The sequence below is a fragment of the Camelus dromedarius genome, chromosome 3, assembly GCF_036321535.1.
Source record: "Camelus dromedarius isolate mCamDro1 chromosome 3, mCamDro1.pat, whole genome shotgun sequence".
Taxonomy (NCBI): domain Eukaryota; kingdom Metazoa; phylum Chordata; class Mammalia; order Artiodactyla; family Camelidae; genus Camelus; species Camelus dromedarius.
This window is the reverse complement of record NC_087438.1, coordinates 117,674,882-118,251,597: the sequence shown is the minus strand read 5'-3', so window position 1 is coordinate 118,251,597 and position 576,716 is coordinate 117,674,882.

Sequence of the window (576,716 nt, the reverse complement as noted above, 5' to 3'; positions counted from 1 at the left end):
GAAACTTTTTCTCTGGTTTCTCAGTCTGTTTCCTAGTGCCGGTTTGAAGTTCCTGCAGTTTTCACTGTAAAACCGAGTTGGAGCTAGTACCTCCACATATATATGTATGGAGTGGAGTTTGCAAGTGAAAAGAAACTTTGTGTTCCCAACAAGCTAGGTGAAGGACGGCTTTCCCACAAACTTATCTCTCAGAACTGAGCATGTGGAGAGACGTTCGTTCATCTAGCACAAATGGAACGGGTTGCAGGAGAAACTTTTACTCTGGTTTCTCAGTCTGTTTCCTAGTGCCGGTTTGAAGTTCCTGCAGTTTTCACTGTAAAACCGAGTTGGAGCTTGTACCTCCCCATATATATGTATGGAGTGGAGTTTGCAAGTGAAAAGAAACTTTGTGTTCCCAACAATCTAGGTGAAGGACGGCTTTCCCACAAACTTTTCTCTCTGAACTGAGCATGTGGAGAGACGTTCGTTCATCTAGCACAAAGGGAACGGTTTGCAGGAGAAACTTTTACTCTGGTTTCTCAGTCTGTTTCCTAGTGCCGGTTTGAAGTTCCTGCAGTTTTCAATGTAAAACCGAGTTGGAGCTAGTACCTCCCCTTATATATTTATGGAGTGGAGTTAGCAAGTGAAAAGAAATTTTGTGTTCCCAACAAGCTAGGTGAAGTACGGCTTTCACACACAGTTATCTCTCAGAACTGAGCATGTGGAGAGACGTTTGTTCATTTAGCTCAAAGGGAACGCGTTGCAGGAGTAACTTTTACTCTGGTTTCTCAGTCTGTTTCCTAGTGCTGGTTTGAAGTTCCTGCAGTTTTCACTGTAAAACCGAGTTGGAGCTAGTACATACCCATATATATGTATGGAGTGGAGTTTACAAGTTAAAAGAAACTTTGTGTTCCCAACAAGCTAGTTGAAGGCGGCTTTCACACACAATTATCTCTCAGAACTGAGCATGTGGATAGACGTTCGTTCATCTAGCACAAAGGGAACGGGTTGCAGGAGAAACTTTTACTCTGGTTTCTCAGTCTGTTTCCTAGTGCCGGTTTGAATTTCCTGCAGTTTTCACTGTAAAACAGGGTTGGAGCTAGTACCTCCACATATATATGTATGGAGTGGAGTTGGCAAGTGAAAAGAAACTTTGTGTTCCCAACAAGCTAGGTGAAGGACGGCTTTCTCACACACTTATCTCTCAGAACTGAGCATGTGGAGAGACGTTCGTTCATCTAGCACAAGGGGAACGGGTTGCAGGAGAAACTTTTACTCTGGTTTCTCAGTCTGTTTCCTAGTGCCAGTTTGAAGTTCCTGCAGTTTTCACTGTAAAACCGAGTTGGAGCTAGTACCTCCCCATATATATGTATGGAGTGGTGTTTGCAAGTGAAAAGAAAATTTGTGTTCCCAACAAGCTAGTTGAAGGACGGCTTTCCCACAAACTTATCTCTCAGAACTGAGCATGTGGAGAGACGTTCGTTCATCTAGCAAAAAGGGAACGGGTTGCAGGAGAAACTTTTACTCTTGTTTCTCAGTCTGTTTCCTAGTGCCGGTTTGAAGTTCCTGCAGTTTTCACTGTAAAACCGAGTTGGAGCTTGTACCTCCCCATATATATGTATGGAGTGGAGTTTGCAAGTGAAAAGAAACTTTGTGTTCCCAACAAGCTAGGTGAAGGAAGGCTTTCACACACACTTATCTCTCAGAACTGAGCATGTGGAGAGACGTTCGTTCATCTAGCACAAAGGGAACGGGTTGCAGGAGAAACTTTTACTCTGGTTTCTCAGTCTGTTTCCTAGTGCCGGTTTGAAGTTCCTGAAGTTTTCACTGTAAAACCTAGTTGGAGTTTGTACCTCCCCATAAATATGTATGGATTTGAGTTTGCAAGTGAAAAGAAACTTTGTGTTCCCAACAAGCTAGGTGAAGGACGGCTTTCACACACACTTATCTCTCAGAACTGAGCATGTGGAGAGACTTTCGTTCATCTAGCACAAAGGGAACGGGTTGCAGGAGAAACTTTTACTCTGGTTTCTCAGTCTGTTTCCTAGTGCCGGTTTTAAGTTCCTGCAGTTTTCACTGTAAAACCGAGTTGGAGCTAGTACCTCCCCATATATACGTATGGAGTGGAGTTTGCAAGTGAAAAGAAAATTTGTGTTCCCAACAAGTTAGGTGAAGGACGGCTTATACACACTTATCTCTCAGAACTGAGCATGTGGAGAGACGTTCGTTCATCTAGCACAAAGGGAACGGGTTGCCGGAGAACCTTTTACTCTGGTTTCTCAGTCTGTTTCCTAGTGCCGGTTTGAAGTTCCTGCAGTTTTCACTGTAAAACCGAGTTGGAGCTATTACCTCCCCTTATATATGTATGGAGTGGGGTTTGCAAGTGAAAAGAAATTTTGTGTTCCCAACAAGCTAGGTGAAGGACGGCTTACACACACACTTATCTCTCAGAACTGAGCATGTGGAGAGACGTTCGTTCATCTAGCACAAAGGGAACGGGTTGCAGGAGAAACTTTTACTCTGGTTTCTCAGTCTGTTTCCTAGTGCCTGTTTGAAGTTCCTGCAGTTTTCACTGTAAAACCGAGTTGGAGCTAGTACCTCCCCATATATATATATGGAGTGGAGTTTGCAAGTGAAAAGAAACTTTGTGTTCCCAACAAGCTAGGTGAAGGACGGCTTTCACACACACTTATCTCTCATGTCTGAGCATGTGGAGAGACGTTCGTTCATCTAGCACAAAGGGAACGGGTTGCAGGAGAAACTTTTACTCTGTTTTCTCAGTCTGTTTCCTAGTGCCCGTTTGAAATTCCTGCAGTTTGCAGTGTAAAACCGAGTTGGAGCTAGTACCTCCCCATATATATGTATGGAGTGGAGTTTGCAAGTGAAAAGAAACTTTGTGTTCCCAACAAGCTAGGTGAAGGACGGCTTTCACACACACTTATCTCTCAGAACTGAGCATGTGGAGAGACGTTAGTTCATCTAGCAGAAAGGGAACGGGTTGCAGGAGAAACTTTTACTCTGGTTTCTCAGTCTGTTTCCTAGTGCCGGTTTGAAGTTCCTGCAGTTTGCACTGTAAATCCGAGTTGGAGCTAGTACCTCCCCATATATATGTATGGAGTGGAGTTGGCAAGTGAAAAGAAACTTTGTGTTCCCAACAAGCTAGGTGAAGATCGGCTTTCACACACACTTATCTCTCAGAACTGAGCATGTGGAGAGACGTTCGTTCATCTAGCACAATGGGAACGGGTTGCAGGGGAAACTTTTCTTTGTTTTCTCAGTCTGTTTCCTAGTGCCGGTTTGAAGTTCCTGCAGTTTTCACTGTAAAATCGAGTTGGAGCTAGTACCTCCCCATATATACGTATGGAGTGGAGTTAGCAAGTGAAAAGAAAATTTGTGTTCCCAACAAGCTAGGTGAAGGACGGCTTATACACACTTATCTCTCAGAACTGAGCATGTGGAGAGACGTTCGTTCATCTAGCACAAAGGGAACGGGTTGCAGGAGAAACTTTTACTCTGGTTTCTCAGTCTGTTTCCTAGTGCCGGTTTGAAGTTCCTGCAGTTTTCACTGTAAAACCGAGTTGGAGCTAGTACCTCCCCATATATATCTATGGAGTGGAGTTTGCAAGTGAAAAGAAACTTTGTGTTCCCAACAAGCTAGGTGAAGGACGGCTTTCACACACACTTATCTCTCAGAACTGAGCATGTGGAGAGACGTTCGTTCATCTAGCACAAAGGGAACGGGTTGCAGGAGAAACTTTTACTCTGGTTTCTCAGTCTGTTTCCTAGTGCCTTTTTGAAGTTCCTGCAGTTTTCACTGTAAAACCGAGTTGGAGCTAGTACCTCCCCTTATATATCTATGGATTGGAGTTTGCAAGTGAAAAGAAACTTTGTGTTCCCAACAAGCTAGGTGAAGGACGGCTTTCACACACACTTATCTCTCAGAACTGAGCATGTGGAGAGACGTTCGTTCATCTAGCACAAAGGGAACGGGTTGCAGGAGAAACTTTTACTCTGGTTTCTCAGTCTGTTTCCTAGTGCCCGTTTGAAGTTCCTGCAGTTTTCACTGTAAAACCGAGTTGGAGCTAGTACCTCCCCATATATATGTATGGAGTGGAGTTTGCAAGTGAAAAGAAACTTTGTGTTCCCAACAAGCTAGGTGAAGGACGGCTTTCACACACACTTATCTCTCAGAACTGAGCATGTGGAGAGACGTTAGTTCATCTAGCACAAAGGGAACGGTTTGCAGGAGAAACTTTTACTCTGGTTTCTCAGTCTGTTTCCTAGTGCCGGTTTGAATTTCCTGCAGTTTGCACTGTAAATCCGAGTTGGAGCTAGTACCTCCCCATATATATGTATGGAGTGGAGTTGGCAAGTGAAAAGAAACTTTGTGTTCCCAACAAGCTAGGTGAAGAACCTCTTTCACACACACTTATCTCTCAGAACTGAGCATGTGGAGAGACGTGCGTTCATCTAGCACAATGGGAACGGGTTGCAGGAGAAACTTTTGTTTGTTTTCTCAGTCTGTTTCCTAGTGCCGGTTTGAAGTTCCTGCAGTTTTCACTGTAAAACCGAGTTGGGGCTTGTACCACCCCATATATATGTATGGAGTGGAGTTTGCAAGTGAAAAGAAACTTTGTGTTCCCAACAAGCTAGTTGAAGGACGGCATTCACACACACTTATCTCTCAGAACTGAGCATGTGGAGAGACGTTCGTTCATCTAGCACAAAGGGAACGGGTTGCAGGAGAAACTTTTACTCTGGTTTCTCAGTCTGTTTCCTAGTGCCGTTTTGAAGTTCCTGCAGTTTGCACTGTAAAACCGAGTTGGAGCTAGTACCTCCCCATATATATATATGGAGTGGAGTTTGCAAGTGAAAAGAAACTTTGTGTTCCCAACAAGCTAGGTGAAGGACGGCTTTCACACACACTTATCTCTCATGTCTGAGCATGTGGAGAGACGTTCGTTCATCTAGCACAAAGGGAACGGGTTGCAGGAGAAACTTTTACTCTGTTTTCTCAGTCTGTTTCCTAGTGCCTTTTTGAAGTTCCTGCAGTTTTCACTGTAAAACCGAGTTGGAGCTAGTACCTCCCCATATATATGTATGGAGTGGAGTTTGCAAGTGAAAAGAAACTTTGTGTTCCCAACAAGCTAGGTGAAGGACGGCTTTCACACACACTTATCTCTCAGAACTGAGCATGTGGAGAGACGTTCGTTCATCTAGCACAAAGGGAACGGGTTGCAGGAGAAACTTTTACTCTGGTTTCTCAGTCTGTTTCCTAGTGCCCGTTTGAAATTCCTGCAGTTTGCACTGTAAAACCGAGTTGGAGCTAGTACCTCCCCATATATATGTATGGAGTGGAGTTTGCAAGTGAAAAGAAACTTTGTGTAACCAACAAGCTAGGTGAAGGACGGCTTTCACACACACTTATCTCTCAGAACTGAGCATGTGGAGAGACGTTAGTTCATCTAGCAGAAAGGGAACGGGTTGCAGGAGAAACTTTTACTCTGGTTTCTCAGTCTGTTTCCTAGTGCCGGTTTGAAGTTCCTGCAGTTTGCACTGTAAATCCGAGTTGGAGCTAGTACCTCCCCATATATATGTATGGAGTGGAGTTGGCAAGTGAAAAGAAACATTGTGTTCCCAACAAGCTAGGTGAAGATCGGCTTTCACACACACTTATCTCTCAGAACTGAGCATGTGGAGAGACGTTCGTTCATCTAGCACAATGGGAACGGGTTGCAGGAGAAACTTTTCTTTGTTTTCTCAGTCTGTTTCCTAGTGCCGGTTTGAAGTTCCTGCAGTTTTCACTGTAAAATCGAGTTGGGGCTTGTACCACCCCATATATATGTATGGAGTGGAGTTTGCAAGTGAAAAGAAACTTTGTGTTCCCAACAAGCTAGGTGAAGGACGGCTTTCACACACACTTATCTCTCAGAACTGAGCATGTGGAGAGACGTTCGTTCATCTAGCACAAGGGGAACGGGTTGCAGGAGAAACTTTTACTCTGGTTTCTCAGTCTGTTTCCTAGTGCCAGTTTGAAGTTCCTGCAGTTTTCACTGTAAAACCGAGTTGGAGCTAGTACCTCCCCATATATATCTATGGAGTGGAGTTTGCAAGTGAAAAGAAACTTTGTGTTCCCAACAAGCTAGGTGAAGGATGGCTTTCACACACACTTATCTCTCAGAACTGAGCATGTGGAGAGACGTTCGTTCATCTAGCACAAAGGGAACGGGTTGCAGGAGAAACTTTTACTCTGGTTTCTCAGTCTGTTTCCTAGTGCCGGTTTTAAGTTCCTGCAGTTTGCACTGTAAAACCGAGTTGGAGCTAGTACCTCCCCATATATATGTATGGAGTGGAGTTTGCAAGTGAAAAGAAACTTTTTGTTCCCAACAAGCTAGGTGAAGGACGGCTTTCAGACACACTTAACTATCAGAACTGAGCATGTGGAGAGACGTTCGTTCATCTAGCACAAAGGGAACGGGTTGCAGGAGAAACTTTTACTCTGGTTTCTCAGTCTGTTTCCTAGTGCCGGTTTGAATTTCCTGCAGTTTTCACTGTAAAACCGACTTGGAGCTAGTACCTCCCCATATATATGTATGGAGTGGAATTTGCAAGTGAAAAGAAACTTTGTGTTCCCAACAAGCTAGTTGAAGGACGGCTTTCACACACACTTATCTCTCAGAACTGAGCATGTGGAGAGACGTTCGTTCATCTAGCACAAATGGAACGGGTTGCAGGAGAAACTTTTACTCTGGTTTCTCAGTCTGTTTCCTAGTGCCAGTTAGAAGTTCCTGCAGTTTTCACTGTAAAACCGAGTTGGAGCTAGTACCTCCCCATATATATGTATGGAGTGGAGTTTGCAAGTGAAAAGAAAATTTGTGTTCCCAACAAGCTAGTTGAAGGACGGCTTTCCCACAAACTTATCTCTCAGAACTGAGCATGTGGAGAGACGTTCGTTCATCTAGCAAAAAGGGAACGGGTTGCAGGAGAAACTTTTACTCTTGTTTCTCAGTCTGTTTCCTAGTGCCGGTTTGAAGTTCCTGCAGTTTTCACTGTAAAACCGAGTTGGAGCTAGTACCTCCCCATATATATGTATGGAGTGGAGTTTGCAAGTGAAAAGAAACTTTGTGTTCCCAACAAGCTAGGTGAAGGAAGGCTTTCACACACACTTATCTCTCAGAACTGAGCATGTGGAGAGACGTTCGTTCATCTAGCACAAAGGGAACGGGTTGCAGGAGAAACTTTTACTCTGGTTTCTCAGTCTGTTTCCTAGTGCCGGTTTGAAGTTCCTGCAGTTTTCACTGTAAAACCTAGTTGGAGTTTGTACCTCCCCATAAATATGTATGGATTGGAGTTTGCAAGTGAAAAGAAACTTTGTGTTCCCAACAAGCTAGGTGAAGGACGGCTTTCACACACACTTATCTCTCAGAACTGAGCATGTGGAGAGACTTTCGTTCATCTAGCACAAAGGGAACGGGTTGCAGGAGAAACTTTTACTCTGGTTTCTCAGTCTGTTTCCTAGTGCCGGTTTTAAGTTCCTGCAGTTTTCACTGTAAAACCGAGTTGGAGCTAGTACCTCCCCATATATACGTATGGAGTGGAGTTTGCAAGTGAAAAGAAAATTTGTGTTCCCAACAACTTAGGTGAAGGACGGCTTATACACACTTATCTCTCAGAACTGAGCATGTGGAGAGACGTTCGTTCATCTAGCACAAAGGGAACGGGTTGCCGGAGAACCTTTTACTCTGGTTTCTCAGTCTGTTTCCTAGTGCCGGTTTGAAGTTCCTGCAGTTTTCACTGTAAAACCGAGTTGGAGCTATTACCTCCCCTTATATATGTATGGAGTGGGGTTTGCAAGTGAAAAGAAATTTTGTGTTCCCAACAAGCTAGGTGAAGGACGGCTTACACACACACTTATCTCTCAGAAATGAGCATGTGGAGAGACGTTCGTTCATCTAGCACAAAGTGAACGGGTTGCAGGAGAAACTTTTACTCTGGTTTCTCAGTCTGTTTCCTAGTGCCTGTTTGAAGTTCCTGCAGTTTTCACTGTAAAACCGAGTTGGAGCTAGTACCTCCCCATATATATATATGGAGTGGAGTTTGCAAGTGAAAAGAAACTTTGTGTTCCCAACAAGCTAGGTGAAGGACGGCTTTCACACACACTTATCTCTCATGTCTGAGCATGTGGAGAGACGTTCGTTCATCTAGCACAAAGGGAACGGGTTGCAGGAGAAACTTTTACTCTGTTTTCTCAGTCTGTTTCCTAGTGCCCGTTTGAAATTCCTGCAGTTTGCACTGTAAAACCGAGTTGGAGCTAGTACCTCCCCATATATATGTATGGAGTGGAGTTTGCAAGTGAAAAGAAATTTTGTGTTCCCAACAAGCTAGGTGAAGGACGGCTTTCACACACACTTATCTCTCAGAACTGAGCATGTGGAGAGACGTTAGTTCATCTAGCAGAAAGGGAACGGGTTGCAGGAGAAACTTTTACTCTGGTTTCTCAGTCTGTTTCCTAGTGCCGGTTTGAAGTTCCTGCAGTTTGCACTGTAAATCCGAGTTGGAGCTAGTACCTCCCCATATATATGTATGGAGTGGAGTTGGCAAGTGAAAAGAAACTTTGTGTTCCCAACAAGCTAGGTGAAGATCGGCTTTCACACACACTTATCTCTCAGAACTGAGCATGTGGAGAGACGTTCGTTCATCTAGCACAATGGGAACGGGTTGCAGGAGAAACTTTTCTTTGTTTTCTCAGTCTGTTTCCTAGTGCCGGTTTGAAGTTCCTGCAGTTTTCACTGTAAAATCGAGTTGGGGCTTGTACCACCCCATATATATGTATGGAGTGGAGTTTGCAAGTGAAAAGAAACTTTGTGTTCCCAACAAGCTAGGTGAAGGACGGCTTTCACACACACTTATCTCTCAGAACTGAGCATGTGGAGAGACGTTCGTTCATCTAGCACAAAGGGAACGGGTTGCAGGTGAAACTTTTTCTCTGGTTTCTCAGTCTGTTTCCTAGTGTCGGTTTGAAGTTCCTGCAGTTTTCACTGTAAAACCGAGTTTGAGCTAGTACCTCCCCATATATATGTATGGAGTGGAGTTTGCAAGTGAAAAGAAACTTTGTGTTCCCAACAAGCTAGTTGAAGGACGGCTTTCACACACACTTATCTCTCAGAACTGAGCATGTGGAGAGACGTTCGTTCATCTAGCACAAAGGGAACGGGTTGCAGGAGAAACTTTTACTCTGTTTTCTCAGTCTGTTTCCTAGTGCCGGTTTGAAGTTCCTGCAGTTTTCACTGTAAAACCGAGTTGGAGCTAGTACCTCCCCATATATACGTATGGAGTGGAGTTTGCAAGTGAAAAGAAAATTTGTGTTCCCAACAAGCTAGGTGAAGGACGGCTTATACACACTTATCTCTCAGAACTGAGCATGTGGAGAGACGTTCGTTCATCTAGCACAAAGGGAACGGGTTGCAGGAGAAACTTTTACTCTGGTTTCTCAGTCTGTTTCCTAGTGCCGGTTTGAAGTTCCTGCAGTTTTCACTGTAAAACCGAGTTGGAGCTAGTACCTCCCCATATATATCTATGGAGTGGAGTTTGCAAGTGAAAAGAAACTTTGTGTTCCCAACAAGCTAAGTGAAGGACGGCTTTCACACACACTTATCTCTCAGAACTGAGCATGTGGAGAGACGTTCGTTCATCTAGCACAAAGGGAACGGGTTGCAGGAGAAACTTTTACTCTGGTTTCTCAGTCTGTTTCCTAGTGCCTTTTTGAAGTTCCTGCAGTTTTCACTGTAAAACCGAGTTGGAGCTAGTACCTCCCCATATATATCTATGGAGTGGAGTTTGCAAGTGAAAAGAAACTTTGTGTTCCCAACAAGCTAGGTGAAGGACGGCTTTCACACACACTTATCTCTCAGAACTGAGCATGTGGAGAGACGTTCGTTCATCTAGCACAAAGGGAACGGGGTGCAGGAGAAACTTTTACTCTGGTTTCTCAGTCTGTTTCCTAGTGCCCGTTTGAAGTTCCTGCAGTTTGCACTCTAAAACCGAGTTGGAGCTAGTACCTCCCCATATATATGTATGGAGTGGAGTTTGCAAGTGAAAAGAAACTTTGTGTTCCCAACAAGCTAGGTGAAGGACGGCTTTCACACACACTTATCTCTCAGAACTGAGCATGTGGGGAGACGTTAGTTCATCTAGCACAAAGGGAACGTGTTGCAGGAGAAACTTTTACTCTGGTTTCTCAGTCTGTTTCCTAGTGCCGGTTTGAATTTCCTGCAGTTTGCACTGTAAATCCGAGTTGGAGCTAGTACCTCCCCATATATATGTATGGAGTGGATTTGGCAAGTGAAAAGAAACTTTGTGTTCCCAACAAGCTAGGTGAAGAACCTCTTTCACACACACTTATCTCTCAGAACTGAGCATGTGGAGAGACGTGCGTTCATCTAGCACAATGGGAACGGGTTGCAGGAGAAACTTTTGTTTGTTTTCTCAGTCTGTTTCCTAGTGCCTGTTTGAAGTTCCTGCAGTTTTCACTGTAAAACCGAGTTGGGGCTTGTACCACCCCATATATATGTATGGAGTGGAGTTTGCAAGTGAAAAGAAACTTTGTGTTCCCAACAAGCTAGTTGAAGGACGGCATTCACACACACTTATCTCTCAGAACTGAGCATGTGGAGAGACGTTCGTTCATCTAGCACAAAGGGAACGGGTTGCAGGAGAAACTTTTACTCTGGTTTCTCAGTCTGTTTCCTAGTGCCGTTTTGAAGTTCCTGCAGTTTGCACTGTAAAACCGAGTTGGAGCTAGTACCTCCCCATATATATATATGGAGTGGAGTTTGCAAGTGAAAAGAAACTTTGTGTTCCCAACAAGCTAGGTGAAGGACGGCTTTCACACACACTTATCTCTCATGTCTGAGCATGTGGAGAGACGTTCGTTCATCTAGCACAAAGGGAACGGGTTGCAGGAGAAACTTTTACTCTGTTTTCTCAGTCTGTTTCCTAGTGCCTTTTTGAAGTTCCTGCAGTTTTCACTGTAAAACCGAGTTGGAGCTAGTACCTCCCCATATATATGTATGGAGTGGAGTTTGCAAGTGAAAAGAAACTTTGTGTTCCCAACAAGCTAGGTGAAGGACGGCTTTCACACACACTTATCTCTCAGAACTGAGCATGTGGAGAGACGTTCGTTCATCTAGCACAAAGGGAACGGGTTGCAGGAGAAACTTTTACTCTGGTTTCTCAGTCTGTTTCCTAGTGCCCGTTTGAAATTCCTGCAGTTTGCACTGTAAAACCGAGTTGGAGCTAGTACCTCCCCATATATATGTATGGAGTGGAGTTTGCAAGTGAAAAGAAACTTTGTGTTCCCAACAAGCTAGGTGAAGGACGGCTTTCACACACACTTATCTCTCAGAACTGAGCATGTGGAGAGACGTTAGTTCATCTAGCAGAAAGGGAACGGGTTGCAGGAGAAACTTTTACTCTGGTTTCTCAGTCTGTTTCGTAGTGCCGGTTTGAAGTTCCTGCAGTTTGCACTGTAAATCCGAGTTGGAGCTAGTACCTCCCCATATATATGTATGGAGTGGAGTTGGCAAGTGAAAAGAAACTTTGTGTTCCCAACAAGCTAGGTGAAGTTCGGCTTTCACACACACTTATCTCTCAGAACTGAGCATGTGGAGAGACGTTCGTTCATCTAGCACAATGGGAACGGGTTGCAGGAGAAACTTTTCTTTGTTTTCTCAGTCTGTTTCCTAGTGCCGGTTTGAAGTTCCTGCAGTTTTCACTGTAAAATCGAGTTGGGGCTTGTACCACCCCATATATATGTATGGAGTGGAGTTTGCAAGTGAAAAGAAACTTTGTGTTCCCAACAAGCTAGGTGAAGGACGGCTTTCACACACACTTATCTCTCAGAACTGAGCATGTGGAGAGACGTTCGTTCATCTAGCACAAAGGGAACGGGTTGCAGGAGAAACTTTTTCTCTGGTTTCTCAGTCTGTTTCCTAGTGTCGGTTTGAAGTTCCTGCAGTTTTCACTGTAAAACCGAGTTTGAGCTAGTACCTCCCCATATATATGTATGGAGTGGAGTTTGCAAGTGAAAAGAAACTTTGTGTTCCCAACAAGCTAGTTGAAGGACGGCTTTCACACACACTTATCTCTCAGAACTGAGCATGTGGAGAGACGTTCGTTCATCTAGCACAAAGGGAACGGGTTGCAGGAGAAACTTTTACTCTGGTTTCTCAGTCTGTTTCCTAGTGCCTTTTTGAAGTTCCTGCAGTTTTCACTGTAAAACCGAGTTGGAGCTAGTACCTCCCCATATATATCTATGGAGTCGAGTTTGCAAGTGAAAAGAAACTTTGTGTTCCCAACAAGCTAGGTGAAGGACGGCTTTCACACACACTTATCTCTCAGAACTGAGCATGTGGAGAGACGTTCGTTCATCTAGCACAAAGGGAACGGGTTGCAGGAGAAACTTTTACTCTGGTTTCTCAGTCTGTTTCCTAGTGCCCGTTTGAAGTTCCTGCAGTTTGCACTCTAAACCCGTGTTGGAGCTAGTACCTCCCCATATATATGTATGGAGTGGAGTTTGCAAGTGAAAAGAAACTTTGTGTTCCCAACAAGCTAGGTGAAGGACGGCTTTCACACACACTTATCTCTCAGAACTGAGCATGTGGAGAGACGTTAGTTCATCTAGCACAAAGGGAACGGGTTGCAGGAGAAACTTTTACTCTGGTTTCTCAGTCTGTTTCCTAGTGCCGGTTTGAATTTCCTGCAGTTTGCACTGTAAATCCGAGTTGGAGCTAGTACCTCCCCATATATATGTATGGAGTGGAGTTGGCAAGTGAAAAGAAACTTTGTGTTCCCAACAAGCTAGGTGAAGAACCTCTTTCACACACACTTATCTCTCAGAACTGAGCATGTGGAGAGACGTGCGTTCATCTAGCACAATGGGAACGGGTTGCAGGAGAAACTTTTGTTTGTTTTCTCAGTCTGTTTCCTAGTGCCGGTTTGAAGTTCCTGCAGTTTTCACTGTAAAACCGAGTTGGGGCTTGTACCACCCCATATATATGTATGGAGTGGAGTTTGCAAGTGAAAAGAAACTTTGTGTTCCCAACAAGCTAGTTGAAGGATGGCATTCACACACACTTATCTCTCAGAACTGAGCATGTGGAGAGACGTTCGTTCATCTAGCACAAAGGGAACGGGTTGCAGGAGAAACTTTTACTCTGGTTTCTCAGTCTGTTTCCTAGTGCCGTTTTGAAGTTCCTGCAGTTTGCACTGTAAAACCGAGTTGGAGCTAGTACCTCCCCATATATATGTATAGAGTGGAGTTTGCAAATGAAAAGAAACTTTGTGTTCCCAACAAGCTAGGTGAAGGACGGCTTTCCCACACACTTATCTCTCAGAACTGAGCATGTGGAGAGACTTTCGTTCATCTAGCACAAAGGGAAAGGGTTGCAGGAGAAACTTTTACTCTGGTTTCTCAGTCTGTTTCCTAGTGCCGGTTTGAAGTTCCTGCAGTTTTCACTGTAAAACCGAGTTGGAGCTAGTACCTCCCCATATATATGTATGGAGTGGAGTTTGCCAGTGAAAAGAATCTTTGTGTTCCCAACAAGCTAGGTGAAGGACGGCTTTCACACACACTTATCACTCAGAACTGAGCATGTGGAGAGACGTTCGTTCATCTAGCACAAAGGGAACGGGTTGCAGGAGAAACTTTTACTCTGTTTTCTCAGTCTGTTTCCTAGTGCCGGTTTGAAGTTCCTGCAGTTTGCAATGTAAAACCGAGTTGGAGCTAGTACCTCCCCATATATATGTATGGAGTGGAGTTTGCAAGTGAAAAAAACTTTGTGTTCCCAACAAGCTAGGTGAATTACGGCTTTCACACACACTTATCTCTCAGAACTGAGCATGTGGAGAGACGTTCGTTCATCTAGCACAAAGGGAACGGTTTGCAGGAGAAACTTTTACTCTGGTTTCTCAGTCTGTTTCCTAGTGCCGGTTAGAATTTCCTGCAGTTTTCACTGTAAAACAGAGTTGGAGCTAGTACCACCCCATATATATGTATGGAGTGGAGTTTGCAAGTGAAAAGAAACTTTGTGTTCCCAACAAGCTAGGTGAAGGACGGCTTTCACACACACTTATCTCTCAGAACTGAGCATGTGGAGAGACGTTCGTTCATCTAGCACAAAGGGAACGGTTTGCAGGAGAAACTTATACTCTGGTTTCTCAGTCTGTTTCCTAGTGCCGATTTGAAGTTCCTGCAGTTTGCACTGTAAAACAGATTTGGAGCTAGTACCTCCCCATATATATGTATGGAGTGGAGTTTGCAAGTGAAAAGAAACTTTGTGTTCCCAACAAGCTAGGTGAAGGACGGCTTTCCCACACACTTATCTCTCAGAACTGAGCATGTGGAGAGACTTTCTTTCATCTAGCACAAAGGGAACTGGTTGCAGGAGAAACTTCTACTCTGGTTTCTCAGTCTGTTTCTTAGTGCCGGTTTGAAGTTCCTGCAGTTTGCACTGTAAAACCGAGTTGGAGCTATTACCTCCCCATATATATGTATGGAGTGGAGTTGGCAAGTGAAAAGAAACTTTGTGTTCCCAACAAGCTAGGTTAAGGACGGCTTTCACACACACTTATCTCTCAGAACTGAGCATGTGGAGAGACGTTCGTTCATCTAGCACAAAGGGAACGGGTTGCAGGAGAAACATTTACTCTGGTTTCTCAGTCTGTTTCCTAGTGCCGGTTTGAAGTTCCTGCAGTTTTCACTGTAAACCGAGTTTGAGCTTGTACCTCCCCATATATATGTATGGAGTGGAGTTTGCAAGTGAAAAGAAACTTTGTGTTCCCAACAAGCTAGGTGAAGGACGGCTTTCCCACACACTTATCTCTCAGAACTTAGCATGTTGAGAGACGTTCGTTCATCTAGCACAAAGGGAACGGGTTGCAGGAGAAACTTTTACTCTGGTTTCTCAGTCTGTTTCCTAGTGCCGGTTTGAAGTTCCTGCAGTTTTCTCTGTAAAACCGAGTTGGAGCTAGTACCTCCCCATATATATGTATGGAGTGGAGTTTGCAAGTGAAAAGAAACTTTGTGTTCCCAACAAGCTAGTTGAAGGACGGCTTTCACACACACTTATCTCTCAGAAATGAGCATGTGGAGAGACGTTCGTTCATCTAGCACAAAGGGAACGGGTTGCAGGAGAAACTTTTACTCTGGTTTCTCAGTCTGTTTCTAGTGCCGGTTTGAAGTTCCTGCAGTTTTCACTGTAAAACCGAGTTGGAGCTAGTACCTCCCCATATATATGTATGGAGTGGAGTTTGCAAGTGAAAAGAAACTTTGTGTTCCCAACAAGGTAGGTGAATGACGGCTTTCCCACAAAATTATCTCTCAGAACTGAGCATGTGGAGAGACGTTCGTTCATCTAGCACAAAGGGAACGGGTTGCAGGAGAAACTTTTACTCTGGTTTCGCAGTCTGTTTCCTAGTGCCGTTTTGAAGTTCCTGCAGTTTTCACTGTAAAACCGAGTTGGAGCTTGTACCTACCCATATATATGTATGGAGTGGAGTTTGCAAGTGAAAAGAAACTTTGTGTTCCCAACAAGCTAGGTGAAGGACTGCTTTCCCACAAACTTATCTCTCTGAACTGAGCATGTGAAGAGACGTTCGTTCATCTAGCACAAAGGGAACGGTTTGCAGGAGAAACTTTTACTCTGGTTTCTCAGTCTGTTTCCTAGTGCCGGTTTGAAGTTCCTGCAGTTTGCTCTGTAAAACCGAGTTGGAGCTAGTACCTCCCCATATATATGTATGGAGTGGAGTTTGCAAGTGAAAAGGAACTTTGTGTTCCCAACAAGCTAGGTGAAGGACGGCTTTCACACACACTTATCTCTCAGAACTGAGCATGTGGAGAGACGTTCGTTCATCTAGCACAAAGGGAACGGGTTGCAGGAGAAACTTTTACTCTGGTTTCTCAGTCTGTTTCCTAGTGCCCGTTTGAAGTTCCTGCAGTTTGCACTCTAAACCCGAGTTGGAGCTAGTACCTCCCCATATATATGTATGGAGTGGAGTTTGCAAGTGAAAAGAAACTTTGTGTTCCCAACAAGCTAGGTGAAGGACGGCTTTCACACACACTTATCTCTCAGAACTGAGCATGTGGAGAGACGTTAGTTCATCTAGCACAAAGGGAACGGGTTGCAGGAGAAACTTTTACTCTGGTTTCTCAGTCTGTTTCCTAGTGCCGGTTTGAATTTCCTGCAGTTTGCACTGTAAATCCGAGTTGGAGCTAGTACCTCCCCATATATATGTATGGAGTGGAGTTGGCAAGTGAAAAGAAACTTTGTGTTCCCAACAAGCTAGGTGAAGAACCTCTTTCACACACACTTATCTCTCAGAACTGAGCATGTGGAGAGACGTGCGTTCATCTAGCACAATGGGAACGGGTTGCAGGAGAAACTTTTGTTTGTTTTCTCAGTCTGTTTCCTAGTGCCGGTTTGAAGTTCCTGCAGTTTTCACTGTAAAACCGAGTTGGGGCTTGTACCACCCCATATATATGTATGGAGTGGAGTTTGCAAGTGAAAAGAAACTTTGTGTTCCCAACAAGCTAGTTGAAGGATGGCATTCACACACACTTATCTCTCAGAACTGAGCATGTGGAGAGACGTTCGTTCATCTAGCACAAAGGGAACGGGTTGCAGGAGAAACTTTTACTCTGGTTTCTCAGTCTGTTTCCTAGTGCCGTTTTGAAGTTCCTGCAGTTTGCACTGTAAAACCGAGTTGGAGCTAGTACCTCCCCATATATATGTATAGAGTGGAGTTTGCAAATGAAAAGAAACTTTGTGTTCCCAACAAGCTAGGTGAAGGACGGCTTTCCCACACACTTATCTTTCAGAACTGAGCATGTGGAGAGACTTTCGTTCATCTAGCACAAAGGGAAAGGGTTGCAGGAGAAACTTTTACTCTGGTTTCTCAGTCTGTTTCCTAGTGCCGGTTTGAAGTTCCTGCAGTTTTCACTGTAAAACCGAGTTGGAGCTAGTACCTCCCCATATATATGTATGGAGTGGAGTTTGCCAGTGAAAAGAATCTTTGTGTTCCCAACAAGCTAGGTGAAGGACGGCTTTCACACACACTTATCACTCAGAACTGAGCATGTGGAGAGACGTTCGTTCATCTAGCACAAAGGGAACGGGTTGCAGGAGAAACTTTTACTCTGTTTTCTCAGTCTGTTTCCTAGTGCCGGTTTGAAGTTCCTGCAGTTTGCAATGTAAAACCGAGTTGGAGCTAGTACCTCCCCATATATATGTATGGAGTGGAGTTTGCAAGTGAAAAAAACTTTGTGTTCCCAACAAGCTAGGTGAATTACGGCTTTCACACACACTTATCTCTCAGAACTGAGCATGTGGAGAGACGTTCGTTCATCTAGCACAAAGGGAACGGTTTGCAGGAGAAACTTTTACTCTGGTTTCTCAGTCTGTTTCCTAGTGCCGGTTAGAATTTCCTGCAGTTTTCACTGTAAAACAGAGTTGGAGCTAGTACCACCCCATATATATGTATGGAGTGGAGTTTGCAAGTGAAAAGAAACTTTGTGTTCCCAACAAGCTAGGTGAAGGACGGCTTTCACACACACTTATCTCTCAGAACTGAGCATGTGGAGAGACGTTCGTTCATCTAGCACAAAGGGAACGGTTTGCAGGAGAAACTTATACTCTGGTTTCTCAGTCTGTTTCCTAGTGCCGATTTGAAGTTCCTGCAGTTTGCACTGTAAAACAGATTTGGAGCTAGTACCTCCCCATATATATGTATGGAGTGGAGTTTGCAAGTGAAAAGAAACTTTGTGTTCCCAACAAGCTAGGTGAAGGACGGCTTTCCCACACACTTATCTCTCAGAACTGAGCATGTGGAGAGACTTTCTTTCATCTAGCACAAAGGGAACTGGTTGCAGGAGAAACTTCTACTCTGGTTTCTCAGTCTGTTTCTTAGTGCCGGTTTGAAGTTCCTGCAGTTTGCACTGTAAAACCGAGTTGGAGCTATTACCTCCCCATATATATGTATGGAGTGGAGTTGGCAAGTGAAAAGAAACTTTGTGTTCCCAACAAGCTAGGTTAAGGACGGCTTTCACACACACTTATCTCTCAGAACTGAGCATGTGGAGAGACGTTCGTTCATCTAGCACAAAGGGAACGGGTTGCAGGAGAAACATTTACTCTGGTTTCTCAGTCTGTTTCCTAGTGCCGGTTTGAAGTTCCTGCAGTTTTCACTGTAAACCGAGTTTGAGCTTGTACCTCCCCATATATATGTATGGAGTGGAGTTTGCAAGTGAAAAGAAACTTTGTGTTCCCAACAAGCTAGGTGAAGGACGGCTTTCCCACACACTTATCTCTCAGAACTTAGCATGTTGAGAGACGTTCGTTCATCTAGCACAAAGGGAACGGGTTGCAGGAGAAACTTTTACTCTGGTTTCTCAGTCTGTTTCCTAGTGCCGGTTTGAAGTTCCTGCAGTTTTCTCTGTAAAACCGAGTTGGAGCTAGTACCTCCCCATATATATGTATGGAGTGGAGTTTGCAAGTGAAAAGAAACTTTGTGTTCCCAACAAGCTAGTTGAAGGACGGCTTTCACACACACTTATCTCTCAGAAATGAGCATGTGGAGAGACGTTCGTTCATCTAGCACAAAGGGAACGGGTTGCAGGAGAAACTTTTACTCTGGTTTCTCAGTCTGTTTCTAGTGCCGGTTTGAAGTTCCTGCAGTTTTCACTGTAAAACCGAGTTGGAGCTAGTACCTCCCCATATATATGTATGGAGTGGAGTTTGCAAGTGAAAAGAAACTTTGTGTTCCCAACAAGGTAGGTGAATGACGGCTTTCCCACAAAATTATCTCTCAGAACTGAGCATGTGGAGAGACGTTCGTTCATCTAGCACAAAGGGAACGGGTTGCAGGAGAAACTTTTACTCTGGTTTCGCAGTCTGTTTCCTAGTGCCGTTTTGAAGTTCCTGCAGTTTTCACTGTAAAACCGAGTTGGAGCTTGTACCTACCCATATATATGTATGGAGTGGAGTTTGCAAGTGAAAAGAAACTTTGTGTTCCCAACAAGCTAGGTGAAGGACTGCTTTCCCACAAACTTATCTCTCTGAACTGAGCATGTGAAGAGACGTTCGTTCATCTAGCACAAAGGGAACGGTTTGCAGGAGAAACTTTTACTCTGGTTTCTCAGTCTGTTTCCTAGTGCCGGTTTGAAGTTCCTGCAGTTTGCTCTGTAAAACCGAGTTGGAGCTAGTACCTCCCCATATATATGTATGGAGTGGAGTTTGCAAGTGAAAAGGAACTTTGTGTTCCCAACAAGCTAGGTGAAGGACGGCTTTCACACACACTTATCTCTCAGAACTGAGCATGTGGAGAGACGTTCGTTCATCTAGCACAAAGGGAACGGGTTGCAGGAGAAACTTTTACTCTGGTTTCTCAGTCTGTTTCCTAGTGCCGGTTTGAATTTCCTGCAGTTTTCACTGTAAAACCGAGTTGGAGCTAGTACCTCCCCATATATATGTATGGAGTGGAGTTTGCAAGTGAAAAGAAACTTTGTGTTCCCAACAAGCTAGTTGAAGGACGGATTTCACACACACTTATCTCTCAGAACTGAGCATGTGGAGAGACGTTCGTTCATCTAGCACAAAGGAACGGGTTGCAGGAGTAACTTTTACTCTGGTTTCTCAGTCTGTTTCCTAGTGCCGGTTTGAAGTTCCTGCAGTTTTCACTGTAAAACCGAGTTGGAGCTAGTACATCCCCATATATATGTATGGAGTGGAGTTTGCAAGTGAAAAGGAACTTTGTGTTCCCAACAAGCTAGTTGAAGGACGGCTTTCACACACACTTATCTCTCATAACTGAGCATGTGTAGAGACGTTCGTTCATCTAGCACAAAGGGAACGGGTTGCAGGAGAAACTTTTACTCTGGTTTCTCAGTCTGTTTCCTAGTGCCGGTTTGAAGTTCCTGCATTTTGCACTGTAAAACCGAGTTGGAGCTATTACCTCCCCATATATATGTATGGAGTGGAGTTTGTAAATGAAAAGAAACTTTGTGTTCCCAACAAGCTAGGTGAAGGACGGCTTTCACACACACTTATCTCTCAGAACTGAGCATGTGGAGAGACTTTCGTTCATCTAGCACAAAGGGAACGGGTTGCCGGAGAAACTTTTACTCTGGTTTCTCAGTCTGTTTCCTAGTGCCGGTTTGAAGTTCCTGCAGTTTTCACTGTAAAACCGAGTTGGAGCTTGTACCTACCCATATATATGTATGGAGTGGAGTTTGCATGTGAAAAGAATCTTTGTGTTCCCCACAAGCTAGGTGAAGGACGGCTTTCACACACACTTATCACTCAGAACTGAGCATGTGGAGAGACGTTTGTTCATCTAGCACAAAGGGAACGGGTTGCAGGAGTAACTATTACTCTGGTTTCTCAGTCTGTTTCCTAGTGCCGGTTTTAAGTTCCTGCAGTTTTCACTGTAAAACCGAGTTGGAGCTAGTACATCCCCATATATATGTATGGAGTGGAGTTTACAAGTGAAAAGAAACTTTGTGTTCCCAACAAGCTAGTTGAAGGACGGCTTTCACACACACTTATCTCTCAGAACTGAGCATGTGGATAGACGTTCGTTCATCTAGCACAAAGGGAACGGGTTGCAGAAGAAGCTTTTACTCTGGTTTCTCAGTCTGTTTCCTAGTGCCCGTTTGAAGTTCCTGCAGTTTGCACTGTAAAAACGAGTTGGAGCTAGTACCTACCCATATATATGTATGGAGTGGAGTTTGCAAGTGAAAAGAAAATTTGTGTTCCCAACAAGCTAGGTGAAGGACGGCTTTCCCACAAACTTATCTCTCAGAACTGAGCATGTGGAGAGACGTTCGTTCATCTAGCACAAAGGGAACGGGTTGCAGGAGAAACTTTTACTCTGGTTTCTCAGTCTGTTTCCTAGTGCCGGTTTGAAGTTCCTGCATTTTTCTCTGTAAAACCGAGTTGGAGCTAGTACCTCCCCATATATATGTATGGAGTGGAGTTTGCAAGTGAAAAGAAACTTTGTGTTCCCAAAAAGCTAGTTGAAGGACGGCTTTCACACACACATATCTCTCAGAACTGAGCATGTGTAGAGACGTTCGTTCATCTAGCACAAAGGGAACGGGTTGCAGGAAAAACTTTTTCTCTGGTTTCTCAGTCTGTTTCCTAGTGCCGGTTTGAAGTTCCTGCAGTTTTCACTGTAAAACCGAGTTGGAGCTAGTACCTCCACATATATATGTATGGAGTGGAGTTTGCAAGTGAAAAGAAACTTTGTGTTCCCAACAAGCTAGGTGAAGGACGGCTTTCCCACAAACTTATCTCTCAGAACTGAGCATGTGGAGAGACGTTCGTTCATCTAGCACAAAGGGAACGGGTTGCAGGAGAAACTTTTACTCTGTTTTCTCAGTCTGTTTCCTAGTGCCGGTTTGAAGTTCCTGCAGTTTTCACTGTAAAACCGAGTTGGAGCTAGTACCTCCCCATATATACGTATGGAGTGGAGTTTGCAAGTGAAAAGAAAATTTGTGTTCCCAACAAGCTAGGTGAAGGACGGCTTATACACACTTATCTCTCAGAACTGAGCATGTGGAGAGACGTTCGTTCATCTAGCACAAAGGGAACGGGTTGCAGGAGAAACTTTTACTCTGGTTTCTCAGTCTGTTTCCTAGTGCCGGTTTGAAGTTCCTGCAGTTTTCACTGTAAAACCGAGTTGGAGCTAGTACCTCCCCATATATATTTATGGAGTGGAGTTTGCAAGTGAAAAGAAACTTTGTTTTCCCAACAAGCTAGGTGAAGGACGGCTTTCACACACACTTATCTCTCAGAACTGAGCATGTGGAGAGACGTTCGTTCATCTAGCACAAAGGGAACGGGTTGCAGGAGAAACTTTTACTCTGGTTTCTCAGTCTGTTTCCTAGTGCCTTTTTGAAGTTCCTGCAGTTTTCACTGTAAAACCGAGTTGGAGCTAGTACCTCCCCATATATATCTATGGAGTGGAGTTTGCAAGTGAAAAGAAACTTTGTGTTCCCAACAAGCTAGGTGAAGGACGGCTTTCACACACACTTATCTCTCAGAACTGAGCATGTGGAGAGACGTTCGTTCATCTAGCACAAAGGGAACGGGTTGCAGGAGAAACTGTTACTCTGGTTTCTCAGTCTGTTTCCTAGTGCCCGTTTGAAGTTCCTGCAGTTTGCACTCTAAAACCGAGTTGGAGCTAGTACCTCCCCATATATATGTATGGAGTGGAGTTTGCAAGTGAAAAGAAACTTTGTGTTCCCAACAAGCTAGGTGAAGGACGGCTTTCACACACACTTATCTCTCAGAACTGAGCATGTGGAGAGACGTTAGTTCATCTAGCACAAAGGGAACGGGTTGCAGGAGAAACTTTTACTCTGGTTTCTCAGTCTGTTTCCTAGTGCCGGTTTGAATTTCCTGCAGTTTGCACTGTAAATCCGAGTTGGAGCTAGTACCTCCCCATATATATGTATGGAGTGGAGTTGGCAAGTGAAAAGAAACTTTGTGTTCCCAACAAGCTAGGTGAAGAACCTCTTTCACACACACTTATCTCTCAGAACTGAGCATGTGGAGAGACGTGCGTTCATCTAGCACAATGGGAACGGGTTGCAGGAGAAACTTTTGTTTGTTTTCTCAGTCTGTTTCCTAGTGCCGGTTTGAAGTTCCTGCAGTTTTCACTGTAAAACAGAGTTGGGGCTTGTACCACCCCATATATATGTATGGAGTGGAGTTTGCAAGTGAAAAGAAACTTTGTGTTCCCAACAAGCTAGTTGAACTACGGCATTCACACACACTTATCTCTCAGAACTGAGCATGTGGAGAGACATTCGTTCATCTAGCACAAAGGGAACGGGTTGCAGGAGAAACTTTTACTCTGGTTTCTCAGTCTGTTTCCTAGTGCCGTTTTGAATTTCCTGCAGTTTGCACTGTAAAACCGAGTTGGAGCTAGTACCTCCCCATATATATGTATAGAGTGGAGTTTGCAAATGAAAAGAAACTTTGTGTTCCCAACAAGCTAGGTGAAGGACGGCTTTCCCACACACTTATCTCTCAGAACTGAGCATGTGGAGAGACTTTCGTTCATCTAGCACAAAGGGAAAGGGTTGCAGGAGAAACTTTTACTCTGGTTTCTCAGTCTGTTTCCTAGTGCCGGTTTGAAGTTCCTGCAGTTTTCACTGTAAAACCGAGTTGGAGCTAGTACCTCCCCATATATATGTATGGAGTGGAGTTTGCCAGTGAAAAGAATCTTTGTTTTCCCAACAAGCTAGGTGAAGGACGGCTTTCACACACACTTATCACTCAGAACTGAGCATGTGGAGAGACGTTCGTTCATCTAGCACAAAGGGAACGGGTTGCAGGAGAAACTTTTACTCTGTTTTCTCAGTCTGTTTCCTAGTGCCGGTTTGAAGTTCCTGCAGTTTGCAATGTAAAACCGAGTTGGAGCTAGTACCTCCCCATATATATGTATGGAGTGGAGTTTGCAAGTGAAAAAAACTTTGTGTTCCCAACAAGCTAGGTGAATTACGGCTTTCACACACACTTATCTCTCAGAACTGAGCATGTGGAGAGACGTTCGTTCATCTAGCACAAAGGGAACGGTTTGCAGGAGAAACTTTTACTCTGGTTTCTCAGTCTGTTTCCTAGTGCCGGTTAGAATTTCCTGCAGTTTTCACTGTAAAACAGAGTTGGAGATAGTACCACCCCATATATATGTATGGAGTGGAGTTTGCAAGTGAAAAGAAACTTTGTGTTCCCAACAAGCTAGGTGAAGGACGGCTTTCACACACACTTATCTCTCAGAACTGAGCATGTGGAGAGACGTTCGTTCATCTAGCACAAAGGGAACGGTTTGCAGGAGAAACTTATACTCTGGTTTCTCAGTCTGTTTCCTAGTGCCGATTTGAAGTTCCTGCAGTTTGCACTGTAAAACAGATTTGGAGCTAGTACCTCCCCATATATATGTATGGAGTGGAGTTTGCAAGTGAAAAGAAACTTTGTGTTCCCAACAAGCTAGGTGAAGGACGGCTTTCCCACACACTTATCTCTCAGAACTGAGCATGTGGAGAGACTTTCGTTCATCTAGCACAAAGGGAACTGGTTGCAGGAGAAACTTCTACTCTGGTTTCTCAGTCTGTTTCTTAGTGCCGGTTTGAAGTTCCTGCAGTTTGCACTGTAAAACCGAGTTGGAGCTAGTACCTCCCCATATATATGTATGGAGTGGAGTTGGCAAGTGAAAAGAAACTTTGTGTTCCCAACAAGCTAGGTTAAGGACGGCTTTCACACACACTTATCTCTCAGAACTGAGCATGTGGAGAGACGTTCGTTCATCTAGCACAAAGGGAACGGGTTGCAGGAGAAACATTTACTCTGGTTTCTCAGTCTGTTTCCTAGTGCCGGTTTGAAGTTCCTGCAGTTTTCACTGTAAACCGAGTTTGAGCTTGTACCTCCCCATATATATGTATGGAGTGGAGTTTGCAAGTGAAAAGAAACTTTGTGTTCCCAACAAGCTAGGTGAAGGACGGCTTTCCCACACACTTATCTCTCAGAACTTAGCATGTTGAGAGACGTTCGTTCATCTAGCACAAAAGGAACGGTTTGCAGGAGAAACTTTTACTCTGGTTTCTCAGTCTGTTTCCTAGTGCCGGTTTTAAGTTCCTGCAGTTTTCACTGTAAAACCGAGTTGGAGCTAGTACCTCCCCATATATATGTATGGAGTGGAGTTTGCAAGTGAAAAGAAACTTTGTGTTCCCAACAAGCTAGGTGAAGGACGGCTTTCCCACACACTTATCTCTCAGAACTGAGCATGTGGAGAGACGTTCGTTCATCTAGCACAAAGTGAACGGGTTGCAGGAGAAACTTTTACTCTGGTTTCTCAGTCTGTTTCCTAGTGCCGGTTTGAAGTTCCTGCAGTTTTCACTGTAAAACCGATTTGGAGCTAGTACCTCCCCATATATATGTATGGAGTGGAGTTTGCAAGTGAAAAGAAACTTCGTGTTCCCAAAAAGCTAGATGAAGGACGGCTTTCACACACACTTATCCCTCAGAACTGAGCATGTGGAGAGACTTTCGTTCATCTAGCACAATGGGAACGGGTTGCAGGAGAAACTATTACTCTGTTTTCTCAGTCTGTTTCCTAGTGCCGGTTTGAAATTCCTGCAGTTTTCACTGTAAAAACTAGTTGGAGCTAGTACCTCCCCATATATATGTATGGAGTGGAGTTTGCAAGTGAAAAGAAACTTTGTGTTCCCAACAAGCTAGGTGAAGGACGGCTTTCACACACACTTATCTCTCAGAACTGAGCATATGGAGAGACTTTCGTTCATCTAGCACAAAGGGAACGGGTTGCAGGAGAAACTTTTACTCTGTTTTCTCAGTCTGTTTCCTAGTGCCGGTTTGAGCTTCCTGCAGTTTTCACTGTAAAACAGAGTTGGAGCTAGTACCTCCCCATATATATGTATGGAGTGGAGTTTGCAAGTGAAAAGAAACTTTGTGTTCCCAACAAGCTAGGTGAAGGACGGCTTTCACACACACTTATCTCTCAGAACTGAGCATGTGGAGAGACGTTAGTTCATCTAGCACAAAGGGAACGGGTTGCAGGAGAAACTTTTACTCTGGTTTCTCAGTCTGTTTCCTAGTGCCGGTTTGAAGTTCCTGCAGTTTGCACTGTAAAACCGAGTTGGAGGTAGTACCTCCCCATATATATGTATGGAGTGGACTTTTCAAGTGAAAAGAAACTTTGTGTTCCCAACAAGCTAGGTGAGGGTCGGCTTTCCCACAAACTTATCTCTCAGAACTGAGCATGTGGAGAGACGTTCGTTCATCTAGCACAAAGGGAACGGGTTGCAGGAGAAACTTTTACTCTGGTTTCTCAGTCTGTTTCCTAGTGCCGGTTTGAAGTTCCTGCAGTTTTCTCTGTAAAACCGAGTTGGAGCTAGTACCTCCCCATATATATGTATGGAGTGGAGTTTGCAAGTGAAAAGAAACTTTGTGTTCCCAACAAGCTAGTTGAAGGACGGCTTTCACACACACTTATCTCTCAGAAATGAGCATGTGGAGAGACGTTCGTTCATCTAGCACAAAGGGAACGGGTTGCAGGAGAAACTTTTACTCTGGTTTCTCAGTCTGTTTCTAGTGCCGGTTTGAAGTTCCTGCAGTTTTCACTGTAAAACCGAGTTGGAGCTAGTACCTCCCCATATATATGTATGGAGTGGAGTTTGCAAGTGAAAAGAAACTTTGTGTTCCCAACAAGGTAGGTGAATGACGGCTTTCCCACAAAATTATCTCTCAGAACTGAGCATGTGGAGAGACGTTCGTTCATCTAGCACAAAGGGAACGGTTTGCAGGAGAAACTTTTACTCTGGTTTCTCAGTCTGTTTCCTAGTGCCGGTTTGAAGTTCCTGCAGTTTTCACTGTAAAACCGAGTTGGAGCTTGTACCTACCCATATATATGTATGGAGTGGAGTTTGCAAGTGAAAAGAAACTTTGTGTTCCCAACAAGCTAGGTGAAGGACTGCTTTCCCACAAACTTATCTCTCTGAACTGAGCATGTGAAGAGACGTTCGTTCATCTAGCACAAAGGGAACGGTTTGCAGGAGAAACTTTTACTCTGGTTTCTCAGTCTGTTTCCTAGTGCCGGTTTGAAGTTCCTGCAGTTTGCTCTGTAAAACCGAGTTGGAGCTAGTACCTCCCCATATATATGTATGGAGTGGAGTTTGCAAGTGAAAAGGAACTTTGTGTTCCCAACAAGCTAGGTGAAGGACGGCTTTCACACACACTTATCTCTCAGAACTGAGCATGTGGAGAGACGTTCGTTCATCTAGCACAAAGGGAACGGGTTGCAGGAGAAACTTTTACTCTGGTTTCTCAGTCTGTTTCCTAGTGCCGGTTTGAATTTCCTGCAGTTTTCACTGTAAAACCGAGTTGGAGCTAGTACCTCCCCATATATATGTATGGAGTGGAGTTTGCAAGTGAAAAGAAACTTTGTGTTCCCAACAAGCTAGTTGAAGGACGGCTTTCACACACACTTATCTCTCAGAACTGAGCATGTGGAGAGACGTTCGTTCATCTAGCACAAAGGAACGGGTTGCAGGAGTAACTTTTACTCTGGTTTCTCAGTCTGTTTCCTAGTGCCGGTTTGAAGTTCCTGCAGTTTTCACTGTAAAACCGAGTTGGAGCTAGTACATCCCCATATATATGTATGGAGTGGAGTTTGCAAGTGAAAAGGAACTTTGTGTTCCCAACAAGCTAGTTGAAGGACGGCTTTCACACACACTTATCTCTCATAACTGAGCATGTGGATAGACGTTCGTTCATCTAGCACAAAGGGAACGGGTTGCAGGAGAAACTTTTACTCTGGTTTCTCAGTCTGTTTCCTAGTGCCGGTTTGAAGTTCCTGCATTTTGCACTGTAAAACCGAGTTGGAGCTATTACCTCCCCATATATATGTATGGAGTGGAGTTTGTAAATGAAAAGAAACTTTGTGTTCCCAACAAGCTAGGTGAAGGACGGCTTTCACACACACTTATCTCTCAGAACTGAGCATGTGGAGAGACGTTCGTTCATCTAGCACAAAGGGAACGGGTTGCCGGAGAAACTTTTACTCTGGTTTCTCAGTCTGTTTCCTAGTGCCGGTTTGAAGTTCCTGCAGTTTTCACTGTAAAACCGAGTTGGAGCTTGTACCTCCCCATATATATGTATGGAGTGGAGTTTGCATGTGAAAAGAATCTTTGTGTTCCCCACAAGCTAGGTGAAGGACGGCTTTCACACACACTTATCTCTCAGAACTGAGCATGTGGAGAGACGTTTGTTCATCTAGCACAAAGGGAACGGGTTGCAGGAGTAACTTTTACTCTGGTTTCTCAGTCTGTTTCCTAGTGCCGGTTTTAAGTTCCTGCAGTTTTCACTGTAAAACCGAGTTGGAGCTAGTACATCCCCATATATATGTATGGATTGGAGTTTACAAGTGAAAAGAAACTTTGTGTTCCCAACAAGCTAGTTGAAGGACGGCTTTCACACACACTTATCTCTCAGAACTGAGCATGTGGATAGACGTTCGTTCATCTAGCACAAAGGGAACGGGTTGCAGGAGAAGCTTTTACTCTGGTTTCTCAGTCTGTTTCCTAGTGCCCGTTTGAAGTTCCTGCAGTTTGCACTGTAAAAACGAGTTGGAGCTAGTACCTACCCATATATATGTATGGAGTGGAGTTTGCAAGTGAAAAGAAACTTTGTGTTCCCAAAAAGCTAGGTGAAGCACGGCTTTCCCACAAACTTATCTCTCAGAACTGAGCATGTGGAGAGACGTTCGTTCATCTAGCACAAAGGGAACGGGTTGCAGGAGAAACTTTTACTCTGGTTTCTCAGTCTGTTTCCTAGTGCCGGTTTGAAGTTCCTGCATTTTTCTCTGTAAAACAGAGTTGGAGCTAGTACCTCCCCATATATATCTATGGAGTGGAGTTTGCAAGTGAAAAGAAACTTTGTGTTCCCAACAAGCTAGGTGAAGGACGGCTTTCACACACAATTATCTCTCAGAAATGAGCATGTGGAGAGACGTTCGTTCATCTAGCACAAAGGGAACGGGTTGCAGGAGAAACTTTTACTCAGGTTTCTCAGTCTGTTTCCTAGTGCCGGTTTGAAGTTCCTGCAGTTTGCACTGTAAAACCGAGTTGGAGCTAGTACCTCCCCATATATATGTATGGAGTGGAGTTTGCAAGTGAAAAGAAACTTTTTGTTCCCAACAAGCTAGGTGAAGGACGGCTTTCACACACACTTAACTATCAGAACTGAGCATGTGGAGAGACGTTCGTTCATCTAGCACAAAGGGAACGGGTTGCAGGAGAAACTTTTACTCTGGTTTCTCAGTCTGTTTCCTAGTGCCGGTTTGAATTTCCTGCAGTTTTCACTGTAAAACCGAGTTGGAGCTAGTACCTCCCCATATATATGTATGGAGTGGAGTTTGCAAGTGAAAAGAAACTTTGTGTTCCAAACAAGCTATTTGAAGGACGGCTTTCACACACACTTATCTCTCAGAACTGAGCATGTGGAGAGACGTTCGTTCATCTAGCACAAAGGGAACGGGTTGCAGGAGAAACTTTTACTCTGGTTTCTCAGTCTGTTTCCTAGTGCCAGTTTGAAGTTCCTGCAGTTTTCACTGTAAAACCGAGTTGGAGCTAGTACCTACCCATATATATGTATGGAGTGGAGTTTGCAAGTGAAAAGAAAATTTGTGTTCCCAACAAGCTAGGTGAAGGACTGCTTTCCCACAAACTTATCTCTCTGAACTGAGCATGTGAAGAGACGTTCGTTCATCTAGCACAAAGGGAACGGTTTGCAGGAGAAACTTTTACTCTGGTTTCTCAGTCTGTTTCCTAGTGCCGGTTTGAAGTTCCTGCAGTTTGCTCTGTAAAACCGAGTTGGAGCTAGTACCTACCCATATATATGTATGGAGTGGAGTTTGCAAGTGAAAAGGAACTTTGTGTTCCCAACAAGCTAGGTGAAGGACGGCTTTCACACACACTTATCTCTCAGAAATGAGCATGTGGAGAGACGTTCGTTCATCTAGCACAAAGGGAACGGGTTGCAGGAGAAACTTTTACTCTGGTCTCTCAGTCTGTTTCCTAGTGCCGGTTTGAATTTCCTGCAGTTTTCACTGTAAAACCGAGTTGGAGCTAGTACCTCCCCATATATATGTATGGAGTGGAGTTTGCAAGTGAAAAGAAACTTTGTGTTCCCAACAAGCGAGTTGAAGGACGGCTTTCACACACACTTATCTCTCAGAACTGAGCATGTGGAGAGACGTTCGTTCATCTAGCACAAAGGAACGGGTTGCAGGAGTAACTTTTACTCTGGTTTCTCAGTCTGTTTCCTAGTGCCGGTTTGAAGTTCCTGCAGTTTTCACTGTAAAACCGAGTTGGAGCTAGTACATCCCCATATATATGTATGGAGTGGAGTTTGCAAGTGAAAAGGAACTTTGTGTTCCCAACAAGCTAGTTGAAGGACGGCTTTCACACACACTTATCTCTCAGAACTGAGCATGTGGAGAGACGTTCGTTCATCTAGCACAAAGGGAACGGGTTGCAGGAGAAACTTTTACTCTGGTTTCTCAGTCTGTTTCCTAGTGCCAGTTTGAAGTTCCTGCAGTTTTCACTGTAAAACCGAGTTGGAGCTAGTACCTCCCCATATATATGTATGGAGTGGAGTTTGCAAGTGAAAAGAAAATTTGTGTTCCCAACAAGCTAGGTGAAGGACTGCTTTCCCACAAACTTATCTCTCTGAACTGAGCATGTGAAGAGACGTTCGTTCATCTAGCACAAAGGGAACGGTTTGCAGGAGAAACTTTTACTCTGGTTTCTCAGTCTGTTTCCTAGTGCCGGTTTGAAGTTCCTGCAGTTTGCTCTGTAAAACCGAGTTGGAGCTAGTACCTCCCCATATATATGTATGGAGTGGAGTTTGCAAGTGAAAAGGAACTTTGTGTTCCCAACAAGCTAGGTGAAGGACGGCTTTCACACACACTTATCTCTCAGAACTGAGCATGTGGAGAGACGTTCGTTCATCTAGCACAAAGGGAACGGGTTGCAGGAGAAACTTTTACTCTGGTTTCTCAGTCTGTTTCCTAGTGCCGGTTTGAATTTCCTGCAGTTTTCACTGTAAAACCGAGTTGGAGCTAGTACCTCCCCATATATATGTATGGAGTGGAGTTTGCAAGTGAAAAGAAACTTTGTGTTCCCAACAAGCTAGTTGAAGGACGGCTTTCACACACACTTATCTCTCAGAACTGAGCATGTGGAGAGACGTTCGTTCATCTAGCACAAAGGAACGGGTTGCAGGAGTAACTTTTACTCTGGTTTCTCAGTCTGTTTCCTAGTGCCGGTTTGAAGTTCCTGCAGTTTTCACTGTAAAACCGAGTTGGAGCTAGTACATCCCCATATATATGTATGGAGTGGAGTTTGCAAGTGAAAAGGAACTTTGTGTTCCCAACAAGCTAGTTGAAGGACGGCTTTCACACACACTTATCTCTCATAACTGAGCATGTGGATAGACGTTCGTTCATCTAGCACAAAGGGAACGGGTTGCAGGAGAAACTTTTACTCTGGTTTCTCAGTCTGTTTCCTAGTGCCGGTTTGAAGTTCCTGCATTTTGCACTGTAAAACCGAGTTGGAGCTATTACCTCCCCATATATATGTATGGAGTGGAGTTTGTAAATGAAAAGAAACTTTGTGTTCCCAACAAGCTAGGTGAAGGACGGCTTTCACACACACTTATCTCTCAGAACTGAGCATGTGGAGAGACTTTCGTTCATCTAGCACAAAGGGAACGGGTTGCCGGAGAAACTTTTACTCTGGTTTCTCAGTCTGTTTCCTAGTGCCGGTTTGAAGTTCCTGCAGTTTTCACTGTAAAACCGAGTTGGAGCTTGTACCTCCCCATATATATGTATGGAGTGGAGTTTGCATGTGAAAAGAATCTTTGTGTTCCCCACAAGCTAGGTGAAGGACGGCTTTCACACACACTTATCTCTCAGAACTGAGCATGTGGAGAGACATTTGTTCATCTAGCACAAAGGGAACGGGTTGCAGGAGTAACTTTTACTCTGGTTTCTCAGTCTGTTTCCTAGTGCCGGTTTTAAGTTCCTGCAGTTTTCACTGTAAAACCGAGTTGGAGCTAGTACATCCCCATATATATGTATGGAGTGGAGTTTACAAGTGAAAAGAAACTTTGTGTTCCCAACAAGCTAGTTGAAGGACGGCTTTCACACACACTTATCTCTCAGAACTGAGCATGTGGATAGACGTTCGTTCATCTAACACAAAGGGAACGGGTTGCAGGAGAAGCTTTTACTCTGGTTTCTCAGTCTGTTTCCTAGTGCCCGTTTGAAGTTCCTGCAGTTTGCACTGTAAAAACGAGTTGGAGCTAGTACCTACCCATATATATGTATGGAGTGGAGTTTGCAAGTGAAAAGAAACTTTGTGTTCCCAAAAAGCTAGGTGAAGGACGGCTTTCCCACAAACTTATCTCTCAGAACTGAGCATGTGGAGAGACGTTCGTTCATCTAGCACAAAGGGAACGGGTTGCAGGAGAAACTTTTACTCTGGTTTCTCAGTCTGTTTCCTAGTGCCGGTTTGAAGTTCCTGCATTTTTCTCTGTAAAACCGAGTTGGAGCTAGTACCTCCCCATATATATGTATGGAGTGGAGTTTGCAAGTGAAAAGAAACTTTGTGTTCCCAAAAAGCTAGTTGAAGGACGGCTTTCACACACACTTATCTCTCAGAACTGAGCATGTGTAGAGACGTTCGTTCATCTAGCACAAAGGGAACGGGTTGCAGGAAAAACTTTTTCTCTGTTTTCTCAGTCTGTTTCCTAGTGCCGGATTGAAGTTCCTGCAGTTTTCACTGTAAAACCGAGTTGGAGCTAGTACCTCCACATATATATGTATGGAGTGGAGTTTGCAAGTGAAAAGAAACTTTGTGTTCCCAACAAGCTAGGTGAAGGACGGCTTTCCCACAAAATTATCTCTCAGAACTGAGCATGTGGAGAGACGTTCGTTCATCTAGCACAAAGGGAACGGGTTGCAGGAGAAACTTTTACTCTGGTTTCTCAGTCTGTTTCCTAGTGCCGGTTTGAAGTTCCTGCAGTTTTCACTGTAAAACCGAGTTGGAGCTTGTACCTCCCCATATATATGTATGGAGTGGAGTTTGCAAGTGAAAAGAAACTTTGTGTTCCCAACAAGCTAGGTGAAGAACGGCTTTCCCACAAACTTATCTCTCTGAACTGAGCATGTGGAGAGACGTTCGTTCATCTAGCACAAAGGGAACGGTTTGCAGGAGAAACTTTTACTCTGGTTTCTCAGTCTGTTTCCTAGTGCCGGTTTGAAGTTCCTGCAGTTTTCAATGTAAAACCGAGTTGGAGCTATTACCTCCCCTTATATATTTATGGAGTGGAGTTTGCAAGTGAAAAGAAATTTTGTGTTCCCAACAAGCTAGTTGAAGTACGGCTTTCACACACAGTTATCTCTCAGAACTGAGCATGTGGAGAGACGTTTGTTCATCTAGCTCAAAGGGAACGGGTTGCAGGAGTAACTTTTACTCTGGTTTCTCAGTCTGTTTCCTAGTGCTGGTTTGAAGTTCCTGCAATTTTCACTGTAAAACCGAGTTGGAGCTAGTACATACCCATATATATGTATGGAGTGGAGTTTACATGTTAAAAGAAACTTTGTGTTCCCAACAAGCTAGTTGAAGGACGGCTTTCACACACAATTATCTCTCAGAACTGAGCATGTGGATAGACGTTCGTTCATCTAGCACAAAGGGAACGGGTTGCAGGAGAAACTTTTACTCTGGTTTCTCAGTCTGTTTCCTAGTGCCGGTTTGAAGTTCCTGCAGTTTTCACTGTAAAACAGGGTTGGAGCTAGTACCTCCACATATATATGTATGGAGTGGAGTTGGCAAGTGAAAAGAAACTTTGTGTTCCCAACAAGCTAGGTGAAGGACGGCTTTCACACACACTTATCTCTCAGAACTGAGCATGTGGAGAGACTTTCGTTCATCTAGCAAAAGGGGAACGGGTTGCAGGAGAAACTTTTACTCTGGTTTCTCAGTCTGTTTCCTAGTGCCAGTCTGAAGTTCCTGCAGTTTTCACTGTAAAACCGAGTTGGAGCTAGTACCTCCCCATATATATCTATGGAGTGGAGTTTGCAAGTGAAAAGAAACTTTGTGTTCCCAACAAGCTAGGTGAAGGACGGCTTTCACACACAATTATCTCTCAGAACTGAGCATGTGGAGAGACGTTCGTTCATCTAGCACAAAGGGAACGGGTTGCAGGAGAAACTTTTACTCTGGTTTCTCAGTCTGTTTCCTAGTGCCGGTTTGAAGTTCCTGCAGTTTGCACTGTAAAACCGAGTTGGAGCTAGTACCTCCCCATATATATGTATGGAGTGGAGTTTGCAAGTGAAAAGAAACTTTTTGTTCCCAACAAGCTAGGTGAAGTACGGCTTTCACACACACTTAACTATCAGAACTGAGCATGTGGAGAGACGTTCGTTCATCTAGCACAAAGGGAACGGGTTGCAGGAGAAACTTTTACTCTGGTTTCTCAGTCTGTTTCCTAGTGCCGGTTTGAATTTCCTGCAGTTTTCACTGTAAAACCGAGTTGGAGCTAGTACCTCCCCATATATATGTATGGAGTGGAGTTTGCAAGTGAAAAGAATCTTTGTGTTCCAAACAAGCTATTTGAAGGACGGCTTTCACACACACTTATCTCTCAGAACTGAGCATGTGGAGAGACGTTCGTTCATCTAGCACAAAGGGAACGGGTTGCAGGAGAAACTTTTACTCTGGTTTCTCAGTCTGTTTCCTAGTGCCAGTTTGAAGTTCCTGCAGTTTTCACTGTAAAACCGAGTTGGAGCTAGTACCTCCCCATATATATGTATGGAGTGGAGTTTGCAAGTGAAAAGAAAATTTGTGTTCCCAACAAGCTAGTTGAAGGACGGCTTTCCCACAAACTTATCTCTCAGAACTGAGCATGTGGAGAGACGTTCGTTCATCTAGCACAAAGGGAACGGGTTGTAGGAGAAACTTTTACTCTGGTTTCTCAGTCTGTTTCCTAGTGCCGGTTTGAAGTTCCTGCAGTTTTCACTGTAAAACCGAGTTGGAGCTAGTACCTCCCCATATATATGTATGGAGTGGAGTTTGCAAGTGAAAAGAAACTTTGTGTTCCCAACAAGCTAGGTGAAGGAAGGCTTTCACACACACTTATCTCTCAGAACTGAGCATGTGGAGAGACGTTCGTTCATCTAGCACAAAGGGAACGGGTTGCAGGAGAAACTTTTACTCTGGTTTCTCAGTATGTTTCCTAGTGCCGGTTTGAAGTTCCTGCAGTTTTCACTGTAAAACCTAGTTGGAGTTTGTACCTCCCCATAAATATGTATGGATTGGAGTTTGCAAGTGAAAAGAAACTTTGTGTTCCCAACAAGCTAGGTGAAGGACGGCTTTCACACACACTTATCTCTCAGAACTGAGCATGTGGAGAGACTTTCGTTCATCTAGCACAAAGGGAACGGGTTGCAGGAGAAACTTTTACTCTGGTTTCTCAGTCTGTTTCCTAGTGCCGGTTTTAAGTTCCTGCAGTTTTCACTGTAAAACCGAGTTGGAGCTAGTACCTCCCCATATATACGTATGGAGTGGAGTTTGCAAGTGAAAAGAAAATTTGTGTTCCCAACAAGTTAGGTGAAGGACGGCTTATACACACTTATCTCTCAAAACTGAGCATGTGGAGAGACGTTCGTTCATCTAGCACAAAGGGAACGGGTTGCCGGAGAACCTTTTACTCTGGTTTCTCAGTCTGTTTCCTAGTGCCGGTTTGAAGTTCCTGCAGTTTTCACTGTAAAACCGAGTTGGAGCTAGTACCTCCCCTTATATATGTATGGAGTGGGGTTTGCAAGTGAAAAGAAATTTTGTGTTCCCAACAAGCTAGGTGAAGGACGGCTTACACACACACTTATCTCTCAGAACTGAGCATGTGGAGAGACGTTCGTTCATCTAGCACAAAGGGAACGGGTTGCAGGAGAAACTTTTACTCTGGTTTCTCAGTCTGTTTCCTAGTGCCTGTTTGAAGTTCCTGCAGTTTTCACTGTAAAACCGAGTTGGAGCTAGTACCTCCCCATATATATCTATGGAGTGGAGTTTGCAAGTGAAAAGAAACTTTGTGTTCCCAACAAGCTAGGTGAAGGACGGCTTTCACACACACTTATCTCTCATGTCTGAGCATGTGGAGAGACGTTCGTTCATCTAGCACAAAGGGAAAGGGTTGCAGGAGAAACTTTTACTCTGTTTTCTCAGTCTGTTTCCTAGTGCCTTTTTGAAGTTCCTGCAGTTTTCACTGTAAAACCGAGTTGGAGCTAGTACCTCCCCATATATATGTATGGAGTGGAGTTTGCAAGTGAAAAGAAACTTTGTGTTCCCAACAAGCTAGGTGAAGGACGGCTTTCACACACACTTATCTCTCAGAACTGAGCATGTGGAGAGACGTTCGTTCATCTAGCACAAAGGGAACGGGTTGCAGGAGAAACTTTTACTCTGGTTTCTCAGTCTGTTTCCTAGTGCCCGTTTGAAGTTCCTGCAGTTTGCACTGTAAAACCGAGTTGGAGCTAGTACCTCCCCATATATATGTATGGAGTGGAGTTTGCAAGTGAAAAGAAACTTTGTGTTCCCAACAAGCTAGGTGAAGGACGGCTTTCACACACACTTATCTCTCAGAACTGAGCATGTGGAGAGACGTTAGTTCATCTAGCAGAAAGGGAACGGGTTGCAGGAGAAACTTTTACTCTGGTTTCTCAGTCTGTTTCCTAGTGCCGGTTTGAAGTTCCTGCAGTTTGCACTGTAAATCCGAGTTGGAGCTAGTACATCCCCATATATATGTATGGAGTGGAGTTGGCAAGTGAAAAGAAACTTTGTGTTCCCAACAAGCTAGGTGAAGAACGGCTTTCACACACACTTATCTCTCAGAACTGAGCATGTGGAGAGACGTTCGTTCATCTATCACAATGGGAACGGGTTGCAGGAGAAACTTTTCTTTGTTTTCTCAGTCTGTTTCCTAGTGCCGGTTTGAAGATCCTGCAGTTTTCACTGTAAAACCGAGTTGGGGCTTGTACCACCCCATATATATGTATGGAGTAGAGTTTGCAAGTGAAAAGAAACTTTGTGTTCCCAACAAGCTAGGTGAAGGACGGCTTTCACACACACTTATCTCTCAGAACTGAGCATGTGGAGAGACGTTCGTTCATCTAGCACAAAGGGAACGGGTTGCAGGAGAAACTTTTACTCTGTTTTCTCAGTCTGTTTCCTAGTGCCGGTTTGAAGTTCCTGCAGTTTTCACTGTAAAACCGAGTTGGAGCTAGTACCTCCCCATATATACGTATGGAGTGGAGTTTGCAAGTGAAAAGAAAATTTGTGTTCCCAACAAGCTAGGTGAAGGACGGCTTATACACACTTATCTCTCAGAACTGAGCATGTGGAGAGACGTTCGTTCATCTAGCACAAAGGGAACGGGTTGCAGGAGAAACTTTTACTCTGGTTTCTCAGTCTGTTTCCTAGTGCCGGTTTGAAGTTCCTGCAGTTTTCACTGTAAAACCGAGTTGGAGCTAGTACCTCCCCATATATATCTATGGAGTGGAGTTTGCAAGTGAAAAGAAACTTTGTGTTCCCAACAAGCTAGGTGAAGGACGGCTTTCACACACACTTATCTCTCAGAACTGAGCATGTGGAGAGACGTTCGTTCATCTAGCACAAAGGGAACGGGTTGCAGGAGAAACTTTTACTCTGGTTTCTCAGTCTGTTTCCTAGTGCCGGTTTGAAGTTCCTGCAGTTTGCACTGTAAAACCGAGTTGGAGCTAGTACCTCCCCATATATATGTATGGAGTGTAGTTTGCAAATGAAAAGAATCTTTGTGTTCCCAACAAGCTAGGTGAAGGACGGCTTTCACACACACTTATCTCTCAGAACTGAGCATGTGGAGAGACGTTCGTTCATCTAGCACAAAGGGAACGGGTTGCCGGAGAAACTTTTACTCTGGTTTCTCAGTCTGTTTCCTAGTTCCGGTTTGAAGTTCCTGCAGTTTTCACTGTAAAACCGAGTTGGAGCTTGTACCTCCCCATATATATGTATGGAGTGGAGTTTGCATGTGAAAAGAATCTTTGTGTTCCCCACAAGCTAGGTGAAGGACGGCTTTCACACACACTTATCTCTCAGAACTGAGCATGTGGAGAGACTTTTTTTCATCTAGCACAAAGGGAACGGGTTGCAGGAGTAACTTTTACTATGGTTTCTCAGTCTGTTTCCTAGTGCCGATTTTAAGTTCCTGCAGTTTTCACTTTAAACCCGAGTTGGAGCTAGTACATACCCATATATATGTATGGAGTGGAGTTTACAAGTGAAAAGAAACTTTGTGTTCCCAACAAGCAAGTTGAAGGACGGCTTTCACACACACTTATCTCTCAGAACTGAGCATGTGGATAGACGTTCGTTCATCTAGCACAAAGGGAACGTGTTGCAGGAGAAGCTTTTACTCTGGTTTCTCAGTCTGTTTCCTAGTGCCGGTTTGAAGTTCCTGCAGTTTGCACTGTAAAACCGAGTTGGAGCTCGTACCTCCCCATATATATGTATGGAGTGGAGTTTGCAAATGAAAAGAAACTTTGTGTTCCCAACAAGCTAGGTGAAGGACGGCTTTCACACACACTTATCTCTCAGAACTGAGCATGTGGAGAGACGTTTGTTCATCTAGCACAAAGGGAACGGGTTGCAGGAGTAACTTTTACTCTGGTTTCTCAGTCTGTTTCCTAGTGCCGATTTTAAGTTCCTGCAGTTTTCACTTTAAACCCGAGTTGGAGCTAGTACATCCCCATATATATGTATGGAGTGGAGTTTACAAGTGAAAAGAAACTTTGTGTTCCCAACAAGCTAGATGAAGGACGGCTTTCACACACACTTATCTCTCAGAACTGAGCATGTGGATAGACGTTCGTTCATCTAGCACAAAGGGAACGGGTTGCAGGAGAAGCTTTTACTCTGGTTTCTCAGTCTGTTTCCTAGTGCCCGTTTGAAGTTCCTTCAGTTTTCACTGTAAAACAGAGTTGGAGCTAGTACCTCTCCATATATATGTATGGAGTGGAGTTTGCAAGTGAAAAGAAACTTTGTGTTCCCAACAAGCTAGGTGAAGGCGGCTTTCCCACAAACTTATCTCTCAGAACTGAGCATGTGGAGAGACGTTCGTTCATCTAGCACAAAGGGAACGGTTTGCAGGAGAAACTTTTACTCTGGTTTCTCAGTCTGTTTCCTAGTGCCGGTTTGAAGTTCCTGCAGTTTTCGCTGTAAAACTGATTTGGAGCTCATACCTCCCCATATATATGTATGGAGTGGAGTTAGCAACTGAAAAGAAACTTTGTGTTCCCAACAAGTTAGATGAAGGTCGGCATTCACACACAATTCTCTCTCAGAACTGAGCATGTTGGGAGACGTTCGTTCATCTAGCACAAAGGGAAATGGTTGCAGGAGAAACTTTTACTCTGGTTTCTCAGTCTGTTTCCTAGTGTCGGTTTGAAGTTCCTGCAGTTTTCACTGTAAAACCGAGTTGGAGTTAGTACCTCCCCATATATATGTATGGAGTGGATTTTGCAACTGAAAAGAAACTTTGTGTTCCCTACAAGCTAGGTGAAGGACGGCTTTCACACACACTTATCTCTCAGAACTGAGCATGTGGAGAGACGTTTGTTCAGCTAGCACAAAGGGTACGGGTTGCATGAGAAAATTTTACTCTGTTTTCTCAGGCTGTTACCTAGTGCCGGTTTGAAGTTCCTGCAGTTTTCACTGTAAAACCGAGTTGGAGCTCGTACCTCCCATATATATGTATGGATTGGAGTTTGCAAGTAAAAAGAAACTTTGTGTTCCCAACAAGCTAGGTGAAGGACGGCTTTCACACACACTTCAGTCTCAGAACTGAGCATGTGGAGAGACTTTCGTTCATCTAGCACAAAGGGAACGGGTTGCAGGAGAAACTTTTACTCTGGTTTCTCAGTCTGTTTCCTAGTGCCGGTTTGAAGTTCCGGCAGTTGTCACTGTAAAACCGAGTTGGAGCTAGTACCTCCCCATATATATGTATGGAGTGGAGTTTGCAAGTGAAAAGAAACTTTGTGTTCCCAACAAGCTAGGTGAAAGACGGCTTTCACACACACTTATCTCTCAGAACTGAGCATGTGGAGAGACGTTCGTTCATCTAGCACAAAGGGAACGGGTTGCCGGAGAACCTTTTACTCTGGTTTCTCAGTCTGTTTCCTAGTGCCGGTTTGAAGTTCCTGCAGTTTTCACTGTAAAACCGAGTTGGAGCTTTTACCTCCCCATATATATGTATGAAGTGGAGTTTGCATGTGAAAAGAATCTCTGTGTTCCCAACAAGCTAGGTGAAGGACGGCTTTCACACACAATTATCTCTCAGAACTGAGCATGTGGAGAGACGTTCGTTCATCTAGCACAAAGGGAACGGGTTGCAGGAGTAACTTTTACTCTGGTTTCTCAGTCTGTTTCCTAGTGCCGGTTTGAAGTTCCTGCAGGTTTCACTGTAAAACCGAGTTGGAGCTAGTACCTACCCATATATATGTATGGAGTGGAGTTTACAAGTGAAAAGGAACTTTGTGTTCCCATCAAGCTAGTTGAAGGACGGCTTTCACACACACTTATCTCTCATAACGGAGCATGTGGATAGACGTTCGTTCATCTAGCACAAAGGGAACGGGTTGCAGGAGAAACTTTTACTCTGGTTTCTCAGTCTGTTTCCTAGTGCCGGTTTGAAGTTCCTGCAGTTTGCACTGTAAAACCGAGTTGGAGCTAGTACCTCCCCATATATATGTATGGAGTGGAGTTTGCAAATGAAAAGAAACTTTGTGTTCCCAACAAGCTAGGTGAAGGACGGCTTTCACACACACTTATCTCTCAGAACTGAGCATGTGGAGAGACGTTCGTTCATCTAGCACAAAGGGAACGGGTTGCCGGAGAAACTTTTACTCTGGTTTCTCAGTCTGTTTCCTAGTTCCGGTTTGAAGTTCCTGCAGTTTTCACTGTAAAACCGAGTTGGAGCTTGTACCTCCCCATATATATGTATGGAGTGGAGTTTGCATGTGAAAAGAATCTTTGTGTTCCCCACAAGCTAGGTGAAGGACGGCTTTCACACACACTTATCTCTCAGAACTGAGCATGTGGAGAGACGTTTGTTCATCTAGCACAAAGGGAACGGGTTGCAGGAGTAACTTTTACTCTGGTTTCTCAGTCTGTTTCCTAGTGCCGATTTTAAGTTCCTGCAGTTTTCACTTTAAACCCGAGTTGGAGCTAGTACATCCCCATATATATGTATGGAGTGGAGTTTACAAGTGAAAAGAAACTTTGTGTTCCCAACAAGCTAGTTGAAGGACGGCTTTCACACACACTTATCTCTCAGAACTGAGCATGTGGATAGACGTTCGTTCATCTAGCACAAAGGGAACGGGTTGCAGGAGAAGCTTTTACTCTGGTTTCTCAGTCTGTTTCCTAGTGCCCGTTTGAAGTTCCTGCAGTTTGCACTGTAAAACCGAGTTGGAGCTAGTACCTCCCCATATATATGTATGGAGTGGAGTTTGCAAGTGAAAAGAAACTTTGTGTTCCCAAAAAGCTAGGTGAAGGACGGCTTTCCCACAAACATATCTCTCAGAACTGAGCATGTGGAGAGACGTTCGTTCATCTAGCACAAAGGGAACGGGTTGCAGGAGAAACTTTTACTCTGGTTTCTCAGTCTGTTTCCTAGTGCCGGTTTGAAGTTCCTGCAGTTTTCTCTGTAAAACCGAGTTGGAGCTAGTACCTCCCCATATATATGTATGGAGTGGAGTTTGCAAGTGAAAAGAAACTTTGTGTTCCCAACAAGCTAGTTGAAGGACGGCTTTCACACACACTTATCTCTCAGAAATGAGCATGTGTAGAGACGTTCGTTCATCTAGCACAAAGGGAACGGGTTGCAGGAGAAACTTTTACTCTGGTTTCTCAGTCTGTTTCCTAGTGCCGGTTTGAAGTTCCTGCAGTTTTCACTGTAAAACCGAGTTGGAGCTTGTACCTCCCCATATATATGTATGGAGTGGAGTTTGCAAGTGAAAAGAAACTTTGTGTTCCCAACAAGCTAGGTGAAGGACGGCTTTCCCACAAACTTATCTCTCAGAACTGAGCATGTGGAGAGACGTTCGTTCATCTAGCACAAAGGGAACGGGTTGCAGGAGAAACTTTTACTCTGGTTTCTCAGTCTGTTTCCTAGTGCCGGTTTGAAGTTCCTGCAGTTTTCACTGTAAAACCGAGTTGGAGCTTGTACCTCCCCATATATATATATGGAGTGGAGTTTGCAAGTGAAAAGAAACTTTGTGTTCCCAACAAGCTAGGTGAAGGACTGCTTTCCCACAAACTTATCTCTCTGAACTGAGCATGTGAAGAGACGTTCGTTCATCTAGCACAAAGGGAACGGTTTGCAGGAGAAACTTTTACTCTGGTTTCTCAGTCTGTTTCCTAGTGCCGGTTTGAAGTTCCTGCAGTTTGCACTGTAAAACCGAGTTGGAGCTAGTACCTCCCCATATATATGTATGGAGTGGAGTTTGCAAGTGAAAAGGAACTTTGTGTTCCCAACAAGCTAGGTGAAGGACGGCTTTCACACACACTTATCTCTCAGAACTGAGCATGTGGAGAGACGTTCGTTCATCTAGCACAAAGGGAACGGGTTGCAGGAGAAACTTTTACTCTGGTTTCTCAGTCTGTTTCCTAGTGCCGGTTTGAATTTCCTGCAGTTTTCACTGTAAAACCGAGTTGGAGCTAGTACCTCCCCATATATATGTATGGAGTGGAGTTTGCAAGTGAAAAGAAACTTTGTGTTCCCAACAAGCTAGTTGAAGGACGGCTTTCACACACACTTATCTCTCAGAACTGAGCATGTGGAGAGACGTTCGTTCATCTAGCACAAAGGGAACGGGTTGCAGGAGAAACTTTTACTCTGGTTTCTCAGTCTGTTTCCTAGTGCCGGTTTGAAGTTCCTGCATTTTTCTCTGTAAAACCGAGTTGGAGCTAGTACCTCCCCATATATATGTATGGAGTGGAGTTTGCAAGTGAAAAGAAACTTTGTGTTCCCAACAAGTTGGTTGAAGGACGGCTTTCACACACATTTATCTCTCAGAATTGAGCATGTGTAGAGACGTTCGTTCATCTAGCACAAAGGGAACGGGTTGCAGGAGAAACTTTTTCTCTGGTTTCTCAGTCTGTTTCCTAGTGCCGGTTTGAAGTTCCTGCAGTTTTCACTGTAAAACCGAGTTGGAGCTAGTACCTCCACATATATATGTATGGAGTGGAGTTTGCAAGTGAAAAGAAACTTTGTGTTCCCAACAAGCTAGTTGAAGGACGGCTTTCACACACACTTATCTCTCAGAACTGAGCATGTGGAGAGACGTTCGTTCATCTAGCACAAAGGGAACGGGTTGCAGGAGAAACTTTTACTCTGGTTTCTCAGTCTGTTTCCTAGTGCCGGTTTGAAGTTCCTGCAGTTTTCACTGTAAAACCGAGTTGGAGCTTGTACCTCCCCATATATATGTATGGAGTGGAGTTTACAAGTTAAAAGAAACTTTGTGTTCCCAACAAGCTAGTTGAAGGACGGCTTTCACACACAATTATCTCTCAGAACTGAGCATGTGGAGAGACGTTCGTTCATCTAGCACAAAGGGAACGGGTTGCAGGAGAAACTTTTACTCTGGTTTCTCAGTCTGTTTCCTAGTGCCGGTTTGAAGTTCCTGCAGTTTTCACTGTAAAACAGGGTTGGAGCTAGTACCTCCACATATATATGTATGGAGTGGAGTTGGCAAGTGAAAAGAAACTTTGTGTTCCCAACAAGCTAGGTGAAGGACGGCTTTCACACACACTTATCTCTCAGAACTGAGCATGTGGAGAGACGTTCGTTCATCTAGCACAAGGGGAACGGGTTGCAGGAGAAACTTTTACTCTGGTTTCTCAGTCTGTTTCCTAGTGCCAGTTTGAAGTTCCTGCAGTTTTCACTGTAAAACCGAGTTGGAGCTCCTACCTCCCCATATATATGTATGGAGTGGAGTTTGCAAGTGAAAAGAAACTTTGTGTTCCCAACAAGCTAGGTGAAGGACGGCTTTCACACACACTTATCTCTCAGAACTGAGCATGTGGAGAGACGTTCGTTCATCTAGCACAAAGGGAACGGGTTGCAGGAGAAACTTTTACTCTGGTTTCTCAGTCTGTTTCCTAGTGCCGGTTTTAAGTTCCTGCAGTTTGCACTGTAAAACCGAGTTGGAGCTAGTACCTCCCCATATATATGTATGGAGTGGAGTTTGCAAGTGAAAAGAAACTTTTTGTTCCCAACAAGCTAGGTGAAGAACGGCTTTCACACACACTTAACTATCAGAACTGAGCATGTGGAGAGACGTTCGTTCATCTAGCACAAAGGGAACGGGTTGCAGGAGAAACTTTTACTCTGGTTTCTCAGTCTGTTTCCTAGTGCCGGTTTGAATTTCCTGCAGTTTTCACTGTAAAACAGAGTTGGAGCTAGTACCTCCCCATATATATGTATGGAGTGGAGTTTGCAAGTGAAAAGAAACTTTGTGTTCCCAACAAGCTAGTTGAAGTACGGCTTTCACACACACTTATCTCTCAGAACTGAGCATGTGGAGAGACGTTCGTTCATCTAGCACAAAGGGAACGGGTTGCAGGAGAAACTTTTACTCTGGTTTCTCAGTCTGTTTCCTAGTGCCAGTTTGAAGTTCCTGCAGTTTTCACTGTAAAACCGAGTTGGAGCTAGTACCTCCCCATATATATGTATGGAGTGGAGTTTGCAAGTGAAAAGAAAATTTGTGTTCCCAACAAGCTAGTTGAAGTACGGCTTTCCCACAAACTTATCTCTCAGAACTGAGCATGTGGAGAGACGTTCGTTCATCTAGCACAAAGGGAACGGGTTGCAGGAGAAACTTTTACTCTTGTTTCTCAGTCTGTTTCCTAGTGCCGGTTTGAAGTTCCTGCAGTTTTCACTGTAAAACCGAGTTGGAGCTAGTACCTCCCCATATAAATGTATGGAGTGGAGTTTGCAAGTGAAAAGAAACTTTGTGTTCCCAACAAGCTAGGTGAAGGAAGGCTTTCACACACACTTATCTCTCAGAACTGAGCATGTGGAGAGACGTTCGTTCATCTAGCACAAAGGGAACGGGTTGCAGGAGAAATTTTACTCTGGTTTCTCAGTCTGTTTCCTAGTGCCGGTTTGAAGTTCCTGCAGTTTTCACTGTAAAACCTAGTTGGAGTTTGTACCTCCCCATAAATATGTATGGATTGGAGTTTGCAAGTGAAAAGAAACTTTGTGTTCCCAACAAGCTAGGTGAAGGACGGCTATCACACACACTTATCTCTCAGAACTGAGCATGTGGAGAGACTATCGTTCATCTAGCACAAAGGGAACGGGTTGCAGGAGAAACTTTTACTCTGGTTTCTCAGTCTGTTTCCTAGTGCCGGTTTTAAGTTCCTGCAGTTTTCACTGTAAAACCGAGGTGGAGCTAGTACCTCCCCATATATACGTATGGAGTGGAGTTTGCAAGTGAAAAGAAAATTTGTGTTCCCAACAAGTTAGGTGAAGGACGGCTTATACACACTTATCTCTCAGAACTGAGCATGTGGAGAGACGTTCGTTCATCTAGCACACAGGGAACGGGTTGCCGGAGAACCTTTTACTCTGGTTTCTCAGTCTGTTTCCTAGTGCCGGTTTGAAGTTCCTGCAGTTTTCACTGTAAAACCGAGTTGGAGCTAGTACCTCCCCTTATATATGTATGGAGTGGGGTTTGCAAGTGAAAAGAAATTTTGTGTTCCCAACAAGCTAGGTGAAGGACGGCTTACACACACACTTATCTCTCAGAACTGAGCATGTGTAGGGACGTTCGTTCATCTAGCACAAAGGGAACGGGTTGCAGGAGAAACTTTTACTCTGGTTTCTCAGTCTGTTTCCTAGTGCCTGTTTGAAGTTCCTGCAGTTTTCACTGTAAAACCGAGTTGGAGCTAGTACCTCCCCATATATATGTATGGAGTAGAGTTTGCAAGTGAAAAGAAACTTTGTGTTCCCAACAAGCTAGGTGAAGGACGGCTTTCACACACACTTATCTCTCATGTCTGAGCATGTGGAGAGACGTTCGTTCATCTAGCACAAAGGGAACGGGTTGCAGGAGAAACTTTTACTCTGTTTTCTCAGTCTGTTTCCTAGTGCCTTTTTGAAGTTCCTGCAGTTTTCACTGTAAAACCGAGTTGGAGCTTGTACCTACCCATATATATGTATGGAGTGGAGTTTGCAAGTGAAAAGAAACTTTGTGTTCCCAACAAGCTAGGTGAAGGACGGCTTTCACACACACTTATCTCTCAGAACTGAGCATGTGGAGAGACGTTCGTTCATCTAGCACAAAGGGAACGGGTTGCAGGAGAAACTTTTACTCTGGTTTCTCAGTCTGTTTCCTAGTGCCCGTTTGAAGTTCCTGCAGTTTTCACTGTAAAACCGAGTTGGAGCTAGTACCTCCCCATATATATGTATGGAGTGGAGTTTGCAAGTGAAAAGAAACTTTGTGTTCCCAACAAGCTAGGTGAAGGACGGCTTTCACACACACTTATCTCTCAGAACTGAGCATGTGGAGAGACGTTAGTTCATCTAGCAGAAAGGGAACGGGTTGCAGGAGAAACTTTTACTCTGGTTTCTCAGTCTGTTTCCTAGTGCCGGTTTGAATTTCCTGCAGTTTGCACTGTAAATCCGAGTTGGAGCTAGTACCTCCCCATATATATGTATGGAGTGGAGTTGGCAAGTGAAAAGAAACTTTGTGTTCCCAACAAGCTAGGTGAAGAACGGCTTTCACACACACTTATCTCTCAGAACTGAGCATGTGGAGAGACGTTCGTTCATCTAGCACAATGGGAACGGGTTGCAGGAGAAACTTTTCTTTGTTTTCTCAGTCTGTTTCCTAGTGCCGGTTTGAAGTTCCTGCAGTTTTCACTGTAAAACCGAGTTGGGGCTTGTACCACCCCATATATATGTATGGAGTGGAGTTTGCAAGTGAAAAGAAACTTTGTGTTCCCAACAAGCTAGTTGAAGGACGGCTTTCACACACACTTTTCTCTCAGAACTGAGCATGTGGAGAGACGTTCGTTCATCTAGCACAAAGGGAACGGGTTGCAGGAGAAACTTTTACTCTGTTTTCTCAGTCTGTTTCCTAGTGCCGGTTTGAAGTTCCTGCAGTTTGCACTGTAAAACCGAGTTGGAGCTAGTACCTCCCCATATATACGTATGGAGTGGAGTTTGCAAGTGAAAAGAAAATTTGTGTTCCCAACAAGCTAGGTGAAGGACGGCTTATACACACTTATCTCTCAGAACTGAGCATGTGGAGAGACGTTCGTTCATCTAGCACAAAGGGAACGGGTTGCAGGAGAAACTTTTACTCTGGTTTCTCAGTTAGTTTCCTAGTGCCGGTTTGAAGTTCCTGCAGTTTTCACTGTAAAACCGAGTTGGAGCTAGTACCTCCCCATATATATCTATGGAGTGGAGTTTGCAAGTGAAAAGAAACTTTGTGTTCCCAACAAGCTAGGTGAAGGACGGCTTTCACACACACTTATCTCTCAGAACTGAGCATGTGGAGAGACGTTCGTTCATCTAGCACAAAAGGAACGGGTTGCAGGAGAAACTTTTACTCTGGTTTCTCAGTCTGTTTCCTAGTGCCTTTTTGAAGTTCCTGCAGTTTTCACTGTAAAACCGAGTTGGAGCTAGTACCTCCCCATATATATCTATGGAGTGGAGTTTGCAAGTGAAAAGAAACTTTGTGTTCCCAACAAGCTAGGTGAAGGACGGCTTTCACACACACTTATCTCTCAGAACTGAGCATGTGGAGAGACGTTCGTTCATCTAGCACAAAGGGAACGGGTTGCAGGAGAAACTGTTACTCTGGTTTCTCAGTCTGTTTCCTAGTGCCAGTTTGAAGTTCCTGCAGTTTGCACTCTAAAACCGAGTTGGAGCTAGTACCTCCCCATATATATGTATGGAGTGGAGTTTGCAAGTGAAAAGAAACTTTGTGTTCCCAACAAGCTAGGTGAAGGACGGCTTTCACACACACTTATCTCTCAGATCTGAGCATGTGGAGAGACGTTAGTTCATCTAGCACAAAGGGAACGGGTTGCAGGAGAAACTTTTACTCTGGTTTCTCAGTCTGTTTCCTAGTGCCGGTATGAATTTCCTGCAGTTTGCACTGTAAATCCGAGTTGGAGCTAGTACCTCCCCATATATATGTATGGAGTGGAGTTGGCAAGTGAAAAGAAACTTTGTGTTCCCAACAAGCTAGGTGAAGAACCTCTTTCACACACACTTATCTCTCAGAACTGAGCATGTGGAGAGACGTTCGTTCATCTAGCACAATGGGAACGGGTTGCAGGAGAAACTTTTGTTTGTTTTCTCAGTCTGTTTCCTAGTGCCGGTTTGAAGTTCCTGCAGTTTTCACTGTAAAACCGAGTTGGGACTTGTACCACCCCATATATATGTATGGAGTGGAGTTTGCAAGTGAAAAGAAACTTTGTGTTCCCAACAAGCTTGTTGAAGGACGGCATTTACACACACTTATCTCTCAGAACTGAGCATGTGGAGAGACGTTCGTTCATCTAGCACAAAGGGAACGGGTTGCAGGAGAAACTTTTACTCTGGTTTCTCAGTCTGTTTCCTAGTGCCGTTTTGAAGTTCCTGCAGTTTGCACTGTAAAACCGAGTTGGAGCTAGTACCTCCCCATATATATGTATAGAGTGGAGTTTGCAAATGAAAAGAAACTTTGTGTTCCCAACAAGCTAGGTGAAGGACGGCTTTCCCACACACTTATCTCTCAGAACTGAGCATGTGGAGAGACTTTCGTTCATCTAGCACAAAGGGAAAGGGTTGCAGGAGAAACTTTTACTCTGGTTTCTCAGTCTGTTTCCTAGTGCCGGTTTGAAGTTCCTGCAGTTTTCACTGTAAAACCGAGTTGGAGCTAGTACCTCCCCATATATATGTATGGAGTGGAGTTTGCCAGTGAAAAGAATCTTTGTGTTCCCAACAAGCTAGGTGAAGGACGGCTTTCACACACACTTATCACTCAGAACTGAGCATGTGGAGAGACGTTCGTTCATCTAGCACAAAGGGAACGGGTTGCAGGAGAAACTTTTACACTGTTTTCTCAGTCTGTTTCCTAGTGCCGGTTTGAAGTTCCTGCAGTTTGCAATGTAAAACCGAGTTGGAGCTAGTACCTCCCCATATATATGTATGGAGTGGAGTTTGCAAGTGAAAAAAACTTTGTGTTCCCAACAAGCTAGGTGAATTTCGGCTTTCACACACACTTATCTCTCAGAACTGAGCATGTGGAGAGACGTTCGTTCATCTAGCCCAAAGGGAACTGTTTGCAGGAGAAACTTTTACTCTGGTTTCTCAGTCTGTTTCCTAGTGCCGGTAAGAAGTTCCTGCAGTTTTCACTGTAAAACAGAGTTGGAGCTAGTACCACCCCATATATATGTATGGAGTGGAGTTTGCAAGTGAAAAGAAACTTTGTGTTCCCAACAAGCTAGGTGAAGGACGGCTTTCACACACACTTATCTCTCAGAACTGAGCATGTGGAGAGACGTTCGTTCATCTAGCACAAAGGGAACGGTTTGCAGGAGAAACTTATACTCTGGTTTCTCAGTCTGTTTCCTAGTGCCGATTTGAAGTTCCTGCAGTTTGCACTGTAAAACAGATTTGGAGCTAGTACCTCCCCATATATATGTATGGAGTGGAGTTTGCAAGTGAAAAGAAACTTTGTGTTCCCAACAAGCTAGGTGAAGGACGGCTTTCCCACACACTTATCTCTCAGAACTGAGCATGTGGAGAGACTTTCGTTCATCTAGCACAAAGGGAACTGGTTGCAGGAGAAACTTCTACTCTGGTTTCTCAGTCTGTTTCTTAGTGCCGGTTTGAAGTTCCTGCAGTTTGCACTGTAAAACCGAGTTGGAGCTTGTACCTCCCCATATATATGTATGGAGTGGAGTTGGCAAGTTAAAAGAAACTTTGTGTTCCCAACAAGCTAGGTTAAGGACGGCTTTCACACACACTTATCTCTCAGAACTGAGCATGTGGAGAGACGTTCGTTCATCTAGCACAAAGGGAACGGGTTGCAGGAGAAACATTTACTCTGGTTTCTCAGTCTGTTTCCTAGTGCCGGTTTGAAGTTCCTGCAGTTTTCACTGTAAACCGAGTTGGAGCTTGTACCTCCCCATATATATGTATGGAGTGGAGTTTGCAAGTGAAAAGAAACTTTGTGTTCCCAACAAGCTAGGTGAAGGACGGCTTTCACACACACTTATCTCTCAGAACTTAGCATGTTGAGAGACGTTCGTTCATCTAGCACAAAAGGAACGGGTTGCAGGAGAAACTTTTACTCTGGTTTCTCAGTCTGTTTCCTAGTGCCGGTTTGAAGTTCCTGCAGTTTTCACTGTAAAACCGAGTTGGAGCTAGTACCTCCCCATATATATGTATGGAGTGGAGTTTGCAAGTGAAAAGAAACTTTGTGTTCCCAACAAGCTAGGTGAAGGACGGCTTTCCCACACACTTATCTCTCAGAACTGAGCATGTGGAGAGACGTTCGTTCATCTAGCACAAAGGGAACGGGTTGCAGGAGAAACTTTTACTCTGGTTTCTCAGACTGTTTCCTAGTGCCGGTTTGAAGTTCCTGCAGTTTTCACTGTAAAACCGATTTGGAGCTAGTACCTCCCCTTATATATGTATGGAGTGGAGTTTGCAAGTTAAAAGAAACTTTGTGTTCCCAAAAAGCTAGATGAAGGACGGCTTTCACACACACTTATCCCTCAGAACTGAGCATGTGGAGAGACTTTCGTTCATCTAGCACAATGGGAACGGGTTGCAGGAGAAACTATTACTCTGTTTTCTCAGTCTGTTTCCTAGTGCCGGTTTGAAATTCCTGCAGTTTTCACTGTAAAACCTAGTTGGAGCCAGTACCTCCCCATATATATGTATGGAGTGGAGTTTGCAAGTGAAAAGAATCTTTGTGTTCCCAACAAGCTAGGTGAAGGACGGCTTTCACACACACTTATCTCTCAGAACTGAGCATATGGAGAGACGTTCGTTCATCTAGCACAAAGGGAACGGGTTGCAGGAGAAACTTTTACTCTGTTTTCTCAGTCTGTTTCCTAGTGCCGGTTTGAACTTCCTGCAGTTTTCACTGTAAAACAGAGTTGGAGCTAGTACCTCCCCATATATATCTATGGAGTGGAGTTTGCAAGTGAAAAGAAACTTTGTGTTCCCAACAAGCTAGGTGAAGGACGGCTTTCACACACACTTATCTCTCAGAACTGAGCATGTGGAGAGACGTTCGTTCATCTAGCACAAAGGGAACTGGTTGCAGGAGAAACTTCTACTCTGGTTTCTCAGTCTGTTTCTTAGTGCCGGTTTGAAGTTCCTGCAGTTTGCACTGTAAAACCGAGTTGGAGCTAGTACCTCCCCATATATATGTATGGAGTGGAGTTGGCAAGTGAAAAGAAACTTTGTGTTCCCAACAAGCTAGGTTAAGGACGGCTTTCACACACACTTATCTCTCAGAACTGAGCATGTGGAGAGACGTTCGTTCATCTAGCACAAAGGGAACGGTTTGCAGGAGAAACATTTACTCTGGTTTCTCAGTCTGTTTCCTAGTGCCGGTTTGAAGTTCCTGCAGTTTTCACTGTAAACCGAGTTGGAGCTTTTACCTCCCCATATATATGTATGGAGTGGAGTTTGCAAGTGAAAAGAAACTTTGTGTTCCCAACAAGCTAGGTGAAGGACGGCTTTCACACACACTTATCTCTCAGAACTTAGCATGTTGAGAGACGTTCGTTCATCTAGCACAAAAGGAACGGGTTGCAGGAGAAACTTTTACTATGGTTTCTCAGTCTGTTTCCTAGTGCCTTTTTGAAGTTCCTGCAGTTTTCACTGTAAAACCGAGTTGGAGGTAGTACCTCCCCATATATATCTATGGAGTGGAGTTTGCAAGTGAAAAGAAACTTTGTGTTCCCAACAAGCTAGGTGAAGGACGGCTTTCACACACACTTATCTCTCAGAACTGAGCATGTGGAGAGACGTTCGTTCATCTAGCACAAAGGGAACGGGTTGCAGGAGAAACTTTTACTCTGGTTTCTCAGTCTGTTTCCTAGTGCCCGTTTGAAGTTCCTGCAGTTTGCACTCTAAAACCGAGTTGGAGCTAGTACCTCCCCATATATATGTATGGAGTGGAGTTTGCTAGTGAAAAGAAACTTTGTGTTCCCAACAAGCTAGGTGAAGGACGGCTTTCACACACACTTATCTCTCAGAACTGAGCATGTGGAGAGACGTTAGTTCATCTAGCACAAAGGGAACGGGTTGCAGGAGAAACTTTTACTCTGGTTTCTCAGTCTGTTTCCTAGTGCCGGTTTGAATTTCCTGCAGTTTGCACTGTAAATCCGAGTTGGAGCTGGTACCTCCCCATATATATGTATGGAGTGGAGTTGGCAAGTGAAAAGAAACTTTGTGTTCCCAACAAGCTAGGTGAAGAACCTCTTTCACACACACTTATCTCTCAGAACTGAGCATGTGGAGAGACGTGCGTTCATCTAGCACAATGGGAACGGGTTGCAGGAGAAACTTTTGTTTGTTTTCTCAGTCTGTTTCTTAGTGCCGGTTTGAAGTTCCTGCAGTTTTCACTGTAAAACCGAGTTGGGGCTTTTACCACCCCATATATATGTATGGAGTGGAGTTTGAAAGTGAAAAGAAACTTTGTGTTCCCAACAAGCTAGTTGAAGGACGGCATTCACACACACTTATCTCTCAGAACTGAGCATGTGGAGAGACGTTCGTTCATCTAGCACAAAGGGAACGGGTTGCAGGAGAAACTTTTACTCTGGTTTCTCAGTCTGTTTCCTAGTGCCGTTTTGAAGTTCCTGCAGTTTGCACTGTAAAACCGAGTTGGAGCTAGTACCTCCCAATATATATGTATAGAGTGGAGTTTGCAAATGAAAAGAAACTTTGTGTTCCCAACAAGCTAGGTGAAGGACGGCTTTCCCACACACTTATCTCTCAGAACTGAGCATGTGGAGAGACTTTCGTTCATCTAGCACAAAGGGAAAGGGTTGCAGGAGAAACTTTTACTCTGGTTTCTCAGTCTGTTTCCTAGTGCCGGTTTGAATTTCCTGCAGTTTTCACTGTAAAACCGAGTTGGAGCTAGTACCTCCCCATATATATGTATGGAGTGGAGTTTGCCAGTGAAAAGAATCTTTGTGTTCCCAACAAGCTAGGTGAAGGACGGCTTTCACACACACTTATCACTCAGAACTGAGCATGTGGAGAGACGTTCGTTCATCTAGCACAAAGGGAACGGGTTGAAGGAGAAACTTTTACTCTGTTTTCTCAGTCTGTTTCCTAGTGCCGGTTTGAAGTTCCTGCAGTTTGCAATGTAAAACCGAGTTGGAGCTAGTACCTCCCCATATATATGTATGGAGTGGAGTTTGCAAGTGAAAAAAACTTTGTGTTCCCAACAAGCTAGGTGAATTACGGCTTTCACACACACTTATCTCTCAGAACTGAGCATGTGGAGAGACGTTCGTTCATCTAGCACAAAGGGAACGGTTTGCAGGAGAAACTTTTACTCTGGTTTCTCAGTCTGTTTCCTAGTGCCGTTTAGAAGTTCCTGCAGTTTTCACTGTAAAACAGAGTTGGAGCTAGTACCACCCCATATATATGTATGGAGTGGAGTTTGCAAGTGAAAAGTAACTTTGTGTTCCCAACAAGCTAGGTGAAGGACGGCTTTCACACACACTTATCTCTCAGAACTGAGCATGTGGAGAGACGTTCGTTCATCTAGCACAAAGGGAACGGTTTGCAGGAGAAACTTATACTCTGGTTTCTCAGTCTGTTTCCTAGTGCCGATTTGAAGTTCCTGCAGTTTGCACTGTAAAACAGATTTGGAGCTAGTACCTCCCCATATATATGTAAGGAGTGGAGTTTGCAAGTGAAAAGAAACTTTGTGTTCCCAACAAGCTAGGTGAAGGACGGCTTTCCCACACACTTATCTCTCAGAACTGAGCATGTGGAGAGACTTTCGTTCATCTAGCACAAAGGGAATTGGTTGCAGGGGAAACTTCTACTCTGGTTTCTCAGTCTGTTTCTTAGTGCCGGTTTGAAGTTCCTGCAGTTTGCACTGTAAAACCGAGTTGGAGCTAGTACCTCCCCATATATATGTATGGAGTGGAGTTGGCAAGTGAAAAGAAACTTTGTGTTCCCAACAAGCTAGGTTAAGGACGGCTTTCACACACACTTATCTCTCAGAACTGAGCATGTGGAGAGACGTTCGTTCATCTAGCACAAAGGGAAAGGGTTGCAGGAGAAACATTTACTCTGGTTTCTCAGTCTGTTTCCTAGTGCCGGTTTGAAGTTCCTGCAGTTTTCACTGTAAACCGAGTTGGAGCTTGTACCTCCCCATATATATGTATGGAGTGGAGTTTGCAAGTGAAAAGAAACTTTGTGTTCCCAACAAGCTAGGTGAAGGACGGCTTTCCCACACACTTATCTCTCAGAAATGAGCATGTGGAGAGACGTTCGTTCATCTAGCACAAAGGGAACGGGTTGCAGGAGAAACTTTTACTCTGGTTTCTCAGTCTGTTTCCTAGTGCCGGTTTGAAGTTCCTGCAGTTTTCACTGTAAAACAGATTTGGAGCTAGTACCTCCCCATATATATGTATGGAGTGGAGTTTGCAAGTGAAAAGAAACTTTGTGTTCCCAAAAAGCTAGATGAAGGACGGCTTTCACACACACTTATCCCTCAGAACTGAGCATGTGGAGAGACTTTCGTTCATCTAGCACAATGGGAACGGGTTGCAGGAGAAACTATTACTCTGTTTTCTCAGTCTGTTTCCTAGTGCCGGTTTGAAATTCCTGCAGTTTTCACTGTAAAACCTAGTTGGAGCTAGTACCTCCCCATATATATGTATGGAGTGGAGTTTGCAAGTGAAAAGAAACTTTGTGTTCCCAACAAGCTATGTGAAGGACGGCTTTCACACACACTTATCTCTCAGAACTGAGCATGTGGAGAGACGTTCGTTCATCTAGCACAAAGGGAACGGGTTGCAGGAGAAACTTTTACTCTGGTTTCTCAGTCTGTTTCCTAGTGCCGGTTTGAAGTTCCTGCAGTTTTCACTGTAAAACCTAGTTGGAGTTTGTACCTCCCCATATATATGTATGGATTGGAGTTTGCAAGTGAAAAGAAACTTTGTGTTCCCAACAAGCTAGGTGAAGGACGGCTTTCACACACACTTATCTCTCAGAACTGAGCATGTGGAGAGACTTTCGTTCATCTAGCACAAAGGGAATGGGTTGCAGGAGAAACTTTTACTCTGTTTTCTCAGTCTGTTTCCTAGTGCCGGTTTGAAGTTCCTGCAGTTTTCACTGTAAGACCGAGTTTGAGCTAGTACCTCCCCATATATACGTATGGAGTGGACTTTGCAAGTGAAAAGAAACTTTGTGTTCCCAACAAGCTAGGTGAAGGACGACTTATACACACTTATCTCTCAGAACTGAGCATGTGGAGAGACGTTCGTTCATCTAGCACAAAGGGAACGGGTTGCCGTAGAACCTTTTACTCTGGTTTCTCAGTCTGTTTCCTAGTGCCGGTTTGAAGTTCCTGCAGTTTTCACTGTAAAACCGAGTTGGAGCAAGTACCTCCCCTTATATATGTATGGAGTGTGGTTTGCAAGTGAAAAGAAATTTTGTGTTCCCAACAAGCTAGGTGAAGTACGGCTTTCACACACAGTTATCTCTCAGAACTGAGCATGTGGAGAGACGTTTGTTCATCTAGAACAATGGGAACGGGTTGCAGGAGAAACTTTTACTCTTGTTTCTCAGTCTGTTTCCTAGTGCCGGTTTGAAGTTCCTGCAGTTTTCACTGTAAAACCGAGTTGGAGCTAGTACCTCCCCATATATATGTATTTAGTGGAGTTTGCAAGTGAAAAGAAACTTTGTGTTCCCAACAAGCTAGGTGAAGGACGGCTTTCACACACACTTATCTCTCAGAACTGAGCATGTGGAGAGACGTTCGTTCATCTAGCACAAAGGGAACGGGTTGCAGGAGAAACTTTTACTCTGGTTTCTCAGTCTGTTTCCTAGTGCCGGTTTGAAGTTCCTGCAGTTTTCACTGTAAAACCTAGTTGGAGTTTGTACCTCCCCATAAATATGTATGGATTGGAGTTTGCAAGTGAAAAGAAACTTTGTGTTCCCAACAAGCTAGGTGAAGGACGGCTTTCACACACACTTATCTCTCAGAACTGAGCATGTGGAGAGACTTTCGTTCATCTAGCACAAAGGGAACTGGTTGCAGGAGAAACTTCTACTCTGGTTTCTCAGTCTGTTTCTTAGTGCCGGTTTGAAGTTCCTGCAGTTTGCACTGTAAAACCGAGTTGGAGCTAGTACCTCCCCATATATATGTATGGAGTGGATTTGGCAAGTGAAAAGAAACTTTGTGTTCCCAACAAGCTAGGTTAAGGACGGCTTTCACACACACTTAACTATCAGAACTGAGCATGTGGAGAGACGTTCGTTCATCTAGCACAAAGGGAACGGGTTGCAGGAGAAACTTTTACTCTGGTTTCTCAGTCTGTTTCCTAGTGCCGGTTTGAATTTCCTGCAGTTTTCACTGTAAAACAGAGTTGGAGCTAGTACCTCCCCATATATATGTATGGAGTGGAGTTTGCAAGTGAAAAGAAACTTTTTGTTCCCAACAAGCTAGGTGAAGGACGGCTTTCACACACACTTAACTATCAGAACTGAGCATGTGGAGAGACGTTCGTTCATCTAGCACAAAGGGAACGGGTTGCAGGAGAAACTTTTACTCTGGTTTCTCAGTCTGTTTCCTAGTGCCGGTTTGAATTTCCTGCAGTTTTCACTGTAAAACAGAGTTGGAGCTAGTACCTCCCCATATATATGTATGGAGTGGAGTTTGCAAGTGAAAAGAAACTTTGTGTTCCAAACAAGCTATTTGAAGGACGGCTTTCACACACACTTATCTCTCAGAACTGAGCATGTGGAGAGACGTTCGTTCATCTAGCACAAAGGGAACGGGTTGCAGGAGAAACTTTTACTCTGGTTTCTCAGTCTGTTTCCTAGTGCCAGTTTGAAGTTCCTGCAGTTTTCACTGTAAAACCGAGTTGGAGCTAGTACCTCCCCATATATATGTATGGAGTGGAGTTTGCAAGTGAAAAGAAAATTTGTGTTCCCAACAAGCTAGTTGAAGGACGGCTTTCCCACAAACTTATCTCTCAGAACTGAGCATGTGGAGAGACGTTATTTCATCTAGCACAAAGGGAACGGGTTGCAGGAGAAACTTTTACTCTGGTTTCTCAGTCTGTTTCCTAGTGCCGGTTTGAAGTTCCTGCAGTTTTCACTGTAAAACCGAGTTGGAGCTAGTACCTCCCCATATATATGTATGGAGTGGAGTTTGCAAGTGAAAAGAAACTTTGTGTTCCCAACAAGCTAGGTGAAGGAAGGCTTTCACACACACTTATCTCTCAGAACTGAGCATGTGTAGAGACGTTCGTTCATCTAGCACAAAGGGAACGGGTTGCAGGAGAAACTTTTACTCTGGTTTCTCAGTCTGTTTCCTAGTGCCGGTTTTAAGTTCCTGCAGTTTTCACTGTAAAACCGAGTTGGAGCTAGTACCTCCCCATATATACGTATGGAGTGGAGTTTGCAAGTGAAAAGAAAATTTGTGTTCCCAACAAGTTAGGTGAAGGACGGCTTATACACACTTATCTCTCAAAACTGAGCATGTGGAGAGACGTTCGTTCATCTAGCACAAAGGGAACGGGTTGCCGGAGAACCTTTTACTCTGGTTTCTCAGTCTGTTTCCTAGTGCCGGTTTGAAGTTCCTGCAGTTTTCACTGTAAAACCGAGTTGGAGCTAGTACCTCCCCTTATATATGTATGGAGTGGGGTTTGCAAGTGAAAAGAAATTTTGTGTTCCCAACAAGCTAGGTGAAGGACGGCTTACACACACACTTATCTCTCAGAACTGAGCATGTGGAGAGACGTTCGTTCATCTAGCACAAAGGGAACGGGTTGCAGGAGAAACTTTTACTCTGGTTTCTCAGTCTGTTTCCTAGTGCCTGTTTGAAGTTCCTGCAGTTTTCACTGTAAAACCGAGTTGGAGCTAGTACCTCCCCATATATATCTATGGAGTGGAGTTTGCAAGTGAAAAGAAACTTTGTGTTCCCAACAAGCTAGGTGAAGGACGGCTTTCACACACACTTATCTCTCATGTCTGAGCATGTGGAGAGACGTTCGTTCATCTAGCACAAAGGGAAAGGGTTGCAGGAGAAACTTTTACTCTGTTTTCTCAGTCTGTTTCCTAGTGCCTTTTTGAAGTTCCTGCAGTTTTCACTGTAAAACCGAGTTGGAGCTAGTACCTCCCCATATATATGTATGGAGTGGAGTTTGCAAGTGAAAAGAAACTTTGTGTTCCCAACAAGCTAGGTGAAGGACGGCTTTCACACACACTTATCTCTCAGAACTGAGCATGTGGAGAGACGTTCGTTCATCTAGCACAAAGGGAACGGGTTGCAGGAGAAACTTTTACTCTGGTTTCTCAGTCTGTTTCCTAGTGCCCGTTTGAAGTTCCTGCAGTTTGCACTGTAAAACCGAGTTGGAGCTAGTACCTCCCCATATATATGTATGGAGTGGAGTTTGCAAGTGAAAAGAAACTTTGTGTTCCCAACAAGCTAGGTGAAGGACGGCTTTCACACACACTTATCTCTCAGAACTGAGCATGTGGAGAGACGTTAGTTCATCTAGCAGAAAGGGAACGGGTTGCAGGAGAAACTTTTACTCTGGTTTCTCAGTCTGTTTCCTAGTGCCGGTTTGAAGTTCCTGCAGTTTGCACTGTAAATCCGAGTTGGAGCTAGTACATCCCCATATATATGTATGGAGTGGAGTTGGCAAGTGAAAAGAAACTTTGTGTTCCCAACAAGCTAGGTGAAGAACGGCTTTCACACACACTTATCTCTCAGAACTGAGCATGTGGAGAGACGTTCGTTCATCTAGCACAATGGGAACGGGTTGCAGGAGAAACTTTTCTTTGTTTTCTCAGTCTGTTTCCTAGTGCCGGTTTGAAGATCCTGCAGTTTTCACTGTAAAACCGAGTTGGGGCTTGTACCACCCCATATATATGTATGGAGTAGAGTTTGCAAGTGAAAAGAAACTTTGTGTTCCCAACAAGCTAGGTGAAGGACGGCTTTCACACACACTTATCTCTCAGTACTGAGCATGTGGAGAGACGTTCGTTCATCTAGCACAAAGGGAACGGGTTGCAGGAGAAACTTTTACTCTGTTTTCTCAGTCTGTTTCCTAGTGCCGGTTTGAAGTTCCTGCAGTTTTCACTGTAAAACCGAGTTGGAGCTAGTACCTCCCCATATATACGTATGGAGTGGAGTTTGCAAGTGAAAAGAAAATTTGTGTTCCCAACAAGCTAGGTGAATGACGGCTTATACACACTTATCTCTCAGAACTGAGCATGTGGAGAGACGTTCGTTCATCTAGCACAAAGGGAACGGGTTGCAGGAGAAACTTTTACTCTGGTTTCTCAGTCTGTTTCCTAGTGCCGGTTTGAAGTTCCTGCAGTTTTCACTGTAAAACCGAGTTGGAGCTAGTACCTCCCCATATATATCTATGGAGTGGAGTTTGCAAGTGAAAAGAAACTTTGTGTTCCCAACAAGCTAGGTGAAGGACGGCTTTCACACACACTTATCTCTCAGAACTGAGCATGTGGAGAGACGTTCGTTCATCTAGCACAAAGGGAACGGGTTGCAGGAGAAACTTTTACTCTGGTTTCTCAGTCTGTTTCCTAGTGCCGGTTTGAAGTTCCTGCAGTTTGCACTGTAAAACCGAGTTGGAGCTAGTACCTCCCCATATATATGTATGGAGTGTAGTTAGCAAATGAAAAGAATCTTTGTGTTCCCAACAAGCTAGGTGAAGGACGGCTTTCACACACACTTATCTCTCAGAACTGAGCATGTGGAGAGACGTTCGTTCATCTAGCACAAAGGGAACGGGTTGCCGGAGAAACTTTTACTCTGGTTTCTCAGTCTGTTTCCTAGTGCCGGTTTGAAGTTCCTGCAGTTTTCACTGTAAAACCGAGTTGGAGCTTGTACCTCCCCATATATATGTATGGAGTGGAGTTTGCATGTGAAAAGAATCTTTGTGTTCCCCACAAGCTAGGTGAAGGACGGCTTTCACACACACTTATCTCTCAGAACTGAGCATGTGGAGAGACTTTTTTTCATCTAGCACAAAGGGAACGGGTTGCAGGAGTAACTTTTACTATGGTTTCTCAGTCTGTTTCCTAGTGCCGATTTTAAGTTCCTGCAGTTTTCACTTTAAACCCGAGTTGGAGCTAGTACATACCCATATATATGTATGGAGTGGAGTTTACAAGTGAAAAGAAACTTTGTGTTCCCAACAAGCAAGTTGAAGGACGGCTTTCACACACACTTATCTCTCAGAACTGAGCATGTGGATAGACGTTCGTTCATCTAGCACAAAGGGAACGGGTTGCAGGAGAAGCTTTTACTCTGGTTTCTCAGTCTGTTTCCTAGTGCCGGTTTGAAGTTCCTGCAGTTTGCACTGTAAAACCGAGTTGGAGCTCGTACCTCCCCATATATATGTATGGAGTGGAGTTTGCAAATGAAAAGAAACTTTGTGTTCCCAACAAGCTAGGTGAAGGACGGCTTTCACACACACTTATCTCTCAGAACTGAGCATGTGGAGAGACGTTTGTTCATCTAGCACAAAGGGAACGGGTTGCAGGAGTAACTTTTACTCTGGTTTCTCAGTCTGTTTCCTAGTGCCGATTTTAAGTTCCTGCAGTTTTCACTTTAAACCCGAGTTGGAGCTAGTACATCCCCATATATATGTATGGAGTGGAGTTTACAAGTGAAAAGAAACTTTGTGTTCCCAACAAGCTAGATGAAGGACGGCTTTCACACACACTTATCTCTCAGAACTGAGCATGTGGATAGACGTTCGTTCATCTAGCACAAAGGGAACGGGTTGCAGGAGAAGCTTTTACTCTGGTTTCTCAGTCTGTTTCCTAGTGCCCGTTTGAAGTTCCTTCAGTTTTCACTGTAAAACAGAGTTGGAGCTAGTACCTCTCCATATATATGTATGGAGTGGAGTTTGCAAGTGAAAAGAAACTTTGTGTTCCCAACAAGCTAGGTGAAGGCGGCTTTCCCACAAACTTATCTCTCAGAACTGAGCATGTGGAGAGACGTTCGTTCATCTAGCACAAAGGGAACGGTTTGCAGGAGAAACTTTTACTCTGGTTTCTCAGTCTGTTTCCTAGTGCCGGTTTGAAGTTCCTGCAGTTTTCGCTGTAAAACTGATTTGGAGCTCATACCTCCCCATATATATGTATGGAGTGGAGTTAGCAACTGAAAAGAAACTTTGTGTTCCCAACAAGTTAGATGAAGGTCGGCATTCACACACAATTCTCTCTCAGAACTGAGCATGTTGGGAGACGTTCGTTCATCTAGCACAAAGGGAAATGGTTGCAGGAGAAACTTTTACTCTGGTTTATCAGTCTGTTTCCTAGTGTCGGTTTGAAGTTCCTGCAGTTTTCACTGTAAAACCGAGTTGGAGTTAGTACCTCCCCATATATATGTATGGAGTGGATTTTGCAACTGAAAAGAAACTTTGTGTTCCCTACAAGCTAGGTGAAGGACGGCTTTCACACACACTTATCTCTCAGAACTGAGCATGTGGAGAGACGTTTGTTCAGCTAGCACAAAGGGTACGGGTTGCATGAGAAAATTTTACTCTGTTTTCTCAGGCTGTTACCTAGTGCCGGTTTGAAGTTCCTGCAGTTTTCACTGTAAAACCGAGTTGGAGCTCGTACCTCCCATATATATGTATGGATTGGAGTTTACAAGTAAAAAGAAACTTTGTGTTCCCAACAAGCTAGGTGAAGGACGGCTTTCACACACACTTCAGTCTCAGAACTGAGCATGTGGAGAGACTTTCGTTCATCTAGCACAAAGGGAACGGGTTGCAGGAGAAACTTTTACTCTGGTTTCTCAGTCTGTTTCCTAGTGCCGGTTTGAAGTTCCGGCAGTTGTCACTGTAAAACCGAGTTGGAGCTAGTACCTCCCCATATATATGTATGGAGTGGAGTTTGCAAGTGAAAAGAAACTTTGTGTTCCCAACAAGCTAGGTGAAAGACGGCTTTCACACACACTTATCTCTCAGAACTGAGCATGTGGAGAGACGTTCGTTCATCTAGCACAAAGGGAACGGGTTGCCGGAGAACCTTTTACTCTGGTTTCTCAGTCTGTTTCCTAGTGCCGGTTTGAAGTTCCTGCAGTTTTCACTGTAAAACCGAGTTGGAGCTTTTACCTCCCCATATATATGTATGAAGTGGAGTTTGCATGTGAAAAGAATCTCTGTGTTCCCAACAAGCTAGGTGAAGGACGGCTTTCACACACAATTATCTCTCAGAACTGAGCATGTGGAGAGACGTTCGTTCATCTAGCACAAAGGGAACGGGTTGCAGGAGTAACTTTTACTCTGGTTTCTCAGTCTGTTTCCTAGTGCCGGTTTGAAGTTCCTGCAGGTTTCACTGTAAAACCGAGTTGGAGCTAGTACCTACCCATATATATGTATGGAGTGGAGTTTACAAGTGAAAAGGAACTTTGTGTTCCCATCAAGCTAGTTGAAGGACGGCTTTCACACACACTTATCTCTCATAACGGAGCATGTGGATAGACGTTCGTTCATCTAGCACAAAGGGAACGGGTTGCAGGAGAAACTTTTACTCTGGTTTCTCAGTCTGTTTCCTAGTGCCGGTTTGAAGTTCCTGCAGTTTGCACTGTAAAACCGAGTTGGAGCTAGTACCTCCCCATATATATGTATGGAGTGGAGTTTGCAAATGAAAAGAAACTTTGTGTTCCCAACAAGCTAGGTGAAGGACGGCTTTCACACACACTTATCTCTCAGAACTGAGCATGTGGAGAGACGTTCGTTCATCTAGCACAAAGGGAACGGGTTGCCGGAGAAACTTTTACTCTGGTTTCTCAGTCTGTTTCCTAGTTCCGGTTTGAAGTTCCTGCAGTTTTCACTGTAAAACCGAGTTGGAGCTTGTACCTCCCCATATATATGTATGGAGTGGAGTTTGCATGTGAAAAGAATCTTTGTGTTCCCCACAAGCTAGGTGAAGGACGGCTTTCACACACACTTATCTCTCAGAACTGAGCATGTGGAGAGACGTTTGTTCATCTAGCACAAAGGGAACGGGTTGCAGGAGTAACTTTTACTCTGGTTTCTCAGTCTGTTTCCTAGTGCCGATTTTAAGTTCCTGCAGTTTTCACTTTAAACCCGAGTTGGAGCTAGTACATCCCCATATATATGTATGGAGTGGAGTTTACAAGTGAAAAGAAACTTTGTGTTCCCAACAAGCTAGTTGAAGGACGGCTTTCACACACACTTATCTCTCAGAACTGAGCATGTGGATAGACGTTCGTTCATCTAGCACAAAGGGAACGGGTTGCAGGAGAAGCTTTTACTCTGGTTTCTCAGTCTGTTTCCTAGTGCCCGTTTGAAGTTCCTGCAGTTTGCACTGTAAAACCGAGTTGGAGCTAGTACCTCCCCATATATATGTATGGAGTGGAGTTTGCAAGTGAAAAGAAACTTTGTGTTCCCAAAAAGCTAGGTGAAGGACGGCTTTCCCACAAACATATCTCTCAGAACTGAGCATGTGGAGAGACGTTCGTTCATCTAGCACAAAGGGAACGGGTTGCAGGAGAAACTTTTACTCTGGTTTCTCAGTCTGTTTCCTAGTGCCGGTTTGAAGTTCCTGCAGTTTTCTCTGTAAAACCGAGTTGGAGCTAGTACCTCCCCATATATATGTATGGAGTGGAGTTTGCAAGTGAAAAGAAACTTTGTGTTCCCAACAAGCTAGTTGAAGGACGGCTTTCACACACACTTATCTCTCAGAAATGAGCATGTGTAGAGACGTTCGTTCATCTAGCACAAAGGGAACGGGTTGCAGGAGAAACTTTTACTCTGGTTTCTCAGTCTGTTTCCTAGTGCCGGTTTGAAGTTCCTGCAGTTTTCACTGTAAAACCGAGTTGGAGCTTGTACCTCCCCATATATATGTATGGAGTGGAGTTTGCAAGTGAAAAGAAACTTTGTGTTCCCAACAAGCTAGGTGAAGGACGGCTTTCCCACAAACTTATCTCTCAGAACTGAGCATGTGGAGAGACGTTCGTTCATCTAGCACAAAGGGAACGGGTTGCAGGAGAAACTTTTACTCTGGTTTCTCAGTCTGTTTCCTAGTGCCGGTTTGAAGTTCCTGCAGTTTGCACTGTAAAACCGAGTTGGAGCTAGTACATCCCCATATATATGTATGGAGTGGAGTTTACAAGTGAAAAGAAACTTTGTGTTCCCAACAAGCTAGTTGAAGGACGGCTTTCACACACACTTATCTCTCAGAACTGAGCATGTGGATAGACGTTCGTTCATCTAGCACAAAGGGAACGGGTTGCAGGAGAAGCTTTTACTCTGGTTTCTCAGTCTGTTTCCTAGTGCCCATTTGAAGTTCCTGCAGTTTGCACTGTAAAACCGAGTTGGAGCTAGTACCTCCCCATATATATGTATGGAGTGGAGTTTGCAAGTGAAAAGAAACTTTGTGTTCCCAAAAAGGTAGGTGAAGGACGGCTTTCCCACAAAATTATCTCTCAGAACTGAGCATGTGGAGAGACGTTCGTTCATCTAGCACAAAGGGAACGGGTTGCAGGAGAAACTTTTACTCTGGTTTCTCAGTCTGTTTCCTAGTGCCGGTTTGAAGTTCCTGCATTTTTCTCTGTAAAACCGAGTTGGAGCTAGTACCTCCCCATATATATGTATGGAGTGGAGTTTGCAAGTGAAAAGAAACTTTGTGTTCCCAACAAGTTGGTTGAAGGACGGCTTTCACACACATTTATCTCTCAGAATTGAGCATGTGTAGAGACGTTCGTTCATCTAGCACAAAGGGAACGGGTTGCAGGAGAAACTTTTTCTCTGGTTTCTCAGTCTGTTTCCTAGTGCCGGTTTGAAGTTCCTGCAGTTTTCACTGTAAAACCGAGTTGGAGCTAGTACCTCCACATATATATGTATGGAGTGGAGTTTGCAAGTGAAAAGAAACTTTGTGTTCCCAACAAGCTAGTTGAAGGACGGCTTTCACACACACTTATCTCTCAGAACTGAGCATGTGGAGAGACGTTCGTTCATCTAGCACAAAGGGAACGGGTTGCAGGAGAAACTTTTACTCTGGTTTCTCAGTCTGTTTCCTAGTGCCGGTTTGAAGTTCCTGCAGTTTTCACTGTAAAACCGAGTTGGAGCTTGTACCTCCCCATATATATGTATGGAGTGGAGTTTACAAGTTAAAAGAAACTTTGTGTTCCCAACAAGCTAGTTGAAGGACGGCTTTCACACACAATTATCTCTCAGAACTGAGCATGTGGAGAGACGTTCGTTCATCTAGCACAAAGGGAACGGGTTGCAGGAGAAACTTTTACTCTGGTTTCTCAGTCTGTTTCCTAGTGCCGGTTTGAAGTTCCTGCAGTTTTCACTGTAAAACAGGGTTGGAGCTAGTACCTCCACATATATATGTATGGAGTGGAGTTGGCAAGTGAAAAGAAACTTTGTGTTCCCAACAAGCTAGGTGAAGGACGGCTTTCACACACACTTATCTCTCAGAACTGAGCATGTGGAGAGACGTTCGTTCATCTAGCACAAGGGGAACGGGTTGCAGGAGAAACTTTTACTCTGGTTTCTCAGTCTGTTTCCTAGTGCCAGTTTGAAGTTCCTGCAGTTTTCACTGTAAAACCGAGTTGGAGCTCCTACCTCCCCATATATATCTATGGAGTGGAGTTTGCAAGTGAAAAGAAACTTTGTGTTCCCAACAATCTAGGTGAAGTACGGCTTTCACACACACTTATCTCTCAGAACTGAGCATGTGGAGAGACGTTCGTTCATCTAGCACAAAGGGAACGGGTTGCAGGAGAAACTTTTACTCTGGTTTCTCAGTCTGTTTCCTAGTGCCGGTTTTAAGTTCCTGCAGTTTGCACTGTAAAACCGAGTTGGAGCTAGTACCTCCCCATATATATGTATGGAGTGGAATTTGCAAGTGAAAAGAAACTTTTTGTTCCCAACAAGCTAGGTGAAGAACGGCTTTCACACACACTTAACTATCAGAACTGAGCATGTGGAGAGACGTTCGTTCATCTAGCACAAAGGGAACGGGTTGCAGGAGAAACTTTTACTCTGGTTTCTCAGTCTGTTTCCTAGTGCCGGTTTGAATTTCCTGCAGTTTTCACTGTAAAACAGAGTTGGAGCTAGTACCTCCCCATATATATGTATGGAGTGGAGTTTGCAAGTGAAAAGAAACTTTGTGTTCCCAACAAGCTAGTTGAAGTACGGCTTTCACACACACTTATCTCTCAGAACTGAGCATGTGGAGAGACGTTCGTTCATCTAGCACAAAGGGAACGGGTTGCAGGAGAAACTTTTACTCTGGTTTCTCAGTCTGTTTCCTAGTGCCAGTTTGAAGTTCCTGCAGTTTTCACTGTAAAACCGAGTTGGAGCTAGTACCTCCCCATATATATGTATGGAGTGGAGTTTGCAAGTGAAAAGAAAATTTGTGTTCCCAACAAGCTAGTTGAAGTACGGCTTTCCCACAAACTTATCTCTCAGAACTGAGCATGTGGAGAGACGTTCGTTCATCTAGCACAAAGGGAACGGGTTGCAGGAGAAACTTTTACTCTTGTTTCTCAGTCTGTTTCCTAGTGCCGGTTTGAAGTTCCTGCAGTTTTCACTGTAAAACCGAGTTGGAGCTAGTACCTCCCCATATAAATGTATGGAGTGGAGTTTGCAAGTGAAAAGAAACTTTGTGTTCCCAACAAGCTAGGTGAAGGAAGGCTTTCACACACACTTATCTCTCAGAACTGAGCATGTGGAGAGACGTTCGTTCATCTAGCACAAAGGGAACGGGTTGCAGGAGAAATTTTACTCTGGTTTCTCAGTCTGTTTCCTAGTGCCGGTTTGAAGTTCCTGCAGTTTTCACTGTAAAACCTAGTTGGAGTTTGTACCTCCCCATAAATATGTATGGATTGGAGTTTGCAAGTGAAAAGAAACTTTGTGTTCCCAACAAGCTAGGTGAAGGACGGCTATCACACACACTTATCTCTCAGAACTGAGCATGTGGAGAGACTATCGTTCATCTAGCACAAAGGGAACGGGTTGCAGGAGAAACTTTTACTCTGGTTTCTCAGTCTGTTTCCTAGTGCCGGTTTTAAGTTCCTGCAGTTTTCACTGTAAAACCGAGGTGGAGCTAGTACCTCCCCATATATACGTATGGAGTGGAGTTTGCAAGTGAAAAGAAAATTTGTGTTCCCAACAAGTTAGGTGAAGGACGGCTTATACACACTTATCTCTCAGAACTGAGCATGTGGAGAGACGTTCGTTCATCTAGCACACAGGGAACGGGTTGCCGGAGAACCTTTTACTCTGGTTTCTCAGTCTGTTTCCTAGTGCCGGTTTGAAGTTCCTGCAGTTTTCACTGTAAAACCGAGTTGGAGCTAGTACCTCCCCTTATATATGTATGGAGTGGGGTTTGCAAGTGAAAAGAAATTTTGTGTTCCCAACAAGCTAGGTGAAGGACGGCTTACACACACACTTATCTCTCAGAACTGAGCATGTGTAGGGACGTTCGTTCATCTAGCACAAAGGGAACGGGTTGCAGGAGAAACTTTTACTCTGGTTTCTCAGTCTGTTTCCTAGTGCCTGTTTGAAGTTCCTGCAGTTTTCACTGTAAAACCGAGTTGGAGCTAGTACCTCCCCATATATATCTATGGAGTAGAGTTTGCAATTGAAAAGAAACTTTGTGTTCCCAACAAGCTAGGTGAAGGACGGCTTTCACACACACTTATCTCTCATGTCTGAGCATGTGGAGAGACGTTCGTTCATCTAGCACAAAGGGAACGGGTTGCAGGAGAAACTTTTACTCTGTTTTCTCAGTCTGTTTCCTAGTGCCTTTTTGAAGTTCCTGCAGTTTTCACTGTAAAACCGAGTTGGAGCTTGTACCTCCCCATATATATGTATGGAGTGGAGTTTGCAAGTGAAAAGAAACTTTGTGTTCCCAACAAGCTAGGTGAAGGACGGCTTTCACACACACTTATCTCTCAGAACTGAGCATGTGGAGAGACGTTCGTTCATCTAGCACAAAGGGAACGGGTTGCAGGAGAAACTTTTACTCTGGTTTCTCAGTCTGTTTCCTAGTGCCCGTTTGAAGTTCCTGCAGTTTTCACTGTAAAACCGAGTTGGAGCTAGTACCTCCCCATATATATGTATGGAGTGGAGTTTGCAAGAGAAAAGAAACTTTGTGTTCCCAACAAGCTAGGTGAAGGACGGCTTTCACACACACTTATCTCTCAGAACTGAGCATGTGGAGAGACGTTAGTTCATCTAGCAGAAAGGGAACGGGTTGCAGGAGAAACTTTTACTCTGGTTTCTCAGTCTGTTTCCTAGTGCCGGTTTGAATTTCCTGCAGTTTGCACTGTAAATCCGAGTTGGAGCTAGTACCTCCCCATATATATGTATGGAGTGGAGTTGGCAAGTGAAAAGAAACTTTGTGTTCCCAACAAGCTAGGTGAAGAACGGCTTTCACACACACTTATCTCTCAGAACTGAGCATGTGGAGAGACGTTCGTTCATCTAGCACAAAGGGAACGGGTTGCAGGAGAAACTTTTCTTTGTTTTCTCAGTCTGTTTCCTAGTGCCGGTTTGAAGTTCCTGCAGTTTTCACTGTAAAACCGAGTTGGGGCTTGTACCACCCCATATATATGTATGGAGTGGAGTTTGCAAGTGAAAAGAAACTTTGTGTTCCCAACAAGCTAGTTGAAGGACGGCTTTCACACACACTTTTCTCTCAGAACTGAGCATGTGGAGAGACGTTCGTTCATCTAGCACAAAGGGAACGGGTTGCAGGAGAAACTTTTACTCTGTTTTCTCAGTCTGTTTCCTAGTGCCGGTTTGAAGTTCCTGCAGTTTGCACTGTAAAACCGAGTTGGAGCTAGTACCTCCCCATATATACGTATGGAGTGGAGTTTGCAAGTGAAAAGAAAATTTGTGTTCCCAACAAGCTAGGTGAAGGACGGCTTATACACACTTATCTCTCAGAACTGAGCATGTGGAGAGACGTTCGTTCATCTAGCACAAAGGGAACGGGTTGCAGGAGAAACTTTTACTCTGGTTTCTCAGTCTGTTTCCTAGTGCCGGTTTGAAGTTCCTGCAGTTTTCACTGTAAAACCGAGTTGGAGCTAGTACCTCCCCATATATATCTATGGAGTGGAGTTGGCAAGTGAAAAGAAACTTTGTGTTCCCAACAAGCTAGGTGAAGGACGGCTTTCACACACACTTATCTCTCAGAACTGAGCATGTGGAGAGACGTTCGTTCATCTAGCACAAAGGGAACGGGTTGCAGGAGAAACTTTTACTCTGGTTTCTCAGTCTGTTTCCTAGTGCCTTTTTGAAGTTCCTGCAGTTTTCACTGTAAAACCGAGTTGGAGCTAGTACCTCCCCATATATATCTATGGAGTGGAGTTTGCAAGTGAAAAGAAACTTTGTGTTCCCAACAAGCTAGGTGAAGGACGGCTTTCACACACACTTATCTCTCAGAACTGAGCATGTGGAGAGACGTTCGTTCATCTAGCACAAAGGGAACGGGTTGCAGGAGAAACTGTTACTCTGGTTTCTCAGTCTGTTTCCTAGTGCCAGTTTGAAGTTCCTGCAGTTTGCACTCTAAAACCGAGTTGGAGCTAGTACCTCCCCATATATATGTATGGAGTGGAGTTTGCAAGTGAAAAGAAACTTTGTGTTCCCAACAAGCTAGGTGAAGGACGGCTTTCACACACACTTATCTCTCAGATCTGAGCATGTGGAGAGACGTTAGTTCATCTAGCACAAAGGGAACGGGTTGCAGGAGAAACTTTTACTCTGGTTTCTCAGTCTGTTTCCTAGTGCCGGTATGAATTTCCTGCAGTTTGCACTGTAAATCCGAGTTGGAGCTAGTACCTCCCCATATATATGTATGGAGTGGAGTTGGCAAGTGAAAAGAAACTTTGTGTTCCCAACAAGCTAGGTGAAGAACCTCTTTCACACACACTTATCTCTCAGAACTGAGCATGTGGAGAGACGTTCGTTCATCTAGCACAATGGGAACGGGTTGCAGGAGAAACTTTTGTTTGTTTTCTCAGTCTGTTTCCTAGTGCCGGTTTGAAGTTCCTGCAGTTTTCACTGTAAAACCGAGTTGGGACTTGTACCACCCCATATATATGTATGGAGTGGAGTTTGCAAGTGAAAAGAAACTTTGTGTTCCCAACAAGCTTGTTGAAGGACGGCATTTACACACACTTATCTCTCAGAACTGAGCATGTGGAGAGACGTTCGTTCATCTAGCACAAAGGGAACGGGTTGCAGGAGAAACTTTTACTCTGGTTTCTCAGTCTGTTTCCTAGTGCCGTTTTGAAGTTCCTGCAGTTTGCACTGTAAAACCGAGTTGGAGCTAGTACCTCCCCATATATATGTATAGAGTGGAGTTTGCAAATGAAAAGAAACTTTGTGTTCCCAACAAGCTAGGTGAAGGACGGCTTTCCCACACACTTATCTCTCAGAACTGAGCATGTGGAGAGACTTTCGTTCATCTAGCACAAAGGGAAAGGGTTGCAGGAGAAACTTTTACTCTGGTTTCTCAGTCTGTTTCCTAGTGCCGGTTTGAAGTTCCTGCAGTTTTCACTGTAAAACCGAGTTGGAGCTAGTACCTCCCCATATATATGTATGGAGTGGAGTTTGCCAGTGAAAAGAATCTTTGTGTTCCCAACAAGCTAGGTGAAGGACGGCTTTCACACACACTTATCACTCAGAACTGAGCATGTGGAGAGACGTTCGTTCATCTAGCACAAAGGGAACGGGTTGCAGGAGAAACTTTTACACTGTTTTCTCAGTCTGTTTCCTAGTGCCGGTTTGAAGTTCCTGCAGTTTGCAATGTAAAACCGAGTTGGAGCTAGTACCTCCCCATATATATGTATGGAGTGGAGTTTGCAAGTGAAAAAAACTTTGTGTTCCCAACAAGCTAGGTGAATTTCGGCTTTCACACACACTTATCTCTCAGAACTGAGCATGTGGAGAGACGTTCGTTCATCTAGCACAAAGGGAACTGTTTGCAGGAGAAACTTTTACTCTGGTTTCTCAGTCTGTTTCCTAGTGCCGGTAAGAAGTTCCTGCAGTTTTCACTGTAAAACAGAGTTGGAGCTAGTACCACCCCATATATATGTATGGAGTGGAGTTTGCAAGTGAAAAGAAACTTTGTGTTCCCAACAAGCTAGGTGAAGGACGGCTTTCACACACACTTATCTCTCAGAACTGAGCATGTGGAGAGACGTTCGTTCATCTAGCACAAAGGGAACGGTTTGCAGGAGAAACTTATACTCTGGTTTCTCAGTCTGTTTCCTAGTGCCGATTTGAAGTTCCTGCAGTTTGCACTGTAAAACAGATTTGGAGCTAGTACCTCCCCATATATATGTATGGAGTGGAGTTTGCAAGTGAAAAGGAACTTTGTGTTCCCAACAAGCTAGGTGAAGGACGGCTTTCCCACACACTTATCTCTCAGAACTGAGCATGTGGAGAGACTTTCGTTCATCTAGCACAAAGGGAACTGGTTGCAGGAGAAACTTCTACTCTGGTTTCTCAGTCTGTTTCTTAGTGCCGGTTTGAAGTTCCTGCAGTTTGCACTGTAAAACCGAGTTGGAGCTTGTACCTCCCCATATATATGTATGGAGTGGAGTTGGCAAGTTAAAAGAAACTTTGTGTTCCCAACAAGCTAGGTTAAGGACGGCTTTCACACACACTTATCTCTCAGAACTGAGCATGTGGAGAGACGTTCGTTCATCTAGCACAAAGGGAACGGGTTGCAGGAGAAACATTTACTCTGGTTTCTCAGTCTGTTTCCTAGTGCCGGTTTGAAGTTCCTGCAGTTTTCACTGTAAACCGAGTTGGAGCTTGTACCTCCCCATATATATGTATGGAGTGGAGTTTGCAAGTGAAAAGAAACTTTGTGTTCCCAACAAGCTAGGTGAAGGACGGCTTTCACACACACTTATCTCTCAGAACTTAGCATGTTGAGAGACGTTCGTTCATCTAGCACAAAAGGAACGGGTTGCAGGAGAAACTTTTACTCTGGTTTCTCAGTCTGTTTCCTAGTGCCGGTTTGAAGTTCCTGCAGTTTTCACTGTAAAACCGAGTTGGAGCTAGTACCTCCCCATATATATGTATGGAGTGGAGTTTGCAAGTGAAAAGAAACTTTGTGTTCCCAACAAGCTAGGTGAAGGACGGCTTTCCCACACACTTATCTCTCAGAACTGAGCATGTGGAGAGACGTTCGTTCATCTAGCACAAAGGGAACGGGTTGCAGGAGAAACTTTTACTCTGGTTTCTCAGACTGTTTCCTAGTGCCGGTTTGAAGTTCCTGCAGTTTTCACTGTAAAACCGATTTGGAGCTAGTACCTCCCCATATATATGTATGGAGTGGAGTTTGCAAGTTAAAAGAAACTTTGTGTTCCCAAAAAGCTAGATGAAGGACGGCTTTCACACACACTTATCCCTCAGAACTGAGCATGTGGAGAGACTTTCGTTCATCTAGCACAATGGGAACGGGTTGCAGGAGAAACTATTACTCTGTTTTCTCAGTCTGTTTCCTAGTGCCGGTTTGAAATTCCTGCAGTTTTCACTGTAAAACCTAGTTGGAGCCAGTACCTCCCCATATATATGTATGGAGTGGAGTTTGCAAGTGAAAAGAATCTTTGTGTTCCCAACAAGCTAGGTGAAGGACGGCTTTCACACACACTTATCTCTCAGAACTGAGCATATGGAGAGACGTTCGTTCATCTAGCACAAAGGGAACGGGTTGCAGGAGAAACTTTTACTCTGTTTTCTCAGTCTGTTTCCTAGTGCCGGTTTGAACTTCCTGCAGTTTTCACTGTAAAACAGAGTTGGAGCTAGTACCTCCCCATATATATCTATGGAGTGGAGTTTGCAAGTGAAAAGAAACTTTGTGTTCCCAACAAGCTAGGTGAAGGACGGCTTTCACACACACTTATCTCTCAGAACTGAGCATGTGGAGAGACGTTCGTTCATCTAGCACAAAGGGAACTGGTTGCAGGAGAAACTTCTACTCTGGTTTCTCAGTCTGTTTCTTAGTGCCGGTTTGAAGTTCCTGCAGTTTGCACTGTAAAACCGAGTTGGAGCTAGTACCTCCCCATATATATGTATGGAGTGGAGTTGGCAAGTGAAAAGAAACTTTGTGTTCCCAACAAGCTAGGTTAAGGACGGCTTTCACACACACTTATCTCTCAGAACTGAGCATGTGGAGAGACGTTCGTTCATCTAGCACAAAGGGAACGGTTTGCAGGAGAAACATTTACTCTGGTTTCTCAGTCTGTTTCCTAGTGCCGGTTTGAAGTTCCTGCAGTTTTCACTGTAAACCGAGTTGGAGCTTGTACCTCCCCATATATATGTATGGAGTGGAGTTTGCAAGTGAAAAGAAACTTTGTGTTCCCAACAAGCTAGGTGAAGGACGGCTTTCACACACACTTATCTCTCAGAACTTAGCATGTTGAGAGACGTTCGTTCATCTAGCACAAAAGGAACGGGTTGCAGGAGAAACTTTTACTATGGTTTCTCAGTCTGTTTCCTAGTGCCTTTTTGAAGTTCCTGCAGTTTTCACTGTAAAACCGAGTTGGAGGTAGTACCTCCCCATATATATCTATGGAGTGGAGTTTGCAAGTGAAAAGAAACTTTGTGTTCCCAACAAGCTAGGTGAAGGACGGCTTTCACACACACTTATCTCTCAGAACTGAGCATGTGGAGAGACGTTCGTTCATCTAGCACAAAGGGAACGGGTTGCAGGAGAAACTTTTACTCTGGTTTCTCAGTCTGTTTCCTAGTGCCCGTTTGAAGTTCCTGCAGTTTGCACTCTAAAACCGAGTTGGAGCTAGTACCTCCCCATATATATGTATGGAGTGGAGTTTGCTAGTGAAAAGAAACTTTGTGTTCCCAACAAGCTAGGTGAAGGACGGCTTTCACACACACTTATCTCTCAGAACTGAGCATGTGGAGAGACGTTAGTTCATCTAGCACAAAGGGAACGGGTTGCAGGAGAAACTTTTACTCTGGTTTCTCAGTCTGTTTCCTAGTGCCGGTTTGAATTTCCTGCAGTTTGCACTGTAAATCCGAGTTGGAGCTGGTACCTCCCCATATATATGTATGGAGTGGAGTTGGCAAGTGAAAAGAATCTTTGTGTTCCCAACAAGCTAGGTGAAGAACCTCTTTCACACACACTTATCTCTCAGAACTGAGCATGTGGAGAGACGTTCGTTCATCTAGCACAATGGGAACGGGTTGCAGGAGAAACTTTTTTTTGTTTTCTCAGTCTGTTTCTTAGTGCCGGTTTGAAGTTCCTGCAGTTTTCACTGTAAAACCGAGTTGGGGCTTTTACCACCCCATATATATGTATGGAGTGGAGTTTGAAAGTGAAAAGAAACTTTGTGTTCCCAACAAGCTAGTTGAAGGACGGCATTCACACACACTTATCTCTCAGAACTGAGCATGTGGAGAGACGTTCGTTCATCTAGCACAAAGGGAACGGGTTGCAGGAGAAACTTTTACTCTGGTTTCTCAGTCTGTTTCCTAGTGCCGTTTTGAAGTTCCTGCAGTTTGCACTGTAAAACCGAGTTGGAGCTAGTACCTCCCCATATATATGTATAGAGTGGAGTTTGCAAATGAAAAGAAACTTTGTGTTCCCAACAAGCTAGGTGAAGGACGGCTTTCCCACACACTTATCTCTCAGAACTGAGCATGTGGAGAGACTTTCGTTCATCTAGCACAAAGGGAAAGGGTTGCAGGAGAAACTTTTACTCTGGTTTCTCAGTCTGTTTCCTAGTGCCGGTTTGAATTTCCTGCAGTTTTCACTGTAAAACCGAGTTGGAGCTAGTACCTCCCCATATATATGTATGGAGTGGAGTTTGCCAGTGAAAAGAATCTTTGTGTTCCCAACAAGCTAGGTGAAGGACGGCTTTCACACACACTTATCACTCAGAACTGAGCATGTGGAGAGACGTTCGTTCATCTAGCACAAAGGGAACGGGTTGAAGGAGAAACTTTTACTCTGTTTTCTCAGTCTGTTTCCTAGTGCCGGTTTGAAGTTCCTGCAGTTTGCAATGTAAAACCGAGTTGGAGCTAGTACCTCCCCATATATATGTATGGAGTGGAGTTTGCAAGTGAAAAAAACTTTGTGTTCCCAACAAGCTAGGTGAATTACGGCTTTCACACACACTTATCTCTCAGAACTGAGCATGTGGAGAGACGTTCGTTCATCTAGCACAAAGGGAACGGTTTGCAGGAGAAACTTTTACTCTGGTTTCTCAGTCTGTTTCCTAGTGCCGTTTAGAAGTTCCTGCAGTTTTCACTGTAAAACAGAGTTGGAGCTAGTACCACCCCATATATATGTATGGAGTGGAGTTTGCAAGTGAAAAGTAACTTTGTGTTCCCAACAAGCTAGGTGAAGGACGGCTTTCACACACACTTATCTCTCAGAACTGAGCATGTGGAGAGACGTTCGTTCATCTAGCACAAAGGGAACGGTTTGCAGGAGAAACTTATACTCTGGTTTCTCAGTCTGTTTCCTAGTGCCGATTTGAAGTTCCTGCAGTTTGCACTGTAAAACAGATTTGGAGCTAGTACCTCCCCATATATATGTAAGGAGTGGAGTTTGCAAGTGAAAAGAAACTTTGTGTTCCCAACAAGCTAGGTGAAGGACGGCTTTCCCACACACTTATCTCTCAGAACTGAGCATGTGGAGAGACTTTCGTTCATCTAGCACAAAGGGAATTGGTTGCAGGGGAAACTTCTACTCTGGTTTCTCAGTCTGTTTCTTAGTGCCGGTTTGAAGTTCCTGCAGTTTGCACTGTAAAACCGAGTTGGAGCTAGTACCTCCCCATATATATGTATGGAGTGGAGTTGGCAAGTGAAAAGAAACTTTGTGTTCCCAACAAGCTAGGTTAAGGACGGCTTTCACACACACTTATCTCTCAGAACTGAGCATGTGGAGAGACGTTCGTTCATGTAGCACAAAGGGAAAGGGTTGCAGGAGAAACATTTACTCTGGTTTCTCAGTCTGTTTCCTAGTGCCGGTTTGAAGTTCCTGCAGTTTTCACTGTAAAACCGAGTTGGGGCTTTTACCACCCCATATATATGTATGGAGTGGAGTTTGAAAGTGAAAAGAAACTTTGTGTTCCCAACAAGCTAGTTGAAGGACGGCATTCACACACACTTATCTCTCAGAACTGAGCATGTGGAGAGACGTTCGTTCATCTAGCACAAAGGGAACGGGTTGCAGGAGAAACTTTTACTCTGGTTTCTCAGTCTGTTTCCTAGTGCCGTTTTGAAGTTCCTGCAGTTTGCACTGTAAAACCGAGTTGGAGCTAGTACCTCCCCATATATATGTATAGAGTGGAGTTTGCAAATGAAAAGAAACTTTGTGTTCCCAACAAGCTAGGTGAAGGACGGCTTTCCCACACACTTATCTCTCAGAACTGAGCATGTGGAGAGACTTTCGTTCATCTAGCACAAAGGGAAAGGGTTGCAGGAGAAACTTTTACTCTGGTTTCTCAGTCTGTTTCCTAGTGCCGGTTTGAATTTCCTGCAGTTTTCACTGTAAAACCGAGTTGGAGCTAGTACCTCCCCATATATATGTATGGAGTGGAGTTTGCCAGTGAAAAGAATCTTTGTGTTCCCAACAAGCTAGGTGAAGGACGGCTTTCACACACACTTATCACTCAGAACTGAGCATGTGGAGAGACGTTCGTTCATCTAGCACAAAGGGAACGGGTTGAAGGAGAAACTTTTACTCTGTTTTCTCAGTCTGTTTCCTAGTGCCGGTTTGAAGTTCCTGCAGTTTGCAATGTAAAACCGAGTTGGAGCTAGTACCTCCCCATATATATGTATGGAGTGGAGTTTGCAAGTGAAAAAAACTTTGTGTTCCCAACAAGCTAGGTGAATTACGGCTTTCACACACACTTATCTCTCAGAACTGAGCATGTGGAGAGACGTTCGTTCATCTAGCACAAAGGGAACGGTTTGCAGGAGAAACTTTTACTCTGGTTTCTCAGTCTGTTTCCTAGTGCCGTTTAGAAGTTCCTGCAGTTTTCACTGTAAAACAGAGTTGGAGCTAGTACCACCCCATATATATGTATGGAGTGGAGTTTGCAAGTGAAAAGTAACTTTGTGTTCCCAACAAGCTAGGTGAAGGACGGCTTTCACACACACTTATCTCTCAGAACTGAGCATGTGGAGAGACGTTCGTTCATCTAGCACAAAGGGAACGGTTTGCAGGAGAAACTTATACTCTGGTTTCTCAGTCTGTTTCCTAGTGCCGATTTGAAGTTCCTGCAGTTTGCACTGTAAAACAGATTTGGAGCTAGTACCTCCCCATATATATGTAAGGAGTGGAGTTTGCAAGTGAAAAGAAACTTTGTGTTCCCAACAAGCTAGGTGAAGGACGGCTTTCCCACACACTTATCTCTCAGAACTGAGCATGTGGAGAGACTTTCGTTCATCTAGCACAAAGGGAATTGGTTGCAGGGGAAACTTCTACTCTGGTTTCTCAGTCTGTTTCTTAGTGCCGGTTTGAAGTTCCTGCAGTTTGCACTGTAAAACCGAGTTGGAGCTAGTACCTCCCCATATATATGTATGGAGTGGAGTTGGCAAGTGAAAAGAAACTTTGTGTTCCCAACAAGCTAGGTTAAGGACGGCTTTCACACACACTTATCTCTCAGAACTGAGCATGTGGAGAGACGTTCGTTCATCTAGCACAAAGGGAAAGGGTTGCAGGAGAAACATTTACTCTGGTTTCTCAGTCTGTTTCCTAGTGCCGGTTTGAAGTTCCTGCAGTTTTCACTGTAAACCGAGTTGGAGCTTGTACCTCCCCATATATATGTATGGAGTGGAGTTTGCAAGTGAAAAGAAACTTTGTGTTCCCAACAAGCTAGGTGAAGGACGGCTTTCCCACACACTTATCTCTCAGAAATGAGCATGTGGAGAGACGTTCGTTCATCTAGCACAAAGGGAACGGGTTGCAGGAGAAACTTTTACTCTGGTTTCTCAGTCTGTTTCCTAGTGCCGGTTTGAAGTTCCTGCAGTTTTCACTGTAAAACAGATTTGGAGCTAGTACCTCCCCATATATATGTATGGAGTGGAGTTTGCAAGTGAAAAGAAACTTTGTGTTCCCAAAAAGCTAGATGAAGGACGGCTTTCACACACACTTATCCCTCAGAACTGAGCATGTGGAGAGACTTTCGTTCATCTAGCACAATGGGAACGGGTTGCAGGAGAAACTATTACTCTGTTTTCTCAGTCTGTTTCCTAGTGCCGGTTTGAAATTCCTGCAGTTTTCACTGTAAAACCTAGTTGGAGCTAGTACCTCCCCATATATATGTATGGAGTGGAGTTTGCAAGTGAAAAGAAACTTTGTGTTCCCAACAAGCTATGTGAAGGACGGCTTTCACACACACTTATCTCTCAGAACTGAGCATGTGGAGAGACGTTCGTTCATCTAGCACAAAGGGAACGGGTTGCAGGAGAAACTTTTACTCTGGTTTCTCAGTCTGTTTCCTAGTGCCGGTTTGAAGTTCCTGCAGTTTTCACTGTAAAACCTAGTTGGAGTTTGTACCTCCCCATATATATGTATGGATTGGAGTTTGCAAGTGAAAAGAAACTTTGTGTTCCCAACAAGCTAGGTGAAGGACGGCTTTCACACACACTTATCTCTCAGAACTGAGCATGTGGAGAGACTTTCGTTCATCTAGCACAAAGGGAATGGGTTGCAGGAGAAACTTTTACTCTGTTTTCTCAGTCTGTTTCCTAGTGCCGGTTTGAAGTTCCTGCAGTTTTCACTGTAAGACCGAGTTTGAGCTAGTACCTCCCCATATATACGTATGGAGTGGACTTTGCAAGTGAAAAGAAACTTTGTGTTCCCAACAAGCTAGGTGAAGGACGACTTATACACACTTATCTCTCAGAACTGAGCATGTGGAGAGACGTTCGTTCATCTAGCACAAAGGGAACGGGTTGCCGTAGAACCTTTTACTCTGGTTTCTCAGTCTGTTTCCTAGTGCCGGTTTGAAGTTCCTGCAGTTTTCACTGTAAAACCGAGTTGGAGCAAGTACCTCCCCTTATATATGTATGGAGTGTGGTTTGCAAGTGAAAAGAAATTTTGTGTTCCCAACAAGCTAGGTGAAGTACGGCTTTCACACACAGTTATCTCTCAGAACTGAGCATGTGGAGAGACGTTTGTTCATCTAGCACAATGGGAACGGGTTGCAGGAGAAACTTTTACTCTTGTTTCTCAGTCTGTTTCCTAGTGCCGGTTTGAAGTTCCTGCAGTTTTCACTGTAAAACCGAGTTGGAGCTAGTACCTCCCCATATATATGTATTTAGTGGAGTTTGCAAGTGAAAAGAAACTTTGTGTTCCCAACAAGCTAGGTGAAGGACGGCTTTCACACACACTTATCTCTCAGAACTGAGCATGTGGAGAGACGTTCGTTCATCTAGCACAAAGGGAACGGGTTGCAGGAGAAACTTTTACTCTGGTTTCTCAGTCTGTTTCCTAGTGCCGGTTTGAAGTTCCTGCAGTTTTCACTGTAAAACCTAGTTGGAGTTTGTACCTCCCCATAAATATGTATGGATTGGAGTTTGCAAGTGAAAAGAAACTTTGTGTTCCCAACAAGCTAGGTGAAGGACGGCTTTCACACACACTTATCTCTCAGAACTGAGCATGTGGAGAGACTTTCGTTCATCTAGCACAAAGGGAACTGGTTGCAGGAGAAACTTCTACTCTGGTTTCTCAGTCTGTTTCTTAGTGCCGGTTTGAAGTTCCTGCAGTTTGCACTGTAAAACCGAGTTGGAGCTAGTACCTCCCCATATATATGTATGGAGTGGATTTGGCAAGTGAAAAGAAACTTTGTGTTCCCAACAAGCTAGGTTAAGGACGGCTTTCACACACACTTAACTCTCAGAACTGAGCATGTGGAGAGACGTTCGTTCATCTAGCACAAAGGGAACGGGTTGCAGGAGAAACATTTACTCTGGTTTCTCAGTCTGTTTCCTAGTGCCGGTTTGAAGTTCCTGCAGTTTTCACAGTAAACCGAGTTGGAGCTTGTACCTCCCCATATATATGTATGGAGTGGAGTTTGCAAGTGAAAAGAAACTTTGTGTTCCCAACAAGCTAGGTGAAGGACGGCTTTCACACACACTTATCTCTCAGAACTGAGCATGTGGAGAGACGTTCGTTCATCTAGCACAAAGGGAACGGGTTGCAGGAGAAACTTTTCTTTGTTTTCTCAGTCTGTTTCCTAGTGCCGGTTTGAAGTTCCTGCAGTTTTCACTGTAAAACCGAGTTGGGGCTTGTACCACCCCATATATATGTATGGAGTGGAGTTTGCAAGTGAAAAGAAACTTTGTGTTCCCAACAAGCTAGTTGAAGGACGGCTTTCACACACACTTTTCTCTCAGAACTGAGCATGTGGAGAGACGTTCGTTCATCTAGCACGAAGGGAACGGGTTGCAGGAGAAACTTTTACTCTGTTTTCTCAGTCTGTTTCCTAGTGCCGGTTTGAAGTTCCTGCAGTTTGCACTGTAAAACCGAGTTGGAGCTAGTACCTCCCCATATATACGTATGGAGTGGAGTTTGCAAGTGAAAAGAAAATTTGTGTTCCCAACAAGCTAGGTGAAGGACGGCTTATACACACTTATCTCTCAGAACTGAGCATGTGGAGAGACGTTCGTTCATCTAGCACAAAGGGAACGGGTTGCAGGAGAAACTTTTACTCTGGTTTCTCAGTCTGTTTCCTAGTGCCGGTTTGAAGTTCCTGCAGTTTTCACTGTAAAACCGAGTTGGAGCTAGTACCTCCCCATATATATCTATGGAGTGGAGTTTGCAAGTGAAAAGAAACTTTGTGTTCCCAACAAGCTAGGTGAAGGACGGCTTTCACACACACTTATCTCTCAGAACTGAGCATGTGGAGAGACGTTCGTTCATCTAGCACAAAGGGAACGGGTTGCAGGAGAAACTTTTACTCTGGTTTCTCAGTCTGTTTCCTAGTGCCTTTTTGAAGTTCCTGCAGTTTTCACTGTAAAACCGAGTTGGAGCTAGTACCTCCCCATATATATCTATGGAGTGGAGTTTGCAAGTGAAAAGAAACTTTGTGTTCCCAACAAGCTAGGTGAAGGACGGCTTTCACACACACTTATCTCTCAGAACTGAGCATGTGGAGAGACGTTCGTTCATCTAGCACAAAGGAACGGGTTGCAGGAGAAACTGTTACTCTGGTTTCTCAGTCTGTTTCCTAGTGCCAGTTTGAAGTTCCTGCAGTTTGCACTCTAAAACCGAGTTGGAGCTAGTACCTCCCCATATATATGTATGGAGTGGAGTTTGCAAGTGAAAAGAAACTTTGTGTTCCCAACAAGCTAGGTGAAGGACGGCTTTCACACACACTTATCTCTCAGATCTGAGCATGTGGAGAGACGTTAGTTCATCTAGCACAAAGGGAACGGGTTGCAGGAGAAACTTTTACTCTGGTTTCTCAGTCTGTTTCCTAGTGCCGGTATGAATTTCCTGCAGTTTGCACTGTAAATCCGAGTTGGAGCTAGTACCTCCCCATATATATGTATGGAGTGGAGTTGGCAAGTGAAAAGAAACTTTGTGTTCCCAACAAGCTAGGTGAAGAACCTCTTTCACACACACTTATCTCTCAGAACTGAGCATGTGGAGAGACGTTCGTTCATCTAGCACAATGGGAACGGGTTGCAGGAGAAACTTTTGTTTGTTTTCTCAGTCTGTTTCCTAGTGCCGGTTTGAAGTTCCTGCAGTTTTCACTGTAAAACCGAGTTGGGACTTGTACCACCCCATATATATGTATGGAGTGGAGTTTGCAAGTGAAAAGAAACTTTGTGTTCCCAACAAGCTTGTTGAAGGACGGCATTTACACACACTTATCTCTCAGAACTGAGCATGTGGAGAGACGTTCGTTCATCTAGCACAAAGGGAACGGGTTGCAGGAGAAACTTTTACTCTGGTTTCTCAGTCTGTTTCCTAGTGCCGTTTTGAAGTTCCTGCAGTTTGCACTGTAAAACCGAGTTGGAGCTAGTACCTCCCCATATATATGTATAGAGTGGAGTTTGCAAATGAAAAGAAACTTTGTGTTCCCAACAAGCTAGGTGAAGGACGGCTTTCCCACACACTTATCTCTCAGAACTGAGCATGTGGAGAGACTTTCGTTGATCTAGCACAAAGGGAAAGGGTTGCAGGAGAAACTTTTACTCTGGTTTCTCAGTCTGTTTCCTAGTGCCGGTTTGAAGTTCCTGCAGTTTTCACTGTAAAACCGAGTTGGAGCTAGTACCTCCCCATATATATGTATGGAGTGGAGTTTGCCAGTGAAAAGAATCTTTGTGTTCCCAACAAGCTAGGTGAAGGACGGCTTTCACACACACTTATCACTCAGAACTGAGCATGTGGAGAGACGTTCGTTCATCTAGCACAAAGGGAACGGGTTGCAGGAGAAACTTTTACACTGTTTTCTCAGTCTGTTTCCTAGTGCCGGTTTGAAGTTCCTGCAGTTTGCAATGTAAAACCGAGTTGGAGCTAGTACCTCCCCATATATATGTATGGAGTGGAGTTTGCAAGTGAAAAAAACTTTGTGTTCCCAACAAGCTAGGTGAATTTCGGCTTTCACACACACTTATCTCTCAGAACTGAGCATGTGGAGAGACGTTCGTTCATCTAGCACAAAGGGAACTGTTTGCAGGAGAAACTTTTACTCTGGTTTCTCAGTCTGTTTCCTAGTGCCGGTAAGAAGTTCCTGCAGTTTTCACTGTAAAACAGAGTTGGAGCTAGTACCACCCCATATATATGTATGGAGTGGAGTTTGCAAGTGAAAAGAAACTTTGTGTTCCCAACAAGCTAGGTGAAGGACGGCTTTCACACACACTTATCTCTCAGAACTGAGCATGTGGAGAGACGTTCGTTCATCTAGCACAAAGGGAACGGTTTGCAGGAGAAACTTATACTCTGGTTTCTCAGTCTGTTTCCTAGTGCCGGTTTGAACTTCCTGCAGTTTTCACTGTAAAACAGAGTTGGAGCTAGTACCTCCCCATATATATCTATGGAGTGGAGTTTGCAAGTGAAAAGAAACTTTGTGTTCCCAAAAAGCTAGGTGAAGGACGGCTTTCACACACAATTATCCCTCAGAACTGAGCATGTGGAGAGACGTTCGTTCATCTAGCACAAAGGGAACTGGTTGCAGGAGAAACTTCTACTCTGGTTTCTCAGTCTGTTTCTTAGTGCCGGTTTGAAGTTCCTGCAGTTTGCACTGTAAAACCGAGTTGGAGCTAGTACCTCCCCATATATATGTATGGAGTGGAGTTGGCAAGTGAAAAGAAACTTTGTGTTCCCAACAAGCTAGGTTAAGGACGGCTTTCACACACACTTATCTCTCAGAACTGAGCATGTGGAGAGACGTTCGTTCATCTAGCACAAAGGGAACGGTTTGCAGGAGAAACATTTACTCTGGTTTCTCAGTCTGTTTCCTAGTGCCGGTTTGAAGTTCCTGCAGTTTTCACTGTAAACCGAGTTGGAGCTTGTACCTCCCCATATATATGTATGGAGTGGAGTTTGCAAGTGAAAAGAAACTTTGTGTTCCCAACAAGCTAGGTGAAGGACGGCTTTCACACACACTTATCTCTCAGAACTTAGCATGTTGAGAGACGTTCGTTCATCTAGCACAAAAGGAACGGGTTGCAGGAGAAACTTTTACTATGGTTTCTCAGTCTGTTTCCTAGTGCCTTTTTGAAGTTCCTGCAGTTTTCACTGTAAAACCGAGTTGGAGGTAGTACCTCCCCATATATATCTATGGAGTGGAGTTTGCAAGTGAAAAGAAACTTTGTGTTCCCAACAAGCTAGGTGAAGGACGGCTTTCACACACACTTATCTCTCAGAACTGAGCATGTGGAGAGACGTTCGTTCATCTAGCACAAAGGGAACGGGTTGCAGGAGAAACTTTTACTCTGGTTTCTCAGTCTGTTTCCTAGTGCCCGTTTGAAGTTCCTGCAGTTTGCACTCTAAAACCGAGTTGGAGCTAGTACCTCCCCATATATATGTATGGAGTGGAGTTTGCTAGTGAAAAGAAACTTTGTGTTCCCAACAAGCTAGGTGAAGGACGGCTTTCACACACACTTATCTCTCAGAACTGAGCATGTGGAGAGACGTTAGTTCATCTAGCACAAAGGGAACGGGTTGCAGGAGAAACTTTTACTCTGGTTTCTCAGTCTGTTTCCTAGTGCCGGTTTGAATTTCCTGCAGTTTGCACTGTAAATCCGAGTTGGAGCTGGTACCTCCCCATATATATGTATGGAGTGGAGTTGGCAAGTGAAAAGAAACTTTGTGTTCCCAACAAGCTAGGTGAAGAACCTCTTTCACACACACTTATCTCTCAGAACTGAGCATGTGGAGAGACGTTCGTTCATCTAGCACAATGGGAACGGGTTGCAGGAGAAACTTTTTTTTGTTTTCTCAGTCTGTTTCTTAGTGCCGGTTTGAAGTTCCTGCAGTTTTCACTGTAAAACCGAGTTGGGGCTTTTACCACCCCATATATATGTATGGAGTGGAGTTTGAAAGTGAAAAGAAACTTTGTGTTCCCAACAAGCTACTTGAAGGACGGCATTCACACACACTTATCTCTCAGAACTGAGCATGTGGAGAGACGTTCGTTCATCTAGCACAAAGGGAACGGGTTGCAGGAGAAACTTTTACTCTGATTTCTCAGTCTGTTTCCTAGTGCCGTTTTGAAGTTCCTGCAGTTTGCACTGTAAAACCGAGTTGGAGCTAGTACCTCCCCATATATATGTATAGAGTGGAGTTTGCAAATGAAAAGAAACTTTGTGTTCCCAACAAGCTAGGTGAAGGACGGCTTTCCCACACACTTATCTCTCAGAACTGAGCATGTGGAGAGACTTTCGTTCATCTAGCACAAAGGGAAAGGGTTGCAGGAGAAACTTTTACTCTGGTTTCTCAGTCTGTTTCCTAGTGCCGGTTTGAATTTCCTGCAGTTTTCACTGTAAAACCGAGTTGGAGCTAGTACCTCCCCATATATATGTATGGAGTGGAGTTTGCCAGTGAAAAGAATCTTTGTGTTCCCAACAAGCTAGGTGAAGGACGGCTTTCACACACACTTATCACTCAGAACTGAGCATGTGGAGAGACGTTCGTTCATCTAGCACAAAGGGAACGGGTTGAAGGAGAAACTTTTACTCTGTTTTCTCAGTCTGTTTCCTAGTGCCGGTTTGAAGTTCCTGCAGTTTGCAATGTAAAACCGAGTTGGAGCTAGTACCTCCCCATATATATGTATGGAGTGGAGTTTGCAAGTGAAAAAAACTTTGTGTTCCCAACAAGCTAGGTGAAGGACGGCTTTCCCACACACTTATCTCTCAGAAATGAGCATGTGGAGAGACGTTCGTTCATCTAGCACAAAGGGAACGGGTTGCAGGAGAAACTTTTACTCTGGTTTCTCAGTCTGTTTCCTAGTGCCGGTTTGAAGTTCCTGCAGTTTTCACTGTAAAACAGATTTGGAGCTAGTACCTCCCCATATATATGTATGGAGTGGAGTTTGCAAGTGAAAAGAAACTTTGTGTTCCCAAAAAGCTAGATGAAGGACGGCTTTCACACACACTTATCCCTCAGAACTGAGCATGTGGAGAGACTTTCGTTCATCTAGCACAATGGGAACGGGTTGCAGGAGAAACTATTACTCTGTTTTCTCAGTCTGTTTCCTAGTGCCGGTTTGAAATTCCTGCAGTTTTCACTGTAAAACCTAGTTGGAGCTAGTACCTCCCCATATATATGTATGGAGTGGAGTTTGCAAGTGAAAAGAAACTTTGTGTTCCCAACAAGCTATGTGAAGGACGGCTTTCACACACACTTATCTCTCAGAACTGAGCATGTGGAGAGACGTTCGTTCATCTAGCACAAAGGGAACGGGTTGCAGGAGAAACTTTTACTCTGGTTTCTCAGTCTGTTTCCTAGTGCCGGTTTGAAGTTCCTGCAGTTTTCACTGTAAAACCTAGTTGGAGTTTGTACCTCCCCATATATATGTATGGATTGGAGTTTGCAAGTGAAAAGAAACTTTGTGTTCCCAACAAGCTAGGTGAAGGACGGCTTTCACACACACTTATCTCTCAGAACTGAGCATGTGGAGAGACTTTCGTTCATCTAGCACAAAGGGAATGGGTTGCAGGAGAAACTTTTACTCTGTTTTCTCAGTCTGTTTCCTAGTGCCGGTTTGAAGTTCCTGCAGTTTTCACTGTAAGACCGAGTTTGAGCTAGTACCTCCCCATATATACGTATGGAGTGGACTTTGCAAGTGAAAAGAAACTTTGTGTTCCCAACAAGCTAGGTGAAGGACGACTTATACACACTTATCTCTCAGAACTGAGCATGTGGAGAGACGTTTGTTCATCTAGCACAATGGGAACGGGTTGCAGGAGAAACTTTTACTCTTGTTTCTCAGTCTGTTTCCTAGTGCCGGTTTGAAGTTCCTGCAGTTTTCACTGTAAAACCGAGTTGGAGCTAGTACCTCCCCATATATATGTATTTAGTGGAGTTTGCAAGTGAAAAGAAACTTTGTGTTCCCAACAAGCTAGGTGAAGGACGGCTTTCACACACACTTATCTCTCAGAACTGAGCATGTGGAGAGACGTTCGTTCATCTAGCACAAAGGGAACGGGTTGCAGGAGAAACTTTTACTCTGGTTTCTCAGTCTGTTTCCTAGTGCCGGTTTGAAGTTCCTGCAGTTTTCACTGTAAAACCTAGTTGGAGTTTGTACCTCCCCATAAATATGTATGGATTGGAGTTTGCAAGTGAAAAGAAACTTTGTGTTCCCAACAAGCTAGGTGAAGGACGGCTTTCACACACACTTATCTCTCAGAACTGAGCATGTGGAGAGACTTTCGTTCATCTAGCACAAAGGGAACTGGTTGCAGGAGAAACTTCTACTCTGGTTTCTCAGTCTGTTTCTTAGTGCCGGTTTGAAGTTCCTGCAGTTTGCACTGTAAAACCGAGTTGGAGCTAGTACCTCCCCATATATATGTATGGAGTGGATTTGGCAAGTGAAAAGAAACTTTGTGTTTCCAACAAGCTAGGTTAAGGACGGCTTTCACACACACTTAACTCTCAGAACTGAGCATGTGGAGAGACGTTCGTTCATCTAGCACAAAGGGAACGGGTTGCAGGAGAAACATTTACTCTGGTTTCTCAGTCTGTTTCCTAGTGCCGGTTTGAAGTTCCTGCAGTTTTCACAGTAAACCGAGTTGGAGCTTGTACCTCCCCATATATATGTATGGAGTGGAGTTTGCAAGTGAAAAGAAACTTTGTGTTCCCAACAAGCTAGGTGAAGGACGGCTTTCACACACACTTATCTCTCAGAACTTAGCATGTTGAGAGACGTTCGTTCATCTAGCACAAAGGGAACGGGTTGCAGGAGAAACTTTTACTCTGGTTCTCAGTCTGTTTCCTAGTGCCGGTTTGAAGTTCCTGCAGTTTTCACTGTAAAACCGATTTGGAGCTAGTACCTCCCCATATATATGTATGGAGTGGAGTTTGCAAGTGAAAAGAAACTTTGTGTTCCCAAAAAGCTAGATGAAGGACGGCTTTCACACACACTTATCCCTCAGAACTGAGCATGTGGAGAGACTTTCGTTCATCTAGCACAATGGGAACGGGTTGCAGGAGAAACTATTACTCTGTTTTCTCAGTCTGTTTCCTAGTGCCGGTTTGAAATTCCTGCAATTTTCACTGTAAAACCTAGTTGGAGCTAGTACCTCCCCATATATATGTATGGAGTGGAGTTTGCAAGTGAAAAGAAACTTTGTGTTCCCAACAAGCTATGTGAAGGACGGCTTTCACACACACTTATCTCTCAGAACTGAGCATGTGGAGAGACGTTCGTTCATCTAGCACAAAGGGAACGGGTTGCAGGAGAAACTTTTACTCTGGTTTCTCAGTCTGTTTCCTAGTGCCGGTTTGAAGTTCCTGCAGTTTTCACTGTAAAACCTAGTTGGAGTTTGTACCTCCCCATATATATGTATGGATTGGAGTTTGCAAGTGAAAAGAAACTTTGTGTTCCCAACAAGCTAGGTGAAGGACGGCTTTCACACACACTTATCTCTCAGAACTGAGCATGTGGAGAGACTTTCGTTCATCTAGCACAAAGGGAATGGGTTGCAGGAGAAACTTTTACTCTGTTTTCTCAGTCTGTTTCCTAGTGCCGGTTTGAAGTTCCTGCAGTTTTCACTGTAAGACCGAGTTTGAGCTAGTACCTCCCCATATATACGTATGGAGTGGACTTTGCAAGTGAAAAGAAACTTTGTGTTCCCAACAAGCTAGGTGAAGGACGACTTATACACACTTATCTCTCAGAACTGAGCATGTGGAGAGACGTTCGTTCATCTAGCACAAAGGGAACGGGTTGCCGTAGAACCTTTTACTCTGGTTTCTCAGTCTGTTTCCTAGTGCCGGTTTGAAGTTCCTGCAGTTTTCACTGTAAAACCGAGTTGGAGCAAGTACCTCCCCTTATATATGTATGGAGTGTGGTTTGCAAGTGAAAAGAAATTTTGTGTTCCCAACAAGCTAGGTGAAGTACGGCTTTCACACACAGTTATCTCTCAGAACTGAGCATGTGGAGAGACGTTTGTTCATCTAGCACAATGGGAACGGGTTGCAGGAGAAACTTTTACTCTTGTTTCTCAGTCTGTTTCCTAGTGCCGGTTTGAAGTTCCTGCAGTTTTCACTGTAAAACCGAGTTGGAGCTAGTACCTCCCCATATATATGTATTTAGTGGAGTTTGCAAGTGAAAAGAAACTTTGTGTTCCCAACAAGCTAGGTGAAGGACGGCTTTCACACACACTTATCTCTCAGAACTGAGCATGTGGAGAGACGTTCGTTCATCTAGCACAAAGGGAACGGGTTGCAGGAGAAACTTTTACTCTGGTTTCTCAGTCTGTTTCCTAGTGCCGGTTTGAAGTTCCTGCAGTTTTCACTGTAAAACCTAGTTGGAGTTTGTACCTCCCCATAAATATGTATGGATTGGAGTTTGCAAGTGAAAAGAAACTTTGTGTTCCCAACAAGCTAGGTGAAGGACGGCTTTCACACACACTTATCTCTCAGAACTGAGCATGTGGAGAGACTTTCGTTCATCTAGCACAAAGGGAACTGGTTGCAGGAGAAACTTCTACTCTGGTTTCTCAGTCTGTTTCTTAGTGCCGGTTTGAAGTTCCTGCAGTTTTCACTGTAAAACCGAGTTGGAGCTAGTACCTCCCCATATATATGTATGGAGTGGATTTGGCAAGTGAAAAGAAACTTTGTGTTCCCAACAAGCTAGGTTAAGGACGGCTTTCACACACACTTAACTCTCAGAACTGAGCATGTGGAGAGACGTTCGTTCATCTAGCACAAAGGGAACGGGTTGCAGGAGAAACATTTACTCTGGTTTCTCAGTCTGTTTCCTAGTGCCGGTTTGAAGTTCCTGCAGTTTTCACAGTAAACCGAGTTGGAGCTTGTACCTCCCCATATATATGTATGGAGTGGAGTTTGCAAGTGAAAAGAAACTTTGTGTTCCCAACAAGCTAGGTGAAGGACGGCTTTCACACACACTTATCTCTCAGAACTGAGCATGTGGAGAGACGTTCGTTCATCTAGCACAAAGGGAACGGGTTGCAGGAGAAACTTTTCTTTGTTTTCTCAGTCTGTTTCCTAGTGCCGGTTTGAAGTTCCTGCAGTTTTCACTGTAAAACCGAGTTGGGGCTTGTACCACCCCATATATATGTATGGAGTGGAGTTTGCAAGTGAAAAGAAACTTTGTGTTCCCAACAAGCTAGTTGAAGGACGGCTTTCACACACACTTTTCTCTCAGAACTGAGCATGTGGAGAGACGTTCGTTCATCTAGCACAAAGGGAACGGGTTGCAGGAGAAACTTTTACTCTGTTTTCTCAGTCTGTTTCCTAGTGCAGGTTTGAAGTTCCTGCAGTTTGCACTGTAAAACCGAGTTGGAGCTAGTACCTCCCCATATATACGTATGGAGTGGAGTTTGCAAGTGAAAAGAAAATTTGTGTTCCCAACAAGCTAGGTGAAGGACGGCTTATACACACTTATCTCTCAGAACTGAGCATGTGGAGAGACGTTCGTTCATCTAGCACAAAGGGAACGGGTTGCAGGAGAAACTTTTACTCTGGTTTCTCAGTCTGTTTCCTAGTGCCGGTTTGAAGTTCCTGCAGTTTTCACTGTAAAACCGAGTTGGAGCTAGTACCTCCCCATATATATCTATGGAGTGGAGTTTGCAAGTGAAAAGAAACTTTGTGTTCCCAACAAGCTAGGTGAAGGACGGCTTTCACACACACTTATCTCTCAGAACTGAGCATGTGGAGAGACGTTCGTTCATCTAGCACAAAGGGAACGGGTTGCAGGAGAAACTTTTACTCTGGTTTCTCAGTCTGTTTCCTAGTGCCTTTTTGAAGTTCCTGCAGTTTTCACTGTAAAACCGAGTTGGAGCTAGTACCTCCCCATATATATCTATGGAGTGGAGTTTGCAAGTGAAAAGAAACTTTGTGTTCCCAACAAGCTAGGTGAAGGACGGCTTTCACACACACTTATCTCTCAGAACTGAGCATGTGGAGAGACGTTCGTTCATCTAGCACAAAGGGAACGGGTTGCAGGAGAAACTGTTACTCTGGTTTCTCAGTCTGTTTCCTAGTGCCAGTTTGAAGTTCCTGCAGTTTGCACTCTAAAACCGAGTTGGAGCTAGTACCTCCCCATATATATGTATGGAGTGGAGTTTGCAAGTGAAAAGAAACTTTGTGTTCCCAACAAGCTAGGTGAAGGACGGCTTTCACACACACTTATCTCTCAGATCTGAGCATGTGGAGAGACGTTAGTTCATCTAGCACAAAGGGAACGGGTTGCAGGAGAAACTTTTACTCTGGTTTCTCAGTCTGTTTCCTAGTGCCGGTATGAATTTCCTGCAGTTTGCACTGTAAATCCGAGTTGGAGCTAGTACCTCCCCATATATATGTATGGAGTGGAGTTGGCAAGTGAAAAGAAACTTTGTGTTCCCAACAAGCTAGGTGAAGAACCTCTTTCACACACACTTATCTCTCAGAACTGAGCATGTGGAGAGACGTTCGTTCATCTAGCACAATGGGAACGGGTTGCAGGAGAAACTTTTGTTTGTTTTCTCAGTCTGTTTCCTAGTGCCGGTTTGAAGTTCCTGCAGTTTTCACTGTAAAACCGAGTTGGGACTTGTACCACCCCATATATATGTATGGAGTGGAGTTTGCAAGTGAAAAGAAACTTTGTGTTCCCAACAAGCTTGTTGAAGGACGGCATTTACACACACTTATCTCTCAGAACTGAGCATGTGGAGAGACGTTCGTTCATCTAGCACAAAGGGAACGGGTTGCAGGAGAAACTTTTACTCTGGTTTCTCAGTCTGTTTCCTAGTGCCGTTTTGAAGTTCCTGCAGTTTGCACTGTAAAACCGAGTTGGAGCTAGTACCTCCCCATATATATGTATAGAGTGGAGTTTGCAAATGAAAAGAAACTTTGTGTTCCCAACAAGCTAGGTGAAGGACGGCTTTCCCACACACTTATCTCTCAGAACTGAGCATGTGGAGAGACTTTCGTTGATCTAGCACAAAGGGAAAGGGTTGCAGGAGAAACTTTTACTCTGGTTTCTCAGTCTGTTTCCTAGTGCCGGTTTGAAGTTCCTGCAGTTTTCACTGTAAAACCGAGTTGGAGCTAGTACCTCCCCATATATATGTATGGAGTGGAGTTTGCCAGTGAAAAGAATCTTTGTGTTCCCAACAAGCTAGGTGAAGGACGGCTTTCACACACACTTATCACTCAGAACTGAGCATGTGGAGAGACGTTCGTTCATCTAGCACAAAGGGAACGGGTTGCAGGAGAAACTTTTACACTGTTTTCTCAGTCTGTTTCCTAGTGCCGGTTTGAAGTTCCTGCAGTTTGCAATGTAAAACCGAGTTGGAGCTAGTACCTCCCCATATATATGTATGGAGTGGAGTTTGCAAGTGAAAAAAACTTTGTGTTCCCAACAAGCTAGGTGAATTTCGGCTTTCACACACACTTATCTCTCAGAACTGAGCATGTGGAGAGACGTTCGTTCATCTAGCCCAAAGGGAACTGTTTGCAGGAGAAACTTTTACTCTGGTTTCTCAGTCTGTTTCCTAGTGCCGGTAAGAAGTTCCTGCAGTTTTCACTGTAAAACAGAGTTGGAGCTAGTACCACCCCATATATATGTATGGAGTGGAGTTTGCAAGTGAAAAGAAACTTTGTGTTCCCAACAAGCTAGGTGAAGGACGGCTTTCACACACACTTATCTCTCAGAACTGAGCATGTGGAGAGACGTTCGTTCATCTAGCACAAAGGGAACGGTTTGCAGGAGAAACTTATACTCTGGTTTCTCAGTCTGTTTCCTAGTGCCGATTTGAAGTTCCTGCAGTTTGCACTGTAAAACAGATTTGGAGCTAGTACCTCCCCATATATATGTATGGAGTGGAGTTTGCAAGTGAAAAGAAACTTTGTGTTCCCAACAAGCTAGGTGAAGGACGGCTTTCCCACACACTTATCTCTCAGAACTGAGCATGTGGAGAGACTTTCGTTCATCTAGCACAAAGGGAACTGGTTGCAGGAGAAACTTCTACTCTGGTTTCTCAGTCTGTTTCTTAGTGCCGGTTTGAAGTTCCTGCAGTTTGCACTGTAAAACCGAGTTGGAGCTTGTACCTCCCCATATATATGTATGGAGTGGAGTTGGCAAGTTAAAAGAAACTTTGTGTTCCCAACAAGCTAGGTTAAGGACGGCTTTCACACACACTTATCTCTCAGAACTGAGCATGTGGAGAGACGTTCGTTCATCTAGCACAAAGGGAACGGGTTGCAGGAGAAACATTTACTCTGGTTTCTCAGTCTGTTTCCTAGTGCCGGTTTGAAGTTCCTGCAGTTTTCACTGTAAACCGAGTTGGAGCTTGTACCTCCCCATATATATGTATGGAGTGGAGTTTGCAAGTGAAAAGAAACTTTGTGTTCCCAACAAGCTAGGTGAAGGACGGCTTTCACACACACTTATCTCTCAGAACTTAGCATGTTGAGAGACGTTCGTTCATCTAGCACAAAAGGAACGGGTTGCAGGAGAAACTTTTACTCTGGTTTCTCAGTCTGTTTCCTAGTGCCGGTTTGAAGTTCCTGCAGTTTTCACTGTAAAACCGAGTTGGAGCTAGTACCTCCCCATATATATGTATGGAGTGGAGTTTGCAAGTGAAAAGAAACTTTGTGTTCCCAACAAGCTAGGTGAAGGACGGCTTTCCCACACACTTATCTCTCAGAACTGAGCATGTGGAGAGACGTTCGTTCATCTAGCACAAAGGGAACGGGTTGCAGGAGAAACTTTTACTCTGGTTTCTCAGACTGTTTCCTAGTGCCGGTTTGAAGTTCCTGCAGTTTTCACTGTAAAACCGATTTGGAGCTAGTACCTCCCCATATATATGTATGGAGTGGAGTTTGCAAGTTAAAAGAAACTTTGTGTTCCCAAAAAGCTAGATGAAGGACGGCTTTCACACACACTTATCCCTCAGAACTGAGCATGTGGAGAGACTTTCGTTCATCTAGCACAATGGGAACGGGTTGCAGGAGAAACTATTACTCTGTTTTCTCAGTCTGTTTCCTAGTGCCGGTTTGAAATTCCTGCAGTTTTCACTGTAAAACCTAGTTGGAGCCAGTACCTCCCCATATATATGTATGGAGTGGAGTTTGCAAGTGAAAAGAATCTTTGTGTTCCCAACAAGCTAGGTGAAGGACGGCTTTCACACACACTTATCTCTCAGAACTGAGCATATGGAGAGACGTTCGTTCATCTAGCACAAAGGGAACGGGTTGCAGGAGAAACTTTTACTCTGTTTTCTCAGTCTGTTTCCTAGTGCCGGTTTGAACTTCCTGCAGTTTTCACTGTAAAACAGGGTTGGAGCTAGTACCTCCCCATATATATCTATGGAGTGGAGTTTGCAAGTGAAAAGAAACTTTGTGTTCCCAACAAGCTAGGTGAAGGACGGCTTTCACACACACTTATCTCTCAGAACTGAGCATGTGGAGAGACGTTCGTTCATCTAGCACAAAGGGAACTGGTTGCAGGAGAAACTTCTACTCTGGTTTCTCAGTCTGTTTCTTAGTGCCGGTTTGAAGTTCCTGCAGTTTGCACTGTAAAACCGAGTTGGAGCTAGTACCTCCCCATATATATGTATGGAGTGGAGTTGGCAAGTGAAAAGAAACTTTGTGTTCCCAACAAGCTAGGTTAAGGACGGCTTTCACACACACTTATCTCTCAGAACTTAGCATGTGGAGAGACGTTCGTTCATCTAGCACAAAGGGAACGGTTTGCAGGAGAAACATTTACTCTGGTTTCTCAGTCTGTTTCCTAGTGCCGGTTTGAAGTTCCTGCAGTTTTCACTGTAAACCGAGTTGGAGCTTGTACCTCCCCATATATATGTATGGAGTGGAGTTTGCAAGTGAAAAGAAACTTTGTGTTCCCAACAAGCTAGGTGAAGGACGGCTTTCACACACACTTATCTCTCAGAACTTAGCATGTTGAGAGACGTTCGTTCATCTAGCACAAAAGGAACGGGTTGCAGGAGAAACTTTTACTATGGTTTCTCAGTCTGTTTCCTAGTGCCTTTTTGAAGTTCCTGCAGTTTTCACTGTAAAACCGAGTTGGAGGTAGTACCTCCCCATATATATCTATGGAGTGGAGTTTGCAAGTGAAAAGAAACTTTGTGTTCCCAACAAGCTAGGTGAAGGACGGCTTTCACACACACTTATCTCTCAGAACTGAGCATGTGGAGAGACGTTCGTTCATCTAGCACAAAGGGAACGGGTTGCAGGAGAAACTTTTACTCTGGTTTCTCAGTCTGTTTCCTAGTGCCCGTTTGAAGTTCCTGCAGTTTGCACTCTAAAACCGAGTTGGAGCTAGTACCTCCCCATATATATGTATGGAGTGGAGTTTGCTAGTGAAAAGAAACTTTGTGTTCCCAACAAGCTAGGTGAAGGACGGCTTTCACACACACTTATCTCTCAGAACTGAGCATGTGGAGAGACGTTAGTTCATCTAGCACAAAGGGAACGGGTTGCAGGAGAAACTTTTACTCTGGTTTCTCAGTCTGTTTCCTAGTGCCGGTTTGAATTTCCTGCAGTTTGCACTGTAAATCCGAGTTGGAGCTGGTACCTCCCCATATATATGTATGGAGTGGAGTTGGCAAGTGAAAAGAAACTTTGTGTTCCCAACAAGCTAGGTGAAGAACCTCTTTCACACACACTTATCTCTCAGAACTGAGCATGTGGAGAGACGTTCGTTCATCTAGCACAATGGGAACGGGTTGCAGGAGAAACTTTTTTTTGTTTTCTCAGTCTGTTTCTTAGTGCCGGTTTGAAGTTCCTGCAGTTTTCACTGTAAAACCGAGTTGGGGCTTTTACCACCCCATATATATGTATGGAGTGGAGTTTGAAAGTGAAAAGAAACTTTGTGTTCCCAACAAGCTAGTTGAAGGACGGCATTCACACACACTTATCTCTCAGAACTGAGCATGTGGAGAGACGTTCGTTCATCTAGCACAAAGGGAACGGGTTGCAGGAGAAACTTTTACTCTGATTTCTCAGTCTGTTTCCTAGTGCCGTTTTGAAGTTCCTGCAGTTTGCACTGTAAAACCGAGTTGGAGCTAGTACCTCCCCATATATATGTATAGAGTGGAGTTTGCAAATGAAAAGAAACTTTGTGTTCCCAACAAGCTAGGTGAAGGACGGCTTTCCCACACACTTATCTCTCAGAACTGAGCATGTGGAGAGACTTTCGTTCATCTAGCACAAAGGGAAAGGGTTGCAGGAGAAACTTTTACTCTGGTTTCTCAGTCTGTTTCCTAGTGCCGGTTTGAATTTCCTGCAGTTTTCACTGTAAAACCGAGTTGGAGCTAGTACCTCCCCATATATATGTATGGAGTGGAGTTTGCCAGTGAAAAGAATCTTTGTGTTCCCAACAAGCTAGGTGAAGGACGGCTTTCACACACACTTATCACTCAGAACTGAGCATGTGGAGAGACGTTCGTTCATCTAGCACAAAGGGAACGGGTTGAAGGAGAAACTTTTACTCTGTTTTCTCAGTCTGTTTCCTAGTGCCGGTTTGAAGTTCCTGCAGTTTGCAATGTAAAACCGAGTTGGAGCTAGTACCTCCCCATATATATGTATGGAGTGGAGTTTGCAAGTGAAAAAAACTTTGTGTTCCCAACAAGCTAGGTGAATTACGGCTTTCACACACACTTATCTCTCAGAACTGAGCATTTGGAGAGACGTTCGTTCATCTAGCACAAAGGGAACGGTTTGCAGGAGAAACTTTTACTCTGGTTTCTCAGTCTGTTTCCTAGTGCCGTTTAGAAGTTCCTGCAGTTTTCACTGTAAAACAGAGTTGGAGCTAGTACCACCCCATATATATGTATGGAGTGGAGTTTGCAAGTGAAAAGTAACTTTGTGTTCCCAACAAGCTAGGTGAAGGACGGCTTTCACACACACTTATCTCTCAGAACTGAGCATGTGGAGAGACGTTCGTTCATCTAGCACAAAGGGAACGGTTTGCAGGAGAAACTTATACTCTGGATTCTCAGTCTGTTTCCTAGTGCCGATTTGAAGTTCCTGCAGTTTGCACTGTAAAACAGATTTGGAGCTAGTACCTCCCCATATATATGTAAGGAGTGGAGTTTGCAAGTGAAAAGAAACTTTGTGTTCCCAACAAGCTAGGTGAAGGACGGCTTTCCCACACACTTATCTCTCAGAACTGAGCATGTGGAGAGACTTTCGTTCATCTAGCACAAAGGGAATTGGTTGCAGGGGAAACTTCTACTCTGGTTTCTCAGTCTGTTTCTTAGTGCCGGTTTGAAGTTCCTGCAGTTTGCACTGTAAAACCGAGTTGGAGCTAGTACCTCCCCATATATATGTATGGAGTGGAGTTGGCAAGTGAAAAGAAACTTTGTGTTCCCAACAAGCTAGGTTAAGGACGGCTTTCACACACACTTATCTCTCAGAACTGAGCATGTGGAGAGACGTTCGTTCATCTAGCACAAAGGGAAAGGGTTGCAGGAGAAACATTTACTCTGGTTTCTCAGTCTGTTTCCTAGTGCCGGTTTGAAGTTCCTGCAGTTTTCACTGTAAACCGAGTTGGAGCTTGTACCTCCCCATATATATGTATGGAGTGGAGTTTGCAAGTGAAAAGAAACTTTGTGTTCCCAACAAGCTAGGTGAAGGACGGCTTTCCCACACACTTATCTCTCAGAAATGAGCATGTGGAGAGACGTTCGTTCATCTAGCACAAAGGGAACGGGTTGCAGGAGAAACTTTTACTCTGGTTTCTCAGTCTGTTTCCTAGTGCCGGTTTGAAGTTCCTGCAGTTTTCACTGTAAAACAGATTTGGAGCTAGTACCTCCCCATATATATGTATGGAGTGGAGTTTGCAAGTGAAAAGAAACTTTGTGTTCCCAAAAAGCTAGATGAAGGACGGCTTTCACACACACTTATCCCTCAGAACTGAGCATGTGGAGAGACTTTCGTTCATCTAGCACAATGGGAACGGGTTGCAGGAGAAACTATTACTCTGTTTTCTCAGTCTGTTTCCTAGTGCCGGTTTGAAATTCCTGCAGTTTTCACTGTAAAACCTAGTTGGAGCTAGTACCTCCCCATATATATGTATGGAGTGGAGTTTGCAAGTGAAAAGAAACTTTGTGTTCCCAACAAGCTATGTGAAGGACGGCTTTCACACACACTTATCTCTCAGAACTGAGCATGTGGAGAGACGTTCGTTCATCTAGCACAAAGGGAACGGGTTGCAGGAGAAACTTTTACTCTGGTTTCTCAGTCTGTTTCCTAGTGCCGGTTTGAAGTTCCTGCAGTTTTCACTGTAAAACCTAGTTGGAGTTTGTACCTCCCCATATATATGTATGGATTGGAGTTTGCAAGTGAAAAGAAACTTTGTGTTCCCAACAAGCTAGGTGAAGGACGGCTTTCACACACACTTATCTCTCAGAACTGAGCATGTGGAGAGACTTTCGTTCATCTAGCACAAAGGGAATGGGTTGCAGGAGAAACTTTTACTCTGTTTTCTCAGTCTGTTTCCTAGTGCCGGTTTGAAGTTCCTGCAGTTTTCACTGTAAGACCGAGTTTGAGCTAGTACCTCCCCATATATACGTATGGAGTGGACTTTGCAAGTGAAAAGAAACTTTGTGTTCCCAACAAGCTAGGTGAAGGACGACTTATACACACTTATCTCTCAGAACTGAGCATGTGGAGAGACGTTCGTTCATCTAGCACAAAGGGAACGGGTTGCCGTAGAACCTTTTACTCTGGTTTCTCAGTCTGTTTCCTAGTGCCGGTTTGAAGTTCCTGCAGTTTTCACTGTAAAACCGAGTTGGAGCAAGTACCTCCCCTTATATATGTATGGAGTGTGGTTTGCAAGTGAAAAGAAATTTTGTGTTCCCAACAAGCTAGGTGAAGTACGGCTTTCACACACAGTTATCTCTCAGAACTGAGCATGTGGAGAGACGTTTGTTCATCTAGCACAATGGGAACGGGTTGCAGGAGAAACTTTTACTCTTGTTTCTCAGTCTGTTTCCTAGTGCCGGTTTGAAGTTCCTGCAGTTTTCACTGTAAAACCGAGTTGGAGCTAGTACCTCCCCATATATATGTATTTAGTGGAGTTTGCAAGTGAAAAGAAACTTTGTGTTCCCAACAAGCTAGGTGAAGGACGGCTTTCACACACACTTATCTCTCAGAACTGAGCATGTGGAGAGACGTTCGTTCATCTAGCACAAAGGGAACGGGTTGCAGGAGAAACTTTTACTCTGGTTTCTCAGTCTGTTTCCTAGTGCCGGTTTGAAGTTCCTGCAGTTTTCACTGTAAAACCTAGTTGGAGTTTGTACCTCCCCATAAATATGTATGGATTGGAGTTTGCAAGTGAAAAGAAACTTTGTGTTCCCAACAAGCTAGGTGAAGGACGGCTTTCACACACACTTATCTCTCAGAACTGAGCATGTGGAGAGACTTTCGTTCATCTAGCACAAAGGGAACTGGTTGCAGGAGAAACTTCTACTCTGGTTTCTCAGTCTGTTTCTTAGTGCCGGTTTGAAGTTCCTGCAGTTTGCACTGTAAAACCGAGTTGGAGCTAGTACCTCCCCATATATATGTATGGAGTGGATTTGGCAAGTGAAAAGAAACTTTGTGTTCCCAACAAGCTAGGTTAAGGACGGCTTTCACACACACTTAACTCTCAGAACTGAGCATGTGGAGAGACGTTCGTTCATCTAGCACAAAGGGAACGGGTTGCAGGAGAAACATTTACTCTGGTTTCTCAGTCTGTTTCCTAGTGCCGGGCTGAAGTTCCTGCAGTTTTCACAGTAAACCGAGTTGGAGCTTGTACCTCCCCATATATATGTATGGAGTGGAGTTTGCAAGTGAAAAGAAACTTTGTGTTCCCAACAAGCTAGGTGAAGGACGGCTTTCACACACACTTATCTCTCAGAACTGAGCATGTGGAGAGACGTTCGTTCATCTAGCACAAAGGGAACGGGTTGCAGGAGAAACTGTTACTCTGGTTTCTCAGTCTGTTTCCTAGTGCCAGTTTGAAGTTCCTGCAGTTTGCACTCTAAAACCGAGTTGGAGCTAGTACCTCCCCATATATATGTATGGAGTGGAGTTTGCAAGTGAAAAGAAACTTTGTGTTCCCAACAAGCTAGGTGAAGGACGGCTTTCACACACACTTATCTCTCAGATCTGAGCATGTGGAGAGACGTTAGTTCATCTAGCACAAAGGGAACGGGTTGCAGGAGAAACTTTTACTCTGGTTTCTCAGTCTGTTTCCTAGTGCCGGTATGAATTTCCTGCAGTTTGCACTGTAAATCCGAGTTGGAGCTAGTACCTCCCCATATATATGTATGGAGTGGAGTTGGCAAGTGAAAAGAAACTTTGTGTTCCCAACAAGCTAGGTGAAGAACCTCTTTCACACACACTTATCTCTCAGAACTGAGCATGTGGAGAGACGTTCGTTCATCTAGCACAATGGGAACGGGTTGCAGGAGAAACTTTTGTTTGTTTTCTCAGTCTGTTTCCTAGTGCCGGTTTGAAGTTCCTGCAGTTTTCACTGTAAAACCGAGTTGGGACTTGTACCACCCCATATATATGTATGGAGTGGAGTTTGCAAGTGAAAAGAAACTTTGTGTTCCCAACAAGCTTGTTGAAGGACGGCATTTACACACACTTATCTCTCAGAACTGAGCATGTGGAGAGACGTTCGTTCATCTAGCACAAAGGGAACGGGTTGCAGGAGAAACTTTTACTCTGGTTTCTCAGTCTGTTTCCTAGTGCCGTTTTGAAGTTCCTGCAGTTTGCACTGTAAAACCGAGTTGGAGCTAGTACCTCCCCATATATATGTATAGAGTGGAGTTTGCAAATGAAAAGAAACTTTGTGTTCCCAACAAGCTAGGTGAAGGACGGCTTTCCCACACACTTATCTCTCAGAACTGAGCATGTGGAGAGACTTTCGTTGATCTAGCACAAAGGGAAAGGGTTGCAGGAGAAACTTTTACTCTGGTTTCTCAGTCTGTTTCCTAGTGCCGGTTTGAAGTTCCTGCAGTTTTCACTGTAAAACCGAGTTGGAGCTAGTACCTCCCCATATATATGTATGGAGTGGAGTTTGCCAGTGAAAAGAATCTTTGTGTTCCCAACAAGCTAGGTGAAGGACGGCTTTCACACACACTTATCACTCAGAACTGAGCATGTGGAGAGACGTTCGTTCATCTAGCACAAAGGGAACGGGTTGCAGGAGAAACTTTTACACTGTTTTCTCAGTCTGTTTCCTAGTGCCGGTTTGAAGTTCCTGCAGTTTGCAATGTAAAACCGAGTTGGAGCTAGTACCTCCCCATATATATGTATGGAGTGGAGTTTGCAAGTGAAAAAAACTTTGTGTTCCCAACAAGCTAGGTGAATTTCGGCTTTCACACACACTTATCTCTCAGAACTGAGCATGTGGAGAGACGTTCGTTCATCTAGCACAAAGGGAACTGTTTGCAGGAGAAACTTTTACTCTGGTTTCTCAGTCTGTTTCCTAGTGCCGGTAAGAAGTTCCTGCAGTTTTCACTGTAAAACAGAGTTGGAGCTAGTACCACCCCATATATATGTATGGAGTGGAGTTTGCAAGTGAAAAGAAACTTTGTGTTCCCAACAAGCTAGGTGAAGGACGGCTTTCACACACACTTATCTCTCAGAACTGAGCATGTGGAGAGACGTTCGTTCATCTAGCACAAAGGGAACGGTTTGCAGGAGAAACTTATACTCTGGTTTCTCAGTCTGTTTCCTAGTGCCGATTTGAAGTTCCTGCAGTTTGCACTGTAAAACAGATTTGGAGCTAGTACCTCCCCATATATATGTATGGAGTGGAGTTTGCAAGTGAAAAGAAACTTTGTGTTCCCAACAAGCTAGGTGAAGGACGGCTTTCCCACACACTTATCTCTCAGAACTGAGCATGTGGAGAGACATTCGTTCATCTAGCACAAAGGGAACTGGTTGCAGGAGAAACTTCTACTCTGGTTTCTCAGTCTGTTTCTTAGTGCCGGTTTGAAGTTCCTGCAGTTTGCACTGTAAAACCGAGTTGGAGCTTGTACCTCCCCATATATATGTATGGAGTGGAGTTGGCAAGTTAAAAGAAACTTTGTGTTCCCAACAAGCTAGGTTAAGGACGGCTTTCACACACACTTATCTCTCAGAACTGAGCATGTGGAGAGACGTTCGTTCATCTAGCACAAAGGGAACGGGTTGCAGGAGAAACATTTACTCTGGTTTCTCAGTCTGTTTCCTAGTGCCGGTTTGAAGTTCCTGCAGTTTTCACTGTAAACCGAGTTGGAGCTTGTACCTCCCCATATATATGTATGGAGTGGAGTTTGCAAGTGAAAAGAAACTTTGTGTTCCCAACAAGCTAGGTGAAGGACGGCTTTCACACACACTTATCTCTCAGAACTTAGCATGTTGAGAGACGTTCGTTCATCTAGCACAAAAGGAACGGGTTGCAGGAGAAACTTTTACTCTGGTTTCTCAGTCTGTTTCCTAGTGCCGGTTTGAAGTTCCTGCAGTTTTCACTGTAAAACCGAGTTGGAGCTAGTACCTCCCCATATATATGTATGGAGTGGAGTTTGCAAGTGAAAAGAAACTTTGTGTTCCCAACAAGCTAGGTGAAGGACGGCTTTCCCACACACTTATCTCTCAGAACTGAGCATGTGGAGAGACGTTCGTTCATCTAGCACAAAGGGAACGGGTTGCAGGAGAAACTTTTACTCTGGTTTCTCAGACTGTTTCCTAGTGCCGGTTTGAAGTTCCTGCAGTTTTCACTGTAAAACCGATTTGGAGCTAGTACCTCCCCATATATATGTATGGAGTGGAGTTTGCAAGTTAAAAGAAACTTTGTGTTCCCAAAAAGCTAGATGAAGGACGGCTTTCACACACACTTATCCCTCAGAACTGAGCATGTGGAGAGACTTTCGTTCATCTAGCACAATGGGAACGGGTTGCAGGAGAAACTATTACTCTGTTTTCTCAGTCTGTTTCCTAGTGCCGGTTTGAAATTCCTGCAGTTTTCACTGTAAAACCTAGTTGGAGCCAGTACCTCCCCATATATATGTATGGAGTGGAGTTTGCAAGTGAAAAGAATCTTTGTGTTCCCAACAAGCTAGGTGAAGGACGGCTTTCACACACACTTATCTCTCAGAACTGAGCATATGGAGAGACGTTCGTTCATCTAGCACAAAGGGAACGGGTTGCAGGAGAAACTTTTACTCTGTTTTCTCAGTCTGTTTCCTAGTGCCGGTTTGAACTTCCTGCAGTTTTCACTGTAAAACAGAGTTGGAGCTAGTACCTCCCCATATATATCTATGGAGTGGAGTTTGCAAGTGAAAAGAAACTTTGTGTTCCCAACAAGCTAGGTGAAGGACGGCTTTCACACACACTTATCTCTCAGAACTGAGCATGTGGAGAGACGTTCGTTCATCTAGCACAAAGGGAACTGGTTGCAGGAGAAACTTCTACTCTGGTTTCTCAGTCTGTTTCTTAGTGCCGGTTTGAAGTTCCTGCAGTTTGCACTGTAAAACCGAGTTGGAGCTAGTACCTCCCCATATATATGTATGGAGTGGAGTTGGCAAGTGAAAAGAAACTTTGTGTTCCCAACAAGCTAGGTTAAGGACGGCTTTCACACACACTTATCTCTCAGAACTGAGCATGTGGAGAGACGTTCGTTCATCTAGCACAAAGGGAACGGTTTGCAGGAGAAACATTTACTCTGGTTTCTCAGTCTGTTTCCTAGTGCCGGTTTGAAGTTCCTGCAGTTTTCACTGTAAACCGAGTTGGAGCTTGTACCTCCCCATATATATGTATGGAGTGGAGTTAGCAAGTGAAAAGAAACTTTGTGTTCCCAACAAGCTAGGTGAAGGACGGCTTTCACACACACTTATCTCTCAGAACTTAGCATGTTGAGAGACGTTCGTTCATCTAGCACAAAAGGAACGGGTTGCAGGAGAAACTTTTACTATGGTTTCTCAGTCTGTTTCCTAGTGCCTTTTTGAAGTTCCTGCAGTTTTCACTGTAAAACCGAGTTGGAGGTAGTACCTCCCCATATATATCTATGGAGTGGAGTTTGCAAGTGAAAAGAAACTTTGTGTTCCCAACAAGCTAGGTGAAGGACGGCTTTCACACACACTTATCTCTCAGAACTGAGCATGTGGAGAGACGTTCGTTCATCTAGCACAAAGGGAACGGGTTGCAGGAGAAACTTTTACTCTGGTTTCTCAGTCTGTTTCCTAGTGCCCGTTTGAAGTTCCTGCAGTTTGCACTCTAAAACCGAGTTGGAGCTAGTACCTCCCCATATATATGTATGGAGTGGAGTTTGCTAGTGAAAAGAAACTTTGTGTTCCCAACAAGCTAGGTGAAGGACGGCTTTCACACACACTTATCTCTCAGAACTGAGCATGTGGAGAGACGTTAGTTCATCTAGCACAAAGGGAACGGGTTGCAGGAGAAACTTTTACTCTGGTTTCTCAGTCTGTTTCCTAGTGCCGGTTTGAATTTCCTGCAGTTTGCACTGTAAATCCGAGTTGGAGCTGGTACCTCCCCATATATATGTATGGAGTGGAGTTGGCAAGTGAAAAGAAACTTTGTGTTCCCAACAAGCTAGGTGAAGAACCTCTTTCACACACACTTATCTCTCAGAACTGAGCATGTGGAGAGACGTTCGTTCATCTAGCACAATGGGAACGGGTTGCAGGAGAAACTTTTTTTTGTTTTCTCAGTCTGTTTCTTAGTGCCGGTTTGAAGTTCCTGCAGTTTTCACTGTAAAACCGAGTTGGGGCTTTTACCACCCCATATATATGTATGGAGTGGAGTTTGAAAGTGAAAAGAAACTTTGTGTTCCCAACAAGCTAGTTGAAGGACGGCATTCACACACACTTATCTCTCAGAACTGAGCATGTGGAGAGACGTTCGTTCATCTAGCACAAAGGGAACGGGTTGCAGGAGAAACTTTTACTCTGATTTCTCAGTCTGTTTCCTAGTGCCGTTTTGAAGTTCCTGCAGTTTGCACTGTAAAACCGAGTTGGAGCTAGTACCTCCCCATATATATGTATAGAGTGGAGTTTGCAAATGAAAAGAAACTTTGTGTTCCCAACAAGCTAGGTGAAGGACGGCTTTCCCACACACTTATCTCTCAGAACTGAGCATGTGGAGAGACTTTCGTTCATCTAGCACAAAGGGAAAGGGTTGCAGGAGAAACTTTTACTCTGGTTTCTCAGTCTGTTTCCTAGTGCCGGTTTGAATTTCCTGCAGTTTTCACTGTAAAACCGAGTTGGAGCTAGTACCTCCCCATATATATGTATGGAGTGGAGTTTGCCAGTGAAAAGAATCTTTGTGTTCCCAACAAGCTAGGTGAAGGACGGCTTTCACACACACTTATCACTCAGAACTGAGCATGTGGAGAGACGTTCGTTCATCTAGCACAAAGGGAACGGGTTGAAGGAGAAACTTTTACTCTGTTTTCTCAGTCTGTTTCCTAGTGCCGGTTTGAAGTTCCTGCAGTTTGCAATGTAAAACCGAGTTGGAGCTAGTACCTCCCCATATATATGTATGGAGTGGAGTTTGCAAGTGAAAAAAACTTTGTGTTCCCAACAAGCTAGGTGAATTACGGCTTTCACACACACTTATCTCTCAGAACTGAGCATGTGGAGAGACGTTCGTTCATCTAGCACAAAGGGAACGGTTTGCAGGAGAAACTTTTACTCTGGTTTCTCAGTCTGTTTCCTAGTGCCGTTTAGAAGTTCCTGCAGTTTTCACTGTAAAACAGAGTTGGAGCTAGTACCACCCCATATATATGTATGGAGTGGAGTTTGCAAGTGAAAAGTAACTTTGTGTTCCCAACAAGCTAGGTGAAGGACGGCTTTCACACACACTTATCTCTCAGAACTGAGCATGTGGAGAGACGTTCGTTCATCTAGCACAAAGGGAACGGTTTGCAGGAGAAACTTATACTCTGGTTTCTCAGTCTGTTTCCTAGTGCCGATTTGAAGTTCCTGCAGTTTGCACTGTAAAACAGATTTGGAGCTAGTACCTCCCCATATATATGTAAGGAGTGGAGTTTGCAAGTGAAAAGAAACTTTGTGTTCCCAACAAGCTAGGTGAAGGACGGCTTTCCCACACACTTATCTCTCAGAACTGAGCATGTGGAGAGACTTTCGTTCATCTAGCACAAAGGGAATTGGTTGCAGGGGAAACTTCTACTCTGGTTTCTCAGTCTGTTTCTTAGTGCCGGTTTGAAGTTCCTGCAGTTTGCACTGTAAAACCGAGTTGGAGCTAGTACCTCCCCATATATATGTATGGAGTGGAGTTGGCAAGTGAAAAGAAACTTTGTGTTCCCAACAAGCTAGGTTAAGGACGGCTTTCACACACACTTATCTCTCAGAACTGAGCATGTGGAGAGACGTTCGTTCATCTAGCACAAAGGGAAAGGGTTGCAGGAGAAACATTTACTCTGGTTTCTCAGTCTGTTTCCTAGTGCCGGTTTGAAGTTCCTGCAGTTTTCACTGTAAACCGAGTTGGAGCTTGTACCTCCCCATATATATGTATGGAGTGGAGTTTGCAAGTGAAAAGAAACTTTGTGTTCCCAACAAGCTAGGTGAAGGACGGCTTTCCCACACACTTATCTCTCAGAAATGAGCATGTGGAGAGACGTTCGTTCATCTAGCACAAAGGGAACGGGTTGCAGGAGAAACTTTTACTCTGGTTTCTCAGTCTGTTTCCTAGTGCCGGTTTGAAGTTCCTGCAGTTTTCACTGTAAAACAGATTTGGAGCTAGTACCTCCCCATATATATGTATGGAGTGGAGTTTGCAAGTGAAAAGAAACTTTGTGTTCCCAAAAAGCTAGATGAAGGACGGCTTTCACACACACTTATCCCTCAGAACTGAGCATGTGGAGAGACTTTCGTTCATCTAGCACAATGGGAACGGGTTGCAGGAGAAACTATTACTCTGTTTTCTCAGTCTGTTTCCTAGTGCCGGTTTGAAATTCCTGCAGTTTTCACTGTAAAACCTAGTTGGAGCTAGTACCTCCCCATATATATGTATGGAGTGGAGTTTGCAAGTGAAAAGAAACTTTGTGTTCCCAACAAGCTATGTGAAGGACGGCTTTCACACACACTTATCTCTCAGAACTGAGCATGTGGAGAGACGTTCGTTCATCTAGCACAAAGGGAACGGGTTGCAGGAGAAACTTTTACTCTGGTTTCTCAGTCTGTTTCCTAGTGCCGGTTTGAAGTTCCTGCAGTTTTCACTGTAAAACCTAGTTGGAGTTTGTACCTCCCCATATATATGTATGGATTGGAGTTTGCAAGTGAAAAGAAACTTTGTGTTCCCAACAAGCTAGGTGAAGGACGGCTTTCACACACACTTATCTCTCAGAACTGAGCATGTGGAGAGACTTTCGTTCATCTAGCACAAAGGGAATGGGTTGCAGGAGAAACTTTTACTCTGTTTTCTCAGTCTGTTTCCTAGTGCCGGTTTGAAGTTCCTGCAGTTTTCACTGTAAGACCGAGTTTGAGCTAGTACCTCCCCATATATACGTATGGAGTGGACTTTGCAAGTGAAAAGAAACTTTGTGTTCCCAACAAGCTAGGTGAAGGACGACTTATACACACTTATCTCTCAGAACTGAGCATGTGGAGAGACGTTCGTTCATCTAGCACAAAGGGAACGGGTTGCCGTAGAACCTTTTACTCTGGTTTCTCAGTCTGTTTCCTAGTGCCGGTTTGAAGTTCCTGCAGTTTTCACTGTAAAACCGAGTTGTAGCAAGTACCTCCCCTTATATATGTATGGAGTGTGGTTTGCAAGTGAAAAGAAATTTTGTGTTCCCAACAAGCTAGGTGAAGTACGGCTTTCACACACAGTTATCTCTCAGAACTGAGCATGTGGAGAGACGTTTGTTCATCTAGCACAATGGGAACGGGTTGCAGGAGAAACTTTTACTCTTGTTTCTCAGTCTGTTTCCTAGTGCCGGTTTGAAGTTCCTGCAGTTTTCACTGTAAAACCGAGTTGGAGCTAGTACCTCCCCATATATATGTATTTAGTGGAGTTTGCAAGTGAAAAGAAACTTTGTGTTCCCAACAAGCTAGGTGAAGGACGGCTTTCACACACACTTATCTCTCAGAACTGAGCATGTGGAGAGACGTTCGTTCATCTAGCACAAAGGGAACGGGTTGCAGGAGAAACTTTTACTCTGGTTTCTCAGTCTGTTTCCTAGTGCCGGTTTGAAGTTCCTGCAGTTTTCACTGTAAAACCTAGTTGGAGTTTGTACCTCCCCATAAATATGTATGGATTGGAGTTTGCAAGTGAAAAGAAACTTTGTGTTCCCAACAAGCTAGGTGAAGGACGGCTTTCACACACACTTATCTCTCAGAACTGAGCATGTGGAGAGACTTTCGTTCATCTAGCACAAAGGGAACTGGTTGCAGGAGAAACTTCTACTCTGGTTTCTCAGTCTGTTTCTTAGTGCCGGTTTGAAGTTCCTGCAGTTTGCACTGTAAAACCGAGTTGGAGCTAGTACCTCCCCATATATATGTATGGAGTGGATTTGGCAAGTGAAAAGAAACTTTGTGTTCCCAACAAGCTAGGTTAAGGACGGCTTTCACACACACTTAACTCTCAGAACTGAGCATGTGGAGAGACGTTCGTTCATCTAGCACAAAGGGAACGGGTTGCAGGAGAAACATTTACTCTGGTTTCTCAGTCTGTTTCCTAGTGCCGGTTTGAAGTTCCTGCAGTTTTCACAGTAAACCGAGTTGGAGCTTGTACCTCCCCATATATATGTATGGAGTGGAGTTTGCAAGTGAAAAGAAACTTTGTGTTCCCAACAAGCTAGGTGAAGGACGGCTTTCACACACACTTATCTCTCAGAACTTAGCATGTTGAGAGACGTTCGTTCATCTAGCACAAAGGGAACGGGTTGCAGGAGAAACTTTTACTCTGGTTCTCAGTCTGTTTCCTAGTGCCGGTTTGAAGTTCCTGCAGTTTTCACTGTAAAACCGATTTGGAGCTAGTACCTCCCCATATATATGTATGGAGTGGAGTTTGCAAGTGAAAAGAAACTTTGTGTTCCCAAAAAGCTAGATGAAGGACGGCTTTCACACACACTTATCCCTCAGAACTGAGCATGTGGAGAGACTTTCGTTCATCTAGCACAATGGGAACGGGTTGCAGGAGAAACTATTACTCTGTTTTCTCAGTCTGTTTCCTAGTGCCGGATTGAAATTCCTGCAGTTTTCACTGTAAAACCTAGTTGGAGCTAGTACCTCCCCATATATATGTATGGAGTGGAGTTTGCAAGTGAAAAGAAACTTTGTGTTCCCAACAAGCTAGGTGAAGGACGGCTTTCACACACACTTATCTCTCAGAACTGAGCATATGGAGAGACGTTCGTTCATCTAGCACAAAGGGAACGGGTTGCAGGAGAAACTTTTACTCTGTTTTCTCAGTCTGTTTCCTAGTGCCGGTTTGAACTTCCTGCAGTTTTCACTGTAAAACAGTGTTGGAGCTAGTACCTCCCCATATATATGTATGGAGTGGAGTTTGCAAGTGAAAAGAAACTTTGTGTTCCCAACAAGCTAGGTGAAGGACGGCTTTCACACACACTTATCTCTCAGAACTGAGCATGTGGAGAGACGTTAGTTCATCTAGCACAAAGGAAACGGGTTGCAGGAGAAACTTTTACTCTGGTTTCTCAGTCTGTTTCCTAGTGCCGGTTTGAAGTTCCTGCAGTTTGCACTGTAAAACAGAGTTGGAGGTTGTACCTCCCCATATATATGTATGGAGTGGACTTTTCAAGTGAAAAGAAACTTTGTGTTCCCAACAAGCTAGGTGATGGTCGGCTTTCCCACAAACTTATCTCTCAGAACTGAGCATGTGGAGAGACGTTCGTTCATCTAGCACAAAGGGAACGGTTTGCAGGAGAAACTTTTACTCTGGTTTCTACGTCTGTTTCCTAGTGCCGGTTTGAATTTCCTGCAGTTTTCACTGTTAAACCGAGTTGGAGCTAGTACCTACCCATATATATGTATGGAGTGGAATTTGCAAGTGAAAAGAAACTTTGTGTTCCCAACAAGCTAGGTGAAGGACGGCTTTCACACACACTTATCTCTCAGAACTGAGCATGTGGAGAGACGTTCGTTCATCTAGCACAAAGGGAACGGGTTGCAGGAGAAACTTTTACTCTGGTTTCTCAGTCTGTTTCCTAGTGCCGGTTTGAATTTCCTGCAGTTTTCACTGTAAAAACGAGTTGGAGCTAGTACCTCCCCATATATATGTATGGAGTGGAGTTTGCAAGTGAAAAGAAACTTTGTGTTCCCAACAAGCCAAGTGAAGGACGGCTTTCACACACACTTTACTATCAGAACTGAGCATGTGGAGAGACGTTCGTTCATCTAGCACAAAGGGAACGGGTTGCAGGAGAAACTTTTACTCTGGTTTCTCAGTCTGTTTCCTAGTGCCGGTTTGAAGTTCCTGCAGTTTTCACTGTAAAACCGAGTTGGAGCTAGTACCTCCCCATATATATGTATGGAGTGGAGTTTGCAAGTGAAAAGAAACTTTGTGTTCCCAACAAGCTAGGTGAAGGACGGCTTTCACACACACTTATCTCTCAGAACTGAGCATGTGGAGAGACGTTCGTTCATGTAGCACAAAGGGAACGGGTTGCAGGAGAAACTTTTACTCTGGTTTCTCAGTCTGTTTCCTAGTGCCAGTTTGAAGTTCCTGCAGTTTTCACTGTAAAACCGAGTTGGAGCTCGTACCTCCCCATATATATGTATGGAGTGGAGTTTGCAAGTGAAAAGAAACTTTGTGTTCCCAACAAGCTAGGTGAAAGACGGCTTTCCCACAAACTTATCTCTCAGAACTGAGCATGTGGAGAGACGTTCGTTCATCTAGCACAAAGGGAACGGGTTACAGGAGAAACTTTTACTCTTGTTTCTCAGTCTGTTTCCTAGTGCCGGTTTGAAGTTCCTGCAGTTTTCACTGTAAAACCGAGTTGGAGCTAGTACCTCCCCATATATATGTATGGAGTGGAGTTTGCAAGTGAAAAGAAACTTTGTGTTCCCAACAAGCTAGGTGAAGGACGGCTTTCACACACACTTATCTCTCAGAACTGAGCATGTGGAGAGACGTTCGTTCATCTAGCACAAAGGGAACGGGTTGCAGGAGAAACTTTTACTCTGGTTTCTCAGTCTGTTTCCTAGTGCCGGTTTGAAGTTCCTGCAGTTTTCACTGTAAAACCGAGTTGGAGTTTGTACCTCCCCATAAATATGTATGGATTGGAGTTTGCAAGTTAAAAGAAACTTTGTGTTCCCAAGAAGCTAGGTGAAGGACGGCTTTCACACACACTTATCTCTCAGAACTGAGCATGTGGAGAGACTTTCGTTCATCTAGCACAAAGGGAACGGGTTGCAGGAGAAACTTTTACTCTGTTTTCTCAGTCTGTTTCCTAGTGCCGGTTTGAATTTCCTGCAGTATTCACTGTAAAACAGAGTTGGAGCTAGTACCTCCCCATATATACGTATGGAGTGGAGTTTGCAAGTGAAAAGAAACTTTGTGTTCCCAAAAAGCTAGGTGAAGGACGGCTTATACACACTTATCTCTCAGAACTGAACATGTGGAGAGACGTTCGTTCATCTAGCACAAAGGGAACGTGTTGCAGGAGTAAATTTTACTCTGGTTTCTCAGTCTGTTTCCTAGTGCTGGTTTGAAGTTCCTGCAGTTTTCACTATAAAACAGAGTTGGAGCTAGTACCTCCCCATATATATGTATGGAGTGGAGTTGGCAAGTGAAAAGAAACTTTGTGTTCCCAACAAGCTAGGTGAAGGACGGCTTTCACACACACTTATCTCTCAGAACTGAGCATGTGGAGAGACGTTCGTTCATCTAGCACAAAGGGAACGGGTTGCAGGAGAAACTTTTACTCTGGTTTCTCAGTCTGTTTCCTAGTGCCGGTTTGAAATTCCTGCAGTTTTCACTGTAAAACCGAGTTGGAGCTAGTACCTCCCCATATATATCTATGGAGTGGAGTTTGCAAGTGAAAAGAAACTTTGTGTTCCCAACAAGCTAGGTGAAGGACGGCTTTCACACACACTTATCTCTCAGAACTGAGCATGTGGAGAGACGTTCGTTCATCTAGCACAAAGGGAACGGGTTGCAGGAGAAACTTTTACTCTGTTTTCTCAGTCTGTTTCCTAGTGCCTTTTTGAAGTTCCTGCAGTTTTCACTGTAAAACCGAGTTGGAGCTAGTACCTCCCCATATATATGTATGGAGTGGAGTTTGCAAGTGAAAAGAAACTTTGTGTTCCCAACAAGCTAGGTGAAGGACGGCTTTCACACACACTTATCTCTCAGAACTGAGCATGTGGAGAGACGTTCGTTCATCTAGCACAAAGGGAACGGGTTGCAGGAGAAACTTTTACTCTGGTTTCTCAGTCTGTTTCCTAGTGCCCGTTTGAAGTTCCTGCAGTTTGCACTGTAAAACCGACTTGGAGCTAGTACCTCCCCATATATATGTATGGAGTGGAGTTTGCAAGTGAAAAGAAACTTTGTGTTCCCAACAAGCTAGGTGAAGTACGGCTTTCACACACACTTATCTCTCAGAACTGAGCATGTGGAGAGACGTTCGTTCATCTAGCACAATGGGAACGGGTTGCAGGAGAAACTTTTCTTTGTTTTCTCAGTCTGTTTCCTAGTGCCGGTTTGAAGTTCCTGCAGTTTTCACTGTAAAACCGAGTTGGGGCTTGTACCACCCCATATATATGTATGGAGTGGAGTTTGCAAGTGAAAAGAAACTTTGTGTTCCCAACAAGCTAGGTGAAGGACGGCTTTCACACACACTTATCTCTCAGAACTGAGCATGTGGAGAGACGTTCGTTCATCTAGCACAAATGGAACGGGTTGCAGGAGAAACTTTTACTCTGGTTTCTCAGTCTGTTTCCTAGTGCCGTTTTGAAGTTCCTGCAGTTTGCACTGTAAAACCGAGTTGGAGCTAGTACCTCCCCATATATATGTATAGAGTGGAGTTTGCAAATGAAAAGAATCTTTGTGTTCCCAACAAGCTAGGTAAAGGACGGCTTTCCCACACACTTATCTCTCAGAACTGAGCATGTGGAGAGACGTTCGTTCATCTAGCACAAATGGAACGGGTTGCAGGAGAAACTTTTACTCTGGTTTCTCAGTCTGTTTCCTAGTGCCGGTTTGAAGTTCCTGCAGTTTTCACTGTAAAACCGAGTTGGAGCTAGTACCTCCCCATATATATGTATGGAGTGGAGTTTGCCAGTGAAAAGAATCTTTGTGTTCCCAACAATCTAGGTGAATGACGGCTTTCAGACACAATTATCACTCAGAACTGAGCATGTGGAGAGACGTTCGTTCATCTAGCACAAAGGGAACGGGTTGCAGGAGAAACTTTTACTCTGTTTTCTCAGTCTGTTTCCTAGTGCCGGTTTGAAGTTCCTGCAGTTTGCAATGTAAAACCGAGTTGGAGCTAGTACCTCCCCATATATATGTATGGAGTGGAGTTTGCAAGTGAAAAAAACTTTGTGTTCCCAACAAGCTAGGTGAAGTACGGCTTTCACACACACTTATCTCTCAGAACTGAGCATGTGGAGAGACGTTCGTTCATCTAGCACAAAGGGAACGGTTTGCAGGAGAAACTTTTACTCTGGTTTCTCAGTCTGTTTCCTAGTGCCGGTTTGAAGTTCCTGCAGTTTTCACTGTAAAACCGAGTTGGAGCTAGTACCTCCCCATATATATGTATGGAGTGGAGTTTGCAAGTGAAAAGAAACTTTGTGTTCCCAACAAGCTAGGTGAAGGACGGCTTTCACACACACTTATCTCTCAGAACTGAGCATGTGGAGAGACGTTCGTTCATCTAGCAAAATGGGAACGGGTTGCAGGAGAAACTTATACTCTGGTTTCTCAGTCTGTTTCCTAGTGCCGATTTGAAGTTCCTGCAGTTTGCACTGTAAAACCGAGTTGGAGCTAGTACCTCCCCATATATATGTATGGAGTGGAATTTGCAAGTGAAAAGAAACTTTGTGTTCCCAACAAGCTAGGTGAAGGACGGCTTTCCCACACACTTATCTCTCAGAACTGAGCATGTGGAGAGACTTTCGTTCATCTAGCACAAAGGGAACGGGTTGCAGGAGAAACTTTTACTCTGGTTTCTCAGTCTGTTTCTTAGTGCCGGTTTGAAGTTCCTGCAGTTTGCACTGTAAAACCGAGTTGGAGCTAGTACCTCCCCATATATATGTACGGAGTGGAGTTGGCAAGTGAAAAGAAACTTTGTGTTCCCAACAAGCTAGGTGAAGGACGGCTTTCCCACACACTTATCTCTCAGAACTGAGCATGTGGAGAGACGTTCGTTCATCTAGCACAAAGGGAACGGGTTGCAGGAGAAACATTTACTCTGGTTTCTCAGTCTGTTTCCTAGTGCCGGTTTGAAGTTCCTGCAGTTTTCACTGTAAAACCGAGTTGGAGCTTGTACCTCCCCATATATATGTATGGAGTGGAGTTTGCAAGTAGAAAGAAACTTTGTGTTCCCAACAAGCTAGGTGAAGGACGGCTTTCACACACACTTATCTCTCAGAACTTAGCATGTTGAGAGACGTTCGTTCATCTAGCACAAATGGACGCAGCGCTCGACTGTACTTTTACTCTGGTTTCTCAGTCTGTTTCCTAGTGCCGGTTTGAAGTTCCTGCAGTTTTCACTGTAAAACCGAGTTGGAGCTAGTACCTCCCCATATATATGTATGGAGTGGAGTTTGCAAGTGAAAAGAAACTTTGTGTTCCCAACAAGCTAGGTGAAGGAAGGCTTTCCCACACACTTATCTGTCAGAACTGAGGATGTGGAGAGACGTTCGTTCATCTAGCACAAAGGGAACGGGTTGCAGGAGAAACTTTTACTCTGGTTTCTCAGTCTGTTTCCTAGTGCCGGTTTGAAGTTCCTGCAGTTTTCACTGTAAAACCGATTTGGAGCTAGTACCTCCCCATATATATGTATGGAGTGGAGTTTGCAAGTGAAAAGAAACTTTGTGTTCCCAAAAAGCTAGGTGAAGTACGGCTTTCACACACACTTATCTCTCAGAACTGAGCATGTGGAGAGACTTTCGTTCATCTAGCACAAAGGGAACGGGTTGCAGGAGAAACTATTACTCTGTTTTCTCAGTCTGTTTCCTAGTGCCGGTTTGAAGTTCCTGCAGTTTGCACTGTAAAACCGAGTTGGAGCTAGTACCTCCCCATATATATGTATGGAGTGGACTTTACAAGTGAAAAAAACTTTGTGTTCCCAACAAGCTAGGTGAAGGACGGCTTTCACACACACTTATCTCTCAGAACTGAGCATGTGGAGAGACGTTCGTTCATCTAGCACAAAGGGAACGAGTTGCAGGAGAAACTTTTACTCTGTTTTCTCAGTCTGTTTCCTAGTGCCGGTTTGAAGTTCCTGCAGTTTTCACTGTAAAACCGATTTGGAGCTAGTACCTCCCCTATATATGTATGGAGTGGAGTTTGCAAGTGAAAAGAAACTTTGTGTTCCCAACAAGCTAGGTGAATGACGGCTTTCCCACACACTTATCTCTCAGAACTGAGCATGTGGAGAGACGTTCGTTCATCTAGCACAAAGGGAACGGTTTGCGGGGGAAACTTTTACTCTTATTTCTCAGTCTGTTTCCTAGTGCCGGTTTGAAGTTCCTGCAGTTTGCACTGTAAAACCGAGTTGGAGCTAGTACCTCCCCAAATATATGTATGGAGTGGAGTTTGCAAGTGAAAAGAAACTTTGTGTTCCTAACAAGCTAGGTGAAGGACGGCTTTCACACACACTTATCTCTCAGAACTCAGCATGTGGAGAGAGGTCGTTCATCTAGCACAAAGAGAACAGGTTGCAGGAGAAACTTTTACTCTGGTTTCTCAGTCTGTTTCCTAGTGCCGGTTTGAAGTTCCTGCAGTTTTCACTGTAAAACCGAGTTCGAGCTAGTACCTCCCCATATATAAGTATGGAGCGGAGTTTGCAAGTGAAAAGAAACTTTGTGTTCCCAACAAGCTTGTTGAAGTACGGCTTTCCCACACACTTATCTCTCAGAACTGAGCATTTGGAGCGACGTTCGTTCATATAGCACAAAGGGAACGGGTTGCAGGAGGAAATTTTACTCTGGTTTCTCAGTCTGTTTCCTAGTGCCGGTTTGAAGTTCCTGCAGTTTCACTGTAAAACAGAGTTGGAGCTAGTACCTCCCCATATATATGTATGGATTGGAGTTTGCAAGTGAAAAGAAACTTTGTGTTCCCAACAAGCTAGGTGAAGGACGGCTTTCACACACAATTATCTCTCAGAACTGAGCATGAGGAGAGACGTTCGTTCATCTAGCACAAATGGAACGTGTTGCAGGAGAAACTTTTACTCTGGTTTCTCAGTCTGTTTCCTAGTGCCGGTTTGAAGTTCCTGCAGTTTTCACTGTAAAACAGAGTTGGAGCTAGTACCTCCCCATATATATGTATGGAGTGTAGTTGGCAAGTGAAAAGAAACTTTGTGTTCCCAACAAGCTAGGTGAAGGACGGCTTTCACACACACTTAACTCTCAGAAATGAGCATGTGGACAGACGTTCGTTCATCTAGCACAAAGGGAACGGGTTGCAGGTGAAACTTTTACTCTGGTTTCTCAGTCTGTTTCCTAGTTCCGGTTTGAAGTTCCTGCAGTTTTCACTGTAAAACCGAGTTGGAACTAGTACCTCCCCATATATATGTATGGAGTGTAGTTTGCAAGTGAAAAGAAGCTTTGTTTTCCCAACAAGCTAGGTGAAGTACGGCTTTCACACACACTTATCTCTCAGAAATGAGCATGTGGAGAGACGTTCGTTCATCTAGCACAAGTGGAACGGGTTGCAGGAGAAACTTTTACTCTGGTTTCTCAGTCTGTTTCCTAGTGCCGGTTTGAAGTTCCTGCAGTTTACACTGTAAAACCGAGTTGGAGCTAGTACCACCCCATATATATGTATGGAGTGGAGTTTGCAAGTGAAAAGAAACTTTGTGTTCCCAACAAGCTAGGTGAAGGACGGCTTTCACACACACTTATCTCTCAGAACTGAGCATGTGGAGAGACGTTCGTTCATCTAGCACAAAGGGAATGGGTTGCAGGAGAAACTTTTACTCTGGTTTCTCAGTCTGTTTCCTAGTGCCGGTTTGAAGTTCCTGCAGTTTTCACTGTAAAACCGATTTGGAGCTAGTACCTCCCCATATATATGTATGGAGTGGAGTTTGCAAGTGAAAAGAAACTTTGTGTTCCCAACAAGCTAGGTGAAGGACGGCTTTCCCACAAACTTATCTCTCAGAACTGAGCATGTGGAGAGACGTTCGTTCATCTAGCACAAAGGGAACGGGTTGCAGGAGAAACTTTTACTCTGGTTTCTCAGTTTCTTTCATAGTGCCGTTTTGAAGTTCCTGCAGTTTTCACTGTAAAACCGAGTTGGAGCTAGTACCTCCCCATATATATGTATGGAGTTCAGTTTGCAAGTGAAAAGAAACTTTGTGTTCCCAACAAGCTAGGAGAAGAACGGCTTTCACACACACTTATCTCTCAGAACTGAGCATGTGGAGAGACGTTCGTTCATCTAGCACAAAGGGAACGGGTTGCAGGAGAAACTTTTTCTCTGGTTTCTCAGTCTGTTTCCTAGTGCCGGTATGAAGTTCCTGCAGTTTTCACTGTAAAACCGTGTTGGAGCTTGTACCTCCCCATATATATGTATGGAGTGGAGTTTGCAAGTGAAAAGATAATTTGTGTTCCCAACAAGCTAGGTGAAGGACGGCTTTCCCACACACTTATCTCTCAGAACTGAGCATGTGGAGAGACTTTCGTTCATCTAGCACAAAGGGAACGGTTTGCGGGGGAAACTTTTACTCTTATTTCTCAGTCTGTTTCCTAGTGCCGGTTTGAAGTTCCTGCAGTTTGCACTGTAAAACCGAGTTGGAGCTAGTACCTCCCCAAATATATGTATGGAGTGGAGTTTGCAAGTGAAAAGAAACTTTGTGTTCCCAACAAGCTAGGTGAAGGACGGCTTTCACACACACTTATCTCTCAGAACTCAGCATGTGGAGAGACGTCGTTCATCTAGCACAAAGAGAACAGGTTGCAGGAGAAACTTTTACTCTGGTTTCTCAGTCTGTTTCCTAGTGCCGGTTTGAAGTTCCTGCAGTTTGCACTGTAAAACCGAGTTGGAGCTTGTACCTCCCCATATATATGTATGGAGTGGACTTTACAAGTGAAAAGAAACTTTGTGTTCCCAACAAGCTAGGTGAAGGACGGCTTTCACACACACTTATCTCTCAGAACTGAGCATGTGGAGAGACGTTCGTTCATCTAGCACAAAGGGAACGAGTTGCAGGAAAAACTTTTACTCTGTTTTCTCAGTCTGTTTCCTAGTGCCGGTTTGAAGTTCCTGCAGTTTTCACTGTAAAACCGATTTGGAGCTAGTACCTCCCCTATATATGTATGGAGTGGAGTTTGCAAGTGAAAAGAAACTTTGTGTTCCCAACAAGCAAGGTGAATGACGGCTTCCCACACACTTATCTCTCAGAACTGAGCATGTGGGGAGACGTTCGTTCATCTACCAGAAAGGGAAGGGTTTGCGGGGGAAACTTTTACTCTTATTTCTCAGTCTGCTTCCTAGTGCCGGTTGGAAATTCCTGCAGTTTGCACTGTAAAACCGAGTTGGAGCTAGTACCTCCCCAAATATATGTATGGAGTGGAGTTTGCAAGTGAAAAGAAACTTTGTGTTCCCAACAAGCTAGGTGAAGGACGGCTTTCACACACACTTATCTCTCAGAACTCAGCATGTGGAGAGACGTCGTTCATCTAGCACAAAGAGAACAGGTTGCAGGAGAAACTTTTACTCTGGTTTCTCAGTCTGTTTCCTAGTGCCGGTTTGAAGTTCCTGCAGTTTGCACTGTAAAACCGAGTTGGAGCTAGTAACTCCCCATATATATGTATGGAGTGGACTTTACAAGTGAAAAAAAACTTTGTGTTCCCAACAAGCTAGGTGAAGGACGGCTTTCACACACACTTATCTCTCAGAACTGAGCATGTGGAGAGACGTTCGTTCATCTAGCACAAAGGGAACGAGTTGCAGGAGAAACTTTTACTCTGTTTTCTCAGTCTGTTTCCTAGTGCCGGTTTGAAGTTCCTGCAGTTTTCACTGTAAAACCGATTTGGAGCTAGTACCTCCCCTATATATGTATGGAGTGGAGTTTGCAAGTGAAAAGAAACTTTGTGTTCCCAACAAGCTAGGTGAATGACGGCTTTCCCACACACTTATCTCTCAGAACTGAGCATGTGGAGAGACGTTCGTTCATCTAGCACAAAGGGAACGGTTTGCGGGGGAAACTTTTACTCTTATTTCTCAGTCTGTTTCCTAGTGCCGGTTTGAAGTTCCTGCAGTTTGCACTGTAAAACCGAGTTGGAGCATGTACCTCCCCAAATATATGTATGGAGTGGAGTTTGCAAGTGAAAAGAAACTTTGTGTTCCCAACAAGCTTGTTGAAGTACGGCTTTCCCACACACTTATTTCTCAGAACTGAGCATTTGGAGAGACGTTCGTTCATATAGCACAAAGGGAAAGGGTTGCAGGAGAAAATTTTACTCTGGTTTCTCAGTCTGTTTCCTAGTGCCGGTTTGAAGTTCCTGCAGTTTCACTGTAAAACCGAGTTGGAGCTAGTACCTCCCCATATATATGTATGGATTGGAGTTTGTAAGTGAAAAGAAACTTTGTGTTCCCAACAAGCTAGGTGAAGGACGGCTTTCCCACACACATATCTCTCAGAACTGAGCATGTGGAGAGACGTTCGTTCATCTAGCACAAAGGGAACGGGTTGCAGGTGAAACTTTTACTCTGGTTTCTCAGTCTGTTTCCTAGTGCCGGTTTGAAGTTCCTGCAGTTTGCACTGCAAAACCGAGTTGGAGCTAGTACCTCTCCATATATATGTATGGAGTGGAGTTTGCAAGTGAAAAGAAACTTTGTGTTCCCAACAAGCTAGGTGAAGGACGGCTTTCACACACACTTATCTCTCAGAACTGAGCATGTGGAGAGACGTTCGTTCATCTAGCACAAAGGGAACGGGTTGCAGGAGAAACTTTTACTCTGGTTTCTCAGTCTGTTTCCTAGTGCCGGTTTGAAGTTCCTGCAGTTTTCACTGTAAAACCGAGTTGGAGCTAGTACCTCCCCATATATATGTATGGAGTGGTGTTTGCAATTGAAAAGAAACTTTGTGTTCCCAACAAGCTAGGTGAAGGACGGCTTTCCCACAAACTTATCTCTCAGAACTGAGCATGTGGAGAGACGTTCGTTCATCTAGCACAAAGGGAACGGGTTGCAGGAGAAACTTTTACTCTGGTTTCTCAGTTTCTTTCCTAGTGCCGGTTTGAAGTTCCTGCAGTTTTCACAGTAAAACCGAGTTGGAGCTAGTACCTCCCCATATATATGTATGGAGTGGAGTTTGCAAGTGAAAAGAAACTTTGTGTTCCCAACAAGTTGGTTGAAGGACGGCTTTCACACACACTTATCTCTCAGAACTGAGCATGTGTAGAGACGTTCGTTCATCTAGCACAAAGGGAACGGGTTGCAGGAGAAACTTTTTCTCTGGTTTCTCAGTCTGTTTCCTAGTGCCGGTTTGAAGTTCCTGCAGTTTTCACTGTAAAACCCAGTTGGAGCTAGTACCTCCACATATATATGTATGGAGTGGAGTTTGCAAGTGAAAAGGAAGTTTGTGTTCCCAACAAGCTAGGTGAAGGACGGCTTTCCCACAAACTTATCTCTCAGAACTGAGCATGTGGAGAGACGTTCGTTCATCTAGCACAAAGGGAACGGGTTGCAGGAGAAACTTTTACTCTGGATTCTCAGTTTGTTTCCTAGTGCCGGTTTGAAGTTCCTGCAGTTTTCACTGTAAAACCGAGTTGGAGCTTGTACCTCCCCATATATATGTATGGAGTGGAGTTTGCAAGTGAAAAGAAACTTTGTGTTCCCAACAAGCTAGGTGAAGGACGGCTTTCCCACAAACTTATCTCTCTGAACTGAGCATGTGGAGAGACGTTCGTTCATCTAGCACAAAGGGAACGGTTTGCAGGAGAAACTTTTACTCTGGTTTCTCAGTCTGTTTCCTAGTGCCGGATTGAAGTTCCTGCAGTTTTCAATGTAAAACCGAGTTGGAGCTAGTACCTCCCCTTATATATTTATGGAGTGGAGTTTGCAAGTGAAAAGAAATTTTGTGTTCCCAACAAGCTAGGTGAAGTACGGCTTTCACACCTAGTTATCTGTCAGAACTGAGCATGTGCAGAGACGTTTGTTCATCTAGCTCAAAGGGAACGGGTTGCAGGAGTAACTTTTACTCTGGTTTCTCAGTCTGTTTCCTAGTGCTGGTTTGAAGTTCCTGCAGTTTTCACTGTAAAACCGAGTTGGAGCTAGTACATACCCATATATATGTATGGAGTGGAGTTTACAAGTTAAAAGAAACTTTGTGTTCCCAACAAGCTAGTTGAAGGACGGCTTTCACACACAATTATCTCTCAGAACTGAGCATGTGGATAGACGTTCGTTCATCTAGCACAAAGGGAACGGGTTGCAGGAGAAACTTTTACTCTGGTTTCTCAGTCTGTTTCCTAGTGCCGGTTTGAAGTTCCTGCAGTTTTCACTGTAAAACAGGGTTGGAGCTAGTACCTCCACATAAATATATATGGAGTGGAGTTGGCAAGTGAAAAGAAACTTTGTGTTCCCAACAAGCTAGGTGAAGGACGGCTTTCACACACACTTATCTCTCAGAACTGAGCATGTGGAGAGACGTTCGTTCATCTAGCACAAGGGGAACGGGTTGCAGGAGAAACTTTTACTCTGGTTTCTCAGTCTGTTTCCTAGTGCCAGTTTGAAGTTCCTGCAGTTTTCACTGTAAAACCGAGTTGGAGCTAGTACCTCCCCATATATATCTATGGAGTGGAGTTTGTAAGTGAAAAGAAACTTTGTGTTCCCAACAAGCTAGGTGAAGGACGGCTTTCACACACACTTATCTCTCAGAACTGAGCATGTGGAGAGACGTTCGTTCATCTAGCAAAAAGGGAACGGGTTGCAGGAGAAACTTTTACTCTGGTTTCTCAGTCTGTTTCCTAGTGCCGGTTTGAAGTTCCTGCAGTTTGCACTGTAAATCCGAGTTGGAGCTAGTACCTCCCCATATATATGTATGGAGTGGAGTTGGCAAGTGAAAAGAAACTTTGTGTTCCCAACAAGCTAGGTGAAGAACGGCTTTCACACACACTTATCTCTCAGAACTGAGCATGTGGAGAGACGTTCGTTCATCTAGCACAATGGGAACGGGTTGCAGGAGAAACTTTTCTTTGTTTTCTCAGTCTGTTTCCTAGTGCCGGTTTGAAGTTCCTGCAGTTTTCACTGTAAAACCGTGTTGGGGCTTGTACCTCCCCATATATACGTATGGAGTGGAGTTTGCAAGTGAAAAGAAAATTTGTGTTCCCAACAAGCTAGGTGAAGGACGGCTTATACACACTTATCTCTCAGAACTGAGCATGTGGAGAGACGTTCGTTCATCTAGCACAAAGGGAACGGGTTGCAGGAGAAACTTTTACTCTGGTTTCTCAGTCTGTTTCCTAGTGCCGGTTTGAAGTTCCTGCAGTTTTCACTGTAAAACCGAGTTGGAGCTAGTACCTCCCCATATATATCTATGGAGTGGAGTTTGCAAGTGAAAAGAAACTTTGTGTTCCCAACAAGCTAGGTGAAGGACGGCTTTCACACACACTTATCTCTCAGAACTGAGCATGTGGAGAGACGTTCGTTCATCTAGCACAAAGGGAACGGGTTGCAGGAGAAACTTTTACTCTGTTTTCTCAGTCTGTTTCCTAGTGCCTTTTTGAAGTTCCTGCAGTTTTCACTGTAAAACCGAGTTGGAGCTAGTACCTCCCCATATATATCTATGGAGTGGAGTTTGCAAGTGAAAAGAAACTTTGTGTTCCCAACAAGCTAGTTGAAGGACGGCTTTCACACACACTTATCTCTCAGAACTGAGCATGTGGAGAGACGTTCGTTCATCTAGCACAAAGGGAACGGGTTGCAGGAGAAACTTTTACTCTGGTTTCTCAGTCTGTTTCCTAGTGCCGGTTTGAATTTCCTGCAGTTTGCACTGTAAATCCGAGTTGGAGCTAGTACCTCCCCATATATATGTATGGAGTGGAGTTGGCAAGTGAAAAGAAACTTTGTGTTCCCAACAAGCTAGGTGAAGAACCTCTTTCACACACACTTATCTCTCAGAACTGAGAATGTGGAGAGACGTTCGTTCATCTAGCACAATGGGAACGGGTTGCAGGAGAAACTTTTGTTTGTTTTCTCAGTCTGTTTCATAGTGCCGGTTTGAAGTTCCTGCAGTTTTCACTGTAAAACCGAGTTGGGGCTTATACCACCCCATATATATGTATGGAGTGGAGTTTGCAAGTGAAAAGAAACTTTGTGTTCCCAACAAGCTAGTTGAAGGGCGGCATTCACACACACTTATCTCTCAGAACTGAGCATGTGGAGAGACGTTCGTTCATCTAGCACAAAGGGAACGGGTTGCAGGGGAAACTTTTACTCTGGTTTCTCAGTGTGTTTCCTAGTGCCGTTTTGAAGTTCCTGCAGTTTGCACTGTAAAACCGAGTTGGAGCTAGTACCTCCCCATATATATGTATAGAGTGGAGTTTGCAAATGAAAAGAAACTTTGTTTTCCCAACAAGCTAGGTGAAGGACGGCTTTCCCACACACTTATCTCTCAGAACTGAGCATGTGGAGAGACTTTCGTTCATCTAGCACAAAGGGAAAGGGTTGCAGGAGAAACTTTTACTCTGGTTTCTCAGTCTGTTTCCTAGTGCCGGTTTGAAGTTCCTGCAGTTTTCACTGTAAAACCGAGTTGGAGCTAGTACCTCCCCATATATATGTATGGAGTGGAGTTTGCCAGTGAAAAGAATCTTTGTGTTCCCAACAAGCTAGGTGAAGGACGGCTTTCACACACACTTATCACTCAGAACTGAGCATGTGGAGAGACGTTCGTTCATCTAGCACAAAGGGAACGGGTTGCAGGAGAAACTTTTACTCTGTTTTCTCAGTCTGTTTCCTAGTGCCGGTTTGAAGTTCCTGCAGTTTGCAATGTAAAACCGAGTTGGAGCTAGTACCTCCCCATATATATGTATGGAGTGGAGTTTGCAAGTGAAAAAAACTTTGTGTTCCCAACAAGCTAGGTGAATTACGGCTTTCACACACACTTATCTCTCAGAACTGAGCATGTGGAGAGACGTTCGTTCATCTAGCACAAAGGGAACGGTTTGCAGGAGAAACTTTTACTCTGGTTTCTCAGTCTGTTTCCTAGTGCCGGTTAGAAGTTCCTGCAGTTTTCACTGTAAAACAGAGTTGGAGCTAGTACCACCCCATATATATGTATGGAGTGGAGTTTGCAAGTGAAAAGAAACTTTGTGTTCCCAACAAGCTAGGTGAAGAACGGCTTTCACACACACTTATCTCTCAGAACTGAGCATGTGGAGAGACGTTCGTTCATCTAGCACAAAGGGAACGGTTTGCAGGAGAAACTTATACTCTGGTTTCTCAGTCTGTTTCCTAGTGCCGATTTGAAGTTCCTGCAGTTTGCACTGTAAAACAGATTTGGAGCTAGTACCTCCCCATATATATGTATGGAGTGGAGTTTGCAAGTGAAAAGAAACTTTGTGTTCCCAACAAGCTAGGTGAAGGACGGCTTTCCCACACACTTATCTCTCAGAACTGAGCATGTGGAGAGACTTTCGTTCATCTAGCACAAAGGGAACTGGTTGCAGGAGAAACTTCTACTCTGGTTTCTCAGTCTGTTTCTTAGTGCCGGTTTGAAGTTCCTGCAGTTTGCACTGTAAAACCGAGTTGGAGCTAGTACCTCCCCATATATATGTATGGAGTGGAGTTGGCAAGTGAAAAGAAACTTTGTGTTCCCAACAAGCTAGGTTAAGGACGGCTTTCACACACACTTATCTCTCAGAACTGAGCATGTGGAGAGACGTTCGTTCATCTAGCACAAAGGGAACGGGTTGCAGGAGAAACATTTACTCTGGTTTCTCAGTCTGTTTCCTAGTGCCGGTTTGAAGTTCCTGCAGTTTTCACTGTTAACCGAGTTGGAGCTTGTACCTCCCCATATATATGTATGGAGTGGAGTTTGCAAGTGAAAAGAAACTTTGTGTTCCCAACAAGCTAGGTGAAGGACGGCTTTCACACACACTTATCTCTCTGAACTTAGCATGTTGAGAGACGTTCGTTCATCTAGCACAAAAGGAACGGGTTGCAGGAGAAACTTTTACTCTGGTTTCTCAGTCTGTTTCCTAGTGCCGGTTTGAAGTTCCTGCAGTTTTCACTGTAAAACCGATTTGGAGCTAGTACCTCCCCATATATATGTATGGAGTGGAGTTTGCAAGTGAAAAGAAACTTTGTGTTCCCAACAAGCTAGGTGAAGGACGGCTTTCACACACACTTATCTCTCAGAACTGAGCATGTGGAGAGACGTTCGTTCATCTAGCACAAAGGGAACGGGTTGCAGGAGAAACTTTTACTCTGGTTTCTCAGTCTGTTTCCTAGTGCCGGTTTGAAGTTCCTGCAGTTTTCACTGTAAAACCGATTTGGAGCTAGTACCTCCCCATATATATGTATGGAGTGGAGTTTGCAAGTGAAAAGAAACTTTGTGTTCCCAAAAAGCTAGATGAAGGACGGCTTTCACACACACTTATCCCTCAGAACTGAGCATGTGGAGAGACTTTCGTTCATCTAGCACAATGGGAACGGGTTGCAGGAGAAACTATTACTCTGTTTTCTCAGTCTGTTTCCTAGTGCCGGTTTGAAATTCCTGCAGTTGTCACTGTAAAACCTAGTTGGAGATAGTACCCCCCCCCATATATATGTATGGAGTGGAGTTTGCAAGTGAAAAGAAACTTTGTGTTCCCAACAAGCTAGGTGAAGGACGGCTTTCACACACACTTATCTCTCAGAACTGAGCATATGGAGAGACGTTCGTTCATCTAGCACAAAGGGAACGGGTTGCAGGAGAAACTTTTACTCTGTTTTCTCAGTGTGTTTCCTAGTGCCGGTTTGAACTTCCTGCAGTTTTCACTGTAAAACAGAGTTGGAGCTAGTACCTCCATATATATATGTATGGAGTGGAGTTTGCAAGTGAAAAGAAACTTTGTGTTCCCAACAAGCTAGGTGAAGGACGGCTTTCACATACACTTATCTCTCAGAACTGAGCATGTGGAGAGACGTTAGTTCATCTAGCACAAAGGGAACGGGTTGCAGGAGAAACTTTTACTCTGGTTTCTCAGTCTGTTTCCTAGTGCCGGTTTGAATTTCCTGCAGTTTGCACTGTAAATCCGAGTTGGAGCTAGTACCTCCCCATATATATGTATGGAGTGGAGTTGGCAAGTGAAAAGAAACTTTGTGTTCCCAACAAGCTAGGTGAAGAACCTCTTTCACACACACTTATCTCTCAGAACTGAGCATGTGGAGAGACGTTCGTTCATCTAGCACAATGGGAACGGGTTGCAGGAGAAACTTTTGTTTGTTTTCTCAGTCTGTTTCCTAGTGCCGGTTTGAAGTTCCTGCAGTTTTCACTGTAAAACCGAGTTGGGGCTTGTACCACCCCATATATATGTATGGAGTGGAGTTTGCAAGTGAAAAGAAACTTTGTGTTCCCAACAAGCTAGTTGAAGGACGGCATTCACACACACTTATCTCTCAGAACTGAGCATGTGGAGAGACGTTCGTTCATCTAGCACAAAGGGAACGGGTTGCAGGAGAAACTTTTACTCTGGTTTCTCAGTCTGTTTCCTAGTGCCGTTTTGAAGTTCCTGCAGTTTGCACTGTAAAACCGAGTTGGAGCTAGTACCTCCCCATATATATGTATAGAGTGGAGTTTGCAAATGAAAAGAAACTTTGTGTTCCCAACAAGCTAGGTGAAGGACGGCTTTCCCACACACTTATCTCTCAGAACTGAGCATGTGGAGAGACTTTCGTTCATCTAGCACAAAGGGAAAGGGTTGCAGGAGAAACTTTTACTCTGGTTTCTCAGTCTGTTTCCTAGTGCCGGTTTGAAGTTCCTGCAGTTTTCACTGTAAAACCGAGTTGGAGCTAGTACCTCCCCATATATATGTATGGAGTGGAGTTTGCCAGTGAAAAGAATCTTTGTGTTCCCAACAAGCTAGGTGAAGGACGGCTTTCACACACACTTATCACTCAGAACTGAGCATGTGGAGAGACGTTCGTTCATCTAGCACAAAGGGAACGGGTTGCAGGAGAAACTTTTACTCTGTTTTCTCAGTCTGTTTCCTAGTGCCGGTTTGATGTTCCTGCAGTTTGCAATGTAAAACCGAGTTGGAGCTAGTACCTCCCCATATATATGTATGGAGTGGAGTTTGCAAGTGAAAAAAACTTTGTGTTCCCAACAAGCTAGGTGAATTACGGCTTTCACACACACTTATCTCTCAGAACTGAGCATGTGGAGAGACGTTCGTTCATCTAGCACAAAGGGAACGGTTTGCAGGAGAAACTTTTACTCTGGTTTCTCAGTCTGTTTCCTAGTGCCGGTTAGAAGTTTCTGCAGTTTTCACTGTAAAACAGAGTTGGAGCTAGTACCACCCCATATATATGTATGGAGTGGAGTTTGCAAGTGAAAAGAAACTTTGTGTTCCCAACAAGCTAGTTGAAGGACGGCTTTCACACACACTTATCTCTCAGAACTGAGCATGTGGAGAGACGTTCGTTCATCTAGCACAAAGGGAACGGGTTGCAGGAGAAACTTTTACTCTGGTTTCTCAGTCTGTTTCCTAGTGCCGATTTGAAGTTCCTGCAGTTTGCACTGTAAAACAGATTTGGATCTAGTACCTCCCCATATATATGTATGGAGTGGAGTTTGCAAGTGAAAAGAAACTTTGTGTTCCCAACAAGCTAGGTGAAGGACGGCTTTCCCACACACTTATCTCTCAGAACTGAGCATGTGGAGAGACTTTCGTTCATCTAGCACAAAAGGAACTGCTTGCAGGAGAAACTTCTACTCTGGTTTCTCAGTCTGTTTCTTAGTGCCGGTTTGAAGATCCTGCAGTTTGCACTGTAAAACCGAGTTGGAGCTAGTACCTCCCCATATATATGTATGGAGTGGAGTTGGCAAGTGAAAAGAAACTTTGTGTGCCCAACAAGCTAGGTTAAGGACGGCTTTCACACACACTTATCTCTCAGAACTGAGCATGTGGAGAGACGTTCGTTCATCTAGCACAAAGGGAACGGGTTGCAGGAGAAACATTTACTCTGGTTTCTCAGTCTGTTTCCTAGTGCCGGTTTGAAGTTCCTGCAGTTTTCACTGTAAACCGAGTTGGAGCTTGTACCTCCCCATATATATGTATGGAGTGGACTTTGCAAGTGAAAAGAAACTTTGTGTTCCCAACAAGCTAGGTGAAGGACGGCTTTCACACACACTTATCTCTCAGAACTTAGCATGTTGAGAGACGTTCGTTCATCTAGCACAAAAGGAACGGGTTGCAGGAGAAACTTTTACTCTGGTTTCTCAGTCTGTTTCCTAGTGCCGGTTTGAAGTTCCTGCAGTTTTCACTGTAAAACCGAGTTGGAGCTAGTACCTCCCCATATATATGTAAGGAGTGGAGTTTGCAAGTGAAAAGAAACTTTGTGTTCCCAACAAGCTAGGTGAAGGGCGGCTTTCCCACACACTTATCTCTCAGAACTGAGCATGTGGAGAGACGTTCGTTCATCTAGCACAAAGGGAACGGGTTGCAGGAGAAACTTTTACTCTGGTTTCTCAGTCTGTTTCCTAGTGCCGGTTTGAAGTTCCTGCAGTTTTCACTGTAAAACCGATTTGGAGCTAGTACCTCCCCATATATATGTATGGAGTGGAGTTTGCAAGTGAAAAGAAACTTTGTGTTCCCAAAAAGCTAGATGAAGGACGGCTTTCACACACACTTATCCCTCAGAACTGAGCATGTGGAATGACTTTCGTTCATCTAGCACAATGGGAACGGGTTGCAGGAGAAACTATTACTCTGTTTTCTCAGTCTGTTTCCTAGTGCCGGTTTGAAATTCCTGCAGTTTTCACTGTAAAACCTAGTTGGAGCTAGTACCTCCCCATATATATGTATGGAGTGGAGTTTGCAAGTGAAAAGAAACTTTGTGTTCCCAACAAGCTAGGTGAAGGACGGCTTTCACACACACTTATCTCTCAGAACTGAGCATATGGAGAGACGTTCGTTCATCTAGCACAAAGGGAACGGGTTGCAGGAGAAACTTTTACTCTGGTTTCTCAGTCTGTTTCCTAGTGCCGGTTTGAACTTCCTGCAGTTTTCACTGTAAAACAGAGTTGGAGCTAGTACCTCCCCATATATATGTATGGAGTGGAGTTTGCAAGTGAAAAGAAACTTTGTGTTCCCAACAAGCTAGGTGAAGGACGGCTTTCACACACACTTATCTCTCAGAACTGAGCATGTGGAGAGACGTTAGTTCATCTAGCACAAATGGAACGGGTTGCAGGAGAAACTTTTACTCTGGTTTCTCAGTCTGTTTCCTAGTGCCGGTTTGAAGTTCCTGCAGTTTGCTCTGTAAAACCGAGTTGGAGGTAGTACCTCCCCATATATATGTATGGAGTGGACTTTTCAAGTGAAAAGAAACTTTGTGTTCCCAACAAGCTAGGTGATGGTCGGCTTTCCCACAAACTTATCTCTCAGAACTGAGCATGTGGAGAGACGTTCGTTCATCTAGCACAAAGGGAACGGGTTGCAGGAGAAACTTTTACTCTGCTTTCTCAGTCTGTTTCCTAGTGCCGGTTTGAAGTTCCTGCAATTTTCACTGTAAAACCGAGTTGGAGCTAGTACCTACCCATATATATGTATGGAGTGGAATTTGCAAGTGAAAAGAAACTTTGTGTTCCCAACAAGCTAGGTGAAGGACGGCTTTCACACACACTTATCTCTCATGTCTGAGCATGTGGAGAGACGTTCGTTCATCTAGCACAAAGGGAACGGGTTGCAGGAGAAACTTTAACTCTGGTTTCTCAGTCTGTTTCCTAGTGCCGGTTTGAATTTCCTGCAGTTTTCACTGTAAAAACGAGTTGGAGCTAGTACCTCCCCATATATATGTATGGAGTGGAGTTTGCAAGTGAAAAGAAACTTTGTGTTCCCAACAAGCCAAGTGAAGGACGGCTTTCACACACACTTTACTATCAGAACTGAGCATGTGGAGAGACGTTCGTTCATCTAGCACAAAGGGAACGGGTTGCAGGAGAAACTTTTACTCTGGTTTCTCAGTCTGTTTCCTAGTGCCGGTTTGAAGTTCCTGCAGTTTTCACTGTAAAACCGAGTTGGAGCTAGTACCTCCCCATATATATGTATGGAGTGGAGTTTGCAAGTGAAAAGAAACTTTGTGTTCCCAACAAGCTAGGTGAAGGACGGCTTTCCCACACACTTATCTCTCAGAACTGAGCATGTGGAGAGACTTTCCTTCATCTAGCACAAAGGGAACTGGTTGCAGGAGAAACTTCTACTCTGGTTTCTCAGTCTGTTTCTTAGTGCCGGTTTGAAGTTCCTGCAGTTTGCACTGTAAAACCGAGTTGGAGCTAGTAACTCCCCATATATATGTATGGAGTGGAGTTGGCAAGTGAAAAGAAACTTTGTGTTCCCAACAAGCTAGGTTAAGGACGGCTTTCACACACACTTATCTCTCAGAACTGAGCATGTGGAGAGACGTTCGTTCATCTAGCACAAAGGGAACGGGTTGCAGGAGAAACATTTACTCTGGTTTCTCAGTCTGTTTCCTAGTGCCGGTTTGAAGTTCCTGCAGTTTTCACTGTTAACCGAGTTGGAGCTTGTACCTCCCCTTATATATGTATGGAGTGGAGTTTGCAAGTGAAAAGAAACTTTGTGTTCCCAACAAGCTAGGTGAAGGACGGCTTTCACACACACTTATCTCTCTGAACTTAGCATGTTGAGAGACGTTCGTTCATCTAGCACAAAAGGAACGGGTTGCAGGAGAAACTTTTACTCTGGTTTCTCAGTCTGTTTCCTAGTGCCGGTTTGAAGTTCCTGCAGTTTTCACTGTAAAACCGATTTGGAGCTAGTACCTCCCCATATATATGTATGGAGTGGAGTTTGCAAGTGAAAAGAAACTTTGTGTTCCCAACAAGCTAGGTGAAGGACGGCTTTCCCACACACTTATCTCTCAGAACTGAGCATGTGGAGAGACGTTCGTTCATCTAGCACAAAGGGAACGGGTTGCAGTAGAAACTTTTACTCTGTTTTCTCAGTGTGTTTCCTAGTGCCGGTTTGAACTTCCTGCAGTTTTCACTGTAAAACAGAGTTGGAGCTAGTACCTCCCCATATATATGTATGGAGTGGAGTTTGCAAGTGAAAAGAAACTTTGTGTTCCCAACAAGCTAGGTGAAGGACGGCTTTCACACACACTTATCTCTCAGAACTGAGCATGTGGAGAGACGTTAGTTCATCTAGCACAAAGGGAACGGGTTGCAGGAGAAACTTTTACTCTGGTTTCTCAGTCTGTTTCCTAGTGCCGGTTTGAATTTCCTGCAGTTTGCACTGTAAATCCGAGTTGGAGCTAGTACCTCCCCATATATATGTATGGAGTGGAGTTGGCAAGTGAAAAGAAACTTTGTGTTCCCAACAAGCTAGGTGAAGAACCTCTTTCACACACACTTATCTCTCAGAACTGAGCATGTGGAGAGACGTTCGTTCATCTAGCACAATGGGAACGGGTTGCAGGAGAAACTTTTGTTTGTTTTCTCAGTCTGTTTCCTAGTGCCGGTTTGAAGTTCCTGCAGTTTTCACTGTAAAACCGAGTTGGGGCTTGTACCACCCCATATATATGTATGGAGTGGAGTTTGCAAGTGAAAAGAAACTTTGTGTTCCCAACAAGCTAGTTGAAGGACGGCATTCACACACACTTAACTCTCAGAACTGAGCATGTGGAGAGACGTTCGTTCATCTAGCACAATGGGAACGGGTTGCAGGAGAAACTTTTACTCTGGTTTCTCAGTCTGTTTCCTAGTGCCGTTTTGAAGTTCCTGCAGTTTGCACTGTAAAACCGAGTTGGAGCTAGTACCTCCCCATATATATATATAGAGTGGAGTTTGCAAATGAAAAGAAACTTTGTGTTCCCAACAAGCTAGGTGAAGGACGGCTTTCCCACACACTTATCTCTCAGAACTGAGCATGTGGAGAGACTTTCGTTCATCTAGCACAAAGGGAAAGGGTTGCAGGAGAAACTTTTACTCTGGTTTCTCAGTCTGTTTCCTAGTGCCGGTTTGAAGTTCCTGCAGTTTTCACTGTAAAACCGAGTTGGAGCTAGTACCTCCCCATATATATGTATGGAGTGGAGTTTGCCAGTGAAAAGAATCTTTGTGTTCCCAACAAGCTAGGTGAAGGACGGCTTTCACACACACTTATCACTCAGAACTGAGCATGTGGAGAGACGTTCGTTCATCTAGCACAAAGGGAACGGGTTGCAGGAGAAACTTTTACTCTGTTTTCTCAGTCTGTTTCCTAGTGCCGGTTTGAAGTTCCTGCAGTTTGCAATGTAAAACCGAGTTGGAGCTAGTACCTCCCCATATATATGTATGGAGTGGAGTTTGCAAGTGAAAAAAACTTTGTGTTCCCAACAAGCTAGGTGAATTACGGCTTTCACACACACTTATCTCTCAGAACTGAGCATGTGGAGAGACGTTCGTTCATCTAGCACAAAGGGAACGGTTTGCAGGAGAAACTTTTACTCTGGTTTCTCAGTCTGTTTCCTAGTGCCGGTTAGAAGTTCCTGCAGTTTTCACTGTAAAACAGAGTTGGAGCTAGTACCACCCCATATATATGTATGGAGTGGAGTTTGCAAGTGAAAAGAAACTTTGTGTTCCCAACAAGCTAGTTGAAGGACGGCTTTCACACACACTTATCTCTCAGAACTGAGCATGTGGAGAGACGTTCGTTCATCTAGCACAAAGGGAACGGGTTGCAGGAGAAACTTTTACTCTGGTTTCTCAGTCTGTTTCCTAGTGCCGATTTGAAGTTCCTGCAGTTTGCACTGTAAAACAGATTTGGATCTAGTACCTCCCCATATATATGTATGGAGTGGAGTTTGCAAGTGAAAAGAAACTTTGTGTTCCCAACAAGCTAGGTGAAGGACGGCTTTCCCACACACTTATCTCTCAGAACTGAGCATGTGGAGAGACTTTCGTTCATCTAGCACAAAGGGAACTGGTTGCAGGAGAAACTTCTACTCTGGTTTCTCAGTCTGTTTCTTAGTGCCGGTTTGAAGTTCCTGCAGTTTGCACTGTAAAACCGAGTTGGAGCTAGTACCTCCCCATATATATGTATGGAGTGGAGTTGGCAAGTGAAAAGAAACTTTGTGTTCCCAACAAGCTAGGTTAAGGACGGCTTTCACACACACTTATCTCTCAGAACTGAGCATGTGGAGAGACGTTCGTTCATCTAGCACAAAGGGAACGGGTTGCAGGAGAAACATTTACTCTGGTTTCTCAGTCTGTTTCCTAGTGCCGGTTTGAAGTTCCTGCAGTTTTCACTGTAAACCGAGTTGGAGCTTGTACCTCCCCATATATATGTATGGAGTGGAGTTTGCAAGTGAAAAGAAACTTTGTGTTCCCAACAAGCTAGGTGAAGGACGGCTTTCACACACACTTATCTCTCAGAACTTAGCATGTTGAGAGACGTTCGTTCATCTAGCACAAAAGGAACGGGTTGCAGGAGAAACTTTTACTCTGGTTTCTCAGTCTGTTTCCTAGTGCCGGTTTGAAGTTCCTGCAGTTTTCACTGTAAAACCGAGTTGGAGCTAGTACCTCCCCATATATATGTAAGGAGTGGAGTTTGCAAGTGAAAAGAAACTTTGTGTTCCCAACAAGCTAGGTGAAGGACGGCTTTCCCACACACTTATCTCTCAGAACTGAGCATGTGGAGAGACGTTCGTTCATCTAGCACAAAGGGAACGGTTTGCAGGAGAAACTTTTACTCTGGTTTCTCAGTCTGTTTCCTAGTGCCGGTTTGAAGTTCCTGCAGTTTTCACTGTAAAACCGATTTGGAGCTAGTACCTCCCCATATATATGTATGGAGTGGAGTTTGCAAGTGAAAAGAAACTTTGTGTTCCCAAAAAGCTAGATGAAGGACGGCTTTCACACACACTTATCCCTCAGAACTGAGCATGTGGAATGACTTTCGTTCATCTAGCACAATGGGAACGGGTTGCAGGAGAAACTATTACTCTGTTTTCTCAGTCTGTTTCCTAGTGCCGGTTTGAAATTCCTGCAGTTTTCACTGTAAAACCTAGTTGGAGCTAGTACCTCCCCATATATATGTATGGAGTGGAGTTTGCAAGTGAAAAGAAACTTTGTGTTCCCAACAAGCTAGGTGAAGGACGGCTTTCACACACACTTATCTCTCAGAACTGAGCATATGGAGAGACGTTCGTTCATCTAGCACAAAGGGAACGGGTTGCAGGAGAAACTTTTACTCTGGTTTCTCAGTCTGTTTCTTAGTGCCGGTTTGAACTTCCTGCAGTTTTCACTGTAAAACAGAGTTGGAGCTAGTACCTCCCCATATATATGTATGGAGTGGAGTTTGCAAGTGAAAAGAAACTTTGTGTTCCCAACAAGCTAGGTGAAGGACGGCTTTCACACACACTTATCTCTCAGAACTGAGCATGTGGAGAGACGTTAGTTCATCTAGCACAAATGGAACGGGTTGCAGGAGAAACTTTTACTCTGGTTTCTCAGTCTGTTTCCTAGTGCCGATTTGAAGTACCTGCAGTTTGCACTGTAAAACCGAGTTGGAGGTAGTACCTCCCCATATATATGTATGGAGTGGACTTTTCAAGTGAAAAGAAACTTTGTGTTCCCAACAAGCTAGGTGATGGTCGGCTTTCCCACAAACTTATCTCTCAGAACTGAGCATGTGGAGAGACGTTCGTTCATCTAGCACAAAGGGAACGGGTTGCAGGAGAAACTTTTACTCTGGTTTCTCAGTCTGTTTCCTAGTGCCGGTTTGAAGTTCCTGCAGTTTTCACTGTAAAACCGAGTTGGAGCTAGTACCTACCCATATATATGTATGGAGTGGAATTTGCAAGTGAAAAGAAACTTTGTGTTCCCAACAAGCTAGGTGAAGGACGGCTTTCACACACACTTATCTCTCATGTCTGAGCATGTGGAGAGACGTTCGTTCATCTAGCACAAAGGGAACGGGTTGCAGGAGAAACTTTTACTCTGGTTTCTCAGTCTGTTTCCTAGTGCCGGTTTGAATTTCCTGCAGTTTTCACTGTAAAAACGAGTTGGAGCTAGTACCTCCCCATATATATGTATGGAGTGGAGTTTGCAAGTGAAAAGAAACTTTGTGTTCCCAACAAGCCAAGTGAAGGACGGCTTTCACACACACTTTACTATCAGAACTGAGCATGTGGAGAGACGTTCGTTCATCTAGCACAAAGGGAACGGGTTGCAGGAGAAACTTTTACTCTGGTTTCTCAGTCTGTTTCCTAGTGCCGGTTTGAAGTTCCTGCAGTTTTCACTGTAAAACCGAGTTGGAGCTAGTACCTCCCCATATATATGTATGGAGTGGAGTTTGCAAGTGAAAAGAAACTTTGTGTTCCCAACAAGCTAGGTGAAGGACGGCTTTCACACACACTTATCACTCAGAACTGAGCATGTGGAGAGACGTTCGTTCATCTAGCACAAAGGGAACGGGTTGCAGGAGTAACTTTTACTCTGTTTTCTCAGTCTGTTTCCTAGTGCCGGTTTGAAGTTCCTGCAGTTTGCAATGTAAAACCGAGTTGGAGCTAGTACCTCCCCATATATATGTATGGAGTGGAGTTTGCAAGTGAAAAAAACTTTGTGTTCCCAACAAGCTAGGTGAATTACGGCTTTCACACACACTTATCTCTCAGAACTGAGCATGTGGAGAGACGTTCGTTCATCTAGCACAAAGGGAACGGTTTGCAGGAGAAACTTTTACTCTGGTTTCTCAGTCTGTTTCCTAGTGCCGGTTAGAAGTTCCTGCAGTTTTCACTGTAAAACAGAGTTGGAGCTAGTACCACCCCATATATATGTATGGAGTGGAGTTTGCAAGTGAAAAGAAACTTTGTGTTCCCAACAAGCTAGGTGAAGGACGGCTTTCACACACACTTATCTCTAAGAACTGAGCATGTGGAGAGACGTTCGTTCATCTAGCACAAAGGGAACGGTTTGCAGGAGAAACTTATACTCTGGTTTCTCAGTCTGTTTCCTAGTGCCGATTTGAAGTTCCTGCAGTTTGCACTGTAAAACAGATTTGGAGCTAGTACCTCCCCATATATATGTATGGAGTGGAGTTTGCAAGTGAAAAGAAACTTTGTGTTCCCAACAAGCTAGGTGAAGGACGGCTTTCCCACACACTTATCTCTCAGAACTGAGCATGTGGAGAGACTTTCGTTCATCTAGCACAAAGGGAACTGGTTGCAGGAGAAACTTCTACTCTGGTTTCTCAGTCTGTTTCTTAGTGCCGGTTTGAAGTTCCTGCAGTTTGCACTGTAAAACCGAGTTGGAGCTAGTACCTCCCCATATATATGTATGGAGTGGAGTTGGCAAGTGAAAAGAAACTTTGTGTTCCCAACAAGCTAGTTTAAGGACGGCTTTCACACACACTTATCTCTCAGAACTGAGCATGTGGAGAGACGTTCGTTCATCTAACACAAAGGGAATGGGTTGCAGGAGAAACATTTACTCTGGTTTCTCAGTCTGTTTCCTAGTGCCGGTTTGAAGTTCCTGCAGTTTTCACTGTAAACCGAGTTGGAGCTTGTACTTCCCCATATATATGTATGGAGTGGAGTTTGCAAGTGAAATGAAACTTTGTGTTCCCAACCAGCTAGGTGAAGGACGGCTTTCACACACACTTATCTCTCAGAACTGAGCATGTGGAGAGACGTTAGTTCATCTAGCACAAATGGAACGGGTTGCAGGAGAAACTTTTACTCTGGTTTCTCAGTCTGTTTCCTAGTGCCGGTTTGAAGTTCCTGCAGTTTGCACTGTAAAACCGAGTTGGAGGTAGTACCTCCCCATATATATGTATGGAGTGGACTTTTCAAGTGAAAAGAAACTTTGTGTTCCCAACAAGCTAGGTGATGGTCGGCTTTCCCACAAACTTATCTCTCAGAACTGAGCATGTGGAGAGACGTTCGTTCATCTAGCACAAAGGGAACGGGTTGCAGGAGAAACTTTTACTCTGGTTTCTCAGTCTGTTTCCTAGTGCCGGTTTGAAGTTCCTGCAGTTTTCACTGTAAAACCGAGTTGGAGCTCGTACCTACCCATATATATGTATGGAGTGGAATTTGCAAGTGAAAAGAAACTTTGTGTTCCCAACAAGCTAGGTGAAGGACGGCTTTCACACACACTTATCTCTCAGAACTGAGCATGTGGAGAGACGTTCGTTCATCTAGCACAAAAGGAACGGGTTGCAGGAGAAACTTTTACTCTGGTTTCTCAGTCTGTTTCCTAGTGCCGGTTTGAATTTCCTGCAGTTTTCACTGTAAAAACGAGTTGGAGCTAGTACCTCCCCATATATATGTATGGAGTGGAGTTTGCAAGTGAAAAGAAACTTTGTGTTCCCAACAAGCCAAGTGAAGGACGGCTTTCACACACACTTTACTATCAGAACTGAGCATGTGGAGAGACGTTCGTTCATCTAGCACAAAGGGAACGGGTTGCAGGAGAAACTTTTACTCTGGTTTCTCAGTCTGTTTCCTAGTGCCGGTTTGAAGTTCCTGCAGTTTTCACTGTAAAACCGAGTTGGAGCTAGTACCTCCCCATATATATGTATGGAGTGGAGTTTGCAAGTGAAAAGAAACTTTGTGTTCCCAACAAGCTAGGTGAAGGACGGCTTTCACACACACTTATCTCTCAGAACTGAGCATGTGGAGAGACGTTCGTTCATCTAGCACAAAGGGAACGGGTTGCCGTAGAACCTTTTACTCTGGTTTCTCAGTCTGTTTCCTAGTGCCAGTTTGAAGTTCCTGCAGTTTTCACTGTAAAACCGAGTTGGAGCTAGTACCTCCCCTTATATATGTATGGAGTGGGGTTTGCAAGTGAAAAGAAATTTTGTGTTCCCAACAAGCTAGGTGAAGTACGGCTTTCACACACAGTTATCTCTCAGAACTGAGCATGTGGAGAGAGGTTTGTTCATCTAGCACAATGGGTACGGGTTGCAGGAGAAACTTTTACTCTTGTTTCTCAGTCTGTTTCCTAGTGCCGGTTTGAAGTTCCTGCAGTTTTCACTGTAAAACCGAGTTGGAGCTAGTACCTCCCCATATATATGTATTTAGTGGAGTTTGCAAGTGAAAAGAAACTTTGTGTTCCCAACAAGCTAGGTGAAGGACGGCTTTCACACACACTTATCTCTCAGAACTGAGCATGTGGAGAGACGTTCGTTCATCTAGCACAAAGGGAACGGGTTGCAGGAGAAACTTTTACTCTGGTTTCTCAGTCTGTTTCCTAGTGCCCGTTTGAAGTTCCTGCAGTTTGCACTGTAAAACCTAGTTGGAGTTTGTACCTCCCCATAAATATGTATGGATTGGAGTTTGCAAGTGAAAAGAAACTTTGTGTTCCCAACAAGCTAGGTGAAGGACGGCTTTCACACACACTTATCTCTCAGAACTGAGCATGTGGAGAGACTTTCGTTCATCTAGCACAAAGGGAACTGGTTGCAGGAGAAACTTCTACTCTGGTTTCTCAGTCTGTTTCTTAGTGCCGGTTTGAAGTTCCTGCAGTTTGCACTGTAAAACCGAGTTGGAGCTAGTACCTCCCCATATATATGTATGGAGTGGAGTTGGCAAGTGAAAAGAAACTTTGTGTTCCCAACAAGCTAGGTTAAGGACGGCTTTCACACACACTTATCTCTCAGAACTGAGCATGTGGAGAGACGTTCGTTCATCTAGCACAAAGGGAACGGGTTGCAGGAGAAACATTTACTCTGGTTTCTCAGTCTGTTTCCTAGTGCCGGTTTGAAGTTCCTGCAGTTTTCACTGTAAACCGAGTTGGAGCTTGTACCTCCCCATATATATGTATGGAGTGGAGTTTGCAAGTGAAAAGAAACTTTGTGTTCCCAACAAGCTAGGTGAAGGACGGCTTTCACACAGACTTATCTCTCAGAACTTAGCATGTTGAGAGACGTTCGTTCATCTAGCACAAAGGGAACGGGTTGCAGGAGAAACTTTTACTCTGGTTCTCAGTCTGTTTCCTAGTGCCGGTTTGAAGTTCCTGCAGTTTTCACTGTAAAACCGATTTGGAGCTAGTACCTCCCCATATATATGTATGGAGTGGAGTTTGCAAGTGAAAAGAAACTTTGTGTTCCCAAAAAGCTAGATGAAGGACGGCTTTCACACACACTTATCCCTCAGAACTGAGCATGTGGAGAGACTTTCGTTCATCTAGCACAATGGGAACGGGTTGCAGGAGAAACTATTACTCTGTTTTCTCAGTCTGTTTCCTAGTGCCGTTTTGAAATTCCTGCAGTTTTCACTGTAAAACCTAGTTGGAGCTAGTACCTCCCCATATATATGTATGGAGTGGAGTTTGCAAGTGAAAAGAAACTTTGTGTTCCCAACAAGCTAGGTGAAGGACGGCTTTCACACACACATATCTCTCAGAACTGAGCATGTGGAGAGACGTTAGTTCATCTAGCACAAAGTGAACGGGTTGCAGGAGAAACTTTTACTCTGGTTTCTCAGTCTGTTTCCTAGTGCCGGTTTGAAGTTCCTGCAGTTTGCACTGTAAAACCGTGTTGGAGGTAGTACCTCCCCATATATATGTATGGAGTGGACTTTTCAAGTGAAAAGAAACTTTGTGTTCCCAACAAGCTAGGTGATGGTCGGCTTTCCCACAAACTTATCTCTCAGAACTGAGCATGTGGAGAGACGTTCGTTCATCTAGCACAAAGGGAACGGTTTGCAGGAGAAACTTTTACTCTGGTTTCTCAGTCTGTTTCCTAGTGCCGGTTTGAATTTCCTGCAGTTTTCACTGTAAAACCGAGTTGGAGCTAGTACCTCCCCATATATATGTATGGAGTGGAGTTTGCAAGTGAAAAGAAACTTTGTGTTCCCAACAAGCTAGGTGAAGGACGGCTTTCACACACACTTATCTCTCAGAACTGAGCATGTGGAGAGACGTTCGTTCATCTAGCACAAAGGGAACGGGTTGCAGGAGAAACTTTTACTCTGGTTTCTCAGTCTGTTTCCTAGTGCCAGTTTGAAGTTCCTGCAGTTTTCACTATAAAACCGAGTTGGAGCTCGTACCTCCCCATATATATGTATGGAGTGGAGTTTGCAAGTGAAAAGAAACTTTGTGTTCCCAACAAGCTAGGTGAAGTACGGCTTTCCACAAACTTATCTCTCAGAACTGAGCATGTGGAGAGACGTTCGTTCATCTAGCACAAAGGGAACGGATTGCAGGAGAAACTTTTACTCTTGTTTCTCAGTCTGTTTCCTAGTGCCGGTTTGAAGTTCCAGCAGTTTTCACTGTAAAACAGAGTTGGAGCTAGTACCTCCCCATATATATGTATGGAGTGGAGTTTGCAAGTGAAAAGAAACATTGTGTTCCCAACAAGCTAGGTGAAGGACGGCTTTCACACACACTTATCTCTCAGAACTGAGCATGTGGAGAAACGTTCGTTCATCTAGCACAAAGGGAACGGGTTTCAGGAGAAACTTTTACTCTGGTTTCTCAGTCTGTTTCCTAGTGCCGGTTTGAAGTTCCTGCAGTTTTCACTGTAAAACCTAGTTGGAGTTTGTACCTCCCCATATATATGTATGGATTGGAGTTTGCAAGTGAAAAGATACTTTGTGTTCCCAACAAGCTAGGTGAAGGGCGGCTTTCACACACACTTATCTCTCAGAACTGAGCATGTGGAGAGACTTTCGTTCATCTAGCACAAAGGGAACGGGTTGCAGGAGAAACTTTTACTCTGTTTTCTCAGTCTGTTTCCTAGTGCCGGTTTGAAGTTCCTGCAGTTTTCACTGTAAGACCGAGTTTGAGCTAGTACCTCCCCATATATACGTATGGAGTGGAGTTTGCAAGTGAAAAGAAACTTTGTGTTCCCAACAAACTAGGTGAAGGACGACTTATACACACTTATCTCTCAGAACTGAGCATGTGGAGAGACGTTCGTTCATCTAGCACAAAGGGAACGGGTTGCCGTAGAACCTTTTACTCTGGTTTCTCAGTCTGTTTCCTAGTGCCGGTTTGAATTTCCTGCAGTATTCACTGTAAAACAGAGTTGGAGCTAGTACCACCCCATATATACGTATGGAGTGGAGTTTGCAAGTGAAAAGAAACTTTGTGTTCCCAAAAAGCTAGGTGAAGGACGGCTTATACACACTTATCTCTCAGAACTGAACATGTGGAGAGACGTTCGTTCATCTAGCACAAAGGGAACGGGTTGCAGGAGTAAATTTTACTCTGGTTTCTCAGTCTGTTTCCTAGTGCTGGTTTGAAGTTCCTGCAGTTTTCACTGTAAAACCGAGTTGGAGCTAGTACCTCCCCATATATATGTATGGAGTGGAGTTGGCAAGTGAAAAGAAACTTTGTGTTCCCAACAAGCTAGGTGAAGGACGGCTTTCACACACACTTAACTCTCAGAACTGAGCATGTGGAGAGACGTTCGTTCATCTAGCACAAAGGGAACGGGTTGCAGGAGAAACTTTTACTCTGTTTTCTCAGTCTGTTTCCTAGTGCCTTTTTGAAGTTCCTGCAGTTTTCACTGTAAAACCGAGTTGGAGCTAGTACCTCCCCATATATATGTATGGAGTGGAGTTTGCAAGTGAAAAGAAACTTTGTGTTCCCAACAAGCTAGGTGAAGGACGGCTTTCACACACACTTATCTCTCAGAACTGAGCATGTGGAGAGACGTTCGTTCATCTAGCACAAAGGGAACGGGTTGCAGGAGAAACTTTTACTCTGGTTTTTCAGTCTGTTTCCTAGTGCCCGTTTGAAGTTCCTGCAGTTTGCACTGTAAAACCGACTTGGAGCTAGTACCTCCCCATATATATGTATGGAGTGGAGTTTGCAAGTGAAAAGAAACTTTGTGTTCCCAACAAGCTAGGTGAAGTACGGCTTTCACACACACTTATCTCTCAGAACTGAGCATGTGGAGAGACGTTCGTTCATCTAGCACAATGGGAACGGGTTGCAGGAGAAACTTTTCTTTGTTTTCTCAGTCTGTTTCCTAGTGCCGGTTTGAAGTTCCTGCAGTTTTCACTGTAAAACCGAGTTGGGGCTTGTACCACCCCATATATATGTATGGAGTGGAGTTTGCAAGTGAAAAGAAACTTTGTGTTCCCAACAAGCTAGGTGAAGGACGGCTTTCACACACACTTATCTCTCAGAACTGAGCATGTGGAGAGACGTTCGTTCATCTAGCACAAAGGGAACGGGTTGCAGGAGAAACTTTTACACTGGTTTCTCAGTCTGTTTCCTAGTGCCGTTTTGAAGTTCCTGCAGTTTGCACTGTAAAACCGAGTTGGAGCTAGTACCTCCCCATATATATGTATAGAGTGGAGTTTGCAAATGAAAAGAATCTTTGTGTTCCCAACAAGCTAGGTAAAGGACGGCTTTCCCACACACTTATCTCTCAGAACTGAGCATGTGGAGAGACGTTCGTTCATCTAGCACAAAGGGAACGGGTTGCAGGAGAAACTTTTACTCTGGTTTCTCAGTCTGTTTCCTAGTGCCGGTTTGAAGTTCCTGCAGTTTTCACTGTAAAACCGAGTTGGAGCTAGTACCTCCCCATATATATGTATGGAGTGGAGTTTGCCAGTGAAAAGAATCTTTGTGTTCCCAACAATCTAGGTGAATGACGGCTTTCAGACACACTTATCACTCAGAACTGAGCATGTGGAGAGACGTTCGTTCATCTAGCACAAAGGGAACGGGTTGCAGGAGAAACTTTTACTCTGTTTTCTCAGTCTGTTTCCTAGTGCCGGTTTGAAGTTCCTGCAGTTTGCAATGTAAAACCGAGTTGGAGCTAGTACCTCCCCATATATATGTATGGAGTGGAGTTTGCAAGTGAAAAAAACTTTGTGTTCCCAACAAGCTAGGTGAAGTACGGCTTTCACACACACTTATCTCTCAGAACTGAGCATGTGGAGAGACGTTCGTTCATCTAGCACAAAGGGAACGGTTTGCAGGAGAAACTTTTACTCTGGATTCTCAGTCTGTTTCCTAGTGCCGGTTTGAAGTTCCTGCAGTTTTCACTGTAAAACAGAGTTGGAGCTAGTACCACCCCATATATATGTATGGAGTGGAGTTTGCAAGTGAAAAGAAACTTTGTGTTCCCAACAAGCTAGGTGAAGGACGGCTTTCACACACACTTATCTCTCAGAACTGAGCATGTGGAGAGACGTTCGTTCATCTAGCAAAAAGGGAACGGGTTGCAGGAGAAACTTATACTCTGGTTTCTCAGTCTGTTTCCTAGTGCCGATTTGAAGTTCCTGCAGTTTGCACTGTAAAACAGAGTTGGAGCTATTACCTCCCCATATATATGTATGGAGTGGAGTTTGCAAGTGAAAAGAAACTTTGTGTTCCCTACAAGCTAGGTGAAGGACGGCTTTCCCACACACTTATCTCTCAGAACTGAGCATGTGGAGAGACTTTCGTTCATCTAGCACAAAGGGAACGGGTTGCAGGAGAAACTTTTACTCTGTTTTCTCAGTCTGTTTCCTAGTGCCGGTTTGAAGTTCCTGCAGTTTTCACTGTAAGACCGAGTTTGAGCTAGTACCTCCCCATATATACGTATGGAGTGGAGTTTGCAAGTGAAAAGAAACTTTGTGTTCCCAACAAGCTAGGTGAAGGACGACTTATACACACTTATCTCTCAGAACTGAGCATGTGGAGAGACGTTCGTTCATCGAGCACAAAGGGAACGGGTTGCCGTAGAACCTTTTACTCTGGTTTCTCAGTCTGTTTCCTAGTGCCAGTTTGAAGTTCCTGCAGTTTTCACTGTAAAACCGAGTTGGAGCTAGTACATCCCCTTATATATGTATGGAGTGGGGTTTGCAAGTGAAAAGAAATTTTGTGTTCCCAACAAGCTAGGTGAAGTACGGCTTTCACACACAGTTATCTCTCAGAACTGAGCATGTGGAGAGACGTTCGTTCATCTAGCACAAAGGGAACGGGTTGCAAGAGAAACTTTTACTCTGGTTTCTCAGTGTGTTTCCTAGTGCCGGTTTGAAGTTCCTGCAGTTTTCACTGTAAATCCTAGTTGGAGTTTGTACCTCCCCATAAATATGTATGGATTGGAGTTTGCAAGTGAAAAGAAACTTTGTGTTCCCAACAAGCTAGGTGAAGGACGGCTTTCACACACACTTATCTCTCAGAACTGAGCATGTGGATAGACTTTCGTTCATCTAGCACAAAGGGAACTGGTTGCAGGAGAAACTTCTACTCTGGTTTCTCAGTCTGTTTCTTAGTGCCGGTTTGAAGTTCCTGCAGTTTGCACTGTAAAACCGAGTTGGAGCTAGTACCTCCCCATATATATGTATGGAGTGGAGTTGGCAAGTGAAAAGAAACTTTGTGTTCCCAACAAGCTAGGTTAAGGACGGCTTTCACACACACTTATCTCTCAGAACTGAGCATGTGGAGAGACGTTCGTTCATCTAGCACAAAGGGAACGGGTTGCAGGAGAAACATTTACTCTGGTTTCTCAGTCTGTTTCCTAGTGCCGGTTTGAAGTTCCTGCAGTTTTCACTGTAAACCGAGTTGGAGCTTGTACCTCCCCATATATATGTATGGAGTGGAGTTTGCAAGTGAAAAGAAACTTTGTGTTCCCAACAAGCTAGATGAAGGACGGCTTTCACACACACTTATCCCTCAGAACTGAGCATGTGGAGAGACTTTCGTTCATCTAGCACAATGGGAACGGGTTGCAGGAGAAACTATTACTCTGTTTTCTCAGTCTGTTTCCTAGTGCCGGTTTGAAATTCCTGCAGTTTTCACTGTAAAACATAGTTGGAGCTAGTAACTCCCCATATATATGTATGGAGTGGAGTTTGCAAGTGAAAAGAAACTTTGTGTTCCCAACAAGCTAGGTGAAGGACGGCTTTCAAACACACTTATCTCTCAGAACTGAGCATATGGAGAGACGTTCGTTCATCTAGCTCAAAGGGAACGGGTTGCAGGAGAAACTTTTACTCTGTTTTCTCAGTCTGTTTCCTAGTGCCGGTTTGAACTTCCTGCAGTTTTCACTGTAAAACAGAGTTGGAGCTAGTACCTCCCCATATATATGTATGGAGTGGAGTTTGCAAGTGAAAAGAAACTTTGTGTTCCCAACAAGCTAGGTGAAGGACGGCTTTCACACACACATATCTCTCAGAACTGAGCATGTGGAGAGACGTTAGTTCATCTAGCACAAAGTGAACGGGTTGCAGGAGAAACTTTTACTCTGGTTTCTCAGTCTGTTTCCTAGTGCCGGTTTGAAGTTCCTGCAGTTTTCACTGTAAAACAGAGTTGGAGCTAGTACCACCCCATATATATGTATGGAGTGGAGTTTGCAAGTGAAAAGAAACTTTGTGTTCCCAACAAGCTAGGTGAAGGACGGCTTTCACACACACTTATCTCTCAGAACTGAGCATGTGGAGAGACGTTCGTTCATCTAGCAAAAAGGGAACGGGTTGCAGGAGAAACTTATACTCTGGTTTCTCAGTCTGTTTCCTAGTGCCGATTTGAAGTTCCTGCAGTTTGCACTGTAAAACAGAGTTGGAGCTAGTACCTCCCCATATATATGTATGGAGTGGAGTTTGCAAGTGAAAAGAAACTTTGTGTTCCCTACAAGCTAGGTGAAGGACGGCTTTCCCACACACTTATCTCTCAGAACTGAGCATGTGGAGAGACTTTCGTTCATCTAGCACAAAGGGAACGGGTTGCAGGAGAAACTTTTACTCTGTTTTCTCAGTCTGTTTCCTAGTGCCGGTTTGAAGTTCCTGCAGTTTTCACGGTAAGACCGAGTTTGAGCTAGTACCTCCCCATATATACGTATGGAATGGAGTTTGCAAGTGAAAAGAAACTTTGTGTTCCCAACAAGCTAGGTGAAGGACGACTTATACACACTTATCTCTCAGAACTGAGCATGTGGAGAGACGTTCGTTCATCGAGCACAAAGGGAACGGGTTGCCGTAGAACCTTTTACTCTGGTTTGTCAGTCTGTTTCCTAGTGCCAGTTTGAAGTTCCTGCAGTTTTCACTGTAAAACCGAGTTGGAGCTAGTACCTCCCCTTATATATGTATGGAGTGGGGTTTGCAAGTGAAAAGAAATTTTGTGTTCCCAACAAGCTAGGTGAAGTACGGCTTTCACACACAGTTATCCCTCAGAACTGAGCATGTGGAGAGACGTTTGTTCATCTAGCAAAATGGGAACGGGTTGCAGGAGAAACTTTTACTCTTGTTTCTCAGTCTGTTTCCTAGTGCCGGTTTGAAGTTCCTGCAGTTTTCACTGTAAAACCGAGTTGGAGCTAGTACCTCCCCATATATATGTATTTAGTGGAGTTTGCAAGTGAAAAGAAACTTTGTGTTCCCAACAAGCTAGGTGAAGGACGGCTTTCACACACACTTATCTCTCAGAACTGAGCATGTGGAGAGACGTTCGTTCATCTAGCACAAAGGGAACGGGTTGCAGGAGAAACTTTTACTCTGGTTTCTCAGTCTGTTTCCTAGTGCCGGTTTGAAGTTCCTGCAGTTTTCACTGTAAAACCTAGTTGGAGTTTGTACCTCCCCATAAATATGTATGGATTGGAGTTTGCAAGTGAAAAGAAACTTTGTGTTCCCAACAAGCTAGGTGAAGGACGGCTTTCACACACACTTATCTCTCAGAACTGAGCATGTGGAGAGACTTTCGTTCATCTAGCACAAAGGGAACTGGTTGCAGGAGAAACTTCTACTCTGGTTTCTCAGTCTGTTTCTTAGTGCCGGTTTGAAGTTCCTGCAGTTTGCACTGTAAAACCGAGTTGGAGCTAGTACCTCCCCATATATATGTATGGAGTGGAGTTGGCAAGTGAAAAGAAACTTTGTGTTCCCAACAAGCTAGGTTAAGGACGGCTTTCACACACACTTATCTCTCAGAACTGAGCATGTGGAGAGACGTTCGTTCATCTAGCACAAAGGGAACGGGTTGCAGGAGAAACATTTACTCTGGTTTCTCAGTCTGTTTCCTAGTGCCGGTTTGAAGTTCCTGCAGTTTTCACTGTAAACCGAGTTGGAGCTTGTACCTCCCCATATATATGTATGGAGTGGAGTTTGCAAGTGAAAAGAAACTTTGTGTTCCCAACAAGCTAGGTGAAGGACGGCTTTCACACACACTTATCTCTCAGAACTTAGCATGTTGAGAGACGTTCGTTCATCTAGCACAAAGGGAACGGGTTGCAGGAGAAACTTTTACTCTGGTTCTCAGTCTGTTTCCTAGTGCCGGTTTGAAGTTCCTGCAGTTTTCACTGTAAAACCGATTTGGAGCTAGTACTTCCCCATATATATGTATGGAGTGGAGTTTGCAAGTGAAAAGAAACTTTGTGTTCCCAAAAAGCTAGATGAAGGACGGCTTTCACACACACTTATCCCTCAGAACTGAGCATGTGGAGAGACTTTCGTTCATCTAGCACAATGGGAACGGGTTGCAGGAGAAACTATTACTCTGTTTTCTCAGTCTGTTTCCTAGTGCCGGTTTGAAATTCCTGCAGTTTTCACTGTAAAACCTAGTTGGAGCTAGTACCTCCCCATATATATGTATGGAGTGGAGTTTGCAAGTGAAAAGAAACTTTGTGTTCCCAACAAGCTAGGTGAAGGACGGCTTTCACACACACTTATCTCTCAGAACTGAGCATATGGAGAGACGTTCGTTCATCTAGCTCAAAGGGAACGGGTTGCAGGAGAAACTTTTACTCTGTTTTCTCAGTCTGTTTCCTAGTGCCGGTTTGAACTTCCTGCAGTTTTCACTGTAAAACAGAGTTGGAGCTAGTACCTCCCCATATATATGTATGGAGTGGAGTTTGCAAGTGAAAAGAAACTTTGTGTTCCCAACAAGCTAGGTGAAGGACGGCTTTCACACACACATATCTCTCAGAACTGAGCATGTGGAGAGACGTTAGTTCATCTAGCACAAAGTGAACGGGTTGCAGGAGAAACTTTTACTCTGGTTTCTCAGTCTGTTTCCTAGTGCCGGTTTGAAGTTCCTGCAGTTTGCACTGTAAAACCGAGTTGGAGGTAGTACCTCCCCATATATATGTATGGAGTGGACTTTTCAAGTGAAAAGAAACTTTGTGTTCCCAACAAGCTAGGTGATGGTTGGCTTTCCCACAAACTTATCTCTCAGAACTGAGCATGTGGAGAGACGTTCGTTCATCTAGCACAATGGGAACGGGTTGCAGGAGAAACTTTTGTTTGTTTTCTCAGTCTGTTTCCTAGTGCCGGTTTGAAGTTCCTGCAGTTTTCACTGTAAAACCGAGTTGGGGCTTGTACCACCCCATATATATGTATGGAGTGGAGTTTGCAAGTGAAAAGAAACTTTGTGTTCCCAACAAGCTAGTTGAAGGACGGCATTCACACACACTTATCTCTCAGAACTGAGCATGTGGAGAGACGTTCGTTCATCTAGCACAATGGGAACGGGTTGCAGGAGAAACTTTTACTCTGGTTTCTCAGTCTGTTTCCTAGTGCCGTTTTGAAGTTCCTGCAGTTTGCACTGTAAAACCGAGTTGGAGCTAGTACCTCCCCATATATATATATAGAGTGGAGTTTGCAAATGAAAAGAAACTTTGTGTTCCCAACAAGCTAGGTGAAGGACGGCTTTCCCACACACTTATCTCTCAGAACTGAGCATGTGGAGAGACTTTCGTTCATCTAGCACAAAGGGAAAGGGTTGCAGGAGAAACTTTTACTCTGGTTTCTCAGTCTGTTTCCTAGTGCCGGTTTGAAGTTCCTGCAGTTTTCACTGTAAAACCGAGTTGGAGCTAGTACCTCCCCATATATATGTATGGAGTGGAGTTTGCCAGTGAAAAGAATCTTTGTGTTCCCAACAAGCTAGGTGAAGGACGGCTTTCACACACACTTATCACTCAGAACTGAGCATGTGGAGAGACGTTCGTTCATCTAGCACAAAGGGAACGGGTTGCAGGAGAAACTTTTACTCTGTTTTCTCAGTCTGTTTCCTAGTGCCGGTTTGAAGTTCCTGCAGTTTGCAATGTAAAACCGAGTTGGAGCTAGTACCTCCCCATATATATGTATGGAGTGGAGTTTGCAAGTGAAAAAAACTTTGTGTTCCCAACAAGCTAGGTGAATTACGGCTTTCACACACACTTATCTCTCAGAACTGAGCATGTGGAGAGACGTTCGTTCATCTAGCACAAAGGGAACGGTTTGCAGGAGAAACTTTTACTCTGGTTTCTCAGTCTGTTTCCTAGTGCCGGTTAGAAGTTCCTGCAGTTTTCACTGTAAAACAGAGTTGGAGCTAGTACCACCCCATATATATGTATGGAGTGGAGTTTGCAAGTGAAAAGAAACTTTGTGTTCCCAACAAGCTAGTTGAAGGACGGCTTTCACACACACTTATCTCTCAGAACTGAGCATGTGGAGAGACGTTCGTTCATCTAGCACAAAGGGAACGGGTTGCAGGAGAAACTTTTACTCTGGTTTCTCAGTCTGTTTCCTAGTGCCGATTTGAAGTTCCTGCAGTTTGCACTGTAAAACAGATTTGGATCTAGTACCTCCCCATATATATGTATGGAGTGGAGTTTGCAAGTGAAAAGAAACTTTGTGTTCCCAACAAGCTAGGTGAAGGACGGCTTTCCCACACACTTATCTCTCAGAACTGAGCATGTGGAGAGACTTTCGTTCATCTAGCACAAAGGGAACTGGTTGCAGGAGAAACTTCTACTCTGGTTTCTCAGTCTGTTTCTTAGTGCCGGTTTGAAGTTCCTGCAGTTTGCACTGTAAAACCGAGTTGGAGCTAGTACCTCCCCATATATATGTATGGAGTGGAGTTGGCAAGTGAAAAGAAACTTTGTGTTCCCAACAAGCTAGGTTAAGGACGGCTTTCACACACACTTATCTCTCAGAACTGAGCATGTGGAGAGACGTTCGTTCATCTAGCACAAAGGGAACGGGTTGCAGGAGAAACATTTACTCTGGTTTCTCAGTCTGTTTCCTAGTGCCGGTTTGAAGTTCCTGCAGTTTGCACTGTAAACCGAGTTGGAGCTTGTACCTCCCCATATATATGTATGGAGTGGAGTTTGCAAGTGAAAAGAAACTTTGTGTTCCCAACAAGCTAGGTGAAGGACGGCTTTCACACACACTTATCTCTCAGAACTTAGCATGTTGAGAGACGTTCGTTCATCTAGCACAAAAGGAACGGGTTGCAGGAGAAACTTTTACTCTGGTTTCTCAGTCTGTTTCCTAGTGCCGGTTTGAAGTTCCTGCAGTTTTCACTGTAAAACCGAGTTGGAGCTAGTACCTCCCCATATATATGTAAGGAGTGGAGTTTGCAAGTGAAAAGAAACTTTGTGTTCCCAACAAGCTAGGTGAAGGACGGCTTTCCCACACACTTATCTCTCAGAACTGAGCATGTGGAGAGACGTTCGTTCATCTAGCACAAAGGGAACGGTTTGCAGGAGAAACTTTTACTCTGGTTTCTCAGTCTGTTTCCTAGTGCCGGTTTGAAGTTCCTGCAGTTTTCACTGTAAAACCGATTTGGAGCTAGTACCTCCCCATATATATGTATGGAGTGGAGTTTGCAAGTGAAAAGAAACTTTGTGTTCCCAAAAAGCTAGATGAAGGACGGCTTTCACACACACTTATCCCTCAGAACTGAGCATGTGGAATGACTTTCGTTCATCTAGCACAATGGGAACGGGTTGCAGGAGAAACTATTACTCTGTTTTCTCAGTCTGTTTCCTAGTGCCGGTTTGAAATTCCTGCAGTTTTCACTGTAAAACCTAGTTGGAGCTAGAACCTCCCCATATATATGTATGGAGTGGAGTTTGCAAGTGAAAAGAAACTTTGTGTTCCCAACAAGCTAGGTGAAGGACGGCTTTCACACACACTTATCTCTCAGAACTGAGCATATGGAGAGACGTTCGTTCATCTAGCACAAAGGGAACGGGTTGCAGGAGAAACTTTTACTCTGGTTTCTCAGTCTGTTTCTTAGTGCCGGTTTGAACTTCCTGCAGTTTTCACTGTAAAACAGAGTTGGAGCTAGTACCTCCCCATATATATGTATGGAGTGGAGTTTGCAAGTGAAAAGAAACTTTGTGTTCCCAACAAGCTAGGTGAAGGACGGCTTTCACACACACTTATCTCTCAGAACTGAGCATGTGGAGAGACGTTAGTTCATCTAGCACAAATGGAACGGGTTGCAGGAGAAACTTTTACTCTGGTTTCTCAGTCTGTTTCCTAGTGCCGATTTGAAGTTCCTGCAGTTTGCACTGTAAAACCGAGTTGGAGGTAGTACCTCCCCATATATATGTATGGAGTGGACTTTTCAAGTGAAAAGAAACTTTGTGTTCCCAACAAGCTAGGTGATGGTCGGCTTTCCCACAAACTTATCTCTCAGAACTGAGCATGTGGAGAGACGTTCGTTCATCTAGCACAAAGGGAACGGGTTGCAGGAGAAACTTTTACTCTGGTTTCTCAGTCTGTTTCCTAGTGCCGGTTTGAAGTTCCTGCAGTTTTCACTGTAAAACCGAGTTGGAGCTAGTACCTACCCATATATATGTATGGAGTGGAATTTGCAAGTGAAAAGAAACTTTGTGTTCCCAACAAGCTAGGTGAAGGACGGCTTTCACACACACTTATCTCTCATGTCTGAGCATGTGGAGAGACGTTCGTTCATCTAGCACAAAGGGAACGGGTTGCAGGAGAAACTTTTACTCTGGTTTCTCAGTCTGTTTCCTAGTGCCGGTTTGAATTTCCTGCAGTTTTCACGGTAAAAACGAGTTGGAGCTAGTACCTCCCCATATATATGTATGGAGTGGAGTTTGCAAGTGAAAAGAAACTTTGTGTTCCCAACAAGCCAAGTGAAGGACGGCTTTCACACACACTTTACTATCAGAACTGAGCATGTGGAGAGACGTTCGTTCATCTAGCACAAAGGGAACGGGTTGCAGGAGAAACTTTTACTCTGGTTTCTCAGTCTGTTTCCTAGTGCCGGTTTGAAGTTCCTGCAGTTTTCACTGTAAAACCGAGTTGGAGCTAGTACCTCCCCATATATATGTATGGAGTGGAGTTTGCAAGTGAAAAGAAACTTTGTGTTCCCAACAAGCTAGGTGAAGGACGGCTTTCACACACACTTATCACTCAGAACTGAGCATGTGGAGAGACGTTCGTTCATCTAGCACAAAGGGAACGGGTTGCAGGAGTAACTTTTACTCTGTTTTCTCAGTCTGTTTCCTAGTGCCGGTTTGAAGTTCCTGCAGTTTGCAATGTAAAACCGAGTTGGAGCTAGTACCTCCCCATATATATGTATGGAGTGGAGTTTGCAAGTGAAAAAAACTTTGTGTTCCCAACAAGCTAGGTGAATTACGGCTTTCACACACACTTATCTCTCAGAACTGAGCATGTGGAGAGACGTTCGTTCATCTAGCACAAAGGGAACGGTTTGCAGGAGAAACTTTTACTCTGGTTTCTCAGTCTGTTTCCTAGTGCCGGTTAGAAGTTCCTGCAGTTTTCACTGTAAAACAGAGTTGGAGCTAGTACCACCCCATATATATGTATGGAGTGGAGTTTGCAAGTGAAAAGAAACTTTGTGTTCCCAACAAGCTAGGTGAAGGACGGCTTTCACACACACTTATCTCTAAGAACTGAGCATGTGGAGAGACGTTCGTTCATCTAGCACAAAGGGAACGGTTTGCAGGAGAAACTTATACTCTGGTTTCTCAGTCTGTTTCCTAGTGCCGATTTGAAGTTCCTGCAGTTTGCACTGTAAAACAGATTTGGAGCTAGTACCTCCCCATATATATGTATGGAGTGGAGTTTGCAAGTGAAAAGAAACTTTGTGTTCCCAACAAGCTAGGTGAAGGACGGCTTTCCCACACACTTATCTCTCAGAACTGAGCATGTGGAGAGACTTTCGTTCATCTAGCACAAAGGGAACTGGTTGCAGGAGAAACTTCTACTCTGGTTTCTCAGTCTGTTTCTTAGTGCCGGTTTGAAGTTCCTGCAGTTTGCACTGTAAAACCGAGTTGGAGCTAGTACCTCCCCATATATATGTATGGAGTGGAGTTGGCAAGTGAAAAGAAACTTTGTGTTCCCAACAAGCTAGTTTAAGGACGGCTTTCACACACACTTATCTCTCAGAACTGAGCATGTGGAGAGACGTTCGTTCATCTAACACAAAGGGAATGGGTTGCAGGAGAAACATTTACTCTGGTTTCTCAGTCTGTTTCCTAGTGCCGGTTTGAAGTTCCTGCAGTTTTCACTGTAAACCGAGTTGGAGCTTGTACTTCCCCATATATATGTATGGAGTGGAGTTTGCAAGTGAAATGAAACTTTGTGTTCCCAACCAGCTAGGTGAAGGACGGCTTTCACACACACTTATCTCTCAGAACTGAGCATGTGGAGAGACGTTAGTTCATCTAGCACAAATGGAACGGGTTGCAGGAGAAACTTTTACTCTGGTTTCTCAGTCTGTTTCCTAGTGCCGGTTTGAAGTTCCTGCAGTTTGCACTGTAAAACCGAGTTGGAGGTAGTACCTCCCCATATATATGTATGGAGTGGACTTTTCAAGTGAAAAGAAACTTTGTGTTCCCAACAAGCTAGGTGATGGTCGGCTTTCCCACAAACTTATCTCTCAGAACTGAGCATGTGGAGAGACGTTCGTTCATCTAGCACAAAGGGAACGGGTTGCAGGAGAAACTTTTACTCTGGTTTCTCAGTCTGTTTCCTAGTGCCGGTTTGAAGTTCCTGCAGTTTTCACTGTAAAACCGAGTTGGAGCTCGTACCTACCCATATATATGTATGGAGTGGAATTTGCAAGTGAAAAGAAACTTTGTGTTCCCAACAAGCTAGGTGAAGGACGGCTTTCACACACACTTATCTCTCAGAACTGAGCATGTGGAGAGACGTTCGTTCATCTAGCACAAAGGGAACGGGTTGCAGGAGAAACTTTTACTCTGGTTTCTCAGTCTGTTTCCTAGTGCCGGTTTGAATTTCCTGCAGTTTTCACTGTAAAAACGAGTTGGAGCTAGTACCTCCCCATATATATGTATGGAGTGGAGTTTGCAAGTGAAAAGAAACTTTGTGTTCCCAACAAGCCAAGTGAAGGACGGCTTTCACACACACTTTACTATCAGAACTGAGCATGTGGAGAGACGTTCGTTCATCTAGCACAAAGGGAACGGGTTGCAGGAGAAACTTTTACTCTGGTTTCTCAGTCTGTTTCCTAGTGCCGGTTTGAAGTTCCTGCAGTTTTCACTGTAAAACCGAGTTGGAGCTAGTACCTCCCCATATATATGTATGGAGTGGAGTTTGCAAGTGAAAAGAAACTTTGTGTTCCCAACAAGCTAGGTGAAGTACGGCTTTCACACACACTTATCTCTCAGAACTGAGCATGTGGAGAGACGTTCGTTCATCGAGCACAAAGGGAACGGGTTGCCGTAGAACCTTTTACTCTGGTTTCTCAGTCTGTTTCCTAGTGCCAGTTTGAAGTTCCTGCAGTTTTCACTGTAAAACCGAGTTGGAGCTAGTACCTCCCCTTATATATGTATGGAGTGGGGTTTGCAAGTGAAAAGAAATTTTGTGTTCCCAACAAGCTAGGTGAAGTACGGCTTTCACACACAGTTATCTCTCAGAACTGAGCATGTGGAGAGAGGTTTGTTCATCTAGCACAATGGGTACGGGTTGCAGGAGAAACTTTTACTCTTGTTTCTCAGTCTGTTTCCTAGTGCCGGTTTGAAGTTCCTGCAGTTTTCACTGTAAAACCGAGTTGGAGCTAGTACCTCCCCATATATATGTATTTAGTGGAGTTTGCAAGTGAAAAGAAACTTTGTGTTCCCAACAAGCTAGGTGAAGGACGGCTTTCACACACACTTATCTCTCAGAACTGAGCATGTGGAGAGACGTTCGTTCATCTAGCACAAAGGGAACGGGTTGCAGGAGAAACTTTTACTCTGGTTTCTCAGTCTGTTTCCTAGTGCCCGTTTGAAGTTCCTGCAGTTTGCACTGTAAAACCTAGTTGGAGTTTGTACCTCCCCATAAATATGTATGGATTGGAGTTTGCAAGTGAAAAGAAACTTTGTGTTCCCAACAAGCTAGGTGAAGGACGGCTTTCACACACACTTATCTCTCAGAACTGAGCATGTGGAGAGACTTTCGTTCATCTAGCACAAAGGGAACTGGTTGCAGGAGAAACTTCTACTCTGGTTTCTCAGTCTGTTTCTTAGTGCCGGTTTGAAGTTCCTGCAGTTTGCACTGTAAAACCGAGTTGGAGCTAGTACCTCCCCATATATATGTATGGAGTGGAGTTGGCAAGTGAAAAGAAACTTTGTGTTCCCAACAAGCTAGGTTAAGGACGGCTTTCACACACACTTATCTCTCAGAACTGAGCATGTGGAGAGACGTTCGTTCATCTAGCACAAAGGGAACGGGTTGCAGGAGAAACATTTACTCTGGTTTCTCAGTCTGTTTCCTAGTGCCGGTTTGAAGTTCCTGCAGTTTTCACTGTAAACCGAGTTGGAGCTTGTACCTCCCCATATATATGTATGGAGTGGAGTTTGCAAGTGAAAAGAAACTTTGTGTTCCCAACAAGCTAGGTGAAGGACGGCTTTCACACACACATATCTCTCAGAACTGAGCATGTGGAGAGACGTTAGTTCATCTAGCACAAAGTGAACGGGTTGCAGGAGAAACTTTTACTCTGGTTTCTCAGTCTGTTTCCTAGTGCCGGTTTGAAGTTCCTGCAGTTTGCACTGTAAAACCGAGTTGGAGGTAGTACCTCCCCATATATATGTATGGAGTGGACTTTTCAAGTGAAAAGAAACTTTGTGTTCCCAACAAGCTAGGTGATGGTCGGCTTTCCCACAAACTTATCTCTCAGAACTGAGCATGTGGAGAGACGTTCGTTCATCTAGCACAAAGGGAACGGTTTGCAGGAGAAACTTTTACTCTGGTTTCTCAGTCTGTTTCCTAGTGCCGGTTTGAATTTCCTGCAGTTTTCACTGTAAAACCGAGTTGGAGCTAGTACCTCCCCATATATATGTATGGAGTGGAGTTTGCAAGTGAAAAGAAACTTTGTGTTCCCAACAAGCTAGGTGAAGGACGGCTTTCACACACACTTATCTCTCAGAACTGAGCATGTGGAGAGACGTTCGTTCATCTAGCACAAAGGGAACGGGTTGCAGGAGAAACTTTTACTCTGGTTTCTCAGTCTGTTTCCTAGTGCCAGTTTGAAGTTCCTGCAGTTTTCACTGTAAAACCGAGTTGGAGCTCGTACCTCCCCATATATATGTATGGAGTGGAGTTTGCAAGTGAAAAGAAACTTTGTGTTCCCAACAAGCTAGGTGAAGTACGGCTTTCCACAAACTTATCTCTCAGAACTGAGCATGTGGAGAGACGTTCGTTCATCTAGCACAAAGGGAACGGATTGCAGGAGAAACTTTTACTCTTGTTTCTCAGTCTGTTTCCTAGTGCCGGTTTGAAGTTCCAGCAGTTTTCACTGTAAAACAGAGTTGGAGCTAGTACCTCCCCATATATATGTATGGAGTGGAGTTTGCAAGTGAAAAGAAACATTGTGTTCCCAACAAGCTAGGTGAAGGACGGCTTTCACACACACTTATCTCTCAGAACTGAGCATGTGGAGAAACGTTCGTTCATCTAGCACAAAGGGAACGGGTTTCAGGAGAAACTTTTACTCTGGTTTCTCAGTCTGTTTCCTAGTGCCGGTTTGAAGTTCCTGCAGTTTTCACTGTAAAACCTAGTTGGAGTTTGTACCTCCCCATATATATGTATGGATTGGAGTTTGCAAGTGAAAAGATACTTTGTGTTCCCAACAAGCTAGGTGAAGGGCGGCTTTCACACACACTTATCTCTCAGAACTGAGCATGTGGAGAGACTTTCGTTCATCTAGCACAAAGGGAACGGGTTGCAGGAGAAACTTTTACTCTGTTTTCTCAGTCTGTTTCCTAGTGCCGGTTTGAAGTTCCTGCAGTTTTCACTGTAAGACCGAGTTTGAGCTAGTACCTCCCCATATATACGTATGGAGTGGAGTTTGCAAGTGAAAAGAAACTTTGTGTTCCCAACAAACTAGGTGAAGGACGACTTATACACACTTATCTCTCAGAACTGAGCATGTGGAGAGACGTTCGTTCATCTAGCACAAAGGGAACGGGTTGCCGTAGAACCTTTTACTCTGGTTTCTCAGTCTGTTTCCTAGTGCCGGTTTGAAGTTCCTGCAGTTTTCACTGTAAAACCGAGTTGGAGCTAGTACCTCCCCTTATATATTTATGGAGTGGGGTTTGCAAGTGAAAAGAAATTTTGTGTTCCCAACAAGCTAGGTGAAGTACGGCTTTCACACACAGTTATCTCTCAGAACTGAGCATGTGGAGAGACGTTTGTTCATCTAGCACAAAGGGAACGGGTTGCAGGAGAAACTTTTACTCTGGTTTCTCAGTCTGTTTCCTAGTGCCGGTTTGAAGTTCCTGCAGTTTTCACTGTAAAACCGAGTTGGAGCTAGTACCTCCCCATATATATGTATTTAGTGGAGTTTGCAAGTGAAAAGAAACTTTGTGTTCCCAACAAGCTAGGTGAAGGACGGCTTTCACACACACTTATCTCTCAGAACTGAGCATGTGGAGAGACGTTCGTTCATCTAGCACAAAGGGAACGGGTTGCAGGAGAAACTTTTACTCTGGTTTCTCAGTCTGTTTCCTAGTGCCGGTTTGAAGTTCCTGCAGTTTTCACTGTAAAACCTAGTTGGAGTTTGTACCTCCGCATAAATATGTATGGATTGGAGTTTGCAAGTGAAAAGAAACTTTGTGTTCCCAACAAGCTAGGTGAAGGACGGCTTTCACACACACTTATCTCTCAGAACTGAGCATGTGGAGAGACTTTCGTTCATCTAGCACAAAGGGAACGGGTTGCAGGAGAAACTTTTACTCTGTTTTCTCAGTCTGTTTCCTAGTGCCGGTTTGAATTTCCTGCAGTATTCACTGTAAAACAGAGTTGGAGCTAGTACCACCCCATATATACGTATGGAGTGGAGTTTGCAAGTGAAAAGAAACTTTGTGTTCCCAAAAAGCTAGGTGAAGGACGGCTTATACACACTTATCTCTCAGAACTGAACATGTGGAGAGACGTTCGTTCATCTAGCACAAAGGGAACGGGTTGCAGGAGTAAATTTTACTCTGGTTTCTCAGTCTGTTTCCTAGTGCTGGTTTGAAGTTCCTGCAGTTTTCACTGTAAAACCGAGTTGGAGCTAGTACCTCCCCATATATATGTATGGAGTGGAGTTGGCAAGTGAAAAGAAACTTTGTGTTCCCAACAAGCTAGGTGAAGGACGGCTTTCACACACACTTAACTCTCAGAACTGAGCATGTGGAGAGACGTTCGTTCATCTAGCACAAAGGGAACGGGTTGCAGGAGAAACTTTTACTCTGTTTTCTCAGTCTGTTTCCTAGTGCCTTTTTGAAGTTCCTGCAGTTTTCACTGTAAAACCGAGTTGGAGCTAGTACCTCCCCATATATATGTATGGAGTGGAGTTTGCAAGTGAAAAGAAACTTTGTGTTCCCAACAAGCTAGGTGAAGGACGGCTTTCACACACACTTATCTCTCAGAACTGAGCATGTGGAGAGACGTTCGTTCATCTAGCACAAAGGGAACGGGTTGCAGGAGAAACTTTTACTCTGGTTTTTCAGTCTGTTTCCTAGTGCCCGTTTGAAGTTCCTGCAGTTTGCACTGTAAAACCGACTTGGAGCTAGTACCTCCCCATATATATGTATGGAGTGGAGTTTGCAAGTGAAAAGAAACTTTGTGTTCCCAACAAGCTAGGTGAAGTACGGCTTTCACACACACTTATCTCTCAGAACTGAGCATGTGGAGAGACGTTCGTTCATCTAGCACAATGGGAACGGGTTGCAGGAGAAACTTTTCTTTGTTTTCTCAGTCTGTTTCCTAGTGCCGGTTTGAAGTTCCTGCAGTTTTCACTGTAAAACCGAGTTGGGGCTTGTACCACCCCATATATATGTATGGAGTGGAGTTTGCAAGTGAAAAGAAACTTTGTGTTCCCAACAAGCTAGGTGAAGGACGGCTTTCACACACACTTATCTCTCAGAACTGAGCATGTGGAGAGACGTTCGTTCATCTAGCACAAAGGGAACGGGTTGCAGGAGAAACTTTTACACTTTTTTCTCAGTCTGTTTCCTAGTGCCGTTTTGAAGTTCCTGCAGTTTGCACTGTAAAACCGAGTTGGAGCTAGTACCTCCCCATATATATGTATAGAGTGGAGTTTGCAAATGAAAAGAATCTTTGTGTTCCCAACAAGCTAGGTAAAGGACGGCTTTCCCACACACTTATCTCTCAGAACTGAGCATGTGGAGAGACGTTCGTTCATCTAGCACAAAGGGAACGGGTTGCAGGAGAAACTTTTACTCTGGTTTCTCAGTCTGTTTCCTAGTGCCGGTTTGAAGTTCCTGCAGTTTTCACTGTAAAACCGAGTTGGAGCTAGTACCTCCCCATATATATGTATGGAGTGGAGTTTGCCAGTGAAAAGAATCTTTGTGTTCCCAACAATCTAGGTGAATGACGGCTTTCAGACACACTTATCACTCAGAACTGAGCATGTGGAGAGACGTTCGTTCATCTAGCACAAAGGGAACGGGTTGCAGGAGAAACTTTTACTCTGTTTTCTCAGTCTGTTTCCTAGTGCCGGTTTGAAGTTCCTGCAGTTTGCAATGTAAAACCGAGTTGGAGCTAGTACCTCCCCATATATATGTATGGAGTGGAGTTTGCAAGTGAAAAAAACTTTGTGTTCCCAACAAGCTAGGTGAAGTACGGCTTTCACACACACTTATCTCTCAGAACTGAGCATGTGGAGAGACGTTCGTTCATCTAGCACAAAGGGAACGGTTTGCAGGAGAAACTTTTACTCTGGATTCTCAGTCTGTTTCCTAGTGCCGGTTTGAAGTTCCTGCAGTTTTCACTGTAAAACAGAGTTGGAGCTAGTACCACCCCATATATATGTATGGAGTGGAGTTTGCAAGTGAAAAGAAACTTTGTGTTCCCAACAAGCTAGGTGTAGGACGGCTTTCACACACACTTATCTCTCAGAACTGAGCATGTGGAGAGACGTTCGTTCATCTAGCAAAAAGGGAACGGGTTGCAGGAGAAACTTATACTCTGGTTTCTCAGTCTGTTTCCTAGTGCCGATTTGAAGTTCCTGCAGTTTGCACTGTAAAACAGAGTTGGAGCTATTACCTCCCCATATATATGTATGGAGTGGAGTTTGCAAGTGAAAAGAAACTTTGTGTTCCCTACAAGCTAGGTGAAGGACGGCTTTCCCACACACTTATCTCTCAGAACTGAGCATGTGGAGAGACTTTCGTTCATCTAGCACAAAGGGAACGGGTTGCAGGAGAAACTTTTACTCTGTTTTCTCAGTCTGTTTCCTAGTGCCGGTTTGAAGTTCCTGCAGTTTTCACTGTAAGACCGAGTTTGAGCTAGTACCTCCCCATATATACGTATGGAGTGGAGTTTGCAAGTGAAAAGAAACTTTGTGTTCCCAACAAGCTAGGTGAAGGACGACTTATACACACTTATCTCTCAGAACTGAGCATGTGGAGAGACGTTCGTTCATCGAGCACAAAGGGAACGGGTTGCCGTAGAACCTTTTACTCTGGTTTCTCAGTCTGTTTCCTAGTGCCAGTTTGAAGTTCCTGCAGTTTTCACTGTAAAACCGAGTTGGAGCTAGTACATCCCCTTATATATGTATGGAGTGGGGTTTGCAAGTGAAAAGAAATTTTGTGTTCCCAACAAGCTAGGTGAAGTACGGCTTTCACACACAGTTATCTCTCAGAACTGAGCATGTGGAGAGACGTTCGTTCATCTAGCACAAAGGGAACGGGTTGCAAGAGAAACTTTTACTCTGGTTTCTCAGTCTGTTTCTTAGTGCCGGTTTGAAGTTCCTGCAGTTTGCACTGTAAAACCGAGTTGGAGCTAGTACCTCCCCATATATATGTATGGAGTGGAGTTGGCAAGTGAAAAGAAACTTTGTGTTCCCAACAAGCTAGGTTAAGGACGGCTTTCACACACACTTATCTCTCAGAACTGAGCATGTGGAGAGACGTTCGTTCATCTAGCACAAAGGGAACGGGTTGCAGGAGAAACATTTACTCTGGTTTCTCAGTCTGTTTCCTAGTGCCGGTTTGAAGTTCCTGCAGTTTTCACTGTAAACCGAGTTGGAGCTTGTACCTCCCCATATATATGTATGGAGTGGAGTTTGCAAGTGAAAAGAAACTTTGTGTTCCCAACAAGCTAGATGAAGGACGGCTTTCACACACACTTATCCCTCAGAACTGAGCATGTGGAGAGACTTTCGTTCATCTAGCACAATGGGAACGGGTTGCAGGAGAAACTATTACTCTGTTTTCTCAGTCTGTTTCCTAGTGCCGGTTTGAAATTCCTGCAGTTTTCACTGTAAAACCTAGTTGGAGCTAGTAACTCCCCATATATATGTATGGAGTGGAGTTTGCAAGTGAAAAGAAACTTTGTGTTCCCAACAAGCTAGGTGAAGGACGGCTTTCAAACACACTTATCTCTCAGAACTGAGCATATGGAGAGACGTTCGTTCATCTAGCTCAAAGGGAACGGGTTGCAGGAGAAACTTTTACTCTGTTTTCTCAGTCTGTTTCCTAGTGCCGGTTTGAACTTCCTGCAGTTTTCACTGTAAAACAGAGTTGGAGCTAGTACCTCCCCATATATATGTATGGAGTGGAGTTTGCAAGTGAAAAGAAACTTTGTGTTCCCAACAAGCTAGGTGAAGGACGGCTTTCACACACACATATCTCTCAGAACTGAGCATGTGGAGAGACGTTAGTTCATCTAGCACAAAGTGAACGGGTTGCAGGAGAAACTTTTACTCTGGTTTCTCAGTCTGTTTCCTAGTGCCGGTTTGAAGTTCCTGCAGTTTTCACTGTAAAACAGAGTTGGAGCTAGTACCACCCCATATATATGTATGGAGTGGAGTTTGCAAGTGAAAAGAAACTTTGTGTTCCCAACAAGCTAGGTGAAGGACGGCTTTCACACACACTTATCTCTCAGAACTGAGCATGTGGAGAGACGTTCGTTCATCTAGCAAAAAGGGAACGGGTTGCAGGAGAAACTTATACTCTGGTTTCTCAGTCTGTTTCCTAGTGCCGATTTGAAGTTCCTGCAGTTTGCACTGTAAAACAGAGTTGGAGCTAGTACCTCCCCATATATATGTATGGAGTGGAGTTTGCAAGTGAAAAGAAACTTTGTGTTCCCTACAAGCTAGGTGAAGGACGGCTTTCCCACACACTTATCTCTCAGAACTGAGCATGTGGAGAGACTTTCGTTCATCTAGCACAAAGGGAACGGGTTGCAGGAGAAACTTTTACTCTGTTTTCTCAGTCTGTTTCCTAGTGCCGGTTTGAAGTTCCTGCAGTTTTCACTGTAAGACCGAGTTTGAGCTAGTACCTCCCCATATATACGTATGGAATGGAGTTTGCAAGTGAAAAGAAACTTTGTGTTCCCAACAAGCTAGGTGAAGGACGACTTATACACACTTATCTCTCAGAACTGAGCATGTGGAGAGACGTTCGTTCATCGAGCACAAAGGGAACGGGTTGCCGTAGAACCTTTTACTCTGGTTTGTCAGTCTGTTTCCTAGTGCCAGTTTGAAGTTCCTGCAGTTTTCACTGTAAAACCGAGTTGGAGCTAGTACCTCCCCTTATATATGTATGGAGTGGGGTTTGCAAGTGAAAAGAAATTTTGTGTTCCCAACAAGCTAGGTGAAGTACGGCTTTCACACACAGTTATCCCTCAGAACTGAGCATGTGGAGAGACGTTTGTTCATCTAGCAAAATGGGAACGGGTTGCAGGAGAAACTTTTACTCTTGTTTCTCAGTCTGTTTCCTAGTGCCGGTTTGAAGTTCCTGCAGTTTTCACTGTAAAACCGAGTTGGAGCTAGTACCTCCCCATATATATGTATTTAGTGGAGTTTGCAAGTGAAAAGAAACTTTGTGTTCCCAACAAGCTAGGTGAAGGACGGCTTTCACACACACTTATCTCTCAGAACTGAGCATGTGGAGAGACGTTCGTTCATCTAGCACAAAGGGAACGGGTTGCAGGAGAAACTTTTACTCTGGTTTCTCAGTCTGTTTCCTAGTGCCGGTTTGAAGTTCCTGCAGTTTTCACTGTAAAACCTAGTTGGAGTTTGTACCTCCCCATAAATATGTATGGATTGGAGTTTGCAAGTGAAAAGAAACTTTGTGTTCCCAACAAGCTAGGTGAAGGACGGCTTTCACACACACTTATCTCTCAGAACTGAGCATGTGGAGAGACTTTCGTTCATCTAGCACAAAGGGAACTGGTTGCAGGAGAAACTTCTACTCTGGTTTCTCAGTCTGTTTCCTAGTGCCGGTTTGAAGTTCCTGCAGTTTGCACTGTAAAACCGAGTTGGAGCTAGTACCTCCCCATATATATGTATGGAGTGGAGTTGGCAAGTGAAAAGAAACTTTGTGTTCCCAACAAGCTAGGTTAAGGACGGCTTTCACACACACTTATCTCTCAGAACTGAGCATGTGGAGAGACGTTCGTTCATCTAGCACAAAGGGAACGGGTTGCAGGAGAAACATTTACTCTGGTTTCTCAGTCTGTTTCCTAGTGCCGGTTTGAAGTTCCTGCAGTTTTCACTGTAAACCGAGTTGGAGCTTGTACCTCCCCATATATATGTATGGAGTGGAGTTTGCAAGTGAAAAGAAACTTTGTGTTCCCAACAAGCTAGGTGAAGGACGGCTTTCACACACACTTATCTCTCAGAACTTAGCATGTTGAGAGACGTTCGTTCATCTAGCACAAAGGGAACGGGTTGCAGGAGAAACTTTTACTCTGGTTCTCACTCTGTTTCCTAGTGCCGGTTTGAAGTTCCTGCAGTTTTCACTGTAAAACCGATTTGGAGCTAGTACTTCCCCATATATATGTATGGAGTGGAGTTTGCAAGTGAAAAGAAACTTTGTGTTCCCAAAAAGCTAGATGAAGGACGGCTTTCACACACACTTATCCCTCAGAACTGAGCATGTGGAGAGACTTTCGTTCATCTAGCACAATGGGAACGGGTTGCAGGAGAAACTATTACTCTGTTTTCTCAGTCTGTTTCCTAGTGCCGGTTTGAAATTCCTGCAGTTTTCACTGTAAAACCTAGTTGGAGCTAGTACCTCCCCATATATATGTATGGAGTGGAGTTTGCAAGTGAAAAGAAACTTTGTGTTCCCAACAAGCTAGGTGAAGGACGGCTTTCACACACACTTATCTCTCAGAACTGAGCATATGGAGAGACGTTCGTTCATCTAGCTCAAAGGGAACGGGTTGCAGGAGAAACTTTTACTCTGTTTTCTCAGTCTGTTTCCTAGTGCCGGTTTGAACTTCCTGCAGTTTTCACTGTAAAACAGAGTTGGAGCTAGTACCTCCCCATATATATGTATGGAGTGGAGTTTGCAAGTGAAAAGAAACTTTGTGTTCCCAACAAGCTAGGTGAAGGACGGCTTTCACACACACATATCTCTCAGAACTGAGCATGTGGAGAGACGTTAGTTCATCTAGCACAAAGTGAACGGGTTGCAGGAGAAACTTTTACTCTGGTTTCTCAGTCTGTTTCCTAGTGCCGGTTTGAAGTTCCTGCAGTTTGCACTGTAAAACCGAGTTGGAGGTAGTACCTCCCCATATATATGTATGGAGTGGACTTTTCAAGTGAAAAGAAACTTTGTGTTCCCAACAAGCTAGGTGATGGTTGGCTTTCCCACAAACTTATCTCTCAGAACTGAGCATGTGGAGAGACGTTCGTTCATCTAGCACAAAGGGAACGGTTTGCAGGAGAAACTTTTACTCTGGTTTCTCAGTCTGTTTCCTAGTGCCGGTTTGAAGTTCCTGCAGTTTTCACTGTAAAACCGAGTTGGAGCTAGTACCTACCCATATATATGTATGGAGTGGAATTTGCAAGTGAAAAGAAACTTTGTGTTCCAAACAAGCTAGGTGAAGGACGGCTTTCACACACACTTATCTCTCAGAAATGAGCATGTAGAGAGACGTTCGTTCATCTAGCACAAAGGGAACGGGTTGCAGGAGAAACTTTTACTCTGGTTTCTCAGTCTGTTTCCTAGTGCCGGTTTGAATTTCCTGCAATTTTCACTGTAAAAACGAGTTGGAGCTAGTACCTCCCCATATATATGTATGGAGTGGAGTTTGCAAGTGAAAAGAAACTTTGTGTTCCCAACAAGCCAAGTGAAGGACGGCTTTCACACACACTTTACTATCAGAACTGAGCATGTGGAGAGACGTTCGTTCATCTAGCACAAAGGGAACGGTTTGCAGGAGAAAATTTTACTCTGGTTTCTCAGTCTGTTTCCTAGTGCCGGTTTGAAGTTCCTGCAGTTTTCACTGTAAAACCGTGTTGGAGCTAGTACCTCCCCATATATATGTATGGAGTGGAGTTTGCAAGTGAAAAGAAACTTTGTGTTCCCAACAAGCTAGGTGAAGGACGGCTTTCACACACACTTATCTCTCAGAACTGAGCATTTGGAGAAACGTTCGTTCATCTAGCACAAAGGGAACGGGTTTCAGGAGAAACTTTTACTCTGGTTTCTCAGTCTGTTTCCTAGTGCCGGTTTGAAGTTCCTGCAGTTTTCACTGTAAAACCTAGTTGGAGTTTGTACCTCCCCATATATATGTATGGATTGGAGTTTGCAAGTGAAAAGAAACTTTGTGTTCCCAACAAGCTAGGTGAAGGGCGGCTTTCACACACACTTATCTCTCAGAACTGAGCATGTGGAGAGACTTTCGTTCATCTAGCACAAAGGGAACGGGTTGCAGGAGAAACTTTTACTCTGTTTTCTCAGTCTGTTTCCTAGTGCCGGTTTGAAGTTCCTGCAGTTTTCACTGTAAGACCGAGTTTGAGCTAGTACCTCCCCATATATACGTATGGAGTGGAGTTTGCAAATGAAAAGAAACTTTGTGTTCCCAACAAGCTAAGTGAAGGACGACTTATACACACTTATCTCTCAGAACTGAGCATGAGGAGAGACGTTCGTTCATCAAGCACAAAGGGAACGGGTTGCCGTAGAACCTTTTACTCTGGTTTCTCAGTCTGTTTCCTAGTGCCGGTTTGAAGTTCCTGCAGTTTTCACTGTAAAACCGAGTTGGAGCTAGTACCTCCCCTTATATATGTATGGAGTGGGGTTTGCAAGTGAAAAGAAATTTTGTGTTCCCAACAAGCTAGGTGAAGTACGGCTATCACACACAGTTATCTCTCAGAACTGAGCATGTGGAGAGACGTTTGTTCATCTAGCACAAAGGGAACGGGTTGCAGGAGAAACTTTTAATCTGGTTTCTCAGTCTGTTTCCTAGTGCCGGTTTGAAGTTCCTGCAGTTTTCACTGTAAAACCGAGTTGGAGCTAGTACCTCCCCATATATATGTATTTAGTGGAGTTTGCAAGTGAAAAGAAACTTTGTGTTCCCAACAAGCTAGGTGAAGGACGGCTTTCACACACACTTATCTCTCAGAACTGAGCATGTGGAGAGACGTTCGTTCATCTAGCACAAAGGGAACGGGTTGCAGGAGAAACTTTTACTCTGGTTTCTCAGTCTGTTTCCTAGTGCCGGTTTGAAGTTCCTGCAGTTTTCACTGTAAAACCGAGTTGGAGCTAGTACATCCCCATATATATGTATGGAGTGGAGTTTGCCAGTGAAAAGAATCTTTGTGTTCCCAACAATCTAGGTGAATGACGGCTTTCAGACACACTTATCACTCAGAACTGAGCATGTGGAGAGACGTTCGTTCATCTAGCACAAAGGGAACGGGTTGCAGGAGAAACTTTTACTCTGTTTTCTCAGTCTGTTTCCTAGTGCCGGTTTGAAGTTCCTGCAGTTTGCAATGTAAAACCGAGTTGGAGCTAGTACCTCCCCATATATATGTATGGAGTGGAGTTTGCAAGTGAAAAAAACTTTGTGTTCCCAACAAGCTAGGTGAAGTACGGCTTTCACACACACTTATCTCTCAGAACTGAGCATGTGGAGAGACGTTCGTTCATCTAGCACAAAGGGAACGGTTTGCAGGAGAAACTTTTACTCTGGTTTCTCAGTCTGTTTCCTAGTGCCGGTTTGAAGTTCCTGCAGTTTTCACTGTAAAACAGAGTTGGAGCTAGTACCACCCCATATATATGTATGGAGTGGAGTTTGCAAGTGAAAAGAAACTTTGTGTTCCCAACAAGCTAGGTGAAGGACGGCTTTCACACACACTTATCTCTCAGAATTGAGCATGTGGAGAGACGTTCGTTCATCTAGCAAAAAGGGAACGGGTTGCAGGAGAAACTTATACTCTGGTTTCTCAGTCTGTTTCCTAGTGCCGATTTGAAGTTCCTGCAGTTTGCACTGTAAAACAGAGTTGGAGCTATTACCTATCCATATATATGTATGGAGTGGAGTTTGCAAGTGAAAAGAAACTTTGTGTTCCCTACAAGCTAGGTGAAGGACGGCTTTCCCACACACTTATCTCTCAGAACTGAGCATGTGGAGAGACTTTCGTTCATCTAGCACAAAGGGAACGGGTTTCAGGAGAAACTTTTACTCTGGTTTCTCAGTCTGTTTCCTAGTGCCGGTTTGAAGTTCCTGCAGTTTTCACTGTAAAACCTAGTTGGAGTTTGTACCTCCCCATATATATGTATGGATTGGAGTTTGCAAGTGAAAAGAAACTTTGTGTTCCCAACAAGCTAGGTGAAGGGCGGCTTTCACACACACTTATCTCTCAGAACTGAGCATGTGGAGAGACTTTCGTTCATCTAGCACAAAGGGAACGGGTTGCAGGAGAAACTTTTACTCTGTTTTCTCAGTCTGTTTCCTAGTGCCGGTTTGAAGTTCCTGCAGTTTTCACTGTAAGACCGAGTTTGAGCTAGTACCTCCCCATATATACGTATGGAGTGGAGTTTGCAAGTGAAAAGAAACTTTGTGTTCCCAACAAGCTAGGTGAAGGACGACTTATACACACTTATCTCTCAGAACTGAGCATGAGGAGAGACGTTCGTTCATCAAGCACAAAGGGAACGGGTTGCCGTAGAACCTTTTACTCTGGTTTCTCAGTCTGTTTCCTAGTGCCGGTTTGAAGTTCCTGCAGTTTTCACTGTAAAACCGAGTTGGAGCTAGTACCTCCCCTTATATATGTATGGAGTGGGGTTTGCAAGTGAAAAGAAATTTTGTGTTCCCAACAAGCTAGGTGAAGTACGGCTTTCACACACAGTTATCTCTCAGAACTGAGCATGTGGAGAGACGTTTGTTCATCTAGCACAAAGGGAACGGGTTGCAGGAGAAACTTTTAATCTGGTTTCTCAGTCTGTTTCCTAGTGCCGGTTTGAAGTTCCTGCAGTTTTCACTGTAAAACCGAGTTGGAGCTAGTACCTCCCCATATATATGTATTTAGTGGAGTTTGCAAGTGAAAAGAAACTTTGTGTTCCCAACAAGCTAGGTGAAGGACGGCTTTCACACACACTTATCTCTCAGAACTGAGCATGTGGAGAGACGTTCGTTCATCTAGCACAAAGGGAACGGGTTGCAGGAGAAACTTTTACTCTGGTTTCTCAGTCTGTTTCCTAGTGCCGGTTTGAAGTTCCTGCAGTTTTCACTGTAAAACCGAGTTGGAGCTAGTACCTCCCCATATATATGTATGGAGTGGAGTTTGCCAGTGAAAAGAATCTTTGTGTTCCCAACAATCTAGGTGAATGACGGCTTTCAGACACACTTATCACTCAGAACTGAGCATGTGGAGAGACGTTCGTTCATCTAGCACAAAGGGAACGGGTTGCAGGAGAAACTTTTACTCTGTTTTCTCAGTCTGTTTCCTAGTGCCGGTTTGAAGTTCCTGCAGTTTGCAATGTAAAACCGAGTTGGAGCTAGTACCTCCCCATATATATGTATGGAGTGGAGTTTGCAAGTGAAAAAAACTTTGTGTTCCCAACAAGCTAGGTGAAGTACGGCTTTCACACACACTTATCTCTCAGAACTGAGCATGTGGAGAGACGTTCGTTCATCTAGCACAAAGGGAACGGTTTGCAGGAGAAACTTTTACTCTGGATTCTCAGTCTGTTTCCTAGTGCCGGTTTGAAGTTCCTGCAGTTTTCACTGTAAAACAGAGTTGGAGCTAGTACCACCCCATATATATGTATGGAGTGGAGTTTGCAAGTGAAAAGAAACTTTGTGTTCCCAACAAGCTAGGTGAAGGACGGCTTTCACACACACTTATCTCTCAGAATTGAGCATGTGGAGAGACTTTCGTTCATCTAGCAAAAAGGGAACGGGTTGCAGGAGAAACTTATAATCTGGTTTCTCAGTCTGTTTCCTAGTGCCGATTTGAAGTTCCTGCAGTTTGCACTGTAAAACACAGTTGGAGCTATTACCTATCCATATATATGTATGGAGTGGAGTTTGCAAGTGAAAAGAAACTTTGTGTTCCCTACAAGCTAGGTGAAGGACGGCTTTCCCCCACACTTTTATCTCTCAGAACTGAGCATGTGGAGAGACTTTCGTTCATCTAGCACAAAGGGAACGGGTTGCAGGAGAAACTTTTACTCTGTTTTCTCAGTCTGTTTCCTAGTGCCGGTTTGAAGTTCCTGCAGTTTTCACTGTAAGACCGAGTTTGAGCTAGTACCTCCCCATATATACGTATGGAGTGGAGTTTGCAAATGAAAAGAAACTTTGTGTTCCCAACAAGCTAGGTGAAGGACGACTTATACACACTTATCTCTCAGAACTGAGCATGTGGAGAGACGTTCGTTCATCGAGCACAAAGGGAACGGGTTGCCGTAGAACCTTTTACTCTGGTTTCTCAGTCTGTTTCCTAGTGCCAGTTTGAAGTTCCTGCAGTTTTCACTGTAAAACCGAGTTGGAGCTAGTACCTCCCCTTATATATGTATGGAGTGGGGTTTGCAAGTGAAAAGAAATTTTGTGTTCCCAACAAGCTAGGTGAAGTACGGCTTTCACACACAGTTATCTCTCAGAACTGAGCATGTGGAGAGACGTTTGTTCATCTAGCACAATGGGAACGGGTTGCAGGAGAAACTTTTACTCTTGTTTCTCAGTCTGTTTCCTAGTGCCGGTTTGAAGTTCCTGCAGTTTTCACTGTAAAACCGAGTTGGAGCTAGTACCTCCCCATATATATGTATTTAGTGGAGTTTGCAAGTGAAAAGAAACTTTGTGTTCCCAACAAGCTAGGTGAAGGACGGCTTTCACACACACTTATCTCTCAGAACTGAGCATGTGGAGAGACTTTCGTTCATCTAGCACAAAGGGAACGGGTTGCAGGAGAAACTTTTACTCTGGTTTCTCAGTCTGTTTCCTAGTGCCGGTTTGAAGTTCCTGCAGTTTTCACTGTAAAACCTAGTTGGAGTTTGTACCTCCCCATAAATATGTATGGATTGGAGTTTGCAAGTGAAAAGAAACTTTGTGTTCCCAACAAGCTAGGTGAAGGACGGCTTTCACACACACTTATCTCTCAGAACTGAGCATGTGGAGAGACTTTCGTTCATCTAGCACAAAGGGAACTGGTTGCAGGAGAAACTTCTACTCTGGTTTCTCAGTCTGTTTCTTAGTGCCGGTTTGAAGTTCCTGCAGTTTGCACTGTAAAACCGAGTTGGAGCTAGTACCTCCCCATATATATGTATGGAGTGGAGTTGGCAAGTGAAAAGAAACTTTGTGTTCCCAACAAGCTAGGTTAAGGACGGCTTTCACACACACTTATCTCTCAGAACTGAGCATGTGGAGAGACGTTCGTTCATCTAGCACAAAGGGAACGGGTTGCAGGAGAAACATTTACTCTGGTTTCTCAGTCTGTTTCCTAGTGCCGGTTTGTAGTTCCTGCAGTTTTCACTGTAAACCGAGTTGGAGCTTGTACCTCCCCATATATATGTATGGAGTGGAGTTTGCAAGTGAAAAGAAACTTTGTGTTCCCAACAAGCTAGGTGAAGGACGGCTTTCACACACACTTATCTCTCAGAACTTAGCATGTTGAGAGACGTTCGTTCATCTAGCACAAAGGGAACGGGTTGCAGGAGAAACTTTTAATCTGGTTCTCAGTCTGTTTCCTAGTGCCGGTTTGAAGTTCCTGCAGTTTTCACTGTAAAACCGATTTGGAGCTAGTACCTCCCCATATATATGTATGGAGTGGAGTTTGCAAGTGAAAAGAAACTTTGTGTTCCCAAAAAGCTAGATGAAGGACGGCTTTCACACACAATTATCCCTCAGAACTGAGCATGTGGAGAGACTTTCGTTCATCTAGCACAATGGGAACGGGTTGCAGGAGAAACTAATACTCTGTTTTCTCAGTCTGTTTCCTAGTGCCGGTTTGAAATTCCTGCAGTTTTCACTGTAAAACCTATTTGGAGCTAGTAACTCCCCATATATATGTATGGAGTGGAGTTTGCAAGTGAAAAGAAACTTTGTGTTCCCAACAAGCTAGGTGAAGGACGGCTTTCACACACACTTATCTCTCAGAACTGAGCATATGGAGAGACGTTCGTTCATCTAGCTCAAAGGGAACGGGTTGCAGGAGAAACTTTTACTCTGTTTTCTCAGTCTGTTTCCTAGTGCCGGTTTGAACTTCCTGCAGTTTTCACTGTAAAACAGATTTGGAGCTAGTACCTCCCCATATATATGTATGGAGTGGAGTTTGCAAGTGAAAAGAAACTTTGTGTTCCCAACAAGCTAGGTGAAGGACGGCTTTCACACACACATATCTCTCAGAACTGAGCATGTGGAGAGACGTTAGTTCATCTAGCACAAAGTGAACGGGTTGCAGGAGAAACTTTTACTCTGGTTTCTCAGTCTGTTTCCTAGTGCCGGTTTGAAGTTCCTGCAGTTTTCACTGTAAAACCGAGTTGGAGCTAGTACCTACCCATATATATGTATGGAGTGGAATTTGCAAGTGAAAAGAAACTTTGTGTTCCAAACAAGCTAGGTGAAGGACGGCTTTCACACACACTTATCTCTCAGAAATGAGCATGTAGAGAGACGTTCGTTCATCTAGCACAAAGGGAACGGGTTGCAGGAGAAACTTTTACTCTGGTTTCTCAGTCTGTTTCCTAGTGCCGGTTTGAAGTTCCTGCAGTTTTCACTGTAAAACAGAGTTGGAGCTAGTACCACCCCATATATATGTATGGAGTGGAGTTTGCAAGTGAAAAGAAACTTTGTGTTCCCAACAAGCTAGGTGAAGGACGGCTTTCACACACACTTATCTCTCAGAACTGAGCATGTGGAGAGACGTTCGTTCATCTAGCAAAAAGGGAACGGGTTGCAGGAGAAACTTATACTCTGGTTTCTCAGTCTGTTTCCTAGTGCCGATTTGAAGTTCCTGCAGTTTGCACTGTAAAACAGAGTTGGAGCTAGTACCTCCCCATATATATGTATGGAGTGGAGTTTGCAAGTGAAAAGAAACTTTGTGTTCCCTACAAGCTAGGTGAAGGACGGCTTTCCCACACACTTATCTCTCAGAACTGAGCATGTGGAGAGACTTTCGTTCATCTAGCACAAAGGGAACGGGTTGCAGGAGAAACTTTTACTCTGTTTTCTCAGTCTGTTTCCTAGTGCCGGTTTGAAGTTCCTGCAGTTTTCACTGTAAGACCGAGTTTGAGCTAGTACCTCCCCATATATACGTATGGAGTGGAGTTTGCAAGTGAAAAGAAACTTTGTGTTCCCAACAAGCTAGGTGAAGGACGACTTATACACACTTATCTCTCAGAACTGAGCATGTGGAGAGACGTTCGTTCATCTAGCACAAAGGGAACGGGTTGCCGTAGAACCTTTTACTCTGGTTTCTCAGTCTGTTTCCTAGTGCCAGTTTGAAGTTCCTGCAGTTTTCACTGTAAAACCGAGTTGGAGCTAGTACCTCCCCTTATATATGTATGGAGTGGGGTTTGCAAGTGAAAAGAAATTTTGTGTTCCCAACAAGCTAGGTGAAGTACGGCTTTCACACACAGTTATCCCTCAGAACTGAGCATGTGGAGAGACGTTTGTTCATCTAGCACAATGGGAACGGGTTGCAGGAGAAACTTTTACTCTTGTTTCTCAGTCTGTTTCCTAGTGCCGGTTTGAAGTTCCTGCAGTTTTCACTGTAAAACCGAGTTGGAGCTAGTACCTCCCCATATATATGTATTTAGTGGAGTTTGCAAGTGAAAAGAAACTTTGTGTTCCCAACAAGCTAGGTGAAGGACGGCTTTCACACACACTTATCTCTCAGAACTGAGCATGTGGAGAGACGTTCGTTCATCTAGCACAAAGGGAACGGGTTGCAGGAGAAACTTTTACTCTGGTTTCTCAGTCTGTTTCCTAGTGCCGGTTTGAAGTTCCTGCAGTTTTCACTGTAAAACCTAGTTGGAGTTTGTACCTCCCCATAAATATGTATGGATTGGAGTTTGCAAGTGAAAAGAAACTTTGTGTTCCCAACAAGCTAGGTGAAGGACGGCTTTCACACACACTTATCTCTCAGAACTGAGCATGTGGAGAGACTTTCGTTCATCTAGCACAAAGGGAACTGGTTGCAGGAGAAACTTCTACTCTGGTTTCTCAGTCTGTTTCTTAGTGCCGGTTTGAAGTTCCTGCAGTTTGCACTGTAAAACCGAGTTGGAGCTAGTACCTCCCCATATATATGTATGGAGTGGAGTTGGCAAGTGAAAAGAAACTTTGTGTTCCCAACAAGCTAGGTTAAGGACGGCTTTCACACACACTTATCTCTCAGAACTGAGCATGTGGAGAGACGTTCGTTCATCTAGCACAAAGGGAACGGGTTGCAGGAGAAACATTTACTCTGGTTTCTCAGTCTGTTTCATAGTGCCGGTTTGAAGTTCCTGCAGTTTTCACTGTAAACCGAGTTGGAGCTTGTACCTCCCCATATATATGTATGGAGTGGAGTTTGCAAGTGAAAAGAAACTTTGTGTTCCCAACAAGCTAGGTGAAGGACGGCTTTCACACAAACTTATCTCTCAGAACTTAGCATGTTGAGAGACGTTCGTTCATCTAGCACAAAGGGAACGGGTTGCAGGAGAAACTTTTTCTCTGGTTCTCAGTCTGTTTCCTAGTGCCGGTTTGAAGTTCCTGCAGTTTTCACTGTAAAACCGATTTGGAGCTAGTACCTCCCCATATATATGTATGGAGTGGAGTTTGCAAGTGAAAAGAAACTTTGTGTTCCCAAAAAGCTAGATGAAGGACGGCTTTCACACACACTTATCCCTCAGAACTGAGCATGTGGAGAGACTTTCGTTCATCTAGCACAATGGGAACGGGTTGCAGGAGAAACTATTACTCTGTTTTCTCAGTCTGTTTCCTAGTGCCGGTTTGAAATTCCTGCAGTTTTCACTGTAAAACCTAGTTGGAGCTAGTACCTCCCCATATATATGTATGGAGTGGAGTTTGCAAGTGAAAAGAAACTTTGTGTTCCCAACAAGCTAGGTGAAGGACGGCTTTCACACACACTTATCTCTCAGAACTGAGCATATGGAGAGACGTTCGTTCATCTAGCTCAAAGGGAACGGGTTGCAGGAGAAACTTTTACTCTGTTTTCTCAGTCTGTTTCCTAGTGCCGGTTTGAACTTCCTGCAGTTTTCACTGTAAAACAGAGTTGGAGCTAGTACCTCCCCATATATATGTATGGAGTGGAGTTTGCAAGTGAAAAGAAACTTTGTGTTCCCAACAAGTTAGGTGAAGGACGGCTTTCACACACACATATCTCTCAGAACTGAGCATGTGGAGAGACGTTAGTTCATCTAGCACAAAGTGAACGGGTTGCAGGAGAAACTTTTACTCTGGTTTCTCAGTCTGTTTCCTAGTGCCGGTTTGAAGTTCCTGCAGTTTGCACTGTAAAACCGAGTTGGAGGTAGTACCTCCCCATATATATGTATGGAGTGGACTTTTCAAGTGAAAAGAAACTTTGTGTTCCCAACAAGCTAGGTGATGGTCGGCTTTCCCACAAACTTATCTCTCAGAACTGAGCATGTGGAGAGACGTTCGTTCATCTAGCACAAAGGGAACGGTTTGCAGGAGAAACTTTTACTCTGGTTTCTCAGTCTGTTTCCTAGTGCCGGTTTGAAGTTCCTGCAGTTTTCACTGTAAAACCGAGTTGGAGCTAGTACCTACCCATATATATGTATGGAGTGGAATTTGCAAGTGAAAAGAAACTTTGTGTTCCAAACAAGCTAGGTGAAGGACGGCTTTCACACACACTTATCTCTCAGAAATGAGCATGTAGAGAGACGTTCGTTCATCTAGCACAAAGGGAACGGGTTGCAGGAGAAACTTTTACTCTGGTTTCTCAGTCTGTTTCCTAGTGCCGGTTTGAATTTCCTGCAGTTTTCACTGTAAAAACGAGTTGGAGCTAGTACCTCCCCATATATATGTATGGAGTGGAGTTTGCAAGTGAAAAGAAACTTTGTGTTCCCAACAAGCCAAGTGAAGGACGGCTTTCACACACACTTTACTATCAGAACTGAGCATGTGGAGAGACGTTCGTTCATCTAGCACAAAGGGAACGGTTTGCAGGAGAAACTTTTACTCTGGTTTCTCAGTCTGTTTCCTAGTGCCGGTTTGAAGTTCCTGCAGTTTTCACTGTAAAACCGAGTTGGAGCTAGTACCTCCCCATATATATGTATGGAGTGGAGTTTGCAAGTGAAAAGAAACTTTGTGTTCCCAACAAGCTAGGTGAAGGACGGCTTTCCCACAAACTTATCTCTCAGAACTGAGCATGTGGAGAGACGTTCGTTCATCTAGCACAAAGGGAACGGGTTGCAGGAGAAACTTTTACTCTTGTTTCTCAGTCTGTTTCCTAGTGCCGGTTTGAAGTTCCTGCAGTTTTCACTGTAAAACAGAGTTTCAGCTAGTACCTCCCCATATATATGTATGGAGTGGAGTTTGCAAGTGAAAAGAAACTTTGTGTTCCCAACAAGCTAGGTGAAGGACGGCTTTCACACACACTTATCTCTCAGAACTGAGCATTTGGAGAAACGTTCGTTCATCTAGCACAAAGGGAACGGGTTTCAGGAGAAACTTTTACTCTGGTTTCTCAGTCTGTTTCCTAGTGCCGGTTTGAAGTTCCTGCAGTTTTCACTGTAAAACCTAGTTGGAGTTTGTACCTCCCCATATATATGTATGGATTGGAGTTTGCAAGTGAAAAGAAACTTTGTGTTCCCAACAAGCTAGGTGAAGGGCGGCTTTCACACACACTTATCTCTCAGAACTGAGCATGTGGAGAGACTTTCGTTCATCTAGCACAAAGGGAACGGGTTGCAGGAGAAACTTTTACTCTGTTTTCTCAGTCTGTTTCCTAGTGCCGGTTTGAAGTTCCTGCAGTTTTCACTGTAAGACCGAGTTTGAGCTTGTACCTCCCCATATATACGTATGGAGTGGAGTTTGCAAGTGAAAAGAAACTTTGTGTTCCCAACAAGCTAGGTGAAGGACGACTTATACACACTTATCTCTCAGAACTGAGCATGAGGAGAGACGTTCGTTCATCTAGCACAAAGGGAACGGGTTGCCGTAGAACCTTTTACTCTGGTTTCTCAGTCTGTTTCCTAGTGCCGGTTTGAAGTTCCTGCAGTTTTCACTGTAAAACCGAGTTGGAGCTAGTACCTCCCCTTATATATGTATGGAGTGGGGTTTGCAAGTGAAAAGAAATTTTGTGTTCCCAACAAGCTAGGTGAAGTACGGCTTTCACACACAGTTATCTCTCAGAACTGAGCATGTGGAGAGACGTTTGTTCATCTAGCACAAAGGGAACGGGTTGCAGGAGAAACTTTTAATCTGGTTTCTCAGTCTGTTTCCTAGTGCCGGTTTGAAGTTCCTGCAGTTTTCACTGTAAAACCGAGTTGGAGCTAGTACCTCCCCATATATATGTATTTAGTGGAGTTTGCAAGTGAAAAGAAACTTTGTGTTCCCAACAAGCTAGGTGAAGGACGGCTTTCACACACACTTATCTCTCAGAACTGAGCATGTGGAGAGACGTTCGTTCATCTAGCACAAAGGGAACGGGTTGCAGGAGAAACTTTTACTCTGGTTTCTCAGTCTGTTTCCTAGTGCCGGTTTGAAGTTCCTGCAGTTTTCACTGTAAAACCTAGTTGGAGTTTGTACCTCCGCATAAATATGTATGGATTGGAGTTTGCAAGTGAAAAGAAACTTTGTGTTCCCAACAAGCTAGGTGAAGGACGGCTTTCACACACACTTATCTCTCAGAACTGAGCATGTGGAGAGACTTTCGTTCATCTAGCACAAAGGGAACGGGTTGCAGGAGAAACTTTTACTCTGTTTTCTCAGTCTGTTTCCTAGTGCCGGTTTGAATTTCCTGCAGTATTCACTGTAAAACAGAGTTGGAGCTAGTACCTCCCCATATATACGTATGGAGTGGAGTTTGCAAGTGAAAAGAAACTTTGTGTTCCCAAAAAGCTAGGTGAATGACGGCTTATACACACTTATCTCTCAGAACTGAACATGTGGAGAGACGTTCGTTCATCTAGCACAAAGGTATCGGGTTGCAGGAGTAAATTTTACTCTGGTTTCTCAGTCTGTTTCCTAGTGCTGGTTTGAAGTTCCTGCAGTTTTCACTATAAAACAGAGTTGGAGCTAGTACCTCCCCATATATATGTATGGAGTGGAGTTGGCAAGTGAAAAGAAACTTTGTGTTCCCAACAAGCTAGGTGAAGGACGGCTTTCACACACACTTATCTCTCAGTACTGAGCATGTGGAGAGACGTTCGTTCATCTAGCACAAAGGGAACGGGTTGCAGGAGAAACTTTTACTCTGTTTTCTCAGTCTGTTTCCTAGTGCCTTTTTGAAGTTCCTGCAGTTTTCACTGTAAAACCGAGTTGGAGCTAGTACCTCCCCATATATATGTATGGAGTGGAGTTTGCAAGTGAAAAGAAACTTTGTGTTCCCAACAAGCTAGGTGAAGGACGGCTTTCACACACACTTATCTCTCAGAACTGAGCATGTGGAGAGACGTTCGTTCATCTAGCACAAAGGGAACGGGTTGCAGGAGAAACTTTTACTCTGGTTTCTCAGTCTGTTTCCTAGTGCCCGTTTGAAGTTCCTGCAGTTTGCACTGTAAAACCGACTTGGAGCTAGTACCTCCCCATATATATGTATGGAGTGGAGTTTGCAAGTGAAAAGAAACTTTGTGTTCCCAACAAGCTAGGTGAAGTACGGCTTTCACACACACTTATCTCTAAGAACTGAGCATGTGGAGAGACGTTCGTTCATCTAGCACAATGGGAACGGGTTGCAGGAGAAACTTTTCTTTCTTTTCTCAGTCTGTTTCCTAGTGCCGGTTTGAAGTTCCTGCAGTTTTCACTGTAAAACCGAGTTGGGGCTTGTACCACCCCATATATATGTATGGAGTGGAGTTTGCAAGTGAAAAGAAACTTTGTGTTCCCAACAAGCTAGGTGAAGGACGGCTTTCACACACACTTATCTCTCAGAACTGAGCATGTGGAGAGACGTTCGTTCATCTAGCACAAAGGGAACGGGTTGCAGGAGAAACTTTTACACTGGTTTCTCAGTCTGTTTCCTAGTGCCGTTTTGAAGTTCCTGCAGTTTGCACTGTAAAACCGAGTTGGAGCTAGTACCTCCCCATATATATGTATAGAGTGGAGTTTGCAAATGAAAAGAATCTTTGTGTTCCCAACAAGCTAGGTAAAGGACGGCTTTCCCACACACTTATCTCTCAGAACTGAGCATGTGGAGAGACGTTCGTTCATCTAGCACAAAGGGAACGGGTTGCAGGAGAAACTTTTACTCTGGTTTCTCAGTCTGTTTCCTAGTGCCGGTTTGAAGTTCCTGCAGTTTTCACTGTAAAACCGAGTTGGAGCTAGTACCTCCCCATATATATGTATGGAGTGGAGTTTGCCAGTGAAAAGAATCTTTGTGTTCCCAACAATCTAGGTGAATGACGGCTTTCAGACACACTTATCACTCAGAACTGAGCATGTGGAGAGACGTTCGTTCATCTAGCACAAATGGAACGGGTTGCAGGAGAAACTTTTACTCTGTTTTCTCAGTCTGTTTCCTAGTGCCGGTTTGAAGTTCCTGCAGTTTGCAATGTAAAACCGAGTTGGAGCTAGTACCTCCCCATATATATGTATGGAGTGGAGTTTGCAAGTGAAAAAAACTTTGTGTTCCCAACAAGCTAGGTGAAGTACGGCTTTCACACACACTTATCTCTCAGAACTGAGCATGTGGAGAGACGTTCGTTCATCTAGCACAAAGGGAACGGTTTGCAGGAGAAACTTTTACTCTGGATTCTCAGTCTGTTTCCTAGTGCCGGTTTGAAGTTCCTGCAGTTTTCACTGTAAAACAGAGTTGGAGCTAGTACCACCCCATATATATGTATGGAGTGGAGTTTGCAAGTGAAAAGAAACTTTGTGTTCCCAACAAGCTAGGTGAAGGACGGCTTTCACACACACTTATCTCTCAGAACTGAGCATGTGGAGAGACGTTCGTTCATCTAGCAAAAAGGGAACGGGTTGCAGGAGAAACTTATACTCTGGTTTCTCAGTCTGTTTCCTAGTGCCGATTTGAAGTTCCTGCAGTTTGCACTGTAAAACAGAGTTGGAGCTAGTACCTCCCCATATATATGTATGGAGTGGAGTTTGCAAGTGAAAAGAAACTTTGTGTTCCCAACAAGCTAGGTGAAGGACGGCTTTCCCACACACTTATCTCTCAGAACTGAGCATGTGGAGAGACTTTCGTTCATCTAGCACAAAGGGAACGGGTTGCAGGAGAAACTTTTACTCTGGTTTCTCAGTCTGTTTCTTAGTGCCGGTTTGAAGTTCCTGCAGTTTGCACTGTAAAACCGAGTTGGAGCTAGTACCTCCCCATATATATGTATGGAGTGGAGTTGGCAAGTGAAAAGAAACTTTGTGTTCCCAACAAGCTAGGTTAAGGACGGCTTTCACACACACTTATCTCTCAGAACTGAGCATGTGTAGAGACGTTCGTTCATCTAGCAGAAAGGGAACGGGTTGCAGGAGAAACATTTACTCTGGTTTCTCAGTCTGTTTCCTAGTGCCGGTTTGAAGTTCCTGCAGTTTTCACTGTAAAACCGAGTTGGAGCTTGTACCTACCCATATATATGTATGGAGTGGAGTTTGCAAGTGAAAAGAAACTTTGTGTTCCCAACAAGCTAGGTGAAGGACGGCTTTCCCACACACTTATCTCTCAGAACTGAGCATGTGGAGAGACTTTCGTTCATCTAGCACAAAGGGAACGGGTTGCAGGAGAAACTTTTACTCTGGTTTCTCAGTCTGTTTCTTAGTGCCGGTTTGAAGTTCCTGCAGTTTGCACTGTAAAACCGAGTTGGAGCTAGTACCTCCCCATATATATGTATGGAGTGGAGTTGGCAAGTGAAAAGAAACTTTGTGTTCCCAACAAGCTAGGTTAAGGACGGCTTTCACACACACTTATCTCTCAGAACTGAGCATGTGGAGAGACGTTCGTTCATCTAGCACAAAGGGAACGGGTTGCAGGAGAAACATTTACTCTGGTTTCTCAGTCTGTTTCCTAGTGCCGGTTTGAAGTTCCTGCAGTTTTCACTGTAAAACCGAGTTGGAGCTTGTACCTCCCCATATATATGTATGGAGTGGAGTTTGCAAGTGAAAAGAAACTTTGTGTTCCCAACAAGCTAGGTGAAGGACGGCTTTCCCACAAACTTATCTCTCAGAACTGAGCATGTTGAGAGACGTTCGTTCATCTAGCACAAATGGAACGGGTTGCAGGAGAAACTTTTACTCTGGTTTCTCAGTCTGTTTCCTAGTGCCGGTTTGAAGTTCCTGCAGTTTTCACTGTAAAACCGTGTTGGAACTAGTACCTCCCCATATATATGTATGGAGTGGAGTTTGCAAGTGAAAAGAAACTTTGTGTTCCCAAAAAGCTAGGTGAAGGACGGCTTTCACACACACTTATCTCTCAGAACTGAGCATGTGGAGAGACTTTCGTTCATCTAGCACAAAGGGAACGGGTTGCAGGAGAAACTATTACTCTGTTTCTCAGTCTGTTTCCTAGTGCCGGTTTGAAGTTCCTGCAGTTTGCACTGTAAAACCGAGTTGGAGCTAGTACCTCCCCATATATATGTATGGAGTGGACTTTACAAGTGAAAAGAAACTTTGTGTTACCAACAAGCTAGGTGAAGGACGGCTTTCACACACACTTATCTCTCAGAACTGAGCATGTGGAGAGACGTTCGTTCATCTAGCACAAAGGGAACGAGTTGCAGGAGAAACTTTTACTCTGTTTTCTCAGTCTGTTTCCTAGTGCCGGTTTGAAGTTCCTGCAGTTTTCACTGTAAAACCGATTTGGAGCTAGTACCTCCCCTATATATGTATGGAGTGGAGTTTGCAAGTGAAAAGAAACTTTGTGTTCCCAACAAGCTAGGTGAATGACGGCTTTCCCACACACTTATCTCTCAGAACTGAGCATGTGGAGAGACGTTCGTTCATCTAGCACAAAGGGAATGGGTTGCAGGAGAAAATTTTACTCTGGTTTCTCAGTCTGTTTCCTAGTGCCGGTATGAAGTTCCTGCAATTTCACTGTAAAACCGAGTTGGAGCTAGTACCTCCCCATATATATGTATGGATTGGAGTTTGCAAGTGAAAAGAAACTTTGTGTTCCCAAAAAGCTAGGTGAAGGACGGCTTTCCCACACACATATCTCTCAGAACTGAGCATGTGGAGAGACGTTCGTTCATCTAGCACAAAGGGAACGGGTTGCAGGTGAAACTTTTACTCTGGTTTCTCAGTCTGTTTCCTAGTGCCGGTTTGAAGTTCCTGCAGTTTGCACTGCAAAACCGAGTTGGAGCTATTACCTCCCCATATATATGTATGGAGTGGAGTCTGCAAGTGAAAAGAAACTTTGTGTTCCCAACAAGCTAGGTGAAGGACGGCTTTCACACACAATTATCTCTCAGAACTGAGCATGAGGAGAGACGTTCGTTCATCTAGCACAAATGGAACGGGTTGCAGGAGAAACTTTTGCTCTGGTTTCTCAGTCTGTTTCCTAGTGCCGGTTTGAAGTTCCTGCAGTTTTCACTGTAAAACAGAGTTGGAGCTAGTACCTCCCCATATATATGTATGGAGTGGAGTTGGCAAGTGAAAAGAAACTTTGTGTTCCCAACAAGCTAGGTGAAGGACGGCTTTCACACACACTTAACTCTCAGAAATGAGCATGTGGAGAGACGTTCGTTCATCTAGCACAAAGGGAACGGGTTGCAGGTGAAACTTTTACTCTGGTTTCTCAGTCTGTTTCCTAGTGCCGGTTTGAAGTTCCTGCAGTTTTCACTGTAAAACCGAGTTGGATCTAGTACCTCCCCATATATATGTATGGAGTGTAGTTTGCAAGTGAAAAGAAACTTTGTTTTCCCAACAAGCTAGGTGAAGGACGGCTTTCACACACACTTATCTCTCAGAAATGAGCATGTGGAGAGACGTTCGTTCATCTAGCACAAGTGGAACGGGTTGCAGGAGAAACTTTTACTCTGGTTTCTCAGTCTGTTTCCTAGTGCCGGTTTGAAGTTCCTGCAGTTTTCACTGTAAAACAGAGTTGGAGCTAGTACCTCCCCATATATATGTATGGAGTGGAGTTGGCAAGTGAAAAGAAACTTTGTGTTCCCAACAAGCTAGGTGAAGGACGGCTTTCACACACACTTAACTCTCAGAAATGAGCATGTGGAGAGACGTTCGTTCATCTAGCACAAAGGGAACGGGTTGCAGGTGAAACTTTTACTCTGGTTTCTCAGTCTGTTTCCTAGTGCCGGTTTGAAGTTCCTGCAGTTTTCACTGTAAAACCGAGTTGGATCTAGTACCTCCCCATATATATGTATGGAGTGTAGTTTGCAAGTGAAAAGAAACTTTGTTTTCCCAACAAGCTAGGTGAAGGACGGCTTTCACACACACTTATCTCTCAGAAATGAGCATGTGGAGAGACGTTCGTTCATCTAGCACAAGTGGAACGGGTTGCAGGAGAAACTTTTACTCTGGTTTCTCAGTCTGTTTCCTAGTGCCGGTTTGAAGTTCCTGCAGTTTACACTGTAAAACCGAGTTGGAGCTAGTACCACCCCATATATATGTATGGAGTGGAGTTTGCAAGTGAAAAGAAACTTTGTGTTCCCAACAAGCTAGGTGAAGGACGGCTTTCACACACACTTATCTCTCAGAACTGAGCATGTGGAGAGACGTTCGTTCATCTAGCACAAAGGGAATGGGTTGCAGGAGAAACTTTTACTCTGGTTTCTCAGTCTGTTTCCTAGTGCCGGTTTGAAGTTCCTGCAGTTTTCACTGTAAAACCGATTTGGAGCTAGTACCTCCCCATATATATGTATGGAGTGGAGTTTGCAAGTGAAAAGAAACTTTGTGTTCCCAACAAGCTAGGTGAAGGACGGCTTTCCCACAAACTTATCTCTCAGAACTGAGCATGTGGAGAGACGTTCGTTCATCTAGCACAAAGGGAACGGGTTGCAGGAGAAACTTTTACTCTGGTTTCTCACTTTCTTTCATAGTGCCGGTTTGAAGTTCCTGCAGTTTTCACTGTAAAACCGAGTTGGAGCTAGTACCTCCCCATATATATGTATGGAGTGGAGTTTGCAAGTGAAAAGAAACTTTGTGTTCCCAACAAGCTAGGAGAAGAACGGCTTTCACACACACTTATCTCTCAGAACTGAGCATGTGGAGAGACGTTCGTTCATCTAGCACAAAGGGAACGGGTTGCAGGAGAAACTTTTTCTCTGGTTTCTCAGTCTGTTTCCTAGTGCCGGTATGAAGTTCCTGCAGTTTTCACTGTAAAACCGTGTTGGAGCTTGTACCTCCCCATATATATGTATGGAGTGGAGTTTGCTAGTGAAAAGATAATTTGTGTTCCCAACATGCTAGGTGAAGGACGGTTTTCCCACAAACTTATCTCTCAGAACTGAGCATGTGGAGAGACGTTCGTTCATCTAGCACAAAGGGAACGGGTTGCAGGAGAAACTTTTACTCTGGTTTCTCAGTCTGTTTCCTAGTGCCGGTTTGAAGTTCCTGCAGTTTGCACTGTAAAACCGAGTTGGACCTAGTACCTCCCCATATATATGTATGGAGTGGAGTTTGCAAGTGAAAAGAAACTTTGTGTTCCCAACAAGCTAGGTGAAGGTCGGCTTTCACACACACTTATCACTCAGAACTGAGCATGTGGAGAGACTTTCGTTCATCTAGCACAAAGGGAACGGGTTGCAGGAAAAACTTTTACTCTGGTTTCTCAGTCTGTTTCCTAGTGCCGGTTTGAAGTTCCTGCAGTTTGCACTGTAAAACCGAGTTGGAGCTAGTACCTCCCCATATATATGTATGGAGTGGACTTTACAATTGAAAAGAAACTTTGTGTTCCCAACAAGCTAGGTGAAGGACGGCTTTCACACACACTTATCTCTCAGAACTGAGCATGTGGAGAGACGTTCGTTCATCTAGCACAAATGGAACGAGTTGCAGGAGTAACTTTTACTCTGTTTTCTCAGTCTGTTTCCTAGTGCCGGTTTGAAGTTCCTGCAGTTTTCACTGTAAAACCGATTTGGAGCTAGTACCTCCCCTATATATTTATGGAGTGGAGTTTGCAAGTGAAAAGAAACTTTGTGTTCCCAACAAGCTAGGTGAATGACGGCTTTCCCACACACTTATCTCTCAGAACTGAGCATGTGGAGAGACGTTCGTTCATCTAGCACAAAGGGAACGGTTTGCGGGGGAAACATTTACTCTTATTTCTCAGTCTGTTTCCTAGTGCCGGTTTGAAGTTCCTGCAGTTTGCACTGTAAAACCGAGTTGGAGCTAGTACCTCCCCAAATATATGTATGGAGTGGAGTTTGCAAGTGAAAAGAAACTTTGTGTTCCCAACAAGCTAGGTGAAGGACGGCTTTCACACACACTTATCTCTCAGAACTCAGCATGTGGAGAGACGTCGTTCATCTAGCACAAAGAGAACAGGTTGCAGGAGAAACTTTTACTCTGGTTTCTCAGTCTGTTTCCTAGTGCCGGTTTGAAGTTCCTGCAGTTTTCACTGTAAAATCGAGTTGGAGCTAGTACCTCCCCATATATATGTATGGAGCGGAGTTTGCAAGTGAAAAGAAACTTTGTGTTCCCAACAAGCTTGTTGAAGTACGGCTTTCCCACACACTTATCTCTCAGAACTGAGCATTTGGAGAGACGTTCGTTCATATAGCACAAAAGGAACGGGTTGCAGGAGAAAATTTTACTCTGGTTTCTCAGTCTGTTTCCTAGTGCCGGTTTGAAGTTCCTGCAGTTTCACTGTAAAACCGAGTTGGAGCTAGTACCTCCCCATATATATGTATGGATTGGAGTTTGCAAGTGAAAAGAAACTTTGTGTTCCCAACAAGCTAGGTGAAGGACGGCTTTCCCACAAACTTATCTCTCAGAACTGAGCATGTGGAGAGACGTTCGTTCATCTAGCACAAAGGGATCGGGTTGCAGGAGAAACTTTTACTCTGGTTTCTCAGTCTGTGTCCTAGTGCCGGTTTGAAGTTCCTGCAGTTTGCACTGTAAAACAGAGTTGGACCTAGAACCTCCCCATATATATGTATGGAGTGGAGTTTGCAAGTGAAAAGAAACTTTGTGTTCCCAACAAGCTAGGTGAAGGAGGGCTTTCACACACACTTATCACTCAGAACTGAGCATGTGGAGAGACTTTCGTTCATCTAGCACAAAGGGAACGGGTTGCAGGAAAAACTTTTACTCTGGTTTCTCAGTCTGTTTCCTAGTGCCGGTTTGAAGTTCCTGCAGTTTGCACTGTAAAACCGAGTTGGAGCTAGTACCTCCCCATATATATGTATGGAGTGGACTTTACAAGTGAAAAGAAACTTTGTGTTCCCAACAAGATAGGTGAAGGACGGCTTTCACACACACTTATCTCTCAGAACTGAGCATGTGGAGAGACGTTCGTTCATCTAGCACAAAGGGAACGAGTTGCAGGAGAAACTTTTACTCTGTTTTCTCAGTCTGTTTCCTAGTGCCGGTTTGAAGTTCCTGCAGTTTTCACAGTAAAACCGATTTGGAGCTAGTAACTCCCCTATATATTTATGGAGTGGAGTTTGCAAGTGAAAAGAAACTTTGTGTTCCCAACAAGCTAGGTGAATGACGGCTTTCCCACACACTTATCTCTCAGAACTGAGCATGTGGAGAGACGTTCGTTCATCTAGCACAAAGGGAACGGTTTGCGGGGGAAACTTTTACTCTTATTTCTCAGTCTGTTTCCTAGTGCCGGTTTGAAGTTCCTGCAGTTTGCACTGTAAAACCGAGTTGGAGCTAGTACCTCCCCAAATATATGTATGGAGTGGAGTTTGCAAGTGAAAAGAAACTTTGTGTTCCCAACAAGCTAGGTGAATGACGGCTTTCACACACACTTATCTCTCAGAACTCAGCATGTGGAGAGACGTCGTTCATCTAGGACAAAGAGAACAGGTTGCAGGAGAAACTTTTACTCTGGTTTCTCAGTCTGTTTCCTAGTGCCGGTTTGAAGTTCCTGCAGTTTTCACTGTAAAACCGAGTTGGAGCTAGTACCTCCCCATATATAAGTATGGAGCGGAGTTTGCAAGTGAAAAGAAACTTTGTGTTCCCAACAAGCTTGTTGAAGTACGGCTTTCCCACACACTTATCTCTCAGAACTGAGCATTTGGAGAGACGTTCGTTCATATAGCACAAAGGGAAAGGGTTGCAGGAGAAAATTTTACTCTGGTTCTCAGTCTGTTTCCTAGTGCCGGTTTGAAGTTCCTGCAGTTTCACTGTAAAACCGAGTTGGAGCTAGTACCTCCCCATATATATGTATGGATTGGAGTTTGCAAGTGAAAAGAAACTTTGTGTTCCCAACAAGCTAGGTGAAGGACGGCTTTCCCACACACATATCTCTCAGAACTGAGCATGTGGAGAGACGTTCGTTCATCTAGCACAAAGGGAACGGGTTGCAGGTGAAACTTTTACTCTGGTTTCTCAGTCTGTTTCCTTGTGCCGGTTTGAAGTTCCTGCAGTTTGCACTGCAAAACCGAGTTGGAGCTAGTACCTCTCCATATATATGTATGGAGTGGAGTCTGCAAGTGAAAAGAAACTTTGTGTTCCCAACAAGCTAGGTGAAGGACGGCTTTCACACACACTTATCTCTCAGAACTGAGCATGTGGAGAGACGTTCGTTCATCTAGCACAAAGGGAACGGGTTGCAGGAGAAACTTTTACTCTGGTTTCTCAGTCTGTTTCCTAGTGCCGGTTTGAAGTTCCTGCAGTTTTCACTGTAAAATCGAGTTGGAGCTAGTACCTCCCCATATATATGTATGGAGCGGAGTTTGCAAGTGAAAAGAAACTTTGTGTTCCCAACAAGCTTGTTGAAGTACGGCTTTCCCACACACTTATCTCTCAGAACTGAGCATTTGGAGAGACGTTCGTTCATATAGCACAAAAGGAACGGGTTGCAGGAGAAAATTTTACTCTGGTTTCTCAGTCTGTTTCCTAGTGCCGGTTTGAAGTTCCTGCAGTTTCACTGTAAAACCGAGTTGGAGCTAGTACCTCCCCATATATATGTATGGATTGGAGTTTGCAAGTGAAAAGAAACTTTGTGTTCCCAACAAGCTAGGTGAAGGACGGCTTTCCCACAAACTTATCTCTCAGAACTGAGCATGTGGAGAGACGTTCGTTCATCTAGCACAAAGGGATCGGGTTGCAGGAGAAACTTTTACTCTGGTTTCTCAGTCTGTGTCCTAGTGCCGGTTTGAAGTTCCTGCAGTTTGCACTGTAAAACAGAGTTGGACCTAGAACCTCCCCATATATATGTATGGAGTGGAGTTTGCAAGTGAAAAGAAACTTTGTGTTCCCAACAAGCTAGGTGAAGGAGGGCTTTCACACACACTTATCACTCAGAACTGAGCATGTGGAGAGACTTTCGTTCATCTAGCACAAAGGGAACGGGTTGCAGGAAAAACTTTTACTCTGGTTTCTCAGTCTGTTTCCTAGTGCCGGTTTGAAGTTCCTGCAGTTTGCACTGTAAAACCGAGTTGGAGCTAGTACCTCCCCATATATATGTATGGAGTGGACTTTACAAGTGAAAAGAAACTTTGTGTTCCCAACAAGATAGGTGAAGGACGGCTTTCACACACACTTATCTCTCAGAACTGAGCATGTGGAGAGACGTTCGTTCATCTAGCACAAAGGGAACGAGTTGCAGGAGAAACTTTTACTCTGTTTTCTCAGTCTGTTTCCTAGTGCCGGTTTGAAGTTCCTGCAGTTTTCACAGTAAAACCGATTTGGAGCTAGTAACTCCCCTATATATTTATGGAGTGGAGTTTGCAAGTGAAAAGAAACTTTGTGTTCCCAACAAGCTAGGTGAATGACGGCTTTCCCACACACTTATCTCTCAGAACTGAGCATGTGGAGAGACGTTCGTTCATCTAGCACAAAGGGAACGGTTTGCGGGGGAAACTTTTACTCTTATTTCTCAGTCTGTTTCCTAGTGCCGGTTTGAAGTTCCTGCAGTTTGCACTGTAAAACCGAGTTGGAGCTAGTACCTCCCCAAATATATGTATGGAGTGGAGTTTGCAAGTGAAAAGAAACTTTGTGTTCCCAACAAGCTAGGTGAATGACGGCTTTCACACACACTTATCTCTCAGAACTCAGCATGTGGAGAGACGTCGTTCATCTAGGACAAAGAGAACAGGTTGCAGGAGAAACTTTTACTCTGGTTTCTCAGTCTGTTTCCTAGTGCCGGTTTGAAGTTCCTGCAGTTTTCACTGTAAAACCGAGTTGGAGCTAGTACCTCCCCATATATAAGTATGGAGCGGAGTTTGCAAGTGAAAAGAAACTTTGTGTTCCCAACAAGCTTGTTGAAGTACGGCTTTCCCACACACTTATCTCTCAGAACTGAGCATTTGGAGAGACGTTCGTTCATATAGCACAAAGGGAAAGGGTTGCAGGAGAAAATTTTACTCTGGTTCTCAGTCTGTTTCCTAGTGCCGGTTTGAAGTTCCTGCAGTTTCACTGTAAAACCGAGTTGGAGCTAGTACCTCCCCATATATATGTATGGATTGGAGTTTGCAAGTGAAAAGAAACTTTGTGTTCCCAACAAGCTAGGTGAAGGACGGCTTTCCCACACACATACCTCTCAGAACTGAGCATGTGGAGAGACGTTCGTTCATCTAGCACAAAGGGAACGGGTTGCAGGTGAAACTTTTACTCTGGTTTCTCAGTCTGTTTCCTAGTGCCGGTTTGAAGTTCCTGCAGTTTGCACTGCAAAACCGAGTTGGAGCTAGTACCTCTCCATATATATGTATGGAGTGGAGTCTGCAAGTGAAAAGAAACTTTGTGTTCCCAACAAGCTAGGTGAAGGACGGCTTTCACACACACTTATCTCTCAGAACTGAGCATGTGGAGAGACGTTCGTTCATCTAGCACAAAGGGAACGGGTTGCAGGAGAAACTTTTACTCTGGTTTCTCAGTCTGTTTCCTAGTGCCGGTTTGAAGTTCCTGCAGTTTTCACTGTAAAACAGAGTTGGAGCTAGTACCTCCCCATATATATGTATGGAGTGGAGTTTGCAAGTGAAAAGAAACTTTGTGTTCCCAACAAGCTAGGTGAAGGACGGCTTTCACACACACTTAACTCTCAGAAATGAGCATGTGGAGATAACGTTCGTTCATCTAGCACAAAGGGAACGGGTTGCAGGAGAAACTTTTACTCTGGTTTCTCAGTTTCTTTCCTAGTGCCGGTTTGAATTTCCTGCAGTTTTCACTGTAAAACCGAGTTGGAGCTAGTACCTCCCCATATATATGTATGGAGTGGAATTTGCAAGTGAAAAGAAACTTTGTGTTCCCAACAAGCTAGGTGAAGAACGGCTTTCACACACATTTATCACTCAGAACTGAGCATGTGGAGAGACGTTCGTTCATCTAGCACAAAGGGAACGGGTTGCAGGAGAAACTTTTTCTCTGGTTTCTTAGTCTGTTTCCTAGTGCCGGTTTGAAGTTCCTGCACTTTTCACTGTAAAACCGAGTTGGAGCTTGTACCTCCCCATATATATGTATGGAGTGGAGTTTGCAAGTGAAAAGATAATTTGTGTTCCCAACATGCTAGGTGAAGGACGGTTTTCCCACAAACTTATCTCTCAGAACTGAGCATGTGGAGAGACGTTCGTTCATCTAGCACAAAGGGAACGGGTTGCAGGAGAAACTTTTACTCTTGTTTCTCAGTCTGTTTCCTAGTGCCGGTTTGAAGTTCCTGCAGTTTTCACTGTAAAACCGAGTTGGAGCTAGTACCTCCCCATATATATGTATGGAGTGGAGTTTGCAAGTGAAAAGAAACTTTGTGTTCCCCACAAGCTAGGTGAAGGACGGCTTTCACACACACTAATCTCTCAGAACTGAGCATGTGGAGAGACGTTCGTTCATCTAGCACAAAGGGAACGGTTTGCAGGAGAAACTTTTACTCTGGTTTTTCAGTCTGTTTCCTAGTGCCGGTTTGAAGTTCCTGCAGTTTGCACTGTAAAACCGAGTTGGAGCTAGTACCTCCCCATATATATGTATGGAGTGGAGTTTGCAAGTGAAAAGGATCTTTGTGTTCCCAACAAGCTAGGTGAAGGACGGCTTTCACACACACTTATCTCTCAGAACTGAGCATGTGGAGAGAAGTTAGTTCATCTAGCACAAAGGGAACGGGTTGCAGGAGAAACTTTTACTCTGGTTTCTCAGTCTGTTTCCTAGTGCCGGTTTGAAGTTCCTGCAGTTTTCACTGTAAAACCTAGTTGGAGTTAGTACCTACCCATAAATATGTATGGATTGGATTTTGCAAGTGAAAAGAAACTTTGTGTTCCCAACAAGCTAGGTGAAGGGCGGCTTTCACACACACTTATCTCTCAGAACTGAGCATGTGGAGAGACGTTCGTTCATCTAGCACAAAGGGAACGGGTTGCAGGAGAAACTTTTACTCTGGTTTCTCAGTCTGTTTCCTAGTGCCGGTTTGAAGTTCCTGCAGTTTTCACTGTAAAAAAGAGTTGGAGCTAGTACCTCCCCATATATATGTATGGAGTGGAGTTGGCAAGTGAAAAGAAACTTTGTGTTCCCAACAAGTTAAGTGAAGGACGGCTTTCACACACACTTATCTCTCAGAACTGAGCATGTTGAGAGACGTTCGTTCATCCAGCACAAAGGGAACGGGTTGCAGGAGAAACTTTTACTCTGGTTTCTCAGTCTGTTTCCTAGTGCCGGTTTGAAGTTCCTGCAGTTTTCACTGTAAAACCGAGTTGGATCTAGTACCTCCCCATATATATCTATGGGGTGGAGTTTGCAAGTGAAAAGAAACTTTGTGTTCCCAACAAGCTAGGTGAAGGACGGCTTTCCCACACACTTATCTCTCAGAACTGAGCATGTGGAGAGACGTTCGTTCATCTAGCACAAAGGGAACGGTTTGCGGGGGAAACATTTACTCTTATTTCTCAGTCTGTTTCCTAGTGCCGGTTTGAAGTTCCTGCAGTTTGCACTGTAAAACCGAGTTGGAGCTAGTACCTCCCCAAATATATGTATGGAGTGGAGTTTGCAAGTGAAAAGAAACTTTGTGTTCCCAACAAGCTAGGTGAAGGACGGCTTTCACACACACTTATCTCTCAGAACTCAGCATGTGGAGAGACGTCGTTCATCTAGCACAAAGAGAACAGGTTGCAGGAGAAACTTTTACTCTGGTTTCTCAGTCTGTTTCCTAGTGCCGGTTTGAAGTTCCTGCAGTTTTCACTGTAAAATCGAGTTGGAGCTAGTACCTCCCCATATATATGTATGGAGCGGAGTTTGCAAGTGAAAAGAAACTTTGTGTTCCCAACAAGCTTGTTGAAGTACGGCTTTCCCACACACTTATCTCTCAGAACTGAGCATTTGGAGAGACGTTCGTTCATATAGCACAAAAGGAACGGGTTGCAGGAGAAAATATTACTCTGGTTTCTCAGTCTGTTTCCTAGTGCCGGTTTGAAGTTCCTGCAGTTTTCACTGTAAAACCGAGTTGGAGCTAGTACCTCCCCATATATATGTATGGAGTGGAGTTTGCAAGTGAAAAGAAACTTTGTGTTCCCCACAAGCTAGGTGAAGGACGGCTTTCACACACACTAATCTCTCAGAACTGAGCATGTGGAGAGACGTTCGTTCATCTAGCACAAAGGGAACGGTTTGCAGGAGAAACTTTTACTCTGGTTTTTCAGTCTGTTTCCTAGTGCCGGTTTGAAGTTCCTGCAGTTTGCACTGTAAAACCGAGTTGGAGCTAGTACCTCCCCATATATATGTATGGAGTGGAGTTTGCAAGTGAAAAGGATCTTTGTGTTCCCAACAAGCTAGGTGAAGGACGGCTTTCACACACACTTATCTCTCAGAACTGAGCATGTGGAGAGAAGTTAGTTCATCTAGCACAAAGGGAACGGGTTGCAGGAGAAACTTTTACTCTGGTTTCTCAGTCTGTTTCCTAGTGCCGGTTTGAAGTTCCTGCAGTTTTCACTGTAAAACCTAGTTGGAGTTAGTACCTACCCATAAATATGTATGGATTGGATTTTGCAAGTGAAAAGAAACTTTGTGTTCCCAACAAGCTAGGTGAAGGGCGGCTTTCACACACACTTATCTCTCAGAACTGAGCATGTGGAGAGACGTTCGTTCATCTAGCACAAAGGGAACGGGTTGCAGGAGAAACTTTTACTCTGGTTTCTCAGTCTGTTTCCTAGTGCCGGTTTGAAGTTCCTGCAGTTTTCACTGTAAAAAAGAGTTGGAGCTAGTACCTCCCCATATATATGTATGGAGTGGAGTTGGCAAGTGAAAAGAAACTTTGTGTTCCCAACAAGTTAGGTGAAGGACGGCTTTCACACACACTTATCTCTCAGAACTGAGCATGTTGAGAGACGTTCGTTCATCCAGCACAAAGGGAACGGGTTGCAGGAGAAACTTTTACTCTGGTTTCTCAGTCTGTTTCCTAGTGCCGGTTTGAAGTTCCTGCAGTTTTCACTGTAAAACCGAGTTGGATCTAGTACCTCCCCATATATATCTATGGGGTGGAGTTTGCAAGTGAAAAGAAACTTTGTGTTCCCAACAAGCTAGGTGAAGGACGGCTTTCCCACACACTTATCTCTCAGAACTGAGCATGTGGAGAGACGTTCGTTCATCTAGCACAAAGGGAACGGTTTGCGGGGGAAACATTTACTCTTATTTCTCAGTCTGTTTCCTAGTGCCGGTTTGAAGTTCCTGCAGTTTGCACTGTAAAACCGAGTTGGAGCTAGTACCTCCCCAAATATATGTATGGAGTGGAGTTTGCAAGTGAAAAGAAACTTTGTGTTCCCAACAAGCTAGGTGAAGGACGGCTTTCACACACACTTATCTCTCAGAACTCAGCATGTGGAGAGACGTCGTTCATCTAGCACAAAGAGAACAGGTTGCAGGAGAAACTTTTACTCTGGTTTCTCAGTCTGTTTCCTAGTGCCGGTTTGAAGTTCCTGCAGTTTTCACTGTAAAATCGAGTTGGAGCTAGTACCTCCCCATATATATGTATGGAGCGGAGTTTGCAAGTGAAAAGAAACTTTGTGTTCCCAACAAGCTTGTTGAAGTACGGCTTTCCCACACACTTATCTCTCAGAACTGAGCATTTGGAGAGACGTTCGTTCATATAGCACAAAAGAAACGGGTTGCAGGAGAAAATTTTACTCTGGTTTCTCAGTCTGTTTCCTAGTGCCGGTTTGAAGTTCCTGCAGTTTCACTGTAAAACCGAGTTGGAGCTAGTACCTCCCCATATATATGTATGGATTGGAGTTTGCAAGTGAAAAGAAACTTTGTGTTCCCAACAAGCTAGGTGAAGGACGGCTTTCCCACAAACTTATCTCTCAGAACTGAGCATGTGGAGAGACGTTCGTTCATCTAGCACAAAGGGATCGGGTTGCAGGAGAAACTTTTACTCTGGTTTCTCAGTCTGTGTCCTAGTGCCGGTTTGAAGTTCCTGCAGTTTGCACTGTAAAACAGAGTTGGACCTAGAACCTCCCCATATATATGTATGGAGTGGAGTTTGCAAGTGAAAAGAAACTTTGTGTTCCCAACAAGTTAGGTGAAGGACGGCTTTCACACACACTTATCTCTCAGAACTGAGCATGTTGAGAGACGTTCGTTCATCCAGCACAAAGGGAACGGGTTGCAGGAGAAACTTTTACTCTGGTTTCTCAGTCTGTTTCCTAGTGCCGGTTTGAAGTTCCTGCAGTTTTCACTGTAAAACCGAGTTGGATCTAGTACCTCCCCATATATATCTATGGGGTGGAGTTTGCAAGTGAAAAGAAACTTTGTGTTCCCAACAAGCTAGGTGAAGGACGGCTTTCCCACACACTTATCTCTCAGAACTGAGCATGTGGAGAGACGTTCGTTCATCTAGCACAAAGGGAACGGTTTGCGGGGGAAACATTTACTCTTATTTCTCAGTCTGTTTCCTAGTGCCGGTTTGAAGTTCCTGCAGTTTGCACTGTAAAACCGAGTTGGAGCTAGTACCTCCCCAAATATATGTATGGAGTGGAGTTTGCAAGTGAAAAGAAACTTTGTGTTCCCAACAAGCTAGGTGAAGGACGGCTTTCACACACACTTATCTCTCAGAACTCAGCATGTGGAGAGACGTCGTTCATCTAGCACAAAGAGAACAGGTTGCAGGAGAAACTTTTACTCTGGTTTCTCAGTCTGTTTCCTAGTGCCGGTTTGAAGTTCCTGCAGTTTTCACTGTAAAATCGAGTTGGAGCTAGTACCTCCCCATATATATGTATGGAGCGGAGTTTGCAAGTGAAAAGAAACTTTGTGTTCCCAACAAGCTTGTTGAAGTACGGCTTTCCCACACACTTATCTCTCAGAACTGAGCATTTGGAGAGACGTTCGTTCATATAGCACAAAAGGAACGGGTTGCAGGAGAAAATTTTACTCTGGTTTCTCAGTCTGTTTCCTAGTGCCGGTTTGAAGTTCCTGCAGTTTCACTGTAAAACCGAGTTGGAGCTAGTACCTCCCCATATATATGTATGGATTGGAGTTTGCAAGTGAAAAGAAACTTTGTGTTCCCAACAAGCTAGGTGAAGGACTGCTTTCCCACAAACTTATCTCTCAGAACTGAGCATGTGGAGAGACGTTCGTTCATCTAGCACAAAGGGATCGGGTTGCAGGAGAAACTTTTACTCTGGTTTCTCAGTCTGTGTCCTAGTGCCGGTTTGAAGTTCCTGCAGTTTGCACTGTAAAACAGAGTTGGACCTAGAACCTCCCCATATATATGTATGGAGTGGAGTTTGCAAGTGAAAAGAAACTTTGTGTTCCCAACAAGCTAGGTGAAGGAGGGCTTTCACACACACTTATCACTCAGAACTGAGCATGTGGAGAGACTTTCGTTCATCTAGCACAAAGGGAACGGGTTGCAGGAAAAACTTTTACTCTGGTTTCTCAGTCTGTTTCCTAGTGCCGGTTTGAAGTTCCTGCAGTTTTCTCTGTAAAACCGAGTTGGAGCTAGTACCTCCCCATATATATGTATGGAGTGGAATTTGCAAGTGAAAAGAAACTTTGTGTTCCCAACAAGCTAGGTGAAGGACGGCTTTCACACACACTTATCTCTCAGAACTGAGCATGTGGAGAGACGTTCGTTCATCTAGCACAAAGGGAACGGGTTGCAGGTGAAACTTTTACTCTGGTTTCTCAGTCTGTTTCCTAGTGCCGGTTTGAAGTTCCTGCAGTTTTCACTGTAAAACCGAGTTGGAGCTAGTACCTCCCCATATATTTGTATGAAGTGGAGTTTGCAAGTGAAAAGAAACTTTGTGTTCCCAACAAGCTAGTTGAAGGAAGGCTTTCCCACAAACTTATCTCTCAGAACTGAGCATGTGGAGAGACGTTCGTTCATCTAGCACAAAGGGAACGGGTTGCAGGAGAAACTTTTACTCTGGTCTCTCAGTCTGTTTCCTAGTGCCGGTTTGAAGTTCCTGCAGTTTTCACTGTAAAACCGAGTTGGAGCTAGTACCTCCCCATATATATGTATGGAGTGGAGTTTGCAAGTGAAAAGAAACTTTGTGTTCCCAACAAGCTAGTTGAAGGAAGGCTTTCCCACAAACTTATCTCTCAGAACTGAGCATGTGGAGAGACGTTCGTTCATCTAGCACAAAGGGAACGGGTTGCAGGAGAAACTTTTACTCTGGTTTCTCAGTCTGTTTCCTAGTGCCGGTTTGAAGTTCCTGCAGTTTTCACTGTAAAACCGAGTTGGAGCTAGTACCTCCCCATATATATGTATGGAGTGGAGTTTGCAATTGAAAAGAAACTTTGTGTTCCCAACAAGCTATGTGAAGGACGGCTTTCACACACACTTATCTCTCAGAACTGAGCATGTGGAGAGACGTTCGTTCATCTAGCACAAAGGGAACGGGTTGCAGGAGAAACTTTTACTCTGGTTTCTCAGTCTGTTTCCTAGTGCCGGTTTGAAGTTCCTGCAGTTTTCACTGTAAAACCGAGTTGGAGCTAGAACCTCCCCATATATATGTATGGAGAGGAGTTTGCAACTGAAAAGAAACTTTGTGTTCCCAACAAGCTAGGCGAAGGACGGCTTTCACACACACTTATCTCTCAGAAATGAGCATGTGGAGAGACGTTCGTTCATCTAGCACAAAGGGAACGGGTTGCAGGAGAAACTTTTACTCTGGTCTCTCAGTCTGTTTCCTAGTGCCGGTTTGAAGTTCCTGCAGTTTTCACTGTAAAACCGAGTTGGAGCTAGTACCTCCCCATATATATGTATGGAGTGGAGTTTGCAATTGAAAAGAAACTTTGTGTTCCCAACAAGCTATGTGAAGGACGGCTTTCACACACACTTATCTCTCAGAACTGAGCATGTGGAGAGACGTTCGTTCATCTAGCACAAAGGGAACGGGTTGCAGGAGAAACTTTTACTCTGGTTTCTCAGTCTGTTTCCTAGTGCCGGTTTGAAGTTCCTGCAGTTTTCACTGTAAAACCGAGTTGGAGCTAGTACCTCCCCATATATATGTATGGAGAGGAGTTTGCAACTGAAAAGAAACTTTGTGTTCCCAACAAGCTAGGCGAAGGACGGCTTTCACACACACTTATCTCTCAGAAATGAGCATGTGGAGAGACGTTCGTTCATCTAGCACAAAGGGAACGGGTTGCAGCAGAAACATTTACTCTGATTTCTCAGTCTGTTTCCTAGTGCCGGTTTGAAGTTCCTGCAGTTTGCACTGTAAAACCGAGTTGGAGCTAGTACCTCCCCATATATATGTATGGAGTGGAGTTTGCAAGTGAAAAGGAACTTTGTGTTCCCAACAAGCTAGGTGAAGGACGGCTTTCACACACACTTATCTCTCAGAACTGAGCATGTGGAGAGACGTTCGTTCATCTAGCACAAAGGGAACGGGTTGCAGGAGAAATTTTACTCTGTTTTCTCAGTCTGTTTCCTAGTGCCGGTTTGAAGTTCCTGCAGTTTTCACTGTAAAACCGAGTCGGAGCTAGTACCTCCCCATATATATGTATGGAGTGGAATTTGCAAGTGAAAAGAAACTTTGTGTTCCCAACAAGCTAGGTGAAGGACGGCTTTCACTCACACTTATCTCTCAGAACTGAGCATGTGGAGAGACGTTCGTTCATCTAGCCCAAAGGGAACGGGTTGCAGGAGAAACTTTTATTCTGGTTTCTCAGTCTGATTCCTAGTGCCGGTTTGAAGTTCCTGCAGTTTTCACTGTAAAACCGAGTTGGAGCTAGTACCTCCCCATATATATGTATGGAGTGGAGTTTGCAAGTGAAAAGAAACTTTGTGTTCCCAACAAGCTAGGTGAAGGACGGCTTTCACACACACTTAACTCTCAGGACTGAGCATGTGGAGAGACGTTCGTTCATCTAGCACAAAGGGAACGGGTTGCAGGTGAAACATTTACTCTGGTCTCTCAGTCTGTTTCCTAGTGCCGGTTTGAAGTTCCTGCAGTTTTCACTGTAAAACCGAGTTGGAGCTACTACCTCCCCAATTATATGTATGGAGTGGAGTTTGCAAGTGAAAAGAAACTTTGTGTTCCCAACAAGCTAGGTGAAGGACGGCTTTCACACACACTTATCTCTCAGAACTCAGCATGTGGAGAGAAGTCGTTCATCTAGCACAAAGAGAACAGGTTGCAGGAGAAACTTTTACTCTGGTTTCTCAGTCTGTTTCCTAGTGCCGGTTTGAAGTTCCTGAAGTTTTCTCTGTAAAACCGAGTTGGAGCTAGTACCTCCCCATATATATGTATGGATTGGAGTTTGCAAATGAAAAGAAACTTTGTGTTCCCAACAAGCTAGGTGAAGGACGGCTTTCCCACACACATATCTCTCAGAACTGAGCATGTGGAGAGACGTTCGTTCATCTAGCACAAAGGGAACGGGTTGCAGGTGAAACTTTTACTCTGGTTTCTCAGTCTGTTTCCTAGTGCCGGTTTGAAGTTCCTGCAGTTTGCACTGCAAAACCGAGTTGGAGCTAGTACCTCCCCATATATATGTATGGAGTGGAGTTTGCAAGTGAAAAGAAACTTTGTGTTCCCAACAAGCTAGGTGAAGGACGGCTTTCACAGACACTTAACTCTCAGAACTGAGCATGTGGAGAGACGTTCGTTCATCTAGCACAAAGGGAACGGGTTGCAGGAGAAACTTTTACTCTGGTTTCTCAGTCTGTTTCTTAGTGCCGGTTTGAAGTTCCTGCAGTTTTCACTGTAAAGCCGAGTTGGAGCTAGTACCTCCACATATATATGTATGGAGTGGAGTTTGCAAGTGAAAAGAAACTTTGTGTTCCCAACAAGCTAGGTGAAGGACGGCTTTCACACACAATTAACTCTCAGAACTGAGCATGTGGAGAGACGTTCGTTCATCTAGCACAAAGGGAACGGGTTGCAGGAGAAACATTTACTCTGGTTTCTCAGTCTGTTTCCTAGTGCCGGTTTGAAGTTCCTGCAGTTTTCACTGTAAAACCGAGTTGGAGCTAGTACCTCCCCATATATATGTATGGAGTGGAGTTTGCAAGTGAAAAGAAACTTTGTGTTCCCAACAAGCTAGGTGAAGGACGGCTTTCACACACACTTATCTCTCAGAACTGAGCATGTGGAGAGACGTTCGTTCATCTAGCACAAAGGGAACGGTTTGCGGGGGAAACTTTTATTCTTATTTCTCAGTCTGTTTCCTAGTGCCGGTTTGAAGTTCCTGCAGTTTGCACTGTAAAACCGAGTTGGAGCTAGTACCTCCCCAAATATATGTATGGAGTGGAGTTTGCAAGTGAAAAGAAACTTTGTGTTCCCAACAAGCTAGGTGAAGGACGGCTTTCACACACACTTATCTCTCAGAACTCAGCATGTGGAGAGACGTCGTTCATCTAGCAGAAAGAGAACAGGTTGCAGGAGAAACTTTTACTCTGGTTTCTCAGTCTGTTTCCTAGTGCCGGTTTGAAGTTCCTGCAGTTTCACTGTAAAACCGAGTTGGAGCTAGTACCTCCCCATATATATGTATGGATTGGAGTTTGCAAGTGAAAAGAAACTTTGTGTTCCCAACAAGCTAGGTGGAGGACAGCTTTCCCACACACATATCTCTCAGAACTGAGCATGTGGAGAGACGTTCGTTCATCTAGCACAAAGGGAACGGGTTGCAGGTGAAACTTTTACTCTGTTTTCTCAGTCTGTTTCCTAGTGCCGGTTTGAAGTTCCTGCAGTTTGCACTGCAAAACAGAGTTGGAGCTATTACCTCCTCATATATATGTATGGAGTGGAGTTTGCAAGTGAAAAGAAACTTTGTGTTCCCAACAAGCTAGGTGAAGGACGGCTTTCACACACACTTATCTCTCAGAACTGAGCATGTGGAGAGACGTTCGTTCATCTAGCACAAAGGGAACGGGTTGCAGGAGAAACTTTTACTCTGGTTTCTCAGTCTGTTTCCTAGTGCCGGTTTGAAGTTCCTGCAGTTTTCACTGTAAAACCGAGTTGGAGCTAGTACCTCCCCATATATATGTATGGAGTGGAGTTTGCAAGTGAAAAGAATCTTTGTGTTCCCAACAAGCTAGGTGAAGGACGGCTTTCACACACACTTAACTCTCAGAACTGAGCATGTGGAGAGACGTTCGTTCATCTAGCACAAAGGGAACGGGTTGCAGGTGAAACTTTTACTCTGGTTTTTCAGTCTGTTTCCTAGTGCCGGTTTGAATTTCCTGCAGTTTTCACTGTAAAACCGAGTTGGGACTAGTACCTCCCCATATATATGTATGGAGTGTAGTTTGCAAGTGAAAAGAAACTTTGTTTTCCCAACAAGCTAGGTGAAGGGCGGCTTTCACACACACTTATCTCTCAGAAATTAGCATGTGGAGAGACGTTCGTTCATCTAGCACAAATGGAACGGGTTGCAGGAGAAACTTTTACTCTGGTTTCTCAGTCTGTTTCCTAGTGCCGGTTTGAAGTTCCTGCAGTTTCACTGTAAAACCGAGTTGGAGCTAGTACCTCCCCATATATATGTATGGATTGGAGTTTGCAAGTGAAAAGAAACTTTGTGTTCCCAACAAGCTAGGTGGAGGACAGCTTTCCCACACACATATCTCTCAGAACTGAGCATGTGGAGAGACGTTCGTTCATCTAGCACAAAGGGAACGGGTTGCAGGTGAAACTTTTACTCTGTTTTCTCAGTCTGTTTCCTAGTGCCGGTTTGAAGTTCCTGCAGTTTGCACTGCAAAACAGAGTTGGAGCTATTACCTCCTCATATATATGTATGGAGTGGAGTTTGCAAGTGAAAAGAAACTTTGTGTTCCCAACAAGCTAGGTGAAGGACGGCTTTCACACACACTTATCTCTCAGAACTGAGCATGTGGAGAGACGTTCGTTCATCTAGCACAAAGGGAACGGGTTGCAGGAGAAACTTTTACTCTGGTTTCTCAGTCTGTTTCCTAGTGCCGGTTTGAAGTTCCTGCAGTTTTCACTGTAAAACCGAGTTGGAGCTAGTACCTCCCCATATATATGTATGGAGTGGAGTTTGCAAGTGAAAAGAATCTTTGTGTTCCCAACAAGCTAGGTGAAGGACGGCTTTCACACACACTTAACTCTCAGAACTGAGCATGTGGAGAGACGTTCGTTCATCTAGCACAAAGGGAACGGGTTGCAGGTGAAACTTTTACTCTGGTTTTTCAGTCTGTTTCCTAGTGCCGGTTTGAATTTCCTGCAGTTTTCACTGTAAAACCGAGTTGGGACTAGTACCTCCCCATATATATGTATGGAGTGTAGTTTGCAAGTGAAAAGAAACTTTGTTTTCCCAACAAGCTAGGTGAAGGGCGGCTTTCACACACACTTATCTCTCAGAAATTAGCATGTGGAGAGACGTTCGTTCATCTAGCACAAATGGAACGGGTTGCAGGAGAAACTTTTACTCTGGTTTCTCAGTCTGTTTCCTAGTGCCGGTTTGAAGTTCCTGCAGTTTTCACTGTAAAACCGAGTTGGAGCTAGTACCTCCCCATATATATGTATGGAGTGGAGTTTGCAAGTGAAAAGAAACTTTGTGTTCCCAACAAGCTAGTTGAAGGACGGCTTTCCCACAAACTTATCTCTCAGAACTGAGCATGTGGAGAGACGTTCGTTCATCTAGCACAAAGGAACGGGTTGCAGGGAAACTTTTACTCTGGTTTCTCAGTTTCTTTCCTAGTGCCGGTTTGAAGTTCCTGCAGTTTTCACTGTAAAACCGAGTTGGAGCTAGTACCTCCCCATATATATGTATGGAGTGGAGTTTGCAAGTGAAAAGAAACTTTGTGTTCCCAACAAGCTAGGTGAAGAACGGCTTTCACACACACTTATCTCTCAGAACTGAGCATGTGGAGAGACGTTCGTTCATCTAGCACAAAGGGAACGGGTTGCAGGAGAAACTTTTTCTCTGGTTTCTCAGTCTGTTTCCTAGTGCCGGTTTGAAGTTCCTGCAGTTTTCACTGTAAAACCGAGTTGGAGCTTGTACCTCCCCATATATATGTATGGAGTGGAGTTTGCTAGTGAAAAGAAAATTTGTGTTCCCAACATGCTAGGTGAAGGACGGTTTTCCCACAAACTTATCTCTCAGAACTGAGCATGTGGAGAGACTTTCGTTCATCTAGCACAAAGGGAACGGGTTGCAGGAGAAACTTTTTCTCTTGTTTCTCAGTCTGTTTCCTAGTGCCGGTTTGAAGTTCCTGCAGTTTTCACTGTAAAACCGAGTTGGAGCTAGTACCTCCCCATATATATGTATGGAGTGGAGTTTGCAAGTGAAAAGAAACTTTGTGTTCCCAACAAGCTAGGTGAAGGACGGCTTTCACACACACTTATCTCTCAGAACTCAGCATGTGGAGAGACGTCGTTCATCTGGCACAAAGAGAACAGGTTGCAGGAGAAACTTTTACTCTGGTTTCTCAGTCTGTTTCCTAGTGCCGGTTTGAAGTTCCTGCAGTTTTCACTGTAAAACCGAGTTGGAGCTAGTACCTCCCCATATATATGTATGGAGTGGAGTTTGCAAGTGAAAAGAAACTTTGTGTTCCCAACAAGCTTGTTGAAGTACGGCTTTCCCACACACTTATCTCTCAGAATTGAGCATTCGGAGAGACGTTCGTTCATCTAGCACAAAGGGAACGGGTTGCAGGAGAAAATTTTACTCTGGTTTCTCAGTCTGTTTCCTAGTGCCGGTTTGAATTTCCTGCAGTTTGCACTGCAAAACCGAGTTGGAGCTAGTACCTCCCCATATATATGTATGGAGTGGAGTTTGCAAGTGAAAAGATACTTTGTGTTCCCAACAAGCTAGGTGAAGGACGGCTTTCACACACACTTATCTCTCAGAACTGAGCATGTGGAGAGACGTTCGTTCATCTAGCACAAAGGGAACGGGTTGCTGGAGAAACTTTTACTCTGGTTTCTCATTCTGTTTCCTAGTGCCGGTTTGAAGTTCCTGCAGTTTTCACTGTAAAACCGAGTTGGAGCTAGTACCTCCCCATATATATGTATGGAGTGGAGTTTGCAAATGGAAAGAAACTTTGTGTTCCCAACAAGCTAGGTGAAGGACGGCTTTCACACACACTTAACTCTCAGAAATGAGCATGTGGAGAGACGTTCGTTCATCTAGCACAAAGGGAACGGGTTGCAGGTGAAACTTTTTCTCTGGTTTCTCAATCTGTTTCCTAGTGCCGGTTTGAAGTTCCTGCAGTTTTCACTGTAATACCGAGTTGGAACTAGTACCTCCCCATATATATGTATGGGGTGTAGTTTGCAAGTGAAAAGAAACTATGTTTTCCCAACAAGCTAGGTGAAGGACGGCTTTCACACACAGTTATCTCTCAGAAATGAGCATGTGGAGAGACGTTCGTTCATCTAGCACAAATGGAACGGGTTGCAGGAGAAACTTTTACTCTGGTTTCTCAGTCTGTTTCCTAGTGCCGGTTTGAATTTCCTGCAGTTTACACTGTAAAACCGAGTTGGAGCGAGTACCTCCCCATATATATGTATGGAGTGGAGTTTGCAAGTGAAAAGAAACTTTGTGTTCCCAACAAGCTAGTTGAAGGACGGCTTTCACACACACTTCGGTCTCAGAACTGAGCATGTGGAGAGACGTTCGTTCATCTAGCACAAAGGGAACGGGTTGCAGGAGAAACTTTTACTCTGGTTTCTCAGTCTGTTTCCTAGTGCCGGTTTGAAGTTCCTGCAGTTTTCACTGTAAAACCGAGGTGGAACTAGTACCTCCCCATATATATCTATGGAGTGGAGTTTGCAAGTGAAAAGAAACTTTGTGTTCCCAACAAGCTAGGTGAAGGACGGCTTTCACACACACTTATCTCTCAGAACTGAGCATGTGGAGAGACGTTCGTTCATCTAGCACAAAGGGAACGGTTTGCGGGGGAAACTTTTATTCTTATTTCTCAGTCTGTTTCCTAGTGCCGGTATGAAGTTCCTGCAGTTTGCACTGCAAAACAGAGTTGGAGCTATTACCTCCCCATATATATGTATGGAGTGGAGTTTGCAAGTGAAAAGAAACTTTGTGTTCCCAACAAGCTAGGTGAAGGACGGCTTTCACACACACTTATCTCTCAGAACTGAGCATGTGGAGAGACGTTCGTTCATCTAGCACAAAGGGAACGGGTTGCAGGAGAAACTTTTACTCTGGTTTCTCAGTCTGTTTCCTAGTGCCGGTTTGAAGTTCCTGCAGTTTTCACTGTAAAACCGAGTTGGAGCTAGTACCTCCCCATATATATGTATGGAGTGGAGTTGGCAAGTGAAAAGAATCTTTGTGTTCCCAACAAGCTAGGTGAAGGACGGCTTTCACACACACTTAACTCTCAGAATTGAGCATGTGGAGAGACGTTCGTTCATCTAGCACAAAGGGAACGGGTTGCAGGTGAAACTTTTACTCTGGTTTTTCAGTCTGTTTCCTAGTGCCGGTTTGAATTTCCTGCAGTTTTCACTGTAAAACCGAGTTGGGACTAGTACCTCCCCATATATATGTATGGAGTGTAGTTTGCAAGTGAAAAGAAACTTTGTTTTCCCAACAAGCTAGGTGAAGGGCGGCTTTCACACACACTTATCTCTCAGAACTGAGCATGTGGAGAGACGTTCGTTCATCTAGCACAAAGGGAACGGGTTGCAGGAGAAACTTTTACTCTGGTTTCTCAGTCTGTTTCCTAGTGCCGGTTTGAAGTTCCTGCAGTTTTCACTGTAAAACCGAGTTGGAGCTAGAACCTCCCCATATATATGTATGGAGAGGAGTTTGCAACTGAAAAGAAACTTTGTGTTCCCAACAAGCTAGGCGAAGGACGGCTTTCACACACACTTATCTCTCAGAAATGAGCATGTGGATAGACGTTCGTTCATCTAGCACAAAGGGAACGGGTTGCAGGAGAAACTTTTACTCTGGTCTCTCAGTCTGTTTCCTAGTGCCGGTTTGAAGTTCCTGCAGTTTTCACTGTAAAACCGAGTTGGAGCTAGTACCTCCCCATATATATGTATGGAGTGGAGTTTGCAATTGAAAAGAAACTTTGTGTTCCCAACAAGCTATGTGAAGGACGGCTTTCACACACACTTATCTCTCAGAACTGAGCATGTGGAGAGACGTTCGTTCATCTAGCACAAAGGGAACGGGTTGCAGGAGAAACTTTTACTCTGGTTTCTCAGTCTGTTTCCTAGTGCCGGTTTGAAGTTCCTGCAGTTTTCACTGTTAAACCGAGTTGGAGCTTGAACCTCCCCATATATATGTATGGAGAGGAGTTTGCAACTGAAAAGAAACTTTGTGTTCCCAACAAGCTAGGCGAAGGACGGCTTTCACACACACTTATCTCTCAGAAATGAGCATGTGGAGAGACGTTCGTTCATCTAGCACAAAGGGAACGGGTTGCAGCAGAAACATTTACTCTGGTTTCTCAGTCTGTTTCCTAGTGCCGGTTTGAAGTTCCTGCAGTTTGCACTGTAAAACCGAGTTGGAGCTAGTACCTCCCCATATATATGTATGGAGTGGAGTTTGCAAGTGAAAAGGAACTTTGTGTTCCCAACAAGCTAGGTGAAGGACGGCTTTCACACACACTTATCTCTCAGAACTGAGCATGTGGAGAGACGTTCGTTCATCTAGCACAAAGGGAACGGGTTGCAGGAGAAATTTTACTCTGTTTTCTCAGTCTGTTTCCTAGTGCCGGTTTGAAGTTCCTGCAGTTTTCACTGTAAAACCGAGTCGGAGCTAGTACCTCCCCATATATATGTATGGAGTGGAATTTGCAAGTGAAAAGAAACTTTGTGTTCCCAACAAGCTAGGTGAAGGACGGCTTTCACTCACACTTATCTCTCAGAACTGAGCATGTGGAGAGACGTTCGTTCATCTAGCCCAAAGGGAACGGGTTGCAGGAGAAACTTTTATTCTGGTTTCTCAGTCTGATTCCTAGTGCCGGTTTGAAGTTCCTGCAGTTTTCACTGTAAAACCGAGTTGGAGCTAGTACCTCCCCATATATATGTATGGAGTGGAGTTTGCAAGTGAAAAGAAACTTTGTGTTCCCAACAAGCTAGGTGAAGGACGGCTTTCACACACACTTAACTCTCAGGACTGAGCATGTGGAGAGACGTTCGTTCATCTAGCACAAAGGGAACGGGTTGCAGGAGAAACATTTACTCTGGTTTCTCAGTCTGTTTCCTAGTGCCGGTTTGAAGTTCCTGCAGTTTTCACTGTAAAACCGAGTTGGAGCTACTACCTCCCCAATTATATGTATGGAGTGGAGTTTGCAAGTGAAAAGAAACTTTGTGTTCCCAACAAGCTAGGTGAAGGACGGCTTTCACACACACTTATCTCTCAGAACTCAGCATGTGGAGAGAAGTCGTTCATCTAGCACAAAGAGAACAGGTTGCAGGAGAAACTTTTACTCTGGTTTCTCAGTCTGTTTCCTAGTGCCGGTTTGAAGTTCCTGAAGTTTTCTCTGTAAAACCGAGTTGGAGCTAGTACCTCCCCATATATATGTATGGATTGGAGTTTGCAAATGAAAAGAAACTTTGTGTTCCCAACAAGCTAGGTGAAGGACGGCTTTCCCACACACATATCTCTCAGAACTGAGCATGTGGAGAGACGTTCGTTCATCTAGCACAAAGGGAACGGGTTGCAGGTGAAACTTTTACTCTGGTTTCTCAGTCTGTTTCCTAGTGCCGGTTTGAAGTTCCTGCAGTTTGCACTGCAAAACCGAGTTGGAGCTAGTACCTCCCCATATATATGTATGGAGTGGAGTTTGCAAGTGAAAAGAAACTTTGTGTTCCCAACAAGCTAGGTGAAGGACGGCTTTCACAGACACTTAACTCTCAGAACTGAGCATGTGGAGAGACGTTCGTTCATCTAGCACAAAGGGAACGGGTTGCAGGAGAAACTTTTACTCTGGTTTCTCAGTCTGTTTCTTAGTGCCGGTTTGAAGTTCCTGCAGTTTTCACTGTAAAGCCGAGTTGGAGCTAGTACCTCCACATATATATGTATGGAGTGGAGTTTGCAAGTGAAAAGAAACTTTGTGTTCCCAACAAGCTAGGTGAAGGACGGCTTTCACACACAATTAACTCTCAGAACTGAGCATGTGGAGAGACGTTCGTTCATCTAGCACAAAGGGAACGGGTTGCAGGAGAAACATTTACTCTGGTTTCTCAGTCTGTTTCCTAGTGCCGGTTTGAAGTTCCTGCAGTTTTCACTGTAAAACCGAGTTGGAGCTAGTACCTCCCCATATATATGTATGGAGTGGAGTTTGCAAGTGAAAAGAAACTTTGTGTTCCCAACAAGCTAGGTGAAGGACGGCTTTCACACACACTTATCTCTCAGAACTGAGCATGTGGAGAGACGTTCGTTCATCTAGCACAAAGGGAACGGTTTGCGGGGGAAACTTTTATTCTTATTTCTCAGTCTGTTTCCTAGTGCCGGTTTGAAGTTCCTGCAGTTTGCACTGTAAAACCGAGTTGGAGCTAGTACCTCCCCAAATATATGTATGGAGTGGAGTTTGCAAGTGAAAAGAAACTTTGTGTTCCCAACAAGCTAGGTGAAGGACGGCTTTCACACACACTTATCTCTCAGAACTCAGCATGTGGAGAGACGTCGTTCATCTAGCACAAAGGGAACGGGTTGCAGGAGAAACTTTTACTCTGGTTTCTCAGTCTGTTTCCTAGTGCCGGTTTGAAGTTCCTGCAGTTTCACTGTAAAACCGAGTTGGAGCTAGTACCTCCCCATATATATGTATGGATTGGAGTTTGCAAGTGAAAAGAAACTTTGTGTTCCCAACAAGCTAGGTGGAGGACAGCTTTCCCACACACATATCTCTCAGAACTGAGCATGTGGAGAGACGTTCGTTCATCTAGCACAAAGGGAACGGGTTGCAGGTGAAACTTTTACTCTGTTTTCTCAGTCTGTTTCCTAGTGCCGGTTTGAAGTTCCTGCAGTTTGCACTGCAAAACAGAGTTGGAGCTATTACCTCCCCATATATATGTATGGAGTGGAGTTTGCAAGTGAAAAGAAACTTTGTGTTCCCAACAAGCTAGGTGAAGGACGGCTTTCACACACACTTATCTCTCAGAACTGAGCATGTGGAGAGACGTTCGTTCATCTAGCACAAAGGGAACGGGTTGCAGGAGAAACTTTTACTCTGGTTTCTCAGTCTGTTTCCTAGTGCCGGTTTGAAGTTCCTGCAGTTTTCACTGTAAAACCGAGTTGGAGCTAGTACCTCCCCATATATATGTATGGAGTGGAGTTTGCAAGTGAAAAGAATCTTTGTGTTCCCAACAAGCTAGGTGAAGGACGGCTTTCACACACACTTAACTCTCAGAACTGAGCATGTGGAGAGACGTTCGTTCATCTAGCACAAAGGGAACGGGTTGCAGGTGAAACTTTTACTCTGGTTTTTCAGTCTGTTTCCTAGTGCCGGTTTGAATTTCCTGCAGTTTTCACTGTAAAACCGAGTTGGGACTAGTACCTCCCCATATATATGTATGGAGTGTAGTTTGCAAGTGAAAAGAAACTTTGTTTTCCCAACAAGCTAGGTGAAGGGCGGCTTTCACACACACTTATCTCTCAGAAATTAGCATGTGGAGAGACGTTCGTTCATCTAGCACAAATGGAACGGGTTGCAGGAGAAACTTTTACTCTGGTTTCTCAGTCTGTTTCCTAGTGCCGGTTTGAAGTTCCTGCAGTTTTCACTGTAAAACCGAGTTGGAGCTAGTACCTCCCCATATATATGTATGGAGTGGAGTTTGCAAGTGAAAAGAAACTTTGTGTTCCCAACAAGCTAGTTGAAGGACGGCTTTCCCACAAACTTATCTCTCAGAAATGAGCATGTGGAGAGACGTTCGTTCATCTAGCACAAAGGGAACGGGTTGCAGGGAAACTTTTACTCTGGTTTCTCAGTTTCTTTCCTAGTGCCGGTTTGAAGTTCCTGCAGTTTTCACTGTAAAACCGAGTTGGAGCTAGTACCTCCCCATATATATGTATGGAGTGGAGTTTGCAAGTGAAAAGAAACTTTGTGTTCCCAACAATCTAGGTGAAGAACGGCTTTCACACACACTTATCTCTCAGAACTGAGCATGTGGAGAGACGTTCGTTCATCTAGCACAAAGGGAACGGGTTGCAGGAGAAACTTTTTCTCTGGTTTCTCAGTCTGTTTCCTAGTGCCGGTTTGAAGTTCCTGCAGTTTTCACTGTAAAACCGAGTTGGAGCTTGTACCTCCCCATATATATGTATGGAGTGGAGTTTGCTAGTGAAAAGAAAATTTGTGTTCCCAACATGCTAGGTGAAGGACGGTTTTCCCACAAACTTATCTCTCAGAACTGAGCATGTGGAGAGACTTTCGTTCATCTAGCACAAAGGGAACGGGTTGCAGGAGAAACTTTTTCTCTTGTTTCTCAGTCTGTTTCCTAGTGCCGGTTTGAAGTTCCTGCAGTTTTCACTGTAAAACCGAGTTGGAGCTAGTACCTCCCCATATATATGTATGGAGTGGAGTTTGCAAGTGAAAAGAAACTTTGTGTTCCCAACAAGCTAGGTGAAGGACGGCTTTCACACACACTTATCTCTCAGAACTCAGCATGTGGAGAGACGTCGTTCATCTGGCACAAAGAGAACAGGTTGCAGGAGAAACTTTTACTCTGGTTTCTCAGTCTGTTTCCTAGTGCCGGTTTGAAGTTCCTGCAGTTTTCACTGTAAAACCGAGTTGGAGCTAGTACCTCCCCATATATATGTATGGAGTGGAGTTTGCAAGTGAAAAGAAACTTTGTGTTCCCAACAAGCTTGTTGAAGTACGGCTTTCCCACACACTTATCTCTCAGAATTGAGCATTCGGAGAGACGTTCGTTCATCTAGCACAAAGGGAACGGGTTGCAGGAGAAAATTTTACTCTGGTTTCTCAGTCTGTTTCCTAGTGCCGGTTTGAATTTCCTGCAGTTTGCACTGCAAAACCGAGTTGGAGCTAGTACCTCCCCATATATATGTATGGAGTGGAGTTTGCAAGTGAAAAGATACTTTGTGTTCCCAACAAGCTAGGTGAAGGACGGCTTTCACACACACTTATCTCTCAGAACTGAGCATGTGGAGAGACGTTCGTTCATCTAGCACAAAGGAACGGGTTGCTGGAGAAACTTTTACTCTGGTTTCTCATTCTGTTTCCTAGTGCCGGTTTGAAGTTCCTGCAGTTTTCACTGTAAAACCGAGTTGGAGCTTGTACCTCCCCATATATATGTATGGAGTGGAGTTTGCAAATGGAAAGAAACTTTGTGTTCCCAACAAGCTAGGTGAAGGACGGCTTTCACACACACTTAACTCTCAGAAATGAGCATGTGGAGAGACGTTCGTTCATCTAGCACAAAGGGAACGGGTTGCAGGTGAAACTTTTTCTCTGGTTTCTCAATCTGTTTCCTAGTGCCGGTTTGAAGTTCCTGCAGTTTTCACTGTAATACCGAGTTGGAACTAGTACCTCCCCATATATATGTATGGAGTGTAGTTTGCAAGTGAAAAGAAACTATGTTTTCCCAACAAGCTAGGTGAAGGACGGCTTTCACACACACTTATCTCTCAGAAATGAGCATGTGGAGAGACGTTCGTTCATCTAGCACAAATGGAACGGGTTGCAGGAGAAACTTTTACTCTGGTTTCTCAGTCTGTTTCCTAGTGCCGGTTTGAATTTCCTGCAGTTTACACTGTAAAACCGAGTTGGAGCGAGTACCTCCCCATATATATGTATGGAGTGGAGTTTGCAAGTGAAAAGAAACTTTGTGTTCCCAACAAGCTAGGTGAAGGACGGCTTTCACACACACTTCGGTCTCAGAACTGAGCATGTGGAGAGACGTTCGTTCATCTAGCACAAAGGGAACGGGTTGCAGGAGAAACTTTTACTCTGGTTTCTCAGTCTGTTTCCTAGTGCCGGTTTGAAGTTCCTGCAGTTTTCACTGTAAAACCGAGGTGGAACTAGTACCTCCCCATATATATCTATGGAGTGGAGTTTGCAAGTGAAAAGAAACTTTGTGTTCCCAACAAGCTAGGTGAAGGACGGCTTTCACACACACTTATCTCTCAGAACTGAGCATGTGGAGAGACGTTCGTTCATCTAGCACAAAGGGAACGGTTTGCGGGGGAAACTTTTATTCTTATTTCTCAGTCTGTTTCCTAGTGCCGGTTTGAAGTTCCTGCAGTTTGCACTGTAAAACCGAGTTGGAGCTAGTACCTCCCCAAATATATGTATGGAGTGGAGTTTGCAAGTGAAAAGAAACTTTGTGTTCCCAACAAGCTAGGTGAAGGACGGCTTTCACACACACTTATCTCTCAGAACTCAGCATGTGGAGAGACGTCGTTCATCTAGCAGAAAGAGAACAGGTTGCAGGAGAAACTTTTACTCTGGTTTTTCAGTCTGTTTCCTAGTGCCGGTTTGAATTTCCTGCAGTTTTCACTGTAAAACCGAGTTGGGACTAGTACCTCCCCATATATATGTATGGAGTGTAGTTTGCAAGTGAAAAGAAACTTTGTTTTCCCAACAAGCTAGGTGAAGGGCGGCTTTCACACACACTTATCTCTCAGAAATTAGCATGTGGAGAGACGTTCGTTCATCTAGCACAAATGGAACGGGTTGCAGGAGAAACTTTTACTCTGGTTTCTCAGTCTGTTTCCTAGTGCCGGTTTGAAGTTCCTGCAGTTTTCACTGTAAAACCGAGTTGGAGCTAGTACCTCCCCATATATATGTATGGAGTGGAGTTTGCAAGTGAAAAGAAACTTTGTGTTCCCAACAAGCTAGTTGAAGGACGGCTTTCCCACAAACTTATCTCTCAGAACTGAGCATGTGGAGAGACGTTCGTTCATCTAGCACAAAGGGAACGGGTTGCAGGGAAACTTTTACTCTGGTTTCTCAGTTTCTTTCCTAGTGCCGGTTTGAAGTTCCTGCAGTTTTCACTGTAAAACCGAGTTGGAGCTAGTACCTCCCCATATATATGTATGGAGTGGAGTTTGCAAGTGAAAAGAAACTTTGTGTTCCCAACAAGCTAGGTGAAGAACGGCTTTCACACACACTTATCTCTCAGAACTGAGCATGTGGAGAGACGTTCGTTCATCTAGCACAAAGGGAACGGGTTGCAGGAGAAACTTTTTCTCTGGTTTCTCAGTCTGTTTCCTAGTGCCGGTTTGAAGTTCCTGCAGTTTTCACTGTAAAACCGAGTTGGAGCTTGTACCTCCCCATATATATGTATGGAGTGGAGTTTGCTAGTGAAAAGAAAATTTGTGTTCCCAACATGCTAGGTGAAGGACGGTTTTCCCACAAACTTATCTCTCAGAACTGAGCATGTGGAGAGACTTTCGTTCATCTAGCAGAAAGGGAACGGGTTGCAGGAGAAACTTTTTCTCTTGTTTCTCAGTCTGTTTCCTAGTGCCGGTTTGAAGTTCCTGCAGTTTTCACTGTAAAACCGAGTTGGAGCTAGTACCTCCCCATATATATGTATGGAGTGGAGTTTGCAAGTGAAAAGAAACTTTGTGTTCCCAACAAGCTAGGTGAAGGACGGCTTTCACACACACTTATCTCTCAGAACTCAGCATGTGGAGAGACGTCGTTCATCTGGCACAAAGAGAACAGGTTGCAGGAGAAACTTTTACTCTGGTTTCTCAGTCTGTTTCCTAGTGCCGGTTTGAAGTTCCTGCAGTTTTCACTGTAAAACCGAGTTGGAGCTAGTACCTCCCCATATATATGTATGGAGTGGAGTTTGCAAGTGAAAAGAAACTTTGTGTTCCCAACAAGCTTGTTGAAGTACGGCTTTCCCACACACTTATCTCTCAGAATTGAGCATTCGGAGAGACGTTCGTTCATCTAGCACAAAGGGAACGGGTTGCAGGAGAAAATTTTACTCTGGTTTCTCAGTCTGTTTCCTAGTGCCGGTTTGAATTTCCTGCAGTTTGCACTGCAAAACCGAGTTGGAGCTAGTACCTCCCCATATATATGTATGGAGTGGAGTTTGCAAGTGAAAAGATACTTTGTGTTCCCAACAAGCTAGGTGAAGGACGGCTTTCACACACACTTATCTCTCAGAACTGAGCATGTGGAGAGACGTTCGTTCATCTAGCACAAAGGGAACGGGTTGCTGGAGAAACTTTTACTCTGGTTTCTCATTCTGTTTCCTAGTGCCGGTTTGAAGTTCCTGCAGTTTTCACTGTAAAACCGAGTTGGAGCTAGTACCTCCCCATATATATGTATGGAGTGGAGTTTGCAAATGGAAAGAAACTTTGTGTTCCCAACAAGCTAGGTGAAGGACGGCTTTCACACACACTTAACTCTCAGAAATGAGCATGTGGAGAGACGTTCGTTCATCTAGCACAAAGGGAACGGGTTGCAGGTGAAACTTTTTCTCTGGTTTCTCAATCTGTTTCCTAGTGCCGGTTTGAAGTTCCTGCAGTTTTCACTGTAATACCGAGTTGGAACTAGTACCTCCCCATATATATGTATGGAGTGTAGTTAGCAAGTGAAAAGAAACTATGTTTTCCCAACAAGCTAGGTGAAGGACGGCTTTCACACACACTTATCTCTCAGAAATGAGCATGTGGAGAGACGTTCGTTCATCTAGCACAAATGGAACGGGTTGCAGGAGAAACTTTTACTCTGGTTTCTCAGTCTGTTTCCTAGTGCCGGTTTGAATTTCCTGCAGTTTACACTGTAAAACCGAGTTGGAGCGAGTACCTCCCCATATATATGTATGGAGTGGAGTTTGCAAGTGAAAAGAAACTTTGTGTTCCCAACAAGCTAGGTGAAGGACGGCTTTCACACACACTTCGGTCTCAGAACTGAGCATGTGGAGAGACGTTCGTTCATCTAGCACAAAGGGAACGGGTTGCAGGAGAAACTTTTACTCTGGTTTCTCAGTCTGTTTCCTAGTGCCGGTTTGAAGTTCCTGCAGTTTTCACTGTAAAACCGAGGTGGAACTAGTACCTCCCCATATATATCTATGGAGTGGAGTTTGCAAGTGAAAAGAAACTTTGTGTTCCCAATAAGCTAGGTGAAGGACGGCTTTCACACAACTTATCTCTCAGAACTGAGCATGTGGAGAAACGTTCGTTCATCTAGCACAAAGGGAACGGGTTGCAGGAGAAACTTTTACTCTAGTTTCTCAGTCTGTTTCCTAGTGCCGGTTTGAAGTTCCTGCAGTTTGCACTGTACAACCGAGTTGGAGCTAGTACCTCCCCATATATATGTATGGAGTGGAGTTTGCAAGTGAAAAGAAACTTTGTGTTTCCAACAAGCTAGGTGAAAGACGGCTTTCCCACAAAATTATCTCTCAGAACTTAGCATGTGGAGAGACGTTCGTTCATCTAGCACAAAGGGAACGGGTTGCAGGAGAAACTTTTACTCTGGTTTCTCAGTCTGTTTCCTAGTTCCGGTTTGAAGTTCCTGCAGTTTTCTCTGTAAAACCGAGTTGGAGCTAGTACCTCCCCATATATATGTATGGAGTGGAATTTGCAAGTGAAAAGAAACTTTGTGTTCCCAACAAGCTAGGTGAAGTGCGGCTTTCACACACACTTATCTCTCAGAACTGAGCATGTGGAGAGACGTTCGTTCATCTAGCACAAAGGGAACGGGTTGCAGGAGAAACTTTTACTCTGGTTTCTCAGTCTGTTTCCTAGTGCCGGTTTGAAGTTCCTGCAGTTTTCACTGTAAAACCGAGTTGGAGCTAGTACCTCCCCATATATATGTATGGAGTGGAGTTTGCAAGTGAAAAGAAACTTTGTGTTCCCAACAAGCTAGGTGAAGGACGGCTTTCACACACACTTAACTCTCAGAACTGAGCATGTGGAGAGACTTTCGTTCATCTAGCACAAAGGGAACGGGTTGCAGGAGAAACTTTTACTCTGGTTTCTCAGTCTGTTTCCTAAGGCCGGTTTGAAGTTCCTGCAGTTTGCACTGTAAAACCGAGTTGGAGCTAGTACCTCCCCATATATATGTATGGAGTGGAGTTTGCAAGTGAAAAGAAACTTTGTGTTCCCAACAAGCTACGTGAAGGACGGCTTTCACACACAATTTTCTCTCAGAACTGAGCATGTGGAGAGACGTTCGTTCATCTAGCACAAAGGGAACGGGTTGCAGGAGAAACTTTTACTCTGGTTTCTCAGTCTGTTTCCTAGTGCCGGTTTGAAGTTCCTGCAGTTTTCACTGTAAAACCGAGTTGGAGCTAGTACATCCCCATATATTTGTATGGAGTGGAGTTTGCAAGTGAAAAGAAACTTTGTGTTCCCAACAAGCTAGGTGAAGGACGGCTTTCCCACAAACTTATCTCTCAGAACTGAGCATGTGGAGAGACGTTCGTTCATCTAGCACAAAGGGAACGGGTTGCAGGAGAAACTTTTACTCTGGTTTCTCAGTCTGTTTCGTAGTGCCGGTTTGAAGTTCCTGCAGTTTTCACTGTAAAACCGAGTTGGAGCTAGTACCTCCCCATATATATGTATGGAGTGGAGTTTGCAAGTGAAAAGAAACTTTGTGTTCCCAACAAGCTAGGTGAAGTACGGCTTTAACACACACTTATCTCTCAGAACTGAGCATGTGGAGAGACGTTCGTTCATCTAGCACAAAGGGAACGGGTTGCAGCAGAAACATTTACTCTGGTTTCTCAGTCTGTTTACTAGTGCCCGTTTGAAGTTCCTGCAGTTTTCACTGTAAAACCGAGTTGGAGCTTGTACCTCCCCATATATATGTATGGATTGGAGTTTGCAAGTGAAAAGAAACTTTGTGTTCCCAACAAGCTAGGTGAAGGACGGCTTTCCCACAAACTTATCTCTCAGAACTGAGCATGTGGAGAGACGTTCGTTCATCTTGCACAAAGGGAACGGGTTGCTGGAGGAACTTTTACTCTTGTTTCTCAGTCTTTTTCCTAGTGCCGGTATGAAGTTCCTGCACTTTCCACTGTAAATCCGAGTTGGAGCTAGTACCTCCCCATATATATGTATGGAGTGGAGTTTGCAAGTGAAAAGAAACTTTGTGTTCCCAACAAGGTAGGTGAAGGACGGCTTTCACACACACTTATCTCTCAGAACTGAGCATTTGGAGAGACGTTCATTCATCTAGCACAAAGGGAACGGTTTGCAGGAGAAACTTTTACTCTGGTTTCTCAGTCTATTTCCTAGTGCCGTTTTGAAGTTCCTGCAGTTTGCACTTTAAAACCGAGTTGGAGCTAGTACCTCCCCATATATATGTATGGAGTGGAGTTTGCAAGTGAAAAGGAACTTTGTGTTCCCAACAAGCTAGGTGAAGGACGGCTTTCACACACACTTATCTCTCAGAACTGAGCATGTGGAGAGACGTTCGTACATCTAGCACAAAGGGAACGGGTTGCAGGAGAAACTTTTACTCTGCTTTCTCAGTCTGTTTCCTAGTGCCGGTTTGAAGTTCCTGCAGTTTTCACTGTAAAACCTAGTTGGAGTTAGTACCTCCCCATAAATATGTATGGATTGGAGTTTGCAAGTGAAAAGAAACTTTTTGTTCCCAACAAGCTAGTTGAAGGACGGCTTTCACACACACTTATCTCTCAGAACTGATCATGTGGAGAGACGTTCGTTCATCTAGCACAAAGGGAACGGGTTGCAGGAGAAACTTTTACTCTGGTTTCTCAGTCTGTTTCCTAGTGCCGGTTTGAAGTTCCTGCAGTTTTCACTGTAAAAAAGAGTTGGAGCTAGTACCTCCCCATATATATGTATGGAGTGGAGTTGGCAAGTGAAAAGAATCTTTGTGTTCCCAACAAGCTAGGTGAAGGACGGCTTTCACACACACTTATCTCTCAGAACTGAGCATGTTGAGAGACGTTCGTTCATCTAGCACAAAGGGAACGGGTTGCAGGAGAAACTTTTACTGTGGTTTCTCAGTCTGTTTCCTAGTGCCGGTTTGAAGTTCCTGCAGTTTTCACTGTAAAACCGAGTTGGAACTTGTACCTCCCCATATATATGTATGGAGTGGAGTTTGCAAGTGAAAAGAAACTTTGTGTTCCCAACAAGCTAGGTGAAGGACGGCTTTCACACACACTTATCTCTCAGAACTGAGCATGTGGAGAGACGTTCGTTCATCTAGCACAAAGGGAACGGGTTGCAGGAGAAACTTTTACTCTGGTTTCTCAGTCTGTTTCCTAGTGCCGGTTTGAAGTTCCTGCAGTTTTCACTGTAAAACCGAGTTGGAGCTAGTACCTCCCCATATATATGTATGGAGTGGAGTTTGCAAGTGAAAAGAAACTTTGTGTTTCCAACAAGCTAGGTGAAGGACGGCTTTCCCACAAACTTATCTCTCAGAACTTAGCATGTGGAGAGACGTTCGTTCATCTAGCACAAAGGGAACGGGTTGCAGGAGAAACTTTTACTCTGGTTTCTCAGTCTGTTTCCTAGTGCCGGTTTGAAGTTCCTGCAGTTTGCACTGTAAAACCGAGTTGGAGCTAGTACCTCCCCATATATATGTATGGAGTGGAGTTTGCAAGTGAAAAGAAACTTTGTGTTCCCAACCAGCTAGGTGAAGGACGGCTTTCACACACACTTATCTCTCAGAACTCAGCATGTGGAGAGACGTCGTTCATCTAGCAGAAAGAGAACAGGTTGCAGGAGAAACTTTTACTCTGGTTTCTCAGTCTGTTTCCTAGTGCCGGTTTGAAGTTCCTGCAGTTTCACTGTAAAACCGAGTTGGAGCTAGTACCTCCCCATATATATGTATGGATTGGAGTTTGCAAGTGAAAAGAAACTTTGTGTTCCCAACAAGCTAGTTGAAGGACGGCTTTCCCACACACATATCTCTCAGAACTGAGCATGTGGAGAGACGTTTGTTCATCTTGCACAAAGGGAACGGGTTGCAGGTGAAACTTTTACTCTGGTTTCTCAGTCTGTTTCCTAGTGCCGGTTTGAAGTTCCTGCAGTTTGCACTGCAAAACAGAGTTGGAGCTAGTACCTCCCCATATATATGTATGGAGTGGAGTTTGCAAGTGAAAAGAAACTTTGTGTTCCCAACAAGCTAGGTGAAGGACGGCTTTCACACACACTTATCTCTCAGAACTGAGCATGTGGAGAGACGTTCGTTCATCTAGCACAAAGGGAACGGGTTGCAGGAGAAACTTTTACTCTGGTTTCTCAGTCTGTTTCCTAGTGCCGGTTTGAAGTTCCTGCAGTTTTCACTGTAAAACCGAGTTGGAGCTAGAACCTCCCCATATATATGTATGGAGTGGAGTTTGCAAGTGAAAAGAAACTTTGTGTTCCCAACAAGCTAGGTGAAGGACGGCTTTCACACACATTTAACTCTCAGAACTGAGCATGTGGAGAGACGTTCGTTCATCTAGCACAAAGGGAACGGGTTGCAGGTGAAACTTTTACTCTGGTTTCTCAGTCTGTTTCCTAGTGCCGGTTTGAATTTCCTGCAGTTTTCACTGTAAAACCGAGTTGGGACCAGTACCTCCCCATATATATGTATGGAGTGTAGTTTGCAAGTGAAAAGAAACTTTGTTTCCCAACAAGCTAGGTGAAGGGCGGCTTTCACACACACTTATCTCTCAGAAATGAGCATGTGGAGAGACGTTCGTTCATCTAGCACAAATGGAACGGGTTGCAGGAGAAACTTTTACTCTGGTTTCTCAGTCTGTTTCCTAGTGCCGGTTTGAAGTTCCTGCAGTTTTCACTGTAAAACCTAGTTGGAGTTAGTACCTCCCCATAAATATGTATGGATTGGAGTTTGCAAGTGAAAAGAAACTTTGTGTTCCCAACAAGCTAGGTGAAGGACGGCTTTCACACACACTTATCTCTCAGAACTGATCATGTGGAGAGACTTTCGTTCATCTAGCACAAAGGGAACGTGTTGCAGGAGAAATTTTACTCTGTTTTCTCAGTCTGTTTCCTAGTGCCGGTTTGAAGTTCCTGCAGTTTTCACTGTAAAACCGATTTGGAGCTAGTACCTCCCCATATATATGTATGGAGTGGAATTTGCAAGTGAAAAGAAACTTTGTGTTCCCAACAAGCTAGGTGAAGGACGGCTTTCACACACACTTATCTCTCAGAACTGAGCATGTGGAGAGACGTTCGTTCATCTAGCACAAAGGGAACGGGTTGCAGGAGAAACTTTTATTCTGGTTTCTCAGTCTGTTTCCTAGTGCCGGTTTGAAGTTCCTGCAGTTTTCACTGTAAAACCGAGTTGGAGCTAGTACCTCCCCATATATATGTATGGAGTGGAGTTTGCAAGTGAAAAGAAACTTTGTGTTCCCAACAAGCTAGGTGAAGGACGGCTTTCACACACACTTAACTCTCAGAACTGAGCATGTGGAGAGACGTTCGTTCACCTAGCACAAAGGGAACGGGTTGCAGGAGAAACATTTACTCTGGTCTCTCAGTCTGTTTCCTAGTGCCGGTTTGAAGTTCCTGCAGTTTTCACTGTAAAACCGAGTTGGAGCTAGTACCTCCCCATATATATGTATGGAGTGGAGTTTGCAAGTGAAAAGAAACTTTGTGTTCCCAACAAGCTAGGTGAAGGACGGCTTTCACACACACTTATCTCTCAGAACTGAGCATGTGGAGAGACGTTCGTTCATCTAGCACAAAGGGAACGGTTTGCGGGGGAAACTTTTACCCTTATTTCTCAGTCTGTTTCCTAGTGCCGGTTTGAAGTTCCTGCAGTTTGCACTGCAAAACCGAGTTGGAGCTAGTACCTCCCCATATATATGTATGGAGTGGAGTTTGCAAGTGAAAAGAAACTTTGTTTTCCCAACAAGCTAGTTGAAGGACGGCTTTCACACACACTTATCTCTCAGAACTGAGCATGTGGAGAGACGTTCGTTCATCTAGCACAAAGGGAACGGGTTGCAGGAGAAACTTTTACTCTGGTTTCTCAGTCTGTTTCCTAGTGCCGGTTTGAAGTTCCTGCAGTTTTCACTGTAAAATCGAGTTGGAGCTAGTACCTCCACATATATATGTATGGAGTGGAGTTTGCAAGTGAAAAGAAACTTTGTGTTCCCAACAAGCTAGGTGAAGGACGGCTTTCACACACACTTAACTCTCAGAACTGAGCATGTGGAGAGACGTTCGTTCATCTAGCACAAAGGGAACGGGTTGCAGGAGAAACATTTACTCTGGTTTCTCAGTCTGTTTCCTAGTGCCGGTTTGAAGTTCCTGCAGTTTGCACTGTAAAACCGAGTTGGAGCTAGTACCTCCCCATATATATGTATGGAGTGGAGTTTGCAAGTGAAAAGAAACTTTGTGTTCCCAACAAGCTAGGTGAAGGACGGCTTTCACACACACTTATCTCTCAGAACTGAGCATGTGGAGAGACGTTCGTTCATCTAGCACAAGGGAACGGTTTGCGGGGGAAACTTTTACTCTTATTTCTCAGTCTGTTTCCTAGTGCCGGTTTGAAGTTCCTGCAGTTTGCACTGTAAAACCGAGTTGGAGCTAGTACCTCCCCAAATATATGTATGGAGTGGAGTTTGCAAGTGAAAAGAAACTTTGTGTTCCCAACAAGCTAGGTGAAGGACGGCTTTCACACACACTTATCTCTCAGAACTGAGCATGTGGAGAGACGTTCGTTCATCTAGCACAAAGGGAACGAGTTGCAGGAGAAACTTTTACTCTGGTTTCTCAGTCTGTTTCCTAGTGCCGGTTTGAAGTTCCTGCAGTTTTCACTGTAAAATCGAGTTGGAGCTAGTACCTCCACATATATATGTATGGAGTGGAGTTTGCAAGTGAAAAGAAACTTTGTGTTCCCAACAAGCTAGGTGAAGGACGGCTTTCACACACACTTAACTCTCAGAACTGAGCATGTGGAGAGACGTTCGTTCATCTAGCACAAAAGGAACGGGTTGCAGGAGAAACATTTACTCTGGTTTCTCAGTCTGTTTCCTAGTGCCGGTTTGAAGTTCCTGCAGTTTCACTGTAAAACCGAGTTGGAGCTAGTACCTCCCCATATATATGTATGGATTGGAGTTTGCAAGTGAAAAGAAACTTTGTGTTCCCAACAAGCTAGGTGAAGGACGGCTTTCCCACACACATATCTCTCAGAACTGAGCATGTGGAGAGACGTTTGTTCATCTTGCACAAAGGGAACGGGTTGCAGGTGAAACTTTTACTCTGGTTTCTCAGTCTGTTTCCTAGTGCCGGTTTGAAGTTCCTGCAGTTTTCACTGTAAAACCTAGTTGGAGTTAGTACCTCCCCATAAATATGTATGGATTGGAGTTTGCAAGTGAAAAGAAACTTTGTGTTCCCAACAAGCTAGGTGAAGGACGGCTTTCACACACACTTATCTCTCAGAACTGATCATGTGGAGAGACTTTCGTTCATCTAGCACAAAGGGAACGTGTTGCAGGAGAAATTTTACTCTGTTTTCTCAGTCTGTTTCCTAGTGCCGGTTTGAAGTTCCTGCAGTTTTCACTGTAAAACCGATTTGGAGCTAGTACCTCCCCATATATATGTATGGAGTGGAATTTGCAAGTGAAAAGAAACTTTGTGTTCCCAACAAGCTAGGTGAAGGACGGCTTTCACACACACTTATCTCTCAGAACTGAGCATGTGGAGAGACGTTCGTTCATCTAGCACAAAGGGAACGGGTTGCAGGAGAAACTTTTATTCTGGTTTCTCAGTCTGTTTCCTAGTGCCGGTTTGAAGTTCCTGCAGTTTTCACTGTAAAACCGAGTTGGAGCTAGTACCTCCCCATATATATGTATGGAGTGGAGTTTGCAAGTGAAAAGAAACTTTGTGTTCCCAACAAGCTAGGTGAAGGACGGCTTTCACACACACTTAACTCTCAGAACTGAGCATGTGGAGAGACGTTCGTTCACCTAGCACAAAGGGAACGGGTTGCAGGAGAAACATTTACTCTGGTCTCTCAGTCTGTTTCCTAGTGCCGGTTTGAAGTTCCTGCAGTTTTCACTGTAAAACCGAGTTGGAGCTAGTACCTCCCCATATATATGTATGGAGTGGAGTTTGCAAGTGAAAAGAAACTTTGTGTTCCCAACAAGCTAGGTGAAGGACGGCTTTCACACACACTTATCTCTCAGAACTGAGCATGTGGAGAGACGTTCGTTCATCTAGCACAAAGGGAACGGTTTGCGGGGGAAACTTTTACCCTTATTTCTCAGTCTGTTTCCTAGTGCCGGTTTGAAGTTCCTGCAGTTTGCACTGCAAAACCGAGTTGGAGCTAGTACCTCCCCATATATATGTATGGAGTGGAGTTTGCAAGTGAAAAGAAACTTTGTTTTCCCAACAAGCTAGGTGAAGGACGGCTTTCACACACACTTATCTCTCAGAACTGAGCATGTGGAGAGACGTTCGTTCATCTAGCACAAAGGGAACGGGTTGCAGGAGAAACTTTTACTCTGGTTTCTCAGTCTGTTTCCTAGTGCCGGTTTGAAGTTCCTGCAGTTTTCACTGTAAAATCGAGTTGGAGCTAGTACCTCCACATATATATGTATGGAGTGGAGTTTGCAAGTGAAAAGAAACTTTGTGTTCCCAACAAGCTAGGTGAAGGACGGCTTTCACACACACTTAACTCTCAGAACTGAGCATGTGGAGAAACGTTCGTTCATCTAGCACAAAGGGAACGGGTTGCAGGAGAAACATTTACTCTGGTTTCTCAGTCTGTTTCCTAGTGCCGGTTTGAAGTTCCTGCAGTTTGCACTGTAAAACCGAGTTGGAGCTAGTACCTCCCCATATATATGTATGGAGTGGAGTTTGCAAGTGAAAAGAAACTTTGTGTTCCCAACAAGCTAGGTGAAGGACGGCTTTCACACACACTTATCTCTCAGAACTGAGCATGTGGAGAGACGTTCGTTCATCTAGCACAAGGGAACGGTTTGCGGGGGAAACTTTTACTCTTATTTCTCAGTCTGTTTCCTAGTGCCGGTTTGAAGTTCCTGCAGTTTGCACTGTAAAACCGAGTTGGAGCTAGTACCTCCCCAAATATATGTATGGAGTGGAGTTTGCAAGTGAAAAGAAACTTTGTGTTCCCAACAAGCTAGGTGAAGGACGGCTTTCACACACACTTATCTCTCAGAACTGAGCATGTGGAGAGACGTCGTTCATCTAGCAGAAAGAGAACAGGTTGCAGGAGAAACTTTTACTCTGGTTTCTCAGATTGTTTCCTAGTGCCGGTTTGAAGTTCCTGCAGTTTCACTGTAAAACCGAGTTGGAGCTAGTACCTCCCCATATATATGTATGGATTGGAGTTTGCAAGTGAAAAGAAACTTTGTGTTCCCAACAAGCTAGGTGAAGGACGGCTTTCCCACACACATATCTCTCAGAAATGAGCATGTGGAGAGACGTTCGTTCATCTTGCACAAAGGGAACGGGTTGCAGGTGAAACTTTTACTCTGGTTTCTCAGTCTGTTTCCTAGTGCCGGTTTGAAGTTCCTGCAGTTTGCACAGCAAAACAGAGTTGGAGCTACTACCTCCCCATATATATGTATGGAGTGGTGTTTGCAAGTGAAAAGAAACTTTGTGTTCCCAACAAGCTAGGTGAAGGACGGCTTTCACACACACTTATCTCTCAGAACTGAGCATGTGGAGAGACGTTCGTTCATCTAGCACAAAGGGAACGGGTTGCAGGAGAAACTTTTACTCTGGTTTCTCAGTCTGTTTCCTAGTGCCGGTTTGAAGTTCCTGCAGTTTTCACTGTAAAACCGAGTTGGAGCTAGTACCTCCCCATATATATGTATGGAGTGGAGTTTGCAAGTGAAAAGAAACTTTGTGTTCCCAACAAGCTAGGTGAAGGACGGCTTTCCCACACACATATCTCTCAGAACTGAGCATGTGGAGAGACGTTCGTTCATCTTGCACAAAGGGAACGGGTTGCAGGTGAAACTTTTACTCTGGTTTCTCAGTCTGTTTCCTAGTGCCGGTTTGAAGTTCCTGCAGTTTGCACTGCAAAACAGAGTTGGAGCTACTACCTCCCCATATATATGTATGGAGTGGTGTTTGCAAGTGAAAAGAAACTTTGTGTTCCCAACAAGCTAGGTGAAGGACGGCTTTCACACACACTTATCTCTCAGAACTGAGCATGTGGAGAGACGTTCGTTCATCTAGCACAAAGGGAACGGGTTGCAGGAGAAACTTTTACTCTGGTTTCTCAGTCTGTTTCCTAGTGCCGGTTTGAAGTTCCTGCAGTTTTCACTGTAAAACCGAGTTGGAGCTAGTACCTCCCCATATATATGTATGGAGTGGAGTTTGCAAGTGAAAAGAAACTTTGTGTTCCCAACAAGCTAGGTGAAGGACGGCTTTCACACACATTTAACTCTCAGAAATGAGCATGTGGAGAGACGTTCGTTCATCTAGCACAAAGGGAACGGGTTGCAGGTGAAACTTTTACTCTGATTTCTCAGTCTGTTTCCTAGTGCCGGTTTGAATTTCCTGCAGTTTTCACTGTAAAACCGAGTTGGGACTAGTACCTCCCCATATATATGTATGGAGTGTAGTTTGCAAGTGAAAAGAAACTTTGTTTTCCCACAAGCTAGGTGAAGGGCGGCTTTCACACACACTTATCTCTCAGAAATGAGCATGTGGAGAGACGTTCGTTCATCTAGCACAAATGGAACGGGTTGCAGGAGAAACTTTTACTCTGGTTTCTCAGTCTGTTTCCTAGTGCCGGTTTGAAGTTCCTGCAGTTTTCACTGTAAAACCTAGTTGCAGTTAGTACTTCCCCATAAATATGTATGGATTGGAGTTTGCAAGTGAAAAGAAACTTTGTGTTCCCAACAAGCTAGGTGAAGGACGGCTTTCACACACACTTATCTCTCAGAACTGATCATGTGGAGAGACTTTCGTTCATCTAGCACAAAGGGAACGTGTTGCAGGAGAAATTTTACACTGTTTTCTCAGTCTGTTTCCTAGTGCCGGTTTGAAGTTCCTGCAGTTTTCACTGTAAAACCGAGTTGGAGCTAGTACCTCCCCATATATATCTATGGAGTGGAATTTGCAAGTGAAAAGAAACTTTGTGTTCCCAACAAGCTAGGTGAAGGACGGCTTTCACACACACTTATCTCTCAGAACTGAGAATGTGGAGAGACGTTCGTTCATCTAGCACAAAGGGAACGGGTTGCAGGAGAAACTTTTATTCTGGTTTCTCAGTCTGTTTCCTAGTGCCGGTTTGAAGTTCCTGCAGTTTTCACTGTAAAACCGAGTTGGAGCTAGTACCTCCCCATATATATGTATGGAGTGGAGTTTGCAAGTGAAAAGAAACTTTGTGTTCCCAACAAGCTAGGTGAAGGACGGCTTTCACACACACTTAACTCTCAGAACTGAGCATGTGGAGAGACGTTCGTTCACCTAGCACAAAGGGAACGGGTTGCAGGAGAAACATTTACTCTGGTCTCTGAGTCTGTTTCCTAGTGCCGGTTTGAAGTTCCTGCAGTTTTCACTGTAAAACCGAGTTGGAGCTAGTACCTCCCCATATATATGTATGGAGTGGAGTTTGCAAGTGAAAAGAAACTTTGTGTTCCCAACAAGCTAGGTGAAGGACGGCTTTCACACACACTTATCTCTCAGAACTGAGCATGTGGAGAGACGTTCGTTCATCTAGCACAAAGGGAACGGGTTGCAGGAGAAACTTTTACTCTGGTTTCTCAGTCTGTTTCCTAGTGCCGGTTTGAAGTTCCTGCAGTTTTCACTGTAAAACCGAGTTGGAGCTAGTACTTCCACATATATATGTACGGAGTGGAGTTTGCAAGTGAAAAGAAACTTTGTGTTCCCAACAATCTAGGTGAAGGACGGCTTTCACACACACTTAACTCTCAGAACTGAGCATGTGGAGAGACGTTCGTTCATCTAGCACAAAGGTAACGGTTTGCAGGAGAAATATTTACTCTGGTCTCTCAGTCTGTTTCCTAGTGCCGGTTTGAAGTTCCTGCAGTTTTCACTGTAAAACCGAGTTGGAGCTAGTACCTCCCCATATATATGTATGGAGTGGAGTTTGCAAGTGAAAAGAAACTTTGTGTTCCCAACAAGCTAGGTGAAGGACGGCTTTCACACACACTTATCTCTCAGAACTGAGCATGTGGAGAGACGTTCGTTCATCTAGCACAAAGGGAACGGTTTGCGGGGGAAACTTTTACCCTTATTTCTCAGTCTGTTTCCTAGTGCCGGTTTGAAGTTCCTGCAGTTTGCACTGTAAAACCGGGTTGGAGCTACTACCTCCCCAATTATATGTATGGAGTGGAGTTTGCAAGTGAAAAGAAACTTTGTGTTCCCAACAAGCTAGGTGAAGGACGGCTTTCACACACACTTATCTCTCAGAACTCAGCATGTGGAGAGACGTCGTTCATCTAGCACAAAGAGAACAGGTTGCAGGAGAAACTTTTACTCTGGTTTCTCAGTCTGTTTCCTAGTGCCGGTTTGAAGTTCCTGCAGTTTTCACTGTAAAACCGAGTTGGAGCTAGTACCTCCCCATATATATGTATGGATTGGAGTTTGCAAGTGAAAAGAAACTTTGTGTTCCCAACAAGCTAGGTGAAGGACGGCTTTCCCACACACATATCTCTCAGAACTGAGCATGTGGAGAGACGTTCGTTCATCTAGCATAAAGGGAACGGGTTGCAGGAGAAACTTTTACTCTGGTTTCTCAGTCTGTTTCCTAGTGCCGGTTTGAAGTTCCTGCAGTTTTCACTGTAAAACAGAGTTGGAGCTACTACCTCCACATATATATGTATGGAGTGGAGTTTGCAAGTGAAAAGAATCTTTGTGTTCCCAACAAGCTAGGTGAAGGACGGCTTTCACACACACTTAACTCTCAGAACTGAGCATGTGGAGAGACGTTCGTTCATCTAGCACAAAGGGAACGGGTTGCAGGAGAAACATTTACTCTGGTTTCTCAGTCTGTTTCCTAGTGCCGGTTTGAAGTTCCTGCAGTTTGCACTGTAAAACCGAGGTGGAGCTAGTACCTCCCCATATATATGTATGGAGTGGAGTTTGCAAGTGAAAAGAAACTTTGTGTTCCCAACAAGCTAGGTGAAGGACGGCTTTCACACACACTTATCTCTCAGAACTGAGCATGTGGAGAGATGTTCGTTCATCTAGCACAAGGGATCGGTTTGCGGGGGAAACTTTTACTCTGGTTTCTCAGTCTGTTTCCTAGTGCCGGTTAGAATTTCCTGCAGTTTTCACTGTAAAACCGAGTTGGAGCTAGTACCTCCCCATATATATTTATGGAGTGGAGTTTGCAAGTGAAAAGAAACTTTGTGTTCCCAAGAAGCTAGTTGAAGGACGGCTTTCCCACAAACTTATCTCTCAGAACTGAGCATGTGGAGAGACGTTCGTTCATCTAGCACAAATGGAACGGGTTGCAGGAGAAACTTTTACTCTGGTTTCTCAGTTTCTTTCCTAGTGCCGGTTTGAAGTTCCTGCAGTTTTCACTGTAAAACCGAGTTGGATCTAGTACCTCCCCATATATATGTATGGAGTGGAGTTTGCAAGTGAAAAGAAACTTTGTGTTCCCAACAAGCTAGGTGAAGGACGGCTTTCACACACACTTATCTCTCAGAACTGAGCATGTGGAGAGACGTTCGTTCATCTAGCACAAAGGGAACGGGTTGCAGGAGAAACTTTTTCTCTGGTTTCTCAGTCTGTTTCCTAGTGCCGGTTTGAAGTTCCTGCAGTTTTCACTGTAAAACCGAGTTGGAGCTTGTACCTCCCCATATATATGTATGGAGTGGAGTTTGCTAGTGAAAAGAAAATTTGTGTTCCCAACATGCTAGGTGAAGGACGGTTTTCCCACAAACTTATCCCTCAGAACTGAGCATGTGGAGAGACGTTCGTTCATCTAGCACAAAGGGAACGGGTTGCAGGAGAAACTTTTACTCTGGTTTCTCAGTCTGTTTCCTAGTGCCGGTTTGAAGTTCCTGCAGTTTCACTGTAAAACCGAGTTGGAGCTAGTACCTCCCCATATATATGTATGGATTGGAGTTTGCAAGTGAAAAGAAACTTTGTGTTCCCAACAAGCTAGGTGAAGGACGGCTTTCCCACACACATATCTCTCAGAACTGAGCATGTGGAGAGACGTTCGTTCATCTTGCACAAAGGGAACGGGTTGCAGGTGAAACTTTTACTCTGGTTTCTCAGTCTGTTTCCTAGTGCCGGTTTGAATTTCCTGCAGTTTGCACTGCAAAACAGAGTTGGAGCTAGTACCTCCCCATATATATGTATGGAGTGGAGTTTGCAAGTGAAAAGAAACTTTGTGTTCCCAACAAGCTAGGTGAAGGACGGCTTTCACACACACTTATCTCTCAGAACTGAGCATGTGGAGAGACGTTCGTTCATCTAGCACAAAGGGAACGGGTTGCAGGAGAAAATTTTACTCTGGTTTCTCAGTCTGTTTCCTAGTGCCGGTTTGAAGTTCCTGCAGTTTTCACTGTAAAACAGAGTTGGAGCTAGAACCTCCCCATATATATGTATGGAGTGGAGTTTGCAAGTGAAAAGAAACTTTGTGTTCCCAACAAGCTAGGTGAAGGACGGCTTTCACACACATTTAACTCTCAGAAATGAGCATGTGGAGAGACGTTCGTTCATCTAGCACAAAGGGAACGGGTTGCAGGTGAAACTTTTACTCTGGTTTCTCAGTCTGTTTCCTAGTGCCGGTTTGAATTTCCTGCAGTTTTCACTGTAAAACCGAGTTGGGACTAGTACCTCCCCATATATATGTATGGAGTGTAGTTTGCAAGTGAAAAGAAACTTTGTTTTCCCAACAAGCTAGGTGAAGGACGGCTTTCACACACACTTATCTCTCAGAAATGAGCATGTGGAGAGACGTTCTTTCATCTAGCACAAATGGAACGGGTTGCAGGAGAAACTTTTACTCTGGTTTCTCAGTCTGTTTCCTAGTGCCGGTTTGAAGTTCCTGCTGTTTACACTGTAAAACCGAGTTGGAGCTAGTACCTCCCCATATATATGTATGGAGTAGAGTTTGCAAGTGAAAAGAAACTTTGTGTTCCCAACAAGCTAGGTGAAGGACGGCTTTCACACACACTTATCTCTCAGAACTGAGCATGTGGAGAGACGTTCGTTCATCTAGCACAAAGGGAATGGGTTGCAGGAGAAACTTTTACTCTGGTTTCTCAGTCTGTTTCCTAGTGCCGGTTTGAAGTTCCTGCAGTTTTCACTGTAAAACCGAGTTGGAGCTAGTACCTCCCCATATATATGTATGGAGTGGAGTTTGCAAGTGAAAAGAAACTTTGTGTTCCCAACAAGCTAGTTGAAGGACGGCTTTCCCACAAACTTATCTCTCAGAACTGAGCATGTGGAGAGACGTTCGTTCATCTAGCACAAATGGAACGGGTTGCAGGAGAAACTTTTACTCTGGTTTCTCAGTTTCTTTCCTAGTGCCGGTTTGAAGTTCCTGCAGTTTTCACTGTAAAACCGAGTTGGAGCTAGTACCTCCCCATATATATGTATGGAGTGGAGTTTGCAAGTGAAAAGAAACTTTGTGTTCCCAACAAGCTAGGTGAAGGACGGCTTTCACACACACTTATCTCTCAGAACTGAGCATGTGGAGAGACGTTCGTTCATCTAGCACAAAGGGAACGGGTTGCAGGAGAAACTTTATCTCTGGTTTCTCAGTCTGTTTCCTAGTGCCGGTTTGAAGTTCCTGCAGTTTTCACTGTAAAACCGAGTTGGAGCTTGTACCTCCCCATATATATGTATGGAGTGGAGTTTACTAGTTAAAAGAAAATTTGTGTTCCCAACATGCTAGGTGAAGGACGGTTTTCCCACAAACTTATCTCTCAGAACTGAGCATGTGGAGAGACGTTCGTTCATCTAGCACAAAGGGAACGGGTTGCAGGAGAAACTTTTACTCTTGTTTCTCAGTCTGTTTCCTAGTGCCGGTTTGAAGTTCCTGCAGTTTTCACTGTAAAACCGAGTTGGAGCTAGTACCTCCCCATATATAAGTATGGAGTGGAGTTTGCAATTGAAAAGAAACTTTGTGTTCCCAACAAGCTAGGTGAAGGACGGCTTTCACACACACTTATCTCTCAGAACTCAGCATGTGGAGAGACGTCGTTCATCTGGAACAAAGAGAACAGGTTGCAGGAGAAACTTTTACTCTGGTTTCTCAGTCTGTTTCCTAGTGCCGTTTTGAAGTTAATGCAGTTTTCACTGTAAAACCGAGTTGGAGCTTGTACCTCCCCATATATAAGTATGGAGTGGAGTTTGCAAGTGAAAAGAAACTTTGTGTTCCCAACAAGCTTGTTGAAGTACGGCTTTCCCACACACTTATCTCTCAGAATTGAGCATTTGGAGAGACGTTCGTTCATCTAGCACAAAGGGAACGGGTTGCAGGAGAAACTTTTACTCTGGTTTCTCAGTCTATTTCCTAGTGCCGGTTTGAAGTTCCTGCAGTTTCACTGTAAAACCGAGTTGGAGCTAGTACCTCCCCATATATATGTATGGATTGGAGTTTGCAAGTGAAAAGAAACTTTGTGTTCCCAACAAGGTAGGTGAAGGACGGCTTTCCCACACACATATCTCTCAGAACTGAGCATGTGGAGAGACGTTCGTTCATCTAGCACAAAGGGAATGGGTTGCAGGAGAAACTTTTACTCTGGTTTCTCAGTCTGTTTCCTAGTGCCGGTTTGAAGTTCCTGCAGTTTGCACTGCAAAACCGAGTTGGAGCTAGTACCTCCCCATATATATGTATGGAGTGGAGTTTGCAAGTGAAAAGAAACTTTGTGTTCCCAACAAGCTAGGTGAAGGACGGCTTTCACACACACTTATCTCTCAGAACTGAGCATGTGGAGAGACGTTCGTTCATCTAGCACAAAGGGAACGGGTTGCTGGAGAAACTTTTACTCTGGTTTCTCATTCTGTTTCCTAGTGCCGGTTTGAAGTTCCTGCAGTTTTCACTGTAAAACCGAGTTGGAGCTAGTACCTCCCCATATATATGTATGGAGTGGAGTTTGCAAGTGAAAAGAAACTTTGTGTTCCCAACAAGCTAGGTGAAGGACGGCTTTCACACACACTTAACTCTCAGAAATGAGCATGTGGAGAGACGTTCGTTCATCTAGCACAAAGGGAACGGGTTGCAGGTGAAATTTTACTCTGGTTTCTCAATCTGTTTCCTAGTGCCGGTTTGAAGTTCCTGCAGTTTTCACTGTAATACCGAGTTGGAACTAGTACCTCCCCATATATATGTATGGAGTGTAGTTTGCAAGTGAAAAGAAACTATGTTTTCCCAACAAGCTAGGTGAAGGACGGCTTTCACACACACTTATCTCTCAGAAATGAGCATGTGGAGAGACGTTCGTTCATCTAGCACAAATGGAACGGGTTGCAGGAGAAACTTTTACTCTGGTTTCTCAGTCTGTTTCCTAGTGCCGGTTTGAAGTTCCTGCAGTTTACACTGTAAAACCGAGTTGGAGCTAGTACCTCCCCATATATATGTATGGAGTGGAGTTTGCAAGTGAAAAGAAACTTTGTGTTCCCAACAAGCTAGGTGAAGGACGGCTTTCACACACACTTATCCCTCAGAACTGAGCATGTGGAGAGACGTTCGTTCATCTAGCACAAAGGGAATGGGTTGCAGGAGAAACTTTTACTCTGGTTTCTCAGTCTGTTTCCTAGTGCCGGTTTGAAGTTCCTGCAGTTTTCACTGTAAAACCGAGTTGGAACTAGTACCTCCCCATATATATGTATGGAGTGGAGTTTGCAAGTGAAAAGAAACTTTGTGTTCCCAACAAGCTAGGTGAAGGACGGCTTTCCCACAAACTTATCTCTCAGAACTGAGCATGTGGAGAGACGTTCGTTCATCTAGCACAAAGGGAACGGGTTGCAGGAGAAACTTTTACTCTGGTTTCTCAGTTTCTTTCCTAGTGCCGGTTTGAAGTTCCTGCAGTTTTCACTGTAAAACCGAGTTGGAGCTAGTACCTCCCCATATATATGTATGGAGTGGAGTTTGCAAGTGAAAAGAAACTTTGTGTTCCCAACAAGCTAGGTGAAGAACGGCTTTCACACACACTTATCTCTCAGAACTGAGCATGTGGAGAGACGTTCGTTCATCTAGCAAAAAGGGAACGGGTTGAAGGAGAAACTTTTTCTCTGGTTTCTCAGTCTGTTTCCTAGTGCCGGTTTGAAGTTCCTGCAGTTTTCACTGTAAAACCGAGTTGGAGCTTGTACCTCCCCATATATACGTATGGAGTGGAGTTTGCAAGTGAAAAGAAAATTTGTGTTCCCAACATGCTAGGTGAAGGACGGTTTTCCCACAAACTTATCTCTCAGAACTGAGGATGTGGAGAGACGTTCGTTCATCTAGCACAAAGGGAACGGGTTGCAGGAGAAACTTTTACTCTTGTTTCTCAGTCTGTTTCCTAGTGCCGGTTTGAAGTTCCTGCAGTTTTCACTGTAAAACCGAGTTGGAGCTAGTACCACCCCATATATATGTATGGAGTGGAGTTTGCAAGTGAAAAGAAACTTTCTGTTCCCAAAAAGCTAGGTGAAGGACGGCTTTCACACACACTTATCTCTCAGAACTGAGCATGTGGAGAGACGTTCGTTCATCTAGCACAAAGGGAACGGTTTGCAGGAGAAACTTTTACTCTGGTTTCTCAGTCTGTTTCCTAGTGCCGGTTTGAAGTTCCTGCAGTTTGCACTGTAAAACCGAGTTGGAGCTTGTACCTCCCCATATATATGTATGGAGTGGAGTTTGCAAGTGAAAAGGATCTTTGTGTTCCCAACAAGCTAGGTGAAGGACGGCTTTCCCACACACATATCTCTCAGAACTGAGCATGTGGAGAGACGTTCGTTCATCTTGCACAAAGGGAACGGGTTGCAGGTGAAACTTTTACTCTGGTTTCTCAGTCTGTTTCCTAGTGCCGGTTTGAATTTCCTGCAGTTTGCACTGCAAAACAGAGTTGGAGCTAGTACCTCCCCATATATATGTATGGAGTGGAGTTTGCAAGTGAAAAGAAACTTTGTGTTCCCAACAAGCTAGGTGAAGGACGGCTTTCACACACACTTATCTCTCAGAACTGAGCATGTGGAGAGACGTTCGTTCATCTAGCACAAAGGGAACGGGTTGCAGGAGAAAATTTTACTCTGGTTTCTCAGTCTGTTTCCTAGTGCCGGTTTGAAGTTCCTGCAGTTTTCACTGTAAAACAGAGTTGGAGCTAGAACCTCCCCATATATATGTATGGAGTGGAGTTTGCAAGTGAAAAGAAACTTTGTGTTCCCAACAAGCTAGGTGAAGGACGGCTTTCACACACATTTAACTCTCAGAAATGAGCATGTGGAGAGACGTTCGTTCATCTAGCACAAAGGGAACGGGTTGCAGGTGAAACTTTTACTCTGGTTTCTCAGTCTGTTTCCTAGTGCCGGTTTGAATTTCCTGCAGTTTTCACTGTAAAACCGAGTTGGGACTAGTACCTCCCCATATATATGTATGGAGTGTAGTTTGCAAGTGAAAAGAAACTTTGTTTTCCCAACAAGCTAGGTGAAGGACGGCTTTCACACACACTTATCTCTCAGAAATGAGCATGTGGAGAGACGTTCTTTCATCTAGCACAAATGGAACGGGTTGCAGGAGAAACTTTTACTCTGGTTTCTCAGTCTGTTTCCTAGTGCCGGTTTGAAGTTCCTGCTGTTTACACTGTAAAACCGAGTTGGAGCTAGTACCTCCCCATATATATGTATGGAGTAGAGTTTGCAAGTGAAAAGAAACTTTGTGTTCCCAACAAGCTAGGTGAAGGACGGCTTTCACACACACTTATCTCTCAGAACTGAGCATGTGGAGAGACGTTCGTTCATCTAGCACAAAGGGAATGGGTTGCAGGAGAAACTTTTACTCTGGTTTCTCAGTCTGTTTCCTAGTGCCGGTTTGAAGTTCCTGCAGTTTTCACTGTAAAACCGAGTTGGAGCTAGTACCTCCCCATATATATGTATGGAGTGGAGTTTGCAAGTGAAAAGAAACTTTGTGTTCCCAACAAGCTAGTTGAAGGACGGCTTTCCCACAAACTTATCTCTCAGAACTGAGCATGTGGAGAGACGTTCGTTCATCTAGCACAAATGGAACGGGTTGCAGGAGAAACTTTTACTCTGGTTTCTCAGTTTCTTTCCTAGTGCCGGTTTGAAGTTCCTGCAGTTTTCACTGTAAAACCGAGTTGGAGCTAGTACCTCCCCATATATATGTATGGAGTGGAGTTTGCAAGTGAAAAGAAACTTTGTGTTCCCAACAAGCTAGGTGAAGGACGGCTTTCACACACACTTATCTCTCAGAACTGAGCATGTGGAGAGACGTTCGTTCATCTAGCACAAAGGGAACGGGTTGCAGGAGAAACTTTATCTCTGGTTTCTCAGTCTGTTTCCTAGTGCCGGTTTGAAGTTCCTGCAGTTTTCACTGTAAAACCGAGTTGGAGCTTGTACCTCCCCATATATATGTATGGAGTGGAGTTTACTAGTTAAAAGAAAATTTGTGTTCCCAACATGCTAGGTGAAGGACGGTTTTCCCACAAACTTATCTCTCAGAACTGAGCATGTGGAGAGACGTTCGTTCATCTAGCACAAAGGGAACGGGTTGCAGGAGAAACTTTTACTCTTGTTTCTCAGTCTGTTTCCTAGTGCCGGTTTGAAGTTCCTGCAGTTTTCACTGTAAAACCGAGTTGGAGCTAGTACCTCCCCATATATAAGTATGGAGTGGAGTTTGCAATTGAAAAGAAACTTTGTGTTCCCAACAAGCTAGGTGAAGGACGGCTTTCACACACACTTATCTCTCAGAACTCAGCATGTGGAGAGACGTCGTTCATCTGGAACAAAGAGAACAGGTTGCAGGAGAAACTTTTACTCTGGTTTCTCAGTCTGTTTCCTAGTGCCGTTTTGAAGTTAATGCAGTTTTCACTGTAAAACCGAGTTGGAGCTTGTACCTCCCCATATATAAGTATGGAGTGGAGTTTGCAAGTGAAAAGAAACTTTGTGTTCCCAACAAGCTTGTTGAAGTACGGCTTTCCCACACACTTATCTCTCAGAATTGAGCATTTGGAGAGACGTTCGTTCATCTAGCACAAAGGGAACGGGTTGCAGGAGAAACTTTTACTCTGGTTTCTCAGTCTATTTCCTAGTGCCGGTTTGAAGTTCCTGCAGTTTCACTGTAAAACCGAGTTGGAGCTAGTACCTCCCCATATATATGTATGGATTGGAGTTTGCAAGTGAAAAGAAACTTTGTGTTCCCAACAAGGTAGGTGAAGGACGGCTTTCCCACACACATATCTCTCAGAACTGAGCATGTGGAGAGACGTTCGTTCATCTAGCACAAAGGGAATGGGTTGCAGGAGAAACTTTTACTCTGGTTTCTCAGTCTGTTTCCTAGTGCCGGTTTGAAGTTCCTGCAGTTTGCACTGCAAAACCGAGTTGGAGCTAGTACCTCCCCATATATATGTATGGAGTGGAGTTTGCAAGTGAAAAGAAACTTTGTGTTCCCAACAAGCTAGGTGAAGGACGGCTTTCACACACACTTATCTCTCAGAACTGAGCATGTGGAGAGACGTTCGTTCATCTAGCACAAAGGGAACGGGTTGCTGGAGAAACTTTTACTCTGGTTTCTCATTCTGTTTCCTAGTGCCGGTTTGAAGTTCCTGCAGTTTTCACTGTAAAACCGAGTTGGAGCTAGTACCTCCCCATATATATGTATGGAGTGGAGTTTGCAAGTGAAAAGAAACTTTGTGTTCCCAACAAGCTAGGTGAAGGACGGCTTTCACACACACTTAACTCTCAGAAATGAGCATGTGGAGAGACGTTCGTTCATCTAGCACAAAGGGAACGGGTTGCAGGTGAAATTTTACTCTGGTTTCTCAATCTGTTTCCTAGTGCCGGTTTGAAGTTCCTGCAGTTTTCACTGTAATACCGAGTTGGAACTAGTACCTCCCCATATATATGTATGGAGTGTAGTTTGCAAGTGAAAAGAAACTATGTTTTCCCAACAAGCTAGGTGAAGGACGGCTTTCACACACACTTATCTCTCAGAAATGAGCATGTGGAGAGACGTTCGTTCATCTAGCACAAATGGAACGGGTTGCAGGAGAAACTTTTACTCTGGTTTCTCAGTCTGTTTCCTAGTGCCGGTTTGAAGTTCCTGCAGTTTACACTGTAAAACCGAGTTGGAGCTAGTACCTCCCCATATATATGTATGGAGTGGAGTTTGCAAGTGAAAAGAAACTTTGTGTTCCCAACAAGCTAGGTGAAGGACGGCTTTCACACACACTTATCCCTCAGAACTGAGCATGTGGAGAGACGTTCGTTCATCTAGCACAAAGGGAATGGGTTGCAGGAGAAACTTTTACTCTGGTTTCTCAGTCTGTTTCCTAGTGCCGGTTTGAAGTTCCTGCAGTTTTCACTGTAAAACCGAGTTGGAACTAGTACCTCCCCATATATATGTATGGAGTGGAGTTTGCAAGTGAAAAGAAACTTTGTGTTCCCAACAAGCTAGGTGAAGGACGGCTTTCCCACAAACTTATCTCTCAGAACTGAGCATGTGGAGAGACGTTCGTTCATCTAGCACAAAGGGAACGGGTTGCAGGAGAAACTTTTACTCTGGTTTCTCAGTTTCTTTCCTAGTGCCGGTTTGAAGTTCCTGCAGTTTTCACTGTAAAACCGAGTTGGAGCTAGTACCTCCCCATATATATGTATGGAGTGGAGTTTGCAAGTGAAAAGAAACTTTGTGTTCCCAACAAGCTAGGTGAAGAACGGCTTTCACACACACTTATCTCTCAGAACTGAGCATGTGGAGAGACGTTCGTTCATCTAGCAAAAAGGGAACGGGTTGAAGGAGAAACTTTTTCTCTGGTTTCTCAGTCTGTTTCCTAGTGCCGGTTTGAAGTTCCTGCAGTTTTCACTGTAAAACCGAGTTGGAGCTTGTACCTCCCCATATATACGTATGGAGTGGAGTTTGCAAGTGAAAAGAAAATTTGTGTTCCCAACATGCTAGGTGAAGGACGGTTTTCCCACAAACTTATCTCTCAGAACTGAGGATGTGGAGAGACGTTCGTTCATCTAGCACAAAGGGAACGGGTTGCAGGAGAAACTTTTACTCTTGTTTCTCAGTCTGTTTCCTAGTGCCGGTTTGAAGTTCCTGCAGTTTTCACTGTAAAACCGAGTTGGAGCTAGTACCACCCCATATATATGTATGGAGTGGAGTTTGCAAGTGAAAAGAAACTTTCTGTTCCCAAAAAGCTAGGTGAAGGACGGCTTTCACACACACTTATCTCTCAGAACTGAGCATGTGGAGAGACGTTCGTTCATCTAGCACAAAGGGAACGGTTTGCAGGAGAAACTTTTACTCTGGTTTCTCAGTCTGTTTCCTAGTGCCGGTTTGAAGTTCCTGCAGTTTGCACTGTAAAACCGAGTTGGAGCTTGTACCTCCCCATATATATGTATGGAGTGGAGTTTGCAAGTGAAAAGGATCTTTGTGTTCCCAACAAGCTAGGTGAAGGACGGCTTTCACACACACTTATCCCTCAGAACTGAGCATGTGGAGAGACGTTCGTTCATCTAGCAAAAAGGGAACGGGTTGCAGGAGAAACTTTTACTCTGGTGTCTCAGTCTGTTTCCTAGTGCCGGTTTGAAGTTCCTGCAGTTTTCACTGTAAAACCTAGTTGGAGTTACTACCTACCCATAAATATGTATGGATTGGCTTTTGCAAGTGAAAAGAAACTTTGTGTTCCCAACAAGCTAGGTGAAGGACGGCTTTCACACACACTTATCTCTCAGAACTGAGCATGTGGAGAGACGTTCGTTCATCTAGCACAAAGGGAACGGGTTGCAGGAGAAACTTTTACTCTGGTTTCTCAGTCTGTTTAATAGTGCCGGTTTGACGTTCCTGCAGTTTTCACTGTAAAACAGAGTTGGAGCTTGTACCTCCCCATATATATGTATGGAGTGGAGTTGGCAAGTGAAAAGAAACTTTGTGTTCCCAACAAGCTAGGTGAAGGACGGCTTTCACACACACTTATCTCTCAGAACTGAGCATGTGGAGAGACGTTCGTTCATCTAGCACAAAGGGAACGGGTTGCAGGAGAAACTTTTACTCTGGTTTCTCAGTCTGTTTCCTAGTGCCGGTTTGAAGTTCCTGCAGTTTTCACTGTAAAACCGAGTTGGAACTAGTACCTCCCCATATATATCTATGGAGTGGAGTTTGCAAGTGAAAAGAAACTTTGTGTTCCCAATAAGCTAGGTGAAGGACGGCTTTCACACACACTTATCTCTCAGAACTGAGCATGTGGAGAGACGTTCGTTCATCTAGCACAAAGGGAACGGGTTGCAGGAGAAACTTTTACTCTAGTTTCTCAGTCTGTTTCCTAGTGCCGGTTTGAAGTTCCTGCAGTTTGCACTGTACAACCGAGTTGGAGCTAGTACCTCCCCATATATATGTATGGAGTGGAGTTTGCAAGTGAAAAGAAACTTTGTGTTTCCAACAAGCTAGGTGAAAGACGGCTTTCCCACAAACTTATCTCTCAGAACTGAGCATGTGGAGAGACGTTCGTTCATCTAGCACAAAGGGAACGGGTTGCAGGAGAAACTTTTTCTCTGGTTTCTCAGTCTGTTTCCTAGTGCCGGTTTGAAGTTCCTGCAGTTTTCACTGTAAAACCGAGTTGGAGCTTGTACCTCCCCATATATATGTATGGAGTGGAGTTTGCAAGTGAAAAGAAACTTTGTGTTCCCAACAAGCTAGGTGAAGGACGGCTTTCACACACACTTATCCCTCAGAACTGAGCATGTGGAGAGACGTTCGTTCATCTAGCACAAAGGGAATGGGTTGCAGGAGAAACTTTTACTCTGGTTTCTCAGTCTGTTTCCTAGTGCCGGTTTGAAGTTCCTGCAGTTTTCACTGTAAAACCGAGTTGGAACTAGTACCTCCCCATATATATGTATGGAGTGGAGTTTGCAAGTGAAAAGAAACTTTGTGTTCCCAACAAGCTAGGTGAAGGACGGCTTTCCCACAAACTTATCTCTCAGAACTGAGCATGTGGAGAGACGTTCGTTCATCTAGCACAAAGGGAACGGGTTGCAGGAGAAACTTTTACTCTGGTTTCTCAGTTTCTTTCCTAGTGCCGGTTTGAAGTTCCTGCAGTTTTCACTGTAAAACCGAGTTGGAGCTAGTACCTCCCCATATATATGTATGGAGTGGAGTTTGCAAGTGAAAAGAAACTTTGTGTTCCCAACAAGCTAGGTGAAGAACGGCTTTCACACACACTTATCTCTCAGAACTGAGCATGTGGAGAGACGTTCGTTCATCTAGCAAAAAGGGAACGGGTTGAAGGAGAAACTTTTTCTCTGGTTTCTCAGTCTGTTTCCTAGTGCCGGTTTGAAGTTCCTGCAGTTTTCACTGTAAAACCGAGTTGGAGCTTGTACCTCCCCATATATACGTATGGAGTGGAGTTTGCAAGTGAAAAGAAAATTTGTGTTCCCAACATGCTAGGTGAAGGACGGTTTTCCCACAAACTTATCTCTCAGAACTGAGGATGTGGAGAGACGTTCGTTCATCTAGCACAAAGGGAACGGGTTGCAGGAGAAACTTTTACTCTTGTTTCTCAGTCTGTTTCCTAGTGCCGGTTTGAAGTTCCTGCAGTTTTCACTGTAAAACCGAGTTGGAGCTAGTACCACCCCATATATATGTATGGAGTGGAGTTTGCAAGTGAAAAGAAACTTTCTGTTCCCAAAAAGCTAGGTGAAGGACGGCTTTCACACACACTTATCTCTCAGAACTGAGCATGTGGAGAGACGTTCGTTCATCTAGCACAAAGGGAACGGTTTGCAGGAGAAACTTTTACTCTGGTCTCTCAGTCTGTTTCCTAGTGCCGGTTTGAAGTTCCTGCAGTTTGCACTGTAAAACCGAGTTGGAGCTTGTACCTCCCCATATATATGTATGGAGTGGAGTTTGCAAGTGAAAAGGATCTTTGTGTTCCCAACAAGCTAGGTGAAGGACGGCTTTCACACACACTTATCCCTCAGAACTGAGCATGTGGAGAGACGTTCGTTCATCTAGCAAAAAGGGAACGGGTTGCAGGAGAAACTTTTACTCTGGTGTCTCAGTCTGTTTCCTAGTGCCGGTTTGAAGTTCCTGCAGTTTTCACTGTAAAACCTAGTTGGAGTTAGTACCTACCCATAAATATGTATGGATTGGCTTTTGCAAGTGAAAAGAAACTTTGTGTTCCCAACAAGCTAGGTGAAGGACGGCTTTCACACACACTTATCTCTCAGAACTGAGCATGTGGAGAGACGTTCGTTCATCTAGCACAAAGGGAACGGGTTGCAGGAGAAACTTTTACTCTGGTTTCTCAGTCTGTTTAATAGTGCCGGTTTGACGTTCCTGCAGTTTTCACTGTAAAACAGAGTTGGAGCTTGTACCTCCCCATATATATGTATGGAGTGGAGTTGGCAAGTGAAAAGAAACTTTGTGTTCCCAACAAGCTAGGTGAAGGACGGCTTTCACACACACTTATCTCTCAGAACTGAGCATGTGGAGAGACGTTCGTTCATCTAGCACAAAGGGAACGGGTTGCAGGAGAAACTTTTACTCTGGTTTCTCAGTCTGTTTCCTAGTGCCGGTTTGAAGTTCCTGCAGTTTTCACTGTAAAACCGAGTTGGAACTAGTACCTCCCCATATATATCTATGGAGTGGAGTTTGCAAGTGAAAAGAAACTTTGTGTTCCCAATAAGCTAGGTGAAGGACGGCTTTCACACACACTTATCTCTCAGAACTGAGCATGTGGAGAGACGTTCGTTCATCTAGCACAAAGGGAACGGGTTGCAGGAGAAACTTTTACTCTAGTTTCTCAGTCTGTTTCCTAGTGCCGGTTTGAAGTTCCTGCAGTTTGCACTGTACAACCGAGTTGGAGCTAGTACCTCCCCATATATATGTATGGAGTGGAGTTTGCAAGTGAAAAGAAACTTTGTGTTTCCAACAAGCTAGGTGAAAGACGGCTTTCCCACAAACTTATCTCTCAGAACTGAGCATGTGGAGAGACGTTCGTTCATCTAGCACAAAGGGAACGGGTTGCAGGAGAAACTTTTTCTCTGGTTTCTCAGTCTGTTTCCTAGTGCCGGTTTGAAGTTCCTGCAGTTTTCACTGTAAAACCGAGTTGGAGCTTGTACCTCCCCATATATATGTATGGAGTGGAGTTTGCTAGTGAAAAGAAAATTTGTGTTCCCAACATGCTAGGTGAAGGACGGTTTTCACACAAACTTATCTCTCAGAACTGAGCATGTTGAGAGACGTTCGTTCATCTAGCACAAAGGGAACGGGTTGCAGGAGAAACTTTTACTCTTGTTTCTCAGTCTGTTTCCTAGTGCCGGTTTGAAGTTCCTGCAGTTTTCACTGTAAAACCGAGTTGGAGCTAGTACCTCCCCATATATAAGTATGGAGTGGAGTTTGCAATTGAAAAGAAACTTTGTGTTCCCAACAAGCTAGGTGAAGGACGGCTTTCACACACACTTATCTCTCAGAACTCAGCATGTGGAGAGACGTCGTTCATCTGGAACAAAGAGAACAGGTTGCAGGAGAAACTTTTACTCTGGTTTCTCAGTCTGTTTCCTAGTGCCGTTTTGAAGTTAATGCAGTTTTCACTGTAAAACTGAGTTGGAGCTTGTACCTCCCCATATATAAGTATGGAGTGGAGTTTGCAAGTGAAAAGAAACTTTGTGTTCCCAACAAGCTTGTTGAAGTACGGCTTTCCCACACACTTATCTCTCAGAATTGAGCATTTGGAGAGACGTTCGTTCATCTAGCACAAATGGAACGGGTTGCAGGAGAAACTTTTACTCTGGTTTCTCAGTCTGTTTCCTAGTGCCGGTTTGAAGTTCCTGCAGTTTCACTGTAAAACCGAGTTGGAGCTAGTACCTCCCCATATATATGTATGGATTGGAGTTTGCAAGTGAAAAGAAACTTTGTGTTCCCAACAAGGTAGGTGAAGGACGGCTTTCCCACACACATATCTCTCAGAACTGAGCATGTGGAGAGACGTTCGTTCATCTAGCACAAAGGGAATGGGTTGCAGGAGAAACTTTTACTCTGGTTTCTCAGTCTGTTTCCTAGTGCCGGTTTGAAGTTCCTGCAGTTTGCACTGCAAAACCGAGTTGGAGCTAGTACCTCCCCATATATATGTATGGAGTGGAGTTTGCAAGTGAAAAGAAACTTTGTGTTCCCAACAAGCTAGGTGAAGGACGGCTTTCACACACACTTATCTCTCAGAACTGAGCATGTGGAGAGACGTTCGTTCATCTAGCACAAAGGGAACGGGTTGCTGGAGAAACTTTTACTCTGGTTTCTCATTCTGTTTCCTAGTGCCGGTTTGAAGTTCCTGCAGTTTTCACTGTAAAACCGAGTTGGAGCTAGTACCTCCCCATATATATGTATGGAGTGGAGTTTGCAAGTGAAAAGAAACTTTGTGTTCCCAGCAAGCTAGGTGAAGGACGGATTTCACACACACTTAACTCTCAGAAATGAGCATGTGGAGAGACGTTCGTTCATCTAGCACAAAGGGAACGGGTTGCAGGTGAAATTTTACTCTGGTTTCTCAATCTGTTTCCTAGTGCCGGTTTGAAGTTCCTGCAGTTTTCACTGTAATACCGAGTTGGAACTAGTACCTCCCCATATATATGTATGGAGTGTAGTTTGCAAGTGAAAAGAAACTATGTTTTCCCAACAAGCTAGGTGAAGGACGGCTTTCACACACACTTATCTCTCAGAAATGAGCATGTGGAGAGACGTTCGTTCATCTAGCACAAATGGAACGGGTTGCAGGAGAAACTTTTACTCTGGTTTCTCAGTCTGTTTCCTAGTGCCGGTTTGAAGTTCCTGCAGTTTACACTGTAAAACCGAGTTGGAGCTAGTACCTCCCCATATATATGTATGGAGTGGAGTTTGCAAGTGAAAAGAAACTTTGTGTTCCCAACAAGCTAGGTGAAGGACGGCTTTCACACACACTTATCCCTCAGAACTGAGCATGTGGAGAGACGTTCGTTCATCTAGCACAAAGGGAATGGGTTGCAGGAGAAACTTTTACTCTGGTTTCTCAGTCTGTTTCCTAGTGCCGGTTTGAAGTTCCTGCAGTTTTCACTGTAAAACCGAGTTGGAACTAGTACCTCCCCATATATATGTATGGAGTGGAGTTTGCAAGTGAAAAGAAACTTTGTGTTCCCAACAAGCTAGGTGAAGGACGGCTTTCCCACAAACTTATCTCTCAGAACTGAGCATGTGGAGAGACGTTCGTTCATCTAGCACAAAGGGAACGGGTTGCAGGAGAAACTTTTACTCTGGTTTCTCAGTTTCTTTCCTAGTGCCGGTTTGAAGTTCCTGCAGTTTTCACTGTAAAACCGAGTTGGAGCTAGTACCTCCCCATATATATGTATGGAGTGGAGTTTGCAAGTGAAAAGAAACTTTGTGTTCCCAACAAGCTAGGTGAAGAACGGCTTTCACACACACTTATCTCTCAGAACTGAGCATGTGGAGAGACGTTCGTTCATCTAGCAAAAAGGGAACGGGTTGAAGGAGAAACTTTTTCTCTGGTTTCTCAGTCTGTTTCCTAGTGCCGGTTTGAAGTTCCTGCAGTTTTCACTGTAAAACCGAGTTGGAGCTTGTACCTCCCCATATATACGTATGGAGTGGAGTTTGCAAGTGAAAAGAAAATTTGTGTTCCCAACATGCTAGGTGAAGGACGGTTTTCCCACAAACTTATCTCTCAGAACTGAGGATGTGGAGAGACGTTCGTTCATCTAGCACAAAGGGAAAGGGTTGCAGGAGAAACTTTTACTCTTGTTTCTCAGTCTGTTTCCTAGTGCCGGTTTGAAGTTCCTGCAGTTTTCACTGTAAAACCGAGTTGGAGCTAGTACCTCCCCATATATATGTATGGAGTGGAGTTTGCAAGTGAAAAGAAACTTTCTGTTCCCAAAAAGCTAGGTGAAGGACGGCTTTCACACACACTTATCTCTCAGAACTGAGCATGTGGAGAGACGTTCGTTCATCTAGCACAAAGGGAACGGTTTGCAGGAGAAACTTTTACTCTGGTTTCTCAGTCTGTTTCCTAGTGCCGGTTTGAAGTTCCTGCAGTTTGCACTGTAAAACCGAGTTGGAGCTTGTACCTCCCCATATATATGTATGGAGTGGAGTTTGCAAGTGAAAAGAAACTTTGTGTTCCCAACAAGCTAGGTGAAGGACGGCTTTCACACACACTTATCTCTCAGAACTGAGCATGTGGAGAGACGTTCGTTCATCTAGCACAAAGGGAACGGGTTGCAGGAGAAACTTTTACTCTGGTTTCTCAGTCTGTTTAATAGTGCCGGTTTGACGTTCCTGCAGTTTTCACTGTAAAACAGAGTTGGAGCTTGTACCTCCCCATATATATGTATGGAGTGGAGTTGGCAAGTGAAAAGAAACTTTGTGTTCCCAACAAGCTAGGTGAAGGACGGCTTTCACACACACTTATCTCTCAGAACTGAGCATGTGGAGAGACGTTCGTTCATCTAGCACAAAGGGAACGGGTTGCAGGAGAAACTTTTACTCTGGTTTCTCAGTCTGTTTCCTAGTGCCGGTTTGAAGTTCCTGCAGTTTTCACTGTAAAACCGAGTTGGAACTAGTACCTCCCCATATATATCTATGGAGTGGAGTTTGCAAGTGAAAAGAAACTTTGTGTTCCCAATAAGCTAGGTGAAGGACGGCTTTCACACACACTTATCTCTCAGAACTGAGCATGTGGAGAGACGTTCGTTCATCTAGCACAAAGGGAACGGGTTGCAGGAGAAACTTTTACTCTAGTTTCTCAGTCTGTTTCCTAGTGCCGGTTTGAAGTTCCTGCAGTTTGCACTGTACAAACGAGTTGGAGCTAGTACCTCCCCATATATATGTATGGAGTGGAGTTTGCAAGTGAAAAGAAACTTTGTGTTTCCAACAAGCTAGGTGAAAGACGGCTTTCCCACAAACTTATCTCTCAGAACTGAGCATGTGGAGAGACGTTCGTTCATCTAGCACAAAGGGAACGGGTTGCAGGAGAAACTTTTACTCTGGTTTCTCAGTCTGTTTCCTAGTGCCGGTTTGAAGTTCCTGCAGTTTTCACTGTAAAACCGAGTTGGAGCTAGTACCTCCCCATATATATGTATGGAGTGGAGTTTGCAAGTGAAAAGAAACTTTGTGTTCCCAACAAGCTAGGTGAAGGACGGCTTTCACACACACTTAACTCTCAGAACTGAGCATGTGGAGAGACGTTCGTTCATCTAGCACAAAGGGAACGGGTTGTAGGAGAAACTTTTACTCTGGTTTCTCAGTCTGTTTCCTAGTGCCGGTTTGAAGTTCCTGCAGTTTTCACTGTAAAACCGAGTTGGAGCTAGTACCTCCCCATATATATCTATGGAGTGGAGTTTGCAAGTGAAAAGAAACTTTGTGTTCCCAACAAGCTAGGTGAAGGACGGCTTTCACACACACTTATCTCTCAGAACTGAGCATGTGGAGAGACGTTCGTTCATCTAGCACAAAGGGAACCGGTTGCAGGAGAAACTTTTACTCTGGTTTCTCAGTCTGTTTCCTAGTGCCGGTTTGAAGTTCCTGCAGTTTGCACTGTAAAACCGAGTTGGAGCTAGTACCTCCCCATATATATGTATGGAGTGGAGTTTGCAAGTGAAAAGAAACTTTGTGTTCCCAACAAGCTAGGTGAAGGACGGCTTTCACACACACTTATCTCTCAGAACTGAGCATGTGGAGAGACGTTCGTTCATCTAGCACAAAGGGAAAGGGTTGCAGGAGAAACTTTTACTCTGGTTTCTCAGTCTGTTTCCTAGTGCCGGTTTGAAGTTCCTGCAGTTTTCACTGTAAAACCGAGTTGGAGCTAGTACCTCCCCATATATATGTATGGAGTGGAATTTGCAAGTGAAAAGAAACTTTGTGTTCCCAACAAGCTAGGTGAAGGACGGCTTTCACACACACTTATCTCTCAGAACTGAGCATGTGGAGAGACGTTCGTTCATCTAGCACAAAGGGAACGGGTTGCAGGAGAAACTTTTATTCTGGTTTCTCAGTCTGTTTCCTAGTGCCGGTTTGAAGTTCCTGCAGTTTTCACTGTAAAACCGAGTTGGAGCTAGTACCTCCCCATTTATATGTATATAGTGGAGTTTGCAAGTGAAAAGAATCTTTGAGTTCCGAACAAGCTAGGTGAAGGACGGCTTTCACACACACTTAACTCTCAGAACTGAGCATGTGGAGAGACGTTCGTTCATCTAGCACAAAGGGAACGGGTTGCAGGAGAAACATTTACTCTGGTCTCTCAGTCTGTTTCCTAGTGCCGGTTTGAAGTTCCTGCAGTTTTCACTGTAAAACCGAGTTGGAGCTAGTAACTCCCCATATATATGTATGGAATGGAGTTTGCAAGTGAAAAGAAACTTTGTGTTCCCAACAAGCTAGGTGAAGGACGGCTTTCACACACGCTTATCTCTCAGAACTGAGCATGTGGAGAGACGTTCGTTCATCTAGCACAAAGGGAACGGGTTGCAGGAGAAACTTTTACTCTGGTTTCTCAGTCTGTTTCCTAGTGCCGGTTTGAAGTTCCTGCAGTTTTCACTGTAAAACCGAGTTGGAGCTAGTACCTCCCCATATGTATGTATGGAGTGGAGTTTGCAAGTGAAAAGAAACTTTGTGTTCCCAACAAGCTAGGTGAAGGACGGCTTTCACACACACTTATCTCTCAGAACTGAGCATGTGGAGAGACGTTCGTTCATCTAGCACAAAGGGAACGGGTTGCAGGAGAAACTTTTACTCTGGTTTCTCAGTCTGTTTCGTAGTGCCGGTTTGAAGTTCCTGCAGTTTTCACTGTAAAACAGAGTTGGAGCTAGTACCTCCCCATATATATGTATGGAGTGGAGTTTGCAAGTGAAAAGAAACTTTGTGTTCCCAACAAGCTAGGTGAAGTACGGCTTTAACACACACTTATCTCTCAGAACTGAGCATGTGGAGAGACGTTCGTTCATCTAGCACAAAGGGAACGGGTTGCAGCAGAAACATTTACCCTGGTTTCTCAGTCTGTTTCCTAGTGCCCGTTTGAAGTTCCTGCAGTTTTCACTGTAAAACCGAGTTGGAGCTTGTACCTCCCCATATATATGTATGGAGTGGAGTTGGCAAGTGAAAAGAAACTTTGTGTTCCCAACAAGCTAGGTGAAGGACGGCTTTCACACACACTTATCTCTCAGAACTGAGCATGTGGAGAGACGTTCGTTCATCTAGCACAAGGGAACGGTTTGCGGGGGAAACTTTTACTCTTATTTCTCAGTCTGTTTCCTAGTGCCGTTTTGAAGTTCCTGCAGTTTGCACTGTAAAACCGAGTTGGAGCTAGTACCTCCCCAAATATATGTATGGAGTGGAGTTTGCAAGTGAAAAGAAACTTTGTGTTCCCAACAAGCTAGGTGAAGGACGGCTTTCACACACACTTATCTCTCAGAACTCAGCATGTGGAGAGACGTCGTTCATCTAGCAGAAAGAGAACAGGTTGCAGGAGAAACTTTTACTCTGGTTTCTCAGTCTGTTTCCTAGTGCCGGTTTGAAGTTCCTGCAGTTTCACTGTAAAACCGAGTTGGAGCTAGTACCCCCCCATATATATGTATGGATTGGAGTTTGCAAGTGAAAAGAAACTTTGTGTTCCCAACAAGCTAAGTGAAGGACGGCTTTCCCACACACATATCTCTCAGAACTGAGCATGTGGAGAGACGTTCGTTCATCTTGCACAAAGGGAACGGGTTGCAGGTGAAACTTTTACTCTGGTTTCTCAGTGTGTTTCCTAGTGCCGGTTTGAAGTTCCTGCAGTTTGCACTGCAAAACAGAGTTGGAGCTAGTACCTCCCCATATATATGTATGGAGTGGAGTTTGCAAGTGAAAAGAAACTTTGTGTTCCCAACAAGCTAGGTGAAGGACGGCTTTCACACACACTTATCTCTCAGAACTGAGCATGTGGAGAGACGTTCGTTCATCTAGCACAAAGGGAACGGGTTGCAGGAGAAACTTTTACTCTGGTTTCTCAGTCTGTTTCCTAGTGCCGGTTTGAAGTTCCTGCAGTTTTCACTGTAAAACCGAGTTGGAGCTAGTACCTCCCCATATATATGTATGGAGTGGAGTTTGCAAGTGAAAAGAAACTTTGTGTTCCCAACAAGCTAGGTGAAGTACGGCTTTCACACACATTTAACTCTCAGAAATGAGCATGTGGAGAGACGTTCGTTCATCTAGCACAAAGGGAACGGGTTGCAGGTGAAATTTTACTCTGGTTTCTCAGTCTGTTTCCTAGTGCCGGTATGAATTTCCTGCAGTTTTCACTGTAAAACCGAGTTGGGACTAGTACCTCCCCATATATATGTATGGAGTGTAGTTTGCAAGTGAAAAGAAACTTTGTTTTCCCAACAAGCTAGGTGAAGGGCGGCTTTCACACACACTTATCTCTCAGAACTCAGCATGTGGAGAGACGTCGTTCATCTGGCACAAAGAGAACAGGTTGCAGGAGAAACTTTTACTCTGGTTTCTCAGTCTGTTTCCTAGTGCCGGTTTGAAGTTCCTGCAGTTTTCACTGTAAAACCGAGTTGGAGCTAGTACCTCCCCATATATAAGTATGGAGTGGAGTTTGCAAGTGAAAAGAAACTTTGTGTTCCCAACATGCTTGTTGAAGTACGGCTTTCCCACACACTTATCTCTCAGAATTGAGCATTTGGAGAGACGTTCGTTCATCTAGCACAAAGGGAACGGGTTGCAGGAGAAAATTTTACTCTGGTTTCTCAGTCTGTTTCCTAGTGCCTGTTTGAAGTTCCTGCAGTTTCACTGTAAAACCGAGTTGGAGCTAGTACCTCCCCATATATATGTATGGATTGGAGTTTGCAAGTGAAAAGAAACTTTGTGTTCCCAACAAGGTAGGTGAAGGACGGCTTTCCCACACACATATCTCTCAGAACTGAGCATGTGGAGAGACGTTCGTTCATCTAGCACAAAGGGAACGGGTTGCAGGAGAAACTTTTACTCTGGTTTCTCAGTCTGTTTCCTAGTGCCGGTTTGAAGTTCCTGCAGTTTTCACTGTAAAACCGAGTTGGAACTAGTACCTCCCCATATATATCTATGGAGTGGAGTTTGCAAGTGAAAAGAAACTTTGTGTTCCCAATAAGCTAGGTGAAGGACGGCTTTCACACACACTTATCTCTCAGAACTGAGCATGTGGAGAGACGTTCGTTCATCTAGCACAAAGGGAAAGGGTTGCAGGAGAAACTTTTACTCTAGTTTCTCAGTCTGTTTCCTAGTGCCGGTTTGAAGTTCCTGCAGTTTGCACTGTACAACCGAGTTGGAGCTAGTACCTCCCCATATATATGTATGGAGTGGAGTTTGCAAGTGAAAAGAATCTTTGTGTTTCCAACAAGCTAGGTGAAAGACGGCTTTCCCACAAACTTATCTTTCAGAACTTAGCATGTGGAGAGACGTTCGTTCATCTAGCACAAAGGGAACGGGTTGCAGGAGAAACTTTTTCTCTGGTTTCTCAGTCTGTTTCCTAGTGCCGGTTTGAAGTTCCTGCAGTTTTCTCTGTAAAACCGAGTTGGAGCTAGTACCTCCCCATATATATGTATGGAGTGGAATTTGCAAGTGAAAAGAAACTTTGTGTTCCCAACAAGCTAGGTGAAGGGCGGCTTTCACACACACTTATCTCTCAGAACTGAGCATGTGGAGAGACGTTCGTTCATCTAGCACAAAGGGAACGGGTTGCAGGAGAAACTTTTACTCTGGTTTCTCAGTCTGTTTCCTAGTGCCGGTTTGAAGTTCCTGCAGTTTTCACTGTAAAACCGAGTTGGAACTAGTACCTCCCCATATATATCTATGGATTGGAGTTTGCAAGTGAAAAGAAACTTTGTGTTCCCAATAAGCTAGGTGAAGGACGGCTTTCACACACACTTATCTCTCAGAACTGAGCATGTGGAGAGACGTTCGTTCATCTAGCACAAAGGGAACGGGTTGCAGGAGAAACTTTTACTCTAGTTTCTCAGTCTGTTTCCTAGTGCCGGTTTGAAGTTCCTGCAGTTTGCACTGTACAACCGAGTTGGAGCTAGTACCTCCCCATATATATGTATGGAGTGGAGTTTGCAAGTGAAAAGAAACTTTGTGTTTCCAACAAGCTAGGTGAAAGACGGCTTTCCCACAAACTTATCTCTCAGAACTGAGCATGTGGAGAGACGTTCGTTCATCTAGCACAAAGGGAACGGGTTGCAGGAGAAACTTTTACTCTGGTTTCTCAGTCTGTTTCCTAGTGCCGGTTTGAAGTTCCTGCAGTTTTCACTGTAAAACCGAGTTGGAGCTAGTACATCCCCATATATTTGTATGGAGTGGAGTTTGCAAGTGAAAAGAAACTTTGTGTTCCCAACAAGCTAGGTGAAGGACGGCTTTCACACACACTTATCTCTCAGAACTGAGCATGTGGAGAGACGTTCGTTCATCTAGCACAAAGGGAACGGGTTGCAGGAGAAACTTTTATTCTGGTTTCTCAGTCTGTTTCCTAGTGCCGGTTTGAAGTTCCTGCAGTTTTCACTGTAAAACCGAGTTGGAGCTAGTACCTCCCCATTTATATGTATATAGTGGAGTTTGCAAGTGAAAAGAATCTTTGAGTTCCGAACAAGCTAGGTGAAGGACGGCTTTCACACACACTTAACTCTCAGAACTGAGCATGTGGAGAGACGTTCGTTCATCTAGCACAAAGGGAACGGGTTGCAGGAGAAACATTTACTCTGGTCTCTCAGTCTGTTTCCTAGTGCCGGTTTGAAGTTCCTGCAGTTTTCACTGTAAAACCGAGTTGGAGCTAGTACCTCCCCATATATATGTATGGAGTGGAGTTTGCAAGTGAAAAGAAACTTTGTGTTCCCAACAAGCTAGGTGAAGGACGGCTTTCACACACACTTATCTCTCAGAACTGAGCATGTGGAGAGACGTTCGTTCATCTAGCACAAAGGGAACGGGTTGCAGGAGAAACTTTTACTCTGGTTTCTCAGTCTGTTTCCTAGTGCCGGTTTGAAGTTCCTGCAGTTTTCACTGTAAAACCGAGTTGGAGCTAGTACCTCCCCATATATATGTATGGAGTGGAGTTTGCAAGTGAAAAGAAACTTTGTGTTCCCAACAAGCTAGGTGAAGGACGGCTTTCCCACAAACTTATCTCTCAGAACTGAGCATGTGGAGAGACGTTCGTTCATCTAGCACAAAGGGAACGGGTTGCAGGAGAAACTTTTACTCTGGTTTCTCAGTCTGTTTCGTAGTGCCGGTTTGAAGTTCCTGCAGTTTTCACTGTAAAACCGAGTTGGAGCTAGTACCTCCCCATATATATGTATGGAGTGGAGTTTGCAAGTGAAAAGAAACTTTGTGTTCCCAACAAGCTAGGTGAAGTACGGCTTTAACACACACTTATTTCTCAGAACTGAGCATGTGGAGAGACGTTCGTTCATCTAGCACAAAGGGAACGGGTTGCAGCAGAAACATTTACTCTGGTTTCTCAGTCTGTTTACTAGTGCCCGTTTGAAGTTCCTGCAGTTTTCACTGTAAAACCGAGTTGGAGCTTGTACCTCCCCATATATATGTATGGATTGGAGTTTGCAAGTGAAAAGAAACTTTGTGTTCCCAACAAGCTAGGTGAAGGACGGCTTTCCCACAAACTTATCTCTCAGAACTGAGCATGTGGAGAGACGTTCGTTCATCTTGCTCAAAGGGAACGGGTTGCTGGAGGAACTTTTACTCTTGTTTCTCGTCTTTTTCCTAGTGCCGGTATGAAGTTCCTGCAGTTTCCACTGTAAATCCGAGTTGGAGCTAGTACCTCCCCATATATATGTATGGAGTGGAGTTTGCAAGTGAAAAGAAACTTTGTGTTCCCAACAAGCTAGGTGAAGGACGGCTTTCACACACACTTATCTCTCAGAACTGAGCATTTGGAGAGACGTTCGTTCATCTAGCACAAAGGGAACGGTTTGCAGGAGAAACTTTTACTCTGGTTTCTCAGTCTGTTTCCTAGTGCCGGTTTGAAGTTCCTGCAGTTTGCACTTTAAAACCGAGTTGGAGCTAGTACCTCCCCATATATATGTATGGAGTGGAGTTTGCAAGTGAAAAGGAACTTTGTGTTCCCAACAAGCTAGGTGAAGGACGGCTTTCACACACACTTATCTCTCAGAACTGAGCATGTGGAGAGACGTTCGTACATCTAGCACAAAGGGAACGGGTTGCAGGAGAAACTTTTACTCTGCTTTCTCAGTCTGTTTCCTAGTGCCGGTTTGAAGTTCCTGCAGTTTTCACTGTAAAACCTAGTTGGAGTTAGTACCTCCCCATAAATATGTATGGATTGGAGTTTGCAAGTGAAAAGAAACTTTTTGTTCCCAACAAGCTAGTTGAAGGACGGCTTTCACACACACTTATCTCTCAGAACTGATCATGTGGAGAGACGTTCGTTCATCTAGCACAAAGGGAACGGGTTGCAGGAGAAACTTTTACTCTGGTTTCTCAGTCTGTTTCCTAGTGCCGGTTTGAAGTTCTTGCAGTTTTCACTGTAAAAAAGAGTTGGAGCTAGTACCTCCCCATATATATGTATGGAGTGGAGTTGGCAAGTGAAAAGAAACTTTGTGTTCCCAACAAGCTAGGTGAAGGACGGCTTTCACACACACTTATCTCTCAGAACTGAGCATGTTGAGAGACGTTCGTCCATGTAGCACAAAGGGAACGGGTTGCAGGAGAAACTTTTACTGTGGTTTCTCAGTCTGTTTCCTAGTGCCGGTTTGAAGTTCCTGCAGTTTTCACTGTAAAACCGAGTTGGAACTAGTACCTCCCCATATATATGTATGGAGTGGAGTTTGCAAGTGAAAAGAAACTTTGTGTTCCCAACAAGCTAGGTGAAGGACGGCTTTCACACACACTTATCTCTCAGAACTGAGCATGTGGAGAGACGTTCGTTCATCTAGCACAAAGGGAACGGGTTGCAGGAGAAACTTTTACTCTGGTTTCTCAGTCTGTTTCCTAGTGCCGGTTTGAAGTTCCTGCAGTTTTCACTGTAAAACCGAGTTGGAGCTAGTACCTCCCCATATATATGTATGGAGTGGAGTTTGCAAGTGAAAAGAAACTTTGTGTTTCCAACAAGCTAGGTGAAGGACGGCTTTCCCACAAACTTATCTCTCAGAACTTAGCATGTGGAGAGACGTTCGTTCATCTAGCACAAAGGGAACGGGTTGCAGGAGAAACTTTTACTCTGGTTTCTCAGTCTGTTTCCTAGTGCCGGTTTGAAGTTCCTGCAGTTTTCTCTGTAAAACCGAGTTGGAGCTAGTACCTCCCCATATATATGTATGGAGTGGAATTTGCAAGTGAAAAGAAACTTTGTGTTCCCAACAAGCTAGGTGAAGGACGGCTTTCACACACACTTATCTCTCAGAACTGAGCATGTGGAGAGACGTTCGTTTATCTAGCACAAAGGGAACGGGTTGCAGGAGAAACTTTTACTCTGGTTTCTCAGTCTGTTTCCTAGTGCCGGTTTGAATTTCCTGCAGTTTTCACTGTAAAACCGAGTTGGAGCTAGTACCTCCCCATATATATGTATGGAGTGGAGTTTGCAAGTGAAAAGAAACTTTGTGTTCCCAACAAGCTAGGTGAAGGAAGGCTTTCACACACACTTAACTCTCAGAACTGAGCATGTGGAGAGACGTTCGTTCATCTAGCACAAAGGAAACGGGTTGCAGGAGAAACTTTTACTCTGGTTTTTCAGTCTGTTTCCTAGTGCCGGTTTGAAGTTCCTGCAGTTTTCACTGTAAAACCGAGTTGGAGCTAGTACCTCCCCATATATATGTATGGAGTGGAGTTTGCCAGTGAAAAGAAACTTTGTGTTCCCAACAAGCTAGGTGAAGGACGGCTTTCACACACACTTATCTCTCAGAACTGAGCATGTGGAGAGACGTTCGTTCATCTAGCACAAAGGGAACGGGTTGCAGGAAAAACTTTTACTCTGGTTTCTCAGTCTGTTTCCTAGTGCCGGTTTGAAGTTCCTGCAGTTTGCACTGTAAAACCGAGTTGGAGCTAGTATCTCCCCATATGTATGTATGGAGTGGAGTTTGCAAGTGAAAAGAAACTTTGAGTTCCCAACAAGCTAGGTGAAGCACGGCTTTCCCACAAACTTATCTCTCAGAACTGAGCATGTGGAGAGACGTTCGTTCATCTAGCACAAAGGGAACGGGTTGCAGGAGAAACTTTTACTCTGGTCTCTCAGTCTGTTTCCTAGTGCCGGTTTGAAGTTCCTGCAGTTTTCACTGTAAAACCGAGTTGGAGCTAGTACCTACCCATATATATGTATGGAGTGGAGTTTGCAATTGAAAAGAAACTTTGTGTTCCCAACAAGCTAGGTGAAGGACGGCTTTCACACACACTTATCTCTCAGAACTGAGCATGTGGAGAGACGTTCGTTCATCTAGCACAAAGGGAACGGGTTGCAGGAGAAACTTTTACTCTGGTTTCTCAGTCTGTTTCCTAGTGCCGGTTTGAAGTTCCTGCAGTTTTCACTGTAAAACCGAGTTGGAGCTAGTACCTCCCCATATATATGTATGGAGAGGAGTTTGCAAGTGAAAGAAACTTTGTGTTCCCAACAAGCTAGGCGAAGGACGGCTTTCACACACACTTTTCTCTCAGAAATGAGCATGTGGAGAGACGTTCGTTCATCTAGCACAAAGGGAACGGGTTGCAGCAGAAACATTTACTCTGGTTTCTCAGTCTGTTTCCTAGTGCCGGTTTGAAGTTCCTGCAGTTTGCACTGTAAAACCGAGTTGGAGCTGGTACCTCCCCATATATATGTATGGAGTGGAGTTTGCAAGTGAAAAGGAACTTTGTGTTCCCAACAAGCTAGGTGAAGGACGGCTTTCACACACACTTATCTCTCAGAACTGAGCATGTGGAGAGACGTTCGTTCATCTAGCACAAAGGGAACGGGTTGCAGGAGAAACTTTTACTCTGGTTTCTCAGTCTGTTTCCTAGTGCCGGTTTGAAGTTCCTGCAGTTTTCACTGTAAAACCTAGTTGGAGTTAGTACCTCCCCATAAATATGTATGGATTGGAGTTTGCAAGTGAAAAGAAACTTTGTGTTCCCAACAAGTTAGGTGAAGGACGGCTTTCACACACACTTATCTCTCAGAACTGATCATGTGGAGAGACGTTCGTTCATCTAGCACAAAGGGAATGGGTTGCAGGTGAAACTTTTACTCTGGTTTCTCAGTCTGTTTCGTAGTGCCGGTTTGAAGTTCCTGCAGTTTGCACTGCAAAACCGAGTTGGAGCTAGTACCTCCCCATATATATGTATGGAGTGGAATTTGCAAGTGAAAAGAAACTTTGTGTTCCCAACAAGCTAGGTGAAGGACGGCTTTCACACACACTTATCTCTCAGAACTGAGCATGTGGAGACACGTTCGTTCATCTAGCACAAAGGGAACGGGTTGCAGGAGAAACTTTTACTCTGGTTTCTCAGTCTGTTTCCTAGTGCCGGTTTGAAGTTCCTGCAGTTTTCACTGTAAAATCGAGTTGGAGCTAGTACCTCCACATATATATGTATGGAGTGGAGTTTGCAAGTGAAAAGAAACTTTGTGTTCCCAACAAGCTAGGTGAAGGACGGCTTTCACACACACTTATCTCTCAGAACTGAGCATGTGGAGAGACGTTCGTTCATCTAGCACAAAGGGAACGGGTTGCAGGAGAAACTTTTATTCTGGTCTCTCAGTCTGTTTCCTAGTGCCGGTTTGAAGTTCCTGCAGTTTTCACTGTAAAACCGAGTTGGAGCTAGTACCTCCCCATATATATGTATGGAGTGGAGTTTGCAATTGAAAAGAAACTTTGTGTTCCCAACAAGCTAGGTGAAGGACGGCTTTCACACACACTTAACTCTCAGAACTGAGCATGTGGAGAGACTTTCGTTCATCTAGCACAAAGGGAACGGGTTGCAGGGGAAACATTTACTCTGGTCTCTCAGTCTGTTTCCTAGTGCCGGTTTGAAGTTCCTGCAGTTTTCACTGTAAAACCGAGTTGGAGCTAGTACCTCCCCATATATATGTATGGAGTGGAGTTTGCAAGTGAAAAGAAACTTTGTGTTCCCAACAAGCTAGGTGAAGGACGGCTTTCACACACACTTATCTCTCAGAACTGAGCATGTGGAGAGACGTTCGTTCATCTAGCACAAAGGGAACGGGTTGCAGGAGAAACTTTTACTCTGGTTTCTCAGTCTGTTTCCTAGTGCCGGTTTGAAGTTCCTGCAGTTTTCACTGTAAAACCGAGTTGGAGCTAGTTCTTCCACATATATATGTATGGAGTGGAGTTTGCAAGTGAAAAGAAACTTTGTGTTCCCAACAAGCTAGGTGAAGGACGGCTTTCACACACACTTAACTCTCAGAACTGAGCATGTGGAGAGACGTTCGTTCACCTAGCACAAAGGGAACGGGTTGCAGGAGAAACATTTACTCTGGTCTCTCAGTCTGTTTCCTAGTGCCGGTTTGAAGTTCCTGCAGTTTTCTCTGTAAAACCGAGTTGGAGCTAGTACCTCCCCATATATATGTATGGAGTGGAGTTTGCAAGTGAAAAGAAACTTTGTGTTCCCAACAAGCTAGGTGAAGGACGGCTTTCACACACACTTATCTCTCAGAACTGAGCATGTGGAGAGACGTTCGTTCATCTAGCACAAAGGGAACGGTTTGCGGGGGAAACTTTTACCCTTATTTCTCAGTCTGTTTCCTAGTGCCGGTTTGAAGTTCCTGCAGTTTGCACTGTAAAACCGAGTTGGAGCTACTACCTCCCCAATTATATGTATGGAGTGGAGTTTGCAAGTGAAAAGAAACTTTGTGTTCCCAACAAGCTAGGTGAAGGACGGCTTTCACACACACTTATCTCTCAAACTCAGCATGTGGAGAGACGTCGTTCATCTAGCACAAAGAGAACAGGTTGCAGGAGAAACTTTTACTCTGGTTTCTCAGTCTGTTTCCTAGTGCCGGTTTGAAGTTCCTGCAGTTTTCACTGTAAAACCGAGTTGGAGCGAGTACCTCCCCATATATATGTATGGAGTGGAGTTTGCAAGTGAAAAGAAACTTTGTGTTCCCAACAAGCTAGGTGAAGGACGGCTTTCCCACACACATATCTCTCAGAACTGAGTATGTGGAGAGACGTTCGTTCATCTAGCACAAAGGGAACGGGTTGCAGGAGAAACATTTACTCTGGTCTCTCAGTCTGTTTCCTAGTGCCGGTTTGAAGTTCCTGCAGTTTGCACTGTAAAACCGAGTTGGAGCTACTACCTCCCCAATTATATGTATGGAGTGGAGTTTGCAAGTGAAAAGAAACTTTGTGTTCCCAACAAGCTAGGTGAAGGACGGCTTTCACACACACTTATCTCTCAAACTCAGCATGTGGAGAGACGTCGTTCATCTAGCACAAAGAGAACAGGTTGCAGGAGAAACTTTTACTCTGGTTTCTCAGTCTGTTTCCTAGTGCCGGTTTGAAGTTCCTGCAGTTTTCACTGTAAAACCGAGTTGGAGCTAGTTCTTCCACATATATATGTATGGAGTGGAGTTTGCAAGTGAAAAGAAACTTTGTGTTCCCAACAAGCTAGGTGAAGGACGGCTTTCACACACACTTAACTCTCAGAACTGAGCATGTGGAGAGACGTTCGTTCACCTAGCACAAAGGGAACGGGTTGCAGGAGAAACATTTACTCTGGTCTCTCAGTCTGTTTCCTAGTGCCGGTTTGAAGTTCCTGCAGTTTGCACTGTAAAACCGAGTTGGAGCTACTACCTCCCCAATTATATGTATGGAGTGGAGTTTGCAAGTGAAAAGAAACTTTGTGTTCCCAACAAGCTAGGTGAAGGACGGCTTTCACACACACTTATCTCTCAAACTCAGCATGTGGAGAGACGTCGTTCATCTAGCACAAAGAGAACAGGTTGCAGGAGAAACTTTTACTCTGGTTTCTCAGTCTGTTTCCTAGTGCCGGTTTGAAGTTCCTGCAGTTTTCACTGTAAAACCGAGTTGGAGCGAGTACCTCCCCATATATATGTATGGAGTGGAGTTTGCAAGTGAAAAGAAACTTTGTGTTCCCAACAAGCTAGGTGAAGGACGGCTTTCCCACACACATATCTCTCAGAACTGAGTATGTGGAGAGACGTTCGTTCATCTAGCACAAAGGGAACGGGTTGCAGGAGAAACATTTACTCTGGTCTCTCAGTCTGTTTCCTAGTGCCGGTTTGAAGTTCCTGCAGTTTTCACTGTAAAACGGAGTTGGAGCTAGTACCTCCCCATATATATGTATGGAGTGGAGTTTGCAAGTGAAAAGAAACTTTGTGTTCCCAACAAGCTAGGTGAAGGACGGCTTTCACACACACTTATCTCTCAGAACTGAGCATGTGGAGAGACGTTCGTTCATCTAGCACAAAGGGAACGGGTTGCAGGAGAAACTTTTATTCTGGTCTCTCAGTCTGTTTCCTAGTGCCGGTTTGAAGTTCCTGCAGTTTTCACTGTAAAACCGAGTTGGAGCTAGTACCTCCCCATATATATGTATGGAGTGGAGTTTGCAAGTGAAAAGAAACTTTGTGTTCCCAACAAGCTAGGTGAAGGACGGCTTTCACACACACTTAACTCTCAGAACTGAGCATGTGGAGAGACGTTCGTTCATCTAGCACAAAGGGAACGGGTTGCAGGGGAAACATTTACTCTGGTCTCTCAGTCTGTTTCCTAGTGCCGGTTTGAAGTTCCTGCAGTTTTCACTGTAAAACCGAGTTGGAGCTAGTACCTCCCCATATATATGTATGGAGTGGAGTTTGCAAGTGAAAAGAAACTTTGTGTTCCCAACAAGCTAGGTGAAGGACGGCTTTCACACACACTTATCTCTCAGAACTGAGCATGTGGAGAGACGTTCGTTCATCTAGCACAAAGGGAACGGGTTGCAGGAGAAACTTTTACTCTGGTTTCTCAGTCTGTTTCCTAGTGCCGGTTTGAAGTTCCTGCAGTTTTCACTGTAAAACCGAGTTGGAGCTAGTTCTTCCACATATATATGTATGGAGTGGAGTTTGCAAGTGAAAAGAAACTTTGTGTTCCCAACAAGCTAGGTGAAGGACGGCTTTCACACACACTTAACTCTCAGAACTGAGCATGTGGAGAGACTTTCGTTCACCTAGCACAAAGGGAACGGGTTGCAGGAGAAACATTTACTCTGGTCTCTCAGTCTGTTTCCTAGTGCCGGTTTGAAGTTCCTGCAGTTTTCTCTGTAAAACCGAGTTGGAGCTAGTACCTCCCCATATATATGTATGGAGTGGAGTTTGCAAGTGAAAAGAAACTTTGTGTTCCCAACAAGCTAGGTGAAGGACGGCTTTCACACACACTTATCTCTCAGATCTGAGCATGTGGAGAGACGTTCGTTCATCTAGCACAAAGGGAACGGTTTGCGGGGGAAACTTTTACCCTTATTTCTCAGTCTGTTTCCTAGTGCCGGTTTGAAGTTCCTGCAGTTTGCACTGTAAAACCGAGTTGGAGCTACTACCTCCCCAATTATATGTATGGAGTGGAGTTTGCAAGTGAAAAGAAACTTTGTGTTCCCAACAAGCTAGGTGAAGGACGGCTTTCACACACACTTATCTCTCAAAATCAGCATGTGGAGAGACGTCGTTCATCTAGCACAAAGAGAACAGGTTGCAGGAGAAACTTTTACTCTGGTTTCTCAGTCTGTTTCCTAGTGCCGGTTTGAAGTTCCTGCAGTTTTCACTGTAAAACCGAGTTGGAGCTAGTACCTCCCCATATATATGTATGGATTGGAGTTTGCAAGTGAAAAGAAACTTTGTGTTCCCAACAAGCTAGGTGAAGGACGGCTTTCCCACACACATATCTCTCAGAACTGAGTATGTGGAGAGACGTTCGTTCATCTAGCACAAAGGGAACGGGTTGCAGGTGAAACTTTTACTCTGGTTTCTCAGTCTGTTTCGTAGTGCCGGTTTGAAGTTCCTGCAGTTTGCACTGCAAAACCGAGTTGGAGCTAGTACCTCCCCATATATATGTATGGAGTGGAGTTTGCAAGTGAAAAGAAACTTTGTGTTCCCAACAAGCTAGGTGAAGGACGGCTTTCACACACACTTATCTCTCAGAACTGAGCATGTGGAGAGACGTTCGTTCATCTAGCACAAAGGGAACGGGTTGCAGGAGAAACTTTTACTCTGGTTTCTCAGTCTGTTTCCTAGTGCCGGTTTGAAGTTCCTGCAGTTTTCACTGTAAAATCGAGTTGGAGCTAGTACCTCCACATATATATGTATGGAGTGGAGTTTGCAAGTGAAAAGAAACTTTGTGTTCCCAACAAGCTAGGTGAAGGACGGCTTTCACACACACTTAACTCTCAGAACTGAGCATGTGGAGAGACGTTCGTTCATCTAGCACAAAAGGAACGGGTTGCAGGAGAAACATTTACTCTGGTTTCTCAGTCTGTTTCCTAGTGCCGGTTTGAAGTTCCTGCAGTTTGCACTGTAAAACCGAGTTGGAGCTAGTACCTCCCCATATATATGTATGGAGTGGAGTTTGCAAGTGAAAAGAAACTTTGTGTTCCCAACAAGCTAGGTGAAGGACGGCTTTCCCACACTCATATCTCTCAGAACTGAGCATGTGGAGAGACGTTCGTTCATCTTGCACAAAGGGAACGGGTTGCAGGTGAAACTTTTACTCTGGTTTCTCAGTCTGTTTCCTAGTGCCGGTTTGAAGTTCCTGCAGTTTGCACTGCAAAACAGAGTTGGAGCTAGTACCTCCCCATATATATGTATGGAGTGGAGTTTGCAAGTGAAAAGAAACTTTGTGTTCCCAACAAGCTAGGTGAAGGACGGCTTTCACACACACTTATCTCTCAGAACTGAGCATGTGGAGAGACGTTCGTTCATCTAGCACAAAGGGAACGGGTTGCAGGAGAAACTTTTACTCTGGTTTCTCAGTCTGTTTCCTAGTGCCGGTTTGAAGTTCCTGCAGTTTTCACTGTAAAACCGAGTTGGAGCTAATACCTCCCCATATATATGTATGGAGTGGAGTTTGCAAGTGAAAAGAAACTTTGTGTTCCCAACAAGCTAGGTGAAGGACGGCTTTCACACACATTTAACTCTCAGAAATGAGCATGTGGAGAGACGTTCGTTCATCTAGCACAAAGGGAACGGGTTGCAGGTGAAACTTTTACTCTGGTTTCTCAGTCTGTTTCCTAGTGCCGGTTTGAATTTCCTGCAGTTTTCACTGTAAAACCGAGTTGGGACTAGTACCTCCCCATATATATGTATGGAGTGTAGTTTGCAAGTGAAAAGAAACTTTGTTTTCCCACAAGCTAGGTGAAGGGCGGCTTTCACACACACTTATCTCTCAGAAATGAGCATGTGGAGAGACGTTCGTTCATCTAGCACAAAGGGAACGGGTTGCAGGAGAAACTTTTACTCTGGTTTCTCAGTCTGTTTCCTAGTGCCGGTTTGAAGTTCCTGCAGTTTTCACTGTAAAACCTAGTTGGAGTTAGTACCTCCCCATAAATATGTATGGATTGGAGTTTGCAAGTGAAAAGAAACTTTGTGTTCCCAACAAGCTAGGTGAAGGACGGCTTTCACACACATTTATCTCTCAGAACTGATCATGTGGAGAGACTTTCGTTCATCTAGCACAAAGGGAACGTGTTGCAGGAGAAATTTTACTCTGTTTTCTCAGTCTGTTTCCTAGTGCCGGTTTGAAGTTCCTGCAGTTTTCACTGTAAAACCGAGTTGGAGCTAGTACCTCCCCATATATATGTATGGAGTGGAATTTGCAAGTGAAAAGAAACTTTGTGTTCCCAACAAGCTAGGTGAAGGACGGCTTTCACACACACTTATCTCTCAGAAATGAGCATGTGGAGAGACGTTCGTTCATCTAGCACAAAGGGAACGGGTTGCAGGAGAAACTTTTATTCTGGTTTCTCAGTCTGTTTCCTAGTGCCGGTTTGAAGTTCCTGCAGTTTTCACTGTAAAACCGAGTTGGAGCTTGTACCTCCCCATATATATGTATGGAGTGGAGTTTGCAAGTGAAAAGAAACTTTGTGTTCCCAACAAGCTAGGTGAAGGACGGCTTTCACACACACTTAACTCTCAGAACTGAGCATGTGGAGAGACGTTCGTTCACCTAGCACAAAGGGAACGGGTTGCAGGAGAAACATTTACTCTGGTCTCTCAGTCTGTTTCCTAGTGCCGGTTTGAAGTTCCTGCAGTTTTCACTGTAAAACCGAGTTGGAGCTAGTACCTCCCCATATATATGTATGGAGTGGAGTTTGCAAGTGAAAAGAAACTTTGTGTTCCCAACAAGCTAGGTGAAGGACGGCTTTCACACACACTTATCTCTCAGATCTGAGCATGTGGAGAGACGTTCGTTCATCTAGCACAAAGGGAACGGTTTGCGGGGGAAACTTTTACCCTTATTTCTCAGTCTGTTTCCTAGTGCCGGTTTGAAGTTCCTGCAGTTTGCACTGTAAAACCGAGTTGGAGCTACTACCTCCCCAATTATATGTATGGTGTGGAGTTTGCAAGTGAAAAGAAACTTTGTGTTCCCAACAAGCTAGGTGAAGGACGGCTTTCACACACACTTATCTCTCAAACTCAGCATGTGGAGAGACGTCGTTCATCTAGCACAAAGAGAACAGGTTGCAGGAGAAACTTTTACTCTGGTTTCTCAGTCTGTTTCCTAGTGCCGGTTTGAAGTTCCTGCAGTTTTCACTGTAAAACCGAGTTGGAGCTAGTACCTCCCCATATATATGTATGGATTGGAGTTTGCAAGTGAAAAGAAACTTTGTGTTCCCAACAAGCTAGGTGAAGGACGGCTTTCCCACACACATATCTCTCAGAACTGAGCATGTGGAGAGACGTTCGTTCATCTAGCACAAAGGGAACGGGTTGCAGGTGAAACTTTTACTCTGGTTTCTCAGTCTGTTTCGTAGTGCCGGTTTGAAGTTCCTGCTGTTTGCACTGCAAAACCGAGTTGGAGCTAGTACCTCCCCATATATATGTATGGAGTGGAGTTTGCAAGTGAAAAGAAACTTTGTGTTCCCAACAAGCTAGGTGAAGGACGGCTTTCACACACACTTATCTCTCAGAACTGAGCATGTGGAGAGACGTTCGTTCATCTAGCACAAAGGGAACGGGTTGCAGGAGAAACTTTTACTCTGGTTTCTCAGTCTGTTTCCTAGTGCCGGTTTGAAGTTCCTGCAGTTTTCACTGTAAAATCGAGTTGGAGCTAGTACCTCCACATATATATGTATGGAGTGGAGTTTGCAAGTGAAAAGAAACTTTGTGTTCCCAACAAGCTAGGTGAAGGACGGCTTTCACACACACTTAACTCTCAGAACTGAGCATGTGGAGAGACGTTCGTTCATCTAGCACAAAGGGAACGGGTTGCAGGAGAAACATTTACTCTGCTTTCTCAGTCTGTTTCCTAGTGCCGGTTTGAAGTTCCTGCAGTTTGCACTGTAAAACCGAGGTGGAGCTAGTACCTCCCCATATATATGTATGGAGTGGAGTTTGCAAGTGAAAAGAAACTTTGTGTTCCCAACAAGCTAGGTGAAGGACGGCTTTCACACACACTTATCTCTCAGAACTGAGCATGTGGAGAGACGTTCGTTCATCTAGCACAAGGGAACGGTTTGCGGGGGAAACTTTTACTCTTATTTCTCAGTCTGTTTCCTAGTGCCGGTTTGAAGTTCCTGCAGTTTGCACTGTAAAACCGAGTTGGAGCTAGTACCTCCCCAAATATATGTATGGAGTGGAGTTTGCTAGTGAAAAGAAAATTTGTGTTCCCAACAAGCTAGGTGAAGGACGGCTTTCACACACACTTATCTCTCAGAACTCAGCATGTGGAGAGACGTCGTTCATCTAGCAGAAAGAGAACAGGTTGCAGGAGAAACTTTTACTCTGGTTTCTCAGTCTGTTTCCTAGTGCCGGTTTGAAGTTCCTGCAGTTTCACTGTAAAACCGAGTTGGAGCTAGTACCTCCCCATATATATGTATGGAGTGGAGTTTGCAAGTGAAAAGAAACTTTGTGTTCCCAACAAGCTAGGTGAAGGACGGCTTTCCCACACACATATCTCTCAGAACTGAGCATGTGGAGAGACGTTCGTTCATCTTGCACAAAGGGAACGGGTTGCAGGTGAAACTTTTACTCTGGTTTCTCAGTCTGTTTCCTAGTGCCGGTTTGAAGTTCCTGCAGTTTGCACTGCAAAACAGAGTTGGAGCTAGTACCTCCCCATATATATGTATGGAGTGGAGTTTGCAAGTGAAAAGAAACTTTGTGTTCCCAACAAGCTAGGTGAAGGACGGCTTTCACACACACTTATCTCTCAGAACTGAGCATGTGGAGAGACGTTCGTTCATCTAGCACAAAGGGAACGGGTTGCAGGAGAAACTTTTACTCTGGTTTCTCAGTCTGTTTCCTAGTGCCGGTTTGAAGTTCCTGCAGTTTTCACTGTAAAACCGAGTTGGAGCTAGTACCTCCCCATATATATGTATGGAGTGGAGTTTGCAAGTGAAAAGAAACTTTGTGTTCCCAACAAGCTAGGTGAAGGACGGCTTTCACACACATTTAACTCTCAGAAATGAGCATGTGGAGAGACGTTCGTTCATCTAGCACAAAGGGAACGGGTTGCAGGTGAAACTTTTACTCTGGTTTCTCAGTCTGTTTCCTAGTGCCGGTTTGAATTTCCTGCAGTTTTCACTGTAAAACCGAGTTGGGACTAGTACCTCCCCATATATATGTATGGAGTGTAGTTTGCAAGTGAAAAGAAACTTTGTTTTCCCACAAGCTAGGTGAAGGGCGGCTTTCACACACACTTATCTCTCAGAAATGAGCATGTGGAGAGACGTTCGTTCATCTAGCACAAATGGAACGGGTTGCAGGAGAAACTTTTACTCTGGTTTCTCAGTCTGTTTCCTAGTGCCGGTTTGAAGTTCCTGCAGTTTTCACTGTAAAACCTAGTTGGAGTTAGTACCTCCCCATAAATATGTATGGATTGGAGTTTGCAAGTGAAAAGAAACTTTGTGTTCCCAACAAGCTAGGTGAAGGACGGCTTTCACACACACTTATCTCTCAGAACTGATCATGTGGAGAGACTTTCGTTCATCTAGCACAAAGGGAACGTGTTGCAGGAGAAATTTTACTCTGTTTTCTCAGTCTGTTTCCTAGTGCCGTTTTGAAGTTCCTGCAGTTTTCACTGTAAAACCGAGTTGGAGCTAGTACCTCCCCATATATATGTATGGAGTGGAATTTGCAAGTGAAAAGAAACTTTGTGTTCCCAACAAGCTAGGTGAAGGACGGCTTTCACACACACTTATCTCTCAGAACTGAGCATGTGGAGAGAAGTTCGTTCATCTAGCACAAAGGGAACGGGTTGCAGGAGAAACTTTTATTCTGGTTTCTCAGTCTGTTTCCTAGTGCCGGTTTGAAGTTCCTGCAGTTTTCACTGTAAAACCGAGTTGGAGCTAGTACCTCCCCATATATATGTATGGAGTGGAGTTTGCAAGTGAAAAGAAACTTTGTGTTCCCAACAAGCTAGGTGAAGGACGGCTTTCACACACACTTATCTCTCAGAACTGAGCATGTGGAGAGACGTTCGTTCACCTAGCACAAAGGGAACGGGTTGCAGGAGAAACATTTACTCTGGTCTCTCAGTCTGTTTCCTAGTGCCGGTTTGAAGTTCCTGCAGTTTTCACTGTAAAACCGAGTTGGAGCTAGTACCTCCCCATATATATGTATGGAGTGGAGTTTGCAAGTGAAAAGAAACTTTGTGTTCCCAACAAGCTAGGTGAAGGACGGCTTTCACACACACTTATCTCTCAGAACTGAGCATGTGGAGAGACGTTCGTTCATCTAGCACAAAGGGAACGGGTTGCAGGAGAAACTTTTACTCTGGTTTCTCAGTCTGTTTCCTAGTGCCGGTTTGAAGTTCCTGCAGTTTTCACTGTAAAACCGAGTTGGAGCTAGTACTTCCACATATATATGTATGGAGTGGAGTTTGCAAGTGAAAAGAAACTTTGTGTTCCCAACAAGTTAGGTGAAGGACGGCTTTCACACACACTTATCTCTCAGAACTGAGCATGTGGAGAGACGTTCGTTCATCTAGCACAAAGGGAACGGGTTGCAGGAGAAACTTTTATTCTGGTTTCTCAGTCTGTTTCCTAGTGCCGGTTTGAAGTTCCTGCAGTTTTCACTGTAAAACCGAGTTGGAGCTAGTACCTCCCCATATATATGTATGGAGTGGAGTTTGCAAGTGAAAAGAAACTTTGTGTTCCCAACAAGCTAGGTGAAGGACGGCTTTCACACACACTTAACTCTCAGAACTGAGCATGTGGAGAGACGTTCGTTCACCTAGCACAAAGGGAACGGGTTGCAGGAGAAACATTTTCTCTGGTCTCTCAGTCTGTTTCCTAGTGCCGGTTTGAAGTTCCTGCAGTTTTCACTGTAAAACCGAGTTGGAGCTAGTACCTCCCCATATATATGTATGGAGTGGAGTTTGCAAGTGAAAAGAAACTTTGTGTTCCCAACAAGCTAGGTGAAGGACGGCTTTCACACACACTTATCTCTCAGAACTGAGCATGTGGAGAGACGTTCGTTCATCTAGCACAAAGGGAACGGGTTGCAGGAGAAACTTTTACTCTGGTTTCTCAGTCTGTTTCCTAGTGCCGGTTTGAAGTTCCTGCAGTTTTCACTGTAAAACCGAGTTGGAGCTAGTACTTCCACATATATATGTATGGAGTGGAGTTTGCAAGTGAAAAGAAACTTTGTGTTCCCAACAAGTTAGGTGAAGGACGGCTTTCACACACACTTATCTCTCAGAACTGAGCATGTGGAGAGACGTTCGTTCATCTAGCACAAAGGGAACGGGTTGCAGGAGAAACTTTTATTCTGGTTTCTCAGTCTGTTTCCTAGTGCCGGTTTGAAGTTCCTGCAGTTTTCACTGTAAAACCGAGTTGGAGCTAGTACCTCCCCATATATATGTATGGAGTGGAGTTTGCAAGTGAAAAGAAACTTTGTGTTCCCAACAAGCTAGGTGAAGGACGGCTTTCACACACACTTAACTCTCAGAACTGAGCATGTGGAGAGACGTTCGTTCACCTAGCACAAAGGGAACGGGTTGCAGGAGAAACATTTACTCTGGTCTCTCAGTCTGTTTCCTAGTGCCGGTTTGAAGTTCCTGCAGTTTTCACTGTAAAACCGAGTTGGAGCTAGTACCTCCCCATATATATGTATGGAGTGGAGTTTGCAAGTGAAAAGAAACTTTGTGTTCCCAACAAGCTAGGTGAAGGACGGCTTTCACACACACTTATCTCTCAGAACTGAGCATGTGGAGAGACGTTCGTTCATCTAGCACAAAGGGAACGGGTTGCAGGAGAAACTTTTACTCTGGTTTCTCAGTCTGTTTCCTAGTGCCGGTTTGAAGTTCCTGCAGTTTTCACTGTAAAACCGAGTTGGAGCTAGTACTTCCACATATATATGTATGGAGTGGAGTTTGCAAGTGAAAAGAAACTTTGTGTTCCCAACAAGTTAGGTGAAGGACGGCTTTCACACACACTTATCTCTCAGAACTGAGCATGTGGAGAGACGTTCGTTCATCTAGCACAAAGGGAACGGGTTGCAGGAGAAACTTTTATTCTGGTTTCTCAGTCTGTTTCCTAGTGCCGGTTTGAAGTTCCTGCAGTTTTCACTGTAAAACCGAGTTGGAGCTAGTACCTCCCCATATATATGTATGGAGTGGAGTTTGCAAGTGAAAAGAAACTTTGTGTTCCCAACAAGCTAGGTGAAGGACGGCTTTCACACACACTTAACTCTCAGAACTGAGCATGTGGAGAGACGTTCGTTCACCTAGCACAAAGGGAACGGGTTGCAGGAGAAACATTTACTCTGGTCTCTCAGTCTGTTTCCTAGTGCCGGTTTGAAGTTCCTGCAGTTTTCACTGTAAAACCGAGTTGGAGCTAGTACCTCCCCATATATATGTATGGAGTGGAGTTTGCAAGTGAAAAGAAACTTTGTGTTCCCAACAAGCTAGGTGAAGGACGGCTTTCACACACACTTATCTCTCAGAACTGAGCATGTGGAGAGACGTTCGTTCATCTAGCACAAAGGGAACGGGTTGCAGGAGAAACTTTTACTCTGGTTTCTCAGTCTGTTTCCTAGTGCCGGTTTGAAGTTCCTGCAGTTTTCACTGTAAAACCGAGTTGGAGCTAGTACTTCCACATATATATGTATGGAGTGGAGTTTGCAAGTGAAAAGAAACTTTGTGTTCCCAACAATCTAGGTGAAGGACGGCTTTCACACACACTTAACTCTCAGAACTGAGCATGTGGAGAGACGTTCGTTCATCTAGCACAAAGGGAACGGGTTGCAGGAGAAACATTTACTCTGGTCTCTCAGTCTGTTTCCTAGTGCCGGTTTGACGTTCCTGCAGTTTTCACTGTAAAACGGAGTTGGAGCTAGTACCTCTCCATATATATGTATGGAGTGGAGTTTGCAAGTGAAAAGAAACTTTGTGTTCCCAACAAGCTAGGTGAAGGACGGCTTTCACACACACTTATCTCTCAGAACTGAGCATGTGGAGAGACGTTCGTTCATCTAGCACAAAGGGAACGGTTTGCGGGGGAAACTTTTACCCTTATTTCTCAGTCTGTTTCCTAGTGCCGGTTTGAAGTTCCTGCAGTTTGCACTGTAAAACCGAGTTGGAGCTACTACCTCCCCAATTATATGTATGGTGTGGAGTTTGCAAGTGAAAAGAAACTTTGTGTTCCCAACAAGCTAGGTGAAGGACGGCTTTCACACACACTTATCTCTCAAACTCAGCATGTGGAGAGACGTCGTTCATCTAGCACAAAGAGAACAGGTTGCAGGAGAAACTTTTACTCTGGTTTCTCAGTCTGTTTCCTAGTGCCGGTTTGAAGTTCCTGCAGTTTTCACTGTAAAACCGAGTTGGAGCTAGTACCTCCCCATATATATGTATGGATTGGAGTTTGCAAGTGAAAAGAAACTTTGTGTTCCCAACAAGCTAGGTGAAGGACGGCTTTCCCACACACATATCTCTCAGAACTGAGCATGTGGAGAGACGTTCGTTCATCTAGCACAAAGGGAACGGGTTGCAGGTGAAACTTTTACTCTGGTTTCTCAGTCTGTTTCGTAGTGCCGGTTTGAAGTTCCTGCTGTTTGCACTGCAAAACCGAGTTGGAGCTAGTACCTCCCCATATATATGTATGGAGTGGAGTTTGCAAGTGAAAAGAAACTTTGTGTTCCCAACAAGCTAGGTGAAGGACGGCTTTCACACACACTTATCTCTCAGAACTGAGCATGTGGAGAGACGTTCGTTCATCTAGCACAAAGGGAACGGGTTGCAGGAGAAACTTTTACTCTGGTTTCTCAGTCTGTTTCCTAGTGCCGGTTTGAAGTTCCTGCAGTTTTCACTGTAAAATCGAGTTGGAGCTAGTACCTCCACATATATATGTATGGAGTGGAGTTTGCAAGTGAAAAGAAACTTTGTGTTCCCAACAAGCTAGGTGAAGGACGGCTTTCACACACACTTAACTCTCAGAACTGAGCATGTGGAGAGACGTTCGTTCATCTAGCACAAAGGGAACGGGTTGCAGGAGAAACATTTACTCTGCTTTCTCAGTCTGTTTCCTAGTGCCGGTTTGAAGTTCCTGCAGTTTCACTGTAAAACCGAGTTGGAGCTAGTACCTCCCCATATATATGTATGGAGTGGAGTTTGCAAGTGAAAAGAAACTTTGTGTTCCCAACAAGCTAGGTGAAGGACGGCTTTCCCACACACATATCTCTCAGAACTGAGCATGTGGAGAGACGTTCGTTCATCTTGCACAAAGGGAACGGGTTGCAGGTGAAACTTTTACTCTGGTTTCTCAGTCTGTTTCCTAGTGCCGGTTTGAAGTTCCTGCAGTTTGCACTGCAAAACAGAGTTGGAGCTAGTACCTCCCCATATATATGTATGGAGTGGAGTTTGCAAGTGAAAAGAAACTTTGTGTTCCCAACAAGCTAGGTGAAGGACGGCTTTCACACACACTTATCTCTCAGAACTGAGCATGTGGAGAGACGTTCGTTCATCTAGCACAAAGGGAACGGGTTGCAGGAGAAACTTTTACTCTGGTTTCTCAGTCTGTTTCCTAGTGCCGGTTTGAAGTTCCTGCAGTTTTCACTGTAAAACCGAGTTGGAGCTAGTACCTCCCCATATATATGTATGGAGTGGAGTTTGCAAGTGAAAAGAAACTTTGTGTTCCCAACAAGCTAGGTGAAGGACGGCTTTCACACACATTTAACTCTCAGAAATGAGCATGTGGAGAGACGTTCGTTCATCTAGCACAAAGGGAACGGGTTGCAGGTGAAACTTTTACTCTGGTTTCTCAGTCTGTTTCCTAGTGCCGGTTTGAATTTCCTGCAGTTTTCACTGTAAAACCGAGTTGGGACTAGTACCTCCCCATATATATGTATGGAGTGTAGTTTGCAAGTGAAAAGAAACTTTGTTTTCCCACAAGCTAGGTGAAGGGCGGCTTTCACACACACTTATCTCTCAGAAATGAGCATGTGGAGAGACGTTCGTTCATCTAGCACAAATGGAACGGGTTGCAGGAGAAACTTTTACTCTGGTTTCTCAGTCTGTTTCCTAGTGCCGGTTTGAAGTTCCTGCAGTTTTCACTGTAAAACCTAGTTGGAGTTAGTACCTCCCCATAAATATGTATGGATTGGAGTTTGCAAGTGAAAAGAAACTTTGTGTTCCCAACAAGCTAGGTGAAGGACGGCTTTCACACACACTTATCTCTCAGAACTGATCATGTGGAGAGACTTTCGTTCATCTAGCACAAAGGGAACGTGTTGCAGGAGAAATTTTACTCTGTTTTCTCAGTCTGTTTCCTAGTGCCGTTTTGAAGTTCCTGCAGTTTTCACTGTAAAACCGAGTTGGAGCTAGTACCTCCCCATATATATGTATGGAGTGGAATTTGCAAGTGAAAAGAAACTTTGTGTTCCCAACAAGCTAGGTGAAGGACGGCTTTCACACACACTTATCTCTCAGAACTGAGCATGTGGAGAGAAGTTCGTTCATCTAGCACAAAGGGAACGGGTTGCAGGAGAAACTTTTATTCTGGTTTCTCAGTCTGTTTCCTAGTGCCGGTTTGAAGTTCCTGCAGTTTTCACTGTAAAACCGAGTTGGAGCTAGTACCTCCCCATATATATGTATGGAGTGGAGTTTGCAAGTGAAAAGAAACTTTGTGTTCCCAACAAGCTAGGTGAAGGACGGCTTTCACACACACTTATCTCTCAGAACTGAGCATGTGGAGAGACGTTCGTTCACCTAGCACAAAGGGAACGGGTTGCAGGAGAAACATTTACTCTGGTCTCTCAGTCTGTTTCCTAGTGCCGGTTTGAAGTTCCTGCAGTTTTCACTGTAAAACCGAGTTGGAGCTAGTACCTCCCCATATATATGTATGGAGTGGAGTTTGCAAGTGAAAAGAAACTTTGTGTTCCCAACAAGCTAGGTGAAGGACGGCTTTCACACACACTTATCTCTCAGAACTGAGCATGTGGAGAGACGTTCGTTCATCTAGCACAAAGGGAACGGGTTGCAGGAGAAACTTTTACTCTGGTTTCTCAGTCTGTTTCCTAGTGCCGGTTTGAAGTTCCTGCAGTTTTCACTGTAAAACCGAGTTGGAGCTAGTACTTCCACATATATATGTATGGAGTGGAGTTTGCAAGTGAAAAGAAACTTTGTGTTCCCAACAAGTTAGGTGAAGGACGGCTTTCACACACACTTATCTCTCAGAACTGAGCATGTGGAGAGACGTTCGTTCATCTAGCACAAAGGGAACGGGTTGCAGGAGAAACTTTTATTCTGGTTTCTCAGTCTGTTTCCTAGTGCCGGTTTGAAGTTCCTGCAGTTTTCACTGTAAAACCGAGTTGGAGCTAGTACCTCCCCATATATATGTATGGAGTGGAGTTTGCAAGTGAAAAGAAACTTTGTGTTCCCAACAAGCTAGGTGAAGGACGGCTTTCACACACACTTAACTCTCAGAACTGAGCATGTGGAGAGACGTTCGTTCACCTAGCACAAAGGGAACGGGTTGCAGGAGAAACATTTACTCTGGTCTCTCAGTCTGTTTCCTAGTGCCGGTTTGAAGTTCCTGCAGTTTTCACTGTAAAACCGAGTTGGAGCTAGTACCTCCCCATATATATGTATGGAGTGGAGTTTGCAAGTGAAAAGAAACTTTGTGTTCCCAACAAGCTAGGTGAAGGACGGCTTTCACACACACTTATCTCTCAGAACTGAGCATGTGGAGAGACGTTCGTTCATCTAGCACAAAGGGAACGGGTTGCAGGAGAAACTTTTACTCTGGTTTCTCAGTCTGTTTCCTAGTGCCGGTTTGAAGTTCCTGCAGTTTTCACTGTAAAACCGAGTTGGAGCTAGTACTTCCACATATATATGTATGGAGTGGAGTTTGCAAGTGAAAAGAAACTTTGTGTTCCCAACAAGTTAGGTGAAGGACGGCTTTCACACACACTTATCTCTCAGAACTGAGCATGTGGAGAGACGTTCGTTCATCTAGCACAAAGGGAACGGGTTGCAGGAGAAACTTTTATTCTGGTTTCTCAGTCTGTTTCCTAGTGCCGGTTTGAAGTTCCTGCAGTTTTCACTGTAAAACCGAGTTGGAGCTAGTACCTCCCCATATATATGTATGGAGTGGAGTTTGCAAGTGAAAAGAAACTTTGTGTTCCCAACAAGCTAGGTGAAGGACGGCTTTCACACACACTTAACTCTCAGAACTGAGCATGTGGAGAGACGTTCGTTCACCTAGCACAAAGGGAACGGGTTGCAGGAGAAACATTTACTCTGGTCTCTCAGTCTGTTTCCTAGTGCCGGTTTGAAGTTCCTGCAGTTTTCACTGTAAAACCGAGTTGGAGCTAGTACCTCCCCATATATATGTATGGAGTGGAGTTTGCAAGTGAAAAGAAACTTTGTGTTCCCAACAAGCTAGGTGAAGGACGGCTTTCACACACACTTATCTCTCAGAACTGAGCATGTGGAGAGACGTTCGTTCATCTAGCACAAAGGGAACGGGTTGCAGGAGAAACTTTTACTCTGGTTTCTCAGTCTGTTTCCTAGTGCCGGTTTGAAGTTCCTGCAGTTTTCACTGTAAAACCGAGTTGGAGCTAGTACTTCCACATATATATGTATGGAGTGGAGTTTGCAAGTGAAAAGAAACTTTGTGTTCCCAACAAGTTAGGTGAAGGACGGCTTTCACACACACTTATCTCTCAGAACTGAGCATGTGGAGAGACGTTCGTTCATCTAGCACAAAGGGAACGGGTTGCAGGAGAAACTTTTATTCTGGTTTCTCAGTCTGTTTCCTAGTGCCGGTTTGAAGTTCCTGCAGTTTTCACTGTAAAACCGAGTTGGAGCTAGTACCTCCCCATATATATGTATGGAGTGGAGTTTGCAAGTGAAAAGAAACTTTGTGTTCCCAACAAGCTAGGTGAAGGACGGCTTTCACACACACTTAACTCTCAGAACTGAGCATGTGGAGAGACGTTCGTTCACCTAGCACAAAGGGAACGGGTTGCAGGAGAAACATTTACTCTGGTCTCTCAGTCTGTTTCCTAGTGCCGGTTTGAAGTTCCTGCAGTTTTCACTGTAAAACCGAGTTGGAGCTAGTACCTCCCCATATATATGTATGGAGTGGAGTTTGCAAGTGAAAAGAAACTTTGTGTTCCCAACAAGCTAGGTGAAGGACGGCTTTCACACACACTTATCTCTCAGAACTGAGCATGTGGAGAGACGTTCGTTCATCTAGCACAAAGGGAACGGGTTGCAGGAGAAACTTTTACTCTGGTTTCTCAGTCTGTTTCCTAGTGCCGGTTTGAAGTTCCTGCAGTTTTCACTGTAAAACCGAGTTGGAGCTAGTACTTCCACATATATATGTATGGAGTGGAGTTTGCAAGTGAAAAGAAACTTTGTGTTCCCAACAATCTAGGTGAAGGACGGCTTTCACACACACTTAACTCTCAGAACTGAGCATGTGGAGAGACGTTCGTTCATCTAGCACAAAGGGAACGGGTTGCAGGAGAAACATTTACTCTGGTCTCTCAGTCTGTTTCCTAGTGCCGGTTTGACGTTCCTGCAGTTTTCACTGTAAAACGGAGTTGGAGCTAGTACCTCTCCATATATATGTATGGAGTGGAGTTTGCAAGTGAAAAGAAACTTTGTGTTCCCAACAAGCTAGGTGAAGGACGGCTTTCACACACACTTATCTCTCAGAACTGAGCATGTGGAGAGACGTTCGTTCATCTAGCACAAAGGGAACGGTTTGCGGGGGAAACTTTTACCCTTATTTCTCAGTCTGTTTCCTAGTGCCGGTTTGAAGTTCCTGCAGTTTGCACTGTAAAATCGAGTTGGAGCTACTACCTCCCCAATTATATGTATGGAGTGGAGTTTGCAAGTGAAAAGAAACTTTGTGTTCCCAACAAGCTAGGTGAAGGACGGCTTTCACACACACTTATCTCTCAGAACTCAGCATGTGGAGAGACGTCGTTCATCTAGCACAAAGAGAACAGGTTGCAGGAGAAACTTTTACTCTGGTTTCTCAGTCTGTTTCCTAGTGCCGGTTTGAAGTTCCTGCAGTTTTCACTGTAAAACCGAGTTGGAGCTAGTACCTCCCCATATATATGTATGGATTGGAGTTTGCAAGTGAAAAGAAACTTTGTGTTCCCAACAAGCTAGGTGAAGGACGGCTTTCCCACACACATATCTCTCAGAACTGAGCATGTGGAGAGACGTTCGTTCATCTAGCACAAAGGGAACGGGTTGCAGGTGAAACTTTTACTCTGGTTTCTCAGTCTGTTTACTAGTGCCGGTTTGAAGTTCCTGCAGTTTGCACTGCAAAACCGAGTTGGAGCTAGTACCTCCCCATATATATGTATGGAGTGGAGTTTGCAAGTGAAAAGAAACTTTGTGTTCCCAACAAGCTAGGTGAAGGACGGCTTTCACACACACTTATCTCTCAGAAATGAGCATGTGGAGAGACGTTCGTTCATCTAGCACAAAGGGAACGGGTTGCAGGAGAAACTTTTACTCTGGTTTCTCAGTCTGTTTCCTAGTGCCGGTTTGAAGTTCCTGCAGTTTTCACTGTAAAACAGAATTGGAGCTAGTACCTCCACATATATATGTATGGAGTGGAGTTTGCAAGTTAAAAGAAACTTTGTGTTCCCAACAAGCTAGGTGAAGGACGGCTTACACACACACTTAACTCTCAGAACTGAGCATGTGGAGAGACGTTCGTTCATCTAGCACAAAGGGAACGGGTTGCAGGAGAAACATTTACTCTGGTTTCTCTGTCTGTTTCCTAGTGCCGGTTTGAAGTTCCTGCAGTTTGCACTGTAAAACCGAGGTGGAGCTAGTACCTCCCCATATATATGTATGGAGTGGAGTTTGCAAGTGAAAAGAAACTTTGTGTTCCCAACAAGCTAGGTGAAGGACGGCTTTCACACACACTTATCTCTCAGAACTGAGCATGTGGAGAGATGTTCGTTCATCTAGCACAAGGGATCGGTTTGCGGGGGAAACATTTACTCTTATTTCTCAGTCTGTTTCCTAGTGCCGGTTTGAAGTTCCTGCAGTTTGCACTGTAAAACCGAGTTGGGGCTAGTACCTCCCCAAATATATGTATGGAGTGGAGTTTGCAAGTGAAAAGAAACTTTGTGTTCCCAACAAGCTAGGTGAAGGACGGCTTTCACACACACTTATCTCTCAGAACTCAGCATGTGGAGAGACGTCGTTCATCTAGCAGAAAGAGAACAGGTTGCAGGAGAAACTTTTACTCTGGTTTCTCAGTCTGTTTCCTAGTGCCGGTTTGAAGTTCCTGCAGTTTCACTGTAAAACCGAGTTGGAGCTAGTACCTCCCCATATATATGTATGGATTGGAGTTTGCAAGTGAAAAGAAACTTTGTGTTCCCAACAAGCTAGGTGAAGGACGGCTTTCCCACACACATATCTCTCAGAACTGAGCATGTGGAGAGACGTTCGTTCATCTTGCACAAAGGGAACGGGTTGCAGGTGAAACTTTTACTCTGGTTTCTCAGTCTGTTTCCTAGTGCCGGTTTGAAGTTCCTGCAGTTTGCACTGCAAAACAGAGTTGGAGCTAGTACCTCCCCATATATATGTATGGAGTGGAGTTTGCAAGTGAAAAGAAACTTTGTGTTCCCAACAAGCTAGGTGAAGGACGGCTTTCACACACACTTATCTCTCAGAACTGAGCATGTGGAGAGACGTTCGTTCATCTAGCACAAAGGGAACGGGTTGCAGGAGAAACTTTTACTCTGGTTTCTCAGTCTGTTTCCTAGTGCCGGTTTGAAGTTCCTGCAGTTTTCACTGTAAAACCGAGTTGGAGCTAGTACCTCCCCATATATATGTATGGAGTGGAGTTTGCAATTGAAAAGAAACTTTGTGTTCCCAACAAGCTAGGTGAAGGACGGCTTTCACACACATTTAACTCTCAGAAATGAGCATGTGGAGAGACGTTCGTTCATCTAGCACAAAGGGAACGGGTTGCAGGTGAAACTTTTACTCTGGTTTCTCAGTCTGTTTCCTAGTGCCGGTTTGAATTTCCTGCAGTTTTCACTGTAAAACCGAGTTGGGACTAGTACCTCCCCATATATATATATGGAGTGTAGTTTGCAAGTGAAAAGAAACTTTGTTTTCCCAACAAGCTAGGTGAAGGACGGCTTTCACACACACTTATCTCTCAGAAATGAGCATGTGGAGAGACGTTCTTTCATCTAGCACAAATGGAACGGGTTGCAGGAGAAACTTTTACTCTGGTTTCTCAGTCTGTTTCCTAGTGCCTGTTTGAAGTTCCTGCAGTTTACACTGTAAAACCGAGTTGGAGCTAGTACCTCCCCATATATATGTATGGAGTGGAGTTTGCAAGTGAAAAGAAACTTTGTGTTCCCAACAAGCTAGGTGAAGGACGGCTTTAACACACACTTATCTCTCAGAACTGAGCATGTGGAGAGACGTTCGTTCATCTAGCACAAAGGGAATGGGTTGCAAGAGAAACTTTTACTCTGGTTTCTCAGTCTGTTTCCTAGTGCCGGTTTGAAGTTCCTGCAGTTTTCACTGTAAAACCGAGTTGGAGCTAGTACCTCCCCATATATATGTATGGAGTGGAGTTTGCAAGTGAAAAGAAACTTTGTGTTCCCAACAAGCTAGTTGAAGGACGGCTTTCCCACAAACTTATCTCTCAGAACTGAGCATGTGGAGAGACGTTCGTTCATCTAGCACAAATGGAACGGGTTGCAGGAGAAACTTTTACTCTGGTTTCTCAGTTTCTTTCCTAGTGCCGGTTTGAAGTTCCTGCAGTTTTCACTGTAAAACCGAGTTGGAGCTAGTACCTCCCCATATATATGTATGGAGTGGAGTTTGCAAGTGAAAAGAAACTTTGTGTTCCCAACAAGCTAGGTGAAGGACGGCTTTCACACACACTTATCTCTCAGAACTGAGCATGTGGAGAGACGTTCGTTCATCTAGCACAAAGGGAACGGGTTGCAGGAGAAACTTTTTCTCTGGTTTCTCAGTCTGTTTCCTAGTGCCGGTTTGAAATTCCTGCAGTTTTCACTGTAAAACCGAGTTGGAGCTTGTACCTCCCCATATATATGTATGGAGTGGAGTTTGCTAGTGAAAAGAAAATTTGTGTTCCCAACATGCTAGGTGAAGGACGGTTTTCCCACAAACATATCTCTCAGAACTGAGCATGTGGAGAGACGTTCGTTCATCTAGCACAAAGGGAACGGGTTGCAGGAGAAACTTTTACTCTGGTTTCTCAGTCTGTTTCCTAGTGCCGGTTTGAAGTTCCTGCAGTTTCACTGTAAAACCGAGTTGGAGCTAGTACCTCCCCATATATATGTATGGATTGGAGTTTGCAAGTGAAAAGAAACTTTGTGTTCCCAACAAGCTAGGTGAAGGACGGCTTTCCCACACACATATCTCTCAGAACTGAGCATGTGGAGAGACGTTCGTTCATCTTGCACAAAGGGAACGGGTTGCAGGTGAAACTTTTACTCTGGTTTCTCAGTCTGTTTCCTAGTGCCGGTTTGAAGTTCCTGCAGTTTGCACTGCAAAACAGAGTTGGAGCTAGTACCTCCCCATATATATGTATGGAGTGGAGTTTGCAAGTGAAAAGAAACTTTGTGTTCCCAACAAGCTAGGTGAAGGACGGCTTTCACACACACTTATCTCTCAGAACTGAGCATGTGGAGAGACGTTCGTTCATCTAGCACAAAGGGAACGGGTTGCAGGAGAAACTTTTACTCTGGTTTCTCAGTCTGTTTCCTAGTGCCGGTTTGAAGTTCCTGCAGTTTTCACTGTAAAACCGAGTTGGAGCTAGTACCTCCCCATATATATGTATGGAGTGGAGTTTGCAAGTGAAAAGAAACTTTGTGTTCCCAACAAGCTAGGTGAAGGACGGCTTTCACACACATTTAACTCTCAGAAATGAGCATGTGGAGAGACGTTCGTTCATCTAGCACAAGGGGAACGGGTTGCAGGTGAAACTTTTACTCTGGTTTCTCAGTCTGTTTCCTAGTGCCGGTTTGAATTTCCTGCAGTTTTCACTGTAAAACCGAGTTGGGACTAGTACCTCCCCATATATATTTATGGAGTGTAGTTTGCATGTGAAAAGAAACTTTGTTTTCCCAACAAGCTAGGTGAAGGACGGCATTCACACACACTTATCTCTCAGAAATGAGCATGTGGAGAGACGTTCTTTCATCTAGCACAAATGGAACGGGTTGCAGGAGAAACTTTTACTCTGGTTTCTCAGTCTGTTTCCTAGTGCCGGTTTGAAGTTCCTGCAGTTTACACTGTAAAACCGAGTTGGAGCTAGTACCTCCCCATATATATGTATGGAGTGGAGTTTGCAAGTGAAAAGAAACTTTGTGTTCCCAACAAGCTAGGTGAAGGACGGCTTTCACACACACTTATCTCTCAGAACTGAGCATGTGGAGAGACGTTCGTTCATCTAGCACAAAGGGAATGGGTTGCAGGAGAAACTTTTACTCTGGTTTCTCAGTCTGTTTCCTAGTGCCGGTTTGAAGTTCCTGCAGTTTTCACTGTAAAACCGAGTTGGAGCTAGTACCTCCCCATATATATGTATGGAGTGGAGTTTGCAAGTGAAAAGAAACTTTGTGTTCCCAACAAGCTAGTTGAAGGACGGCTTTCCCACAAACTTATCTCTCAGAACTGAGCATGTGGAGAGACGTTCGTTCATCTAGCACAAATGGAACGGATTGCAGGAGAAACTTTTACTCTGGTTTCTCAGTTTCTTTCCTAGTGCCGGTTTGAAGTTCCTGCAGTTTTCACTGTAAAACCGAGTTGGAGCTAGTACCTCCCCATATATATGTATGGAGTGGAGTTTGCAAGTGAAAAGAAACTTTGTGTTCCCAACAAGCTAGGTGAAGGACGGCTTTCACACACACTTATCTCTCAGAACTGAGCATGTGGAGAGACGTTCGTTCATCTAGCACAAAGGGAACGGGTTGCAGGAGAAACTTTTTCTCTGGTTTCTCAGTCTGTTTCCTAGTGCCGGTTTGAAGTTCCTGCAGTTTTCACTGTAAAACCGAGTTGGAGCTTTTACCTCCCCATATATATGTATGGAGTGGAGTTTGCTAGTGAAAAGAAAATTTGTGTTCCCAACATGCTAGGTAAAGGACGGTTTTCCCACAAACTTATCTCTCAGAACTGAGCATGTGGAGAGACGTTCGTTCATCTAGCACAAAGGGAAAGGGTTGCAGGAGAAACTTTTACTCTTGTTTCTCAGTCTGTTTCCTAGTGCCGGTTTGAAGTTCCTGCAGTTTTCACTGTAAAACGTAGTTGGAGCTAGTACCTCCCCATATATAAGTATGGAGTGGAGTTTGCAATTGAAAAGAAACTTTGTGTTCCCAACAAGCTAGGTGAAGGACGGCTTTCACACACACTTATCTCTCAGAACTCAGCATGTGGAGAGACGTCGTTCATCTGGCACAAAGAGAACAGGTTGCAGGAGAAACTTTTACTCTGGTTTCTCAGTCTGTTTCCTAGTGCCGTTTTGAAGTTAATGCAGTTTTCACTGTAAAACCGAGTTGGAGCTTGTACCTCCCCATATATAAGTATGGAGTGGAGTTTGCAAGTGAAAAGAAACTTTGTGTTCCCAACAAGCTTGTTGAAGTACGGCTTTCCCACACACTTATCTCTCAGAATTGAGCATTTGGAGAGACGTTCGTTCATCTAGCACAAAGGGAACGGGTTGCAGGAGAAACTTTTACTCTGGTTTCTCAGTCTGTTTCCTAGTGCCGGTTTGAAGTTCCTGCAGTTTCACTGTAAAACCGAGTTGGAGCTAGTACCTCCCCATATATATGTATGGATTGGAGTTTGCAAGTGAAAAGAAACTTTGTGTTCCCAACAAGGTAGGTGAAGGACGGCTTTCCCACACACATATCTCTCAGAACTGAGCATGTGGAGAGACGTTCGTTCATCTAGCACAAAGGGAACGGGTTGCTGGAGAAACTTTTACTCTGGTTTCTCATTCTGTTTCCTAGTGCCGGTTTGAAGTTCCTGCAGTTTTCACTGTAAAACCGAGTTGGAGCTAGTACCTCCCCATATATATGTATGGAGTGGAGTTTGCAAGTGAAAAGAAACTTTGTGTTCCCAACAAGCTAGGTGAAGGACGGCTTTCACACACACTTAACTCTCAGAAATGAGCATGTGGAGAGACGTTCGTTCATCTAGCACAAAGGGAACGGGTTGCAGGTGAAACTTTTACTCTGGTTTCTCAATCTGTTTCCTAGTGCCGGTTTGAAGTTTCTGCAGTTTTCACTGTAATACCGAGTTGGAACTAGTACCTCCCCATATATATGTATGGAGTGTAGTTTGCAAGTGAAAAGAAACTATGTTTTCCCAACAAGCTAGGTGAAGGACGGCTTTCACACACACTTATCTCTCAGAAATGAGCATGTGGAGAGACGTTCGTTCATCTAGCACAAATGGAACGTGTTGCAGTAGAAACTTTTACTCTGGTTTCTCAGTCTGTTTCCTAGTGCCGGTTTGAAGTTCCTGCAGTTTACACTGTAAAACCGAGTTGGAGCTAGTACCTCCCTATATATATGTATGGAGTGGAGTTTGCAAGTGAAAAGAAACTTTGTGTTCCCAACAAGCTAGGTGAAGGACGGCTTTCACACACACTTATCTCTCAGAACTGAGCATGTGGAGAGACGTTCGTTCATCTAGCACAAAGGGAATGGGTTGCAGGAGAAACTTTTACTCTGGTTTCTCAGTCTGTTTCCTAGTGCCGGTTTGAAGTTCCTGCAGTTTTCACTGTAAAACCGAGTTGGAACTAGTACCTCCCCATATATATGTATGGAGTGGAGTTTGCAAGTGAAAAGAAACTTTGTGTTCCCAACAAGCTAGGTGAAGGACGGCTTTCCCACAAACTTATCTCTCAGAACTGAGCATGTGGAGAGACGTTCGTTCATCTAGCACAAAGGGAACGGGTTGCAGGAGAAACTTTTACTCTGGTTTCTCAGTTTCTTTCCTAGTGCCGGTTTGAAGTTCCTGCAGTTTTCACTGTAAAACCGAGTTGGAGCTAGTACCTCCCCATATATATGTATGGAGTGGAGTTTGCAAGTGAAAAGAAACTTTGTGTTCCCAACAAGCTAGGTGAAGAACGGCTTTCACACACACTTATCTCTCAGAACTGAGCATGTGGAGAGACGTTCGTTCATCTAGCACAAAGGGAACGGGTTGAAGGAGAAACTTTTTCTCTGGTTTCTCAGTCTGTTTCCTAGTGCCGGTTTGAAGTTCCTGCAGTTTTCACTGTAAAACCGAGTTGGAGCTTGTACCTCCCCATATATACGTATGGAGTGGAGTTTGCAAGTGAAAAGAAAATTTGTGTTCCCAACATGCTAGGTGAAGGACGGTTTTCCCACAAACTTATCTCTCAGAACTGAGGATGTGGAGAGACGTTCGTTCATCTAGCACAAAGGGAACGGTTTGCAGGAGAAACTTTTACTCTTGTTTCTCAGTCTGTTTCCTAGTGCCGGTTTGAAGTTCCTGCAGTTTTCACTGTAAAACCGAGTTGGAGCTAGTACCTCCCCATATATATGTATGGAGTGGAGTTTGCAAGTGAAAAGAAACTTTCTGTTCCCAAAAAGCTAGGTGAAGGACGGCTTTCACACACACTTATCTCTCAGAACTGAGCATGTGGAGAGACGTTCGTTCATCTAGCACAAAGGGAACGGTTTGCAGGAGAAACTTTTACTCTGGTTTCTCAGTCTGTTTCCTAGTGCCGGTTTGAAGTTCCTGCAGTTTGCACTGTAAAACCGAGTTGGAGCTTGTACCTCCCCATATATATGTATGGAGTGGAGTTTGCAAGTGAAAAGGATCTTTGTGTTCCCAACAAGCTAGGTGAAGGACGGCTTTCACACACACTTATCTCTCAGAACTGAGCATGTGGAGAGACGTTCGTTCATCTAGCAAAAAGGGAACGGGTTGCAGGAGAAACTTTTACTCTGGTGTCTCAGTCTGTTTCCTAGTCCCGGTTTGAAGTTCCTGCAGTTTTCACTGTAAAACCTAGTTGGAGTTAGTACCTACCCATAAATATGTATGGATTTGATTTTGCAAGTGAAAAGAAACTTTGTTTTCCCAACAAGCTAGGTGAAGGACGGCTTTCACACACACTTATCTCTCAGAACTGAGCATGTGGAGAGACGTTCATTCATCTAGCACAAAGGGAACGGGTTGCAGGAGAAACTTTTACTCTGGTTTCTCAGTCTGTTTCCTAGTGCCGGTTTGAAGTTCCTGCAGTTTTCACTGTAAAACCGAGTTGGAGCTTGTACCTCCCCATATATATGTATGGAGTGGAATTTGCAAGTGAAAAGAAACTTTGTGTTCCCAACAAGCTAGGTGAAGGACGGCTTTCACACACACTTATCTCTCAGAACTGAGCATGTGGAGAGACGTTCGTTCATCTAGCACAAAGGGAACGGGTTGCAGGAGAAACTTTTACTCTGGTTTCTCAGTCTGTTTCCTAGTGCCGGTTTGAAGTTCCTGCAGTTTTCACTGTAAAACCGAGTTGGAGCTTGTACCTCCCCATATATACGTATGGAGTGGAGTTTGCAAGTGAAAAGAAAATTTGTGTTCCCAACATGCTAGGTGAAGGACGGTTTTCCCACAAACTTATCTCTCAGAACTGAGGATGTGGAGAGACGTTCGTTCATCTAGCACAAAGGGAACGGTTTGCAGGAGAAACTTTTACTCTTGTTTCTCAGTCTGTTTCCTAGTGCCGGTTTGAAGTTCCTGCAGTTTTCACTGTAAAACCGAGTTGGAGCTAGTACCTCCCCATATATATGTATGGAGTGGAGTTTGCAAGTGAAAAGAAACTTTCTGTTCCCAAAAAGCTAGGTGAAGGACGGCTTTCACACACACTTATCTCTCAGAACTGAGCATGTGGAGAGACGTTCGTTCATCTAGCACAAAGGGAACGGTTTGCAGGAGAAACTTTTACTCTGGTTTCTCAGTCTGTTTCCTAGTGCCGGTTTGAAGTTCCTGCAGTTTGCACTGTAAAACCGAGTTGGAGCTTGTACCTCCCCATATATATGTATGGAGTGGAGTTTGCAAGTGAAAAGGATCTTTGTGTTCCCAACAAGCTAGGTGAAGGACGGCTTTCACACACACTTATCTCTCAGAACTGAGCATGTGGAGAGACGTTCGTTCATCTAGCAAAAAGGGAACGGGTTGCAGGAGAAACTTTTACTCTGGTGTCTCAGTCTGTTTCCTAGTCCCGGTTTGAAGTTCCTGCAGTTTTCACTGTAAAACCTAGTTGGAGTTAGTACCTACCCATAAATATGTATGGATTTGATTTTGCAAGTGAAAAGAAACTTTGTGTTCCCAACAAGCTAGGTGAAGGACGGCTTTCACACACACTTATCTCTCAGAACTGAGCATGTGGAGAGACGTTCATTCATCTAGCACAAAGGGAACGGGTTGCAGGAGAAACTTTTACTCTGGTTTCTCAGTCTGTTTCCTAGTGCCGGTTTGAAGTTCCTGCAGTTTTCACTGTAAAACCGAGTTGGAGCTTGTACCTCCCCATATATATGTATGGAGTGGAATTTGCAAGTGAAAAGAAACTTTGTGTTCCCAACAAGCTAGGTGAAGGACGGCTTTCACACACACTTATCTCTCAGAACTGAGCATGTGGAGAGACGTTCGTTCATCTAGCACAAAGGGAACGGGTTGCAGGAGAAACTTTTACTCTGGTTTCTCAGTCTGTTTCCTAGTGCCGGTTTGAAGTTCCTGCAGTTTTCACTGTAAAACCGAGTTGGAGCTAGTACCTCCCCATATATATGTATGGAGTGGAGTTTGCAAGTGAAAAGAAACTTTCTGTTCCCAAAAAGCTAGGTGAAGGACGGCTTTCACACACACTTATCTCTCAGAACTGAGCATGTGGAGAGACGTTCGTTCATCTAGCACAAAGGGAACGGGTTGCAGGAGAAACTTTTACTCTGGTTTCTCAGTCTGTTTCCTAGTGCCGGTTTGAAGTTCCTGCAGTTTGCACTGTAAAACCGAGTTGGAGCTAGTACCTCCCCATATATATGTATGGAGTGGAGTTTGCAAGTGAAAAGAAACTTTCTGTTCCCAAAAAGCTAGGTGAAGGACGGCTTTCACACACACTTATCTCTCAGAACTGAGCATGTGGAGAGACGTTCGTTCATCTAGCACAAAGGGAACGGGTTGCAGGAGAAACTTTTACTCTGGTTTCTCAGTCTGTTTCCTAGTGCCGGTTTGAAGTTCCTGCAGTTTTCACTGTAAAACCGAGTTGGAGCTAGTACCTCCCCATATATATGTATGGAGTGGAGTTTGCAAGTGAAAAGAAACTTTCTGTTTCCAAAAAGCTAGGTGAAGGACGGCTTTCACACACACTTATCTCTCAGAACTGAGCATGTGGAGAGACGTTCGTTCATCTAGCACAAAGGAAACGGTTTGCAGGAGAAACTTTTACTCTGGTTTCTCAGTCTGTTTCCTAGTGCCGGTTTGAAGTTCCTGCAGTTTGCACTGTAAAACCGAGTTGGAGCTTGTACCTCCCCATATATATGTATGGAGTGGAGTTTGCAAGTGAAAAGGATCTTTGTGTTCCCAACAAGCTAGGTGAAGGACGGCTTTCACACACACTTATCTCTCAGAACTGAGCATGTGGAGAGACGTTCGTTCATCTAGCAAAAAGGGAACGGGTTGCAGGAGAAACTTTTACTCTGGTGTCTCAGTCTGTTTCCTAGTGCCGGTTTGAAGTTCCTGCAGTTTTCACTGTAAAACCTAGTTGGAGTTAGTACCTACCCATAAATATGTATGGATTGGATTTTGCAAGTGAAAAGAAACTTTGTGTTCCCAACAAGCTAGGTGAAGGACGGCTTTCACACACACTTATCTCTCAGAACTGAGCATGTGGAGAGACGTTCGTTCATCTAGCACAAAGGGAACGGGTTGCAGGAGAAACTTTTACTCTGGTTTCTCAGTCTGTTTAATAGTGCCGGTTTGACGTTCCTGCAGTTTTCACTGTAAAACCGAGTTGGAGCTAGTACCTCCCCATATATATGTATGGAGTGGAGTTTGCAAGTGAAAAGGATCTTTGTGTTCCCAACAAGCTAGGTGAAGGACGGCTTTCACACACACTTATCTCTCAGAACTGAGCATGTGGAGAGACGTTCGTTCATCTAGCAAAAAGGGAACGGGTTGCAGGAGAAACTTTTACTCTGGTGTCTCAGTCTGTTTCCTAGTGCCGGTTTGATGTTCCTGCAGTTTTCACTGTAAAACCTAGTTGGAGTTAGTACCTACCCATAAATATGTATGGATTGGATTTTGCAAGTGAAAAGAAACTTTGTGTTCCCAACAAGCTAGGTGAAGGACGGCTTTCACACACACTTATCTCTCAGAACTGAGCATGTGGAGAGACGTTCGTTCATCTAGCACAAAGGGAACGGGTTGCAGGAGAAACTTTTACTCTGGTTTCTCAGTCTGTTTCCTAGTGCCGGTTTGAAGTTCCTGCAGTTTGCACTGTAAAACCGAGTTGGAGTTAGTACCTCCCCATATATATGTATGGAGTGGAGTTTGCAAGTGAAAAGAAACTTTGTGTTCCCAACAAGCTAGGTGAAGGACGGCTTTAACACACACTTATCTCTCAGAACTGAGCATGTGGAGAGACGTTCGTTCATCTAGCACAAAGGGAACGGTTTGCAGGAGAAACATTTACTCTGGTTTCTCAGTCTGTTTCCTAGTGCCGGTTTGAAGTTCCTGCAGTTTTCACTGTAAAACCGAGTTGGAGCTAGTACCTCCCCATATATATGTATGGAGTGGAGTTTGCAAGTGAAAAGAAACTTTCTGTTCCCAAAAATCTAGGTGAAGGACGGCTTTCACACACACTTATCTCTCAGAACTGAGCATGTGGAGAGACGTTCGTTCATCTAGCACAAAGGGAACGGTTTGCAGGAGAAACTTTTACTCTGGTATTTCAGTCTGTTTCCTAGTGCCGGTTTGAAGTTCCCTTTTTGCACTGTAAAACCGAGTTGGAGCTTGTACCTCCCCATATATATGTATGGAGTGGAGTTTGCAAGTGAAAAGGATCTTTGTGTTCCCAACAAGCTAGGTGAAGGACGGCTTTCACACACACTTATCTCTCAGAAATGAGCATGTGGAGAGACGTTCGTTCACCTAGCAAAAAGGGAACGGGATTCAGGAGAAACTTTTACTCTGGTGTCTCAGTCTTTTTCCTAGTGCCGGTTTGAAGTTCCTGCAGTTTTCACTGTAAAACCTAGTTGGAGTTAGTACCTACCCATAAATATGTATGGATTGGATTTTGCAAGTGAAAAGAAACTTTGTGTTCCCAACAAGCTACGTGAAGGACGGCTTTCACACACACTTATCTCTCAGAACTGAGCATGTGGAGAGACGTTCGTTCATCTAGCACAAAGGGAACGGGTTGCAGGAGAAACTTTTACTCTGGTTTCTCAGTCTGTTTAATAGTGCCGGTTTGACGTTCCTGCAGTTTTCACTGTAAAACAGAGTTGGAGCTAGTACCTCCCCATATATATGTATGGAGTGGAGTTGGCAAGTGAAAAGAAACTTTGTGTTCCCAACAAGCTAGGTGAAGGACGGCTTTCACACACACTTATCTCTCAGAACTGAGCATGTGGAGAGACGTTCGTTCATCTAGCACAAAGGGAACGGGTTGCAGGAGAAACTTTTACTCTGGTTTCTCAGTCTGTTTCCTAGTGCCGGTTTGAAGTTCCTGCAGTTTGCACTGTACAACCGAGTTGGAGCTAGTACCTCCCCATATATATGTATGGAGTGGAGTTTGCAAGTGAAAAGAAACTTTGTGTTTCCAACAAGCTAGGTGAAAGACGGCTTTCCCACAAACTTATCTCTCAGAACTGAGCATGTGGAGAGACGTTCGTTCATCTAGCACTAAGGGAACGGGTTGCACGAGAAACTTTTACTCTGGTTTCTCAGTCTGTTTCCTAGTGCCGGTTTGAAGTTCCTGCAGTTTTCACTGTAAAACCGAGTTGGAGCTAGTACCTCCCCATATATATGTAAGGAGTGGAGTTTGCAAGTGAAAAGAAACTTTGTGTTCCCAACAAGCTAGGTGAAGGACGGCTTTCACACACACTTAACTCTCAGAACTGAGCATGTGGAGAGACGTTCGTTCATCTAGCACAAAGGGAACGGGTTGTAGGAGAAACTTTTACTCTGGTTTCTCAGTCTGTTTCCTAGTGCCGGTTTGAAGTTCCTGCAGTTTTCACTGTAAAACCGAGTTGGAGCTAGTACCTCCCCATATATATCTATGGAGTGGAGTTTGCAAGTGAAAAGAAACTTTGTGTTCCCAACAAGCTAGGTGAAGGACGGCTTTCACACACACTTATCTCTCATAACTGAGCATGTGGAGAGACGTTCGTTCATCTAGCACAAAGGGAACGGGTTGCAGGAGAAACTTTTACTCTGGTTTCTCAGTCTGTTTCCTAGTGCCGGTTTGAAGTTCCTGCAGTTTGCACTGTAAAACCGAGTTGGAACTAGTACCTCCCCATATATATGTATGGAGTGGAGTTTGCAAGTGAAAAGAAACTTTGTGTTCCCAACAAGCTAGGTGAAGGACGGCTTTCACACACACTTATCTCTCAGAACTGAGCATGTGGAGAGACGTTCGTTCATCTAGCACAAAGGGAACGGGTTGCAGGAGAAACTTTTACTCTGGTTTCTCAGTCTGTTTCCTAGTGCCGGTTTGAAGTTCCTGCAGTTTTCACTGTAAAACCGAGTTGGAGCTAGTACCTCCCCATATATATGTATGGAGTGGAATTTGCAAGTGAAAAGAAACTTTGTGTTCCCAACAAGCTAGGTGAAGGACGGCTTTCACACACACTTATCTCTCAGAACTGAGCATGTGGAGAGACGTTCGTTCATCTAGCACAAAGGGAACGGGTTGCAGGAGAAACTTTTATTCTGGTTTCTCAGTCTGTTTCCTAGTGCCGGTTTGAAGTTCCTGCAGTTTTCACTGTAAAACCGAGTTGGAGCTAGTACCTCCCCATTTATATGTATATAGTGGAGTTTGCAAGTGAAAAGAATCTTTGAGTTTCGAACAAGCTAGGTGAAGGACGGCTTTCACACACACTTAACTCTCAGAACTGAGCATGTGGAGAGACGTTCGTTCATCTAGCACAAAGGGAACGGGTTGCAGGAGAAACATTTACTCTGGTCTCTCAGTCTGTTTCCTAGTGCCGGTTTGAAGTTCCTGCAGTTTTCACTGTAAAACCGAGTTGGAGCTAGTACCTCCCCATATATATGTATGGAATGGAGTTTGCAAGTGAAAAGAAACTTTGTGTTCCCAACAAGCTAGGTGAAGGACGGCTTTCACACACGCTTATCTCTCAGAACTGAGCATGTGGAGAGACGTTCGTTCATCTAGCACAAAGGGAACGGGTTGCAGGAGAAACTTTTACTCTGGTTTCTCAGTCTGTTTCCTAGTGCCGGTTTGAAGTTCCTGCAGTTTTCACTGTAAAACAGAGTTGGAGCTAGTACCTCCCCATATATATGTATGGAGTGGAGTTTGCAAGTGAAAAGAAATTTTGTGTTCCCAACAAGCTAGGTGAAGGACGGCTTTCCCACAAACTTATCTCTCAGAACTGAGCATGTGGAGAGACGTTCGTTCATCTAGCACAAAAGGAACGGGTTGCAGGAGAAACTTTTACTCTGGTTTCTCAGTCTGTTTCGTAGTGCCGGTTTGAAGTTCCTGCAGTTTTCACTGTAAAACAGAGTTGGAGCTAGTACCTCCCCATATATATGTATGGAGTGGAGTTTGCAAGTGAAAAGAAACTTTGTGTTCCCAACAAGCTAGGTGAAGTACGGCTTTAACACACACTTATCTCTCAGAACTGAGCATGTGGAGAGACGTTCGTTCATCTAGCACAAAGGGAACGGGTTGCAGCAGAAACATTTACCCTGGTTTCTCAGTCTGTTTCCTAGTGCCCGTTTGAAGTTCCTGCAGTTTTCACTGTAAAATCGAGTTGGAGCTTGTACCTCCCCATATATATGTATGGATTGGGGTTTGCAAGTGAAAAGAAACTTTGTGTTCCCAACAAGCTAGGTGAAGGACGGCTTTCACACACACTTATCTCTCAGAACTGAGCATGTGGAGAGACGTTCGTTCATCTAGCACAAGGGAAAGGTTTGCGGGGGAAACTTTTACTCTTATTTCTCAGTCTGTTTCCTAGTGCCGGTTTGAAGTTCCTGCAGTTTGCACTGTAAAACCGAGTTGGAGCTAGTACCTCCCCAAATATATGTATGGAGTGGAGTTTGCAAGTGAAAAGAAACTTTGTGTTCCCAACAAGCTAGGTGAAGGACGGCTTTCACACACACTTATCTCTCAGAACTCAGCATGTGAAGAGACGTCGTTCATCTAGCAGAAAGAGAACAGGTTGCAGGAGAAACTTTTACTCTGGTTTCTCAGTCTGTTTCCTAGTGCCGGTTTGAAGTTCCTGCAGTTTCACTGTAAAACAGAGTTGGAGCTAGTACCTCCCCATATATATGTATGGATTGGAGTTTGCAAGTGAAAAGAAACTTTGTGTTCCCAACAAGCTAAGTGAAGGACGGCTTTCCCACACACATATCTCTCAGAACTGAGCATGTGGAGAGACGTTCGTTCATCTTGCACAAAGGGAACGGGTTGCAGGTGAAACTTTTACTCTGGTTTCTCAGTGTGTTTCCTAGTGCCGGTTTGAAGTTCCTGCAGTTTGCACTGCAAAACAGAGTTGGAGCTAGTACCTCCCCATATATATGTATGGAGTGGAGTTTGCAAGTGAAAAGAAACTTTGTGTTCCCAACAAGCTAGGTGAAGGACGGCTTTCACACACACTTATCTCTCAGAACTGAGCATGTGGAGAGACGTTCGTTCATCTAGCACAAAGGGAACGGGTTGCAGGAGAAACTTTTACTCTGGTTTCTCAGTCTGTTTCCTAGTGCCGGTTTGAAGTTCCTGCAGTTTTCACTGTAAAACCGAGTTGGAGCTAGTACCTCCCCATATATATGTATGGAGTGGAGTTTGCAAGTGAAAAGAAACTTTGTGTTCCCAACAAGCTAGGTGAAGGACGGCTTTCACACACATTTAACTCTCAGAAATGAGCATGTGGAGAGACGTTCGTTCATCTAGCACAAAAGGAACGGGTTGCAGGTGAAACTTTTACCCTGGTTTCTCAGTCTGTTTCCTAGTGCCGGTTTGAATTTCCTGCAGTTTGACTGTAAAACCAAGTTGGGACTAGTACCTCCCCATATATATGTATGGAGTGTAGTTTGCAAGTGAAAAGAAACTTTGTTTTCCCAACAAGCTAGGTGAAGGGCGGCTTTCACACACACTTATCTCTCAGAAATGAGCATGTGGAGAGACGTTCGTTCATCTAGCACAAATGGAACGGGTTGCAGGAGAAACTTTTACTCTGCTTTCTCAGTCTGTTTCCTAGTGCCGGTTTGAAGTTCCTGCAGTTTACACTGTAAAACCGACATGGAGCTAGTACCTCCCCATATATATGTATGGAGTGGAGTTTGCAAGTGAAAAGAAACTTTGTGTTCCCAAGAAGCTAGGTGAAGGACGGCTTTCACACACACTTATCTCTCAGAACTGAGCATGTGGAGAGACGTTCGTTCATCTAGCACAAAGGGAATGGGTTGCAGGAGAAACTTTTTCTCTGGTTTCTCAGTCTGTTTCCTAGTGCCGGTTTGAAGTTCCTGCAGTTTTCACTGTAAAACCGAGTTGGAGCTTGTACCTCCCCATATATATGTATGGAGTGGAGTTTGCTAGTGAAAAGAAAATTTGTGTTCCCAACATGCTAGGTGAAGGACGGTTTTCCCACAAACTTATCTCTCAGAACTGAGCATGTGGAGAGACGTTCGTTCATCTAGCACAAAGGGAACGGGTTGCAGGAGAAACTTTTACTCTTGTTTCTCAGTCTGTTTCCTAGTGCCAGTTTGAAGTTCCTGCAGTTTTCACTGTAAAACCGAGTTGGAGCTAGTACCTCCCCATATATATGTATGGAGTGGAGTTTGCAAGTGAAAAGAAACTTTGTGTTCCCAACAAGCTAGGTGAAGGACGGCTTTCACACACACTTATCTCTCAGAACTCAGCATGTGGAGAGACGTCGTTCATCTGGCACAAAGAGAACAGGTTGCAGGAGAAACTTTTACTCTGGTTTCTCAGTCTGTTTCCTAGTGCCGGTTTGAAGTTCCTGCAGTTTTCACTGTAAAACCGAGTTGGAGCTAGTACCTCCCCATATATAAGTATGGAGTGGAGTTTGCAAGTGAAAAGAAACTTTGTGTTCCCAACATGCTTGTTGAAGTACGGCTTTCCCACACACTTATCTCTCAGAATTGAGCATTTGGAGAGACGTTCGTTCATCTAGCACAAAGGGAACGGGTTGCAGGAGAAAATTTTACTCTGGTTTCTCAGTCTGTTTCCTAGTGCCTGTTTGAAGTTCCTGCAGTTTCACTGTAAAACCGAGTTGGAGCTAGTACCTCCCCATATATATGTATGGATTGGAGTTTGCAAGTGAAAAGAAACTTTGTGTTCCCAACAAGGTAGGTGAAGGACGGCTTTCCCACACACATATCTCTCAGAACTGAGCATGTGGAGAGACGTTCGTTCATCTAGCACAAAGGGAACGGGTTGCAGGAGAAACTTTTACTCTGGTTTCTCAGTCTGTTTCCTAGTGCCGGTTTGAAGTTCCTGCAGTTTGCACTGCAAAACCGAGTTGGAGCTAGTACCTCCCCATATATATGTATGGAGTGGAGTTTGCAAGTGAAAAGAAACTTTGTGTTCCCAACAAGCTAGGTGAAGGACGGATTTCACACACACTTATCTCTCAGAACTGAGCATGTGGAGAGACGTTCGTTCATCTAGCACAAATGGAACGGTTTGCTGGAGAAACTTTTACTCTGGTTTCTCATTATGTTTCCTAGTGCCGGTTTGAAGTTCCTGCAGTTTTCACTGTAAAACCGAGTTGGAGCTAGTACCTCTCCATATATATGTATGGAGTGGAGTTTGCAAGTGAAAAGAAACTTTGTGTTCCCAACAAGCTATGTGAAGGACGGCTTTCACACTCACTTAACTCTCAGAAATGAGCATGTGGAGAGACGTTCGTTCATCTAGCACAAAGGGAACGGGTTGCAGGTGAAACTTTTACTCTGGTTTCTCAATCTGTTTCCTAGTGCCGGTTTGAAGTTCCTGCAGTTTTCACTGTAATACCGAGTTGGAACTAGTACCTCCCCATATATATGTATGGAGTGTAGTTTGCAAGTGAAAAGAAACTATGTTTTCCCAACAAGCTAGGTGAAGGACGGCTTTCACACACACTTATCTCTCAGAACTGAGCATGTGGAGAGACGTTCGTTCATCTAGCACAAATGGAACGGGTTGCAGGAGAAACTTTTACTCTGGTTTCTCAGTCTGTTTCCTAGTGCCGGTTTGAAGTTCCTGCAGTTTACACTGTAAAACCGAGTTGGAGCTAGTACCTCCCCATATATATGTATGGAGTGGAGTTTGCAAGTGAAAAGAAACTTTGTGTTCCCAATAAGCTAGGTGAAGGACGGCTTTCACACACACTTATCTCTCAGAACTGAGCATGTGGGGAGACGTTCGTTCATCTAGCACAAAGGGAATGGGTTGCAGTAGAAACTTTTACTATGGTTTCTCAGTCTGTTTCCTAGTGCCGGTTTGAAGTTCCTGCAGTTTTCACTGTAAAACCGAGTTGGAGCTAGTACATCCCCATATATATGTATGGAGTGGAGTTTGCAATTGAAAAGGAACTTTGTGTTCCCAACAAGCTAGGTGAAGGACGGCTTTCCCACAAACTTATCTCTCAGAACTGAGCATGTGGAGAGACGTTCGTTCATCTAGCAAAAAGGGAACGGGTTGCAGGAGAAACTTTTACTCTGGTGTCTCAGTCTGTTTCCTAGTGCCGGTTTGAAGTTCCTGCAGTTTTCACTGTAAAACCTAGTTGGAGTTAGTACCTACCCATAAATATGTATGGATTGGATTTTGCAAGTGAAAAGAAACTTTGTGTTCCCAACAAGCTAGGTGAAGGACGGCTTTCACACACACTTATCTCTCAGAACTGAGCATGTGGAGAGACGTTCGTTCATCTAGCACAAAGGGAACGGGTTGCAGGAGAAACTTTTACTCTGGTTTCTCAGTCTGTTTCCTAGTGCCGGTTTGAAGTTCCTGCAGTTTTCACTGTAAAACCGAGTTGGAGCTAGTACCTCCCCATATATATGTATGGAGTGGAGTTTGCAAGTGAAAAGGAACTTTGTGTTCCCAACAAGCTAGGTGAAGGACGGCTTTCACACACACTTATCTCTCAGAACTGAGCATGTGGAGAGACGTTCGTTCATCTAGCACAAAGGGAACGGGTTGCAGGATAAACTTTTACTCTGGTTTCTCAGTCTGTTTAATAGTGCCGGTTTGACGTTCCTGCAGTTTTCACTGTAAAACATAGTTGGAGCTAGTACCTCCCCATATATATGTATGGAGTGGAGTTGGCAAGTGAAAAGAAACTTTGTGTTCCCAACAAGCTAGGTGAAGGACGGCTTTCACACACACTTATCTCTCAGAACTGAGCATGTGGAGAGACGTTCGTTCATCTAGCACAAAGGAAACGGGTTGCAGGAGAAACTTTTACTCTGGTTTCTCAGTCTGTTTCCTAGTGCCGGTTTGAAGTTCCTGCAGTTTTCACTGTAAAACCGAGTTGGAACTAGTACCTCCCCATATATATCTATGGAGTGGAGTTTGCAAGTGAAAAGAAACTTTGTGTTCCCAATAAGCTAGGTGAAGGACGGCTTTAACACACACTTATCTCTCAGAACTGAGCATGTGGAGAGACGTTCGTTCATCTAGCACAAAGGGAACGGGTTGCAGGAGAAACATTTACTCTAGTTTCTCAGTCTGTTTCCTAGTGCCGGTTTGAAGTTCCTGCAGTTTGCACTGTACAACCGAGTTGGAGCTAGTACCTCCCCATATATATGTATGGATTGGAGTTTGCAAGTGAAAAGAAACTTTGTGTTTCCAACAAGCTAGGTGAAAGACGGCTTTCCCACAAACTTATCTCTCAGAACTTAGCATGTGGAGAGACGTTCGTTCATGTAGCACAAAGGGAACGGGTTGCAGGAGAAACTTTTACTCTGGTTTCTCAGTCTGTTTCCTAGTGCCGGTTTGAAGTTCCTGCAGTTTTCTCTGTAAAACCGAGTTGGAGCTAGTACCTCCCCATATATATGTATGGAGTGGAATTTGCAAGTGAAAAGAAACTTTGTGTTCCCAACAAGCTAGGTGAAGGGCGGCTTTCACACACACTTATCTCTCAGAACTGAGCATGTGGAGAGACGTTCGTTCATCTAGAACAAAGGGAACGGGTTGCAGGAGAAACTTTTACTCTGGTTTCTCAGTCTGTTTCCTAGTGCCGGTTTGAAGTTCCTGCAGTTTTCACTGTAAAACCGAGTTGGAGCTAGTACCTCCCCATATATATGTATGGAGTGGAGTTTGCAAGTGAAAAGGAACTTTGTGTTCCCAACAAGCTAGTTGAAGGACGGCTTTCACACACACTTATCTCTCAGAACTGAGCATGTGGAGAGACGTTCGTTCATCTAGCACAAAGGGAACGGGTTGCAGGAGAAACTTTTACTCTGCTTTCTCAGTCTGTTTCCTAGTGCCGGTTTGAAGTTCCTGCAGTTTTCACTGTAAAACCTAGTTGGAGTTAGTACCTCCCCATAAATATGTATGGATTGGAGTTTGCAAGTGAAAAGAAACTTTTTGTTCCCAACAAGCTAGTTGAAGGACGGCTTTCACACACACTTATCTCTCAGAACTGAGCATGTGGAGAGACGTTCGTTCATCTAGCACAAAGGGAACGGGTTGCAGGAGAAATTTTACTCTGTTTTCTCAGTCTGTTTCCTAGTGCCGGTTTGAAGTTCCTGCAGTTTTCACTGTAAAACCGAGTTGGAACTAGTACCTCCCCATATATATGTATGGAGTGGAATTTGCAAGTGAAAAGAAACTTTGTGTTCCCAACAAGCTAGGTGAAGGACGGCTTTCACACACACTTATCTCTCAGAACTGAGCATGTGGATAGACGTTCGTTCATCTAGCACAAAGGAACGGTTTGCAGGAGAAACTTTTATTGTGGTTTCTCAGTCTGTTTCCTAGTGCCGGTTTGAAGTTCCTGCAGTTTTCACTGTAAAACCGAGTTGGAACTAGTACCTCCCCATATATATGTATGGAGTGGAGTTTGCAAGTAAAAAGAAACTTTGTGTTCCCAACAAGCTTGGTGAAGGACGGCTTTCACACACACTTAACTCTCAGAACTGAGCATGTGGAGAGACGTTCGTTCATCTAGCACAAAGGGAACGGGTTGCAGGAGAAACATTTACTCTGTTCTCTCAGTCTGTTTCCTAGTGCCGGTTTGAAGTTCCTGCAGTTTTCACTGTAAAACCGAGTTGGAGCTAGTACCTCCCCATATATATGTATGGAGTGGAGTTTGCAATTGAAAAGAAACTTTGTGTTCCCAACAAGCTAAGTGAAGGACGGCTTTCACACACACTTATCTCTCAGAAATGAGCATGTGGAGAGACGTTCGTTCATCTAGCACAAAGGGAACGGGTTGCAGCAAAACATTTACTCTGGTTTCTCAGTCTGTTTCCTAGTGCCGGTTTGAAGTTCCTGCAGTTTGCACTGTAAAACCGAGTTGGAGTTAGTACCTCCCCATAAATATGTATGGAGTGGAGTTTGCAAGTGAAAAGAAACTTTGTGTTCCCAACAAGCGATGTGAAGGACGGCTTTCACACACACTTATCCCACAGAACTGATCATGTGGAGAGACGTTCGTTCATCTAGCACAAAGGGAACGGGTTGCAGGAGAAATTTTACTCTGTTTTCTCAGTCTGTTTCCTAGTGCCGGTTTGAAGTTCCTGCAGTTTTCACTGTAAAACCGAGTTGGAGCTAGTACCTCCCCATATATATGTATGGAGTGGAATTTGCAAGTGAAAAGAAACTTTGTGTTCCCAACAAGCTAGGTGAAGGACGGCTTTCACACACACTTATCTCTCCGAACTGAGCATGTGGAGAGACGTTCGTTCATCTAGCACAAAGGGAACGGGTTGCAGGAGAAACTTTTATTCTGGTTTCTCACTCTGTTTCCTAGTGCCGGTTTGAAGTTCCTGCAGTTTTCACTGTAAAACCGAGTTGGAGCTAGTACCTCCCCATATATATGTATGGAGTGGTGTTTGCAAGTGAAAAGAAACTTTGTGTTCCCAACAAGCTAGGTGAAGGACGGCTTTCACACACACTTATCTCTCAGAACTGAGCATGTGGAGAGACGTTCGTTCATCTAGCACAAAGGGAACGGGTTGCAGGAGAAACTTTTACTCTGGTTTCTCAGTCTGTTTCCTAGTGCCGGTTTGAAGTTCCTGCAGTTTTCACTGTAAAACCGAGTTGGAGCTAGTACCTCCCCATATATATGTATGGAGTGGAGTTTGCAAGTGAAAAGAAACTTTGTGTTCCCAACAAGCTAGGTGAAGGACGGCTTTCCCACAAACTTATCTCTCAGAACTGAGCATGTGGAGAGACGTTCGTTCATCTAGCACAAAGGGACGGGTTGCAGGAGAAACTTTTACTCTGGTTTCTCAGTCTGTTTCGTAGTGCCGGTTTGAAGTTCCTGCAGTTTTCACTGTAAAACCGAGTTGGAGCTAGTACCTCCCCATATATATGTATGGAGTGGAGTTTGCAAGTGAAAAGAAACTTTGTGTTCCCAACAAGCTAGGTGAAGTACGGATTTAACACACACTTATCTCTCAGAACTGAGCATGTGGAGAGACGTTCGTTCATCTAGCAAAAAGGGAACGGGTTGCAGCAGAAACATTTACCCTGGTTTCTCAGTCTGTTTTCTAGTGCCCGTTTGAAGTTCCTGCAGTTTTCACTGTAAAACCGAGTTGGAGCTTGTACCTCCCCATATATATGTATGGATTGTAGTTTGCAAGTGAAAAGAAACTTTGTGTTCCCAACAAGCTAGGTGAAAGACGGCTTTCCCACAAACTTATCTCTCAGAACTGAGCATGTGGAGAGACGTTCGTTCATCTAGCACAAAGGGAACGGGTTGCTGGAGGAACTTTTACTCTTGTTTCTCAGTCTTTTTCCTAGTGCCGGTATGAAGTTCCTGCAGTTTCCACTGTAAATCCGAGTTGGAGCTAGTACCTCCCCATATATATGTATGGAGTGGAGTTGGCAAGTGAAAAGAAACTTTGTGTTCCCAACAAGCTATGTGAAGGACGGCTTTCACACACACTTATCTCTCAGAACTGAGCATGTGGAGAGACGTTCGTTCATCTAGCACAATGGGAACGGTTTGCAGGAGAAACTTTTACTCTGGTTTCTCAGTCTGTTTCCTAGTGCCGGTTTGAAGTTCCTGCAGTTTGCACTGTAAAACCGAGTTGGAGCTAGTACCTCCCCATATATATGTATGGAGTGGAGTTTGCAAGTGAAAAGGAACTTTGTGTTCCCAACAAGCTAGGTGAAGGACGGCTTTCACACACACTTATCTCTCAGAACTGAGCATGTGGAGAGACGTTCGTTCATCTAGCACAAAGGGAACGGGTTGCAGGAGAAACTTTTACTCTGCTTTCTCAGTCTGTTTCCTAGTGCCGGTTTGAAGTTCCTGCAGTTTTCACTGTAAAACCTAGTTGGAGTTAGTACCTCCCCATAAATATGTATGGAGTGAAGTTTGCAAGTGAAAAGAAACTTTGTGTTCCCTACAAGCTAGGTGAAGGACGGCTTTCACACACACTTATCTCTCAGAACTGAGCATGTGGAGAGACGTTCGTTCATCTAGCACAAAGGGAACGGGTTGAAGGAGAAATTTTACTCTGTTTTCTCAGTCTGTTTCCTAGTGCCGGTTTGAAGTTCCTGCAGTTTTCACTGTAAAACCGAGTTGGAGCTAGTACCTCCCCATATATATGTATGGAGTGGAATTTGTAAGTGAAAAGAAACTTTGTGTTCCCAACAAGCTAGGTGAAGGACGGCTTTCACACACACTTATCTCTCAGAACTAAGCATGTGGATAGACTTTCGTTCATCTAGCACAAAGGGAACGGTTAGCAGGAGAAACTTTTATTGTGGTTTCTCAGTCTGTTTCCTAGTGCCGGTTTGAAGTTCCTGCAGTTTTCACTGTAAAACCGAGTTGGAACTAGTACCTCCCCATATATATGTATGGAGTGGAGTTTGCAAGTGAAAAGAAACTTTGTGTTCCCAACAAGCTAGGTGAAGGACGGCTTTCACACACACTTAACTCTCAGAACTGAGCATGTGGAGAGACGTTCGTTCATCTAGCACAAAGGGAACGGGTTGCAGGAGAAACATTTACTCTGTTCTCTCAGTCTGTTTCCTAGTGCCGGTTTGAAGTTCCTGCAGTTTTCACTGTAAAACCGAGTTGGAGCTAGTACCTCCCCATATATATGTATGGAGTGGAGTTTGCAAGTGAAAAGAAACTTTGTGTTCCCAACAAGCTAGGTGAAGGACGGCTTTCACACACACTTATCTCTCAGAAATGAGCATGTGGAGAGACGTTCGTTCATCTAGCACAAAGGGAACGGGTTGCAGCAGAAACATTTACTCTGGTTTCTCAGTCTGTTTCCTAGTGCCGGTTTGAAGTTCCTGCAGTTTGCACTGTAAAACCGAGTTGGAGCTAGTACCTCCCCATATATATGTATGGAGTGGAGTTTGCAAGTGAAAAGGAACTTTGTGTTCCCAACAAGCTAAGTGAAGGACGGCTTTCACACACACTTATCTCTCAGAACTGAGCATGTGGAGAGACGTTCGTTCATCTAGCACAAAGGGAACGGGTTGCAGGATAAACTTTTACTCTGGTTTCTCAGTCTGTTTCCTAGTTCCGGTTTGAAGTTCCTGCAGTTTTCACTGTAAAACCGAGTTGGAGCTTGTACCTCCCCATAAATATGTATGGAGTGGAGTTTGCAAGTGAAAAGAAACTTTGTGTTCCCAACAAGCTATGTGAAGGACGGCTTTCACACACACTTATCTCTCAGAACTGATCATGTGGAGAGACGTTCGTTCATCTAGCACAAAGGGAACGGGTTGCAGGGGAAATTTTACTCTGTTTTCTCAGTCTGTTTCCTAGTGCCGGTTTGAAGTTCCTGCAGTTTTCACTGTAAAACCGAGTTGGAGCTAGTACCTCCCCATATATATGCATGGAGTGGAATTTGCCAGTGAAAAGAAACTTTGTGTTCCCAACAAGCTAGGTGAAGGACGGCTTTCACACACACTTATCTCTCAGAATTGAGCATGTGGAGAGACGTTCGTTCATGTAGCACAAAGGGAACGGGTTGCAGGAGAAACTTTTATTCTGGTTTCTCACTCTGTTTCCTAGTGCCGGTTTGAAGTTCCTGCAGTTTTCACTGTAAAACCGAGTTGGAGCTTGTACCTCCCCATATATATGTATGGAGTGGAGTTTGCAAGTGAAAAGAAACTTTGTGTTCCCAACAAGCTAGGTGAAGGACGGCTTTCACACACACTTATCTCTCAGAACTGAGCATGTGGAGAGACGTTCGTTCATCTAGCACAAAGGGAACGGGTTGCAGGAGAAACTTTTACTCTGGTTTCTCAGTCTGTTTCCTAGTGCCGGTTTGAAGTTCCTGCAGTTTTCACTGTAAAACAGAGTTGGAGCTAGTACCTCCCCATATATATTTATGGAGTGGAGTTTGCAAGTGAAAAGAATCTTTGTGTTCCCAACAAGCTATGTGAAGGACGGCTTTCCCACAAAATTATCTCTCAGAACTGAGCATGTGGAGAGACGTTCGTTCATCTAGCACAAAGGGAACGGGTTGCAGGAGAAACTTTTACTCTGGTTTCTCAGTCTGTTTCCTAGTGCCGGTTTGAAGTTCCTGCAGTTTGCACTGTAAAACCGAGTTGGAGCTAGTACCTCCCCATATATATGTATGGAGTGGAGTTTGCAAGTGAAAAGAAACTTTGTGTTCCCAACAAGCTAGGTGAAGTACGGCTTAAACACACACTTATCTCTCAGAACTGAGCATGTGGAGAGACGTTCGTTCATCTAGCACAAAGGGAACGGGTTGCAGGAGAAACTTTTACTCTGGTTTCTCAGTCTGTTTCCTTGTGCCGGTTTGAAGTTCCTGCAGTTTTCACTGTAAAATCGAGTTGGAGCTTGTACCTCCCCATATATATGTATGGAGTGGAGTTTGCAAGTGAAAAGAAACTTTGTGTTCCCAACAAGCTAGGTGAAGTACGGCTTAAACACACACTTATCTCTCAGAACTGAGCATGTGGAGAGACGTTCGTTCATCTAGCACAAAGGGAACGGGTTGCAGGAGAATCTTTTACTCTGGTTTCTCAGTCTGTTTCCTAGTGCCCGTTTGAAGTTCCTGCAGTTTTCACTGTAAAACCGATTTGGAGCTTGTACCTCCCCATATATATGTATGGAGTGGAGTTTGCAAGTGAAAAGAGACTTTGTGTTCCCAACAAGCTAGGTGAAGTACGGCTTTCACACACACTTATCTCTCAGAACTGAGCATGTGGAGAGACGTTCGTTCATCTAGCACAAAGGGAACCGTTTGCAGGAGAAACTTTTACTCTGGTTTCTCAGTCTGTTTCCTAGTGCCGGTTTGAAGTTCCTGCAGTTTGCACTGTAAAACCGAGTTGGAGCTAGTACCACCCCATATATACGTATGGAGTGGAGTTTGCAAGTGAAAAGGAACTTTGTGTTCCCAACAAGCTAGGTGAAGGACGGCTTTCTCACACACTTATCTCTCAGAACTGAGCATGTGGAGAGACGTTCGTTCATCTAGCACAAAGGGAACAGGTTGCAGGAGAAACTTTTACTCTGGTTTCTCAGTGTGTTTCCTAGTGCCGGTTTGAAGTTCCTGCAGTTTTCACTGTAAAACCTAGTTGGAGTTAGTACCTCCCCATAAATATGTATGGATTGGAGTTTGCAAGTGAAAAGAGACTTTGTGTTCCCAACAAACTAGGTGAAGGACGGCTTTCACACACACTTATCTCTCAGAACTGATCATGTGGAGAGACGTTCGTTCATCTAGCACAAAGGGAACGGGTGGCAGGAGAAATTTTACTCTGTTTTCTCAGTCTGTTTCCTAGTGCTGGTTTGAAGTTCCTGCAGTTTTCACTGTAAAACCGAGTTGGAGCTAGTACCTCCCAATATATATGTATGGAGTGGAGTTTGCAAGTGAAAAGAAACTTTGTGTTCCCAACAAGCTAGGTGAAGGACGGCTTTCACACACACTTATCTCTCAGAACTGAGCATGTGGAGAGACGTTCGTTCATCTAGCACAAAGGAACGGGTTGCCGGAGAACCTTTTACTCTGGTTTCTCAGTCTGTTTCCTAGTGCCGGTTTGAAGTTCCTGCAGTTTTCACTGTAAAACCGAGTTGGACCTAGTACCTCCCCTTATATATGTATGGAGTGGAGTTTGCAAGTGAAAAGAAATTTTGTGTTCCCAACAAGCTAGGTGAAGTACGGCTTTCACACACAGTTATCTCTCAGAACTGAGCATGTGGAGAGACGTTTGTTCATATAGCACAAAGGGAACGGGTTGCAGGAGTAACTTTTACTCTGGTTTCTCAGTCTGTTTCCTAGTGCTGGTTTGAAGTTCCTGCAGTTTTCACTGTAAAACCGATTTGGAGCTAGTACCTCCCAATATATATCTATGGAGTGGAGTTTGCAAGTGAAAAGAAACTTTGTGTTCCCAACAAGCTAGGTGAAGAACGGCTTTCACACACACTTATCCCTCAGAACTGAGCATGTGGTGAGACGTTCGTTAATCTAGCACAAAAGGAACGGGATGCAGGAGAAACTTTTACTCGGGTTTCTCAGTCTTTTTCCTAGTGCCGGTATGAAGTTCCTGCAGTTTTCACTGTAAAACCGAGTTGGAGTTAGTACCTCCCCATATATATGTATGGAGTGGAGTTTGCAACTGAAAAGAAACTTTGTGTTCCCTACAAGCTAGGTGAAGGACGGCTTTCACACACACTTAACTCTCAGAACTGAGCATGTGGAGAGACGTTTGTTCATCTAGCACAAAGGGAACGGGTTGCATGAGAAAATTTTACTCTGGCTTCTCAGGCTGTTTCCTAGTGCCGGTTTGAAGTTCCTGCAGTTTTCACTGTAATACCGAGTTGGAGCTCGTACCTCCAATATATATGTATGGATTGGAGTTTGCAAGTGAAAAGAAACTTTGTGTTCCCAAAAAGCTAGGTGAAGGACGGCTTTCACACACACTTCAGTCTCAGAACTGAGCATGTGGAGAGACTTTCGTTCATTTAGCACAAAGGGAACGGGTTGCAGGAGAAACTTTTACTCTGGTTTCTCAGTCTTTTTCCTAGTGCCGGTTTGAAGTTTCGGCAGTTGTCACTGTAAAACCGAGTTGGAGCTAGTACCTCCCCATATATATGTATGGAGTGGAGTTTGCAAGTGAAAAGAACTTTGTGTTCCCAACAAGCTAGGTGAAGGACGGCTTTCACACACACTTATCTCTCAGAACTGAGCATGAGGAGAGACGTTCGTTCATCTAGCACAAAGGGAACGGGTTGCCGGAGAAACTTTTACTCTGGTTTCTCAGTCTGTTTCCTAGTTCCGGTTTGAAGTTCCTGCAGTTTTCACTGTAAAACCGAGTTGGAGCTTGTACCTCCCCATATATATGTATGGAGTGGAGTTTGCATGTGAAAAGAATCTTTGTGTTCCCAACAAGCTAGGTGAAGGACGGCTTTCACACACAAATATCTCTCAGAACTGAGCATGTGGAGAGAAGTTCGTTCATCTAGCACAAAGGGAACGGGTTGCAAGAGTAACTTTTACTCTGGTTTCTTAGTCTGTTTCCTAGTGCCGGTTTGAAGTTCCTGCAGTTTTCACTGTAAAACCGAGTTGGAGCTAGTACCTCCCCATATATATGTATGGATTGGAGTTTGCAAGTGAAAAGAAACTTTGTGTTCCCAACAAGCTTGGTGAAGGACGGCTTTCACACACACTTCTCTCTCAGAACTGAGCATGTGGAGAGACGTTCGTTCATCTAGCACAAATGGAACGGGTTGCAGGAGAATCTTTTACTCTGGTTTCTCAGTCTGTTTCCTAGTGCCGGTTTTAAGTTCCTGCAGTTTGCACTGTAAAACCTAGTTGGAGCTAGTACCTCCCCATATAAATGTATGGAGTGGAGTTTGCAAGTGAAAAGAAACTTTGTGTTCCCAACAAGCTAGGTGAAGGACGGCTTTCACACACACTTATCTCTCAGAACTGAGCATGTGGATAGACGTTCGTTCATCTAGCACAAAGGGAACGGGTTGCAGGAGAAACTTTTACTCTGGTTTCTCAGTCTGTTTAGTAGTGCCGGTTTGAAGTTCCTGCAGTTTGCACTGTAAAACCGAGTTGGAGCTAGTACCTCCCCATATATATGTATGGAGTGGAGTTTGCAAATGAAAAGAAACTTTGTGTTCCCAACAAGCTAGGTGAAGGACGGCTTTCACACACACTTATCTCTCAGAACTGAGCATGTGGAGAGACTTTCGTTCATCTAGCACAAAGGGAACGGTTTGCCGGTGAAACTTTACTCTGGTTTCTCAGTCTGTTTCCTAGTTCCGTTTTGAAGTTCCTGCAGTTTTCACTGTAAAACCGAGTTGGAGCTTGTACCTTCCCATATATATGTATGGAGTGGAGTTTGCATGTGAAAAGAATCTTTGTGTTCCCCACAAGCTAGGTGAAGGACGGCTTTCACACACACTTATCTCTCAGAACTGAGCATGTGGAGAGACGTTTGTTCATCTAGCACAAAGGGAACGGGTTGCAGGAGTAACTTTTACTCTGGTTTCTCAGTCTGTTTCCTAGTGCCTGTTTGAAGTTCCTGCAGTTTTCACTGTAAAACCGAGTTGGAGCTAGTACATCCCCATATATATGTATGGAGTGGAGTTTGCAAGTGAAAAGAAACTTTGTGTTCCCAACAAGCTAGTTGAAGGACATCTTTTACACACACTTATCTCTCAGAACTGAGCATGTGGATAGACGTTCGTTCATCTAGCACAATGGGAACGGGTTGCAGGAGAAGCTTTTACTCTGGTTTCTCAGTCTGTTTCCTAGTGCCCGTTTGAAGTTCCTGCAGTTTGCACTGTAAAACCGAGTTGGAGCTAGTACCTCCCCATATATATGTATGGAGTGGAGTTTGCAAGTGAAAAGAAACTTTGTGTTCCCAAAAAGCTATGTGAAGGACTTCTTTCCCACAAACTTATCTCTCAGAACTGAGCATGTGGAGAGACGTTCGTTCATCTAGCACAAAGGGAACGGGTTGCAGGAGAAACTTTTTCTCTGGATTCTCAGTCTGTTTCCTAGTGCCGGTTTGAAGTTCCTGCAGTTTTCACTGTAAAACCGAGTTGGAGCTAGTACCTCCCCATATATATGTATGGAGTGGAGTTTAGAAGTGAAAAGAAACTTTGTGTTCCCAACAAGCTAGTTGAAGGACGGCTTTCACACACACTTATCTCTCAGAACTGAGCATGTGGAGAGACGTTCGTTCATCTAGCACAAAGGGAACGGGTTGCAGGAGAAACTTTTTCTATGGATTCTCAGTCTGTTTCCTAGTGCCGGTTTGAAGTTCCTGCAGTTTTCACTGTAAAACCGAGTTGGAGCAAGTACCTCCCCATATATATGTATGGAGTGGAGTTTGCAAGTGAAAAGAAACTTTGTGTTCCCAACAAGCTAGGTGAAGGACGGCTTTCCCACAAACTTATCTCTCAGAACTGAGCATGTGGAGAGACGTTCGTTCATCTAGCACAAAGGGAAAGGTTTGCAGGAGAAACTTTTACTCTGGTTTCTCAGTCTGTTTCCTAGTGCCGGTTTGAAGTTTCGGCAGTTGTCACTGTAAAACCGAGTTGGAGCTAGTACCTCCCCATATATATGTATGGAGTGGAGTTTGCAAGTGAAAAGAACTTTGTGTTCCCAACAAGCTAGGTGAAGGACGGCTTTCACACACACTTATCTCTCAGAACTGAGCATGAGGAGAGACGTTCGTTCATCTAGCACAAAGGGAACGGGTTGCCGGAGAAACTTTTACTCTGGTTTCTCAGTCTGTTTCCTAGTTCCGGTTTGAAGTTCCTGCAGTTTTCACTGTAAAACCGAGTTGGAGCTTGTACCTCCCCATATATATGTATGGAGTGGAGTTTGCATGTGAAAAGAATCTTTGTGTTCCCAACAAGCTAGGTGAAGGACGGCTTTCACACACAAATATCTCTCAGAACTGAGCATGTGGAGAGACGTTCGTTCATCTAGCACAAAGGGAACGGGTTGCAAGAGTAACTTTTACTCTGGTTTCTTAGTCTGTTTCCTAGTGCCGGTTTGAAGTTCCTGCAGTTTTCACTGTAAAACCGAGTTGGAGCTAGTACCTCCCCATATATATGTATGGATTGGAGTTTGCAAGTGAAAAGAAACTTTGTGTTCCCAACAAGCTTGGTGAAGGACGGCTTTCACACACACTTCTCTCTCAGAACTGAGCATGTGTAGAGACGTTCGTTCATCTAGCACAAATGGAACGGGTTGCAGGAGAATCTTTTACTCTGGTTTCTCAGTCTGTTTCCTAGTGCCGGTTTTAAGTTCCTGCAGTTTGCACTGTAAAACCTAGTTGGAGCTAGTACCTCCCCATATAAATGTATGGAGTGGAGTTTGCAAGTGAAAAGAAACTTTGTGTTCCCAACAAGCTAGGTGAAGGACGGCTTTCACACACACTTATCTCTCAGAACTGAGCATGTGGATAGACGTTCGTTCATCTAGCACAAAGGGAACGGGTTGCAGGAGAAACTTTTACTCTGGTTTCTCAGTCTGTTTAGTAGTGCCGGTTTGAAGTTCCTGCAGTTTGCACTGTAAAACCGAGTTGGAGCTAGTACCTCCCCATATATATGTATGGAGTGGAGTTTGCAAATGAAAAGAAACTTTGTGTTCCCAACAAGCTAGGTGAAGGACGGCTTTCACACACACTTATCTCTCAGAACTGAGCATGTGGAGAGACTTTCGTTCATCTAGCACAAAGGGAACGGTTTGCCGGTGAAACTTTACTCTGGTTTCTCAGTCTGTTTCCTAGTTCCGTTTTGAAGTTCCTGCAGTTTTCACTGTAAAACCGAGTTGGAGCTTGTACCTTCCAATATATATGTATGGAGTGGAGTTTGCATGTGAAAAGAATCTTTGTGTTCCCCACAAGCTAGGTGAAGGACGGCTTTCACACACACTTATCTCTCAGAACTGAGCATGTGGAGAGACGTTTGTTCATCTAGCACAAAGGGAACGGGTTGCAGGAGTAACTTTTACTCTGGTTTCTCAGTCTGTTTCCTAGTGCCTGTTTGAAGTTCCTGCAGTTTTCACTGTAAAACCGAGTTGGAGCTAGTACATCCCCATATATATGTATGGAGTGGAGTTTGCAAGTGAAAAGAAACTTTGTGTTCCCAACAAGCTAGTTGAAGGACATCTTTTACACACACTTATCTCTCAGAACTGAGCATGTGGATAGACGTTCGTTCATCTAGCACAATGGGAACGGGTTGCAGGAGAAGCTTTTACTCTGGTTTCTCAGTCTGTTTCCTAGTGCCCGTTTGAAGTTCCTGCAGTTTGCACTGTAAAACCGAGTTGGAGCTAGTACCTCCCCATATATATGTATGGAGTGGAGTTTGCAAGTGAAAAGAAACTTTGTGTTCCCAAAAAGCTATGTGAAGGACTTCTTTCCCACAAACTTATCTCTCAGAACTGAGCATGTGGAGAGACGTTCGTTCATCTAGCACAAAGGGAACGGGTTGCAAGAGTAACTTTTACTCTGGTTTCTTAGTCTGTTTCCTAGTGCCGGTTTGAAGTTCCTGCAGTTTTCACTGTAAAACCGAGTTGGAGCTAGTACCTCCCCATATAAATGTATGGAGTGGAGTTTAGAAGTGAAAAGAAACTTTGTGTTCCCAACAAGCTAGTTGAAGGACGGCTTTCACACACACTTATCTCTCAGAACTGAGCATGTGGAGAGACGTTCGTTCATCTAGCACAAAGGGAACGGGTTGCAGGAGAAACTTTTTCTCTGGATTCTCAGTCTGTTTCCTAGTGCCGGTTTGAAGTTCCTGCAGTTTTCACTGTAAAACAGAGTTGGAGCTAGTACATCCCCATATATATGTATGGAGTGGAGTTGGCAAGTGAAAAGAATCTTTGTGTTCCCAAACAAGCTAGGTGAAGGACGGCTTTCACACACACTTATCTCTCAGAACTGAGCATGTGGAGAGACGTTCGTTCATCTAGCACAAAGGAACGGGTTGCCGGAGAACCTTTTACTCTGGTTTCTCAGTCTGTTTTCTAGTGCCGGTTTGAAGTTCCTGCAGTTTTCACTGTAAAACCGAGTTGGAGGTAGTACCTCCCCTTATATATGTAAGAAGTGGAGTTTGCAAGTGAAAAGATATTTTGTGTTCCCAACAAGCTAGGTGAAGTACGGCTTTCACACACAGTTATCTCTCAGAACTGAGCATGTGGTGAGACGTTTGTTCATCTAGCACAAAGGGAACGGGTTGCAGGAGTAACTTTTACTATGGATTCTCAGTGTGTTTCCTAGTGCCGGTTTGAAGTTCCTGCAGTTTTCACTGTAAAACCGAGTTGGAGCTAGTACATCCCCATATATATGTATGGAGTGGAGTTTACAAGTTAAAAGAAACTTTGTGTTCCCAACAAGCTAGTTGAATGACGGCTTTCACACACAATTATCTCTCAGAACTGAGCATGTGGATAGACGTTCGTTCATCTAACACAAAGGGAACGAGTTGCAGGAGAAACTTTTAGTCTGGTTTCTCATTCAGTTTCCTAGTGCCGGTTTGAAGTTCCTGCAGTTTTCACTGTAAAACAGAGTTGGAGCTAGTACATCCCCATATATATGTATGGAGTGGAGTTTACAAGTTAAAAGAAACTTTGTGTTACCAACAAGCTAGGTGAAGGACGGCTTTCACACACACTTATCTCTCAGAAATGAGCATGTGGAGAGACGTTCGTTCATCTAGCACAAGGGGAACGGGTTGCAGGGAAACTTTTCCTCTGGTTTCTCAGTCTGTTTCCTAGTGCCGGTTTGAAGTTCCTGCAGTTTGCACTGTAAAACCGAGTCGGAGCTACTACCTCCCCATATATATGTATGGAGTGGAGTTTGCAAGTGTAAAGAAACTTTGTGTTCCCAACAAGCTAGGTGAAGGACGGCTTTCCCACAAACTTATCTCTCAGAACTGAGCATGTGGAGAGACGTTCGTTCATCTAGCACAAAGGGAAAGGGTTGCAGGAGAAACTTTTACTCTGGTTTCTCAGTCTGTTTCCTAGTGCCGGTTTGAAGTTCCTGCAGTTTGCACTGTAAAACCGAGTTGGAGCTAGTACCTCCCCATATATATGTATGGAGTGGAATTTGCAAGTGAAAAGAAACTTTGTGTTCCCAACAAGCTAGGTGAAGGACGGCTTTCGCACACACTTATCTCTCATAACTGAGCATGTGGAGAGACGTTCGTTCATCTAGCACAAATGGAACGGGTTGCAGGAGAAACTTTTACTCTGGTTTCTCAGTCTGTTTCCTAGTGCCGGTTTGAAGTTCCTGCAGTTTTCACTGTAAAACCGAGTTGGAGCTAGTACCTCCCCAAATATATGTATGGAGTGGAGTTTGCAAGTGAAAAGAAACTTTGTGTTCCCAACAAGCTAGGTGAAGGACGGCTTTCACACACACTTAACTATCAGAACTGAGCATGTGGTGAGACGTTCGTTCATCTAGCACAAAGGGAACGGTTTGCAGGAGAAACTTTTACTCTGGTTTCTCGTCTGTTTCCTAGTGCCGGTTTGAAGTTCCTGCAGTTTTCACTGTAAAACAGAGTTGGAGCTAGTACATCCCCATATATATGTATGGAGTGGAGTTGGCAAGTGAAAAGAAACTTTGTGTTCCCAAACAAGCTAGGTGAAGGACGGCTTTCACACACACTTATCTCTCAGAACTGAGCATGTGGAGAGACGTTCGTTCATCTAGCACAAAGGGAACGGGTTTCAGGAAAAACATTTAATCTGGTTTCTCAGTCTGCTTCCTAGTGCCGGTTTGAAGTTCCTGCAGTTTTCACTGTAAAACCGAGTTGGAGCTAGTACCTCCCCATATATATGTATGGAGTGGAGTTTGCAAGTGAAAAGAAACTTTGTGTTCCCAACAAGCTAGGTGAAGGACGGCTTTCACACACACTTAACTATCAGAACTGAGCATGTGGAGAGACGTTCGTTCATCTAGCACAAAGGGAAAGGGTTGCAGGGGAAACTTTTACTCTGGTTCCTCAGTCTGTTTCCTAGTGCCGGTTTGAAGTTCCTGCAGTTTTCACTGTAAAACAGAGTTGGAGCTAGTACCTCCCCATATATATGTATGGAGTGGAGTTGGCAAGTGAAAAGAAACTGTGTGTTCCCAAACAAGCTAGGTGAAGGACGGCTTTCACACACACTTATCTCTCAGAACTGAGCATGTGGAGAGACGTTCGTTCATCTAGCACAAAGGGAACGGGTTGCAGGAGAAACTTTTACTCTGGTTTCTCAGTCTGTTTCCTAGTGCCGGTTTGAAGTTCCTGCAGTTTTCACTGTAAATCCGAGTTGGAACTAGTACCTCCCCATATATATCTATGGAGTGGAGTTTGCAAGTGAAAAGAAACTTTGTGTTCCCAACAAGCTAGGTGAAGGACGGCTTTCACACACACTTATCTCTCAGAACTGAGCATGTGGAGAGACGTTCGTTCATCTAGCACAAAGGGAACGGGTTGCAGGAGAAACTTTTACTCTGGTTTCTCAGTCTGTTTCCTAGTGCCGGTATGAAGTTCCTGCAGTTTGCACTGTAAAACCGAATTGCAGCTAGTACCTCCCCATATATATGTATTTAGTGGAGTTTGCAAGTGCAATGAAACTTTGTGTTCCCAACAAGCTAGGTGAAGGACGGCTTTCCCTCAAACTTATCTCTCAGAACTGAGCATGTGGAGAGACGTTCGTTCATCTAGCACAAAGGGAACGGGTTGCCGGAGAAACTTTTACTCTGGTTTCTCAGTCTGTTTCCTAGTGCCGGTTTGAAGTTCCTGCAGTTTTCACTGTAAAACCGAGTTGGAGCTAGTACATCCCCATATATATGTATGGAGTGGAGTTTGCAAGTGAAAAGAAACTTTGTGTTCCCAACAAGCTAGGTGAAGGACGGCTTTCACACACACTTATCTCTCAGAACTGAGCATGTGGAGAGACGTTCGTTCATCTAGCACAAAGGGAACGGGTTGCAGGAGAAATTTTACTCTGTTTTCTCAGTCTGTTTCCTAGTGCCGGTTTGAAGATCCAGCAGTTTTCTCTGTAAAACCGAGTTGGAGCTAGTACCTCCCCATATATATGTATGGAGTGGAGTTTGCAAGTGAAAAGAAACTTTGTGTTCCCAACAAGCTAGGTGAAGGACGGCTTTCACACACACTTATCTCTCAGAACTGAGCATGTGGAGAGACGTTCGTTCATCTAGCACAAAGGGAACGGTTTGCAGGAGAAACTTTTACTCTGTTTTCTCAGTCTGTTTCCTAGTGCCGGTTTGAAGTTCCTGCAGTTTTCACTGTAAAACCGAGTTGGAGCTAGTACCTCCCCATATATATGTATGGAGTGGAGTTTGCAAGTGAAAAGAAACTTTGTGTTCCCAACAAGCTAGTTGAAGGACGGCTTTCACACACACTTATCTCTCAGAAATGAGCATGTGGATAGACGTTCGTTCATCTAGCACAAAGAGAAGGGGTTGCAGGAGAAACTTTTACTCTGGTTTCTCAGTCTGTTTCCTAGTGCCGGTTTGAAGTTCCTGCAGTTTGCACTGTAAAACCGAGTTGGGGCTAGTACCTCCCCATATATATGTAAGGAGTGGAGTTGGCAAGTGAAAAGAAACTTTGTGTTCCCAACAAGCTAGGTGAAGGACGGCTTTCACACACACTTATCTCTCAGAACTCAGCATGTGGAGAGACGTTCGTTCATCAAGCACAAAGGGAACGGGTTGCAGGCGAAACTTTTACTCTGTTTTCTCAGTCTGTTTCCTAGTACCTTTTTGAAGTTCCTGCAGTTTTCACTGTAAAACCGAGTTGGAGCTAGTACCTCCCCATATATATGTATGGAGTGGAGTTTGCAAGTGAAAAGAAACTTTGTGTTCCCAACAAGCTAGGTGAAGGACGGCTTTCAAACACACTTATCTCTCAGAACTGAGCATGTGGAGAGACGTTCGTTCATCTAGCACTAAGGGAACGGGTTGCAGGAGAAACTTTTACTCTGGTTTCTCAGTCTGTTTCTTAGTGCCCGTTTGAAGTTCCTGCAGTTTGCACTGTAAAACCGAGTTGGAGCTAGTACCTCCCCATATATATGTAAGGAGTGGAGTTGGCAAGTGAAAAGAAACTTTGTGTTCCCAACAAGCTAGGTGAAGGACGGCTTTCACACACACTTATCTCTCAGAACTGAGCATGTGGAGAGACGTTCGTTCATCTAGCACAAAGGGAACGGGTTGCAGGAGAAACTTTTACTCTGGTTTCTCAGTCTGTTTCCTAGTGCCGGATTGAAGTTCCTGCAGTTTGCACTGTAAAACCGAGTTGGAGCTAGTACCTCCCCATATATATGTATGGAGTGGAATTTGCAAGTGAAAAGAAACTTTGTGTTCCCAACAAGCTAGGTGAAGGACGGCTTTCGCACACACTTATCTCTCATAACTGAGCATGTGGAGAGACGTTCGTTCATCTAGCACAAATGGAACGGGTTGCAGGAGAAACTTTTACTCTGGTTTCTCAGTCTGTTTCCTAGTGCCGGTTTGAAGTTCCTGCAGTTTTCACTGTAAAACCGAGTTGGAGCTAGTACCTCCCCAAATATATGTATGGAGTGGAGTTTGCAAGTGAAAAGAAACTTTGTGTTCCCAACAAGCTAGGTGAAGGACGGCTTTCACACACACTTAACTATCAGAACTGAGCATGTGGTGAGACGTTCGTTCATCTAGCACAAAGGGAACGGTTTGCAGGAGAAACTTTTACTCTGGTTTCTCGTCTGTTTCCTAGTGCCGGTTTGAAGTTCCTGCAGTTTTCACTGTAAAACAGAGTTGGAGCTAGTACATCCCCATATATATGTATGGAGTGGAGTTGGCAAGTGAAAAGAAACTTTGTGTTCCCAAACAAGCTAGGTGAAGGACGGCTTTCACACACACTTATCTTTCAGAACTGAGCATGTGGAGAGACGTTCGTTCATCTAGCACAAAGGGAACGGGTTTCAGGAAAAACATTTAATCTGGTTCCTCAGTCTGCTTCCTAGTGCCGGTTTGAAGTTCCTGCAGTTTTCACTGTAAAACCGAGTTGGAGCTAGTACCTCCCCATATATATGTATGGAGTGGAGTTTGCAAGTGAAAAGAAACTTTGTGTTCCCAACAAGCTAGGTGAAGGACGGCTTTCACACACACTTAACTATCAGAACTGAGCATGTGGAGAGACGTTCGTTCATCTAGCACAAAGGGAAATGGTTGCAGGAGAAACTTTTACTCTGGTTCCTCAGTCTGTTTCCTAGTGCCGGTTTGAAGTTCCTGCAGTTTTCACTGTAAAACAGAGTTGGAGCTAGTACCTCCCCATATATATGTATGGAGTGGAGTTGGCAAGTGAAAAGAAACTGTGTGTTCCCAAACAAGCTAGGTGAAGGACGGCTTTCACACACACTTATATCTCAGAACTGAGCATGTGGAGAGACGTTCGTTCATCTAGCACAAAGGGAACGGGTTGCAGGAGAAACTTTTACTCTGGTTTCTCAGTCTGTTTCCTAGTGCCGGTTTGAAGTTCCTGCAGTTTTCACTGTAAATCCGAGTTGGAGCTAGTACCTCCCCATATATATCTATGGAGTGGAGTTTGCAAGTGAAAAGAAACTTTGTGTTCCCAACAAGCTAGGTGAAGGACGGCTTTCACACACACTTATCTCTCAGAACTGAGCATTTGGAGAGACGTTCGTTCATCTAGCACAAAGGGAACGGGTTGCAGGAGAAACTTTTACTCTGGTTTCTCAGTCTGTTTCCTAGTGCCGGTATGAAGTTCCTGCAGTTTGCACTGTAAAACCGAATTGCAGCTAGTACCTCCCCATATATATGTATTTAGTGGAGTTTGCAAGTGAAATGAAACTTTGTGTTCCCAACAAGCTAGGTGAAGGACGGCTTTCCCTCAAACTTATCTCTCAGAACTGAGCATGTGGAGAGACGTTCGTTCATCTAGCACAAAGGGAACGGGTTGCCGGAGAAACTTTTACTCTGGTTTCTCAGTCTGTTTCCTAGTGCCGGTTTGAAGTTCCTGCAGTTTTCACTGTAAAACCGAGTTGGAGCTAGTACATCCCCATATATATGTATGGAGTGGAGTTTGCAAATGAAAAGAAACTTTGTGTTCCCAACAAGCTAGGTGAAGGACGGCTTTCACACACACTTATCTCTCAGAACTGAGCATGTGGAGAGACGTTCGTTCATCTAGCACAAAGGGAACGGGTTACAGGAGAAATTTTACTCTGGTTTCTCAGTCTGTTTCCTAGTGCCGGTTTGAAGATCCAGCAGTTTTCTCTGTAAAACCGAGTTGGAGCTAGTACCTCCCCATATATATGTATGGAGTGGAGTTGGCAAGTGAAAAGAAACTTTGTGTTCCCAACAAGCTAGGTGAAGGACGGCTTTCACACACACTTATCTCTCAGAACTGAGCATGTGGAGAGACGTTCGTTCATCTAGCACAAAGGGAACGGTTTGCAGGAGAAACTTTTACTCTGGTTTCTCAGTCTGTTTCCTAGTGCCGGTTTGAAGTTCCTGCAGTTTGCACTGTAAAACCGAGTTGGATCTAGTACCTCCCCATATATATGTATGGAGTGGAGTTTGCAAGTGAAAAGAAACTTTGTGTTCCCAACAAGCTAGTTGAAGGACGGCTTTCACACACACTTATCTCTCAGAAATGAGCATGTGGATAGACGTTCGTTCATCTAGCACAAAGAGAAGGGGTTGCAGGAGAAACTTTTACTCTGGTTTCTCAGTCTGTTTCCTAGTGCCGGTTTGAAGTTCCTGCAGTTTGCACTGTAAAACCGAGTTGGAGCTAGTACCTCCCCATATATATGTAAGGAGTGGAGTTGGCAAGTGAAAAGAAACTTTGTGTTCCCAACAAGCTAGGTGAAGGACGGCTTTCACACACACTTATCTCTCAGAACTCAGCATGTGGAGAGACGTTCGTTCATCAAGCACAAAGGGAACGGGTTGCAGGCGAAACTTTTACTCTGTTTTCTCAGTCTGTTTCCTAGTACCTTTTTGAAGTTCCTGCAGTTTTCACTGTAAAACCGAGTTGGAGCTAGTACCTCCCCATATATATGTATGGAGTGGAGTTTGCAAGTGAAAAGAAACTTTGTGTTCCCAACAAGCTAGGTGAAGGACGGCTTTCAAACACACTTATCTCTCAGAACTGAGCATGTGGAGAGACGTTCGTTCATCTAGCACTAAGGGAACGGGTTGCAGGAGAAACTTTTACTCTGGTTTCTCAGTCTGTTTCCTAGTGCCCGTTTGAAGTTCCTGCAGTTTGCACTGTAAAACCGAGTTTGAGCTAGTACCTCCCCATATATATGTAAGGAGTGGAGTTGGCAAGTGAAAAGAAACTTTGTGTTCCCAACAAGCTAGGTGAAGGACGGCTTTCACACACACTTATCTCTCAGAACTGAGCATGTGGAGAGACGTTCGTTCATCTAGCACAAAGGGAACGGGTTGCAGGAGAAACTTTTACTCTGGTTTCTCAGTCTGTTTCCTAGTGCCGGATTGAAGTTCCTGCAGTTTGCACTGTAAAACCGAGTTGGAGCTAGTACTTCCCCATATATATGTATGGAGTGGAGTTGGCAAGTGAAAAGAAACTTTGTGTTCCCAACAAGCTAGGTGAAGAACGGCTTTCACACACACTTATCTCTCAGAACTGATCATGTGGAGAGACGTTCGTTCATCTAGCACAATGGGAACGGGTTGCAGGAGAAACTTTTCTTTGTTTTCTCAGTCTGTTTCCTAGTGCCGGTTTGAAGTTCCTGCAGTTTTCACTGTAAAACCGAGTTGGAGATTGTACCACCCCATATATATGTATGGAGAGGAGTTTGCAAGTGAAAAGAAACTTTGTGTTCCCAACAAGCTAGGTGAAGGACGGCTTTCACACACACTTATCTCTCAGAACTGAGCATGTGGAGAGACGTTCGTTCATCTAGCACAAAGGGAACGGGTTGCAGGAGAAACTTTTTCTCTGGTTTCTCAGTCTGTTTCCTAGTGTCGGTATGAAGTTCCTGCAGTTTGTACTGTAAAACCGGGTTGGAGCTAGTACCTCCCCATATATATGTATGGAGTGGAGTTTGCAAGTGAAAAGAAACTTTGTGTTCCCAACAAGCTAGGTGAAGGACGGCTTTCACACACACTTATCTCTCAGAACTGAGCATGTGGAGAGACGTTCGTTCATCTAGCACAAAGGGAACGGGTTGCAGGAGAAACTTTTACTCTGGTTTCTCAGTCTGTTTCCTAGTGCCGTTTTGAAATTCCTGCAGTTTGCACTGTAAAACCGAGTTGGAGCTAGTACCTCCGCATATATATGTATAGAGTGGAGTTTGCAAATGAAAAGAAACTTTGTGTTCCCAACAAGCTAGGTGAAGGACGGCTTTCCCACAACTTATCTCTCAGAACTGAGCATGTGGAGAGACGTTCGTTCATCTAGCAAAAAGGGAACGGGTTGCAGGAGAAACTTTTACTCTGGATTCTCAGTCTGTTTCCTAGTGCCGGTATGAAGTTCCTGCAGTTTTCACTGTAAAACCGAGTTGGAGCTTGTACCTCCCCATATATATGTATGGAGTGGAGTTTGCAAGTGAAAAGAAACTTTGTGTTCCCAACAAGCTAGGTGAAGGACGGCTTTCACACACACTTATCTCTCAGAACTGAGCATGTTGAGAGACGTTCGTTCATCTAGCACAAAAGGAACGGGTTGCAGGAGAAACTTTTACTCTGGTTTCTTAGTCTGTTTCCTAGTGCCGGTTTGAAGTTCCTGCAGTTTAACTGTAAAACCGAGTTGGAGGTAGTACCTCCCCATATATATGTATGGAGTGGAGTTTGCAAGTGAAAAGAAACTTTGTGTTCCCAACAAGCTAGGTGAAGGACGGCTTTCCCACACACTTATCTCTCAGAACTGAGCATGTGGAGAGACGTTCGTTCATCTAGCACAAAGGGAACGGGTTGCAGGAGAAACATTTATTCTGGTTTCTCAGTCTGTTTCCTAGTGCCGGTTTGAAGATCCTGCAGTTTTCACTGTAAAACCGATTTGGAGCTAGTACCTCCCCATATATATGTATGGAGTGGAGTTTGCAAGTGAAAAGAAACTTTGTGTTCCCAAAAAGCTAGGTGTAGGACGGCTTTCACACACACTTATCTCTCAGAACTGAGCATGTGGAGAGACTTTCGTTCATCTAGCACAAAAGGAACGGGTTGCAGGAGAAACTATTACTCTGTTTTCTCAGTCTGTTTCCAAGTGCCGGTTTGAAGTTCCTGCAGTTTTCAATGTAAAACCGAGTTGGAGCTAGTACCTCCCCATATATATGTATGGAGTGGAGTTTACAAGTGAAAAAAACTTTGTGTTCCCAACAAGCTAGGTGAAGTACGGCTTTCACACACACTTATCTCTCAGAACTGAGCATGTGGAGAGACGTTCGTTCATCTAGCACAAAGGGAATGGTTTGCAGGAGAAACTTTTACTCTGGTTTGTCAGTCTGTTTCCTAGTGCCGGTTTGAAGTTCCTGCAGTTATCACTGTAAAACAGAGTTGGAGCAAGTACCACCCCATATATATGTATGGAGTGGAGTTTGCAAGTGAAAAGAAACTTTGTGTTCCCAACAAGCTAGGTGAAGGACGGCTTTCACACACACTTATCTCTCAGAACTGAGCATGTGGAGAGACGTTCGTTCATCTAGAACAAAGGGAACGGGTTGCAGGAGAAACTTACTCTGGTTTCTCATTCTGTTTCCTAGTGCCGATTTGAAGTTCCTGCAGTTTGCACTGTAAAACAGAGTTGGAGCTAGTACCTCCCCATATATATGTATGGAGTGGAGTTTGCAAGTGAAAAGAAACTTTGTGTTCCCAACAAGCTAGGTGAAGGACGGCTTTACACCCACTTATCTCTCAGAACTGAGCATGTGGAGAGACGTTCGTTCATCTAGCACAAAGGGAACGGGTTGCAGGAGAAACTTATACTCTGGTTTCTCATTCTGTTTCCTAGTGCCGATTTGAAGTTCCTGCAGTTTGCACTGTAAAACAGAGTTGGAGCTAGTACCTTCCCATATATATGTATGGAGTGGAGTTTGCAAGTGAAAAGAAACTTTGTGTTCCCAACAAGCTAGGTGAAGGACGGCTTTCCCACACACTTATCTCTCAGAACTGAGCATGTGGAGAGACTTTCGTTCATCTAGCACAAAGGGAACGGGTTGCAGGAGAAACTTTTACTCTGGTTTCTCAGTCTGTTTCTTAGTGCCTGTTTGAAGTTCCTGCATTTTGCACTGTAAAACCGAGTTGGAGCTAGTACCTCCCCATATATATTTATGGAGTGGAGTTGGCAAGTGAAAAGAAACTTTGTGTTCCCAACAAGCTAGGTGAAGGACGGCTTTCACACACACTTATCTCTCAGAACTGAGCATGTGGAGAGACGTTCGTTCATCTAGCACAAAGGGAACGGGTTGCAGGAGAAACATTTACTCTGGTTTCTCAGTCTGTTTCCTAGTGCCGGTTTGAAGTTCCTGCAGTTTTCACTGTAAAACCGGGTTGGAGCTTGTACCTCCCCATATATATGTATGGAGTGGAGTTTACAAGTGAAAAGAAACTTTGTGTTCCCAACAAGCTAGGTGAAGGACGGCTTTCACACACACTTATCTCTCAGAACTGAGCATGTTGAGAGACGTTCGTTCATCTAGCACAAAGGGAACGGGTTGCAGGAGAAACTTTTACTCTGGTTTCTCAGTCTGTTTCCTAGTGCCGGTTTGAAGTTCCTGCAGTTTCACTGTAAAACCGAGTTGGAGCTAGTACCTCCCCATATATATGTATGGATTGGAGTTTGCAAGTGAAAAGCAACTTTGTGTTCCCAACAAGCTAGGTGAAGGACGGCTTTCCCACACACATATCTCTCAGAACTGAGCATGTGAAGAGACGTTCGTTCATCTAGCACAAAGGGAACGGGTTGCAGGAGAAACTTTTACTCTGGTTTCTCAGTCTGTTTCCTAGTGCCGGTTTGAAGTTCCTGCAGTTTGCACTGTAAAACTGAGTTGGAGCTAGTACCTCCCCATATATATGTATGGAGTGGAGTTTGCAAGTGAAAAGAAACTTTGTGTTCCCAACAAGCTAGGTGAAGGACGGCTTTCACACACACTTATCTCTCAGAACTGAGCATGTGGAGAGACGTTCGTTCATCTAGCACAAAGGGAACGGGTTGCAGGAGAAACTTTTACTCTGGTTTCTCAGTCTGTTTAATAGTGCCGGTTTGAAGTTCCTGCAGTTTACACTGTAAAACAGAGTTGGAGCTAGTACCTCCCCATATATATGTATGGAGTGGAGTTTGCAAGTGAAAAGAAACTTTTTGTTCCCAACAAGCTAGGTGAAGGACGGCTTTCACACACACTTATCTCTCAGAACTGAGCATGTGGAGAGACATTCGTTCATCTAGCACAATGGGAACGGGTTGCAGGAGAAACTTTTCTTTGTTTTCTCAGTCTGTTTCCTAGTGCCGGTTTGAAGTTCCTGCAGTTTTCACTGTAAAACCGTGTTGGAGCTTGTACCTCCCCATTTATATGTATGGAGTGGAGTTTGCAAGTGAAAAGAAACTTTGTGTTCCCAACAAGCTAGGCGAAGGACGGCTTTCACACACACTTATCCCTCAGAAATGAGCATGTGGACAGAAGTTCGTTCATCTAGCACAAAGGGAACGGGTTGCAGGAGAAACTTTTACTCTGGTTTCTCAGTCTGTTTCCTAGTGTCGGTTTGAAGTTCCTGCAGTTTTCACTGTAAAACCGAGTTGGAGCTAGTACCTCCCCAAATATATGTATGGAGTGGAGTTTGCAAGTGAAAAGAAACTTTGTGTTCCCAACAAGCTAGGTGAAGGACGGCTTTCACACACACTTATCTCTCAGAACTCAGCATGTGAAGAGACGTTGTTCATCTAGCACAAAGAGAACAGGTTGGAGGAGAAACTTATTCTCTGGTTTCTCATTCTGTTTCCTAGTGACGATTTGAAGTTCCTGCAGTTTGCACTGTAAAACAGAGTTGGAGCTAGTACCTCCCCATATATATGTATGGAGTGGAGTTTGCAAGTGAAAAGAAACTTTGTGTTCCCAACAAGCTAGGTGAAGGACGGCTTTCCCACAAACTTATCTCTCAGAACTGAGCATGTGGAGAGACTTTCGTTCATCTAGCACAAAGGGAACTGGTTGCAGGAGAAACTTTTACTCTGGTTTCTCAGTCTGTTTCTTAGTGCCGGTTTGAAGTTCCTGCAGTTTGCACTGTAAAACCGAGTTGGAGCTAGTACCTCCCCATATATATGTATGGAGTGGAGTTGGTAAGTGAAAAGAAACTTTGTGTTCCCAACAAGCTAGGTGAAGGACGGCTTTCACACACACTTATCTCTCAGAACTTAGCATGTGGAGAGACGTTCGTTCACCTAGCACAAAGGGAACGGGTTGCAGGAGAAACATTTACTCTGGTTTCTCAGTCTGTTTCCTAGTGCCGGTTTGAAGTTCCTGCAGTTTTCACTGTAAAACCGAGTTGGAGCTTGTACCTCCCCATATATATGTATGGAGTGGAGTTTGCAAGTGAAAAGAAACTTTGTGTTCCCAACAAGCTAGGTGAAGGACGGCTTTCACACACACTTATCTCTCAGAACTGAGCATGTTTAGAGACGTTCGTTCATCTAGCACAAAAGGAACGGGTTGCAGGAGAAATTTTACTCTGGTTTCTCAGTCTGTTTCCTAGTGCCGGTTTGAAGTTCCTGCAGTTTTCACTGTACAACCGAGTTGGAGCTAGTACCTCCCCATATATATGTATGGAGTGGAGTTTGCAACTGAAAAGAAACTTTGTGTTCCCAACAAGCTAGGTGAAGGACGGCTTTCCCACACACTTATCTCTCTGAACTGAGCATGTGGAGAGACGTTCGTTCACCTAGCACAAAGGGAACGGTTGCAGGAGAAACTTTTACTCTGGTTTCTCAGTCTGTTTCCTAGTGCCGGTTTGAAGTTCCTGCAGTTTTCACTGTAAAACCAATTTGGAGCTAGTACCTCCCCATATATATGTATGGAGTGGAGTTTGCAAGTGAAAAGAAACTTTGTGTTCCCAAAAAGCTAGGTGAAGGACGGCTTTCACACACACTTAACTATCAGAACTGAGCATGTGGAGAGACTTTCGTTCATCTAGCAAAAATGGAACGGGTTGCAGGAGAAATTATTACTCTGTTTTCTCAGTCTGTTTCCTAGTGCCGGTTTGAAGTTCCTGCAGTTTTCACTGTAAAACCTAGTTGGAGCTATTACCTCCCCATATATATGTATGGAGTGGAGTTTACAAGTGAAAAGAAACTTTGTGTTCCCAACAAGCAAGTTGAAGGACGGCTTTCACACACACTTATCTCTCAGAACTGAGCATATGGAGAGACGTTCGTTCATCTAGCACAAAGGGAACGGGTTGCAGGAGAAACTTTTACTCTGTTTTCTCAGTCTATTTTCTAGTGCCGGTTTGAAGTTCCTGCAGTTTTCACTGTAAAACAGAGTTGGAGCTAGTACCTCCCCATATATATGTATGGAGTGGAGTTTGCAAGTGAAAAGAAACTTTGTGTTCCCAACAAGCTAGGTGAAGGACGGCTTTCACACACACTTATCTCTCAGAACTGAGCATATGGAGAGACGTTCGTTCATCTAGCACAAAGGGAACGGGTTGCAGGAGAAATTATTACTCTGTTTTCTCAGTCTGTTTCCTAGTGCCGGTTTGAAGTTCCTGCAGTTTTCACTGTAAAACCTAGTTGGAGCTATTACCTCCCCATATATATGTATGGAGTGGAGTTTACAAGTGAAAAGAAACTTTGTGTTCCCAACAAGCAAGTTGAAGGACGGCTTTCACACACACTTATCTCTCAGAACTGAGCATATGGAGAGACGTTCGTTCATCTAGCACATAGGGAACGGGTTGCAGGAGAAACTTTTACTCTGGTTTCTCAGTCTATTTTCTAGTGCCGGTTTGAAGTTCCTGCAGTTTTCACTGTAAAACAGAGTTGGAGCTAGTACCTCCCCATATATATGTATGGAGTGGAGTTTGCAAGTGAAAAGAAACTTTGTGTTCCCAACAAGCTAGGTGAAGGACGGCTTTCACACACACTTATCTCTCAGAACTGAGCATATGGAGAGACGTTCGTTCATCTAGCACAAAGGGAACGGGTTGCAGGAGAAACTTTTACTCTGGTTTCTCAGTCTGTTTCCTAGTGCCGGTTTGAAGTTCCTGCAGTTTTCACTGTAAAACCGATTTGGAGCTAGTACCTCCCCATATATATGTATGGAGTGGAGTTTGCAAGTGAAAAGAAACTTTGTGTTCCCAAAAAGCTAGGTGAAGGACGGCTTTCACACACACTTAACTATCAGAACTGAGCATGTGGAGAGACTTTCGTTCATCTAGCACAAAGGGAACGGGTTGCAGGAGAAACTATTACTCTGTTTTCTCAGTCTGTTTCCTAGTGCCGGTTTGAATTTCCTGCAGTTTTCACTGTAAAACCTAGTTGGAGCTAGTACCTCCCCATATATATGTATGGAGTGGAGTTTACAAGTGAAAAGAAACTTTGTGTCCCCAACAAGCAAGGTGAAGGACGGCTTTCACACACACTTATCTCTCAGAACTGAGCATATGGAGAGACGTTCGTTCATCTAGCACAAAGGGAACGGGTTGCAGGAGAAACTTTTACTCTGTTTTCTCAGTCTGTTTTCTAGTGCCGGTTTGAAGTTCCTGCAGTTTTCACTGTAAAACAGAGTTGGAGCTAGTACCTCCCCATATATATATATGGAGTGGAGTTTGCAAGTGAAAAGAAACTTTGTGTTCCCAACAAGGTAGGTGAAGGACGGCTTTCACACACACTTATCTCTCAGAACTGAGCATATGGAGAGACGTTCGTTCATCTAGCACAAAGGGAACGGGTTGCAGGAGAAACATTTACTCTGTTTTCTCAGTCTGTTTCCTAGTGCCGGTTTGAAGTTCCTGCAGTGTTCACTGTAAAACCGAGTTGGAGCTTGTACCTCCCCATATATATGTATGGAGTGGAGTTTGCAAGTGAAAAGAAACTTTGTGTTCCCAACAAGCTAGGTGAAGGACGGCTTTCACACACACTTATCTCTCAGAACTGAGCATGTTGAGAGACGTTCGTTCATCTAGCACAAAGGGAACGGGTTGCAGGAGAAACTTTTACTCTGGTTTCTCAGTCTGTTTCCTAGTGCCGGTTTGAAGTTCCTGCAGTTTTCACTGTAAAACCGATTTGGAGCTAGTACCTCCCCATATATATGTATGGAGTGGAGTTTGCAACCGAAAAGAAACTTTGTGTTCCCAACAAGCTAGGTGAAGGACGGCTTTCCCACACACTTATCTATCAGAACTGAGCATGTGGAGAGACGTTCGTTCATCTAGCACAAAGGGAACGGGTTGCAGGAGAAACTTTTACTCTGGTTTCTCAGTCTGTTTCCTAGTGCCGGTTTGAAGTTCCTGCAGTTTTCACTGTAAAACCGATTTGGAGCTAGTACCTCCCCATATATATGTATGGAGTGGAGTTTGCAAGTGAAAAGAAACTTTGTGTTCCCAAAAAGCTAGGTGAAGGACGGCTTTCACACACACTTAACTATCAGAACTGAGCATGTGGAGAGACTTTCGTTCATCTAGCACAAATGGAACGGGTTGCAGGAGAAACTATTTCTCTGTTTTCTCAGTCTGTTTCCTAGTGCCGGTTTGAAGTTCCTGCAGTTTTCACTGTAAAACCTAGTTGGAGCTAGTACCTCCCCATATATATGTATGGAGTGGAGTTTACAAGTGAAAAGAAACTTTGTGTTCCCAACAAGCAAGGTGAAGGACGGCTTTCACACACACTTATCTCTCAGAACTGAGCATATGGAGAGACGTTCGTTCATCTAGCACAAAGGGAACGGGTTGCAGGAGAAACTTTTACTCTGTTTTCTCAGTCTATTTTCTAGTGCCGGTTTGAAGTTCCTGCAGTTTTCACTGTAAAACAGAGTTGGAGCTAGTACCTCCCCATATATATGTATGGAGTGGAGTTTGCAAGTGAAAAGAAACTTTGTGTTCCCAACAAGCTAGGTGAAGGACGGCTTTCACACACACTTATCTCTCAGAACTGAGCATATGGAGAGACGTTCGTTCATCTAGCACAAAGGGAACGGGTTGCAGGAGAAACTTTTACTCTGGTTTCTCAGTCTGTTTCCTAGTGCCGGTTTGAAGTTCCTGCAGTTTTCACTGTAAAACCGATTTGGAGCTAGTACCTCCCCATATATATGTATGGAGTGGAGTTTGCAAGTGAAAAGAAACTTTGTGTTCCCAAAAAGCTAGGTGAAGGACGGCTTTCACACACACATAACTATCAGAACTGAGCATGTGGAGAGACTTTCGTTCATCTAGCACAAAGGGAACGGGTTGCAGGAGAAAATATTACTCTGTTTTCTCAGTCTGTTTCCTAGTGCCGGTTTGAAGTTCCTGCAGTTTTCACTGTAAAACCTAGTTGGAGCTAGTACCTCCCCATATATATGTATGGAGTGGAGTTTACAAGTGAAAAGAAACTTTGTGTTCCCAACAAGCAAGGTGAAGGACGGCTTTCACACACACTTATCTCTCAGAACTGAGCATATGGAGAGACGTTCGTTCATCTAGCACAAAGGGAACGGGTTGCAGGAGAAACTTTTACTCTGTTTTCTCAGTCTGTTTTCTAGTGCCGGTTTGAAGTTCCTGCAGTTTTCACTGTAAAACAGTGTTGGAGCTAGTACCTCCCCATTTATATGTATGGAGTGGAGTTTGCAAGTGAAAAGTAACTTTGTGTTCCCAACAAGCTAGGTGAAGGACGGCTTTCACACACACTTATCTCTCAGAACTGAGCATATGGAGAGACGTTCGTTCATCTAGCACAAAGGGTACGGGTTGCAGGAGAAACTTTTACTCTGGTTTCTCAGTCTGTTTCCTAGTGCCGGTTTGAATTTCCTGCAGTTTGCACTGTAAAACCGAGTTGGACCTAGTACCTCCCCATATATATGTATGGAGTGGAGTTTGCAAGTGAAAAGAAACTTTGTGTTCCCAACAAGCTAGGTGAATGACGGCTTTCACACACACTTATCACTCAGAACTGAGCATGTGGAGTGACTTTCGTTCATCTAGCACAAAGGGAACGGGTTGCAGGAAAAACTTTTACTCTGGTTTCTCAGTCTGTTTCCTAGTGCCGGTTTGAAGTTCCTGCAGTTTGCACTGTAAAACCGAGTTGGAGCTAGTACCTCCCCATATATATGTATGGAGTGGACTTTACAAGTGAAAAGAAACTTTGTGTTCCCAACAAGCTAGGTGAAGAACGGCTTTCACACACACTTATATCTCAGAACTGAGCATGTGGAGAGACTTTCGTTCATCTAGCAAAAATGGAACGGGTTTGCCGGAGAAACTTTTACTCTGTTTTCTCAGTCTGTTTCCTAGTGCCGGTTTGACGTTCCTGCAGTTTTCACTGTAAAACCGATTTAGAGCTAGTACCTCCCCTATATATGTATGGAGTGGAGTTTGCAAGTGAAAAGAAACTTTGTGTTCCCAACAAGCTAGGTGAATGACGGCTTTCCCACACACTTATCTCTCAGAACTTAGCATGTGGAGAGACGTTCGTTCATCTAGCACAAAGGGAACGGTTTGCGGGGGAAAATTTTGCTCTTATTTCTCAGTCTGTTTCCTAGTGCCGGTTTGAAGTTCCTGCAGTTTGCACTGTAAAACCGAGTTGGAGCTAGTACCTCCCCAAATATATGTATGGAGTGGAGTTTGCAAATGAAAAGAAACTTTGTGTTCCCAACAAGCTAGGTGAAGGACGGCTTTCACACACACTTTTCTCTCAGAACTCAGCATGTGGAGAGACGTCGTTCATCTAGCACAAAGAGAACAGGTTGCAGGAGAAACTTATACTCTGTTTTCTCAGTCTGTTTCCTAGTCCCGGTTTGAAGTTCCTGCAGTTTACACTGTAAAACCGAGTTGGAGCTAGTATCTCCCCATATATAAGTATGGAGTGGAGTTTGCAAGTAAAAAGAAACTTTGTGTTCCCAACAAGCTAGTTGAAGTACGGCTTTCCCACACACTTATCTCTCAGAACTGAGCATTTGGAGAGACGTTCGTTCATCTAGCACAAAGGGAACGGGTTGCAGGAGAAAATTTTACTCTGGTTTCTCAGTCTGTTTCCTAGTGCCGGTTTGAAGTTCCTGCAGTTTCACTGTAAAACAGAGTTGGAGCTAGTACCTCCCCATATATATGTATGGATTGGAGTTTGCAAGTGAAAAGAAACTTTGTGTTCCCAACAAGCTAGGTGAAGGACGGCTTTCCCACACACATATCTCTCAGAACTGAGAATGTGGAGAGACGTTCGTTCATCTAGCACAAATGGAACGGGTTGCAGGAGAAACTTTTACTCTGGTTTCTCAGTCTGTTTCCTAGTGCCGGTTTGAAGTTCCTGCAGTTTGCACTGTAAAACCGATTTGGAGCTAGTACCTCCCCTTATATATGTATGGAGTGGAGTTTGCAAGTGAAAAGAAACTTTGTGTTCCCAACAAGCTAGGTGAAGGACGGCTTTCACACACACTTATCTCTCAGAACTGAGCATGTGGAGAGACGTTCGTTCATCTAGCACAAAGGGAACGGGTTGCAGGAGAAACTTTTACTCTGGTTTCTCAGTCTGTTTCCTAGTGCCGGTTTGAAGTTCCTGCAGTTTACACTGTAAAACAAAGTTGGAGCTAGTACCTCCCCATATATATGTATGGAGTGGAGTTTGCAAGTGAAAAGAAACTTTGTGTTCCCAACAAGCAAGGTGAAGGACGGCTTTCACACACACTTATCTCTCAGAACTGAGCATGTGGAGAGACGTTCGTTCATCTAGCACAAAGGGAATGGGTTGCAGGAGAAACTTTTACTCTGGTTTCTCAGTCTGTTTCCTAGTGCCGGTTTGAAGTTCCTGCAGTTTTCACTGTAAAACCGAGTTGGAGCTAGTACCTCCCCATATATATGTATGGAGTGGAGTTTGCAAGTTAAAAGAAACTTTGTGTTCCCAGCAAGCTAGGTGAAGGTCGGCTTTCCCACACACTTATCTCTCAGAACTGAGCATGTGGAGAGTATTTCGTTCATCTAGCACAAAGGGAACGGGTTGCAGGAGAAACTTTTACTCTGGTTTCTCAGTCTGTTTCCTAGTGCCGGTTTGAAGTTCCTGCAGTTGTCAATGTAAAACCGAGTTGGAGCTAGTACCACCCCATATATATGTATGGAGTGGAGTTTGAAATTTAAAAGAAACTTTGTGTTCCCAACAAGCTAGGTGAAGGACGGCTTTCACACACACATATCTCTCAGAACTTAGCATGTGGAGAGACGTTCGTTCATCTAGCACAAAAGGAACGGTTTGCAGGAGAAACTTTTACTCTGTTTTCTCAGTCTGTTTCCTAGTGCCGGTTTGAATTTCCTGCAGTTTTCAATGTAAAACCGAGTTGGAGCTAGTACCACCCCATATATATGTATGGAGTGGAGTTTGCAAGTGAAAAGAAACTTTGTGTTCCCAACAAGCTAGGTGAAGGACGGCTTTCACACACACTTATCTCTCAGAACTGAGCATGTGGAGAGACGTTCGTTCATCTAGCACAATGGGAACGGGTTGCAGGAGAAACTTTTCTTTGTTTTCTCAGTCTGTTTCCTAGTGCCGGTTTGAAGTTCCTGCAGTTTTCACTGTAAAACCGAGTTGGAACTTGTACCTCCCCATTTATATGTATGGAGTGGAGTTTGCAAGTGAAAAGAAACTTTGTGTTCCCAACAAGATAGGTGAAGGACGGCATTCACACACACTTATCCCTCAGAACTGAGCATGTGGACAGACGTTCGTTCATCTAGCACAAAGGGAACGGGTTGCAGGAGAAACTTTTACTCTGGTTTCTCAGTCTGTTTCCTAGTGTCGGTTTGAAGTTCCTTCAGTTTGCACTGTAAAACCGAGTTGGAGCTAGTACCTCCCCAAATATATGTATGGAGTGGAGTTTGCAAGTGAAAAGAAACTTTGTGTTCCCAACAAGCTAGGTGAAGGACGGCTTTCACACACACTTATCTCTCAGAACTCAGCATGTGGAGAGACGTCGTTCATCTAGCACAAAGAGAACAGGTTGCAGGAGAAACTTTTACTCTTGTTTCTCAGTCTGTTTCCTAGTCCCGGTTTGAAGTTCCTGCAATTTTAACTGTAAAACCGAGTTGGAGCTAGTATCTCCCCATATATATGTATGGAGTGGAGTTTGCAAGTGAAAAGAAAATTTGTGTTCCCAACAAGTTAGTTGAAGTACGGCTTTCCCACACACTTATCTCTCAGAACTGAGCATTTGGAGAGACGTTCGTTCATCTAGCACAAAGGGAACGGGTTGCAGGAGAAACTTTTACTCTGGTTTCTCAGTCTGTTTCCTAGTGCCGGTTTGAAGTTCCTGCAGTTTCACTGTAAAACCGAGTTGGAGCTAGTACCTCCCCATATATATGTATGGATTGGAGTTTGCAAGTGAAAAGAAACTTTGTGTTCCCAACAAGCTAGGTGAAGGACGGCTTTCCCACACACATAACTCTCAGAACTGAGCATGTGGAGAGACGTTCGTTCATCTAGCACAAAGGGAACGGGTTGCAGGAGAAACTTTTTCTCTGGTTTCTCAGTCTGTTTCCTAGTGCCGGTTTGAAGTTCCTGCAGTTTGCACTGTAAAACCGAGTTGGAGCTTGTACCTCCCCATATATATGTATGGAGTGGAGTTTGCAAGTGAAAAGAAACTTTGTGTTCCCAACAAGCTAGGTGAAGGACGGCTTTCACACACACTTATCTCTCAGAACTGAGCATGTGGAGAGACGTTCGTTCATCTAGCACAAAGGGAACGGGTTGCAGGAGAAACTATTACTCTGGTTTCTCAGTCTGTTTCCTAGTGCCGGTTTGAAGTTCCTGCAGTTTTCACTGTAAAACAGAGTTGGAGCTAGTACCTCCCCATATATATGTATGGAGTGGAGTTGGCAAGTGAAAAGAAACTTTGTGTTCCCAACAATCTAGGTGAAGGACGGCTTTCACACACACTTATCTCTCAGAACTTAGCATGTGGAGAGACGTTCGTTCATCTAGCACAAAAGGAACGGTTTGCAGGAGAAACTTTTACTCTGTTTTCTCAGTCTGTTTCCTAGTGCCGGTTTGAAATTCCTGCAGTTTTCAATGTAAAACCGAGTTGGAGCTAGTACCACCGCATATATATGTATGGAGTGGAGTTTGCAAGTGAAAAGAAACTTTGTGTTCCCAACAAGCTAGGTGAAGGACGGCTTTCACACACACTTATCTCTCAGAACTGAGCATGTGGAGAGACGTTCGTTCATCTAGCACAATGGGAACGGGTTGCAGGAGAAACTTTTCTTTGTTTTCTCAGTCTGTTTCCTAGTGCCGGTTTGAAGTTCCTGCAGTTTTCACTGTAAAACCGAGTTGGAGCTTGTACCTCCCCATTTATATGTATGGAGTGGAGTTTGAAAGAGAAAAGAAACTTTGTGTTCCCAACAAGATAGGTGAAGGACGGCATTCACACACACTTATCCCTCAGAACTGAGCATGTGGACAGACGTTCGTTCATCTAGCACAAAGGGAACGGGTTGCAGGAGAAACTTTTACTCTGGTTTCTCAGTCTGTTTCCTAGTGTCGGTTTGAAGATCCTGCAGTTTGCACTGTAAAACCGAGTTGGAGCTAGTACCTCCCCAAATATATGTATGGAGTGGAGTTTGCAAGTGAAAAGAAACTTTGTGTTCCCAACAAGCTAGGTGAAGGACGGCTTTCACACACACTTATCTCTCAGAACTCAGCATGTGGAGAGACGTCGTTCATCTAGCACAAAGAGAACAGGTTGCAGGAGAAACTTTTACTCTGTTTTCTCAGTCTGTTTCCTAGTCCCGGTTTGAAGTTCCTGCAGTTTTAACTGTAAAACCGTGTTGGAGCTAGTATCTCCCCATATATAAGTATGGAGTGGAGTTTGCAAGTGAAAAGAAACTTTGTGTTCCCAACAAGTTAGTTGAAGTACGGCTTTCCCACACACTTATCTCTCAGAACTGAGCATTTGGAGAGACGTTCGTTCATCTAGCACAAAGGGAACGGGTTGCAGGAGAAACATTTACTCTGGTTTCTCAGTCTGTTTCCTAGTGCCGGTTTGAAGTTCCTGCAGTTTCACTGTAAAACCGAGTTGGAGCTAGTACCTCCCCATATATATGTATGGATTGGAGTTTGCAAGTGAAAAGAAACTTTGTGTTCCCAACAAGCTAGGTGAAGGACGGCTTTCACACACACATATCTCTCAGAACTTAGCATGTGGAGAGACGTTCGTTCATCTAGCACAAAAGGAACGGTTTGCAGGAGAAACTTTTACTCTGTTTTCTCAGTCTGTTTCCTAGTGCCGGTTTGAAGTTCCTGCAGTTTTCAATGTAAAACCGAGTTGGAGCTAGTACCACCCCATATATATGTATGGAGTGGAGTTTGCAAGTGAAAAGAAACTTTGTGTTCCCAACAAGCTAGGTGAAGGACGGCTTTCACACACACTTATCTCTCAGAACTGAGCATGTGGAGAGACGTTCGTTCATCTAGCACAATGGGAACGGGTTGCAGGAGAAACTTTTCTTTGTTTTCTCAGTCTGTTTCCTAGTGCCGGTTTGAAGTTCCTGCAGTTTTCACTGTAAAACCGAGTTGGAGCTTGTACCTCCCCATTTATATGTATGGAGTGGAGTTTGCAAGTGAAAAGAAACTTTGTGTTCCCAACAAGATAGGTGAAGGACGGCATTCACACACACTTATCCCTCAGAACTGAGCATGTGGACAGACGTTCGTTCATCTAGCACAAAGGGAACGGGTTGCAGGAGAAACTTTTACTCTGGTTTCTCAGTCTGTTTCCTAGTGTCGGTTTGAAGTTCCTGCAGTTTGCACTGTAAAACCGAGTTGGAGCTAGTACCTCCCCAAATATATGTATGGAGTGGAGTTTGCAAGTGAAAAGAAACTTTGTGTTCCCAACAAGCTAGGTGAAGGACGGCTTTCACACACACTTATCTCTCAGAACTCAGCATGTGGAGAGACGTCGTTCATCTAGCACAAAGAGAACAGGTTGCAGGAGAAACTTTTACTCTGTTTTCTCAGTCTGTTTCCTAGTCCCGGTTTGAAGTTCCTGCAATTTTAACTGTAAAACCGAGTTGGAGCTAGTATCTCCCCATATATATGTATGGAGTGGAGTTTGCAAGTGAAAAGAAAATTTGTGTTCCCAACAAGTTAGTTGAAGTACGGCTTTCCCACACACTTATCTCTCAGAACTGAGCATTTGGAGAGACGTTCGTTCATCTAGCACAAAGGGAACGGGTTGCAGGAGAAACTTTTACTCTGGTTTCTCAGTCTGTTTCCTAGTGCCGGTTTGAAGTTCCTGCAGTTTCACTGTAAAACCGAGTTGGAGCTAGTACCTCCCCATATATATGTATGGATTGGAGTTTGCAAGTGAAAAGAAACTTTGTGTTCCCAACAAGCTAGGTGAAGGACGGCTTTCCCACACACATAACTCTCAGAACTGAGCATGTGGAGAGACGTTCGTTCATCTAGCACAAAGGGAACGGGTTGCAGGAGAAACTTTTTCTCTGGTTTCTCAGTCTGTTTCCTAGTGCCGGTTTGAAGTTCCTGCAGTTTGCACTGTAAAACCGAGTTGGAGCTTGTACCTCCCCATATATATGTATGGAGTGGAGTTTGCAAGTGAAAAGAAACTTTGTGTTCCCAACAAGCTAGGTGAAGGACGGCTTTCACACACACTTATCTCTCAGAACTGAGCATGTGGAGAGACGTTCGTTCATCTAGCACAAAGGGAACGGGTTGCAGGAGAAACTATTACTCTGGTTTCTCAGTCTGTTTCCTAGTGCCGGTTTGAAGTTCCTGCAGTTTTCACTGTAAAACAGAGTTGGAGCTAGTACCTCCCCATATATATGTATGGAGTGGAGTTGGCAAGTGAAAAGAAACTTTGTGTTCCCAACAATCTAGGTGAAGGACGGCTTTCACACACACTTATCTCTCAGAACTTAGCATGTGGAGAGACGTTCGTTCATCTAGCACAAAAGGAACGGTTTGCAGGAGAAACTTTTACTCTGTTTTCTCAGTCTGTTTCCTAGTGCCGGTTTGAAGTTCCTGCAGTTTTCAATGTAAAACCGAGTTGGAGCTAGTACCACCGCATATATATGTATGGAGTGGAGTTTGCAAGTGAAAAGAAACTTTGTGTTCCCAACAAGCTAGGTGAAGGACGGCTTTCACACACACTTATCTCTCAGAACTGAGCATGTGGAGAGACGTTCGTTCATCTAGCACAATGGGAACGGGTTGCAGGAGAAACTTTTCTTTGTTTTCTCAGTCTGTTTCCTAGTGCCGGTTTGAAGTTCCTGCAGTTTTCACTGTAAAACCGAGTTGGAGCTTGTACCTCCCCATTTATATGTATGGAGTGGAGTTTGCAAGAGAAAAGAAACTTTGTGTTCCCAACAAGATAGGTGAAGGACGGCATTCACACACACTTATCCCTCAGAACTGAGCATGTGGACAGACGTTCGTTCATCTAGCACAAAGGGAACGGGTTGCAGGAGAAACTTTTACTCTGGTTTCTCAGTCTGTTTCCTAGTGTCGGTTTGAAGTTCCTGCAGTTTGCACTGTAAAACCGAGTTGGAGCTAGTACCTCCCCAAATATATGTATGGAGTGGAGTTTGCAAGTGAAAAGAAACTTTGTGTTCCCAACAAGCTAGGTGAAGGACGGCTTTCACACACACTTATCTCTCAGAACTCAGCATGTGGAGAGACGTCGTTCATCTAGCACAAAGAGAACAGGTTGCAGGAGAAACTTTTACTCTGTTTTCTCAGTCTGTTTCCTAGTCCCGGTTTGAAGTTCCTGCAGTTTTAACTGTAAAACCGTGTTGGAGCTAGTATCTCCCCATATATAAGTATGGAGTGGAGTTTGCAAGTGAAAAGAAACTTTGTGTTCCCAACAAGTTAGTTGAAGTACGGCTTTCCCACACACTTATCTCTCAGAACTGAGCATTTGGAGAGACGTTCGTTCATCTAGCACAAAGGGAACGGGTTGCAGGAGAAACTTTTACTCTGGTTTCTCAGTCTGTTTCCTAGTGCCGGTTTGAAGTTCCTGCAGTTTCACTGTAAAACCGAGTTGGAGCTAGTACCTCCCCATATATATGTATGGATTGGAGTTTGCAAGTGAAAAGAAACTTTGTGTTCCCAACAAGCTAGGTGAAGGACGGCTTTCCCACACACATATCTCTCAGAACTGAGCATGTGGAGAGACGTTCGTTCATCTAGCACAAAGGGAACGGGTTGCAGGAGAAACTTTTTCTCTGGTTTCTCAGTCTGTTTCCTAGTGCCGGTTTGAAGTTCCTGCAGTTTGCACTGTAAAACCGAGTTGGAGCTTGTACCTCCCCATATATATGTATGGAGTGGACTTTGCAAGTGAAAAGAAACTTTGTGTTCCCAACAAGCTAGGTGAAGGACGGCTTTCACACACACTTATCTCTCAGAACTGAGCATGTGGAGAGACGTTCGTTCATCTAGCACAAAGGGAACGGGTTTCAGGAGAAACTATTACTCTGGTTTCTCAGTCTGTTTCCTAGTGCCGGTTTGAAGTTCCTGCAGTTTTCACTGTAAAACAGAGTTGGAGCTAGTACCTCCCCATATATATGTATGGAGTGGAGTTGGCAAGTGAAAAGAAACTTTGTGTTCCCAACAATCTAGGTGAAGGACGGCTTTCACACACACTTATCTCTCAGAACTGAGCATGTGGAGAGACGTTCGTTCATCTAGCACAAAGGGAATGGGTTGCAGGAGAAACTTTTACTCTGGTTTCTCAGTCTGTTTCCTAGTGCCGGTTTGAAGTTCCTGCAGTTTTCACTGTAAAACCGAGTTGGAGCTAGTACCTCCCCATATATATGTATGGAGTGGAGTTTGCAAGTGAAAAGAAACTTTGTGTTCCCAACAAGCTAGGTGAAGGTCGGCTTTAGCACACACTTATCTCTCAGAACTGAGCATGTGGAGAGACGTTCGTTCATCTAGCACAAAGGGAACGGGTTGCAGGAGAAACTTTTACTCTGGTTTCTCAGTCTGTTTCCTAGTGCCGGTTTGAAGTTCCTGCAGTTGTCAATGTAAAACCGAGTTGGAGCTAGTACCACCCCATATATATGTATGGAGTGGAGTTTGCAAGTGAAAAGAAACTTTGTGTTCCCAACAAGCTAGGTGAAGGACGGCTTTCACACACACTTATCTCTCAGAACTTAGCATGTGGAGAGACGTTCGTTCATCTAGCACAAAGGGAACGGTTTGCAGGAGAAACTTTTACTCTGTTTTCTCAGTCTGTTTCCTAGTGCCGGTTTGAAGTTCCTGCAGTTTTCACTGTAAAACCGAGTTGGAGCTAGTACCACCCCATATATATGTATGGAGTGGAGTTTGCAAGTGAAAAGAAACTTTGTGTTCCCAACAAGCTAGGTGAAGGACGGCTTTCACACACACTTATCTCTCAGAACTGAGCATGTGGAGAGACGTTCGTTCATCTAGCACAATGGGAACGGGTTGCAGGAGAAACTTTTCTTTGTTTTCTCAGTCTGTTTCCTAGTGCCGGTTTGAAGTTCCTGCAGTTTTCACTGTAAAACCGAGTTGGAGCTTGTACCTCCCCATTTATATGTATGGAGTGGAGTTTGCAAGTGAAAAGAAACTTTGTGTTCCCAACAAGCTAGGTGAAGGACGGCTTTCACACACACATATCCCTCAGAACTGAGCATGTGGACAGACGTTCGTTCATCTAGCACAAAGGGAACGGGTTGCAGGAGAAACTTTTACTCTCGTTTCTCAGTCTGTTTCCTAGTGTCGGTTTGAAGTTCCTGCAGTTTTCACTGTAAAACCGAGTTGGAGCTAGTACCTCCCCATATATATGTATGGAGTGGAGTTTGCAAGTGAAAAGAAACTTTGTGTTCCAAACAGGCTAGGTGAAGGACGGCTTATACACATTTATCTCTCAGAACTGAGCATGTGGAGAGACGTTCGTTCATCTAGCACAAAGGGAATGGGTTGCCGGAGAAACTTTTACTCTGGTTTCTCAGTCTGTTTCCTAGTGCCGGTTTGAAGTTCCTGCAGTTTTCACTGTAAAACCGTGTTGGAGCTAGTACCTCCCCTTATATATATATGGATTGGAGTTTGCAAGTGAAAAGAAATTTTGTGTTCCCAACAAGCTAGGTGAAGTACGGCTTTAACACACAGTTATCCATCAGAACTGAGCATGTGGAGAGACGTTTGTTCATCTAGCACAAAGGGAACGGGTTGCAGGAGTAACTTTTACTCTGGTTTCTCAGTCTGTTTCCTAGTGCCGGTTTGAAGTTCCTGCAGTTTTCACTGTAAAACCCAGTTGGAGCTAGTACATCCCCATATATTTGTATGGAGTGGAGTTTACAAGTTAAAAGAAACTTTGTGTTCCCAACAAGCTAGTTGAAGAACGGCTTTCACACACAATTATCTCTCAGAACTGAGCATGTGTATAGACGTTCGTTCATCTAGCACAAAGGGAACGGGTTGCAGGAGAAACTTTTACTCTGGTTTCTCAGTCTGTTTCCTAGTGCCGGTTTGAAGTTCCTGCAGTTTTCACTGTAAAACAGAGTTGGAGCTAGTACCTCCCCATATATATGTATGGAGTGGAGTTGGCAAGTGAAAAGAAACTTTGTGTTCCCAACAAGCTAGGTGAAGGACGGCTTTCACACACACTTAACTATCAGAACTGAGCATGTGGAGAGACGTTCGTTCATCTAGCACAAAGGGAACGGGTTGCAGGAGAAACTTTTACTCTGGTTTCTCAGTCTGTTTCCTAGTGCCGGTTTGAAGTTCCTGCAGTTTTCACTGTAAAACCGAGTTGGAGCTAGTACCTCCCCATATATATGTATGGAGTGGAGTTTGCAAGTGAAAAGAAACTTTGTGTTCCCAACAAGCTAGGTGAAGGACGGCTTTCACACACACTTATCTCTCAGAACTGAGCATGTGGAGAGACGTTCGTTCATCTAGCACAAAGGGAACGGGTTGCAGGAGAAACTTTTACTCTGGTTTCTCAGTCTGTTTCCTAGTGCCGGTTTGAAGTTCCTGCAGTTTTCACTGTAAAACCGAGTTGGAGCTAGTACCTCCCCATATATATGTATGGAGTGGAGTTTGCAAGTGAAAAGAAACTTTGTGTTCCCAACAAGCTAGGTGAAGGACGGCTTTCACACACACTTATCTCTCAGAACTGAGCATGTGGAGAGACGTTCGTTCATCTAGCACAAAGGGAACGGGTTGCAGGAGAAACTTTTACTCTGGTTTCTCAGTCTGTTTCCTAGTGCCGGTTTGAAGTTCCTGCAGTTTTCACTGTAAAACAGAGTTGGAGCTAGTACCTCCCCATATATATGTATGGAGTGGAGTTGGCAAGTGAAAAGAAACTTTGTGTTCCCAACAAGCTAGGTGAAGGACGGCTTTCACACACACTTAACTATCAGAACTCAGCATGTGGAGAGACGTTCGTTCATCTAGCACAAAGGGAACGGGTTGCAGGAGAAACTTTTACTCTGGTTTCTCAGTCTGTTTCCTAGTGCCGGTTTGAAGTTCCTGCAGTTTTCACTGTAAAACCGAGTTGGAGCTAGTACCTTCCCATATATATGTATGGAGTGGAGTTTGCAAGTGAAAAGAAACTTTGTGTTCCCAACAAGCTAGGTGAAGGACGGCTTTCACACACACTTATCTCTCAGAACTGAGCATGTGGAGAGACGTTCGTTCATCTAGCACAAAGGGAACGGGTTGCAGGAGAAACTTTTACTCTGGTTTCTCAGTCTGTTTCCTAGTGCCGGTTTGAAGTTCCTGCAGTTTTCACTGTAAAACCGAGTTGGAGCTAGTACCTCCCCATATATATGTATGGAGTGGAGTTTGCAAGTGAAAAGAAACTTTGTGTTCCCAACAAGCTAGGTGAAGGACGGCTTTCACACACACTTATCTCTCAGAACTGAGCATGTGGAGAGACGTTCGTTCATCTAGCACAAAGGGAACGGGTTGCAGGAGAAACTTTTACTCTGGTTTCTCAGTCTGTTTCCTAGTGCCGGTTTGAAGTTCCTGCAGTTTTAACTGTAAAACCGAGTTGGAGCTAGTACCTCCCCATATATATGTATGGAGCGGAGTTTGCAAGTGAAAAGAAACTTTGTGTTCCCAACAAGCTAGGTGAAGGACGGCTTTCCCACAAAATTATCTCTCAGAACTGAGCATGTGGAGAGACGTTCGTTCATCTAGCACAAAGGGAACGGGTTGCAGGAGAAACTTTTACTCTGGTTTCTCAGATTGTTTCCTAGTGCCGGTTTGAAGTTCCTGCAGTTTTCACTGTAAAACCGAGTTGGAGCTAGTACCTCCCCATATATATGTATGGAGTGGAGTTTGCAAGTGAAAAGAAACTTTGTGTTCCCAACAAGCTAGGTGAAGGACGGCTTTCACACACACTTATCTCTCAGAACTGAGCATGTGGAGAGACGTTCGTTCATCTAGCACAAAGGGAACGGGTTGCAGGAGAACCTTTTACTCTGGTTTCTCAGTCTGTTTCCTAGTGCCGGTTTGAAGTTCCTGCAGTTTTCACTGTAAAACCGAGTTGGAGCTTGTACCTCCCCATATATATGTATGGAGTGGGGTTTGCAAGTGAAAAGAAACTTTGTGTTCCCAACAAGCTAGGTGAAGGACGTCTTTCACACACACTTAACTCTCAGAACTGAGCATGTGGAGAGACGTTCGTTCATCTAGCACAAAGGGAATGGTTTGCAGGAGAAACTTTTACTCTGGTTTCTCAGTCTGTTTCCTAGTGCCGGTTTGAAGTTCCTGCAGTTTGCACTGTAAAACCGAGTTGGAGCTAGTACCTCCCCATATATATGTATGGAGTGGAGTTTGCAAGTGAAAAGGATCTTTGTGTTCCCAACAAGCTAGGTGAAGGACGGCTTTCACACACACTTATCTCTCAGAACTAAACATGTGGAGAGACGTTCGTTCATCTAGCACAAAGGGAACGGGTTGCAGGAGAAACTTTTACTCTGGTTTCTCAGTCTGTTTCCTAGTGCCGGTTTGAAGTTCCTGCAGTTTTCACTGTAAAACCTAGTTGGAGTTAGTATCTACCCATAAATATGTATGGATTGGATTTTGCAAGTGAAAAGAAACTTTGTGTTCCCAACAAGCTAGGTGAAGGACGGCTTTCACACACACTTATCTCTCAGAACTGAGCATGTGGAGAGACTTTCGTTCATCTAGCACAAAGGGAACGGGTTGAAGGAGAACCTTTTACTCTGGTTTCTCAGTCTGTTTCCTAGTGCCGGTTTGAAGTACCTGCAGTTTTCACTGTAAAACCAAGTTGGAGCTAGTACCTCCCCTTATATATGTATGGAGTGGAGTTTGCAAGTGAAAAGAAATTTTGTGTTCCCAACAAGCTAAGTGAAGTACGGCTTTCACACACAGTTATCTCTCAGAAGTGAGCATGTGGAGAGACGTTTGTTCATCTAGCACAAAGGGAACGGGTTGCAGGAGTAACTTTTACTCTGGTTTCTCAGTCTGTTTCCTAGTGCCGGTTTGAAGTTCCTGCAGTTTTCACTGTAAAACCGAGTTGGAGCTAGTACATACCCATATATATGTATGGAGTGGAGTTTACAATTTAAAAGAAACTTTGTGTTCCCAACAAGCTAGGTGAATGACGGCTTTCACACACAATTATCTCTCAGAACTGAGCATGTGGAGAGACGTTCGTTCATCTAGCACAAAGGGAACGGTTTTCAAGAGAAACATTTACTCTGGTTTCTCAGTCTGTTTCCTAGTGCCGGTTTGAAGTTCCTGCAGTTTTCACTGTAAAACAGAGTTGGAGCTAGTACCTCCCCATATATATGTATGGAGTGGAGTTGGCAAGTGAAAAGAAACTTTGTGTTCCCAACAAGCTAGGTGAAGGACGGCTTTCACACACACTTATCTCTCAGAACTGAGCATGTGGAGCGACGTTCGTTCATCTAGCACAAAGGGAACGGTTTGCAGGAGAAACTTTTACTCTGGTTTCTCAGTCTGTTTCCTAGTGCCGGTTTGAAGTTCCTGCAGTTTTCACTGTAAAACCGAGTTGGAGCTAGTACCTCCCCATATATATGTATGGAGTGGAGTTTGCAAGTGAAAAGAAACTTTGTGTTCCCAACAATCTAGGTGAAGGACGGCTTTCACACACACTTATCTCTCAGAACTGAGCATGTGGAGAGACGTTCGTTCATCTAGCACAAAGGGAACGGGTTGCAGGAGAAACTTTTACTCTGGTTTCTCAGTCTGTTTCCTAGTGCCGGTTTTAAGTTCCTGCAGTTTGCACTGAAAAACCCAGTTGGAGCAAGTACCTCCACATATATATGTATGGAGTGGAGTTTGCAAGTGAAAAGAAACTTTGTGTTCCCAACAAGCTAGGTGAAGTACGGCTTTCCCACAAACTTATCTCTCAGAACTGAGCATGTGGAGAGACGTTCGTTCATCTAGCACAAAGGGAACGGGTTGCAGGAGAAACTTTTACTCTGGTTTCTCAGTCTGTTTCCTAGTGCCGGTTTGAAGTTCCTGCAGTTTTCTCTGTAAAACCGAGTTGGAGCTAGTACCTCCCCATATATATGTATGGAGTGGAATTTGCAAGTGAAAAGAAACTTTGTGTTCCCAACAAGCTAGGTGAAGGACGGCTTTCACACACACTTATCTCTCAGAAATGAGCATGTGGAGAGACGTTCGTTCATCTAGCACAAAGGGAACGGGTTGCAGGAGAAACTTTTACTCTGGTTTCTCAGTCTGTTTCCTAGTGCCGGTTTGAAGTTCCTGCAGTTTTCACTGTAAAACCGAGTTGGAGCTAGTACCTCCCCATATATATTTATGGAGTGGAGTTTGCAAGTGAAAAGAATCTTTGTGTTCCCAACAAGCTAGGTGAAGGACGGCTTTCACACACACTTAACTCTAAGAACTGAGCATGTGGAGCGACGTTCGTTCATCTAGCACAAAGGGAACGGGTTGCAGGAGAAACTTTTTCTCTGGTTTCTCAGTCTGTTTCCTAGTGCCGGTTTGAAGTTCCTGCAGTTTTCACTGTAAAACCGAGTTGGAGCTAGTACCTCCCCATATATATCTATGGAGTGGAGTTTGCAAGTGAAAAGAAACTTTGTGTTCCCAACAAGCTAGGTGAAGGACGGCTTATACACACTTATCTCTCAGAACTGAGCATGTGGAGAGACTTTCGTTCATCTAGCACAAAGGGAACGGGTTGAAGGAGAACCTTTTACTCTGGTTTCTCAGTCTGTTTCCTAGTGCCGGTTTGAAGTTCCTGCAGTTTTCACTGTAAAACCAAGTTGGAGCTAGTACCTCCCCTTATATATGTATGGAGTGGAGTTTGCAAGTGAAAAGAAATTTTGTGTTCCCAACAAGCTAAGTGAAGTACGGCTTTCACACACAGTTATCTCTCAGAAGTGAGCATGTGGAGAGACGTTTGTTCATCTAGCACAAAGGGAACGGGTTGCAGGAGTAACTTTTACTCTGGTTTCTCAGTCTGTTTCCTAGTGCCGGTTTGAAGTTCCTGCAGTTTTCACTGTAAAACCGAGTTGGAGCTAGTACATACCCATATATATGTATGGAGTGGAGTTTACAATTTAAAAGAAACTTTGTGTTCCCAACAAGCTAGTTGAAGGACGGCTTTCACACACAATTATCTCTCAGAACTGAGCATGTGGATAGACGTTCGTTCATCTAGCACAAAGGGAACGGGTTTCAGGAGAAACTTTTACTCTGGTTTCTCAGTCTGTTTCCTAGTGCCGGTTTGAAGTTCCTGCAGTTTTCACTGTAAAACAGAGTTGGAGCTAGTACCTCCCCATATATATGTATGGAGTGGAGTTGGCAAGTGAAAAGAAACTTTGTGTTCCCAACAAGCTAGGTGAAGGACGGCTTTCACACACACTTATCTCTCAGAACTGAGCATGTGGAGCGACGTTCGTTCATCTAGCACAAAGGGAACGGGTTGCAGGAGAAACTTTTACTCTGGTTTCTCAGTCTGTTTCCTAGTGCCGGTTTGAAGTTCCTGCAGTTTTCACTGTAAAACCGAGTTGGAGCTAGTACCTCCCCATATATATGTATGGAGTGGAGTTTGCAAGTGAAAAGAAACTTTGTGTTCCCAACAAGCTAGGTGAAGGACGGCTTTCACACACACTTATCTCTCAGAACTGAGCATGTGGAGAGACGTTCGTTCATCTAGCACAAAGGGAACGGGTTGCAGGAGAAACTTTTACTCTGGTTTCTCAGTCTGTTTCCTAGTGCCGGTTTGAAGTTCCTGCAGTTTTCACTGTAAAACCGATTTGGAGCTAGTACCTCCCCATATATATGTTTGGAGTGGAGTTTGCAAGTGAAAAGTAACTTTGTGTTCCCAACAAGCTAGGTGAAGGACGGCTTTCACACACACTTAACTATCAGAACTGAGCATGTGGAGAGACGTTCGTTCATCTAGCACAAAGGGAACGGGTTGCAGGGAAACTTTTACTCTGGTTTCTCAGTCTGTTTCCTAGTGCCGGTTTGAAGTTCCTGCAGTTTTCACTGTAAAACAGAGTTGGAGCTAGTACCTCCCCATATATATGTATGGAGTGGAGTTTGCAAGTGAAAAGAAACTTTGTGTTCCCAACAAGCTAGGTGAAGGACGGCTTTCACACACACATCTCTCAGAACTGAGCATGTGGAGAGACGTTCGTTCATCTAGCACAAAGGGAACGGGTTGCAGGAGAAACTTTTACTCTGGTTTCTCAGTCTGTTTCCTAGTGCCCGTTTGAAGTTCCTGCAGTTTTCACTGTAAAACCGAGTCGGAGCTTGTACCTCCCCATATATATGTATGGAGTGGAGTTTGCAAGTGAAAAGAAACTTTGTGTTCCCAACAAGCTAGGTGAATAACGGCTTTCCCACAAACTTATCTCTCAGAACTGAGCATGTGGAGAGACGTTCGTTCATCTAGCACAAAGGGAACGGGTTGCAGGAGAAACTTTTACTCTTGTTTCTCAGTCTGTTTCCTAGTGCCGGTTTGAAGTTCCTGCAGTTTTCACTGTAAAACCGAGTTGGAGCTAGTACCTCCCCATATATATGTATGGAGTGGAGTTTGCAAGTGAAAAGAAACTTTGTGTTCCCAACAAGCAAGTGAAGGACGGCTTTCACACACACTTATCTCTCAGAACTGAGCATGTGGAGAGACGTTCGTTCATCTAGCACAAAGGGAACGGGTTGCAGGAGAAACTTTTACTCTGGTTTCTCAGTCTGTTTCCTAGTGCCGGTTTGAAGTTCCTGCAGTTTTCACTGTAAAACCTAGTTGGAGTTTGTACCTCCCCATAAATAGGTATGGATTGGAATTTGCAAGTGAAAAGAAACTTTGTGTTCCCAACAAGCTAGGTGAAGGACGGCTTTCACACACACTTATCTCTCAGAACTGAGCATGTGGAGAGACTTTCGTTCATCTAGCACAAAGGGAACGGGTTGCAGGAGAAACTTTTACTCTGTTTTCTCAGTCTGTTTCCTAGTGCCTGTTTGAAGTTCCTGCCGTATTCACTGTAAAACCGAGTTGGAGCTAGTACCTCCCCATATATACGTATGGAGTGGAGTTTTCAAGTGGAAAGAAACTTTGTGTTCCCAACAAGCTAGGTGAAGGTCGGCTTATACACACTTATCTCTCAGAACTGAGCATGTGGAGAGACGTTCGTTCATCTAGCACAAAGGGAACGGGTTGCCGGAGAACCTTTTACTCTGGTTTCTCAGTCTGTTTCCTAGTGCTGGTTTTACGTTCCTGCAGTTTTCACTATAAAACAGAGTTGGAGCTAGTACCTCCCCATATATATGTATGGAGTGGAGTTGGCAAGTGAAAAGAAACTTTGTGTTCCCAACAAGCTAGGTGAAGGACGGCTTTCACACACACTTATCTCTCAGAACTGAGCATGTGGAGAGACGTTCGTTCATCTAGCACAAAGGGAACGGGTTGCAGGAGAATCTTTTACTCTGGTTTCTCAGTCTGTTTCCTAGTGCCGGTTTGAAGTTCCTGCAGTTTTCACTGTAAAACCGAGTTGGAGCTAGTACCTCCCCATATATATGTATGGAGTGGAGTTTGCAAGTGAAAACAAACTTTGTGTTCCCAACAAGCTAGGTGAAGGACGGCTTTCACACACACTAATCTCTCAGAACTGAGCATGTGGAGAGACGTTCGTTCATCCAGCACAAAGGGAACGGGTTGCAGGAGAAATTTTTACTCTGGTTTCTCAGTCTGTTTCCTAGTGCCGGTGTGAAGTTCCTGCAGTTTGCACTGTAAAACCGAGTTGGAGCTAGTACCTCCCCATATATATGTATAGAGTGGAGTTTGCAAATGAAAAGAAACTTTGTGTTCCCAACAAGCTAGGTGAAGGACGGCTTTCCCACACACTTATCTCTCAGAACTCAGCATGTGGAGAGACGTTCGTTCATCTAGCACAATGGGAACGGGTTGCAGGAGAAACTTTTACTCTGGTTTCTCAGTCTGTTTCCTAGTGCCGTTTTGAAGTTCCTGCAGTTTTCACTGTAAAACGGAGTTGGAGCTAGTACCTCCCCATATATATGTATGGAGTGGAGTTTGCCAGTGAAAAGAATCTTTGTGTTCCCAACAAGCTAGGTGAATGACGGCTTTCAGACACACTTATCACTCAGAACTGAGCATGTGGAGAGACGTTCGTTCATCTAGCACAAAGGGAACGGGTTGCAGGAGAAACTTTTACTCTGTTTTCTCAGTCTGTTTCCTAGTGCCGGTTTGAAGTTCCTGCAGTTTGCAATGTAAAACCGAGTTGGAGCTAGTACCTCCCCATATATATGTATGGAGTGGAGTTTGCAAGTGAAAAAAACTTTGTGTTCCCAACAAGCTAGGCGAAGTACGGCTTTCACACACACTTATCTCTCAGAACTGAGCATTTGGGGAGACGTTCGTTCATCTAGCACAAAGGGAACGGTTTGCAGGAGAAACTTTTACTCTGGTTTCTCAGTCTGTTTCCTAGTGCCGGTTTGAAGTTCCTGCAGTTTTCACTGTAAAACAGTGTTGGAGCTAGTACCACCCCATATATATGTATGGAGTGGAGTTTGCAAGTGAAAAGAAACTTTGTGTTCCCAACAAGCTAGGTGAAGGACGGCTTTCACACACACTTATCTCTCAGAACTGAGCATGTGGAGAGACGTTCGTTCATCTAGCACAAAGGGAACGGGTTGCAGGAAAAACTTATACTCTGGTTTCTCAGTCTGTTTCCTAGTGCCGAATTGAAGTTCCTGCAGTTTGCACTGTAAAACCTAGTTGGAGCTAGTACCTCCCCATATATATGTATGGAGTGGAGTTTGCAAGTGAAAAGAAACTTTGTGATCCCAACAAGCTAGGTGAAGGACGGCTTTCCCACACACTTATCTCTCAGAACTGAGCATGTGGAGAGACTTTCGTTCATCTAGCACAAAGGGAACTGGTTGCAGGAGAAACTTTTACTCTGGTTTCTCAGTCTGTTTCTTAGTGCCGGTTTGAAGTTCCTGCAGTTTGCACTGTAAAACCGAGTTGGAGCTAGTACCTCCCCATATATATGTATGGAGTGGAGTTGGCAAGTGAAAAGAAACTTTGTGTTCCCAACAAGCTAGGTGAAGTACGGCTTTCACACACAGTTATCACTCAGAACTGAGCATGTGGAGAGACGTTTGTTCATCTAGCACAAAGGGAACGGGTTGCAGGACTAACTTTTACTCTGGTTTCTCAGTCTGTTTCCTAGTGCCGGTTTGAAGTTCCTGCAGTTTTCACTGTAAAACCGAGTTGGAGCTAGTACATACCCATATATATGTATGGAGTGGAGTTTACAAGTTAAAAGAAACTTTGTGTTCCCAACAAGCTAGTTGAAGGACGGCTTTCACACACAATTATCTCTCAGAACTGAGCATGTGGATAGACGTTCGTTCATCTAGCACAAAGGGAACGGGTTGCAGGAGAAACTTTTATTCTGGTATCTCAGTCTGTTTCCTAGTGCCGGTTTGAAGTTCCTGCAGTTTTCACTGTAAAACAGAGTTGGAGCTAGTACCTCCCCATATATATGTATGGAGAGGAGTTGGCAAGTGAAAAGAAACTTTGTGTTCTCAACAAGCTAGGTGAAGGACGGCTTTCACACACACTTATCTCTCAGAACTTAGCATGTGGAGAGACGTTCGTTCATCTAGCACAAAGGGAACGGGTTGCAGGAGAAACTTTTACTCTGGTTTCTCAGTCTGTTTCCTAGTGCCGGTTTGAAGTACCTGCAGTTTTCACTGTAAAACCGAGTTGGAGCTAGTACCTCCCCATATATATGTATGGAGTGGAGTTTGCAAGTAAAAGAAACTTTGTGTTCCCAACAATCTAGGTGAAGGACGGCTTTCACACACACTTATCTCTCAGAACTGAGCATGTGGAGAGACGTTCGTTCATCTAGCACAAAGGGAACGGGTTGAAGGAGAAACTTTTACTCTGGTTTCTCAGTCTGTTTCCTAGTGCCGGTTTTAAGTTCCTGCAGTTTGCACTGAAAAACCCAGTTGGAGCAAGTACCTCCACATATATATGTATGGAGTGGAGTTTGCAAGTGAAAAGAAACTTTGTGTTCCCAACAAGCTAGGTGAAGTACGGCTTTCCCACAAACTTATCTCTCAGAACTGAGCATGTGGAGAGACGTTCGTTCATCTAGCACAAAGGGAACGGGTTGCAGGAGAAACTTTTACTCTGGTTTCTCAGTCTGTTTCCTAGTGCCGGTTTGAAGTTCCTGCAGTTTTCTCTGTAAACCCGAGTTGGAGCTAGTACCTCCCCATATATATGTATGGAGTGGAATTTGCAAGTGAAAAGAAACTTTGTGTTCCCAACAAGCTAGGTGAAGGACGGCTTTCACACACACTTATCTCTCAGAAATGAGCATGTGGAGAGACGTTCGTTCATCTAGCACAAAGGGAACGGGTTGCAGGAGAAACTTTCACTCTGGTTTCTCAGTCTGTTTCCTAGTGCCGGTTTGAAGTTCCTGCAGTTTTCACTGTAAAACCGAGTTGGAGCTAGTACCTCCCCATATATATTTATGGAGTGGAGTTTGCAAGTGAAAAGAATCTTTGTGTTCCCAACATGCTAGGTGAAGGACGGCTTTCACACACACTTAACTCTAAGAACTGAGCATGTGGAGCCACGTTCGTTCATCTAGCACAAAGGGAACGGGTTGCAGGAGAAACTTTTACTCTGGTTTCTCAGTCTGTTTCCTAGTGCCGGTTTGAAGTTCCTGCAGTTTTCACTGTAAAACCGAGTTGGAGCTAGTACCTCCCCATATATATCTATGGAGTGGAGTTTGCAAGTGAAAAGAAACTTTGTGTTCCCAACAAGCTAGGTGAAGGACGGCTTATACACACTTATCTCTCAGAACTGAGCATGTGGAGAGACTTTCGTTCATCTAGCACAAAGGGAACGGGTTGAAGGAGAACCTTTTACTCTGGTTTCTAAGTCTGTTTCCTAGTGCCGGTTTGAAGTTCCTGCAGTTTTCACTGTAAAACCAAGTTGGAGCTAGTACCTCCCCTTATATATGTATGGAGTGGAGTTTGCAAGTGAAAAGAAATTTTGTGTTCCCAACAAGCTAAGTGAAGTACGGCTTTCACACACAGTTATCTCTCAGAACTGAGCATGTGGAGAGACGTTTGTTCATCTAGCACAAAGGGAACGGGTTGCAGGAGTAACTTTTACTCTGGTTTCTCAGTCTGTTTCCTTGTGCCGGTTTGAAGTTCCTGCAGTTTTCACTGTAAAACCGAGTTGGAGCTAGTACATACCCATATATATGTATGGAGTGGAGTTTACAATTTAAAAGAAACTTTGTGTTCCCAACAAGCTAGTTGAAGGACGGCTTTCACACACAATTATCTCTCAGAACTGAGCATGTGGATAGACGTTCGTTCATCTAGCACAAAGGGAACGGGTTTCAGGAGAAACTTTTACTCTGGTTTCTCAGTCTGTTTCCTAGTGCCGGTTTGAAGTTCCTGCAGTTTTCACTGTAAAACAGAGTTGGAGCTAGTACCTCCCCATATATATGTATGGAGTGGAGTTGGCAAGTGAAAAGAAACTTTGTGTTCCCAACAAGCTAGGTGAAGGACGGCTTTCACACACACTTATCTCTCAGAACTGAGCATGTGGAGCGACGTTCGTTCATCTAGCACAAAGGGAACGGGTTGCAGGAGAAACTTTTACTCTGGTTTCTCAGTCTGTTTCCTAGTGCCGGTTTGAAGTTCCTGCAGTTTTCACTGTAAAACCGAGTTGGAGCTAGTACCTCCCCATATATATCTATGGAGTGGAGTTTGCAAGTGAAAAGAAACTTTGTGTTCCCAACAAGCTAGGTGAAGGACGGCTTTCACACACACTTATCTCTCAGAACTGAGCATGTGGAGAGACGTTCGTTCATCTAGCACAAAGGGAACGGGTTGCAGGAGAAACTTTTACTCTGGTTTCTCAGTCTGTTTCCTAGTGCCGGTTTTAAGTTCCTGCAGTTTGCACTGTAAAACCGAGTTGGAGCTAGTACCTCCCCATATATATGTATGGAGTGGAGTTTGCAAGTGAAAAGAAACTTTGTGTTCCCAACAAGCTAGGTGAAGGACGGCTTTCCCACAAACTTATCTCTCAGAACTGAGCATGTGGAGAGACATTCGTTCATCTAGCACAAAGGGAACGGGTTGCAGGAGAAACTTTTACTCTGGTTTCTCAGTCTGTTTCCTAGTGCCGGTTTGAAGTTCCTGCAGTTTTCTCTGTAAAACCGAGTTGGAGCTAGTACCTCCCCATATATATGTATGGAGTGGAATTTGCAAGTGAAAAGAAACTTTGTGTTCCCAACAAGCTAGGTGAAGGACGGCTTTCACACACACTTATCTCTCAGAACTGAGCATGTGGAGAGACGTTCGTTCATCTAGCACAAAGGGAACGGGTTGCAGGAGAAACTTTTACTCTGGTTTCTCAGTCTGTTTCCTAGTGCCGGTTTGAAGTTCCTGCAGTTTTCACTGTAAAACCGATTTGGAGCTAGTACCATCCCAAATATATGTATGGAGTGGAGTTTGCTAGTGAAAAGAAACTTTGTGTTCCCAACAAGCTAGGTGAAGGACGGCTTTCACACACACATCTCTGAGAACTGAGCATGTGGAGAGACGTTCGTTCATCTAGCACAAAGGGAACGGGTTGCAGGAGAAACTTTTACTCTGGTTTCTCAGTCTGTTTCCTAGTGCCCGTTTGAAGTTCCTGCAGTTTTCACTGTAAAACCGAGTCGGAGCTTGTACCTCCCCATATATATGTATGGAGTGGAGTTTGCAAGTGAAAAGAAACTTTGTGTTCCCAACAAGCTAGGTGAATAACGGCTTTCCCACAAACTTATCTCTCAGAACTGAGCATGTGGAGAGACGTTCGTTCATCTAGCACAAAGGGAACGGGTTGCAGGAGAAACTTTTACTCTTGTTTCTCAGTCTGTTTCCTAGTGCCGGTTTGAAGTTCCTGCAGTTTTCACTGTAAAACCGAGTTGGAGCTAGTACCTCCCCATATATATGTATGGAGTGGAGTTTGCAAGTGAAAAGAAACTTTGTGTTCCCAACAAGCAAGTGAAGGACGGCTTTCACACACACTTATCTCTCAGAACTGAGCATGTGGAGAGACGTTCGTTCATCTAGCACAAAGGGAACGGGTTGCAGGAGAAACTTTTACTCTGGTTTCTCAGTCTGTTTCCTAGTGCCGGTTTGAAGTTCCTGCAGTTTTCACTGTAAAACCTAGTTGGAGTTTGTACCTCCCCATAAATAGGTATGGATTGGAATTTGCAAGTGAAAAGAAACTTTGTGTTCCCAACAAGCTAGGTGAAGGTCGGCTTTCACACACACTTATCTCTCAGAACTGAGCATGTGGAGAGACTTTCGTTCATCTAGCACAAAGGGAACGGGTTGCAGGAGAAACTTTTACTCTGTTTTCTCAGTCTGTTTCCTAGTGCCGGTTTGAAGTTCCTGCAGTATTCACTGTAAAACCGAGTTGGAGCTAGTACCTCCCCATATATACGTATGGAGTGGAGTTTTCAAGTGGAAAGAAACTTTGTGTTCCCAACAAGCTAGGTGAAGGTCGGCTTATACACACTTATCTCTCAGAACTGAGCATGTGGAGAGACGTTCGTTCATCTAGCACAAAGGGAACGGGTTGCCGGAGAACCTTTTACTCTGGTTTCTCAGTCTGTTTCCTAGTGCCGGTTTGAAGTTCCTGCAGTTTTCACTGTAAAACCGAGTTGGAGCTAGTAACTCCCCTTATATATGTATGGAGTGGAGTTTGCAAGTGAAAAGAAATTTTGTGTTCCCAACAAGCTAGGTGAAGTACGGCTTTCACACACAGTTATCTCTCAGAACTGAGCATGTGGAGAGACGTTTGTTCATCTAGCACAAAGGGAACGGGTTGCAGGGGTAACTTTTACTCTGGTTTCTCAGTCTGTTTCCTAGTGCTGGTTTTACGTTCCTGCAGTTTTCACTATAAAACAGAGTTGGAGCTAGTACCTCCCCATATATATGTATGGAGTGGAGTTGGCAAATGAAAAGAAACTTTGTGTTCCCAACAAGCTAGGTGAAGGACGGCTTTCACACACACTTATCTCTCAGAACTGAGCATGTGGAGAGACTTTCGTTCATCTAGCACAAAGGGAACGGGTTGCAGGAGAATCTTTTACTCTGGTTTCTCAGTCTGTTTCCTAGTGCCGGTTTGAAGTTCCTGCAGTTTTCACTGTAAAACCGAGTTGGAGCTAGTACCTCCCCATATATATGTATGGAGTGGAGTTTGCAAGTGAAAACAAACTTTGTGTTCCCAACAAGCTAGGTGAAGGACGGCTTTCACACACACTTATCTCTCAGAACTGAGCATGTGGAGAGACGTTCGTTCATCCAGCACAAAGGGAACGGGTTGCAGGAGAAACTTTTACTCTGGCTTCTCAGTCTGTTTCCTAGTGCCGGTGTGAAGTTCCTGCAGTTTGCACTGTAAAACCGAGTTGGAGCTAGTACCTCCCCATATATATGTATAGATTGGAGTTTGCAAATGAAAAGAAACTTTGTGTTCCCAACAAGCTAGGTGAAGGACGGCTTTCCCACACACTTATCTCTCAGAACTCAGCATGTGGAGAGATGTTCGTTCATCTAGCACAATGGGAACGGGTTGCAGGAGAAACTTTTACTCTGGTTTCTCAGTCTGTTTCCTAGTGCCGTTTTGAAGTTCCTGCAGTTTTCACTGTAAAACGGAGTTGGAGCTAGTACCTCCCCATATATATGTATGGAGTGGAGTTTGCCAGTGAAAAGAATCTTTGTGTTCCCAACAAGCTAGGTGAATGACGGCTTTCAGACACACTTATCACTCAGAACTGAGCATGTGGAGAGACGTTCGTTCATCTAGCACAAAGGGAACGGGTTGCAGGAGAAACTTTTACTCTGTTTTCTCAGTCTGTTTCCTAGTGCCGGTTTGAAGTTCCTGCAGTTTGCAATGTAAAACCGAGTTGGAGCTAGTACCTCCCCATATATATGTATGGAGTGGAGTTTGCAAGTGAAAAAAACTTTGTGTTCCCAACAAGCTAGGCGAAGTACGGCTTTCACACACACTTATCTCTCAGAAGTGAGCATTTGGGGAGACGTTCGTTCATCTAGCACAAAGGGAACGGTTTGCAGGAGAAACTTTTACTCTGGTTTCTCAGTCTGTTTCCTAGTGCCGGTTTGAAGTTCCTGCAGTTTTCACTGTAAAACAGTGTTGGAGCTAGTACCACCCCATATATATGTATGGAGTGGAGTTTGCAAGTGAAAAGAAACTTTGTGTTCCCAACAAGCTAGGTGAAGGACGGCTTTCACACACACTTATCTCTCAGAACTGAGCATGTGGAGAGACGTTCGTTCATCTAGCACAAAGGGAACGGGTTGCAGGAAAAACTTATACTCTGGTTTCTCAGTCTGTTTCCTAGTGCCGAATTGAAGTTCCTGCAGTTTGCACTGTAAAACCTAGTTGGAGCTAGTACCTCCCCATATATATGTATGGAGTGGAGTTTGCAAGTGAAAAGAAACTTTGTGATCCCAACAAGCTAGGTGAAGGACGGCTTTCCCACACACTTATCTCTCAGAACTGAGCATGTGGAGAGACTTTCGTTCATCTAGCACAAAGGGAACTGGTTGCAGGAGAAACTTTTACTCTGGTTTCTCAGTCTGTTTCTTAGTGCCGGTTTGAAGTTCCTGCAGTTTGCACTGTAAAACCGAGTTGGAGCTAGTACCTCCCCATATATATGTATGGAGTGGAGTTGGCAAGTGAAAAGAAACTTTGTGTTCCCAACAAGCTAGGTGAAGTACGGCTTTCACACACAGTTATCACTCAGAACTGAGCATGTGGAGAGACGTTTGTTCATCTAGCACAAAGGGAACGGGTTGCAGGAGTAACTTTTACTCTGGTTTCTCAGTCTGTTTCCTAGTGCCGGTTTGAAGTTCCTGCAGTTTTCACTGTAAAACCGAGTTGGAGCTAATACCTCCCCATATATATGTATGGAGTGGAGTTTGCAAGTGAAAAGAAACTTTGTGTTCCCAGCAAGCTAGGTGAAGGTCGGCTTTCCCACACACTTATCTCTCAGAACTGAGCATGTGGAGAGACGTTCGTTCATCTAGCACAAATGGAACGGGTTGCAGGAGAAACTTTTACTCTGGTTTCTCAGTCTGTTTCCTAGTGCCGGTTTGAAGTTCCTGCAGTTTGCACTGTAAAACCGAGTTGGAGCTAGTACCTCCCCATATATATGTATGGAGTGGAGTTTGCAAGTGAAAAGAAACTTTGTGTTCCCAACAAGCTAGGTGAAGGACGGCTTTCACACACACTTATCTCTCAGAACTGAGCATGTGAAGAGACGTTCGTTCATCTAGCACAAAGGGAACGGGTTGCAGGAGTAACTTTTACTCTGGTTTCTCAGTCTGTTTCCTAGTGCCGGTTTGAAGTTCCTGCAGTTTACACTGTAAAACAAAGTTGGAGCTAGTACCTCCCCATATATTTGTATGGAGTGGAGTTTGCAAGTGAAAAGAAACTTTGTGTTCCCAACAAGCAAGGTGAAGGACGGCTTTCACACACACTTATCTCTCAGAACTGAGCATGTGGAGAGACGTTCGTTCATCTAGCACAAAGGGAATGGGTTGCAGGAGAAACTTTTACTCTGGTTTCTCAGTCTGTTTCCTAGTGCCGGTTTGAAGTTCCTGCAGTTTTCACTGTAAAACCGAGTTGGAGCTAGTACCTCCCCATATATATGTATGGAGTGGAGTTTGCAAGTGAAAAGAAACTTTGTGTTCCCAGCAAGCTAGGTGAAGGTCGGCTTTCCCACACACTTATCTCTCAGAACTGAGCATGTGGAGAGACTTTCGTTCATCTAGCACAAAGGGAACGGGTTGCAGGGGAAACTTTTACTCTGGTTTCTCAGTCTGTTTCCTAGTGCCGGTTTGAAGTTCCTGCAGTTGTCAATGTAAAACCGAGTTGGAGCTAGAACCACCCCATATATATGTATGGAGTGGAGTTTGAAATTTAAAAGAAACTTTGTGTTCCCAACAAGCTAGGTGAAGGACGGCTTTCACACACAATTATCTCTCAGAACTGAGCATGTGGAGAGACGTTCGTTCATCTAGCACAAAGGGAACAGTTTGCAGGAGAAACTTTTACTCTGTTTTCTCAGTCTGTTTCCTAGTGCCGGTTTGAAGTTCCTGCAGTTTTCACTGTAAAACCGAGTTGGAGCTAGTACCACCCCATATATATGTATGGAGTGGAGTTTGCAAGTGAAAAGAAACTTTGTGTTCCCAACAAGCTAGGTGAAGGACGGCTTTCACACACACTTATCTCTCAGAACTGAGCATGTGGAGAGACGTTCGTTCATCTAGCACAATGGGAACGGGTTGCAGGAGAAACTTTTCTTTGTTTTCTCAGTCTGTTTCCTTGTGCCGGTTTGAAGTTCCTGCAGTTTTCACTGTAAAACCGAGTTGGAGCTTGTACCTCCCCATTTATAAGTATGGAGTGGAGTTTGCAAGTGAAAAGAAACTTTGTGTTCCCAACAAGCTAGGTGAAGGACGGCTTTCTCACACACTTATCCCTCAGAACTGAGCATGTGGACAGACGTTCGTTCATCTAGCACAAAGGGAACGGGTTGCAGGAGAAACTTTTACTCTGGTTTCTCAGTCTGTTTCCTAGTGTCGGTTTGAAGTTCCTGCAGTTTGCACTGTAAAACCGAGTTGGAGCTAGTACCTCCCCAAATATATGTATGGAGTGGAGTTTGCAAGTGAAAAGAAATTTTGTGTTCCCAACAAGCTAGGTGAAGGACGGCTTTCACACACACTTATCTCTCAGAACTCAGCATGTGGAGAGACGTCGTTCATCTAGCACAAAGAGAACAGGTTGCAGGAGAAACTTTTACTCTGTTTTCTCAGTTTGTTTCCTAGTCCCGGTTTGAAGTTCCTGCAGTTTCACTGTAAAACCGAGTTGGATCTAGTATCTCCCCATATATAAGTATGGAGTGGAGTTTGCAAGTGAAAAGAAACTTTGTGTTCCAAACAAGCTAGTTGAAGGACGGCTTTCCCACACACTTATCTCTCAGAAGTGAGCATTTGGTGAGACGTTCGTTCATCTAGCACAAAGGTAACGGGTTGCAGGAGAAACTTTTACTCTGGTTTCTCAGTCTGTTTCCTAGTGCCGGTTTGAAGTTCCTGCAGTTTCACTGTATAACCGAGTTGGAGCTAGTACCTCCCCATATATATGTATGGATTGGAGTTTGCAAGTGAAAAGAAACTTTGTGTTCCCAACAAGCTAGGTGAAGGACGGCTTTCCCACACACATATCTCTCAGAACTGAGCATGTGGATAGACGTTCGTTCATCTAGCACAAAGGGAACGGGTTGCAGGAGAAACTTTTTCTCTGGTTTCTCAGTCTGTTTCCTAGTGCCGGTTTGAAGTTCCTGCAGTTTGCACTGTAAAACCGAGTTGGAGCTAGTACCTCCCCATATATATGTATGGAGTGGAGTTTGCAAGTGAAAAGAAACTTTGTGTTCCCAACAAGCTAGGTGAAGGACGGCTTTCACACACACTTATCTCTCAGAACTGAGCATGTGGAGAGACGTTCGTTCATCTAGCACAAAGGGAACGGGTTGCAGGAGAAACTTTTACTCTGGTTTATCAGTCTGTTTCCTAGTGCTGGTTTTACGTTCCTGCAGTTTTCACTATAAAACAGAGTTGGAGCTAGTACCTCCCCATATATATGTATGGAGTGGAGTTGGCAAGTGAAAAGAAACTTTGTGTTCCCAACAAGCTAGGTGAAGGACGGCTTTCACACACACTTATCTCTCAGAACTGAGCATGTGGAGAGACGTTCGTTCATCTAGCACAAAGGGAACGGGTTGCAGGAGAATCTTTTACTCTGGTTTCTCAGTCTGTTTCCTAGTGCCGGTTTGAAGTTCCTGCAGTTTTCACTGTAAAACCGAGTTGGAGCTAGTACCTCCCCATATATATGTATGGAGTGGAGTTTGCAAGTGAAAACAAACTTTGTGTTCCCAACAAGCTAGGTGAAGGACGGCTTTCACACACACTTATCTCTCAAAACTGAGCATGTGGAGAGACGTTCGTTCATCCAGCACAAAGGGAACGGGTTGCAGGAGAAACTTTTACTCTGGTTTCTCAGTCTGTTTCCTAGTGCCGGTGTGAAGTTCCTGCAGTTTGCACTGTAAAACCGAGTTGGAGCTAGTACCTCCCCATATATATGTATAGAGTGGAGTTTGCAAATGAAAAGAAACTTTGTGTTCCCAACAAGCTTGGTGAAGGACGGCTTTCCCACACACTTATCTCTCAGAACTCAGCATGTGGAGAGACGTTCGTTCATCTAGCACAATGGGAACGGGTTGCAGGAGAAACTTTTACTCTGGTTTCTCAGTCTGTTTCCTAGTGCCGTTTTGAAGTTCCTGCAGTTTTCACTGTAAAACGGAGTTGGAGCTAGTACCTCCCCATATATATGTATGGAGTGGAGTTTGCCAGTGAAAAGAATCTTTGTGTTCCCAACAAGCTAGGTGAATGACGGCTTTCAGACACACTTATCACTCAGAACTGAGCATGTGGAGAGACGTTCGTTCATCTAGCACAAAGGGAACGGGTTGCAGGAGAAACTTTTACTCTGTTTTCTCAGTCTGTTTCCTAGTGCCGGTTTGAAGTTCCTGCCGTTTGCAATGTAAAACCGAGTTGGAGCTAGTACCTCCCCACGTATATGTATGGAGTGGAGTTTGCAAGTGAAAAAAACTTTGTGTTCCCAACAAGCTAGGCGAAGTACGGCTTTCACACACACTTATCTCTCAGAACTGAGCATTTGGGGAGACGTTCGTTCATCTAGCACAAAGGGAACGGTTTGCAGGAGAAACTTTTACTCTGGTTTCTCAGTCTGTTTCCTAGTGCCGGTTTGAAGTTCCTGCAGTTTTCACTGTAAAACAGAGTTGGAGCTAGTACCACAACATATATATGTATGGAGTGGAGTTTGCAAGTGAAAAGAAACTTTGTGTTCCCAACAAGCTAGGTGAAGGACGGCTTTCACACACACTTATCTCTCAGAACTGAGCATGTGGAGAGACGTTCGTTCATCTAGCACAAAGGGAACGGGTTGCAGGAGAAACTTATACTCTGGTTTCTTAGTCTGTTTCCTAGTGCCGAATTGAAGTTCCTGCAGTTTGCACTGTAAAACCTAGTTGGAGCTAGTACCTCCCCATATATATGTATGGAGTGGAGTTTGCAAGTGAAAAGAAACTTTGTGATCCCAACAAGCTAGGTGAAGGACGGCTTTCCCACACACTTATCTCTCAGAACTGAGCATGTGGAGAGACTTTCGTTCATCTAGCACAAAGGGAACTGGTTGCAGGAGAAACTTTTACTCTGGTTTCTCAGTCTGTTTCTTAGTGCCGGTTTGAAGTTCCTGCAGTTTGCACTGTAAAACCGAGTTGGAGCTAGTACCTCCCCATATATATGTATGGAGTGGAGTTGGCAAGTGAAAAGAAACTTTGTGTTCTCAACAAGCTTGGTGAAGTACGGCTTTCACACACAGTTATCACTCAGAACTGAGCATGTGGAGAGACGTTTGTTCATCTAGCACAAAGGGAACGGGTTGCAGGAGTAACTTTTACTCTGGTTTCTCAGTCTGTTTCCTAGTGCCGGTTTGAAGTTCCTGCAGTTTTCACTGTAAAACCGAGTTGGAGCTAGTACATACCCATATATATGTATGGAGTGGAGTTTACAAGTTAAAAGAAACTTTGTGTTCCCAACAAGCTAGTTGAAGGACGGCTTTCACACACAATTATCTCTCAGAACTGAGCATGTGGATAGACGTTCGTTCATCTAGCACAAAGGGAACGGGTTGCAGGAGAAACTTTTATTCTGGTATCTCAGTCTGTTTCCTAGTGCCGGTTTGAAGTTCCTGCAGTTTTCACTGTAAAACAGAGTTGGAGCTAGTACCTCCCCATATATATGTATGGAGTGGAGTTGGCAAGTGAAAAGAAACTTTGTGTTCTCAACAAGCTAGGTGAAGGACGGCTTTCACACACACTTATCTCTCAGAATTTAGCATGTGGAGAGACGTTCGTTCATCTAGCACAAAGGGAACGGGTTGCAGGAGAAACTTTTACTCTGGTTTCTCAGTCTGTTTCCTAGTGCCGGTTTGAAGTACCTGCAGTTTTCACTGTAAAACCGAGTTGGAGCTAGTACCTCCCCATATATATCTATGGAGTGGAGTTTGCAAGTGAAAAGAAACTTTTTGTTCCCAACAAGCTAGGTGAAGGACGGCTTTCACACACACTTATCTCTCAGAACTGAGCATGTGGAGAGACGTTCGTTCATCTAGCACAAATGGAACGGGTTGCAAGAGAAACTTTTACTCTGGTTTCTCAGTCTGTTTCCTAGTGCCGGTTTGAAGTTCCTGCAGTTTGCACTGTAAAACCGAGTTGGAGCTAGTACCTCCCCATATATATGTATGGAGTGGAGTTTGCAAGTGAAAAGAAACTTTGTGTTCCCAACAAGCTAGGTGAAGGACGGCTTTCACACACACTTATCTCTCAGAACTGAGCATGTGGAGAGACGTTCGTTCATCTAGCACAAAGGGAACTGGTTGCAGGAGTAACTTTTACTCTGGATTCTCAGTCTGTTTCCTAGTGCCGGTTTGAAGTTCCTGCAGTTTACACTGTAAAACAGAGTTGGAGCTAGTACCTCCCCATATATATTTATGGAGTGGAGTTTGCAAGTGAAAAGAAACTTTGTGTTCCCAACAAGCAAGGTGAAGGACGGCTTTCACACACACTTATCTCTCAGAAATGAGCATGTGGAGAGACGTTCGTTCATCTAGCAGAAAGGGAACGGGTTGCAGGAGAAACTTTTACTCTGGTTTCTCAGTCTGTTTCCTAGTGCCGGTTTGAAGTTCCTGCAGTTTTCACTGTAAAACCGAGTTGGAGCTAGTACCTCCCCATATATATGTATGGAGTGGAGTTTGCAAGTGAAAAGAAACTTCGTGTTCCCAGCAAGCTAGGTGAAGGTCGGCTTTCCCACACACTTATCTCTCAGAACTGAGCATGTGGAGAGACGTTCGTTCATCTAGCACAAATGGAACGGGTTGCAGGAGAAACTTTTACTCTGGTTTCTCAGTCTGTTTCCTAGTGCCGGTTTGAAGTTCCTGCAGTTTGCACTGTAAAACCGAGTTGGAGCTAGTACCTCCCCATATATATGTATGGAGTGGAGTTTGCAAGTGAAAAGAAACTTTGTGTTCCCAACAAGCTAGGTGAAGGACGGCTTTCACACACACTTATCTCTCAGAACTGAGCATGTGGAGAGACGTTCGTTCATCTAGCACAAAGGGAACGGGTTGCAGGAGTAACTTTTACTCTGGTTTCTCAGTCTGTTTCCTAGTGCCGGTTTGAAGTTCCTGCAGTTTACACTGTAAAACAAAGTTGGAGCTAGTACCTCCCCATATATTTGTATGGAGTGGAGTTTGCAAGTGAAAAGAAACTTTGTGTTCCCAACAAGCAAGGTGAAGGACGGCTTTCACACACACTTATCTCTCAGAACTGAGCATGTGGAGAGATGTTCGTTCATCTAGCACAAAGGGAATGGGTTGCAGGAGAAACTTTTACTCTGGTTTCTCAGTCTGTTTCCTAGTGCCGGTTTGAAGTTCCTGCAGTTTTCACTGTAAAACCGAGTTGGAGCTAGTACCTCCCCATATATATGTATGGAGTGGAGTTTGCAAGTGAAAAGAAACTTTGTGTTCCCAGCAAGCTAGGTGAAGGTCGGCTTTCCCACACACTTATCTCTCAGAACTGAGCATGTGGAGAGACTTTCGTTCATCTAGCACAAAGGGAACGGGTTGCAGGAGAAACTTTTACTCTGGTTTCTCAGTCTGTTTCCTAGTGCCGGTTTGAAGTTCCTGCAGTTGTCAATGTAAAACCGAGTTGGAGCTAGAACCACCCCATATATATGTATGGAGTGGAGTTTGAAATTTAAAAGAAACTTTGTGTTCCCAACAAGCTAGGTGAAGGACGGCTTTCACACACAATTATCTCTCAGAACTGAGCATGTGGAGAGACGTTCGTTCATCTAGCACAAAGGGAACGGTTTGCAGGAGAAACTTTTACTCTGTTTTCTCAGTCTGTTTCCTAGTGCCGGTTTGAAGTTCCTGCAGTTTTCACTGTAAAACCGAGTTGGAGCTAGTACCACCCCATATATATGTATGGAGTGGAGTTTGCAAGTGAAAAGAAACTTTGTGTTCCCAACAAGCTAGGTGAAGGACGGCTTTCACACACACTTATCTCTCAGAACTGAGCATGTGGAGAGACGTTCGTTCATCTAGCACAATGGGAACGGGTTGCAGGAGAAACTTTTCTTTGTTTTCTCAGTCTGTTTCCTAGTGCCGGTTTGAAGTTCCTGCAGTTTTCACTGTAAAACCGAGTTGGAGCTTGTACCTCCCCATTTATAAGTATGGAGTGTAGTTTGCAAGTGAAAAGAAACTTTGTGTTCCCAACAAGCTAGGTGAAGGACGGCTTTCTCACACACTTATCCCTCAGAACTGAGCATGTGGACAGACGTTCGTTCATCTAGCACAAAGGGAACGGGTTGCAGGAGAAACTTTTACTCTGGTTTCTCAGTCTGTTTCCTAGTGTCGGTTTGAAGTTCCTGCAGTTTGCACTGTAAAACCGAGTTGGAGCTAATACCTCCCCAAATATATGTATGGAGTGGAGTTTGCAAGTGAAAAGAAACTTTGTGTTCCCAACAAGCTAGGTGAAGGACGGCTTTCACACACACTTATCTCTCAGAACTCAGCATGTGGAGAGACGTCGTTCATCTAGCACAAAGAGAACAGGTTGCAGGAGAAACTTTTACTCTGTTTTCTCAGTCTGTTTCCTAGTCCCGGTTTGAAGTTCCTGCAGTTTTCACTGTAAAACCGAGTTGGAGCTAGTATCTCCCCATATATAAGTATGGAGTGGAGTTTGCAAGTGAAAAGAAACTTTGTGTTCCAAACAAGCTAGTTGAAGGACGGCTTTCCCACACACTTATCTCTCAGAAGTGAGCATTTGGAGAGACGTTCGTTCATCTAGCACAAAGGTAACGGGTTGCAGGAGAAACTTTTACTCTGGTTTCTCAGTCTGTTTCCTAGTGCCGGTTTGAAGTTCCTGCAGTTTCACTGTAAAACCGAGTTGGAGCTAGTACCTCCCCATATATATGTATGGATTGGAGTTTGCAAGTGAAAAGAAACTTTGTGTTCCCAACAAGCTAGGTGAAGGACGGCTTTCCCACACACATATCTCTCAGAACTGAGCATGTGGAGAGACGTTCGTTCATCTAGCACAAAGGGAACGGGTTGCAGGAGAAACTTTTTCTCTGGTTTCTCAGTCTGTTTCCTAGTGCCGGTTTGAAGTTCCTGCAGTTTGCACTGTAAAACCGAGTTGGAGCTAGTACCTCCCCATATATATGTATGGAGTGGAGTTTGCAAGTGAAAAGAAACTTTGTGTTCCCAACAAGCTAGGTGAAGGACGGCTTTCACACACACTTATCTCTCAGAACTGAGCATGTGGAGAGACGTTCGTTCATCTAGCAAAAAGGGAACGGGTTGCAGGAGAAACTTTTACTCTGGTTTCTCAGTCTGTTTCCTAGTGCCGGTTTGAAGTTCCTGCAGTTTTCACTGTAAAACCGAGTGGAGCTTGTACCACCCCATATATATGTATGGAGTGGAGTTTGCAAGTGAAAAGAAACTTTGTGTTCCCAACAAGCTAGGTGAAGGACGGCTTTCACACACACTTATCTCTCAGAACTGAGCATGTGGAGAGACGTTCGTTCATCTAGCACAATGGGAACGGGTTGCAGGAGAAACTTTTCTTTGTTTTCTCAGTCTGTTTCCTAGTGCCGGTTTGAAGTTCCTGCAGTTTTCACTGTAAAACCGAGTTGGAGCTTGTACCTCCCCATTTATATGTATGGAGTGGAGTTTGCAAGTGAAAAGAAACTTTGTGTTCCCAACAAGCTAGGTGAAGGACGGCTTTCACACACACATATCCCTCAGAACTGAGCATGTGGACAAACGTTCGTTCATCTAGCACAAATGGAACGGGTTGCAGGAGAAACTTTTACTCTGGTTTCTCAGTCTGTTTCCTAGTGTCGGTTTGAAGTTCCTGCAGTTTTCACTGTAAAACCGAGTTGGAGCTAGTACCTCCCCATATATATGTATGGAGTGGAGTTTGCAAATGAAAAGAAACTTTGTGTTCCCAACAAGCTAGGTGAAGGACGGCTTATACACACTTATCTCTCAGAACTGAGCATGTGGAGAGACGTTCGTTCATCTAGCACAAAGGGAACGGGTTGCCGGAGAAACTTTTACTCTGGTTTCTCAGTCTGTTTCCTAGTGCCGGTTTGAAGTTCCTGCAGTTTTCATTGTAAAACCGTGTTGGAGCTAGTACCTCCCCTTATATATGTATGGAGTGGAGTTTGCAAGTGAAAAGAAATTTTGTGTTCCCAACAAGCTAGGTGAAGTACGGCTTTAACACACAGTTATCCCTCAGAACTGAGCATGTGGAGAGACGTTTGTTCATCTAGCACAAAGGGAACGGGTTGCAGGAGTAACTTTACTCTGGTTTCTCAGTCTGTTTCCTAGTGCCGGTTTGAAGTTCCTGCAGTTTTCACTGTAAAACAGAGTTGGAGCTAGTACCTCCCCATATATATGTATGGAGTGGAGTTGGCAAGTGAAAAGAAACTTTGTGTTCCCAACAAGCTAGGTGAAGGACGGCTTTCACACACACTTATCTCTCAGAACTGAGCATGTGGAGAGACGTTCGTTCATCTAGCACAAAGGGAACGGGTTGCAGGAGAAACATTTACTCTGGTTTCTCAGTCTGTTTCCTAGTGCCGGTTTGAAGTTCCTGCAGTTTTCACTGTAAAACCGAGTTGGAGCTAGTACCTCCCCATATATATGTATGGAGTGGTGTTTGCAACTGAAAAAAAAACTTTGTGTTCCCAACAAGCTAGGTGAAGGACGGCTTTCACACACACTTAACTATCAGAACTGAGCATGCGGAGAGACGTTCGTTCATCTAGCACAAAGGGAACGGGTTGCAGGAGAAACTTTTACTTTGGTTTCTCACTCTGTTTCCTAGTGCCGGTTTGAAGTTCCTGCAGTTTTCACTGTAAAACCGAGTTGGAGCTAGTACCTCCCAATATATATGTATGGAGTGGAGTTTGCAAGTGAAAAGAAACTTTGTGTTCCCAACAAGCTAGGTGAAGGGCGGCTTTCACACACACTTATCTCTCAGAACTGAGCATGTGGAGAGACGTTCGTTCATCTAGCACAAAGGGAACGGGTTGCAGGAGAAACTTTTACTCTGGTTTCTCAGTCTGTTTCCTAGTGCCGGTTTGAAGTTCCTGCAGTTTTCACTGTAAAACCGAGTTGGAGCTAGTACCTCCCCATATATATGTATGGAGCGGAGTTTGCAAGTGAAAAGAAACTTTGTGTTCCCAACAAGCTAGGTGAAGGACGGCTTTCCCACAAAATTATCTCTCAGAACTGAGCATGTGGAGAGACGTTCGTTCATCTAGCACAAAGGGAACGGGTTGCAGGAGAAACTTTTACTCTGGTTTCTCAGATTGTTTCCTAGTGCCGGTTTGAAGTTCCTGCAGTTTTCACTGTAAAACCGAGTTGGAGCTAGTACCTCCCCATATATATGTATGGAGTGGAGTTTGCAAGTGAAAAGAAACTTTGAGTTCCCAACAAGCTAGGTGAAGAACGGCTTTCACACACACTTATCTCTCAGAACTGAGCATGTGAAGAGACGTTCGTTCATCTAGCACAAAGGGAACGGGTTGCAGGAGAAACTTTTATTCTGGTATCTCAGTCTGTTTCCTAGTGCCGGTTTGAAGTTCCTGCAGTTTTCACTGTAAAACAGAGTTGGAGCTAGTACCTCCCCATATATATGTATGGAGTGGAGTTGGCAAGTGAAAAGAAACTTTGTGTTCTCAACAAGCTAGGTGAAGGACGGCTTTCACACACACTTATCTCTCAGAATTTAGCATGTGGAGAGACGTTCGTTCATCTAGCACAAAGGGAACGGGTTGCAGGAGAAACTTTTACTCTGGTTTCTCAGTCTGTTTCCTAGTGCCGGTTTGAAGTACCTGCAGTTTTCACTGTAAAACCGAGTTGGAGCTAGTACCTCCCCATATATATCTATGGAGTGGAGTTTGCAAGTGAAAAGAAATTTTGTGTTCCCAACAAGCTAGGTGAAGGACGGCTTTCACACACACTTATCTCTCAGAACTGAGCATGTGGAGAGACGTTCGTTCATCTAGCACAAATGGAACGGGTTGCAAGAGAAACTTTTACTCTGGTTTCTCAGTCTGTTTCCTAGTGCCGGTTTGAAGTTCCTGCAGTTTGCACTGTAAAACCGAGTTGGAGCTAGTACCTCCCCATATATATGTATGGATTGGAGTTTGCAAGTGAAAAGAAACTTTGTGTTCCCAACAAGCTAGGTGAAGGACGGCTTTCACACACACTTATCTCTCAGAACTGAGCATGTGGAGAGACGTTCGTTCATCTAGCACAAAGGGAACTGGTTGCAGGAGTAACTTTTACTCTGGTTTCTCAGTCTGTTTCCTAGTGCCGGTTTGAAGTTCCTGCAGTTTACACTGTAAAACAGAGTTGGAGCTAGTACCTCCCCATATATATTTATGGAGTGGAGTTTGCAAGTGAAAAGAAACTTTGTGTTCCCAACAAGCAAGGTGAAGGACGGCTTTCACACACACTTATCTCTCAGAACTGAGCATGTGGAGAGACGTTCGTTCATCTAGCAGAAAGGGAACGGGTTGCAGGAGAAACTTTTACTCTGGTTTCTCAGTCTGTTTCCTAGTGCCGGTTTGAAGTTCCTGCAGTTTTCACTGTAAAACCGAGTTGGAGCTAGTACCTCCCCATATATATGTATGGAGTGGAGTTTGCAAGTGAAAAGAAACTTTGTGTTCCCAGCAAGCTAGGTGAAGGTCGGCTTTCCCACACACTTATCTCTCAGAACTGAGCATGTGGAGAGACGTTCGTTCATCTAGCACAAATGGAACGGGTTGCAGGAGAAACTTTTACTCTGGTTTCTCAGTCTGTTTCCTAGTGCCGGTTTGAAGTTCCTGCAGTTTGCACTGTAAAACCGAGTTGGAGCTAGTACCTCCCCATATATATGTATGGAGTGGAGTTTGCAAGTGAAAAGAAACTTTGTGTTCCCAACAAGCTAGGTGAAGGACGGCTTTCACACACACTTATCTCTCAGAACTGAGCATGTGGAGAGACGTTCGTTCATCTAGCACAAAGGGAACGGGTTGCAGGAGTAACTTTTACTCTGGTTTCTCAGTCTGTTTCCTAGTGCCGGTTTGAAGTTCCTGCAGTTTACACTGTAAAACAAAGTTGGAGCTAGTACCTCCCCATATATTTGTATGGAGTGGAGTTTGCAAGTGAAAAGAAACTTTGTGTTCCCAACAAGCAAGGTGAAGGACGGCTTTCACACACACTTATCTCTCAGAACTGAGCATGTGGAGAGATGTTCGTTCATCTAGCACAAAGGGAATGGGTTGCAGGAGAAACTTTTACTCTGGTTTCTCAGTCTGTTTCCTAGTGCCGGTTTGAAGTTCCTGCAGTTTTCACTGTAAAACCGAGTTGGAGCTAGTACCTCCCCATATATATGTATGGAGTGGAGTTTGCAAGTGAAAAGAAACTTTGTGTTCCCAGCAAGCTAGGTGAAGGTCGGCTTTCCCACACACTTATCTCTCAGAACTGAGCATGTGGAGAGACTTTCGTTCATCTAGCACAAAGGGAACGGGTTGCAGGAGAAACTTTTACTCTGGTTTCTCAGTCTGTTTCCTAGTGCCGGTTTGAAGTTCCTGCAGTTGTCAATGTAAAACCGAGTTGGAGCTAGAACCACCCCATATATATGTATGGAGTGGAGTTTGAAATTTAAAAGAAACTTTGTGTTCCCAACAAGCTAGGTGAAGGACGGCTTTCACACACAATTATCTCTCAGAACTGAGCATGTGGAGAGACGTTCGTTCATCTAGCACAAAGGGAACGGTTTGCAGGAGAAACTTTTACTCTGTTTTCTCAGTCTGTTTCCTAGTGCCGGTTTGAAGTTCCTGCAGTTTTCACTGTAAAACCGAGTTGGAGCTAGTACCACCCCATATATATGTATGGAGTGGAGTTTGCAAGTGAAAAGAAACTTTGTGTTCCCAACAAGCTAGGTGAAGGACGGCTTTCACACACACTTATCTCTCAGAACTGAGCATGTGGAGAGACGTTCGTTCATCTAGCACAATGGGAACGGGTTGCAGGAGAAACTTTTCTTTGTTTTCTCAGTCTGTTTCCTAGTGCCGGTTTGAAGTTCCTGCAGTTTTCACTGTAAAACCGAGTTGGAGCTTGTACCTCCCCATTTATAAGTATGGAGTGGAGTTTGCAAGTGAAAAGAAACTTTGTGTTCCCAACAAGCTAGGTGAAGGACGGCTTTCTCACACACTTATCCCTCAGAACTGAGCATGTGGACAGACGTTCGTTCATCTAGCACAAAGGGAACGGGTTGCAGGAGAAACTTTTACTCTGGTTTCTCAGTCTGTTTCCTAGTGTCGGTTTGAAGTTCCTGCAGTTTGCACTGTAAAACCGAGTTGGAGCTAATACCTCCCCAAATATATGTATGGAGTGGAGTTTGCAAGTGAAAAGAAACTTTGTGTTCCCAACAAGCTAGGTGAAGGACGGCTTTCACACACACTTATCTCTCAGAACTCAGCATGTGGAGAGACGTCGTTCATCTAGCACAAAGAGAACAGGTTGCAGGAGAAACTTTTACTCTGTTTTCTCAGTCTGTTTCCTAGTCCCGGTTTGAAGTTCCTGCAGTTTTCACTGTAAAACCGAGTTGGAGCTAGTATCTCCCCATATATAAGTATGGAGTGGAGTTTGCAAGTGAAAAGAAACTTTGTGTTCCAAACAAGCTAGTTGAAGGACGGCTTTCCCACACACTTATCTCTCAGAAGTGAGCATTTGGAGAGACGTTCGTTCATCTAGCACAAAGGTAACGGGTTGCAGGAGAAACTTTTACTCTGGTTTCTCAGTCTGTTTCCTAGTGCCGGTTTGAAGTTCCTGCAGTTTCACTGTAAAACCGAGTTGGAGCTAGTACTTCCCCATATATATGTATGGATTGGAGTTTGCAAGTGAAAAGAAACTTTGTGTTCCCAACAAGCTAGGTGAAGGACGGCTTTCCCACACACATATCTCTCAGAACTGAGCATGTGGAGAGACGTTCGTTCATCTAGCACAAAGGGAACGGGTTGCAGGAGAAACTTTTTCTCTGGTTTCTCAGTCTGTTTCCTAGTGCCGGTTTGAAGTTCCTGCAGTTTGCACTGTAAAACCGAGTTGGAGCTAGTACCTCCCCATATATATGTATGGAGTGGAGTTTGCAAGTGAAAAGAAACTTTGTGTTCCCAACAAGCTAGGTGAAGGACGGCTTTCACACACACTTATCTCTCAGAACTGAGCATGTGGAGAGACGTTCGTTCATCTAGCAAAAAGGGAACGGGTTGCAGGAGAAACTTTTACTCTGGTTTCTCAGTCTGTTTCCTAGTGCCGGTTTGAAGTTCCTGCAGTTTTCACTGTAAACCGATTTGGAGCTAGTACCTCCCCATATATATGTATGGAGTGGAGTTTGCAAGTGAAAAGAAACTTTGTGTTCCCAACAAGCTAGGTGAAGGTCGGCTTTCCCACACACTTATCTCTCAGAAATGAGCATGTGGAGAGACTTTCGTTCATCTAGCACAAAGGGAACGGGTTGCAGGAGAAACTTTTACTCTGGTTTCTCAGTCTGTTTCCTAGTGCCGGTTTGAAGTTCCTGCAGTTTTCACTGTAAAACCGAGTGGAGCTTGTACCACCCCATATATATGTATGGAGTGGAGTTTGCAAGTGAAAAGAAACTTTGTGTTCCCAACAAGCTAGGTGAAGGACGGCTTTCACACACACTTATCTCTCAGAACAGAGCATGTGGAGAGACGTTCGTTCATCTAGCACAATGGGAACGGGTTGCAGGAGAAACTTTTCTTTGTTTTCTCAGTCTGTTTCCTAGTGCCGGTTTGAAGTTCCTGCAGTTTTCACTGTAAAACCGAGTTGGAGCTTGTACCTCCCCATTTATATGTATGGAGTGGAGTTTGCAAGTGAAAAGAAACTTTGTGTTCCCAACAAGCTAGGTGAAGGACGGCTTTCACACACACATATCCCTCAGAACTGAGCATGTGGACAAACGTTCGTTCATCTAGCACAAATGGAACGGGTTGCAGGAGAAACTTTTACTCTGGTTTCTCAGTCTGTTTCCTAGTGTCGGTTTGAAGTTCCTGCAGTTTTCACTGTAAAACCGAGTTGGAGCTAGTACCTCCCCATATATATGTATGGAGTGGAGTTTGCAAATGAAAAGAAACTTTGTGTTCCCAACAAGCTAGGTGAAGGACGGCTTATACACACTTATCTCTCAGAACTGAGCATGTGGAGAGACGTTCGTTCATCTAGCACAAAGGGAACGGGTTGCCGGAGAAACTTTTACTCTGGTTTCTCAGTCTGTTTCCTAGTGCCGGTTTGAAGTTCCTGCAGTTTTCACTGTAAAACCGTGTTGGAGCTAGTACCTCCCCTTATATATGTATGGAGTGGAGTTTGCAAGTGAAAAGAAATTTTGTGTTCCCAACAAGCTAGGTGAAGTACGGCTTTAACACACAGTTATCCCTCAGAACTGAGCATGTGGAGAGACGTTTGTTCATCTAGCACAAAGGGAACGGGTTGCAGGAGTAACTTTACTCTGGTTTCTCAGTCTGTTTCCTAGTGCCGGTTTGAAGTTCCTGCAGTTTTCACTGTAAAACAGAGTTGGAGCTAGTACCTCCCCATATATATGTATGGAGCGGAGTTTGCAAGTGAAAAGAAACTTTGTGTTCCCAACAAGCTAGGTGAAGGACGGCTTTCCCACAAAATTATCTCTCAGAACTGAGCATGTGGAGAGACGTTCGTTCATCTAGCACAAAGGGAACGGGTTGCAGGAGAAACTTTTACTCTGGTTTCTCAGATTGTTTCCTAGTGCCGGTTTGAAGTTCCTGCAGTTTTCACTGTAAAACCGAGTTGGAGCTAGTACCTCCCCATATATATGTATGGAGTGGAGTTTGCAAGTGAAAAGAAACTTTGAGTTCCCAACAAGCTAGGTGAAGAACGGCTTTCACACACACTTATCTCTCAGAACTGAGCATGTGGAGAGACGTTCGTTCATCTAGCACAAAGGGAACGGGTTGCAGGAGAAACTTTTATTCTGGTATCTCAGTCTGTTTCCTAGTACCGGTTTGAAGTTCCTGCAGTTTTCACTGTAAAACAGAGTTGGAGCTAGTACCTCCCCATATATATGTATGGAGTGGAGTTGGCAAGTGAAAAGAAACTTTGTGTTCTCAACAAGCTAGGTGAAGGACGGCTTTCACACACACTTATCTCTCAGAATTTAGCATGTGGAGAGACGTTCGTTCATCTAGCACAAAGGGAACGGGTTGCAGGAGAAACTTTTACTCTGGTTTCTCAGTCTGTTTCCTAGTGCCGGTTTGAAGTACCTGCAGTTTTCACTGTAAAACCGAGTTGGAGCTAGTACCTCCCCATATATATCTATGGAGTGGAGTTTGCAAGTGAAAAGAAATTTTGTGTTCCCAACAAGCTAGGTGAAGGACGGCTTTCACACACACTTATCTCTCAGAACTGAGCATGTGGAGAGACGTTCGTTCATCTAGCACAAATGGAACGGGTTGCAAGAGAAACTTTTACTCTGGTTTCTCAGTCTGTTTCCTAGTGCCGGTTTGAAGTTCCTGCAGTTTGCACTGTAAAACCGAGTTGGAGCTAGTACCTCCCCATATATATGTATGGAGTGGAGTTTGCAAGTGAAAAGAAACTTTGTGTTCCCAACAAGCTAGGTGAAGGACGGCTTTCACACACACTTATCTCTCAGAACTGAGCATGTGGAGAGACGTTCGTTCATCTAGCACAAAGGGAACTGGTTGCAGGAGTAACTTTTACTCTGGTTTCTCAGTCTGTTTCCTAGTGCCGGTTTGAAGTTCCTGCAGTTTACACTGTAAAACAGAGTTGGAGCTAGTACCTCCCCATATATATTTATGGAGTGGAGTTTGCAAGTGAAAAGAAACTTTGTGTTCCCAACAAGCAAGGTGAAGGACGGCTTTCACACACACTTATCTCTCAGAACTGAGCATGTGGAGAGACGTTCGTTCATCTAGCAGAAAGGGAACGGGTTGCAGGAGAAACTTTTACTCTGGTTTCTCAGTCTGTTTCCTAGTGCCGGTTTGAAGTTCCTGCAGTTTTCACTGTAAAACCGAGTTGGAGCTAGTACCTCCCCATATATATGTATGGAGTGGAGTTTGCAAGTGAAAAGAAACTTTGTGTTCCCAGCAAGCTAGGTGAAGGTCGGCTTTCCCACACAATTATCTCTCAGAACTGAGCATGTGGAGAGACGTTCGTTCATCTAGCACCAAGGGAACGGGTTGCAGGAGACACTTTTTCTCTGCTTTCTCAGTCTGTTTCCTAGTGCCGGTTTTAAGTTCCTGCAGTTTTCACTGTCAAACCGATTTGGAGCTTGTACCTCCCTATATATATGTATGGAATGGAGTTTGCAACTGAAAAGAAACTTTGTGTTCCCAACAAGCTAGTTGAAGGACGGCTTTCACACACACATATCTCTCAGAACTGAGCAAGTGGAGAGACGTTCGTTCATCTAGCACCAAGGGAACGGGTTGCAGGAGACACTTTTTCTCTGCTTTCTCAGTCTGTTTCCTAGTGCCGGTTTTAAGTTCCTGCAGTTTTCACTGTCAAACCGATTTGGAGCTTGTACCTCCCTATATATATGTATGGAATGGAGTTTGCAACTGAAAAGAAACTTTGTGTTCCCAACAAGCTAGGTGAAGGACGGCTTTCACACACAATTATCTCTCAGAACTGAGCAAGTGGAGAGACGTTCGTTCATCTAGCACCAAGGGAACGGGTTGCAGGAGACACTTTTTCTCTGCTTTCTCAGTCTGTTTCCTAGTGCCGGTTTGAAGTTCCTGCAGTTTTCACTGTCAAACCGAGTTGGAGCTTGTACCTCCCTATATATATGTATGGAATGGAGTTTGCAACTGAAAAGAAACTTTGTGTTCCCAACAAGCTAGGTGAAGGACGGCTTTCACACACAATTATCTCTCAGAACTGAGCATGTGGAGAGACGTTCGTTCATCTAGCACAAATGGAACGGGTTGCAGGAGAAACTTTTACTCTGGTTTCTCAGTCTGTTTCCTAGTGCCGGTTTGAAGTTCCTGCAGTTTGCACTGTAAAACCGAGTTGGAGCTAGTACCTCAACATATATATGTATGGAGTGGAGTTTGCAAGTGAAAAGAAACTTTGTGTTCCCAACAAGCTAGGTGAAGGACGGCTTTCACACACACTTATCTCTCAGAACTGAGCATGTGGAGAGACGTTCGTTCATCTAGCACAAAGGGAACGGGTTGCAGGAGTAACTTTTACTCTGGTTTCTCAGTCTGTTTCCTAGTGCCGGTTTGAAGTTCCTGCAGTTTACACTGTAAAACAAAGTTGGAGCTAGTACCTCCCCATATATTTGTATGGAGTGGAGTTTGCAAGTGAAAAGAAACTTTGTGTTCCCAACAAGCAAGGTGAAGGACGGCTTTCACACACACTTATCTCTCAGAACTGAGCATGTGGAGAGATGTTCGTTCATCTAGCACAAAGGGAATGTTTTGCAGGAGAAACTTTTACTCTGGTTTCTCAGTCTGTTTCCTAGTGCCGGTTTGAAGTTCCTGCAGTTTTCACTGTAAAACCGAGTTGGAGCTAGTACCTCCCCATATATATGTATGGAGTGGAGTTTGCAAGTGAAAAGAAACTTTGTGTTCCCAGCAAGCTAGGTGAAGGTCGGCTTTCCCACACACTTATCTCTCAGAACTGAGCATGTGGAGAGACTTTCGTTCATCTAGCACAAAGGGAACGGGTTGCAGGAGAAACTTTTACTCTGGTTTCTCAGTCTGTTTCCTAGTGCCGGTTTGAAGTTCCTGCAGTTGTCAATGTAAAACCGAGTTGGAGCTAGAACCACCCCATATATATGTATGGAGTGGAGTTTGAAATTTAAAAGAAACTTTGTGTTCCCAACAAGCTAGGTGAAGGACGGCTTTCACACACAATTATCTCTCAGAACTGAGCATGTGGAGAGACGTTCGTTCATCTAGCACAAAGGGAACGGTTTGCAGGAGAAACTTTTACTCTGTTTTCTCAGTCTGTTTCCTAGTGCCGGTTTGAAGTTCCTGCAGTTTTCACTGTAAAACCGAGTTGGAGCTAGTACCACCCCATATATATGTATGGAGTGGAGTTTGCAAGTGAAAAGAAACTTTGTGTTCCCAACAAGCTAGGTGAAGGACGGCTTTCACACACACTTATCTCTCAGAACTGAGCATGTGGAGAGACGTTCGTTCATCTAGCACAATGGGAACGGGTTGCAGGAGAAACTTTTCTTTGTTTTCTCAGTCTGTTTCCTAGTGCCGGTTTGAAGTTCCTGCAGTTTGCACTGTAAAACCGAGTTGGAGCTTGTACCTCCCCATTTATAAGTATGGAGTGGAGTTTGCAAGTGAAAAGAAACTTTGTGTTCCCAACAAGCTAGGTGAAGGACGGCTTTCTCACACACTTATCCCTCAGAACTGAGCATGTGGACAGACGTTCGTTCATCTAGCACAAAGGGAACGGGTTGCAGGAGAAACTTTTACTCTGGTTTCTCAGTCTGTTTCCTAGTGTCGGTTTGAAGTTCCTGCAGTTTGCACTGTAAAACCGAGTTGGAGCTAATACCTCCCCAAATATATGTATGGAGTGGAGTTTGCAAGTGAAAAGAAACTTTGTGTTCCCAACAAGCTAGGTGAAGGACGGCTTTCACACACACTTATCTCTCAGAACTCAGCATGTGGAGAGACGTCGTTCATCTAGCACAAAGAGAACAGGTTGCAGGAGAAACTTTTACTCTGTTTTCTCAGTCTGTTTCCTAGTCCCGGTTTGAAGTTCCTGCAGTTTTCACTGTAAAACCGAGTTGGAGCTAGTATCTCCCCATATATAAGTATGGAGTGGAGTTTGCAAGTGAAAAGAAACTTTGTGTTCCAAACAAGCTAGTTGAAGGACGGCTTTCCCACACACTTATCTCTCAGAAGTGAGCATTTGGAGAGACGTTCGTTCATCTAGCACAAAGGTAACGGGTTGCAGGAGAAACTTTTACTCTGGTTTCTCAGTCTGTTTCCTAGTGCCGGTTTGAAGTTCCTGCAGTTTCACTGTAAAACCGAGTTGGAGCTAGTACCTCCCCATATATATGTATGGATTGGAGTTTGCAAGTGAAAAGAAACTTTGTGTTCCCAACAAGCTAGGTGAAGGACGGCTTTCCCACACACATATCTCTCAGAACTGAGCATGTGGAGAGACGTTCGTTCATCTAGCACAAAGGGAACGGGTTGCAGGAGAAACTTTTTCTCTGGTTTCTCAGTCTGTTTCCTAGTGCCGGTTTGAAGTTCCTGCAGTTTGCACTGTAAAACCGAGTTGGAGCTAGTACCTCCCCATATATATGTATGGAGTGGAGTTTGCAAGTGAAAAGAAACTTTGTGTTCCCAACAAGCTAGGTGAAGGACGGCTTTCACACACACTTATCTCTCAGAACTGAGCATGTGGAGAGACGTTCGTTCATCTAGCAAAAAGGGAACGGGTTGCAGGAGAAACTTTTACTCTGGTTTCTCAGTCTGTTTCCTAGTGCCGGTTTGAAGTTCCTGCAGTTTACACTGTAAAACAGAGTTGGAGCTAGTACCTACACATATATATGTATGGAGTGGAGTTTGCAAGTGAAAAGAAACTTTGTGTTCCCAACAAGCTAGGTGAAGGACGGCTTTCACACACACTTATCTCTCAGAACTGAGCATGTGGAGAGACGTTCGTTCATCTAGCACAAAGGGAATGGGTTGCAGGAGAAACTTTTACTCTGGTTTCTCAGTCTGTTTCCTAGTGCCGGTTTGAAGTTCCTGCAGTTTTCACTGTAAACCGATTTGGAGCTAGTACCTCCCCATATATATGTATGGAGTGGAGTTTGCAAGTGAAAAGAAACTTTGTGTTCCCAACAAGCTAGGTGAAGGTCGGCTTTCCCACACACTTATCTCTCAGAAATGAGCATGTGGAGAGACTTTCGTTCATCTAGCACAAAGGGAACGGGTTGCAGGAGAAACTTTTACTCTGGTTTCTCAGTCTGTTTCCTAGTGCCGGTTTGAAGTTCCTGCAGTTTTCACTGTAAAACCGAGTGGAGCTTGTACCACCCCATATATATGTATGGAGTGGAGTTTGCAAGTGAAAAGAAACTTTGTGTTCCCAACAAGCTAGGTGAAGGACGGCTTTCACACACACTTATCTCTCAGAACAGAGCATGTGGAGAGACGTTCGTTCATCTAGCACAATGGGAACGGGTTGCAGGAGAAACTTTTCTTTGTTTTCTCAGTCTGTTTCCTAGTGCCGGTTTGAAGTTCCTGCAGTTTTCACTGTAAAACCGAGTTGGAGCTTGTACCTCCCCATTTATATGTATGGAGTGGAGTTTGCAAGTGAAAAGAAACTTTGTGTTCCCAACAAGCTAGGTGAAGGACGGCTTTCACACACACTTATCTCTCAGAACTGAGCATGTGGACAAACGTTCGTTCATCTAGCACAAATGGAACGGGTTGCAGGAGAAACTTTTACTCTGGTTTCTCAGTCTGTTTCCTAGTGTCGGTTTGAAGTTCCTGCAGTTTTCACTGTAAAACCGAGTTGGAGCTAGTACCTCCCCATATATATGTATGGAGTGGAGTTTGCAAATGAAAAGAAACTTTGTGTTCCCAACAAGCTAGGTGAAGGACGGCTTATACACACTTATCTCTCAGAACTGAGCATGTGGAGAGACGTTCGTTCATCTAGCACAAAGGGAACGGGTTGCCGGAGAAACTTTTACTCTGGTTTCTCAGTCTGTTTCCTAGTGCCGGTTTGAAGTTCCTGCAGTTTTCACTGTAAAACCGTGTTGGAGCTAGTACCTCCCCTTATATATGTATGGAGTGGAGTTTGCAAGTGAAAAGAAATTTTGTGTTCCCAACAAGCTAGGTGAAGTACGGCTTTAACACACAGTTATCCCTCAGAACTGAGCATGTGGAGAGACGTTTGTTCATCTAGCACAAAGGGAACGGGTTGCAGGAGTAACTTTACTCTGGTTTCTCAGTCTGTTTCCTAGTGCCGGTTTGAAGTTCCTGCAGTTTTCACTGTAAAACAGAGTTGGAGCTAGTACCTCCCCATATATATGTATGGAGTGGAGTTGGCAAGTGAAAAGAAACTTTGTGTTCCCAACAAGCTAGGTGAAGGACGGCTTTCACACACACTTATCTCTCAGAACTGAGCATGTGGAGAGACGTTCGTTCATCTAGCACAAAGGGAACGGGTTGCAGGAGAAACATTTACTCTGGTTTCTCAGTCTGTTTCCTAGTGCCGGTTTGAAGTTCCTGCAGTTTTCACTGTAAAACCGAGTTGGAGCTAGTACCTCCCCATATATATGTATGGAGTGGTGTTTGCAACTGAAAAAAAAACTTTGTGTTCCCAACAAGCTAGGTGAAGGACGGCTTTCACACACACTTAACTATCAGAACTGAGCATGCGGAGAGACGTTCGTTCATCTAGCACAAAGGGAACGGGTTGCAGGAGAAACTTTTACTTTGGTTTCTCACTCTGTTTCCTAGTGCCGGTTTGAAGTTCCTGCAGTTTTCACTGTAAAACCGAGTTGGAGCTAGTACCTCCCAATATATATGTATGGAGTGGAGTTTGCAAGTGAAAAGAAACTTTGTGTTCCCAACAAGCTAGGTGAAGGGCGGCTTTCACACACACTTATCTCTCAGAACTGAGCATGTGGAGAGACGTTCGTTCATCTAGCACAAAGGGAACGGGTTGCAGGAGAAACTCTTACTCTGGTTTCTCAGTCTGTTTCCTAGTGCCGGTTTGAAGTTCCTGCAGTTTTCACTGTAAAACCGAGTTGGAGCTAGTACCTCCCCATATATATGTATGGAGCGGAGTTTGCAAGTGAAAAGAAACTTTGTGTTCCCAACAAGCTAGGTGAAGGACGGCTTTCCCACAAAATTATCTCTCAGAACTGAGCATGTGGAGAGACGTTCGTTCATCTAGCACAAAGGGAACGGGTTGCAGGAGAAACTTTTACTCTGGTTTCTCAGATTGTTTCCTAGTGCCGGTTTGAAGTTCCTGCAGTTTTCACTGTAAAACCGAGTTGGAGCTAGTACCTCCCCATATATATGTATGGAGTGGAGTTTGCAAGTGAAAAGAAACTTTGAGTTCCCAACAAGCTAGGTGAAGAACGGCTTTCACACACACTTATCTCTCAGAACTGAGCATGTGGAGAGACGTTCGTTCATCTAGCACAAAGGGAACGGGTTGCAGGAGAAACTTTTTCTCTGGTTTCTCAGTCTGTTTCCTAGTGCCGCTTTGAAGTTCCTGCATTTTTCACTGTAAAACCGAGTTGGAGCTTGTACCTCCCCATATATATGTATGGAGTGGAGTTTGCAAGTGAAAAGAAAATTTGTGTTCCCAACATGCTAGGTGAAGGACGGTTTTCCCACAAACTTATCTCTCAGAACTGAGCATGTGGAGAGACGTTCGTTCATCTAGCACAAAGGGAACGGGTTGCAGGGAAACTTTTACTCTTGTTTCTCAGTTTGTTTCCTAGTGCCGGTTTGAAGTTCCTGCAGTTTTCACTGTAAAACCGAGTTGGAGCTTGTACCTCCCCATATATATGTATGGAGTGGAGTTTGCAAGTGAAAAGAAACTTTGTGTTCCCAACAAGCTAGGTGAAGGACGTCTTTCACACACACTTATCTCTCAGAACTGAACATGTGGAGAGACGTTCGTTCATCTAGCACAAAGGGAACGGGTTGCAGGAGAAACTTTTACTCTGGTTTCTCAGTCTGTTTCCTAGTGCCGGTTTGAAGTTCCTGCAGTTTTCACTGTAAAACCTAGTTGGAGTTAGTACCTACCCATAAATATGTATGGATTGGATTTTGCAAGTGAAAAGAAACTTGGTGTTCCCAACAAGCTAGGTGAAGGACGGCTTTCACACACACTTATCTCTCAGAACTGAGCATGTGGAGAGACGTTCGTTCATCTAGCACAAAGGGAACGGGTTGCAGGAGAAACTTTTACTCTGTTTTCTCAGTCTGTTTCCTAGTGCCGGTTTGAAGTTCCTGCAGTTTTCACTGTAAAACCGAGTTGGAGCTAGTACCTCCCCATATATATGTATGGAGTGGAGTTTGCAAGTGAAAAGAAACTTTGTGTTCCCAACAAGCTAGGTGAAGGACGGCTTATACACACTTATCTCTCAGAACTGAGCATGTGGAGAGACGTTCGTTCATCTAGCACAAAGGGAACGGGTTGCCGGAGAAACTTTTACTCTGGTTTCTCAGTCTGTTTCCTAGTGCCGGTTTGAAGTTCCTGCAGTTTTCACTGTAAAACCGTGTTGGAGCTAGTACCTCCCCTTATATATGTATGGAGTGGAGTTTGCAAGTGAAAAGAAATTTTGTGTTCTCAACAAGCTAGGTGAAGGACGGCTTATACACACTTATCTCTCAGAACTGAGCATGTGGAGAGACGTTCGTTCATCTAGCACAAAGGGAACGGGTTGCCGGAGAAACTTTTACTCTGGTTTCTCAGTCTGTTTCCTAGTGCCGGTTTGAAGTTCCTGCAGTTTTCACTGTAAAACAGAGTTGGAGCTAGTACCTCCCCATATATATGTATGGAGTGGAGTTGGCAAGTGAAAAGAAACTTTGTGTTCCCAACAAGCTAGGTGAAGGACGGCTTTCACACACACTTATCTCTCAGAACTGAGCATGTGGAGAGACGTTCGTTCATCTAGCACAAAGGGAACGGGTTGCAGGAGAAACATTTACTCTGGTTTCTCAGTCTGTTTCCTAGTGCCGGTTTGAAGTTCCTGCAGTTTTCACTGTAAAACCGAGTTGGAGCTAGTACCTCCCCATATATATGTATGGAGTGGTGTTTGCAACTGAAAAAAAAACTTTGTGTTCCCAACAAGCTAGGTGAAGGACGGCTTTCACACACACTTAACTATCAGAACTGAGCATGCGGAGAGACGTTCGTTCATCTAGCACAAAGGGAACGGGTTGCAGGAGAAACTTTTACTTTGGTTTCTCACTCTGTTTCCTAGTGCCGGTTTGAAGTTCCTGCAGTTTTCACTGTAAAACCGAGTTGGAGCTAGTACCTCCAAATATATATGTATGGAGTGGAGTTTGCAAGTGAAAAGAAACTTTGTGTTCCCAACAAGCTAGGTGAAGGGCGGCTTTCACACACACTTATCTCTCAGAACTGAGCATGTGGAGAGACGTTCGTTCATCTAGCACAAAGGGAACGGGTTGCAGGAGAAACTCTTACTCTGGTTTCTCAGTCTGTTTCCTAGTGCCGGTTTGAAGTTCCTGCAGTTTTCACTGTAAAACCGAGTTGGAGCTAGTACCTCCCCATATATATGTATGGAGCGGAGTTTGCAAGTGAAAAGAAACTTTGTGTTCCCAACAAGCTAGGTGAAGGACGGCTTTCCCACAAAATTATCTCTCAGAACTGAGCATGTGGAGAGACGTTCGTTCATCTAGCACAAAGGGAACGGGTTGCAGGAGAAACTTTTACTCTGGTTTCTCAGATTGTTTCCTAGTGCCGGTTTGAAGTTCCTGCAGTTTTCACTGTAAAACCGAGTTGGAGCTAGTACCTCCCCATATATATGTATGGAGTGGAGTTTGCAAGTGAAAAGAAACTTTGAGTTCCCAACAAGCTAGGTGAAGAACGGCTTTCACACACACTTATCTCTCAGAACTGAGCATGTGGAGAGACGTTCGTTCATCTAGCACAAAGGGAACGGGTTGCAGGAGAAACTTTTTCTCTGGTTTCTCAGTCTGTTTCCTAGTGCCGCTTTGAAGTTCCTGCATTTTTCACTGTAAAACCGAGTTGGAGCTTGTACCTCCCCATATATATGTATGGAGTGGAGTTTGCAAGTGAAAAGAAAATTTGTGTTCCCAACATGCTAGGTGAAGGACGGTTTTCCCACAAACTTATCTCTCAGAACTGAGCATGTGGAGAGACGTTCGTTCATCTAGCACAAAGGGAACGGGTTGCAGGGAAACTTTTACTCTTGTTTCTCAGTTTGTTTCCTAGTGCCGGTTTGAAGTTCCTGCAGTTTTCACTGTAAAACCGAGTTGGAGCTTGTACCTCCCCATATATATGTATGGAGTGGAGTTTGCAAGTGAAAAGAAACTTTGTGTTCCCAACAAGCTAGGTGAAGGACGTCTTTCACACACACTTATCTCTCAGAACTGAACATGTGGAGAGACGTTCGTTCATCTAGCACAAAGGGAACGGGTTGCAGGAGAAACTTTTACTCTGGTTTCTCAGTCTGTTTCCTAGTGCCGGTTTGAAGTTCCTGCAGTTTTCACTGTAAAACCTAGTTGGAGTTAGTACCTACCCATAAATATGTATGGATTGGATTTTGCAAGTGAAAAGAAACTTGGTGTTCCCAACAAGCTAGGTGAAGGACGGCTTTCACACACACTTATCTCTCAGAACTGAGCATGTGGAGAGACGTTCGTTCATCTAGCACAAAGGGAACGGGTTGCAGGAGAAACTTTTACTCTGTTTTCTCAGTCTGTTTCCTAGTGCCGGTTTGAAGTTCCTGCAGTTTTCACTGTAAAACCGAGTTGGAGCTAGTACCTCCCCATATATATGTATGGAGTGGAGTTTGCAAGTGAAAAGAAACTTTGTGTTCCCAACAAGCTAGGTGAAGGACGGCTTATACACACTTATCTCTCAGAACTGAGCATGTGGAGAGACGTTCGTTCATCTAGCACAAAGGGAACGGGTTGCCGGAGAAACTTTTACTCTGGTTTCTCAGTCTGTTTCCTAGTGCCGGTTTGAAGTTCCTGCAGTTTTCACTGTAAAACCGTGTTGGAGCTAGTACCTCCCCTTATATATGTATGGAGTGGAGTTTGCAAGTGAAAAGAAATTTTGTGTTCTCAACAAGCTAGGTGAAGGACGGCTTATACACACTTATCTCTCAGAACTGAGCATGTGGAGAGACGTTCGTTCATCTAGCACAAAGGGAACGGGTTGCCGGAGAAACTTTTACTCTGGTTTCTCAGTCTGTTTCATAGTGCCGGTTTGAAGTTCCTGCAGTTTTCACTGTAAAACCGTGTTGGAGCTAGTACCTCCCCTTATATATGTATGGAGTGGAGTTTGCAAGTGAAAAGAAATTTTGTGTTCCCAACAAGCTAGGTGAAGTACGGCTTTAACACACAGTTATCCCTCAGAACTGAGCATGTGGAGAGACGTTTGTTCATCTAGCACAAAGGGAACGGGTTGCAGGAGTAACTTTTCTCTGGTTTCTCAGTCTGTTTCCTAGTGCCGGTTTGAAGTTCCTGCAGTTTTCACTGTAAAACAGAGTTGGAGCTAGTACCTCCCCATATATATGTATGGAGTGGAGTTGGCAAGTGAAAAGAAACTTTGTGTTCCCAACAAGCTAGGTGAAGGACGGCTTTCACACACACTTATCTCTCAGAACTGAGCATGTGGAGAGACGTTCGTTCATCTAGCACAAAGGGAACGGGTTGCAGGAGAAACATTTACTCTGGTTTCTCAGTCTGTTTCCTAGTGCCGGTTTGAAGTTCCTGCAGTTTTCACTGTAAAACCGAGTTGGAGCTAGTACCTCCCCATATATATGTATGGAGTGGTGTTTGCAAGTGAAAAAAAAACTTTGTGTTCCCAACAAGCTAGGTGAAGGACGGCTTTCACACACACTTAACTATCAGAACTGAGCATGTGGAGAGACGTTCGTTCATCTAGCACAAAGGGAACGGGTTGCAGGAGAAACTTTTACTCTGGTTTCTCAGTCTGTTTCCTAGTGCCGGTTTGAAGTTCCTGCAGTTTTCACTGTAAAACCGAGTTGGAGCTAGTACCTCCCCATATATATGTATGGAGTGGAGTTTGCAAGTGAAAAGAAACTTTGTGTTCCCAACAAGCTAGGTGAAGGACGGCTTTCACACACACTTATCTCTCAGAACTGAGCATGTGGAGAGACGTTCGTTCATCTAGCACAAAGGGAACGGGTTGCAGGAGAAACTTTTACTCTGGTTTCTCAGTCTGTTTCCTAGTGCCGGTTTGAAGTTCCTGCAGTTTTCACTGTAAAACCGAGTTGGAGCTAGTACCTCCCATTATATATGTATGGAGCGGAGTTTGCAAGTGAAAAGAAACTTTGTGTTCCCAACAAGCTAGGTGAAGGACGGCTTTCCGACAAAATTATCTCTCAGAACTGAGAATGTGGAGAGACGTTCGTTCATCTAGCACAAAGGGAACGGGTTGCAGGAGAAACTTTTACTCTGGTATCTCAGATTGTTTCCTAGTGCCGGTTTGAAGTTCCTGCAGTTTTCACTGTAAAACCGAGTTGGAGCTAGTACCTCCCCATATATATGTATGGAGTGGAGTTTGCAAGTGAAAAGAAACTTTGAGTTCCCTACAAGCTAGGTGAAGAACGGCTTTCACACACACTTATCTCTCAGAACTGAGCATGTGGAGAGACGTTCGTTCATCTAGCACAAAGGGAACGGGTTGCAGGAGAAACTTTTTCTCTGGTTTCTCAGTCTGTTTCCTAGTGCCGCTTTGAAGTTCCTGCATTTTTCACTGTAAAACCGAGTTGGAGCTTGTACCTCCCCATATATATGTATGGAGTGGAGTTTGCAAGTGAAAAGAAAATTTGTGTTCCCAACATGCTAGGTGAAGGACGGTTTTCCCACAAACTTATCTCTCAGAACTGAGCATGTGGAGAGACGTTCGTTCATCTAGCACAAAGGGAACGGGTTGCAGGGAAACTTTTACTCTTGTTTCTCAGTTTGTTTCCTAGTGCCGGTTTGAAGTTCCTGCAGTTTTCACTGTAAAACCGAGTTGGAGCTTGTACCTCCCCATATATATGTATGGAGTGGAGTTTGCAAGTGAAAAGAAACTTTGTGTTCCCAACAAGCTAGGTGAAGGACGTCTTTCACACACACTTATCTCTCACAACTGAGCATGTGGAGAGACGTTCGTTCATCTAGCACAAAGGGAACGGTTTGCAGGAGAAACTTTTACTCTGGTTTCTCAGTCTGTTTCCTAGTGCCGGTTTGAAGTTCCTGCAGTTTGCACTGTAAAACCGAGTTGGAGCTAGTACCTCCCCATATATATGTATGGAGTGGAGTTTGCAAGTGAAAAGGATCTTTGTGTTCCCAACAAGCTAGGTGAAGGACGGCTTTCACACACACTTATCTCTCAGAACTGAACATGTGGAGAGACGTTCGTTCATCTAGCACAAAGGGAACGGGTTGCAGGAGAAACTTTTACTCTGGTTTCTCAGTCTGTTTCCTAGTGCCGGTTTGAAGTTCCTGCAGTTTTCACTGTAAAACCTAGTTGGAGTTAGTACCTACCCATAAATATGTATGGATTGGATTTTGCAAGTGAAAAGAAACTTTGTGTTCCCAACAAGCTAGGTGAAGGACGGCTTTCACACACACTTATCTCTCAGAACTGAGCATGTGGAGAGACGTTCGTTCATCTAGCACAAAGGGAACGGGTTGCAGGAGAAACTTTTACTCTGTTTTCTCAGTCTGTTTCCTAGTGCCGGTTTGAAGTTCCTGCAGTTTTCACTGTAAAACCGAGTTGGAGCTAGTACCTCCCCATATATATGTATGGAGTGGAGTTTGCAAGTGAAAAGAAACTTTGTGTTCCCAACAAGCTAGGTGAAGGACGGCTTATACACACTTATCTCTCAGAACTGAGCATGTGGAGAGACGTTCGTTCATCTAGCACAAAGGGAACGGGTTGCCGGAGAAACTTTTACTCTGGTTTCTCAGTCTGTTTCCTAGTGCCGGTTTGAAGTTCCTGCAGTTTTCACTGTAAAACCGAGTTGGGGCTAGTACCTCCCCTTATATATGTATGGAGTGGAGTTTGAAAGTGAAAAGAAATTTTGTGTTCCCAACAAGCTAGGTGAATTACGGCTTTCACACACAGTTATCTCTCAGAACTGAGCATGTGGAGGGACGTTTGTTCATCTAGCACAAAGGGAACGGGTTGCAGGAGTAACTTTTTCTCTGGTTTCTCAGTCTGTTTCCTAGTGATTTTATGAAGTTCCTGCAGTTTTCAATGTAAAACCGAGTTGAAGCTAGTACCTCCCCATATATATGTTTGGTGTGGAGTTTAAAAGTTAAAAGAAACTTTGTGTTCCCAAAAAGCTAGTTGAAGGACGGCTTTCACACACAATTATATCTCAGAACTGAGCATGTGGATAGACGTTCCTTTATCTAGCACAAAGGGAACGGGTTGCAGGAGAAACTTTTACTCTGGTTTCTCAGTCTGTTTCCTAGTGCCGGTTTGAATTTCCTGCAGTTTTCACTGTAAAACAGAGTTGGAGCTAGTACCTCCCCATATATATGTATGGAGTGGAGTTGGCAAGTGAAAAGAAACTTTGTGTTCCCAACAAGCTAGGTGAAGGACGGCTTTCACACACACTTATCTCTCAGAACTGAGCATGTGGAGAGACGTTCGTTCATCTAGCACAAAGGGAACGGGTTGCAGGAGAAACTTTTACTCTGGTTTCTCAGTCTGTTTCCTAGTGCCGGTTTGAAGTTCCTGCAGTTTTCACTGTAAAACCGAGTTGGAACTAGTACCTCCCCATATATATCTATGGAGTGGAGTTTGCAAGTGAAAAGAAACTTTGTGTTCCCAACAAGCTAGGTGAAGGACGGCTTTCACACACACTTATCTCTCAGAACTGAGCATGTGGAGAGACGTTCGTTCATCTAGCACAAAGGGAACGGGTTGCAGGAGAAACTTTTACTCTGGTTTCTCAGTCTGTTTCCTAGTGCCGGTTTGAAGTTCCTGCAGTTTGCACTGTAAAACCGAGTTGGAGCTAGTACCTCCCCATATATATGTATGGAGTGGAGTTTGCAAGTGAAAAGAAACTTTGTGTTCCCAACAAGCTAGGTGAAGGACGGCTTTCACACACACTTATCTCTCAGAACTGAGCATGTGGAGAGACGTTCGTTCATCTAGCACAAAGGGAACGGGTTGCAGGAGAAACTTTTACTCTGGTTTCTCAGTCTGTTTCCTAGTGCCGGTTTGAAGTTCCTGCAGTTTTCACTGTAAAACCGAGTTGGAGCTAGTACCTCCCCATATAATTTATGGAGTGAAGTTTGCAAGTGAAAAGAAACTTTGTGTTCCCAACAAGCTAGGTGAAGGACGGCTTTCACACACACTTAACTCTCAGAACTGAGCATGTGGAGAGACGTTCGTTCATCTAGCACAAAGGGAACGGGTTGCAGGAGAAATTTTACTCTTTTTTCTCAGTCTGTTTTCTAGTGCCGGTTTGAAGTTCCTGCAGTTTTCACTGTAAAACCGAGTTGGAGCTAGTACCTCCCCATATAAATGTATGGAGTGGAGTTTGCAAGTGAAAAGAAACTTTGTGTTCCCAACAAGCTAGGTGAAGGACGGCTTATACACACTTATCTCTCAGAACTGAGCATGTGGAGAGACGTTCGTTCATCTAGCACAAAGGGAACGGGTTGAAGGAGAACCTTTTACTCTGGATTCTCAGTCTGTTTCCTAGTGCCGGTTTTAAGTTCCTGCAGTTTTCACTGTAAAACCAAGTTGGAGCTAGTACCTCCCCTTATATATGTATGGAGTGGAGTTTGCAAGTGAAAAGAAATTTTGTGTTCCCAACAAGCTAAGTGAAGTACGGCTTTCACACACAGTTATCTCTCAGAACTGAGCATGTGGAGAGACGTTTGTTCATCTAGCACAAAGGGAACGGGTTGCAGGAGTAACTTTTACTCTGGTTTCTCAGTCTGTTTCCTAGTGCCGGTTTGAAGTTCCTGCAGTTTTCACTGTAAAACCGAGTTGGAGCTAGTACATACCCATATATATGTATGGAGTGTAGTTTACAAGTTAAAAGAAACTTTGTGTTCCCAACAAGCTAGTTGAAGGACGGCTTTCACACACAATTATCTCTCAGAACTGAGCATGTGGATAGACGTTCGTTCATCTAGCACAAATGGAACGGGTTGCAGGAGAAACTTTTACTCTGGTTTCTCAGTCTGTTTCCTAGTGCCGGTTTGAAGTTCCTGCAGTTTTCACTGTAAAACAGAGTTGGAGCTAGTACCTCCCCATATATATGTATGGAGTGGAGTTGGCAAGTGAAAAGAAACTTTGTGTTCCCAACAAGCTAGGTGAAGGACGGCTTTCACACACACTTATCTCTCAGAACTGAGCATGTGGAGAGACGTTCGTTCATCTAGCACAAAGGGAACGGGTTGCAGGAGAAACTTTTACTCTGGTTTCTCAGTCTGTTTCCTAGTGCCGGTTTGAAGTTCCTGCAGTTTTCACTGTAAAACAGAGTTGGAGCTAGTACCTCCCCATATATATGTATGGAGTGGAGTTGGCAAGTGAAAAGAAACTTTGTGTTCCCAACAAGCTAGGTGAAGGACGGCTTTCACACACAATTATCTCTCAGAACTGAGCATGTGGAGAGACGTTCGTTCATCTAGCACAAAGGGAACGGTTTGCAGGAGAAACTTTTACTCTGTTTTCTCAGTCTGTTTCCTAGTGCCGGTTTGAAGTTCCTGCAGTTTTCACTGTAAAACCGAGTTGGAGCTAGTACCACCCCATATATATGTATGGAGTGGAGTTTGCAAGTGAAAAGAAACTTTGTGTTCCCAACAAGCTAGGTGAAGGACGGCTTTCACACACACTTATCTCTCAGAACTGAGCATGTGGAGAGACGTTCGTTCATCTAGCACAATGGGAACGGGTTGCAGGAGAAACTTTTCTTTGTTTTCTCAGTCTGTTTCCTATTGCCGGTTTGAAGTTCCTGCAGTTTTCACTGTAAAACCGAGTTGGAGCTTGTACCTCCCCATTTATAAGTATGGAGTGGAGTTTGCAAGTGAAAAGAAACTTTGTGTTCCCAACAAGCTAGGTGAAGGACGGCTTTCTCACACACTTATCCCTCAGAACTGAGCATGTGGACAGACGTTCGTTCATCTAGCACAAAGGGAACGGGTTGCAGGAGAAACTTTTACTCTGGTTTCTCAGTCTGTTTCCTAGTGTCGGTTTGAAGTTCCTGCAGTTTGCACTGTAAAACCGAGTTGGAGCTAGTACCTCCCCAAATATATGTATGGAGTGGAGTTTGCAAGTGAAAAGAAACTTTGTGTTCCCAACAAGCTAGGTGAAGGACGGCTTTCACACACACTTATCTCTCAGAACTCAGCATGTGGAGAGACGTCGTTCATCTAGCACAAAGAGAACAGGTTGCAGGAGAAACTATTACTCTGTTTTCTCAGTCTGTTTCCTAGTCCCGGTTTGAAGTTCCTGCAGTTTTCACTGTAAAACCGAGTTGGAGCTAGTATCTCCCCATATATAAGTATGGAGAGGAGTTTGCATGTGAAAAGAAACTTTGTGTTCCAAACAAGCTAGTTGAAGGACGGCTTTCCCACACACTTATCTCTCAGAAGTGAGCATTTGGAGAGACGTTCGTTCATCTAGCACAAAGGTAACGGGTTGCAGGAGAAACTTTTACTCTGGTTTCTCAGTCTGTTTCCTAGTGCCGGTTTGAAGTTCCTGCAGTTTCACTGTAAAACCGAGTTGGAGCTAGTACCTCCCCATATATATGTATGGATTGGAGTTTGCAAGTGAAAAGAAACTTTGTGTTCCCAACAAGCTAGGTGAAGGACGGCTTTCCCACACACATATCTCTCAGAACTGAGCATGTGGAGAGACGTTCGTTCATCTAGCACAATGGGAACGGGTTGCAGGAGAAACTTTTCTTTGTTTTCTCAGTCTGTTTCCTAGTGCCGGTTTGAAGTTCCTGCAGTTTTCACTGTAAAACCGAGTTGGAGCTTGTACCTCCCCATTTATATGTATGGAGTGGAGTTTGCAAGTGAAAAGAAACTTTGTGTTCCCAACAAGCTAGGTGAAGGACGGCTTTCAAACACACATATCCCTCAGAACTGAGCATGTGGACAGACGTTCGTTCATCTATCACAAATGGAACGGGTTGCAGGAGAAACTTTTACTCTGGTTTCTCAGTCTGTTTCCTAGTGTCGGTTTGAAGTTCCTGCAGTTTTCACTGTAAAACCGAGTTGGGGCTAGTACCTCCCCATATATATGTATGGAGTGGAGTTTGCAAATGAAAAGAAACTTTGTGTTCCCAACAAGCTAGGTGAAGGACGGCTTATACACACTTATCTCTCAGAACTGAGCATGTGGAGAGACGTTCGTTCATCTAGCAAAAAGGGAACGGGTTGCCGGGGAAACTTTTACTCAGGTTTCTCAGTCTGTTTCCTAGTGCCGGTTTGAAGTTCCTGCAGTTTTCACTGTAAAACAGTGTTGGAGCTAGTACCTCCCCTTATATATGTATGGAGTGGAGTTTGCAAGTGAAAAGAAATTTTGTGTTCCCAACAAGCTAGGTGAAGTACGGCTTTAACACACAGTTATCCCTCAGAACTGAGCATGTGGAGAGACGTTTGTTCATCTAGCACAAAGGGAACGGGTTGCAGGAGTAACTTTACTCTGGTTTCTCAGTCTGTTTCCTAGTGCCGGTTTGAAGTTCCTGCAGTTTTCACTGTAAAACAGAGTTGGAGCTAGTACCTCCCCATATATATGTATGGAGTGGAGTTGGCAAGTGAAAAGAAACTTTGTGTTCCCAACAAGCTAGGTGAAGGACGGCTTTCACACACACTTATATCTCAGAACTGAGCATGTGGAGAGACGTTCGTTCATCTAGCACAAAGGGAACGGGTTGCAGGAGAAACATTTACTCTGGTTTCTCAGTCTGTTTCCTAGTGCCGGTTTGAAGTTCCTGCAGTTTTCACTGTAAAACCGAGTTGGAGCTAGTACCTCCCCATATATATGTATGGAGTGGTGTTTGCAAGTGAAAAAAAAACTTTGTGTTCCCAACAAGCTAGGTGAAGGACAGCTTTCACACACACTTAACTATCAGAACTGAGCATGTGGAGAGACGTTCGTTCATCTAGCACAAAGGGAACGGGTTGCAGGAGAAACTTTTACTCTGGTTTCTCAGTCTGTTTCCTAGTGCCGGTTTGAAGTTCCTGCAGTTTTCACTGTAAAACCGAGTTGGAGCTAGTACCTCCCCATATATATGTATGGAGTGGAGTTTGCAAGTGAAAAGAAACTTTGTGTTCCCAACAAGCTAGGTGAAGGACGGCTTTCACACACACTTATCTCTCAGAACTGAGCATGTGGAGAGACGTTCGTTCATCTAGCACAAAGGGAACGGATTTCAGGAGAAACTATTACTCTGGTTTCTCAGTCTGTTTCCTAGTGCCGGTTTGAAGTTCCTGCAGTTTTCACTGTAAAACCGAGTTGGAGCTAGTACCTCCCCATATGTATGTATGGAGCGGAGTTTGCAAGTGAAAAGAAACTTTGTGTTCCCAACAAGCTAGGTGAAGGACGGCTTTCCCACAAAATTATCTCTCAGACTGAGCATGTGGAGAGACGTTCGTTCATCTAGCACAAAGGGAACGGGTTGCAGGAGAAACTTTTACTCTGGTTTCTCAGATTGTTTCCTAGTGCCGGTTTGAAGTTCCTGCAGTTTTCACTGTAAAACCGAGTTGGAGCTAGTACCTCCCCATATATATGTATGGAGTGGAGTTTGCAAGTGAAAAGAAACTTTGAGTTCCCAACAAGCTAGGTGAAGAACGGCTTTCACACACACTTATCTCTCAGAACTGAGCATGTGGAGAGACGTTCGTTCATCTAGCACAAAGGGAACGGGTTGCAGGAGAAACTTTTTCTCTGGTTTCTCAGTCTGTTTCCTAGTGCCGCTTTGAAGTTCCTGCATTTTTCACTGTAAAACCGAGTTGGAGCTTGTACCTCCCCATATATATGTATGGAGTGGAGTTTGCAAGTGAAAAGAAAATTTGTGTTCCCAACATGCTAGGTGAAGGACGGTTTTCCCACAAACTTATCTCTCAGAACTGAGCATGTGGAGAAACGTTCGTTCATCTAGCACAAAGGGAACGGGTTGCAGGGAAACTTTTACTCTTGTTTCTCAGTCTGTTTCCTAGTGCCGGTTTGAAGTTCCTGCAGTTTTCACTGTAAAACCGAGTTGGAGCTTGTACCTCCCCATATATATGTATGGAGTGGAGTTTGCAAGTGAAAAGAAACTTTGTGTTCCCAACAAGCTAGGTGAAGGACGTCTTTCACACAAACTTATCTCTCACAACTGAGCATGTGGAGAGACGTTCGTTCATCTAGCACAAAGGGAACGGTTTGCAGGAGAAACTTTTACTCTGGTTTCTCAGTCTGTTTCCTAGTGCCGGTTTGAAGTTCCTGCAGTTTGCACTGTAAAACCGAGTTGGAGCTAGTACCTCCCCATATATATGTATGGAGTGGAGTTTGCATGTGAAAAGGATCTTTGTGTTCCCAACAAGCTAGGTGAAGGACGGCTTTCACACACACTTATCTCTCAGAACTGAACATGTGGAGAGACGTTCGTTCATCTAGCACAAAGGGAACGGGTTGCAGGAGAAACTTTTACTCTGGTTTCTCAGTCTGTTTCCTAGTGCCGGTTTGAAGTTCCTGCAGTTTTCACTGTAAAACCTAGTTGGAGTTAGTACCTACCCATAAATATGTATGGATTGGATTTTGCAAGTGAAAAGAAACTTTGTGTTCCCAACAAGCTAGGTGAAGGACGGCTTTCACACACACTTATCTCTCAGAACTGAGCATGTGGAGAGACGTTCGTTCATCTAGCACAAAGGGAACGGGTTGCAGGAGAAACTTTTACTCTGTTTTCTCAGTCTGTTTCCTAGTGCCGTTTTGAAGTTCCTGCAGTTTTCACTGTAAAACCGAGTTGGAGCTAGTACCTCCCCATATATATGTATGGAGTGGAGTTTGCAAGTGAAAAGAAACTTTGTGTTCCCAACAAGCTAGGTGAAGGACGGCTTATACACACTTATCTCTCAGAACTGAGCATGTGGAGAGACGTTCGTTCATCTAGCACAAAGGGAACGGGTTGCCGGAGAAACTTTTACTCTGGTTTCTCAGTCTGTTTCCTAGTGCCGGTTTGAAGTTCCTGCAGTTTTCACTGTAAAACCGAGTTGGGGCTAGTACCTCCCCTTATATATGTATGGAGTGGAGTTTGAAAGTGAAAAGAAATTTTGTGTTCCCAACAAGCTAGGTGAATTACGGCTTTCACACACAGTTATCTCTCAGAACTGAGCATGTGGAGGGACGTTTGTTCATCTAGCACAAAGGGAACGGGTTGCAGGAGTAACTTTTTCTCTGGTTTCTCAGTCTGTTTCCTAGTGCTTTTTTGAAGTTCCTGCAGTTTTCAATGTAAAACCGAGTTGAAGCTAGTACCTCCCCATATATATGTTTGGTGTGGAGTTTAAAAGTTAAAAGAAACTTTGTGTTCCCAAAAAGCTAGTTGAAGTACGGCTTACACACACAATTATATCTCAGAACTGAGCATGTGGATAGACGTTCCTTTATCTAGCACAAAGGGAACGGGTTGCAGGAGAAACATTTACTCTGGTTTCTCAGTCTGTTTCCTAGTGCCGGTTTGAAGTTCCTGCAGTTTTCACTGTAAAACAGAGTTGGAGCTAGTACCTCCCCATATATATGTATGGAGTGGAGTTGGCAAGTGAAAAGAAACTTTGTGTTCCCAACAAGCTAGCTGAAGGACGGCTTTCACACACACTTATCTCTCAGAACTGAGCATGTGGAGAGACGTTCGTTCATCTAGCACAAATGGAACGGGTTGCAGGAGAAACTTTAACTCTGGTTTCTCAGTCTGTTTCCTAGTGCCGGTTTGAAGTTCCTGCAGTTTTCACTGTAAAACCGAGTTGGAACTAGTACCTCCCCATATATATCTATGGAGTGGAGTTTGCAAGTGAAAAGAAACTTTGTGTTCCCAACAAGCTAGGTGAAGGACGGCTTTCACACACACTTATCTCTCAGAACTGAGCATGTGGAGAGACGTTCGTTCATCTAGCACAAAGGGAACGGGTTGCAGGAGAAATTTTACTCTGGTTTCTCAGTCTGTTTCCTAGTGCCGGTTTGAAGTTCCTGCAGTTTGCACTGTAAAATCGAGTTGGAGCTAGTACCTCGCCATATATATGTATGGAGTGGAGTTTGCAAGTGAAAAGAAACTTTGTGTTTCCAACAAGCTAGATGAAGGACGGCTTTCCCACAAACTTATCTCTCAGAACTGAGCATGTGGAGATACGTTCGTTCATCTAGCACAAAGGGAACGGGTTGCAGGAGAAACTTTTACTCTGGTTTCTCAGTCTGTTTCATAGTGCCGGTTTGAAGTTCCTGCAATTTTCCCTGTAAAACCGAGTTGGAGCTAGTACCTCCCCATATATATGTATGGAGTGGAATTTGCAAGTGAAAAGAAACTTTGTGTTCCCAACAAGCTAGGTGAAGGACGGCTTTCACACACACTTATCTCTCAGAACTGAGCATGTGGAGAGACGTTCGTTCATCTAGCACAAAGGGAACGGGTTGCAGGAGAAACTTTTACTCTGGTTTCTCAGTCTGTTTCCTAGTGCCGGTTTGAAGTTCCTGCAGTTTTCACTGTAAAACCGAGTTGGAGCTAGTACCTCCCCATATAATTTATGGAGTGAAGTTTGCAAGTGAAAAGAAACTTTGTGTTCCCAACAAGCTAGGTGAAGGACGGCTTTCACACACACTTAACTCTCAGAACTGAGCATGTGGAGAGACGTTCGTTCATCTAGCACAAAGGGAACGGGTTGCAGGAGAAACTTTTACTCTGGTTTCTCAGTCTGTTTCCTAGTGCCGGTTTGAAGTTCCTGCAGTTTTCACTGTAAAACCGAGTTGGAGCTAGTACCTCCCCATATAAATGTATGGAGTGGAGTTTGCAAGTGAAAAGAAACTTTGTGTTCCCAACAAGCTAGGTGAAGGACGGCTTATACACACTTATCTCTCAGAACTGAGCATGTGGAGAGACGTTCGTTCATCTAGCACAAAGGGAACGGGTTGAAGCAGAACCTTTTACTCTGGATTCTCAGTCTGTTTCCTAGTGCCGGTTTTAAGTTCCTGCAGTTTTCACTGTAAAACCAAGTTGGAGCTAGTACCTCCCCTTATATATGTATGGAGTGGAGTTTGCAAGTGAAAAGAAATTTTGTGTTCCCAACAAGCTAAGTGAAGTACGGCTTTCACACACAGTTATCTCTCAGAACTGAGCATGTGGAGAGACGTTTGTTCATCTAGCACAAAGGGAACGGGTTGCAGGAGTAACTTTTACTCTGGTTTCTCAGTCTGTTTCCTAGTGCCGGTTTGAAGTTCCTGCAGTTTTCACTGTAAAACCGAGTTGGAGCTAGTACATACCCATATATATGTATGGAGTGGAGTTTACAAGTTAAAAGAAACTTTGTGTTCCCAAAAAGCTAGTTGAAGGACGGCTTTCACACACACTTATCTCTCAGAACTGAGCATGTGGAGAGACGTTCGTTCATCTAGCACAAAGGGAACGGGTTGCAGGAGAAACTTTTACTCTGGTTTCTCAGTCTGTTTCCTAGTGCCGGTTTGAAGTTCCTGCAGTTTTCACTGTAAAACAGAGTTGGAGCTAGTACCTCCCCATATATATGTATGGAGTGGAGTTGGCAAGTGAAAAGAAACTTTGTGTTCCCAACAAGCTAGGTGAAGGACGGCTTTCACACACACTTATCTCTCAGAACTGAGCATGTGGAGAGACGTTCGTTCATCTAGCACAAAGGGAACGGGTTGCAGGAGAAACTTTTACTCTGGTTTCTCAGTCTGTTTCCTAGTGCCGGTTTGAAGTTCCTGCATTTTTCACTGTAAAACCGAGTTGGAGCTAGTACCTCCCCATATATATCTATGGAGTGGAGTTTGCAATTGAAAAGAAACTTTGTGTTCCCAACAAGCTAGGTGAAGGACGGCTTTCACACACACTTATCTCTCAGAACTGAGCATGTGGAGAGACGTTCGTTCATCTAGCACAAATGGAACGGGTTGCAGGAGAAACTTTTAATCTGGTTTCTCAGTCTGTTTCTTAGTGCCGGTTTTAAGTTCCTGCAGTTTGCACTGTAAAACCGAGTTGGAGCTAGTACCTCCCCATATATATGTATGGAGTGGAGTTTGCAAGTGAAAAGAAACTTTGTGTTCCCAACAAGCTAGGTGAAGGACGGCTTTCACACACACTTATCTCTCAGAACTGAGCATGTGGGGAGACGTTCGTTCATCTAGCACAAAGGGAACGGGTTGCAGGAGAAACTTTTACTCTGGTTTCTCAGTCTGTTTCCTAGTGCCGGTTTGAAGTTCCTGCAGTTTTCACTGTAAAACCGAGTTGGAGCTAGTACCTCCCCATATATATGTTTGGAGTGGAGTTTGCAAGTGAAAAGAAACTTTGTGTTCCCAACAAGCTAGGTGAAGGTCGGCTTATACACACTTATCTCTCAGAACTGAGCATGTGGAGAGACGTTCGTTCATCTAGCACAAAGGGAACGGGTTGCCGGGGAACCTTTTATTCTGGTTTCTCAGTCTGTTTCCTAGTGCCGGTTTGAAGTTCCTGCAGTTTTCACTGTAAAACCGAGTTGGAGCTAGTACCTCCCCTTATATATGTATGGAGTGGAGTTTGCAAGTGAAAAGAAATTTTGTGTTCCCAACAAGCTAGGTGAAGTACGGCTTTCACACACAGTTATCTCTCAGAACTGAGCATGTGGAGAGACGTTTGTTCATCTAGCACAAAGGGAACGGGTTGCAGGAGTAACTTTTACCCTGGTTTCTCAGTCTGTTTCCTAGTGCTGGTTTTACGTTCCTGCAGTTTTCACTATAAAACAGAGTTGGAGCTAGTACCTCCCCATATATATGTATGGAGTGGAGTTGGCAAGTGAAAAGAATCTTTGTGTTCCCAACAAGCTAGGTGAAGGACGGCTTTCACACACACTTATCTCTCAGAACTGAGCATGTGGAGAGACGTTCGTTCATCTAGCACAAAGGGAACGGGTTGCAGGAGAATCTTTTACTCTGGTTTCTCAGTCTGTTTCCTAGTGCCGGTTTGAAGTTCCTGCAGTTTTCACTGTAAAACCGAGTTGGAGCTAGTACCTCCCCATATATATGTATGGAGTGGAGTTTGAAAGTGAAAAGAAACTTTGTGTTCCCAACAAGCTAGGTGAAGGACGGCTTTCACACACACTTATCTCTCAGAACTGAGCATGTGGAGAGACGTTCGTTCATCTAGCAAAAAGGGAACGGGTTGCAGGAGAAACTTTTACTCTGGTTTCTCAGTCTGTTTCCTAGTGCCGGTTTGAAGTTCCTGCAGTTTTCACTGTAAAACCGAGTTGGAGCTAGTACCTCCCCATATATATGTATGGAGTGGAGTTTGCAAGTGAAAAGAAACTGTGTTCCCAACAAGCTAGGTGAAGGACGGCTTTCACACACACTTATCTCTCAGAACTGAGCATGTGGAGAGACGTTCGTTCATCTAGCACAAAGGGAACGGGTTGCAGGAGAAACTTTTACTCTGGTTTCTCAGTCTGTTTCCTAGTGCCGGTTTGAAGTTCCTGCATTTTGCACTGTAAAACCGAGTTGGAGCTAGTACCTCCCCATATATATGTATGGAGTGGAGTTTGCAAGTGAAAAGAAACTTTGTGTTCCCAACAAGCTAGGTGAAGGACGGCTTTCACACACACTTATCTCTCAGAACTGAGCATGTGGAGAGACGTTAGTTCATCTAGCACAAAGGGAACGGGTTGCAGGAGAAACTTTTACTCTGGTTTCTCAGTCTGTTTCCTAGTGCCGGTTTGAAGTTCCTGCAGTTTGCACTGTAAATCCGAGTTGGAGCTAGTACCTCCCCATATATATGTATGGAGTGGAGTTGGCAAGTGAAAAGAAACTTTGTGTTCCCAACAAGCTAGGTGAAGAACAGCTTTCACACACACTTATCTCTCAGAACTGAGCATGTGGAGAGACGTTCGTTCATCTAGCACAATGGGAACGGGTTGCAGGGGAAACTTTTCTTTGTTTTCTCAGTCTGTTTCCTAGTGCCGGTGTGAAGTTCCTGCAGTTTTCCCTGTAAAACCGAGTTGGGGCTTGTACCACCCCATATATATGTATGGAGTGGAGTTTGCAAGTGAAAAGAAACTTTGTGTTCCCAACAAGCTAGGTGAAGGGCGGCTTTCACACACAGTTTTCTCTCAGAACTGAGCATGTGGAGAGACGTTCGTTCATCTAGCACAAAGGGAACGGGTTGCAGGAGAAACTTTTTCTCTGGTCTCTCAGTCTGTTTCCTAGTGTCGGTTTGAAGTTCCTGCAGTTTTCACTGTAAAACCAAGTTGGAGCTAGTACCTCCCCATATATATGTATGGAGTGGAGTTTGCAAGAGAAAAGAAACTTTGTGTTCCCAACAAGCTAGGTGAAGGACGGCTTTCACACACACTTATCTCCCAGAACTGAGCATGTGGAGAGACGTTCGTTCATCTAGCACAAAGGGAACGGGTTGCAGGAGAAACTTTTACTCTGGTTTCTCAGTCTGTTTCCTAGTGCCGTTTTGAAGTTCCTGCAGTTTGCACTGTAAAACCGAGTTGGAGCTAGTACCTCCCCATATATATGTATAGAGTGGAGTTTGCAAATGAAAAGAAACTTTGTGTTCCCAACAAGCTAGGTGAAGGACGGCTTTCCCACACACTTATCTCTCAGAACTCAGCATGTGGAGAGACGTTCGTTCATCTAGCACAAAGGGAACGGGTTGCAGGAGAAACTTTTACTCTGGTTTCTCAGTCTGTTTCCTAGTGCCGTTTTGAAGTTCCTGCAGTTTTCACTGTAAAACCGAGTTGGAGCTAGTACCTCCCCATATATATGTATGGAGTGGAGTTTGCCAGTGAAAAGAATCTTTGTGTTCCCAAAAAGCTAGGTGAATGACGGCTTTCAGACACACTTATCACTCAGAACTGAGCATGTGGAGAGACGTTCGTTCATCTAGCACAAAGGGAACGGGTTGCAGGAGAAACTTTTACTCTGTTTTCTCAGTCTGTTTCCTAGTGCCGGTTTGAAGTTCCTGCAGTTTTCACTGTAAAACCGAGTTGGAGCTAGTACCTCCCCATATATATGTATGGAGTGGAGTTTGCAAGTGAAAAAAACTTTGTGTTCCCAACAAGCTAGGTGAAGTACGGCTTTCACACACACTTATCTCTCAGAACTGAGCATGTGGAGAGACGTTCGTTCATCTAGCACAAAGGGAACGGTTTGCAGGAGAAACTTTTACTCTGGTTTCTCAGTCTGATTCCTAGTGCCGGTTTGAAGTTCCTGCAGTTTTCACTATAAAACAGAGTTGGAGCTAGTAAATACCCATATATATGTATGGAGTGGAGTTGGCAAGTGAAAAGAAACTTTGTGTTCCCAACAAGCTAGGTGAAGGACGGCTTTCACACACACTTATCTCTCAGAACTGAGCATGTGGAGAGACGTTCGTTCATCTAGCACAAAGGGAACGGGTTGCAGGAGAAACTTTTACTCTGGTTTCTCAGTCTGTTTCCTAGTGCCGGTTTGAAGTTCCTGCAGTTTTCACTGTAAAACCGAGTTGGAGCTAGTACCTCCCCATATATATGTATGGAGTGGAGTTTGCAAGTGAAAAGAAACTTTGTGTTCCCAACAAGCTAGGTGAAGGACGGCTTTCACACACACTTATCTCTCAGAACTGAGCATGTGGAGAGACGTTCGTTCATCTAGCACAAAGGGAACGGGTTGCAGGAGAAACTTTTACTCTGTTTTCTCAGTCTGTTTCCTAGTGCCTTTTTGAAGTTCCTGCAGTTTTCACTGTAAAACCGAGTTGGAGCTAGTACCTCCCCATATATATGTATGGAGTGGAGTTTGCAAGTGAAAAGAAACTTTGTGTTCCCAACAAGCTAGGTGAAGGACGGCTTTCACACACACTTATCTCTCAGAACTGAGCATGTGGAGAGACGTTCGTTCATCTAGCACAAAGGGAACGGGTTGCAGGAGAAACTTTTACTCTGGTTTCTCAGTCTGTTTCCTAGTGCCCGTTTGAAGTTCCTGCAGTTTGCACTGTAAAACCGAGTTGGAGCTAGTACCTCTGCATATATATGTATGGAATGGAGTTTGCAAGTGAAAAGAAACTTTGTGTTCCCAACAAGCTAGGTGAAGGACGGCTTTCACACACACTTATCTCTCAGAACTGAGCATGTGGAGAGACGTTCGTTCATCTAGCACAAAGGGAACGGGTTGCAGGAGAAACTTTTACTCTGGTTTCTCAGTCTGTTTCCTAGTGCCGTTTTGAAGTCCCTGCAGTTTGCACTGTAAAACCGAGTTGGAGCTAGTACCTCCCCATATATATGTATGGAGTGGAGTTTGCCAGTGAAAAGAATCTTTGTGTTCCCAACAAGCTAGGTGAATGACGGCTTTCAGACACACTTATCACTCAGAACTGAGCATGTGGAGAGACGTTCGTTCATCTAGCACAAAGGGAAAGGGTTGCTGGAGAAACTTTTACTCTGTTTTCTCAGTCTGTTTCCTAGTGCCGGTTTGAAGTTCCTGCAGTTTTCACTGTAAAACCGAGTTGGAGCTAGTACCTCCCCATATATATGTATGGAGTGGAGTTTGCAAGTGAATAGAAACTTTGTGTTCCCAACAAGCTAGGTGAAGGACGGCTTTCCCACACACTTATCTCTCAGAACTGAGCATGTGGAGAGACGTTCGTTCATCTAGCACAAAGGGAACGGGTTGCAGGAGAAACTTTTACTCTGGTTTCTCAGTCTGTTTCCTAGTGCCGGTTTGAAGTTCCTGCAGTTTGCACTGTAAAACCGAGTTGGAGCTAGTACCTCCCCATATATATGTATGGAGTGGAGTTTGCCAGTGAAAAGAATCTTTGTGTTCCCAACAAGCTAGGTGAATGACGGCTTTCAGACACACTTATCACTCAGAACTGAGCATGTGGAGAGACGTTCGTTCATCTAGCACAAAGGGAACGGGTTGCAGGAGAAACTTTTACTCTGTTTTCTCAGTCTGTTTCCTAGTGCCGGGTAGAAGTTCCTGCAGTTTGCAATGTAAAACCGAGTTGGAGCTAGTACCTCCCCATATAAATGTATGGAGTGGAGTATGCAAGTGAAAAAAACTTTGTGTTCCCAACAAGCTAGGTGAAGTACGGCTTTCACACACACTTATCCCTCAGAACTGAGCATGTGGAGAGACGTTCGTTCATCTAGCACAAAGGGAACGGGTTGCAGGAGAAACTTTTACTCTGGTTTCTCAGTCTGTTTCCTAGTGCCGGTTAGAAGTTCCTGCAGTTTTCACTGTAAAAGAGAGTTGGAGCTAGTACCACCCCATATATATGTATGGAGTGGAGTTGGCAAGTGAAAAGAAACTTTGTGTTCCCAACAAGCTATGTGAAGGACGGCTTTCACACACACTTATCTCTCAGAACTGAGCATGTGGAGAGACTTTCGTTCATCTAGCACAAAGGGAACGGGTTGCAGGAGAAACATATACTCTGGTTTCTCAGTCTGTTTCCTAGTGCCGATTTGACGTTCTTGCAGTTTGCACTGTAAAACAGAGTTGGAGCTAGTACCTCCCCATATGTATGTATGGAGTGGAGTTTGCAAGTGAAAAGAAACTTTGTGTTCCCAACAAGCTAGGTGAAGGACGGCTTTCCCACACACGTATCTCTCAGAACTGAGCATGTGGAGAGACGTTCGTTCATCTAGCACAAAGGGAACTGGTTGCAGGAGAAACTTTTACTCTGGTTTCTCAGTCTGTTTCTTAGTGCCGGTTTGAAGTTCCTGCAGTTTGCACTGTAAAGCAGAGTTGGAGCTAGTACCTCCCCATATATATGTATGGAGTGGAGTTGGCAATTGAAAAGAAACTATGTGTTCCCAACAAGCTAGTTGAAGGACGGCTTTCACACAAACTTATCTCTCAGAACTGAGCATGTGGAGAGACGTTCGTTCATCTAGCACAAAGGGAACGGTTTGCAGGAGAAACTTTTACTCTGGTTTCTCAGTCTGTTTCCTAGTGCCGGTTTGAAGTTCCTGCAGTTTTCACTGTAAAAGAGAGTTGGAGCTAGTACCACCCCATATATATGTATGGAGTGGAGTTGGCAAGTGAAAAGAAACTTTGTGTTCCCAACAAGCTATGTGAAGGACGGCTTTCACACACACTTATCTCTCAGAACTGAGCATGTGGAGAGACTTTCGTTCATCTAGCACAAAGGGAACGGGTTGCAGGAGAAACATATACTCTGGTTTCTCAGTCTGTTTCCTAGTGCCGATTTGACGTTCTTGCAGTTTGCACTGTAAAACAGAGTTGGAGCTAGTACCTCCCCATATATATGTATGGAGTGGAGTTTGCAAGTGAAAAGAAACTTTGTGTTCCCAACAAGCTAGGTGAAGGACGGCTTTCCCACACACGTATCTCTCAGAACTGAGCATGTGGAGAGACTTTCGTTCATCTAGCACAAAGGGAACTGGTTGCAGGAGAAACTTTTACTCTGGTTTCTCAGTCTGTTTCTTAGTGCCGGTTTGAAGTTCCTGCAGTTTGCACTGTAAAGCAGAGTTGGAGCTAGTACCTCCCCATATATATGTATGGAGTGGAGTTGGCAATTGAAAAGAAACTATGTGTTCCCAACAAGCTAGTTGAAGGACGGCTTTCACACACACTTATCTCTCAGAACTGAGCATGTGGAGAGACGTTCGTTCATCTAGCACAAAGGGAATGGGTTGCAGGAGAAACATTTACTCTGGTTTCTCAGTCTGTTTCCTAGTGCCGGTTTGAAGTTCCTGCAGTTTTCACTGTAAAACCGAGTTGGAGATTGTACCTCCCCATATATATGTATGGAGTGGAGTTTGCAAGTGAAAAGAATCTTTGTGTTCCCAACAAGCTAGGTGAAGGACGGCTTTCACACACACTTATCTCTCAGAACTTAGCATGTTGAGAGACGTTCGTTCATCTAGCAAAAAAGGAACGGGTTGCAGGAGAAACTTTTACTCTGGTTTCTCAGTCTGTTTCCTAGTGCCGGTTTGAAGTTCCTGCAGTTTTCACTGTAAAACCGAGTTGGAGCTAGTACCTCCCCATATATATGTATGGAGTGGAGTTTGCAAGTGAAAAGAAACTTTGTGTTCCCAACAAGCTAGGTGAAGGACGGCTTTCCCACACACTTATCTCTCAGAACTGAGCATGTGGAGAGACGTTCGTTCATCTAGCACAAAGGGAACGGGTTGCAGGAGAAACTTTTACTCTGGTTTCTCAGTCTGTTTCCTAGTGCCGGTTTGAAGTTCCTGCAGTTTTCACTGTAAAACCGATTTGGAGCTAGTACCTCCCCATATATATGTATGGAGTGGAGTTTGCAAGTGAAAAGAAACTTTGTGTTCCCAAAAAGCTAGGTGAAGGACGGCTTTCACACACAATTATCTCTCAGAACTGAGCATGTGGAGAGACTTTCGTTCATCTAGCACAAAGGGAACGGGTTGCAGGAGAAACTTTTACTCTGGTTTCTCAGTCTGTTTCCTAGTGCCGGTTTGAAGTTCCTGCAGTTTTCACTGTAAAACCGAGTTGGAGCAAGTACCTCCCCATATATATGTATGGAGTGGAGTTTGCAAGTGAAAAGAATCTTTGTGTTCCCAACAAGCTAGGTGAAGGACGGCTTTCACACACACTTAACTCTCAGAAATGAGCATGTGGAGAGACGTTCGTTCATCTAGCACAAAGGGAACGGGTTGCAGGAGAAACTTTTACTCTGGTTTCTCAGTCTGTTTCCTAGTGCCGGTTTGAAGTTCCTGCAGTTTTCACTGTAAAACCGAGTTGGAACTAGTACCACCCCATATATATGTATGGAGTGTAGTTTGCAAGTGAAAAGAAACTTTGTTTTCCCAACAAGCTAGGTGAAGGACGGCTTCACACACACTTATCTCTCAGAACTGAGCATGTGGAGAGACGTTCGTTCATCTAGCACAATGGGAACGGGTTGCAGGAGAAACTTTTCTTTGTTTTCTCAGTCTGTTTCCTAGTGCCGGTTTGAAGTTCCTGCAGTTTTCACTGTAAAACAGAGTTGGAGCTTGTACCTCCCCATTTATATGTATGGAGTGGAGTTTGCAAGTGAAAAGAAACTTTGTGTTCCCAACAAGCTAGGTGAAGGACGGCTTTCACACACACTTATCTCTCAGAACTGAGCATGTGGAGAGACGTTCGTTCATCTAGCACAAAGGGAACGGGTTGCAGGAGAAACTTTTACTCTGGTTTCTCAGTCTGTTTCCTAGTGTCGGTTTGAAGCTCCTGCAGTTTTCACTGTAAAACCGAGTTGGAGCTAGTACCTCCCCATATATATGTATGGAGTGGAGTTTGGAAGTGAAAAGAAACTTTGTGTTCCCAACAAGCTAGGTGAAGGACGGCTTATACACACTTATCTCTCAGAACTGAGCATGTGGAGAGACGTTCGTTCATCTAGCACAAAGGGAACGGGTTCCCGGAGAAACTTTTACTCTGGTTTCTCAGTCTGTTTCCTAGTGCCGGTTTGAAGTTCCTGCAGTTTTCACTGTAAAACCGAGTTGGAGCTAGTACCTCCTCTTATATATGTATGGAGTGGAGTTTGCAAGTGAAAAGAAATTTTGTGTTCCCAACAAGCTAGGTGAAGGACGGCTTTCACACACACTTATCTCTCAGAACTGAGCATGTGGAGAGACGTTCGTTCATCTAGCACAAAGGGAACGGGTTGCAGGAGAAACATTTACTCTGGTTTCTCAGTCTGTTTCCTAGTGCCGGTTTGAAGTTCCTGCAGTTTTCACTGTAAAACCGAGTTGGAGCTAGTACCTCCCCATATATATGTATGGAGTGGAGTTTGCAAGTGAAAAGAAACTTTGTGTTCCCAACAAGCTAGGTGAAGGACGGCTTTCCCACACACTTAACTCTCAGAACTGAGCATGTGGAGAGACGTTCGTTCATCTAGCACAAAGGGAACGGGTTGCAGGAGAAACTTTTACTATGGTTTCTCAGTCTGTTTCCTAGTGCCGGTTTGAAGTTCCTGCAGTTTCACTGTAAAACCGAGTTGGAGCTAGTACCTCCCCATATATATGTATGGATTGGAGTTTGCAAGTGAAAAGAAACTTTGTGTTCCCAACAAGCTAGGTGAAGGACGGCTTTGCCACACACATATCTCTCAGAACTGAGCATGTGGAGAGAGGTTCGTTCATCTAGCACAAAGGGAACGGTTTGCAGGAGAAACTTTTTCTCTGGTTTCTCAGTCTGTTTCCTAGTGCCGGTTTGAAGTTCCTGCAGTTTGCACTGTAAAACCGAGTTGGAGCTAGTACCTCCCCATATATATGTATGGAGTGGAGTTTGCAAGTGAAAAGAAACTTTGTGTTCCCAACAAGCTAGGTGAAGAACGGCTTTCACACACACTTATCCCTCAGAACTGAGCATGTGGAGAGACGTTCGTTCATCTAGCACAAAGGGAACGGGTTGCAGGAGAAACTTTTACTCTGGTTTCTCAGACTGTTTCCTAGTGCCGGTTTGAAGTTCCTGCAGTTTTCACTGTAAAACCGAGTTGGAGCTAGTACCTCCCCATATATATGTATGGAGTGGAGTTTGCAAGTGAAAAGAAACTTTGTGTTCCCAACAAGCTAGGTGAAGTTCGGCTTTCCCACACACTTATCTCTCAGAACTGAGCATGTGGAGAGACTTTCGTTCATCTAGCACAAAGGGAACGGGTTGCAGGAGAAACTTTTACTCTGGTTTCTCAGTCTGTTTCCTAGTGCCGGTTTGAAGTTCCTGCAGTTGTCAATGTAAAACCGAGTTGGAGCTAGTACCTCCCCATATATATGTATGGAGTGGAGTTTGAAATTTAAAAGAAACTTTGTGTTCCCAACAAGCTAGTTGAAGGACGGCTTTCACACACACTTATCTCTCAGAACTTAGCATGTGGAGAGACGGTCGTTCATCTAGCACAAAGGGAACGGTTTGCAGGAGAAACTTTTACTCTGTTTTCTCAGTCTGTTACTAGTGCCGGTTTGAAATTCCTGCAGTTTTCACTGTAAAACCGAGTTGGAGCTAGTACCTCCCCATATATATGTATGGAGTGGAGTTTGCAAGTGAAAAGAATCTTTGTGTTCCCAACAAGCTTGGTGAAGGACGGCTTTCACACACACTTATCTCTCAGAACTGAGCATGTGGAGAGACGTTCGTTCATCTAGCACAAAGTGAACGGGTTGCAGGAGAAACTTTTACTCTGGTTTCTCAGTCTGTTTCCTAGTGCCCGTTTGAAGTTCCTGCATTTTGCACTGTAAAACCGAGTTGGAGCTAGTACCTCCCCATATATATGTATGGAGTGGAGTTTGCAAGTGAAAAGAAACTTTGTGTTCCCAACAAGCTAGGTGAAGGACGGCTTTCACACACACTTATCTCTCAGAACTGAGCATGTGGAGAGACGTTCGTTCATCTAGCACAAAGGGAACGGGTTTCAGGAGAAACTTTTACTCTGGATTCTCAGTCTGTTTCCTAGTGCCGGTTTGAAGTTCCTGCAGTTTTCACTGTAAAACCGAGTTGGAGCTAGTACCTCCCCATATATATGTATGGAGTGGAGTTTGCAAGTGAAAAGAAACTTTGTGTTCCCAACAAGCTAGGTGAAGGACGGCTTATACACACTTATCTCTCAGAACTGAGCATGTGGAGAGACGTTCGTTCATCTAGCACAAAGGGAAAGGGTTCCCGGAGAAACTTTTACTCTGGTTTCTCAGTCTGTTTCCTAGTGCCGGTTTGAAGTTCCTGCAGTTTTCACTGTAAAACCGAGTTGGAGCTAGTACCTCCCCTTATATATGTATGGAGTGGAGTTTGCAAGTGAAAAGAAATTTTGTGTTCCCAACAAGCTAGGTGAAGTACGGCTTTCACACACAGTTATCTCTCAGAACTGAGCATGTGGAGAGACGTTTGGTCATCTAGCACAAAGGGAACGGGTTTCAGGAGTAACTTTTACTCTGGTTTCTCAGTCTGTTTCCTAGTGCCGGTTTGAAGTTCCTGCAGTTTTCACTGTAAAACCGAGTTGGAGCTAGTACATCCCCATATATATGTATGGAGTGGAGTTTACAAGTTAAAAGAAACTTTGTGTTCCCAACAAGCTAGTTGAAGGACGGCTTTCACACACAATTATCTCTCAGAACTGAGCATGTGGATAGACGTTCGTTCATCTAGCACAAAGGGAACGGGTTGCAGGAGAAACTTTTACTCTGGTTTCTCAGTCTGTTTCCTAGTGCCGGTTTGAAGTTCCTGCAGTTTTCACTGTAAAACAGATTTGGAGCTAGTACCTCCCCATATATATGTATGGAGTGGAGTTTGCAAGTGAAAAGAAACTTTGTGTTCCCAACAAGCTAGGTGAAGGACGGCTTTCACACACACTTATCTCTCAGAACTGAGCATGTGGAGAGACGTTCGTTCATCTAGCACAAAGGGAACGGGTTGCTGGAGAAACATTTACTCTGGTTTCTCAGTCTGTTTCCTAGTGCCGGTTTGAAGTTCCTGCAGTTTTCACTGTAAAACCGAGTTGGAGATAGTACCTCCCCATATATATGTATGGAGTGGAGTTTGCAAGTGAAAAGAAACTTTGTGTTCCCAACAAGCTTGGTGAAGGACGGCTTTCACACACACTTATCTCTCAGAACTGAGCATGTGGAGAGACGTTCGTTCATCTAGCACAAAGTGAACGGGTTGCAGGAGAAACTTTTACTCTGGTTTCTCAGTCTGTTTCCTAGTGCCCGTTTGAAGTTCCTGCATTTTGCACTGTAAAACCGAGTTGGAGCTAGTACCTCCCCATATATATGTATGGAGTGGAGTTTGCAAGTGAAAAGAAACTTTGTGTTCCCAACAAGCTAGGTGAAGGACGGCTTTCACACACACTTATCTCTCAGAACTGAGCATGTGGAGAGACGTTCATTCATCTAGCACAATGGGAACGGGTTGCAGGAGAAACTTTTCTTTGTTTTTTCAGTCTGTTTCCTAGTGCCGGTTTGAAGTTCCTGCAGTTTTCACTGTAAAACCGAGTTGGAGCTAGTACATCCCCATATATATGTATGGAGTGGAGTTTACAAGTTAAAAGAAACTTTGTGTTCCCAACAAGCTAGTTGAAGGACGGCTTTCACACACAATTATCTCTCAGAACTGAGCATGTGGATAGACGTTCGTTCATCTAGCACAAAGGGAACGGGTTGCAGGAGAAACTTTTACTCTGGTTTCTCAGTCTGTTTCCTAGTGCCGGTTTGAAGTTCCTGCAGTTTTCACTGTAAAACAGATTTGGAGCTAGTACCTCCCCATATATATGTATGGAGTGGAGTTTGCAAGTGAAAAGAAACTTTGTGTTCCCAACAAGCTAGGTGAAGGACGGCTTTCACACACACTTATCTCTCAGAACTGAGCATGTGGAGAGACGTTCGTTCATCTAGCACAAAGGGAACGGGTTGCTGGAGAAACATTTACTCTGGTTTCTCAGTCTGTTTCCTAGTGCCGGTTTGAAGTTCCTGCAGTTTTCACTGTAAAACCGAGTTGGAGATAGTACCTCCCCATATATATGTATGGAGTGGAGTTTGCAAGTGAAAAGAAACTTTGTGTTCCCAACAAGCTTGGTGAAGGACGGCTTTCACACACACTTATCTCTCAGAACTGAGCATGTGGAGAGACGTTCGTTCATCTAGCACAAAGTGAACGGGTTGCAGGAGAAACTTTTACTCTGGTTTCTCAGTCTGTTTCCTAGTGCCCGTTTGAAGTTCCTGCATTTTGCACTGTAAAACCGAGTTGGAGCTAGTACCTCCCCATATATATGTATGGAGTGGAGTTTGCAAGTGAAAAGAAACTTTGTGTTCCCAACAAGCTAGGTGAAGGACGGCTTTCACACACACTTATCTCTCAGAACTGAGCATGTGGAGAGACGTTCATTCATCTAGCACAATGGGAACGGGTTGCAGGAGAAACTTTTCTTTGTTTTTTCAGTCTGTTTCCTAGTGCCGGTTTGAAGTTCCTGCAGTTTTCACTGTAAAACCGAGTTGGAGCTTGTACCTCCCCATTTATATGTATGGAGTGGAGTTTGCAAGTGAAAAGAAACTTTGTGTTCCCAACAAGCTAGGTGAAGGACGGCTTTCACACACACTTATCTCTCAGAACTGAGCATGTGGAGAGACGTTCGTTCATCTAGCACAAAGGGAACGGGTTGCAGGAGAAACTTTTACTCTGGTTTCTCAGTCTGTTTCCTAGTGCCGGTTTGAAGTTCCTGCAGTTTTCACTGTAAAACCGAGTTGGAGCTAGTACCTCCCCATATATATGTATGGATTGGAGTTTGCAAGTGAAAAGAAACTTTGTGTTCCCAACAAGCTAGGTGAAGGACGGCTTTCCCACACACTTATCTCTCAGAACTGAGCATGTGGAGAGACGTTCGTTCATCTAGTACAAAGGGAACAGTTTGCGGGGGAAACTTTTACTCTTATTTCTCAGTCTGTTTCCTAGTGCCGGTTTGAAGTTCCTGCAGTTTGCACTGTAAAACCGAGTTGGAGCTAGTACCTCCCCAAATATATGTATGGAGTGGAGTTTGCAAGTAAAAAGAAATTTTGTGTTCCCAACAAGCTAGGTGAATGACGGCTTTCACACACACTTATCTCTCAGAACTCAGCATGTGGAGAGACGTCGTTCATCTAGCACAAAGAGAACAGGTTGCAGGAGAAACTTTTACTCTGTTTTCTCAGTCTGTTTCCTAGTCCCGGTTTGAAGTTCCTGCAGTTTTCACTGTAAAACAGAGTTGGAGCTAGTACCTCCCCATATATAAGTATGGAGTGGAGTTTGCAAGTGAAAAGAAACTTTGTGTTCCCAACAAGCTTGTTGAAGTACGGCTTTCCCACACACTTATCTCTCAGAACTGAGCATTTGGAGAGACGTTCGTTAATCTAGCACAAAGGGAACGGGTAGCAGGAGAAAATTTTACTCTGGTTTCTCAGTCTGTTTCCTAATGCCGGTTTGAAGTTCCTGCAGTTTCACTGTAAAACCGAGTTGGAGCTAGTACCTCCCCATATATATGTATGGATTGGAGTTTGCAAGTGAAAAGAACTTTGTGTTCCCAACAAGCTAGGTGAAGGACGGCTTTCCCACACACATATCTCTCAGAACTGAGCATGTGGAGAGACGTTCGTTCATCTAGCACAAAGGGAACGGGTTGCAGGAGAAACTTTTACTCTGGTTTCTCAGTCTGTTTCCTAGTGCCGGTTTGAAGCTCCTGCAGTTTGCACTGTAAAACCGAGTTGGAGCTAGTACCTCCCCATATATATCTATGGAGTGGAGTTTGCAAGTGAAAAGAAACTTTGTGTTCCCAACAAGCTAGGTGAAGGACGGCTTTCACACACACTTATCCCTCAGAACTGAGCATGTGGAGAGACGTTCGTTCATCTAGCACAAAGGGAACGGGTTTCAGGAGAAACTTTTACTCTGGTTTCTCAGTCTGTTTCCTAGTGCCGGTTTGAAGTTCCTGCAGTTTTCACTGTAAAACCGAGTTGGAGCAAGTACCTCCCCATATATATGTATGGAGTGGAGTTTGCAAGTGAAAAGAATCTTTGTGTTCCCAACAAGCTAGGTGAAGGACGGCTTTCACACACACTTAACTCTCAGAAATGAGCATGTGGAGAGACGTTCGTTCATCTAGCACAAAGGGAACGGGTTGCAGGAGAAACTTTTACTCTGGTTTCTCAGTCTGTTTCCTAGTGCCGGTTTGAAGTTCCTGCAGTTTTCACTGTAAAACAGAGTTGGAACTAGTACCTCCCCATATATATGTATGGAGTGTAGTTTGCAAGTGAAAAGAAACTTTGTTTTCCCAACAAGCTAGGTGAAGGACGGCTTCACACACACTTATCTCTCAGAACTGAGCATGTGGAGAGACGTTCGTTCATCTAGCACAATGGGAACGGGTTGCAGGAGAAACTTTTCTTTGTTTTCTCAGTCTGTTTCCTAGTGCCGGTTTGAAGTTCCTGCAGTTTTCACTGTAAAACCGAGTTGGAGCTAGTACCTCCCCATATATATGTATGGAGTGGAGTTTGGAAGTGAAAAGAAACTTTGTGTTCCCAACAAGCTAGGTGAAGGACGGCTTATACACACTTATCTCTCAGAACTGAGCATGTGGAGAGACGTTCGTTCATCTAGCACAAAGGGAACGGGTTCCCGGAGAAACTTTTACTCTGGTTTCTCAGTCTGTTTCCTAGTGCCGGTTTGAAGTTCCTGCAGTTTTCACTGTAAAACCGAGTTGGAGCTAGTACCTCCTCTTATATATGTATGGAGTGGAGTTTGCAAGTGAAAAGAAATTTTGTGTTCCCAACAAGCTAGGTGAAGGACGGCTTTCACACACACTTATCTCTCAGAACTGAGCATGTGGAGAGACGTTCGTTCATCTAGCACAAAGGGAACGGGTTGCAGGAGAAACATTTACTCTGGTTTCTCAGTCTGTTTCCTAGTGCCGGTTTGAAGTTCCTGCAGTTTTCACTGTAAAACCGAGTTGGAGCTAGTACCTCCCCATATATATGTATGGAGTGGAGTTTGCAAGTGAAAAGAAACTTTGTGTTCCCAACAAGCTAGGTGAAGGACGGCTTTCACACACACTTAACTCTCAGAACTGAGCATGTGGAGAGACGTTCGTTCATCTAGCACAAAGGGAACGGGTTGCAGGAGAAACTTTTACTCTGGTTTCTCAGTCTGTTTCCTAGTGCCGGTTTGAAGTTCCTGCAGTTTCACTGTAAAACCGAGTTGGAGCTAGTACCTCCCCATATATATGTATGGATTGGAGTTTGCAAGTGAAAAGAAACTTTGTGTTCCCAAGAAGCTAGTTGAAGGACGGCTTTGCCACACACTTATCTCTCAGAACTGAGCATGTGGAGAGACGTTCGTTCATCTAGCACAAAGGGAACAGGTTGCAGGAGAAACTTTTACTCTGGTTTCTCAGTCTGTTTCCTAGTGCCGGTTTGAAGTTCCTGCAGTTTGCACTGTAAAACCGAGTTGGAGCTAGTACCTCCCCATATATATGTATGGAGTGGAGTTTGCAAGTGAAAAGAAACTTTGTGTTCCCAACAAGCTAGGTGAAGAACGGCTTTCACACACACTTATCTCTCAGAACTGAGCATGTGGAGAGACGTTCGTTCATCTAGCACAAAGGGAACGTGTTGCAGGAGAAACTTTTACTCTGGTTTCTCAGTCTGTTTCCTAGTGCCGGTTTGAAGTTCCTGCAGTTTTCACTGTAAAACCGAGTTGGAGCTAGTACCTCCCCATATATATGTATGGAGTGGAGTTTGCAAGTGAAAAGAAACTTTGTGTTCCCAACAAGCTAGGTGAAGTTCGGCTTTCCCACACACTTATCTCTCAGAACTGAGCATGTGGAGAGACTTTCGTTCATCTAGCACAAAGGGAACGGGTTGCAGGAGAAACTTTTACTCTGGTTTCTCAGTCTGTTTCCTAGTGCCGGTTTGAAGTTCCTGCAGTTGTCAATGTAAAACCGATTTGGAGCTAGTACCTCCCCATATATATGTATGGAGTGGAGTTTGAAATTTAAAAGAAACTTTGTGTTCCCAACAAGCTAGGTGAAGGACGGCTTTCACACACTTATCTCTCAGAACTGAGCATGTGGAGAGACGTTCGTTCATCTAGCACAAAGGGAACGGGTTGCAGGAGAAACATTTACTCTGGTTTCTCAGTCTGTTTCCTAGTGCCGGTTTGAAGTTCCTGCAGTTTGCACTGTAAAACCGAGTTGGAGCTAGTACCTCCCCAAATATATGTATGGAGTGGAGTTTGCAAGTAAAAAGAAATTTTGTGTTCCCAACAAGCTAGGTGAATGACGGCTTTCACACACACTTATCTCTCAGAACTCAGCATGTGGAGAGACGTCGTTCATCTAGCACAAAGAGAACAGGTTGCAGGAGAAACTTTTACTCTGTTTTCTCAGTCTGTTTCCTAGTCCCGGTTTGAAGTTCCTGCAGTTTTCACTGTAAAACCGAGTTGGAGCTAGTACCTCCCCATATATATGTATGGAGTGGAGTTTGCAAGTGAAAAGAAACTTTGTGTTCCCAACAAGCTAGTTGAAGGACGGCTTATACACACTTATCTCTCAGAACTGAGCATGTGGAGAGACGTTCGTTCATCTAGCACAAAGGGAACGGGTTCCCGGAGAAACTTTTACTCTGGTTTCTCAGTCTGTTTCCTAGTGCCGGTTTGAAGTTCCTGCAGTTTTCACTGTAAAACCGAGTTGGAGCTAGTACCTCCTCTTATATATGTATGGAGTGGAGTTTGCAAGTGAAAAGAAATTTTGTGTTCCCAACAAGCTAGGTGAAGGACGGCTTTCACACACACTTATCTCTCAGAACTGAGCATGTGGAGAGACGTTCGTTCATCTAGCACAAAGGGAACGGGTTGCAGGAGAAACATTTACTCTGGTTTCTCAGTCTGTTTCCTAGTGCCGGTTTGAAGTTCCTGCAGTTTTCACTGTAAAACCGAGTTGGAGCTAGTACCTCCCCATATATATGTATGGAGTGGAGTTTGCAAGTGAAAAGAAACTTTGTGTTCCCAACAAGCTAGGTGAAGGACGGCTTTCAAACACACTTAACTCTCAGAACTGAGCATGTGGAGAGACGTTCGTTCATCTAGCACAAAGGGAACGGGTTGCAGGAGAAACTTTTACTCTGGTTTCTCAGTCTGTTTCCTAGTGCCGGTTTGAAGTTCCTGCAGTTTCACTGTAAAACCGAGTTGGAGCTAGTACCTCCCCATATATATGTATGGATTGGAGTTTGCAAGTGAAAAGAAACTTTGTGTTCCCAAGAAGCTAGGTGAAGGACGGCTTTGCCACACACATATCTCTCAGAACTGAGCATGTGGAGAGACGTTCGTTCATCTAGCACAAAGGGAACGGGTTGCAGGAGAAACTTTTACTCTGGTTTCTCAGTCTGTTTCCTAGTGCCGGTTTGAAGTTCCTGCAGTTTGCACTGTAAAACCGAGTTGGAGCTAGTACCTCCCCATATATATGTATGGAATGGAGTTTGCAAGTGAAAAGAAACTTTGTGTTCCCAACAAGCTAGGTGAAGAACGGCTTTCACACACACTTATCTCTCAGAACTGAGCATGTGGAGAGACGTTCGTTCATCTAGCACAAAGGGAACGTGTTGCAGGAGAAACTTTTACTCTGGTTTCTCAGTCTGTTTCCTAGTGCCGGTTTGAAGTTCCTGCAGTTTTCACTGTAAAACCGAGTTGGAGCTAGTACCTCCCCATATATATGTATGGATTGGAGTTTGCAAGTGAAAAGAAACTTTGTGTTCCCAACAAGCTAGGTGAAGGACGGCTTTCCCACACACTTATCTCTCAGAACTGAGCATGTGGAGAGACGTTCGTTCATCTAGCACAAAGGGAACAGTTTGCGGGGGAAACTTTTACTCTTATTTCTCAGTCTGTTTCCTAGTGCCGGTTTGAAGTTCCTGCAGTTTGCACTGTAAAACCGAGTTGGAGCTAGTACCTCCCCAAATATATGTATGGAGTGGAGTTTGCAAGTAAAAAGAAATTTTGTGTTCCCAACAAGCTAGGTGAATGACGGCTTTCACACACACTAATCTCTCAGAACTCAGCATGTGGAGAGACGTCGTTCATCTAGCACAAAGAGAACAGGTTGCAGGAGAAACTTTTACTCTGTTTTCTCAGTCTGTTTCCTAGTCCCGGTTTGAAGTTCCTGCAGTTTTCACTGTAAAACAGAGTTGGAGCTAGTACCTCCCCATATATAAGTATGGAGTGGAGTTTGCAAGTGAAAAGAAACTTTGTGTTCCCAACAAGCTTGTTGAAGTACGGCTTTCCCACACACTTATCTCTCAGAACTGAGCATTTGGAGAGACGTTCGTTCATCTAGCACAAAGGGAACGGGTAGCAGGAGAAAATTTTACTATGGTTTCTCAGTCTGTTTCCTAATGCCGGTTTGAAGTTCCTGCAGTTTCACTGTAAAACCGAGTTGGAGCTAGTACCTCCCCATATATATGTATGGATTGGAGTTTGCAAGTGAAAAGAACTTTGTGTTCCCAACAAGCTAGGTGAAGGACGGCTTTCCCACACACATATCTCTCAGAACTGAGCATGTGGAGAGACGTTCGTTCATCTAGCACAAAGGGAACGGGTTGCAGGAGAAACTTTTACTCTGGTTTCTCAGTCTGTTTCCTAGTGCCGGTTTGAAGCTCCTGCAGTTTGCACTGTAAAACCGAGTTGGAGCTAGTACCTCCCCATATATATCTATGGAGTGGAGTTTGCAAGTGAAAAGAAACTTTGTGTTCCCAACAAGCTAGGTGAAGGACGGCTTTCACACACACTTATCCCTCAGAACTGAGCATGTGGAGAGACGTTCGTTCATCTAGCACAAAGGGAACGGGTTTCAGGAGAAACTTTTACTCTGGTTTCTCAGTCTGTTTCCTAGTGCCGGTTTGAAGTTCCTGCAGTTTTCACTGTAAAACCGAGTTGGAGCAAGTACCTCCCCATATATATGTATGGAGTGGAGTTTGCAAGTGAAAAGAATCTTTGTGTTCCCAACAAGCTAGGTGAAGGACGGCTTTCACACACACTTAACTCTCAGAAATGAGCATGTGGAGAGACGTTCGTTCATCTAGCACAAAGGGAACGGGTTGCAGGAGAAACTTTTACTCTGGTTTCTCAGTCTGTTTCCTAGTGCCGGTTTGAAGTTCCTGCAGTTTTCACTGTTAAACAGAGTTGGAACTAGTACCTCCCCATATATATGTATGGAGTGTAGTTTGCAAGTGAAAAGAAACTTTGTTTTCCCAACAAGCTAGGTGAAGGACGGCTTCACACACACTTATCTCTCTGAACTGAGCATGTGGAGAGACGTTCGTTCATCTAGCACAATGGGTACGGGTTGCAGGAGAAACTTTTCTTTGTTTTCTCAGTCTGTTTCCTAGTGCCGGTTTGAAGTTCCTGCAGTTTTCACTGTAAAACCGAGTTGGAGCTAGTACCTCCCCATATATATGTATGGAGTGGAGTTTGCAAGTGAAAAGAAACTTTGTGTTCCCAACAAGCTAGGTGAAGGACGGCTTATACACACTTATCTCTCAGAACTGAGCATGTGGAGAGACGTTCGTTCATCTAGCACAAAGGGAACGGGTTCCCGGAGAAACTTTTACTCTGGTTTCTCAGTCTGTTTCCTAGTGCCGGTTTGAAGTTCCTGCAGTTTTCACTGTAAAACCGAGTTGGAGCTAGTACCTCCTCTTATATATGTATGGAGTGGAGTTTGCAAGTGAAAAGAAATTTTGTGTTCCCAACAAGCTAGGTGAAGGACGGCTTTCACACACACTTATCTCTCAGAACTGAGCATGTGGAGAGACGTTCGTTCATCTAGCACAAAGGGAACGGGTTGCAGGAGAAACATTTACTCTGGTTTCTCAGTCTGTTTCCTAGTGCCGGTTTGAAGTTCCTGCAGTTTTCACTGTAAAACCGAGTTGGAGCTAGTACCTCCCCATATATATGTATGGAGTGGAGTTTGCAAGTGAAAAGAAACTTTGTGTTCCCAACAAGCTAGGTGAAGGACGGCTTTCACACACACTTAACTCTCAGAACTGAGCATGTGGAGAGACGTTCGTTCATCTAGCACAAAGGGAACGGGTTGCAGGAGAAACTTTTACTCTGGTTTCTCAGTCTGTTTCCTAGTGCCGGTTTGAAGTTCCTGCAGTTTCACTGTAAAACCGAGTTGGAGCTAGTACCTCCCCATATATATGTATGGATTGGAGTTTGCAAGTGAAAAGAAACTTTGTGTTCCCAAGAAGCTAGGTGAAGGACGGCTTTGCCACACACATATCTCTCAGAACTGAGCATGTGGAGAGACGTTCGTTCATCTAGCACAAAGGGAACGGGTTGCAGGAGAAACTTTTACTCTGGTTTCTCAGTCTGTTTCCTAGTGCCGGTTTGAAGTTCCTGCAGTTTGCACTGTAAAACCGAGTTGGAGCTAGTACCTCCCCATATATATGTATGGAGTGGAGTTTGCAAGTGAAAAGAAACTTTGTGTTCCCAACAAGCTAGGTGAAGAACGGCTTTCACACACACTTATCTCTCAGAACTGAGCATGTGGAGAGACGTTCGTTCATCTAGCACAAAGGGAACGTGTTGCAGGAGAAACTTTTACTCTGGTTTCTCAGTCTGTTTCCTAGTGCCGGTTTGAAGTTCCTGCAGTTTTCACTGTAAAACCGAGTTGGAGCTAGTACCTCCCCATATATATGTATGGAGTGGAGTTTGCAAGTGAAAAGAAACTTTGTGTTCCCAACAAGCTAGGTGAAGTTCGGCTTTCCCACACACTTATCTCTCAGAACTGAGCATGTGGAGAGACTTTCGTTCATCTAGCACAAAGGGAACGGGTTGCAGGAGAAACTTTTACTCTGGTTTCTCAGTCTGTTTCCTAGTGCCGGTTTGAAGTTCCTGCAGTTGTCAATGTAAAACCGATTTGGAGCTAGTACCTCCCCATATATATGTATGGAGTGGAGTTTGAAATTTAAAAGAAACTTTGTGTTCCCAACAAGCTAGTTGAAGGACGGCTTTCACACACACTTATCTGTCAGAACTTAGCATGTGGAGAGACGGTCGTTCATCTAGCACAAAGGGAACGGTTTGCAGGAGAAACTTTTACTCTGTTTTCTCAGTCTGTTACTAGTGCCGGTTTGAAATTCCTGCAGTTTTCACTGTAAAACCGAGTTGGAGCTAGTACCTCCCCATATATATGTATGGAGTGGAGTTTGCAAGTGAAAAGAATCTTTGTGTTCCCAACAAGCTTGGTGAAGGACGGCTTTCACACACACTTATCTCTCAGAACTGAGCATGTGGAGAGACGTTCGTTCATCTAGCACAAAGTGAACGGGTTGCAGGAGAAACTTTTTACTCTGGTTTCTCAGTCTGTTTCCTAGTGCCCGTTTGAATTTCCTGCATTTTGCACTGTAAAACCGAGTTGGAGCTAGTACCTCCCCATATATATGTATGGAGTGGAGTTTGCAAGTGAAAAGAAACTTTGTGTTCCCAACAAGCTAGGTGAAGGACGGCTTTCACACACACTTATCTCTTCAGAACTGAGCATGTGGAGAGACGTTCGTTCATCTAGCACAAAGGGAACGGGTTTCAGGAGAAACTTTTACTCTGGATTCTCAGTCTGTTTCCTAGTGCCGGTTTGAAGTTCCTGCAGTTTTCACTGTAAAACCGAGTTGGAGCTAGTACCTCCCCATATATATGTATGGAGTGGAGTTTGCAAGTGAAAAGAAACTTTGTGTTCCCAACAAGCTAGGTGAAGGACGGCTTATACACACTTATCTCTCAGAACTGAGCATGTGGAGAGACGTTCGTTCATCTAGCACAAAGGGAACGGGTTCCCGGAGAAACTTTTACTCTGGTTTCTCAGTCTGTTTCCTAGTGCCGGTTTGAAGTTCCTGCAGTTTTCACTGTAAAACCGAGTTGGAGCTAGTACCTCCCCTTATATATGTATGGAGTGGAGTTTGCAAGTGAAAAGAAATTTTGTGTTCCCAACAAGCTAGGTGAAGTACGGCTTTCACACACAGTTATCTCTCAGAACTGAGCATGTGGAGAGACGTTTGCTCATCTAGCACAAAGGGAACGGGTTGCAGGGGTAACTTTTACTCTGGTTTCTCAGTCTGTTTCCTAGTGCCGGTTTGAAGTTCCTGCAGTTTTCACTGTAAAACCGAGTTGGAGCTAGTACATCCCCATATATATGTATGGAGTGGAGTTTACAAGTTAAAAGAAACTTTGTGTTCCCAACAAGCTAGTTGAAGGACGGCTTTCACACACAATTATCTCTCAGAACTGAGCATGTGGATAGACGTTCGTTCATCTAGCACAAAGGGAACGGGTTGCAGGAGAAACTTTTACTCTGGTTTCTCAGTCTGTTTCCTAGTGCCGGTTTGAAGTTCCTGCAGTTTTCACTGTAAAACAGATTTGGAGCTAGTACCTCCCCATATATATGTATGGAGTGGAGTTGGCAAGTGAAAAGAAACTATGTGTTCCCAACAAGCTAGGTGAAGGACGGCTTTCACACACACTTATCTCTCAGAACTGAGCATGTGGAGAGACGTTCGTTCATCTAGCACAAAGGGAACGGGTTGCAGGAGAAACATTTACTCTTGTTTCTCAGTCTGTTTCCTAGTGCCGGTTTGAAGTTCCTGCAGTTTTCACTGTAAAACCGAGTTGGAGATAGTACCTCCCCATATATATGTATGGAGTGGAGTTTGCAAGTGAAAAGAAACTTTGTGTTCCCAACAAGCTTGGTGAAGGACGGCTTTCACACACACTTATCTCTCAGAACTGAGCATGTGGAGAGACGTTCGTTCATCTAGCACAAAGTGAACGGGTTGCAGAAGAAACTTTTACTCTGGTTTCTCAGTCTGTTTCCTAGTGCCCGTTTGAAGTTCCTGCATTTTGCACTGTAAAACCGAGTTGGAGCTAGTACCTCCCCATATATATGTATGGAGTGGAGTTTGCAAGTGAAAAGAAATTTGTGTTCCCAACAAGCTAGGTGAAGGACGGCTTTCACACACACTTATCTCTCAGAACTGAGCATGTGGAGAGACGTTCATTCATCTAGCACAATGGGAACGGGTTGCAGGAGAAACTTTTCTTTGTTTTCTCAGTCTGTTTCCTAGTGCCGGTTTGAAGTTCCTGCAGTTTTCACTGTAAAACAGAGTTGGAGCTTGTACCTTCCCATTTATATGTATGGAGTGGAGTTTGCAAGTGAAAAGAAACTTTGTGTTCCCAACAAGCTAGGTGAAGGACGGCTTTCACACACACTTATCTCTCAGAACTGAGCATGTGGAGAGACGTTCGTTCATCTAGCACAAAGGGAACGGGTTGCAGGAGAAACTTTTACTCTGGTTTCTCAGTCTGTTTCCTAGTGCCGGTTTGAAGTTCCTGCAGTTTTCACTGTAAAACCGAGTTGGAGCTAGTACCTCCCCATATATATGTATGGAGTGGAGTTTGCAAGTGAAAAGAAACTTTGTGTTCCCAACAAGCTAGGTGAAGGACGGCTTATACACACTTATCTCTCAGAACTGAGCATGTGGAGAGACGTTCGTTCATCTAGCACAAAGGGAACGGGTTGCCGGAGAACCTTTTACTCTGGTTTCTCAGTCTGTTTCCTAGTGCCGGTTTGAAGTTCCTGCAGTTTTCACTGTAAAACCGAGTTGGAGCTAGTACCTCCCCTTATATATGTATGGAGTGGAGTTTGCAAGTGATAAGAAATTTTGTGTTCCCAACAAGCTAGGTGAAGTACGGCTTTCACACACAGTTATCTCTCAGAACTGAGCATGTGGAGAGACGTTTGTTCATCTAGCACAAAGGGAACGGGTTGCAGGAGTAACTTTTACTCTGGTTTCTCAGTCTGTTTCCTAGTGCCGGTTTGAAGTTCCTGCAGTTTTCACTGTAAAACCGAGTTGGAGCAAGTACATCCCCATATATATGTATGGAGTGGAGTTTACAAGTTAAAAGAAACTTTGTGTTCCCAACAAGCTATTTGAAGGACGGCTTTCACACACAATTATCTCTCAGAACTGAGCATGTGTATAGACGTTCGTTCATCTAGCACAAAGGGAACGGGTTGCAGGAGAAACTTTTACTCTGGTTTCTCAGTCTGTTTCCTAGTGCCGGTTTGATGTTCCTGCAGTTTTCACTGTAAAACAGAGTTGGAGCTAGTACCTCCCCATATATATGTATGGAGTGGAGTTGGCAAGTGAAAAGAAACTTTGTGTTCCCAACAAGCTAGGTGAAGGACGGCTTTCACACACACTTATCTCTCAGAACTGAGCATGTGGAGAGACGTTCGTTCATCTAGCACAAAGGGAACGGGTTGCAGGAGAAACATTTACTCTGGTTTCTCAGTCTGTTTCCTAGTGCCGGTTTGAAGTTCCTGCAGTTTTCACTGTAAAACCGGGTTGGAGCTAGTACCTCCCCATATATATGTATGGAGTGGAGTTTGCAAGTGAAAAGAAACTTTGTGTTCCCAACAAGCTAGGTGAAGGACGGCTTTCACACACACTTAACTCTCAGAACTGAGCATGTGGAGAGACGTTCGTTCATCTAGCACAAAGGGAACGGGTTGCAGGAGAAACTTTTACTCTGGTTTCTCAGTCTGTTTCCTAGTGCCGGTTTGAAGTTCCTGCAGTTTTCACTGTAAAACCGAGTTGGAGCTAGTACCACCCCATATATATGTATGGAGTGGAGTTTGCAAGTGAAAAGAAACTTTGTGTTCCCAACAAGCTAGGTGAAGGACGGCTTTCACACACACTTATCTCTCAGAACTGAGCATGTGGAGAGACGTTCGTTCATCTAGCACAAAGGGAACGGGTTGCAGGAGAAACTTTTACTCTGGTTTCTCAGTCTGTTTCCTAGTGCCGGTTTGAAGTTCCTGCAGTTTTCACTGTAAAAATTAGTTGGAGTTAGTACCTACCCATAAATATGTATGGATTGGATTTTGCAAGTGAAAAGAAACTTTGTGTTCCCAACAAGCTAGGTGAAGGACGGCTTTCACACACACTTATCTCTCAGAACTGAGCATGTGGAGAGACGTTCGTTCATCTAGCACAAAGGGAACGGGTTGCAGGAGAAACTTTTACTCTGGTTTCTCAGTCTGTTTCGTAGTGCCGGTTTGAAGTTCCTGCAGTTTTCACTGTAAAACAGAGTTGGAGCTAGTACCTCCCCATATATATGTATGGAGTGGAGTTGGCAAGTGAAAAGAAACTTTGTGTTCCCAACAAGCTAGGTGAAGGACGGCTTTCACACACACTTACCTCTCAGAACTGAGCATGTGGAGAGACGTTCGTTCATCTAGCACAAAGGGAACGGGTTTCAGGAGAAACTTTTACTCTGGTTTCTCAGTCTGTTTCCTAGTGCCGGTTTGAAGTTCCTGCAGTTTTCACTGTAAAACCGAGTTCGAACTAGTACCTCCCCATATATATCTATGGAGTGGAGTTTGCAAGTGAAAAGAAACTTTGTGTTCCCAACAAGATAGGTGAAGGACGGCTTTCACACACACTTATCTCTCAGAACTGAGCATGTGGAGAGACATTCGTTCATCTAGCACAAAGGGAACGGATTGCAGGAGAAACTTTTACTCTGGTGTCTCAGTCTGTTTCCAAGTGCCGGTTTGAAGTTCCTGCAGTTTTCACTGTAAAATCGAGTTGGAGCTTGTACCTCCCCATATATATGTATGGAGTGGAGTTTGCAAGTGAAAAGAAACTTTGTGTTCCCTACAAGCTAGGTGAAGGACGGCTTTCACACACACTTATCTCTCAGAACTGAGCATGTGGAGAGACTTTTGTTCATCTAGCACAAAGGGAACGGGTTGCATGAGAAAATTTTACTCTGGTTTCTCAGGCTGTTTCCTAGTTCCGGTTTGAAGTTCCTGCAGTTTTCACTGTAAAACTGAGTTGGAGCTCGTACCTCCAATATATATGTATGGATTGGAGTTTGCAAGTGAAAAGAAACTTTGTGTTCCCAACAAGCTAGGTGAAGTACGGCTTTCACACACACTTCGGTCTCAGAACTGAGCATGTGGAGAGACTTTCGTTCATCTAGCACAAAGGGAACGGGTTGCAGGAGAAACTTTTACTCTGGTTTCTCAGTCTCTTTCCTAGTGCCGGTTTGAAGTTCCTGCAGTTTTCACTGTAAAACAGAGTTGGAGCTTGTACCTTCCCATTTATATGTATGGAGTGGAGTTTGCAAGTGAAAAGAAACTTTGTGTTCCCAACAAGCTAGGTGAAGGACGGCTTTCACACACACTTATCTCTCAGAACTGAGCATGTGGAGAGACGTTCGTTCATCTAGCACAAAGGGAACGGGTTGCAGGAGAAACTTTTACTCTGGTTTCTCAGTCTGTTTCCTAGTGCCGGTTTGAAGTTCCTGCAGTTTTCACTGTAAAACCGAGTTGGAGCTAGTACCTCCCCATATATATGTATGGAGTGGAGTTTGCAAGTGAAAAGAAACTTTGTGTTCCCAACAAGCTAGGTGAAGGACGGCTTATACACACTTATCTCTCAGAACTGAGCATGTGGAGAGACGTTCGTTCATCTAGCACAAAGGGAACGGGTTGCCGGAGAACCTTTTACTCTGGTTTCTCAGTCTGTTTCCTAGTGCCGGTTTGAAGTTCCTGCAGTTTTCACTGTAAAACCGAGTTGGAGCTAGTACCTCCCCTTATATATGTATGGAGTGGAGTTTGCAAGTGATAAGAAATTTTGTGTTCCCAACAAGCTAGGTGAAGTACGGCTTTCACACACAGTTATCTCTCAGAACTGAGCATGTGGAGAGACGTTTGTTCATCTAGCACAAAGGGAACGGGTTGCAGGAGTAACTTTTACTCTGGTTTCTCAGTCTGTATCCTAGTGCCGGTTTGAAGTTCCTGCAGTTTTCACTGTAAAACCGAGTTGGAGCAAGTACATCCCCATATATATGTATGGAGTGGAGTTTACAAGTTAAAAGAAACTTTGTGTTCCCAACAAGCTATTTGAAGGACGGCTTTCACACACAATTATCTCTCAGAACTGAGCATGTGTATAGACGTTCGTTCATCTAGCACAAAGGGAACGGGTTGCAGGAGAAACTTTTACTCTGGTTTCTCAGTCTGTTTCCTAGTGCCGGTTTGATGTTCCTGCAGTTTTCACTGTAAAACAGAGTTGGAGCTAGTACCTCCCCATATATATGTATGGAGTGGAGTTGGCAAGTGAAAAGAAACTTTGTGTTCCCAACAAGCTAGGTGAAGGACGGCTTTCACACACACTTATCTCTCAGAACTGAGCATGTGGAGAGACGTTCGTTCATCTAGCACAAAGGGAACGGGTTGCAGGAGAAACATTTACTCTGGTTTCTCAGTCTGTTTCCTAGTGCCGGTTTGAAGTTCCTGCAGTTTTCACTGTAAAACCGGGTTGGAGCTAGTACCTCCCCATATATATGTATGGAGTGGAGTTTGCAAGTGAAAAGAAACTTTGTGTTCCCAACAAGCTAGGTGAAGGACGGCTTTCACACACACTTAACTCTCAGAACTGAGCATGTGGAGAGACGTTCGTTCATCTAGCACAAAGGGAACGGGTTGCAGGAGAAACTTTTACTCTGGTTTCTCAGTCTGTTTCCTAGTGCCGGTTTGAAGTTCCTGCAGTTTTCACTGTAAAACCGAGTTGGAGCTAGTACCACCCCATATATATGTATGGAGTGGAGTTTGCAAGTGAAAAGAAACTTTGTGTTCCCAACAAGCTAGGTGAAGGACGGCTTTCACACACACTTATCTCTCAGAACTGAGCATGTGGAGAGACGTTCGTTCATCTAGCACAAAGGGAACGGGTTGCAGGAGAAACTTTTACTCTGGTTTCTCAGTCTGTTTCCTAGTGCCGGTTTGAAGTTCCTGCAGTTTTCACTGTAAAAATTAGTTCGAGTTAGTACCTACCCATAAATATGTATGGATTGGATTTTGCAAGTGAAAAGAAACTTTGTGTTCCCAACAAGCTAGGTGAAGGACGGCTTTCACACACACTTATCTCTCAGAACTGAGCATGTGGAGAGACGTTCGTTCATCTAGCACAAAGGGAACGGGTTGCAGGAGAAACTTTTACTCTGGTTTCTCAGTCTGTTTCGTAGTGCCGGTTTGAAGTTCCTGCAGTTTTCACTGTAAAACAGAGTTGGAGCTAGTACCTCCCCATATATATGTATGGAGTGGAGTTGGCAAGTGAAAAGAAACTTTGTGTTCCCAACAAGCTAGGTGAAGGACGGCTTTCACACACACTTACCTCTCAGAACTGAGCATGTGGAGAGACGTTCGTTCATCTAGCACAAAGGGAACGGGTTTCAGGAGAAACTTTTACTCTGGTTTCTCAGTCTGTTTCCTAGTGCCGGTTTGAAGTTCCTGCAGTTTTCACTGTAAAACCGAGTTCGAACTAGTACCTCCCCATATATATCTATGGAGTGGAGTTTGCAAGTGAAAAGAAACTTTGTGTTCCCAACAAGATAGGTGAAGGACGGCTTTCACACACACTTATCTCTCAGAACTGAGCATGTGGAGAGACATTCGTTCATCTAGCACAAAGGGAACGGATTGCAGGAGAAACTTTTACTCTGGTGTCTCAGTCTGTTTCCAAGTGCCGGTTTGAAGTTCCTGCAGTTTTCACTGTAAAATCGAGTTGGAGCTTGTACCTCCCCATATATATGTATGGAGTGGAGTTTGCAAGTGAAAAGAAACTTTGTGTTCCCTACAAGCTAGGTGAAGGACGGCTTTCACACACACTTATCTCTCAGAACTGAGCATGTGGAGAGACTTTTGTTCATCTAGCACAAAGGGAACGGGTTGCATGAGAAAATTTTACTCTGGTTTCTCAGGCTGTTTCCTAGTTCCGGTTTGAAGTTCCTGCAGTTTTCACTGTAAAACTGAGTTGGAGCTCGTACCTCCAATATATATGTATGGATTGGAGTTTGCAAGTGAAAAGAAACTTTGTGTTCCCAACAAGCTAGGTGAAGTACGGCTTTCACACACACTTCGGTCTCAGAACTGAGCATGTGGAGAGACTTTCGTTCATCTAGCACAAAGGGAACGGGTTGCAGGAGAAACTTTTACTCTGGTTTCTCAGTCTCTTTCCTAGTGCCGGTTTGACGTTCCGGCAGTTGTCACTGTAAAACCGAGTTGGAGCTAGTACCTCCCCATATATATGTATGGAGTGGAGATTGCAAGTGAAAAGAAACTTTGTGTTCCCAACAAGCTAGGTGAAGGACGGCTTTCACACACACTTACCTCTCAGAACTGAGCATGTGGAGAGACGTTCGTTCATCTAGCACAAAGGGAACGGGTTGCCGGAGAAAATTTTACTCTGGTTTCTCAGTCTGTTTCCTAGTGCCGGTTTGAAATTCCTGCAGTTTTCACTGTAAAACCGAGTTGGAGCTAGTACCTCCCCATATATATGTATGGAGTGGGGTTTGCAAGTGAAAAGAAACTTTGTGTTCCCAAAAAGCAAGGTGAAAGACGGCTTTCCCACAAACTTATCTCTCAGAACTGAGCATGTGGAGAGACGTTCGTTCATCTAGCACAAAGGGAACGGGTGCAGGAGAAACTTTTACTCTGGTTTCTCAGTCTGTTTCCTAGTGCCGGTTTGAAGTTCCTGCAGTTTTCACTGTAAAACCGAGTTGGAGCTAGTACCTCCCCATATATATGTACGGAGTGGAGTTTGCAAGTGAAAAGAAACTTTGTGTTCCCAACAAGCTAGTTGAAGGACGGCTTTCACACCCACTTATCTCTCAGAACTGAGCATGTGGAGAGACTTTTGTTCATCTAGCACAAAGGGAACGGGTTGCATGAGAAAATTTTACTCTGGTTTCTCAGGCTGTTTCCTAGTTCCGGTTTGAAGTTCCTGCAGTTTTCACTGTAAAACTGAGTTGGAGCTCGTACCTCCAATATATATGTATGGATTGGAGTTTGCAAGTGAAAAGAAACTTTGTGTTCCCAACAAGCTAGGTGAAGTACGGCTTTCACACACACTTCGGTCTCAGAACTGAGCATGTGGAGAGACTTTCGTTCATCTAGCACAAAGGGAACGGGTTGCAGGAGAAACTTTTACTCTGGTTTCTCAGTCTCTTTCCTAGTGCCGGTTTGACGTTCCGGCAGTTGTCACTGTAAAACCGAGTTGGAGCTAGTACCTCCCCATATATATGTATGGAGTGGAGATTGCAAGTGAAAAGAAACTTTGTGTTCCCAACAAGCTAGGTGAAGGACGGCTTTCACACACACTTACCTCTCAGAACTGAGCATGTGGAGAGACGTTCGTTCATCTAGCACAAAGGGAACGGGTTGCCGGAGAAAATTTTACTCTGGTTTCTCAGTCTGTTTCCTAGTGCCGGTTTGAAATTCCTGCAGTTTTCACTGTAAAACCGAGTTGGAGCTAGTACCTCCCCATATATATGTATGGAGTGGGGTTTGCAAGTGAAAAGAAACTTTGTGTTCCCAAAAAGCAAGGTGAAAGACGGCTTTCCCACAAACTTATCTCTCAGAACTGAGCATGTGGAGAGACGTTCGTTCATCTAGCACAAAGGGAACGGGTGCAGGAGAAACTTTTACTCTGGTTTCTCAGTCTGTTTCCTAGTGCCGGTTTGAAGTTCCTGCAGTTTTCACTGTAAAACCGAGTTGGAGCTAGTACCTCCCCATATATATGTACGGAGTGGAGTTTGCAAGTGAAAAGAAACTTTGTGTTCCCAACAAGCTAGTTGAAGGACGGCTTTCACACCCACTTATCTCTCAGAACTGAGCATGTGGAGAGACGTTCGTTCATCTAGCACAAAGGGAACGGTTTGCAGGAGAAACATTTACTCTGGTTTCTCAGTCTGTTTCCTAGTGCCGGTTTGAATTTCCTGCAGTTTTCACTGTAAAACCGAGTTGGAGCTAGTACCTCCCCATATATATGTATGGAGTGGAGTTTGCAAGTGAAAAGAAACTTTGTGTTCCCAACAAGCTAGGTGAAGGACGGCTTTCACACACACTTAACTCTCAGAACTGAGCATGTGGAGAGACGTTCGTTCATCTAGCACAAAGGGAACGGGTTGCAGGAGAAACATTTACGCTGGTCTCTCAGTCTGTTTCCTAGTTCCGGTTTGAAGTTCCTGCAGTTTTCACTGTAAAACCGAGTTGGAGCTAGTACCTCCCCATATATATGTATGGAGTGGAGTTTGCAAGTGAAAAGAAACTTTGTGTTCCCAACAAGCTAGGTGAAGGACGGCTTTCACACACACTTATCTCTCAGAACTGAGCATGTGGAGAGACGTTCGTTCATCTAGCACAAAGGGAACGGGTTGCAGGAGAAACTTTTACTCTGGTTTCTCAGTCTGTTTCCTAGTGCCGGTTTGAAGTTCCTGCAGTTTTCACTGTAAAACCGAGTTGGAGCTAGTACCTCCACATATATATGTATGGAGTGGAGTTTGCAAGTGAAAAGAAACTTTGCGTTCCCAACAAGCTAGGTGAAGGACGGCTTTCACACACACTTAACTCTCAGAACTGAGCATTTGGAGAGACGTTCGTTCATCTAGCACAAAGGAACGGGTTGCAGGAGAAACATTTACTCTGGTCTCTCAGTGTGTTTCCTAGTGCCGGTTTGAAGTTCCTGCAGTTTTCACTGTAAAACCGAGTTGGAGCTAGTACCTCCCCATATATATGTACGGATTGGAGTTTGAAAGTGAAAAGAGACTTTGTGTTCCCAAGAAGCTAGGTGAAGGACGGCTTTCACACACACTTATCTCTCAGAACTGAGCATGTGGAGAGATGTTCATTCATCTAGCACAATGGGAACGGGTTGCAGGAGAAACTTTTCTTTGTTTTCTCAGTCTGTTTCCTAGTGCCGGTTTGAAGTTCCTGCAGTTTTCACTGTAAAACAGAGTTGGAGCTTGTACCTCCCCATTTATATGTATGGAGTGGAGTTTGCAAGTGAAAAGAAACTTTGTGTTCCCAACAAGCTAGGTGAAGGACGGCTTTCACACACACTTATCTCTCAGAACTGAGCATGTGGAGAGACGTTCGTTCATCTAGCACAAAGGGAACGGGTTGCAGGAGAAACTTTTACTCTGGTTTCTCAGTCTGTTTCCTAGTGCCGGTTTGAAGTTCCTGCAGTTTTCACTGTAAAACCGAGTTGGAGCTAGTACCTCCCCATATATATGTATGGAGTGGAGTTTGCAAGTGAAAAGAAACTTTGTGTTCCCAACAAGCTAGGTGAAGGACGGCTTATACACACTTATCTCTCAGAACTGAGCATGTGGTGAGACGTTCGTTCATCTAGCACAAAGGGAACGGGTTGCCGGAGAAACTTTACTCTGGTTTCTCAGTCTGTTTCCTAGTGCCGGTTTGAAGTTCCTGCAGTTTTCACTGTAAAACCGAGTTGGAGCTAGTACCTCCCCTTATATATGTATGGAGTGGAGTTTGCAAGTGATAAGAAATTTTGTGTTCCCAACAAGCTAGGTGAAGTACGGCTTTCACACACAGTTATCTCTCAGAACTGAGCATGTGGAGAGACGTTTGTTCATCTAGCACAAAGGGAACGGGTTGCAGGAGTAACTTTTACTCTGGTTTCTCAGTCTGTTTCCTAGTGCCGGTTTGAAGTTCCTGCAGTTTTCACTGTAAAACCGAGTTGGAGCAAGTACATCCCCATATATATGTATGGAGTGGAGTTTACAAGTTAAAAGAAACTTTGTGTTCCCAACAAGCTATTTGAAGGACGGCTTTCACACACAATTATCTCTCAGAACTGAGCATGTGGATAGACGTTCGTTCATCTAGCACAAAGGGAACGGGTTGCAGGAGAAACTTTTACTCTGGTTTCTCAGTCTGTTTCCTAGTGCCGGTTTGATGTTCCTGCAGTTTTCACTGTAAAACAGAGTTGGAGCTAGTACCTCCCCATATATATGTATGGAGTGGAGTTGGCAAGTGAAAAGAAACTTTGTGTTCCCAACAAGCTAGGTGAAGGACGGCTTTCACACACACTTATCTCTCAGAACTGAGCATGTGGAGAGACGTTCGTTCATCTAGCACAAAGGGAACGGGTTGCAGGAGAAACATTTACTCTGGTTTCTCAGTCTGTTTCCTAGTGCCGGTTTGAAGTTCCTGCAGTTTTCACTGTAAAACCGGGTTGGAGCTAGTACCTCCCCATATATATGTATGGAGTGGAGTTTGCAAGTGAAAAGAAACTTTGTGTTCCCAACAAGCTAGGTGAAGGACGGCTTTCACACACACTTAACTATCAGAACTGAGCATGTGGAGAGACGTTCGTTCATCTAGCACAAAGGGAACGGGTTGCAGGAGAAACTTTTACTCTGGTTTCTCAGTCTGTTTCCTAGTGCCGGTTTGAAGTTCCTGCAGTTTTCACTGTAAAACCGAGTTGGAGCTAGTACCTCCCCATATATATGTATGGAGTGGAGTTTGCAATTGAAAAGAAACTTTGTGTTCCCAACAAGCTAGGTGAAGGACGGCTTTCACACACACTTATCTCTCAGAACTGAGCATGTGGAGAGACGTTCGTTCATCTAGCACAAAGTGAACGGGTTGCAGGAGAAACTTTTACTCTGGTTTCTCAGTCTGTTTCCTAGTGCCGGTTTGAAGTTCCTGCAGTTTTCACTGTAAAAACTAGTTGGAGTTAGTACCTACCCATAAATATGTATGGATTGGATTTTGCAAGTGAAAAGAAACTTTGTGTTCCCAACAAGCTAGGTGAAGGACGGCTTTCACACACACTTATCTCTCAGAACTGAGCATGTGGAGAGACGTTCGTTCATCTAGCACAAAGGGAACGGGTTGCAGGAGAAACTTTTACTCCGGTTTCTCAGTCTGTTTCGTAGTGCCGGTTTGAAGTTCCTGCAGTTTTCACTGTAAAACAGAGTTGGAGCTAGTACCTCCCCATATATATGTATGGAGTGGAGTTGGCAAGTGAAAAGAAACTTTGTGTTCCCAACAAGCTAGGTGAAGGACGGCTTTCACACACACTTACCTCTCAGAACTGAGCATGTGGAGAGACGTTCGTTCATCTAGCACAAAGGGAACGGGTTTCAGGAGAAACTTTTACTCTGGTTTCTCAGTCTGTTTCCTAGTGCCGGTTTGAAGTTCCTGCAGTTTTCACTGTAAAACCGAGTTGGAACTAGAACCTCCCCATATATATCTATGGAGTGGAGTTTGCAAGTGAAAAGAAACTTTGTGTTCCCAACAAGATAGGTGAAGGACGGCTTTCACACACACTTATTTCTCAGAACTGAGCATGTGGAGAGACATTCGTTCATCTAGCACAAAGGGAACGGATTGCAGGAGAAACTTTTACTCTGGTTTCTCAGTCTGTTTCCAAGTGCCGGTTTGAAGTTCCTGCAGTTTTCACTGTAAAACCGAGTTGGAGCTTGTACCTCCCCATATATATGTATGGAGTGGTGTTTGCAAGTGAAAAGAAACTTTGTGTTCCCTACAAGCTAGGTGAAGGACGGCTTTCACACACACTTATCTCTCAGAACTGAGCATGTGGAGAGACGTTTGTTCATCTAGCACAAAGGGAACGGGTTGCATGAGAAAATTTTACTCTGGTTTCTCAGGCTGTTTCCTAGTTCCGGTTTGAAGTTCCTGCAGTTTTCACTGTAAAACCGAGTTGGAGCTCGTACCTCCAATATATATGTATGGATTGGAGTTTGCAAGTGAAAAGAAACTTTGTGTTCCCAACAAGCTAGGTGAAGGACGGCTTTCACACACACTTCGGTCTCAGAACTGAGCATGTGGAGAGACTTTCGTTCATCTAGCACAAAGGGAACGGGTTGCAGGAGAAACTTTTACTCTGGTTTCTCAGTCTCTTTCCTAGTGACGGTTTGACGTTCCGGCAGTTGTCACTGTAAAACCGAGTTGGAGCTAGTACCTCCCCATATATATGTATGGAGTGGAGATTGCAAGTGAAAAGAAACTTTGTGTTCCCAACAAGCTAGGTGAAGGACGGCTTTCACACACACTTACCTCTCAGAACTGAGCATGTGGAGAGACGTTCGTTCATCTAGCACAAAGGGAACGGGTTGCCGGAGAACCTTTTACTCTGGTTTCTCAGTCTGTTTCCTAGTTCCGGTTTGAAGTTCCTGCAGTTTTTACTGTAAAACCGAGTTGGAGCTTGTACCTCCCCATATATATGTATGGAGTGGAGTTTGCATGTGAAAAGAATCTTTGTGTTCCCAACAAGCTAGGTGAAGGACGGCTTTCACACACAATTATCTCTCAGAACTGAGCATGTGGATAGACGTTCGTTCATCTAGCACAAAGGGAACGGGTTGCAGGAGAAACTTTTACTCTGGTTTCTCAGTCTGTTTCCTAGTGCCGGTTTGAATTTCCTGCAGTTTGCACTGTAAAACCGAGTTGGAGCTAGTACCTCCCCATATATATGTATGGAGTGGAGTTTGCAAATGAAAAGAAACTTTGTGTTCCCAACAAGCTAGGTGAAGGACGGCATTCATACACACTTATTTCTCAGAACTGAGCATGTGGAGAGACGTTCGTTCATCTAGCACAAAGGGAACGGGTTGCCGGAGAAAATTTTACTCTGGTTTCTCAGTCTGTTTCCTAGTGCCGGTTTGAAGTTCCTGCAGTTTTCACTGTAAAACCGAGTTGGAGCTAGTACCTCCCCATATATATGTATGGAGTGGGGTTTGCAAGTGAAAAGAAACTTTGTGTTCCCAAAAAGCAAGGTGAAAGACGGCTTTCCCACAAACTTATCTCTCAGAACTGAGCATGTGGAGAGACGTTCGTTCATCTAGCACAAAGGGAACGGGTGCAGGAGAAACTTTTACTCTGGTTTCTCAGTCTGTTTCCTAGTGCCGGTTTGAAGTTCCTGCAGTTTTCACTGTAAAACCGAGTTGGAGCTAGTACCTCCCCATATATATGTACGGAGTGGAGTTTGCAAGTGAAAAGAAACTTTGTGTTCCCAACAAGCTAGTTGAAGGACGGCTTTCACACCCACTTAACTCTCAGAACTGAGCATGTGGAGAGACGTTCGTTCATCTAGCACAAAGGGAACGGGTTGCAGGAGAAACATTTACGCTGGTCTCTCAGTCTGTTTCCTAGTTCCGGTTTGAAGTTCCTGCCGTTTTCACTGTAAAACCGAGTTGGAGCTAGTACCTCCCCATATATATGTATGGAGTGGAGTTTGCAAGTGAAAAGAAACTTTGTGTTCCCAACAAGCTAGGTGAAGGACGGCTTTCACACACACTTATCTCTCAGAACTGAGCATGTGGAGAGACGTTCGTTCATCTAGCACAAAGGGAACGGGTTGCAGGAGAAACTTTTACTCTGGTTTCTCAGTCTGTTTCCTAGTGCCGGTTTGAAGTTCCTGCAGTTTTCACTGTAAAACCGAGTTGGAGCTAGTACCTCCACATATATATGTATGGAGTGGAGTTTGCAAGTGAAAAGAAACTTTGCGTTCCCAACAAGCTAGGTGAAGGACGGCTTTCACACACACTTAACTCTCAGAACTGAGCATTTGGAGAGACGTTCGTTCATCTAGCACAAAGGAACGGGTTGCAGGAGAAACATTTACTCTGGTCTCTCAGTGTGTTTCCTAGTGCCGGTTTGAAGTTCCTGCAATTTTCACTGTAAAACCGAGTTGGAGCTAGCACCTCCCCATATATATGTACGGATTGGAGTTTGAAAGTGAAAAGAGACTTTGTGTTCCCAAAAAGCTAGGTGAAGGACGGCTTTCACACACACTTATCTCTCAGAACTGAGCATGTGGAGAGACGTTCGTTCATCTAGCACAAAGGGAACGGGTTGCAGGAGAAACTTTTACTCTGGTTTCTCAGTCTGTTTCCTAGTGCCGGTTTGAAGTTCCTGCAGTTTTCACTGTAAAACCGAGTTGGAGCTAGTACCTCCCCATATATATGTATGGAGTAGAGTTTGCAAGTGAAAAGAAACTTTGTGTTCCCAACAAGCTAGGTGAAGGACGGCTTTCCCACAAACTTATCTCTCAGAACTGAGCATGTGGAGAGACGTTCGTTCATCTAGCACAAAGGGAACGGGTTGCTGGAGAAACTTTTACTCTTGTTTCTCAGTCTTTTTCCTAGTGCCGGTTTGAAGTTCCTGCAGTTTTCACTGTAAAACCGAGTTGGAGCTAGTACCTCCCCATATATATGTATGGAGTGGAGTTTGCAAGTGAAAAGAAATTTTGTGTTCCCAACAAGCTAGGTGAAGGACGGCTTTCACACACACTTATCTCTCAGAACTGAGCATGTGGAGAGACGTTCGTTCATCTAGCACAAAGGGAACGGTTTGCAGGAGAAACTTTTCTCTGGTTTCTCAGTCTGTTTCCTAGTGCCGGTTTGAAGTTCCTGCAGTTTGCACTGTAAAACCGAGTTGGAGCTAGTACCTCCCCATATATAAGTATGGAGTGGAGTTTGCAAGTGAAAAGGAACTTTGTGTTCCCAACAAGCTAGGTGAAGGACGGCTTTCACACACACTTATCTCTCAGAACTGAGCATGTGGAGAGACGTTCGTTCATCTAGCACAAAGGGAACGGGTTGCAGGAGAAACTTTTACTCTGGTTTCTCAGTCTGTTTCCTAGTGCCGGTTTGAAGTTCCTGCAGTTTTCACTGTAAAACTGATTTGGAGCTCCTACCTCCCCATATATATGTAAGGAGTGGAGTTAGCATCTGAAAAGAAACTTTGTGTTCCCAACAAGCTAGATGAAGGTCGGCATTCACACACACTTATCCCTCAGAACTGAGCATGTGGAGAGACGTTCGTTCATCTAGCACAAAAGGAACGGGATGCAGGAGAAACTTTTACTCGGGTTTCTCAGTCTTTTTCCTAGTGCCGGTTTGAAGTTCCTTCAGTTTTCTCTGTAAAACCGAGTTGGAGTTAGTACCTCCCCATATATATGTATGGAGTGGAGTTTGCAACTGAAAAGAAACTTTGTGTTCCCTACAAGCTAGGTGAAGGACGGCTTTCACACACACTTATCTCTCAGAACTGAGCATGTGGAGAGACGTTTGTTCATCTAGCACAAAGGGAACGGGTTGCATGAGAAAATTTGCTCTGGTTTCTCAGGCTGTTTCCTAGTTCCGGTTTGAAGTTCCTGCAGTTTTCACTGTAAAACCGAGTTGGAGCTCGTAAATAAAATATATATGTATGGATTGGAGTTTGCAAGTGAAAAGAAACTTTGTGTTCCCAACAAGCTAGGTGAAGGACGGCTTTCACACACACTTCGGTCTCAGAACTGAGCATGTGGAGAGACTTTCGTTCATCTAGCACAAAGGGAACGGGTTGCAGGAGAAACTTTTACTCTGGTTTCTCAGTCTCTTTCCTATGCCGGTTTGACGTTCCGGCAGTTGTCACTGTAAAACCGAGTTGGAGCTAGTACCTCCCCATATATATGTATGGAGTGGAGATTGCAAGTGAAAAGAAACTTTGTGTTCCCAACAAGCTAGGTGAAGGACGGCTTTCACACACACTTACCTCTCAGAACTGAGCATGTGGAGAGACGTTCGTTCATCTAGCACAAAGGGAACGGGTTGCCGGAGAACCTTTTACTCTGGTTTCTCAGTCTGTTTCCTAGTTCCGGTTTGAAGTTCCTGCAGTTTTCACTGTAAAACCGAGTTGGAGCTTGTACCTCCCCATATATATGTATGGAGTGGAGTTTGCATGTGAAAAGAATCTTTGTGTTCCCAACAAGCTAGGTGAAGGACGGCTTTCACACACAATTATCTCTCAGAATTGAGCATGTGGAGATACGTTCGTTCATCTAGCACAAAGGGAACGGGTTGCAGGAGTAACTTTTACTCTGGTTTCTTAGTCTGTTTCCTAGTGCCGGTTTGAAGTTCCTGCAGTTTTCACTGTAAAATCGAGTTGGAGCTAGTACATCCCCATATATATGTATGGAGTGGAGTTTACAAGTGAAAAGAAACTTTGTGTTCCCAACAAGCTAGTTGAAGGACGGCTTTCACACACACTTATCTCTCAGAACTGAGCATGTGGATAGACGTTCGTTCATCTAGCAGAAAGGGAACGGGTTGCCGGAGAAACTTTTACTCTGGTTTCTCAGTCTGTTTCCTAGTGCCGGTTTGAATTTCCTGCAGTTTGCACTGTAAAACCGAGTTGGAGCTAGTACGTCCCCATATATATGTATGGAGTGGAGTTTGCTTATGAAAAGAAACTTTGTGTTCCCAACAAGCTAGGTGAAGGACGGCTTTCACACACACTTATCTCTCAGAAATGAGCATGTGGAGAGACGTTCGTTCATCTAGCACAAAGGGAACGGGTTGCCGGAGAAACTTTTACTCTGGTTTCTCAGTCTGTTTCCTAGTGCCGGTTTGAAGTTCCTGCAGTTTTCACTGTAAAACCGAGTTGGAGCTAGTACCTCCCCATATATATGTATGGAGTGGGGTTTGCAAGTGAAAAGAAACTTTGTGTTCCCAAAAAGCTAGGTGAAGGACGGCTTTCCCACAAACTTATCTCTCAGAACTGAGCATGTGGAGAGACGTTCGTTCATCTAGCACAAAGGGAACGGGTGCAGGAGAAACTTTTACTCTGGTTTCTCAGTCTGTTTCCTAGTGCCGGTTTGAAGTTCCTGCAGTTTTCACTGTAAAACCGAGTTGGAGCTAGTACCTCCCCATATATATGTACGGAGTGGAGTTTGCAAGTGAAAAGAAACTTTGTGTTCCCAACAAGCTAGTTGAAGGACGGCTTTCACACACACTTATCTCTCAGAACTGAGCATGTGGAGAGACGTTCGTTCATCTAGCACAAAGGGAACGGGTTGCAGGAGAAACATTTACTCTGGTTTCTCAGTCTGTTTCCTAGTGCCGGTTTGAATTTCCTGCAGTTTTCACTGTAAAACCGAGTTGGAGCTTGTACCTCCCCATATATATGTATGGAGTGGAGTTTGCAAGTGAAAAGAAACTTTGTGTTCCCAACAAGCTAGGTGAAGGACGGCTTTCACACACACTTAACTCTCAGAACTGAGCATGTGGAGAGACGTTCGTTCATCTAGCACAAAGGGAACGGGTTGCAGGAGAAACATTTACGCTGGACTCTCAGTCTGTTTCCTAGTGCCGGTTTGAAGTTCCTGCAGTTTTCACTGTAAAACCGAGTTGGAGCTAGTACCTCCCCATATATATGTATGGAGTGGAGTTTGCAAGTGAAAAGAAACTTTGTGTTCCCAACAAGCTAGGTGAAGGACGGCTTTCACACACACTTATCTCTCAGAACTGAGCATGTGGAGAGACGTTCGTTCATCTAGCACAAAGGGAACGGGTTGCAGGAGAAACTTTTACTCTGGTTTCTCAGTCTGTTTCCTAGTGCCGGTTTGAAGTTCCTGCAGTTTTCACTGTAAAACCGAGTTGGAGCTAGTACCTCCACATATATATGTATGGAGTGGAGTTTGCAAGTGAAAAGGAACTTTGTGTTCCCAACAAGCTAGGTGAAGGACGGCTTTCACACACACTTAACTCTCAGAACTGAGCATTTGGAGAGACGTTCGTTCATCTAGCACAAAGGAACGGGTTGCAGGAGAAACATTTACTCTGGTCTCTCAGTCTGTTTCCTAGTGCCGGTTTGAAGTTCCTGCAGTTTTCACTGTAAAACCGAGTTGGAGCTAGTACCTCCCCATATATATGTACGGAGTGGAGTTTGCAAGTGAAAAGAGACTTTGTGTTCCCAAAAAGCTAGGTGAAGGACGGCTTTCACACACACTTATCTCTCAGAACTGAGCATGTGGAGAGACGTTCGTTCATCTAGCACAAAGGGAACGGGTTGCAGGAGAAACTTTTACTCTGGTTTCTCAGTCTGTTTCCTAGTGCCGGTTTGAAGTTCCTGCAGTTTTCACTGTAAAACCGAGTTGGAGCTAGTACCTCCCCATATATATGTATGGAGTGGAGTTTGCAAGTGAAAAGAAACTTTGTGTTCCCAACAAGCTAGGTGAAGGACGGCTTTCCCACAAACTTATCTCTCAGAACTGAGCATGTGGAGAGACGTTCGTTCATCTAGCACAAAGGGAACGGGTTGCTGGAGAAACTTTTACTCTTGTTTCTCAGTCTGTTTCCTAGTGCCGGTTTGAAGTTCCTGCAGTTTTCACTGTAAAACCGAGTTGGAGCTAGTACCTCCCCATATATATGTATGGAGTGGAGTTTGCAAGTGAAAAGAAATTTTGTGTTCCCAACAAGCTAGGTGAAGGACGGCTTTCCCACACACTTATCTCTCAGAACTGAGCATGTGGAGAGACGTTCGTTCATCTAGCACAAAGGGAACGGTTTGCAGGAGAAAATTTTCTCTGGTTTCTCAGTCTGTTTCCTAGTGCCGGTTTGAAGTTCCTGCAGTTTGCACTGTAAAACCGAGTTGGAGCTAGTACCTCCCCATATATATGTATGGAGTGGAGTTTGCAAGTGAAAAGGAACTTTGTGTTCCCAACAAGCTAGGTGAAGGACGGCTTTCACACACACTTATCTCTCAGAACTGAGCATGTGGAGAGACGTTCGTTCATCTAGCACAAAGGGAACGGGTTGCAGGAGAAACTTTTACTCTGGTTTCTCAGTCTGTTTCCTAGTGCCGGTTTGAAGTTCCTGCAGTTTTCACTGTAAAACTGATTTGGAGCTCCTACCTCCCCATATATATGTATGGAGTGGAGTTAGCAACTGAAAAGAAACTTTGTGTTCCCAACAAGCTAGATGAAGTTCGGCATTCACACACACTTATCCCTCAGAACTGAGCATGTGGAGAGACGTTCGTTAATCTAGCACAAAAGGAACGGGATGCAGGAGAAACTTTTACTCGGGTTTCTCAGTCTTTTTCCTAGTGCCGGTTTGAAGTTCCTGCAGTTTTCTCTGTAAAACCGAGTTGGAGTTAGTACCTCCCCATATATATGTATGGAGTGGAGTTTGCAACTGAAAAGAAACTTTGTGTTCCCTACAAGCTAGGTGAAGGACGGCTTTCACACACACTTATCTCTCAGAACTGAGCATGTGGAGAGACGTTTGTTCATCTAGCACAAAGGGAACGGGTTGCATGGGAAAATTTTACTCTGGTTTCTCAGGCTGTTTCCTAGTTCCGGTTTGAAGTTCCTTCAGTTTTCACTGTAAAACCGAGTTGGAGCTCGTACCTCCAATATATATGTATGGATTGGAGTTTGCAAGTGAAAAGAAACTTTGTGTTCCCAACAAGCTAGGTGAAGGACGGCTTTCACACACACTTCGGTCTCAGAACTGAGCATGTGGAGAGACTTTCGTTCATCTAGCACAAAGGGAACGGGTGCAGGAGAAACTTTTACTCTGGTTTCTCAGTCTCTTTCCTAGTGCCCGTTTGACGTTCCGGCAGTTGTCACTGTAAAACCGAGTTGGAGCTAATACCTACCCATATATATGTATGGAGTGGAGATTGCAAGTGAAAAGAAACTTTGTGTTCCCAACAAGCTAGGTGAAGGACGGCTTTCACACACACTTACCTCTCAGAACTGAGCATGTGGAGGGACGTTCGTTCATCTAGCAAAAAGGGAACGGGTTGCCGGAGAACCTTTTACTCTGGTTTCTTAGTCTGTTTCCTAGTTCCGGTTTGAAGTTCCTGCAGTTTTCACTGTAAAACCGAGTTGGAGCTTGTACCTCCCCATATATATGTATGGAGTGGAGTTTGCATGTGAAAAGAATCTTTGTGTTCCCAACAAGCTAGGTGAAGGACGGCTTTCACACACAATTATCTCTCAGAATTGAGCATGTGGAGAGACGTTCGTTCATCTAGCACAAAGGGAACGGGTTGCAGGAGTAACTTTTACTCTGGTTTCTTAGTCTGTTTCCTAGTGCCGGTTTGAAGTTCCTGCAGTTTTCACTGTAAAATCGAGTTGGAGCTAGTACATCCCCATATATATGTATGGAGTGGAGTTTACAAGTGAAAAGAAACTTTGTGTTCCCAACAAGCAAGTTGAAGGACGGCTTTCACACACACTTATCTCTCAGAACTGAGCATGTGGATAGACGTTCGTTCATCTAGCACAAAGGGAACGGGTTGCAGGAGAAACATTTACTCTGGTTTCTCAGTCTGTTTCCTAGTGCCGGTTTGAATTTCCTGCAGTTTGCACTGTAAAACCGAGTTGGAGCTAGTACCTCCCCATATATATGTATGGAGTGGAGTTTGCAAATGAAAAGAAACTTTGTGTTCCCAACAAGCTAGGTGAAGGACGGCTTTCACACACACTTATCTCTCAGAACTGAGCATGTGGAGAGACGTTCGTTCATCTAGCACAAAGGGAACGGGTTGCCGGAGAAACATTTACTCTGGTTTCTCAGTCTGTTTCCTAGTGCCGGTTTGAAGTTCCTGCAGTTTTCACTGTAAAACCGAGTTGGAGCTAGTACCTCCACATATATATGTATGGAGTGGAGTTTGCAAGTGAAAAGGAACTTTGTGTTCCCAACAAGCTAGGTGAAGGACGGCTTTCACACACACTTAACTCTCAGAACTGAGCATTTGGAGAGACGTTCGTTCATCTAGCACAAAGGAACGGGTTGCAGGAGAAACATTTACTCTGGTCTCTCAGTCTGTTTCCTAGTGCCGGTTTGAAGTTCCTGCAGTTTTCACTGTAAAACCGAGTTGGAGCTAGTACCTCCCCATATATATGTACGGAGTGGAGTTTGCAAGTGAAAAGAGACTTTGTGTTCCCAAAAAGCTAGGTGAAGGACGGCTTTCACACACACTTATCTCTCAGAACTGAGCATGTGGAGAGACGTTCGTTCATCTAGCACAAAAGGAACGGGTTGCAGGAGAAACTTTTACTCTGGTTTCTCAGTCTGTTTCCTAGTGCCGGTTTGAAGTTCCTGCAGTTTTCACTGTAAAACCGAGTTGGAGCTAGTACCTCCCCATATATATGTATGGAGTGGAGTTTGCAAGTGAAAAGAAACTTTGTGTTCCCAACAAGCTAGGTGAAGGACGGCTTTCCCACAAACTTATCTCTCAGAACTGAGCATGTGGAGAGACGTTCGTTCATCTAGCACAAAGGGAACGGGTTTCTGGAGAAACTTTTACTCTTGTTTCTCAGTCTGTTTCCTAGTGCCGGTTTGAAGTTCCTGCAGTTTTCACTGTAAAACCGAGTTGGAGCTAGTACCTCCCCATATATATGTATGGAGTGGAGTTTGCAAGTGAAAAGAAATTTTGTGTTCCCAACAAGCTAGGTGAAGGACGGCTTTCCCACACACTTATCTCTCAGAACTGAGCATGTGGAGAGACGTTCGTTCATCTAGCACAAAGGGAACGGTTTGCAGGAGAAAATTTTCTCTGGTTTCTCAGTCTGTTTCCTAGTGCCGGTTTGAAGTTCCTGCAGTTTGCACTGTAAAACCGAGTTGGAGCTAGTACCTCCCCATATATATGTATGGAGTGGAGTTTGCAAGTGAAAAGGAACTTTGTGTTCCCAACAAGCTAGGTGAAGGACGGCTTTCACACACACTTATCTCTCAGAACTGAGCATGTGGAGAGACGTTCGTTCATCTAGCACAAAGGGAACGGGTTGCAGGAGAAACTTTTACTCTGGTTTCTCAGTCTGTTTCCTAGTGCCGGTTTGAAGTTCCTGCAGTTTTCACTGTAAAACTGATTTGGAGCTCCTACCTCCCCATATATATGTATGGAGTGGAGTTAGCAACTGAAAAGAAACTTTGTGTTCCCAACAAGCTAGATGAAGTTCGGCATTCACACACACTTATCCCTCAGAACTGAGCATGTGGAGAGACGTTCGTTAATCTAGCACAAAAGGAACGGGATGCAGGAGAAACTTTTACTCGGGTTTCTCAGTCTTTTTCCTAGTGCCGGTTTGAAGTTCCTGCAGTTTTCTCTGTAAAACCGAGTTGGAGTTAGTACCTCCCCATATATATGTATGGAGTGGAGTTTGCAACTGAAAAGAAACTTTGTGTTCCCTACAAGCTAGGTGAAGGACGGCTTTCACACACACTTATCTCTCAGAACTGAGCATGTGGAGAGACGTTTGTTCATCTAGCACAAAGGGAACGGGTTGCATGGGAAAATTTTACTCTGGTTTCTCAGGCTGTTTCCTAGTTCCGGTTTGAAGTTCCTTCAGTTTTCACTGTAAAACCGAGTTGGAGCTCGTACCTCCAATATATATGTATGGATTGGAGTTTGCAAGTGAAAAGAAACTTTGTGTTCCCAACAAGCTAGGTGAAGGACGGCTTTCACACACACTTCGGTCTCAGAATTGAGCATGTGGAGAGACGTTCGTTCATCTAGCACAAAGGGAACGGGTTGCAGGAGTAACTTTTACTCTGGTTTCTTAGTCTGTTTCCTAGTGCCGGTTTGAAGTTCCTGCAGTTTTCACTGTAAAATCGAGTTGGAGCTAGTACATCCCCATATATATGTATGGAGTGGAGTTTACAAGTGAAAAGAAACTTTGTGTTCCCAACAAGCAAGTTGAAGGACGGCTTTCACACACACTTATCTCTCAGAACTGAGCATGTGGATAGACGTTCGTTCATCTAGCACAAAGGGAACGGGTTGCAGGAGAAACATTTACTCTGGTTTCTCAGTCTGTTTCCTAGTGCCGTTTTGAAGTTCCTGCAGTTTGCACTGTAAAACCGAGTTGGAGCTAGTACCTCCCCATATATATGTATGGAGTGGAGTTTGCAAATGAAAAGAAACTTTGTGTTCCCAACAAGCTAGGTGAAGGACGGCTTTCACACACACTTATCTCTCAGAACTGAGCATGTGGAGAGACGTTCGTTCATCTAGCACAAAGGGAACGGGTTGCCGGAGAAACATTTACTCTGGTTTCTCAGTCTGTTTCCTAGTGCCGGTTTGAAGTTCCTGCAGTTTTCACTGTAAAACCGAGTTGGAGCTAGTACCTCCCCATATATATGTATGGAGTGGAGTTTGCAAGTGAAAAGAAACTTTGTGTTCCCAAAAAGCTAGGTGAAGGACGGCTTTCCCACAAAATTATCTCTCAGAACTGAGCATGTGGAGAGACGTTCGTTCATCTAGCACAAAGGGAACGGGTGCAGGAGAAACTTTTACTCTGGTTTCTTAGTCTGTTTCCTAGTTCCGGTTTGAAGTTCCTGCAGTTTTCACTGTAAAACCGAGTTGGAGCTTGTACCTCCCCATATATATGTATGGAGTGGAGTTTGCATGTGAAAAGAATCTTTGTGTTCCCAACAAGCTAGGTGAAGGACGGCTTTCACACACAATTATCTCTCAGAATTGAGCATGTGGAGAGACGTTCGTTCATCTAGCACAAAGGGAACGGTTTGCAGGAGTAACTTTTACTCTGGTTTCTTAGTCTGTTTCCTAGTGCCGGTTTGAAGTTCCTGCAGTTTTCACTGTAAAATCGAGTTGGAGCTAGTACATCCCCATATATATGTATGGAGTGGAGTTTACAAGTGAAAAGAAACTTTGTGTTCCCAACAAGCTAGTTGAAGGACGGCTTTCACACACACTTATCTCTCAGAACTGAGCATGTGGATAGACGTTCGTTCATCTAGCACAAAGGGAACGGGTTGCAGGAGAAACATTTACTCTGGTTTCTCAGTCTGTTTCCTAGTGCCGGTTTGAATTTCCTGCAGTTTGCACTGTAAAACCGAGTTGGAGCTAGTACCTCCCCATATATATGTATGGAGTGGGGTTTGCAAGTGAAAAGAAACTTTGTGTTCCCAAAAAGCTAGGTGAAGGACGGCTTTCCCACAAAATTATCTCTCAGAACTGAGCATGTGGAGAGACGTTCGTTCATCTAGCACAAAGGGAACGGGTGCAGGAGAATCTTTTACTCTGGTTTCTCAGTCTGTTTCCTAGTGCCGGTTTGAAGTTCCTGCAGTTTTCACTGTAAAACCGAGTTGGAGCTAGTACCTCCCCATATATATGTACGGAGTGGAGTTTGCAAGTGAAAAGAAACTTTGTGTTCCCAACAAGCTAGTTGAAGGACGGCTTTCACACACACTTATCTCTCAGAACTGAGCATGTGGAGAGACGTTCGTTCATCTAGCACAAAGGGAACGGTTTGCAGGAGAAACATTTACTCTGGTTTCTCAGTCTGTTTCCTAGTGCCGGTTTGAAGTTCCTGCAGTTTTCACTGTAAAACCGAGTTGGAGCTAGTACCTCCCCATATATATGTATGGAGTGGAGTTTGCAAGTGAAAAGAAACTTTGTGTTCCCAACAAGCTAGGTGAAGGACGGCTTTCACACACACTTAACTCTCAGAACTGAGCATGTGGAGAGACGTTCGTTCATGTAGCACAAAGGGAACGGGTTGCAGGAGAAACATTTACGCTGGTCTCTCAGTCTGTTTCCTAGTGCCGGTTTGAAGTTCCTGCAGTTTTCACTGTAAAACCGAGTTGGAGCTAGTACCTCCCCATATATATGTATGGAGTGGAGTTTGCAAGTGAAAAGAAACTTTGTGTTCCCAACAAGCTAGGTGAAGGACGGCTTTCACACACACTTATCTCTCAGAACTGAGCATGTGGAGAGACGTTCGTTCATCTAGCACAAAGGGAACGGGTTGCAGGAGAAACTTTTACTCTGGTTTCTCAGTCTGTTTCCTAGTGCCGGTTTGAAGTTCCTGCAGTTTTCACTGTAAAACCGAGTTGGAGCTACTACCTCCACATATATATGTATGGAGTGGAGTTTGCAAGTGAAAAGAAACTTTGCGTTCCCAACAAGCTAGGTGAAGGACGGCTTTCACACACACTTAACTCTCAGAACTGAGCATTTGGAGAGACGTTCGTTCATCTAGCACAAAGGAACGGGTTGCAGGAGAAACATTTACTCTGGTCTCTCAGTCTGTTTCCTAGTGCCGGTTTGAAGTTCCTGCAGTTTTCACTGTAAAACCTAGTTGGAGTTAGTACCTCCCCATAAATATGTATGGATTGGAGTTTGCAAGTGAAAAGAAACTTTGTGTTCCCAACAAGCTAGGTGAAGGACGGCATTCACACACATTTATCTCTCAGAACTGATCATGTGGAGAGACGTTCGTTCATCTAGCACAAAGGGAACGGGTGGCAGGAGAAATTTTACTCTGTTTTCTCAGTCTGTTTCCTAGTGCCGGTTTGAAGTTCATGCAGTTTTCACTGTAAAACCGAGTTGGAGCTAGTACCTCCCCATATATATGTATGGAGTGGAGTTTGCAAGTGAAAAGAAACTTTGTGTTCCCAACAAGCTAGGTGAAGGACGGCTTATACACACTTATCTCTCAGAACTGAGCATGTGGAGAGACGTTCGTTCATCTAGCACAAAGGGAACGGGTTGCAGGAGAACCTTTTACTCTGGTTTCTCAGTCTGTTTCCTAGTGCCGGTTTGAAGTTCCTGCAGTTTTCACTGTAAAACCGAGTTGGAGCTAGTACCTCCCCTTATATATGTATTTAGTGGAGTTTCCAAGTGAAAAGAAATTTTGTGTTCCCAACAAGGTAGGTGAAGTACGGCTTTCACACACAGTTATCTCTCAGAACTGAGCATGTGGAGAGACGTTTGTTCATATAGCACAAAGGGAACGGGTTGCAGGAGTAACTTTTACTCTGGTTTCTCAGTCTGTTTCCTAGTGCTGGTTTGAATTTCCTGCAGTTTTCACTGTAAAACCGAGTTGGAGCTAGTACATCCCCATATATATGTATGGAGTGGAGTTTACAAGTTAAAAGAAACTTTGTGTTCCCAACAAGCTAGTTGAAGGACGGCTTTCACACACACTTATCTCTCAGAACTGAGCATGTGGATAGACGTTCATTCATCTAGCACAAGGGGAACGGGTTGCAGGAGAAACTTTTACTTTGGTTTCTCAGTCTGTTTCCTAGTGCCGGTTTGAAGTTCCTGCAGTTTTCACTGTAAAACAGAGTTGGAGCTAGTACCTCCCCATATATATGTATGGAGTGGAGTTTACAATTGAAAAGAAACTTTGTGTTCCCAACAAGCTAGGTGAAGGACGGCTTTCACACACACTTATCTCTCAGAACTGAGCATGTGGAGAGACGTTCGTTCATCTAGCACAATGGGAACGGGTTGCAGGAGAAACTTTTACTCTGGTTTCTCAGTCTGTTTCCTAGTGCCGGTTTGAAGTTCCTGCAGTTTTCACTGTAAAACCGAGTTGGAGCTAGTACCTCCCAATATATATCTATGGAGTGGAGTTTGCAAGTGAAAAGAAACTGTGTGTTCCCAACAAGCTAGTTGAAGGACGGCTTTCACACACACTTATTTCTCAGAACTGAGCATGTGGAGAGACTTTCGTTCATCTAGCACAAAGGGAATGGTTTGCAGGAGAAACTTTTACTTTGGTTTCTCAGTCTGTTTCCTAGTGCCGGTGTGAAGTTCCTGCAGTTTTCACTGTAATACCGAGTTGGAGCTAGTACCTCCCCATATATATGTATGGAGTGGAGTTTGCAAGTGAAAAGAAACTTTGTGTTCCCAACAAGCTTGGTGAAGGACGGCTTTCACACACAATTCTCTCTCAGAACTGAGCATGTGGAGAGACTTTCGTTCATCTAGCACAAATGGAACGGGTTGCAGGAGAAACTTTTACTCTGGTTTCTCAGTGTGTTTCCTAGTGCCGGTTTGAAGTTCCTGCAGTTTTCACTGTAAAACTGATTTGGAGCTCCTACCTCCCCATATATATGTATGGAGTGGAGTTAGCAACTGAAAAGAAACTTTGTGTTCCCAACAAGCTAGATGAAAGTCGGCATTCACACACACTTATCCCTCAGAACTGAGCATGTGGAGAGACGTTCGTTAATCTAGCACAAAAGGAACGGGATGCAGGAGAAACTTTTACTCGGGTTTCTCAGTCTTTTTCCTAGTGCCGGTTTGAAGTTCCTGCAGTTTTCTCTGTAAAATCGAGTTGGAGTTAGTACCACCCCATATATATGTATGGAGTGGAGTTTGCAACTGAAAAGAAACTTTGTGTTCCCTACAAGCTAGTTGAAGGACGGCTTTCACACACACTTATCTCTCAGAACTGAGCATGTGGAGAGACGTTTGTTCATCTAGCACAAAGGGAACGGGTTGCATGAGAAAATTTTACTCTGGTTTCTCAGGCTGTTTCCTAGTGCCGGTTTGAAGTTCCTGCAGTTTTCACTGTAAAACCGAGTTGGAGCTCGTACCTCCAATATATATGTATGGATTGGATTTTGCAAGTGAAAAGAAACTTTGTGTTCCCAACAAGCTAGGTGAAGGACGGCTTTCACACACACTTCGGTCTCAGAACTGAGCATGTGGAGAGACTTTCGTTCATCTAGCACAAAGGGAACGGGTTGCAGGAGAAACTTTTACTCTGGTTTCTCAGTCTCTTTCCTAGTGCCGGTTTGACGTTCCGGCAGTTGTCACTGTAAAACCGAGTTGGAGCTAGTACCTCCCCATATATATGTATGGAGTGGAGATTGCAAGTGAAAAGAAACTTTGTGTTCCCAACAAGCTAGGTGAAGGACGGCTTTCACACACACTTACCTCTCAGAACTGAGCATGTGGAGAGACGTTCGTTCATCTAGCACAAAGGGAACGGGTTGCCGGAGAACCTTTTACTATGGTTTCTCAGTCTGTTTCCTAGTTCCGGTTTGAAGTTCCTGCAGTTTTCACTGTAAAACCGAGTTGGAGCTTGTACCTCCCCATATATATGTATGGAGTGGAGTTTGCATGTGAAAAGAATCTTTGTGTTCCCAGCAAGCTAGGTGAAGGACGGCTTTCACACACAATTATCTCTCAGAATTGAGCATGTGGAGAGACGTTCGTTCATCTAGCACAAAGGGAACGGGTTGCAGGAGTAACTTTTACTCTGGTTTCTTAGTCTGTTTCCTAGTGCCGGTTTGAAGTTCCTGCAATTTTCACTGTAAAATCGAGTTGGAGCTAGTACATCCCCATATATATGTATGGAGTGGAGTTTACAAGTGAAAAGAAACTTTGTGTTCCCAACAAGCTAGTTGAAGGACGGCTTTCACACACACTTATCTCTCAGAACTGAGCATGTGGATAGAAGTTCGTTCATCTAGCACAAAGGGAACGGGTTGCAGGAGAAACTTTTACTCTGGTTTCTCAGTCTGTTTCCTAGTGCCGGTTTGAATTTCCTGCAGTTTGCACTGTAAAACCGAGTTGGAGCTAGTACCTCCCCATATATATGTATGGAGTGGAGTTTGCAAATGAAAAGAAACTTTGTGTTCCCAACAAGCTAGGTGAAGGACGGCTTTCACACACACTTATCTCTCAGAACTGAGCATGTGGAGAGACGTTCGTTCATCTAGCACAAAGGGAACGGGTTGCCGGAGAAACTTTTACTCTGGTTTCTCAGTCTGTTTCCTAGTGCCGGTTTGAAGTTCCTGCAGTTTTCACTGTAAAATCGAGTTGGAGCTAGTACCTCCCCATATATATGTATGGAGTGGGGTTTGCAAGTGAAAAGAAACTTTGTGTTCCCAAAAAGCTAGGTGAAGGACGGCTTTCCCACAAACTTATCTCTCAGAACTGAGCATGTGGAGAGACGTTCGTTCATCTAGCACAAAGGGAACGGGTGCAGGAGAAACTTTTACTCTGGTTTCTCAGTCTGTTTCCTAGTGCCGGTTTGAAGTTCCTGCAGTTTTCACTGTAAAACCGAGTTGGAGCTAGTACCTCCCCATATATATGTATGGAGTGGAGTTTGCAAGTGAAAAGAAACTTTGTGTTCCCAACAAGCTAGTTGAAGGACGGCTTTCACACACACTTATCTCTCAGAACTGAGCATGTGGAGAGACGTTCGTTCATCTAGCACAAAGGGAACGGTTTGCAGGAGAAACATTTACTCTGGTTTCTCAGTCTGTTTCCTAGTGCCGGTTTGAAGTTCCTGCAGTTTTCACTGTAAAACCGAGTTGGAGCTTGTACCTCCCCATATATATGTATGGAGTGGAGTTTGCAAGTGAAAAGAATCTTTGTGTTCCCAACAAGCTAGGTGAAGGACGGCTTTCCCACAAACTTATCTCTCAGAACTGAGCATGTGGAGAGACGTTCGTTCATCTAGCACAAAGGGAACGGTTTGCAGGAGAAACTTTTACTCTGGTTTCTCAGTCTGTTTCCTAGTGCCGGTTTGAAGTTCCTGCAGTTTGCACTGTAAAAGCGAGTTGGAGCTAGTACCTCCCCATATATTTGTATGGAGTGGAGTTTGCAAGTGAAAAGGAACTTTGTGTTCCCAACAAGCTAGGTGAAGTACGGCTTTCACACACACTTATCTCTCAGAACTGAGCATGTGGAGAGACGTTCGTTCATCTAGCACAAAGTGAACGCGTTGTAGGAGAAACTTTTACTCTGGTTTCTCATTCTGTTTCCTAGTGCCGGTTTGAAGTTCCTGCAGTTTTCACTGTAAAACCTAGTTGGAGTTAGTACCTCCCCATAAATATGTATGGATTGGAGTTTGCAAGTGAAAAGAAACTTTGTGTTCCCAACAAGCTAGGTGAAGGGCGGCTTTCACACACACTTATCTCTCAGAACTGAGCATTTGGAGAGACGTTCGTTCATCTAGCACAAAGGGAACGGGTTGCAGGAGAAACTTTTACTCTGGTTTCTCAGTCTGTTTCCTAGTGCCGGTTTGAAGTTCCTGCAGTTTTCACTGTAAAACTGATTTGGAGCTCCTACCTCCCCATATATATGTATGGAGTGGAGTTAGCAACTGAAAAGAAACTTTGTGTTCCCAACAAGCTAGATGAAGGTCGGCATTCACACACAATTATCTCTCAGAACTGAGCATGTTGGGAGACGTTCGTTCATCTAGCACAAAGGGAAATGGATGCAGGAGAAATTTTACTCTGGTTTCTCAGTCTGTTTCCTAGTGTCGGTTTGAAGTTCCTGCAGTTTTCACTGTAAAACCGAGTTGGAGATAGTACCTCCCCATATAAATGTATGGAGTGTAGTTTGCAACTGAAAAGAAACTTTGTGTTCCCAACAAGCTAGGTGAAGGACGGCTTTCACACACAGTTATCTCTCAGAACTGAGCATGTGGAGAGACGTTCGTTAATCTAGCACAAAAGGAACGGGATGCAGGAGAAACTTTTACTCGGGTTTCTCAGTCTTATTCCTAGTGCCGGTTTGAAATTCCTGCAGTTTTCACTGTAAAACCGAATTGGAGTTAGTACCTCCCCATAAATATGTATGGATTGGAGTTTGCAAGTGAAAAGAAACTTTGTGTTCCCAACAAGCTAGGTGAAGGACGGCTTTCACACACACTTATCTCTCAGAACTGAGCATTTGGAGAGACGTTCGTTCATCTAGCACAAAGGGAACGGGTTGCAGGGGAAACTTTTACTCTGTTTTCTCAGTCTGTTTCCTAGTGCCGGTTTGAAGTTCCTGCAGTTTTCACTGTTAAACTGATTTGGAGCTCCTACCTCCCCATATATATGTATGGAGTGGAGTTAGCAACTGAAAAGAAACTTTGTGTTCCCAACAAGCTAGATGAAGGTCGGCATTCACACACAATTATCTCTCAGAACTGAGCATGTTGGGAGACGTTCGTTCATCTAGCACAAAGGGAAATGGTTGCAGGAGAAATTTTACTCTGGTTTCTCAGTCTGTTTCCTAGTGTCGGTTTGAAGTTCCTGCAGTTTTCACTGTAAAACCGAGTTGGAGATAGTACCTCCCCATATAAATGTATGGAGTGTAGTTTGCAACTGAAAAGAAACTTTGTGTTCCCAACAAGCTAGCTGAAGGACGGCTTTCACACACAGTTATCTCTCAGAACTGAGCATGTGGAGAGACGTTCGTTAATCTAGCACAAAAGGAACGGGATGCAGGAGAAACTTTTACTCGGGTTTCTCAGTCTTTTTCCTAGTGCCGGTTTGAAATTCCTGCAGTTTTCACTGTAAAACCGAGTTGGAGTTAGTACCTCCCCATAAATATGTATGGATTGGAGTTTGCAAGTGAAAAGAAACTTTGTGTTCCCAACAAGCTAGGTGAAGGACGGCTTTCACACACACTTATCTCTCAGAACTGAGCATTTGGAGAGACGTTCGTTCATCTAGCACAAAGGGAACGGGTTGCAGGGGAAACTTTTCTCTGGTTTCTCAGTCTGTTTCCTAGTGCCGGTTTGAAGTTCCTGCAGTTTTCACTGTAAAACAGAGTTGGAGCTACTACCTCCCCTTATATATGTATGGAGTGGAGTTTGCAAGTGAAAAGAAATTTTGTGTTCCCAACAAGCTAGGTGAAGTACGGCTTTCACACACAGTTATCTCTCAGAACTGAGAATGAGGAGAGACGTTTGTTCATCTAGCACAAAAAAAACGGGTTGCAGGAGTAACTTTTACTCTGGTTTCTCAGTCTGTTTCCTAGTGCCGGTTTGAAGTTCCTGCAGTTTTCACTGTAAAACTGATTTGGAGCTCCTACCTACCCATATATATGTATGGAGTGGAGTTAGCAACTGAAAAGAAACTTTGTGTTCCCAACAAGCTAGATGAAGGTCGGCATTCACACACAATTATCTCTCAGAACTGAGCATGTTGGGAGACGTTCGTTCATCTAGCACAAAGGGAAATGGTTGCAGGAGAAATTTTACTCTGGTTTCTCAGTCTGTTTCCTAGTGTCGGTTTGAAGTTCCTGCAGTTTTCACTGTAAAACCGAGTTGGAGATAGTACCTCCCCATATAAATGTATGGAGTGTAGTTTGCAACTGAAAAGAAACTTTGTGTTCCCAACAAGCTAGGTGAAGGACGGCTATCACACACAGTTATCTCTCAGAACTGAGCATGTGGAGAGACGTTCGTTAATCTAGCACAAAAGGAACGGGATGCAGGAGAATCTTTTACTCGGGTTTCTCAGTCTTTTTCCTAGTGCCGGTTTGAAATTCCTGCAGTTTTCACTGTAAAACCGAGTTGGAGTTAGTACCTCCCCATATATATGTATGGAGTGGAGTGTGCAAATGAAAAGAAACTTTGTGTTCCCAACAAGCTAGGTGAAGGACGGCTTTCACACACACTTATCTCTCAGAACTGAGCATGTGGAGAGACTTTCGTTCATCTAGCACAAAGGGAACGGGTTGACGGAGAAACTTTTACTCTGGTTTCTCAGTCTGTTTCCTAGTGCCGGTTTGAAGTTCCTGCAGTTTTCACTGTAAAACCGAGTTGGAGCTTGTAACTCCCCATATATATGTATGGAGTGGAGTTTGCATGTGAAAAGAATCTTTGTGTTCCCCACAAGCTAGGTGAAGGACGGCTTTCACACACACTTATCTCTCAGAACTGAGCATGTGGAGAGACGTTTGTTCATCTAGCACAAAGGGAACGGGTTTCAGGAGTAACTTTTACTCTGGTTTCTCAGTCTGTTTCCTAGTGCCGGTTTGAAGTTCCTGCAGTTTTCACTGTAAAACCGAGTTGGAGCTAGTACATCCCCATATATATGTATGGAGTGGAGTTTACAAGTGAAAAGAAACTTTGTGTTCCCAACAAGCTAGTTGAAGGACGGCTTTCACACACACTTATCTCTCAGAACTGAGCATGTGGATAGACGTTCGTTCATCTAGCATAAAGGGAACGGGTTGCAGGAGAAGCTTTTACTCTGGTTTCTCAGTCTGTTTCCTAGTGCCCGTTTGATGTTCCTGCAGTTTGCACTGTAAAAACGAGTTGGAGCTAGTACCTCCCCATATATATGTATGGAGTGGAGTTTGCAGGTGAAAAGAAACTTTGTGTTCCCAACAAGCTAGGTGAAGGACGGCTTTCCCACAAACTTATCTCTAAGAACTGAGCATGTGGAGAGACGTTCGTTCATCTAGCACAAATGGAACGGGTTGCAGGAGAAACTTTTACTCTGGTTTCTCAGTCTGTTTCCTAGTGCCGGTTTGAAGTTGCTGCAGTTTTCACTGTAAAACCGAGTTGGAGCTTGTACCTCCCCATATATATGTATGGAGTGGAGTTTGCAAGTGAAAAGAAACTTTGTGTTCCCAACAAGCTAGGTGAAGGACGGCTTTCCCACAAACTTATCTCTCAGAACTGAGCATGTGGAGAGACGTTCGTTCATCTAGCACAAAGGGAACGGTTTGCAGGAGAAACTTTTACTCTGGTTTCTCAGTCTTTTTCCTAGTGCCGGTTTGAAGTTCCTGCAGTTTTCTCTGTAAAATCGAGTTGGAGTTAGTACCTCCCCATATATATGTATGGAGTGGAGTTTGCAACTGAAAAGAAACTTTGTGTTCCCTACAAGCTAGTTGAAGGACGGCTTTCACACACACTTATCTCTCAGAACTGAGCATGTGGAGAGACGTTTGTTCATCTAGCACAAAGGGAACGGGTTGCATGAGAAAATTTTACTCTGGTTTCTCAGGCTGTTTCCTAGTGCCGGTTTGAAGTTCCTGCAGTTTTCACTGTAAAACCGAGTTGGAGCTCGTACCTCCAATATATATGTATGGATTGGATTTTGCAAGTGAAAAGAAACTTTGTGTTCCCAACAAGCTAGGTGAAGGACGGCTTTCACACACACTTCGGTCTCAGAACTGAGCATGTGGAGAGACTTTCGTTCATCTAGCACAAAGGGAACGGGTTGCAGGAGAAACTTTTACTCTGGTTTCTCAGTCTCTTTCCTAGTGCCGGTTTGACGTTCCGGCAGTTGTCACTGTAAAATCGAGTTGGAGCTAGTACCTCCCCATATATATGTATGGAGTGGAGATTGCAAGTGAAAAGAAACTTTGTGTTCCCAACAAGCTAGGTGAAGGACGGCTTTCACACACACTTACCTCTCAGAACTGAGCATGTGGAGAGACGTTCGTTCATCTAGCACAAAGGGAACGGGTTGCCGGAGAACCTTTTACTCTGGTTTCTCAGTCTGTTTCCTAGTTCCGGTTTGAAGTTCCTGCAGTTTTCACTGTAAAACCGAGTTGGAGCTTGTACCTCCCCATATATATGTATGGAGTGGAGTTTGCATGTGAAAAGAATCTTTGTGTTCCCAACAAGCTAGGTGAAGGACGGCTTTCACACACAATTATCTCTCAGAATTGAGCATGTGGAGAGACGTTCGTTCATCTAGCACAAAGGGAACGGGTTGCAGGAGTAACTTTTACTCTGGTTTCTTAGTCTGTTTCCTAGTGCCGGTTTGAAGTTCCTGCAGTTTTCACTGTAAAATCGAGTTGGAGCTAGTACATCCCCATATATATGTATGGAGTGGAGTTTACAAGTGAAAAGAAACTTTGTGTTCCCAACAAGCTAGTTGAAGGACGGCTTTCACACACACTTATCTCTCAGAACTGAGCATGTGGATAGAAGTTCGTTCATCTAGCACAAAGGGAACGGGTTTCAGGAGTAACTTTTACTCTGGTTTCTCAGTCTGTTTCCTAGTGCCGGTTTGAAGTTCCTGCAGTTTTCACTGTAAAACCGAGTTGGAGCTAGTACATCCCCATATATATGTATGGAGTGGAGTTTACAAGTGAAAAGAAACTTTGTGTTCCCAACAAGCTAGTTGAAGGACGGCTTTCACACACACTTATCTCTCAGAACTGAGCATGTGGATAGACGTTCGTTCATCTAGCATAAAGGGAACGGGTTGCAGGAGAAGCTTTTACTCTGGTTTCTCAGTCTGTTTCCTAGTGCCCGTTTGATGTTCCTGCAGTTTGCACTGTAAAAACGAGTTGGAGCTAGTACCTCCCCATATATATGTATGGAGTGGAGTTTGCAGGTGAAAAGAAACTTTGTGTTCCCAACAAGCTAGGTGAAGGACGGCTTTCCCACAAACTTATCTCTAAGAACTGAGCATGTGGAGAGACGTTCGTTCATCTAGCACAAATGGAACGGGTTGCAGGAGAAACTTTTACTCTGGTTTCTCAGTCTGTTTCCTAGTGCCGGTTTGAAGTTGCTGCAGTTTTCACTGTAAAACCGAGTTGGAGCTTGTACCTCCCCATATATATGTATGGAGTGGAGTTTGCAAGTGAAAAGAAACTTTGTGTTCCCAACAAGCTAGGTGAAGGACGGCTTTCCCACAAACTTATCTCTCAGAACTGAGCATGTGGAGAGACGTTCGTTCATCTAGCACAAAGGGAACGGTTTGCAGGAGAAACTTTTACTCTGGTTTCTCAGTCTTTTTCCTAGTGCCGGTTTGAAGTTCCTGCAGTTTTCTCTGTAAAATCGAGTTGGAGTTAGTACCTCCCCATATATATGTATGGAGTGGAGTTTGCAACTGAAAAGAAACTTTGTGTTCCCTACAAGCTAGTTGAAGGACGGCTTTCACACACACTTATCTCTCAGAACTGAGCATGTGGAGAGACGTTTGTTCATCTAGCACAAAGGGAACGGGTTGCATGAGAAAATTTTACTCTGGTTTCTCAGGCTGTTTCCTAGTGCCGGTTTGAAGTTCCTGCAGTTTTCACTGTAAAACCGAGTTGGAGCTCGTACCTCCAATATATATGTATGGATTGGATTTTGCAAGTGAAAAGAAACTTTGTGTTCCCAACAAGCTAGGTGAAGGACGGCTTTCACACACACTTCGGTCTCAGAACTGAGCATGTGGAGAGACTTTCGTTCATCTAGCACAAAGGGAACGGGTTGCAGGAGAAACTTTTACTCTGGTTTCTCAGTCTCTTTCCTAGTGCCGGTTTGACGTTCCGGCAGTTGTCACTGTAAAATCGAGTTGGAGCTAGTACCTCCCCATATATATGTATGGAGTGGAGATTGCAAGTGAAAAGAAACTTTGTGTTCCCAACAAGCTAGGTGAAGGACGGCTTTCACACACACTTACCTCTCAGAACTGAGCATGTGGAGAGACGTTCGTTCATCTAGCACAAAGGGAACGGGTTGCCGGAGAACCTTTTACTCTGGTTTCTCAGTCTGTTTCCTAGTTCCGGTTTGAAGTTCCTGCAGTTTTCACTGTAAAACCGAGTTGGAGCTTGTACCTCCCCATATATATGTATGGAGTGGAGTTTGCATGTGAAAAGAATCTTTGTGTTCCCAACAAGCTAGGTGAAGGACGGCTTTCACACACAATTATCTCTCAGAATTGAGCATGTGGAGAGACGTTCGTTCATCTAGCACAAAGGGAACGGGTTGCAGGAGTAACTTTTACTCTGGTTTCTTAGTCTGTTTCCTAGTGCCGGTTTGAAGTTCCTGCAGTTTTCACTGTAAAATCGAGTTGGAGCTAGTACATCCCCATATATATGTATGGAGTGGAGTTTACAAGTGAAAAGAAACTTTGTGTTCCCAACAAGCTAGTTGAAGGACGGCTTTCACACACACTTATCTCTCAGAACTGAGCATGTGGATAGAAGTTCGTTCATCTAGCACAAAGGGAACGGGTTGCAGGAGAAACTTTTACTCTGGTTTCTCAGTCTGTTTCCTAGTGCCGGTTTGAATTTCCTGCAGTTTGCACTGTAAAACCGAGTTGGAGCTAGTACCTCCCCATATATATGTATGGAGTGGAGTTTGCAAATGAAAAGAAACTTTGTGTTCCCAACAAGCTAGGTGAAGGACGGCTTTCACACACACTTATCTCTCAGAACTGAGCATGTGGAGAGACGTTCGTTCATCTAGCACAAAGGGAACGGGTTGCCGGAGAAACTTTTACTCTGGTTTCTCAGTCTGTTTCCTAGTGCCGGTTTGAAGTTCCTGCAGTTTTCACTGTAAAATCGAGTTGGAGCTAGTACCTCCCCATATATATGTATGGAGTGGGGTTTGCAAGTGAAAAGAAACTTTGTGTTCCCAAAAAGCTAGGTGAAGGACGGCTTTCCCACAAACTTATCTCTCAGAACTGAGCATGTGGAGAGACGTTCGTTCATCTAGCACAAAGGGAACGGGTGCAGGAGAAACTTTTACTCTGGTTTCTCAGTCTGTTTCCTAGTGCCGGTTTGAAGTTCCTGCAGTTTTCACTGTAAAACCGAGTTGGAGCTAGTACCTCCCCATATATATGTATGGAGTGGAGTTTGCAAGTGAAAAGAAACTTTGTGTTCCCAACAAGCTAGTTGAAGGACGGCTTTCACACACACTTATCTCTCAGAACTGAGCATGTGGAGAGACGTTCGTTCATCTAGCACAAAGGGAACGGTTTGCAGGAGAAACATTTACTCTGGTTTCTCAGTCTGTTTCCTAGTGCCGGTTTGAAGTTCCTGCAGTTTTCACTGTAAAACCGAGTTGGAGCTTGTACCTCCCCATATATATGTATGGAGTGGAGTTTGCAAGTGAAAAGAATCTTTGTGTTCCCAACAAGCTAGGTGAAGGACGGCTTTCCCACAAACTTATCTCTCAGAACTGAGCATGTGGAGAGACGTTCGTTCATCTAGCACAAAGGGAACGGTTTGCAGGAGAAACTTTTACTCTGGTTTCTCAGTCTGTTTCCTAGTGCCGGTTTGAAGTTCCTGCAGTTTTCACTGTTAAACTGATTTGGAGCTCCTACCTCCCCATATATATGTATGGAGTGGAGTTAGCAACTGAAAAGAAACTTTGTGTTCCCAACATGCTAGATGAAGGTCGGCATTCACACACAATTATCTCTCAGAACTGAGCATGTTGGGAGACGTTCGTTCATCTAGCACAAAGGGAAATGGTTGCAGGAGAAATTTTACTCTGGTTTCTCAGTCTGTTTCCTAGTGTCGGTTTGAAGTTCCTGCAGTTTTCACTGTAAAACCGAGTTGGAGATAGTACCTCCCCATATAAATGTATGGAGTGTAGTTTGCAACTGAAAAGAAACTTTGTGTTCCCAACAAGCTAGCTGAAGGACGGCTTTCACACACAGTTATCTCTCAGAACTGAGCATGTGGAGAGACGTTCGTTAATCTAGCACAAAAGGAACGGGATGCAGGAGAAACTTTTACTCGGGTTTCTCAGTCTTTTTCCTAGTGCCGGTTTGAAATTCCTGCAGTTTTCACTGTAAAACCGAGTTGGAGTTAGTACCTCCCCATAAATATGTATGGATTGGAGTTTGCAAGTGAAAAGAAACTTTGTGTTCCCAACAAGCTAGGTGAAGGACGGCTTTCACACACACTTATCTCTCAGAACTGAGCATTTGGAGAGACGTTCGTTCATCTAGCACAAAGGGAACGGGTTGCAGGAGAAACTTTTCTCTGGTTTCTCAGTCTGTTTCCTAGTGCCGGTTTGAAGTTCCTGCAGTTTTCACTGTAAAACAGAGTTGGAGCTACTACCTCCCCTTATATATGTATGGAGTGGAGTTTGCAAGTGAAAAGAAATTTTGTGTTCCCAACAAGCTAGGTGAAGTACGGCTTTCACACACAGTTATCTCTCAGAACTGAGAATGAGGAGAGACGTTTGTTCATCTAGCACAAAAAAAACGGGTTGCAGGAGTAACTTTTACTCTGGTTTCTCAGTCTGTTTCCTAGTGCCGGTTTGAAGTTCCTGCAGTTTTCACTGTAAAACTGATTTGGAGCTCCTACCTACCCATATATATGTATGGAGTGGAGTTAGCAACTGAAAAGAAACTTTGTGTTCCCAACAAGCTAGATGAAGGTCGGCATTCACACACAATTATCTCTCAGAACTGAGCATGTTGGGAGACGTTCGTTCATCTAGCACAAAGGGAAATGGTTGCAGGAGAAATTTTACTCTGGTTTCTCAGTCTGTTTCCTAGTGTCGGTTTGAAGTTCCTGCAGTTTTCACTGTAAAACCGAGTTGGAGATAGTACCTCCCCATATAAATGTATGGAGTGTAGTTTGCAACTGAAAAGAAACTTTGTGTTCCCAACAAGCTAGGTGAAGGACGGCTATCACACACAGTTATCTCTCAGAACTGAGCATGTGGAGAGACGTTCGTTAATCTAGCACAAATGGAACGGGATGCAGGAGAAACTTTTACTCGGGTTTCTCAGTCTTTTTCCTAGTGCCGGTTTGAAATTCCTGCAGTTTTCACTGTAAAACCGAGTTGGAGTTAGTACCTCCCCATATATATGTATGGAGTGGAGTGTGCAAATGAAAAGAAACTTTGTGTTCCCAACAAGCTAGGTGAAGGACGGCTTTCACACACACTTATCTCTCAGAACTGAGCATGTGGAGAGACTTTCGTTCATCTAGCACAAAGGGAACGGGTTGACGGAGAAACTTTTACTCTGGTTTCTCAGTCTGTTTCCTAGTGCCGGTTTGAAGTTCCTGCAGTTTTCACTGTAAAACCGAGTTGGAGCTTGTACCTCCCCATATATATGTATGGAGTGGAGTTTGCATGTGAAAAGAATCTTTGTGTTCCCCACAAGCTAGGTGAAGGACGGCTTTCACACACACTTATCTCTCAGAACTGAGCATGTGGAGAGACGTTTGTTCATCTAGCACAAAGGGAACGGGTTTCAGGAGTAACTTTTACTCTGGTTTCTCAGTCTGTTTCCTAGTGCCGGTTTGAAGTTCCTGCAGTTTTCACTGTAAAACCGAGTTGGAGCTAGTACATCCCCATATATATGTATGGAGTGGAGTTTACAAGTGAAAAGAAACTTTGTGTTCCCAACAAGCTAGTTGAAGGACGGCTTTCACACACACTTATCTCTCAGAACTGAGCATGTGGATAGACGTTCGTTCATCTAGCATAAAGGGAACGGGTTGCAGGAGAAGCTTTTACTCTGGTTTCTCAGTCTGTTTCCTAGTGCCCGTTTGATGTTCCTGCAGTTTGCACTGTAAAAACGAGTTGGAGCTAGTACCTCCCCATATATATGTATGGAGTGGAGTTTGCAGGTGAAAAGAAACTTTGTGTTCCCAACAAGCTAGGTGAAGGACGGCTTTCCCACAAACTTATCTCTAAGAACTGAGCATGTGGAGAGACGTTCGTTCATCTAGCACAAATGGAACGGGTTGCAGGAGAAACTTTTACTCTGGTTTCTCAGTCTGTTTCCTAGTGCCGGTTTGAAGTTGCTGCAGTTTTCACTGTAAAACCGAGTTGGAGCTTGTACCTCCCCATATATATGTATGGAGTGGAGTTTGCAAGTGAAAAGAAACTTTGTGTTCCCAACAAGCTAGGTGAAGGACGGCTTTCCCACAAACTTATCTCTCAGAACTGAGCATGTGGAGAGACGTTCGTTCATCTAGCACAAAGGGAACGGTTTGCAGGAGAAACTTTTACTCTGGTTTCTCAGTCTGTTTCCTAGTGCCGGTTTGAATTTCCTGCAGTTTGCACTGTAAAACCGAGTTGGAGCTAGTACCTCCCCATATATATGTATGGAGTGGAGTTTGCAAGTGAAAAGGTACTTTGTGTTCCCAACAAGCTAGGTGAAGGACGGCTTTCACACACACTTATCTCTCAGAACTGAGCATGTGGAGAGACGTTCGTTCATCTAGCACAAAGGGAACGGGTTGCAGGAGAAACTTTTTCTCTGGTTTCTCAGTCTGTTTCCTAGTGCCGGTTTGAAATTCCTGCAGTTTTCACTGTAAAACCTAGTTGGAGTTAGTACCTCCCCATAAATATGTATGGATTGGAGTTTGCAAGTGAAAAGAAACTTTGTGTTCCCAACAAGCTAGGTGAAGGACGGCTTTAACACACACTTATCTCTCAGAACTGAGCATGTGGAGAGACGTTCGTTCATCTAGCACAAAGGAACGGGTTGCCAGAGAACCTTTTACTCTGGTTTCTCAGTCTGTTTCCTAGTGCCGGTTTGAATTTCCTGCAGTTTTCACTGTAAAACCGAGTTGGAGCTAGTACCTCCCCTTATATATGTAAGGAGTGGAGTTTGCAAGTGAAAAGAAACTTTGTGTTCCCAACAAGCTAGGTGAAGTACGGCTTTCACACACAGTTATCTCTCAGAACTGAGCATGTGGAGAGACGTTTGTTCATCTAGCACAAAGGGAACGGGTTGCAGGAGTAACTTTTACTCTTGTTTCTCAGTCTGTTTCCTAGTGCCGGTTTGAAATTCCTGCAGTTTTCACTGTAAAACCGAGTTGGAGCTAGTACATCCCCATATATATGTATGGAGTGGAGTTTACAAGTTAGAAGAATCTATGTGTTCCCAACAAGCTAGTTGAAGGTCGGCTTTCACACACAATTATCTCTCAGAACTGAGCATGTGGATAGACGTTCGTTCATCTAGCACAAAGGGAACGGGTTGCAGGAGAAACTTTTACTCTGGTTTCTCAGTCTGTTTCCTAGTGCCAGTTTGAAATTCCTGCAGTTTTCACTGTAAAACAGAGTTGGAGCTAGTACCTCCCCATATATATGTATGGAGTGGAGTTGGCAAGTGAAAAGAAACTTTGTGTTCCCAACAAGGTAGGTGAAGGACGGCTTTCACTCACACTTATCTCTCAGAACTGAGCATGTGGAGAGACGTTCGTTCATTTAGCACAAAGGGAACGGGATGCAGGAGAAACTTTTACTCTGGTTTCTCAGTTTGTTTCCTAGTGCCGGTTTGAAGTTCCTGCAGTTTTCACTGTAAAACCGAGTTGGAGCTAGTACCTCCCCATATATATCTATGGAGTGGAGTTTGCAACTGAAAAGAAACTTTGTGTTCCCAACAAGCTAGGTGAAGGACGGCTTTCACACACACTTATCTCTCAGAACTGAGCATGTGGAGAGACGTTCGTTCATCTAGCACAAAGGGAACGGGTTGCAGGAGAAACTTTTACTCTGTTTTCTCAGTCTGTTTCCTAGTGCCGGTTTGAAGTTCCTGCAGTTTGCACTGTAAAACCGAGTTGGAGCTAGTACCTACCCATATATATGTATGGAGTGGAGTTTGCAAGTGAAAAGAAACTTTGTGTTCCCAACAAGCTAGGTGAAGGACGGCTTATACACACTTATCTCTCAGAACTGAGCATGTGGAGAGACGTTCGTTCATCTAGCACAAAGGAACGGGTTGCCAGAGAACCTTTTACTCTGGTTTCTCAGTCTGTTTCCTAGTGCCGGTTTGAAATTCCTGCAGTTTTCACTGTAAAACCGAGTTGGAGCTAGTACATCCCCATATATATGTATGGAGTGGAGTTTACAAGTTAAAAGAATCTATGTGTTCCCAACAAGCTAGTTGAAGGACGGCTTTCACACACAATTATCTCTCAGAACTGAGCATGTGGATAGACGTTCGTTCATCTAGCACAAAGGGAACGGGTTGCAGGAGAAACTTTTAATCTGGTTTCTCAGTCTGTTTCCTAGTGCCGGTTTGAAATTCCTGCAGTTTTCACTGTAAAACAGAGTTGGAGCTAGTACCTCCCCATATATATGTATGGAGTGGAGTTGGCAAGTGAAAAGAAACTTTGTGTTCCCAACAAGCTAGTTGAAGAACGGCTTTCACACACACTTATCTCTCAGAACTGAGCATGTGGAGAGACGTTCGTTCATCTAGCACAAAGGGAACGGGATGCAGGAGAAACTTTTACTCTGGTTTCTCAGTTTGTTTCCTAGTGCCGGGTTGAAGTTCCTGCAGTTTTCACTGTAAAACCGAGTTGGAGCTAGTACCTCCCCATATATATCTATGGAGTGGAGTTTGCAACTGAAAAGAAACTTTGTGTTCCCAACAAGCTAGGTGAAGGACGGCTTTCACACACACTTATCTCTCAGAACTGAGCATGTGGAGAGACGTTCGTTCATCTAGCACAAAGGGAACGGGTTGCAGGAGAAACTTTTACTCTGTTTTCTCAGTCTGTTTCCTAGTGCCGGTTTGAAGTTCCTGCAGTTTGCACTGTAAAACCGAGTTGGAGCTAGTACTGCCCATATATATGTATGGAGTGGAGTTTGCAAGTGAAAAGATACTTTGTGTTCCCAACAAGCTAGGTGAAGGACGACTTTCACACACACTTAACTATCAGAACTGAGCATGTGGAGAGACGTTCGTTCATCTAGCACAAAGGGAACGGGTTGCAGGAGAAACTTTTACTCTGGTTTCTCAGTCTGTTTCCTAGTGCCGGTTTGAAGTTCCTGCAGTTTTCACTGTAAAACAGAGTTGGAGCTAGTACCTCCCCATATATATGTATGGAGTGGAGTTGGCAAGTGAAAAGAAATTTGTGTTCCCAAACAAGCTAGGTGAAGGACGGCTTTCACACACACTTATCTCTCAGAACTGAGCATGTGGAGAGACGTTCGTTCATCTAGCACAAAGGGAACGGGTTGCAGGAGAAGCTTTTACTCTGGTTTCTCAGTCTGTTTCCTAGTGCCCGTTTGAAGTTCCTGCAGTTTGCACTGTAAAACCGATTTGGAGCTAGTACCTCCCCATATATATGTATGGAGTGGTTTTTGCAAGTGAAAAGAAACTTTGTGTTCCCAAAAAGCTAGGTGAAGGACGGCTTTCCCACAAACTTATCTCTCAGAACTGAGCATGTGGAGAGACGTTCGTTCATCTAGCACAAAGGGAACGGGTTGCAGGAGAAACTATTACTCTGGTTTCTCAGTCTGTTTCCTAGTGCCGGTTTGAAGTTCCTGCAGTTTTCACTGTAAAACCGAGTTGGAGCTAGTACCTCCCCATATATATGTATGGAGTGGATTTTGCAAGTGAAAAGAAACTTTGTGTTCCCAACAAGCTAGGTGAAGGACGGCTTTAACACACACTTATCTCTCAGAACTGAGCATGTGGAGAGACGTTCGTTCATCTAGCACAAAGGGAACGGTTTGCAGGAGAAACATTTACTCTGGTTTCTCAGTCTGTTTCCTAGTGCCGGTTTGAAGTTCCTGCAGTTTTCACTGTAAAACCGAGTTGGAGCTTGTACCTCCCCATATATATGTATGGAGTGGAGTTTGCAAGTGAAAAGAAACATTGTGTTCCCAACAAGCTAGGTGAAGAACGGCTTTCCCACATACTTATCTCTCAGAACTGAGCATGTGGAGAGACGTTCGTTCATCTAGCACAAAGGGAACGGGTTGCAGGAGAAACTTTTACTCTGATTTCTCAGTCTGTTTCCTAGTGCCGGTTTGAAGTTCCTGCAGTTTTCACTGTAAAACCGAGTTGGAGCTTGTACCTCCCCATATATATGTATGGAGTGGAGTTTGCAAGTGAAAAGAATCTTTGTGTTCCCAACAAGCTAGGTGAAGGACGGCTTCCCACAAACTTATCTCTCAGAACTGAGCATGTGGAGAGACGTTCGTTCATCTAGCACAAAGGGAACGGTTTGCAGGAGAAACTTTTACTCTGGTTTCTCAGTCTGTTTCCTAGTGCCGGTTTGAAGTTCCTGCAGTTTTCACTGTAAAACCGAGTTGGAGCTAGTACCTCCCCATATATTTGTATGGAGTGGAGTTTGCAAGTGAAAAGGAACTTTGTGTTCCCAACAAGCTAGGTGAAGGACGGCTTTCACACACACTTATCTCTCAGAACTGAGCATGTGGAGAGACGTTCGTTCATCTAGCACAAAGGGAACGGGTTGCAGGAGAAACTTTTACTCTGGTTTCTAAGTCTGTTTCCTAGTGCCGGTTTGAAGTTCCTGCAGTTTTCACTGTAAAACCGAGTTGGAGCTAGTACCTACCCATATATATGTATGGAGTGGAGTTTGCAAGTGAAAAGAAACTTTGTGTTCCCAACAAGCTAGGTGAAGGACGGCTTATACACACTTATCTCTCAGAACTGATCATGTGGAGAGACGTTCGTTCATCTAGCACAAAGGAACGGGTTGCCGGAGAAACTTTTACTCTGGTTTCTCAGACTGTTTCCTAGTGCCGTTTTGAAGTTCCTGCAGTTTTCACTGTAAAACCGAGTTGGAGCTACTACCTCCCCTTATATATGTATGGAGTGGAGTTTGCAAGTGAAAAGAAATTTTGTGTTCCCAACAAGCTAGGTGAAGTACGGCTTTCACACACAGTTATCTCTCAGAACTGAGAATGTGGAGAGACGTTTGTTCATCTAGCACAAAGGGAACGGGTTGCAGGAGTAAATTTTACTCTGGTTTCTCAGTCTGTTTCCTAGTGCCGGTTTGAAGTTCCTGCAGTTTTCACTGTAAAACTGATTTGGAGCTCCTTCCTCCCCATATATATGTATGGAGTGGAGTTAGCAACTGAAAAGAAACTTTGTGTTCCCAACAAGCTAGATGAAGGTCGGCATTCACACACAATTATCTCTCAGAACTGAGCATGTTGGGAGACGTTCGTTCATCTAGCACAAAGGGAAATGGTTGCAGGAGAAATTTTACTCTGGTTTCTCAGTCTGTTTCCTAGTGTCGGTTTGAAGTTCCTGCAGTTTTCACTGTAAAACCGAGTTGGAGATAGTACCTCCCCATATAAATGTATGGAGTGTAGTTTGCAACTGAAAAGAAACTTTGTGTTCCCAACAAGCTAGGTGAAGGACGGCTTTCACACACAGTTATCTCTCAGAACTGAGCATGTGGAGAGACGTTCGTTAATCTAGCACAAAAGGAACGGGATGCAGGAGAAACTTTTACTCGGGTTTCTCAGTCTTTTTCCTAGTGCCGGTTTGAAATTCCTTCAGTTTTCACTGTAAAACCGAGTTGGAGCTAGTACATCCCCATATATATGTATGGAGTGGAGTTTACAAGTGAAAAGAAACTTTGTGTTCCCAACAAGCTATTTGAAGGACGGCTTTCACACACACTTATCTCCAGAACTGAGCATGTGGATAGACGTTCGTTCATCTAGCACAAAGGGAACGGGTTGCAGGAGAAGCTTTTACTCTGGTTTCTCAGTCTGTTTCCTAGTGCACGTTTGAATTTCCTGCAGTTTGCACTGTAAAAACGAGTTGGAGCTAGTACCTCCCCATATATATGTATGGAGTGGAGTTTGCAAGTGAAAAGAGACTTTGTGTTCCCAACAAGCTAGGTGAAGAACGGCTTCCCCACAAACTTATCTCTAAGAACTGAGCATGTGGAGAGACGTTCGTTCATCTAGCACAAAGGGAACGGGTTGCAAGAGAAACTTTTACTCTGGTTTCTCAGTCTGTTTCCTAGTGCCGGTTTGAAGTTGCTGCAGTTTTCACTGTAAAACCGAGTTGGAGCTTGTACCTCCCCATATATATGTATGGAGTGGAGTTTGCAAGTGAAAGAAACTTTGTGTTCCCAACAAGCTAGGTGAAGGACGGCTTTCCCACAAACTTATCTCTCAGAACTGAGCATGTGGAGAGACGTTCGTTCATCTAGCACAAAGGGAACGGTTTGCAGGAGAAACTTTTACTCTGGTTTCTCAGTCTGTTTCCTAGTGCCGGTTTGAAGTTCCTGCAGTTTGCACTGTAAAACCGAGTTGGAGCTAGTACCTCCCCATAAATATGTATGGAGTGGAGTTTGCAAGTGAAAAGGAACTTTGTGTTCCCAACAAGCTAGGTGAAGGACGGCTTTCACACACACTTATCTCTCAGAACTGAGCATGTGGATAGACGTTCGTTCATCTAGCACAAAGGGAACGGGTTGCAGGAGAAACTTTTACTCTGGTTTCTCAGTCTGTTTCCTAGTGCCGGTTTGAAATTCCTGCAGTTTTCACTGTAAAACAGATTTGGAGCTAGTACCTCCCCATATATATGTATGGAGTGGAGTTGGCAAGTGAAAAGAAACTTTGTGTTCCCAACAAGCTAGGTGAAGGACGGCTTTCACACACACTTATCTCTCAGAACTGAGCATGTGGAGAGACTTTCGTTCATCTAGCACAAAGGGAACGGGTTGCAGGAGAAACTTTTACTCTGTTTTCTCAGTCTGTTTCCTAGTGCCGGTTTGAAGTTCCTGCAGTTTGCACTGTAAAACCGAGTTGGAGCTAGTACCTCCCCATATATATGTATGGAGTGGAGTTTGCAAGTGAAAAGAAACTTTGTGTTCCCAACAAGCTAGGTGAATGACGGCTTTCACACACACTTAACTATCAGAACTGAGCATGTGGAGAGACGTTCGTTCATCTAGCACAAAGGGAACGGGTTGCAGGAGAAACTTTTACTCTGGTTTCTCAGTCTGTTTCCTAGTGCCGGTTTGATGTTCCTGCAGTTTTCACTGTAAAACAGAGTTGGAGCTAGTACCTCCCCATATATATGTATGGAGTGGAGTTGGCAAGTGAAAAGAAATTTGTGTTCCCAAACAAGCTAGGTGAAGGACGGCTTTCACACACACTTATCTCTCAGAACTGAGCATGTGGAGAGACGTTCGTTCATCTAGCACAAAGGGAACGGGTTGCAGGAGAAGCTTTTACTCTGGCTTCTCAGTCTGTTTCCTAGTGCCCGTTTGAAGTTCCTGCAGTTTGCTCTGTAAAACCGAGTTGGAGCTAGTACCTCCCCATATATATGTATGGAGTGGTTTTTGCAAGTGAAAAGAAACTTTGTGTTCCCAAAAAGCTAGGTGAAGGACGGCTTTCACACACACTTATCTCTCAGAACTGAGCATGTGGAGAGACGTTCGTTCATCTAGCACAAAGGGAACGGTTTGCAGGAGAAACATTTACTCTGGTTTCTCAGTCTGTTTCCTAGTGCCGGTTTGAAGTTCCTGCAGTTTTCACTGTAAAACCGAGTTGGAGCTTGTACCTCCCCATATATATGTATGGAGTGGAGTTTGCAAGTGAAAAGAAACTTTGTGTTCCCAACAATCTAGGTGAAGGACGGCTTTCCCACAAACTTATCTCTCAGAACTGAGCATGTGGAGAGACGTTCGTTCATCTAGCACAAAGGGAACGGGTTGCAGGAGAAACTTTTACTCTGATTTCTCAGTCTGTTTCCTAGTGCCGGTTTGAAGTTCCTGCAGTTTGCACTGTAAAACCGAGTTGGAGCTAGTACCTCCCCATATATTTGTATGGAGTGGAGTTTGCAAGTGAAAAGGAACTTTGTGTTCCCAACAAGCTAAGTGAAGGACGGCTTTCACACACACTTATATCTCAGAACTGAGCATGTGGAGAGACGTTCGTTCATCTAGCACAAAGGGAACGGGTTGCAGGAGAAACTTTTACTCTGGTTTCTCAGTCTGTTTCCTAGTGCCGGTTTGAAGTTCCTGCAGTTTTCACTGTAAAACCGAGTTGGAGCTAGTACCTCCCCATATATATGTATGGAGTGGAGTTTGCAACTGAAAAGAAACTTTGTGTTCCCAACAAGCTAGGTGAAGGACGGCTTATACACACTTATCTCTCAGAACTGAGCATTTGGAGAGACGTTCGTTCATCTAGCACAAAGGAACGGGTTGCCGGAGAAACTTTTACTCTGGTTTCTCAGACTGTTTCCTAGTGCCGGTTTGAAGTTCCTGCAGTTTTCACTGTAAAACCGAGTTGGAGCTACTACCTACCCTTATATATGTATGGAGTGGAGTTTGCAAGTGAAAAGAAATTTTGTGTTCCCAACAAGCTAGGTGAAGTACGGCTTTCACACACAGTTATCTCTCAGAACTGAGAATGTGGAGAGACGTTTGTTCATCTAGCACAAAGGGAACGGGTTGCAGGAGTAACTTTTACTCTGGTTTCTCAGTCTGTTTCCTAGTGTCGGTTTGAAGTTCCTGCAGTTTTCACTGTAAAACTGATTTGGAGCACCTTCCTCCCCATATATATGTATGGAGTGGAGTTAGCAACTGAAAAGAAACTTTGTGTTCCCAACAAGCTAGATGAAGTTCGGCATTCACACACAATTATCTCTCAGAACTGAGCATGTTGGGAGACGTTCGTTCATCTAGCACAAAGGGAAATGGTTGCAGGAGAAATTTTACTCTGGTTTCTCAGTCTGTTTCCTAGTGTCGGTTTGAAGTTCCTGCAGTTTTCACTGTAAAAACGAGTTGGAGATAGTACCTACCCATATAAATGTATGGAGTGTAGTTTGCAACTGAAAAGAAACTTTGTGTTCCCAACAAGCTAGGTGAAGGACGGCTTTCACACACAGTTATCTCTCAGAACTGAGCATGTGGAGAGACGTTCGTTAATCTAGCACAAAAGGAACGGGATGCAGGAGAAACTTTTACTCCGGTTTCTCAGTCTTTTTCCTAGTGCCGGTTTGAAATTCCTGCAGTTTTCACTGTAAAACCGAGTTGGAGTTAGTACCTCCCCATATATATGTATGGAGTGGGGTTTGCAAATGAAAAGAAACTTTGTGTTCCCAACAAGCTAGGTGAAGGACGGCTTTCACACACACTTATCTCTCAGAACTGAGCATGTGGAGAGACGTTCATTCATCTAGCACAAAGGGAACGGGTTGCCGGAGAAACTTTTACTCTGGTTTCTCAGTCTGTTTCCTAGTGCCGGTTTGAAGTTCCTGCAGTTTTCACTGTAAAACCGACTTGGAGCTTGTACCTCCCCATATATATGTATGGAGTGGAGTTTGCATGTGAAAAGAATCTTTGTGTTCCCCACAAGGTACTTGAAGGACGTCTTTCACACACACTTATCTCTCAGAACTGAGCATGTGGAGAGACGTTTGTTCATCTAGCACAAAGGGAACGGGTTTCAGGAGTAACATTTACTCTGGTTTCTCAGTCTGTTTCCTAGTGCCGGTTTGAAGTTCCTGCAGTTTTCACTGTAAAACCGAGTTGGAGCTAGTACATCTCCATATATATGTATGGAGTGGAGTTTACAAGTGAAAAGAAACTTTGTGTTCCCAACAAGCTAGTTGAAGGACGGCTTTCACACATACTTATCTCTCAGAACTGAGCATGTGGATAGACGTTCGTTCATCTAGCACAAAGGGAACGGGTTGCAGGAGAAGCTTTTACTCTGGTTTCTCAGTCTGTTTCCTAGTGCCCGTTTGAAGTTCCTGCAGTTTGCACTGTAAAACCGAGTTGGAGCTAGTACCTCCCCATATATATGTATGGAGTGGAGTTTGCAAGTGAAAAGAAACTTTGTGTTCCCAACAAGCTAGGTGAAGGACGGCTTTCCCACAAACTTATCTCTAAGAACTGAGCATGTGGAGAGACGTTCGTTCATCTAGCACAAAGGGAACGGGTTGCAGGAGAAACTTTTACTCTGGTTTCTCAGTCTGTTTCCTAGTGCCGGTTTGAAGTTCCTGCAGTTTTCACTGTAAAACCGAGTTGGAGCTTGTACCTCCCCATATATATGTATGGAGTGGAGTTTGCAAGTGAAAAGAAACTTTGTGTTCCCAACAAGCTAGGTGAAGAACGGCTTATACACACTTATCTCTCAGAACTTAGCATGTGGAGAGACGTTCGTTCATCTAGCACAAAGGAACGGGTTGCCGGAGAAACTTTTACTCTGGATTCTCAGACTGTTTCCTAGTGCCGGTTTGAAGTTCCTGCAGTTTTCACTGTAAAACCGAGTTGGAGCTACTACCTCCCCTTATATATGTATGGAGTGGAGTTTGCAAGTGAAAAGAAATTTTGTGTTCCCAACAAGCTAGGTGAAGTACGGCTTTCACACACAGTTATCTCTCAGAACTGAGAATGTGGAGAGACGTTTGTTCATCTAGCACAAAGGGAACGGGTTGCAGGAGTAACTTTTACTCTGGTTTCTCAGTCTGTTTCCTAGTGCCGGTTTGAAGTTTCTGCAGTTCTCACTGTAAAACTGATTTGGAGCTCCTTCCTCCCCATATATATGTATTGAGTGGAGTTAGCAACTGAAAAGAAACTTTGTGTTCCCAACAAGCTAGATGAAGGTCGGCATTCACACACAATTATCTCTCAGAACTGAGCATGTTGGGAGACGTTCGTTCATCTAGCACAAAGGGAATGGTTGCTGGAGAAATTTTACTCTGGTTTCTCAGTCTGTTTCCTAGTGTCGGTTTGAAGTTCCTGCAGTTTTCACTGTAAAAACGAGTTGGAGATAGTACCTCCCCATATAAATGTATGGAGTGTAGTTTGCAACTGAAAAGAAACTTTGTGTTCCCAACAAGCTAGGTGAAGGACGGCTTTCACACACAGTTATCTCTCAGAACTGAGCATGTGGAGAGACGTTCGTTAATCTAGCACAAAAGGAACGGGATGCAGGAGAAACTTTTACTCGGGTTTCTCAGTCTTTTTCCTAGTGCCGGTTTGAAATTCCTGCAGTTTTCACTGTAAAAACGAGTTGGAGTTAGTACCTCCCCATATATATGTATGGAGTGGAGTTTGCAAATGAAAAGAAACTTTGTGTTCCCAACAAGCTAGGTGAAGGACGGCTTTCACACACACTTATCTCTCAGAACTGAGCATGTGGAGAGACGTTCGCTCATCTAGCACAAAGGGAACGGGTTGCCGGAGAAACTTTTACTCTGGTTTCTCAGTCTGTTTCCTAGTGCCGGTTTGAAGTTCCTGCAGTTTTCACTGTAAAACCGACTTGGAGCTTGTACCTCCCCATATATATGTATGGAGTGGAGTTTGCATGTGAAAAGAATCTTTGTGTTCCCCACAAGGTACGTGAAGGACGGCTTTCACACACACTTATCTCTCAGAACTGAGCATGTGGAGAGACGTTTGTTCATCTAGCACAAAGGGAACGGGTTTCAGGAGTAACATTTACTCTGGTTTCTCAGTCTGTTTCCTAGTGCCGGTTTGAAGTTCCTGCAGTTTTCACCGTAAAACCGAGTTGCAGCTAGTACCTCCCATATATATGTATGGAGTGGAGTTTGCAAGTGAAAAGGAACTTTGTGTTCCCAACCAGCTAGGTGAAGGGCGGCTTTCACACACACCTATCTCTCAGAACTAGCATGTGGAGAGACGTTCATCATCTAGCACAATGGAAACGGGTTGCAGGAGAAAATTTTACTCTGGTTTCTCAGTCTGTTTCCTAGTGACGGTTTGAAGTTCCTGCAGTTTGCACTGTAAAACAGAGTTGGAGCTAGTACCTCCCCATATATTTGTATGGAGTGGAGTTTGCAAGTGAAAAGGAACTTTGTGTTCCCAACATGCTAGGTGAAGGACGGCTTTCACACACACCTATCTCTCAGAACTGAGCATGTGGAGAGACGTTCATCATCTAGCACAATGGAAACGGGTTGCAGGAGAAAATTTTACTCTGGTTTCTCAGTCTGTTTCCTAGTGCCGGTTTGAAATTCCTGCAGTTTTCACTGTAAAACCGAGTTGGAACTAGTACCACCCCATATATATGTATTTAGTGGATTTTGCAAGTTAAAAGAAACTTTGTGTTCACAACAACCAAGGTGAAGTACGGCTTTCACACACAATTATCTCTCAGAACTGAGCATGTGGAGAGACGTTCGTTCATCTAGCAAAAAGGGAACGGTTTGCAGGAGAAACTTTTTCTCTGGTTTCTCAGTCTGTTTCCTAGTGCCGTTTTGAAGTTCCTGCAGTTTTCACTGTAAAACCGAGTTGGAGCTAGTACCTCCCCATATATATGTATGGAGTGGGGTTGCCAAGTGAAAAGAACCTTTGTGTTCCCAACAAGCTAGGTGAAGTACGGCTTTCACACACACATATATCTCAGAACTGAGCATGTTGAGAGACGTTCGTTCATCATGCACAAAAGGAACGGGTTGCAGGAGAAACTTTTACTCTGGTTTCTCAGTCTGTTTCCTAGTGCCAGTTTGAAGTTCCTGCAGTTTTCACGGTAAAACCGAGTTGGAGCTAGTACTTCCCCATATATATGTATGGATTGGAGTTTGCAACTGAAAAGAAACTTTGTGTTCCCAACAAGTTAGATGAAGGAAGATTTCAAACACATTTATCTCTCAGAACTGAGCATGTGGAGAGACGTTCATTCATCTAGCACAAAGGGAACGGGTTGCAGGAGAAACTTTTACTGTGGTTTCTCAGTCTGTTTCCTAGTGCCTGTTTGAAGTTCCTGCAGTTTTCACTGTATAACCGAGTTGGAGCCAGTACCTCCCCATATATATGTTTGATGTGGAGTTTGCAACTGAAAAGAAACTTCGTGTTCCCAACAAGCTAGGTGAAGGACGGCTTTCACACACAATTATCACTCAGAACTGAGCATACGGAGAGACGTTCGTTCATCTAGCACAAAGGGAACGGGTTGCAGGAGAAACTTTTCTCTGGTTTCTCAGTCTGTTTCCTAGTGCCATTTTGATGTTCCTGCAGTTTCCACTGTAAAACCGAGTTGGAGATTGTACCTCCCCTTATAAATGTATGAAGTGTAGTTGTCAAGTGAAAAGAAATTTTGTGTTCCCAAAAAGCTAGTTGAAGGACGGCTTTCACACACAGTTATCTCTCAGAACTGAGCATGTGGAGAGACTTTCGTTCATCTAGCACAAAGGGAAAGGGTTGCAGGAGAAACTTTTACTCTGGTTTCTCAGTCTGATTCCTAGTGCCAGATTGATATTCCTGCAGTTTTCACAGTAAAACCGAGTTGGAGCTAGTACCTCCCCATATATATTTAAGGAGTGGAGTTGGAAAGTGAAAAGAAACTCTGTGTTCCCAACAAGCTAGGTGAAGGACGGCTTTCACACCCACTTATCTCTCAGAACTGAGCATGTGGAGAGAATGTCGTTCATCTAGCACAAAGGGAAATGGTTGCAGGAGAAACATTTACTCTGGTTTCTCAGTCTGTTTCCTAGTGCCGGTTTGAAGTTCCTGCAGTTTTCACTGTAAAACAGAGTTGGAGCTAGAACCTCCCCATATATATTTATGGAGTGGCGTTTGCAAGTGAAAAGAAACTTTGTTTTCCCAACAAGCTAGTTGAAGGACGGCTTTCACACACAATTACCTCTCAGAACTGAGCATGTGGAGAGACGTTCGTTCATCTAGCAAAAAGGGAACGGGTTGCAGGAGAAAGTTTTACTCTGGTTTCTCAGTCTGTTTCCTAGTTCCGGGTTGATGTTCCTGCAGTTTCCACTGTAAAACCGGGTAGGAGCTTGTACCTCCCCATATAAATGTATGGAGTGTAGTTGGCAAGTGAAAAAAATTTTGTGTTCCCAAAAAGCTAGTTGAAGGACGGCTTTCACACACACTTATCTCTCAGAACTGAGCATGTGGAGAGACGTTCGTTCATCTAGCACAAAGGGAACGGGTTGCAGGAGAAACTATTACTCTGGTTTCTCAGTCTGTTTCCTAGTGCCAGATTGATATTCCTGCAGTTTTCACTGTAAAACCGAGTTGGAGCTAGTACCTCCCCATATATATTTAAGGAGTGGAGTTTGAAAGTGAAAAGAAACTTTGTGTTCCCATCAAGCTGGGTGAAGGAATGCTTTCACACACACTTATCTCTCAGAACTGAGCATGTGGAGAGAATTTCGTTCATCTAGCACAAAGGGAAAGGGTTGCAGGAGAAACTTTTACTCTGGTTTCTCAGTCTGTTTCCTAGTGCCGGTTTGAAGTTCCTGCAGTTTTCACAGTAAAATCGAGTTGGAGCTAGTACCTCCATATATATATGTATGGAGTGGAGTTTGCAACTGGAATGAATCTTTGTGTTCCCAACAAGCTAGGTGAAGGACGGCTTTCACACACACTTATCTCTCAGAACTGAGCATGTGGAGAGACGTTCGTTCATCTGGCAAAAATGGAACGGGTTGCAGGAGAAACTTTTACTCTGGTTTCTCAGTCTGTTTCCTAGTGCCGGTTTGATGTTCCTGCAGTTTTCACTGTAAAATCGTGTTGGAGCTAGTACCTACCCATATATATGTATGGAGTGGAATTTGCAGGTGAAAAGAAACTTTGTGTTCCCAACAAGCTATTTGAAGTACGGCTTTCACACACACTTATCTTTCAGAACTGAGCATGTGGAGAGACGTTCGTTTATCTAGCACAAAGGGGACGGGTTGCAGGAGAAAATTTTACTCTGGTTTCTCAGTCTGTTTCCTAGTGCCCGTTTGAACTTACTGCAGTTTTCACTATTAAACCGAGTTGGAGCTAGTACCTCCCGATATATATTTATGGATTTGAGTTTGCAAGTTAAAAGAAATTTTTTGTTCCCAAAAAGCTAGGTGAAGGAAGGCTTTCACACACACTTATCTCTCAGAACTGAGCATGTGGAGAGACGTTCGTTCATCTAGCACAAAGGGAACGGGTTGCAGGAGAAATTTTACTCTGGTTTCTCAGTCTGTTTCCTAGTGCCGTTTTGAAGTTCTGCAGTTTTCACAGTAAAATCTAGTTGGAGCTAGTACCACCCCATATATATGTATGGAGTGGAGTTTGCAACTGGATAGAAACTTTGTGTTCCCAACAAGCTAGTTGAAGGACGGCTTTCACACACACATATCTCTCAGAACTGAGCATGTGGAGAGACGTTCGTTCATCTAGCACAAAGGGAACGGGTTGCAGGAGAAACTTTTACTCTGGTTTCTCAGTCTGTTTCCTAGTGCCGGTTTGAAGTTCCTGCAGTTTTCACTGTAAAACAGAGTTGGAGCTAGTACCTCCCCATATATATGTATGGAGTGGAGTTTGCAACTGAAAAAAAACTTTGTGTTCCCAACAAGCTAGGTGAAGGACGGCTTTCACACACACTTATCTCTCAAAACTGAGCATGTGGAGAGACGTTCCTTCATCTAGCACAAAGGGAACGGGTTGCAGGAGAAACTTTTACTCTGGTTTCTCATTCTGTTTCCTAGTGCCGGTTAGAAGTTCCTGCAGTTTTCACTGTAAAACAGAGTTGGAGCTAGTACCTCCCCATATATATGTATGGAGTGGAGTTTGCAAGTGAAAAGGAACTTTGTGTTCCCAACAAGCTAGGTGAAAGGCGGCTTTCACACACACATATCTCTCAGAACTGAGCATGTGGAGAGACGTTCATTCATCTAGCACAAATGGAACGGGTTGCAGGAGAAACTTTTACTCTGGTTTCTCTGTCTGTTTCCTACTGCCGTTTTGTAATTCATGCAGTTTTCTCTATAAAACCGAGTAGGAGCTAGTACCTCCCCATATATATGTATGGAGTGGAGTTAGCAACTGAAAAGTATCTTTGTGTTCCCTACAATCTAGGTGAAGGACGGCTTTCAAACACACTTATCTCTCAGAACTGAGCATGTGGAGAGACTTTCGTTCATCTAGCACAAAGGGAACGGGTTGCAGGAGAAATTTTACTCTGGTTTCTCATTCTGTTTCCTAGTGCCGGTTTGAAGTTCCTGCAGTTTTCACTGTAAAACAGAGTTGGAGCTAGAACCTCCCCATATATATTTATGGAGTGGCGTTTGCAAGTGAAAAGAAACTTTGTTTTCCCAACAAGCTAGTTGAAGGACGGCTTTCACACACAATTACCTCTCAGAACTGAGCATGTGGAGAGACGTTCGTTCATCTAGCAAAAAGGGAACGGGTTGCAGGAGAAAGTTTTACTCTGGTTTCTCAGTCTGTTTCCTAGTTCCGGGTTGATGTTCCTGCAGTTTCCACTGTAAAACCGGGTAGGAGCTTGTACCTCCCCATATAAATGTATGGAGTGTAGTTGGCAAGTGAAAAAAATTTTGTGTTCCCAAAAAGCTAGTTGAAGGACGGCTTTCACACACACTTATCTCTCAGAACTGAGCATGTGGAGAGACGTTCGTTCATCTAGCACAAAGGGAACGGGTTGCAGGAGAAACTATTACTCTGGTTTCTCAGTCTGTTTCCTAGTGCCAGATTGATATTCCTGCAGTTTTCACTGTAAAACCGAGTTGGAGCTAGTACCTCCCCATATATATTTAAGGAGTGGAGTTTGAAAGTGAAAAGAAACTTTGTGTTCCCATCAAGCTGGGTGAAGGAATGCTTTCACACACACTTATCTCTCAGAACTGAGCATGTGGAGAGAATTTCGTTCATCTAGCACAAAGGGAAAGGGTTGCAGGAGAAACTTTTACTCTGGTTTCTCAGTCTGTTTCCTAGTGCCGGTTTGAAGTTCCTGCAGTTTTCACAGTAAAATCGAGTTGGAGCTAGTACCTCCATATATATATGTATGGAGTGGAGTTTGCAACTGGAATGAATCTTTGTGTTCCCAACAAGCTAGGTGAAGGACGGCTTTCACACACACTTATCTCTCAGAACTGAGCATGTGGAGAGACGTTCGTTCATCTGGCAAAAATGGAACGGGTTGCAGGAGAAACTTTTACTCTGGTTTCTCAGTCTGTTTCCTAGTGCCGGTTTGATGTTCCTGCAGTTTTCACTGTAAAATCGTGTTGGAGCTAGTACCTCCCCATATATATGTATGGAGTGGAATTTGCAGGTGAAAAGAAACTTTGTGTTCCCAACAAGCTATTTGAAGTGCGGCTTTCACACACACTTATCTTTCAGAACTGAGCATGTGGAGAGACGTTCGTTTATCTAGCACAAAGGGGACGGGTTGCAGGAGAAAATTTTACTCTGGTTTCTCAGTCTGTTTCCTAGTGCCCGTTTGAAGTTACTGCAGTTTTCACTATTAAACCGAGTTGGAGCTAGTACCTCCCGATATATATTTATGGATTTGAGTTTGCAAGTTAAAAGAAATTTTTTGTTCCCAAAAAGCTAGGTGAAGGAAGGCTTTCACACACACTTATCTCTCAGAACTGAGCATGTGGAGAGACGTTCGTTCATCTAGCACAAAGGGAAAGGGATGCAGGAGAATCCATTACTCTGGTTTTTCAGTCTGTTTCCTATTGCCGGTTTGAAGTTCCTGCAGTTTTCACTGTAAACCGAGTTGGATCTAGTACCTCCCCATATATATGTATGGAGTGGAGTTTGCAACTGGAAAGAAACTTTGTGTTGCAAACAAGCTAGGTGAAGGACGGCTTTCACACACACTTACCTCTCAGAACTGAGCATGTGGAGAGACGTTCGTTCATCTAGCACAAAGGGAACGGGTTGCAGGAGAAACTTTTACTCTGGTTTCTCAGTCTGTTTCCTAGTGCCGGTTTGAAGTTCCTGCAGTTTACACTGTAAAAGCGAGTTGGAGCTAGAACCTCCCCATATATATGTATGGATTGGAGTTTGCAACTGAAAAGAAACTTTGTGTTCCCTACAAGATAGGTGAAGCACGGCTTTCACACACACTTATCTCTCAGAAATGAGCATCTGGAGAGAGTTCGTTCATCTAGCACAAAGGGAACGGGTTGCAGGAGAAATTTTACTCTGGTTTCTCAGTCTGTTTCCTAGTGCCGGTATGAAGTTCCTGCAGTTTTCACTGTAAAACCGAGTTGGAGCTAGTACCTCCCCATATATATTTAAGGAGTGGAGTTTGAAAGTGAAAAGAATCTTTGTGTTCCCAACAAGCTGGGTGAAGGACGGCTTTCACACACACATATCTCTCAGAACTGAGCATGTGGAGAGAATTTCGTTCATCTAGCACAAAGGGAAAGGGTTGCAGGAGAAACTTTTACTCTGGTTTCTCAGTCTGTTTCCTAGTGCCGGTTTGAATTTCCTGCAATTTTCACTGTAAAACCGAGTTGGAGCTATTACCTCCCCATATATATATATGGAGTGGAGTTTGCAACTGAAAAGAAACTTTGTGTTCCCAATAAGCTAGGTGAAGGACGGCTTTCACACACACTTATCTCTCAGAATTGAGCATGTGGAGAGACGTTCGTTTATCTAGCACAAAGGGAACGGGTTGCAGGAGAAACATTTACTCTGGATTCTCAGTCTGTTTCCTAGTGCCGGTTTGATATTCCTTCAGTTTTCACTGTAAAACCGAGTTGGAGCTAGTACCTCCCCATATATATTTATGGAGTGCAGTTTGCAAGTGAAAAGAAACTTTGTGTTCAAAATAAGCTAGATGAAGATCGGCTTTCACACACACTTATTTCTTCGAACTGAGCATGTGGGGAGACGTTCGTTCATCTAGCACAAAGGAAATTGTTGCAGGAGCAACTTTTACTCTGGTTTCTCAGTCTGTTTCCTAGTGCCGGTTTGAAGTTCCTGCAGTTTTCACTGTAAAACCGAGTTGGAGCTAGTACCTCCCCATATATATGTATGGAATGGAGTTTGCAACTGAAAAGAAACTTTGTGTTCCCAACAAGCTAGGTGAAGGACGGCTTTCACACACAATTATCTCTCAAAACTGAGCATGTGGAGAGACGTTCGTTCATCTAGCACAAAGGTAACGGGTTGCAGGTGAAACTTTTTCTCTGGTTTCTCAGTCTGTTTCCTAGTGCCGGTTTGAAGTTCCTGCAGTTTTCACTGTAAAACCGTGTTGGAGCTAGTACCTCCCCATATATATGTATGGAATTGGAGTTTGCAAGTGAAAAGGAACTTTGTGTTCCCAACAATCTAGGTGAAGGACGGCTTTCACACACACATATCTCTCAGAACTGAGCATGTGGAGAGACATTCGTGCATCTAGCACAAATGGAACGGGTTGCAGGAGAAACTTTTACTCTGGTTTCTCAGTCTTTTTCTAGTGCCGGTTTGAAATTCCTGCAGTTTTCACTGTAAAACCGAGTAGGAGCTTGTACCTCCCCATATATATGTATGGAGTTGAGTTTCCAACTGAAAAGTATCTTTCTGTTCCCAACAATCTAGGTGAAGGCGGCTTTCACACTCAATTATCTCTCAGAAGTGAGCATGTGGAGAGACGTTCGTTCATCTAGCACAAAGGGAACGGGTTGCAGGAGAAACTTTTACTCTGGTTTCTCAGTCTGTTTCCTAGTGCCGGTTTGAAGTTCCTGCAGTTTTCACTGTAAAACAGAGTTGAAGCTAGAACCTACCCATATATATTTATGGAGTGGAGTTTGCAACTGAAAAGAAACTTTGTGTTCCCAACAAGCTAGGTGAAGAAAGGATTTCACACACACTTATCTCTCAGAACTGAGCATGTGGAGAGACGTTCGTTCATCTAGCACAAAGGGAACGGGTTGCAGGGGAAAGTTATACTCTGGTTTCTCAGTCTGTTTCCTAGAGCCGGTTTGAAGTTCCTGCAGTTTTCACTGTAAAACCGAGTTGGAGCTAGTACATCCCCATATATATGTATGGATTAGAGTTTGCAACTGAAAAGAAACTTTGTGTTCCCAACAAGCTACGTGAAGTACGGCTTTCACACACACTTATCTCTCAGAACTGAGCATGTGGAGAGACGTTCGTTCATCTAGCACAAAGGGATCGGGTTGCACGAGAAACTTTTACTATGGTTTCTCAGTCTGTTTCCTAGTGCCGGTTTGAAGTTCCTGCAGTTTTCACAGTAAAACCGATTTGGAGCTAGTACCAACCCATATATATGTATGGAGTGGAGTTTGCAAGTGAAAAGAAACTTTGTGTTCCCAAAAAGCTAGGTGAAGAACGGCTTTCACAAACACTTAACTCTCAGAACTGAGCAGGTGGAGAGACGTTCGTTCATCTAGCACAATGTTAACGGGTTGCAGGAGAAACTTTTACTCTGGTTTCTCAGTCTGTTTCGTAATGCCCGTTTGAAGTTACTGCAGTTTTCACTGTAAAACCGAGTTGGAGCTAGTACATCCCTATATATATGTAGGGAGTGGAGTTTGCAACTGAAAAGAAACTTTGTGTTCCCAACAAGCTAGGTGAAGGACGGCTTTCACACATACTTATCTTTCAAAACTGAGCATGTGGAGAGACGTTCGTTCATCTAGCACAAAGGAACGGGTTGCAGGTGAAACTTTTACTCTGGTTTCTCAGTCTGTTTCCTAGTTCCAGGTTGATGTTCCTGCAGTTTCCACTGTAAAACCGAGTAGGAGCTTGTACCTTCCCATATAAATGTATGGAGTGTAGTTGGCAAGTGAAAAGAAATTTTGTGTTCCCAAAAAGCTAGTTGAAGGACGGCTTTCACACACGCTTATCTCTCAGAACTGAGCATGTGGAGAGTCGTTCGTTCATCTAGCACAAAGGGAACGGGTTGCAGGAGAAACTTTTACTCTGGTTTCTCAGTCTGTTTCCTAGTGCCAGATTGATATTCCTGCAGTTTTCACTGTAAAACCGAGTTGGAGCTAGTACCTCCCCATATATATTTAAGGAGTGGAGTTTGAAAGTGAAAAGAATCTTTGTGTTCCCAACAAGCTGGGTGAAGGACGGCTTTCACACACAATAATCTCTCAGAACTGAGCATGTGGAGAGAATTTCGTTCATCTAGCACAAAGGGAAAGGGTTGCAGGAGAAACTTTTACTCTGGTTTCTCAGCCTGTTTCCTAGTGCCGGTTTGAAGTTCCTGCAGTTTTCACTGTAAAACCGAGTTGGAGCTATTACCTCCCCATATATATATATGGAGTGGAGTTTGCAACTGAAAAGAAACTTTGTGTTCCCAACAAGCTAGGTGAAGGACGGCTTTCACACACACTTATCTCTCAGAACTGAGCATGTGTAGAGACGTTCGTTCATCTAGCAAAAATTAAACGGTTTACAGGAGAAACTTTTACTCTGGTTTCTCAGTCTGTTTCCTAGTGCCGGTTTGAAGTTCCTGCAGTTTACACTGTAAAACCGAGTTGGAGTTAGTACCTCCCCATATATATGTATGGATTGGAGTTTGCAACTGAAAAGAAACTTTGTGTACCCTACAAGATAGGTGAGGCACGGCTTTCACACACACTTATCTCTCAGAACTGAGCATGTGGAGAGAGTTCGTTCATCTAGCACAAAGGGAACGGGTTGCAGGAGAAATTTTACTCTGGTTTCTCAGTCTGTTTCCTAGTGCCGGTTTGAAGTTCCTGCAGTTTTCACTGTAAAACAGAGTTGGAGCTAGAACCTCCCCAAATATATTTATGGAGTGGCGTTTGCAAGTGAAAAGAAACTTTGTTTTCCCAACACGCTAGTTGAAGGACGGCTTTCACACACACTTACCTCTCAGAACTGAGCATGTGGAGAGACGTTCGTTCATCTAGCAAAAAGGGAACGGGTTGCAGGGGAAACTTTTACTGTGGTTTCTCAGTCTGTTTCCTAGTTCCGGGTTGATGTTCCTGCAGTTTCCACTGTAAAACCGGGTAGGAGCTTGTACCTACCCATATATATGTATGGATTGGAGTTTGCAACTGAAAAGAAAATATGTGTTCCCAACAAGATAGGTGAAGGACGGCTTTCACACACAATTATCTCTCAAAACTGAGCATGTGGAGAGACGTTCGTTCATCTAGCACAAAGGGAACGGGTTGCAGGAGAAACTTTTTCTCTGGTTTCTCATTCTGTTTCCATTGCCGGTTTGAAGTTTCTGCAGTTTTCACTGTAAAACCGAGTTGGAGCTAGTACATCCCTATATATATGTAGGGAGTGGAGTTTGCAACTGAAAAGAAACTTTGTGTTCCCAACAAGCTAGGTGAAGGACGGCTTTCACACATACTTATCTTTCAAAACTGAGCATGTGGAGAGACGTTCGTTCATCTAGCACAAAGGAACGGGTTGCAGGTGAAACTTTTACTCTGGTTTCTCAGTCTGTTTCCTAGTTCCGGGTTGATGTTCCTGCAGTTTCCACTGTAAAACCGAGTAGGAGCTTGTACCTTCCCATATAAATATATGGAGTGTAGTTGGCAAGTGAAAAGAAATTTTGTGTTCCCAAAAAGCTAGTTGAAGGACGGCTTTCACACACACTTATCTCTCAGAACTGAGCATGTGGAGAGTCGTTCGTTCATCTAGCACAAAGGGAACGGGTTGCAGGAGAAACTTTTACTCTGGTTTCTCAGTCTGTTTCCTAGTGCCAGATTGATATTCCTGCAGTTTTCACTGTAAAACCGAGTTGGAGCTAGTACCTCCCCATATATATTTAAGGAGTGGAGTTTGAAAGTGAAAAGAATCTTTGTGTTCCCAACAAGCTGGGTGAAGTACGGCTTTCACACACACTTATCTTTCAGAACTGAGCATGTGGAGAGAATTTCGTTCATCTAGCACAAAGGGAAAGGGTTGCAGGAGAAACTTTTACTCTGGTTTCTCAGCCTGTTTCCTAGTGCCGGTTTGAAGTTCCTGCAGTTTTCACTGTAAAACCGAGTTGGAGCTATTACCTCCCCATATATATATATGGAGTGGCGTTTGCAACTGAAAAGAAACTTTGTGTTCCCAACAAGCTAGGTGAAGGACGGCTTTCACACACACTTATCTCTCAGAACTGAGCATGTGGAGAGACGTTCGTTCATCTAGCAAAAATTAAACGGTTTACAGGAGAAACTTTTACTCTGGTTTCTCAGTCTGTTTCCTAGTGCCGGTTTGAAGTTCCTGCAGTTTTCACTGTAAAACAGAGTTGGAGCTAGAACCTCCCCAAATATATTTATGGAGTGGCGTTTGCAAGTGAAAAGAAACTTTGTTTTCCCAACAAGCTAGTTGAAGGACGGCTTTCACACACACTTACCTCTCAGAACTGAGCATGTGGAGAGACGTTCGTTCATCTAGCAAAAAGGGAACGGGTTGCAGGGGAAACTTTTACTCTGGTTTCTCAGTCTGTTTCCTAGTTCCGGGTTGATGTTCCTGCAGTTTCCACTGTAAAACCGGGTAGGAGCTTGTACCTACCCATATATATGTATGGATTGGAGTTTGCAACTGAAAAGAAAATTTGTGTTCCCAACAAGCTAGGTGAAGGACGGCTTTCACACACACTTATCTCTCAAAACTGAGCATGTGGAGAGACGTTCGTTCATCTAGCACAAAGGGAACGGTTTGCAGGAGAAACTTTTTCTCTGGTTTCTCATTCTGTTTCCATTGCCGGTTTGAAGTTTCTGCAGTTTTCACTGTAAAACCGAGTTGGAGCTAGTACATCCCTATATATATGTAGGGAGTGGAGTTTGCAACTGAAAAGAAACTTTGTGTTCCCAACAAGCTAGGTGAAGGACGGCTTTCACACATACTTATCTTTCAAAACTGAGCATGTGGAGAGACGTTCGTTCATCTAGCACAAATGGAACGGGTTGCAGGTGAAACTTTTACTATGGTTTCTCAGTCTGTTTCCTAGTTCCGGGTTGATGTTCCTGCAATTTCCACTGTAAAACCGATTAGGAGCTTGTACCTACCCATATAAATGTATGGAGTGTAGTTGGCAAGTGAAAAGAAATTTTGTGTTCCCAAAAAGCTATTTGAAGGACGGCTTTCACACACACTTATCTCTCAGAACTGAGCATGTGGAGAGTCGTTCGTTCATCTAGCACAAAGGGAACGGGTTGCAGGAGAAACTTTTACTCTGGTTTCTCAGTCTGTTTCCTAGTGCCAGATTGATATTCCTGCAGTTTTCACTGTAAAACCGAGTTGGAGCTAGTACCTCCCCATATATATTTAAGGAGTGGAGTTTGAAAGTGAAAAGAATCTTTGTGTTCCCAACAAGCTGGGTGAAGGACGGCTTTCACACACACTTATCTCTCAGAACTGAGCATGTGGAGAGAATTTCGTTCATCTAGCACAAAGGGAAAGGGTTGCAGGAGAAACTTTTACTCTGGTTTCTCAGCCTGTTTCCTAGTGCCGGTTTGAAGTTCCTGCAGTTTTCACTGTAAAACCGAGTTGGAGCTATTACCTCCCCATATATATATATGGAGTGGAGTTTGCAACTGAAAAGAAACTTTGTGTTCCCAACAAGCTAGGTGAAGGACGGCTTTCACACACACTTATCTCTCAGAACTGAGCATGTGGAGAGACGTTCGTTCATCTAGCAAAAATTAAACGGTTTACAGGAGAAACTTTTACTCTGGTTTCTCAGTCTGTTTCCTAGTGCCGGTTTGAAGTTCCTGCAGTTTACACTGTAAAACCGAGTTGGAGTTAGTACCTCCCCATATATATGTATGGATTGGAGTTTGCAACTGAAAAGAAACTTTGTGTACCCTACAAGATAGGTGAGGCACGGCTTTCACACACACTTATCTCTCAGAACTGAGCATGTGGAGAGAGTTCGTTCATCTAGCACAAAGGGAACGGGTTGCAGGAGAAATTTTACTCTGGTTTCTCAGTCTGTTTCCTAGTGCCGGTTTGAAGTTCCTGCAGTTTTCACTGTAAAACAGAGTTGGAGCTAGAACCTTCCCAAATATATTTATGGAGTGGCGTTTGCAAGTGAAAAGAAACTTTGTTTTCCCAACAAGCTAGTTGAAGGACGGCTTTCACACACACTTACCTCTCAGAACTGAGCATGTGGAGAGACTTTCGTTCATCTAGCAAAAAGGGAACGGGTTGCAGGGGAAACTTTTACTGTGGTTTCTCAGTCTGTTTCCTAGTTCCGGGTTGATGTTCCTGCAGTTTCCACTGTAAAACCGGGTAGGAGCTTGTACCTACCCATATATATGTATGGATTGGAGTTTGCAACTGAAAAGAAAATTTGTGTTCCCAACAAGCTAGGTGAAGGACGGCTTTCACACACACTTATCTCTCAAAACTGAGCATGTGGAGAGACGTTCATTCATCTAGCACAAAGGGAACGGGTTGCAGGAGAAACTTTTTCTCTGGTTTCTCATTCTGTTTCCATTGCCGGTTTGAAGTTTCTGCAGTTTTCACTGTAAAAACGAGTTGGAGCTAGTACATCCCTATATATATGTAGGGAGTGGAGTTTGCAACTGAAAAGAAACTTTGTGTTCCCAACAAGCTATGTGAAGGACGGCTTTCACACATACTTATCTTTCAAAACTAAGCATGTGGAGAGACGTTCGTTCATCTAGCACAAAGGGAACGGGTTGCAGGTGAAACTTTTACTCTGGTTTCTCAGTCTGTTTCCTAGTTCCGGGTTGATGTTCCTGCAGTTTCCACTGTAAAACCGAGTAGGAGCTTGTACCTACCCATATAAATGTATGGAGTGTAGTTGGCAAGTGAAAAGAAATTTTGTGTTCCCAAAAAGCTATTTGAAGCACGGCTTTCACACACACTTATCTCTCAGAACTGAGCATGTGGAGAGTCGTTCGTTCATCTAGCACAAAGGGAACGGGTTGCAGAAGACACTTTTACTCTGGTTTCTCAGTCTGTTTCCTAGTGCCAGATTGATATTCCTGCAGTTTTCACTGTAAAACAGAGTTGGAGCTAGTACCTCCCCATATATATTTAAGGAGTGGAGTTTGAAAGTGAAAAGAATCTTTGTGTTCCCAACAAGCTGGGTGAAGGACGGCTTTCACACACACTTATCTCTCAGAACTGAGCATGTGGAGAGAATTTCGTTCAACTAGCACAAAGGGAAAGGGTTGCAGGAGAAACTTTTACTCTGGTTTCTCAGCCTGTTTCCTAGTGCCGGTTTGAAGTTCCTGCAGTTTTCACTGTAAAACCGAGTTGGAGCTATTACCTCCCCATATATATATATGGAGTGGAGTTTGCAACTGAAAAGAAACTTTGTGTTCCCAACAAGCTAGGTGAAGGACGGCTTTCACACACACTTAACTCTCAGAACTGAGCATGTGGAGAGACGTTCGTTCATCTAGCAAAAATTAAACGGTTTACAGGAGAAACTTTTACTCTGGTTTCTCAGTCTGTTTCCTAGTGCCGGTTTGAAGTTCCTGCAGTTTACACTGTAAAACCGATTTGGAGATAGTACCTCCCCATATATATGTATGGATTGGAGTTTGCAACTGAAAAGAAACTTTGTGTACCCTACAAGATAGGTGAGGCACGGCTTACACACACACTTATCTCTCAGAACTGAGCATGTGGAGAGAGTTCGTTCATCTAGCACAAAGGGAACGGGTTGCAGGAGAAATTTTACTCTGGTTTCTCAGTCTGTTTCCTAGTGCCGGTTTGAAGTTCCTGCAGTTTTCACTGTAAAACAGAGTTGGAGCTAGAACCTCCCCAAATATATTTATGGAGTGGCGTTTGCAAGTGAAAAGAAACTTTGTTTTCCCAACAAGCTAGTTGAAGGACGGCTTTCACACACACTTACCTCTCAGAACTGAGCATGTGGAGAGACGTTCGTTCATCTAGCAAAAAGGGAACGGGTTGCAGGGGAAACTTTTACTGTGGTTTCTCAGTCTGTTTCCTAGTTCCGGGTTGATGTTCCTGCACTTTCCACTGTAAAACCGGGTAGGAGCTTGTACCTACCCATATATATGTATGGAGTGTAGTTGGCAAGTGAAAAGAAATTTTGTGTTCCCAAAAAGCTAGTTGAAGGACGGCTTTCACACACACTTATTTCTCAGAACTGAGCATGTGGAGAGACTTTCGTTCATCTAGCACAAAGGGAACGGGTTGCAGGAGAAACTTTTACTCTGGTTTCTCAGTCTGTTTCCTAGTGCCAGACTGATATTTCTGCAGTTTTCACTGTAAAACCGAGTTGGAGCTAGTAACTCCCCATATATATTTAAGGAGTGGAGTTTGAAAGTGAAAAGAATCTTTGTGTTCCCAACAAGCTGGGTGAAGGACGGCTTTCACACACACTTATCTCTCAGAACTGAGCATGTGGAGAGAATTTCGTTCATCTGGCAAAAATGGAACGGGTTGCAGGAGAAACTTTTACTCTGGTTTCTCAGTCTGTTTCCTAGTGCCGGTTTGATGTTCCTGCAGTTTTCACTGTAAAATCGTGTTGGAGCTAGTACCTCCCCATATATATGTATGGAATTGGAGTTTGCAAGTGAAAAGGAACTTTGTGTTCCCAACAAGCTAGGTGAAGGACGGCTTTCACACACACATATCTCTCAGAACTGAGCATGTGGAGAGACATTCGTGCATCTAGCACAAAGGGAACGGGTTGCAGGAAAAACTTTTACTCTGATTTCTCAGACTTTTTCTAGTGCCGGTTTGAAATTCCTGCAGTTTTCACTGTAAAACCGAGTAGGAGCTTTTACCTCCCCATATATATGTATGGAGTTGAGTTTGCAAATGAAAAGTATCTTTCTGTTCCCAACAATCTAGGTGAAGGACGGCATTCACACTCAATTATCTCTCAGAAGTGAGCATGTGGAGAGACGTTCGTTCATTTGGCACAAAGGGAACGGGTTGCAGGAGAAACTTTTACTCTGGTTTCTCAGTCTGTTTCCTAGTGCCGGTTTGAAGTTCCTGCAGTTTTCACTGTAAAACAGAGTTGAAGCTAGAACCTACCCATATATATTTAAGGAGTGGAGTTTGCAACTGAAAAGAAACTTTGTGTTCCCAACAAGCTAGGTGAAGAACGGATTTCACACACACTTATCTCTCAGAACTGAGCATGTGGAGAGACGTTCATTCATCTAGCACAAAGGGAACGGGTTGCAGGGGAAAGTTATACTCTGGTTTCTCAGTCTGTTTCCTAGAGCCGGTTTGAAGTTCCTGCAGTTTTCACTGTAAAACCGAGTTTGAGCTAGTACATCCCCATATATATGTATGGATTGGAGTTTGCATCTGAAAAGAAACTTTGTGTTCCTAACAAGCTAGGTGAAGGACGGCTTTCACACACATTTATCTCTCAGAACTGAGCATGTGGAGAGACGTTCGTTCATCTAGCACAAAGGGATCGGGTTGCACGAGAAACTTTTACTATGGTTTCTCTGTCTGTTTCCTAGTGCCGGTTTGAAGTTCTTGCAGTTTTCACAGTAAAACCGATTTGGAGCTAGTACCACCCCATATATATGTATGGAGTGGAGTTTGCAAGTGAAAAGAAACTTTGTGTTCCCAAAAAGTTAGGTGAAGAACGGCTTTCACAAACACTTAACTCTCAGAACTGAGCATGTGGAGAGACGTTCGTTCATCTAGCAAAATGGGAACGGGTTGCAGGGGAAACTTTTACTCTGGTTTCTCAGTCTGTTTCCTAGTTCCGGGTTGATGTTCCTGCAGTTTCCACTGTAAAACCGAGTAGGAGCTTGTACCTACCCATATAAATGTATGGAGTGTAGTTGGCAAGTGAAAAGAAATTTTGTGTTCCCAAAAAGCTAGTTGAAGGACGGCTTTCACACACACTTATCTCTCAGAACTGAGCATGTGGAGAGACGTTCGTTCATCTAGCACAAAGGGAACGGGTTGCAGGAGAAACTTTTACTCTGGTTTCTCAGTCTGTTTCCTAGTGCCGGTTTGAAGTTCCTGCAGTTTTCACAGTAAAACCGAGTTGGAGCTAGTACCTCCATATATATATGTATGGAGTGGAGTTTGCAACTGAAATGAAACTTTGTGTTCCCAACAAGCTAGTTGAAGGACGGCTTTCACACACACTTATCTCTCAGAACTGAGCATGTGGAGAGACGTTCGTTCATCTAGCAAAAATGGAACGGGTTGCAGGGGAAACTTTTACTCTGGTTTCTCAGTCTGTTTCCTAGTTCCGGGTTGATGTTCCTGCAGTTTCCACTGTAAAATCGTGTTGGAGCTAGTACATCCCCATATATATGTGTGGAGTGGAATTTGCAGGTGAAAAGAAACTTTGTGTTCCCAACAAGCTATTTGAAGGACGGCTTTCACACACACTTATCTCTCAGAACTGAGCATTTGGAGAGACGTTCGTTTATCTAGCACAAAGGGAACGGGTTGCAGGAGAAACAATTACTCTGGATTCTCAGTCTGTTTCCTAGTGCCGGTTTGATATACCTTCAGTTTTCACTGTAAAACCGAGTTGGAGCTAGTACCTCCCCATATATATGTATGGAATGGGGTTTGCAAATGAAAAGAAACTTTGTGTTCCCAACAAGCTAGGTGAAGGACGGCTTTCACACACAATTATCTCTCAAAACTGAGCATGTTGAGAGACGTTCGTTCATCTAGCACAAAGGTAACGGGTTGCAGGTGAAACTTTTTCTCTGGTTTCTCAGTGTGTTTCCTAGTGCCGGTTTGAAGTTCCTGCAGTTTTCACTGTAAAACCGAGTTGGAGCTAGTACCTCCCCATATATATGTATGGAATTGGAGTTTGCAAGTGAAAAGGAACTTTGTGTTCCCAACAAGCTAGTTGAAGGACGGATTTCACACACACTTATCTCTCAGAACTGAGCATGTGGAGAGACGTTCATTCATCTAGCACAAAGGGAACGGGTTGCAGGGGAAAGTTATACTCTGGTTTCTCAGTCTGTTTCCTAGAGCCGGTTTGAAGTTCCTGCAGTTTTCACTGTAAAACCGAGTTGGAGCTAGTACATCCCCATATATATGTATGGATTGGAGTTTGCAACTGAAAAGAAACTTTGTGTTCCCAACAAGCTAGGTGAAGGACGGCTTTCACACACACTTATCTCTCAGAACTGAGCATGTGGAGAGACGTTCGTTCATCTAGCACAAAGGGATCGGGTTGCACGAGAAACTTTTACTATGGTTTCTCTGTCTGTTTCCTAGTGCCGGTTTGAAGTTCCTGCAGTTTTCACAGTAAAACCGATTTGGAGCTAGTACCACCCCATATATATGTATGGAGTGGAGTTTGCAAGTGAAAAGAAACTTTGTGTTCCCAAAAAGTTAGGTGAAGAACGGCTTTCACAAACACTTAACTCTCAGAACTGAGCATGTGGAGAGACGTTCGTTCATCTAGCAAAATGGGAACGGGTTGCAGGGGAATCTTTTACTCTGGTTTCTCAGTCTGTTTCCTAGTTCCGGGTTGATGTTCCTGCAGTTTCCACTGTAAAACCGAGTAGGAGCTTGTACCTACCCATATAAATATATGGAGTGTAGTTGGCAAGTGAAAAGAAATTTTGTGTTCCCAAAAAGTTAGTTGAAGGACCGCTTTCACACACACTTATCTCTCAGAACTGAGCATGTGGAGAGACGTTCGTTCATCTAGCACAAAGGGAACGGGTTGCAGGAGAAACTTTTACTCTGGTTTCTCAGTCTGTTTCCTAGTGCCAGATTGATATTCCTGCAGTTTTCACTGTAAAACAGAGTTGGAGCTAGTACCTCCCCATATATATGTATGGATTGGGGTTTGCAACTGAAAAGAAACTTTGGTTCCCTACAAGATAGGTGAAGCACGGCTTTCACACACACTTATCTCTCAGAACTGAGCATGTGGAGAGAGTTCGTTCATCTAGCACAAAGTGAACGGGTTGCAGGAGAAATTTTACTCTGGTTTCTCAGTCTGTTTCCTAGTGCCAGATTGATATTCCTGCAGTTTTCACTGTAAAACCGAGTTGGAGCTAGTACCTCCCCATATATATTCAAGGAGTGGAGTTTGAAAGTGAAAAGAATCTTTGTGTTCCCAACAAGCTGGGTGAAGGACGGCTTTCACACACACTTATCTCTCAGAACTGAGCATGTGGAGAGACATTCGTGCATCTAGCACAAAGGGAACGGGTTGCAGGAAAAACTTTTACTCTGATTTCTCAGAATTTTTCTAGTGCCGGTTTGAAATTCCTGCAGTTTTCACTGTAAAACCGAGTAGGAGCTTTTACCTCCCCATATATATGTATGGAGTTGAGTTTGCAAATGAAAAGTATCTTTCTGTTCCCAACAATCTAGGTGAAGGACGGCATTCACACTCAATTATCTCTCAGAAGTGAGCATGTGGAGAGACGTTCGTTCATTTGGCACAAAGGGAACGGGTTGCAGGAGAAACTTTTACTCTGGTTTCTCAGTCTGTTTCCTAGTGCCGGTTTGAAGTTCCTGCAGTTTTCACTGTAAAACAGAGTTGAAGCTAGAACCTACCCATATATATTTAAGGAGTGGAGTTTGCAACTGAAAAGAAACTTTGTGTTCCCAACAAGCTAGGTGAAGAACGGATTTCACACACACTTATCTCTCAGAACTGAGCATGTGGAGAGACGTTCATTCATCTAGCACAAAGGGAACGGGTTGCAGGGGAAAGTTATACTCTGGTTTCTCAGTCTGTTTCCTAGAGCCGGTTTGAAGTTCCTGCAGTTTTCACTGTAAAACCGAGTTGGAGCTAGTACATCCCCATATATATGTATGGATTGGAGTTTGCAACTGAAAAGAAACTTTGTGTTCCTAACAAGCTAGGTGAAGGACGGCTTTCACACACATTTATCTCTCAGAACTGAGCATGTGGAGAGACGTTCGTTCATCTAGCACAAAGGGATCGGGTTGCACGAGAAACTTTTACTATGGTTTCTCTGTCTGTTTCCTAGTGCCGGTTTGAAGTTCTTGCAGTTTTCACAGTAAAACCGATTTGGAGCTAGTACCACCCCATATATATGTATGGAGTGGAGTTTGCAAGTGAAAAGAAACTTTGTGTTCCCAAAAAGTTAGGTGAAGAACGGCTTTCACAAACACTTAACTCTCAGAACTGAGCATGTGGAGAGACGTTCGTTCATCTAGCAAAATGGGAACGGGTTGCAGGGGAAACTTTTACTCTGGTTTCTCAGTCTGTTTCCTAGTTCCGGGTTGATGTTCCTGCAGTTTCCACTGTAAAACCGAGTAGGAGCTTGTACCTACCCATATAAATGTATGGAGTGTAGTTGGCAAGTGAAAAGAAATTTTGTGTTCCCAAAAAGCTAGTTGAAGGACGGCTTTCACACACACTTATCTCTCAGAACTGAGCATGTGGAGAGACGTTCGTTCATCTAGCACAAAGGGAACGGGTTGCAGGAGAAACTTTTACTCTGGTTTCTCAGTCTGTTTCCTAGTGCCGGTTTGAAGTTCCTGCAGTTTTCACAGTAAAACCGAGTTGGAGCTAGTACCTCCATATATATATGTATGGAGTGGAGTTTGCAACTGAAATGAAACTTTGTGTTCCCAACAAGCTAGTTGAAGGACGGCTTTCACACACACTTATCTCTCAGAACTGAGCATGTGGAGAGACGTTCGTTCATCTAGCAAAAATGGAACGGGTTGCAGGGGAAACTTTTACTCTGGTTTCTCAGTCTGTTTCCTAGTTCCGGGTTGATGTTCCTGCAGTTTCCACTGTAAAATCGTGTTGGAGCTAGTACATCCCCATATATATGTGTGGAGTGGAATTTGCAGGTGAAAAGAAACTTTGTGTTCCCAACAAGCTATTTGAAGGACGGCTTTCACACACACTTATCTCTCAGAACTGAGCATTTGGAGAGACGTTCGTTTATCTAGCACAAAGGGAACGGGTTGCAGGAGAAACAATTACTCTGGATTCTCAGTCTGTTTCCTAGTGCCGGTTTGATATACCTTCAGTTTTCACTGTAAAACCGAGTTGGAGCTAGTACCTCCCCATATATATGTATGGAATGGGGTTTGCAAATGAAAAGAAACTTTGTGTTCCCAACAAGCTAGGTGAAGGACGGCTTTCACACACAATTATCTCTCAAAACTGAGCATGTTGAGAGACGTTCGTTCATCTAGCACAAAGGTAACGGGTTGCAGGTGAAACTTTTTCTCTGGTTTCTCAGTGTGTTTCCTAGTGCCGGTTTGAAGTTCCTGCAGTTTTCACTGTAAAACCGAGTTGGAGCTAGTACCTCCCCATATATATGTATGGAATTGGAGTTTGCAAGTGAAAAGGAACTTTGTGTTCCCAACAAGCTAGTTGAAGGACGGATTTCACACACACTTATCTCTCAGAACTGAGCATGTGGAGAGACGTTCATTCATCTAGCACAAAGGGAACGGGTTGCAGGGGAAAGTTATACTCTGGTTTCTCAGTCTGTTTCCTAGAGCCGGTTTGAAGTTCCTGCAGTTTTCACTGTAAAACCGAGTTGGAGCTAGTACATCCCCATATATATGTATGGATTGGAGTTTGCAACTGAAAAGAAACTTTGTGTTCCCAACAAGCTAGGTGAAGGACGGCTTTCACACACACTTATCTCTCAGAACTGAGCATGTGGAGAGACGTTCGTTCATCTAGCACAAAGGGATCGGGTTGCACGAGAAACTTTTACTATGGTTTCTCTGTCTGTTTCCTAGTGCCGGTTTGAAGTTCCTGCAGTTTTCACAGTAAAACCGATTTGGAGCTAGTACCACCCCATATATATGTATGGAGTGGAGTTTGCAAGTGAAAAGAAACTTTGTGTTCCCAAAAAGTTAGGTGAAGAACGGCTTTCACAAACACTTAACTCTCAGAACTGAGCATGTGGAGAGACGTTCGTTCATCTAGCAAAATGGGAACGGGTTGCAGGGGAATCTTTTACTCTGGTTTCTCAGTCTGTTTCCTAGTTCCGGGTTGATGTTCCTGCAGTTTCCACTGTAAAACCGAGTAGGAGCTTGTACCTACCCATATAAATATATGGAGTGTAGTTGGCAAGTGAAAAGAAATTTTGTGTTCCCAAAAAGTTAGTTGAAGGACCGCTTTCACACACACTTATCTCTCAGAACTGAGCATGTGGAGAGACGTTCGTTCATCTAGCACAAAGGGAACGGGTTGCAGGAGAAACTTTTACTCTGGTTTCTCAGTCTGTTTCCTAGTGCCAGATTGATATTCCTGCAGTTTTCACTGTAAAACAGAGTTGGAGCTAGTACCTCCCCATATATATGTATGGATTGGGGTTTGCAACTGAAAAGAAACTTTGGTTCCCTACAAGATAGGTGAAGCACGGCTTTCACACACACTTATCTCTCAGAACTGAGCATGTGGAGAGAGTTCGTTCATCTAGCACAAAGTGAACGGGTTGCAGGAGAAATTTTACTCTGGTTTCTCAGTCTGTTTCCTAGTGCCAGATTGATATTCCTGCAGTTTTCACTGTAAAACCGAGTTGGAGCTAGTACCTCCCCATATATATTCAAGGAGTGGAGTTTGAAAGTGAAAAGAATCTTTGTGTTCCCAACAAGCTGGGTGAAGGACGGCTTTCACACACACTTATCTCTCAGAACTGAGCATGTGGAGAGACGTTCGTTCATCTAGCAAAAATTAAACGTGTTACAGGAGAAACTTTTACTCTGGTTTCTCAGTCTCTTTCCTAGTGCCAGTTTGAAGTTCCTGCAGTTTTCACTGTAAAACAGAGTTGGAGCTAGAACCTCCCCATATATATTCATGGATTGGCGTTTGCAAGTGAAAAGAAACTTTGTTTTCCCAACAAGCTAGTTGTAGGACGGCTTTCACACACACTTACCTCTCAGAACTGAGCATGTGGAGAGACGTTCGTTCATCTAGCAAAAAGGGAACGGGTTGCAGGGGAAACTTTTACTCTGGTTTCTCAGTCTGTTTCCTAGTGCCGGTTTGAAGTTCCTGCAGTTTTCACAGTAAAACCGAGTTGGAGCTAGTACCTCCATATATATATATATGGAGTGGAGTTTGCAACTGAAATGAAACTTTGTGTTCCCAACAAGCTAGTTGAAGGACGGCTTTCACACACACTTATCTCTCAGAACTGAGCATGTGGAGAGACGTTCGTTCATCTAGCAAAAAGGGAACGGGTTGCAGGGGAAACTTTTACTCTGGTTTCTCAGTCTGTTTCCTAGTTCCGGGTTGATGTTCCTGCAGTTTCCACTGTAAAATCGTGTTGGAGCTAGTACATCCCCATATATATGTGTGGAGTGGAATTTGCAGGTGAAAAGAAACTATGTGTTCCCAACAAGCTATTTGAAGGACGGCTTTCACACACACTTTTCTCTCAGAACTGAGCATTTGGAGAGACGTTCGTTTATCTAGCACAAAGGGAACGGGTTGCATGAGAAACAATTACTCTGGATTCTCAGTCTGTTTCCTAGTGCCGGTTTGATATACCTTCAGTTTTCACTGTAAAACCGAGTTGGAGCTAGTACCTCCCCATATATATTTATGGAGTGCAGTTTGCAAGTGAAAAGAAACTTTGTGTTCAAAACAAGCTAGATGAAGATCGGCTTTCACACACACTTATTTCTCAGAACTGAGCATGTGGGGAGACGTTCGTTCATCTAGCACAAAGGAAATTGTTGCAGGAGAAACTTTTACTCTGGTTTCTCAGTCTGTTTCCTAGTGCCAGTTTGAAGTTCCTGCAGTTTTCACTGTAAAACCGAGTTGGAGCTAGTACCTCCCCATATATATGTATGGAATGGGGTTTGCAACTGAAAAGAAACTTTGTGTTCCCAACAAGCTAGGTGAAGGACGGCTTTCACACACAATTATCTCTCAAAACTGAGCATGTTGAGAGACGTTCGTTCATCTAGCACAAAGGTTACGGGTTGCAGGTGAAACTTTTTCTCTGGTTTCTCAGTCTGTTTCCTAGTGCCGGTTTGAAGTTCCTGCAGTTTTCACTGTAAAACCGAGTTGGAGCTAGTACCTCCCCATATATATGTATGGAATTGGAGTTTGCAAGTGAAAAGGAACTTTGTGTTCCCAACAAGCTAGTTGAAGGACGGCTTTCACACACACATATCTCTCAGAACTGAGCATGTGGAGAGACATTCGTGCATCTAGCACAAAGTGAATGGGTTGCAGGAGAAACTTTTACTCTGGTTTCTCAGTCTTTTTTAGTGCCGGTTTGAAATTCCTGCAGTTTTCACTGTAAAATCGAGTAGGAGCTTGTACCTCCCCATATATATGTATGGAGTTGAGTTTGCAACTGAAAAGTATCTTTCTGTTCCCAACAATCTAGGTGAAGGACGGCTTTCACACTCAATTATCTCTCAGAAGTGAGCATGTGGAGAGACGTTCGATCATCTAGCACAAAGGGAACGGTTTGCAGGGGAAAGTTATACTCTGGTTTCTAAGTCTGTTTCCTAGTGCTGGTTTGAAGTTCCTGCAGTTTTCACTGTAAAACCGAGTTGGAGCTAGTACATCCCCATATATATGTATGGATTGGAGTTTGCAACTGAAAAGAAACTTTGTGTTCCCAACAAGCTAAGTGAAGGACGGCTTTCACACACACTTATCTCTCAGAACTGAGCATGTGGAGAGACGTTCGTTCATCTAGCACAAAGGGATCGGGTTGCACGAGAAACTTTTACTATGGTTTCTCAGTCTGTTTCCTAGTGCCGGTTTGAAGTTCCTGCACTTTTCTCTGTAAAACAGTGTTGGAGCTAGTACCTCCCCATATATATGTATGGAGTGGATTTTGCAGCTGAAAAGAAACATTGTGTTCCCAACAAGCTAGTTGAAGGACGGCTTTCACACACAATTATCTCTCAGATCTGAACATGTGGAGAGAAGTTCGTTCATCTAGCACAAAGGGAACGGGTTGCAGGAGAAACTGTTACTCTGGTTCTCAGTCTGTTTCCTAGTGCCGGTTTGAAGTTCCTGCAGTTTTCACTGTAAAACAGAGTTGGAGCTAGTTCCTCCCCATATATATGTATGGAGTGGTGTTTGCAACTGAAAAAAACTTTGTGTTCCCAACAAGCTAGGTGAAGGACGGCTTTCAAACACACTTATCTCTCAGAACTGAGCATTTGGAGAGACGTTCGTTCATCTAGCACAAAGGGAACGGGTTGTTGGAGAAACTATTACTCTGGTTCTCAGTCTGTTTCCTAGTGCCGGTTAGATGTTCCTGCGGATTTCACAGTAAAACCGAGTTGGATCTTTTACCTACCCATATATATGTATGGAGTGGAGTTTGCAAGTGAAAAGAAACTTTGTGTTCCCAACAAGCTAGGTGAAGGACGGCTTTCACACACACTTTTCTCTCAGAACTGAGTATACGGAGAGACGTTCGTTCATCTAGCACAAAGGGAAATGTTTGCAGGAGAAACTTTTACTCTGGTTTCTCAGTCTGTTTCCTAGTGCCGGTTTGAAGTTCCTGCAGTTTTCACTGTAAAACCGTGTTGGAGCTAGTACCTCCCCATACATATGTATGGAGTGGAGTTTGCAAGTGAAAAGAAACTTTGTGTTCCCAACAAGCTAGTTGAAGGACGGATTTCACACACACTTATCTCTCAGAACTGAGCATGTGGAGAGAATTTCGTTCATCTAGCACAAAGGGAACGGGTTGCAGGAGAAACTGTTACTCTGGTTTCTCAGTCTGTTTCCTAGTGCCTGTTTGAAGTTCCTGCAGTTTTCACTGTAAAACCGAGTTGGAGCTAGTACCTCCCCACATATATGTATGGAGAGGAATTTGCAAGTGAAAAGAAATTTTGTGTTCCCAACAATCTAGTTAATTGACGGCTTTCACAAACACTTATCTCTCAGAACTGAGCATATGGAGAGACGTTCGTTCATCTAGCACAAAGGGAACGGGATGCAGGAGAAACTTTTACTCTGGATTCTCAGTCTGTTTCCTAGTGCCGGTTGGAAGTTCCTGCAGTTTTCACTGTAAAACAGAGTTGGAGCTAGTACCTCCCCATATATATGTATGGAGTGGAGTTTACAACTGAAAAGAAACTTTGTGTTCCCAACAAGCTAGGTGAAGGACGACTTTCACACACACTTGTCTCTCAGAACTGAGCATGTGGAGAGACGTTCGTTCATCTAGCACAAATGGAACGGTTTGCAGGAGAAACTTTTACTCTGGTTTCTCAGTCTGTTTCGTAGTGCCGGTTTGAAATTCCTGCAGTTTTCACTGTAAAACCGAGTTGAGCTATTACCTCCCCATATATATGTATGGAGTGGTGTTTGCAACTGAAAAGAAACTTTGTGTTCCCAACAAGCTAGTTGAAGGACGGCTTTCACACACACTTATCTCTCAGAACTGAGCATATGGAAAGACGATCGTTCATCTAGCACAATGTTAACGGGTTGCAAGAGAAACTTTTACTCTGGTTTCTCAGTCTGTTTCCTAGTTCCGGTTTGAAGTTCCTGCAGTTTTCACTGTAAAACCGAGTTGGAGCTAGTTCCTCCCCGTATATATGTATGGATTGGAGTTTGCAACTGAAAAGAAACTTTGTGTTCCCAACAAGCTAGGTGAAGGACGGCTTTCACACACAATTATCTCTCAGCACTGAGCATGCGGAGAGACTTTCGTTCATCTAGCAAATAGGGAACGGGTTGAAGGAGAAACTTTTACTCTGGTTTCTCAGTCTGTTTCCTAGTGCCGGTATGAAGTTCCTGCAGTTTTCACTGTAAAACCGAGTTGGAGCTAGTACCTCCCCATATATATGTATGGAGTGGAGTTTGCAACTGGAAAGAATCTTTGTGTTGCAAACAAGCTAAGTGAAGGACGTCTTTCACACACACTTATCTCTCAGAACTGAGCATGTGGAGAGACGTTCGTTCATCTAGCACAAAAGAACGGGTTGCAGGAAAAACTTTTACTCTGGTTTATCAGTCTGTTTCCTAGTGCCGTTTTGAAGTTCTGCAGTTTTCACAGTAAAACCTAGTTGGAGCTAGTACCACCCCATATATTTTTATGGAGTGTAGTTTGCAACTGGAAAGAAACTTTGTGTTCCCAACAAGCTAGTTGAAGGACGGCTTTCACACACACATATCTCTCAGAACTGAGCATGTGGAGAGACGTTCGTTCATCTAGCACAAATGGAACGGGTTGCAGGAGAAACTTTTACTCTGGTTTCTCAGTCTGTTTCCTAGTGCCGGTTTGAAGTTCCTGCAGTTTTCACTGTAAAACAGAGTTGGAGCTAGTACCTCCCCATATATATGTATGGAGTGGAATTTGCAACTGAAAAGAAACTTTGTGTTCCCATCAAGCTAGGTGAAGGACGGCTTTCACACACTCTTATCTCTCAAAACTGAGCATGTGGAGAGACGTTCGTTCATCTAGAACCAAGTGAACGGGTTGCAGGAGAAACTTTTACTCTGGTTTCTCAGTCTGTTTCCTAGTGCCGGTTTGAAGTTCCTGCAGTTTTCACTGTAAAACCGAGTTGGAGCTATTACCTCCCCATATATATATATGGAATGGAGTTTGCAACTGAAAAGAAACTTTGTGTTCCCAACAAGCTAGGTGAAGGACGGCTTTCACACACACTTATACCTCAGAACTGAGCATGTGGAGAGACGTTCGTTCATCTAGCAAAAATTAAACGGGTTACAGGAGAAACTTTACTCTGGTTTCTCAGTCTGTTTCCTAGTGCCGGTTTGAAGTTCCTGCAGTTTACACTGTAAAACCGAGTTGGAGCTAGTACCTCCCCATATATATGTATGGATTGGAGTTTGCAACTGAAAAGAAACTTTGTGTTCCCTACAAGATAGGTGAAGCAAGGCTTTCAAACACACTTATCTCTCAGAACTGAGCATGTGGAGAGAGTTCGTTCATCTAGCACAAAGGGAACGGGTTGCAGGAGAAATTTTCCTCTGGTTTCTCAGTCTGTTTCCTAGTGCCGGTTTGAAGTTCCTGCAGTTTTCACTGTAAAACAGAGTTGGAGCTAGAACCTCCCCATATATATTTATGGAGTGGCGTTTGCAAGTTAAAAGAAACTTTGTTTTCCCAACAAGCTAGTTGAAGGACGGCTTTCACACACACTTACCTCTCAGAACTGAGCATGTGGAGAGACGTTCGTTCATCTAGCAAAAAGGGAACGGGTTGCAGGGGAAACTTTTACACTGGTTTCGCAGTCTGTTTCCTAGTTCCGGGTTGATGTTCCTGCAGTTTCCACTGTAAAACCGAGTAGGAGCTTGTACCTACCCATATAAATGTATGGAGTGTAGTTGGCAAGTGAAAAGAAATTTTGTGTTCCCAAAAAGCTAGTTGAAGGACGGCTTTCACACACACTTATCTCTCAGAACTGAGCATGTGGAGAGACGTTCGTTCATCTAGCACAAAGGGAACGGGTTGCAGGAGAAACTTTTACTCTGGTTTCTCAGTCTGTTTCCTAGTGCTAGATTGATATTCCTGCAGTTTTCACTGTAAAACCGAGTTGGAGCTAGTACCTCCCCATATATATTTAAGGAGTGGAGTTTGAAAGTGAAAAGAATCTTTGTGTTCCCAACAAGCTGGGTGAAGGACGGCTTTCACACACACTTATCTCTCAGAACTGAGCATGTGGAGAGAATTTCGTTCATCTAGCACAAAGGGAAAGGGTTGCAGGAGAAACTTTTACTCTGGTTTCTCAGTCTGTTTCCTAGTGCCAGTTTGAAGTTCCTGCAGTTTTCACTGTAAAACCGAGTTGGAGCTATTACCTCCCCATATATATATATGGAGTGGAGTTTGCAACTGAAAAGAAACTTTGTGTTCCCAACAAGCTGGTGAAGGACGGCTTTCACACACACTTATCTCTCAGAACTGAGCATGTGGAGAGACGTTCGTTCATCTAGCAAAAATTAAACGGGTTACAGGAGAAACATTTACTCTGGTTTCTCAGTCTGTTTCCTAGTGCCGGTTTGAAGTTCCTGCAGTTTATACTGTAAAACCGAGTTGGAGCTAGTACCTCCCCATATATATGTATGGATTGGAGTTTGCAACTGAAAAGAAACTTTGTGTTCCCTACAAGATAGGTGAAGCACGGCTTTCACACACACTTATCTCTCAGAACTGAGCATGTGGAGAGGGTTCGTTCATCTAGCACAAAGGGAACGGTTTGCAGGAGAAATTTTACTCTGGTTTCTCAGTCTGTTTCCTAGTGCCGGTTTGAAGTTCCTGCAGTTTTCACTGTAAAACAGAGTTGGAGCTAGAACCTCCCCATATATATTTATGGAGTGGCGTTTGCAAGTGAAAATAAACTTTGTGTTCCCAACTAGCTAGTTGAAGGACGGCTTTCACACACACTTACCTCTCAGAACTGAGCATGTGGAGAGACGTTCGTTCATCTAGCAAAAAGGGAAAGGGTTGCAGGGGAAACTTTTACTCTGGTTTCTCAGTCTGTTTCCTAGTTCCGGGTTGATGTTCCTGCAGTTTCCACTGTAAAACCGAGTAGGAGCTTGTACCTACCCATATAAATGTATGGAGTGTAGTTGGCAAGTGAAAAGAAATTTTGTGTTCCCAAAAAGCTAGTTGAAGGACGGCTTTCACACACACTTATCTCTCAGAACTGAGCATGTGGAGAGACGTTCGTTCATCTAGCACAAAGGGAACGGGTTGCAGGAGAAACTTTTACTCTGGTTTCTCAGTCTGTTTCCTAGTGCCGGTTTGAAGTTCCTGCAGTTTTCACAGTAAAACCGAGTTGGAGCTAGTACCTCCATATATATATGTATGGAGTGGAGTTTGCAACTGGAATGAAACTTTGTGTTCCCAACAAGCTAGGTGAAGGACGGCTTTCACACACACTTATCTCTCAGAACTGAGCATGTGGAGAGACGTTCGTTCATCTGGCAAAAATGGAACGGGTTGCAGGTGAAACTGTTTCTCTGGTTTCTCAGACTGTTTCCTAGTGCCGGTTTGAAGTTCCTGCAGTTTTCACTGTAAAACCGAGTTGGAGCTAGTACCTCCCCATATATATGTATGGAATTGGAGTTTGCAAGTGAAAAGGAACTTTGTGTTCCCAACAAGCTAGGTGAAGGACGGCTTTCACACACACATATCTCTCAGAACTGAGCATGTGGAGAGACATTCGTGCATCTAGCACAAAGGGAACGGGTTGCAGGAGAAACTTTTACTCTGGTTTCTCAGTCTTTTTCTAGTGCCGGTTTGAAATTCCTGCAGTTTTCACTGTAAAACCGAGTAGGAGTTGTACCTCCCCTTATATATGTATGGAGTTGAGTTTGCAACTGAAAAGTATCTTTCTGTTCCCAACAATCTAGGTGAAGGACGGCTTTCACACTCAATTATCTCTCAGAAGTGAGCATGTGGAGAGACGTTCGTTCATCTAGCACAAAGGGAACGGGTTGCAGGAGAAACTTTTACTCTGGTTTCTCAGTCTGTTTCCTAGTGCCGGTTTGAAGTTCCTGCAGTTTTCACTGTAAAACCGAGTTGAGATACTACCTCCCCAAATATATGTATGGAGTGGAGTTTGCAAATGAAAAGAAACTTTGTGTTCCCAACAAGCTAAGTGAAGGGCGGCTTACACACACAATTATCTCTCAGAACTGAGCATGTGGAGAGACGTTCGTTCATCCAGCACAAATGGAACGGTTTGCAGGAGAAACTTTTACTCTGGTTTCTCAGTCTGTTTCCTAGTGCCGGTTTGAAGTTCCTGCAGTTTTCACTGTAAAACCGATTTGGAGCTAGGACCACCCCATATATTTGTATGGAGTGGAGTTTGCAACTGAAAAGAAATTTTGTGTTCCCAACAAGCTAGGTAAAGGACGGCTTTCACACACACTTGTCTCTCAGAACTGAGCATGTGGAGAGACGTTCGTTCATCTAGCACAAATGGAACGGTTTGCAGGAGAAACTTTTACTCTGGTTTCTCAGTCCGTTTCGTAGTGCCGGTTTGAAGTTCCTGCAGTTTTCACTGTAAAACCGAGTTGAGCTATTACCTCCCCATATATATGTATGGAGTGGAGTTTGCAACTGAAAAGAAACTTTGTGTTCCCAACAAGCTAGTTGAAGGACGGCTTTCACACACACTTATCTCTCAGAACTGAGCATATGGAAAGACGATCGTTCATCTAGCACAAAGGGGACGGGTTGCAGGAGAAACTACTACTCTGGTTTCTCAGTCTGTTTCCTAGTGCCGGTTTGAAGTTCCTGCAGTTTTCACTGTAAAACCGAGTTGGAGCTAGTACCTCCCCACATATATGTATGGAGAGGAATTTGCAAGTGAAAAGAAATTTTGTGTTCCCAACAAGCTAGTTAATTGACGGCTTTCACAAACACTAATCTCTCAGAACTGAGCATATGGAGAGACGTTCGTTCATCTAGCACAAATGGAACGGGATGCAGGAGAAACTTTTACTCTGGATTCTCAGTCTGTTTCCTAGTGCCGGTTTGAAGTTCCTGCAGTTTTCACAGTAAAACCGATTTGGAGCTAATACCACCCAATATATATGTATGGAGTGGAGTTTGCAAGTGAAAAGAAACTTTGTGTTCCCAACAAGCTAAGTGAAGAACGGCTTTCACACACACTTAACTCTCAGAACTGAGCAGGTGGAGAGACGTTCGTTCATCTAGCACAATGTTAACGGGTTGCAAGAGAAACTTTTACTCTGGTTTCTCAGTCTGTTTCCTAGTTCCGGTTTGAAGTTCCTGCAGTTTTCACTGTAAAACCGAGTTGGAGCTAGTACCTCCCCATATATATGTATGGATTGGAGTTTGCAACTGAAAAGAAACTTTGTGTTCCCAACAAGCTAGGTGAAGGACGGCTTTCACACACAATTATCTCTCAGCACTGAGCATATGCAGAGACTTTCGTTCATCTAGCAAATAGGGAACGGTTTGAAGGGGAAACTTTTACTCTGGTTTCTCAGTCTGTTTCCTAGTGCCAGTATGAAGTTCCTGCAGTTTTCACTGTAAAACCGAGTTGGAGCTAGTACCTCCCCATATATATGTATGGAGTGGAGTTTGCAACTGGAAAGAATCTTTGTGTTGCAAACAAGCTAAGTGAAGGACGTCTTTCACACACACTTATCTCTCAGAACTGAGCATGTGGAGAGACGTTCGTTCATCTAGCACAAAAGAACGGGTTGCAGGAAAAACTTTTACTCTGGTTTATCAGTCTGTTTCCTAGTGCCGTTTTGAAGTTCTGCAGTTTTCACAATAAAACCTAGTTGGAGCTAGTACCACCCCATATATTTGTATGGAGTGGAGTGTGCAACTCTAAAGAAACTTTGTGTTCCCAACAAGCTAGTTGAAGGACGGCTTTCACACACACATATCTCTCAGAACTGAGCATGTGGAGAGACGTTCGTTCATCTAGCACAAAGGGAACGTTTTGCAGGAGAAACTTTTACTCTGGATTCTCAGTCTGTTTCCTAGTGCCGTTTAGAAGTTCCTGCAGTTTTCACTGTAAAACAGAGTTGGAGCTAGTACCTCACCATATATATGTATGGACTGGAATTTGCAACTGAAAAGAAACTTTGTGTTCCCATCAAGCTAGGTGAAGGACGGCTTTCACACACACTTATCTCTCAGAACTGAGCATGTGGAGAGACGTTCGTTCATCTAGCAAAAAGGGAACGGGTTGCAGGGGAAACTTTTACACTGGTTTCTCAGTCTGTTTCCTAGTTCCGGGTTGATGTTCCTGCAGTTTCCACTGTAAAACCGAGTAGGAGCTTGTACCTACCCATATAAATGTATGGAGTGTAGTTGGCAAGTGAAAAGAAATTTTGTTTTCCCAAAAAGCTAGTTGAAGGACAGCTTTCACACACACTTATCTCTCAGAACTGAGCATGTGGAGAGACGTTCGTTCATCTAGCACAAAGGGAACGGGTTGCAGGAGAAACTTTTACTCTGGTTTCTCAGTCTGTTTCCTAGTGCCAGATTGATATTCCTGCAGTTTTCACTGTAAAACCGAGTTGGAGCTAGTACCTCCCCATATATATTTAAGGAGTGGAGTTTGAAAGTGAAAAGAATCTTTGTGTTCCCAACAAGCTGGGTGAAGGACGGCTTTCACACACACTTATCTCTCAGAACTGAGCATGTGGAGAGAATTTCGTTCATCTAGCACAAAGGGAAAGGGTTGCAGGAGAAACTTTTACTCTGGTTTCTCAGTCTGTTTCCTAGTGCCAGTTTGAAGTTCCTGCAGTTTTCACTGTAAAACCGAGTTGGAGCTATTACCTCCCCATATATATATATGGAGTGGAGTTTGCAACTGAAAAGAAACTTTGTGTTCCCAACAAGCTAGGTGAAGGACGGCTTTCACACACAAATATCTCTCAGAACTGAGCATGTGGAGAGACGTTCGTTCATCTAGCAAAAATTAAACTGGTTACAGGAGAAACTTTTACTCTGGTTTCTTAGTCTGTTTCCTAGTGCCGGTTTGAAGATCCTGCAGTTTATACTGTAAAACCGAGTTGGAGCTAGTACCTCCCCATATATATGTATGGATTGGAGTTTGCAACTGAAAAGAAACTTTGTGTTCCCTACAAGATAGGTGAAGCACGGCATTCACACACACTTATCTCTCAGAACTGAGCATGTGGAGAGGGTTCGTTCATCTAGCACAAAGGGAACGGGTTGCAGGAGAAATTTTACTCTGGTTTCTCAGTCTGTTTCCTAGTGCCGGTTTGAAGTTCCTGCAGTTTTCAGTGTAAAACAGAGTTGGAGCTAGAACCTCCCCATATATATTTATGGAGTGGCGTTTGCAAGTGAAAAGAAACTTTGTTTTCTCAACAAGCTAGTTGAAGGACGGCTTTCACACACACTTACCTCTCAGAACTGAGCATGTGGAGAGACGTTCGTTCATCTAGCACAAATGGAACGGGATGCAGGAGAAACTTTTACTCTGGTTTCTCAGTCTGTTTCCTAGTTCCGGTTTGAAGTTCCTGCAGTTTTCACTGTAAAACCGAGTTGGAGCTAGTACCTCCCCATATATATGTATGGATTGGAGTTTGCAACTGAAAAGAAACTTTGTGTTCCCAACAAGCTAGGTGAAGGACGGCTTTCACACACAATTATCTCTCAGCACTGAGCATATGCAGAGACTTTCGTTCATCTAGCAAATAGGGAACGGGTAGAAGGGGAAACTTTTACTCTGGTTTCTCAGTCTGTTTCCTAGTGCCGGTATGAAGTTCCTGCAGTTTTCACTGTAAAACCGAGTTGGAGCTAGTACCTCCCCATATATATGTATGGAGTGGAGTTTGCAACTGGAAAGAATATTTGTGTTGCAAACAAGCTAAGTGAAGGACGTCTTTCACACACACTTATCTCTCAGAACTGAGCATGTGGAGAGACGTTCGTTCATCTAGCACAAAAGAACGGGTTGCAGGAAAAACTTTTACTCTGGTTTATCAGTCTGTTTCCTAGTGCCGTTTTGAAGTTCTGCAGTTTTCACAATAAAACCTAGTTTTAGCTAGTACCACCCCATATATTTGTATGGAGTGGAGTTTGCAACTGGAAAGAAACTTTGTGTTCCCAACAAGCTAGTTGAAGGACGGCTTTCACACACACATATCTCTCAGAACTGAGCATGTGGAGAGACGTTCGTTCATCTAGCACAAAGGGAACGGGTTGTAGGAGAAACTTTTACTCTGGATTCTCAGTCTGTTTCCTAGTGCCGGTTTGAAGTTCCTGCAGTTTTCACTGTAAAACAGAGTTGGAGCTAGTACCTCACCATATATATGCATGGACTGGAATTTGCAACTGAAAAGAAACTTTGTGTTCCCATCAAGCTAGGTGAAGGACGGCTTTCACACACACTTATCTCTCAGAACTGAGCATGTGGAGAGACGTTCGTTCATCTAGCAAAAAGGGAACGGGTTGCAGGGGAAACTTTTACACTGGTTTCTCAGTCTGTTTCCTAGTTCCGGGTTGATGTTCCTGCAGTTTCCACTGTAAAACCGAGTAGGAGCTTGTACCTACCCATATAAATGTATGGAGTGTACTTGGCAAGTGAAAAGAAATTTTGTTTTCCCAAAAAGCTAGTTGAAGGACGGCTTTCACACACACTTATCTCTCAGAACTGAGCATGTGGAGAGACGTTCGTTCATCTAGCACAAAGGGAACGGGTTGCAGGAGAAACTTTTACTCTGGTTTCTCAGTCTGTTTCCTAGTGCCAGATTGCTATTCCTGCAGTTTTCACTTTAAAACCGAGTTGGAGATAGTACCTCCCCATATATATTTAAGGAGTGGAGTTTGCAAGTGAAAAGGAACTTTGTGTTCCCAACAAGCTAGGTGAAGGACGGCTTTCACACACACATATCTCTCAGAACTGAGCATGTGGAGAGACATTCGTGCATCTAGCACAAAGGGAACGGGTTGCAGGAGAAACTTTTACTCTGGTTTCTCAGTCTTTTTCTAGTGCCGGTTTGAAATTCCTGCAGTTTTCACTGTAAAACCGAGTAGGAATTGTACCTCCCCTTATATATGTATGGAGTTGAGTTTGCAACTGAAAAGTATCTTTCTGTTCCCAACAATCTAGGTGAAGGACGGCTTTCACACTCAATTATCTCTCAGAAGTGAGCATGTGGAGAGACGTTCGTTCATCTAGCACAAAGGGAACGGGTTGCAGGGGAAAGTTATTCTCTGGATTCTCAGTCTGTTTCCTAGTGCCGGTTTGAAGTTCCTGCAGTTTTCACTGTAAAACCGAGTTGGAGCTAGTACATCCCCATATATATGTATGGATTGGAGTTTGCAACTGAAAAGAAACTTTGTGTTCCCAACAAGCTAGGTGAAGGACGGCTTTCACACACACTTATCTCTCAGAACTGAGCATGTGGAGAGACGTTCGTTCATCTAGCACAAAGGGAATGGGTTGCACGAGAAACTTTTACTCTGGATTCTCAGTCTGTTTCCTAGTGCCGGTTTGAAGTTCCTGCAGTTTTCACAGTAAAACCGATTTGGAGCTAGTTCCACCCCATATATATGTATGGAGTGGAGTTTGCAAGTGAAAAGAAACTTTGTGTTCCCAACAAGCTAAGTGAAGAACGGCTTTCACACACACTTAACTCTCAGAACTGAGCAGGTGGAGAGACGTTCTTTCATCTAGCAAAATGTTAACGGGTTGCAAGAGAAACTTTTACTTTGGTTTCTCAGTCTCTTTCCTAGTGCCGGTATGATGTTCCTGCAGTTTTCACTGTAAAACCGTTTTGGAGCAAGTACCTCCCCATATATATGTATGGAGTGGAGTTTGCAACTGAAAAGAAACTTTGTGTTATCAACAAGCTACGTGAAGTACGCTTTTCACACACACTTATCTCTCAGAACTGAGCATGTGGAGAGACGTTCATTCAACTAGCACAAAGGGAACGGGTTGCAGGAGAAACTTTTACTCTTGTTTCTCAGTCTGTTTCCTAGTGCCGGTTTGAAGTTCCTGCACTTTTCTCTGTAAAACAGTGTTGGAGCTAGTACCACCCGATATATATGTATGGAGTGGAGTTTGCAACTGAAAAGAAACATTGTGTTCCCAACAAGCTAGTTGAAAGACGGCTTTCACACACAATTATCTCTCAGAACTGAACATGTGGAGAGAATTTCGTTCATCTAGCACAAAGGGAACGGGTTGCAGGTGAAACTGTTACTCTGGTTCTCAGTCTGTTTCCTAGTGCCGGTTTGAAGTTCCTGCAGTTCTCACAGTAAAATCTAGTAGGAGCTAGTACCTCCCCATATATATGTATGGAGTGTAGTTTGCAAGTGAAAAGAAACTTTGTGTTCCCAACATGCTAGGTGAAGGACGGCTTTCACACAAAATTATCTCTCAGAACTGAGCATGTGGAGAGACGTTCGTTTATCCTGCACAAAGGGAACGCGTTGCAGAAGAAATTTTTACTCTGGTTTCTCAGTCTGTTTCCAAGTGCCGGTTGGAAGTTCCTGCAGTTTTCACTGTAAAACCGAGTTGGAGCTAGTACCTCCCGATATATATATATGGAGTGGAGTTTTCAACTGAAAAGAAACTTTGTGTTCCCAACAAGCTAGATGAAGGACGGCATTCACACACACTTATCTCTCAGAACTGACCATGTGGAGAGACGTTCGTTCATCTAGCACAAAGGGAACGGTTTGCAGGAGAAACTGTTACTCTGCTTTCTCAGTCTGTTTCCTAGTGCCGGTTTGAATTTCCTGCAGATTTCACTGTAAATACGAGTTCTAGCTATTACATCCCAATATATATGTATGGAGTGGAGTTTGCAAGTGAAAAGATACTTTGTGTTCCCAAAAAGCTATGTGAAGGACGGCTTTCACACACACTTATCTCTCAGAACTGAGAATGTTGAGAGACGTTCGTTCATCTAGCACAATGGGAACAGGTTGCAGGGGAAACTTTTACTCTGGTTTCTCAGTCTGTTTCCTAGTGCCGGTTTGAAGATCCTGCAGTTTTCACTCTAAAACCGATTTGGAGCTAGTACCTCCCCATATATATGTATGGAGTGGAATTTGCAAGTGAAAAGAAACTTTGTGTTCCCAACAAGCTAGTTGAAGGACGGATTTCACACACACTTATATCTCAGAACTGAGAATATGGAGAGACTATCGTTTATCTAGCACAATGGGAAAGGGTTGCAGGAGAAACTTTTACTCTGGTTTCTCAGTCTTTTTCCTAGTGCCGGTTTGAAGTTCCTGCAGTTTTCACTGTAAAACTGAGTTGGAGCTAGTACCTCCCCATATATATGTATGGAGTGGAGTTTGCAGCTAAAAAGAAACTTTGTTTTCCCGACAAGCTAGGTGAAGGACTGGATTCACACACACTTATCTCTCAGAACTGAGCATGTGGAGAGACTTTCGTTCATCTAGCACAAAGGGAACGGGTTGCAGGAGAAACTGTTACTCTGGTTTCTCATTCTGTTTCCTAGTGCCGGTTTGAAGATCCTGCAGTTTTCACTGTAAAACCGAGTTGGAGCTAGTACTTCCCTATATATATATATGGAGTGGAGATTTCAAGTGAAAAGAAACTTTGTGTTCCCAACAAGCTAGGTAAAGAAAGCTTTCACACACACTTATCTCTCAAAACTGACCATGTGGAGAGACGTTCGTTCATCTAGCACAAAGGGAACGGGATGCAGGAGAAACTGTTACTCTGCTTTCTCAGTCTGTTTCCTAGAGCCGGTTTGAAGTTCCTACAGTTTTCACTGTAAATACGAGTTGTAGCTATTACATCCCAATATATATTTATGGAGTGGAGTTTGCAAGTGAAAAGAAACTTTGTGTTCCCAACAAGCTTGGCAAAGGACGACTTTCACACACACTTATCTCTCAGAACTGACCATGTGGAGAGACGTTCGTTAATCTAGCACAAAGGGAACGGGTTGCAGGAGAAACATTTACTCTGGATTCTCAGTCTGTTTCCTAGTGCCGGTTTGAAATTCCTGCAGTTTTCACTGTAAAACCGAGTTTGAGCTAGTACATCCCCATATACATGTATGGATTGGAGTTTGCATGTGAAAAGAAACATTGTGTTTCCAAAAAGCTAGGTGAAGTACAGCTTTCACACACACTTATCTCTCAGAAATGAGAATGTGGAGAGACGTTCGTTCATCTAGCACAATGGGAACGGGTTTCAGGAGAAACTTTTACTCTGGATTCTCTGTCTGTTTCCTAGTGCCGTTTTGAAGTTCCTGCAGTTTTCACTGTAAAACAGAGTTGGAGCTAGTACCTCCCCATATATATGTATGGAGTAGAGTTTACAACTGAAAAGAAACTTTGTGTTCCCAACAAGCTAGGTGCAGGACGGCTTTCACACACACTTATCTCTCAGAACTGAGCATGTGGAGAGACGTTCGTTCATTAAGCACAAAGGGAACGGGTTGCAGGAGAAACTTTTACTCTGGTTTCTCAGTCTGTTTCCTAGTGCCGGTTTGAAGTTCCTGCAGTTTTCACTGTAAAACCGATTTGAGCTACTACCTCCCCAAATATATGTATGGAGTGGAGTTTGCAAATGAAAAGAAACTTTGTGTTCCCATCAAGCTAGGTGAAGGGCGGCTTACACACACAATTATCTCTCAGAACTGAGCTTGTGGTGAGACGTTCGTTCATCTAGCACAAATGGAACGGGTTGCAGGAGAAACTTTTACTCTGGTTTCTCAGTCTGTTTCCTAGTGCCGGTTTGAAGTTCCTGCAGTTTTCACTGTAATACCGAGTTGGAGCTAGGACCTCCCCATATATTTGTATTGAGTGGAGTTTGCAACTGAAAAGAAACTTTGTGTTCCCAACAAGCTAGGTGAAGGACGGCTTTCACACACACTTGTCTCTCAGAACTGAACATGTGGAGATACGTTCGTTCATCTAGCACAAAGGGAACGGGTTGCAGGATAAACTATTACTCTGGTTTCTCAGTCTGTTTCCTAGTGCCGGTTTGAAGTTCCTGCAGTTTTCACTGTCAAACCGAGTTGGAGCTAGTACCTCCCCATATATATGTATGGATTGGAGTTTGCAAGTGAAAAGAAACATTGTGTTCCCAACAAGCTAGGTAAAGGACGGCTTTCACAGACACTTATCTCTCAGAACTGACCATATGGAGAGAAGTTCGTTCATCTAGCACAAAGGGAACTGTTTGCAGTAGAAACATTTACTCTGGTTTCTCAGTCTGTTTCCTAGTGCCGGTTTGAAGTTCCTGCAGTTTTCACTGTAAAACCGATTTGGAGCTAGTACCTCCCCATATATATGTATGGAGTGGAATTTGCAAGTGAAAAAAAACTTTGTGTTCCCAACAAGCTAGTTGAAGGACGGATTTCACACACACTTATATCTCAGAACTGAGAATATGGAGAGACTTTCGTTCATCTAGCACAATGGGAACGGGTTGAAGGAGAAACTTTTACTCTGGTTTCTCAGTCTTTTTCCTAGTGCCGGTTTGAAGTTCCTGCAGTTTTCACTGTAAAACTGAGTTGGAGCTAATACCTCCCCATATATATGTATGGAGTGGAGTTTGCAACTAAAAAGAATCTTTGATTTCCCGACAAGCTAGGTGAAGGACTGGATTCACACACACAAATCTCTCAGAACAGAGCATGTGGAGAGACTTTCGTTCATCTAGCACAAAGGGAACGGGTTGCAGGAGAAACAGTTACTCTGGTTTCTCAGTCTGTTTCCTAGTGCCGGTTTGAAGTTCCTGCAGTTTTCACTGTAAAACCGAGTTGGAGCTATTACTTCCCTATATATATATATGGAGTGGAGTTTGCAAGTGAAAAGAAACTTTGTGTTCCCAACAAGCTAGGTAAAGAAGGCTTTCACACACACTTATCTCTCAAAACTGACCATGTGGAGAGACGTTCGTTCATCTAGCACAAAGGGAACGGGTTGCAGGAGAAACTGTTACTCTGCTTTCTCAGTCTGTTTCCTAGTGCCGTTTTGAAGTTCCTGCACTTTTCACTGTCAAACCGAGTTGGAGCTAGTACCTCCCCATATATATGTATTGAGTGGAAATTGCAAGTGAAAAGAAAATTTGTGTTCCCAACAAGCTAGATAATTGACGGCTTTCACACACAATTATCTCTCAGAAATGAGCATGTGGAGAGACGTTCGTTCATCTAGCACAAAGGGAACGAGTTGCAGGAGAAAGTTTTACTCTGGTCTCTCAGTCTGTTTCCTAGTGCCGGTTTGAAATTCCTGCAGTTTTCACTGTAAAAATGAGTTGTAGCTATTACATCCCAATATATATGTATGGAGTGGAGTTTGCAAGTGAAAAGATACATTGTGTTCCCAAAATGCTAGTTGAAGGACGGCTTTGAAACACACTAGTCTCTCAGAACTTAGCATGTGGAGAGACGTTCGTTCATCTAGCACAAAGGGAACGGGTTGCAGGAGAAATATTTTCTCTGGTTCCTCAGTCTTTTTCCTAGTGCCGGTTTGAAGTTCCTACAGTTTTCAATATAAAAGCGAGTTGGAGCTAGTACATCCCAATATACATGTATGGATTGGAGTTTGCAAGTGAAAAGAAATTTTGTGTTCAAAAAAGCTAGTTGAAGGACGACTTTCACACACTTATCTCTCAGAACTGAGAATGTGGAGAGACGTTCGTTCATCTAGCACAATGGGAACGGGTTTCAGGGGAAACTTTTACTCTGGATTCTCAGTCTGCTTCCTAGTGCCGGGTTGAAGTTCCTGCAGTTTTCACTGTAAAACCGAGTTGGAGCTAGTACCTCCACATATATATGTATGGAGTGGAGTTTGCATCTGAAAAGAAACTTTGTGTTCCCTACAAGCTAGGTGAAGGACGGCTTTCACACACACTTATCTCTCAGAACTGAGCATGTGGAGAGACGTTCGTTCATTTAGCACAAAGGAAACGGGTTGCAGGAGAAACTTTTACTCTGTAATTTCAGTCTGTTTCCTAATGCCGGTTTGAAGTTCCTGCAGTTTTCTCTGTTAAACACAGTTGGAGCTAGTACCTCCCCATATATATGTATGGAGTGGAGTTTGCAAGTGAAAAGAAACTTTGTGTTCCCAACAAGCTAAGTAAAGGACGGCTTTCACACACACTTATCTCTCAGAACTGACCATGTGGAGAGACGTTCGTTCATCTAGCACAAAGGGAACGGGTTGCAGGAGAAAGTTTTACTCTGGTTTCTCAGTCTGTTTCCTAGTGCCGGTTTGAAGTTCCTGCAGTTTTCACTGTAAAACCGAGTTGGAGCTAGTACATCCCCATATACATGTATGGATTGGAGTTGGCATGCGAAAAGAAACTTTGTGTTCCCAAAAAGCTAGGTGAAGGACAGCTTTCACACACACTTATCTCTAAAAAATGAGAATGTGGAAAGACGTTCGTTCATCTAGCACAATGGGAACGGGTTTCAGGAGAAACATTTACTCTGGATTCTCAGTCTGTTTCCTAGTTCCGGTTTGAAGTTCATGCAGTTTTCACTGTAAAACCGAGTTGGAGCTAGGACTTCCCCATATATTTGTATGGAGTGGAGTTTGCAACTGAAAAGAAACTTTGTGTTCCCAACAAGCTAGGTGAAGCACGGGTTTCACACACACTTGTCTCTCAGAACTGAGCATGTGGAGAGACGTTCGTTCATCTAGCACAAATGGAACGGTTTGAAGGAGAAAATTTTACTCTGGTTTCTCAGTCTGTTTCGTAGTGCCGGTTTGAAGTTCCTGCAGTTTTCACTGTAAAATCGAGTTGGAGCTAGTACCTCCCCATATATATGTATGGAGTGGAGTTTGCAAGTGAAAAGAAACTTTGTGTTCCCAAAAAGCTAGGTAAAGGACGGCTTTCACACACACTTATCTCTCAGAACTGACCATGTGGAGAGACGTTCGTTCATCTAGCACAAATGGAACGGGTTGCAGGAAAAACATTTACTCTGGTTTCTCAGTCTGTTTCCTAGTGCCGGTTTGATGTTCCTGCAGTTTTCACTCTAAAACCGAGTTGGAGCTAGGACCTCCCCATATATTTGTATGGAGTGGAGTATGCAACTGAAAAGAAACTTTTTGTTCCCAACAAGCTAGGTGAAGGACGGCTTTCACACACACTTGTCTCTCTGAACTGAGCATGTGGAGAGACGTTCGTTCATCTAGCACAAAGGGAACGTTTTGCATGAGAAATTTTACTCTGGTTTCTCAGTCTGTTTCCTAGTGCCGGATTGAAGTTCCTGCAGTTTTCACTGTAAAACCGATTTGAGCTAGTACCTCCCTATATATATTTATGGAGTGGAGTTTGCAACTGAAAAGAAACATTGTGTTTCCTACAAGCTAGTTGAAGGGCGGCTTTCACACACACTTATCTCTCAGAACTGAGCATGTGGAGAGACGTTCGTTCATCTAGCACAAAGGGAACGGTTTGCAGCAGAAACTTTTACTCTGGTTTCTCAGTCTGATTCCTAGTGCCGGTTTGAAGTTCCTGCATTTTTCACTGTTAAACCGAGTTTTAGCTAGTACCTCCCCATATATATGTATGGAGTGGAGTTTGCTAGTGAAAAGAATCTTTGTGTTCCCAACAAACTAGGTGAAGTACGGCTTTCACACACACTTATATCTCAGAACTGAGCATGTGGAGAGACGTTCGTTCATCTAGCACAAATGGAACGGTTTGAAGGAGAAACTTTTACTCTGGTTTCTCTGTCTGTTTCCTAGTGCCGGTATGAAGTTCCTGCAGTTTTCACTGTAAAACCGATTTGGAGGTAGTACCTACCCTTATATATGTATGGAGTGGAGTTAGCAACTGTAAAGGATCTTTGTGTTCCCAACAAGCTAGTTGAAGGACGGCTTACACACACACTTATCTCTCAGAACTGAGCATGTGGAGAGACGTTCGTTCATCTACCACAAAGGAAAGGTTTGCAGGGGTAACTTTTACTCTTGTTTCTCAGTCTATTTACTATTGCCGGTTTGAAGTTCTTGCAATTTTCACTGTAAAACCGAGTTGGAGCTAGTACCTCCCCATATATATGTGTGGAGTGGAGTTTGCAACTGAAAAGAAACTTTGTGTTCCCAACAAGCTAGGTGAAAGACGGCTTTCACACACACTTATATCTCAGAACTGAGCATGTGGGGAGACGTTCGTTCATCTAGCACAAAGGGAAAAGTTTGCAGGGGAAATTTTTACTCTGGTTTCTCAGTCTTTTTCCTAGTGCCGGTTTGAAGATCCTGCAGTTTTCACTGTAAAAACGAGTTGGAGCTAGTACCTCCACATATATATGTATGGAGTGGAGTTAGGAGCTGAAAAGGATCTTTGTGTTCCCAACAAGCTAGGTGAAGGACGGCTTTCACACACAGTTATCTCTCAGAACTCAGCATGTGGAGAGACTTTCGTTCATCTAGCAAAAAGGGAACGGGTTTTCAGAGAAAATTTTACTCTGGTTTCTCCGTCTGTTTCCTAGTGCCGTTTTGAAGTTCCTGCAGTTTTCACTGTAAAACCGAGTTGAGCTTGTACCTCCCCATATATATATTTGGAGTGGAGTTTGCAACTGAAAAGAAACTTTGTGTTCCCAACAAGCTAGGTGAAGGGCGTCTTTCACACACAATTATCTCTCAGAACTGAGCATGTGGAGATAAGTTCGTTCATCTAGCACAAAGGGAACGGGTTGCAGGAGAAACTTTTACTCTGGTTTCTCAGTCTGTTTCCTAGTGCCGGTTTGAAGTTCCTGCAATTTTCACTGTAAAAACGAGTTGGAGCTAGTACCTCCCCATATATATGTATGGAGTGGGGTTTGCAACTGAAAAGAAACTTTGTGTTCCCAACAAGCTAGGTGAAAGACGGCTTTCACACACACTTATCTCTCAGAACTGAGCATGTGGAGAGACGTTCGTTCATCTAGCACAAAGAGAAAGGGTTGCAGGAGAAACTTTTACTCTGGATTCTCAGTCTGTTTCCTAATGCCGGTTTGAAGTTCCTGCACTTTTCACTGAAAAACCGAGTTGAGCTACTACCTCCCCAAATATATGTATGGAGTGGAGTTTGCAAATGAAAGAAACTTTGTGTTTCCAACAAGCTAGGTGAAGGGCGGCTTAAACACACAATTATCTCTCAGAACTGAACATGTGGAGAGACGTTCGTTCATCAAGGACAAATGGAACGGGTTGCAGGAGAAACTTTTTCTCTGGTTTCTAAGTCTGTTTCCAAGTGCCTGTTTGAAGTTCCTGCATTTTTCACTGTAAAACCGAGTTGTAGCTAGGACCTCCCCATATATTTGTATGGAGTGGAGTTTGCAACTGAAAAGAAACTTTGTGTTCCCAACAAGCTAGGTGAAGGACGGCTATCACACACACTTGTCTCTCAGAACTGAGCATTTGTAGAGACGTTCGTTCATCTAGCACAAAGGGAACGGGTTGCAGGAGAAACTTTTACTCTGGTTTCTCAGTCTGTTTCCTAGTGCCGGTTTGAAGTTCCTGCAGTTTTCATTGTAAAACCGATTTGAGCTAGTACCTCCCTAAATATATTTATGGAGTGGAGTTTGCTACTGAAAAGAAACATTTTGTTCCCAACAAGCTAGTTAATTGACGGCTTTCACACACACTTATCTCTCAGAACTGAGCATATGGAGAGACGTTCGTTCATCTAGCACAAAGGGAACGGGTTGCAGGAGAAACTTTTACTCTTGTTTCTCAGTCTGTTTCCTAGTGCCGGTTTGAAGTTCCTGCAATTTTCACTGTAAAAACGAGTTGTAGCTATTACATCCCAATATATATGTATGGAGTGGAGTTTGCAATTGAAAAGATACTTTGTGTTCCCAAAAAGCTAGGTGAAGGACGGCTTTCAAACACACTAGTCTCTCAGAACTTAGCATGTGGAGAGACGTTCGTTCATCTAGCACAAAGGGAACGGGTTGCAGGAGAAACTTTTACTCTTGTTTCTCAGTTTGTTTCCTAGTGCCGGTTTGAAGTTCCGGCAGTTTTCACTGTTAAACAGAGTTGGAGCTAGTACCTCCCCATATATATGTATGGAGTGGAGTTTGCAAGTGAAAAGAAACTTTGTGTTCCCAACAAGCTAGGTAAAGGACGGCTTTCACACACACTTATCTCTCAGAAATGACCATGTGTAGAGACGTTCGTTCATCTAGCACAAAGGGAACGGGTTGCAGGAGAAAGTTTTACTCTGGTTTCTCAGTCTGTTTCCTAGTGCCGGTTTGAAGTTCCTGCAGTTTTCACTGTAAAATCGAGTTGGAGCTAGTACCTCCCCATATATATGTATGGAGTGGAGTTTGCAAGTGAAAAGAAACTTTGTGTTCCCAAAAAGCTAGGTAAAGGACGGCTTTCACACACACTTATCTCTCAGAACTGACCATGTGGAGAGACGTTCGTTCATCTAGCACAAATGGAACGGGTTGCAGGAAAAACATTTACTCTGGTTTCTCAGTCTGTTTCCTAGTGCCTGTTTGAAGTTCCTGCAGTTTTCAATGTAAAACCGAGTTGGAGCTAGTACATCACAATATACATGTATGGATTGGAATTTGCAAGTGAAAAGAAACTTTGTGTTCCCAAAAAGCTAGGTGAAAGACGGCTTTCACACACAATTATCTCTCAGAACTGAGAATGTAGAGAGACGTTCGTTCATCTAGCACAATGGGAACGGGTTTCAGGAGAAACTTTTACTCTGGATTCTCAGTCTGTTTCCTAGTGCCTGTTTGAAGTTCCTGCAGTTTTCACTGTAAAACCGAGTTGGAGCTAGTACCTCCACATATATATGTATGGAGTGGAGATTGCAACTGAAAAGAATCTTTGTGTTCCCAACAAGCTAGGTGAAGGACGGCTTTCATACACACTTATCTCTCAGATCTGAGCATGTGGAGAGACGTTCGTTCATCTAGCACAAATGGAACGGGTTGCAGGAGAAACTTTTACTCTGGTTTCTCAGTCTGTTTCCAAGTGCCGGTTTGATGTTCCTGCAGTTTTCACTCTAAAACCGAGTTGGAGCTAGGACCTCCCCATATATTTGTATGGAGTGGAGTATGCAACTGAAAAGAAACTTTTTGTTCCCAACAAGCTAGGTGAAGGACGGCTTTCACACACACTTGTCTCTCTGAACTGAGCATGTGGAGAGACGTTCGTTCATCTAGCACAAAGGGAACGTGTTGCATGAGAAATTTTACTCTGGATTCTCAGTCTGTTTCCTAGTGCCGGATTGAAGTTCCTGCAGTTTTCACTGTAAAACCGATTTGAGCTAGTACCTCCCTATATATATTTATGGAGTTGAGTTTGCAACTGAAAAGAAACATTGTGTTTCCTACAAGCTAGTTGAAGGGCGGCTTTCACACACACTTATCTCTCAGAAATGACCATGTGTAGAGACGTTCGTTCATCTAGCACAAAGGGAACGGGTTGCAGGAGAAACTTTTACTCTGGTTTCTCAGTCTGTTTCCTAGTGCCGGTTTGAAGTTCCTGCATTTTTCACTGTTAAACCGAGTTGGAGCTAGTACCTCCCCATATATATGTATGGAGTGGAGTTTGCTAGTGAAAAGAATCTTTGTGTTCCCAACAAACTAGGTGAAGTACGGCTTTCACACACACTTATATCTCAGAACTGAGCATGTGGAGAGACGTTCGTTCATCTAGCACAAATGGAACGGGTTGAAGGAGAACTTTAACTCTGGTTTCTCTGTCTGTTTCCTAGTGCCGGTATGAAGTTCCTGCAGTTTTCACTGTAAAACCGATTTGGAGGTAGTACCTACCCTTATATATGTATGGAGTGGAGTTAGCAACTGTAAAGGATCTTTGTGTTCCCAACAAGCTAGTTGAAGGACGGCTTACACACACACTTATCTCTCAGAACTGAGCATGTGGAGAGACGTTCGTTCATCTACCACAAAGGAAAGGTTTGCAGGGGTAACTTTTACTCTTGTTTCTCAGTCTATTTACTATTGCCGGTTTGAAGTTCCTGCAGTTTTCACTGTAAAACCGAAATGGAGCTAGTACCTCCCCATATATATGTGTGGAGTGGAGTTTGCAACTGAAAAGAAACTTTGTGTTCCCAACAATCTAGGTGAAAGACGGCTTTCACACACACTTATATCTCAAAATTGAGCATGTGGGGAGACGTTCGTTCATCTAGCACAAAGGGAAAGGTTTGCAGGGGAAATTTTTACTCTGGTTTCTCAGTCTTTTTCCTAGTGCCGGTTTGAAGATCCTGCGGTTTTCACTGTAAAAACGAGTTGGAGCTAGTACCTCCACATATATATGTATGGAGTGGAGTTAGGAGCTGAAAAGGATCATTGTGTTCCCAACAAGCTAGGTGAAGGACGGCTTTCACACACAGTTATCTCTCTGAACTCAGCATGTGGAGAGACGTTCGTTCATCTAGCAAAAAGGGAACGGGTTTTCAGAGAAAATTTTACTCTGGTTTCTCCGTCTGTTTCCTAGTGCCGTTTTGAAGTTCCTGCAGTTTTCACTGTAAAACCGAGTTGAGCTTGTACCTCCCCATATATATATTTGGAGTGGAGTTTGCAACTGAAAAGAAACTTTGTGTTCCCAACAAGCTAGGTGAAGGGCGTCTTTCACACACAATTATCTCTCAGAACTGAGCATGTGGAGATAAGTTCGTTCATCTAGCACAAAGGGAACGGGTTGCAGGAGAAACATTTACTCTGGTTTCTCAGTCTGTTTCCTAGTGCCGGTTTGAAGTTCCTGCAGTTTTCACTGTAAAAACGAGTTGGAGCTAGGACCTCCCCATATATTTGTATGGAGTGGAGTTTGCAACTTAAAAGAAACTTTGTGTTCCCAACAAGCTAGGTGAAGGACGGCTTTCACACACACTTTTCTCTCAGAACTGAGCATTTGTAGAGACGTTCGTTCATCTAGCACAAAGGGAACGGGTTGCAGGAGAAACTTTTACTCTGGTTTCTCAGTCTGTTTCCTAGTGCCGGTTTGAATTTCCTGCAGTTTTCACTGTAAAATCGAGTTGAGCTATTACCTCCCCATATATATGTATGGAGTGGAGTTTGCAACTGAAAAGAAACTTTGTGTTCCCAACAAGCTAGGTGAAGGACGGCTTTCACACACATTTATCTCTCAGATCTGAGCACGTGGAGAGACGTTCGTACATCTAGCACAAAGGGAACGGGATGCAGGGGTAAATTTTACTCTGGTTTCTCAGTCTGTTTCCTAGTGCCGGTTTGATATTCCTGCAGTTTTCAATGTAAATCCGAGTTGGAGATTTTACCTCCCCATATATATGTATGGAGTGGAGTTTGCAACTGAAAAGAAACTTTGTGTTCCCAACAAGCTAGTTGAAGGTCGGCTTTCACACACACTTATCTCTCAGACCTGAGCATGTGGAGAGACGTTCGTTCATCTAGCACAAAGGGAAAGGTTTGCAGGGGCAACTTTTACTCTGGTTTCTCAGTCTGTTTCCTATTGCAGGTTTGAAGTTCCTGCAGTTTTCACTGTAAAACCGAGTTGGAGCTAGTACCTCCCCATATATATGTATGGGGTGGAGTTTGCAACTGAAAAGAAACTTTGTGTTCCCAACAAGCTAGGTGAAGGACGGCATTCACACAAACTTTTCTCTCAGAACTGAGCATGTGGGTAGACGTTCGTTCATCTAGCACAAAGGGAACGAGTTGCAGGGGAAACTTTTACTCTGGATTCTCAGTTTGTTTCCTACTGCCGGTTTGAAGTTCCTGCAGTTTTCACTGTAATACCGAGTTGAGCTAGTACCTCCCCATATATATGTATGGAGTGGAGTTTGCAACTGAAAAGAAACTTGTGTTCCCAACAAGCTAGGTGAAGGGAGGCTTTCACACACACTTATATCTCAGAACTGAGCATGTGGAGAGACGTTCGTTCATCTAGCACAAAGGGAAAGGTTTGCAGGGGAAACTTTTACTCTGGTTTCTCAGTCTGTTTCCTAGTGCCGGTTTGATGTTCCTGCAGTTTTCAATGTAAAACAGTGTTGGAGCTAGTACCTCCCCTTATATATGTATGGAGTGGAGTTAGCAACTGAAAATAATCTTTGTATTCCCAACAAGCTAGTTGAAGGACGGCTTACACACACACTTATCTCTCAGAACTGAGCATGTGGACAGACGTTCGTTCATCTAGCACAAATAAAGGGTTGCAGGGGCAAATTTTACTCTGGTTTCGCAGTTTATTTCCTATTGCCGGTTTGAAGTTCCTGCAGTTTTCACTGTAAAACCGAGTTGAGCTAGTACCTCCCCATATATATGTGTGGAGTGGAGTTTGCAACTGAAAAGAAACTTTTTGTTCCCAACAAGCTAGTTTAAGGACGGCTTTCACACACACTTTTCTCTCAGAACTGAGCATGTGAAGAGACGTTCGTTCATCTAGCACAAAGGGAACGGGTTGCAGGGGAAACTTTTACTCTGGTTTCTCAGTTTGTTTCCTAGTGCCGGTTTGAAGTTCCTGCAGCTTTCACTGTAATACCGAGTTGAGCTAGTACCTCCCCGTATATATGTATGGAGTGGAGTTTGCAACTGAAAAGAAACTTTGTGTTCCCAACAAGCTAGGTGAAGTGCGGCTATCACACACACTTATATCTCAGAACTGAGCATGTGGAGTGACGTTCGTTCATCTAGCACAAAGGGAAAGTTTTGCAGCGGAAACTTTTACTCTGGTTTCTCAGTCTGTTTCCTAGTGCCGGTTTGAAGTTCCTGCAGTTTTCACTGTAAAAATGATTTGGAGCTAGTACCTCCCTATATATATGTATGGAGTGGAGTTAGCAACTGAAAAGAATCTTTGTGTTCCCAACAAGCTGGGTGAAGAACGGCTTTCACACACACTTATCTATCAGAACTGAGCATGTGGAGAGACGTTCGTTCATCTAGCACAAAGGGAACGGGTTTCCGGAGAAACTTTTACTCTGGTTTCTCCGTCTGTTTCCTAGTGCCGATTTCAAGTTCCTGCAGTTTTCACTTTAAAACCGAGTTGAGCTAGTACCTCCCCATATATATATTTGGAGTGGATTTTGCAACTGAAAAGAAACTTTGTGTTCCCAAGAAGCTAGGTGAAGGGAGTCTTTCACACACAATTATCTCTCAGACCTGAGCATGTGGAGATACGTTCGTTCATCTAGCACAAAGGGAACGGGTTGAAGGAGAAAATTTTACACTGGGTTCTCAGTCTGTTTCCTAGTGCCGGTTTGAAGTTCCTGCAGATTTCACTGTAAAATCGAGTTGTGATTGTACCTCACCATATATATGTTTGGAGTGGAGTTTGCAACTGAAAAGAAACTTTGTGTTCCCAACAAGCTATGTGAAGTGCGGCTTTCACACACAATTATCTCTCAGAACTGAGCATGTGGGTATACGTTCGTTCATCTAGCACAAAGGGAACGGGATGCAGGAAAAACTTTTACTCTGGTTTCTCAGTATGTTTCCTAGTGCCTGTTTGAAGTTCCTGCAGTTTTCACTGTAAAACCGTGTTGGTGCTAGTACCTCCCCATATATATGTAAGGAGTGGTGTTGGCAACTGAAAAGAGACTTTGAGTTCCCAACAAGCAAGGTGAAGGACGGCTTTCACACACACTTATCTCTCAGAACTGAGCATGTGGAGAGACGTTCGTTCATAGAGCACAAAGGGAACGTTTTGCAGGAGAAACTTTTACTCTGGTTTCTCAGTCTGTTTCCTAGTGCCGGATTGAAGTTCCTGCAGTTTTCACTGTAAAAAAGAGTTGAGCTAGTACCTCCCCATATATATGTATGGAGTGGAGTTTGCAACTGAAAAGAAACATTGTGTTCCCTACAAGCTAGTTGAAGGGCGGCTTTCACACACACTTATCTCTCAGAATTGAGCATGTGGATAGACGTTCGTTCATCTAGCACAAAGAGAACGGGATGCAGGAGAAACTCTTACTCTGGCTTCTCATTCTGTTTCCTAGTGCCGGTTTGAATTTCCTGCAGTTTTCACTGTAAAACAGGGTTGGAGCTATTACCTCCCTGTATATATATATGGAGTGGAGTTTGCAAGTGAAAAGAATCTTTGTGTTCCCAACAAGCTAGGTGAAGGACGGCATTCACACACACTTATCTCTGAGAACTGAGCATGTGGAGAGAATTTCGTTCATCTAGCAGAAAGGGTACGGGTTGCAGGAAAAACTTTTACTCTGGTTTCTCAGTCTTTTTCCAAGTGCCGGTTTGAAGTTCCAGCAGTTTTCACTGTAAAACCGAGTTGGAGCTACTACTCCCCATATATATGTATGGAGTGTAGTTTGCATCTGAAAAGAGACTTTGTGTTCCCAACAAGCTAGGTGAAGGACGGCTTTCACACACATTTATCTCTCAGAACTGAGCATGTGGAGAGACGTTCGTTCATCTAGCACAATGGGAATGGGTTGCAGGGGAAACTTTTACTCTGGTTTCTCAGTCTGTTTCCTAGTGCCGGTTTGAATTTCCTGCAGTTTTCACTGTAAAACCGAGTTGAGCTAGAATCTCCCCATATATATGTATGGAGTGGAGTTTGCAACTGAAAAGAAACTTTGTGTTCCCAACAAGCTAGGTGAAGGACAGCTTCAACACACACTTTTCCCACGGAACTGAGCATATGGAGAGACGTCCGTTCATCTAGCACAAAGTGAACGGGTTGCAGGGGAAACTTTTACTCTGGTTTCTCAGTCTGTTTCCTAGTGCCGGTTTGAAGTTCCTGCAGTTTTCACTGTAAAACATAGTTGGAGCTAGTACCTCCCGATATATATGTATGGAGTGGGGTTTGCAATTGAAAATAACTTTGTGTTCCCAACAAGCTAGGTGAAGTACGGCTTTCACACACACTTATCTCTCAGAACTGAGCTTGTGGAGAGACGTTCGTTCATCTAGCACAATGGGAACGGGTTGCAGTAGAAAATTTTACTCTGGTTTCTCAGTCTGTTTCCTAGTGCCGGTTTGAAGTTCCTGCAGTTTTCACTGTAAAACCGAGTTGGAGCTAGTACCTCCCCATATATATGTATGGAGTGGAGTTTGCAACTGAAAAGAAACTTTGTGTTCCCAACAAGCTAGGTGAAGGACGGCTTTCACACACAAATATCTCTCAGAACTGAGCATGTGGAGAGACGATCATTCATCTAGCACAAATGGAACGGGTTGCAGGAGAAACTTTTACTCTGGTTTCTCAGACTGTTTCCTAGTGCCCGTTTGAAGTTCCTGCAGTTTTCACTGTAAAAACGAGTTGGAGCTAGTAACTCCCCATATATATATATGGAGTGAAGTTTGCAACTGAAAAGAAACTTTGTGTTTCCAACAAGCTAGGTGAAGTGCGGCTTTCACACACACTTATCTCTCAGAACTGAGCATGTGGAGAGACGTTCGTTCATCTAACACAAAGGGAACGGGTTGCAGGAGAAACTTTTACTCTGGTTTATCAGACTGTTTCCTAGTGCCCGTTTGAAGTTTCTGCAGTTTTCACTATAAAAACGAGTTGGAGCTAGTACCACCCCATATATATGTATGGAGTGGAGTTTGCTAGTGAAAAGAATCTTTGTGTTCCCAACAAGCTAGGTGAAGGACGGCTTTCACACACACGTTTCTCTCTGAACTGAGCATGTGGAGAGACGTTCGCTCAACTAGCACAAATGGAACGGGTTGCAGTAGAAACTTTTACTCTGGTTTCTCAGTCTGTTTCCTCGTGCCGGTTTGAAGTTCCTGCAGTTTTCACTGTAAAACCGAGTTGGAAATAGTCCCTCCCCATATATATGTATGGAGTGGAATTTGCTAGTGAAAAGAAACTATGTTCCCAACAAGCTGAGTGAATGACGGCTTTCACACACAATTATCTCTCAGAACTGAGCTTGTGGAGAGACGTTCGTTCATCTAGCAAAAAGGGAACGGGTTGCAGGAGAAATTGTTACTCTGGATTCTCAGTCTGTTTCCTAGTGCCGGTTTGAAGTTCCTGCAGTTTTCACTGTAAAATCGTGTTGGAGTTTGTGCCTCCCCATATATATGTATGGAGTGGAGTTTGCAACTGAAAAGAAACTTTGTGTTCCCAACAAGAGAGTTGAAGGACGGCTTTCACACACACTTTTCTCTCAGATCTGAGCATATGGAGAGACGTTCGTTCATCTAGCACAAAAGGAAAGGGTTGCAGGAGAAACTTTTACTCTGGTTTCTCAGTCTGTTTCCTAGTGCCGGTTTGAAGTTCCTGCAGTTTTCACTTTAAAACCGAGTTGGAGCTACTACCTCCCCATATATATGTATGGAGTGGATTTGGCAACTGAAAAGAAACTTTGTGTTCCCAACAAGCTAGGTGAAGGACGGCTTTCACACTCACTAATCTCTCAGAACTGAGCATGTGGAGAGACGTTCGTTCATCTAGCACAAAGGGAAGGGGCTGCAGGGGAAACTTTTACTCTTGTTTCTCAGTCTGTTTCCTAGTGCCGGTTTGAAGTTCCTGCAGTTTTCACTGTAAAACTGAGTTGGAGCTAGTACCTCCCCATATATATGTATGGAGTGGAGTTTGCAAATGAAAAGAAACTTTGTGTTCCCAACAAACTAATTGAAGGACGGCATTCACACAAACATATCTCTCAGAAATGAGCATGTGGAGAGACGTTCATTCACCTAGCAAAAAGGGAACGGTTTGCAGGAGAAACTTTTACTCTGGTTTCTCAGTCTGTTTCCTAGTGCCGGTTTGAAGTTCCTGCAATTTTCACTGTAAAACCGAGTTGGAGATAGTACCTCCCCATATATATGTAAGGAGTGGAGTTTGCAAGTGAAAAGAACCATTGTGTTCCCAAGAAGCTAGGTGAAGGAAGGCTTTCACACACACTTATCTCTCAGAACTGAGCATGTGGAGAGACCTTCGTTCATCTAGCACAAAGGGAACGGTTTGCAGAAGACACTTTTACTCTGGTTTCTCAGTTTGTTTCCTAGTGCCTGTTTGAAGTTCCTGCAGTTTTCATTGTAAAACCGAGTTGGAGCCAGTACACCCCATATACAAGTATGGATTGGATTTTGCAACTGAAATGAAACTTTGTGTTCCCAACAATCTAGTTGAAGAACGGCTTTCACACACACTTATATCTCAGAACTGAGCATGTGGAGAGACGTTCGTTCATCTAGCACAAATGGAACGGGTTGCAGGAGAAGCTTTTACTCTGGTTTCTCAGTCTGTTTCCTAGTGCGGGTTTGAAGTTCCTGCAGTATTCACTGTTAAACCGAGTTGGAGCTAGTACCTCCCCATATATATGTATGGAGTGGAGTTGGCAACTGAAAAGAAACTTGGTGTTTCCAAAAAGCTAGTTGAAGAACGGCTTTCACACACACTTATATCTCAGAACTGAGCATGTGGAGAGACGTTCGTTCATCTAGCACAAAGGGAACGGGTTGCAGGAGAAACTTTTACTCTGGTTTCTCAGTCTGTTTCCTAGTGCCGGTTTGAAGTTCCTGCAGTTTTCACTGTAAAACCGAGTTGGAGCTAGTACTTCCCCATATATATGTATGGAGTGGAGTTTGCAAATGAAAAGAAACTTTGTGTTCCCAACAAGCTATGTGAAGGACCGCTTTCACACACACTTAACTCTCAGAACTGAGCATGTGGAGAGACGTTCGTTCATCTAGCACAAAGGGAACGGGTTGCTGGGGAAACTTTTACTCTGGTTTCTCAGTCTGTTTCCTAGTGCCGGTTTGAAGTTCCTGCAGTTTTCACTGTAAAACCGATTTGGGGCTAGTACCTCCCCATATATATGTATGGAATGGAGGTGGCAACTGAAAAGAAACTTTGTGTTCCAAACAAGCTAGGTGAAGGACGGCTTTCACACACACTTATCTCTCAGAACTGAGCATGTGGAGAGACGTTCGTTCATCTAGCACAAAAGGAACGGGTAGCAGGTGAAACTTTTACTCTGGTATCTCAGACTGTTTCCTAGTGCCCGTTTGAAGTTCCTGCAGTTTTCACTGTAAAAACGAGTTGGAGCTTGTACCTCCCCATATATATGTATGGAGTGGAGTTTGCTAGTGAAAAGAATCTTTGTGTTCCCAACAAGCTAAGTGAAGGACGGCTTTCACACACACGTTTCTCTCTGAACTGAGCATGTGGAGAGACGTTCGTTCATCTAGCACAAATGGAACGGGTTTCAGTAGAAACTTTTACTCTGGTTTCTCAGTCTGTTTCCTCGTGCCGGTTTGAAGTTCCTGCAGTTTTCACTGTAAAACCGAGTTGGAGATAGTACCTCCCCATATATATGTATGGAGTGGAGTTTGCTAGTGAAAAGAAACTGTGTTCCCAACAAGCTGAGTGAAGGACGGCTTTCACACACACTTATTTCTAAGAACTGAGCATGTGGAGAGACGTTCGTTCATCTAGCACAAAGGGAACGGGTTGCAGAAGACACTTTTACTCTGGTTTCTCAGTTTGTTTCCTAGTGCCGGTTTGAAGTTCCTGCAGTTTTCATTGTAAAACCGAGTTGGAGCCAGTACACCCCATACATAAATATGGAGTGGATTTTGCAACTGAAATGAAACTTTGTTTTCCCAACAAGCTGGTTGAAGAACGGCTTTCACACACACTTATCTCTCAGAACTGAGCATGTGGAGAGACGTTCGTTCATCTAGCACAAAGGGAACGGGTTGCAGGAGAAACTTTTACTCTGGTTTCTCAGTCTCTTTCCTAGTGCCGGTATGAAGTTCCTGCAGTTTTCACTGTAAAACCGATTTGGAGGTAGTACCTACCCTTATATATGTATGGAGTGGAGTTAGCAACTGTAAAGGATCTTTCTGTTCCCAACAAGCTAGTTGAAGGACGGCTTACACACACACTTATCTCTCAGAACTGAGCATGTGGAGAGACGTTCGTTCATCTACCACAAAGGAAAGGTTTGCAGGGGTAACTTTTACTCTTGTTTCTCAGTCTATTTACTATTGCCGGTTTGAAGTTCTTGCAGTTTTCACTGTAAAACCGAGTTGGAGCTAGTACCTCCCCATATATATGTGTGGAGTGGAGTTTGCAACTGAAAAGAAACTTTGTGTTCCCAACAAGCTAGGTGAAAGACGGCTTTCACACACACTTATATCTCAGAACTGAGCATGTGGGGAGACGTTCGTTCATCTAGCACAAAGGGAAAGGTTTGCAGGGGAAATTTTTACTCTGGTTTCTCAGTCTTTTTCCTAGTGCCGGTTTGAAGATCCTGCAGTTTTCACTGTAAAAACGAGTTGGAGCTAGTACCTCCACACATATATATGTATGGAGTGGAGTTAGGAGCTGAAAAGGATCTTTGTGTTCCCAACAAGCTAGGTGAAGGACGGCTTTCACACACAGTTATCTCTCAGAACTCAGCATGTGGAGAGACGTTCGTTCATCTAGCAAAAAGGGAACGGGTTTTCAGAGAAAATTTTACTCTGGTTTCTCCGTCTGTTTCCTAGTGCCGTTTTGAAGTTCCTGCAGTTTTCACTGTAAAACCGAGTTGAGCTTGTACCTCCCCATATATATATTTGGAGTGGAGTTTGCAACTGAAAAGAAACTTTGTGTTCCCAACAAGCTAGGTGAAGGGCGTCTTTCACACACAATTATCTCTCAGAACTGAGCATGTGGAGATAAGTTCGTTCATCTAGCACAAAGGGAACGGGTTGCAGGAGAAACTTTTACTCTGGTTTCTCAGTCTGTTTCCTAGTGCCGGTTTGAAGTTCCTGCAATTTTCACTGTAAAAACGAGTTGGAGCTAGTACCTCCCCATATATATGTATGGAGTGGGGTTTGCAACTGAAAAGAAACTTTGTGTTCCCAACAAGCTAGGTGAAAGACGGCTTTCACACACACTTATCTCTCAGAACTGAGCATGTGGAGAGACGTTCGTTCATCTAGCACAAAGAGAAAGGGTTGCAGGAGAAACTTTTACTCTGGATTCTCAGTCTGTTTCCTAATGCCGGTTTGAAGTTCCTGCACTTTTCACTGAAAAACCGAGTTGAGCTACTACCTCCCCAAATATATGTATGGAGTGGAGTTTGCAAATGAAAGAAACTTTGTGTTTCCAACAAGCTAGGTGAAGGGCGGCTTAAACACACAATTATCTCTCAGAACTGAACATGTGGAGAGACGTTCGTTCATCAAGCACAAATGGAACGGGTTGCAGGAGAAACTTTTTCTCTGGTTTCTAAGTCTGTTTCCAAGTGCCTGTTTGAAGTTCCTGCATTTTTCACTGTAAAACCGAGTTGTAGCTAGGACCTCCCCATATATTTGTATGGAGTGGAGTTTGCAACTGAAAAGAAACTTTGTGTTCCCAACAAGCTAGGTGAAGGACGGCTATCACACACACTTGTCTCTCAGAACTGATCATTTGTAGAGACGTTCGTTCATCTAGCACAAAGGGAACGGGTTGCAGGAGAAACTTTTACTCTGGTTTCTCAGTCAGTTTCCTAGTGCCGGTTTGAAGATCCTGCAGTTTTCACTGTAAAACCGATTTGAGCTAGTACCTCCCTATATATATTTATGGAGTGGAGTTTGCTACTGAAAAGAAACATTGTGTTCCCAACAAGCTAGTTAATTGACGGCTTTCACACACACTTATCTCTCAGAACTGAGCATATGGAGAGACGTTCGTTCATCTAGCACAAAGGGAACGGGTTGCAGGAGAAACTTTTACTCTTGTTTCTCAGTCTGTTTCCTAGTGCCGGTTTGAAGTTCCTGCAATTTTCACTGTAAAAACAAGTTGTAGCTATTACATCCCAATATATATGTATGGAGTGGAGTTTGCAAGTGAAAAGATACTTTGTGTTCCCAAAAAGCTAGGTGAAGGACGGCTTTCAAACACACTAGTCTCTCAGAACTTAGCATGTGGAGAGACGTTCGTTCATCTAGCACAAAGGGAACGGGTTGCAGGAGAAACTTTTACTCTTGTTTCTCAGTTTGTTTCCTAGTGCCGGTTTGAAGTTCCGGCAGTTTTCACTGTTAAACAGAGTTGGAGCTAGTACCTCCCCATATATATGTATGGAGTGGAGTTTGCAAGTGAAAAGAAATTTTGTGTTCCCAACAAGCTAGGTAAAGGACGGCTTTCACACACACTTATCTCTCAGAAATGACCATGTGTAGAGACGTTCGTTCATCTAGCACAAAGGGAACGGGTTGCAGGAGAAAGTTTTACTCTGGTTTCTCAGTCTGTTTCCTAGTGCCGGTTTGAAGTTCCTGCAGTTTTCACTGTAAAATCGAGTTGGAGCTAGTACCTCCCCATATATATGTATGGAGTGGAGTTTGCAAGTGAAAAGAAACTTTGTGTTCCCAAAAAGCTAGGTAAAGGACGGCTTTCACACACACTTATCTCTCAGAACTGACCATGTGGAGAGACGTTCGTTCATCTAGCACAAATGGAACGGGTTGCAGGAAAAACATTTACTCTGGTTTCTCAGTCTGTTTCCTAGTGACTGTTTGAAGTTCCTGCAGTTTTCAATGTAAAACCGAGTTGGAGCTAGTACATCACAATATACATGTATGGATTGGAATTTGCAAGTGAAAAGAAACTTTGTGTTCCCAAAAAGCTAGGTGAAAGACGGCTTTCACACACAATTATCTCTCAGAACTGAGAATGTAGAGAGACGTTCGTTCATCTAGCACAATGGGAACGGGTTGCAGGAGAAACTTTTACTCTGGATTCTCAGTCTGTTTCCTAGTGCCGGTTTGAAGTTCCTGCAGTTTTCACTGTAAAACCGAGTTGGAGCTAGTACCTCCACATATATATGTATGGAGTGGAGATTGCAACTGAAAAGAATCTTTGTGTTCCCAACAAGCTAGGTGAAGGACGGCTTTCATACACACTTATCTCTCAGATCTGAGCATGTGGAGAGACGTTCGTTCATCTAGCACAAATGGACCGGGTTGCAGGAGAAACTATTACTCTGGTTTCTCAGTCTGTTTCCTAGTGCCGGTTTGATGTTCCTGCAGTTTTCACTCTAAAACCGAGTTGGAGCTAGGACCTCCCCATATATTTGTATGGAGTGGAGTATGCAACTGAAAAGAAACTTTTTGTTCCCAACAAGCTAGGTGAAGGACGGCTTTCACACACACTTGTCTCTCTGAACTGAGCATGTGGAGAGACGTTCGTTCATCTAGCACAAAGGGAACGTTTTGCATGAGAAATTTTACTCTGGTTTCTCAGTCTGTTTCCTAGTGCCGGATTGAAGTTCCTGCAGTTTTCACTGTAAAACCGATTTGAGCTAGTACCTCCCTATATATATTTATGGAGTGGAGATTGCAACTGAAAAGAAACATTGTGTTTCCTACAAGCTAGTTGAAGGGCGGCTTTCACACACACTTATCTCTCAGAAATGACCATGTGTAGAGACGTTCGTTCATCTAGCACAAAGGGAACGGGTTGCAGGAGAAACTTTTACTCTGGTTTCTCAGTCTGTTTCCTAGTGCCGGTTTGAAGTTCCTGCATTTTTCACTGTTAAACCGAGTTGGAGCTAGTACCTCCCCATATATATGTATGGAGTGGAGTTTGCTAGTGAAAAGAATCTTTGTGTTCCCAACAAACTAGGTGAAGTACGGCTTTCACACACACTTATATCTCAGAACTGAGCATGTGGAGAGACGTTCGTTCATCTAGCACAAATGGAACGGGTTGAAGGAGAAACTTTTACTCTGGTTTCTCTGTCTGTTTCCTAGTGCCGGTATGAAGTTCCTGCAGTTTTCACTGTAAAACCGATTTGGAGGTAGTACCTACCCTTATATATGTATGGAGTGGAGTTAGCAACTGTAAAGGATCTTTGTGTTCCCAACAAGCTAGTTGAAGGACGGCTTACACACACACTTATCTCTCAGAACTGAGCATGTGGAGAGACGTTCGTTCATCTACCACAAAGGAAAGGTTTGCAGGGGTAACTTTTACTCTTGTTTCTCAGTCTATTTACTATTGCCGGTTTGAAGTTCCTGCAGTTTTCACTGTAAAACCGAAATGGAGCTAGTACCTCCCCATATATATGTGTGGAGTGGAGTTTGCAACTGAAAAGAAACTTTGTGTTCCCAACAATCTAGGTGAAAGACGGCTTTCACACACACTTATATCTCAGAACTGAGCATGTGGGGAGACGTTCGTTCATCTAGCACAAAGGGAAAGGTTTGCAGGGGAAATTTTTACTCTGGTTTCTCAGTCTTTTTCCTAGTGCCGGTTTGAAGATCCTGCAGTTTTCACTGTAAAAACGAGTTGGAGCTAGTACCTCCACATATATATGTATGGAGTGGAGTTAGGAGCTGAAAAGGATCATTGTGTTCCCAACAAGCTAGGTGAAGGACGGCTTTCACACACAGTTATCTCTCTGAACTCAGCATGTGGAGAGACGTTCGTTCATCTAGCAAAAAGGGAACGGGTTTTCAGAGAAAATTTTACTCTGGTTTCTCCGTCTGTTTCCTAGTGCCGTTTTGAAGTTCCTGCAGTTTTCACTGTAAAACCGAGTTGAGCTTGTACCTCCCCATATATATATTTGGAGTGGAGTTTGCAACTGAAAAGAAACTTTGTGTTCCCAACAAGCTAGGTGAAGGACGGCTTTCACACACACTTGTCTCTCAGAACTGAGCATTTGTAGAGACGTTCGTTCATCTAGCACAAAGGGAACGGGTTGCAGGAGAAACTTTTACTCTGGTTTCTCAGTCTGTTTCCTAGTGCCGGTTTGAAGTTCCTGCAGTTTTCACTGTAAAAACGAGTTGGAGCTAGGACCTCCCCATATATTTGTATGGAGTGGAGTTTGCAACTTAAAAGAAACTTTGTGTTCCCAACAAGCTAGGTGAAGGACGGCTTTCACACACACTTGTCTCTCAGAACTGAGCATTTGTAGAGACGTTCGTTCATCTAGCACAAAGGGAACGGGTTGCAGGAGAAACTTTTACTCTGGTTTCTCAGTCTGTTTCCTAGTGCCGGTTTGAATTTCCTGCAGTTTTCACTGTAAAATCGAGTTGAGCTATTACCTCCCCATATATATGTATGGAGTGGAGTTTGCAACTGAAAAGAAACTTTGTGTTCCCAACAAGCTAGGTGAAGGACGGCTTTCACACACATTTATCTCTCAGATCTGAGCACGTGGAGAGACGTTCGTACATCTAGCACAAAGGGAACGGGATGCAGGGGTAACTTTTACTCTGGTTTCTCAGTCTGTTTCCTAGTGCCGTTTTGATATTCCTGCAGTTTTCAATGTAAATCCGAGTTGGAGATTTTACCTCCCCATATATATGTATGGAGTGGAGTTTGCAACTGAAAAGAAACTTTGTGTTCCCAACAAGCTAGTTGAAGGTCGGCTTTCACACACACTTATCTCTCAGACCTGAGCATGTGGAGAGACGTTCGTTCATCTAGCACAAAGGGAAAGGTTTGCAGGGGCAACTTTTACTCTGGTTTCTCAGTCTGTTTCCTATTGCAGGTTTGAAGTTCCTGCAGTTTTCACTGTAAAACCGAGTTGGAGCTAGTACCTCCCCATATATATGTATGGAGTGGAGTTTGCAAGTGAAAAGAATCTTTGTGTTCCCAACAAGCTAGGTGAAGGACGGCATTCACACACACTTATCTCTGAGAACTGAGCATGTGGAGAGAATTTCGTTCATCTAGCAGAAAGGGTACGGGTTGCAGGAAAAACTTTTACTCTGGTTTCTCAGTCTTTTTCCAAGTGCCGGTTTGAAGTTCCAGCAGTTTTCACTGTAAAACCGAGTTGGAGCTACTACTCCCCATATATATGTATGGAGTGTAGTTTGCATCTGAAAAGAGACTTTGTGTTCCCAACAAGCTAGGTGAAGGACGGCTTTCACACACATTTATCTCTCAGAACTGAGCATGTGGAGAGACGTTCGTTCATCTAGCACAATGGGAATGGGTTGCAGGGGAAACTTTTACTCTGGTTTCTCAGTCTGTTTCCTAGTGCCGGTTTGAATTTCCTGCAGTTTTCACTGTAAAATCGAGTTGAGCTAGAATCTCCCCATATATATGTATGGAGTGGAGTTTGCAACTGAAAAGAAACTTTGTGTTCCCAACAAGCTAGGTGAAGGACAGCTTCAACACACACTTTTCCCACGGAACTGAGCATATGGAGAGACGTCCGTTCATCTAGCACAAAGTGAACGGGTTGCAGGGGAAACTTTTACTCTGGTTTCTCAGTCTGTTTCCTAGTGCCGGTTTGAAGTTCCTGCAGTTTTCACTGTAAAACATATTTGGAGCTAGTACCTCCCCATATATATGTATGGAGTGGGGTTTGCAATTGAAAATAACTTTGTGTTCCCAACAAGCTAGGTGAAGTACGGCTTTCACACACACTTATCTCTCAGAACTGAGCATGTGGAGAGACGTTCGTTCATCTAGCACAATGGGAACGGGTTGCAGTAGAAAATTTTACTCTGGTTTCTCAGTCTGTTTCCTAGTGCCGGTTTGAAGTTCCTGCAGTTTTCACTGTAAAACCGAGTTGGAGCTAGTACCTCCCCATATATATGTATGGAGTGGAGTTTGCAACTGAAAAGAAACTTTGTGTTCCCAACAAGCTAGGTGAAGGACGGCTTTCACACACAAATATCTCTCAGAACTGAGCATGTGGAGAGACGATCATTCATCTAGCACAAATGGAACGGGTTGCAGGAGAAACTTTTACTCTGGTTTCTCAGACTGTTTCCTAGTGCCCGTTTGAAGTTCCTGCAGTTTTCACTGTAAAAACGAGTTGGAGCTAGTAACTCCCCATATATATATATGGAGTGAAGTTTGCAACTGAAAAGAAACTTTGTGTTTCCAACAAGCTAGGTGAAGTGCGGCTTTCACACACACTTATCTCTCAGAACTGAGCATGTGGAGAGACGTTCGTTCATCTAACACAAAGGGAACGGGTTGCAGGAGAAACTTTTACTCTGGTTTATCAGACTGTTTCCTAGTGCCCGTTTGAAGTTTCTGCAGTTTTCACTATAAAAACGAGTTGGAGCTAGTACCACCCCATATATATGTATGGAGTGGAGTTTGCTAGTGAAAAGAATCTTTGTGTTCCCAACAAGCTAGCTGAAGGACGGCTTTCACACACACGTTTCTCTCTGAACTGAGCATGTGGAGAGACGTTCGCTCAACTAGCACAAATGGAACGGGTTGCAGTAGAAACTTTTACTCTGGTTTCTCAGTCTGTTTCCTCGTGCCGGTTTGAAGTTCCTGCAGTTTTCACTGTAAAACCGAGTTGGAAATAGTCCCTCCCCATATATATGTATTGAGTGGAATTTGCTAGTGAAAAGAAACTATGTTCCCAACAAGCTGAGTGAAGGACGGCTTTCACACACAATTATCTCTCAGAACTGAGCTTGTGGAGAGACGTTCGTTCATCTAGCAAAAAGGGAACGGGTTGCAGGAGAAATTGTTACTCTGGATTCTCAGTCTGTTTCCTAGTGCCGGTTTGAAGTTCCTGCAGTTTTCACTGTAAAATCGTGTTGGAGTTTGTGCCTCCCCATATATATGTATGGAATGGAGTTTGCAACTGAAAAGAAACTTTGTGTTCCCAACAAGAGAGTTGAAGGACGGCTTTCACACACACTTTTCTCTCAGATCTGAGCATATGGAGAGACGTTCGTTCATCTAGCACAAAGGGAAAGGGTTGCAGGGAAACTTTTACTCTGGTTTCTCAGTCTGTTTCCCAGTGCCGGTTTGAAGTTCCTGCAGTTTTCACTTTAAAACCGAGTTGGAGCTACTACCTCCCCATATATATGTATGGAGTGGATTTGGCAACTGAAAAGAAACTTTGTGTTCCCAACAAGCTAGGTGAAGGACGGCTTTCACACTCACTAATCTCTCAGAACTGAGCATGTGGAGAGACGTTCGTTCATCTATCACAAAGGGAAGGGGTTGCAGGGGAAACTTTTACTCTTGTTTCTCAGTCTGTTTCCTAGTGCCGGTTTGAAGTTCCTGCAGTTTTCACTGTAAAACTGAGTTGGAGCTAGTACCTCCCCATATATATGTATGGAGTGGAGTTTGCAAATGAAAAGAAACTTTGTGTTCCCAACAAACTAATTGAAGGACGGCATTCACACAAACATATCTCTCAGAAATGAGCATGTGGAGAGACGTTCATTCACCTAGCAAAAAGGGAACGGTTTGCAGGAGAAACTTTTACTCTGGTTTCTCAGTCTGTTTCCTAGTGCCGGTTTGAAGTTCCTGCAATTTTCACTGTAAAACCGAGTTGGAGATAGTACCTCCCCATATATATGTAAGGAGTGGAGTTTGCAAGTGAAAAGAACCATTGTGTTCCCAAGAAGCTAGGTGAAGGACGGCTTTCACACACACTTATCTCTCAGAACTGAGCATGTGGAGAGACCTTCGTTCATCTAGCACAAAGGGAACGGTTTGCAGAAGACACTTTTACTCTGGTTTCTCAGTTTGTTTCCTAGTGCCTGTTTGAAGTTCCTGCAGTTTTCATTGTAAAACCGTGTTGGAGCCAGTACACCCCATATACAAGTATGGATTGGATTTTGCAACTGAAATGAAACTTTGTGTTCCCAACAATCTAGTTGAAGAACGGCTTTCACACACACTTATATCTCAGAACTGAGCATGTGGAGAGACGTTCGTTCATCTAGCACAAATGGAACGGGTTGCAGGAGAAACTTTTACTCTGGTTTCTCAGTCTGTTTCCTAGTGCGGGTTTGAAGTTCCTGCAGTATTCACTGTTAAACCGAGTTGGAGCTAGTACCTCCCCATATATATGTATGGAGTGGAGTTGGCAACTGAAAAGAAACTTGGTGTTTCCAAAAAGCTAGTTGAAGAACGGCTTTCACACACACTTATATCTCAGAACTGAGCATGTGGAGAGACGTTCGTTCATCTAGCACAAAGGGAACGGGTTGCAGGAGAAACTTTTACTCTGGTTTCTCAGTCTGTTTCCTAGTGCCGGTTTGAAGTTCCTGCAGTTTTCACTGTAAAACCGAGTTGGAGCTAGTACCTCCCCATATATATGTATGGAGTGGAGTTTGCAACTGGAAAGAAACTTTGTGTTCCCAACAAGCTATGTGAAGGACCGCTTTCACACACACTTAACTCTCAGAACTGAGCATGTGGAGAGACGTTCGTTCATCTAGCACAAAGGGAACGGGTTGCTGGGGAAACTTTTACTCTGGTTTCTCAGTCTGTTTCCTACGGCCGGTTTGAAGTTCCTGCAGTTTTCACTGTAAAACCGATTTGGGGCTAGTACCTCCCCATATATATGTATGGAGTGGAGGTGGCAACTGAAAAGAAACTTTGTGTTCCAAACAAGCTAGGTGAAGGACGGCTTTCACACACACTTATCTCTCAGAACTGAGCATGTGGAGAGACGTTCGTTCATCTAGCACAAAAGGAACGGGTAGCAGGTGAAACTTTTACTCTGGTTTCTCAGACTGTTTCCTAGTGCCCGTTTGAAGTTCCTGCAGTTTTCACTGTAAAAACGAGTTGGAGCTTGTACCTCCCCATATATATGTATGGAGTGGAGTTTGCTAGTGAAAAGAATCTTTGTGTTCCCAACAAGCTAAGTGAAGGACGGCTTTCACACACACGTTTCTCTCTGAACTGAGCATGTGGAGAGTCGTTCGTTCATCTAGCACAAATGGAACGGGTTGCAGTAGAAACTTTTACTCTGGTTTCTCAGTCTGTTTCCTCGTGCCGGTTTGAAGTTCCTGCAGTTTTCACTGTAAAACCGAGTTGGAGATAGTACCTCCCCATATATATGTATGGAGTGGAGTTTTCTAGTGAAAAGAAACTGTGTTCCCAACAAGCTGAGTGAAGGACGGCTTTCACACACACTTATTTCTAAGAACTGAGCATGTGGAGAGACGTTCGTTCATCTAGCACAAAGGGAACGAGTTGCAGAAGACACTTTTACTCTGGTTTCTCAGTTTGTTTCCTAGTGCCGGTTTGAAGTTCCTGCAGTTTTCATTGTAAAACCGAGTTGGAGCCAGTACACCCCATACATAAATATGGAGTGGATTTTGCAACTGAAATGAAACTTTGTTTTCCCAACAAGCTGGTTGAAGAACGGCTTTCACACACACTTATCTCTCAGAACTGAGCATGTGGAGAGACGTTCGTTCATCTAGCACAAAGGGAACGGGTTGCAGGAGAAACTTTTACTCTGGTTTCTCAGTCTCTTTTCTAGTGCCGGTTTGAAGTTCCTGCAGTTTTCACTGTAAAACCGAGTTGAGCTAGTACCTCCCCATATATATGTGTGGAGTGGAGTTTGCAACTTAAAAGAAACTTTTTGTTCCCAAAAAGCTAGGTTAAGGACGGCTTTCACAAACACTTTTCTCTCAGAACTGATCATGTGAAGAGACGTTCGTTCATCTAGCACAAAGGGAACGGGTTGCAGGGGAAACTTTTACTCTGGTTTCTCAGTTTGTTTCCTAGTGCCGGTTTGAAGTTCCTGCAGCTTTCACTGTAATACCGAGTTGAGCTAGTACCTCCCCGTATATATGTATGGAGTGGAGTTTGCAACTGAAAAGAAACTTTGTGTTCCCAACAAGCTAGGTGAAGTGCGGCTTTCACACACACTTATATCTCAGAACTGAGCATGTGGAGAGACGTTCGTTCATCTAGCACAAAGGTAACGGGTTGAAGGAGAAAATTTTACACTGGTTTCTCAGTCTGTTTCCTAGTGCCGTTTGGAAGTTCCTGCAGATTTCACTGTAAAATCGAGTTGTGATTGTACCACACCATATATATGTTTGGAGTGGAGTTTGCAACTGTAAAGAAACTTTGTGTTCCCAACAAACTAAGTGAAGTGCGGCTTTCACACACAATTATATCTCAGAACTGAGCATGTGGGTATACGTTCGTTCATCTAGCACAAAGGGAACGGGATGCAGGAAAAACTTTTACTCTGGTTTCTCAGTATGTTTCCTAGTGCCTGTTTGAAGTTCCTGCAGTTTTCACTGTAAAACCGAGTTGGAGCTACTACTCCCCATATATATGTATGGAGTGTAGTTTGCATCTGAAAAGAGACTTTGTGTTCCCAACAAGCTAGGTGAAGTACGGCTTTCACACACACTTATCTCTCAGAACTGAGCATGTGGAGAGACGTTCGTTCATCTAGCACAATGGGAACGGGTTGCAGAAGAAAATATTACTCTGGTTTCTCAGTCTGTTTCCTAGTGCCGGTTTGAAGTTCCTGCAGTTTTCACTGTAAAACCGAGTTGGAGCTAGTACCTCCCCATATATATATATGGAGTGAAGTTTGCAACTGAAAAGAAACTTTGTGTTTCCAACAAGCTAGGTGAAGTGCGGCTTTCACACACACTTATCTCTCAGAACTGAGCATGTGGAGAGACGTTCGTTCATCTAGCACAAAAGGAACGGGTAGCAGGTGAAACTTTTACTCTGGTTTCTCAGACTGTTTCCTAGTGCCCGTTTGAAGTTCCTGCAGTTTTCACTGTAAAAACGAGTTGGAGCTTGTACCTCCCCATATATATGTATGGAGTGGAGTTTGCTAGTGAAAAGAATCTTTGTGTTCCCAACAAGCTAAGTGAAGGACGGCTTTCACACACACGTTTCTCTCTGAACTGAGCATGTGGAGAGTCGTTCGTTCATCTAGCACAAATGGAACGGGTTGCAGTAGAAACTTTTACTCTGGTTTCTCAGTCTGTTTCCTCGTGCCGGTTTGAAGTTCCTGCAGTTTTCACTGTAAAACCGAGTTGGAGATAGTACCTCCCCATATATATGTATGGAGTGGAGTTTTCTAGTGAAAAGAAACTGTGTTCCCAACAAGCTGAGTGAAGGACGGCTTTCACACACACTTATTTCTAAGAACTGAGCATGTGGAGAGACGTTCGTTCATCTAGCACAAAGGGAACGAGTTGCAGAAGACACTTTTACTCTGGTTTCTCAGTTTGTTTCCTAGTGCCGGTTTGAAGTTCCTGCAGTTTTCATTGTAAAACCGAGTTGGAGCCAGTACACCCCATACATAAATATGGAGTGGATTTTGCAACTGAAATGAAACTTTGTTTTCCCAACAAGCTGGTTGAAGAACGGCTTTCACACACACTTATCTCTCAGAACTGAGCATGTGGAGAGACGTTCGTTCATCTAGCACAAAGGGAACGGGTTGCAGGAGAAACTTTTACTCTGGTTTCTCAGTCTCTTTTCTAGTGCCGGTTTGAAGTTCCTGCAGTTTTCACTGTAAAACCGAGTTGAGCTAGTACCTCCCCATATATATGTGTGGAGTGGAGTTTGCAACTTAAAAGAAACTTTTTGTTCCCAAAAAGCTAGGTTAAGGACGGCTTTCACAAACACTTTTCTCTCAGAACTGATCATGTTAAGAGACGTTCGTTCATCTAGCACAAAGGGAACGGGTTGCAGGGGAAACTTTTACTCTGGTTTCTCAGTTTGTTTCCTAGTGCCGGTTTGAAGTTCCTGCAGCTTTCACTGTAATACCGAGTTGAGCTAGTACCTCCCCGTATATATGTATGGAGTGGAGTTTGCAACTGAAAAGAAACTTTGTGTTCCCAACAAGCTAGGTGAAGTGCGGCTTTCACACACACTTATATCTCAGAACTGAGCATGTGGAGAGACGTTCGTTCATCTAGCACAAAGGTAACGGGTTGAAGGAGAAAATTTTACACTGGTTTCTCAGTCTGTTTCCTAGTGCCGTTTGGAAGTTCCTGCAGATTTCACTGTAAAATCGAGTTGTGATTGTACCACACCATATATATGTTTGGAGTGGAGTTTGCAACTGTAAAGAAACTTTGTGTTCCCAACAAACTAAGTGAAGTGCGGCTTTCACACACAATTATATCTCAGAACTGAGCATGTGGGTATACGTTCGTTCATCTAGCACAAAGGGAACGGGATGCAGGAAAAACTTTTACTCTGGTTTCTCAGTATGTTTCCTAGTGCCTGTTTGAAGTTCCTGCAGTTTTCACTGTAAAACCGAGTTGGAGCTACTACTCCCCATATATATGTATGGAGTGTAGTTTGCATCTGAAAAGAGACTTTGTGTTCCCAACAAGCTAGGTGAAGTACGGCTTTCACACACACTTATCTCTCAGAACTGAGCATGTGGAGAGACGTTCGTTCATCTAGCACAATGGGAACGGGTTGCAGAAGAAAATATTACTCTGGTTTCTCAGTCTGTTTCCTAGTGCCGGTTTGAAGTTCCTGCAGTTTTCACTGTAAAACCGAGTTGGAGCTAGTACCTCCCCATATATATATATGGAGTGAAGTTTGCAACTGAAAAGAAACTTTGTGTTTCCAACAAGCTAGGTGAAGTGCGGCTTTCACACACACTTATCTCTCAGAACTGAGCATGTGGAGAGACGTTCGTTCATCTAGCACAAAAGGAACGGGTAGCAGGTGAAACTTTTACTCTGGTTTCTCAGACTGTTTCCTAGTGCCCGTTTGAAGTTCCTGCAGTTTTCACTGTAAAAACGAGTTGGAGCTTGTACCTCCCCATATATATGTATGGAGTGGAGTTTGCTAGTGAAAAGAATCTTTGTGTTCCCAACAAGCTAGGTGAAGGACGGCTTTCACACTCACTAATCTCTCAGAACTGAGCATGTGGAGAGACGTTCGTTCATCTAGCACAAAGGGAAGGGGTTGCAGGGGAAACTTTTACTCTTGTTTCTCTGTCTGTTTCCTAGTGCCGGTTTGAAGTTCCTGCAGTTTTCACTGTAAAACCGAGTTGGAGCTAGTACCTCCCCATATATATGTATGGAGTGGAGTTTGCAAATGAAAAGAAACTTTGTGTTCCCAACAAACTAATTGAAGGACGGCATTCACACAAACATATCTCTCAGAAATGAGCATGTGGAGAGACGTTCATTCACCTAGCAAAAAGGGATCGGTTTGCAGGAGAAACTTTTACTCTGGTTTCTCAGGCTGTTTCCTAGTGCCGGTTTGAAGTTCCTGCAATTTTCACTGTAAAACCGAGTTGGAGCTAGTACCTCCCCATATATATGTAAGGGGTGGAGTTTGCAAGTGAAAAGAACCATTGTGTTCCCAATAAGCTAGGTGAAGGACGGCTTTCACACACACTTATCTCTCAGAACTGAGCATGTGGAGAGACCTTCGTTCATCTAGCATAAAGGGAACGGGTTGCAGAAGACACTTTTACTCTGGTTTCTCAGTTTGTTTCCTAGTGCCTGTTTGAAGTTCCTGCAGTTTTCATTGTAAAACCGAGTTGGAGCCAATACACCCCATATATAAGTATGGATTGGATTTTGCAACTGAAATGAAACTTTGTGTTCCCAACAATCTAGTTGAAGAACGGCTTTCACACACACTTATATCTCAGAACTGAGCATGTGGAGAGACGTTCGTTCATCTAGCACAAATGGAACGGGTTGCAGGAGAAACTTTTACTCTGGTTTCTCAGTCTGTTTCTTGTGCGGGTTTGAAGTTCCTGCAGTATTCACTGTAAAACCGAGTTGGAGCTAGTACCTCCCCATATATATGTATGGAGTGGAGTTGGCAACTGAAAAGAAACTTGGTGTTTCCAAAAAGCTGGGTGAAGGACGGCTTTCACACACACTTATCTCTCAGAACTGAGCATGTGGAGAGACGTTCGTTCATCTAGCACAAAGGGAACGGGTTGCAGGAGAAACTTTTACTCTGGTTTCTCAGTCTGTTTCCTAGTGCCGGTTTGAAGTTCCTGCAGTTTTCACTGTAAAACCGAGTTGGAGCTAGTACCTCCCCATATATATGTATGGAGTGGAGTTTGCAACTGAAAAGAAACTTTGTGTTCCCAACAAGCTATGTGAAGGACCGCTTTCACACACACTTAACTCTCAGAACTGAGCATGTGGAGAGACGTTCGTTCATCTAGCACAAATGGAACGGGTAGCAGGTGAAACTTTTATTCTGGTTTCTCAGATTGTTTCCTAGTGCCCGTGTGAAGTTCCTGCAGTTTTCACTGTAAAAACGAGTTGGAGCTTGTACCTCCCCATATATATGTATGGAGTGGAGTTTGCTAGTGAAAAGAATCTTTGTGTTCCCAACAAGCTAAGTGAAGGACGGCTTTCACACACACTTATCTCTCAGAACTGAGCATGTGGAGAGACCTTCGTTCATCTAGCACAAAGGGAACGGGTTGCAGAAGACACTTTTACTCTGGTTTCTCAGTTTGTTTCCTAGTGCCTGTTTGAAGTTCCTGCAGTTTTCATTGTAAAACCGAGTTGGAGCCAATACACCCCATATATAAGTATGGATTGGATTTTGCAACTGAAATGAAACTTTGTGTTCCCAACAATCTAGTTGAAGAACGGCTTTCACACACACTTATATCTCAGAACTGAGCATGTGGAGAGACGTTCGTTCATCTAGCACAAATGGAACGGGTTGCAGGAGAAACTTTTACTCTGGTTTCTCAGTCTGTTTCTTGTGCGGGTTTGAAGTTCCTGCAGTATTCACTGTAAAACCGAGTTGGAGCTAGTACCTCCCCATATATATGTATGGAGTGGAGTTGGCAACTGAAAAGAAACTTGGTGTTTCCAAAAAGCTGGGTGAAGGACGGCTTTCACACACACTTATCTCTCAGAACTGAGCATGTGGAGAGACGTTCGTTCATCTAGCACAAAGGGAACGGGTTGCAGGAGAAACTTTTACTCTGGTTTCTCAGTCTGTTTCCTAGTGCCGGTTTGAAGTTCCTGCAGTTTTCACTGTAAAACCGAGTTGGAGCTAGTACCTCCCCATATATATGTATGGAGTGGAGTTTGCAACTGAAAAGAAACTTTGTGTTCCCAACAAGCTATGTGAAGGACCGCTTTCACACACACTTAACTCTCAGAACTGAGCATGTGGAGAGACGTTCGTTCATCTAGCACAAATGGAACGGGTAGCAGGTGAAACTTTTATTCTGGTTTCTCAGATTGTTTCCTAGTGCCCGTGTGAAGTTCCTGCAGTTTTCACTGTAAAAACGAGTTGGAGCTTGTACCTCCCCATATATATGTATGGAGTGGAGTTTGCTAGTGAAAAGAATCTTTGTGTTCCCAACAAGCTAAGTGAAGGACGGCTTTCACACACACGTTTCTCTCTGAACTGAGCATGTGGAGAGACGTTCGTTCATCTAGCACAAATGGAACGGGTTGCAGTAGAAACTTTTACTCTGGTTTCTCAGTCTGTTTCCTCCTGCCGGTTTGAAGTTCCTGCAGTTTTCACTGTAAAACCGAGTTGGAGATAGTACCTCCCCATATATATGTATGGAGTGGAGTTTGCTATTGAAAAGAAACTGTGTTCCCAACAAGCTGAGTGAAGGACGGCTTTCACACACACTTATCTCTCAGAACTGAGCATGTGGAGAGACCTTCGTTCATCTAGCACAAAGGGAACGGGTTGCAGAAGACACTTTTACTCTGGATTCTCAGTTTGTTTCCTAGTGCCGGTTTGAAGTTCCTGCAGTTTTCATTGTAAAACCGAGTTGGAGCCAGTACACCCCATATATAAGTATGGAGTGGATTTTGCAACTGAAATGAAACTTTGTTTTCCCAACAAGCTAGTTGAAGAACGGCTTTCACACACACTTATCTCTCAGAACTGAGCATGTGGAGAGACGTTCGTTCATCTAGCACAAAGGGAACGGGTTGCAGGAGAAACTTTTACTCTGGTTTCTCAGTCTCTTTCCTAGTGCCGGTTTGAAGTTCCTGCAGTTTTCACTGTAAAACCGAGTTGGAGCTAGTACCTCCCCATTTATATGTATGGATTGGAGTTTGCAACTGAAAAGAAACTTTGTGTTCCCAACAAGCTAGGTGAAGGACGGCTTTCACACACACTTATCTCTCAGAACTGAGCATGTGGAGAGACGTTCGTTTATCTAGCACAAAGGGAACGGGTTGCAGGAGAAACTTTTACTCTGGTTTCTCAGTCTGTTTCCTAGTGCCGGTTTAAAGTTCCTGCAGTTTTCACTGTAAAACCGTGTTGGAGCTAGTACCTCCCCATATATATGTATGGAGTGGAGTTTGCAACTGAAAAGAAACTTTGTGTTCCCAACAAGCTAGGTGAAGGACGGCTTTCACACACACTCATCTCTCAGAACTGAGCATGTGGAGAGACGTTCGTTCATCTAGCACAAAAGGAACGGATTGCAGGTGAAACTTTTACTTTGGTTTCTCAGTCTGTTTCCTATTGCCGGTTTGAAGTTCCTGCAGTTTTCACTGAAAAAACCAAGTTGAGCTAGAACCTCCCCATATATATGTATGGAGTGGAGTTTCCTAGTGAAAAGAAATTTTGTGTTCCCTACAAGCTAAGTGAAGGACGGCTTTCACACACACTTATCTCTCAGAACTGAGCATGTGGAGAGACGTTCGTTCATCTAGCACAAAGGGAACGGGTTGCAGGAGAAACTGTTTCTCTGGATTCTCAGTCTGTTTCCTAGTTCCGGTTTGAATTTCCTGCAGTTTTCACTGTAAAACCGTGTTGGAGCTTGTACCTCCCCATATATATGTATGGAGTGGAGTTTGCAACTGTAAAGAAACTTTCTGTTCCCAACCAGCTAGATGAAGGACGGCAATCAAACACACTTTTCTCTCAGAACTGAGCATATGGAAAGTCGTTCGTTCATGTAGCACAAAAGGAAAAGTTTGCAGGAGAAATTATTACTCTGGTTTCTCAGTTTCCTAGTGCCGGTTTGAAGATCCTGCAGTTTTCCCTGTAAAACCGTGTTGGAGCTTGTACCTCCCCATATATATGTATGGAATGGACTTGGCAAATGAAAAGAAACTTTGTGTTCCCAACAAGCTAGGTGAAGGACGGCTTTCACACTCACTAATCTCTCACAAATGAGCATGTGGAGAGACGTTCGTACATCTAGCACAAAGGGAAGGTGTTGTAGGGGAAACTTTTACTCTTGTCTCTCAGTCTGTTTCCAAGTGCCGGTTTGAAGTTCCTGCAGTTTTCACTGTAAAACTGATTTGGAGCTAGTACCTCCCCATATATATGTATGGAGTGGAGTTTGCAAATGAAAAGAAACTTTGTGTTCCCAACAAACTAATTGAAGGACGGCTTTCACACAAACTTATCTCTCAGAACTGAGCATGTGGAGAGACGTTCATTCACCTAGCAAAAAGGGAACGGGTTGCAGGAGAAACTTTTACTCTGGTTTCTCAGACTGTTTCCTAGTGCCGGTTTGAAGTTCCTTTAATTTTCACTGTAAAACCGAGTTGGAGCTTGTACCTCCCCATATATATGTATGGAGTGGAGTTTGCAAGTGAAAAGAACCTTTGTGTTCCCAACATGCTAGTTGAAGGACGGCTTTCACATACAATTATCTCACAGAACTGAGCATGTGCAGAGACCTTCGTTCATCTAGCACAAAGGGAACGGGTTGCAGAAGACAATTTTACTCTGGTTTCTCAGTCTGTTTCCTAGTGCCGGTTTGAAGTTCCTGCAGTTTTCATTGTAAAACCGAGTTGTAGCCAGTACACCCCATATATAAGTATGGAGTGGATTTTGCAACTAAATTGAAACTTTGTGTTCCCAACAAGCTAGTTGAAGAACGGCTTTCACACACACTTATCTCTCAGAACTGAGCATGTGGAGAGACGTTCGTTCATCTAGCACAATGGGAACGGGTTGCAGTAGAAAATTTTACTCTGGTTTCTCAGTCTGTTTCCTAGTGCCGGTTTGAAGTTCCTGCAGTTTTCACTGTAAAACCGAGTTGGAGCTAGTACCTCCCCATATATATGTATGGAGTGGAGTTTGCAACTGAAAAGAAACTTTGTGTTCCCAACAAGCTAGGTGAAGGACGGCTTTCACACACAAATATCTCTCAGAACTGAGCATGTGGAGAGACGATCATTCATCTAGCACAAATGGAACGGGTTGCAGGAGAAACTTTTACTCTGGTTTCTCAGACTGTTTCCTAGTGCCCGTTTGAAGTTCCTGCAGTTTTCACTGTAAAAACGAGTTGGAGCTAGTAACTCCCCATATATATATATGGAGTGAAGTTTGCAACTGAAAAGAAACTTTGTGTTTCCAACAAGCTAGGTGAAGTGCGGCTTTCACACACACTTATCTCTCAGAACTGAGCATGTGGAGAGACGTTCGTTCATCTAACACAAAGGGAACGGGTTGCAGGAGAAACTTTTACTCTGGTTTATCAGACTGTTTCCTAGTGCCCGTTTGAAGTTTCTGCAGTTTTCACTATAAAAACGAGTTGGAGCTATTACCACCCCATATATATGTATGGAGTGGAGTTTGCTAGTGAAAAGAATCTTTGTGTTCCCAACAAGCTAGGTGAAGTACGGCTTTCACACACACGTTTCTCTCTGAACTGAGCATGTGGAGAGACGTTCGCTCAACTAGCACAAATGGAACGGGTTGCAGTAGAAACTTTTACTCTGGTTTCTCAGTCTGTTTCCTTGTGCCGGTTTGAAGTTCCTGCAGTTTTCACTGTAAAACCGAGTTGGAAATAGTCCCTCCCCATATATATGTATGGAGTGGAATTTGCTAGTGAAAAGAAACTATGTTCCCAACAAGCTGAGTGAAGGACGGCTTTCACACACAATTATCTCTCAGAACTGAGCTTGTGGAGAGACGTTCGTTCATCTAGCAAAAAGGGAACGGGTTGCAGGAGAAATTGTTACTCTGGATTCTCAGTCTGTTTCCTAGTGCCGGTTTGAAGTTCCTGCAGTTTTCACTGTAAAATAGTGTTGGAGTTTGTGCCTCCCCATATATATGTATGGAGTGGAGTTTGCAACTGAAAAGAAACTTTGTGTTCCCAACAAGAGAGTTGAAGGACGGCTTTCACACACACTTTTCTCTCAGATCTGAGCATATGGAGAGACGTTCGTTCATCTAGCACAAAGGGAAAGGGTTGCAGGGAAACTTTTACTCTGGTTTCTCAGTCTGTTTCCTAGTGCCGGTTTGAAGTTCCTGCAGTTTTCACTTTAAAACCGAGTTGGAGCTACTACCTCCCCATATATATGTATGGAGTGGATTTGGCAACTGAAAAGAAACTTTGTGTTCCCAACAAGCTAGGTGAAGGACGGCTTTCACACTCACTAATCTCTCAGAACTGAGCATGTGGAGAGACGTTCGTTCATCTAGCACAAAGGGAAGGGGTTGCAGGGGAAACTTTTACTCTTGTTTCTCAGTCTGTTTCCTAGTGCCGGTTTGAAGTTCCTGCAGTTTTCACTGTAAAACTGAGTTGGAGCTAGTACCTCCCCATATATATGTATGGAGTGGAGTTTGCAAATGAAAAGAAACTTTGTGTTCCCAACAAACTAATTGAAGGACGGCATTCACACAAACATATCTCTCAGAAATGAGCATGTGGAGAGACGTTCATTCACCTAGCAAAAAGGGAACGGTTTGCAGGAGAAACTTTTACTCTGGTTTCTCAGTCTGTTTCCTAGTGCCGGTTTGAATTTCCTGCAATTTTCACTGTAAAACCGAGTTGGAGATAGTACCTCCCCATATATATGTAAGGAGTGGAGTTTGCAAGTGAAAAGAACCATTGTGTTCCCAAGAAGCTAGGTGAAGGACGGCTTTCACACACACTTATCTCTCAGAACTGAGCATGTGGAGAGACCTTCGTTCATCTAGCACAAAGGGAACGGTTTGCAGAAGACACTTTTACTCTGGTTTCTCAGTTTGTTTCCTAGTGCCTGTTTGAAGTTCCTGCAGTTTTCATTGTAAAACCGTGTTGGAGCCAGTACACCCCATATACAAGTATGGATTGGATTTTGCAACTGAAATGAAACTTTGTGTTCCCAACAATCTAGTTGAAGAACGGCTTTCACACACACTTATATCTGAGAACTGAGCATGTGGAGAGACGTTCGTTCATCTAGCACAAATGGAACGGGTTGCAGGAGAAACTTTTACTCTGGTTTCTCAGTCTGTTTCCTAGTGCGGGTTTGAAGTTCCTGCAGTATTCACTGTTAAACCGAGTTGGAGCTAGTACCTCCCCATATATATGTATGGAGTGGAGTTGGCAACTGAAAAGAAACTTGGTGTTTCCAAAAAGCTAGTTGAAGGACGGCTTTCACACACACTTATATCTCAGAACTGAGCATGTGGAGAGACGTTCGTTCATCTAGCACAAAGGGAACGGGTTGCAGGAGAAACTTTTACTCTGGTTTCTCAGTCTGTTTCCTAGTGCCGGTTTGAAGTTCCTGCAGTTTTCACTGTAAAACCGAGTTGGAGCTAGTACCTCCCCATATATATGTATGGAGTGGAGTTTGCAACTGAAAAGAAACTTTGTGTTCCCAACAAGCTATGTGAAGGACCGCTTTCACACACACTTAACTCTCAGAACTGAGCATGTGGAGAGACATTCGTTCATCTAGCACAAAGGGAACGGGTTGCTGGGGAAACTTTTACTCTGGTTTCTCAGTCTGTTTCCTACGGCCGGTTTGAAGTTCCTGCAGTTTTCACTGTAAAACCGATTTGGGGCTAGTACCTCCCCATATATATGTATGGAGTGGAGGTGGCAACTGAAAAGAAACTTTGTGTTCCAAACAAGCTAGGTGAAGGACGGCTTTCACACACACTTATCTCTCAGAACTGAGCATGTGGAGAGACGTTCGTTCATCTAGCACAAAAGGAACGGGTAGCAGGTGAAACTTTTACTCTGGTTTCTCAGACTGTTTCCTAGTGCCCGTTTGAAGTTCCTGCAGTTTTCACTGTAAAAACGAGTTGGAGCTTGTACCTCCCCATATATATGTATGGAGTGGAGTTTGCTAGTGAAAAGAATCTTTGTGTTCCCAACAAGCTAAGTGAAGGACGGCTTTCACACACACGTTTCTCTCTGAACTGAGCATGTGGAGAGACGTTCGTTCATCTAGCACAAATGGAACGGGTTGCAGTAGAAACTTTTACTCTGGTTTCTCAGTCTGTTTCCTCGTGCCGGTTTGAAGTTCCTGCAGTTTTCTCTGTAAAACCGAGTTGGAGATAGTACCTCCCCATATATATGTATGGAGTGGAGTTTGCTAGTGAAAAGAAACTGTGTTCCCAACAAGCTGAGTGAAGGACGGCTTTCACACACACTTATTTCTAAGAACTGAGCATGTGGAGAGACGTTCGTTCATCTAGCACAAAGGGAACGGGTTGCAGAAGACACTTTTACTCTGGTTTCTCAGTTTGTTTCCTAGTGCCGGTTTGAAGTTCCTGCAGTTTTCATTGTAAAACCGAGTTGGAGCCAGTACACCCCATACATAAATATGGAGTGGATTTTGCAACTGAAATGAAACTTTGTTTTCCCAACAAGCTGGTTGAAGAACGGCTTTCACACACACTTATCTCTCAGAACTGAGCATGTGGAGAGACGTTCGTTCATCTAGCACAAAGGGAACGGGTTGCAGGAGAAACTTTTACTCTGGTTTCTCAGTCTCTTTCCTAGTGCCGGTTTGAAGTTCCTGCAGTTTTCACTGTAAAACCGAGTTGAGCTAGTACCTCCCCATATATATGTGTGGAGTGGAGTTTGCAACTTAAAAGAAACTTTTTGTTCCCAAAAAGCTAGGTTAAGGACGGCTTTCACAAACACTTTTCTCTCAGAACTGATCATGTGAATAGACGTTCGTTCATCTAGCACAAAGGGAACGGGTTGCAGGGGAAACTTTTACTCTGGTTTCTCAGTTTGTTTCCTAGTGCCGGTTTGAAGTTCCTGCAGCTTTCACTGTAATACCGAGTTGAGCTAGTACCTCCCCGTATATATGTATGGAGTGGAGTTTGCAACTGAAAAGAAACTTTGTGTTCCCAACAAGCTAGGTGAAGTGCGGCTTTCACACACACTTATATCTCAGAACTGAGCATGTGGAGAGACGTTCGTTCATCTAGCACAAAGGTAACGGGTTGAAGGAGAAAATTTTACACTGGTTTCTCAGTCTGTTTCCTAGTGCCGTTTGGAAGTTCCTGCAGATTTCACTGTAAAATCGAGTTGTGATTGTACCACACCATATATATGTTTGGAGTGGAGTTTGCAACTGTAAAGAAACTTTGTGTTCCCAACAAACTAAGTGAAGTGCGGCTTTCACACACAATTATATCTCAGAACTTAGCATGTGGGTATACGTTCGTTCATCTAGCACAAAGGGAACGGGATGCAGGAAAAACTTTTACTCTGGTTTCTCAGTCTGTTTCCTAGTGCCGGTTTGAATTTCCTGCAGTTTTCACTGTAAAACAGAGTTGGAACTAGTACTTACCCATATATATGTATGCAGTGGAGTTTGCAAATGAAAAGAAACTTCGAGTTCCCAACAAGCTAATTGAAGGACGGCTTTCAAACACACATATCTCTCAGAACTTAGCATATGGAGAGACGTTCGTTCATCTAGCAAAAAGGGAACGGTTTGCAGGAGAAACATTTACTCTGGTTTCTCAGAATTTTTCCTAGTGCCGGTCTGAAGTTCCTGAGGATTTCACTGTAAAACCGAGTTGGAGCTAGTACCTCCCCATATATATGTATGGAGTTGGATTTGCAACTGAAAAGAAACTTTGTGTTCCCAACAAGCTAGTTGAAGGACGGCTTTCACACACACTTATATCTCAGAACTGAGCATGTGGAGAGACTTTCGTTCATCTAGCACAAAAGGAACGGGTTGCAGGAGAAACTTTTACTCTGGTTTCTCAGTCTGTTTCGTAGTGCCGGTTTGAAGTTCCTGCAGTTTTCACTGTAAAACCGGGTTGAGCTAGTACCTCCCCATATATATGTATGGAGTGGTGTTTTCAACTGAAAAGAAACTTTGTGTTCCCTACAAGCTAGGTGAAGGGTGGCTTTCACACACACTTATTTCTCAGAACTGAGCATGTGGAGAGACGTTCGTTCATCTAGCACAAAGGGAACGGGTTGCAGCAGAAGTTTTACTCTGATTTCTCAGTCTGTTTCCTAGTGCCGGTTTGAAGTTCCTGCAGTTTTCACTGTTAAAACGAGTTGGAGCTAGTACCTCCCGTATATATGTATGGAGTGGAGTTTGCTAGTGAAAAGAATCTTTGTGTTCCCAACAAACAAGGTGAAGGAATGCTTTCACACCCACTTATCTCTCAGAAATGAGCATGTGGAGAGACGTTCGTTCATCTAGCACAAATGGAACGGGTTGCAGGAGAAACTTTTACTCTGGTTTCTCAGTCTGTTTCCTAGTGCCGGTTTGAAGTTCCTGCAGTTTTCACTGTAAAACCGAGTTGGAGCTACTACCTCACCATATATATGTATGGAGTGCAGTTTGCAACTGAAAAGAAACTATGTGTTCCCAACAAACTAAGTGAAGGACGGCTTTCACACACAATTATCTCTCAGAAATGAGCATGTGGAGAGACGTTCGTTCATCTAGCACAAAGGGAACGGGAGACAGGGAAACTTTTACTCTATATTCTCAGTCTGTTTCCTAGTGCCGGTTTGAAGTTCCTGCAGTTTTCACTGTAAAACCGAGTTGGAGCTAGTACCTCCCCATATATATGTATGGAGTGGAGTTTGCAACTGAAAAGAAACTTTGTGTTCCCAACAAGCTAGGTTAAGGACGGCTTTCACACACACTTATCTCTCAGAACTGAGCATGTGGAGAGACGTTCATTCATCTAGAACTAAGGGAAAGGGTTGAAGGAGAAACATTTACTCTGGTTTCTCAGTCTGTTTCCTATTGCCGGTTTGAAGTTCCTGCAGTTTTCACTGTAAAACAAAGTTGGAGCTTGTACCTCCCTATATATATGTATGGAGTGGAGTTTGCAAGTGAAAAGAAGCTTTGAGTTCCCAACATGCTAGGTGAAGGACGGCTTTCACACACAATTATCTCTCAGAACTGAGCATGTGGAGAGACGTTCGTTCATCTAGCACAAAGGGAACGGTTTGCAGGAGAAACTTTTACTTTGGTTTCTCAGTCTGTTTCCTAGTGCCGGTTTGAAGTTCCTGCAGTTTTCACTGTAAAACCGAGTTGGAGCTACTACCTCACCATATATATGTATGGATTGCAGTTTGCAACTGAAAAGAAACTTTGTGTTCCCAACAAGCTAAGTGAAGGACGGCTTTCACACACAATTATCTCTCAGAAATGAGCATGTGGAGAGACGTTCGTTCATCTAGCACTAAGGGAAAGGGTTGAAGGAAAAACTTTTACTCTGGTTTCTCAGTCTGTTTCCTATTGCCGGTTTGAAAATCCTGCAGTTTTCACTGTAAAACAGAGTTGGAGCTTGTACCTACCTATATATATGTATGGAGTGGAGTTTGCAACTGAAAAGAAACTTTGTGTTACCAACAAGATAGGTGAAGGACGGCTTTCACACACAATTATCACTCAGAACTGAGCATGTGGAGAGACATTAGTTCATCTAGCAAAAAAGGGAACGGGTTGCAGGGGAAACTTTACCTCTGGTTTCTCAGTCTGTTTCCTAGTGCCGGTTTGAGGTTCCTGCAGTTTTCACTGTAAAACCGAGTTGGAGCTTGTACCTCCCCATATATATGTATGGAGTGGAGATTGCAAGTGAAAAGAAGCTTTGAGTTCCCAACATGCTAGGTGAAGGACTGCTTTCACACACACTTATCTCTCAGAACTGAGCATGTGGAGAGACGTTCGTTCATCTAGCACAAAGGGAACGGGTTGCAGGAGAAACTATTACTCTGGTTTCTCAGTCTGTTCCCTAGTGCCGGTTTGAAGTTCCTGCAGTTTTCACTGTAAAACCGAGTTGGAGCTAGAACCTCCTCATATATATGTATGGATTGGAGTTTTCAACTGAAAAGAATCTTTCTTTTCCCAAGAAGCAAGGGGAAGTACGGCTTTCACACACACCTATCTCTCAGAACTGAGCATGTGGAGAGACGTTCGTTCATCTAGCACAAAGGGAACGGGTTGCAGGAGAAACTTTTACTCTGGTTTCTCAGTCTGTTTCCTAGTGCCGGTTTGAATTTCCTGCATTTTTCACTGTAAAACCGAGTTGGAGCTAGTACCTCCCCATATATATGTATGGAGTGGTGTTTGCACCTGGAAAGAAACTTTGTGTTCCCAACAAGCTAGGTGAAGGACGGCTTTCACACACACTTATCTCTCAGAACTGAGCATGTGGAGACACATCCATTCATCTAGCACAATTGGAACGGTTTGTAGGGGAAACATTTACTCTGGATTCTCAGTCTGTTTCCTAGTGCCGGTTGGAAGTTCCTGCAGTTTTCACTGTAAAAGCGAGTTGGAGCTCGTACCTCCCCATATATAAGTATGGAGTGGAGTTTGCAACTGAAAAGAATTTTTGTGTTCCCAACAAGCAAGGTGAAGGACGGCTTCCACACACACTTATCTCTCAGAACTGAGCATGTGGAGAGACGTTCGTTCATCTACCACAAAGGGAACGGTGTGAAGGAGAAACTTTTACTCTGGTTTCTCAGTCTGTTTCCTAGTGCCGGTTTGAATTTCCTGCAGTTTTCACTGTAAAATCGTGTTGGAGCTCGTACTTCCCCATATATATGTATGGATTGGAGTTTGCAAGTGAAAAGGAACTTTGTGTTCCCAACAAGCTAGGTGAAGTACGGCTTTCACACACACTTATCTCTCAGAACTGAGCATGTCGAGAGACGTTCGTTCATCCAGCACAAAGGGAATGGGTTGCAGGAGAAACTTTTACTCTGGTTTCTCAGTCTGTTTCTTAGTGCCTGTTTGAAGTTCCTGCAGTTTTCACTGTAAAACCGAGTTGGAGCTATTACCACCCCATATATATGTATGGAGTGTTGTTTGCAACTGAAAAGAATCTTTGTGTTCCCAACAAGCTAGGTGAAGGACAGCTTTCACACACACTTATCTCTCAGAACTGAGCATGTGGAGAGACTTTCGTTCATCTAGCACAAATGGAACGGGTTGCAAGAGAAACTTTTACTCTGGTTTCTCAGTCTGTTTCCTAGTGCCGGTTTGAAGTTCCTGCAGTTTTAACTGTAAAACCGAGTTGGTGCTATTACCTCCCCATATATATGGATGGAGAGGAGTTTGCAACTGGAAAGAAACTTCGTGTTCCCAACAAGATAGGTGAAGGACGGCTTTCACACACACTTATCTCTCAGAACTGAGCATGTGGAGAGACGTTCGTTCATCTAGCACAAAGGGAACGGGTTGCAGGTGAAACTTTTACTCTGGTTTCTCAGTCTGTTTCCTAGTGCCGGTTGGAAGTTCCTGCAGTTTTCACTGTAAAAGCGAGTTGGAGCTCGTTCCTCCCCATATATAAGTATGGAGTGGAGTTTGCAACTGAAAAGAATTTTTGTGTTCCCAACAAGCTAGGTGAAGGACGGTTTCCACACACATTTATCTCTCAGAACTGAGCATGTGGAGAGACGTTCGTTCATCTGGCACAAAGGGAACGGGTTGCAGGAGAAACATTTACTCTGGTTCTCAGTCTGTTTCCAAGTGCAGGTTTGAATTTCCTGCATTTTTCACTGTAAAACCGAGTTGGAGCTAGTACCTCCCCATATATATCTATGGAGTGGAGTTTGCTCGTGAAAAGAAACTTTGTGTTCCCAACAAGCTAGGTGAAGTACCTCTTTCACACACACTTATCTCTCAGAAATGAGCATGTTTAGAGACGTACGTTCATCTAGCACAAAGGGAACGGGTTGCAGGAGAAACTTTTATTCTGGTTTCTCAGTCTGTTTCCTAGTGCCGGTTTGAAGTTCCTGCAGTTTTCACAGTAAAACCGTGTTGGAGCTCGTACATCCCCATATATACGTATGGAGTGGAGTTGCAAGTGAAAAGAAACTTTGTGTTCCCAACAAGCTAGGTGAAGGTAGCTTTCACACACACTTTACTCTCAGAACTGAGCATGTGGAGAGACGTTCGTTCATCTAGCACAAAGGGAACGGGTTGCAGGAAAATCTTTTACTCTGGTTTCTCAGTCTGTTTCCTAGTGCCTGTTTGAAGTTCCTGCAGTTTTCACTATAAAACCGAGTTGCAGCTAGTACCACCCCATATATATGTATGGAGTGTTGTTTGCAACTGAAAAGAATCTTTGTGTTCCCAACAAGCTAGGTGAAGGACAGCTTTCACACACACTTATCTCTCAGAACTGAGCATGTGGAGAGACTTTCGTTCATCTACCACAAATGGAACGGGTTGCAAGAGAAACTTTTACTCTGGTTTCTCAGTCTGTTTCCTAGTGCCGGTTTGAAGTTCCTGCAGTTTTCACTGTAAAACCGAGTTGGTGCTAGTACCTCCCCATATATATGGATGGAGAGGAGTTTGTAACTGGAAAGAATCTTCGTGTTCCCAACAAGATAGGTGAAGGACGGCTTTCACACACACTTATCTCTCAGAACTGAGCATGTGGAGAGACGTTCGTTCATCTAGCACAAAGGGAACGGGTTGCAGTGGAAACTTATACTCTGGTTTCTCAGTCTGTTCCCTAGTGCCGTTTTGAAGTTCCTGCAGTTTTCACTGTAAAACCGAGTTGGAGCTAGTACCTCCCAATATATATGTATGGATTGGAGTTTGCAACTGAAAAGAATCTTTGTTTTACCAAGAAGCTAGGTGAAGTACGGCTTTCACATACACCTATCTCTCAGAACTGAGCATGTGGAGAGACTTTCGTCCATCTAGCACAAAGGGAACGGGTTGCAGGGGAAACTTTTACTCTGGTTTCTCAGTCTGCTTCCTAGTGCCTGTTTGAAATTCCTGCAGTTTTCACTGTAAAATCGTGTTGGAGCTCGTACCTCCCCATATATATTTATGGAGTGGAGTTTGAAAGTGAAAAGAAACTTTTTGTTCCCAAAAATCTTGGTGAAGTACGGCTTTCACACACACTTAATCTCAGAACTGTGCATGTGGAGAGACGTTCGTTCATCTAGCACAAAGGGAATGGGTTGCAGGAGAAACTTTTATTCGGGTTTCTCAGTCTGTTTCCTAGTGCCTGTTTGAAGTTCCTGCAGTTTTCACAGTAAAACCGTGTTGGAGCTCGTACCTCCCCATATATATGTAAGGAGTGGAGTTTGCAATTGAAAAGAAATTTTGTGTTCCCAACAAGCTAGGTGAAGGGAGCTTTCACACACACTTAATCTCAGAACTGAACATGTGGAGAGACTTTCGTTCATCTAGCACAAAGGGAACTGATTGCAGGAGAAACATTTACTCTGGTTTCTCAGTCTGTTTCCTAGTGCCGGTTTGAAGTTCCTGCAGTTTTCACTGTAAAACCGAGTTGGAGCTAGTACCTCCCCATATATATGTATGGATTGGAGTTTGCAACTGGAAAGAAACTTTGTGTTCCCAACAAGCTAGGTGAAGTACGGCTTTCACACACACTTATCTCTCAGAACTGAGCATGTGGAGAGACGTTCTTTCATCTAGCACAATGGGAACGGGTTGTAGGGGAAACTTTTACTCTGGATTCTCAGTCTGTTTCCTAGTGCCGGTTTGAAGTTCATGCAGTTTTCACTGTAAAACCGAAATGGAGCTTGTACCTCCCCATATATATGTATGGATTGGTGTTTGCAAGTGAAAAGGGACTTTGTGTTCCCAACAAGCTAGGTGAAGGACGGCTTTCACACACACTTATCTCTCAGAACTGAGCATGTGGAGAGACGTTCGTTCATCTAGCACAAAGGGAACGGGTTGCAGGTGAAACTTTTACTCTGGTTTCTCAGTCTATTTCCTAGTGCCGGTTTGAAGTTCCTGCAGTTTTCACTGTAAAACCGAGTTGGAGCTAGTACCTTACCATATATATGTATGGAGTGGAGTTTGAAACTGAAAAGAAACTTTGTGTTCCCAACAAGCTAGGTGAAAGACGGCTTTCACACACACTTATCTCTCAGAACTGAGCATGTGGAGAGTCGATCGTTCATCGAGCACAATGGGAAAGTATTGTTGGGGAAACTTTTACTCTGTATTCTCAGTCTGTTTCCTAGTGCCAGTTTGAAGTTCCTGCAGTTTTCACTGTAAAAACGAGTTGGAGCTAGTACCACCCCATATATATGTATGGAGTGTTGTTTGCAACTGAAAAGAATCTTTGTGTTCCCAACAAGCTAGGTGAAGGACGGCTTTCACACACACTTATCTCTCAGAACTGAGCATGTGGAGAGGCGTTCGTTCATCTAGCACAAAGGGAACGGGTTGCAGGGGAAACTTTTACTCTGGTTTCTCTGTCTGTTCCCTAGTGCCGGTTTGAAATTCCTGCTGTTTTCACTGTAAAACCGAGTTGGAGCTAGTACTTCCCCATATATATGTATGGATTGGAGTTTGCAACTGAAAAGAATCTTTCTTTTCCAAAGAAGATAGGTGAAGTACGGCTTTCACACACACCTATCTCTCAGAACTGAGCATGTGGAGAGACGTTCGTTCATCTAGCACAAAGGGAACGGTTTGCAGTGGAAACTTTTACTCTGGTTTCTCAGTCTGTTTCCTAGTGCCGGTTTGAAGTTACTGCAGGTTTCACTGTAAAACCGTGTTGGAGCTAGTACCTCCCCATATATATGTGTGGAGTGGAGTTTGCAACTGAAAAGAAACTTTGTGTTCCCAACAAGCTAGGTGAAGGACGGCTTTCACACACACTTATCTCTCAGAACTGAGGATGTGGAGAGACGTTAGTTCATCTAGCACAAAGGGAACGGGTTGCAGGAGAAACTTTTACTCTGGTTCTCAGTCTGTTTCCAAGTGCCGGTTTGAATTTCCTGCATTTTTCACTGTAAAACCGAGTTGGAGCTAGTACCTACCCATATATGTCTATGAAGTGGAGTTTGCAAGTGAAAAGAAACTTTGTGTTCCCAACAAGCTAGGTGAAGTACGGCTTTCACACACACTTATCTCTCAGAACTGAGCATGTGGAGAGACGTTCGTTCATCTAGCACAAAGGGAACGGGTTGCAGGAGAAACTTTTACTCTGGTTCTCAGTCTGTTTCCAAGTGCCGGTTTGAATTTCCTGCATTTTTCACTGTAAAACCGAGTTGGAGCTAGAACCTCCCCATATATGTCTATGGAGTGGAGTTTGCAAGTGAAAAGAAACTTTGTGTTCCCAACAAGCTAGGTGAAGTACGGCTTTCACACACACTTATCTCTCAGAACTGAGCATGTGGAGAGACGTTAGTTCATCTAGCACAAAGGGAACGGGTTGCAGGAGAAACTTTTACTCTGGTTCTCAGTCTGTTTCCAAGTGCCGGTTTGAATTTCCTGCATTTTTCACTGTAAAACCGAGTTGGAGCTAGTACCTACCCATATATGTCTATGGAGTGGAGTTTGCAAGTGAAAAGAAACTTTGTGTTCCCAACAAGCTAGGTGAAGTACGGCTTTCACACACACTTATCTCTCAGAACTGAGCATGTGGAGAGACGTTCGTTCATCTAGCACAAATGGAACGGGTTGCAGGAGAAACTTTTATTCTGGTTTCTCAGTCTGTTTCCTAGTGCCTGTTTGAAGTTCCTGCATTTTTCACAGTAAAACCGTGTTGGAGCTCGTACCTCCCCATATATATGTAAGGAGTGGAGATTGCAAGTGATAAGAAACTTTGTGTTCCCAACAAGCTAGGTGAAGGAATCTTTCACACACACTTATATCTCAGAACGGAGCATGTTTAGAGACGTACGTTCATCTAGCACAAAGGGAACGGGTTGCAGGAGAAACTTTTATTCTGGTTTCTCAGTCTGTTTCCTAGTGCCGGTTTGAAGTTCCTGCAGTTTTCACTGTAAAACCGTGTTGGAGCTCGTACCTCCCCATATATATGTATGGAGTGGAGTTTGCAAGTGAAAAGAAACTTTGTGTTCCCAACAAGCTAGGTGAAGGTAGCTTTCACACACACTTAACTCTCAGAAATGAGCATGTGGAGAGACGTTCGTTCATCTAGCACAAAGGGAACGGGTTGCAGGAGAATCTTTTACTCTGGTTTCTCAGTCTGTTTCCTAGTGCCGGATTGAAGTTCCTGCAGTTTTCACTGTAAAACCGTGTTGGAGCTAGAACCTCCCCATATATATGTGTGGAGTGTAGTTTGCAACTGAAAAAAAACTTTGTGTTCCCAACAAGCTAGGTGAAGGACGGCTTTCACACACACTTATCTCTCAGATCTGAGCATGTGGAGAGACGCTCGTTCATCTAGCACAAAGGGAACGGGTTGCAGGAGTAACTTTTACACTGATTTCTCAGTCTGTTTCCTAGTGCCGGTTGGAATTTCCTGCATTTTTCACTGTAAAAGCGAGTTGGAGCTCGTACCTCCCCATATATATGTATGGAGTGGAGTTTGCAACTGAAAAGAATTTTTGTGTTCCCAACAAGCTAGGTGAAGGACGGCTTCCACACACTTATCTCTCAGAACTGAGCATGTGGAGAGACGTTCGTTCATCTAGCACAAAGGGAACGGGTTGAAGGAGAAACTTTAACTCTGGTTTCTCAGGCTGTTTCCTAGTGCCGGTTAGAAGTTCCTGCAGTTTTCACTGTAAAACCGAGTTGGAGCTTGTACCTACCCATATATATGTATGGAGTGGAGTTTGCAAATGAAAAGAATCTTTGTGTTCCAAAAACCTAGGTGAAGGACGGCTTTCACACACACTTATCTCTCAGAACTGAGCATGTGGAGAGACGTTCGTTCATCTAGCACAAAGGGAACGGGTTGCACGGGAAACTTTTACTCTGTTTTCTCAGTCTGTTTCCTAGTCCTGGTTTGAAGTTCCTGCAGTTTTCACTGTAAAACCGTGTTGGAACTAGTACCTCCCCATATATATCTATGGAGTGGAGTTTGCAACTGAAAAGAAACTTTGCTTTCCCAAGAAGCTAGGTGAAGGACGGCTTTCAAACACACCTATCTCTCAGAACTGAACATTTGGGGAGACGTTTGTTCATCTAGCACAAATGGAAAGGGTTGCATTAGAAACTTTTACACTGGTTTCTCATTCTGTTTCCTAGTGCTGGTTTGAAGTTCCTGCAGTTTTCACTGTAAAATTGTTTTGGAGCTCGTTCCTCCCCATATATATGTATGGATTGGAGTTGGCAAGTGAAAAGAAACTTTGTTTTCCCCACAAGCTAGGTGAAGTACGGCTTTCACTCACACTTATCTCTCAGAACTGAGCATGTGGAGAGACGTTCGTTCATCTAGCACAAAGGGAACGGGTTGAAGATGAAAGTTTTACTCTGGTTTCTCAGTCTGTTTCCTAGTGCCGGGTTGAATTTCCTGCAGTTTTCACTGTAAAACAGAGTTGGAGCTAGTACCTCCCCATATATATGTATGGAGTGGAGTTGGCAACTGGAAAGAAACTTTGTGTTCACAACAAGCTAGGTGAAAGACGGCTTTCACACACACTTATCTCTCAGAACTGAGCATGTGGAGAGACGTTCGTTCATCTAGCACAAAGGGAACGGGTTGCAGGTGAAATTTTACTCTGGTTTCTCAGTCTGTTTCCTAGTGCCGGTTTGAAGTTCCTGCAGTTTTCACTGTAAAAACGTGTAGGAGCTCGTACCTCCCCATATATATTTGTGGAGTGGAGATTGCAAGTGAAAATAAACTTTGTGTTCCCTACAAGCTAGGTGAAGGACGGCATTCAAACACACATATTTCTCAGAACTGTGCATGTGGAGAGACGATCGTTCATCTAGCACAAAGGGAAAGGTTTGCCGGAGAAAATTTTACTCTAATTTCTCAGTCTGTTTCCTAGTGCCGGTTTGAAGTTCCTGCAGTTTTCACTGTAAAACAGAGTTGGAGCTCGTACCTCCCCATATATATGTATGGAGTGGTGTTTGCAAGTGAAAAGAGACTTTGTGTTCCCAACATGCTTGGTGAAGGACGGCATTCACACACACTTATCTCTCAGAACTGAGCATGTGGAGAGACTTTCGTTCATCTAGCACAAAGGGAACGGTTTACAGGAGAAACTTTTACTCTGTATTCTCTGTCTGTTTCCTAGTGCCGGTTTGATGTTCCTGCAGTTTTCACTGTAAAACAGAGTTGGAGCTAGTACCTCCCCTTATATATGTATGGAGTGGATTTTGCAACTGAAAAGAAACTTTGTGTTCCCAAAAAGCTAGGTGAAGGACGGCTTTCACACACACCTACCTCTCAGAACTGAGCATGTGGAGAGACGTTCGTTCATCTAGCACAAATGGAACGGGTTGCAGTAGAAATTTTACTCTGGTTTCTCAGTCTGTTTCCAAGTGCCGGTTTGAAGTTCCTGCAGTTTTCACTGTAAAACCGAGTTGGAGCTAGTACCTCCCTATATATATGTATGGATTGGTGTTTGCAACTGAAAAGAATCTTTGTGTTCCCAACAAGCTAGGTGAGGGAAGGCTTACAAACACACTTATCTCTCAGAACTGAGCATGTGGAGAGATGTTCGTTCATCTAGCACAAAGGGAACGGGTTGCAGTAGAAATTTTACTCTGGTTTCTCAGTCTGTTTCCAAGTGCCGGTTTGAAGTTCCTGCAGTTTTCACTGTAAAACCGAGTTGGAGCTCGTACCTCCCCATATATATGTATGGAGTGGAGTTTGCAACTGAAAAGAAAATTTGTGTTCCCAACAAGCTAGGTGAAGGACGGCATTCACACACACTTATCTCTCAGAACTGAGCATGTGGAGAGACTTTCGTTCATCTAGCACAAAGGGAACGGTTTACAGGAGAAACTTTTACTCTGTATTCTCTGTCTGTTTCCTAGTGCCGGTTTGATGTTCCTGCAGTTTTCACTGTAAAACAGAGTTGGAGCTAGTACCTCCCCTTATATATGTATGGAGTGGATTTTGCAACTGAAAAGAAACTTTGTGTTCCCAAAAAGCTAGGTGAAGGACGGCTTTCACACACACCTACCTCTCAGAACTGAGCATGTGGAGAGACGTTCGTTCATCTAGCACAAATGGAACGGGTTGCAGTAGAAATTTTACTCTGGTTTCTCAGTCTGTTTCCAAGTGCCGGTTTGAAGTTCCTGCAGTTTTCACTGTAAAACCGAGTTGGAGCTAGTACCTCCCTATATATATGTATGGATTGGTGTTTGCAACTGAAAAGAATCTTTGTGTTCCCAACAAGCTAGGTGAGGGAAGGCTTACAAACACACTTATCTCTCAGAACTGAGCATGTGGAGAGATGTTCGTTCATCTAGCACAAAGGGAACGGGTTGAAGGTGAAAGTTTTACTCTGGTTTCTCAGTCTGTTTCCTAGTGCCGGGTTGAATTTCCTGCAGTTTTCACTGTAAAACCGAGTTGGAGCTAGTACCTCCCCATATATATGTATGGAGTGGAGTTGGCAACTGGAAAGAAACTTTGTGTTCACAACAAGCTAGGTGAAGGACGGCTTTCACACACACTTATCTCTCAGATCTGAGCATGTGGAGAGACGTTCGTTCATCTAGCACAAAGGGAACGGGTTGCAGGTGAAATTTTACTCTGGGTTCTCAGTCTGTTTCCTAGTGCCGGTTTGAAGTTCCTGCAGTTTTCACTGTAAAAACGTGTAGGAGCTCGTACCTCCCCATATATATTTGTGGATTGGAGATTGCAAGAGAAAATAAACTTTGTGTTCCCTACAAGCTAGGTGAAGGACGGCATTCAAACACACTTATTTCTCAGAACTGTGCATGTGGAGAGACGATCGTTCATCTAGCACAAAGGGAACGGTTTGCCGGAGAAAATTTTACTCTAATTTCTCAGTCTGTTTCCTAGTGCTGGTTTGAAGTTCCTGCAGTTTTCACTGTAAAACAGAGTTGGAGCTCGTACCTCCCCATATATATGTATGGAGTGGTGTTTGCAAGTGAAAAGAGACTTTGTGTTCCCAACATGCTAGGTGAAGGACGGCTTTCATACACACTTATCTCTCAGAACTGAGCATGTGGTGAGACGTTCGTTCATCTAGCACAAGGGAACGGTTTGCAGGAGAAACTTTTACTCTGGTTTCTCAGTCTGTTTCCTAGTGCCAGTTTGAAGTTCCTGCAGTTTTCACTGTAAAATCGTGTTGGAGCTCGTACCTCCCCATATATATGTATGGAGTGGAGTTTGCAACTGAAAAGAAAATTTGTGTTCCCAACAAGCTAGGTGAAGGACGGCATTCACACACACTTATCTCTCAGAACTGAGCATGTGGAGAGACTTTCGTTCATCTAGCACAAAGGGAACGGTTTACAGGAGAAACTTTTACTCTTTATTCTCAGTCTGTTTCCTAGTGCCGGTTTGATGTTCCTGCAGTTTTCACTGTAAAACAGAGATGGAGCTAGTACCTCCCCTTATATATGTATGGATTGGATTTTGCAACTGAAAAGAAACTTTGTGTTCCCAAAAAGCTAGGTGAAGGACGGCTTTCACACACACCTACCTCTCAGAACTGAGCATGTGGAGAGACGTTCGTTCATCTAGCACAAATGGAACGGGTTGCAGTAGAAATTTTACTCCGGTTTCTCAGTCTGTTTCCAAGTGCCGGTTTGATGTTCCTTGAGTTTTCACTGTAAAATCGTGTTGGAGCTAGTACCTACCCATATATATGTATGGAGTGGAGTTTGCAAGTGAAAAGAGACTTTGTGTTCCCAACAAGCTAGGTGAAGGACGGCTTTCACACACACTTTTCTCTTAGAACTGAGCATTTGTAGAGACGTTCGTTCATCTAGCACAAAGGGAACGGTTTGAAGGAGAAACATTTACTCTGGTTTCTCAGTCTGTTTCCTAGTGCCGGTTTGAAGTTCCTTCAGTTTTCACTGTAAAACCGAGTTGGAGCTAGTACCTCACCATATATATGTATGGAGTGGTGTTTGCAACTGAAAAGAAACTTTGTGTTCCCAACAAGCTAGTTGAAGGACGGCTTTCACACACACTTATCTCTCAGAACTGAGCATGTGGAGAGACGTTCGTTCATCTAGCACAAAGGGAACTGGTTGCTGGTGAAACTTTTACTCTGGTTTCTCAGTCTGTTTCCTAGTGCCGTTTTCATGTTCCTGCAGTTTTCACTAGAAAACCGAGGTGGAGCTAGTACTTCCCCATATAAATGTATGGAGTGTAGTTCGCAACAGAAAAGAAACTTTGTGTTCCCAACAAGCTAGGTGAAGGACGGCATTCACACACACTTATCTCTCAGAACTGAGCATGTGGAGAGACGTTCGTTCATCTAGCACAAAGAGAACGGTTTGCAGGAGAAACTTTTACTCTGGTTTCTCATTCTTTTTCCTAGTGCCGGTGTGAAGTTCCTGCAGTTTTCACTGTAAAACCGTGTTGGAGCTAGTACCTCCCCATATATATGTATGGAGTGGTGTTTGCAAATGAAAAGAGACTTTGTGTTCCCAACAAGCTAGGTGAAGGTCGGCTTTCACACACACTTATCTCTCAGAACTGAGCATGTGGAGAGACGTTCGTTCATCTAGCACAAAGGGAACGGTTTGCAGGAGAAACTTTTACTCTGGTTTTTCAGTCTGTTTCCTAGTGCCGGTTTGAAGTTCCTGCAGTTTTCACTGTAAAATAGAGTTGGAGCTAGTACCTCCCCTTATATATGTATGGAGTGGATTCTGCAACTGAAAAGAAACTTTGTGTTCCCAACAAGCTAGTTGAAGGACGGCTTTCACACACACCTACCTCTCAGAACTGAGCATGTGGAGAGACGTTCGTTCATCTAGCACAAATGGAACGGGTTGCAGTAGAAATTTTACTCGGGTTTCTCAGTCTGTTTCCTAGTGCCGGTTTGAAGTTCCTGTAGTTTTCACTGTAAAACCGAGTTGGAGCTAGTACCGCCCTATATATATGTATGGTTTGGTGTTTGCAACTGAAAAGAATCTTTCTGTTCCCAACAAGCTAGGTGAAGGACGGCTTACAAACACACTTATCTCTCAGAACTGAGCATGTGGAGAGATGTTCGTTCATCTAGCACAAAGGGAACGGGTTGCAGGAGAAACTTTTACTCTGGTTTCTCAGTCTCTTTCCTAGTGCCCGTTTGAAGTTCCTTCAGTTTTCACTGTAAAATCGTGTTGGGGTTCGTACCTCCCCATATATATGTATGGAGTGGAGTTCGCCACTGAAAAGAAACTTTGTGTTCCCAACAAGCTTGGTGAAGGACGGCATTCACACACACTTATCTCTCAGAACTGAGCATGTGGAGAGACGTTCGTTCATCTAGCACAAAGGGAAGAGTTTGCAGGAGAAACTTTTACACTGGTTTCTCATTCTGTTTCCTAGTGCCGGTTTGAAGTTCCTGCAGTTTTCACAGTAAAACCGTGTTGGAGCTAGTACCTACCCATATATATGTATGGAGTGGAGTTTGCAAGTGAAAAGAGACTTTGTGTTCCCAACAAGCTAGGTGAAGGACGGCGTTCACACACACTTATCTCTTAGAACTGAGCATTTGGAGAGACGTTCGGTCATCTAGCACAAAGGGAACGGTTTGAAGGAGAAACATTTACTCTGGTTTCTCAGTCTGTTTCCTAGTGCCGGTTTGAAGTTCCTTCAGTTTTCACTGTAAAACCGAGTTGGAGCTAGTAACTCACCATATATATGTATGGAGTGGAGTTTGCAACTGAAAAGAAACTTTGTGTTCCCAACAACTAGTTGAAGGACGTCTTTCACACACACTTATCTCTCAGAACTGAGCATGTGGAGAGACGTTCGTTCATCTAGCACAAAGGGAACGGTTTGCAGGAGAAACTTTTACTCTGGTTTCTCAGTCTGTTTCCTAGTGCCGGTTTGAAGTTCCTGCAGTTTTCACTGTAAAACAGAGTTGGAGCTAGTACCTCCCCTTATATATGTATGGAGTGGATTTTGCAACTGAAAAGAAACTTTGTGTTCCCAACATGATAGGTGAAGGACGGCTTTCACACACACTTATCTCTCAGAACTGAGCATGTGGAGAGACGTTCTTTCATCTAGCACAAAGGGAACCGTTTGCAGGAAAAACATAACTCTGGTTTCTCAGTCTGTTTCCTAGTGCCAGTTTGAAGTTCCTGCAGTTTTCACTGTAAAACCGAGTTGGAGCTAGTACCTCCCCATATATATGTATGGAGTGGAGTTTGCAACTGAAAAGAAAATTTGTGTTCCCAACAAGTTAGGTGAAGGGCGGCATTCACACACACTTATCTCTCAGAACTGAGCATGTGGAGAGACGTTCGTTCATCTAGCACAAAGGGAACGGGTTGCAGGAGAAACTTTTACTCTGGTTTCTCAGTCTGTTTCCTAGTGCCGGTTTGAAGTTCCTGCAGTTTTCACTGTAAAACCTTGTTGGAGCTAGTACCACCCATATATATGTATGGAGTGGAGTTTGCAAGTGAAAAGAGACTTTGTGTTCCCAACAAGCTAGGTGAAGGACGGCTTTCACACACACTTATATCTCAGAACTGAACATGTGGAGAGACGTTCGTTCATCTAGCACAAAGGGTACGGGTTGCAGGAGAAACTTTTACTCTGGTTCTCAGTCTGTTTCCTAGTGCCGGTTTGAAGTTCCTGCAGTTTTCACTGTAAAATCGAGTTGGAGCTAGTACCTCCCCATATATATGTATGGAGTGGAGTTTGCAAATGAAAAGAAACTTTGTGTTCCGAACAAGCTAGGTGAAGGACTGCTTTCACACACATTTATCTCTCAGAAATGAGCATGTGGAGAGACGTTCGTTCATCTAGCACAAAAGGAACGGGTTGCAGGGGAAACATTTACTCTGGTTTCTCAGTCTGTTTCCTAGTGCCGGTTTGAAGTTCCTGCAGTTTTCACAGTAAAACCGTGTTGGAGCTAGTACCTACCCATATATATGTATGGAGTGGAGTTTGCAAGTGAAAAGAGACTTTGTGTTCCCAACAAGCTAGGTGAAGGACGGCGTTCACACACACTTATCTCTTAGAACTGAGCATTTGGAGAGACGTTCGGTCATCTAGCACAAAGGGAACGGTTTGAAGGAGAAACATTTACTCTGGTTTCTCAGTCTGTTTCCTAGTGCCGGTTTGAAGTTCCTTCAGTTTTCACTGTAAAACCGAGTTGGAGCTAGTAACTCACCATATATATGTATGGAGTGGAGTTTGCAACTGAAAAGAAACTTTGTGTTCCCAACAACTAGTTGAAGGACGTCTTTCACACACACTTATCTCTCAGAACTGAGCATGTGGAGAGACGTTCGTTCATCTAGCACAAAGGGAACGGTTTGCAGGAGAAACTTTTACTCTGGTTTCTCAGTCTGTTTCCTAGTGCCGGTTTGAAGTTCCTGCAGTTTTCACTGTAAAACAGAGTTGGAGCTAGTACCTCCCCTTATATATGTATGGAGTGGATTTTGCAACTGAAAAGAAACTTTGTGTTCCCAACATGATAGGTGAAGGACGGCTTTCACACACACTTATCTCTCAGAACTGAGCATGTGGAGAGACGTTCTTTCATCTAGCACAAAGGGAACCGTTTGCAGGAAAAACATAACTCTGGTTTCTCAGTCTGTTTCCTAGTGCCAGTTTGAAGTTCCTGCAGTTTTCACTGTAAAACCGAGTTGGAGCTAGTACCTCCCCATATATATGTATGGAGTGGAGTTTGCAACTGAAAAGAAAATTTGTGTTCCCAACAAGTTAGGTGAAGGGCGGCATTCACACACACTTTTCTCTCAGAACTGAGCATGTGGAGAGACGTTCGTTCATCTAGCACAAAGGGAACGGGTTGCAGGAGAAACTTTTACTCTGGTTTCTCAGTCTGTTTCCTAGTGCCGGTTTGAAGTTCCTGCAGTTTTCACTGTAAAACCTTGTTGGAGCTAGTACCACCCATATATATGTATGGAGTGGAGTTTGCAAGTGAAAAGAGACTTTGTGTTCCCAACAAGCTAGGTGAAGGACGGCTTTCACACACACTTATATCTCAGAACTGAACATGTGGAGAGACGTTCGTTCATCTAGCACAAAGGGTACGGGTTGCAGGAGAAACTTTTACTCTGGTTCTCAGTCTGTTTCCTAGTGCCGGTTTGAAGTTCCTGCAGTTTTCACTGTAAAATCGAGTTGGAGCTAGTACCTCCCCATATATATGTATGGAGTGGAGTTTGCAAATGAAAAGAAACTTTGTGTTCCGAACAAGCTAGGTGAAGGACTGCTTTCACACACATTTATCTCTCAGAAATGAGCATGTGGAGAGACGTTCGTTCATCTAGCACAAAGGGAACGGGTTGCAGGGGAAACTTTTACTCTGGTTTCTCAGTCTGTTTCCTAGTGCCGGTTTGAAGTTCCTGCAGTTTTCACAGTAAAACCGTGTTGGAGCTAGTACCTACCCATATATATGTATGGAGTGGAGTTTGCAAGTGAAAAGAGACTTTGTGTTCCCAACAAGCTAGGTGAAGGACGGCGTTCACACACACTTATCTCTTAGAACTGAGCATTTGGAGAGACGTTCGGTCATCTAGCACAAAGGGAACGGTTTGAAGGAGAAACATTTACTCTGGTTTCTCAGTCTGTTTCCTAGTGCCGGTTTGAAGTTCCTTCAGTTTTCACTGTAAAACCGAGTTGGAGCTAGTAACTCACCATATATATGTATGGAGTGGAGTTTGCAACTGAAAAGAAACTTTGTGTTCCCAACAACTAGTTGAAGGACGTCTTTCACACACACTTATCTCTCAGAACTGAGCATGTGGAGAGACGTTCGTTCATCTAGCACAAAGGGAACGGTTTGCAGGAGAAACTTTTACTCTGGTTTCTCAGTCTGTTTCCTAGTGCCGGTTTGAAGTTCCTGCAGTTTTCACTGTAAAACAGAGTTGGAGCTAGTACCTCCCCTTATATATGTATGGAGTGGATTTTGCAACTGAAAAGAAACTTTGTGTTCCCAACATGATAGGTGAAGGACGGCTTTCACACACACTTATCTCTCAGAACTGAGCATGTGGAGAGACGTTCGTTCATCTAGCACAAAGGGAACGGGTTGCAGGAGAAACTTTTACTCTGGTTTCTCAGTCTGTTTCCTAGTGCCGGTTTGAAGTTCCTGCAGTTTTCACTGTAAAACCTTGTTGGAGCTAGTACCACCCATATATATGTATGGAGTGGAGTTTGCAAGTGAAAAGAGACTTTGTGTTCCCAACAAGCTAGGTGAAGGACGGCTTTCACACACACTTATATCTCAGAACTGAACATGTGGAGAGACGTTCGTTCATCTAGCACAAAGGGTACGGGTTGCAGGAGAAACTTTTACTCTGGTTCTCAGTCTGTTTCCTAGTGCCGGTTTGAAGTTCCTGCAGTTTTCACTGTAAAATCGAGTTGGAGCTAGTACCTCCCCATATATATGTATGGAGTGGAGTTTGCAAATGAAAAGAAACTTTGTGTTCCGAACAAGCTAGGTGAAGGACTGCTTTCACACACATTTATCTCTCAGAAATGAGCATGTGGAGAGACGTTCGTTCATCTAGCACAAAGGGAACGGGTTGCAGGGGAAACTTTTACTCTGGTTTCTCAGTCTGTTTCCTAGTGCCGGTTTGAAGTTCCTGCAGTTTTCACTGTAAAACAGATTTGGAGCTAGTACCTCCCAATATATATGTAAGGAGTGGAGTTCGCTACTGAACAGAATCTTTGTGTTCCCAACAAGCTAGGTGAAGGACGGCTTTCACACACATTTTTCACTCAGAACTGAGCATGTGGAGAGACGTTCGTTCATCTAGCACAAAGTGAACGTGTTGCAGGAGAAACTTTTACTCTGGTTTCTCAGTCTGTTTTCTAGTGAATGTTTGAAGTTCCTGCAGTTTTCACTGTAAAACCGAGTTGAGAGCTAGTACCTCCCCATATATATGTATGGATTGGAGTTTGCAACTGAAAAGAATCTTTGTCTTCCCAACAAGCTAGGTGACGTACGGCTTTCACACACACTTATCTCTCAGAACGGAGCATGTGGAGAGACGTTCGTTCATCTAGCACAAAGGGAACCGGTTGCAGGAGAAACTTTTACCCTGGTTTCTCAGTGTGTTTCCTAGTGCCAGTTTGAAGTTCCTGCAGTTTTCACTGTAAAACCGTGTTGGAGTTAATACCTCCCCATATATATGTATGGAGTGGTGTTTGCAAGTGAAAAGAGTCTTTGTGTTCCCAACAAGCTAGGTGAAGGATGGCTTTCACACACACTTATCTCTCAGAACTGAGCATGTGGAGTGACGTTCGTTCATCTAGCACAAAGGGAACGGGTTGCAGTAAAAAGTATTTCTCTGGTTTCTCAGTCTGTTCCCTAGTGCCGGTTTGAAGTTCCTGCAGTTTTCTCTGTAAAACTGAGTTGGAGCTAGTACCTCCCCAGATATATATATGGAGTGGAGTTTGCAAGTGGAAAGAGACTTTGTGTTCCCAACAAGCTAGGTGAAGGACGGCTTTCACACACACTTATCTCTCAGAACTGAGCATGTGGAGTGACGTTCGTTCATCTAGCACAAAGGGAACGTGTTGCAGTAAAAAGTATTTCTCTGGTTTCTCAGTCTGTTCCCTAGTGCCGGTTTGAAGTTCCTGCAGTTTTCTCTGTAAAACTGAGTTGGAGATAGTACCTCCCCAGATATATATATGGAGTGGAGTTTGCAAGTGAAAAGAGACTTTGTGTTCCCAACAAGCTAGTTGAAACCGGCTTTCACACACACTTATCTCTCAGAACTGAGCATGTGGAGAGACGTTCGTTTATCTACCACAAAGGGAACGTTTTGCAGGAGAAACTTTTACTCTGGTTTCTCAGTCTGTTTCCTAGTGCCGGTTTGATGTTCCTGCAGTTTTCACTGTAAAACAGTTTTGGAGCTAGTATCTCCACATATATATGTTTGGAGTTTAGTTTGCAACTGGAAAGAAACTCTGTGTTCCCAACAAGCTAGGTGAAGGACGGCATTCACACACACCTACCTCTTAGAACTGAGCTTTTGGAGAGACGTTCGTTCATCTAGCACAAATGGAACGGGTTGCATGTGAAATTTTACCTGGTTTCTCAGTCTGTTTCCTAGTGCCGGTTTGAAGTTCCTGCAGTTTTCACTGTAAAACCGAGTTGGAGATAGTACCACCCCATATATATGTTTGGATTCGAGTTTGCAAATGAAAAGAATCTTTGTGTTCCCAACAAGCAAGGTAAGGACGGCTTACACACACACTTATCTCTCAGAACTGAGCATGTGGAGAGACGTTCGTTCATCTAGCACAAAGGGAACGGGTTGCAGGAGAAACTTTTACTCTGGTTTCTCAGCCTGTTTCCTAGTGCCGGTATGAAGATCCTGCAGTTTTCACTGTAAAACCGATTTGGAGCTTGTACCTCCCCATATATATGTATGGAGTGGAGATTGCAAGTGAAATGAAACTTTGTGTTCCCAACAAGTTAGGTGAATTACGGCTTTCACACACACTTATCTTTCAGAACTGAGCATGTGGAGAGACGTTCGTTCATCTAGCACAAAGGGAACGGTTTGCATGAGAAACTTTTTCTCTGGTATCTCAGTGTGTTCCCTAGTGCCGGTTTGAAGTTCCTGCAGTTTTCTCTGTAAAACCGAGTTGGAGCTAGTACCTCCCCATATATATGTATGGAGTGGAGTTTGAAACTGTAAAGAATCTTTGTTTTCCCAAGAAGCTAGTTGAAGGACAGCTTTCACACACACTTATCTCTCAGAACTGAGCATGTGGTGAGACGTTCGTTCATCTAGCACAAAACGAACCGGTTGCAGGAGAAACTTTTACTCTGGTTTCTCAGTCTGTTTCCTAGTGCCGATTTGAAGTTCCTGCATTTTTCACTGTAAAACCGAGTTGGAGCTAGTACCTCCCTATATATATTTATGGAGGTGAGTTTGCAATTTAAAACAAACTTTGTGTTCTCAACAAGATAGGTCTAGGCGGCTTTCACACACAACTACCTCTCAGAACTGAGCATGTGGAGAGACGTTCGTTCATCTTGCACAAAGGGAACGTGTTGCAGGAGAAATTTTACTCTGGTTTCTCAGTCTGTTTCCTAGTGCTGGTTTGAAGTTCCTGCAGTTTTCACTGTAAAACAGAGTTGGATCTAGTAACTCCCCATATATATGTATGGAGTGGAATTTGCTAGTGAAAACAAACTTTGTGTTCCCAACAAGCTAGGTGAAGGACGGCTTTCACACACACTTATCTCTCAGAATAGAGCATGTTTAGAGACGTTCGTTCATCTAGCACAAATGTATCAGGTTGCAGGAGAAACTTTTACTCTGGTTTCTCAGTCTGTTTCCTAGTGCCGGTTTGAAGTTCCTGGAGTTTTCACGGTAAAACCGAGTTGGAGCAAGTACGTCCCCATATATATGTATGGAGTGGAGTTTGCAAGTGAAAAAAAATTTCTGTTCCCAACAAGCAAGGTGAAGGACGGCTTTCACACACACTTATCTCTCAGAACTGAGCATGTGGAAAGACGTTAGTTCATCTAGCACAAAGGGAACAGGTTGCAGGTGAAACTTTTTCTCTGGTTTCTCAGTCTGTTTCCTGGTACCGGAATTAAGATCCTGCAGTTTTCAGTGTAAAACAGTGTTGGAACTAGTACCTTCCCATATATATGTATGGAGTGGATTTTGCAACTGAAAAGAAACTTTGTTTTCCCAACAAGCTAGGTGAAGGACGGCTTTCACACACACTTATCTCTCAGAAGTGAGCATGTGGAGAGACGTTCGTTCATCTAGCAAAATAGGAACGGTTTGCAGGTGAAACTTTTACTCTGGATTCTCATTCTGTTTCCTAGTGCCGGTTTGAAGTTCCTGCAGTTTTCACTGTAAAACCGAGTTGGAGCTAGTAACTCCCCATATATATGTATGGAGTGGAGTTTGCAAGTGAAAACAAACTTTGTGTTCCCAACAAGCTAGGTGAAGGACGGCTTTCACACACACTTATCTCTCAGAATTGAGCATGTTTAGAGACGTTCGTTCATCTAGCACAAATGTATCGGGTTGCAGGAGAAACTTTTACTCTGGTTTATCAGTCTGTTTCCTAGTGCCGGTTTGAAGTTCCTGCTGTTTTCACTGTAAAACCGAGTTGGAGCTAGTACCTCCCGATATATATGTATGGAGTCGAGTTTGAAACTGAAAAGAATCTTTGTGTTCCCAACAAGCAAGGTGAAGGACGGCTTACACACACACTTATCTCTCAGAACCAAGCATGTAGAGAGACGTTCGTTAATCTAGCACAAAGTGAACGGGTTGAAGGAGAAACTTTTACTCTGGTTTCTCAGTCTGGTTCCTAGTACGGGTTTGAAGTTCCAGCAGTTTTCACTGTAAAACCGAGTTGGAGCTAGTACCACCCCATATATATGTATTGAGTGGAGTTTGCAACTGAAAAGAAACTTTGTGTTCCCAACAAGTTAGGTGAATTACGGCTTTCACACACACATATATCTCAGAACTTAGCATGTGGAGAGACGTTCGTTCATCTAGCACAAAGGGAACGGGTTGCAGGAGAAACTTTTTCTCTGGTTTCTCAGTCTGTTCCCTAGTGCCGGTTTGAAGTTCCTGCAGTTTTCTCTGTAAAACCGAGTTGGAGCTAGTACCTCCCCATATATATGTATGGAGTGTAGTTTGAAACTGAAAAGAAACTTTGTTTTCCCAAGAAGCTAGGTGAACGACGGCTTTCACACACACTATCTCTCAGAACTGAGCATGTGGATGGACGTTCGTTCATCTAGCACAAAGGGAACGGGTTGCAGTAAAAAGTATTTCTCTGGTTTCTCAGTCTGTTCCCTAGTGCCGATTTGAAGTTCCTGCAGTTTTCTCTGTAAAACTGAGTTGGAGCTAGTACATCCCCAGATATATGTATGGAGTGGAGTTTGCAAGTGAAAAGAGACTTTGTGTTCCCAACAAGCTAGTTGAAACCGGCTTTCACACACACTTATCTCTCAGAACTGAGCATGTGGAGAGACGTTCGTTCATCTACCACAAAGGGAACGTTTTGCAGGAGAAACTTTTACTCTGGTTTCTCAGTCTGTTTCCTAGTGCCGGTTTGATGTTCCTGCAGTTTTCACTGTAAAACAGATTTGGAGCTAGTATCTCCACATATATATGTTTGGAGTTTAGTTTGCAACTGGAAAGAAACTCTGTGTTCCCAACAAGCTAGGTGAAGGACGGCATTCACACACACCTACCTCTTAGAACTGAGCTTTTGGAGAGACGTTCGTTCATCTAGCACAAAGGGAACGGGTTGCATGTGAAATTTTACCTGGTTTCTCAGTCTGTTTCCTAGTGCCGGTTTGAAGTTCCTGCAGTTTTCACTGTAAAACCGAGTTGGAGATAGTACCTCCCCATATATATGTTTGGAGTCGAGTTTGCAAATGAAAAGAATCTTTGTGTTCCCAACAAGCAAGGTGAAGGGCGGCTTACACACACACTTATCTCTCAGAACTGAGCATGTGGAGAGACGTTCGTTCATCTAGCACAAAGGGAACGGGTTGCAGGAGAAACTTTTACTCTGGTTTCTCAGCCTGTTTCCTAGTGCCGGTATGAAGATCCTGCAGTTTTCACTGTAAAACCGATTTGGAGCTTGTACCTCCCCATATATATGTATGGAGTGGAGTTTGCAAGTGAAATGAAACTTTGTGTTCCCAACAAGCTAGGTGAAGTACGGCTTTCACACACACTTATCTCTCAGAACTTAGCATGTGGAGAGACGTTCGTTCATCTAGCACAAAGTGAACGGGTTGAAGGAGAAACTTTTACTCTGGTTTCTCAGTCTGTTTCCTAGTGCCGGTTTGAAGTTCCAGCAGTTTTCACTGTAAAACCGAGTTGGAGCTAGTACCACCCCATATATATGTATAGAGTGGAGTTTGCAACTGGAAAGAAACTTTGTGTTCCCAACAAGTTAGGTGAATTACGGCTTTCTCACACACTTATCTTTCAGAACTGAGCATGTGGAGAGAAGTTCGTTCATCTAGCACAAAGGGAACTGTTTGCAGGAGAAACTTTTTCTCTGGTTTCTCAGTGTGTTCCCTAGTGCCGGTTTGAAGTTCCTGCAGTTTTCTCTGTAAAACCGAGTTGGAGCTAGTACGTCCCCATATATATGTATGGAGTGGAGTATGAAACTGAAAAGAAACTTTGTGTTCCCAACAAGCTAGGTGAACGACGGCTTTCACAAACAACTATCTCTCAGAATTGAGCATGTGGAGAGACGTTCGTTCATCTAGCACAAAACGAAACGGTTGCAGGAGAAAATTTACTCTGGTTTCTCAGTCTGTTTCCTAGTGCCGGTTTGAAGTTCCTGCAGTTTTCACTGTAAAATCGTGTTGGAGTTCGTACCTACCCATATATATGTATGGAGTGGAGTTTGCAACTGAAAAGAATCTTTGTGTTCCCAACAAGCTATGTGAAGGACAGCATTCACACACACTTATCTCTCAGAACTGAGCATGTGGAGAGACTTTCGTTCATCTAGCACAAAGGGAACGGGTTGCAAGAGAAACTTTTACTGTGGTTTCTCGGTCTGTTTCCTAGTGCCGGTTTGAAGTTCCTGCAGTTTTCACTGAAAAACCGAGGTGGAGCTAGTAATACCCAAATATATATGTAAGGAGTGGAGTTTGCAACTGAAAAGAAACTTTGTGTTCACAACAAGCTTGGTGAAGGACGGCTTTCAAACACACTTACCTCTCAGAACTGACCATGTGGAGAGACGTTCGTTCATCTAGCCCAAATGGAACGTGTTGCAGGAGAAACTTTTACTCTGGTTTCTCAGTCTGTTTCCTAGTGCCGATTTGAAGTTCCTGCAGTTTTCACAGTAAAACCGAGTTGGAGCTAGTACCTCCCTATATATATTTATGGAGGTGAGTTTGCAAGTTAAAACAAACTTTGTGTTCTCAACAAGATAGGTCTAGGCGGCTTTCACACACAACTACCTCTCAGAACTGAGCATGTGGAGAGACGTTCGTTCATCTTGCACAAAGGGAACGTGTTGCAGGAGAAATTTTACTCTGGTTTCTCAGTCTGTTTCCTAGTGCCGGTTTGAAGTTCCTGCAGTTTTCACTGTAAAACCGAGTTGGATCTAGTAACTCCCCATATATTTTTATGGAGTGGAGTTTGCAACTGAAAAGAAACTTGGTGTTCCCAACAAGCTTGGTGAAGGCGGCATTCACACACAATTATCTCTCAGAACTGAGCATGTGGAGAGACGTTCGTTCATCTAGCACAAAGGGAACGGGTTGCAGGAGAAACTTTTACTCTGGTTTCTCATTCTGTTTCCTAGTGCCGATTTGAAGTTCCTGCAGTTTTCACTGTAAAACCGAGTTGGAGCTAGTACTTCCCCATATATATGTATGGAGAGGAGTTTGCAACTGAAAAGAGACTTTGTGTTCCCAACAAGCTAGGTGAAGGACGGCTTTCACACACACTTATCTCTCAGAACTGAGCATGTGGAGTGACGTTCGTTCATCTAGCACAAAGTGAACGGGTTGCAGGAGAAAATTTTACTCTGGTTTCTCAGTGTTTCCTAGTGCCGGTTTGAATTTCCTGCAGTTTTCACTGTAAAACCTAGTTGGAGATTGTACCTCCCCATATATATGTATGGAGTGGAATTTGCTAGTGAAAACAAACTTTGTGTTCCCAACAAGCTAGGTGAAGGACGGCTTTCACACACACTTATCTCTCAGAATAGAGCATGTTTAGAGACGTTCGTTCATCTAGCACAAATGTATCGGGTTGCAGGAGAAACTTTTACTCTGGTTTCTCAGTCTGTTTCCTAGTGCCGGTTTGAAGTTCCTGGAGTTTTCACGGTAAAACCGAGTTGGAGCAAGTACGTCCCCATATATATGTATGGAGTGGAGTTTGCAAGTGAAAAAAAATTTCTGTTCCCAACAAGCAAGGTGAAGGACGGCTTTCACACACACTTATCTCTCAGAACTGAGCATGTGGAAAGACGTTAGTTCATCTAGCACAAAGGGAACAGGTTGCAGGTGAAACTTTTTCTCTGGTTTCTCAGTCTGTTTCCTGGTGCCGGAATTAAGATCCTGCAGTTTTCAGTGTAAAACAGTGTGGAACTAGTACCTTCCCATATATATGTATGGAGTGGATTTTGCAACTGAAAAGAAACTTTGTTTTCCCAACAAGCTAGGTGAAGGACGGCTTTCACACACACTTATCTCTCAGAAGTGAGCATGTGGAGAGACGTTCGTTCATCTAGCAAAAAAGGAACGGTTTGCAGGTGAAACTTTTACTCTGGATTCTCATTCTGTTTCCTAGTGCCGGTTTGAAGTTCCTGCAGTTTTCACTGTAAAACCGAGTTGGAGCTAGTAACTCCCCATATATATGTATGGAGTGGAGTTTGCAAGTGAAAACAAACTTTGTGTTCCCAACAAGCTAGGTGAAGGACGGCTTTCACACACACTTATCTCTCAGAATTGAGCATGTTTAGAGACGTTCGTTCATCTAGCACAAATGTATCGGGTTGCAGGAGAAACTTTTACTCTGGTTTCTCAGTCTGTTTCCTACTGCCGGTTTGAAGTTCCTGCATTTTTCACTGAAAAACTGTGTTGGAACTTGTACCTACCCATATATATGTATGGAGTGGAGTTTGCAACTGAAAAGAAACTTTGTGTTCCCAAAAAGCTAGGTGAAGGACGGCTTTCACACACACTTAACTCTCAGAACTGAGCATGTGGAGAGACTTTCGTTCATTTGGGACAAAGGGAACAGGTTTCAGGTGAAATTTTTCTCCAGTTTCTTAGTCTGTTTCCTGGTGCTGGATTTAAGTTCCTGCAGATTTCAGTGTAAAACAGAGTTGGAACTAGTACCTTCCCATATATATGTATGGAGTGGATTTTGCAACTGAAAAGAAACTTTGTGTTCCCAACAAGCTAGGTGATTGACGGCTTTCACACACACTTATCTGTCAGAACTGAGCATGTGGAGAGACTTTCGTTCATCTAGCACAAAGGGAACGGTTGCAGGAAAAAATTTACTCTGGTTTCTCAGACTGTTTCCCAGTGCCGTTTTGAAGTTCCTGAAGTTTTCTCTGTAAAACCGAGTTGGAGCTTTTACCTCCCCATATATATGTATGGAGTGGAGTTTGCAACTGAAAAGAAACTTTGTGTTCCCAACAAGCTAGGTGAAGGACGGCTTTCACACACACTTATCTCTCAGAATGGAGCTTGTGGATAGACATTCGTTCATTTAGCACAAAAGGAACGGTTAGCAGGTGAAACTTTTACTCTGGTTTCTCATTCTGTTTCCTAGTGCCGGTTTGAAGTTCCTGCAGTTTTCACTGTAAAACCGAATTGGAGCTAGTACCTAACCATATATATGTATGGAGTGGAGTTTGCAAGTGAAAACAATCTTTGTGTTCCAAACAAGCTAGGTGAAGTACGGTTTCACAAACACTTATCTCTCAGAAATGAGCATGTGGAGAGACGATCGTTCATCTAGCCCAAAGGGAACGGGTTGCAGGAGAAACTTTTACTCTGGTTTCTCAGTCTGTTTCCTAGAGCGGGATTGAAGTTCCTGGAGTTTTCACTGTAAAACCGAGTTGGAGCTAGTACCTCCCCATATATGTATGGAGTGTAGTTTGCAACTGAAAAGAAACTTTGTGTTCCCAAAAAGCTAGGTGAAGGACGGCTTTCACGCACACTTAACTCTCAGAACTGAGCATGTGGAGAGACGTTCGTTCATCTAGCACAAAACTAACGGGTTGCAGGAGAAACTTTTACTCTGGTTTATCAGTCTGTTTCCTAGTGCCGGTTTGAAGTTCCTGCAGTTTTCACTGTAAAACCGAGTTGGGTCTAGTACCTCCCCATATATATTTATGGAGTGGAGTTTGCAACTGAAAAGAAACTTGGTGTTCCCAACAAGCTAGGTGAAGGCGGCATTCACACACTCTTAACTCTCAGAACTGACCATGTGGAGAGACGTTCGTTCATCTAGCACAAAGGGAACGGGTTGCAGGAGAAACTTTTACTCTGGTTTCTCAGTCTGTTTCCTAGTGCCGGTTTGAAGTTCCAGGAGTTTTCACGGTAAAACCGAGTTGGAGCAAGTACGTCCCATATATATGTATGGAGTGGAGTTTGCAACTGAAAACAGACTTTCTGTTCCCAACAAGCAAGGTGAAGGACGGCTTTCACACACACTTATCTCTCAGAACTGAGCATGTGGAGTGACGTTAGTTCATCTAGCACAAAGGGAACGGGTTGCAGGTGAAACTTTATCTCTGGTTTCTCAGTCTGTTTCCTGGTGCCGGAATTAAGATCCTGCAGTTTTCAGTGTAAAACAGTGTTGGAACTAGTACCTTCCCATATATATGTATGGAGTGGATTTTGCAACTGAAAAGAAACTTTGTTTTCCCAACAAGCTAGGTGAAGGACGGCTTTCACACACACTTATCTCTCAGAACTGAGCATGTGGAGAGACGTTCGTTCATCTAGCAAAAAAGGAACGGTTTGCAGGTGAAACTTTTACTCTGGATTCTCATTCTGTTTCCTAGTGCCGGTTTGAATTTCCTGCAGTTTTCACTGTAAAACGGAGAGGAGCTAGTAACTCCCAATATATATGTATGGAGTGGAGTTTGCAAGTGAAAACAAACTTTGTGTTCCCAACAAGCTAGGTGAAGGACGGCTTTCACACACACTTATCTCTCAGAATTGAGCATGTTTAGAGACGTTCGTTCATCTAGCACAAATGTATCGGGTTGCAGGAGAAACTTTTACTCTGGTTTCTCAGTCTGTTTCCTACTGCCGGTTTGAAGTTCCTGCATTTTTCACTGAAAAACTGTGTTGGAACTAGTACCTACCCATATATATGTATGGAGTGGAGTTTGCAACTGAAAAGAAACTTTGTGTTCCCAAAAAGCTTGGTGAAGGACGGCTTTCACACACACTTAAATCTCAGAACTGAGCATGTGGAGAGACGTTCGTTCATCTAGCACAAAACTAACGGGTTGCAGGAGAAACTTTTACTCTGGTTTATCAGTCTGTTTCCTAGTGCCGGTTTGAAGTTCCTGCATTTTTCACTGAAAAACTGAGTTGGAACTAGTACCTACCCTTATATATGTATGGAGTGGAGTTTGCAACTGAAAAGAAACTTTGTGTTCCCAACAAGATAGGTGAAGTTCGGGTTTCACACACACTTAACTCTCAGAACTGACCATGTGGAGAGACGTTCGTTCATTTGGGACAAAGGGAACAGGTTGCAGGTGAAATTTTTCTCTAGTTTCTTAGTCTGTTTCCTGGTGCTGGATTTAAGTTCCTGCAGATTTCAGTGTAAAACAGAGTTGGAACTAGTACCTTCCCATATATATGTATGGAGTGGATTTTGCAACTGAAAAGAAACTTTGTGTTCCCAACAAGCTAGGTGATTGACGGCTTTCACACACACTTATCTCTCAGAACTGAGCATGTGGAGAGACTTTCGTTCATCTAGCACAAAGGGAACGGTTGCAGGAAAAAATTTACTCTGGTTTCTCAGACTGTTTCCCAGTGCCGGTTTGAAGTTCCTGAAGTTTTCACTGTAAAACCGAGTTGGAGCTTTTACCTCCCCATATATATGTATGGAGTGGAGTTTGCAACTGAAAAGAAACTTTGTGTTCCCAACAAGCTAGGTGAAGGACGGCTTTCACACACACTTATCTCTCAGAATGGAGCATGTGGATAGACATTCGTTCATTTAGCACAAAAGGAACGGTTAGCAGGTGAAACTTTTACTCTGGTTTCTCATTCTGTTTCCTAGTGCCGGTTTGAAGTTCCTGCAGTTTTCACTGTAAAACCGAGTTGGAGCTAGTACCTAACCATATATATGTATGTAGTGGAGTTTGCAAGTGAAAAAAATCTTTGTGTTCCCAACAAGCTAGGTGAAAGACGGATTTAACACACACATTTATCTCTCAGAACTGAGCATGTGGAGAGACGTTCGCTCATCTAGCACAAAGGGAACGGGTTGCATGAGAAACTTTTATTCTGGTTTCTCAGTCTGTTTCCTAGTGCCGGTTTGAAGTTCCTGCAGTTTTCATGGTAAAACCGAGTTGGAGCTAGTACCCCTCCATATATATGTATGGATTGGAGTTTGCAAGTGAAAAGAAACTTTGTGTTCCCAAGCTAGGTGAAGGACGGCTTTCACACACACTTATCTCTCAGAACGTAGCATGTGGAGAGACGATCGTTCATCTAGCACAAAGGGAAGGGTTTGCAGGAGAAACTTTTACTCTGGATTCTAAGTCTGTTTCCTAGTGCCGGTTTGAAGTTCCTGCAGTTTTCACTGTAAAACCGTGTTGGAGCTAGTACCTCCCCATATATATGTAAGGAGTGGAGTTTGCAACTGGAAAGAAAATTTGTGTTCCCAACAAGCTAGTTGAAGGACGTCTTTCACACACACTTATCTCTCAGAACTGAGCATGTGGAGAGACGATCGTTCATCTAGCACAAAGGGAACGGGTTGCAGGAGAAACATTTACTCTGGTTTCTCAGTCTGTTTCCTA